The sequence below is a fragment of the Phoca vitulina genome, unplaced genomic scaffold (assembly GCF_004348235.1).
Source record: "Phoca vitulina isolate PV1807 unplaced genomic scaffold, GSC_HSeal_1.0 scaffold1, whole genome shotgun sequence".
Lineage (NCBI taxonomy): Eukaryota > Metazoa > Chordata > Mammalia > Carnivora > Phocidae > Phoca > Phoca vitulina.
Window position 1 is genome coordinate 33,310,918 of NW_022589704.1, and position 411,973 is coordinate 33,722,890.

Genomic DNA, 411,973 nt, shown 5'->3' on the forward strand with positions numbered 1-411,973 from the left:
TGTCCCACCTGGCCTACCAGAACTTCTTTCAGGGTATGGTAGTTTCAGAAAACTTCTGCATAGCCCCCTTCCTCTTCAAGATTACCTTGGAAGGCTGGGCTACCCTGGGCTGAGTGAGGAGAGTAGCGGTGTCTGAGACATTGTGGATGGCTCCCCATCCGGTCCTTGTTGTTCTCCAGACTCACCCTGAATGAGAGAAGTCCCTGTAACCAACTGGGCAGAAGGGGTAGCCTAAGAAGTCGGGAGCAGTGACGACTAGATTCTCACAAGCATCGAAAACCATCTCCTGAGCGGGGCCAGGCCCTGAACCAGTCCTTCTCTGGCATTTGGGGGCAGGCCAGGTTTCATTTGCACCAGTCTGGTGAACAAGCATCCTGGTTTACCCCGGGCTGGGCCGATTTTAGCACCAAATGTCCCACATCCCAGGACACTCCTCAGTCTTGAGCAAATGGGGTTGGGTTTTGACCCGTGATTTGTCCTATCAGCTGATGGAGAGAGCTACATAGTTAAGGGAATGCAACATGCCGGTGTGGTACTTTGTTCCACATGTATCAGTTCAAGGCCTTAGAATGCCTTGTAAGTTCTGTCTTCAGAGTCTTACTACTCCTCTGGGAATGAGAGAGACAGGTGATGCACATTATCATCCTCCTTTTGCAGCCCGAAGAGGCTAGGCCCCCTGTCCTTAGAGTAGGAATGAAGAGCTGGACACAGAACAGAGGTGCTCTGAATCTATGAACAATGTCCTCTCCCCCTGGCGGTGATGGATTTTCAGTTCCGTCCATAAGAAGAATCACAGTTGGGATCCCTTACCCGAAAGGATGTTGGTGATGTCGTTCCCTCTTTTCACCAACATTTGCTAAACTGGGCTGGGTGGTGACCTTTCCGGTAGGACACCAAAAGGTCACACATTTCTGGCTTTAGCCTCACTCCTGAAACTGTAAACAAAGACTCCTCTGTAGGGAGGAAAAGAGAAAAGCACCAACATATTATTTCCTGGAATGTTTCACGGTGTATTTTTTATGTCTGTTGTAATATTTGTCACCTGAAGAGACATCATAACATGAGGCAGACTTACCCACCAACAATTCATACCGACTCATGGATAACTCGCTTTACTGAATCTACTAATACTTGTCAAGTGCCTCTTATTTGATTCAATTCAACACATACTCACCAAATGAGCACTTGGGTAAAGTGTTACGCTAGGTGTTGAAGATCCAAAAACAGGAATAGGACTGGGGACACACACACTAACAAACAAGGGCTGAATGTGAGATACAAGTAAAGAATTACGATAGCTCTTCTCTCACATTTCCACGGAGCGCAGGAAAAGCATGGACAAGTGCCCTTTGAACCGTGAAGGAAGACTCTACTTTCAACAGTCAAGAAATTCCAGGGACAATATTGCTGGCTGGAGGACCAGCATGAGCAAAGGCAAAGGGGAAGGAAAGTGTTTGAGGGAACTGCACGGTTAGAGCAAGACAGACTAGTAGATGAAGTTGGAAAAATGAGCTGGAACCAGATGGTAAAGGGAGTAAATATCAAGCCAAGGAGTCTGGACATTAGTCCCAGTGATGGCAGGCAATGAGCATCATGCTGGGGCTAGATGTGTTTCGGAAAATTTTAAATCCTGGTGCATTAGTTACATTAGGCAATCTATTTGAATAGACCCTATGGTACAACTTTTATAAATTAAAAAAAATTTTTTTTGCAAAAAAAAAAATACACACACACACTAGCTTTGCTCTCTGATTTGTTGGGTTAGTTCAGTATGCTGGCAGTTGGCATTTTTATAAATGTCTGCGTTCAAGTGTGTGTTGTTCCTGGGTGCTCACTACATGAAAATTCTAGGTCAAGTCCTCCCAAAGTTAACGTTTTAAGGAGCTCATCTGCAAAATGGGGATAGTAAAACTTCCTGGCAGGTTGCTATAAGTTTAAAGGCGATAATATATTCAAAACATCTTGGGTTGTTCTTGATACGTAATATATTTGAATAACTAGTGGCCTTTGTTCCAAGCCCTCAGCATAGATACCATCTGGGAAAAACAACAGCCACGTTGTCACCAAAGCAATTGTCATCACAAACCTACGCAAGACCTCTTTTCACTTGGGCATTGCTTTTCCAAGGCTCACAATCTGCACGAACCTGGAGTGCTCTAAATAGTGTGCAATTTAACAAAAAGATAAGCATCTAGCTTTGGCACACCAAAAGCCTAAGGTGCCTTAATAATATTGTTTGCTGGAAGCTGCTCACACCCAAAGAGCGGAAATAAACCTGCAGGGCCATCTCTGCCTCCCTTGGTCTAGACATCTGCTTTGGATGCCACGAGTAGTCTGGGGCCTTGAGTCTTTGGGTTCGGCATTACACCTTTGCTAGGCTATAAAGGGGAGACGTCAAGTTTTGTTGGTATGCATAATACATCTTCACAGTACATTATAATACACAATTCTGTATTCTACTTTTTTCTAGCTCATGTCATAGCATAAATAAACAGCTAAAATAAACAGTGTGTAAACTTCACAGATCACTCTCAAATCAACTCAAACCCAAACCACTTTGGGAATTTCCCTCAGGGAGAAGTGTCCTCTTGCCTTGGGGACAGTGGCATGAAGATTTCCCTCGGGCCTCCTTGTCCCTCAAAAGCCAGGGAGGAAGGAGAGAGGGAGAGAGAGGGAGGGAGGGAGAGTGTGGGGAGGGGGGGAGAGGGGGAGAGAGAGAGGGAGAGAGAAAGAGGGAGAAATTCTCTGGTGGAACAGTGTTGGGAAAGCAACCAGTTCATCAAAGGGATTCCAATTTGGCCCGGCCCCGAGGACTGCCCGACTCTAGAAAAAGAAAACAAAAACAAGAAAAAAAAAAAAAAAAAGGAAGAAAGAGAGGAAAAAGAGAGAAGGGAAAAAAGCAGCAGAGCATTTCTCCCGCAGCAATCCCACAAAAGCAAAACCTTCCATTCGACTGACTCCTCATTAGCTTACTGAATCTGACAGCATAATTATCACAGCTGCTTCGCACTTAGAATAAATAAATACGAAAGTGGGTGTTTAAAATTTTTTGAGAAGGGAAATTCAGTCATCTAGACAGTGAGTAGGACAAGTTTATTTAAAACTTTTAGATTCTTATGTATTTAGATCATTTCAGAACGAGATAATGAGATAGTTGTCTTTCAGTCTAATTGAGTTCCTAAGCTCCTGGCTGTTGGTTGTCACCCCTTTCAAACTTTGCTTTAACTTTCCTTCCTTTAGAAATCTGATCCTGGTGTCTCCATTTACTCTTCCTGGGCTGATAACCTGGTGAAGGCTGGGTGCACTGGAGTGCAGAAAGTGACTTAATGGGATTGAGAAGCTAAGTAACCTTTCACAGGAAACAAGATAATCAAATCTCTTTTACTTGCCTGTAATGGCTAAAAGAGAAAGCGCAAGCTGAAAAGAAAGCTTGGAAATTAAACCATCATTTCAAAATGTCTTGTAATTTCCCTGGCACTTGGTTTTTGCGCTACCCTTACACATCGTCAATCCATCAGCTGGAGTTGCTTCGTGCATTTAATTATTCAGAGTGCACACAGCCTCGTGACTATGCAGTAATTTTAGCTCATGTGTATGTATATAGGCTTCCATCTTCAAAGCCCAGAGGATCACACAGTACCACTTTAAGTTGAAGTTGCTAACTAACACGGAGTGCACTTAAAACTCTGACTGGGGGCACAGCACATAAGCATTTCCGATTAAAGCGGATGATCTTTCCTTTTAAAATTAATTAGTGCCTATTTATCTTTTCCTCTCCCTCCCACCTCTCATTCTCCTAGGACCACATTTATGTGAACCCTTGCATTCAGTGAGTTAAAAGATTTATAAAATAAACATTCTGTCAATCTGGGGTAAAGGAAACTAATATTAACCCATTGTGTAGACTGAGAGATTGAGGCTTTATGAAGGCCAATAACGCATGTCCTGCTGGAAAAAAAGAAGACAACTCAGGTCCTTTAGCTCTCAGTCCAGAGCCTGGACTCCCTGTAACATTTGCCCTACCTCATTCTTGTAAACAATAAAAGCAATACGACATCAACATCAAAGAAAACGTTGAAAAAGAAAAAAGTTACCCACAATCCCCCTAAATGGCAGGAGCATTTTTATTTTTGTATGCTACCTTTCAGTTTTTTCGATATGCATAATACACTTCACAGGTAGATTATAATATGCAATTTTGTATCCTACTTTCTTTTAGCTCACATCATAATGGCATAAATATTTCCATACTACCTCACACTCCTGTGAATTATTCTAAATTGTTATATAGTTCAATAGCTGAGTCAATATAACAACATTATCCAATTGGTTCTCTTAGTGTTGAATATTTAGATTGTTTCTTTTATTTTTATTTTGTAATTTTTTAAATACAATTATAGACAACACTGCAATGAACATGTTTATGTATCTAGGGTTCTTTTTTTCTTTTTCCTGTTCAATTATTTCTTTGGATAATTTCCAGAAACCAAAGTACAGGGTTGAAGGTTGTTACCATTGTTATAGCTCCTGATATGCATGTCATAAGGCCTTGCAAAAGTTGCCCCATCTTATAATACCACCAGCAGAAAATTATTTTACCACAATCTCACGAACACTGGGAGTCATTAGGTTGAGGGGGGAAAAAGAACTACTTATCAGTTATTTGTATTTATTTAATCACTAGTAAGGCTGTCTTTTTAACCCATGTGTTGGTATACTTTTTTTGTTTTCCTCATGTAAATTGCTATTTTATGCCTTTGCCCAATTTTTTGTTGGATTCCTGAAATTACCCTATAAAATTGAATGAATTCCAGTAAAACAAAAAAAGAACCATCATGGATTAAGAAGTCTTAAAACCCAAAGGTGACTGTATATTACAAAACAAACCCAAAAAGCAAAAAAAGAAAGAAAAGAAAAAAAAAAGGGAACAGACACTAAGACAAGATGACATTGAGGATTAAGGAAGAGGTCAGGGGCATCTCTATTAAACATCAAACTGGGGGCACCTGGGGGCTCAGTTAGTTGAGCATCTGACTCTTGGTTTCTGCTCCGGTCATGATCTCATGGGTTGTGGGATGGAGCCCCAACTGGGCTCTGTGCTCAGCGGGGAGTCTGCTCGAAGATTCTCTCCCTCTGGCCCTCCCCCCACTCGTGTGCTTGTGCATGTATGTGCATGCGCTCTCTCTCTTAAATAAATAAATATAAATAAACATGAAATTGAACCTTCTTAATTGTGAGGTATTAAGCATATTACCTGGGACAAGTGGAATCTTTCTTGGGAAGGCTCTAAAATAAACATAGAGCATAAGAGAGTAGAAAGGTCAGACTAGGGGGTCTAGACCTTGGTTCTAATCCTTGTTTTGCTACTAAGTTCCCATGTGATCCTTAGTAAGCAGCAATGAGTAGTGGGAAGAGTGGTTTAGGAGTCTGACTTGAAGTCAAACCTGGGCTCTCCCACTTACTGGTTGTGTGATTTTGAGCAATTTCCTTAGCCTCTCTCAGTCCCAATGTTCTAATATATAATGTGAGGATAATAACTCCAGCCTCACCAGCTAGTTTACAAATTGAATGAGAATTTGTGTGAAGCACATGGATGCCCAATACATGGCAGCCACTATTCTTCCTGGGGTGGTCAGGGATGCAATCTATATAATGAAGATATGGAATAGCAAGTCCCTGAGATCCTCTCCCACTCAAAGTGTCTCTAACTTTTTCCTCTCTTTCCAGGGTCTTCGCTAATGTACTGGAATCCCTTGAGGACATCTTTGAGCATGGAAGGTGAGGAAGTGTGTTATGGAGGACACGTCCTAACTCCTTGTTTCTTCCTGTACTGCTTAAGTACTGAATAATGGAGGATTTAAAAGGTTAGAGAGGGTGGTCTGAATTAGGTTCCAAACTCCTAAAGGCAGAAAAGAGAGGCCTGGCTCAGAATCTCCCTTCCCTCCCACCCCCTGAAACTTGGTCCTCTAGAATGGCAAAATATCCTGGTTAAATTTTGAATGGACAGTAAAAGCGAGAACAGAATCGATTTGAAATCATTAGCATACAAAGAATGAAATTAAATTTCACTAGGATATGGTAAGGAATGTTTAAATTGGGGCACATGGCTGGCTTAGTCTGTGGAGCATGCGACTCTTGATCTCAGGTTGTGAGTTTGAGCCCCACATTAGGGGTAGAGTTTACTTAAAAAAATGTTTAAATTATTGCAAGAAGCCATACAATAAGGAGTAAAAACCATGATATGAGTCAGGATTGTGCCACTATTATTAAAAAGAGGACAACTTCACTATGATGTTAGGTGGTATTAAGAGGAGGATGACATTCCTCTCCCTGGATGTCCTTCCTCCCCAACCATCCAGACCCCATAATCTTTGAAGGCCCACTCACAAAGCCATCCTGTATCCCCAGAGCTGGATTTAATCTTACCTCCTTTGAATGCCCAGAGCACTTCACACCTGAACTGTGGCTGTTTATATACTTGTCTCCTTTCCTTAAGGACTAGAAGCTCTTTGAGGACAGACTCTCTGACTAATTCATTTTTGTATCACTCAGTATCATACTAATGACCCTCAGTAAATCTTTAATGAATGAACTGGAACAGAATTCCCCACTATGTTAGAAATCTGAGTCTATGTGGCTCCAGAGTCTCAGAGATAAGCAAAATAATTGGAACGGGTTCAGAATAGAATAATGAAACAAAAATGATTAAAGAGTGAGAGAAACAGAATCTATATTGGGGGGAAGAGAGGTCAAAGGAATTCAGCCTAGAGAAGTGAGCTTTGGAAAGTGATATCAAGGGATCTTCAAATATATTAAAGAGATAATTAAAAGAAGGCCTGAAATTCTTTTATTGGAGCAAAACAAAAAAATTACTCAGATGTTAATGAGGCAATATGGATAAGGCTTGCTGAAGAACTTCCGGAGTATAGACACTAGCGTGCTGTGACATATGGGAGAGGTCAACGCCGTGCCTCTTATACCTGCAGTAAGAAAGCATTTAATGATGAGAAAGACTCTGGTAAGTTGTTTTTGCAAAATTACTTGTGAAACAATTGTAAGCTTTCAAGTTTTAGGATTTTTTTTTTTTAAGATGCTGAAACCTGTTTTAAAGGAGAAGGGGGATTTAGTCCAGGAAGGAATGGGAGAGACTCAAGTCTGGGATTTGGAAAGTAAAATGGGACCAACCCACAGAGAGAGACAGCCTTTGATGTCCTGATGATCAAGGACCAGGGCTTAAGGACCAGACTCTTAAATCACGTGGCATTTACTGCCCCAGATTAAAAAAAAAATACTTTTGTGGATCAGTGTCTATGGTTCAAAATGGCTAGCTTCCAAAATCAGTCTTAACTTTCCAAGGGTAACATTTGGAAGTCTCCCTGCAAGAACAGAGTGGAGCCAGTTTCTAGAAAGGGCAGCTTAATGATTTTCTACTCCCCCCACCCCCAAATCATTAAGCAGTGTTCCTTTCCCAGAGCCCAAGTTCATGCTGAGGGCAAAGGGAAATAAACGAAGAAGCTGAACCTGCAGCTAAGATTAGAGAGTTGCCAAGGACCTAATTTTAGGTCCTCGCTGCCCCAGCTGACATTCTGCGCTGCTGGCTCAGACACGAGGACCACAAGTGTGGCTGCGAGCCGGTGACCGAGAGGGGAGAGTATTCCCCTGGCCATCTGCAGAAGCAATTAGCTTGCTGTTGGGTGTGTTTTGAGAGAGACTACCAATAATTTCTCCATCAACAAATGTTTCTTCAGGTGTTCAAGAGTCAATAAGGGACCATGTCAGCGCTTGGCAGAAGTTCCCACATGCTTGCCATTCTAATAGTCATGCTTCTCCATGTAAGAGTATGCTCCAAAAGGGAACTAATCTTGGAAACCCCGAATTTTCATGGCGAGTAACCACCTGCTTTCCTCCGGCCATGAGCTTATTGCCACAACCCAGGGAAAGTCTCAGCTTTGGCGAAATAGACATGGGTAGATGGGATGGATTCTTGCACGTTGCGGGGAATTTCTTGGGATTTAGGCCATCCCTCCACTCTTCACATATTTCCCAGCCACAGGTTTCATGCTCAGATTGTCTTCTTCAGAGGGCAGACAATAAGAGCTGGCATCTCCCAGATCAAAGGGGAAACAGAATATATTTTAAAGTGACAACTCTGTTATCCTTGCAACCAGAATAAAGCCAGAAGAATAAAATGATATAAATATAAGCTCCTAAATGCTTCCACACTGAAATGCCACCAGAGAGCAAAATTTCCTGCATAATTATGGCAGGGAAACTCTCTTTACAAACCACTCACAAGAGCATGTCTTATTTTTGCACAATTCTTATGCCTGGGGCAGCCCACCATGGAGACGGAGATTCTGTGTCCCTGCAGGTTGGGAACTGTGATAACCGTCTGGTGCTCTCTGTCTGCAAAGGAGGCTCTTAATAAAGGCTAATTGCCCCGGGCAATGAAAAAGTAGGCTGGCACTGCCAGGCCAAGGGCGTGCATCCCTCCGTAGGTGTGTCCTTGATAAGGGCCACTGTGGTCAAGGTGCGCAAGCAACCGGCCCCAGCTGCTCTCTCGCTTCCTCTCTTTCTCTCCTATTTTCCTGGTAGCTTTGCTTTCCCTGTCTACTTGTCCCACGTCCTATCTGTCGGTCGGTCTCTAAGCCTGTTTCTGCACCCCCTCCCACATGCACACACACACCCAGTCCCGCCACCCCCTTCCCTGTCTCTTGGCGCTGGCCCTTTCATCTTCTCCCTCGGGGATTGGAGATGTCGCTGCAGGAAGTGCTTGTCGGCCGCGGCAGCAGCAGCAGAGCCCCGTGGCTTTGACAAACCTCATTTAATTGGGAGGAAGCCAGGAGAATTTGAAAGAACTGAAACATCCACGAAACTCCTTTTATCAGGCATAATTTAAACTCTGCATGGAAAAACCCCTATATGTATAAAGAAAAGTCAACTTCCCTCCTGCTGTGAGCACTCCTCGGCTCCCCCCCCAGCGCAGGCAGGCTCCTGCAAGATTCCATCTTTTCATTTTTCTAAAAGTGTCAAAGTAGATTTGGGCTCTGTGGCTGGGTGAACAGAGAAGGAATACAGATGGGTCTCTCTCTTACACCCGCACATGGGCGTGCGTGCTCGTGTGTGAGCGCGCACACACACACACAGCCCCTCAGTTGGTGGCTCTGCTTCAGATGGCCAGGAAGAATCAAAACCCAAGTTTCTAACAACACATTAGTTTGGACAGTGGCTGTTTCTTGCTAATTCCTTTTTATCAGGTCAAAGCTTGTGTCCAGGACATTTTCAAGGTCCCCAGTGGTTCTCAGTATGTGGAATAATAGATCCTGGAGGAGGGCCAGTGAGGGAGGTCTCGTTAAGTGGAGAGAAGGGAGCGTGAGTGTGTAAGCGTGTGAGTGTGAGTATGCGTGTGTGCGTGCACTCCTGAATGCGTATGTTTGCCTGGAGTGGTGGTTAGAAGTCCTAGGCCCAAGAGAAGAAAGCTGAAGAGGGACCGAGGGGCTTAGACTGGGAACAGTATTTTGGGGTGGGAGTAGGGGAGATCACGGGGGTACAGTGGGAGTTGAGGTACTGGAAAGGGAGTCAGAACTGTAGGTTGCCTGGGATATCTTTTGTTCCACCCATGTGCCAAATAGTGCTCCTCGGCTCCTTCCAAATTCCAACCCAGATTCACCTCCAGTCCAAACTCTCTCAGTTGCGTTATTCTAGTTCCTCCAAAGAACTGCCCTTAGCACACATATTCTCTCAACATCTGTAGCTGATTATGCACAGACTTTAGCTGTTTAGATATGATTTGTGCTAATATGTGTACAAGGGTGCCCTGTTTCCTCTTCCTCACCCCGTTTCCTCCCACGCCGTAGGATCCTTGAGGTCAAGGACAAGCCTCTTTTTTCCCTCAATTTTTATAGCACTTAATATGTTCTTGACACTTAATGGCAACTTAATAAATCCTGATGACTAACTCTTCCTACAGGGTTAAGTAAGACATTAACCCCAGTTGTATGATTATGGTTATTTTTGGAGATCCTAAATAACTCATTTTAATAATAAAATGCCTCAAGACGTCCCAAACTCAGAGCTTTGGGCTGTGGCAGGACAATGTCCTAGATACAGTGGAGTCACGTTTGCAGACCCTGGAGGCTTTGGCCAGACTGTATGTCTAGGCCTCTTAGGCAGCAGCTCCCCACTCTATCCTCATTGTCACCCCACATGCCATCCCAGGGCCCTCTTCCCAGTCCGAGCCCCTACTCCTTCCTTATTAGCTTTCTTGTCTCCTGCTTAGGGCTTCTAAAAATTGTTTTCATTGCATGGTGACTTTTTCCAAAGAAACCCCACCTAAGGACGGTCCCCCTCAAACAGCCGAGCCAGGACCACACTGCCCACATCCTCTGCCCAGCCCTTCCCGGCCACATTCTGAGAAACATGAGGAGAGCTCCAGCCACATGATCCCTCAGCAGATTTCAGATTCGGAGGATGACTTCAGGCCCAGGCAGCAAGGCTGATTTCAGGGTAACTTGTGTTTCCCCGTGGGCGTCGGGCCTGGGAGGACGTGCCCCTCCCCCCAGCGCCCCACCGGGCACTTCCCTCAGCAGCATCAAATTACCAATCAAGACAGGCCCGCCCTCCTCTTGTGACATCTCCATGTTACCTATCATCTTACTCTCTCTAGAGAGAGAAGGGGGTTGTTGCAAACTTTGGTTTTGCTTCTCCTGACAGATGCTAGGGAAAACAAACAACTCAGAGGCAACTTTCATCTCATCCAGTTTCTAAGAGTGTCTACGTGAAATGTTTGGATCGTTACAAGGAGGTCTGTGTCACCTCAACCCACCAGTGTTTTTGAGTTTTAGGGACTCTCACAGAAAACTCAGGCAAGATTGGGTCCCCTCATGTTTCTCCCAGGTAAATCGATCCCTAAGCTCATTTCTGGTTGCAAGTACTATGATTCCCCAGTGCTCGGAGAAAACACTTAGACCCTGAGACTTACATGTGTGCATGTACACACACACACACACACACACAGGTCCCTCACTCACCATCGGGGAGCTGGTGCAGCTGAGATGGCAAGGCACTGAAATAGTCATGAACCAGGGCCTCCTGGGCAGAGACGCGGTCTCTAGGAAAGCCTCTCAGCATCTGGGAGGCCAGGTCTTCAGCTTCAGGAACCCTGCCCAACCTGGAAAAATGGAAGAGAAAAATAGTTTCTCCAAAGGCCTCCCTTCTGAAAAATAAAGGGCGGAAGAAGAAAAGTAGAGAGAAGGAGATGGCTAGAAGAGCTTCAAGTAGGATTTTCCTGGGATGAGCAAAGTTGATGGCAAGTGGAAAAATACCGCCCCCCCCCCCCAACTGGAACTCTTAGCTATCCTCAGTATGCTCTCCTTCAGCCTCCACCTCCCCATGGGCTCCGGGTACCATGTATACATACATAAAGGACCCAGAAATATAATTACAGAAGCAGAAATGTGTAACTAAGGATACTGCCTTGGGGGACAGTGCCCACCAAGCAGAAAAGCCCAACTGGATATATGGTCCCAGGGCTGCAAGCGTAGCATCCTGGAGGAGAGGGAGGGAAAGAGGTAATTTTGGAGGGTGAAGCTTGGGTGGAAAACACCCTTATTTACAGTGTTTCTGCAGCTCAGCCCCCAGGGTATTACCTAAGAAGCTCTCTTGGTCCCCCCTGAAATGGAGCATAGAAAGAGAGATAGCTAAGTGCCCAGGTTACAGTAAGGACAAATCCTCAAGTTGACCTGCGTTGAACTGTAAATTTGGAGATGAGCAAATCTATTAGTTGAACAATGACCATGTGCTGGTAGGTGGTTGGTTCTGGAAGACACAGGGAAGACTCTGCCTTCTGGCAGCTTAGTCTAGGGGAGGAGTCGGACACTAACCAAATTATCATAGAGACTCATAAGTACGTGCGCAGAAGAGGCCCAGATGTCTGACTCAGAGTGGGAAGAGCTGGTCAGGGAAGGCTTCCCTGAGGAAGAAGCATTTGAGCTGAGTGCTGAAGGCGGGGGAGAGGCAGGTAGTGCACCATACAGACCCCGGGGATGAGGGGAGAAGAGTGAGTTTAAGGAGAAGAGGAAAGGCCAGTTGGCTGGCCTGGGACCAAGGGGGAGAGGGGACAGATATGAAGCTGGAAGAGTGGCAGGGGCTGATCCTGCAGGACTTGCGAGTCTTAATTTTCCTATTTACTTATAACGTTTGAAAGTCTTTGCTAATCTAGTGCCAATCATTTAAATACATCTATCTCTAGAGCCCATAGTCGGGTTTACAAGTGGAAAGCCACGAGACACAAAACTGTGCAGGAGGCAATTAACCACAGGACTGATGTCCGACATTCAGAATTAGGTTGCACGGCCACGCAAATCCCCAGTTAGGCAAAAATAAATGGGCTTATTTAATGTTGAATATACATACCAACCTAAATCGACAAAGAACTGATACCCTTCCCCTTCCCGGGTGCCATGATGCAGTGATGCTGGAAATCCTGGCCCAGAGATGTAAATGGCCTAAATTTTGCATAAGATTTACCTAAGAAACTTTCAGGTATCTGATTCCCATGACATAAAACTGTTTCTACAAACAGATAACTTTACCCTCAAACTTAGTGGTCATTGCTTCATAGACTTAAGAGAGAGGAAAATTTGCAAATCCCCAGTTCTTGCCAATTTCCAGGCTAGTTAAAAGGGAACATGGGGTGGAGACCTACTCATTAGCTTGCGGCCTGAGAAAAGGCCGGAAGGTATTTTCTCCATCCAGGGTGCCCTGCCCAGGCACAGGTTTCGGGCCAATGAAAGGGGGGTTTGGAGTGGGGAAGGTGGCATAGATCACTAGGACCTAATATCAATCTGGAGGGACATTCATGGAAAATCTTGTGAAAAAAATTTTATCTAGTCCACCCTTGCTATAAGGGGTGGGGTGAACCCACTCTATGAAACTGCAGGGGGTGGGTGGGAGGTTGGCGCTGATGGTGGTGGCAGGGGGCAATGCATCTATCAGCTTTCACCTCCACAATCCCACCCCAATCAATGGTTGGTTCTCTCCACACACTCCTACCCATTGGCCCACAATAATGGAATCATTACAGAATTGCTCTGTAGACAGGGCTTAGGAGCTGCAATCTCATTGGACAAGGAAGACCAGGGGACCTATTTTGAATCTGTGTTAGCATGGCACACATACTCTTTGTATTTAGCCTATGGTTATGTCGGGTGGCTGGGAAAGCCAGGGAGGGCTGATGGAACTTCTCACGGGGGTAGTAGGGACTCATCTAAGAAGAACTGGCCATTCCCACCAGGCAAATGAAAGAAAGGAGAGTAGGCACTGATCAGCAATATGAAGACTTCTTTTTTAGGACTTTCCTTTTCAACTAACCCAACTCTTCCCTCCAGGTTATATCAAGGTTTTTAATGGTGCCAGCATTCTGTTCAGTCTCATGGCCTCTAGGCTATGATTGCTACCACCCATTTCTCCTGCTCCTTCCTCCCATGGGCCAAGTGCATATTGGTCTTCCCTGTATAAACCAAGTCTGTGCCCTCCTGAATATGAGCCTTTACCAGCAGCACTTAGAGTGGGACCACCCAATCTGGCCAAGAGTCCTGATGATCTCTACCTTGTGATTGGCATATTGCACTCTCATTTGGGAGTTGAGATAAGAGCCCCAGGAATACAAACGTTGCTTCTTTGGGCACAGATGCTAATTTACTTCCATGTTTGTATTGTTCTGCTTCTCTCTGCCATCTATAATCTTGCTTACTGTCCACTGCCTTTATCGTCACATTTCTATAATTTGCCACCTCCTCTAACTCTTGCTAGGACAATTCTTCACTGGTTATAACCACTACTTTGGAAATGAAAGTTGGCATGAAAAGTGACATTAACAAAAGTTAATTTGCCACCAGCACCTTTCCACATAGGCTAGATGTTAATAAATATTATATGTTAGAGGGAAACAAACCATAAGAGACTCTTAATGGTAGAGAACAAACTGAGGATTGATGGAGGGAAGTGGATGGGGGATGGGGTAACTGGGTGATGTGGATTAAGGAGGGCACTTGTTATGATGAGCACTGGGTGTTGTATGTAAGTGATGAACCACTGAATTCTACTCCTGAAAACAATATTACACTATCTGTTAACTAACTAGAATTTAAATAAAAATTTGAAAAAAAAGACAAAAAAATATTATGTGTTAGGATTGTGATGTTAAAAAGTAAACACACCAGGAGCATCTTGCAGAATTAGGAGAACCCATCCACCCAATTAATGAGAGTCTGTTAGTAAAACCAAAAAATCTTCTGATGAATCCCTCCTTCTAGTAACATTTCTAGAAGCAAAAAGTGTTCCATTGACAACACAATACATATTTATTGTAGAACACTTACAAAATGCAGAGAAAGAAAATTAAAACTATCCAATCACTCTGAGATAAGCCCCTTCACTCAAAGATGATCACTATTGCTTTGATGTTCAGTTTTTCTTCTTTAGTCCTTTAAGTGGATATATTTTTTGTTTTACCAAAAAAAGGGAGATCATACTCTACATGTTGTTATAACGTACTTTTTCCACTTGACTATCTTGATCATCTTTCCAGGACTTTGAACAGTCTTCTAGGATATAATTTTAATAGCTGCATAGCATTCTGTTATGTGGGCATACCATAATTTTCATAGCCAGAACTTTATCAGAGTTGTTTCCTTTTTGTTGGGGGTTGCGAGAGGCTACCATTAAAGTCATGCTGTGACATCCTCAATGAGAAATCTATTTTCTGCACCTGCACAATGATTTCCTTAGTATAAATCCTGAGAATAGAAATCCCCAGGTTGAGGGACATACACCATGTTCAAGTTTTTGATTAAGAATACTAGCCAGTTGTACCAATTTCCACTTCCACCAGCAGTCTGGGAGAGTTCCTGTCTCTGTGTCATGGAAAACAAATTTATTCCAGTAGCCCTGAATTGCCACAGACCTCGTCGCTCATAAAAGTTGCAAAAAGAATTAAAATTGTAAATCAATCCTACAGGAAGTGCTGGGTGTGAGGACATCCACATTTAATTTTAGAAGTCCAGAATAGAAACACAAACAATAAGAAAAAATGAAAATCAGGCTCTGTGGTTGTGTGAAGCTCCGTCCACTGGCCATCACTCGACACATCTAAAATCTGGTGGGTTCTCCGGGGCTTGAGGCAGTAACCTTGATTTCCCGGCATAGGCTGGCTCTGAGTATAAAATTCTCCACTGCCATTTACCTTTCCAGTGGAAGGGAGTTATCTGTTTGCAGCGCAAGGCTGGTCATCATCAGTTCACCTGGGTTCTTTGTTGTTTTCCCCTAGATCCATAGAAAGAGGAAAAAGGGCAGGGATAGAGTGGGCACTAGTTTTTTCCCCAATTTTTCAATTTGTTTTTATTTTGAAGTAATCTTAGGTTTGCAGAAGAATTGCAGGAATTGTCCCCAGAGTTATATGTTTACCATTTTCCCCTAATGTTAGCATTCTACATAACCATAGTCAAATGATCAAAGCTCAGCAATTAATATTGGCACAAAACTGTGAACTAAGCTGCAGGCATTATTCAAATATCACTGGGTTTTTTTTTTTTTTTCAATAATGACCTTTTTGTTGTTGTTCCAGGAGAGTGGGTACTTTTTTAATGCTGCCAGTTTAAGACGTGGTAAAGCAGGCACCCACAATAAGAAATATATCCAATGCTAGGAAGAAACATCAAAGAAGCTGTCCATTATCTTCCAATCAATCTGACAAGTGAATGTGCACTTACTAGCCCATGTCAATCGGGTCACCATCGAACCCCAGGCATTGCCCTGAGGTGTATTTATGGCCCACGCACGGTTCTTCTGTACCTTGCAGAAATCTTGTGGAAAAGCCAGCGATACCTCAGCTCCTCTTTATCCATCACACTTGCAACCCGACTCAGTTGACAAAGTCACAGAGACCTGTGTACCAGATGGATCTGGGCTCCACCTTACTTAACTTGGTGACTGTGGCCAAGTTACTTCACTTCTTAGAGCTTTAGTTTCCACCTCTTGGAACTAGGACTTTGGTTTGCGAGGAATAAATGAAATAATACATTGCAAACATCGCACCAAGCATTCGTTCAGCGACAAAGTCCTTCTCGGAGCCAAGAATTTTCTCGTGGGATCATCTAGACCAGTGCTGTCCAACAGAACTTTCCATGATGATGAAATATTCTAGTTCTGTCCCCTCCGACGTGTTAGCCATTACTCGCATGTGGCTATTGGGCCCTTGAAAGGTGACTCGTGCAACTGAGCAACTAAATTTAAAATTTAATTTTAATTACTTTAAATAGCCACGTGTGTAGCTACTGTATCAGGCAGCACGTCTGTAGACATCATCCTCGATTCGAAGGTGTGAGCAAAGAGAAGCCAGAAGTCTGAGCTAAGGCACAGGGGTAGCTGGGACGAGGCAGTGGGCGGAGGTCGCGGCTCCTGCGTGTGGCCAGAGAAGCCAGAGGGATACTCAGTGCATCCAAGTCCTGCTCAGCCCAGGAGGAAGGGCTGGTGCGGTGATAGCAGGAGGCTCTGGCACTTTCTTTGGCCCGTGCAACAGTGCCAGCGGCAGCTGCGTAGGGTATTGAGGTGGTTTGCAGGTTTGCAATTACCGTTTATTTTAGGAGCCAATAGTGAAATGGAAGAAAGCCTGAGAGCAGTGCTAAAATCCAGATATCTCTAGCTGGGGCTAGGGAGCCTGACTGTGCTGGCCAGAGAAAGTTTGCACATCTTGCATGAAAGGGTAAACAGTGGTTCTGGGGAACCTGTCTCCAAAACATGGGGGGGTGGTTTCAGGCGACACAGTGAGCTTGCAGATAAGAGCAGAGAGCATAGCCCTCCTGAGGAGACCTGTCCCTCCCAACAAGAGGTCCTTGGTAGCCCACAGCTCTATGATCTGACCTCTCTGTGCTCTGATATTCACTCTACGTGGAGGCTTTTTTTTAAAGCACGTGAACAGTAAGCATGAAAAAATCAAACAAAATTCGGTTGGGTTAAACCCTACCACATTTTCAGGGAAGAACAACATTCAAACGTTCAGTTAGGATCTCTTCCCCTCTCCCCACCTGCAAGAGTGTGTTTTTCTTTGACATTTGAGCTGTTTCCCCTGTCTCTGACGTTTTCCTCACTGCCCTTTTTGCCTCCTCACTGAAGCAAAAAGAACAGAGCCTCGGCTAATTACTCTCAGATCAAATAATACTGGTTATTGTAATTGGTCATTGTCCGAAAACACTGAGTTCTTCTTAGCCCTGAGGTTGCCTGGCAGGGCTTAGTTAGCTAACTATTCCGGGAATGTCTCTATTATCTGTTTTACTTTGTAAAAGAAACTAGGGATTTGTTGAAAGCTGGTAATAAAAGTCTGCCCTGGTCTGAGCCGAGGCTGCGTGGAGAGGGCCTGGGAAAGCATGACCTCCATGAATCAAGCTGCACCCCCCTCCAATAGCCACTCAATGATGTTATTTGGTTTCTCTGTGTTGAAGAATAATAAACCCACTAGGTTTTCTTGCAGGCCAACACTCCCTCATTCTCAGGGCCTCGGGCATGGTCGAGGGGTACAAAACAATTTTAATGACCAAACTCACTGAAAGTAAAATGGTTCATAGAGAAAAACTGACACACTCACAGGTGGCTGGCTGTCCCGGAGGCATCTTCCTGGGCCCCACGGCCCCCAGAGATCCAGGTGCTCAAGGACTGCGTGTTCAGTGGACTGAGGTCCAGGGGACTGAGGCCCTGCTTTTAAGAGAAGCTTTCCAAGGTGGTGCTTACCTGTTCCAGACATTCTGAAGGCTTCGAGGCTTAGGCAGTGGGAACCATTCTGGAAAGCATACACAGACACATTAAAAACCAAAAAACAACCCTAAAATCCTATTGCCAAAATATTATTAAAATTCTACATGTTCTTCTTGGCTTGGGCAAAGAGAGTTCAAGCATCAGGTAGGCAGAGTGAACACTGAATTTTCATGATTCTGTGGGAGGTCACTATTATGGGTTGGATTGGGTCCCCCTAAAATGGATACATCAAGGTACCTCAGAATCTGACCTTATATGGAAATAGGTCATTGCAGTTATAATTAGTTAAGATGAGGTCATGGGCGTATGCCCTAAACCACTGTGACTGGTGTCCTCATAAAAAAAGGGAAAATTTGGACACAGAGGCAGACACATATAAGAGAAATGACACAAAAGGTCCCAAGGAGAAGACAAGCCAAGGAGAGAGGCCCGGAACAGATGCTTCCCTCAGGGCCCTCAGAACTGAAGCATCCCACCAACACCTCAACTTTAGATCTATCTAGCTTCCAGCACTGTGAGACAACAAATTTCTGTGGCGTAAGCCACTCAGAGTGTGTGGTACTTCGTCATGGCAGCCCTCGCGAACTAATAGTCACAATATTCACTGAAGTCAACACACATTTAACATCTACTGTGTGCAGAACATGTACCAGGCGCTGGGGAGAATACAAAAGAAACCAACAGAAACCTCCCCACCCTTGCAGAGCCAACAATTCATTTGAGAACAAAGCATGCATGTGTACACACAACATACGTGAAAAGTCAGGTGATGAGCGACGGGGCTGTCTCAAAGGCTCAAAAGTGGTAAAAAGGAATGAGACTAATTTTATATGTCACTTGCAGTAAAAATGGAAGTGAATTCTGGCTTGAATAATCCAAAATGGATGATGATAAGATTTGTCATTTTCTTTGGGCACTCTTTACAACGTTTACATGTGAACACGTCTGTTTCTATTATTCTTGGTATTGACACTATTTAACCCAAAATAAAACCACCATAAAAAGGGACAATTTCTCATTCATTCAAGAAGTACTAACTGAAAGCTTACTCTATGTGAGGGTGTTAAGAGGAGCTGCAGGGCTATAAGACGATGCTCCTTATCAGATTCCTCTATTTCCTGCTCCAAATCGAGAAAAGAGTATTTTAACTCTCATTTAAAATGATGTTTCTGCTTTCTGCTTTTCTTGGGCCTGAAATGTAAGTGTTTTGTTTTTAAAAGATCTCTTCTTCCAGCTCTTATAGGAATGGAATACACCAATGCTGTTTATCCAACAAAGAATTTAATCCTAGTTGGGCAAATAATGATTTTTATAATGCTGGTATATTCACGTCTGTATATGCATTAAAAAAGACCTGGAATACTATCCGTCTGATAGTGATAATGGTTCTGAGGTTTACCCCTTTACTTCTTTTTTCTTAAATCTATTTTTTAAAATAAAAAAACACATTATTTTGTAAAAAAAAAACCACATTATTTTGTAACTTCGAAAGTAAGTTCAATTAAAAATAGAACTTATAGTGCCAAGACTTGTAGAGTGAAAGGAGTGATCAAAGAAAGTGATTTCAGCAGAGTTTTCAAGGTCAGGTGTAATCAAATGAGAACCACTGTTGGCGGTTTCATAGTCCCATGTGGGCACAAAGGGGAGCGCTTGTATATACAGCTTCTTTACTCTCTCTTCAGATGATTGTGCCTAAATTCAAATAATCAGTGAAGATAGATGAGAATATCTGGTATCTGTTTAGAATGTTTATTTCTAAGCCACTTTCTGCTGCCTGTTTGCGGTTCCTACCTGGCCAAACAAAATTAAAGTATTTCCTCATTCAGTCATAAACCAATTTCCAGTCAACATAATGAAATCCATTTCAGTGCTCTCCCATGTTTTGTTTTTCCCTTCCTAGAGCCTGTTGCTCTGTGTTTTGGGGGCCTTTAGTATTTTAAAACTATTTCCAACTTTAGCGTTGTTCTTGTGGGACATGGATTTGGAACTGGCTGAGTTAGGGCTTGAACACTGCACCTCGGGTTTGCAACGGCGGCTGCAGCTTCGCTGAGACCTCAAGCAAGGTGGTTTAACCATCACCACCTGTTTCCTTAACCCAAGTTGGAGGTCATATTCACCTCTCAAGGACAAAATTATTTATTGAATTTATTGGGATTTGTGAGATAATGAATGTAGAGTGCCTTTTGTGAGCACGAAACAAAATAATCCTATTCTTCCTTTTCTTCCTTTGAGAAGTGGTGGGCAATGGACAGCTCGTGCAGTTAGGACCCTGGAGCTGGGTTTTGAGCGCGTAGTGTGGCGCTTACCCGCTGTGTAACCTGGGGGTGTTGCTTGACCCCCCAGAGCCTCAGTGTATCTCATCCCATCTACAGAAGGCGGATGATTATAGCTCCTGCTCATTGGGCTCTTGTGAGAATCAGGACGGTAAGGGTAACGTTAGTACTTCCTCACCCTTTGCCTCTTTCCTTTCTGCCTCTTCTCTGGTCTGATGTACCATGTAGTCCTCTCTCCGCTCAGGTGTTTCTGCCCTGTGGTTCTCCTCCAGTAACTTGCAGTTTCATTGCACTGAAATTCTAACGCGCTCTGAGCTCTAGTTCTTACAAGGCCCACCTGATTTCTCCCGAGTCTTCAGTGTGGGCTGGAGGGGTGCTTCTTAGCTGCGTGCTATAGTAACACGAACACGGGCCCAGGTTCAAATCTCCCTTCTGCCACTGTGAGCTCTGAGATTCGGGGGAAATTAGCCTCTCTGGTTTAGTAACTCAGAAGTTGCAAATCTGTAAAATGGGAATGCTTTTCTAGTTGCTTGGGAGGATTAGATAAAATGAAGCACTTGGTATATAGTAGGGGCTCAACAAATGTTAGTCTTAATCCTTTTTCTTTTTTTTTTCCCCTCTTGTTTTCATCTCACTTTGAAGAGGCAGCATGGTCTAACACAGTGGTTCTCAAGCCAAGCTGCACATTAGCATCACCTGGGAGAGTTTTGAACGGAAAGGAAGTCTTGGCCCCACCCTGCAGAGTCTGAATCGGTGAGCCTGGGGACAGCCCAGCATTAGCCTGTCATTGTGTTGTCATTATTCTTAATAATCGCCAGATATTTCTGGTGTGGTGCCAAATGAGGCAGAAAGTGCTGGTCTAGCAAGGAGGGTAGGGCCGACCACTCATCAGTGACTTCCACACACTTCTCTGGGGCCCATTGCCTCAAGTGAGCTAGTTGTGAAAATTCAACCAATCAACATATATAAAAATTGCAGAACCGAGTGTCTGATGCATACTTATGTTTTCCAGGAGGTGAAAGAGGAGGCATGACAAGGGAAAGATCAGTCCTCAGAAAATCTGCCATTAAAGGGTGACCTGTAGGAGTTGTCCCAGGAGGCAGTGTAACGACATTGAACTTGGGGCTCCATGTCTTACCAGACTGTGTCTTCCCCCATCTGGTTTGTAGCTACATTAGATCAGATGGAGGGATTGATGGGCCCAGGGCAGAGTCAGGCTGCTGTTTGTGCTTGTTTGTGGTCGGCCCTCCCCCTCTCATGCAGATAACCTGATGCCAGATGACCTTGCCTCTCTCCCATTGATTTTTCCCAGTAGTTAAGCTGCAAGCGATCAATGAGAGAATGATCCATAGATAGGCGGTTTACACAGCACCATTTCAAGACGTGTTTGTTTCTCTGGCTTCAGGAGCCTCAGAAAGAACAGGGCTCTAGGTAGCTTATTTCCCTTCTCTTTCCAAAAATGATGGTGAATCAATAGACCAAATTTTTCTCCATCTCCTCCTTCTGCCTTTCTTTTTAAAAGAGTTCTCATTTGAATTCAAGTGGAATTTGAGGTAGGAATAGTGAAGTAAGCTGCAAAAGGAAACTTAAAAAGCCGAACATAGTAATTTCCGAATGGAAATTTTCTAAATTAATTTCTAAATGGAATAAAATTAAAATGAGGGCAGAAGTGTGGCTCCCATACTAAAGTAACGCATTTTTTCATAAGTCTTACTTCATAAGTGAAATAAGAAAGCTCATTTACAACAGATCCAAGTCAACAGAGATTTGCTGGTTGATAAAACATCACCAGAACCATCTTGAGTCTTAGCTCAAGGTAAAACATTTTCTGGTTTCTATAGTCTTACCACAATCACCCTAAGGTTATCTTATAATGCAGCCTACTGAACTACACCTCTGGAATTTCCCAAATACAATGCATTCTTGAGATACCATATATTTAAATAGCTGATAATGTTGTTAGCCTTATTTCACTATCTTAGGCAGTAACTTTAAAACTGCACTGCAAAAATTTGTAGCTCTTCTCCTACTCCCCCCCACTTAACCACACTCAACGCCCTCACAGCCGTGGACTTCCTCAGTCTTTGGCTCAAGGAGTCTAAGCTTGGCTCTTCTGGTGCTTTACCAGGCTGTAGATTCTTTCTGGCTGCCATCATCAGGATGCTGAAAGCCAGTGCTCTCATGAAGTACGCGCCTTGGCGTTTGAACCTGGCACTCCAACTCACGTTTGTAGCTTATCACTTTTCTAACCCTGCCTCAAAACTTCCTGTGGATTCTAAGAAAATATTCCATCCTCTGAAGCCTCTTTCTAAGGTAATGGTCTCTGCAGAGGAAGGGGAGGCCAGGCCTTGCTCCTGGGGGGTGGAGAAGGTGAAGGGAACGGGCATAATCAGAAATCTCTCGCTTGTCTCCTGGGGGCAGGGGGTGGGGGGAGTACCATGGTTAACAATCTGTCCACCCCCACAAAGGATGTTTGAGCTATAGCTTTTTTTTTCTTTTAAGATTTTATGAAGTAATCTCTTCACCCAACGTGGGGCTCGAACTTACAACCCTGAGATCAAGAGTCACGCGCTCTACAAACTGAACCGGCCAGGTGCCCCGAGCTATAGCTTGATCATGCATTTGATGTGTATGGTGTTTGATGATGCATCAGGTGACAACATTTACCACTTCCCTGTGGTCTCCACAAATATTTAAGGGCTGTCACGTGTGCTCAGCACTGGGCTGACACAGACATGGTATTGCCTGTCCCCCAACGAGCTTATGGCCATATGATATTCATGGTATTATGATTACTATCATCTCCTTGTCTTCTCCAGCCCCTCTGGCTCTTCCTTCTTAGCCGCCAAAGACCCCTTTCCCTCTGCCTGACCCTTCAGGACTGGTGCCCCAGTGTTCTATCCTAGTCTTCTTTTCTTTCTTTCTTTCTTTTTAATTATTTATTTATTTATTTGACAGAGAGAGAGAGTGAGCACAAGCAGGGGCAGCAGGAAAGGGAGAAGCAGGCTCCCCACTGAGCAGGGAGCCAGATGTGGGGCTCGATCCCAGGATCCTGGGATCATGACCGGAGCCGAAGGCAGATGCTTAACCGACTGAGCCACCCAGGCGCCCTGATCCTAGTCTTCTTTCTCTTCACATTCTCCCTTGGGTAACTAAGTTCACACGGGGGCTTCAAATACCTCTTTAATCAGATTACTTCCAATTTTGTATTTTTACACTGGACACTTATAATCACAGGCTTGTATTTCTGATTGCTTTTTAGATATCTTCATTTGGGGGTCCCATAGATATCGTAATCTCAAAATGTTCCAATCGTATACTCATTACTTTCCCCACAAATCTGTTCCTTCCCCCTTTCTTTTCTGTGCCAGTGAATGGCCCTCCCATTCACCCACTGGAGATCCATCGGTTTCTCCCGCACAACTCGAATCCCATCAGTTACAACCTCCCCTTGCCTCTACCACCTAGATGCGTTTTAGATCTGTCCCCTCCATTCCTTCTCCATTGCCACTGCTCTAGTTGAGACTTAATATTTGTCTTCTAGAATCTAACTCATGGCCACATTGCTTCTGATCTCCTTGCTGCATACCTGCTGTGCATGGGGCAGATGGACTTGGGTTCGGATACACCGCCAATTTAATTCTACATATAGTATTCCAAGCAATTTTTAAATTTAAATCCTGCCATTTCACTTCCCTGTTAAAAATTTTCCACTGCCTTCTCTTTGCTTATTGGTCAAAGTCCAAATCCTTAGGATGACTACAAAGCATTTCCCAATCTGGTCCCCATCTACCCTTCCAGGTTAATCTCCAGCAATGTACCACCACAAAGCTAACATTCTCGCTTCCTTGAGCCATTTACCTGGTTGGTATAATATCAAGTAAACCTGCTTTCTTGTTCCTTAGTGTCAAGTTCCTTTGTCTGGAATGTCTTCCGCCTCTTGCTCACCTGGAAAAAGCCCACTTAGTCATCTTTGAGACCCAGCTCTGTCTCTCTCAAACAGTCCCTAAATTCCCCAGACAAACTAAGGGGGGCTTTTTTTCTTAGTGTTCCCAGAGGCCCCCAAGGGATGCTGCTATAATAATACTTTCCACGTTGTATTATTTATATTTTTCCCCTCCAGATTGCATTCTTTGAAGGCAGGTATTGATGTCTTATTTATTTTTTAATCTCCTAGTCCCTAACACCTAGCATTCATAAATATTTGTTAAATGAATGAAAAATTGATGCTTGGATACAAAATAAAAGTGAAATAAATTTACTAAACTTTATCCTTGAAAGGTAAAAGAATCTCAAGAGAGCCTACTTGGCGTGTCTTGCCCTATGCCTTACAGAGGCGGGTGGAACAGGGCGCTGGCCGTGAGGGTGGGGGAGGGGCCTGCAGGTGGGGCCGTTTCCATGATATTTGGAATCTTAAGGCTCCTTTTCTTGAACTGGAAAGGAATCTAGTAGGGTTTTACTTTATTTTTTTATTTTATTTTATTTTTTTAAGGATTTTATTTTTATTTATTTGTCAGAGAGAGAGCACAAAGCAGGGGGAGCGGCAGGCAGAGAGGGAGAAGCAGGCTCCCCGCTGAGCAGGGAGCCTGATGTGGGACTCGATCCCAGGACCCTGGGATCATGACCTGAGCCGAAGGCAGACGCTTAACGACGGAGCCACCCAGGCGTCCCGGGTTTTACTTCAAAAAAGAATTTTTTTTTTTTTACCTGCTTTCACTCATTTGCAATTTTTCCTAAACCAAACTACTTTAAGATCATCTAGTCCTCCTCAATAAAAACTAATAACTGCCACCAAATAAATTAAAGATGAGAAAACTAAAAATGAATGTAGAAACTAGAAGAAACTATTAATGAAGATCAAAGTAGGCTATGTATCTAAATGAATTGCACTGACTGATTTGGGGGACGGGTTAATAAAGATGTTAATAGTAACTCCCCAGGAGCTTTCTGCAGCCTTGTAGAAGTGCAACAGTAATGAGCCCAATCAGGGTTCACACGTTAGCTCTGGCAAGCCAGGGCTGCCAGCGTCCCAGGATGGGGACTCCCTTCACATTACATTCCAAAAACATGTCCCCAAGCTCACAGACTCTAAAACCAAGTCTAGTTAGAAGGACATAATCATTTGGAAATGAACTTGGAGAGTTCATTTTTAGCTGCTCCCCACTCTAGGGCATTGTTTTATTACCATATCATCGTCACATTTGCCCTTCAGTAGCTGGAAAGTAAGGTGGATACAGCCGTGAGCATCACCTTGCAATCCAACCGGTCTAGCTATTCTGGAGCACCCCCTTCCTGCCTAGGTGACCCTAGGCCAGACACAAACCTTCCTGAGCCTCAGTGCTCTCATCTGTAAAGTAGGGATGATAACACTGTCCCTATCCGATAGGGCTGCTGTGAATCAAAGTAAGATAATGTAGGTAAAGTGCCTAACTCAAGCTAGTGCTCAGTCGACAGTAGTTATTATTATACAGAAATAAGGTGACTAATAACTTACATGTACTTTCTTGGCCAAGTGGGCAGAACAAGGATTATTAGAGACCTAAGACGGTGTGATTAGAAGTAGAATTGCACGTTTTCTAACTCCTGGTCACTGATTTCATTTAATAGATAGGTATTGGCTCACTACTACATGCCAGTTAGGGGGCAGGTATCAATTACTAGAAACCCTAGAAGTGGTCAAGGTTGCTCTGTAGAGATCTTTAGCTCTCTTGCTACCACACCAGGCTTGGGGTGAAATCAACAAAGAAAACACTGATGGCTTCTGTGGTTTAGTAGCTTTTATTGGCCACCCATTATGTAGCATGTAGACACTAAGGGTTCTGCCAGGGAAGAGACCATGTCATAGTGGGCAGGCTTCTCACGGCATTTTAAGTGGGGGTGGTGGGGGTGGTGTACAGAATGGAGCCTTCATCAGAAGAGAGAGCCGTAACAGGTGCTCACACTGACTTGGGTAGAGATTGGACAACTGAGGGTCTGCTCTTAGGGACTGTGAATTCAGGCGAAGTTCAGGCCCACGCAAGCTAACAGAAGTCAGTTCTAGCACAGGGAGGTGTGCGTAACAGCAAAGAATCAAGAATTCTGCGGGAGCTCAACATTAAATACAGGCGTAACTTCAGGGGGCGCGGTCCGTTAAGCATCCGACTGGTTTGGCTCATGGGTGGATCTCATGGGTGGTGAGATGGAGCTCCTTGCTCAGTGGGGAATCTGCTTGAAGGTTCTCTCCCTCTGCCCCTCCCCCTGCTCTCTCTTTCTCTCTCCAATAAATAAATAAATCTTAAAAAAAAAAACAAAACAGGCATAACTTCAATTCTCACACACCTGCATTGAGTCTGAACCCTGGCAAGTCACCGAACCACCGAATGAACTTCCATACTGGGCAAAACAACGGGCACTAACTCACTGCGTGCACCTACTAGAAGTTAGGCAGCTTGGCAGATAAGGTCCAGTGATTTCATTTATTTCTCAGAACCACCCTGCAAAATGAGACCGAGGGATGCAGCATGGCTAATGCAAAGAGAACCAGGTTTGGCCAGGGGTTGACTCCTCTCCCGGCTAGGAAATGCCTCTGGGTGGACCTGAGGGGAAACCTGCTTCCTCGTGCCTAACACCGCAGGCGACAGCAAGAAGCGGCAATTATGTGTGTTCCGTGCCTGGTGCATGGAAACACTTTTTAAATGACAGGATTGCTCCCATTTTGCAGATTAGGGTACTTCCTCAAGTGCCCCAGGTAGTAAAAGGTGGAGCTTCGACTTGCCATTTTGTGAGATGCTGATGTCCATAATTAAAACCTCTCTTATCCGTAGTTTTCCCTGTTGAGCCCATCGCATAACTCCCTCGGCTAACAGCTCATGTGACGCAGTGGATGCTGATGTAGATCTTACATTTTGTTCACAGCAAACACACAAAGACGTGCTCAGAACCCTTTGAGCCCAAAGCGTGGTAGCTCTTTGCCACCCCAGTAGGGACAAGGGTCATTTTAGATTGCAATCATCATCTGTCCCATAGCGGTGTCCAATGAAGTGAAGCTCTCACACTGGATTTCAGGTCAGAAGAAAACATTCTGAGTGTAAGGTGAGATTGCTATAATGTAATGTCTGTATTCCACGCCCGTTATTTCTTGCTTCCACCTGGTGGTCAAGAGTTGAAAAAACAGGCATCCTGAAGATGGGCGTCAGCAGGATCCGTTTGCCTATGGTTTCTAGTACATCTGATTCTGGGTCCCCGCAGGGCTTTTAGTGCTGCTTTTCTGCCTTTTGATTTCCACTAAGTTCCTCCAGTGGAAAATCTTTCCATGTGCAGGGTTCTTTCCCGGGGCTGAAAGAACCAGGATAATCCCGGATGCTTCCCTGCAGCTGAGCTCATGTCACAAATCAGGCATGATTTTCAGCAGATATTTCTTTAAAAGTTTGAAGGCCTCTGTGGACTCTATTCCCTTCTCAATGGGAACAAGCATCAAAGAGACAGGAATAAAATGCTTTGCACGCACATCAGGAACTAATTGCCAATTTGGCAAATGCATTGACTAATGTCATGCACTGTTATTTCTAAATCCTCTCCTGTCCTTGACCCCCAGTATCTAGATGTAAACTTGGAACCATTAGTGGAGAAGGATAAAGTCTTCTGGTGCCTCAAATGGAATTGAGAGGGATTTAAACTCAGCGCTTTTGAGTGTAGTGAAATGAACCCAGCAGTACATTAATGCTAGGATTTGAGCTCACACAGCATGAGCGCTTTCAAAACCCATGTTTAAGGAAGCAAACAGAGCCACGGCAGACCCTTTCATTGGAGCAAAAGGAGTTGGATGAAACAATCAATGACACATTAAAAACCACAACTGGGCTGCAATCATGTGGGCACAAAAAAAAAAAGTTTTTCTTTATCACAGGATCTTTGCATCTAATGAGATGGTGACTGGACAACCTCCAGAGGAATAAGGGCTCCGTTTACTTTCACTGAGAAACGTCTAAATATTTAGTTGGTGCTCCTAAAAGCCTTACATGATTCTGTTGCAAACTGGTCTCTAAGGTATGATCTTATTAGCTCTATATTGCCATTGGAAAATCTATTTAAAGGGAATTTGGAAAAGAAAAGAAGGAAGATATTACCACTGAAAGTACGAATGTTAGCTTATTTTTTTTTTCTCTTTCAAAATTAACTCTTTTTTTTAAGTCCTCCAAATACTTAGTTTAGGACCAACACCCTGCCAGTTAATACTTTCTCTTAATTGATTCTAAATGGTTCTCCACTTCTTATATATGCTTTATTCCTGTTGGTTTTAGTTGGATTTGAAGTGCTTGAGGCTCAAAAGGGGAGGGACTCCTGAGTGCATTTTTGGGGAGGGGGGAGGCAGGAGAGGAAGCTCAGAGGGCCAGGGAACTTTGTAAAATTGTCTATAGGGGTCTACCCTTTAAATTCACACTACTGTCTTGTATGAGCAGATTTTAGCCAAGACCAATATCCAGTCTGCTTTAAGCTTCTGGGATCCTCTCTGCCATAAACCTAGTACATCCCAGATATGATATGAACTGGGGCTTTAACCTTTTCAGACTTTCTGATAGTCGAATCCCCTCCAGCATGTTGCTCTTTATTATTGCTTCCTATGGACTCTTATTAAGGATCAGCAGAACGCACGCCGACAACCCCCTCTCCCCCAGAGGCCAGCACAGCCCCAGTTCACCGCCAGTTTGATTAATGTGTCTTGGCTAATTGTGTGAGAGATGGCAGGCCTTTAGCAAGTGTGACCAGTTTATTGTTCAGCCAATCACAGGCGCCTCAGTTAGCATGTGAAAAGGGGGTGTTGTGCCGGGGGAGGGTGAGTGTTCTGGCGGCCGAGTCAAAGGCAGAGCATTTTGGGGGGTCACAGAGCAACACCCACTTCTTTGAGGGGATGTTACTATGCTCTACTAAACCTGTAAACCTCGTACTCAAAGCACTTTTTCTCTCCTCCCTCTTTTTTCAAGATCTTTTTTTCCCATGGTGCAAGCAGGCAACCCACTGGCTACCATGCAGATGGAGTTCACGTTCCAGGGTTTTTAATATTTCACTTTTATATTTCTGTTAGAGAATGATCCTGCTGAGAGTCTGGGAATCTGTGCTCATCAGAACCCCCTTACTGACACTTGGATATATTGCTCTGAAAGCTATCCCAGGAGAAAAGATTAAACAAAAAAAAAGCCTACTTTTCAAAGCCTACTTCTCAATCTGCCCACATCAAAATAAGACAACTGGCCCTTTGAAGTAGAGGACACAGAGTTCTCAGCCAGCTTGCTTAAAGTGGGGGTGGGGGGTAGGAGGGAAGGAAGAAGGAAGGAAAGAAGGAAGGAAGGAAGGAAGAGAGAAAGAAAGAAAGAGAGAGAGAAAGAGAGAGAGAAGGAAAGGAAGCCCAGTGTCTAAAACTGCATACCTCTTCTCCCTTGCACAGATTTAATCAGGCACAAGAGTCTGAATTGATGGCTAGAAAACCTACAACCCTGCTCATCAGTGCCCCAAGAAAACAGGTAATTGGCCAGAGAAACCTGTCCAGGTGGGTCAGCACCAGGTGTTTTTTTAAGCCTGTACAAACAGAAACTGTGTTCACCTCCTAGACATAGTCCAGACAGGGTCTGGGAAAGGGTAGAGTAGGCATCGATGGACATCGGATGGTTTTCCCAAGTTTTCAGCTCTTGGCTCCCTCAAATTAGTATATGGCTAAATTCAAAGTTTGGGAACTCTTACTACTACTGAATGAAAAGGAAAACAATGGAAGTCTCATCCAGAATGGTATTACTAATCTCCTCTGTGATATTTTTCTGACTCCCATCCCCTCTTCTTTTCTCTTAATCCCTGGAGTTCAAGTGTTGGGGAGCAGCAGCTCAGTGATGGGGGTGGGTGGGGGGTGGTTCAAAGGGACTTCTCGATCGACATAAGGGGATGGTCCTAGAACACAGATGATGGCCCTTTTAAAACACAGTCCTTATGATTGAGTTATCGGTAGTACTGACCTCATGCTGAAGATATGCTGGACTTTTAAGATTTACAGATACAGAGTTAGACATCTTCCTTGTAGCTAAGGAAGGGTTATAATTCTCTTTCTTTCATAAGCTTAGCTTGGCCCACAGCTACACACTGCCCAAGCCCATGGAAGTGGGGCTCACAAATGATCATCCCCCCCCCCAATAAGGAGAGCTGGTGAAAGAGTGTGGATGAATGAATACAAACCCAAACTCTCAGACATTGAAGAATGTACCGGATCTGTCCATGCAGACCCAGTATGTAATATAGCACCTGGCAGATAGTAGGTGTTCAAAATTTTTTGACTTATTTGAATTAAATTAAATCCCTACTAGAAAAACAATGCAAAATATGAATGCTATTGATGTTGGGCCTGGAGAATTCTCTTCATAAATAAAAAATTGCACATTACTTTGAAATGACAGCAAAATGAAAAATGCAACAAATTTCTCACTGTTTTATTGGGACCCAGTTTTCTTATTTAGTGCAGAATCTGGCAGGGAAGTATTTTGACCAAGTTTCTATCATTATTGTTCTCACCAAGGCATTCTCTGTTAAGGATCACTGCTTATTCGCCTGAACCAACCTGAAACCCAAATGTTTGAAGTTTGGAGGAACAGCATATGCTCACCATGGCAGATTTGTATCAACACCATCCAAATTGTTTTCTACAGCCCATCTGTGACCCTAAACTTCTGCTTGCATCCATGGTAGGAAGCTGAGGGGTTCCATTTTCATCTGGAGAGGAAGGTGGGTAGGGAGAGGTATAGATGGGCAGGGTGGGAAAATAGAACCAGCTTCTCCTAGCGACCATGACAGCTGGAGATAAAACTATTACAGACTAGACCATGGTCTCTACAAGTGGCCTCTTCTTTTTTCTGTTTCAGACCAAAAGGAAAAGGCACTATTCCAAGCCTTGTGGCCAAAGTGGCATTTTTCTCAGGTGCTACACTCGAACAAAATAGTTAGAAATGGTAAACTATTTTAAATGACACTAAGGCCATTTAGAAATGCATATGATCTTTCATAAGGCAGCTGAAATGACTTTAGCTTGCTATAGGGTTTTCATAATCCTGGTGGGTTCAAGATGCCTGATCCCTATGTATAGCTGTTTGAGCAAAAGTATTATATACGGGAGTAAAGAAGAAAAAAAAAATCCCTGGCCTCTTATCTCTTTTGTTACCCTCTTTAATTGCCTTTTAAATCTTCCTACAATTTCTTGCTCTCATGAGACCCTTCTAGGATAATCTCATACCAAATTTAGTAATGACAACAATTTGGGGAAAGTCCATATTTAGTGATGGGTCAGTATGAGAACTAGAAAATCTGACTTGAGTCATAATCACCCCAATCTTGTCCTTATCTGTACACATCTACCTCCCCTTTAATCCTGCCAGCAGGAGTCCAGCTTTGGTATGGCCATCACTTGCTTCCCCAGCCTCTGATACAGTCCTTCATCCTGTAGCTCACTGCTTATCTCTCTTCTTCTGGCTCAACATCCTTGAAGTGACTACTGGGTAATCTGATCTCTCTGACATGTCCTTGGGACTATTTCTCAAAGACTTCCCCCATGGGCAACACGTCCAACACTTCCAAATCCATTCCCAGGAGCCAGTCTTGGAGGAACAAATGGGTGATGAGAATGACCGAGTGTTAGGTCCAGAGACAATGGATGAACTCTTCTGTAATCTAGAGACACCTTACTTGGCCTGTCCTAGGCCTAATGAGCCTCTACTTCCCCTCTGTTGTATCAGCTTTCTTTTTATATTTTATGAGGTACAATAACCAGCAAATAAAGTCAATAATAGTCATGGGGCTCAAAAATGAGACCATCTTTTGATTCTTTTGAGCCATTTAGTATTTGGAAATGGATTTGGAATCCACAGCAATAGTCATTCCAAATTCTTATGCAGCTTGCTACTGCTGTTGTACGGAGTTGGGGAACTGATCTAACCTCAACTATTTCAGTGTCCTTCTCGTAAAAGGGTTAGCAGGAATAAATGAATCTAAAAATTCATCTAGACCTACCTTCACTGTTGAGTTAACAATAAAAGAAGGGCACCGTATCTGTGTGGCAAATGCCTTCACATTGCTAATTTTCAGAGCATTCAGAAGCTCAAGTAGACATTACCTGGATTGTAGTTAGGTAGCTTGGAAATTCCAGGCCAGGTATCCTCCGTAGGGACTCCCAACACCTATACAAAGCCAAAGAAAGACAGAAAGATGAGGCGGGAGGCATGCAGGACAGATCGGGAGGAATAGGGAAGAATTCATTTTACACATCACATTATGCTAGCTGATACACACATGAAAGAAACTTTAGTGTTTCCTACGTTTGTAGCTTCATGGACAAAACTGCAGTGTATTCTTAAAGTCCTGTGATGGTTAACTTTATGTGCCAACTTGACTGGGAATGGGGATGCCCAGATAGCTAGTAAGATATTATTTTGGGGTGTGTCTATGGGGATGTTTCTGGAAGAGATTAGTATTTGAATCAGTAGACTGAGTAGAGAGATATGCCCTCTCCAGTGTGGGTGGGCATCACCCAATTGATTGAGGGCCCATATAGGACAAAAAGGTGGAAGAAGGGCAAATTCCCTGTCTCTCTTCTTGAGTTGGGATATCCATCTCCTGCCCTCAGACATTGGGCCTGCTGGTTCTCTGGCCTTCAGACTCTGGGACTTACACCAGCATCCCCTCAGGTCTCAGGCCTTTGGCCTCAGACTGAATTACGCCGGTTCTCTGGCTTGCAGACAGCAGATCTCAGCTTCTGTAATCACACGAGCCAATTCCCATAATAAATCTCCTCTTATGTATCTCTATATATCCTACTGGTTCTGTTTCTCAGGAGGACCCAACTACAGGTCCTGAGCCTGTGTCTTCACTAACTCACTTGTTATTCTGAGGCAGATCATATAGCCTTGCTTAAAGTCATAGTCTCATCACTAAATCTCTATGGCATGGTCACCATATAACATGGGGTTATTTTGGGAGTCGGGGATTTAAAGAGGCAGGGGTGACTGTCCCTTTGCCTTACATTAGATGAAATACACACACACACACAAAAGAACGTTGCCTGAATTATGCCTCAGCATGAGCATTCAGCTGTTCCCCGATGTGCTCAAATTAAAAAGGATTCAGATTACTGACCTTTAGACAGTGGAATTTTAGCTAAAAATGATGCCAAACCTAACTCTAGTCCTTCCTACTGAATTCATCTCATCTTGTTTCCTTGGTGGCCCTGCAGCTTGGAAAATAGTATTTGGCTTTTAACTGGTGGACTGTAAAAGTAACAGCATCACTTGAAAGAGAGCTCACTTATGCTGTGGATTACCAAATGGAAGCTCCAGTTTGTAATTAATATGAAAATAAAAGTCTTTTGGAGTACAAAGTCAAAACACTTCCGATCTGGAATGGTGCTTTTACTTCGAGTCCTTTGTAGACATCATTTTACCATTCTTTTACTATAACCCTAAAAGCCCAATGTCAGTTATATCTGGGAGCTAGAATAACATGGTTTCTGTGAAATATTAGCGAAATACTAGTAGCTTTCACTACACCACTATACAATATAACTCTTCTTAGAAGCATATCTCAACATAACTCTTTTTAGAAGCGTCTCTCATAGAAAGAATCTAATAACTGCAAAATGCTGAATATAGATGCCAGCCCAATTGTTATGGCAGGAAGTCAACTGCCCAACAACGACTAATAATAATCAATGCAGAATCCAGAATCTTAATGTCTACCAGCTTGCTGACTAGGACGCTGACTGAGAGGTACATTTTGTGGTGCCCGCTAAGATCGTCCTCAAACAAAAGACACTGAAGTGCTATTTTCTCTCATACAATAAAAAAATCATGCCACCCAGGAAAATCTTTCTTTGATCCATTCCCTAAACAAACTGAAAAGCTACTGAGAGGATTATAGGCTTTTCCTGTCAACCACCCTGAGCCTGAGGGAACACTAAGAATCCTGGAATCCATTTTGAAAAACCAACTGGACTAATTCTTTTGTGGGAGAGGGCCGGAGGATGGGAAGCTGATTCTTCTTTTTCAACTTACTATCTTCTGTATTTGTACAGATGTGCACGTAAACAAGGGATTCACATGCACCCAAATGTCTTCTGGCAGCTGGCAAAGCACAATGAAAAGGTAGCAAAGGTAATGAAGAAAAAGCAACAAAGGAAATAAATAGCGACCACATCCATATTTTCTCTAAGGTGACAGTTACTAGAATTATTGGTAACTTTGTATGATGTTTAATTAAAGCCAACAAAATGGATACCAAACATTTTTTAATATTATACTGAAATCTTTAAGCTTGAGATTTTTAACGTTTAAATAAAAATCTAATATCCTTTATTTGGCAATTTGATGCTCAGTTTCTATTTGAAAGTTATTGAATTCGTTTTCACTTGAGAAAATTACCAAATCTCCACTTCACTGTCTGGGAAACTGAAAACCAAAAATTGTTGATCTACTCTCTCCCTGAAGGCTTTTAAAAGGCAGATAGTGAGTGCTATGTTTGAAATCATAGTGGGCTGCACAGGGCTGTTTTCTGCCTTTGTTGGAAAGGAAACCGAAGGCATTTTGATTAATGGATTCAAAGTCTGCGTAGTTTATTTTATTCTGGTTTTAGAACTACATCTGGGATTATTTGCTAAAAACACTTATTACAAGAATTAGATTTCTAAAAAATTGATCAAAAAGACATGACAGTTATTCAGATGAAAACACAGACACACAGACACACAGACACACACACACACACACACAGAGGCATTTTAGAAAGATGGTAAAATAAAGATTCAGGATTTCTCATTATGTCTTCATTCCTAAGAGTGAGATCTCAGGATAAATGTAAATAACAGTTGTGGTTAAACGTTGGGAGAGTAGAATGGACCCATTGCTTTCAAAGAGGCAATTCCTACATCAAATATCATAGAACCCAAAATAGCTTTCCTATTTTCATCTGTGTAGACCACGTTTAATGAAACACTAATTCAGGATTGGTCTGTAATGCTGAAGTTTCTACCCTGCTTGAACTGTAATAGTATAAAAGATAACACACCGCTGAATGCAGTGACATGCTCTCACTTTGTCCTCAGAGTTTGGAACTGTGGTTGTGTTAACAAAACTGTGTCTCTGCCTCAAAATTGTAAAGCAGTTCCAGAGAAGACGAATTTCCTCACCTACACAGAAAACCCCCACTCTGGCCATATCTCCCAAGAAACCCCTTATCAGAGGCTCTTAGCAAGAACGCTCCAGAAGCAAGCAAGCAAACTTGAAAGGGAGCAGGATCCAGGATAACAACAGTGTAGTTTAAAGCACTTTGACACACACTACAACATGGATGAACCTTTAAAGTATAAGTGAAATAAGCCAGACACAGAGGAGAAATACTATAGAATTCCACTGATATGTGATACCTGGGATAGGCAAATTCATAGAGTCAGAGAGTTGATGAGAGCTTATCAGGGGCTGGAAGGAAGGAAGATGGGGAGTTCATGTTTCATGGGTACAGAACTTCTGCTTCAGGTGATGAAAACGTTTTGGAACTGGAGGGTGGTGATGGCTGCACAACAAGGTGAATGTACTTAATAATGGTTAGACAGTAAATTTTATGTATATTTTACCACAGTGAAAAAAAAACACCAAAAAAAGTAAAATATACACATGACTGTAGTACGTGGAACATAAGCTACAAGAGATGAAAGAAAGAAGTACATCATGGTACAAAAGAGGTAGGGATAGGGATGCCTGGGTGGCTCAGTCGGTTAAGCATCTGCCTTCGGCTCAGGGTCCTGGGATCGAGCCCCGCATCGGGCTCCCTGCTCCGCGGGAAGCCTGCTTCTCCTTCTCCCACTCTCCCTGCTTGTGCTTGCTCTCTCTCTCTCTCTCTCTCTCTGACAAATAAATAAATAAAATATTCAAATGAGGTAGGGATAGTGAGTCAAGAAAGGGAACCACACAGAAAAGCACCTTCACACCCTAGGGATGTGGTTTTGGAAGAGCATGATAAATAGTATGCTTCTCTCACACTGACACGGTAAGCCTTTGTTTTATCAGACTTCCGTGGAAATTTAGTGTCTCATCTTCAGTTGACAAGGACCCAGGGCCAAATATATGATAGGGTTAGAGCTGAGGGTGGTGAGGCAGAGACGTGCTTACGCAGAACTGGCAGAAATTGCCCTGGGAGGTTGAGAAAATCGTGACAGGGAGCAGGTGGATTCAGGGGCCGCTACGGGACAACAGGCGGTTTGCTGACCCCGCTTTCATTCCCAGGGTGTTTATACCTGTGGCAAATACCCCAGTTTCCACAGCCTTAATACACAGCATAAAATCTCAAAGCACATGGACTACTTCATAGTCTCTAAAGCCAATTTGGTTCAAAGTTTGAAAAGTAGGTATTTCTTCTTCCTCAGAGGAATTCTTCTCTTACCTCCCAGATCTTCTCCAGCTGTTCAAGGATGTTGGAAACCCCAGGAAACAAAGGTTGACCCTGGAACATTTCAATAAAGATGCAGCCTGCGCCCCTAGCAAAGGAAACAAGAGTCGGCCCAACACGTTCAAGGAAACAATAGATGCGAAAGTGAACCGCTAGTATTTCTCCTTCCAGTAAATATTTGGGGGGGTTAAATAGGGGCCACATGCTATTAAAAGTCTTGGGAAAGAAAAAAAGAAAAAGAAAAGAACAGCCTGCAGCTTTTAGTTAAAATGATATGCAGCCAGCGTTTAGGAACACAGTAAAGATAGCAAACATTTCAGCTCATTCAAGTTCATTATCCATTTTATGAGAAGAGGCAAAAGTACTGAACCTCCAAATTGAATGCTCTCTTTCACGGAATCTAAGATGCTATCATTCATTGTAAGAGGCACCCTTAGTGTAAATAACATATTAAGAAGAAAAACTCCTGCAAGTTAAACCATGACACAATCAGAATGTTCCTTTTACAGCTATTGAAAGGGCTATTATAAATTTAATTAGACAGATTATTTTATCACATATCATACTTGTACATGCAACAAATGGAACATTAAGTGAAATAAATTGGTTTGGGTACTCCTAAAACTTTTTTACATTAGCATTTGACTCAGACTCTTTGATGTCTGTTTTTATCCATGGGATCATCCTCTATATCAGGAGTTTGATGATGCAGCGTTTCTTAAAATAATCCATAAGAAAACTAAGAGTCATCGGTCCTGGGTTCCTAAGCTGACCTTGCAATTACGTAGAGTTAACCTACTTTTGACTCCTGCTTAAAGAATGTTACTAAACTTGTCTGATTCACTCCCTCTCCACAACCGTTTGGTTCCTAGTTAAAAAAGAAGGAAGAAAAAAGAGCTCTCCTGTCTGCAAGACTTTCTTCCAAGTCACTGACGACCATTCTGCAACCTTTGATGCTAACATTTGATGTTCACACATGTGCAATGGTACCTGCAGTCCCAGCTGCAGCCTGGCTGATGGCCTTGGTAAAACGCTATTGATTATAAGGTGCATCCTATTTAGCAGACAGTGGGCATCTCAAAATGGGTGAAATATAAAATTTATTTCCTCTGTGGTCGAACTGGAGCGTAATTCCTGAGGGACAGTAAGGGGTAAGATTTATTTTGCTAATAATACACATTTTTATTCATATAAGTCTTTTGAGAGATAAAAGTGGTCCAGGTGACAGATTACAGTGATTATCCTCATGGTCCTATCCTTTCACTCCAAATTCTTTGCACTTAAAACACATAATTTTGCAAACTCCCTTAATCATCCTGACATTTTCTTGTGTGGCATGATAAAGAAAGATAGTTAAGTAAAATACTTTATTATAGATGATCATATTATTAAAAATTTATTACCAAGTTCATTTTAAATATGGTCTTTAATATTATTCATATGTATTTATTACATATGATAACTTTTCATTTTTTCCATTGGATTGCAGACACACGCTATTTAATTTCACTTTAAATTGCTTGTGGAGGAGAAAGCAGATTTCTTGGTAAACAAGTTTAAGAATGTGTCTGGTTTGAGGATAGAATTTATATTAAAAAGAAAATTGAGGGGCGCCTGGTGGCTCAGTCAGTTAAGCGTCTGACTTTGGCTCAGGTCATGATCTCAGGGTCCTGGGATGGCCCAGCATTGGGCTGCTTGCTCAGCGGGGAGTCTGCTTCTCCCTCTCCCTCTGCCCTGCCCCCCCAACTCATGAGTGCTCTCTCTCCCTCTTAAATAAATAAATAAAATCTTAAAAAAATGAAAAAATGAAAATTGAAATATCATTGTATCTTATCATGTCAAAAAAGATAAAAACTGTTTTCATGACTATTTGGTTTGCATTTAAAATAACCAACTGGCTTATTTTCAGAATTTTGCACATATGTAAATAAAAGATATCACATTATTGGCAATTTTTAAAAAGCCAATTTGGATACAGTGGCCACCATATTTACTTTTTAATTATTTTTTCATATATTAGAGACATCTTCATATGTGATATAAGAATTTTGATCAGACAAATATAACTTAAGAATCTGGCGAATAGTATCTTGAGGTGAATTTTTAGAATTATTGCCATTGTAAAGCTCCTCACTAGCTTGTATTTTAAAATCCATTTTTTGTTTGTTTGTTTCTTGTCTTTAAAGCAACAGATATAAAAGGTAGGAGTTAAACAATATATGGAGGAGAATAAAAGTAATAGAAAACTGTCAAATGGTCAAAAACCATCCTGATTGCTAGCAATGGTCAATTATGAGATAAGCCAACTAGGAAATCGAGTTGGTGAATGCCATCAAATGGTCTCCACCCACTGCTTTCTCTGTATGTGCTTGAAAGGTCTCAAACCACTTCATTTTGAAATGAAAAAATGTGTGTGTGTGTAAAACATATATGTAATTGTATATTAACTGCTCTGAAATAGAAATGGAAATGTGTTGGTTTTTGAAGACTTGAGCCAACCTTCCATCTAGTACCCTAACACCTACCAGAAACGCCAGGGGCTCACAAGCCACCAGAAGGCCTGATGGTATATTTTAAACAAGGTTGAAAACCAAGGTCATTACCAGGTTTAAACCTGCAGTCCACTTTTTTCCTTTCTTCAAAAGGTTTTCATTGCTTGGGAAAAACTTGTTGCTTTTTCATAGTAGTAGCTGTAGGAAACCAAGAAGGAAGTCCTTTTGTGAGCAACTTCTTAGTGTCCTTTGTCTTCTACCCCCCTAGGACAGTGTACAGAATTATGTAAAATATTGGAGACATTCAGGCCATTATGCAAGTAGTACAAGGTGTTTGTGTTACAGAATAATACGCTAACATTTGGTTGAAATTCTCCATTTGCATTTGTATGGTTGGTGCGTTAGCAGCATTCTCGAGTCTTTCTTTTTAAGTTTCACCTAGGGGTAGATTAAAACCGTTCTCACCTAACAAATATAGAGTCTAAGGTTACTTGTTTATATTTTTAATATTTATATACATATATATATAGTGTGTGTGTGTGTGTGTGTGTGTGTGTCTGTGTGCGCACACACACGTGGGTGCCCATGTGCTTACTTGGACACTTGCAAGACAAACAAAATTCCTAAATCAATTATATTTCAGTACCTGGGATATCCGTAAGTACCATAAATATCAATGCATTGGTAAGAAAATAAATCCGTGCACTTTAAGTTTGAAAAACAAAAGATGCTTTCTAGACGTTAAGCATTGTTCTTTAAAAACCATACAACTCATCTTCTGATTTTTTTCATTTGTTCTTCAGAGCTATTGTATTTTTTAATTTGCTTTGTAAACAAGTTGAGTGGCTATTGTCTATTTTGTCCACCCCCAGCCTAGCCTTAAGCAAACATTTAAAATATTCTGAACATTTAGGTCCAGATAGGAAACCAGCTCCTATTTCCTTTTACTCCTCTGCTTTGTTCTTAAATCTTCATCCTCTGGCTCTTCTTACCTCCTCTTCTTCCCCTTCCTATCTTTAAGCTGCTCAGAGGATTTCTGCTCTGTGGAGATACCCTTGGGGCAGACCATGTAGATGAAGGGGAACTTCCTTTGCAGGGTAAAAAGCCCCGATGGCTTCAACCAGTGAATCCTTCCAGAAAGGAGAGATGCACTGGGTCATTTTATTGCTCCAACTGTGGCTCTTCAGTCAAGTTAGAGGAAACAGCTTATATGTTTTTTGCTTTTTCTGGCTTTCTTCCTAATTTTTCCTCTTTTCTGAGCATGAACAAATTCTTCCCTAAGAGAGTAAAAGATTCTTCAAATTCCTTAGGCAATCTCTGGGGAAATCAACCATCTCAGGAGTTTTAGGTTTTTCAGAGGTGTAAAGAACATACAAAAATGTTGTTGGGAGAAATGGATCAGTATTTCATTTTTCACTGTTGAAATTAATTCAGTACAACATAATGTATGACAGTGACATGACATTTCCATTTGCTTTTCCCTGGGTCACTCTTTATATTTGGAAGTTTGCAGCAGGAAAAATCTGCAATCTCTCAGGCAGGAACAACTTTTCATAGTCCTAAAACCAGCAGCTGCCTGAAGTCAGTTTTGAATAGTACACGTTGTGTGCCAAAATAAATCCTTCTTTAAAACCCAGTTTACCCCAACACGGATGAACCTTGAAAACATTATGCTAAGTGAAATAAACCAGACACAGAAGAAAAATATTGTATGACTGCACTTACATGAAGTACCTAGAAGAGTTATATTCATGGAGACAGCAGGTAGAATAGGGGTTGGGGGAAGGGAGTAATAGGGAGTCTTTGTTTAATGGGTACAGAGTTTTAGTTTGGGATGACGAAAAGTTTTGGAGATGGATAATGGCGATGGTTATACTACAATGTCGATGTACTTAATGCCACTGGATTGTACATTTTAAAATGCTTAAAATCGGGGTGCATGGGTGGCTCAGTTAGTTAAGTATCTGACTCTTGATTTTGGCTCATGATTTCAGGGTCGTGGGATTGAGCCCTGTGTCAGGCTCTGCGCTCAGTGGGGAGTCTGCTTGAGGACTGTCTCCCTCTCCCTCTCCCCTCACTCATACTCTCCCTCTAAAATAAATAAATAAATCTTAAAAAAATAAAATGGTTAAAATGGTAAATTTTATGTTATGTGTATTCTAACACAATACAAAAAAGGTAAAAAACAAAAACAAAATGGTGTAATTATCCTAAAACATTGAGTTTTCTCACTGAAGTTGCTAATAGAATCTTTTAAGGTTTGAAAAGGTGGCAGAAAGAAAGAAGAAACGATGATGGGAGATGAGAGAGCATTGGTATTAAGTGCTGGGAATAACCAGTATGTCCTACTTGTATGTTTCCCATAGTCTAACTGCTCTGGGCCCCCACTGACACTGCTGTCACCTGGGCTCACTGTGAATGAGAGGCTCCGGCACTCTATGGTATCATTAGTTTCTTTAAGACGAAGGCTCTAATGCTCCCCCATGGTCATCTGCCTCTTAAAATGCACTCAGTTTGGGGCACCTTGGTGGCTCAGTCGGTTAAGCGTCCGACTCTGGATTTTGGCTCAGGTCATGATCCCAGGGTTGTGAGATCGAGCCCAGCATGGAGTCTGCTTAAGATTTTCTCTCTCTCCCTCTCCCCTTGCATCCCCCACCAAATAAATAAATAAATAAATAAATAAATAAATAAATAAATTAAATGCACTCAGCTTGTGCCCTATGGGGTTTCGTGGCCTAGCACAATAGGATTTCCCCCCTTTCCTTCCTTTGTCAATTGGCAATCTTCTCCCTACTCACTTCCCCTTTTACCATTCTGAAAAGAAAAAAACATGGGGGAAGAGGAATCGTGATGTAAATACCTGATACCTGACAATTATGTAGAGAGTAAACAAATAACAGTAAATTCAATGAAAGATGCCTATTGCTCTATTTTTATATTACTTTTTAAGTTTTACTGGGAAAACAATAATAAGAATGGAATGAATAAGCAATGACAATAACTTTAACTTAAAATTGAATTTCTATTTTGTGTTATCATTATTCATGGTTAAATTCATGAAACATTGTGTATATCTTGTATATGTGAGGGATACGTAGCTTAAGACAGACTTAAAGGACTGGTAGGTGAACTGAAGAAATAATGCAGAAGGCAGCACAGAAAGTTAAGGAGACAGGAAATATGAAAGAGAGGATAAGAGCTGTGGATAATAGAAAAACATGGTCTGTTAATCTTTCATTGGAGCTCCAGAAAGAGATGGGAATAGAGGCAACATTCAAGAAGGAAATGACCAACTAAAGACATGATTTGTAACTGGAAGAAGCACAATATATACCAAGCAGGGTAAGTGAAAGGAAACGCACACCAGACACCTTAAAGTGAAAACTCTATAATAATAAAGGCAAAAAAAAATCTTTAAAACATCTAGCTAAAATGAGAGATCACCTGTAAAAGTAAGACAATAAGGCTCAAAGCAAACTTCTCAACAATTAGGCTAAAAGCAAACCACAACAGCAACAACGGAACACAAAGCAGGGGGATGATATCTTCAAAGTTCTGAGAAAAAATAAGCATCAATCTTGAATTATATCTCCAGCAAGTTTACCTTTCAACAATGAGAGTTTAAGACACAAAAGCAGAGTTTGCCACGATAGGCCTACACTAAAGAATATTCTAAAAGATTTACTTCAAAAGAAAGGAAAATTATTCCAAAAGTAAGATTTAAAGTGCACAGTTTTAAACAGTTTTAAAGAGTTTTAAATTTATTTGCACTTAATGAAAGTAGCTTTAAGTATATAAAGCAAAAATTAATGGAATTATGACAAATCAACAATGTAGTGAACAATTTCAACACAACTTTGATTGATAAGTTAAACAGACAAAAATGATATAAAGAAGATTTGGATAACACAATTAACCTTGAATTTTTGAATATATGTAAAAACCTGTACCCAACAATTCAGGAATCTGTATTCTTCTCAAACGCATGTGAAATATTTGCAAATACCGATCACATACTAGGTCAATGCTTCTTATGCTATCTTTGGTGGAACACCAGCTTTTTCTCAACTTTGGTGGTGACTTTTAATATTTAAATAATTTCAAACTTAAAGAAAAGTTGCAAGAATAGTAGAAAGAACTCTCTTCAAGCAGATTCACCAATTGCCAACGTTTCGCCTCTTTCATTTATTCCTCTTTTTTTCTGAAGCAGTAGAGAAAGTAAGTTGCAGATCTTTAATTCTTCACCTCTACATACTCTCTCTTACATAACAACAGTGCCATTATCAATACCAGGAAATTTAACACTGATTCAATACTACTCTCTGATCTACAGTCCATATTTAAATTTTACCTTTGTCCCAGTACTGTTCTTTAGTTCCATTTCCTCCAGAATCCAATCTAGGACCATGCATTGCATTTGTTGGCTTATCTCTTTAGTTTCTTTATTCTGGAACAATTCCTCAGTCTTTCTTTGCCTTTTAAAACCTTGACCCAGTAGGGGATCAAAATATGCCACCCCAAAATATGCCACTCTGGTATAAAGATTATTTTGAGCTGAAGGCAACTGAGAAAAAGCAAACATATGATGAGCTTTCTGCCTCCCCCCAGCTCCCTGAAAGTAGGGCATAAATTCCCCTTGTGAGGATGTCCATCCCACAATTTACTGCCCCTAAAGAGTCCAGAAACCCCTTTCTTTTGTCTTATCACTTCCCTACAAATTTATCATCCTTTGTCAGAATGGTATAAAAGCCTCCAAGCCTAGCTGCTTCTTTGGGGGTTTTCTCTTCTTTCTATAAAGCCCCTCCCCCCATGTCACATAAAACTTTTAACATCAAATAAAATTTACATGCTTTTCTCCCATTAATCTGTTGTCAGTTTGCAGGCTTATCCACAGACTCTAAGAGGACAGAGGGAAATTTTCCCTCTCCTACAACCCTTTACAAGAGGACAGGCCAGTTATGTTGCAGAATGTCCCTCTAACAGAGTTAATTTATCTGATGTTTGGGATTTTTTTGGGAGGAAAACCACATAAGTCATATTGTACCTTTCTCAGTGCTTCATATTAGGAGGCACCCTGTGTCAGTCAGTCCCATTATTGATAGTATTGACTCTAATCACTTGGTGAAGGTGGTGTCTGCCAAGTTTCTCTAACTATAAATTACTATTTTTTTCTTTGTAATTGATAAGTAATTTGTGGAGAGATACTTTGAGATGACGTAAATTTTTTATTCCTCATCAAACTTTCTGCTCTAGTTTAACATTGTTAATTCTTGTTTGAGCCAATCACTGCTACACTGCAAAACAGTGGTTTTCTAAGTCCATCATTTCTTCTCCAGTTATTAGCTGGTGTGCTACTGTAAGGAGGTGCTTCCTTTCTTATCCAGCTAGCCAGCTAACCTTAGTATGGACTTACGCATTCTTATTTTATTCAGTGGGCTATAATCCATTACCCACATAATTTGCTTTGATTTAAGTCAAATTGCACTCAAATTGTACATCTGTGACCAGTGGACATTTCTTCAAGTTGCTTCCCCTGTCTTTTCGATATAATCCCATCATTTTTTGACTACTTTGTAAAAAAATGTTCTGGCCCACCAAGATGTTCCTGGCTCATCTTATACTTTCCCTGCCCCAGCCTTAGAATTGGCCATTTCTCCAAAATGTCTGAGTTCTTTTTAGTGGGGAATGGTATCAGGAAATCAAGATCTGAGTGGCAGACCAACACTTATATAAAATACAAAAATTAATTTCTTGAAAAATAATGCACATAACAGAACCAAATGCAAATCTTCCCTTGAAATCATTCAAGACCTCAAAAAAATCCCACAAATTAAATTCCAAGGCAAATTAGCATATCGCTGTCAAAAACAACTAAACACACATGGAAAAAAAAGATACCATATGCAAGAACCAAAAGAAACAATAAACAGCAGAAATAGACTTACAAGGACCTCTGCTCTAGATATGTAAGAGCTTAGAGAGAAAATGATAAAACTACTAAAAGATGTTAAAGACAAACCAAACAGATGAAGAGATATACTGTGTTTAAAAATTGGAAAACAATATTATAAAGGTGTTAATTATCCTCAGAGAGTTCTATAATTTCAATGCAATTTCTAATGAAAATGCCACTAGGATTTTTTCATGAAACTTGAAACACTGAATCTAAAACGTCTATGAAAAATCATGGGACACCAGCTAGCTCAGTCAGTAGAGCACGCAACTCTTTATCTCAGGGTTGTGAGTTCAAGTCCCACAATAGGTGTAGAGATTCACAAAAATAAAATCTTTATAAATAAATAAATAAAATGTATATGAAAAATCAAAGGGGAAAAATAGCCAAGACCCTCCTGAGGAAGGAGATGAAATAGGTGGGGACACTTGTCCTACCAGATATCAAATATTATTATAAAGCTATAGCAATTAAACAGTGGGACATTGGTGCAGGGACAGAGAAACTGGCCCCTAGTGGAACAGAATAGAGTAGAGAGCCCAGACACAGACCTCTGCATTTATGGGAACTTGATTTATGAGAGATTTGGCATAGCGGATCACCGAAGAAATTGGGGTGAGACAATTGGTTGGCACAGACAAAAATCAATTTCCAGTATATTAAAAATTTAAAATGAAAGGACAAACTTTACAACTTTTAAAAGGATGTATTGGAAAATATCATTCTGACCTCAAGGAGGGAAGAGTTTTTTAAACAAGAAACAAAAGGGCTAACCATAAAAGAAAAGACTTGATAAGATCAACAATATTAAAATTAAGAACTTCTGTTCGAAAAGACAACATAAGGATATGAAAGCATAAGCCATGAACTGAGGAAGCTTCTTGCAACACACAAAACTGATAAAAGGTTCCTATTTAGAAGAACACATATAAATCAATAAAGAAAGAAAGAAAGGGAGGGAGGGACGGAGGGAGACAGAGACAGAGAGACCAAAAGAAAATAAGCAAAAGACACAAGTAGGTATTCACAGAAGAGAAGAACAAATGGCAAATAATCCATGAAAAGTTGTCCAACCTCATTAGTAATTAGGAAAACGCAAATTTAGATCACAACATGATACCATTCTACCCACTTGATTATAAAGTTGGTGCAGCTGAGGATAAGGGGCTGGTGTATAAATTGTTACAACTACTTTGGAAAGCAACTCGGCACTATCTCAGGCAGTTGAACATTCATATACCCTGTGACACTGCAAATCCACTGAGTAAATACTATAGAGAAATCCTTAAATATGAGTACCAAGTATATTCATTACAACGAAAGCAAACAAAACAAAAAACCAAACTAATTGAAACGTCCATCAACAGGGAATAAAGCACAGCTACATACGTCAACATGAATGATCTTAGAAACATCTGGAGTAGAAAACAGCGAGGCCCAGAAGGCTAAAAACAATATAATACCATTTTTACAAAGACTCAAAAGCAGGTAAAACAAAACACTATCTTTAGAACACATAAAAATGGAAAAATATGATTTTTAGAAGGGGTAAGGGAATGAAGATAAGAAAAAAATTCAGGTTCAAAGCCGGCCTGGTAGAGGGGCAGGTTGTTGGGAGAGGGGCACACGGAAATATGACAGCGTGTTCTGGTTGTGACACTGGGTAGTGGGTTCATGAAGTTCACTTATCGTGCTTCTTAAACTACATCAGGTTTCTCAATCTTGACACTGTTGACATCTGGGGCTAGATAAATCTTCATTTTGGGGGGCTGTCCTGTGCCTCGTAGGAGCATCCCAGGCCTCCGGATGCCAGGAGCACACCCTATCCAGCTGCGACAATAAAATATGTCTCCAGACATTGCCAAGTGTCCCAGGAGTAAAATTTGCCCTGGTTGAGAATCACTGATGTATTTTTATGGTATATATTTTTTCATGTGTGTGTTTTGTTTTGTTTCGAAGTAGGCTCCACACCCAGCGTGAAGCCCAGTGCGGGGCTAGAACTCACAACGGTGAGATCAAGACCTGAGCTGAGACCAAGAGTCGGACACCTAGCCAACTCAGCCACCCAGGCGCCCCTATATGGTCTATCTTTGGAATGTTTTAAATGTTCCATAATAAAACAAAGTTTAAAAGTGATGAGCCGAAGTTTCACTCTGTGAAGCACGACTAGGAAGTAATCATTAAGCGCTGAGAAAGCCAGAGCCCGTCGCAAGCCTTTGAAGTGACAGCACAGAGCCCTGAGAGTTGACAGTTGTGGGAGGATTTTGACTAGCTGGTGATATTTCTAGAAATGGTACTGGGTATTGGGGAATCAGTGACTCCAGATACCCTGGAGGGATATTTCTGCAACCTTTCTCAATTCTTTGGGAAATCCAAAAGCTTAGTTTAGCCTTTTAGACTACTATTTAATTTTTTAAAAATCTATTATTGATATATTTTTTAAAACAAGGCCTTTTGTTTATATAAGACCTTCTAAGGAATTGAAGGATGTCCACATATTTTGTTACCTTTGAGGGGGTGGCTATGATTGCAAAGTCACCACACATTTCACTGTGGCCCCCAGATAACTGGGATATTTCCAGAAATAAGATCTGATAACATAACATTGCTGCTCAGGATGATGAGTTATCCCACACTCACTGTAGCACCCCATTAATCCAAGAGCCTCCCCAGTGATGTGGTTTTACTTGGAAACACCTATCTGATTCTTATACTATAGCCCCTCTCATGGAGAGAGTTTATTACCCTCATTTAAAAAATGGAGAAATACAGACACAAAGAGGATAATGCTTTTCAAGATAACATAATCCAGAGTAACTAATTAGAAATAGAATTGGTGTGAAAATCAGGTTTATTGAATCATGGTCTGTGTGCCTTTTTCTCTAAGCTCGGAATGGTGCTTGGGCATGTGCAAGCATTAGTGTGTAGATGTGTGTCTGTGTGTGTATCTGTGGTCAGGGAGTATGTGTGTGTGTTTCTCTGAGGACAAGGGGGAAAGACGAAGGACTGAAGAGAAGAGCTAGGAAGAGAGAGGCATGGTAGAAAGAACATCGGATTCAGAGTATGCCTTGGGCCAGATCTCTCTGAGTCTCAGTTTCTTTAACTATAAAAACTCACAAAATGATTGCAAAAGTCAAATGAGATACGTATTTAAAAGCACTTTATGTTTCTATATATAAATGTGATTGTCATTATTAACATTATTATTTAAAATGCAATACAGATGATAAAGGAATCCTCATAGGTAAAATGACTCACATTTTCTTCATTTTCTTGGCACTAGCTCTTACCATATGTCCAGTTCAGAGGAATATTCAGTGGCTCCCAGCAAGGCATCAGGAGGCCGATACCAGAGGGTCACAACTTCTGAAGAGTATGTCTGGCTGGGAATGGACTTTGCCCGAGCGAGACCTGACCAAAGAAGAAAAGCACAGAACTCACTGTCCTAGGTCTTCCTGGAGAGCCAGGAAGCGAGGCATGCAACTAAGGAGTTAATAACTGGCAGAATAAACAACATTTAAAAAATAATACACAAACTTTGGGTGCTTTTAATAGAGTCACTCAACTATCTTGACCCTCGTGGACCTCCTTATCAAGTGAATTTCTCAAATTTTGGCCTATTTGCAGCTGGATGTGGCCTTCCTGGAAGCTAAGTATAGTGAGGTGACCAACTTCTTCCCTGTTTATATGCTATAAACAGAACTGAAGTGTGAGCTTCCAGATCATGCCTTTTTGGAGGGATTAAGCATTCTTTGCTCTTCCTCTTCCTCCAAGCTATAATCAGAAGGAGGTGGCAGCCATCTTTAAATATGTAGTTGGGGCAATACCCTAAAGATGGTGGGGCCTCAAGACAGAAGGGACATGGGTCAAGACACCACAGGGCCACCATACAAGCTCTGACTACTTAGGTTAGACTGTTATATGAGAGAAAGTTAAACTTTTTTTTTTTTTATATATTTTATTTATCAGAGAGAAAGACACAGAGAGAAAGAGCACAAGCAGGAGGGAGCGGCAGGCAGAGGGAGAAGCAGGCTCCCCACTGAGCAAGGACCCTGGGATCATGACCTGAGCCGAAGGCAGATGCCTAACCAACTGAGCCACCCAGGCGTCCTGAGAAAGTTAAGCTTCTAACATGTTTACAACCTCCAATTTGGGGTCTTGGTCATAGCAACAGACCTCAATTCACAACTAATATTGTCGCCCTCCATTTTTGCAGTCCAGGAATCCCCAGTTTAGTAAAATACAGGGTGGGGACTGCTAATCCAAATTAATTAGTTTGGTTGGACTTTGGACACATCACTCTTAAGTTTTCTTCTGTAATATCAGAGTACTTTTTTTTTTTTTTTAAGAGGTGGGGAGGGGCAGAGGGAGAGGGAGAAAGAGAATCTTAAGCAGGCTCCATGCGCAGCATGGAGCCCAACATGGGGTTTGATCACATGACCCTGAGATCATGACCCTGAGATGATGACCTGAGTTGAAATCAAGAGTCGGATGCTTAACCAACTGAGCCACCAGGCGCCCCTATTAGTACTTTTGTCAGTTAGCTACTTATCTCACAGAATCACATGATCTAGAGCTGGGGAAAAACCTCAGTAGATGAGTTCTCTGTTGTGGGGAATTGATAAATGAGTATCTGTTAAATGCTTACTTGTCCAGATGAAAGCTACTATGTCAGAATAAAGTACTGCAGCTATAGTGCAACCATTTGATATCTGCCAAACAGAGAAGAGTGGTTCCTCAGCTCCAATTTTTCAACAAATATTTACTGAGCACCTACGGTGGTGTCCAGCACTAAGGATACAATGATAAGCAAAATGGACTCAGGCTGCCTTCAAAATGCTTACAGTCCAGTGGAAGAGACAAAATCATCACGCAAATATATGTGTGTGTATAATTATAAACTGTGATAAGTGCTAAAATGGAAAGATACAGTGATACCCCAGGGAAATCCACATCACTTTGATGGTAATAAAAACCTCAGGTACTCATACAAAGACAGCTCTATTGATAGGTGAGCAGGAGCAAAGGCCCTGGGGCCTCTATTCCAGCAGGAGTCCATCCTATAATCTGGGGTTTACGTCTTTATCCTGTCATCATGGGATAACCTGGATCTATGCGGACAGAATTTTTCTATCCACTCACATGTAGGAAAACCTCCTAGGTACAGTTTGCCCTATACATGTCCCTCTATAAAAAATGGCAAGGGGGCAGTAGAGGTGCCCAAGTTTTTGGATCTGATTAGACTGGGGCTTGATGGAATTCTAGATGCTACCAATCTCACCCTGTTTCTTGCCTCACACTTCCTATAGGGTAGTTTGACAGCCTCACAAAGCATCACGTGTCATGGGCCTCCACTTTTCAAAGGCCAGGCCCAGTCAATGCTTTAAACATGTGCACACAAAAGCATCATTGTTCATAGCCCAGAAAGAGACTCGAGGGGAGACTTACCAAAATCAGCCAGTTTGAGCTCTCCCAGGTGACTGATGAGTAAGTTCTGAGGCTTCAGGTCCCTGTGAAGAACGTGTTGGTGGTGGATGTACGCCAGGCCCCGCAAAAGTTGAAACATGAAAAGCTGGAAGGAATGAACACCTTATCTAAGCAGATTTGAGCCACTATGTGTTGATTTCTCCTCTAAATCAAAAACAGTCATCTGAAAGAATATAGTAAAAGTCTCTTGAGAGACAAAAAAAAAAAAAGAAAATATGAAGATTTTACATTCGGAGAGGGGAAAAAAAAAAAGACAAGAAAAGTCAAGTAAGTAGACCATGTTCTAAACAAAGGGATCCTGCCTTTTCCTGACATCTCATTTCTTTGATACTGGAAGGATTACCCTTCCTTAAAAATCTAAAGGGAAACTTTGAAGTTTCCTCTGGAACACTAGTTATTGATTTAGATGTGAAAGATTTAATTTTTTTCCCACCGATGAACTTGGCATATAAGATCAAAGTTGACCTGGAAATGATATTCTAAGGTTTACAACTGCTTCAGTTTTCCAGGCTCTCTGATATGAAACCCTTTTAAAAACATAACACAAGGAGACCAGACTGGGAAATATATCTTTAGATGGTAGTAGGAAATAAAGGAACCATTATCTTTTTAAAACTATTTTTAAAGTTCAAAGTTGAAAACAAGCTATAGTACAGCCATTTGATTAAGAGGGAAGAGAGACCAAAAAAAAAAAAAAAAAATCTGAAGAGAATAAGGAATAAATAACAGAAAGAAGAAAGAAGAGGGAAAAATACATTCTAGGCCCAAATTTTTAAATGTTGCATGTGGTAAATAAGGCATAGAAACTGAAGACATTAGTAAGTTCTCACCAATGTAGAAGTGGAAGGAAAAAAAGAATGCTTAGGATTCCAATGTCTTTTGCTCTTTTCCAGAGCCACTGGCAATTGAGAATTGAAACACCAACATTAGTGTTTACAAAGACCTCTGCCAACTGAGAACATGTTCTGGCAATTTAGAAGAGAAAAGCCCAGCCCCAGCATTCCTGGAGACACAGACAAAGTAGCCGATGCAGAGCTGTGCAGATAGATCCACTTTTCCCTTCAGTTAGGAACTTCAGAGACGCTGGGACCTGTACTGGCCCAACAATGACTAGGAGACATTGGAGCCAAGCTGAGGGGCCGCACGGTCTGACCAGAGCAGGAGCCTGGGGGCCGTGTACTTCCATGCAGGTCCCACCTCGGGCTCACAAGCCATTTAAGAATGTGAAAGATTTCTTGCCACTCCTACTTCAAATGTTCACTGGTTCTTTGAGTTTTCCCAGTGCTTTCCCTTCTTGGTGCTTTGCGTACACACACTATCCATTTTACCATTCATCAAACCACGAAGCTACCAAAATGCGAAATTCCTATGCCACCATTTAACCTTCCAATCAGCTATAAATGCAAATGTTTCTGGAAAAGACAATATGAAGAAGCAACTAAAATTGCAGGAAAAAGAGAAGATGCTACATTGTGTGCTTACAGATACGCTTTTCAATGTGAAAATACTAAGGAAGGAGGGAGCACGAGACAATTGAGGGACAGAGACAGAAAGGAGGAAGGGAAAACAACATTTTATTGAACACCTTGCACCTTTTAGAATCCTCAAAGTAACCCCATGAGGGAGATAGGCTTGTTCCCGATTTGCAGATAAGAAAAATAAGGCTCAAGGAAACTTTAAGAACATGTCAAGAAACAGTTGGGGTCAAAACTCAAACTCAGACCTGCCTAACTCCTCTACAACATTCTGAGAAACCAGAGAAAAGAAAATTAAAATGTGACAGGGAAAGAGAGCATCAGCTGGCTGAGTCAGAGACAAGGCTTCTTCGTGGGCCAGCCTGAAATGCCTTTCATGTTGAAGTACAGACTGCTCTCACTGAGTCACACCCGCCTCCTACCTCCTCGCTCTTCGGGCCCTTTCCTCCCCGGCTCCGTGTGCATGTCCACCAGCATTCATAAATGGTAATGCACTGCAGTATTAATGTATGGTATTTTATAGCCACGCTTCTTAAAACTGCAGTCTGCCCTGATTAACCTCACCACCCACTCACTCTTGAATCCTTTGCAACCTGGATTCTTCCTTCACACTGGCCCAAGCTTCACCGATAACACAACCCAACCCAATGGTGTTTTCTCAGTCAACAAGCCAAGTCGTAGGTGATTCTCTCCAGAGAGGCTTCCCATACCCCAGGGGTGAGTCCTGTTTCCAATACAGTGAGGCTCTTGGGGACAAAATAATTTCACTGGGCTAGTGCCATCTGGGCCAGCGGGAGCATTTTCACTGCTGCGTCTGCTGTGGGGAACTCATCCCTACCCCCACTGGCTTTGATTGGAAAACTTCTTCCTTTGTGCTTCCACATACCCCTAAGAAATCCCTCTATTTATTAGTGTAGCTCTCACAAATCCACAAAGTAGTCAAGTATGATTGCAGTCAACTATGATTTTCAACTGTATTCCCAGTGCTAGTGGTCCTCTCGACCATGGCCTTCCCTGAAACTGTCTCTTCCCTTGACTTCCATGAGAGTGTACTTTTCTGGATCCTCTACAGTCTGAAAAGCTGCTTCCTTTTTGTCTCTTGTTGTCCTATTCCTCTTTCAACCCCTAAAGGCAAAAGTTCTATAATCAGTTCTTTTATCTTTGTGCATTTGCTCTTTTGGTTATCTACTCTCTTGTCTTGAACTACAAACTCCCTGCGTCAATTACCCACAAGTCTACATCTCCAGCATATAGCTTCCTCCTGGGCACTAATCTCCTCTCTGATTGTCTGCTGCTCATTTCCCTTTGGATTTCCACCTCAACTAGAAGCTCACCATGTCTAAAACAGGACTCTTCCTCCTCCTCTCCAAATCAACTTCTTCTATTTCTGTTAATAGAGTTATAATTCTTCTGGTCAATCAAGGAGATTATGTTAGAAATCCAAAAGGTGAGGCCTTACCCTAGACTTCCTGAATCAGATGCCCACGTCATTCGTCTGCTCATTGAAGTTTGAGAAGCCCTGGGCTAGCCCACATCAATAAACTCCTAACTGGAATCTCCTACTCTTTAATCCATCCCACAGACCACAGTTACATAAATTTCCTTCTGATCATGTCATTCTTTCTCAACTCAAACCCCTTTAATGACCCTACTGTCTAAGAAATATAGTCCACATCTTAGAAAATAAGGCTCTCACCTACCTACCCAATCTATTTTTCCAGACTTACATACCCCTCATCTCATTAATATATTCTCTCTTTCAGGCGAACAGGACCAGAGATGCAGTACTGGTACTAGTGGAAAAAGACCTTAACCAAGAATCACGGTCAGCAATGGCAAAAGCTGGTTCTATAACCTCAGGCAAAATACTTGTCTTCTCAAACCTTGGATTCCAATTCTGCAAAATAAGGGAGTTAGACCAGCCCAGTGTTTTTAAGGCTTTTTTTTTTTTTCCTGCTGCAACTTACAGTAAGAAATACATACGTATCCAGTATTCATACAGAGGTACAAGTACAGCTTCGACTGGACCTAAAGTTGCACAAAATAATGCTTATTCTTGCTAGGTGTAATGTGCTCTAATATTTTCTATTCTTTTCTCATCTATTCCATTTCATTTTTTAAAATGCTAGTTGCTGGGGCTCCTGGGTGGCTCAGTCGTTAAGCATCTGCCTTCGGCTCAGGTCATGATCCCAGGGTCCTGGGATCAAGCCCTGCATCGGGCTCCCTGCTCTGCGGGAAGCCTGCTTCTCCTTCTCCCACTCCCCCTGCTTCTGTTCCCTCTCTTGCTGTGTCTCTCTCTGTCAAATAAATAAATAAATAAATCTTTTTTAAAAATGCTAGTTGCTAATCACCAAATTATTTCATAACCCACGAATGGGCCAGAATGTGAAGACTGAAAAACACTGTGGTTCCTCCAACCCTAATGGTCCATGACTCTGGGATCCTCTTCCTTCAACACATCCTATACTGCTCTGCTCTGCTCTTCTGCTTCTCTGCTCTGTACCTTTGCTGAAAACATTCCTTCCTCCTGTGACATCTTCCCCCTTTCTAGCCTCTTGAAATGCAATGCATCTTTTAAGGTCTGGCTTCATAAAAGCTCTTAAAATGAGAAGATATCTTTTACTTTTTTGCATATCTACACTAGGTCTTATTTCTCACTTGGTGTTATTCACAAATGTCCCATAATAGTACTGGTGCATATTTCTAAACTCTTGTTTTTGGTTGTAAGACCCTTGACGGTAGGAATCATGTCTTCTATGTCTTTTTATCCTTCTAAGCCTTTAGCACAGTGCCTGGTATGAGAGTCACTCAAGCCTGAAAATGTTCTTTCTCCGTTCTTTCTCCAAGCATTCATCACCTTAACCAATACCTCTAGTTCCTTGACTCTTCTGCTCTCTCCCGAGCTATCAGCAACCCGTCTTAACTTCCTTCCTTCAGATTAGACTCAGTTTAGAAGCCTGACCATCACTTTAACCTCTCTCTTGACAATCTCCTCAAATCTCTTGCCCAACTGTCTTTTTCTTTCTCATGTCTGGCAATCCAGACTGTCTACTTTTTCTATTCCTCTATCTGAATTGCTCAGCACTGCCATTAAAAAGGAAATCCCATGATCATGCAGATAATTTAATGGTTTTCGTTCTCACCAAGAGTCCTCAATACACTACTAGACATTCTTTCTTGGTTTGCCTGGTTAGGTCTCTATCCCATCTCCACTAGCTATTTTAAAATGTTTTCACTCTCCTCAACCCTCAAACCTTCTTTTCCCCCTTGCTTCCAAGACTGGATTAGGTCCCTTTACTATGAGTTCTCATAGTATTTCTAGTTAACATGGCCATAGCCCCTGTCACTTTGCTTCTTACTACCTATTTAAGTCCGTATATCTTACTGGGCTTTGAGCTTATTGAAAATAAGAAACACAACTATTCATTATTGAAACCTCAGAACTTAATATAATACCAAGTACTCAATCATTCTTGAATGAATAAATGAATAAAAGAATATAAGTGTTAATTAAATGAATGAGTACATCATATAGAAATTTCATATAGGTTATACCGAGGACCAATCAATTAATTAATGCCAATAAAAACCATAGGGAATGAAAAGTATGAAATGGAAATGGTTTCTAAAATTTACAGCAGACATAGAATTACAGCGAGTTGAGAGTTTATTATTAGTTCCATTCCAGTGACTGGGAAATGGAACTAGGTCACATTTATAACAGGATCTGATAGAACAGGCAAACAAGTAACTTAATTTTGACCTAACAAAGGTAGTTTGTTTGCTGATTCTGGTGAGGAACTATAAGTAAAACAGAAACCTTATCACAGACCACAGTAGTCTGCCATGAAGAATGTATTTATTTTATGATGGCTTAGCTTCACTTCTTTCCTTTGAATGCAATTCTTTTTAATTGCTTTGTACTTCTGAAGACACATTTGCATGATGGCAATGACTGACAAGTTTAGGCTGCCTGGAAAATGGCTAGACACTGCTCTATATCTTGAGGGGGACCTTTTTTTTCTTTTTAAGGTTTTATTTACTTCTTTTGAGAGAGAGAGAGAGAGCACACGCGCACACATGATCGGGGGTGGGGGGAGGGGTAGAGGCAGAGGGAGAGAATCTCAAGCAGACTCCCCCGCTGAGTGCGGAGCCTGACTTGGGGCTCAATCCCCACAACCGTGAGACCATGACCGGAGTGGAAATCAAGAGTTGGATGCTTAACCAACTGAGCCACCCAGGCACCCCGAGGGGGATCTTTTTTTTTAAACTTTTCTCTAGAATATCAATGATAGGCATCTTCTTATTTAGTATCATGGGATTTTGCTTTGCGATGACAGTCTGTTTCAAAATTCTTCTGCTGAGGGCAAGCCGGAGAGGAGTCCTGACTCCCACAGTACTCACCCTGACGTTGTGAGGATGAAGCCCTCCTGGGTGCTGAGACATGTACTGGGCCAGGTCTGTGTGCTACACCAAATGGTGGAGAGAGTGACATTAGCAGAGCTTGAACAGTGTCCTAAAGCAGACCACAGATGTGACTGTCAGAGGTATTACAAACTTCAGAGTTTTTGAGAATAAGTTACAAAAGATACATAACCAGGTTTCCTGAGACCTCACTATTAAGGTCAAACACAGTGTGTCTTTCTAAATGGCTGTCCTAAGAAGGAAGCTTGTTTCTCCTCACAAAAAGATGCTCATTTTAAATGACTGCCAGTGAACACAGTGATACAGGCATTTTTCACTCTCCTTGGAGGCAAGTCAAGTATACGTGCCTTAGGATTTCTTTCTGCTAATATTTTGAATGGCTTTTTCCTTTCAAAAATATGAAAGTGAGTTATTATTTAGTAAACTAGGATACAATTTTTAAAAACCTTGTGATTTATGTCTTTATTGTCAATGAAAAAATGTTGGGTTCTGCACGGATGGTGATTAAAAATAGATAAAAATAAGCACGAACGTTTTCTTTAGGAGGCAGACTCAACGTGCTTATTTATTATTGCCGGTAAGGCGGGGGGAGGAGGGGTGGTGGGGGGAAGACAGCAAATACAGTGGGTAAAGAAACAGGAGCAAAGAAGGAGTGTAAGAACAATAGTCTCTAGTAATCATAATAATGAAAATTTCCATGACACTTTCCACATTGTAATGAAAGTTTTATCATGCCATAAAATATTAACAGATTCATTACATGAGCACCAGGCTTTTCTCTTATGCTTTATAAAATGCTGGGGCAACTCACCATGTATTCAAAAACAAATGTCAGAGTCTCTTTGGTGTGGATTATGTCATGCAGGAGCACAATATTGGCATGTTTCAAACCCTTCAAGAGAGAAGCTAGAAAAATTAAACAAAATGTTAATTCAATCATTGATAATGAAAGTACTGCTTTAAAGATATCAAGCAGTATTTATTTTTAAAACACTTCAAATCACACGTTCTGGTTTTTTGTTGCTGGGAAAAAACTCTTGTGAAATAATATCTGAAATTACAAAGGACCTTCATGATTTGTCCAATGGCAAGTCATTGCATTTACATAACTTATTTTTCTTACAGGCTAGAGCAGTTGCAAAAAAAAAAAATATGTTTCCATTTATCTAATCAATTTCATCAAAGCACTCAGAGCACTTTGCAAGTGCTTCCCTCTGGGAATTGGGAATCTTATCTCCATTTCAGAGTTACAGGAGAGGAGGCCTGGAGAGATAAAGGCCCTGGGAGGAGCAGGAAATGGAGTGTTCTGCCTTCTAGAGTAGGACTTTGCAACATGTGGCCTTTTCTAAAATTCAAAGTGTCACAGAGGGTCAGCAGGGCCCGTGGATGAGATTAGTGGAAGGCAGGGACAAGAGTATGGGATGAAGAACTGTTGGAACATGATGGAGAGGATTTCTTAAAAGGAGAATTGCGAACCTCTGTGGAAAGGAGAAAACGCAAACTTGAAAACAGGACAGAGCCAAACTTGGGGAGCCCAGGGGAGTGTGAGTGAGGAGGTCTAAGGACTATCTCTTGCATCTTTAATAACAGATTATAATTAGGTCACTAAAGGCAGCCTTAAAAGGGAGAAGTCACTGCAAAAGGCCAGTGAGTGGCTGGGAAGGAGTCTGAAAGGGTGTCGTTGGGGGCTTCAGGGATAGGAAGACCCTCTAGCTTCACAAGGGCGGAGACCAGAAAAGGCATAATAAGGAGATGGTGAGTCTCAGCTCAGGACACCCCTGCCTGAGTGAATAGTGTCCTTAAGACTTACAGGAAAGGGAAAGTTAAGTGTAAGCCTTCAAATCCGTGTTCTGCAGGGCACGCTTGCGTGTCATGAAGCTCCTACACCAACTCTTTCCCAGAATTCCATAAGATCAAAACCAAACTCAAATACTACCTTCAAATTTTACAACAAATTACTTCTTTCAGGAATCTTGCCCTGTTGTAAGGATCCTCTGTTGTTTTGCCCTCCTGATAGCCATTATTCTTTCTAGTGGGGACACTTACTCCATGCTATTCGGGTGGGGCTGACCCCACCCTTACCTGAATCTGAGTGTGTCACCCAGGCCTGGCCCATTGGAGCACAGCACTCTCAGCCCCAGCGATCGGTTCAGAGACGAGGCACAAACCCTATTTTGTCGATTTCACCAGAAGCTGCTCTGGCCAGATTACCAACACCTGGTGAGAGTCTGTCTGGGACTAAAACTCAGGCAGAGAAAAACAGTGCTGAGGATGGAGAGGCATGGATTCCTGGTGACATCATCCACGCCCTGCTAGCCCATAGTTATCCGAACTATCGGCCTAGTGAATTTCCTTCTTTACGTACCATCAGTTTGAGCTGGGAACCTCAAGTCATCAAAGGAGCCCTATTATACCCGCTAACCTTTCTTTGCTCTAATGACTAATATTCTAACTTTACTTTTTGCCCCCTGAATCCTTATGAGCTAAATTTATTATCCCACTTTTACAAACATGTTGCTTCGTAAGTGTAGTGACCAGTTTCATGGGCATCTGTTTAATGTCCGGGGCCCCAGACCAAAGGCTCCATGGGAATAGAGGGAGTGACTTTCCCTCTCTTTTGGATGCCGCCGTACCACCTAGCACAACACTCAGCCAAGAGGAAGCACTTAATTTGTCAAATATATTTATGGAATGTCTTCACAGAGAACTGACTGTGGACCCAGAGGCCCTAATGGGAATCCTGGCCCTGTCGCTTTCTATCCCAGTAAGCTCAGGAGAGTATCTCAACCCCAGTCTCAATTCACTCCTACTGAAAAAGAGATAAGGCCTTTTCTGACTTGACTTCACAGGGTTGATATGAGGATGGAATCAGATGTTATGCGTGGAACCCTTGGAAAAATGGAAAGCATCACATGGTTGCAAATTAGAATTAACACCCCAGGCATCAGCTTCTTGCCCCTCCCTTTTACCTTGAACTCCACTAAACCCCCATTCCCAGGTTAGTATCTTTAAATTTTGTTTATGTTATGTTCCTGCTAGAGTTTTCAGCACCTTCCATATTTATAACAATGACTCTGACCATCAGTTGAGAATGCTGACTTTTGGGTATATTTTTATTTATGAATTATGTTCATTTTCTCTCCCTGTACACACACACACACACACACACGCATGCGTTCAGGCATTACAAAGCACGCACCAAAACTAGATTTTAACAGATATGGTAAAGCTGCAATTGCTAAGAATATTGTTCTCCCTGGCTCCAGAGACTTCTGCACAGGCCGGCGCAATTGCTAAGAATATTGTTAAGATATTTTATTTATAATACAATTTTATTCTTACTTAAGTTTGATATTACTAAAACTCATGATGCTCATTTTTTTTCTTTTAAAAATTTATTTATTTATATTGGGAGGGGAGGGGCAGAGGGAGAGAGAGAGAATCTCAAGCAGACACCCCGCTCAGTGTGTAGCCCGAAGTGGGGCTCGATCTCACCACCCTGAGATCATGACCTGAGCCAAAACCAAGAGTCAGATGCTTAACTGACTGTGCCACCCAGGTGCCCCTTGTGATGCTTATTTTCTAAAATCATGGTGGCATGTTTTCTTAATCATGATGGCTTCATACTCTCATTTGCTAAAAAGCTCAAGGAACAATACCTACTTAGGATGAGACTCACTGCTAACAGTGGGTATAAATATTTTATATAGTTTTCTTGGTAATTTCTATTTTATAGGGGTAGAAAAAGTGTCAGTTTTACAATCTGTATTGTGCACTTATATTTATATTATTAGTCTTATTTTCAATTCACAATTTCTTTGCAGAAATCTTTTTACACTCCTCTCAACTCTTTTTCTCACACCCTTATCCAATTCAGCCAATCTGTTGGCAATACATTCCAAACATGTGCAAAATCCCCCCTTCTTGCCAACTCTCTGCTACCATCCTGGGCCAAGCCATTCTCCTATCTTGACTGAATCAGTGCACATCCCTTCTAGCTAGTCTCTCCCTGCCTCCTCCTTCCCTTCCTGCAGTCTGTTGTGCACAGAACAGCCAGCCGCTGTGGTCCTTCTCAGATGGAAGTCTCTCTTGGTTCCAAACTCTCCAGTGGTCTCTCATCTCACTCAGAGTAAGACCCAAAGGACTCACAATGGCCTGTCCAGCCCGCATTACCTCCTTGCCCTCATCAGCTCACACTCCTGTCCTTGCTCACTTGGCTCTAGCTGTTCTTTGGACACTTCCAAACACATTTCCTCCCTGAGTCTTACACTTGTCCTTCTCTGCTTATAACCCCTTTATCTCATTCCCTGCATGTTTTCTCCCTCGCTTCCTATAGGTCTCTGCTCAAACCACACACATAAAGTCTGAGCTTCCATGACCCTTTTCAATGAAATAGCAGCCTCCTCACCCATGACTTACACTAATGATCCTCTGTCTCTGTGCCCTGCTTTTATTCTTCTCCATAGCACTTACCACTTATTACCCTAACCTATTATATGTTTATTTGTTAATATTCTATCTCCACCCTTAAGCAGAGACTTCTGTCTTTTTTGCTTATTGCTATATCTCTAGTGATATAGAATATTATATAGTGTCACTAATCACCTAATATTTCTATACCTATAATTGGTTGGCATAGGGTGTTTCTGTGAGAGACACTTTCTTTTCGTTGTCCTCCTCATTACATTATAAATGTTGTGAGTGTTATTGCCATGTCTACCTGACTGCATTTTTAGCACTCCAGAACTACTGAAATACTTATATGGACACTGTGACTTTTGGTGAGTAATAATAGGCAATTTACATGAAAGAGTAGATGATGCTGAAAGCATTTATCTCATGGTATTGATATATTGTCCGGTCTATCTACCAAAGGGATCTAAAGTGCTTACAGCCTCAGATGTGCGGGTCTCAAACCCAAGACGAAAAGGTCTTTCTTTTCGTTTTGAGGCGGCCTCATACACTTCACGGTAAGATATGGTGTGTTCTGCGGGCTAACAAGCTGAAGGATACAAAAGCTGACTGAGAAGGGGAAAGATCCTAAAATTAGAGCACTCTGATTCCTGTAAAATTATTGTTTTTTAATTCACATATTCTAAGTATACCTATCTTTGTTTTTCTTCAAAGAAAAGACACACAGATAAATTGGGGAGTCTTTAAAGCTCCAGACAAGTGGAATCACAATGGAATTTCTTTGAGTGCTTCCAAAATACTTTGGTGATCATGGCAATGATGATGATGATGATGATACCTCATTGAGCATTTACCACATGCCAGGCATTGTTGTAGGGATTCTGCCTATATTAACTTGGTATGGGAACACTCAGAAAGCCAAAGAGAAAATCTGAAGAAAACAACTTAATCCCAAAGATCAGATCACAGCTGAACATTATTCATTTTATTTTATTAAAGATTTTATTTATTTATTTGACAGAGAGAGACACAGTGAGAGAGGGAGCACAAGCAGGGGGAGTGGGAGAGGGAGAAGCAGGCTTCCCAAGGAGCAGGGAGCCCGATGCGGGGCTCCATCCCAGGATCCTGGGATCATGACCTGAGCTGAAGGCAGACGCTTAATGACTGAGCCACCCAGGCACCCCTATTCAGTTCATTTTAAAAATGCAAAGTATTTCTTTCTTTATTTTAAATGTCCAAACATAGTAGGACCAACTGGTTGAACATTAAATGGCATTTAGTTTGATTCTCATATATGTAAGATATTTAATAATTTTAAAAATTATTTTCATCTTGCAGTGATATGAGAATATTTAGTTTCTTGGTTTTGTTAAATTTCACTGGGGTTTTGGCTTAGTAAAGTTTTAGGAAAACTGGTGCTTTCCAAGTGCAATGGGTCATGACGTTTTATTGTTACTCTACTGTTTTCTGTTTTAGTTTATGTAAAAGATGACGATGAGAAGGAAGAGCAAGGCTGGCTCTCAAAGTCCTACGGCACAGCTCCATGTAGTGAATGGCTGGCTGGCTGTAAGCTTTTGAAGGTCTGGACTGTCCCCGTCCCTGTCTTTGTATCTCTAGCAGCTAGCGTAGTCCTGGCATGTGGTGCTCAGTAAGTGCTTGTAAATTAGTGCAGACCAAACTGTTCTAATTGAGTTTATGTAGGAGTTAATAATGGAGTCAATTTCCACCCCCAAACTCCACCGGACATTGAATTAAAAAGAGTGTGGTTCCTCATGTTACATTTCTTCTGGCCTGGGTGTCATAAATCAAGTAAATGAGTCAAGTTATTCATTCCAAGAAAAGAAATCTAGATAATGTTAAATGCTAAGACAAATGTTAGATGAGTAGTCATCTGATTTCTTTGCAATTGTCATCTGATCCCATATCATCATCCTGACATCATTTTGTTTTATAAAAATGTAACTATGCATATGAAAATATGCTATGTCTGTGATGTGATTTGATTGTATTCAATGGAGGACTTCTTGTCAACCAGGCCTCCCGCAGTCTATTTGTAGTAACAGGCAAGTCAGCGTTCTTATCGTATCCTCTACCTCATTGTATGACCTTGGGGAGGTTCCTTAGTCTATTTTTAGTTCAGTTTTCTCATGTATGGACTGGGAATAATTACTTTGTAATGTTTTCTATTAGAGAATGATCTTAAAAGATCCTCAGTTAAAACTGTTTCTAATTTAAACACTGCAATTACTGGTGCTATAAAGTACAGGATAGAATCAGAATTGACAAACATACAATATTATTTCCTTTAAAATATTTCTTCTGCATTTTGCTTAACATTTATACAAAATGTATCATAAAAACAGATTTCTATTTTTATTTTTACTTTTGTTAGAGGAGAAATGCTCGAGTTATGGATTTCTAAATTTATCATAATAAAGTAGGATGAGAGCAAAATGGATTCTAATACCTAACTATTCTGATTACTAGTTTTGAGGCCTCAGACAAGTTACTTAACCTCCTGAAGCTCAGGTTCCTTCATGCGCACAACAAAAATAACATGCTTTACCTCCTAGAGTTGATGTGTTTAAAAAAAGAAAAAGATAATGAGGGGGGAGGGGGAGAAAAGATTATGTCATATGCCTAGTCTTCAAAAAAATTTAATTATATGATTGCTTCCTAAACAAATGATGTTGAGGGTCTGAAAGTCCTGGGTTTGAACCAAAAGTCTATTTTTTTGAAAGATATTTAAAATAATGCATGTTATTAAGATAAGGTAATGATACACAGTTTTGTAAAACTAGGGAATGTGTTCTTATATAAAAGCTTAAAATATTCACCTGTTCAAATGAAAGTATTTTCTCCTAGTTGTAAAACTAAACAGTTAAAATATAATTCTAGAGCCAATTAGGGAAGATCTTTTCCAGGTTGTTATGAAGGCAGCTAATCTTTTTAATTAGCAAAGGAATGAGGGCAGGGAACGTGTCTATTTTGTGCACTACTATGTATCCAGCAGCCATCCGAGTGCCTAGCAATAGTAGGTGCTCAATAAATATTTGTAGAATATCTGTAGAATATTCATAGAGAGTGTACAGATTTTTGAATCGGAGAGATTTGGTTTGAATTGTGGCTATCCATTGGAATAATAATAGCATCTATCTCCAAAGGTTGTTAAAAGGATTGAAAGAGGTAATGCATGAGAGGCATCTGGCACATATATTAAGATATGTTTCCCTTAGTGTTGTTCATACTTTTGCTAATTTCATCATATTACATGTTAAGATCCAATAGTTGTCCAAATGACCAGATTAATGAACCACCATATGTATTCTACTTATATATAGAGAGACCATCCATGTGGTAAAATCCTACTCAGTAATTCTTTGGCTGATATCCCATCAGAGCAGCCAAACTGTTCAGGAAAAGTAATTCCTGCTTCAAGGCTTTTCTTAAAAAAATCTGCATTACTTGTTCAGTGTTTCTGCATGTGGCTTTCGGTTGCCTTTTTAGCTAGTGACCCTGGATTTTAACTAATGAACTCCAGCTGTTCTTATTTTGCCTTCCATCCCTTCTCATTTAACCTCCTGTCTCCCTAGTCTCACATCCTTAAGTTCTTACAGGAAAAATGGGACAGTGCCAAAGTTTTCAAATGAGGCCTCATCTCTTCTTGAGGGGAGAGGGCTTCTCTAACAAGGGCTCCCAGCTTTTTCAGTGATGGAAAAAGAAACATTGATTGTTGGAAAATGGATGCCTAACAACCTCCAATGTGTCAAAAATCCTCTTGTGGTTTTTAATATTATACAAGCAAAGCGTTCAGTAAGGTATAAGTCCATAAAACAAACCCAGAAAGTCCACAGTTGAATACTGAATGTAATTGCAAACACCTGGGAGGGAGAGGCAATTCCTCAGTAAATATGCAATAAAAAAAACATCTACCATACAGAACAATACAGATCCAGCTTTTTCTGAACCATGCTGAGAGCCATCTGTTAGCAAAACTGGCAAAAATTTTTCATTGCTAAGTCAAATGTCAACCTGAAAAACTTGGCTGTGGGCAAAAATCTGAGCGTGGCAGGTCTGAAGTAATAGGCAAACTCGAATGCACAAAGGCAACACCATGAAAATGCAGTGAAGCTGGGCCAGAGACTCTCCCATTATATTGGTGACCTGGGGATTTCTATTATGTTCAGAAATACTATTCAACCTATCCACACATCTCTTTCTAAATCTGATCATACTTTCATGGGGACCACTAATAAGTACATTAGTAAATGCAGCTTCCATTATATTAAACACTTAAAATCTTGCTTTCCTCCAGAATGCACCTGATCCTACCAGGATGAATCCCCACCTAACCTGACAGCCATTTGGCCCCTCTACTCAAATTCAAAATGACATATTTCCCAGGGGCTGTAAAAGACTTTTGAAAATGGCATCAAATTCAGTTATAAACTCATTTTCTAAATTGCTTTTTCCATGCCTCTTTGCATAACCCATCCTTCCAAGCTTGGTTCAAAATCTACTGACTCCATTAGCCACACTGAGACTCACTGGTTCTCATCTTAGTTTACATCTTTTTTTTTTTTTTAACCTCCATTTTAACACTTGTAACTTGAATCATCTGCTCTGTTAAAACTGAAAATAATACAGAGCAAAGATCAGGGCTTTTTCGTCTCATCCTTAACAAGGACCAGCAAGATGCTGCGCGTATAGTATGTGTTCCATAAAGAGGGGAAGATAAAGTAGTTAAAAGGGAAGAAAATAAAAGGGAAGCGACGTTTGTTTGTTTGTTTTTGCTAAAATGGATAGCAATCCTATCATTTTATTTTAAATAGCTCATGTAAAAGGTTAATAAATTGTATTTTTAATGATTTGTTTTTACTATATTGCCTTCTTGATTTTTTTTTTAAACGTGGGGCTTGAATGAAAGACCCTGAGATTAAGACCCAAGCCAAAATCAAGAGTCAGATGCTTAGCCGACTGAGCCACCCAGGTAGGTGCGCCCTTCTTGATTTTTATATTATAAATTATTAGTTATCCTGATAGTGAACAAGACATCATTAAAGGAAAGAAACAAGAATGGAATAATAATAGCTAATATTTGTTGAACTCTGAAAATGCGATAAGTGCTTTAGATACATATTCTCATACCAACTCAATAGAAGAGGTACTATTATCCTCTCTCTGCAATAAATGGGGTCTAAAACAGGTAACCTAATCTACCCACGGTCACACCATAGTAATTGGTAGATTTGGGATTCAAACCCGAGTCCATCTGACACCAGATGCCTCACCTACTTGCTGTAGTGCCCAGGGCACAGAGAACATACAGAGACAACACTAAAAAGTTATGCCTTCCCAAGAGTTTCTTAAATGCTATCTAAACAATTTATGATTTCCAGGTAAATTACTTACTGAGAATTTGTGGGGGTGTGTTATTTTTTCTCTTCTATATGGATTTGTCTGGGGTAGCCTTAGCACTTTAGCATGGGACCAAACACATAGAGGGCATTTAATGAATACACATTGAGTTCATAGTCTTGGGCAACTAATATAATAGTTTTGAATCTTAATTTCCTCAAGAATAAATAATAAAATGATAGTATAAATATACTCTGAAAACCATTAGGAAGAATACAGTTGCAATTATAATATTACTTCTAGAAATATCAAAAGCCAGAGGCTGAATGGATAGACTCAATGTATTTTTTTACCAAATTGAGGGCTTGTAAAACAGATCTCTTGGTTCTTACCTTCCCGAATAGCTGTAAATGGGACTCCTTCCTCTGCATTCATGCTGATGACTTTTAGAGCCACTAGTTGTCCATTTATCCTAGAAGAGTCGGGGTGGGGGGCACACATTTATTGAGATGATTCACAGCAGTTCATAGCAGCAGTTTATACTAAGGACAGTGTAACAAAGTGTAACAAAAGCAGCTTTTCCTTCCAAATATATTCCAGCATATGAATCCACAATGTTCTCAAAATAAACAGTTTTAAAAAGTCATATGTATGTATATCAAAATATTTTTTTTCTTTTTACCAAAGTGATAGAACACTGCAAAGCACAGAACCCTGCCCCTCCCCCCCACCAAATCCAGCCTCATAATATTTCGATTTATCTTGTCCTTTCATTTCCATTTGTGCACTTTAAGCCATCCTTATTTTCCATCTGAATTGTTGTAGTGACCTCCTAACAGTTTCCCTACTCTCATGTCTGTTCCCCTACTGTCTACTCTCAACAGAGTAGCCCAGGGCATCCTTTTTAAGGGAAAGTCAGAACAAATCACTTCTCTGCTCAAAACCCACTGTTATCTTCACCTTTCACTCTGAATGAAAGCCAAATTCTTACAACCATCTCCTAGGTGCCCCCTGATCTGCCTAGCCCTACTATTACCTCTCTCTCTTTATCTCCTCCTGCTCTCCCCTTATTCATCATTTTGTTCACCCATGTAAGTGAAGTTCTGGAGAACCGAGAGTTTCATACGAAGATAAATATATTATTTTTCTTAAAGATTTCATTTATTTATTTGAGAGAGAGCGAGAGAGAGCACAGAAGGAGAGCGAGAAGCAGACTCCCCATCGAGCAGGGAGCCTGATGCGGGGCTGGAACCCAGGACCCTGGGATCATGACCAGAGCCGAAGGCAGAAGCCCAACTGACTGAGCCACCCAGGCACCCCTAAATACATTATTTTTAATACAGTGGGATTCATATCATGTTATTAGTAACCTGCTTTTCCTCCATCTAATTTTTCTTTTATTCATTCTTTTTTTTTTTTTAAGATTTTAATTACTTATTTGACAGAGAGAGACAGTGAGAGAGGGAACACAAGCAGGGGGCGTGGGAGAGGGAGAAGCAGGCTTCCCGCTGAGCAGGGAGCCCGATGCGGGGCTCGATCCCAGGACCCTGGGATCATGACCTGAGCGGAAGGAAGATGCTTAACAACTGAGCCACCCAGGCTCCCCTCTTTTACTCATTCTTGTACTGTGTGATATTTAATAATGAGATAATATTTCATCACATAAATATACTACAGTGTGTTTATGCTTAGCCACCTCCAAATGCTTTTACATTGTTTCTTTGGGCCATTATAAAAATACAGTCACGGTCATGTTTGTAGCACAATCTTTTCACACAGCCCCTATTCTTTTCTTAGGGTAGAGTTGGAATTGATAAGTCAGGGTATGCTGTGCACAAGTTTTTATTGTTTTGAATGCATGTTCCCAAATTATGCCACAGAGTGTTCACACCACTGACTGGCCATTCCAGCACTTTCTTGCCAACACTGGGCAGGCTTTTTGTTTTCTTGTGTTTTTTCATTTTTTAGAGCAGTTTTAGATTTACAGAAAAATTGAGAAGATCATACAGAGAGCTCTCATATACCCCTCATCCAGTTTCTTCCATTGTTAATATATTAGTATGATACATTTGTTATAATTAATGAACCAATATGGATACATTATTATTAACTAAAGCTTATAGTTTATTGAGAATTCTTTAGTTTTTTGCAGTAAAATTGTATTATTTATTATGGGTTGCGTTGTACATTGGTAAAGTTTGGGGGTAGCGCAACATGATAATACACAGGAAAAGCCATAAAAGTACCAGATCCAGGAATTTTTCCCAATAGACTTATTTAATAATGATTTTTAAAATTCCAAATGCATTTAAGATATTCTCTACTATGTTATAATAGAACAAAGTAGAAATAGCTGAAATGATCAACATTAGAACAATTTAAAAATGTGTGGTACATCAATATGATAGAATACTTTGAATTCATGACAAAAGCTTAAATCCAGAGACATGTAGAAATTAGAAAATATTCATGATAAAATGAACAATAGAATACAGAATAGCAAGCATACCATGTTTGTGACTTTAAATAATTTGTGTGAATATGCAATCGCTGTGCTAGAGTGATGGATTATAGAGGATTTTTAAGTTTAAAAAATTTACTTGCTGTTACATATTGCTTTTTTTTCCTTTTCTACAGCATTTATAAGTTTGTTATGGTTTTCCAATTTGATTTCAAAATGCTTTCTTTTTATCTCTTTTAAAGTAAATATCACAGTAGATATGTATACATTTAAGAAATCAATTTATCTTGTTCTTTTTTTTTTTGAAATTGAGATGTAATCGACATACAGCATTTGGAGGTTAAAGGTGTAGAATGTGTCGCTTTGATACATTTATATATTATCAAGATTTCTTTAGTTTTTACCTAATGTCCTTTCTCTGTTTCAGGATCCCATGGAAGATACCACATTACATATAGTTGTCATGTCTCTTTAGGGTCCTCTTGGCTATGACAGAGTCCCAGATTTTCCTTGTTTTTGATGACCTTGACAGTTTTTGAGGAATACTGGTAAAGAATTTTGTAGGGTACCTCTCTATGGGAACATTTCTAATTTTTTTTTATGATTAGACTGGGGTTATGGTTTTTGAGAAGGTAAAGTGCCATTTCATCACATCATATTAAGGGTACAGACTATTGTCAGAATTTACGACTTTTGATATTGGCCTTACTCATCAGCTGAGGTAGTGTCTGTCAGGTTTCTTCACTGTGATTATTCTTCCCCTACTCCCTTTCCACAGTGTACTTTTGGAAGAATGTTACCATGAGTAACCCACACTTAAGGTGTGGGGATTTATGCTCCACCTTCTTCAGTTATTTACATAAATTATTTGAAATTCTTCTGCACAGGAAATTTGTCTCTTCTCTCTCATTTATTAATTTACTGAGCCATTTATTCATAGCAGTGTAGACTTATAGATATTTATTTTACACTTTGGGTTATAATTCAATATTAGTTTATTTTGTTACTCAAATTTTCCAGCTTTATCCTTTGGGAGCCCTTTCAATTGGCTCCTGTGTCCCTTTGACATAGCCCCATAAATATGGGGTTTGTTTTTTGCCTATTTAATTTGCAGAAAAAAGGATTTTATTTTTGCCTATTTTTTTTTTTTGCCTATTTAATTTGCCTAAAAAGGATTATCACATTTTAATTTCTATTTCTTTAACTAATTGTGGACCTGAATTTTCTTAAGTTTTTTTGTCTTTTCTGTTCTTTCGTGATTTGCCTACTTGCCCACCTTTTTATTGAAATGTTTTGCGTATGCTTTTTACCAATTTATTTTGTCTACTTTCACATGTCTTTAAAATTTTGAACTTTAAAATTTTTATGAAGTTCAGTATTTTCCAAAATGTTTTACTCAGAGCATACCTCTGTGACATTCTCCTCATCCCCCCAAACAGTTTTTTGGTCAAATATGTTTAGAAAATGCTTTATGCTTTAAAAATTTTCTTAATCTTTCTTAGACAGTCATGGTATACATTAACATTTTAAAGATGCTGAGAGCACTTATAATAAAGAATCACATTTTTACTTTTGTTTTAGGGTTCCCTGCAATGATTTGACAATGGTAAGTGTTTCAATGAACATCTAGTAAGGTCTCTCAGAACTAGGGCTCCTTAGAACATACGTGTGTAGCTGGGGCACCATGGACACTTCTAATCTTCTCCTAAGGGTTCTGACTTCAGTATTATGTATAGACAAATCTTTCCAGCCCAAAGGTTAGATAGAATTCCTTTACCTATTTTTCTAGTTCTTTTTTTTTTTTTTAAGATTTTTATTTATTTATTTGTCAGAGAGAGAGCACAAACAGGGGGAGCAGCAGAGGGAGAGGGAGAAGCAGGCTCCTCACTGAGCAGGGAGCCCGATGCGGGACTCGATCCCAGGACCATGGGATCATGACCTGAGCGGAAGGCAGACGCTTAATGACTGAGCCACCCAGGCATCCCTATTCTTCTAGTTCTTATCTTTTCTTTTTCATTTACCTCTTTAATCTACTAGGAATTCATATTGTGTATTTACTTTTTCCAAGTTGCTAATGATCATCCCAGCTTCACTATTGGACTATCTTCTTTTCCCTGATGATTTGACAGGTTACCATGATTATATATATATTAGATCTTACTAATACTTGGGTTTGTGACTATTCTGGACTTAAAAAAACCATATTTCTTTGATCTGTCTTTTCTTGTACTACACTACACTACACTATTTCTATACTACACTATTTCTTATATTACACTATTTCCTTGATCTGATTTTTTCTTATACTACACTTTCCTTATACTACACTAGTATTGTAGTTTTTCAACACATTTATAATATATTAAAACTTGAAATTAAAGAATCATTGACATCTTTGCACTATTAGATTTTCTAACCCAAATATTCTGTACTTACAATGGTCTCTGGAATAATCCACCAGACCTTATACACCTAATCTACTGCAATTGCAGCTCTTCTACCCTCCCCTCCAAGGTCCGGCCTATTCCTGCCTCAGGGAGTTGTTACTTGCTACTCCCTCTGCGTGAGGCTCTCTCCCACCGCTCACGCACCGGGCTCGCACCTCACCTTTGTCAGAGTCTGTGTTCAAGTGTTCCCTTCTCAGCCCGCTATTTAAAATAGTCCTACCACCCCACCCTGGCGCTCTTATCCCACTTCACTGGTTTATGTATTGATTTATTCTTAAGATTTTATTTATTTATTTGACAGAGAGAGACACAGTGAGAGAGGGAACACAAGCAGGGGGAGCGGGAGAGGGAGAAGCAGGCTTCCCGCTAGGCAGGGAGCCCGATGCGGGGCTTGATCCCAGGACGCTGGGATCATGACCTGAGCCGAAGGCAGACGCTTAATGACTGAGCGACCCAGGCGCCCCTGTTTTATTTTTTTCCCAAGCACTTTTTCACTCTTTGACAGAATCAGTCTTTCATTAATTTGTTTATTGCCTATCTTACCCTGACTAGTATGTACACTCCATAAGAGTAGAGAATTTTGTCTCCTTTGTTCTCCAATGACTCTTTATTGGCTGAAATAGTGCCTGGCACATAGTAGGTGCTTAATAAATATTAGTAGAATGAATGAATGCCTATCTGGCTATTTCTCAGGTCTAATGTCCCTTAGTAAATCTTTGCCCATTTTTTGATACTAATGATTTTTGTTGTTGATATTTTAAGAGTCACTTCCCTTACTATATTTTCTATTAAATGGTTATTGCTAATACATAAGATGACTTTTGATAAGTGTATTTTAATGTTGTAACTGATCACCTTACTGTTCTAGCTTACTGCTTCTACTGGTTTCTTAGATGATTCCCTTCCCTCCCTCAGAGGAGGCAATTCTGTAATCCACAAAAATTATATCAGTCTTTTTTTGTCATTGCATTGACTAGAATTTTTATGGTAATCTTTAACAGTAAAGGATAATGAGCATTCTCACCCTATCTCTAACTTAACAGGATGTCTCTAGTATTTAACAAAAAAAGTATGTGAATTGATGATTTGAAATATTCTACATCATGAGGAATTATCATTCTATTCCTATTTTGCTCAGAGTTTTTAAAAACTAGTAACTGATGTTGAATTTATTTGGCATCTATCTCTATGACATTTTTAAACTTATTTTTAAATGATAAATGTAATGCCTTTGTGGTAAGGAATAAAGTAAAGAGTTTGAGTAATCTCTCTTTCCCCACCACAGTTTCAACCACTAGAAATAACTATTTTTCATAATCTTGTGCGTTTTTCCAGACTCCTCTATGCATACATGCATGGTACATCGGAATTTTTTTTTCAATGAGAATATAGGGTATATATTATTCTAAACTTGCTTTTGTCTTTTAAAATAGTGGACATCTTTTCATATCAGTACGGCTACCTCTTACTTTAGATGGCTGCACACTATTTCACTGCGTGGTGATTATTTAGCCAGTCCTCCATTAGTGAGGTGACCAGGTTTTTACTTTTTCTATTACAAATCTTGCTGCAATGAATATACTTGTACATATATTTCTATGCACTTAAACAAGTATTTCTTTTTTGTTTTTAAGATTTTGTTTATTTATTTGAGAGAGAGAGAGGGAGAGGGCAGAAGGAGAGTGAGAGGGAGAAGCAGACTCCCCGCTGAGCAAAGAGCCCGACAGGGGGCTCGATCCCAGGACCCTAAGATCATGACCTGAGCTGAAGGCAGACACTTAACTGACTGAGCCACCCAGGCACCCCTAAACAAATATTTCTAATGTATTTTTTATCCTATTACTCAGGTGAGTCCTTTGAAGGAAATATTTTATATTCTTAGTTCCTAAGATAGTTTGTGGAATTCAATTAAATAATATATTTAAAATGATAGTTCCCTAAAATCCTGTTTCACCATGTAAAAATAATAACATGATTACTAGGATAAATAATAAATAGTCTTGCAGTACTTATATTACATTTTTAAAATGAACACTTAACCACTGTTGAGCCATTATTTTTCTCCACTGGAGTAACATAAATTAAAGAAATCAAACCTCTGACTGTCCCGTCTTGGCTAAAGCAATGAAATTCACATTTGTTTAACAACTTCATTAGCCAAAATGGGCCCTTGCCTTCTGGATTAGCATTATTTTTATTCTCCAGCCATTTTGTATATTTTTCAAGTGTACAAACCCCAGGGCTAATCATTTTTTGCATGTATCATGCTTTGTAGAAACCAACTTCAGTTTCCTCTAAGAAGGTAAAGCAAGAATGAAGGAGCAAACTCAAGTTTGTCATTGCAAACCTCTGTCGTCGTGTTTTAGGGAGAGATATGAAAAACCCTTTAGAGACTGCACTTGTGAAGAGCAGTACTTGTTCCTCGGGTCCGTAGTAGAAAGATTCTACTTCGAATTGAATAAAAGAGAGGAAAAGCTGATAAACATATCAGTGGGCTGATTTTAATCAGGGCAAGAGAAGTTCATTTTTCTTGCAAGGCTCTTTAAATCATTGCGTCTCTCCCTGTTGACTATGGTGTCTTGCACTGGTCACGAACTTCTGCCCTGTGTCCCCCAGCTCTATAATTTCGAATCAGAGGAGTGAGATCCTCATCTGCAGAATCTCTCCCAGTTATGAGTCACTCACCTGCTAATCCCCTTGTAAACTGTAGCATAAGAACCTTCACCCAGCTTCTCCAAGTTCAAGTAAGATGAGGCTGCCCCAAAAGGGAGGCTCTTCCTCTGCTTGAGCGGAATGGGGAGGGGTGAGAGGTGGGAGAGAAAGAAAGAGCACTTTTTTTTTAAGGTTGACTTTTTTCCCCCCAGAGAAATTAGAGAGCATTGCCAGAGTATACTTGGAAAGGCCCTCTCCATAACTGCCCTAGAAGGGAGGGCCAACCTCCTTAGACAAGCACATATTAAATTTTTCTTCATCCACATCAGATGTTCACTCACCCACTGAAAACCCTGCCTCAGATCTTCTTCCTGAAAAGAATCACTGTTACTCCGTGGCCTTTTACTCTTGGACTTCTGGGCACGGACAGCCTGAAGTCCCCTGGGGTGAAATGAAGTCATGGAACATGATGCTTCTTTTAGGTCTGTCAGCTAGAGAAAAAGGAAAGTACAGGAATAAAATATATGCAAAGTCAAGACTCAGTGGCTGGCAGAAACTATTTTTTCTTCATTTGTCTGATTGTCACTCTTCAGATGTTTTCTAAGCCTCCTACACCCCAAAAAGCAAGTCCTTTCCTGAAAGCCATATCCTTAAAAAAGACATGATGATATCAACTGCAGAAAATCTACATTCTTTCTTCACTTAAAAATATGTCCTAAACACTTCGGTTAACCTAAATCTCTTTGATGGATGGTTTCCAATTTTTCTCTGTTTAACTCAGCCCTTTTTTTTTTTTTTTCCTCATGTCCTCTTAATTTATCTTTTTTGGGGAATGATTTTCTCATATGTCATTGCTAACAATCACAAGCTAATCATCAAGATTTTGAATCCATAGCATACCAATACTGCAGCTTGCTTTCATGAGGCTCAGCTCTGTCATTTAGTACTTCGGAGATTACAAGAGAATAACTACTTTCTCAACTTTAAGTCAACTGAGTGTTGTGCAGCCCAAAGCACACGATTGTTTTTCCCTTTTGGTTTACAAGAACATCCACAAATTTGATAACAACAGCCAATAATTCTCTGTGACTTTAATAGGATTTTCCTTTTATTGGTTTAGACCTACCGCAGAAAAATCCGACCCTGCTTCAGAAAGGGAGTCTCTGAACTCCTTAGTTTATCAACAGAGGAAGATGTTCCTCCTGCGAGACAAATACCTCGGTCGCAGCCTCCGCCGGCTCGGGCTCAGGCACTGTCCTCTGGCAGCTGTGTGCATCGTCTCCCTCCCAACAGCGATGGCAGCGCCATCCAGGCTGGAGAGTCTTCGTACACAGCCCTTGACCCATAATCTTCTAGGTTCAAGGAGAAAACCCGCACTTGAACCTCTCCCCTCTGCCTCTCCTGTCCTCGTTCGCAACCTTTCTGCCAGAGGTCAGCAGGGCTCGAGCTTTCGTATGACTCACATGAGGGCTCTGAGTGGAGCAGCCTCATGACTTCAGCAGTTTTTCCTGATCAGTGGGAGAAATCACATCAGAAAGGTGGCCGCCTGCATTCTTCTGTGCACTACTGAAAAGAGGACAGCTGATTTTGGCTGGAATCAATTTTGGCACAAAGTTCTTCTTCCAGACGCAAGTTAGTGCTCTTACTGTACACAGCTTTGATGAATTTCCATTGCTTATCCGTGTGTAAATGATCATGATATTTATTAGGCTTCCCAGGTGCTAAAGTGGACGGCTTGAGGAGTATTTTCTCCCTGCCTTTCATCTGGAAGCATTTTGCTTCTCAGACTTTAAAATAAATTTGCAAGCTAGCCAACTTTTAGTAAAGAAACCACAGAATCATAGAATAGGAAGATGCCTTCAAGCAATAGTGTACGGTATCTAATAGTCCCAGAGGGGTAGTCATTCATTCATTGATTCAAAAACAATCTAGTGAGCACCAGTGTTGTTTTTACTATACAGGTAATGATGTTACCCAATGGTGGGGAGAGAAGAGTTTGCCTGAAATATCTTCTTCTCTCCCTCTCTTCTTCCCACTCCCCCGTCCCTTCCTGCCACATAAATGTAATTAATGGTTACCGTTTTAATAGCATGACATGTCAAGGAACTAGCTTGAGCTACTTTGTAGTCTTTGCGCAGAACTTTTTCTCTCATACACTCCTAATATTATGGCCACTATAACGTACTAATCAGAGTGAGACAGAATGTAAAACACACACACACACATAATATCAGTATCATTAAGGGAAAAAATTAATCATGTCAATTACTACAACAATATTTATGTGTGTTTGATATCTGAACCTCAGTAGTTAAAAAAAAGCCCTTTCAGAGAATTTAATGATGAACATGTATTGAAGTTTTGTTTCAAAATTGCCGTAAGAGATGTAAAACAGGCCAATTTAAAGATTCGCTTAAATTAGAGACAATTTTTTTCAAGATACTATTTATTTATTTGACAGAGAGAGTGAGAGAGCACAAGCAGGGGGAGGGGCAGGCAGAAGGCGAAGCAGACATCCCACTGAGCAGGGAGCCGGATGTGGGGCCCGATCCCAGGACCCTGAGATCATGACCTGAGCCAAAGGCAGACGCTTAATGATTGAGCCACCCAGGTGCCCCCCCTACACTGTCTTGAAGTGTGACCACTGTTACTGCTACCTCCCCCATCACCAAAGAGCCCCCACACATAGAGTGACTGATAAGGAGAGACCCTCATGCCTGGCCACCAGCCTGCCAGGGACAGGTAACACAATCAAGAAATGAGGAAGTCCCACGGAGTTCAGTCCACCATTTTGATACCAACCATGGTTGTTGGGGAGGTGAGGCCAGATCAGAAACATACTCCATGCACTTGCTCTCCCTCCTTCTCTGCTTTACTTCCCTTTCCCCTCGCTTCTACTTCCCTGGGATTGCACGTGACTCCTCACCCTCAAAATTATTAAGTGTTAGCATGTAAGCTTTTGTATCAGGCTCTGTTTCCAGGGAATCTGTGTTAAGACAAATCATAACCATTTTCTAACTAGCAGTAAAATTACAGGTTATAGACAATTTCAGACTAGATTCTTCCACCCTACATTTTTGGAGTCCTTTTTCCTTTCTTACTCACTGGGAATTCAAACTACTATGTTTAGTTGAGAATTTGCATTTTTTCCCAATATTTGCATTCTGTCTAAATTTAGCCAGATTATTAGGAATTATGGTTTAATTATAACTGTCCTAGAATATGTAGATTATCACAAGCATTCAACAGACAATAACATGAAGAATAATGTAAAGTTTGTCAGAAACATTAAAAATAAACATCTACACAATGGAGTTGTAGGCAGCTATAAAAAAGAGAGAACTATATAAAATGACAGGCAGTGATCATCAAAATATATTGTTAGGTGGAGAAAGCAAAATGCTTTTGTGTGTTTTTTGTGGCAAAGAAATGAGGAGAAATAAATTGTAGTCAGTAATTTTACTAATATTGCTACTATTACTTTGAAACTGTTATTGGTGTATTTTAGGATTAAACATAAATAATTATGATAATGTCATCAGAGCTAAACTTTTCAGCATAAGAAAAAATAGACATAAATATCAAATCAAACAAATCAAGTAGAAATCATGTTATTTTTTCTTTTTAAGTAATCTCTATACTCGATGTGGAGCTTGAACTCACAACCCCGAGATTCAGAGTCACATGCTTTACTGACCAAGCTAGCCAGGCACCCCAAAATCATGTTATCTTAAGTTTGATTTGGAAGTATTGATATGAACTTATGATTTTTTCCCTTAAAAAAAGCTCTGTCAGCCAAAAGACCTAGAAACAATGATGACTCAATAGTAATAAGCAACCCTAGTACTCAGTTTGTGATCTCTAAATACCATTTTCCATTAAAAAGAACCAAGCATCCATGGAGAAATGGTGGCTGGATATCTAGAACATGAAATCTAAGAAGTTATCAAGAAAGATGTCCTCAAACTGATGGTCACCAGAAGAGAGGTGGGTGGAGGGTTGGGTTCAACGGGTGATGGGGATTAAGGAGTGCATTTGTGATGAGCACTGGGTGATGTATGGAAGTGCTGAATCACTATATGGTACACCTGAAACTAATATTACACTGTATGTTAACTAACTGGAACTTAAATAAAAACTTAAAAAAAAAGAGAAAGATGTCCCAGGCTCATCTTACGTCAATGGGAGTCATGTCAAAAGGACATAGGAGCCAACTTGAAGGGACTCCCATTTGGCTCAAGATGGGACAACGTGAGTATCAAAAAGAATAATAACTGCAATGGATTGAAACAGATGAAATACACAAAATCCATAAACTTATCTAAACAAAATTGCCACTTGGAGGTTTCTTGGTGTACCAGTTCATGACTCTGAATATTGATAAATAAAGGGGAAAAATCACGTATATCTTATCTTTTATATACAAATTGTTTTTCCAGGGTTATCAGATAATTAATGAGGGGGAAATTCTTCCTTATAGAAGAACTCCAGCTAATAAACGAAAAAGAAATGATAAAGGTAGAAAATTCACTATTATGCAATAATAGAGCTAAGCAACAATCATCATTGGAGGCTAAAATCAATGGAGGTGAAAGATTGGTAAGGAACTTTGTTTTTTTTTTTTTTTAAGATTTTATTTATTTATTTGACAGAGAGAGACAGCCAGAGAGAGAACACAAGCAGGGTAAGTGGGAGAGAGAGAAGCAGGCTTCCCGCCGAGAAGGTAGCCCGATGTGGGGCTCGATCCCAGGACCCTGGGATCATGACCGGAGCCGAAGGCAGACGCTTAACGACTGAGCCACCCAGGCGCCCCTGGTAAGGAATTTTGTAATGAAGGGTCCGGTTGACACCATCTGAAGCTACTGACCAATCTTAGCTCTACTAAATTTGGGACACCCAGACATTACGTACCAGGAAGTATACGGTGTCATCTGTGATGTATTTTTGGCCAAAGAAAAAAATTTAACCTGAATCTAATCAAGTGTCTAAGATCTGAAACCAAATTACAAGAAATACAGGGGACAGGGAAGTTAAATAAATCACAATAAAGCAAACAGCCAAATCAGAAAGGACAAATACCTTGATTTCTCTAACAAATCAATAGCATGCAAAAAGTGAATTATAAAGTCTTAAGAGACACAACAAACAGGCATTGTGCAGACCTTGTTTGGATCCTGATTTGAACAAATCAGCTGGAAAATGACATTTCTTTCCTCCCCAGCTTGATTGAGGTATAACTGACAAATAAAAATTGCATATATTTAAGGTGTACAAGGTGACACCTTGTACAGATGTATACATCATGAAATGTTCACCACAATCAAGCTAATTAACATCTTTCTCACCTCCCATAGTTAAAGTTTTTCTTTTTTTAGTAAGAACAATGAACATCTCTCCTGGGGGGAATATATTTAAAAAAAAAGATCTACTCTCCTAACAAATCTCAAGTACACAGTACAGCATTGTTAAACTGTGGCCATCCTGCTATATATGAGATCTCCAGAACTTATCCATCCTGAGCATTTGAAACTTGGCGGCCTTTGACAGACACTTCCCTGCTGCCTCTGCCCCCAGCCCCTGGTAACCACTGTAAAACATTTCTGAAACAAATATGGAAATTTAAATAGGGTATTCAATAATCTTAAGAATTTATTTTTAGTTTTGCGTGGTGAGTATGTTTTTAAAACAATCCTACAGTTAGAGTTGCCTACTGAAGTATTTATGGGTAGAGTGACATAATTTCCTTGCTCTAAAATATTCCAGAAAAATAACGTTGGGGATAAAGAAAACAAAATTGGTGAAATGTTGATGGTTGTTTAAGCTGGCTGATGGCTATCTGGAGGTTCATTTTTGTGTGTTTAAGAATTTTCTAGAAAGTAGAAAAAGAACCATATTTTTAAAATCACATTCACTTGAAATCTGTACATTTGGATTATTTATTTGTTTATATTCCTGCCTACTTCCAACAAGGCAGGGGAGGCTTTACATAAAAGTACAGAAATAATAATAGTAAATAATAATAGCAACGGCAACCACATCAGTGCTTGCTCTGTGCCACACTCCATGCTGATCCTCCAACTCCATGACAGTGAGTAGGTACCATTATTATCCCCACTCGATCATGCAATAACTGAATCTTGGAGAGTTTAAGTAACTTTCTCAAGGTTACTAAACTAGCAAATAGTAGAAAATTTTATAAAGCTCCCCAGACTACCAAATTTCCCCAATTTTATTTAATGAGGACACATGGATAATAGTATTTGTACAAAGAGCACAAAATCTCAGTTTTGTTGCATTTTTCATTAATTATTAGGCCTGAATTTAAATTAGTTATTATATTCAGGATGAACCAGTAATAGCTAAGTGATTCTAGTTCATGAATCAGGAGGAACATGACACCATCTTTGCTCCAAATAAAAGCTATAAAGGGGCACTTGGATGGCTCCGTCAGTTAAACGCTGGACTTTTGATTTCGGCTCAGGTAATGATCTCAGGGTCGTGAGATCGAGCCGCATGTCAGGCTCCACGCTGGGCATGGAGCCTGCTTGGGATTCTCTCTCTCCCTCTGCCCCTCCATGCCACACCCCCACCCCCGACTCACATGTGCTCTCTCAAAATGTCTCTCTAAAAAAAGAAAAAGCTATAGCGTGGGATTCTTAAATCACATGTCTTCCTTCTTGCTGGAGTAGTTTAACTTGAAACTTTTACATGCTGAGAGTGTTGTCTTCTGACAATAAACAGAACAGCAAGCATATGGTATCTGGGTCTCCTTTGTTCCTTTACGTGTAGCTATGGTCTTTATTTACATCATATTACTATCGCATATTAGCGTGCTATTTGTGCACGTGTACTTAGTTTCCACAATGACGTTGATGGCATAAATTCCAGTGTTACCTTCTATTTCCAATGCCTTCAAGAAAGAGTATGGTTCAAAACTGATGAGTTATTGAAAAAGTATGTGGAGCACAATGACCACATTCCCAAATTGCACAGCTTCTTATTGATTTAGAAAACAATTTCTAGAGCCCTGGGAATTTCTGCTCAGAAATCCCAAATGCCCCAGTTACCAGTTTTCTAGCTTAAGTTCTGTCCTACTGGCTCTGATATTAGATTCCCGCCTCTCATTCAGGCTCTCCCCACATCCTAGCCTTTGTTTCTGAAAGAGCAGTTTACCGCTTGTGGATCAAAACTGGGAACTACAGATGGAACGCTCAAGAATGCTGAGTGGTTCCGTACGTGTACATCTACACTCTAAAACTACTGGAATGCAATGACAGGTTAAAAAAGACATTTCACGAACAGGTACAGAAATCTAATTGCAAGGTGTTCTTGTGACAGGATGACGTAGCTTGCAAAACAATGCAATTATACTGAACACTATAACCAAAAAAGGGCTGATTGTCTAGAATTGTAGGAATCCTTGGGAAATCCGTAGATGCTTCTATAGACCAGATGTTTTCTCTCTGTTATTCTTTGCATTTGTATGATTGTTTGTTTTAATTTTTTGAGTTTGAATGCATTAAAACAAATTCCAGAAATAACCGATATTGATGATTTGGTGCCTACTGAAATGGGGGACACCAATTTTATATTTAACTTTCCAGCTTCAGTATAGCAGTATGATTTTTAAAAAGAGTAATTTAATGTTCTTTTTACAAAAAACAGATTTGTAAATATAGCAAAATCAGGTCCCATAGCAAGGCAACTTGTCACATGTTTAGTCCAAGTTCTCTGGCTATAGGTAGAAAAAAAATATGACAATGATAATAAGGCAAAAACGTGGGTGGTTTATTTGTATTTACTCATAACAACTCTGCGGTCAGAAGTATTAAATAATTTGCTCACAGCCACATAAGCAAAAGACGTGGTGGAAGCAGGATTTGAACCAAGGCAGAGCAGCTTCAAATCCATACTTTTAACCTTCTTGACCATTTTCCTCCTTGATACAATTTAAAAATAGGGAGATACTCAGTCATGCCAAAGAATCTTCATGCTTGTGTTGGTCTTCTCTTCTTTCCTTAGCACCATTTTTTGGATCCTTTCTTACCAAGCACTTATGATATATTATCTCATTGAATTCTGTGACATAGATAATTATTTTTCCAAACTTCAGTTGAGAAAACTGGGGATTGTCCAAAGTTTCTCAGAGTATAAGTGTTAGAATCAGAAATTAAACCCACTGATATTGACCCTAGGGTCTATGCTCTTAACTATGTCTCCACACAATGAGCCCCTAAGTGCTATGAATGCTCTTTCCCTTGACACACAGTGGGTCCATCAACTTAGCATACTATTCCCCTGTATGCGGAATGAAATTTTGCCTCTCGGTATTTCAGAAGGATATCCTCAGCCACATGAAAGAACTCTGATAGGAAACATACATTTCTGAAAGTAGTGATGAGATGAGCATCCTCCATCTGCTGTCTTCAACTCCACACATTTCTCTCCAGGAGCCCCTCACAGTCAGTGTATAGTCAGAACAGTCAGGCCATTAGAGAAGTGCTCAAGCTAGTGACTAAGGAAGAAGGGTACCTATGGGCATTGTACGTGAAACTAAAAACAAAGTATGATTTTATAAATAAAGAGAGACAGAATTAAATAAGAAAAAAAGAATAATGGTGCCTTGTACAACTTGACATTGTTAATTTCTGTGGAATACATTAAAATGCTCCCATAACCTTCCTTAACATTGCCCTAAAGTTTCTTGCTCTGTCAGAGTAAAGGGGTCTAGCCCGGAAACCGGTCCTTTTTCATGTTGAACTCTACTACACTCTGCACTACTAAGAGCAGCAGAGTTTAGAACTGTTTGAAATGTCTCCTGTAAGTTACTATTACTTTAAAATATGCATATATTGGGGGTACTTAAATACCAATAAGCACAACTTACAAAAACCTGACGTGTAAATTTCTGATCCCCACAAGCTCCGTGGCCAACCCTCTGAGGCTTCTCCCTGTCTCTTTCCCAGGATGCCTGAAGCCCTTGTCCCTCATTCCTGAAAGCAGCCAGTCTTGTACCCACAGCACCACTCGGTGGCCAGGATGCAGAACTGGCCAAATCCATTTTTCTTCCCTCTCAACTTCTTTTTCCTCAAGAGAATGACCCTCCCAAACCCCAAATCTCTCCTCCCACCACACACTCACTCCAATTTTCTTTAGACTTTGCCGCTCACAGCCAAAGTGATTCCACCTCAGGCAATCTCTTTCTCACATTTACACAATCCTTTTTTTCTAAATATCTTTTTTCTTCCTGTCCAGTTACTTCTTAAGTTTTTTTTGTTTTTTTTCCCTCTAACTACATTTATCATATACATAAGACTAACAGTTACTAGGTATGGGCAAACCAAACTTGGCCCCAAGGCTCTGAAATTTAGAGGGTTTAACCACATTAAAAAAAAAAATAGTAGTTTAAAACCTGTCGAAATAGATTAGGCCTCTTCCCCTCAGAAATACTGTGCCCTCCCCAGCTCACAGTCCCCAAGAGCCAGTTGGCTCCTAGCCATGTCAGAGTCTTCAGTAACAGCCAGGGAAAGTTGCTGGAGCTGGAGGCCCAAAGTAAGAAAAACAGATTTTTAAAAATAAAAAAGAAATGGAAGGGAGGGAAGGAAGAGGGCGAAAGGGAGAGAGGAAGGCAGTAAAGTGTACAGTGGGGGTGCTGCCTGTGGGGCTTCCTTCCTCACTGCTGCTCACCAGTGCCTGGATTAGGATGAGGCATCAGGGGGCGGAAAAAACCCCCACAAAAACCCAATAATCAAGACAAATCAAAATAATAAATAATCTTAATGCTATATTTTTAAAAATAAAAAATTAAATAAAAATGAATAAAAAAAAAAGCCTAAGGTCCTAACAAAGTACAGTATCAACCTTTTAATAAAGACGAGCTGCCCGTGTGTTTTCCAATCCCGCATCGCTGTGCGCAGGAACAGTGGTTTACCGATCGGCCCGCGATTCCCGCTCGCGTGGCTGTCAGCCCCGGTGCCCAGCAGGGCGCGTTGTGAAGGTTGACAGGGGTGTGCGAACACATTGGCAACGCGGGCTTTTATGTATAGGTGTTTCTCCAAGTCGTAGGGCTTTTATTAACTTATCCCGACTGATTCCGAATAGGATAGGATATTTTGATCCGTGTCCGTAGAAGGAGGCACGTTTCCGCCGTGGCGCCAGGCTCCAGTACGGCTGGGCGGGCGCCGCTTCCCGCTCACCCACCCGTTCCTCTGTGCGCTCCTGAGCTCCGCAACTTCCATCCAACTCTCCATCCTCGGCCCTTAAAACCTGCTTTTAAGTACCAGCATTCATGAAGAATTATCTGCTCGATACCAAGGGGTTTTCCTTCTTGTTTTTAAAATTATGAAGTATTGCAAAATTATTGCTTTCAGCTGTATTTTTTCGTTGCAAATGCACATTATTTGAACAATATCATAAATCAAATAACATTTGCGGATTAGTCAGGGACTAAACTATGATTTACCTAGCCGTTTCTGCGGGAAAACATGTTCTAAGTTTCAAACAACTCACTTGCAAATAAGTATTTTGAGACACTATTTTTTGTAGGTTGGGACCTAAATGTTTTCTTTAAATGTTTTTAACAATTTACATGTATACATTGTAATACACACAAAAAAGGGGGCCTTTGGCCCAAACTACTGCTCTTGATTTTTAGCAAAAAAAAAAAAAAAAAAAAAAGTGACAATGCCCAGCTTGAGATCAGAATGCTAAGAAATGTCAGTAGAACAGGTTTTGTCGACAAAAGAGAGACAAGGAAACAATAAGAGGCAGAAGTGTAACATTGTTAGGCACATATTACACTCAAGTAACTCAGATACAGAGAGTATTTAAATATAGATATTTACATTTTATTATAATATGCTTTAATGGTTATTTACATGTCATAATATAGAATTTATGAATATATGTGTCAGCAACGCTCATATAGCCATGTGCTTCCATTCTAAAAATTGCACATTAGCATCTGCTTACCTACATCTGGTGATTAGTCACTCAATCCACTAATTATTCTTGGTATGAGATGAGTAGAAGCATTTCTATTTAAATCATTTCCCTAAATTACAACATGTCATCAGCAGGTCTTCGCTTCTCATTTGGGTCATTATCTTCTTTCATGAAGTTCAGCCACATAGTAAAGTGCTCCCAGATGTCAATGAGAGTTGGGTGCCCCTTATCTAAAATTTCAGCCATTTAGAATCTCAGCATCCATTTTTAAAACAAAGGTCTAAGTTATTTTTAACTACCCTTTTTATCTGGAGAGAAACCTAATATAATTCAGTAAGAATAAAAAGTGTAACACACACAGAGCCTCTATTTTAATGGTTAAGTAGAATAAGATACACAGACTGAAACTTACTGTTATATGTTTTAAATTCCTCTTTGATCACTTCTGATCCACAGTGGTCCCTACATACCTGTGGAATCAAGGCTAAACTCCTCAGCCTGGCTTCTAACAGCCAGACTCTATCCTGCCCCACCCACCTCGGGACCCCCAGTCATCCACCTCGTCTTCATTGTGTTCACACCAGTAGCCTCAGGGTCCAACAAACCTTCCCTGCTGTTGTGACTGAACTTTCCAGTGTTTCTCATCTGACATGTTCTTCCCTCCCTGGACCTGTTCCTCCTTCAAGTCCTGCCTGACTGCTACAGCTCTGCTCTGAACCTTTCCTTGCTTCCCTGATCCCTCTCCCACTCCCCACCCTACCCCCATCTCTCTCAAGGCTGAACTCCTGGATCACTGATTGTCTGAAATGTGCATTCTAATCATTATTTTTTTTTAAAGATTTTATTTATTTATTTGACAGGGAGAGACACAGCGAGAAAGGGAACACAAGCAGGGGGAATGGGAGAGGGAGAAGCAGGCTTCCCGCGGAGCAGGGAGCCCGATGCGGGGCTTGATCCCAGGACCCTGTAATCATGGCCCCAGCCGAAGGCAGACACTTAACGACTGAGCCACCCAGGCGCCCCTCTAATCATTATTTTGATTGTTTTCCTAACAAGTTGGTAAGTACATTCTTTGAGGGCATGAACTGTATCTTATACTCCATTCAGATTGGCTGTTAATTAAATGATAGCATTTATATACCTGTGTGAGTGCAGCCCCACCCCCACATGTATACATATATGTGTACAGGGTGGGAGCCTAGAACCAGTGTTTCCTTGTTCATTTTGCCCCCACTCTGAGGCATGTCCCTGTATACTGCCCTCCTATGAGTCTTATTCTCAGTTTCTAATACTGGCTTTTACGAATCCTGTTACTTCTTTTCTGTCAATCTCAATCATCTCTTTTTTGAACTCTACTTTTTATCTTGGCCCTGAACTCTCTATTCTACATCTTGATCAGTAGGAGTTGAAGTAGGGGGAAGACAGGATTTGGAGTTTGAAGATCTAGATTTGGAGACCTGGGTTTGAGTCCTCCCACTTTGAGTAGTTGGATTAACTTGGAAAAGTCAGTGGGCCCCAGTTTCTTTGTCTGTATTTTAGGAATTACACCGATCATGGGTTTTTTGGTTTTTGGTTTTTGAGTTTTTTTTATGAGGTTGTTTTGAGGATAAAACACACACAAAGCATTTTCCAAATAGTATCTTATTAAATGTATTGTATTGCAGTATTATTAAAATTAGCCCCCCCATACACATTCATACAAGCACCCATTGATTGCCCCAGGGCAGGTAAACTATTGCCTTCAATCCTTTTGCCCTTTGAGCCCAGGAGCATCCTTGCCTTCTGTGACTTCTAAGGATAAGATAGTTGGAGAATCACCTGATTCTCAGTTCCTCCCAGTGGCCAATCAATGAGAGGATAAGAACTAGAACCAATGTCAGTCAGGGTAGCAGGCAGAAGGGGCAAGTACTTATGTCTATATCAAATGAACTGCATTTTAACCAATTTTTTTTTTTTTTTTTGAGAGAGAGAGAGTGAGTGAGCATGTGTGTGGGGAGGCGAGGGGAGGGGCAGAAGGAGAGAGAGAATCTTAAGTAGGCTCCATGCCCAGCTCAGAACCTGATCTCACGACCCTGAGATCATCATGACCTGAGCTGAAATCAAGAGTCAGATGTTCTGACTGAGCCACCCAGGTGCCCCAACAAATTGTTAAATTGCTAGATCTCAATAAATAATTTTATCAAACAATTACTAAAGTATAAGGCGCTGTGCTATTCTCTAGGGAATCTTTTTAAATTTTTTTATTTTTTTAAAGATTTTTTTATTTATTCATTTGAGACACAGAGATAGAGAGAGAGAGAGAACATGAGCAGGGGGAGAAGCAGAGGGAGGGGGAGAAGCAGGCTCCCCGCTGAGCAGGGAGCCTGATGCGGAACTGGATCCCAGGACGCTGGGATCATGACCTGAGCCGAAGGCAGATGGTTAACCATCTGAGCCACCCAGGCACCCCTCTCTAGGGAATTTAAAAGTGAGAAAAACACTGACTGGAAGCTTAGAATCTAACGTTAAAGAATCTAACAAATACAGTTTTGCAAATTAGTATAATATATGCCATGCTAAAAGAGCTTATAAATAGATTCAACTCAGATTGTGTGCTGACAGTATTGAGTCTATGACAATCTATAGAAAGACATATCTAAATTTTTTTTTTTTTTTTGCAAGGTCACATTTTCTGCAATAGGAAATCTAGGTTTGCCATTGTATCAACTATTTGGGTTTTTTAATGCTTGGGTTTTGAGGATCTATTCTATACCTTGACTCCACACTCCCTCCAGCTACTGCCCCAAGTTTTTATTTCACTTCACAGAAAACTTCTTGAAGTTGATGTCTCTACTTCCTTACCTTTTACTCTTAACTCACCCCCAAGAAAGCCTCTGTGTCTACCGCTCCGCTGAACCTGCTCTTGTCAAGTCACAGAGATTCCATCTTATCAAATCCAAAGGCTTATTAGACCTAATCTCTACTGTTTAGCAACATTCAACACCATTTATCATGCCACTCTTCTTGAAAGCCTCTTTGATTTTTGTGAAGTGGGCACTTTTCTAGTTTTTTTCCTACCTCTGCGGGGACTCCTCTGCAGTTGTCTTTCCTGCCTCCTCCTCTGCTCAACTTCCAAGTTTGGGCAACCCCAGGCTCAGTTCTTATCTCCACTTTCTTATCTCCACTTTCCTCCCAGATTATTTCATCTAATCCCTTTAGCTCTGAATGGCACCTATGTGCAAATGACTCTCAAATCTCTATCTCCAACCCTGATTTCTCCCTAGACACCAACTGCCAATTTGACATTTCCACTTGGATACCAAAAAGGTATCCCAAAGTCATATGCCAAAAACAGACCCCGAACCATGCCGAGTTGCTTCTTCTTAGTCTTCTCCAGGTCAGAAAATGAAATTCCCATGAATGAGTTGTTCAAGGAAAAATCCAGACAGCAGGGGCGCCTGGGTGGCTCAGTCGGTTAAGCGTCTGCCTTCGGCTAGGGTCCTGATCCCAGGGTCATGGGATCGAGCCCAGCGTCCGGCTCCTTGCTCAGTGGGGAGTCTGCTTCTCCCCCTCCTTCCCACTCCAGCTCTCACTATCTCTGTCTCTCTCAAATAAATAAATGAAATATTTTTAAAAACCCAGACAGCAAATGAATCGAATATCATGTTTAATCCATCATTAAATTATGCCAATTCTGCTTCCAGAGGATATCTCAAATCTATCTAATTCTCAATTTGTACTACAATCACCCTAGTCCAAGGCATCATCATCTCTCCTCTGACTTAATGCAATACTCCCTATTTGAATACTTGGTACTTCCTCCCTATTTCCCCATACCTCTTTTCCTCAGTCTTGCCCATCTCAGTAAATGACAGCAAGTTTCTACCAGTAACTCAGGCTTTAATTTCTCTTTCTCTCAATGCTCATGCCTAATCCATGTGTATTTAGGCTCTACTTTCACAATAGGAATCTAACTCCTTTTTGCCTTCTTCTTCATTGCCACTCCAGGCCAACCCGTTATTTCTGTTTGCCTCAGTTATTGCAATAGCCTCTTTCTGATCGCTCTGCTTCTACTCAAACTCTTACACTCATCACTCTGCACAGAAGAGCAGAAGCCAGGGGTGCCTGGGTGGCTCAGTTGGTTAAGCGTCTGCCTGAGGCTCCACTCCAATCCAGCCACACATGGGGCTCCCTGATCAGCAGGGAGCCTGCTTCTCCTGCTCCCGCTGCCTGCTGCCCCCCCCCCCGTTTGTGTGCTCGCACGCAGGCTCTCTCTCTCTCTCTCTCTGTTAAATGAATGAATGAATGAATGAATAAATAAATAAAATCTTAAAAAAAAAAAAAAAACCCAAAAACAAAAACAGAAGCCAGATTACAACAATCCCTGATGGTGGCCCTGCAGTGGTTGCCCATAGCACTCAGATAAGCCCAAAGTCCTTTCCATGGCCCAAAGGATCTGTCCCCACTACCAAATAATCATCTACCTGATTTTATCTTATTTATTACCTTTCAACCTTTTTTCATTCAGTTCTAGCCTCATTCAGCTTTTTTTAGACTCTTCTCATTCAGCTCCAGGCACATTGCCCTCCTAGCCTTTGCTACTTGTTCCCTTTGGCCTGGAGTGTCAGATATACACAAGGCTCACCCTCACTTTCTTACAGATCTGTCCAGATATGTCCCTTTAGAAGAGAGATTTTTTTCCTGCTTACCTTATCTAAAATTGCACTCTTTCTTGTCTATTCTCTTACCTTTCTTTATTGTTCATAAAAACAACAGGAACAACCACAACATTAATATGCACTTATGTGCCAGGTACCATTGTAAGCCATTTGTCTTTAAACCTCACATCACCCTGTAAAGTAGATAACTTTACTATCCCTGTTTTGTAGATGAAGAAACAGAGGTACACAGAGGTTAAATAGCTTGTGCCAAGGTCACAAAGCTAGTTAAGTGCTGGGGCTAAGATTTGAACCCAGGCTGTCTGGCTAGAAGCATGTGCTTTTAGCTACTACACTATTTTGCCTCTTTTTAAAATTCTTTATTAACATTCAATTTAGTTAACATAGACTGTATTATTAGTTTCAGGGGTAGAATTTAGTTATTCATTAGTTGCATATAACACCCAGTGCTCATCACATTAAGTGCCCTCCTAAATACCTATCACCCTATTATCCCATCCCCTCACTGCATCCCCTCCGGCAACCCTCAGTTTGTTTCCTAGAGCTCAGTGTCTCCTAGAGTTTGCCTCCCTCTCTATTTTCATCTTATTTTATTTTTCCTTCCCTTCCCCTATGTTCATCTGTTTTGTTTCTTAAATTCCACATATGAGAGAAATCATAGATTTGTTTTTCTCTGACTGACTTATTTCACTTAGCACAATACCCTCTAGTTCCATGCACATTGTTGCAAATGGCACGATTTCATTCTTTTTAATGGCTGAGTAATATTCCATTATATATTACATTTGCAAATATCTTCTCCCATTCTGTAGGTTGCTTTTTAGTTTTGTTGACTGTTTCCCTTTTTTGCCTCTGTATAGCCCAGTCACCACCATATTTGTTTAGTAGCTCTCACTCTTCCCACATTGCTGCATAACCAACCATGCCAAAACTTAGTGGTTAAAAGCAATAATTTATTATTTCTTGGGAAATTGGGTCAGGAATTCAGACAGGGCTTGACTAGGCTGTTCTGCTCCTCTTGGCACTGGCTGGTATCACTCAGCTGCATTCAGCCAGTAACTGGGTTGGCCTGGAAGGTCTCCGAATCTCCACTCATGTTTTGGCACTTTAATGCTCTTCTGTGTGGCCTAACTCTTCACATTGTCTCTTATCAACCTGTAGTACACTTGAAGCTTATTAAAGCATGGCAGCTGGTTTCTCAGAGGGGGGTGTGGAAGCTGCCAGTTCTTTCTAAGACCTTGATTCATAGTCCCAGAACTTCATTTCTGTCACATTCTATCAGTTAAAAAAGAAAAAAAAATCACAAACCTAGCCCATATTCAGATGAAGAGGAAATAGAATCCATCTCTTGACATCCAGAGTGGCATTTATATACATGGAGGGAAGAACGATGGCTGCCATCTTTGGAGACTATCTTCCACACTACCAGAGTGGAAGTTCCACTAGAGCGGAGACCCTTGTCTGTATTGTTCATTATCATGTCTCTCTAGTGCCTAGAATAGTGCCTGGCACATAATAAGTATGCAATAAATATTTATACTGTCCAAGAATTAAGGGACAGGTGAAAGAAAGAGTCTGAAAAGGCAACGGAAAGGTCTGAAGGAATAGGGGGAAAACCCAGAAGGAGTGTGGCCCAGAAGTCAAGGAGGAAATGAGGGAAAGGAAGGCTGAAAGGCTAGGGCTGCAGGTAGGTTTTGTAATAGTGGCTGGTGGGAGTTAGAGAAATTCATCCTAAGTGGTCGCATTTTCCTCGGAAACGTACATAGGAGGCAGTTTTTAAATTTTCATTTTTAAAATTGTTTACCTAAGGGGCTGGGTAGGTAGAGTTCAGTTAGCAATGTGTGCAGGTTGGGAATAAAAGGCGATAGGAAAGGAGAAATTCCTAGTAGCCGTGTGTTAGTGACTGTTTTAGGCTTAGCAAGATTGCCTGGCCACATGCAAGTCCCGACTGAAGTTGCACACCTTTGGTTTGCAGTGCTGCCAATTCTCAAGGTTATGTTGTTTTAAGCACTGGTGCGAGAGTGGACAAGGTTGGCTGAATTGTTGCAGACTAACGATTTTGCAGGTGGGCGGAGGATCAAGGAGGCAATGGGGCTGAAGGTGAACGTGACAGACCATTTATGCATAGGAACTTCAGACCTTGACTGTATCTGTCGCTGATGGTCTGAATACAGGTTTGCAGGCTCAGGGATGGCACACTGCCTAGCAGCAGAGAGTTCGCATCCACTGTGTGCCAAGGGTGGCGGCTGGGGAAAATCTTCCTGAGAGGACTTCCCAGCTGCGAGCTGAGTCGGGGTGGGGCTGTGGCTGCGACAAGCAGACTGCTGTGAAACTGTGTGCTGAGCACGCCAACTAGTTTTACTCAGATTGTACATTGGGGAACCCTGTGGGGAATCATAAAAGATACCAATTCATTCCCTCCTACCCCATTCCATCTTTCCGGGTTGCAACCAAGTAACAACAGTGTGGATACTAGGACCAACTGGTGCCGCTTGGCGATGACGTCATCGGCGGGGGCGGAAGCGACTACAGTTAGGGTATAGTCCATAGAAGCAGTTTGAAGATATTTTAGCCTTTTCCCTGTAAAGAGTAGCGAACTTATCCTTCTGACTTTTGCAGTTTGAGGTGGCAGCAAAATGCCTGCAGCTCCCACTTTCATCACCACCTGTTACCATGGAAGCTCTCGGGTAGTTAGGCCCCGGCGACTCCATGTTACGTCACCGTCCAAGCGCGTTTTAGGACTGGTGGCTCCGCCCTGTCCTGAGGGAGGGGCAGTACTCCTGAGGACATCGCCGACAGTGCCTAAGGCCTCGTGGATAATTTTGATCGCTATCAGACGCCGTCGGCGTCTAAGCCCATCTATTTCAGGGGGCAATTTCGGCCCGCTTTCACACTAGCTCGCTGCCCTGCAGCCCCACCCCTTCCTGGGGGCTCCGCCCCCCGTGAATCAGCTGATCTCAGGGACCCGCTGGGCTGAGAAGCTCGCGCCGGATGCAGACCGCGGTGCTGCCGGTGGAGCGTCAGGTGAGCGAGGGTGAGTCTCCGGTCGGCCCTTGGCTTCGCAGGGCTGCCCGGCCCGGCTTTCCTGTGTGCGGGAGGCCGGGGTCCGAAAGAGAGGTGGAGGCGCAGGCCGAGGCCCAGGAGCGCGCTTGGTGACCCACAGAGACGGCGCCCGCGTCTTCCAAAAAACCTGCGTCCGACCGACGGCGCCTGCCCGCCAAAGAACACCCGACGCGGCCCCCTGTCCCGGCCCCAGGTTCTCCCATTCGCCCCCTACTTCCCTCCCCAGACGGGGTGCCACTGCATTGGTCTCAGCGGCGGGAAATTCTTTCACGACCCCCTTTCCCGCCTCCACCCACGCTGCCTTTCCTTCACTCACTGATGAGGATTTATTGAGTGCCCACTTTGGGCGCTCAGTACGTAAACCGGAGTCCCTGGCCGCGAACCTTGGTGAGTGTCCCAGGAGGGTTTGCCCCAAGGATGCAGATCATGGTGGAGGGTGGACCTAGTGCTTCGGTGGTTTGAAAGGGCGGTTGCAGAAAAAGAAAATGACTTTGAAATTAAGAATTTAATTGTTTAGTTGTTTAACCAAGTCCTTTGGCGTGTCAGGTGAGCCATCAGAGGGTGAGAAGTTCTTTTGAGAGGCGAAGACAGGAAAGTAAGATAGGTCTATCATTAGGAAACGGTCCCGACGCTGGTGTTGGTCCTCTGGGTAATAGGGCTACTTTGGAGACAAGCAACAATAGGTTGGCAGAATTGTTGTACTCTTGCTTACTTAGGGCTTTGATGATGAGGGAAGAGGAAAAACGCACTGGCTGAAGAGGCGTATTCAAATACAGTATTCTCTCTAGGATGGAAAAGGAAATAACTGTTAAACACAAACACAGATCTTTATTGCCTTTTAGATTTTTTGGTGGCTGTAAATGTTCTTTAAAAGGCCTTAAAGAATAAAATTGTGTGATGTGTGTTTTTTTCTGAACAGGTATCAAAATTCAGCAAGTTATTGGTCCATTTTCCCCCCTAGTTTATCATAAATATGAATGATTTCAAGTGACCACTTGACCTGTGAGTTAATGAGTATTTAAAGAATTTAGGGCAGTGAAAAATTTGCAGTAAATTGCAATATTTTAATCTTAGTAATATAAGCATGGGCTTTGGATATGGACATACCTGACCTCACATCCACTTATTCTTTGATTTGGGGAAAGTTACTTAACTTCTCTGCATTATTTTTCTTATTTCTACATTGAGGATTAAAGTACCTTCCTCATAATAGCACCTTTACATTTAATGGTTCATGTATTTATTACAGTGCCTGGCAGTGGTAAATATTCAGTACATATTTCCTATTTTTATAATTATTTCTTCCACTATCTCATGACCCACACTGACTCACTGTTTTCTAAATGGAAAAGAGAACTGAATATTTTTAGAAAAGAAATATAATTCACTTTTTAAATTCAAGGGATAGTTTCCGGATAATTTGCTGATAACATTGACTTATAGTTACAGAAAATATGACTTCTGGTTGGTCCGTAGTAACTTTGGTGTTCAGTAAGGGTATTTTAATGTGAAAGAGATGCTTTTGGAATCTATTCCTAGTTTAAATTTATTACTTAGTTTGCAAACTATGATTAGGATTGGCGTATTCAGGGTTCATAGTTATAGCAAGAGAAATTCAAAGTTGTTTCACAATATTAACATTTTTTAATAGATATTCTTTTTTTAAAGATCTTATTTATTTGACAGAGAGAGACAGCGAGCGAGGGAACACAAGCAGGGGGAGCGGGAGAGGGAGAAGCAGGCTTCCCGCTGAGCAGGGAGCCCGATGCGGGGCTCGATCCTAGGACCCTGGGATCATGACCTGAGCTGAAGGCAGACGCTTAACGACTGAGCCACCCAGGCACCCCACAATATTAACATTTGAAAAGATAATGATCCAGAAAATAAAGTGCCAAATAGTGGAGGTGTGTGTGTGTGGGGGGTCTGAATTGCATCAGGTAAGCCTCTTATTTTTTTAAGTAGATTGAAGCAGTGTGAACTGGAATCCCTTCTGTCCAAATTTCAGCCTTTCAGAATTTAGTTGTCTTTTGAGACACTTAACTTTGGGCATTTTGACTGTTAAAGACACAAGAGTGTGTTAAGAACTTCACTGACATGATTTCAGTTTTGTGTGATTAGGTGGAGAGAGTACTATTAATCTACCTTTTTATGAAAAACATGGGTTTGATGCGGTACTGCTGAGTCCATTTTAAAGGTATTTCTGAAGAATATGACTGACTTGTAAAAACCTTTTATAATCTTGTATTAATATGACACTAGGTAAGGTATGAGTTAGAAAACTACAAAGAAAGGTAAAGACTGGTGATTTTTGAGATGGTGTAAAAGAAGGCTGCTTTTATGTAGTAAGAGGTTGAGCCCCTTTTTCAGACACTCAGGAGTGCTGTGAGGATTTTAATGACTTCTAGATCATTTAGCCCTTTTTATAACTTTGTAGAATTAAACCTAGCACATATTCCAACTATATTAGAGATTTTATTTGTAGAGCTTTTTTTTTTAACCGTTTTTTTTTTCTTGTTACTCTTTGTTGATAACCAGATAATTCAGTCATCAGTAATAAGAGAGTAGTAGATTTTGTAGGTTATCAGTCCTTAAGAAAATGCACAGTAACCACAAATAAAATAGTAACAAACTCTGACATGGTTCTTTTGAGTCTTGCATTTATTTTCCTATACCCATCTCTTCTCTATATATGTCATGGTGCTGTCTTTACATTATGTCTTGATGTTTGTTGCGTCACACAATTGGTAGATCAGCTGAGAAATTGGTAAAGTAGCTGAACTAAGTGATCCACGTGGGTAGAGCAAAAATATTTAAATCCGTGAGGTAATGAGTACTTGTTTGGGCTCTTGTAGAGTTACTCTTTCATATAGATTTTTTTTTTTTTTAAAGATTTTATTTATTTATTTGACAGAGTGAGAGATAACGAGAGCAGGAACACAAGCAGGGGGAGTGGGAGAGGGAGAAGCAGGCTTCCCGCCGAGCAGGGAGCCCGATGTGGGACTCGATCCCAGGACCCTGGGATCATGACCTGAGCCGAAGGCAGACGCTTAACGACTGAGCCACCCAGGCGCCCTAGATTTCTTTTTAAAAAAGATTTTAATTATTTATTAGAGCACTCGCACAAGAGCGGGGTGAGGGGCAGAGGGAGAAGCAGACGCCCCACAGAGCAGGGAGCCCTATGCGGGGCTCAACCCCAGGACTCTGGGATCATGACCTGAGCCGAAGGCGGGCGCTTAACCCACTGAGCCACCCAGGCACCCCTAATATAGACTTATTTTTTGAAGAAAATGTTACAGTTCTCTCAACTGCTATGAGGAAAAGACTGGGGCTGTTTCATAGATTTTCAGTTGGCTACCAGTGAATTATGCTCAAAGAAATCAGCTTTAGTCTCATTAATTTCACAAATTAATCAACTCATGGTTCCCTTTTACATATAATGTAAATAATAAATAAAAATTATTTGTTAAATAAAAATTATTAAATAAATTTTGTTCTTCAGCGTCCTCATACGGTTCTTCATTTCACATGATCTCCCTTTTAGGAAGGTGGTGGTTAGACCCAATAATGGCATCTGGATGGGTAACTTTCATTTCAGGGTTCTTCTGCAACCTAAATTTTTGTTGAGCTGAATTCTTAACCAAACTTAAGACAATTGCCCAGGCAAACATGCAGCAAAGATGATTATAGCAGCTCTTAAAATAGCAATAAAGTAGAACAATCCATCCGTACTTTAGGAGGGAAATGGATAAACTATGGTTTATTCATGCAATGAAATGCTATCCCCTAATAAAAATGAATGAACTAGGGGCGCCTGGGTGGCTCAGTTGTTAAGCGTCTGCCTTCAGCTCAGGTCATGGTCCCAGGGTCCTGGGATCGAGCCCCGCGTTCGGCTCCCTGCTCCTTGGGAAGCCTGCTTCTTCCTCTCCCACTTCCCCTGCTTGTGTTCCCTCTCTTGCTGTGTGTGTGTCTCTCTCTCAAATAAAATCTTAAAAAAAAAAAAATGAACTAGATCCATACTTATCAATGCAGATACATCTCAAATGTGTAACAATGAGTGAAGAAGCAAGTTGCGAAAGGATGTCTATGATATGATGCATTTATGTAGTTTTAAAAGAATGTAGCTTACTACATTCTTATTGCTTATGGATACATATGTATCTAATGAAATACATTAAAGTATAAGAACATATATGGAAATAAGACACATTAACTTTAGGAGTAGTGGCTAACTCTGGGAGATAAGTTTGGGTGGAGCTCTTTCAGAAATATGTGTAACTTTTCTATTTTAAAAACAGCTGAAGCAAATATAAAAATATGTTAACATTTGTTAGAACTGAGTGATGGGTAGGTACATGGACTTGTTCATTATTTATTTTTACAGATTTATGTATAATTAAGATAGTTTGTGAAACTAGCACTTGAAAATTTTTTTACTTTAGTTCTATTCTAATTTAAATTCTATATAATTAAATAGAAAAAATTTAAAAATAAAATTTTTATTTATAATTAGGGCTCTCTTCCAGTATGCTTTCTTTATTTTACTTTCTAGTCTCACAGTAGTTAACTGTGGAAAAATAATTCTTTTCTTCCTGCAGTAGGAAAAGAATGTGCCACTGCAGCTCCACTGTGTAAAGCTTTTCTAAGGAGAGGAGACAGACCTATTATTAGTCAATTTTATTTTGCTATTTGACTTGTGCTCCTGCAAAAATGCTTTTTTTTTCTTTTTTTTAAAGATTTTATTTATTTATTTGACAGAGAGACAGCGAGAGAAGGAACACAAGCAGGGAGAGCAGGAGAGGGAGAAGCAGGCTTCCTGCCGAGCAGGGAGCCCGATGTGGGGCTCGATCCCAGGGCGCTGGGATCATGACCTGAGCCGAAGGCAGACGCCCCCAAAAATGCTTTTCTTAAGATGAGGAATATTTTCTTAAAAGGCTACAGAGGAATTTATATTCTAGAGACTCTTGGGGAATGCAAGCTTACACTGATCATGATCTCTCAAAGGATAGGGGAGCAGAATAGATCATAAAGTCCTAAAAAGAATTTGGACAGAGTGACTCAGATACCAAATTACCACAGATATCATGTGGTCATGAACACTTACTTTTTAAAGTTTGGGTTTGTTACATTTTATTACAGTGTGGTAAAACTGAATTTATACTGTTACTGCAGGTGTCCTAGTTATTCCTCAAAGAAAATCTAATTCTCTCTGAAAAAGGTATTAATAAGTAAACATGATGAGCATGTGTTAAATGGTTTGAGTAGTGAATAGTAAATTTAATAGCTGATCCCTAATTTAACCTCAGTATTTAAATTTGAGTTAAATAACCTTTCATTCCTAATGAAGAATACCTGTTAACGCAGGGCACCTGGGTGGCTCAGTCGGTTAAGCATCTGCCTTCAGCTCAGGTCATGATCCCAGGGTCCTGGGAACTAGCCTCAGCAGGGAGCCTGCTTCTCCCTCTGCCTGCCGCTCCCCCTGCTTGTTTTCTCTCTCTCTCTTTCAAATAAATAAAATCTTAAAAAAAGAAAAAAAAGAATACCTTTTACTAGCACTTTCAAAAAAGTGAAACTTGTATCTCCAGAACACTATTTTTGGCCCTGTTCAGTTGTATGGCCCCGTGATGACCTTAAGTATTATTTGTTTTTGATTGGTAAAATAAACCAACATACTTTGAACTGTATTTCTGTAAAATTGCCTTATTTTAAAAAAATGTGGCCATTTAAAAGAGAATAGTAGCAAAATATTAAAGGAATAAACAATTTGTATCAGAAATTATACTCTATCAGGTAATAACAGACACAAATTTTTGCAGTACCTGAGAATTTGAAATTCAGTTCCTAGTATTATAATATCCATCAAAATGTTTCATGGGGATTTCATTAATCTGGAAGAATGTATTTTAAAAATTTTGCAGTGGATACAAAAAGGAGCTAAATGGGCATTGCTGGGCATTTATTTTACTATATTTACACTCCCCCTCCCCCCCCCGGTGGGTAATATCCATTCTAGAGGATTTTCACAATCAGAAGTGTAGTTTTAGTAGTTTTCAGGGTGAAATTAGCAGGCCATAAGAGTGAGACTGTGAAGTGTTAGTGCCCATGGTGGCACCAGAAACTGTCTCTACGTACTAAGGAGAAAGAGACTGTTCTTTACTGGGTTGTATAACATTTGTGAACTGACATGAAATAATAGCATCTTCATAGTTAGGAAATACCATTAGCAAATTATGAGAATTTCTATTATAAGTAGACACTTTCCTTTTGTGTCCTATATTGACTTTTATTACAGGCGCTAGAAACCTACATCATTTGCAAGTGCTGTCTTTCACTGAGTATTCACTTAAATGTAGCCCACTTGTACCTAGTGGTTACTATGGTTACAAGAATGTACCAATGAATAAGTCATAGTTTCTGACCTCCAGGAATTTATAATATATTTTGAATCAATGACTTAGTGCATTATCCCATTAGTAACAACATTATAAGTAGTAAGTACTTTCTAGACTAGCCTACTGACTTACTTTATTCAGTGCATTAATTTACTGAATTCTTGAACTCTGGGTCAGTATTTAAGGAGCTAGTAGCTCCCATAGTGGTATCAGGCATTGCCTTCTGTGTTGCAGTTAAGGCTGAGAGGGCTGGACTTTGAAGTGACCTCAACCTTTGATGGTGGTTGATTTGTCAAGGCTGCTGCAGTGCAAGGTGAGTGTTTCTCAGCCTTCATTAGTGGTTGGTAAAGGCTTTGGTGGTGGGATATCCAGGAAGTAGCAGTTATTGGTGTCTAGATTAGTTCTCAGTCAGGTGTTTGGGTCATAAGTTGCCTTGATCTGTATATAAATATATTGACTGAGCCTCTAACAGATAATATTCATTGAGCATTTACCATGTGTAAAATACTATAGTGTCTTAAATTATTGTTTACTACATTCACCTATAAGCTCTGGTTTACAACATCTTTAAATTTTTTTTTTAAAGATTTTATTTATTCATTTGAGACAGAGATACAAAGAGAGTATGAGCAGGGGGAGAGGCAGAGGGAGAAGCAGGCTCTCCGCTGAGCCAGGGGCCAGACATTGGGCTGGATCCTGTGACCCTGGGATCATGACCTGAGCCGAAGGCAGACGCTTAACCATCTGAGCCACCCAGGTGCCCCAATATTTTAAAAATGTTTAAAAAGATTTATTTATTCGAGAGAGAGTGTGTGCACCTTGTGGGCTAGGGGCAGGGGAGAGAGAGAACCCACAAGCAGACTCCACACTGAGCACAGAGCCTGATGTTGGGGCTCGATCTGAGTACCCTGAGGTCATGAAGTGAGCTGAAACCAAGAGTCGGCCACTCAACCAACTGAGCCACCCAGGTGCCCCTGGTTTACTACATTTTAAGAAAATGAAGCCAATTCAAACTTTAAAAAGAAAGTGTAAGCACCTGCAATTTTAAAGTTTTGCAGTAGATACAAAATGCAATACAATTTACTACTCTATTTATTGTTCTATCTTAATGTCTTGTCATTCTAATCTCCAATTATCATTACTCTTGTAGCTACAGTTATTGCAGTTGTTTTAATCAATATACCTATTTTCAAACAGTAAGTGAAACGAGAATAAGACTGGAAGTGCTCAGCTTTATTGGCTTTTTCTATGCTTTGAGGGTGCTGTCTATAGAGAGCCATCATTCTAGTAAGAAAGGCAGAACATGATAGCATGTAAACTCCTTAAGGACAGGAACTCATTTATTTATGTGGGCCTAGTCTATCCACAGATATTTATTGAGTACTGTTATATATCAGGACTATGTTAAGCAGCTAGGCTATAATAGAGAATAAGATGTTTTTGGCTTTCACAGAAATTTTAGACTGGCATACCCGGAACATAGTAGATGAAAAAAAATACGTGAGGTGTTGTTGAAATTTCAGCCTTCGAAAGTTAATATACTTATGACTTACAAATTTATCTTTCACTAAATCATTAAGGGAAAAGGACTTTATCCAGAGAATAAAGTTTACTAGAGATGAATAAATAGAATCAATAGTCCACTAGCACATTTCTGTTCCACATTAAATTTTTTTAAAATTTATATTCTGCCTTGTCCTAAAAAGATTTAAGGCAGTTTACAAAAATATATAATATGGCAACATAAAATAAAGAAACAGAATGACTGGAGCCAGGAGTGCGATTAGAATACAGAGCACACATATACTATAAAGTCCTAGTCACTTAACAGATGGCATCATATGAGACTCTTACTCTCTCACCACGAAATCTGTACTCCTGTCTATATCTGTATCTGTGTATCTGTAATTTAGGTCTGTTTCCTGTCTTATTAAAACGTAGACCCTTCCTCTTGTGAAAGATCAGTCCCAAAACACGTGTTCCAGATGCCATCCTCTTTCACTTTGTCCAGGACTTTGGTTCTTCCCTCTGCCCCCTTGCGTCTGGGATTGGTGTCATTGTCAATGCAAACATGTTCAGCTATCTCACATCTCCCCAGCTCTGCACATACAAAAAACACACCCTTTATCTTCACATTCTGCTCTAGCTCCATTTCTCTGTCATTTTGACAGTGTTTTTCAAAAGAATTCTTTACATGAACTTAATTTTCTTGTGTTCACCTCCCATTTATTTTTTACCTCCCATTTATAGTCAACCTACTCCAATCTGGTTTTCAGTCCCCAACTACCACTGAAACTGTGGCCAAGCTCAGCATTGATATCTGTGTTGGCATATGCACTGGACACTTTTCACCTCTCATCCTATGAGACCCCAGTGGCTTTGACCTAATTGACCAGGCCTTTCTCCTGGAAACCCTCTGCTTTGCTTTTATGTGCACACATAGACTCATGCTTCTCCCACCTCTCAGGTCACTTCTCACCCAGGTGTTATTGCTTGTTCCTCATCCTAACCAACCTCTAGGTGCAGGAGCTCCTTACAGCTTGGTCCTGTTCCTTTCCATTCTCTTAATACACACCCGGTGATATTATGCATTGTCTTGATTTCACATATTATCCATATGCCTTTCCAAGTTTATATCAATAGCTGAGACCTTTTTTCTGAACTTCATACTCATATATTCAGCTGCTTTTGATAGGTACTCTGGGATTTCTCACTGGCATCTTGAACTTAACATAAAAAAAATCTTAACCAGAATCTTCTACTTCAGAATCCTGTCTTTTTTTACTCTTCTCCATTTCGGTAAATGGTACCACCAACACACAGTTGTTCAAGGCAGAACTTAGAAATCATTTTTGATACCTCCTTCTTTATACCCCACTTGTGTCTAATATATCACCAAGTCCTAGTTGTTCTAGGACAATGCATCTCATTTGTTTACCTCTTTCTCTTCTACCAAATTGGCAGCCTTATGAAATTAAAGAGCCTAGGCTTCCTCCTTCCACTGAGAAGATGAGCCAAGTGAGTATTTGCAGGCGGGATACTCCTTGCAAAATTAATTGGGGCACTGTATGTGAGTATGTTCACCATAAAATAGACTTAAAACTTTTGAGAAAAGTGTAAATCATCACCATTGGAATACATTGTTAAAGCACCTATAGAATGTCTTATAAGCAATGCAACTTTCTAGTGTACTCTTCAAGATGAAGTTGATGTTAAAAGTACATATAAGAAACTAAAGGAAGTATAAAATAGTTAAAAGTTGGGGACCCCTACCAAAAATGATTGTTGTTTGTTTTAGAATACAGGTTCCTGGGGTGCCTGGGTGGCTCAGTGGGTTAAGCATCCAACTCTTGATTTCAGCCCGGGTCATGTTCTTGAGGTCCTGGAATAGAGCCCCTTGTCGGGCTCTGTGCTCAGCAGGGAGTCTTCTTGAGGATTGTCTCCCTCTCTCTCTGTCTCTCCCCCACTCAAGCTCTCTCTCTCTCTCAAATAAATCAATCTTAAAAAAAAAAAAATAGAATACAGGTTCCTAGTCCCTTCCTTGGAACCCTTGAGGCAAGGTATGTTTTAGAATTCAGAATTTTTTGATCTTTAAAATGTGCATAAACCATATATTATGTAACACTTTCTCTGGGACCTTTGGTACCACCCCATAATCATACTAATATTTCTTCTTTTTTTTAAGATTTTTAAATTACTTTTAAGTAATCTCTACACCCAATATGGGGCTTGAACTTAAAACCCCAAGATCATGAGTCACATTCTACTGACTGAGCCAGCCAGTTGCCCCAATCGTATTAATATTTCTACAGCAAAATATATGAATATTCACACTAAAGGGGCAAAAACTAACCTCATATTAGTTCAGGTCAGGTTTGCTGTCAGATAAGTTTTAGTCATATTAGATTTTGCCACCAAAAGAGTTACGAAAAAACTTAGTTTTCAGTTTTTTGGACTTTGGATTTCTTTTTTTTTCTTTTTTAAAGATTTTATTTATTTGACAGAGAGAGGGGACTTTGGATTTCTGGTTAAGGTTTTGTGGATCTGTAGATAGTTTGCAGCTTTTTCTAACAATAATTCGGACACCTAGACCACATTTTTTTAGGGCACTCTCGGATCATGGTGTTAAAAGCATACCCTCTGCTTGTACAAGATAGTTTATTTCTCTGTTAAATGTAGCAGGAAGTTGTGTTTCCAATGGGATCTAAAAGTGGAGTCAGATTGTTAAGAACCAAGGTTTGGCTTTTGTTTTAAAGGGCCATCTGAGAGTTTAATTGCTTTACATTTCACTGTAAAGGAGATAATTTGAAGTGTAGAGTGGCATACCTTAATATGAATCTAGCTTTGTTCTGTGACTCATAGAATTTAAGAGCTGGAGGGGATGCTTGAGTCTATTGTGCTCATTTTACAGATGTCCTTGATCTCTGGAAAGGCCGTGCAAGGCAAAAGAGGGCCCCAGATTTTTGACTGTACAACATCACACAGTTTCTTTATCAGAGCTAATTAATATAATAAAGGCCTATGAAGGGAAGTTACTATAACAAAAGAAAAGAAGCAGAGTTTAGGGATTCTGTCTCCCAAAGGAATGTAGAGTGAGAACCTTAAAGTTCACCTGGAGAGAACTGTCCCCAGAAGAAGCCCCATGATTAAGCAGTTTTATAACAATCAAAAATGTGAAGCAATGAGAGAGCTTAAGGAAGTTTAAGTGCTATTTGAATGCTTGAGGCAAATATTAAAGATTTCCTGATAGGGGATCATAAAAATAGAAAAACAAAAATTTCGGGTTTACTTTTTCTTATGGATACATAATTGAGAAATGTTAGGTTTTTTCTTTTTGTTTTTGTTTTTTTAATGTAGGCTTCATGCCGGAGAAAGAATGTTAGGTTAAATAAGAGTTGGTAAATGCCACTTATATTTAAGTATGTGAGAGAAAACTTTATAATACAAGGTTCCCACATTTAGCTGTAGTATTCTTTTTTAGTTATGTTTCCTTAGCAGTCATTTCTGTTTCTCATTACTCTATTTGAGTCTTAGGCAGACCTATCTTCTTGGAAGAAGTCAAACATATTAAAACAAAATGAGACAGATTTATAATACTGATATAGTATCAGTATAATACTGATATAGTATGTCTACGAAATAGTGTATTAGCTAGCTTTCTGTTGCTATTTAACAAATTGCTACAAATTTAGTGGCTTAAAATAACACAAATGTATTGTTTTTGCAGTTCTTTAGGTAGGAAGTATGACACAAGTCTCACTGGGCTAAAATCACGGTGTCAGCAGGGCTGCATTCTTTTCTGGATCTGTTTCCTTGCGTTTTCCAGCTTCTAGAGGCCACCCACATTCTTTGGTTTATGCTCCCCACCTTCCCATCTTCAAAGCCAGCAGTCTCTCAGACCATGCTTCCATCAGCACATCTCTTTATCTGACTCTCCTTCTGTCTCTTGCACTTTTAAGGAGGCTTGTGATAACCACACCGATAACCCAACCCGATAATCTCCCTATCTTAGGGTCAGCTGATTAGCAATTTTAATTCCCCTTTGCCATTAACCTAACCTATTCACAGGTTCTTGGCATTAGGATGTGGGCATCTTTGGGGACCATTATTCTGCCTAGCATATAGTAACAAAAGAAAGTTGCAAAAACAGTTTGTATGGCTTTAATTCCGTTTGGATTTGAAAAAATGTGTGGTGGTGAAAAATATGGCAAAAGATGAAATCTACTTTAAGAAAACTCTGTATTCAAAAAATGTGACACTAAAAGAGGAAAAAAAGGCTGTTTTGTTCACTTCACCAAAAGGTTCTCAACATTTTTGATTGTCAGGCACTAGGATAAAATTCAATTTACATTCGGTGAATCAGTGATGGGAAGCAAAGTGTGCTTGTGTACTTATACACCCTCCCAGAGAAGTTCTCTGGTTTCTGCTGGGTATTGTTTAACTTTAATCAAGGGAACAGTTAGTTACTCCTTGATCTCTGATGAATAAACACAGGTTAGATCTGGCCTCAGAATTTCTCTGTACATTTTCCTAATGGTTAATTATCCTCACAAGGCATAGTACCACTTAATAATCATATTTATTATTTAAAAAATAATCATTTATTAAATTAATAGCATTTATTAAATATATTCAGGTATATGTTTTGTTTACATGGTACCCTTCATCCAACTTTGAATGATTCAAAATTTTTCTAAAATAAGCATTAGGTAGAGAGCAATTTCCTCCAGATACACAGATGGCAAATGGTAAGAATTCACAGGCAACCTGGAGTAAACAGATGGATCTTACATCACTCCTGCTGGTATGGGCTGTTTTCAGAGTACAGTGACCATGCCATATCCTTTGCAGAAAAATCATACATTTGGTTTGGGTATTTTTATGGTTGACACAAATAAAACCTCATTGCTATTATGTATTTTCATGTGTTTTGGTGCCCTTAAAAATATGAATTTTTAGTTGAGATGTATTGAGTATCTCTGTCTGCTTGTTTATATTTCTGTCTCTTTATTAAACATTGAGTTTCTAAACCGATGGGTCATGATATTGGTACTGTAATTTCATATAGCTCTTTATTATTAAATGGTGGATTTTGAAACAGATATTTTAAAACCCAAATTTCTTGGGGCGCCTGGGTGGCTCAGTCGTTAAGCGTCTGCCTTCGGCTCAAGTCATGATCTCAGGGTCCTGGGATCGAGCCCCGCATCGGGCTCCCTGCTCAGCGGGAGGCCTGCTTCTCCCTCTCCTACTCCCCCTGCTTGTGTTCCCTCTCTCTCTGTGTCTCTCTCTGTCAAATAAATAAATAAAATATTTAAAAAAAAAAAGAAAAAAAAAAAAAAGAAAACCCAAATTTCTTTCAGCCTTTTGTACTATGGTTTCGAGTTGAGGTTGATTTGGGGAAAATACTTCTAGTTCCAATAAATAGAAATCTTTCTGGTTTGAGTAAGATTTTTTTTTTTTTTTTAAGATTTTTTTTTTTTTTTTAATTTATTTATTTGAGAGAGAGAGAATGAGAGAGAGCAAGCACATGAGAGGGGGGAGGGTCAGAGGGAGAAGCAGACTCCCTGCCGAGCAGGGAGCCCGATGCGGGACTCGATCCAGGGACTCCAGGATCATGACCTGAGCCGAAGGCAGTCGCTTAACCAACTGAGCCACCCAGGCGCCCTGATTTTAGTAATATTTTTTGTGTGCATTGCTGAAAAATGTAAATTAAAACGACTTGAATCTGATACATTACTGAAGAGGTTTTAGAAATTCTTTCTTACTTAATTGATATTTACATGTTCATGTGTTCCAGAAGCATTTTAAAAGCAACCCTTAACATGTGTGAAATGAGTATTTAATGAAAAGAATTTTCAGATTGAGCTTCCTTCTTTATAATAAAAAATAAAATCTGTTGCCTGACAAAGTACAGCTTAATTGCAGGTAGTCTTGTCTTCCTTTGACATTGCATTTGATGGTCAGCAGGCATTTTTATAAGCTCAGTGGGCAGGCTCAGTCTAGATATTCAACTTTGGCAGGCGGGATATGAAATAGTTGAAATAGTTTCACTGCATATTTATTGCCCAGTGAATGTGCACTTGTTAGAGGGCTGCCATTTTTTTTTTTTTTTTTTAAATCTGAGGAATGAAGTAGCACAGTATTCTTTCATTGCTCTTTGTGCTTACCTGTGTTTTGCCATTTAGGTCTTTATATACTTTTCGCAAAGAAGAAATGATTTGGTGATGGAGTTCTCCCCCTGACCGATGGACTCAAAGAAGAGAAGGTAAAACCATTTCTTCTTCTACCTTCTTCTAGGAAAACACAACAAGCAATTCCACGAATGCGTAGCTTCTCTTCAGTTCAATTTTCTTGTTTGTGGTTATTAAGTAGGAAGAGTGACATTTATGTTGATTGGTAAAGAGAAAGATAATAAAATAAAACTGATTAGTGATAAGCTTTGTTGCTAGTTTCTTATGCATAAAAAAATGGCACAAAGTGTCATCATCATTTTAAAGCTTTTGAAGCCATTTTTTCTCACAAATAACTTCAGGTCTTCAGACATAGCCTTATTAATTGCAATCCTCTTCTATCCTTAGAAAACTGGATTAAGTTTGTGGCTTTCCTCTCATATAACCATGGTTATGCCTAATCATAACTGAGAGGAATATTATTTAGCAAAAGTAGAGAAATTTCTAGGTATTATAAAATAAATGAAACCAAAAAACTTTCTGTGCCCTGTTAAAATTGGCATCATTGTTCTAGAAAAAAGCATGTATCATCAGTGGCAACAGAGGAAACTTGGTATAAAGGAAACCCAGCATATTTTAATATGCCCTTTTCTTAGAAGGGTAGGCAGTTATGGTATGGTCATTATCGTGAAGCTTGGTGTCTTGTGTTCTTTGACCCAGAATCATCACATGGATAGAATTCTTTGGCTAGAACATGAGTAAAGCACAAAAGATTTTACTGTTCCTGATATAAATTTGATTCTTAAAAAGTTAAATAACAACTATAGGGCTTACTCAGTGTAAAGTAAAATATGGATCTCTATTCCCTCTTATCAAATACTTTTTTTAGCATTCAAAACTAAAATTTTAAAATAAGACTCCAACTTGGGGCATGTTACAACTTTATTATCCAAATAAGGAGTTAATAAATGGAGAAGTTAGAATCTTAAAATTTTGTGCTATTAAATCTAAAATGTCAAAAAATAGTCCAGGTTTTGTTTACTTCTTAGATAGAGATAAGTAATTTGTGGGTTTAGATTGTCCTCAAGCCTTTTATGTAAATAATTGTTTTATCTCTGCTCCTGTGTGCCAACCAAAGCATAAAATGTGTGCTAAACGATCTGACCCAGTCACCCATGTGCTGGTAAAAGGTACAGATCTAATGAAATTAATAAGAACCCCCAAAATACAGTTTTAATTGCAGGAACAATTAAGCTATTTTTCTTAACGTTTGTAGCTCAACAGAAGCAGAAGGATCCAAAGAAAGAGGCCTGGTCCATGTGTGGCAGGCAGGATCCTATTCTGTAACACCAGAGAGACTGCCAGGCTGGGGAGGGAAGACTGTTCTTCAGGCAGCCCTTGGAGTGAAGCATGGAGTTCTTCTGACTGAAGGTACTGAAAAGAATGGCTTAACAAATACTAACTGAAATGCTAACAGTGCCTGGGTATGTAAGATCAGGTAAGAGAGTTACTGGATATCAGGAATTCTTAATGACGTTTGCTAGAGCTTATACTCTTTGTGTTTTCAAATTATGTTCTTACTCTCTATCAAAAATCAGATTAGTTCTTAAATTTAAGATCCATCATAACTAGAATAAAAGGGAGAATTACAGTTGGTAAATTTTATAGTAACAAGTACATGAAAAATTAACTTTTGAAAGATTACCTATTCAGAAACTCTTTTGCTGTACCTTTGTTCATTAAATGTATCAGAATAACCATGCTAATAATAGTTAATGTTTATTAAACAATTATGGGTGCCTGGCACTGCAGCGAGCACTTTGTATGTACCACCTCACTGAGTCTTCACTACCACGTTGTGAGGTAGACTACTGTTGGTGTCCCCACTTCACAGATGAGGAAGCTGAAGGTCAGGAGGTTAAATAATTTCCCCAAGCCCACACAGCTATTGGAGTGTCAGAGTCAGAACTGGAATTCAGAGAGTCTGATTTCAGAGCCTGCTTTTTAAGCCACCTGCCCCTACTGCCTCAGTACGGTTTTTCTCAGGCATAAACAGCAGCTCCTAAGAACATGTAATAAAATAAATCTATAAATCTATAACAGAAACATAGGCTATAATTTATAGAGAGAGTTGCCTTTAATTTGATAGCAGTTTACCAACTCAATCATGGCAAATTTGGTTTGAGCCAGGACTGCCATCAACTAATTTATAAATTTCTGTTCCATAAGCATTTATTAAGTATTCAATAATGCTTTGATATTTTCCTCGTAGGAACTAAGGGAAGACAAATTCTAAGAAGCAAAGCTTAAATCTGACCTTGGTAATTTTGTGGGGTAAACATGGATTTCTTTCTAGCCTCTTTATTACTATATTACTTTTATTATAATAATATAGAATAATATTATTAGGCCAGAATTTGGAAAAAGCTTTATTATAAAAATGTGAACCATATTCAATAGATACCTGCCCTAGGGGCTTCAAAATATATCCTTCTCAAGCATATGTAAGTGGAATTCTGTTGTTTAATTTACCCTTCAGTAAGATATTTAGGAACCCTTCATGAACATGTTCTCTAAACCTCTAGAATCATACCTTAAGTGGGATAACTGGGGGAAAACATTTTAAAAATATATGAATAGCCTATCATTGTTCATGTTTAAGCAATGTCCTGGTTTTAAGTGTCAAAGCTACAAAAAAACCCACAAAAAAACCAAAAAAAACTCATCTCACACAAGTGTGTAGTTTGAAATGGCAAAAAGATCTCCAGTGCTATCTTTTCCAGGTGAGAAAATATTACTGATGGAATGCCAGAAATTTTCAAGTTCTTTTTCTCTATTTAGTTTGACTATCAGCTCATAATTCAGTGAGGACACTTCATTGAATCACTATTTTTGAGGTACTCCAGGTTGAAAAAAAGGAGGAGTTGTCTAAATATCCATTTCTCTGCACTATTTCTCTCTCTAGTGGAGTGATATCCATTGAAAGAGTTGGTGAGCTGTTGGAAGTTTATATTGCTGTGTCACTCGGGAAGAAAAGTTTAAATATCATAACCAGTGAGCTTATTTTCTCAGTACTCTTTATCCAAACTGGAAATTCCGTAATAAAAGCTCATGTCTTCCCTCAAGGCTCTATTGTGTTCTTTCTTACATAGACATTCTGGTTAGTTAATTTGAGTATATAAATATATTTATTGTGTATAATAAGCCATAGCTAAAGAATGCATTTTTTTCATCATCAGCTCAGTTGCTGCTTTGTGGGAAAAAATACTACTATAAATTTACTTCATTATTTCTTAATTTAAAAAAATGGGATGAGTCTCTGGTCATATGGAAAAGAAGGAATAGTGGGCTTGTTTTACTATTTTCAAAACCCATGGCCAAATCTTTGTTCCATTTGAATTTTTTAGCTAGCACAGGTCATATGCACACGCCCCCAAACTACCACAGTACTGCATGAGATTATGACTTGGTAGCACACCTGGACAGAAACAGGTCCTTATCAGTCATGTGCCCAGCTCACTGGCGCCTTTTGTTTTACTTCTAAAGCCAGCCAGTTGCCCTTCATTCTAAAGCTAGCCATCATAGCTTTTGTTGGTTTTTTTGCTTTGTTGGTTTCGTTGTGATGATTTGCTTTTTAAACAAATGGCACATCAGGAATGCTCTATAGTGCACAATATATATTATATATAACATTTAAAATTATACATAATATTGTACACATCATGAAGACAGCATCTAGAACACTGGTGCTTTCTTAGAACCTGGAAGTATAAAGCTGATTTCTTAGTTTTGGCCAAAATGAATCTAATATTTTTATGCTACTGCATAATTTTCTGCTGCTCTGACTTATTGAAGTAGCAGTGAATGTTCTAGATGTTAGCGAATGTATCTTTTATCCTCTGCTCATTTTATCTTATCATAGTCATTACTTTGCTTTGAACACTTGGAATCTGCTATCTATAATAGCCTACAATGGTAGCCATTACTAGTGGATCCATGTAGGACTTTGTAGGATGAGGCTGAAGGAAAGGAGCAATAACCCTCCATTTGAAAGTAGCCTCCTGTAGTTGGTAGAAATTCTCACTATTTTTCAGAATATTAAAAGATGATATTTGGTTTTTTTTTTTTTAAGATTTTATTTATTTGCGAGAGAGAGAATGAGAGACAGAGAGCATGAGAGGGAGGAGGGTCAGAGGGAGAAGCAGACTCCCCGCTGAGCAGGGAGCCTGATGTGGGACTCGATCCTGGGACTCCAGGATCATGACCTGAGCCGAAGGCAGTCGCTTAACCAACTGAGCCACCCAGGCGCCCAAAAGATGATATTTGTTAAAAGATGAATAAACGTGGGATATTATATGCTTGAACCAAAATCTCTACAACTGCACTTTTGAAAATTAAAAACAAAGCAAAAAGCCCTATTTTGTTAACCTAGAGGGGCCAAAAATTTGCTGATAAGATTTCTAGTTAATTCACTAACCCCCTTCTTTTTTTTTTTTTAACCTTCAGATGGTGAGGTCTACAGCTTTGGGACTCTTCCCTGGAGAAGTGAACCAGCAGAGATTTGTCCGAGTAGCCCCATTCTAGAAAATGCCCTGGTTGGGCAATATGTTGTTACTGTGGCATCAGGGAGTTTCCACAGTGGAGCAGTGACAGAAAGTGGCATAGTGTACATGTGGGGGGAGAACTCTGCAGGCCAGTGTGCAGTAGCTAACCAGCAGTATGTTCCAGAACCGAATCCTGTCAGCATTTCTGATTCTGAGACCAGTTCTTTGTTAGCCGTCAGGATTTTGCAGTTGGCATGTGGTGAGGAGCACACACTGGCATTGTCATTAAGCAGAGAGATTTGGGCATGGGGTACTGGTTGTCAGTTGGGTCTCATTACCACCGCCTTCCCGGTGACAAAGCCACAAAAGGTGGAACATCTTGCCGGGCGAGTAGTGCTACAGGTTGCCTGTGGTGCGTTCCACAGCTTAGCGCTCGTACAGTGCCTCCCTTCCCAGGATCTGAAGCCAGTCCCGGAAAGATGCAACCAGTGCAGCCAACTCCTAATTACTATGACTGACAAAGAAGACCATGTGATCATATCAGACAGTCATTGTTGCCCATTAGGTGTGACACTGTCAGAATCCCAGGCAGAAAACCAGGCCAGCACTGCCATCAGCCCCTCCACTGAAACCCTTGACAATCAGGGAGAAGTGTTCGAGAACACGCTTGTAGAAAATGATCTGCCTGTTGCTACTGACACGAACGTTGGAAATGTTCAGACCGCAGGTGGTGATGCCATTCCCTCCCACCAAGACATCGTGGGAACAACTGAAAGTTCTTCTGCCAGAAATGTACCATCGTACCCTGATACTCAGGCAGTATGTGAATACATGCAAAAACTGTCAGATCATTCAGTAAGCGAGAACTCCGAGAACGGCGAAAAGCCAATGCCGTCTCAGGTACCTGCTACGTTTTATAATATAAAGGTGTTTCTGGAGTTAGGAGTTTTTCTTTAGCGACTTTCAAATGCTTAAGTCTTGAGTTTGACTTTAAATCTCTTTTATCATGCAATCCTAGATAAGGGAAAACCTGGATTAAATCAAAATTACTCTTTATGTTCAAATTCTGCCCTTTAAGATGTTGAAAGATGTCATGCTGGGCTTCTTTCATAAGTAGCAAAATCTCATTTATTTTTTCTAGTACTTTTCCTCCCATGACGAAATGTACTAAATTTTGGTAGGCTCCTGAATACTGTGGGGTTTTTTTTTTTTTCCCCTGAATACTTTTAATATAACTATACATTCACAAAGATTCGTCTCACCTGTATTTGTACGACTCCAGATTCCGTAGAGAGTAGTCCTTTCCTTTTTTATCAGGGGAGGTTGCTATGTGGTGAATCCCTCAATTGTAGGCAGACCTTAAAAAAAAAACTCCTGGTGTTATATATTGTTTGAATTTTTTTCAGCTTATACTATCCTATGGTCCTTAGAGGGCTTTGTTGTGGGACAGGGGATTAGTGTTTTCTTCATCTCATTTAAACTACTCTCATTTTAAAAACTTGTAAATGGAGAAAAGCTGTTTACCAGTAGCATACAGTAAAGTTTGAGTCTCCCTGATTAAACAAATTGTTTTAAAAGGATAATTTGTTTTTTTACTCTTCATGTAAGCCTTTCAGTTTTGCTTTTACCAAAACTCTAAGAAAAGAAAATGAAAGAAAACAAAAGCCTCTAGTCATAAAAGAACTGTCCTGTGGTGTTTTTTTCAGGTTTTTGAAACCATATACCTCTTGATTCTTTATTCTTGTTCTTCAATCTGTCAGGATGAGAACATGGCTTAGAGGTATTTTTAGAAATAGTTTTTATTTCACAGTTTACTCATTGAACCTTGTGGATATCTGATTTTTTTTTTTAATTAAGAATAAGCTGTTTGGAGAAAGATACTACTAAAATCTAAAAACAAAAGTAATGATTTAATAGGAATGCACATAAAACATTCTTAGACTTGAACATGCTTATAAAAAATTTGGACTTTGACTTTTTAGAAGTCATTCTGCTAATTTATTAAATTTGAAGTTAAAAATTTATTGTATACAGTTATTTGATTATTAAATAATTGTCATTGAAATTGCATTTTCCTTTGGATTTATTTTGTTAAACATGTAAATTTTTTTGTTGCCTATACCAATTTTGGCAATGTCTGTTTATACTAAATTTAATTCAATTTTTGTAAATAGTGTCTCAATCAGACAGCTAATTCACTAGGAATTTATATAGCCTAGGACAAGTTTTTTCTCCTCTGGCCAGAAACAACTGAAAGAGTATCTCATTTTTGTGAAATAAACCATAATATTGGCGATGAAGCCTATATCTCACAGTTGAATTTTATTATTGGTTGACCGGGACTCCTAAAATTATGTCTTTCATCAAAATTGCTGGCTATGTATTTTTGTTTTGTTGATTTATTTATGTATTGTTAAACATAATTAAGTAGAGCAGCCAGAAAGAACAATAATTTAAAGTTTATTGAAGGTAGAATTTTGTGACTTTCCTCTTATCTATTGGTAAGAACGCCCTAAAATATTGACCCGTAAATACCATTGCTGTTTCTGTTATGAGCCTTTATACACAAAGGGTGAAAATAGTGGTGTTAATTCTTCTCAACAAGTTATCAGGGAACTGTATCACCAAGGAATTAATAGGCTTTGTATTTATCTTTTGCTTGATATGGTTTATTTGTTTTTGTGAATATTTTAATTAAAGACTCATTTGCTCCTCTGAATTTAGTATTTAATTCAACAGAATGTATTGAGTACCTCTACAATCCAGGTACTGTGCAGGAAACAGGAATTATTTTCTTTAAGAGAATCAGAAGTCAATGTTAAAAAATTTGTTTTCATTTAGCTTTCAATTCATGACAAATTAAGGAGAGTATATATACCCTTTGAGATCTTTGGACAGCATAGGAAGCAGATTTTTCGTAGTGACTTATGCTAAGCTAAAAGCTCTTTTTGTGTTTTTAATAGTTACATTTCATGACTTTCCTTTAAACAGTGGTGCTTGACTGCTCAGAGTAAGTTTCAACTGATTTTTTTACTAAGATATTAGAAAACTTTAGTTTGACTTTTAAATACAGCTCTGAATAACACAAAGAACATTGGTCCCAAATGTTTAATTATTAACCTACCACATTTACTCTATCATAATGAGAGCAAAAGTAATCCTTCAGCTTACATAGCCCATGGATCATGGAAAATAACACATTCATGAGGCAGCGGAAGGACTTGAACTTAAGAACATAACTTGGGGACAGTTATATACTGCCCATGCCTATCCATAATTATAGGCCAGAGGTATAACTTACTTTTCTGCCTGTATATACGATATCTAAATTACCATTTATAAAACATTTTAGGAAAAGCCATTTTTAGATGTATTTTTTTTTCCTGGTATTTTAGTAGTAATCTGTAAATTTTCCTAAAAGCGATCAATAATATTACTTTTATTTATTTATTTTTTTATGTATTGTTAACCTTTTCAACCTTATATCCAGGCCTGTCACAGTGCACCTAATATTAAACGCTATGTTTTCCAGACCTTTCCTCCCCGCTCCCTTCCTGTGCTTAATTTTATTAAAGCAGCTGGGGCTTATGTTTGAATAGCATGGAAAAACACAACACTCAAAAAAAAGGAAGTACTTTTGATAAGGAGCTGTAGTTTGAGTACTCACTTCTGTATGATATGTTAAATCCAGTACCAAGAGCAGATACCTTTAAGTTGAAGATAGAGACCTTTGTTTTAGATTCTTGTATTTGTAAATAGTGATGGTTTTTGTTAAACTTTATTGAGTGCTTGTTGTATAAGGGATTATATTTTTATATACTTTTTTATGTGTGTATATTTTAGCCTCTTGTAGAAGAAGCAGTTCCCAATCTTCACAGCCCACCAACCACAAGCACCTCAGCCCTAAACAGCCTAGTAGTCTCTTGTGCATCTGCTGTTGGTGTGAGAGTGGCTGCTACATATGAAGCTGGGGCCTTGTCTCTTAAGAAAGTTATGAACTTTTATAGTACAGCCCCTTGTGAACCTGGAACTCAGGCAGGCAGTAGTTCCATAGGCCCCGAAGGTCTGAAAGATAGCAGAGAAGAACAGGTTAAACAGGAATCAATGCAAGGAAAGAAGAGTTCAAGTCTTGTGGATATCCGAGAAGAGGAATCAGAGGGAGGCAGCCGAAGACTCTCCCTCCCTGGCTTGTTGTCCCAAGGTAAGGAAATAGCCAGGTGAATTGACTCTTGGTAAATCCAGAATGCTCCTGACATCGTGTGCTATATGATAATAAATTAGTAGCTTTCCTAATTGCTAATGCTGACCTATTCGAATGTCAACATTTATTTGATTTTGGTGATTTGGGTGGTTTTAAAAGAAAGTTACATATTTCTCTGCTTTAAAAATAACTGTAGAACGTAACTTTTTTGTGATGTCTGCTTCTGCTTCTGAACCTTACTGTGAATCTTATTTTATTGTTCTGGAATGTAGCGACAGCCTCCTTATGTCCTAGTTGGGGCCTGTAGTCAAGAGAGATGAAGTTGCAGATGTGACTATTGTTAAGTGGGGGATTTACTGTATTTGACCTGAGAGTGGAGATAATCTTAAACTTCAAGAAGAGGAAAGTTCATTTTCTGATACAATTAGCAACAAACTTCTTAGAATATTAAGACTGTTACCCAGTTGGTTCTTCAACCTTTCTCAGTTGGTTCAGGAATCTCAGTCATCTAGACTTTTGTTCTCAAAATGTGACCTGCAGACCAGAAACAACAGCAGCATCTGGGAATTTGTTAGAAATGCAGGATCTCAGGCTTCACTCCAAACTTACTGAATTGGAATATGCATTATGCCAAGATCCCCATGTGACTAGTGTGCACATTAAAGTTTGAGCAGCAGTGGATTTAGACCAGGAGTTGGTAAACTTTTTCTGTAAAGAGTGAGAGAGAAATATTTTACGATTTGTGGGCCATACGGTCTCTCTTATATAACTACTCAACTTTGTTGTTGCTTAAAAGTAGCCATAAGTAAAACATATATGAGCAAGGCCGTATATTCCTATAAAACTTTACTTACCAAAACAGTCAGTGGGCTCTATTTGACCTATGGTCTAGGTTACCAGCCCCCAGTTTACACCATTTTGTGCAAAGCTCTAAAATTAGGAATCCTACCTTGCACTTCTGCTTACTTATGGCACTGTTGTGTCACTGAGTACTTCTGTTATCATGCCTTCTAATTGTCATTGCCACTAGATTTTCAGCTCACAAATAAAACCCTTAGTCCTGATTGGGGGTGTGTGTGTGTGTGTGTGTGTGTGTGTGTGTGTGTGTTTATAAAAAGAAAGCCCACGGATTCTATTAAGTCTGAAGGAGAACTTTGTGCCAAAATTGTCTTATTCTGAAATGTCCTTTCATATTTGCAGCATAAATATATTTGAGATCTCCTGGAACCACAAATGTGGAATATCGATTTTTGTCATGTCATTAGGTCTTTGAAATGTGCAATCCCACTAATAGACCTTCTTCCTTTGGTTAAATTTTACTTAGTGACCTAAAGTATCTTTAGAAAGATTTTACGTGCACTCTTTTTCTGTCTCTATTTTAAAATTACCTAAAATACATCTTTGAGAGAGCTTCAAGTAGGTTTAAGTGTCTGTGTGTACAAATGGATGGCACATTTACCAGAAAAGATGTTGATTGTAGCCAGTGATGATCACCTTTTTGTACCCTCAAGTTAATGACCAAGTCTTCACTTAGTGACATTCAGTGATTTTCTTCAAAACATATCCTGCCACCAAATCAGTGTACAAGATTTACATAGTGTTTGTATGCCATTATTATAATTTCGAATATTATAAGAGATTATAAAAGATTTTTTATTTATTTTTAAAGATTTTATTTATTTATTTGACAGAGAGAGAGAGATAGCAAGAGCAGGAACACAAGCAGGGGGAGTGGGAGAGGGAGAAACAGGCTTCCTGCTGAGCAGGGAGCCCGATGTAGGGCTCGATCCCAGGACCCTGGGATCATGACCTGAGCTGAAGGCAGACACTTAACGACTGAGCCACCCAGGTGCCCCTAAAAGATTTTTTAAAACATTGTTTAAGTCCTTTATAAAATAATTTGAAATAGGTAGGCAAAATTCAAAAGTTATTTAGTACTTCCCATTCATAATCTTTTTCCCCACCATAGAAACTTGAAAATTTTATATTTAATCCTTTATTATAATATTTAAAATATGTTTGAACTTAGACCTTAACTTGGAGAGGCTTAACTTTTAACTCTGCTTTGAAATGGGAAAAATATTTGTCAGCCTTAGTGTAGTATTTTGTTAAGCATATTCTGTAGAATGCAAGTTCCCGACATTCTATATAACATATATGTTATACAGAAAGGGATTCTGTGGCCAAACGCTTGGAAGTGGGGCTGAGTTAAACAAATCTAAACAGGCCTTTTAATTGCAGGACTTGTCAGGGCCTTTGGCATGCTAATAATGTGTGTGTGAATCTACAGGGCAGATAGTATAGTGGATAGAATGTAGTAGGCAGCATTTACCAAACTCATCTCACTATTAAATCCCCATTTTTGCAGAGAACCTATAGAATATGCTTCACAAATACCATGTTAGTGTATTTCTTTGAAAATCAACAGTTGGTCAAAATGATATCTTTTTTACCCACCCATCTGCTCCCTCACTCCATCTGTGGTTTGTTTTCAGTTTCCCCCAGGCTCTTAAGAAAAGCTGCACGGGTAAAAACACGGACAGTGGTTCTGACTCCTACATACAGTGGAGAAGCAGATGCACTCCTGCCTTCTCTGAGAACAGAGGTGTGGACCTGGGGGAAAGGGAAGGAAGGACAGCTGGGACATGGTGATGTTCTGCCTAGGTGAGTGCTGCCTGTGTTCACTGTTAGGAGTTGGCTTTAACAAATAAATCTCTCTCCTGTGAAAAACTCTATATCATTTCCTCAGAGAGGAAATCTGGTCCTTCCTAGCTCCAGATTATTATATATAAACAAACAAACAAACAGACCTGTCATATTAGCCTTGAATTTGTACCTAATAAAAGGACTTAAGTATCTGTGGTGTACCTTTCCATCTCTTCTTTGATGTATATTCATCTCGGAACAGAAAGGGATGTTTGGGATAAGATTGTATTTCATCGGGACACTTAAATAAAACTCAAATTTTTAACTTAAAAAAAAAAGCCAACAATTTTTTTTTAACCTGAAAGATGTCCTTCTGTGGCTGCCAAAATAACTATAATAGCAATATTAAACCATTAATGTACATCAAGGAAAAACTGTTGGTTTGTTTAAGAACTCATATTAACAGATTAGGTATTTGTGAAGGTGTGTAAATGGAATGATTATCCAAAACAGCCAGTTAATGTAAATGTCTCTAATCTTACCAAAGTGAAGGCAGCTGTAGCATTAAACAAACAAAACCTCTATGGTTTTATATTTCATTGTGTCCTAAGTATACTCTGCCATAACGAAACATTTAGTAGTTTTTGATTCTTAACAGATTCTGAATTATGGTTGTTAATTAATGACTGATGGACAAAGATTAAATTAAAACCATCCAAAATTACTTACAATATTTAGGAGTAAATTGAACATATATTTAATATTTTTATTTTAGTGTTTTCTTTTGAAATATTTATTTTTACTTGAAAGCACTTGCTCTGTAATTTGAAAAAGGTCATGATTCTTGCTGAGCCTTCTTACTTTGCGTTTGTGTGTATATGTTTTTCTTTAAGGCTTCAGCCACTGTGTGTAAAATGTCTGGATGGTAAAGAAGTAATCTATCTGGAGGCAGGTGGTTACCATTCTCTTGCACTTACTGCGAAATCCCAGGTAGGAGACAAACCGTTAAAAGCTGATATTAATTTTGTGGAAGGTTAACATGACCAAATTCGATCTTCATTTTTTGAGGGTCTGCTGTGTGTCAGGCAGTAATACCATACTTCATTTGATCTTGCTAATATTTTACATTGTATTGTATTATTTCCATTTTACAGATGATGAAAGGGAGGGTTAGAGAAAATTTGTAACTTGTGTAAAGTTACACGTGTGATAGTAGGATTTGAATCAACAATGGTCTACCTAACAAGGTTTCTGTAATGTGCTCTTATCGAAAAATAGAATTCAAGATTTTCTAGGATATTGATGATTTTTTTTGTATTGATGAATTTTTATTTGTTTTTGATGAAGAAAAATCTATAAATAAGACATTAAGAAAAGAAAACAAAAGGTATTTTTCTTAAAATTGTGGGACCTGAAAGTGACCTCCAGAATCCAGAAAAACTTAAAACCACACCAAGATAGATAAATTTTATATACATCATACATCCAAATACATAAAGTAGTTTTAAGCTTTGTTTTTTTTTTTTTAAGATTTTATTTTTATATAATCTCTACACTCAATGTGGGGCTCGCACTCACAACCCCTAGATCAGGAGTCGCATGCTCTATGGACTGACCCAGCCGCCAGGTGCCCCTAAGTTGTTTTTAAATATATTCATATAATGATTCTTCATCAATCCTTTAATCTTTTTAGGAAAAGTCAATAAAGAAATCTGAACCCTATAAGTATTTTAAATTTCACATATTAGACTAGCAAAAAAACTAATATAGCTCAAATAAATAAATGTAAATATTAGAAAAGAAAAGGATAATTTATTGTTACTAACACAGTGAATCATTTAAAAGCCTTAAAAGTAAGAGATTAGGAAGATGGTCAGTTACAAAATAAGCATAAAAATTGCTAGCTTTTTATATACATAAGGTAAAACAAAAAACATACTTAGGGAAAAAAGCTGTTCACAGTGGCAACAAAAGTAGTAGGAAAATAGGAGTATTTTTAATAGGAAATGTGTAAGCCCATATGATACAAACTCACGAACTCTTCTAGTAGGTTATAAAAAAAGAAGAATAAAGGGAAAGAGATTTTATTTTTTAAATTTTTTAAAATTTTTTTAATTTTTGAGAGAAAGCGGGGCAGGAGGCGAGGGTGAGGGGTAGAAGGAGAGGGAGAGAGAATCTCAAGCAGGCTCCACGCCCAGCTTGGAGCCCAGTGCGGGGCTTGATCTCACAACCCTGAGATCACGACCTGAGCCAAAATCAAGAGTCAGACGCTTGATCAACTGAGCTGTCCCAGGCACTCAGAGATTTTGTTTTTATTTTATTTTATTATTTTATTTTTATTTAAAGATTTTATTTATCTTAGAGTGAGAGAGAGCCCACGAGTGGGGGGATGGAGCAGAGGGAGAGGGACTAGCAGATTCCACACTGAGCGCAAGCCTGATGTAGGCCTTAATCTCACAACCCTGAGATCATAACCTGAGCCGAAATCAAGAGTTGGCCGCTCAACTGACTGAGCCACCCAGGCACCCCCTGAGATTTTATTTTTAGATGAAAAGTCAATGTTGCAAAAATGCCATTTTTCTCAGTTCAGTATAAATTCAGTACAGTCCCCAAAATATTCCAGTGTAAGATTTACAACTTGATAAAATGATCCCAAAACTATTCCAGGAGAATAAATATAGGAGGTGAGACACATAAATTCTGAAAAAGAACAGAGACGAAGGGTGAGAATTTGCCTTATAAAATATATTATCAGACTACAAACAGATGAGTGAGATAGAAATATACCTGTGGACTAGAAATAGACCCAAGTATATATGAGAATTTAGTATATGATAAAAGTGGGCATTTCAAATCAGTTGGGGAAATAAGACTGAATATTCAATAAATACTATTGGAACCTTGGCTTCTTATTTGCAGAAGAAAATTATGATAACTTCACATATTCTACTTCCAGATGGATTAAAGATGTAATGTTAAAAAATAAAACCTTCCATGTGTAAGAACAAATTTAGGTTTTCTTTCTTTTCTTTTTTTTTTTTCAATAACCTTAGGAGTAGAAAAGGACATGATGTCAAAACCAGAAATTAGAAAGTAAAGATATGTTTGTCAACCTAATAATTAAATGCTCATAAATAGCAAAAAACACCACACACAAAATTAAAATACATAACAAGCTGGGAAAAAACATTGGTGACATATATGATAAAGTGTTACTACCTGATACTAAAGCAAAATTGTCAAAGAATATTTACATTCCATTCATAAAAGAAGAGCTAGAAATGGCCAGCAATGAATGAAAAGATGGTCAGCCACTTAGTAAACAAATATAAATGAAAACAACAGTAAAGGGGCGCCTGGGTGGCTCAGTCGTTAATCGTCAGCCTTCGGCTCAGGTCATGATCCCAGGGTCCTGGGATTGAGCCCTGCATCGGGCTCCCTGCTCAGTGGAAAGCCTGCTTCTCCCTCCCTCCCCCCCCTCCCCCCCCACGCTTGTGTTCCCTCTCTTGCTGTGTCTCTCTCTGTCAAATAAATAAAATCTTTAAAAACAAAAACAACAGTAAAATATTTTCTCACTTACCCGATGAGCGAGGATCCCATCCCATTTAATACTGGTTGCTGGTGAGGGTGTAGGGAAAAATACAGTGCTGGCAGGAAATGTACATTGGACCGTGCTGGAAAACAGTTTGTCAGTACGTATCAAAAATCAGAACGTGCAGATTCATGGACCCAGAGTTCTTTGCCTAGGAATTTATTCTAAGGAAATAAATAGATAAACAAATATGTATATTCAAGGATTTTCAATATTTTTTATTAAAGAATTAGAAATGATAAATATGGTTACTTCATTAGGTAATTTATTAAACTACACCCACAATAGAGTTCTGTGTAGTTACTCTAAATGATGTTGTAGGTTGGGGCGCCTGGGTGGCTCAGTTGGTTAATTGTCTGAGTCCTCATTTCAGCTCAGTTCATGATGTCAGGGTCGTGAGATCGAGCCCTGTGTCTGGCTCTGCACTTGATGCCGAATCTGCCTGAGATTCTCTCTCCCTCCCCCTCCGCACCTCCTCCTGCTTGCATGCTCTCTCTTTCTTAAATAAATGAATAAAGTTGTAGCTTGGTACTTGTCAACATTGAAAAATGTCAAGGAATAGCATTAAAGAAAAACATCAGTTCACAATACAACATTAAATACTGTAGTCCCATTTTGCTTTACATTTTGTGTCTACATTATATACCATAGACATTAAAATTTCTAGAAGCATGTATATGTATGTTCCCAAAACAAAACAGCATTTGTCTCTAAGTGATCAGTTCATCAGTTGTTTTCACTTTCTTTTCATTTCTTTGTTCTGTGACAGTCTTGTACAGTGACCATGAATTGCTTTTTAAACCAGAAGAAACAGAACCATTGTCATTAAGCATAGTCACGGTCATCTAGTTTCTTTTGTCTATAGTGGAGCATAGGTACTTGGGTTTCTCCTATGACAACTCTTCATATATGAAAGGGTGTTCTAGTCATTTCACGGTACTCCTGTCTACAGAAAAAGAATCATGATTAACTTTTCTTTATAGCACTTACCTTTCTTTTTTATCACTTTCTTTGTAAGAGGCAGTATAGGATAATTCCTGGGATTATGTCCTGGCTCTGCCACTTAAAATTTGTGACTGCTCTGAGCCAGTTTCCTTATCTGTAAAGAAAGGATTGTCATGAGAATTAAACATTAATTAATACAAAGAAATTGTCAAGAACAATGCTTGGCAGGTAGTAAACACCTGGGAAAGGTTAGTTATTGTTAACTCTTGGACTCTATCTTCCTATGTACTGTTTGCTCATTATCTCTGGTCTAGTTTAAAGATGAATTTTCTCAGTATTTTATTATAAGAGTGTAAGTAATCTATATGTAACTATTGGTGCGTGTGTGTACATATATATATACTTATATGTGTATATGTTATAGACGTTCAGAAATGACATGCAGTCAGATTCACAACTTTTACCTACTTCCCTGTGATTTTCTAATAGGTTTACTCATGGGGTAGCAATACCTTTGGTCAACTTGGGCATTATGATTTTCCAACAACAGTTCCTCGTCTTGCAAAGGTACTTTTGAGAACTTGATGATTTTTATAGCAACTTATTTCAGAATTCTAAGTTATAGCACTTTATATTTCTCCATTTTGTGTTTGAAAAATTAGTAGAATTCTTTATTTGTAATCTAAATTCGTTTTGGTGTACTTAAAAAAGCCGTGAAGCCCCTTATTTTCAAGCTAAATGTTCTTTTTTAAAATATGTTTATATTTCTTTTGTTCTTAGCTTCCATTGTTCATTGACTATTCATAGTCCTTTGTCTTTTTTTTTTTAAATAAAAATGAAAACGTTCTCTTAAAACAAACGTTTCTAGGACTGTGATGCAGACTTCCGAGCTTTATACCACCAAATAATGCCTACTCTGACTTTTCACTTAAGTTTGACTTTTACATAACATTATTTGGTGGTGGTATTATTATTATTATTTTTTTTTGGCTTTTGTTGTTTTTTTACATACATAGTCATAATAGTAAAACCTTTTTGTAAATCTTTTCATTGTAGTGAAGCTAAAAGTGTAGATGATTTCTTCACTGTCATATAAATTGGTTTTAGTTTATGTAATGCTTTTCAGAGGTTGGTGGCTTCTAGTCCCTTTGATGTGATTCTAGAGGACTGTTTATCAATTTTTTTTTTGGCTCCAAAACCCTGTGGAAATACTAAATTTTCATCAGTGGTATTAACTCCTTATACGAGATTTGTTTGGTTTTTTGGAGGGTAGAGGGCGGGGGCAGTACACATGGTGTTAGCCTAACAGAATGGAACATGGAGCTCATCCATTTGTAGTTTGATTCTATCAACCCAGCCCAAGACATGCTCCCTCCACTGAGAGCAACAGAGCCTAAAAAAAGGTGGTTACCTCAAGTTCAGGAACATGATTCACATATAAACTCCAGATAATACATATTGCAGTAATGCATGTTTTCAGAGTGCACTGTGATCCATTGCTTCGTAAGACTTGCACATGCTGCCTTTCCTTCCAGTGAACTTCATTTCACTGAGAGGGAAAGACTTAAATAAAACATTAGGCAACAGTTACTACTTTCTAGTTCCAATCTTAAATGTTTTCAGTATAGAGCATTTCAGTGGTAAGCTATTCAATTACTGATATTATGTAACAAAAAAATATGGTAAATCATCGTTCCTTGTTTTTCACCTCAATGAAATTGAATGTACATTTATTCTTACCAAGGAAATTTCTGTAACATAGAATGGAGACCTTGGAAAATCAAGTTTTTATGTAACATTGTACAGTCAGACAAAGAATAAGATTTTAGTTTCATTATTCATTAACTGTACATATAAAAATTACAGCATCGGGATTTTGGTTTTTTTATTTGGGGGAAGAATGAGAAAAACATTCTGATGTCATTTTAATTAATCTGTGAATTAAAAGTCAAGGTAGAATGAGATCTGAATTAGTTTTGATGGAGACTAATAAGACTTTTGTCTCCTGCAAAAATTTTAATCCATTCTTTACAAAATTAACAGGAAGCCAGTTATTTGGAGAGCCTGAATTTGAGAAGATAATGTCATGCCAGAAAGGACTAGCTATAAAGTAGGGAGACATGCACACACACTCACACAATCGTCTAATCACCTAGGATTTGGAGCCTGTCTAGACACAAAGAATAACAGATAAGAGGGTTTTTGCTTATCAGTGTGGAAGTCATAGCTAAAGCTGGGGCTGGAGGTTGGGGCAGTAGTTTTCATAGCAGAACACTTTCTTCAAATGAAATCTTATGTGTAATCCCATACACAGAACGGATAAACATGGAACTACTTTAGTTGAAGGATGGAGGGGGATGGGGGCAGAGCCCTGACACCTGCCTTTCCATGGTGTTTCCTGGATCGCTACGTGGAATCCTGAGGATTGAAAACCATTGGTTTAAGGCAGTGGTTCTTAAACTTTTGCACACATCAGCATCACCTGGAGAACTTGTCAAACCAGATTGCTTCACCCCCAGTAGCTCTGTGGCCTGAGAGTTTGCCTTCCTAATATTTGTTGGTGATTGCTGCTGCTGCAAAGACTGCTTGTTGAGAACCACTGGTCGGGGGGGGATCCCTGCAGATGGGCTTCTGAGGGGTCCTGCCTGTTTCAACAGCTGGGACTTGGCACAGGGAAGCCACATCGGAGAGGTAGTGAGTTCCAAGTGGGAAAACTGAATTTTCGCACCCAAGAGTCTAGTTGGCTAGAATGGAATTTTGCCATGTTAGATTTTTTTCTTTCCATCTTGATTTTTGTGCACACAGTCGAATATGTATGGACAACGCTGTGTCCCAGCTGTCAGAATAGGGCTCTAGAAGTTTCTGTGCCTCCTGATTGTAGTACAGCCTAAGTCCTGTAGAAACTTCCAAAAATAACTATTAAAAAATTAGACCTATGGTTTTTCCTTTTTAAAGCCCAGTTTTTCAGATTTTTATAAAAACGATCCAGTTCTAAATTTAAAAGCTGAACACAGGATTCCTTCTTATCTCTGCATCTGTGCTGCAGTTGATCGGGCCCATTAGTGGGTGAGTTTTGCCCTATTGAGGTATGAGTGACTTTGCACCACATCTGTTTAAGTAACCTAACATTTCTGTTCTGGAGGATCTGAATTTCTGTTTAATTCTTTCTTTCATCTTGGACAGACAATATCTTGCTGTCATTACAGGTGAGCAGTGAAAATGGAGTCTGGAGTGTAGCTGCAGGCCAGGATTATTCCCTGTTTTTAGTGGATACAGAAGACTTCCAGCCTGGGTTATATTACAGTGGCCGACAGGACCCTGCAGAAGGTGACAATCTTCCAGAGAATCACAGTGGTACTAAGACTCCAGTACTTCTCTCCTGTAGTAAGGTGAACAGGAATTGGATCCTAAGGCCTCTGTAACACATGAGCAGTGTTTTGTTTTTGTTATTATTTGTATGTATACCTATTATTAAGTATCTCTGTCTACTATATTTAAAATTGCAGCCCTTCCCATCCCCCTTTACTCCTTATCTCCTTTTCTTGACTTATTTCTATCCACAGTGCATGTCACCATCTAATACACTATATAATTTACTTTTTTTGGTCTATTTTCTGTCCTCAACTATAAGATTCCTAAGAGTAGAGATTTTAGGCGTTCTCATTTACTGCTGTATCCTCATAGCAAGTACTTTATAAATACTTGTTGTATTAACACCCTCATGTAGGAATATTAAAAAGTACATTTCACAATGAAGTTTCCTAACTGCATTCATGGAGCCCTCAGAGGTGAATTAGAATAGAAATGGAGTAGGTGAGGTTTTTTATTTTGTTTTATTTGCTGAAGATTTATTTATTTGAGAGAGAGTGTGTGAGCGGTGGGGGATGGAGGGAGACAGAGGGAAAGGGAGAAGCAGATTCCCCGCTGAGCAGGGACCCCCCCGCCCCGCCACCAGCCACAGGGCTCTATTCCAGGACCTGAGATCGTGACCTGAGCTGAAGGCAGATGCTTTACTGACTGAGCCACCCAGGTGTCCCTGAGTAGATGAATTTTTAATTGTAAATGGGAAGTAAAAATAACATAGACCCAAGGTGGGCTCATGGCAGACCTGACAGGCCACCAGCAGCGCTGTATTTCCCATTCCTTCCCTCTGTTAACTTGTCATTTTAGTTATTGCTGTTTACTCCCTTCTTTTTCATTTGTTGAATTGAATTTCTTTGCTTTCCTACTTCCTACCTCTTTTTCATGAACTTAAACGATTGGCCTGTTCTTGGTTTTTTCCTTTTTTCTCATTAAAGTAACTTATATCCTCAAAGTGGTATGTTGTAAGGGAATTAACCCTCAAAGCTAGTACGTTCTGGATTTCTTCTTCTTACCGGATAATATATCTGATGGATTGTTTTTTTAATCTTTCATGTTTTTCTGGCTAAATGCATAAGCTATGAATGTATAGCACAAAATCTTTCTTGCTAAAGGCAACACTGGTCAAGATTTGGCTCCTGACCTATATATAGGCTGTTATTTCAGACATACTCACCGACTCTTTGTAGTTGTTGGCCCTTGCTCCACATTCCCCGTGAAGGATTCCACAGCCTGGATAAATGATGAAATAGGCTGATGAGGAATGGGGCTCTAGTATGTATTGTTATTACCATGGATATTAGTCCACTTTGCAGCTTGGTTGCTGGGTTTATAGGGATCTGTGTATACATTGCTTATTTTTGTTCAGTGTTATAATGGATAAATGACAAAAAGTCCCTTTTAAAGAAAATCCCTTTGTGTTGTACTTTTTTGTTGTTGTTGTTTCCTAGACCCTTGATATTCTAGTACACAGTGTAGAGATCCTCTCTGCTCTCATTTATCCTGTTTCATAAAAAAGAGGATGCTGAGACATGTATCTCTATCATTTGGATCTTTGTATATTTAAGGTGTCTGTGGTTCTAAATACATGTAATATGAAATAAAAGATATTGTGGCAATAAAAATATAGATATAAATGGTAAGATATAGGTCCAGATATACATATATAACAATGTTGTACTGGTAAACCAGATCTAAAAAAAGACAAAACAAAACAAAAACCCTGATCTGTAGTGTTTGCCATTGGGGGGGGGGAGGGGTAATTTTACTGTTGCCAATTTCAAGCTACTAGTGGTTTAATAACTAACTTGCAAGATTCTTGAATGTAAGAATCCTTACATTACATTTGGCTCCTGCCAGCTGATATGAGCCAGCTTTAGCACCCAAATTACTGCTAGTAAGTTATATTTTATCCTTAACCTTTTTCTTCTCTATTTCAGCTCGGATATATAAGCAGAGTGACAGCAGGAAAAGATAGCTATCTAGCTTTGGTGGACAAAAATGTTATGGGATATATTGCCAGTCTCCATGAGTTGGCTACTACAGAAAGACGATTCTATTCAAAACTAAGTGACATCAAATCTCAGATTCTCAGGCCTCTTCTCAGTTTAGGTAAGTAGAACGTCCCCCCAACTCCCTCAGTTATCAGGCAGGACTCTTATTTTATCTGTTCTTCCTATGTCACAAATAAAAAAAACTTGAGTTACATGTTTCTTTCTTTCTTTCTGTTTTCTTATTTTTGTACACAGGCAGTCAACAACTTACAAACTGTTTCCACTTTGTCAGGAGCCCAGCTGCCCCTGAGTATTCTACCACTCCCAGAGCTCTTTCTCCTTGTGGAAATAGGAAGTGGAGCTTTCAGAATATTCATGGTAGAGAAGCAGAAACAGCTTTGGGAAAGTTGATCCTAGGAGTTAGACTTCAAAACAACATTTTTTTTTTTTTTAAAGATTTTATTTATTTATTTGACAGAGACACAGCGAGAGAGGGAACATAAGCAGGGGGAGTGGGAGAGGGAGAAGCAGGCTTCCCGCTGAGCAGAGAGCCCGATGTGGGGCTTGATCCCAGGACCCTGGGATTATGACCTGAGCCGAAGGCAGACGCTTAACGACTGAGCCACCCAGGCGCCCCCAAAACAACACTTCTAGTCCTAAGAAATCTTATGTTGTACTACGTGACTTTTTCATTTTCTTGGTTCTAGTTCTTAGAATTATATCAAGTAGAGATTCATTTGGATTTACAAGTAGTCTCTTAAACTGTGACAAGAGTGTCCAGGTCTTATCCAACATTACCACGAATTGGTTAAATCTGATTCCTTGTCTTAGCTGCCATCAACAATGAAGAGGGATCGAAGATGAAGAGATAATACAGAGAAAATGAATTACAGTAGTTCTAGAGGGGGACTACTGTCTGGATACACTAGATCCCTGGGTCTCCAGGAGGTTAGAAAGGAATACAAATGGAAGTGGGGGAAATGGCTATTGAAGATCAGATTTCACCATTTCAAAAGTTTTTGTGGGTTTGGCCCTGCACATAGAAAATGGAGAGGAAGTTTTCCTTCTCTTTCCTGCACTCTGTGGCCCCCTGTGAGGATTTAGAATTCAGATCAATACTATAGTACTTAAATTCTGCCTTGATGAAAAACATCAGTTTTTCCACATTAAGTTGACATTGGCTTGTGTGGGTCAGCCCATTTTTATAACGGGAAAACATTTATTTTTTCAAATAACTAATTTATTTATTTATTTATTTTTTTTTTTTTTTTAAAGATTTTATTTATTTATTTGAGACAGAGAGAATGAGAGAGAGAGAGAGAGCACATGAGATGGGGGAGGGTCAGAGGGAGAAGCAGGCTCCCTGCCGAGCAGGGAGCCCGATGCGGGACTCGATCCAGGGACTCCAGGATCATGACCTGAGCCGAAGGCAGTCGCTTAACCAACTGAGCCACCCAGGCGCCCCCTAAATAACTAATTTATAGTCTTTCAGGATGTGACCCTTTGTAAGTTAGGGACTGTCTGCATTTTTAAATTTCTTTGTTTATATTATCTTATTTATGTTTTTAAAGTCTTTTTTTTTAGTAATCTCTACACCCAACCTGGGGCTCAAACTCATCACTTGGAGATCAAGAGTCGCATGCTCTTCCGACTGAGCCAGTCAGGCACCCCAGTTTATTTTAGTTTTTAATATGTTTTGCCTTTTTAAATGTCACAGAGTGCCTGTTCTATAAATTCTCTTCCAGTGGGTAGGCCTAAGACCGCAGGAGCTTGGCAGGGGAAAAGCAGCAGTCCAAGCTGGAAGCTTCCTGGATTGCTCTGAAAGAAAAGTGAAATTGTCCTTTTCCCTGTCCTGATTCGTGATTTCTATGTTGTTCTTACATTGTCTGCTCATCAGCCTCACTGCTTAGAGAGAAGTCCTGGAAATTAGGAACTTTGGACTGGGAAAAAGCAAATAATCTCCTGGTACCCTCTATAAAGTTCAGAGCAACCTGGTCAGTCTGATTCTGGGATTGCCCTCTCTTCACTGAAGTATTGGGGTTGTCCAAGGGCCAGTAGAGCAGAAGTCAGTACAAAAAATTGAAAATGTTAACTAAAATGTAACTACAAAAGTGAGTTTAATTCCTGGCTGTCACTTACCAGTTCTGTGAAATTAGATAACTCACTTCCCTTTTTCTGGCTTCAGATTATTTATCTTCAAAATGGGAGGAGAGTTGGATTTGCTCAGTGGTTCTCAAATTTAGCTGGTCTTCAGAATTACATGGAAAACTTTTCTTCTGAATATATCCATCCTAGGATCTTAACCTTAGCCTACTGAGTCAGAAGCTATAGGATCCTTGTGCATGTGTTTTTAACAAGTTTCTCAAATGACTAGATTCTATGATCTCTGAAGTTTCTTTTTTTAACAGTGTGATGATTTGAATTCCATAGTCGAGAGTACATCTCAGCATGTTAAATATTTCTAGAAAAGGGGGATTCATAATCTTGATCATAAGAAAGTATTCTGGTAATGAATCTTCAGGTTATGTCATCATCATCATCATCACTTTGTTACAGAAAATTTGGGCACTGCAAGTACAGTCCAGCTGTTGCAGGAGGTGGCAAGCCGTTTCAGCAAGCTGTGTTACCTAATTGGTCAGCACGGAGCCTCACTGAGCAGCTTCCTTCATGGGATAAAGGAGGCCAGGAGTTTGGTCATTCTGAAGCATGCAAGTCTCTTCTTGGATAGTTATACAGAGCAAGTATCCAGTCCCGTGTCATGTTCAATCTCTGCAGGGTTATTCTGCCAAGGAGAACAGCTCCTTAATCAGAAGAGACTAGATTAGGGACAGTGATATAAGGTAATAGAAATTGCAAAGCAGTATTTTAATCTTAAGCCAACTGTAGTTCTGCATTGCTAAAATTTTAGTTTTAAGTGGAAAAAAGGTTTAAAAATAATGAATTGTATTTCTGTAGTCTAGCAGAATGATTGATAGTGTACTTAATTTACATGAAATATACTATAATAAATATGGTTCTTTAGAGAATAATTTTGCTTAAGTAAATTATAATAAAATTAGAAGAAATGAGTAACTAAACCAATTATTTTAAGACCAACTGCTAATGGTAAATATGGAGTTGTTCCAATGTCTTTTTTTATTGTTGTGTAAATGGAGGGTTTAAAGACCATACTATCTTCAAAATAAGGATATTTCCTTAATAAAATCTAGCATAAGTTATCCAAGGTTCTTTTAATGTTTTTTTTTTAAAAATATCCTAAGTGTATTTGAAAATTTAAGTATTTCTCACTTTTTCTTAATTTATACTTTGACATAATTTGTTATTTTAATGGATATTAAAATAACATTAATGCTATTTATCTGAAGTGACAGTTTTATTCTTTATTAACACCTCATCTATCTAGCAAATATTGACCGAGTACCCACTAAGTGCCAGGCACTGTGTAGAGCTCTAAGATCATACAGCCACAGCCGGGAAACAGTGAAAGGGGGTTCAGGGGGTTCATGTTCTATTGGTGTTTTATTTAGGTTATTTTTAATATAAGTGAGATAGTGTTTATTATTGAAAATTATACAAATAAAATAGTCAAAAAGATACTTAAAGTTGCCCATAATTCTACCACCAGAAATAACCATTGCTAATAATTTTAGTGTACTTCTTTTCAGATTTATGCATATATATGCAGATAGATGCATGTGATTTTAATTGTAAGCAGTATTAAATATATTTGAAGCTATAGTCTGAGAGGAAATACCCGAGTTGCAGTCTTTCATATTCTTCCAGACATGAAAAATAACATAATTTGATACCAGTTTACTTTTTTTTTTTTAGAGGTGGGGAGGGGCAGAGGAAGAGAGAGAATCTTAAGCAGAGCCCGATGCAGGGTTCAGTCTCATGACCCTGAGATCATGACCTAAGCCAAAATCAAGAGTTGGATGCTTAACTGACTGAGCCACTCAGGCACCCCCAATTTACTTTTTTAAACTAGATTTTGTTTGTATGAAGGTTTTAGCTTTTGCTGGTATAGTTCTTTTTTGTCTTATTTATCTCACAATTTTTTTTTTTTAACTTCTTGTTCTCTTATACTTCAGAACTTATACTTAGAGATGCTTTTATTTTGGTACCTTTGATACCTCCCTATCTTTTAACGTAATTTATTCATATAGGTGAGGCAAGTAAAAAAATCTTGATTTGTTTATGAATTTTAAAAATTATTTTTAATTGTAAAATAAACATAATATCTAATTTATCATCAGGACCTTTTTTTTTTTTAAAGGTTTTTTTATTTATTTGAGAGAGAGAGAAAGCATGAGTGGGAGTGTGTAGAGGGAGAGGGAGAAGCAGACTCCCCGCTGAGCAGGGAGCAAGATGTGGGGCTCCATCCCAGGATCCTGAGATCATGACCTGAGCCGAAGGCCGACGCTTAACCGACTGAGCTGTGCAGGCACCCCCCATCAGGACCATTTTTTTTTTTTTTTAATTTTATTTATTTATTCATAAGAGACAGAGAGAGAGAGAGAGAGAGAGGCAGGCTCCCCGCTGAGCAGGGAGCCCGATGCGGGACTCGATCCCAGGACCCTGGGATCATGACCTGAGCCGAAGGCAGACGCTTAACCATCTGAGCCACCCAGGCACCCCCATCAGGACCATTTTTAAGTGTATAGTACCTTGGGCTATTTTGAATAGGAATTTGTCTTCTCTCGAAGTGAGTTGATTCCATTTTGCCATTCTGGGAGTATGGTAGAAATGTACATGAGTCAAAGCAGTATATCAAGACATTCTCTAGCAATAGATTAAAACTTAACTGACATTTTCTAACAGTTTCACTTGAGCTCTTTTAACATATTTTCATCCCTTCTCTATTGTTTATTTCTGAAGATTTAATTTTCATTAAAAATCCAACTATTTTAATTGTATTTTCTCAAGTTTGTTAAGTTAGAAAAGTAAAGGGGCGCCTGGGTGGTTCAGTCGTTTAAGTGTCTGCTTTCAGCTCAGGTCATGATCCCAGGGTCCTGGGATTGAGCCTTGCATCAGGCTCCCTGCTCCATGGAAAAAAGTTACTGAAGTAATATCTATGAAGCAAATTCTAGCATCTTCTGCATAATTTTAGTTGTATTTTAAATTTACAATTATCTTTACTAAAATGGCTCTTTCCCCTCCTGATTATTGTGATTACCACATAATCTGCCCTTCTTTTCAGTCACGTCAGTTCATGAATGTTGACATCACAAAAGTTCTAAACTTATTGGTGAGACCAAGAAGTATCTGCTCTAGATGCTTGTTATGTAAATTTGTTCTTCAGAATTTTCATTAATGCTAATGTACATGTGTTTTCTTTTTTGGTCAAGGTATTGCACATCTATTACAAATTTCCTGGTTATGGGAGGATTCCAGCTTCTTGCTAAGCCTGCCATGTAAGCAAATACATATCTTCCAATTATCATTCTAACAACCAAAGATCATGTTTTATAGTGTTCTTTGTTTTTGAGTGCCCAGGAAAAGCTTTGGCTTAATCATTTTACCAAATGTAGACTACCAAAATGTAGACTTTTGCTAACTCTTAAAAAAGACAGGTATTATTAGCCCCTGATTATCCTTGGGAGTAGTATGGTATTGAAAAAACCACAAGATCTGGGTCCTTCTTTATTATCCCTGAGATGTTGGACAACTCTCTTCACCAAATTGAGCCTAATTTTTTTCATCTGAAAAATAGAAATGTTTTTTCCCTGGTTGTGAGGAACAAATAATGTATGTGATGGTATAGAGAAGAACACAAAGTGTTGCACAAGCATAAAGATTTTGCATTTAGCTTCTGGATAATAAATATAAAAGCCTCTTACATGAGGCTAATCATTCTGAACTATGTAGATTCTCAACAAGTGTTGACCTAGAGACAAAGGCAAGTTTAAAAAATTCAGTTATATTTTAATAGTAAACATATAACATATATACTCACAACCCAGATTTAATAGATGTTAATGTTTTGCCATGTTTGCTTTTGATCTTATATCCTAATAGAATAATAACATCCTTGTCTAATTTCTGATCTCCAAGGGGAATAGTTTTAGTATTTCTTCATTAAAGATGATTGCCTTAGGTTTTTGGTAAATATCATTTATAGGGTTAAAAGGCTCCCTTCTTAAAAAAGGCAGGGGAGGGTTCCCTTCTATTCCTGAAAGTTGAAGAGCAATTGATTATTTTTTTAATGGTAAACATCCTTGAGTTCTCAAGATAAATTCAGTGGTCTGCCTGTATTAGTTTTTCAGTGCATTGCTGGACTCAATTTGCTAATATTTAAGATTTTTGCATCTATATGAATGTGAGGTTTTCCTTCTCTTCTGAACTTGAAGTTTTGATAAGAAGATTGCACTAGCAATCATAAAGTGAGTGTGGGAACTTTGTATTTTCTGGAATAGTTTGCATGAGATAGGGAATATCTGTACTTTGAGATTTTGTAGAATTCATCTGTAAAAACGTATGGCTTTTGTGGGGGCATTTCTGTAGGGAGTTTTTAAACTACTGACTTCATTTCTGTAATGAATAGATCTGTTCAGGTCTTTATTTCTTCTTGTGGCTTTAATTATTTGTATTTTTCTGGAAAATTATTGCATCCAAGTTTTCAAATTTATTGGCATAATATTGCTACCATTGTCTTAAGATGTTTTCACCTCCATAATAACTGTGGTTATATCCCCTATTTTTCATTCCTCTTATTTATTTGAGTCTTTTATCTTTTTATCTTGGTCAGTTTTGTCAGCAGTTTACCCTTTTTAATTTTCTTTTCAAAGATTAAGCTTTAGTTACTACTTACTTTTCTTTGTTTTCTATTTTATTTCTGCCCTTTTTTAAAAAAGATTTTATTTGAGAGAAAGAGAGAGAGAGCAAGCAAGAGTGGGTGGAGGGGAGAGGGACAAGCAGACTCTCTGCTGAGTGCGGAGCCTGACATGGGGCTCCATCCCAGGACCCTGAGATCATGACCTGAGCTGAAGTCAGATGCTTAACTGACTGAGCCACCCAGGTGCCCTGAATTTCTGCCTTTTATTTCCTTCTTTCTTTGTGTTCCCCTGTTAATGTCTTCCAACTTCATGAGTTTAGCATTTAGCTCATCAATTTTCCAATCTTTGGATTTTTCTAATGTACTCATCCAAGGCTATAAATTTCCCTCCAAGTGTTGCTTTAGCTGTATCTTAAAACCTTTGATACCTTTTGTTTTTATACTCATTCAATTGTAAATATATTTCTAATTTCCATCATGATTTTTTCTTTGACTCCTGTTATGTCCTTCATTTCCAAAGTACAAGGGTTCAGCCTTCATTTTTAAAACAAATATTTATTAGAGAGAGAGAGAAAGTGGGCATGAGCAGGAGGGAGGGGCAGAGGGAAAGGGAGAGGGGAGAAGCAGATTCCCTGATGAGCAGGGAGCCCAATGCGGGGCTTGATCCCAGGACTCTGAGATCATGACCTGAGCCAAAGACAGACGCTTAACCAATTGAGCCACTCAGATGCCCCAGCAGCCTTCATTTTTTTAATGACAGATTAAAGAGTGTTTTATTTTAACCTTATGTAGTAAGTTTAAAATTTTTGATCTTGCTATTTTGTTTTATATTAATATAATGACACCACTTTCTATTCTATTACTTTTAACCTGCCTGTATTATATTGTAATATTTTTGTATATTTCTTGTAAACAGCAAATTGGTGGATTTACTGCTTTGTTGTTTTTTCCATCTGAGAGTTTCTCGCTTTTAACTGACAAGTTTATATTTGTTGTAATTTCTGATTTTACATTTATTATACATCTATATATTATATTGACTAAAAAAAGCTTATTTAACACTTAGTGTTGGTGAAATGCTGGATCTTGGCCAAAAAAATAGGAGAAAATGATTGCAGCCAAACCAGTAATTAAATGAAGAAAAAAAAAAAAAAGAATGGTTATTTTTCCAAATAGTAATGCTTGAAGAAAAGCAGCTTTATTATAGGAGGATGCAAAAATAGGTGGAGATTTGTGACAAGTTAAAAATGGGGAGGTTTCTGGGCTTCTTGAAGGACAATGGTAGTTGGTGACCCTGATGCCTTATTTAGCTTTATTTTATTTTTTGTTAACCTTCCTCTAGTTTTTCCAGAGTTCACAGTACTCAGGAATTGACCTGACTCCTTGTTAGAGCAGCTAAAGCAGATGACATAAGTGAAAGCCTCTTGCTAGAACCTAGGCAGGTGTTAAGCAATTAATAAACAATGGGTGACTTTAAGCTATGGAAGCAAATATTAAGTCTGGATTTGGGCAGCATTTCCCAAGCTGTGGTTCATGAACCCCGGGGTTTTACATATTTAAAAGGTAATAATAACATCTTTTTACAACTTTTATTTACAAAGTCAGTATTTTAAATTATTTTGTAGTATTTATTTAAAAAGAGAACCTCTAGAGCATAGCTGGTGAGCCCACATGGCAGTTAGTAGGTCTTGGATGTTGATACTCAAGCTCTCATCACTCAGGTGGTTTATCATTTAGATACTCAACTCATGCTAGCCTGGTGGTTTGATCATCATGTGGGTTTTTTAAAAATTACTGTGCTAACATATACATTCCATAATATTTATCATTTTAAACATTCCTAAGTGTATAATTCTGTGGCACCAAGAACATTTATGTTGTGTAAACCATTGCCACTATTTGTACACAAAACTTTTTAAAATCATCCCCAACAAAAACTCTTTCTGTACCCATTAAGCAATAATTTCTCCTTCCTTTCCCCACCCCTAGCACCTGGTAACCTCTATTCTACTTCCTGTCTTTATGAATTTGCCTATTCTAGGTACCTCACATAAGTGAAATCATATAATATTTGTCCTTCTGTGTCTGGTTTATTTCCCTAAGTGTAATGTTTTCAAGGTCTGTCCGTGTTGTAGCATATATCAAACTTGCGTGGCTGAATGATATTCCACTACACACACACACACTACATTTTGTTTATCCATCCATCTGTTGATGGACACTTGGGTTCTACCTTTAATGTATTAATTTTTTAAATTATTTTTTTAAAAGATTTTATTTATTTGACAGAGAGAGAAAGACAGCACACAAGCAGAGCTGAGCAGGGGGCCCGATGCAGGGCTCAATCCCAGGACCCTGAGATCATGACCTGAGCTGGAGGCAGATGCTTAACTGACTGAGCCACCCAAGTGCCTTAATGTATTAATTTTTGAGTAACAAGTACAAACCTAGCCATGTAAGGGGAGAGCAGTATTGCCACTATAAGATTAAAACTCCCAAGAGAAGATAAGCTGAACAGTCCTTGGTTCAGGTTTCCTAAGAACATACAAGGGCCTTTTTGGGAAAGTCCATAGGCAAGGACCTGAGTGAGTCCTGAAAAGTAATAGGACTTAAAAGAGTTGGAACATTTCTGGTCTAGTACTGGGCATGCAGAAGAAATGTGGTCATAGTGGGTATGTGTTCAACATGTGCTATTTCAGTCTCTCAGGAGCAGATTAAAGCAGAACACTTCCGTGGGGTTAAATGAGTGTTCTTAGCTGATCTCAGCGGCAGAACATGTAGGAGGAAGTAGGAACATCCACACAAGCCAAATATAAATAAAAATCTGGGTCACGTTCCCCAGGGCACTCTCAGGTCTCTTAATTGCATTATAAGATAATCCAATTTGTGCTATTGAACTTTTGGGTTCCTGGAAATTATTACATATTTTCCATTCCAAGATAATACTTCATTAATTTCTGAGTTAAACATTTCTTTATTCTACAGTTCTCTAAGAGATTATAAAGTGATTCATCCTTGCTTATAGTCTTGTGTGACATTGTCTAATTTGAAGCCTTGTAGGTAAGAATTGTAATATAATGCTTATAAAGCACTCAGGGTAGTACCTGACACATAATTATTGCTTATTAAGGGGCAGGTAATAATTATTATTCTGTCCCACCAACTCTTCTTTCACATCTTTTTTTTTTCTTCTTTCACATCTTTTAAGTATTTTGGTCTGATCATAGTCTCAGTGGGTTATTGATCACCATTAAAATTTGCAATAAAATTTTAATGAACTTATATAAAACTATGAATATAAAAACTAAATGTTGGCTTCAGTTTAAAATGCTTTTGAAGGTCTCAGCATTGAAATCTTCACATAGAATTAGCTCTACTGTTTCCTGTTAATTGTAGTACTGGTACCTGCAGCTTTTCATTACTCTCATAATTAATTTTTATTAGGTGAAGAAAAAAAAGAAATTAGAAGTATTTTAATATTACATGCCAGTTGTGTTGGGGCAAAGAGCTTTGTTCTCCATTATTTCGGTTTAGTACAACTGATGAGAGCAATTAGTCTTGCCATTTATTGCTGTGACTTTTGGCTTGGAAATTAACAGGTAATGGTGTCAGCTGGTCTCCAGTTATTCCCTGAAACTGTGGGATGCATGATTCATTTCCTAGAACTCAAGGCACAGTTTGTGATTAATCATCTCTATTATAGAGTTACTGTTGCTACCATATGCTGCTTTTTATATGTAAAAATCTAATTTCTAGGCAGGGAAATTCTTTTAATTTTATCTGTCTTATTTCATTGTATTTATATTCTACTTTCATAGCACCCAAAAACATGCATGCTGAAAAAAGTAGTATCTAGTGAAATATATCTACTCAATATCATACATTTTTCAATACCAAAAAGATTAATTAAATTTCTTTTTTTCCCTCTATCTCCAGTGATTTCCTAAATAAAAACCAGGAGCTATTACAAGATTTATCAGAAGTAAATGATGAAAACACCCAATTGATGGAAATACTGAATACTCTGTTTTTCTTGCCAATCAGACGACTTCATAATTATGCTAAAGTTTTGCTAAAGCTTGCTACCTGTTTTGAAGTGGTAAGCTCCCATAAATATCTCATTTGAACTCTTGGGAAGCCAAGGATCATAGTTGTTTGTTTGGATTATGCTACCCCAAGATCTCAAACTCCATTAATTTACTATTTGTGTGTGTCTAATTAAATTTATTTTTCTTCAAGAACATGAAAGAAGAAAGTTTGACCATAGGTAAATCTAGTTCTCTTTGCCGTTGATTTAGTTTCTTCTCGGGACCTTATCAAGATTAATTTTGTATTCATTTTATGAAACTCTGTCACAGGTTGAGACCCAGTTATGTTACGCACTCAATAGTTGTCAAAGTTTATTGAGTGCATACTAGTACAAGTTACACAGAGCTCTTTAAAATCCTGGCTTTCTGTGTAATGAGATACCTGTAAGGCAGTGGAATTACCACCTGGCCAGGACTCAGGATAGACTCATGCCAGGTATTTGGGTCACCTTAGCAGATGGTATGAGAAATCACAGTGTTACAGGATTTTCTCAGATGTTAAGTGGTCCACTTTCTATATGAAATTAGTTGGGTGGAGTCCTAGAAAATTAGTACCATTGTAGGATATGGGTGTATGTTAAAGCTGGTCCTGAGACATTGACCTTTGAAATTGTACTAAAATATGTAGTTTCATTTTGTTCCCACTCTGAAGGGCTCCAGAGAAACCATAATGATTCTGCGGTCTCATATACTTTAGAATCTTTTAAATCCTGGAACTTACCTCCTTATTTGGATAAATTGCAGTCTCCAGAGTGACCCACAAACTGTTGTGGGCTTTTTATATTTGATTCTACTGTAGTCTCATAGATCTTTTCTTTAGTCTGATTTCAATTTTAACTCAAACTGATGTAGTTTTAGCAATGAAGGTTTGAGCTACACAAGTAACCCACTGAGATGCAAATGTCATCTCAATGTACCCTCAGTTAATCAAAGATCTTCCCTCCCAGACCAGCTTGGAACTATTCAGACAGTCTGGTAGTACAGTTTCCAGTCTGAAGGGTCCTAATTCTGTGTGAAAAACCAGACTTTAGTTTGGCATTTAAGGCCCTTTATTACCTGATACCCTCTTTTGTTTCTAGCCTTATCTACCATCCTATGTCCTACATGTTAGTTCAGATCCCTGGACATACATGTTTTATATTTCCTTCATGAGACACTCTACCACCATCCTCATTATGGGAAAATTTCAAGGCCTGGGTCAAAAGTCATTTTATCATGAAAATGAAGCCCTCTCTGACTATACCACATTCCTTCCTCTTCCCATCGTTTAAGAATGGGTTACCCCTTTCTCTGTGCTTTGTTAGTACTGTCTTTGCCCATTATTTTCTTATCATGATCCCCAGGACTGGGGATCAAAATCATCTGTGCAAATTTTTCAAAACACATGGCCATATTCCAACACTGCAGATTGTTATTTAGTAGATCTCAGGTACAGCTTTGACATCATATATACATAAACATTTTTCTAGATAAAAATAATACCTAGTATTTATTAAATGCATTCCATGTGCCAGGTACTAAGCATGTTATTTGTATTCATTTAATCCCCATGGCAACCCTGTGAAATAGATATTACTATTATCCCCTTTCTACAGATGAAGGAATTGAGGCACATTGGTCAAACTAGAATTTATACCCAAGGGTTCCAGAGTCTGTTCTTTTAACCACTTTACTATATTGTCTCTTCTGATAGATAGCCTATTAACAAAACCATTGCATTATTCTGCTATGTTGTATGTTTTTCTATCTTTTTTGCTTTGTTTTAAGCTCCCGGAAGACAAAGATTGTACCTTACTTATTTTTTTATCCCTGACACTCAGAATATTCTGTATGTAGTACATGCCATTAAATGTTTTTTAAATGAATGGAAAATGAATATGAATCACTGTAAGAATTGTGGACTGTGAAGTAATTAGTCATGAATGTGAGGGATCATCCTTTTGTTTTACCTTCTGCTCACTTTCCATCCAGTGTGGCAATTATACCCTGTCCTGTGGTTGGTTCTCCAAGCTTGGCCCACAATCCCCTGGGGGTTCCAAAGACCCTTTCGGAGGGGTCACAAGATCAGACTGTTTTCAGGACAATACTGAGACATTTGCTTTTCCACCAGTGGTGCAAAAGTAAAGCTGGACAGAACTGCTATCTCCTTAGCATGAATCAAGGCAGTGGCACTAAACTAGTCATTGTGTTCTTTGCTGCCATGCGCTTGCAGTTAAAAAACAAAAGAAGTAAAAATATGCCGGTTTCACTTAGAAATACTCTTGATGACACAGCAAAAATCATTAATTTTATTTAACCTCAACAAGTGAGTTTACATCTTTTTTTTTTTTAAGATATAATTGACTTGTTACATTCTATTGTTTTCAGGTATCTGACATAATGATTCGATAGATGTATGTATTGTGAAATGATCATCCATGATAAATCTCGTTAATATCCATCACCACACACAGAAGTATAGATCTTCTTAATATTCTGTGTGACGAGATGGGAGTACACAGAGCAGCTCTGCTGCATACCGAAGGATGGAGGTTTTCCCAGAAAACGCACCAGATTACTATCTTTTGAGTTGAGAGCTGCTTTTTTTTTTTTTTAACTTGAAAAAACAATTGACAGATAACTATGTTTATTCAGATTTGGGTATTAGGCAGATATTTTCTCAAAAATGAGTAAATGAACCTGTCACTTCGAGGAGAACAACTGACAGTATTTGTGGCCAGTGATAAAATCTGAACTCTGAAGCAAAAAGTACAATGTGGGAAACATGTATGTATCACTGTTGAGTTTGGCAGTTTCCCAGTACTTGGCAACTTTTTCTGATGAGATTGGTGATAATATAGAACTTTTGATATTGTATAATAAAATGTATCAACATTTGGAAGGTCTGCATTATTCAGTGAACCAGTATTTTTCCAGATGTCTAATCCACATGCTATAAAATCATGCATAGGTAAAATATCTATTCAAAGTGTAAGAGATCAGTGGATTTAATGTAATAGAGTACAAAAAGTTTGATTAACGTAGTTTCAGATTCTACATTTCAGCTATCCTTTAAGAACCTACTACTTAACGACTTTTGGTTAGTTTCAAAGAATATCCACTATTATTTGAAATGGCTATTAAAATAATCCTCCCTTTCCAACTATATATCCTCATAAAGCAAGATATTCTGCATCTATTTCAACCAACAGATTAAATGCAATAACAGAAATGAAAATCTAGCTGTCATCTTGTCAGCCAGATAAGAAAGAGGTTTGAAAAAATGTAGAACAATGCTACTTTTCTCACTAAGCATTTTGTTGTTGTTTTGGAAAATATAGTCATTTTTCATTTAAACTGTTACTATATTTAAAGTGAGTTAATAAAGATTAAAGGTTATTTTTATTTCTCTATTTTCTAATATGGTAGATATCAATAGGTATAATCCACATAAGCAAAATAGAGGGATATCCTGAGACCAAAACATATGAGAACTCTTGCCCTATCATGAGTTCTCTGCTGCTTTCCTCACTGATAACTGCCAGTGTTTATTTCTTTCCCCTGGAGTTACTCCTCTGTTTCATATGTACATGTGTATAGTAGAATTTTTTGGAACCAATCTTCTTTCTGCTCAGCCCCCTTTAGTATATACCATGTCTGTTCTTCATATGGATTTCTTTCCTAAATTTAATACTGTATATCTACACCACACTGAGGCTATAGATTCTGGACAATTGTTTTATATTCATCTTTTCCCCTTTATTATTGGCTTTCAGACATCTCCAGAGTACCAGAAACTACAGGATTCCAGTTCTTGTTATGAGTCTCTTGCTCTCCATCTCGGCAGGAAAAGGAAAGAAGCTGAATACACACTGGGCTTCTGGAAGACCTTTCCCGGGAAAATGACGGTAAACCATGCCAGTTGTCATTACCCCAGCAAACAGCAGGCATATCCATAACAACTGTCATAATTTTCTCCATTCCTCATTTGTTTATAATAATGTTTTAATGAGCCCTTTTCTAAGGGTGGTCAAAGGACAGCAGTCGTGGCTCTAAACCTCAACACCTACCCTCATTTCTAGGAATCCTCTCTGAACACATACCACCTTTTGTTTGTTCCTGTCTTTTTCTTAATTTCCTTTGAGTGCTTTTATTAAATGTTCAGATCCTGTCTAACTTCAGGTTTAACACCAAGCTAAGCCATGAGCAACAAATTCTCCTAAATGTGATTTGTGTCTTTTTCATTTTCTCTTTGCATATTAACATAATTCTGATGGTTCAGTTATGTATCTGTTTTCAATTCCAGGATTCCTTGAGGAAGCCAGAGCGTCGGCTGCTCTGTGAGAGCAGTAACCGAGCCCTATCTCTGCAGCATGCTGGGAGGTTTTCTGTGAATTGGTTCATTCTCTTTAACGATGCCCTAGTCCATGCCCAGGTATGCCAGATTTCTAACTTTTACTTAATTAAATCATCAGTTTGTATTAAAAATATTGTGATTTTGCTGAAACTATTGAATAAAAGAGAATGTTTAGCTTGCATTTGTGGTATGGACCAAATTTCAGGGAGCTCTTTTAGTTTCCAGCTTGAAAATGAATATCAACCATGTGAAGGGGTCCTTGTAGCAGAGATGGCAAGACCCACTGGGATTAGCTATGTTATGGGGACTAAGTGGCTGAGATGGTGGCACCCAGGTGGATTTAACCATTTGAAAGGGGTTATATAGCAGAGGCCCCAGGGCCCACCCGAGCTTTCTCAGATGTGTCTCCATGTTCTTTCTTTCAGTTCTCCACACATCATGTTTTCCCTTTAGCCACGCTATGGGCAGAGCCACTTTCTGAAGAAGCTGGTGGTGTGTAAGTATGTCCCCCTTCCCGGACCCTCACCCTAACTCTCTCCCTCTGCTACTAGGTTGTTTCCTTAGACATGAAAAAAAGCTCAGGAGTCCTCCCCATTCTGCATAATGAGGCTTACCTTCCCAGCCTATAGATAGTAAAATGGCCTGTTGTAAAGATCATGGCTGATCATGATAAATGGTAGAGGGCTTCTCCATTGCTCACATCCCCATTGTTCAACACAAAGGAAATTGACTCTGTGTCCTTTCTATCTCCTACTGTGAGAGCCAAACCCAGGGCATGTCTGCATTTACATTTAATTGACTTCTACTCCTCTTGAAATAAACAAGTTGCTTTTCATATTTGAGGAGTGATATTATAATGACAGGTTGTCATACCTACTGGTATTTATCCTTGTGAATGTTTTAGGAATGGCTTAAAGATAACTACACCTGAGGAGCAGTTCATTCTCATTTCATCAACACCCCAGGAAAAGGTTAGTCCATTATGATATTTTCTTTTGATCTTTTGGCCTGGCTACTTCTGTCTCTTATGCTAGGAAAGAAAAGATAAAAATTGTTCTTCCTTGGCTAATGATCCATAATTATGTCTGGTAAGTCTTCGTTAAACCAAGGCTATAGGTTTTGTTTGTTTGTTTGTTTGTTTTTAATGTGACTTAATTTGAAACATACAGCAGTGAATTCCAAGAGCCAGTCAGCATTACTCAATAAGAAAAACATTAGGAGACAGAAAAATTATTCACAGCAAGGAAAGCTATCAGGATTTAAAGCAGTGCTTGATGAGTTGTTGCCTTAAGCTTATTGACATTTACTTTTTTGTTCCTAGACTAAGTGGCTACGGGCTATAAGCCAAGCTGTGGATCAGGCTTTGAGGGGTACATCTGACCTTCCACCTTATGGAAGTGGCAGCAGTATTCAGAGGCAGGAACCACCCATTTCACGCAGTGCCAAGTACACTTTCTATAAGGATCCTCGCCTGAAGGATGCAACCTATGATGGACGCTGGCTTTCAGGGAAGCCTCATGGCAGGTGAAAATGTTTAAGATTTATGCATGAGGTGAAGATGATAGTCTGGTTCAATACTGAAAAAGTATCAGTTATCTGAAACATTCATTGATCTGTATTATTTTTTGCTTATGCATTTCAGAGGGGTTTTGAAGTGGCCAGATGGAAAGATGTATTCTGGCATGTTCAGGAATGGCTTGGAAGATGGGTAAGAAGATTGTGTAAAACTAAGAGTAAATTCAGCTTCAGCCACTGATGACATTATTATGTACTGAGAGTTATTTTCAAAACAAATAGATATTTGTTTTGTTTTTTAGAAATGCATGCAGTGTACTAGGGCTTACAGTGCAGGTGTGTGATCATAAGAGGGCTGGGAATATGGGATGCAGCCTTGATTTACCTGGAGTGAATCATTTACCTTGATAGCCTTGTGACCTCAAATGACACAGCCCTTCTGTATGTTAAAATGGGACTGTTTTCTGTCCATTTCTCAGTGGTGAAGGCTGAAAACCTGGGGTAATACTGATGGTGAACTGTTGAGATAGTAGTGCCCTTTTACACAAAGAACGTAGACAAATTTTCCTTTCAGTAGTTTTACTTTTCTTTTTTTTCCTTTCAGTAATTTTAAGTCATCTTTAATTTCAGTGATGTGCTAAAGGAGAAATTTTCTAGATGATATATTATCTAATGGTACTCAAGTGACAATATTTTTGTATAAGCTTGTCATGTTTTCTAACACTGAAAATATTTGCATGATAAACTTATGGCAGTGAAGTATTTTATATCATGTTAGAGAAGTAATTTATTTTACTATATGAAAAAGATTATTATACAGATGGGATAGGTGATTTTTGTGTGTGTGATATAAATTTTTATAATGTCTTTTAATCCCCTTTTAATGGAATTTTACAATGAAAGGAGTCTTTAGATAATCTCATTTGCCCCGCCATACGTGGGTGAGGGAGCTGGGTACCTGCACTTACGCAAGATGATGTGGCTAATTAGTAGCAGAGAGGCTTAGGACATAGGTTTTCTGTTTTTCACTGGAGTTGGAGTGAAACACGTAATCTCTGTCTAGTGGGATTGAGGCCCATTCCTCTAAGACTTGCCTGATAGCCTAGGTAATAGATACATTTTAAACCAGAACCCCATTTACCCCTTTCGCCCGATAGGTAATTCTTTTTCCTGTTCTCCTTGTTAAAATGTTTATAAGTGCATCTGTAGAAAAGGTGAATATGTCCTAAATGCATCTTCTGATGTTTTTTATTCTCCTTGGGTAGATATGGAGAATACAGAATCCCAAACAAAGCATTGAACAAAGAAGACCATTATGTGGGCCATTGGAAAGAAGGAAAAATGTGTGGTCAAGGAGTCTATAGGTAATAACATTGGACGGGTTGTTGGGCTGGTGTTGCTTTTTCAAAGAATCATGTAGACTTAAATGTTTGTGTAGCCAAAATTTCCAAGGAGTAAGTATATTTTATTCTTTTTATGACTGAAACTGTTTAAAAAGTCTTCTTTTAAAGGTAACTTTGTATCACCAGATGAAAATATTAGGTTGTTACTTAGTTTTCAACAAAACTGTACAAACCTTTGAAACCATAACTTTCTCGAAGAATCTGTTAAATGTCTTTCTTATAAATTTATATCTTATGTTTATTAAACAACTCTAATATGGACAAAACCTATCATTCTTTCAGAGATTACTCATTATTTCATTTTCCCATAAGTGATTAATACACATTTTTCCCCGTGTTAACACAGAATACCATCCATGATGTCTTTAATTTCTAAGCTTCATTCATTCAAATATGAAAAATTATGATGGGTGAAAAATAATCATATAAATATTATAGCTACCAGTAGGACATGAGTATAATTTTGAATTTCCTAAACTTTGTAAAAATGAGCATCAGAGGGCACCTGGGTGGCTCAGTTGGTTGGGCGGCTGCCTTCGGCCCAGGTCATGATCCCGGGGTCCTGGGGTCGAGCGCCACATCAGGCACTCTGCTCCGTGGGAGGCTTGCTTCTCCCTCTCCCACTCCCCCTGCTTGTGTTCCTTCTCTGGCTGTGTCTGTCAAATAAATAAATGAAATCTTTAAAAAAAAAAAATGAGCATCAGAATTCAATGTGTTTGTGATCTTCATCCATTCTTTGTAACTACAGTTATGCCTCTGGTGAAGTGTTTGAAGGCTGTTTTCAAGATAACATGCGTCATGGTCATGGTCTCCTGAGAAGTGGAAAATTGACTTCCTCTTCTCCCAGCATGTTCATTGGCCAATGGGTGATGGATAAGAAAGCAGGATATGGTGTCTTTGATGATATCACTAGGTACAGTATTCTGCTTCTAATCTCAAAGTTGAGTGTGAGAGGATAAGGTTCCTATACTTCTCCAGTAAAAGCGATGCTTTTATGAAGGCTGAGCATCTTAATTGGACAGTAGTGAGACATTTTTTAATAAAAGACACAGTTGTCAGGCATCATTTTATCCATTTGCTTATGAACCAAATAATAGGTTACTTCTTTACAAGATCAGGACCTTTCAAAATTAACCTTGGTACCATTTTCCTTAAAGCTCCACATGTACAAAGCTTTTAGTGTTAACTAGTATAAAAAGTAAAACCTTTAAAACAATGTGTAGATAGTAGGAGTAAAAGGTCAGAGGGAACCAATGGAAATTCCCTTTTGGGCTCATAGGATGGCATCTAAACACCTTTCTGCTTAGGTCTTTCTTTAGGTCAGGGACTTGTTACCATGCCAGCAACCGGGGAATCAAGCTTAAATTGAATTAACTAAACCTTGGGGAGGAATGTATTTTTTTTGCCTCCATATTTGATTTAGCCTGATTCGCTTTTGGACTTAATATATACTTTTTTCCCCTTCATGTTATTTTTATAATGTGGGATTTTAAAATTTAGATGTTATTACTAAACTCCATGATTATTTAACAAGGAGTTTATACTACTTTTTTTTTTTAGTGGAGATTATAAGATTTCTCTGAGTTTGAGTTTGTGAAGAATGAGACTTTTTATATGATAAACCTCATTTCTTTTTTTAAAGTTAGTAAGTTTTGGAGTAGGAAAAAAGTGCATAAATTTGAGTCTACATATTACATTTTGAATGAAATTATTTAGAGTTGAATTCTTGGCATTCCTTTTTTCAATTATCAAGGACATACATGGAATATATGCAGACCTATGTCAGGTAGACTATATTATTTAAATTTCTGAGAGAACGTTACTCTGAGTAAGATGTCTTTTGTTACCACATTGTCCCATGTTTGAGGAGACACAGAGTTAACCACTTTAACCAGAAAAATGGAACAAATACTAACATAGGGGTGATGCTTGGAATCTTCCATGTTATAATTGTTTTTTTCCATCTCATCATCAGTTTTTCATTTCATTTCTTCTCTATTTCCATATAGGGGGGAAAAGTATATGGGAATGTGGCAAGATGACGTATGTCAAGGGAATGGTGTGGTAGTTACCCAGTTTGGATTATACTATGAAGGCAACTTTCACGTTAATAAAATGATGGTGAGTAGAATATTTTGCATATAGTTACTATTGACTTTTTTAAACTCCCATGTCCTTAACTTTTAAATCATCATTTTATTAATGTTCTACCTTCTTAGTACTATTTTTCTTGTCTTTTAAGATTATGTAAGGCTTTGGGGGGTATGGCTCTATGAACTCGAAGTTACTTTGCATTTTATCTGTTGTGATTTTTGTTTTGTTTCTTCACATAGGGAAATGGGGTTTTACTTTCCGAAGATGATACTATATATGAGGGAGAATTTTCAGATGACTGGACTCTTAGTGGAAAGGTGGGAAACTTTCTTCTTCCTCTAATACAATCTTCTACTAATTTTTTCTTGACCTTTAAAAAAAGCTACCTTACCATAAAATTCACCTGTTTTAAGAGTACATTTCAATGACTTTTAGTAAATATAGAGTTGTACGTCCATCACCACAATCCAATTTTAGATCCTTTCACATCATCCAAAAAAATTCCTGTCACCATCTACTGCTCATCTGCAGTCACTCCCTGTTTCTATCACCAGTCCCAGACAACCTCTAGTGGACTTTATAACTCTGTAGATTTGCCTTCTCAGGTCCGTCCTTATAAATGGAATCAGATAATATGTGGGCTCTTCTCTGTGGCTTCCTACACTTAGAATAATGTTCTTGAGATTTTCCCATATTGTGGCCTGTATCATTCCTTTTTTTTTTTTGCTGAATAAAATTCTAAAACCACATTTTGTTTATCCCTTCACCAGTTGATGGACATGGGATTATTTCTCACTTCAGACTATTATGAATAATACTACAATAAACATTTGAATACAACTTCTTGTGTGAACATATGTTTTCATTTCTCTTGGGGAAGAATTTAGGAATGCAATTGCTGGGTTGTATGGTAAATTGATATTTAACATATCAAGAAACTGTCAACTGTTTGCCAGAGTGGCTGCATCATTTTACATTCTCATCATCAATGTATGAGGAATCTAATTTCTCTACATCTTTGCCCGTATTTTTTATTTTCTGTTTTTTTTCTTCTTGCAATTTTAGTAGGTGTGAAATGATATTTCATGGTTTTAATTTACATTTTCCTAGTGACTAATGATGTAGAGCATATTTTCATGTTCTTATTAGTGATTCCTATATCTTCTTTGGTGAAACACCTCTTCAAATATTTTGACATTTTAAGAATTTGCTTGTTTTTATAGTCTTATTGAATTGTAAGCGTTCTTTATATATTCTGGATGTAAGTCCTGTATCAGATATAGGATTCACAGATACTTTTTTGCAGTCTATGGCTTCTCTTTTTATTTTCTTATTAGGGCCTTTTGAAGCACAAAACTTTTTAATGAAGTCCAGTATATCAGAAACATTCTTATGAATCAGGCTTTGGATGTCATATCTAAAAAAATTTTTGCATAACTCAGGGTTATTAAGAGTTTCTTCTCGGGGTGCCTGAGTGGCTTAGTTGGGTAGGTGTCCAGCTCTTCGTTTTGGCTCAGGTCACAATCCTCAGGGTCATGGGATCAAGCCCTGTGTTGGGCTCCACATGCTCAGCACGGAGTCTACTCGAGATTCTCTCTCCCTCTTCCTCCCTTCTGCCCCTCCCCCTGCTTGCATGCAAAAAAGAAAAGGTTTTCTTCTAAAAGTTTTATAGTTTTAGCTCTTATATTTAGGTCTATAACTCATTTTGAGGTACTTTTGTGTATGGTGTGGGTTAAATATCTAAATTGATCTTTTTTGCATGTGGGTATCTAGTTGCCTCAGCAACTTTTCCCATTGAATTTTCTTGACAACTTCTCTGAAATTAATTCACTATAAAATGTGTGGGGGTTTTTTTTGGACTCTTGAATTTTATTCCAGTGATCTACTTGTCTCTCATTGTGCCAGTACCACATTGTCTTGATTACTATAGATTTCTAGTAAGTTAGGAAATCAGGAAGTATAAGTCTTCCAGCTTTGTTATTTTTAAAATGTTTTGGCTATTCTGGATCTTTAGCCTTTCCATATAGATTTTAGGACTGGTTTGTTAATATTAGCAATAAAGCCTACGGGGATTTTGATAGGGATTGTGTTGAATCTGTAGATCAATATGGCAGAATTGCCATTTTTAATAATATTGAATCTTCCAGTCCATGAACATGGAACATCTCTCCATTTATTTAGATGTTCTTTAATTTCTGTCCCCAACATTTTGTAGTTTTCAGTGTGTATCTCTTGCATTGGTTTGGTTAAATTTGTTCCTAAGTATTCTTTTTTAATGCTGTTGTAAAGAGAATTTTTTAAATTTTATTTTTGGATTGTTCATTGCTATTATATAAAAATACAATTGATTTATGTGTTTTGTTCTTGTATCCTGAAACCTTGTTGAACTCGTTTATTCTACTAGGGGTTTGGTGTGAAGTGTGTGTGTATTTCTTAGGAATTCTTTTATACAGGATCATGTTGCCTTCAAATAAAGACAGTTTTACTTTTTCCTTGGCAATATGGAGGGCCTTTTTTTTTTTTTTTTTTGTCTGATTACACTGGCTGTATTCTCCAGTAAAATGTTGAATTAGAAGTGGTAAGAGTGGATGTCCTTGCCTTGTTCCTTATTTTAGAGGAAAAGCATTAAATCTTTCACCATCAAGTATAATCTTAGCTAAAGGTATTTCATAGATTAATCAGATTGAGATAGTTCTCTTCCTGGTTTGTTGAGTTTTTGTCATGAATACATCTTGGATTTTGTCAAAGAGCTTTTTCTGTGTCTATTGAGATGATCATGTGGTGTTTGTCCTTTGTTAATATGGTGTATTATAGTCATTGCTTTTCTGGGATAAATCATAGTTGGTGTATAATACTTTTATATTTTGCTGGGTTTAATGCTAATATTTTGTTGAAGATTTTTATATCAATATTTATGAGAGATAATGGTCTATAGTTTTTTCTCATGATGTCTTTGTCTGTCTTTGGTAAAACTGGCCCCATAGAATGAATTCGGAAATGTTCCCTCCTCTTCTGTTTTCTGAAAGAGTTTGTGAAGTCTTGGTATTATTTCTCCTTCAAATGTTTTGGAGACTTCACCAGTGAAATCATCTGGGCCTGAGCATTATTTTGTGAGAATATTTTTAGTTTTTAACTCAATTTCCTTCTATTCAGATTTTCCATTTCTTCTCGAGTCAGTTTGGTAATTTGGTTCTTTCTAGGAATTTTTCTGTTGTATCAAAGTTAACAGTTTTGTTGGCATAAAGTTGTTCTCTTAGTATTCCCTTGACCTTTTAAATTTCTGTAAGATTGCTGTAATACTCCATTTCATTCTTGATTTTGTAATTTTGTCTTTTTTTTTTTTATTAATCTAGTTGAATGGCAATTTTGTGTATCTTTTCAAAGAAGCAAATTTTGGTTTCATTGATTTTTCTTTTTTAAAATCTCATTGCTCTAATGTTTATTTCTTCCTTCTTGTTTTGGATTTATTTATTTTTGTTATTGTTTTAAAGATTTTATTTATTTATTTGAGAGAGAGAGTGAGAGGGAGAGAGTGCACAAGCGGGGGCTGAGGGGAGAGGCAGAGGGTGAGGGAGAAGCATACTCCCTGCTGAGCAAGGAGCCCAGTGCAGGATTCGATCCCAGGACCCTGGGATCATGACCTGAGCTGAAGGCAGATGCTTAACCAACTGAGCCACCGAGGCACCCAAGGTGGAATTTTAGATTACTGATTTGAGATGATAACCTTTGTTAATATGCTGTATTATAGTCATTGCTTTTCTGGGATAAATCATAGTTGGTGTATAATACTTTTATTTTTGGATTGTTCATTGCTATTGTATAAAAATACAATTGATTTATGTGTTTTTTGTCCTTGTATCCTGAAACCTTGCTGAACTCGTTATTCCACTCCAAGGTGGAATTTTAGATTACTGATTTGAGGGCTTTCTTATTTTCTAAATAGACATTTATAGCTATAAATTTGTCTCTGGGCACCAGATTGGATAAATTTGGAAGGTTTTATGTTCATTTCATTCAGCTCAAAATATTTTATCTGTTTTTTCAGTAGTTTTTTTTCTTTTACCCGTGGATTATTTTCATACAATCTTTTTGCACATGCATGTACACATACTCTCTCTTTCTGTTTTTTTTTTTAGAGAATTGGGGACTGATAAAGAGTTAAAAAGGGAAAACATTAACCATTTGGTGCTTTTTTTCTTTTGATTTTTAAATTGGAAATACTTCAATATTTGACATTTTCTTTAACTTTACCTAGGGAACACTGACTTTGCCAAATGGAGATTACATAGAAGGCTATTTTAGTGGAGAATGGGGATCTGGGATAAAAATCACTGGAACCTACTTCAAGCCTAGTCTGTATGAGAGTGATAAAGACAGACCCAAAGTTTTGTGAGTAACTAGTGTTAATTGTGGATTCATTATTAAGTGTTTTGAGTTGCCTTGCTTTTATCAAAGATGGTTAATATTTTAATTACAGAACAAAATTTTTTTTAATGCAGAACAAATTTTTGAAGTCATTTTTTAACAAAGTGTAACTTCCTTGTATTGCCAGTTGCTGCTATTATACATAAACTGTAGTCTTGGTTTATATGATAGCCTCATAGCTTTAAAATAAAAGTTCTGTGTGTAGGATTAATTTTACTGTTAATGGTGCAGATACCCAAATTGATTGAAAGAGAGCATTCTTAAATGGAATCCCTACACAACTTGATTTTGAAAAGTAAAAGCCAAGCCTATATATAGCATATATATACTCTACATATGTGGAAAAGAAAACAAAATCTGTATCTCTAAGTGTATTATGTTCTTCCTCCGTGTTTTTGGCACATATCTATTTTCCTTTATTGATTCCAGCATTAGCTTTGTTTTTGTATTTTGGTAGCTTCTCCGATTCTTCTGATGGATGCTTGATATATTTTTAGAACCCAGTATTATATAATGCATTTTACAATTCTCATTATGAGATGTGCAAAGCACAGGAGGTCCTTGTTTTAACAGAAATCAATTTTACAAAATCAATTATGTGGAAATGTAGAAAGCAAAGGAGTCATTTCTGATGTGCTTCATACTTAACCAGTTATACACTTTAGTATCTGATAAACATTAAGTAGCTAAAAATCATTTCTTTAAAATTTTCATTCAGTGTTTATAAAATAGAACCACTGCCAGTCTAGGCAGTTTTGTTACGGAAGCATTCCCAGTTGTATATTAGAAAGTTTCTTTCTTCAGGAATTTTGCACAAAAGAAGTGATTAATAAAAGTTTGATGTGACTTTATTAGCAGGAAGCTGGGAAACCTGGCAGTGTCAGCTGATGAAAAGTGGAAAGCAGTATTTGATGAGTGTTGGCGTCAGCTGGGCTGTGAGAACCCAGGCCAAGGGGAAGTCTGGAAAGCATGGGACAATATTGCTGTGGCCCTGACCACCAATCGGCGCCAGCACAGAGACAGGTGAGTGAGTGCCTGCCCAGCATAGGGCAGAGTGTTATAGGAAGTTGAAACTTAAGAAGTAGTCAAGGCTTGACATATTTAACTTAAAAATATAATTTAAAAGTCAATGATGTACTTCTGTTTCTGGGTAATATGGATAAAATACACCTCCCTTTATCTTCTACTGAACTCAACTATAAAACCCAGGCAGAATACATGGTCAGCTGTTCTGCAAAGAAAATATCAGCCAGAGTATTGAGGAAGAACACCTGAATTCAAAGTACCATCGAACCAGTTAGGAGTTGTTTTTGTTTTTGTTTTAGTTATGAGTTTTTTAACTTCAACATCCCTCAGCCTGAACTCAGTGTAAGGAAACCTTGACGTAAGCACTATGGTATATAGGCAGAGCTTCAGAAATAACCCTCTGCTTCTGGCTCAAGATGCAAATGAGAGACTCTTAAAGCTCAGATAGAGTGGAGGAGATACACTGTGTTCCTTTTCCTTCACTTTCTTGGGCTCCAGCCTCCAGGTGCTTCTGTGGCAGGGGTGACAATGGCATTTGCTAGAGCAGCCGGGAACAGGAAAAACTCTTGGGGAGTAGAAAGTTCTTCCTCTGCTGGTAGATCCTCAGGTCCAGTAGTCGTGGCCAAATCCCATTGCTTTTTTTGGCCTCTATCTCCATCCTTTGAACTCTTGGCCCTAGATGTGGCATGTTCACAGAAGTGGGCAGTTTCTGGCCTGAGGATCTAATAGGGGACCCAGAAAATGCAGGGGAGGTAACAGAGAGAGAAAAGCTCCAGAAGGCAACCCTGGAAGGTTGTTTATAAATTCCTGGGCTCACCCTAGACCTGCACTTGTGCGGATTTGGTCCTAATTTTAGCATACCAAACACTTTGAGAACTGAGCTGATAGGTAGACTTCCACCCAGGTCTCAGACTGAGCACTGAGTGGTATGCTCACAGACAGACCTAAATCGGACTGCCAAGGCTTTGAGAAGTGAACTGACATTGAAACCACTGCCCACAGAAGGCTGAAACAAAAATATCAGCTGTGTCAGAGGTTTCTAAGATCAACTACATGTTCAATGATCTACTAGAGGGACTCACAAGACTCAGAGTCATCCAGGTAAGAGTTACTGCAGCAACACAGTGAGGATCTATAACTGGATCATAAGAGAAGACCCAGGCAGAGTCTGGAGGAATCCATGTGCAAGCTTCCCATGCTCTATCCCTTCTGTAAGGGGTCTCACAGAGCGCACTGTCGCCCCCCAGCACTAAAATGCAGCCACACATGTACAATCTTCCTGCCCAGGGAAGCCCATTAGGGACTGAGTGTTTGTGGTTTTTATTGGGGGTTGGTCACATAAACATTCTGTACTTAGCAACTATCAGAATTCCACAGTCCCAGAAGGAAAGCAGATATTCACCATAAATCACATTGTTAGCCTAGTTGCGGACAGCAAAATTACCTTATTAGTTAGGGAATATTTCATATCAGTATAGGGGACTTTTAGGAAGCAAATCCTTCTAAAGATAATAGTTTCAAGCCTACTATGTTTATTATGCCTATCAAAATTTTTTTAAATTTTATTTAAATTTAATTAACATATAGTGTATCATTAGTTTCAGAGGTAGAGTTCAGAGATTCAACAGTTGCACATAACACCTAGTGCTCATTACATCACATGCCTTCCTTAATGCCCATCACCCAGTTACCCCATCCCCCCTCACCTTCCCTCTAGCAACCCTCAGTTTGTTCCCTATAGTTAAGAGTCTCTTATGGTTTGTCTCCCTCTCTGATTTCATCTTATTCTATTTTTCCCTCCCTTCCCCTAGCCTGTCAATATTCTTCATAGGATATAAACAAGACCCAAAGTGTCATAACAATACTCAAAAATGTCCAGAATATAAACTAAAATTACTTGGCAATCAAAGAACCACCACCTCATCAATCAATACATACCAGAGACTTCCCAACATAAATTTTGCAATAATGACAAGAACTTTAAAGGAGCTATTACAAAAATGCCCAAAGGAGCAATCACTTGAAGTAACTTGAAGTAACTATTAAACACACTTGAAATAACTATTACAATTGGAAGTACCAGGGGCGCCTGGGTGGCTCAGTTGTTAAGCATCTGCCTTCGGCTCAGGTCATGATCCCGGGGTCCTGGGATCAAGCCCCACATCGGGCTCCCTGCTCAGCAGGAAGCCTGCTTCTCCCTTTCCCACTCCCTCTGCTTGTGTTTCCTCTCTCGCTGTCTCTCTCTCTGTCAAATAAATAAATAAAATCTTTTAAAAAAATAAAAATAAAAAATAAAATAAAATTGGAAGTATCAGCAAAGAAAAAGAAGATATAAAGAAGAAACAAATAAAAATTTTAGAATTAAGAAATCTAATAAGCAAAATAAGATCACTGGGTGAACTCAGTAGCAGAATAGAGATGACAGCAGAAGAGTCAGTGAACTTGAGAATAGATTAATAGAAATTATCCAAACTGAACAACAGAGAGAAAATACATAGGGGAAGAAAAAAGGAACAGAGCTCTAAGGACCTGAGAGTCTAATATTTGTGTCCTTGGAATCCCAGAAGGAAAGGAGAAAAGTTATGGGGATGAAAAAAATATTTGAAGAAATAATGGTTGAAAACTTACCAAATATGGTGAAAGACAAAAGTGCTGATTCAAGAAGCTAAGCAAACTGCATCCTGAAAAAAAAAGATACCCGTGAACAGACACTTCATAATCAAATTGAAAGACAAAATCGGGAAAGCAGCTAGAGAAAAAAGAGGCATCACCTAGAGGGGAACTGCCATTTCGTGCTTGCATAGTTGTCATCAGCATCCTCTGGAGACCAAAAGGAAGTGGCACCACAATTTTGAAGTACTGAAAGAAAAATTACAGATGTACCTCTTCCTTTTTTTCTTTTTCTTATTTTCTCCCTTGTTCTTTTCTTCTGCTTCACCCCTGCCCCCCTCTACTTTCTGCATATTTCCTTATTCTTTAACTGGGCCAGTAACTCTCACAAGCATTGCCTGGCATTTGGACCCAAAGAACTTGACAATCCCTGCTGTATAGAAGGAAGTTTGGTTTTTTCCTCCCCCCTATATTTGGGATAAACAGGAATGGATTATAGTGTTTCATTCATGAAGTTCATGATTTTTACCTTATAATCTTTCTATTAGTAGAAGAAATGGAAACTCCTAGGATTGATTAAAGCTGTGGACTTCCCCTTGCGTGTGATGCAGATGGTCAGCCTTCACTGTTAGAGCCTGTCAGTTTAAACATTGAGACTTTGGTCCTCTAGTTGACCTTTGGTCCTCTAATTGTTGGGTGTTTCCAAGGAATGAGAGTGAATGAACTTTTATATAATAAAACATGTTGCAACTGCAGAGGGCTTGTTTATCTAAAATAGTATAATAATAATGATTGTGTACCATTTCTAATTGGTTGTAATCTAATAATAGAATACCATTACCAAAAATGTCTGTTGATTACTAAGTATGTCTTTTATCATGGCCTCTTCATCCAAAGCTTCTCTTTAGCCATTATGTGCTTACCTCACCCCCAGTTACAGCGTCCTCATTATCTCCTTACTTGAGCTCATTTCCCTTCTTCCTCTGCCCTTTCATGTTTTCATTTTTCCTCACCGCTTGCTCTCTCTTTTATTCCATTTTTCTCTTGTCACTAACAAGTCTGTCACCAGTTTTCTCTTCAGGCTAACATTATAGTATCTCCTAATACCATCGTTGATATTGAAGCAAAATTTTCATTAATTGTAGTTGGTATGAAGTAACATTAAATGACATTGGAGTGACTGTTAGAAAAATCTTATAGCTAGCAAGTTGGTTACCAATTATGAGCTCATTTGGGCCAAACACTGTCCTGGGTACTCCCATTTCATCCTTATTTGGTGACAGTGTTTCATGTGCACATTACCATTACCTTGCTTTCTTGATATGAAATACATAATGGGCTTTCGTCTTTTTACAGTCCAGAGACATTAAGTCGTTCGCAGACTCAGACACTAGAGAGTTTGGAATTCATTCCTCAGCATGTTGGTGCCTTCTCTGTGGAGAAATATGATGATATCAAGAAATATTTAATAAAGGTAGAGTCAAAATTACAGTGGTCTTGTGAATTAATGACACAACCACTACAATGTATCATTGTGCTCACAGCTTATTGGTACCCTAATCCTATCTTTGCTTTCTAGGTATTTCTTTTGCTAATTCTCTGACTACTAAAAGCACATTTCCACATGAATATTGCCCTATCATGTTGGTAGAACTTTTTTAAGTTTTGTAAAGTGCTCAAGGGAGTTCTTGAGAACAAGGGTCAAAGTTTAAAATGGCTTTTTGTTAGTAACATTAGCAGACTAGAGATTGTATAAATAAAGCGTGCTGCCCTCACCCCATGGTTATGCTCTTTGCTTCCTTCTCAAACCCTGTAAGATTAGCTACAGTTTAAAGTATGACATGCATTGATAATGGGGTTGCAGGAAACAGTATTAAGAGAAATCAAGGGAACTGGAGAGTGATTGTATTAAAGCATGATCAACTGTCATTATTTAGTTTGCTCAAAGGTAACCTCTCCTATTTTTTTGGTGAAGTTTATAGCTTAATTATATTTAGCAGTATATCCAAAGCTATTTTCCCAAGATGCTAAAAGGATTCTTTGATTAATATTAGGAACTCCTACTCCATATAATTTGGGTAGACTCAACACTTTCAGAAAAGTTTAAGTATTTGAATTTTCCGATCCAAAAGTTGACTCCTGCCAGTTTGAAAATTGTTTATCGTTTATGAAATTGTTTTATTATTTATCGGTTGATTGTTTCTGCTGTTAGTCATTGACTGATTTCAGTGATCCTCTTCCTGTTCAGGCCTGTGACACTCCTCTGCACCCCCTGGGCAGGCTTGTGGAGACACTGGTTGCAGTTTATAGAATGACATATGTGGGCGTGGGAGCCAATCGCCGGTTATTGCAGGAGGCTGTGAAGGAGATTAAGTCTTACCTTAAGCGAATTTTCCAGCTGGTGAGGTAAGAGGTCTTTCTCATTGAAGTCTGCAAGCTGTGGAATACTACTTTATACTAATGCTTGGGTGTCTTCATCCTGAGTGTAGAGATTACAACTTTGTGAAGAATCATTAAGGTTCCTCTTCCTTGATGAAATTATTCATCAAGAAAATTATTTTTGTGCCACAGATTCTTAAATAGATTAAATAACAAAAAACATGTTTTTACTTCATGCAAGAAACACAGCAAAGGAAACCATCAACAAAACAAAAAGGCAACCTACTGAGTGGGAGAAGGTATTGGCAAATGATGTATCTGATAATGATTTGGTTAATATCCAAAATATAAAAAGAACTTATATATTCAACACTAAAAAAATACTAATAATCTGATTTAAAATGGACAGAGGACCAGAATAGACAATTTCGCAAAGAAGAGATAGAGACGACCGCCAGACACCTGAAAGAAAGCTTAACATCACTAATCATCAGGAACTGTGTGTATTCTCATAGACTTCCATATAGCGGGACAGACTAAATAAAATATATAGTGTGTCAGGTGATGGTAAATGTGACAAAGAATGGGGCCTGGAGGTAAGAGGGTGCTATTTTAAACAGAAGGTCCAGGAGGCCTGACTAATAAGGTAATATCTGAGCAGAGACTTTAAAAGAGGTGAGAAAGCAAGCAAGTAGAACATCTTTGGAAAGAGAGTTTTAGGTAGGAAATTTGGAATTTGTAAAATTCAAGATCTTTTACTGGGGTTAAACCAACAAGTAAATACTATAATGAGGTCATTATATAAAAATTTATGAATTTGTCCCAGAAAACTTCCTTATATTATTAGCTTCAGAATTGATAGATGCATTTGGAAATGTCTTCGGTTTTGAGGGGACAGTGTAATCCACTAAAAGACCACTGGCTGGGAGTGTTTCAGCTCTGACATTAGTTAGATGAGTATAATGAAGATAAGTTTTCTGACTTTTTTTTAGTTTTCCCAGCTATAAAATTAGGGGCAGAGGCAGGGGCAAGGTATAATTCTACAAAAATAGAGAAGATTGCAAACTCCCTTTAAAGAGTCAAGGTTTATGTCTAAAAATAAAGAGGACAATGAACTTGTTTATAGTAGAGCCCACCATTTGCATATAAGAGGTCAGAGATAAAATCTAGAGCAAATTCAAAACCAAGGGGAAAAAATCCTCAATAATTTAGCTTGATCAATTGGAAAAATTTTTTAGCAACTTGAATTTTTGTTTTAAAGATTTTATTTATTAGAGAGAGAGAGCAGGGAGAGTGGCAGCAGGGGAGGAAGAGGGACAAGCCGACTCCGCGCTTAGAGTGGAGCCCAAGGTGGGGGCTCCATCTCACGACCCTGAGATCATGCCTGGAGCCTAAACCAAGAGTCAGCTGCTTAACCAACTGAGCCACCCAGGTGCCCCAGCAACTTGAATTAAAAAAAAAAAAATTTTTTTTTAAATTTTACTTTAATTAGATTTTCATTTTTTCTTAATGTTGAATATTTAGGTAGTTTCCAATTAATATTTGTTTTTGCTGTGAGAATAATGGTCTCTGCTTGAAGAGTCAATACAAATTGACCTCAGATGAGATTTGTCAGTAAGAAAAACATGTAGATAAGAATTTTTCACTCTTTAATAACCAGACAGGGAAAAAAAAAAACACATGAAGATTATTTAGCTACACCCTTAATTTTATCCTGTAATTACAAAGCATCAGTTAAGAATCCTAGGGAACTAAAATATTTAGTTGATATAAAGTTTCATTTCATAGGTCCTTAAATAGATGAAATAATAGAAATGCATAGAAATGTATTTTTACTCTTTTTAACCATTCTAAAGGTATAAAATTGTATAATTGTATTTTGTTATTCCTTAGATTCTTATTTCCTGAGCTTCCTGAAGAGGGCAGCACAATTCCTCTCTCTGCTCCTCTCCCAACGGAAAGGAAATCCTTTTGTACTGGGAAGTCAGATTCCAGATCCGAATCGCCAGAGCCAGGGTACGTGGCGTTGGGTAGAGATAGTGAAGAAAGAGGGTGGGTGGTCCTATCTAAAGAATCCCAAGGAAAAGTTTTCTCTAGATCTCAGTTTCCCTATTTTTAAGACAATGTGATTGGACTGGGTGATCTCTGAGGTCCCTTTTAAAAGGTTGTATTAAGTTGGATTAGCCAAACCCCATGGAAGTGCGGTCTCAAATGACTGGGTGCAGAGGCTGCTGAGCGAAGTAACATCATGCTGATCTAGAATAACCACAGAAAATCATTTTCAAAATGGAAACCAATTGGGTTTTCAGTTAGATTTTGAGTTAATGAAAAGTATTCACAGTTGGTCCAAGATAAAACTCTGGGGCCATAGGTAAGTTCCTCATGTTAGCTCCAAATATAAAAGTAGAATAATGTTGTAACTGTTTCTTTACCTTTTTTTTTTTTTTGTAAGAGAGAGAGAAAGAATGTAGGGGGGGTGGGGGGAGGGAGAGAATCTTAAGCTGACTCCCGGCTGAGCACAGAGCCTGACTCGGGGCTGAATTTCACCACCCTGAGATCTTGACCTGAGCCAAAATCGAGTCAGACCCTTAACCGGCTGAGCCACCCAGGTGCCCCTGTTATAACTGTTTCTTTACTCACAATGTCCCATCTTTACTTTCAGCTCTAGATTCTGTATGCAATTTTAATATGATTGCTTCTCCAATATTTTGTAGTTATGTGGTAACAAGTTCTGGGTTACTGCTTCCTGTACTACTACCTCGGCTCTACCCGCCACTGTTCATGCTCTATGCCCTGGATAATGATCGCGAGGAAGACATTTACTGGGAATGTGTTCTACGACTGAATAAGCAGCCAGATATTGCTCTCCTGGGCTTCCTTGGGGTACAGAGGTAAGTACAGTAGTTAGGAGTAGAATCAAATGGTTTTAATTTAAAATGCTAACAGCATTATCAAGAATTTGGTACTTTAATATCTAATGGAATATATGATTTGCAGTTTATTTACTTATTTGCATATTTGTTATTCAGCAAAATAGTGATATTTAATCTTTATTTTTGAGAATTTTTGGAGTGGAGTGTAAAACTTGGTTATTCTTCTGAATGTCTTCTGAATGTGTGTTTTATTTTGTGTGTGTGTGTGTGTGTGTGTGTGTGTATACATTTTAGCTACCTTTTCATATTTTGCCGTCCTTAAAACAAAATACATATGTTTACATTTTCAGAAAAAATTAATTATATTTAGTCTTTGACATTCTTCCTTTCCTTCTTTTTCTTTCCTCCCCATCTCCAATTTCTAATTTAAAAGTTTTAGAAGTGCTCTTTGTTGTGGAGCATTGTTTCTTGTTACTCCAAGGGAACACATTATGCTTTCTTCTAGTGCTGTGATAAAGCTGGTCACCCCAACATCCAGTAATTATGAATATGTGTAATCAAAAATTACCAATCCTTAATCAGAAAGTACATTTTTTCAGTAGGATAATTTGACAGTAAAAATACAGTAAAACTGAGTGAAGGAAAGATTTTGGCTAAACCTGGTAATATCCGTAATGTATGGGGAAATTGTAGTATACATTGATAGATCCCTTGGGAACATGATAGAAACTCTTAAATTACTTCTGGAATGTTTATTAAAACCTTATCTGTTATTTTAAATGGGACAAGGAAGGCAATGTAGCCACCAACTGTTTTTATGGGGATTAATCTATCACAAGTAACAACTTGTATTAACAGTGTGTGGATTCCATTGTAGGAAATTCTGGCCAGCGACCTTGTCAGTACTTGGAGAGAGTAAAAAGGTATAGTAAATTATAGTACATTTTAGTTTCCTCAGTAAATATGCTTTTCTTTAATGTGGGGTATTTGAAATAGCAAAACATTTCCATTTTACTTTGATAGAATAGTAGCCAAGCATGAGTTACTCACTGAAGAACCACACCCTGCCATCAGTATCATTTATTTTTTACAGTTACTGCAGAAGACAGCTTTCCTCTTTGACCTTCATAAATTCTCTTTTTGCAGGTTTTGCCAGCTACAAAAGATGCTTGTTTTGCCTCAGCTGTAGAATGTCTGCAGCAGATCAGGTAATCACTGATTTGTTAAAAAAACACATACATCAAAGTAATAGCTAGTCTATTAAGATATTAATGAGATCTTATCTTTACCTAAGCTCTAAGTGCCCCCTTCACTCCTAGAAGGTGTCACACTCAGCCTGGAGATCAGAAAAGGCTCTTTTGAGACATTTGGCTTACCTTTTACTCTACAAGGCCGTTGTATTTTCAAAAGATGTGGAGAGCCTACCCAGAAATGTATCTACATAATCACATCTTTAGCCAAATGGAAATTAACCAAACTTAATTACTCAGAGAAGAGCATATATTAGGAGAATAAGGTCCTACATGGTTAAAGGGGATAATCTTATGATTTAGTGAATTCTTCCATGTGAACCATAGATAGCTGAGGCATCTTTTCTCAAAGAACCAAGGGATTACTGTAGATATCCCTTCCAGCAACTCATTATGCCTGATGTGTCCAACTTAAGACACGTAAGTCCCAGGAGGGTATATTGTCAAACAGTTAATATTTAATATTAAACAGTTCTATTAAGAAAAATTATAGGATTTTTTTTTTTTTTTTTTTAAATAACAACAGCACAACATTTACCCCGTCAGACAAACTTAAGGTCATCCAACAGACTTTTGAAGAGATCTCTCAGAGTGTCCTGGCATCACTTCAGGAAGACTTTTTGTGGTCCATGGATGACTTGTTTCCTGTTTTCTTATATGTGGTGCTACGGGCCAGGTGACCAACCTTTTCTGACTTGATTATTAGGGACTCATTATTTTAATAAGTGCTTTTTCTGAATTGATGACAGTAATGTGCTCCCCCACTAGAAAAAAAACCATTTCTCTTTACCCATTCCACTATGGTGAGCTGTTCTTTATTTTCCCTTACATAGATTCAGAAGGAGGATGTACATATAAACAGATATAATTCAGTATCTTTTTCTCATTGGGGCAGGATTAGGAATTTAGGCTCTGAGGTACACCTCATTGAGGATCTAATGGACCCATATCTTCAGCATGGGGAACAGGGTATAATGTTCACCACCTTGAAGGTAAGTATAGGTAGTATTTAATCTTCTTTTATCTTAAAATCTGTCCTTAATTTACCATATTATAAATCTGTGATTAAACACTGTCTTCTTTATACAGACATTTAATGAAAACATTAAATGCCTTTAGAGCACATATTGTTAATATTTTAAAATATATTAAAGTAGAATCAGTTACTTATTTTTCAAAATACTAAAGCAAATTACCCAATCTTCCCTATAAATTGATCATTCAAATCAGTAGAAATGCTTATAAAGGTAGACTATCTATATAAATGTAACTCTAGAAAAGAAACAGTAAGGATTTGTAGTGTCCAAAAAAGTATCCATCACCAGAGCTATTTAATGGAGATGAGGGTAAAACAGAGAAGGCAGTGTGTATATAATGAATATGAATTGCATCTTCTCTTTTCCCCATGAATTTACTGTAAACCAGTATGTTACAAATGAGGTTCTGTAATCTGAGTACTCTCTAGGGATTGTTGGAAGTCATTTTAGTTCCCCACCTTGATTTTTCTTAGAGTTTTAGAATAATTCTGAAGTATATTGGAAGAACAACAAATAGAAAATGGCATAAACACTTCTGGAAAAAAAAAGGGAGAATAGATGCACTCTGCCAGTTAGTAAAATATTGTAAAATTACAGTAATTAAGATAGTATGTTATTGTCACAAGAATGGACATTACCCCTAACAGAAGGAATAGACAGGCAAATTAAAATGAGAAAAAACCTAGAATTTAATGTAAGGTTTAGAGCTTGGGTTAGTTGTTTGAACTTTTCAACTGAAATACCATTAACATTCTCCATTAAAACGGCTGAAAAAGGTGGAGGGGCACCTGGGTGGCTCAGTCGTTAAGCATCTGCTCAGGTCATGATCCCAGGGTCCTGGGATTGAGCCCCGCATCAGGCTCCCTGCTCCCCGGGAAGCCTGCTTCCCCCTCTCCCACTCCCCTTGCTTGTGTTCCCTCTCTCGCTGTCTGTCTCTCTGTCAAATAAATAAATAAAATCTTTAAAAATAAATAAAAGGGCTGAAAAAGGTGGAGAAACTGGGGGAAATATTGGCCACCAATGACTTACATTTTTAGTATTTATGTTATATGAAGAGTATCTCTCAACATATCAGCAGGGGAGAAACAAGTGATACATTTATATGTAGGGAAATGCTCAACCTCACTGAAAATTACAGTATTGCAAATTTAAGCAAGATGCCATTTTGAGCCTACTAAATCAGCAAGGATCTTTTAAAATTATAACCAGTGCTGGTAGGGGTATAGTGAAATCAGAACTATGCCCATATTGCTGATAATGCATTAAATAGCAGTCACCCTTTTAGAAAACTGTTGTTGTTAACATCGATATCAACAACATCGAAAAGGTTCTTGGGGTTTGAGTAATCCTACTCCTGGAGATTTATCCTGAGGAATTGAAGAATGGAAAACATACATGGTTTGGCTGAGGTGTTCTTTGTAGTGTGAGTAACTTCCAAACCTGGATACTTCCAGAATCACCTGGGAATGCTTCTTAAAAATTCATTCCTGGAAATTCTGACTCACTGGGTCTGGAATGATGCTTACTCTTAATTTGTAGTTTCTTAAACATACTAGATGATTCCAGTTACAGTTGTTTGTATACCTTATAATGCTCAGCATATTCTAAATGTCCACTCAGTAGTGGCTTAGCCAATTATGGTATTTCTACTTAGTGAAGAATATTAAACAGCTTGTAAAAAGTTTCTTTATTTTAGAATTAGTAGAAGGTGTGCAAAATTTTCTCTCTACTAATTTACAAGTATGCAAAATAGACATTGGATGGGGGACTGGAAGTGAACAGGGAAAAATAAAGCAACTAACTGATTTTGTTGGAGCTAACAGTATTAATCAGACATTTCCTTTCTTTGGTCTCCTGTGCACTGCTATGTTTATGTGGCTTCTTTACAAGTAAATTTTAAATTGTTTTGAACTCTTTTTCAGGCATGTTACTACCAGATCCAGCGTGAGAAGCTTAACTAGGATGCACAACAGCTTGACAACTGGATTATCTGTAGGATGCTTTAGCACCATCTGGCGTCTTCCTATAGTGGCAAAAAAGAATGGTGTTGAAATTAGGACGTTGTGTTATTTTGGTGGTTATTTCGGAGCCTTACTAATGATGATAGCCCTGAGCCCAGAAAAAAAAAAAAAGACTGTATGATTTAAAGGGAGGGTTGAAAAGGAGATCAAATTCAATTAAACCAGTTAAGTCCCCCAAATATCACACATTTACTGTTTGGAAAAAGGACATCCCCTCCTACAGTAAGGAGTATGCCAGCTACGTGAAGTTGTAACGAGAATTCTCAGTACAGCTTCTTACATTGAAGAAGTTAGTAATTTTTTTGAGTTTCAGGTTTGCTGCAGTTACCCCAGGCCCCTTTGCAAGGAGCAGATTGTACTTGAAACTACGTAGCCACACTATGCCTTCCTGAATTCCTTGCAGTCACGTGTGCATCATGCTTCTTTGCTGAGGGAGGGGAAAGAGGACCTTCTAAAACTGCAGTTTTAACTTTTTCTAAGCTTTTCCACCAGGGTATTCATGATGGGAGAGGTTCTATGCAGTGACTACCGCACCCCGACCCCAAACATGGAACACATATAAATAGGAGTCTTCTGCCTCCTGACTAGAAAGAACATAGGAGTTTTGTTCGTGGATTCCTTTCAGTGCTATGGAGTGAATACACTGGAATTCAAACACTGACTCTGAGCTGCTATGGAACCTCACTCGTCCGTGTGCAAATGCTGTATTGCGAGGCCTGTGAATGAGAGCCCGAAGAGCTTTTGCATGTGGGCTGTGTTTTGGAGCAGGACTAAATTCTGGGAAATACCGAAGCAAGGAACTGCATCCATCCTTGACCTCGTGTTCTGGTTCTTCCCTGTACCTCGCACTGAACTCACAGAGGGGAAGAAAAAGGAAACCAGCTTTGGCTTTTCCCATCTCAAAAGTATTGTAACACTTCAACATTTTAGTGTTTTGCCTTTCACCTTTTTTTTTTTTAATGTCCTGTTGTAAATGGTTGGTTTACACTGTACAAGTAACACTAGTAGCTGTTTTGAATAACATAGGTGCTCTTTCTCATCTCATCTCCTACACACCATGGTGAGCATATGGAGTATCCTCCAGATTTATGTTAACATCAGCAGGTGTTAATCAATTTTAAAAAAGGATCATGGTTTCTGCTCTACTTTATAATCAAGACATGTTTATTAAAATACTGTTTCGGAATGTTGGCTGTAATATAACAGCAATTTTCATAATAAAAGACATTCATCTCTATGAGGTTGTTTTATGATTGCGTAAGAAATGACTCGGGCAGCTTAAAAATTTAAAAGAAACCCAGGCTTGGGTGTTTTATTTATTTTATTTATTTTTTTGCCCGAATTGTAATTCATGCCTCTTTGTATTGGCCTCAGAGGTCCCTCTGGGGTTTTAGAGATCTCTGTCTTTAAAATAAACATAAATTCATAATTATAGCACCTTCGCTGACAAAAAAAATTGACTTTCTGATTCTAATATCCCTAGGACAGGGGTCTTAAATCTATTATTTCTTTGAATAAAAGGCATATTTTGATAGTCACTGTTTTTTTTTTTTTTCTCCTGAACAGATTCAGGGAAGGGAAGAGAGAGGATTTAAAATTCTCCTTGGAACTACTATGCATTAATTAGCTACCTCCCAGTTGTAATGTCTTCTCAAGAAGCCTTTCCATGTCACCACTGCGCTCTACCAGAAGGTGGCTGCCCATTATTGGAAAGGAGCCAACACTTGATTAGTTTATGTTAAACACCCTGCATTTCCATTAGAGATTGTTTTGATTTTAGGATAAACACAGATTCCACATTTGGCTTTTAAAGGCAAATTTACTGAATGTCTGATCCCTTAAGAGAGATACAGGGGTAGTTCTAGAAATGAACAAAGACTTGAGACCCACCGAGAAGTTCTCAAATGATGGTAGACTGTCTCAGTTCTAAGAAAAACATGTTTTAACTCATCTTTTTATTGGAGTTTTGAATGGAACTTTCCAGCTACTTTAGGCTCTTGATACTGTACCTTTCAGATGTACCTTTCAGATAGCATAGTAAAACCATAAATTTTCAAATTCTAAATCTAAATCTCCAGGCCACTGTCTATAAATAGAAATACCTAGCACTCCTGCCATAGGTTACAGATCTTTCACATGTGCGGTGAACGCTCATAGCAGCGCCGTGAGGCAGGTATTAGCCCCACCGATTTTGTAGACAAGGAGTGGCTGGGATTTGCTCACTGTTAGAGCTGAGACTCTAACCTAGAACTTCCCTAACTCTAATTCCAGGGCTCTTTCCTACTACTGCTGCCAGAGATGGCACTTCATAGCTGGGTTATGCATTAAAAGATCGTAAGGTGGGGGCGCCTGGGTGCCTCAGTCGGTTGGGCATCCGACTCTTGATTTTGGCTCAGGTCATGATCTCAGGGTTGTGAGATCCAGCCCTGTGTCTCAGGAGGGAGTCTTTTGAGACTCCCTGTCCCTCTCCCTCTCACACTCATGTATGCACTCTCTCTCGCAAATCTTTTTTTTTTTTTTTTTAAAGATTGTAAGGTAAAAAATGAGTTGAGAACTTTTAATAACATTAGGTGTTTATGGTAAAATACAGTGTGCTCAAAACGGTCACAGATGTATCACATTCCCAACTTGCATTTTCATCAACAGTGGAAGGCAAATGAAAGCCACCTGTTTAATTTAGAGTAAAGGGGCTGATAAACCTCTAACAATAGTCATTTGGTCTTTATTCCGATCTGCCCTGCTGTGAGCAGAACCCTTTAGTTTTATTCTGGGTTATCTACTTCCCAGTGTGCTTCCCACCGACTTTCGCACTTAATGTGCTTCGCTGCAATATAAAATTTTCAAATAAAGAAGTAACTCCAATCTGAGATAATGGGTAAGTATTAAGTTGAGGACAGTCACTTGGTAGCGAACCTTCCAGAAGGAACTTTTTACAGGCCTCATTATTATTGGCTGAAGGGTCTTCCATCATATTCTCCTCATAACGTGAGACAATAAGGTTAATAGGTCAGCTTACTCTCTGGTATCTCCAAAGTTTTTCCTTTCATTAAAAATGCTATTGTCTGTTGGGGGGTGTCTGTTATGGAATGGTCAACAAAAATAATTTTTTTTGGTGTTAACTATGTGGTGGCATTTTGAGAGAAAATACCACAGTGAAGGTTGAAAATGATATAAATTAGACCTCCCAGTGTAAGGAATACTTAAGATTTGTGACAGGGGAAGCTTATGAGTAACTTAGTGGTTAGGCTGGGTTAGGCTTCTGTGGATTAAATCAAAGAGGATGTGCAGAGATTTTGTCTAGAACAGTGAGGTGACTTTGGCAGCTAATAGCCCACTAGTATTTTCTACCAAAGCTTTTCTCTGGATAGGAGCAATATTGCATGTTTGCGGTCTTGCAGGTAAGAAACTCTGTCAAATGATCCTCAGTTACCAGAAGAGATGTATAAATGTCCGTGCTTCTGTCAATTTTTAATAGCTACAAATAAAAATCTGGGTAATTCAAATGGTTTAGTTTCATTGTAACCCAAATCATATGGAGAATTCTGTGATTTTGGAAGAGCAGGTTTTGCTTTGGGAAACTGTTTAAGTATGGAATAATGAGTTGTCATGCAGACAGTAAAACTGACCATTTGTTCTAGCCCTAGTCAACAGCATTTTGACCCACAGGAAGCTGGGCCATTTTTGTATGGGCTGTTACTTATCATTAAGTTTTCAAGTGCTTTTTCAGGCTTTGTCTAGTAGGAAGCATTTTTTTTTTTTTTTTTTTTTTTGAAAAAAGAGCTTAATAGGGGTAGGGGGAATGATTAATAGTTATACTATATTTTAACAAGTTCATGGAAATACTGATTTTTAAAGTAATATTTAGGACAAATTCTTTATGAGTCCATAACACTAATGCAGCTTCTCAGTTAATAAGACCTGGGGATTCCTTCCTCTGTTATTTAATTAGTCCAGAATTGCATATTGTTGGGTATCGACTTACTTGCAGCCTCAATTATGAATTCTCGTTCTCATGACAGCAGAAATAGGTAAGTTCTAACTGACAAACTTGGTCCAGAAGTCATGAAAAGGCAAGGAAGAGGGATTCTAGTCCTTTGCCAGGCACTCATATTTTTCAGGTCTAGTCCTGGAAACAAAAGAGGAAAACTTTTGATTTTACTACTTGTTAACTCTACCGAATACCCGTTTGGATGTCAGATTCCACGTCTGAAAAACGAAAGTTTTTCAAAGTTTGATAGGGAAGGAGGTTGAAATCAATATAACCAGGCTGAGGAAAAGAGGAAGGGCACAGGCCTCTGGAGTCAGCGGCTCCCACCTCAGGATTGACGTCCCAGCCGCTCTCCCTGGGGAAGTATCGGCCTTTTACTTCCATATTTTGGCCTCCCATTTTTCCTCCCCTTCTCAACAACTGGAAATACAGCCCAGACCCTGCTACAGGTGCCGAGGCTTCTGCGTGAACCAGAAAGCACGAGGTCCACCTTCCAGACCCTCTGCAGACATGACCCACACAGAAGCCGGACACTGAGCGGGTTAATGCGTAAGAGAATTGTGAAGCGGATTGTGAACTGAAGCATTGCCATAGTTTTCATAGACATCTGGAGAGAGGGAAAACCATTTTCTGAGGTTTCCTTCTATGATTTTTTGTCTTACCTTGGGCTAATACCAGGGACTCCATGGCTTAAACAACAGATTTTTTTTTCTTTCAGTTCTGAAAGCTGGAAGCCTGAGATTAGAGTATGAGCATGGGTGGGTTGTGGTGTGGTCCTTCTTCCCAGCTTGAAGAGAGGCTCCTCGCCGTGTCCTCACCTGGCAGGGAGATTCACAGAGAGCAAGCTCTCTGGTGTCTCTTCTTACAAGGGCATTAATGCCATCATGGGGACCCCACCCTCATGGCCTCATCTCAGCCTAATATCTCCTAAAGGTCCCACCTCCAAATACCAGCACAGTGGGGTTGGGGCTCCAACATCTGAATTTGGGGGAACACATTTCAGTCCACAGCAGTTTGTCACAGGAACCTGATGGTGACCACCATGTTTAGAATTCACCTAAGTTGTGGAGATGAAAATCACTGTTTATGCCTCCGTGGGTGAGGAGCTTTTAGTCAACATGAGCTTTTGAGAATATATGAACTCGTTATCTGCAACCCTAGAGTTAGCAGTAGATTTATTGGAAGCTATGTTAATAATTAAAACTCACTCTAGAAATCACAGTCTATCTGTAAATCTCCCTCACAAACCAGGTCATCTCAGGAATGCGCAGTCTGGTATCCCCGGCTGCAGCATGGACAGGCCTAATCTGGCGCACTGGCATTTGGGCATTAATGTGGAAGAAATGTGGTCTACCTTACTTACGATGCACAGATAGTAGTTGGCTCGTTTAATCTGTACTTCCTCTCCAAGGACGTAATTTGTGAACCGCCCTTTGGGTAGCATTTCCAGCAGCTTCTTGAATATGATGGCTTGGTGTCAGACCCATCTGTTTGCTCTGACTTTTGTCTATCTGGAAGACACTCCACCTCCCTTTTCAATTCCCTACCCTCCATGCTCCCCTCTTGGGAGGAAGGTGAGTCATACATGCAAATGTGCTAAATGATTCAACAGAGGCTCAAAAACTAGAACACAGGAAAATGGCAGGGTTTAACCTAACTCAGTTGAGGCTGGGCAGGGCAGGCGGTGGTGAGCATGGCAAAAGCATGTGATGTCAGGTTTTGGAAGAGTCTAGCAAACTAGAATACTTCAGTGTGACTGGGAAAGAATGTGTATGGGAGAGTTGTTTAAAATTCTCCAACAGCTTGCTTTCTCACTGGGAATTTAGAGACAACACAATAATGATCTGTCTTTTTCGAGATAGCCTCCCTGGTTCAACCCCACAATCTGTCTAAATTCTAGGCAGGGGTTCTCAACCATATCAGATGCAATATCCCAGTCTCTAACAACTAATTTGCAATACTCCTTTTTAAAAAAAATCCCGATTTATCCTTTATTATCCTACTTGGATAACAAATGTTGTTGGTGCCCTACCCACAGACCATTGGTCCTTACAGTTTTGGTGCAACCCAGGCCGAATTCGAACAGCCAGCCCCTGCACTCACTACCTGAGAGCATGCATGTGGGAGGCCAGAAGGGCTAGAAGTAATGTTCTCTGGCAAAAGCCCTCAACCAATGACGAGCAGCACTGGTGTATAAATACCCCCACTTTCTTGTACCTTATTCCCCCAAGGGCTTAAGCTCCATAATGCCCAGAGTGGTTACTTGCTTGATACACCTCTCACTGGCTTTTTCCCCGGCCTTGTCTCAATATCCCACTCTGCTGCTGGTGTTTCCCAGGATCACTTTGCAAACAAATCATCCCACTAGAATCCTTGCTCTGATTCTGGGGAAACCCAAAATAAGACACTTCCTTACACACAACTTCAAAAAAAGAAAATCTATCTGTATCGTGCCCTAGTAATAAGATGTTAAATAAATGTTGTCAATAAGACATTGTATATTTCAACATGTAAATATGAAATACCACTACACCAAAAGATATAATGAAACAACATGTTTGCACTTATTAAAAAATCCAGCCAGGGACGCAGATACAGCCTCATAGTGGTGTGTTATAGTGATACCCTAAATGCTTATGTTTTTAGGATTCTAATGGGATGATTTGTTCGGAAAGTGATCCCAGGAAACACCAGTAGCTGAGTGGGATATTAAGACAAGGCAAGGGGGAAAAGCCAGTGAGAGGTGTATCAAGCAAAACAGCTTTACCATTATCGACATGATTTTCTGAAACGGTGAACAACTTGATATAGTCCAAGCAAAACAAAGTAAATTCATTTCTCAATTACGGTAGTAGCATTGCAGAAAATTCAACGTATGTTGAAATAATGCCAAAATACTTTGTGTTTTTAGGTAAAGAAAAGTTGGGTTCTAGGCTCTGATAATTAATTATAAGGGTGTTTGGAGTTTTTTTTTTAAGCAACATGAAAGTCCAGTGAGGTGTTTTCAAGTTATACCAGGGTATAAGGTGATTTTTCACCGTATAAGGCAACTTCTGTGAAACTTCCACAAAGAACAGTGAGCATGTTCCCTTTGCCCTCATTTTCTTAACCCTCATTTTGCTGGCTGAAAAGTAGAAGTGATGGCCGGAGCTCCAGCCACCATTTTGGAGCAGGAAGATGGGAACCACACCATACCCCAGGAAGGCAGAGCAGCGAGCTGGAAGGAGCCCATTCTCTGAGCACTTTGTGGAGCAAGGCTGCCCTACCAACCCTGAACTGTCTCTGCCTCTACACTTTTACATAAGCAAGATATAAACTTCTACCCTGTTTAACCACTATTATTTTGGGTTTCTGTTTCTTGAAACTAATCCTTCCCAAAGCCACATAGAAAATAACCTTTAAGAGTATGCCTCAGATGTAACCATGCCTCTTGCCATTGTGATTGGTGCCACGAAGAACTGTAGGTACAATGAGAGGGAACATGGCACCTGAGTGGCGTCAGGCCAGGGAAGGCTCTTCTGAGCTCTGAAGGATGGTAAAATTAACTGGGTGAGAAATAAATATTTGTTTGTCACTTGTTTAAAAAAAAAAGAGAGAGAGAGTGGGAGGAGTGTTCCCTGAAATAGTAATGCTCTCTCATAGGGCTGGTTAATTTAGAGAGTGAGCTCTACAGGGCAAGTGTTTTGTTTGATATGGGTCCCTGGGTGCAGCACGGTGCTCGACTTGCTCAAATAAATGCTGTTGAAAACATATTCCAGTGCGTGAGAGCTGCAGGGCCAGCGTGACCGGAGTGAGCTGTGTGCTGTTCACGGTCTGCTCCCAGGGCTGAATTCCATCCGAAAGCTTGGGCAGGAAGGATACAGTCAGACAAAGGAGCAGATCCACTGGACAAGGAGAACATGAAACCCTCTACGGCAACCAATCCGGAGAATGGTATGTGGTGCCTGGACTCCTTTCTGGATCAGAAAGGCCTTATAACATCACTGTAGATATGAGATCAAATTTAGGGGCAGGGGTTCTGATAGATTTATTGTAATTCTTTTAAGGAACTTGTTGGACACTTCAGAGTGTCCTACTACCTCTATTAGTGATGATTCTAAGCAGTTTTCAAGGCAGGAAGGAAAGAAATCGGCACAGTGGGTTCAGAACCTCCTTTTTTCTCTTATCCCACAATGTTTTATTTAAACTTAGAATTTCACAACTTGTTCACATTCAAAATATCACTACAACAAATAGAATGCCTATGAAAACATGTAAAAAAATCCAGCATTCATTAAAATCTGTTCAGTTTCTTTAATCAGTGGAATCCTGAGATTTGTATTAAACACCTATTGGCAGGTAGAGTCAGGTTTTTTTTGTTTTTCTTTTTAAGATTATTTATTATTTATTTGAGAAAGAGGGCACAAGCAGAGGGAAGGGCAGAGGGAGAGGAAGAGGGAGAGAGCATCTCAAGCAGACTCCTTGCTGAGGGCAGAGCCCAACTCAAGGCTCAAATCCATGACCCTGAGATCATGACCTGAGCCGAAACCAAGAGTCCAACACTTAACCCATTGAGCCACCCAGGTGCCCTGGCCATTAGAGTTTTTCAATAACACTTCCAATAAAAACTTTCAGAAAGTGTGAAGACAAATGACTATGTTTGAATTAGAGAAGGAGGATCCAGAAAACAACGAGATAATTTTGGAATAAACCAAAGGCTGATAAGGTGGGGGAAAGGAAAGAATATTGCTCTCATAAAATCTGACATCTGTAAATGATCTATTATTTCATCTAAATTTAGCCACAACCCTATGGGAAAGCTAGCATATTATTTTGCCACAAGGAAACTGGGTTTCAGAGAGTTGGATGACTTTCTGAAGTTCACACAGTGATAGAACCAGAGCTTTTGGCCTTAAACCCAGCGTCATCTCATTCCTCAGGAGCCCCTGTGACCCATCCCAGGAGTCTGAGTTGTCTTTCACACTCACACCTGCCTTTCTTCACCTCCACCGGCCACTCCACCTCTGTCCTCTCCCTTTTCCAGGTCTCTCCCAGATCCTGAGGCTTGTGCTGCGAGAGCTGAATCTGTTCTACAGCCGAGATGTGAACGGAGTGTGTCTCCTATATGATCTTCTCCATTCCCCATGGCTGCAGGCTCTGCTAAAGGTGTGCACCCCATTACCTGGAGGCCTCTGCTTACTGTGGGAGCTGAAACTGCTCACCCAACTGTGCCACTCACTCACTGGTCAGGTGGCAGGAGATTTCAACTTGGTAAAAGTTCTTAGAAGGCAATTCTTTCGTGTGTTCTGAGAATTTCCAACATGGGTGTGGGGGTACGAGGGGATGTCTGTAATTCATCTCAATTCTGACACTATCTATCCGGACATAGCATCAGATCCTATAGGGTAAGGGCTCGGTCTCCCGGGACTGCTGCCCCCTCCCCCCATGTCAGACGCCAGTCACAAGCCCAGGCTGTTACCTGTACTTCTGACCAACTGTCTATAAATCAGAGGTTCCCTAGACCTCCTCCTTGGGTGTGATTAATTTGCTACAGCCCACAGACTCAGAGAAACATTTTACTTGCTAGATTACCAGTTTATTATAAAAGGATATTACTCAGGAACAGCCAGACGGAAGAAATAAAGACGGCAAGGCATGTGGGAAGGGGTGCGGAGCTTCCATGCCCCCTCCACTCTCCCCTAGATTTCCACAAGGTCACCAAACCAGAAATTCTAACAAACCCAGTCCTTTGGGGCTTTTCTGGAGGCTTCATTACGTAAGCACAGGTGATTAAGTCATTAGTCAATGGGGATTGATTCAACCTTCAACCCCTTCTCTGTTCCCTGGAGGTGGAGGTGGGGGTAGGGGGTGGACTGAAAATTCCAACAGTCTAATTACATGGTTGGTTCTCCTGGCAACCTGCCTTTAACCTTAGGTGCATTCCAGAAATCACCTCATTAACATAAAAAAAGGCATCTTTGTCACTTTCCTCACTTAGGAAATTCCAAGGGTTTTAAGAGCTCTGAGCCAGAATCAGGACCAAATATATAATTCTTATATACATCACAGTATCAAAGCAATCCTCAGAGAAGAGCTACACAAACCTCTTAGCTTACAAAGGATGAATTTAGGTGGGAAAGTATATGGCAGTTCCTCTTTTCTCCCCCAGTTCCTTTTCTTCCAGAGGACCCTGGGATCACAAAGTGGCCACCACAAATGGCCATCGACAGCACCCTTAGCATCTGTCTACAACCCTTTGTCCTTGAGGCTAAAACTCAGGACAAATAAAATGCTTTAAAAAAAATTGTTCCTTTTTGGGGTATCTGGGTGGCTCAGTTGGTTGAGCATCTGACTCTTGGTTTCGGCTCAGGTCGTGATCTCATGGGTTGTGGGATCGAGCCCCACCTTGGGCTCCCAGCTCAGCGGGGAGTCTGTTGGAGAGTCTCACCCTCTGCCCCTCCCCCCACTCTCTCAAATAAATAAATAAATAAATCTTTAAAAAAATATTCCTCTTTGTTTCTTAAAATCAGGAAATAAGATATCTACAGTTCTGTTTAGGTATCTTAAATTTTTCTTATCCTGAAAATTTCTTTTTTAAAAATTTGGCTAAAATTTCATGCACTGTACAATAGCATCTACTATCTGATTATAATTTTGTTCAAATGCTTTTTTTTCAATTGACTACTTTTAATCCTTTTGTTACTCATTCTTTTTTTTTTATTATGTTATGTTAGTCAACATACATTACATCATTAGTTTTTGATGTAGTGTTCCATGATTCATTGTTTGCATATAACACCGGTGCTCCATGTAATACATGCCCTCCTTAATACCCATCACCGAGCTAACCCATCCCCCCACCTCCCTCCTCTCTGAAACCCTCAGTTTCAGTCTCTCATGATTCATCTCCCCCTATGATTCCCCCCCTTCATTTTTCCCTTCCTTTTCCTAATGTCCTCCATGCTCTTCCTTATGTTCCACATATAAGTGAAACCATATGATAATTGTCTTTCTCTGCTTGACTTATTTCACTTAGCATAATCTCCTCCAGTCCCATCCATGTTGATGCAAATGTTGGGTATTCATCCTTTCTGATGGCTGAGTAATATTCCATTGTACATATGGACCACATCTTCTTTATCTGTTCATCTGTTGAAGGGCATCTCGGCTCTTTCCACAGTTTGGCTATTGTGGACATTGCTGCTATGAACATTGGGGTGCATATGGCCCTTCTTTTCACTACATCTGTGTCTTTGGGGTAAATACCCAGTAGTGCATAGGGTAGCTCTATTTTTAACTTTTTGAGGAACCTCCACACTGTTTTCCAAAGTGGCTGTACCAACTTGCATTCCCACCAACAGTGTAAGAGGGTTCCCCTTTCTCCACATCCTCTCCAACATTTGTTGTTTCCTGCCTTGTCAATTTTTGCCATCCTAACTGGTGTAAGGTGGTACCTCAATGTGGTTTTGATTTGAATTTCCCTGATGGCTAATGATGTTGAATATTTTTTTCATGTGTCTGTTAGCCATTTGTATGTCTTCTTTGGAGAAGTGTCTGTTCATGTCTTCTGCCCATTTTTTGACTTGATTATTTGTTTTTTGGGTGTTGAGTTTGAAAAGTCCTTTATAAATCTTGGATACCTGCCCTTTATCTGTAGTGTCATTTGCAAATATCTTCTCCCATTCTGTGGGTTGCCTCTTTGTTTTGTTGACTGTTTCCTTTGCTTGCAAAAGCTTCTTATCTTGATGAAGTCCCAAAATTTCATTTTCGCTTTTGTTTCCCTTGCCTTTGGACATGTGTCTTAAAAGAAGTTGCTGCGGCTGATGTTGAAGAGGTTACCGCCTATGTTCTCCTCTAGGATTTTGATGGATTCCTGTCTCACACTGAGGTCTTTCATCCATTTAGAGTTTATCTTTGTGCATGGTGTAAGAGAATGGTCGAATTTCATTCTTCTGTATATAGCTGTCCAATTTTCCCAGCACCATTTATTGAAGAGACTGTCTTTTTTCCTGCTTTGTCAAAGATTAGTTGACCATAGAGTTGAGGGTCCATATCTGGGCTCTCTATTCTGTTCCATTGATCTGTGTGTCTGTTTTTGTGCCAGTCTTGGTGTCTTGGTGATCACAGCTTTGTAATATAACTTGAAATCAGGCAACGTGATGCCCCCAGCTTTGTTTTTCTTTTTCAACATTTCCTTGGTGATTCGAGGTCTTTTCTGGTTCCATACAAATTTTAGGATTGTTTGTTCCAGCATTTTGAAAAATGCCATTGGTATTTTGATTGGGATGGCATTGAAAGTATAGATTGCCCTGGGCAGCATAGGCATTTTAACATTTATTCTTCCGATCCATGAGCATGGAATGTTTTTCCATCTTTTTGTGTCTTCTTCAATTTCTTTCATGAGTGTTCTGTAGTTTATAGAGTATAGATCCTTACCTCTTTGGTTAGGTTTATTCCAAGCTATCTTATGGTTTTTGGTGCAATTGTAAATGGGATCGATTCCTTAATTTCTCTTTCTTCTGTTTCATTGTTAGTGTATAGAAATGCAACTGATTTCTGTGCATTGATTTCATATCCTGCCATTTTGCTGAATTCCTGTAGGAGTTCTAGCTATTTTGGGGTTGAGTCTTTTGGATTTTCCACATAAAGTATCATGTCATCTGTGAAGAGAGAGAATTTGACCTGGTCATGACTGTTGGATCCTATCATCTAGGCTCTTGTTGAGAATTTGGCATCCATATTCATCAGGGATATTGGTGTGTAATTCTCCTTTTTGAGGGGGTCTTTGCCTGGTTTGGGGATTAAGGTAATGCTGGCCTCATAGAATGAGTCTGGAGCTTTCCTTCTGTTTCTATTTTTTGAAATAGCTTCAGGAGAATAGGTATTATTTCTTCTTTGAATGTTTGGTAGAATTCCCCTGGGAATCCATCAGGCTCTGGACTCTTGTTTTTGGGGAGGTTTTTGACCGATGCTTCAATTTCGTTACTGGTTATTGGTCTATTCAGGTTGTCAGTTTTTTCCTGTGTCAGTCTTGGTAGTTTATAGGTTTCTGGGAAGGCATCCATTTCTTCCAGGTTGCTTAATTTATTGGCATATATTTGTTGATAATAATTTCTAATAATTGTTTCTATTTCCTTGGTGTTAGTGGTGATCTCTCCCCTTTCATTCATAATTTTATTAATTTGGGTCCTTTCTCTTTTCTTTTGGATAAGTCTGGCCAGTGTTTTATTGGTCTTATTAATTCTTTCAAAGAACCAGCTTCTAGTTTCATTGATCTGCTCTACTGTGTTTCTGGTTTCTAATTCATTGATTTCTGCTCTAATCTTAATTATTTCTCTTCTCCTGCATGGCTTAGACTTTATTTGTTGTCTTTCTCCAGTTCTTTAAGGTGTAAAGTTAGTTTGTGTATTCGGGCTTTTTCTATTTTTTTGAATGAGGCTTGGATGGCTACGTATTTCCCCCTTAGGACCGCCTTTGCAGTATTCCATAGGTTTTAGACTGATGTGTTTTCGTTCTCATTGGTTTCCATGAATTGTTTAAGTTCTTCTTTGATTTCCTGGTTGACCCAGATAGTCTTAAGCAGGATGGTCTTTAGCTTCCAAGTGTTTAAATTTCTTCCAAATTTTTTCTTGTGATTGAGTTCCAGTTTCAAAGCATTGTGGTCTGAGAATATGCAGGAAATAATCTGTCTTTTGGTATCAGTTGAGACCTGATTTGTGACCCAGTATGTGGTCTATTCTGGAGAAAGTTCCATGTGTGCTCGAGAAGGATGAGTATTCTGTTGTTCTAGGGTGGAATGTTCTGTATATATCTATGAGGTCCGTCTGGTCCAGTGTGTCATTCAAAGCTCTTGTTTCTTTGTTGATTTTTTGCTTAGATGATCTGTCTATTGCTGAGAGTGGAGTGTTGAGGTCTCCTACTATTAACGTATTATTATCAATATGTCTCTTTATTTTGGTTAAGAGTTGGCTTATGTAGTTGGCTGCTCCCATGTTGGGGACATAGATATTTACAATTGTTAGATCTTCTTGTTGGATAGACCCTTTAAGAATGATATAGTGTCCCTCTGGATCTCTTACTACCATCTTTAGCTTAAAATCTAATTTGTCTGATATGAGAATTGTTACCCCAGCTTTCTTTTGAGATCCGTTGGCATGAAAAATGGTTCTCCATCCCCTCACTTTCAGTCTGGATGTATCTTTAGGTTCAAAATGGGTCTCTTGTAGACAGCATATGGATGGGTCCTGTCTTTTTATCCAATCTACAACCCTGTGCCGTTTCATGGGAGCATTTAGGCTGTTCACGTTGAGAGTGATTATTGAAAGATATAATTTTATTGTTATCATGTTGCCTGTGAAGTCCTTGTTTCTATAGATTGTCTCTGTAAAGTTCTGTTCTATATCACTTTTGGGGCCTTTCTCCTTTTATAGAACCCCCCTTAATATTTCTTGCAGGGCTGGATTGGTGGTCACATATTCTTTCAGTTTCTGCTGGTCTTGGAAGCTCCTTGTCTCTCCATCCATTCTGAATGACAGCCTTGCCAGATAAAGTATTCTTGGCTGCATGTTCTTCTCATTTAGTACCCTGATTATGTCTTGTCAGCCCTTTCTGGCTTTCCAGGTCTCTGTGGACAGGTCTGACGTTATTCTGATGTTCCTCCCTCTGTACATAAGAAATCTCTTCCCCCTCGCCGCTTTCAAGCTTGTTTCCTTGGATCTAAGATTTGTGAATTGTACTATTTTATGTCGTGGTGTCAGTCTGTTCTCATTGATCTTGGGAGGGATCCTCTCTGCCTCTTGGACACGAATGCTTGTTTCCTTCCCCAGATTAGGGACGTTCTTAGCTATGATTTGCTCAAATATATCTTCTAGACTTCTCTCTCTCCCCCCACCCCCAAGGGATACCAATAATTCTGATATTGGAATGTTTCTCTGAGTCATTAATCTCTCTCAATTTGATCCCTTGGGCTTTAATCTGTTTTTCCCATGCTGCCTTGGTTTCCTCTAGCTCACTAATTCGTTCTTCTGCCTCATTTACCCTAGCAGTCAGAGTATCCAGTTTAGACTGCATTTCATTCATAGTATTTTTAAGTTCAGCCTCATTAGATCTCATTTCTGCCCTTAGAGATTCTATACTGTCATTAATATTTTTCTCAAGCCTAGATATCAACTTCATATTTGTTACTCTGAAGTCTATTTCTGACATCTTGCTTATATCCATATCCATTAGGTCTATGGCAGAGGCCACAGTCTCTGATTCTTTTCTTTGTTGGGGGTTCCTCCTCTTAGTCATTCTGTTGAGGGGTGGTTGAGGGAATGTACAGAGTCCAAATTATTGACTACAACCCAAGCAAGATGCACCTGTTTTATAGGGATCTTAGGGTTGTTGGCCTCTTGTTCTCCCAGCCTGTCTTCTGGGGGAGGGGCCTGCCGTGCTGTTACTCAGGCAACCGTGTTTGGGCAGAGTTGCCCTGCCCCCTGTGGGGGGGAGTGGGATGGGCTCTGTGAAAACTGTTTTTTGGGGGCTTTTGTTCTCTGGCAGCTTTCCCTGGCGGTTTTCCGCGTCTCTTCCAAGAGTCAGAGCAGAAGTGACCGTATCCAAACCTCTGTCTCAGAGCAGAGAGACCGCAGTCTGCTCTTCACTGAGCTCTCCAGGCCACACTGTCTCCCTTTCTGTCTGTGCTGCTAAAAAACCTCAGTGTCCTGGGTTGTGTGCCCCACAGCAGCACTCCAAGCCCTCACTCCCAGGGCCAGGCACATCTCTGCCCTTTGTGCTTCTAAAACCACCAGCCGCCCCCAGTTTGTATTTGTGCCCCTGCAGCTCCTGGATCCCATCTGGGGGGCTGGACTAAAATCCTTTCCCTGCCACTACCGGTCTGTGAGTCTGCCCGGTCCCCAGCGCAGGAGGTTTTTGCACTCCAGTGTTATCTCACCTTCCTGGCACAAGTTCTCGGAAGCTCCCTCCCCCTTCAGTTTATCTTCTGATATCTGCCCGCAGAATCACGGCTGCCTGCTTCGTACCTCGAGACCAACTGCAGGAGATATTCTGCTTGTAGAGGTCCAGATATATCTTCTTACATCTCAGGCTGATTTTGTGGGTGTTCAGAATGGTCTGGTAGATACCCAGCTCAATTCACAGGACCGGTTGGAATAGGGTCCCCTATTCCTCCTCCAGCTTTTTAAAATCCTCCTCCTCAAATACTATTTTTAAGAAAGATTCTTTTAAAGTTATTTTTTGGGGATGTAGGTGTTTCCTTCTGCTAAGTGTGAAATGTGGTCAATCTTTTGATGCATGTTAATGCATTCTTCAAAATAAGAGAAAGTGGTGGGGTGCCTGGGTGGCTCAGTCGTTAAGCGTCTGCCTTCGGCTCAGGTCATGATCCCAGGGTCCTGGGATCGAGCCCCGCATCGGGCTCCCTGCTTGGCGGGAAGCCTGTTTCTCCCTCTCCCACCCTTGCTGCTTGTGTTCCTTCTCTGTGTGTCTCTCTCTGTCAAATAAATAAATAAAATCTTTAAAAAAAAATAAGAGGAAGTGGCAACATCTTTAGCATGAACAAAGAGGTACTCCTCACAGCAGTTGTTTTAAAACTCATTTCTTCATCTATTCGTCTACTGCTGGACACTTAGGTTGGTTCCATGTCATGACTACTGCGAACAGAGCCGCGGTGAACATGGGGGTGCAGATACCTCTTTGAGCTCGTGATTTCGTTTCCTTTGAATACATACCCAGAGGTGAAATATACAATGGGATAGTATTCAGCCATAAAAAGAAAGAAATCCTCCCTTTTGCAACAATATGGATGGACATCGTGCTAAGTGAAATAAGACACAGAAAGACAAGTATCATATGTTTTCACTTGTATGTGGAATCTAAAAAAGCACAGCTCATAAAAACCGAGACTAGGGGCTGGGGCTGGGGGAAATGGGGAGATGTTGGTCAAAGGGTACAAGCACCGGTTATGAGAAGAATCACTTCTAGGGATGTAATGTACAGCATGATGACTATAGTTAATAATACTGTATTATGTACTTGAAAGTTGCTAAGAGAGTAGATCTTAAACGTTCTCTCACACACACCCAGTCGTAATTATGTGAGGTGATGGAGATGTTAACTTATTGGGGTACTCCGTTTGCAGTACATACATATATCAAACCAACATGCTATGCACCCTAAACTCACACAATGTTATCTGTCAATTACATCTCAAGAAAGCTGCGGAGAAAAAGCCCCACCCGATTCCTCTCAGGCATGTTTTTCCCCTGGGATTAGCTAAAACAGTCCTGCGGTCACTAAGGCGATTCCCTCGCTCACCTGTGCAGGCTGTGTGTCCCCCTACAAGCCCTGCCTCAATTCATCTGCCTTATCACTTCCAGGCCAACCTGAGCACTGGCTCGGAGGTGGCCCAAGGAAGCACTGTCATCTCGGATCTGGACGGAGGAAGGCTGGGCCTACCTGGCCTTTTGGGCCTCATCCCTCCATCTGTGAGAGAAAGTAGGTCCCTAAAATAAGAAGGGCTGTACTGCAGAGCTAGGCACGCCTTGGTGTCCTCAGCCAGCTCCAGATCCCAGTTCGGAAAAAATTCCTCAGGTCAGCAGAGATGAAGTTGAAATTTTTTTAAAAGATTTTATTTATTTATTTGACAGAGAGAGAGAGAGAGAGAGAAAACGAGTGAGAGGGAGCAGAGGGAGAAGGAGAAGCAGACACCCCACTAAGCAGGGAGCCTGATGCGGGACTCGATCCCAGGACCCCGGGATCATGACCTGAGCCGAAGGCAGATGCTTAACCGACTGAGCCACCCAGGGGCCCCGAAGTTGAAATTTTTGTAAATGAACCTTTCTTGGAGGATTAAGGGAGGAAAAGGGAACAAACAGATAAGAGTACAATCAGCATGATTAGTGTGCCTGGCCTCTTGTTCAGATCCTCTGTGGAACCCGAGCCACACAGCGCATGCCCTGGCCTTTGCCCAGCACAGAGGTTCCTACAGGTCTCTGGCTCCAAATCCCTATTGGTCTCAACCCTGGAAAGCCCACTTGTTAATTTAACAAGAGGAAACCTTTGAATTTCTTTTTATCAATGATGTTGGCTGGGGAAGATCAATTTCCAGTGGCAGCCAATAACCAAGCCACTGGAGGATGGGAGCCACCTCACGTGAGCCCGTTTCTGTCGGGGGGCGACAGACGCCTTCGGAAAGGCCAGCACACCAGCCGCTCGGCTGCTGGCGCCGTGGCCCGGGCTGGCTGTCCCCTCGCAGGGCTTTCAGCCCCAGACGTTAATAGTCGTGTTATCAATAGTCATTCTCCCACCGTTGCTTCTTGCAGATTTATGATTGTCTCCAGGAATTTAAAGAAAAGAAACTCGTTCCTGCCACAACTCATGCACAGACATTATCCTGTGAGGTAAGGTGGTTTTTAATCCACAGAATAGTGGGCTTTAATGAATTAAACGATCTAATGGCAAAGTTGGATTGATGATTACGCATCTCGTACGTGTTTCTAATTGAGCTTTAATAGAAGGAAGAAAATTGGTCAGCACTTCAAATTTAAACAAACAAAAAAATAACATTTTTAGCATGTGTCCATTTCTCTCTTTTCTTCTCTAAACCTTAGACTTTGTTGGTGCTGTGTAATCCGAGAGTAAATGTTGTTATAGTATATGTTTCCCAAATGTATATCTCTAGCTGGGCTCTTCGCCTGAACTCCAGACTCCAGACATATCCAGCTGCCTCCTCTCCATCGTGCTTAGATGCATACTTAATGGACCACTCAAACAACATGTCCCACGAGCTCCTGATCTTCCCCACACCCAAAGCCACTTCCCTCCCAGCCTTCTTCATCTGAGTAAGGACATCTTTGTTCTTGCAGCACTCAGACCAAACTCTTTGGTTATCTGTGACTTTCTCCTTCTCTCATACCTCGCACCCAGTCTGACAACAGATCCTGTCAGCTCCTGTTTCAAAATATATCCAGAGTCTTATCACTTCCACTCTGCCACCTAATAGAAACCATCATCATCTCGTATGCAGATATTTGCAATATAGCCTCCTACCAGGTCTCCTGCTTCTACCCTTGAAGAGATCCTCTTGAAGCGTGTGTCAAATCATGTTGCTTCCCTGCTCAAACCCTTCCAATGACTTCCCATTTCAGGGTACACATCATAGTTCTTAGATAGCCAAACATAATGTGCCCGTTCCCTCTTTGACTTAACACTCACCACTCTAGCCCTTGTTCACTCTGCTCCAGTCAGATAACCGCCCCCCCCCTTTTTTAAAAAGATTTTATTTATTTATTTGACAGAGAGAGACACAGTGAGAGAGGGAACACAAGCAGGGGGAGTGGGAGAGGGAGAAGCAGGCTCCCTGGGATCATGACCTGAGCCGAAGGCAGACGCTTAACGACTGAGCCACCCAGGCGCCCCCAGTCAGATAACCCCTTGTGGTTGTGTGAACCAGACATGCTCCTGCCACAGGCCCTTTGCACTTGCTATTCCATATGTTAGCAATGGTCTTGCCTCTATAGCCACATGATTTGCTTCCTCTTCTCCTGGTCTCCACCCAAATGTCACCTTCTCACTAAGGCTTTCTCTGGTCACCTGATCTAAAATTTCAACCCCTCAGAGCACTCCCTGTCCACCTTCCTGTTTTATTTATCTTCTTAATTCTCTTCATCAAGTAAAAATGGGGATTTTTTTTTTTTTTAGAATGGGGATTTTTGTCTGCTACTGTATTTGTATCACTAAAAACAGTGCCTAGCATGTAGTAGATACTCAATAGATATTTGTTGAATGGATAAATAAGTGTAATCCATTTTATTATTATTTATTGTCCAAACCATATTAAAAGAAATAGAAAAAAAAGGAAGAAAAAACTGTACCCTCAGTTCCAGTAATCAACGATTCAAATTGTTCTCAGTTGTCCCCAGGAAAATACATACATATTTTATTCAGTTGTAATCCTAGGGAATGGAGGTAAAGCTTAGTAAACTACTTGTTTTCATTTGACTGTAGGTAACGAGGCTTGACTGCTGGGGTCTCATGCGGCTCAGTAAAGTCTTGAAAGGTCTTATGTCCTCTCAGAAAGCAGGTCTACACTCAAACAGAAAGGAGATCAGAATTAGAATGTTTAACACTTTTTTATTGCAATAAATATTAAAATTGGTAACCAAATAATAAGTCCTAAAACACAAATTACTATTCCCATTTTCCACACGACGAATGGAGCATCCCATGGGATTAAGCTACCGGAGTTCTCCAGGCATTTGAGTCTGTACCTGGAGAACTCTGACACCTTAATCTGCCCATAAAGATTCACATTAACAGTTGTTTTAGCACCACTAGAGGGAAATTGCCTTGGAACATATATTACAAAATTATGTTATTTCCTCCTCCAAGCCTCTGGTATGCCAGGATGGAGGCACTGGGTGTTAGACCTACCCCACATCTTGGATTCTACCTGCTGTAGTAAAGTTGAATGAGTGAGGAAAGATCCTAGGCCCTGACTTTAAAGATATAAAAGAAGGTTTCAGTAACAGTTTTCTTTGGTCAATATCATGCTAGTCAGTGTATCTGTTATCCAGCTCAGGTGATGTTAACTAGGCGATGAAGATTTTTAAAAATTTTACAATGTCTGCTTTTCACCAACCAGGTAGTGGGGATATTACATGAAACTCCTAAATCCCCTGAGATCCAAGAGCTGAAACAAATCCTCCAGGATCCACACTTTAAGGCAAGTACATGCTAAAATAGACAAGATATGCCCATCTGGCATGTGGGCAAAGTTGGCAAGAAGAAATAAGGGTGACAGGAAATGTACTTTCTGAATAGACATTCTATTACTGTACGTGGGTGACCAACAGATTGTTCTTAAAGATATGGGACTCAGATGTGACTGGCTCTGTGTTGTTAGCCATGGAGCCAAGCCTGCCATATTTATGAGGAGACATCCAGAACTTCCCATGATGTCTTGTTTCCACCCTGCAAAGCCATTGTCCTTCTAAAATTCTGGGGGAGAATCAGGGTAGTATACTTCCTTTCCAACTTGGAAATATTTTAAGTTTTGGATGAAATGTGTGAAGAGGTTCTGAAAATATAGTATAAGGATGATTAACTCAATGAGGGAGTATATGAAGGACATTTGATTGAAGAATGTTTGATTGCAGAACAGAAGCCTATCTCACAGTACTTACAGAGTTTGAGTTCAGTTTATCAATAAATGAGAACTTTAAGAGAATATCTGCACTTGGAGCAATAGAATTTGAGTCAAATTTTCAGTTCACAAGATAACCCTAGAGAATTTTCTCTGAGTTCCAGAGAAGTTCTGTCCACCAATCTATGGAATGACTACTTCCCGACCCGATGAAATAAAAATTTAACATAATGGGCCATTAGAAGGAACTCTTTGATCACACCCTAAGTCAGGAAACTACTTTTTCTCATTCTGTTCCTCATAGGCCCTTGGGAGTCACTGACAAGTTAAACTAGCAAGATGTTTTGATTACTGTCTCCCATTCTGCCTTAATTAGGGAAAATATTATAAAAGTTATTCCGTAGTTCAAGCTTATCAGAGCACCATGGATTACATGGGTTTGCAGGAAATGAGAAAGTGACAAAATACATTTTAGCAGAAATGCAAGAATATATTATGTATCACTTAACCTCTCCGTGCCTCGTTTCTTTATGAAATGGGGACAATAAATATACCTGCCTCATGGAGTTATTGTGAAGATTGAGTTAATCCACATAAAATGCTATGCTCAGCACATATGTGTTGGTTGTTGTGGTGATGGTGGTGGTTTGTCTTACAGAGTGTAGCTCACAGTCTTCTAGAAGGGTGTGTCCTGTGTGTGACCTTTGTTCACCTTGCCTTCTCTGTTCCTAGGCCTTGCTCAGTGCCCATGACACTGTGGCTCGGAAAGATTTTGAACCCCTTCTCCCCCCATTGCCAGATAATATCCCTGAGAGTGAGGAAGCAATGAGGATTGTTTGTTTGGTGAAAAACCAACAGCCCCTGGTAAGGAAATCACTTTATCTTCTCAGTTAGAATGGTATCAGGGCTAATTGTGAACCAAGGGTTAATTGTGAACTACATTATCTCTTGTAGTTATTTAATATAATGTTAAATATTCTTGCTTGTAGTCACAGGTATAGTTTGAGGCAGTCAGATAATGTGAGGGCATCCATGATAATGGCTAGCGCACGACGTCCCAGGGGAAAGGCAGCGGGAGAGGGAGAGAGGGTTCCAAGCAGGCTCCACACTCAGTGCAGAGCCCAACGTGGGGCTTGATCTCACGACCCTGAGATCATGACCTGAGCTGAAATCCAGAGTCAGATGCTTAACTGACTGAGCCACCCAGGTGCCCCATGTTTTATTTTATTATTTGGCTCTCTGAAGTACATACATTTCACTAAATTCCAATGTATTTATCTAAGTTTTTTTTTCTTTATTAATTGGAAGCTAAGTGAGGCATTAATTTGATTTTCTAAGAATAGTCTCTTTGATTAGGTTGTAATGGTGAGAGCTTTCTTTATCTTTGGAAGGATCTAAATATTATTTTGTATCCATGTGGTTGGGTAGAGATTTTGGTAGGTCAAGGTTGAATGAATGGTCCTGGCTGGTATAAATACCCTCTTCTAGAGGGGAGGGGAGTGGGGGGGATGGGTTAGCCTGGTGATGGGTTTTAAAGAAGGCACGTACTGCATGGAGCACTGGGTGTTATACACAAACAATGAATCATGGAACACTACATCAAAAACTAATGATGTAATGTATGGGGATTAACACAACATAATAAAAAAAAAGAAGTAAAAGAAATGAGTAGGACTTAGGGATAAACAGATTTAATGCTCAGTAATTCTTGTGCCTCAGTGCTTATCTACATAGTGCTTGCATATGACATTCCAAAATACCCTTACTTCAAGGACATCTTGAAAAAAGAAAATAAATGTATTAATGCAACAACAACAACAAAATACCCTCTTCTGACCAGACCAGAGCTCTATTGAGGGAAGCCACCAGGAAAATGGTCATGTTAGGTAAAAGAGGGATTCCATTGTACTCTCTCCCCAGGGAGCTACCATCAAGCGCCACGAGATGACAGGGGACATCCTGGTGGCCAGAGTCATCCACGGTGGGCTGGCTGAGAGGAGTGGTAAGCTGGAGCTGCAGGGTACACACGGGACCAGAGAAATAGGAAACCCTTAGTTGTTTAGTCTTTCCAGGGAGACCCCTCTTTCCTAACCACAGTCAGGGCTTCTCTGCATGGCATTGCTTGGTTACTAAGAAGGAGGGAATAAATATTCCAGAAAACCTGTTCCCTTCCTTCACTGAAGCCCCGTATTCAAATCCACTCAGTTTACCTTCTCGTGGTAACCTAACAAGCTAACTATCAGCATGCCACTCTGTAGAAAAAGAAACTGAGGTTCAAAGAGATCAAGTAAGTGACCTGCTCGAGGTTGCACAATTCGAGTCAGGATGCAAGTCCAGGTTTGCCCACTCTATATTCCCATCTCCTGCTCTTCCCCTGGTCCTTCTGCTTTCAAGAGGCGTAGCTCTACCCCGACCTTGAAGTGCCTGTTGCTTGCCCTTTCTACCAGCCAACCGAATGTCCTTCCTTTTACTGCTGCGTTTCTGTGCCTGCTGTCCCCCCCCTCACTGCCCAGGGCCCTGCAGAGCTGGCATGAGCTTCATACCCCAACATTCTTAGAGCAGTGGCCCCAAGGATTTCCTAGTTGCTAAGTCCCTCGGCCCTTCCTTTGGCCTCAGTTTTATTTTTACTTCTCTAGCACATTCGACGTCAACCATAACGGTCTTGATGTTTTCATCGTCCTTGGTTTCTATTCCGTGACATCATCCTACATCTCATCTCCTCCCCTGACAACTGTCCTGCATACTCCTGTTTCTCAAAGCTGGATCGTGACCCCCACGTTCCTCCACATTTCCTCTTGGAAGAATGCCCCACCCCCTTTCTTTGTCATTGATCATTTACTCATGACGCTGACATCTTCACTTTTAGTGTTACTTTCATTTTGCAACATCAGATTAGCAAAAATGAAAATATCACCATCACTTAACACCCAGTGAAGAGTTGTAAAAATGCAGTTCTCTGTGCTTTGGTGTACACTAGAATAACCAGTCTGTATGATTAGGATTAGGATTATTTCAGAGTAAATTTTTAAATGTTAGAGCATGCTTGGGTCAGTGAGTTTGCTAAAAATCTTTGGTGTAGTTACCTCTATTTTTTTTTTTTTTTTTTTGGTGCAAATTTCCTGTGCCCTTCTTTGTTTTGTGTTCCTTTTTGCCTAGGGTTGTTATATGCTGGAGACAAACTGGTGGAAGTGAATGGAGTTTCAGTTGAGGGACTGGATCCTGAGCAAGTGATCCATATTCTGGTAACAGTCTTCTGTTTGCCTTCTTGATGACTCAGTACAATGCTGGAGCTGCCCTGAGCCTGTCTGGCCCATGGTGTGGGCACTGTTACATGAGGGGGATTTGGTCCCTTGTGGCAACTTCCTTTCTCTGGACCCCCAGACCTTTTCTGCTTCTGTGCAGCTCAACCCCCAGCCTCCCACCCCAATCTGGTTTCTGCTGGGACACTTCTCTTGCCAACCTGCTCTTTCAGCCTTAGGAAGGCTTCCAGTTTCCCCAGCCCAGGTCCCTTGTTGCCTGGGTTGCTTCTTTGGAAACTGAGCCTGGGGTGGGCAGAGTGAGACTTTGGAGGGGAGTATGAACCTGAGCAAACTACCCTTGTTCCCCTACCATTTTTATACAGCCTAAATCTATTTAACATCTTCCTTGAGGTAGCTTCTGGGTAGGAGAGATGTCCCGGGAGGCTACCCTATGGGGAGGGGGATTTCCTTGCTTGCCCTGTCACTGACCTTGGTGGTTGAACCTGGGGATTTATGACCAGATGATAGTTTCTTCTAGGCCCCCATGCCCACTTTTCAAACCTTTGCCTGAATCACAGTCATAGTGGCATGCCTCTGCCTTCTCCCCCATGCACACCCCAAGTGTGGGGCCTGAGGTGGATGGCTATTTATTGTATAGACTAGTGGTTTTCAAACTGGGTTTGGGGGGGAACTCTAAATTTTCATAGATGTGCCTCAGGGACTGAGACGAGAGGTGGTATTATAAGGAGTATACCAGGCCCCGAAATATTTGCAAATGACCCCTGCTGCAAGATGCTGCATGGCACGAAGCCACTGCAAATGGAGCTTGAAGTCCTGTCAATCGCAGACACACATGGCTCTGCCTCAGCCACTTTGGTGGTAGCTGCAGAGCCAGGATGGTGGGGTTGTGAAATTTCGAGGAGTGAGGACAAGGTTTTGCTCATCTCTGGATTCGCAGTGCATGTGACAGGAGGATCTTACCTTCTCCATCAGGCTGAGAGATTCTCTGTCTCCTCAAAATGTTTGAGGGCCCCCATTTCCACCATTAGCTTGGCACTTGTCAGTCCCCTCAGAAGACTTGGGAGCCTCTTCTCCCCATCAGACTGGGCTGCCTGGTGCAGGAACAGGGGCTCAGGAAGTAATTACTGACTGAGGTTTGAGGAATGCAAGTCAGATCAAGATCTCATCTCCTTCCCCAGCATCTGTAGGAAGAAGACCTTGCTGAAGAAGGTTGCAGGTTGGAGTGTTCCTGGGAGAGGCTGGGCCTCAGGGTGGGGCTCAGCAGGCCAGGGTCTCTGGAGCCCCACAGCCGAGCAGAAGCTGAGCTGCATTTCTTCCTAATTTCCACTTCTGCATGGTGATATTTAGCTGTTAAACTCTTGTAAAAATCCCTGTGGGGGATGTCACCCTTAAAGCTGGCCACACTGTGTTGTAACTCCTTCTGCTGAACCCCAATAATCCAGTGAATCCTGTGACTTGTTATCCCCTCCCCTTTGATATTTTCTAGGCCATGTCTCGCGGCACAATAATGTTCAAGGTGGTTCCAGTTTCTGCCCCTCCTGTTAATAGCCAGACGATGGTAAGAATGTACTGAGCCTTCATAATCACACATAGTAAATTCTCAAGTAACAATGAGAGTGACTTAATATTTTGTATCATACTGCCCTTCTCTATAATGTGTTGCACATTTTTCAATACTGATGATATGAGGGGCAAATGAGTAAATGAATACGATAAAAGGAGATGGGGTACAAGTTTAAAAAGTAACATCAAGAATGGGAAACACTTGAGCAAAAATTTCTCAGCACTGAGAGATTCTGTTGCCAAAGTCACTTTATTCATGGATCTTAGACTCAGTTAAAGAGGCAAGTTCTCCCTTTTGGAGAGTGTGGGGAGACAAGATAGGAACAGAGGTGGAGGAGTGGAGAAATGGTTTTAAGTCTTGACAACCCATGGGCAAGGGTTCTTCTGATGGGGCCATTTTGCACCTGCTGTCAGGTGTACGTTCGTGCCATGACTGAGTACTGGCCCCAGGAAGATCCCACCATCCCCTGCATGGACGCAGGGTTGCCTTTCCAGAAGGGGGACATCCTTCAGATTGTGGACCAGAACGATGCCCTCTGGTGGCAGGCCCGGAAAATCTCAGACCTTGGTACCTGTGCTGGACTAATTCCTTCTAACCACCTTCTGAAGAGGTAAGAAAACTCTCACTCCTGGACTCAGGACTGAGCCATCAAGAAATAAAATGTTTTCTCAGGCTTCTGTTATTGCAGTTAAGATGAGGTAAGGGAGACAAGTAGATGGATAAACACATACACTGGTCTATAAATCCAAAAGTCAACTTTTCCATATACCCTAAGCATCTTAAATACCAAGAGGATCAGAATAATCATACCAGCTAGAAAAGAGAGAAAAGCACTTGTGAAACTCAAACTTAAGAAGATAGTTCTAACTCCCTCTATTAATCATTCGAGGCTGAGTTGAAACCTCAGCTACTGAATCTGAACCCATGACCCTCACTTTTATGTTCTTGAGGTCTGAGGGAATGAGTAAAGATAGAAGATAGAAAAAGGTCCAAGGCTCAGCCAGTGATAAGAAATCAAGAAGAAGGAAAGGAACTAACAATAGAAATTAAGAAGGAGTGACCAATGAGGCAAGATGAAAATCAACCACATCAGCTGCTGTAGAGTGGACTGAGAAGTAACCATTGGGTCTGGCAATATGGCAGTCATAGGTGATCCTGATAAAATCAATTTCAGTGGAGGGATGGAACCAAAATCCTAGCAGAGTGGGATTTGAAGAAATTGATGGCATGAGACATTTTAGTACAAAGCAGAGCAGAGCAATGGAGAAATAGCTGGAAGGGAAAGTGGAGTGGTATGAGAGAACTTTTTTAGATGAGGGACGTAATGCTGGTGGGAACAGTCCAGTGAGAGGGAAAACTTTTATGATAGAGAAAAAAGAGAAAAGAATTGCTATGGTCAATGTCCTTGAGCAGACAGAAGGAGATGATCTAGTACAGTTGACCAGTGAACACGCAGGGGTTAGAGGTGCTGACTCTGGGCAGTCCGAAATCTGCATATGACTTCTGACCCCCCAAACTGAACTACTGATAGCCTACTGTTGACCAATAGCATCAACAATGGATTCACACATATTTTGTATGTGAAATGTATTATATACTGTATTCTTACAATGAAGTAAGCTAGAGAAAGAAAATATTAATAAGAAAATTATAAGGAAGAGAAAATACATTTACAATACTGTACTATATTTATTGAAAAATAATCCATGTATAAGTGTGTCTGTTTAAAGGTCAGTGATATACAAGTAGAGGGGTTGATCTTATACCAGATTATAAACAGTAATAGTAACAGCAGAGAATCCAGAGTGTGTGGACACAGTTGAAGGTGAGGGATATGGTGGGAGCTTGTGCAAGTTCTCTATCAACCACTCTGATTTTCTCAGTGAAATAAGAAGTAATGTCATCTGGGTATTGTGTAAGAATCACAGACCCATACCCCTGAAACAAATAATACATGATATGTTAATTTTTTAAAAAGAGAGAAAAAAAAGAAGTAATGTCATAGGCTGAGAGTAAGGGTGGGTAAGGAGGTGCTGGGAAGGAGAGAGGAGAAAGTTTGAGATGTTTCAATGAGAACCTGAGAGCAGATGCATTAGGTAAATTTAGTATGATCAGCAGGAAGGGCCCACTTAAGGTTAAATGTCATGCATTTGAAATGATTCCGGTCAGCTTCCTGGTGGGCAGGTCTAGATGAGGCAGAATTGGATTTAACAGTAAATGTAGAAAAGGCCATGGGAGTGATGGACCCTGATGCTTAAGCTAGTAAGGAGAGAAATGAGGGAGTAAGTGTCAGTGGAAAGGAAGTAAAATCAATGGGTTATAGGTCCATAGGAGGTCAGCAGATTATTGGCGCTGGGGAGACAGGAGGTGTTGGGAGAAGAAAGGGATGCTGGAAGATGAGATTGAGTTACTAATACTGAAAAGGTCTGGGGTATGACCCTGGGAGGCACTGGCTGAGGTCGAACGAACACTGAGTAAGAACTGGGAGGCAGGAGATCAAGGAACCCAGAGGCAAGGGTGTTCGGAGGGGCATTTATATGCCTAATGGAATCCTGGAAAATCCTGACAGAACCATGTTGAGAGCGTGAGAGTGAGCAGGTGTAATCTGGAGATGACCAAGACCCCACCTCCGGGCCTGTGGAGCTGAGGCCAAGTGCACCGAGTGGTGGCCTGGAGGCAGCTACCAGAGCCCGTGTGCACCTGTCCTCATGTCCACAGTTGGTGAGGTCAGCTGGCAGCTGGAAATCTCCACCAGGAGAGTACTGACTCGAAAGAAATCAGCAGACCTGCTCATCTGCTCCTTCCCTTCCCCCAGAGCTGGTTTACCAGCAACCCACTGGCGGTGGGAGCGGAAACAAGCCACTCCTTGAAAGGTGAAGGGGAGCATTTCCCTCAGGAGCCCTGGGCTTGGGTTAGAGCGAGGTGAAGGGCTCAGTCACGCACAGTAGAGGCTCAAGTCTGGGAGACGTGGCTGAAGATTGACGTCGAGATCCACGGGGTGTGGGAAAGGGCTTTGGGGAGGGCGGGTGGTGGACAGAGCCTTACAGGAATTAATGTGCAGAAGATAAGGGATGACCTGAGCTGTAGGGGCTGACACGAACAGGGATAAAGGCCTCATGAGATTAGTCCCTGTGATCTCAAGACACAAAGCAGTGAGGAGGCTCGGTGGGGGTCTTGCAAGGCACCCTCAGAAATGACAGGTTTATTGGGTTAATGCACAAATAAAGGGTACAGAAGGAGCAATATCCACGTGGCTCTAAGGGAACTGTGGAGCATCAACAGCCCGAGAGGGGAACCGGGACGTGCTGTGAAGGCTCAGAGGCAAGCTAAGCCGCCGGAGACGCAGGGGCCCCTGGGCCAGTTACTGAAGCTCTGGGGCCTGTGAACTTTTGGTCACCGGCCAGATTTTCAGTAAAAGTCAAAGTTGTTCTGAAAGGATCTTGTGAGGCAGGAAAAAAGTGCTAAGAAAGCCTGTGTATTTGGAGAATATTTGATGATGTGTTTGGAGAAGAAATCTCCCTCTTTACATGGGTGGAGGCAGCAGAATTCTAGGAAACACTGGATCTATTTCACCCGCATTAACCTGGGTTGACTTTTTTTCCCCCTCACGGGGTATTTCTTTGTGCGTAGGAAGCAACGGGAGTTCTGGTGGTCTCAGCCATACCAGCCTCACACCGGGCTCAAATCCACCATATGTGAGTGTGCTGATCCCTCAGACCCAGCGTGTGCATCACGGGGAAGCCTGCTCCTTCTCTCCTAGGGCTGGCTTCCTGCCCAGGAGAGGATCTCTAAATGTCCCCCCTGCCCAAATAGCCTCCTGGCAGCCATCTGAAATCCTACTCTGCACGTTCATTCCTTTGGATTTAGAAGAGTTTATGAAAATGCACATGTTCATGTGTTGGTGACACCTTCAGTGAAGGCTCCCCAGTTTGGAGTCCCCCAAGGTCTCTACAGCTAGCATATACGTTACACACATGCTGGCGAGCAAAGCTGCATGGCCGCACACAAACCTTCATCTGCACTCCATGCACGGGGGGTAAATGTCACGCTATTTGGTAGCTCTGCTGAACAGTTCTATGTGCCTTTGATGAATAAACATGGGACTGAATTATTACTTAATCAATGCAGCTTGCCTGCTAGACAGTCTTATTCAAATGGCAGCAGAGGAATGGCTAGTAAAGGGATCCATGGTGGCAAAGGCTTGTAAACTACTTTTTGCCGTAATACATGGGGGCTGCAGCTTGGCAGAGCGCAGCGGGAACTGTCTGTGTGAGGCCCTTCAGAAAGGGCCCGCATTCCGGCGCCCGGGAAGGAGGGAAGGAAGGGGAAGGGGCAGCAGGTGGAGGGAGGGGCGCCTGGCCGGAGGCTGCAGGGGGACGAGCCTAGACAACAGTGTCCGTGTCACAGATCAGCCCATGGCCAGTCCTCGGGCACTTTATTACTCACTTTCTCGGCCCCACATTAGTTTTTCTTTTCTTTTTCTCTTGAAAACTTGTGATGACAACTATAGAGAGAGTTTTGAAAGAAGAAAACCCTCTTATGAGTCCTTTGTACTGGCAATGTGTTCACATCACCTTATGGATACATATCTTAGGCTAACAGCCGCAATACCACTTCCTATCTTTTTTTCACCTAACATTTTATGAGAAACATTTTTCATGATATGATCTTCATAGTGATATTTTAGTTATTTCCCCTGTGTTTTGGAGAAGTTTTTTTGTTTTTTCATTTTTTTGTTTTTTACCAAACCAGACTGAAGTGCTTCTTTAATTCACTTTCCTATTTCATTTCTCAAAGGCACATGGAAGTGCTGCTGAAACTTCTAATCAGCATTCGATAACTAGTACGCCACTGGTTGATGTTTAATTTGCTCATGTAGCCTGAGTGCGATTTACATTAGACTTTTGGAAAAGTCCATCCTGAAAAAGAATTTGTAGCCCCTATTATTATACTCACGTATCTCTAACTCCAAGAACCCCAAGGACAGAGTTGCTGACTTAAAGGGTCGCCTCTCACAGGGTTGTTTCTGATGGAGCATGATCAGTTTCTAAACTATTAGATCATTTCTTTTCTTTCTAACTGTTTTAGATGGTGCTGCCATAAGTATTATTTTGTATCTTTTTGCTTAATGTTACCATAGGGAGAGAATAATCTCAGGAGCAGGTTACTGACTCCAGAGGTACAGGCAATTTTATTTAACAAGACTTAATGAAAAATTTGCAGGTAACTATTAAAAATATATTTACTGAAGATGCACATACAGTTGAATGGTTGCCTTTCTCTTTTCTTCCTTCCTCCCTCTCTCCCTTCTTTCTTTCTCTCTCTTTCTCCCTTCCTTCGTTCCTTCGTTCCTTCTTTCCCTCCTTCCTTTCTTCTCTCTTTCTTCTTTCTCTTTTTTCTTTCTTTCTTTCCTTCCTCTCTTCTTCCCTCCCTTTCTTCCTCCCTCCCTTCCTTTCATTCCAGTCAAAATTTGAGTTCCTAAAATATGCTGAAAGTGCATTAACTCAGAAATGAGTAGAACACAACACTTACAGAACTTCAGGGTGGGAAGGGAGTAGATTTGCCAGAAGCAAGATCTCCATTTCCAACAAGATTCATAAATGTATCAGTTTCTATAGGATATTTATTTTATCATTTTATTACCAAATCTCTACCAAATTTCTGTAGATTAAGCCCAGAATATTACTATAATTAATTTTTATTTTCTTATTATAAGTTAACCTGAGAAACTATAGCATTAACCAATGTGCTCTCTTTCTTTCCGCTTCCATTATTTGTCTGTACCCAGCAATTTCTATGGAAGAAGGTAAGAAATAGTATTTGAAAAACAACAACAACAACAAAATAACCTCATCTCCAAAGTCTCATAGAAATTTTGTATAGTTTTCTTAATTCACTTTAATCCAGTTCAGCTATTTATTAGCTCTTCCTGTATACCTATTAGTGTGCCAGTCACTAATACCCTAATTTGTAAAAAAGATGTCAGTCAAAAGAAAGCACACATGATGTTATTGTCCTAACACTGAGAGGAATAGGAGAAAAGAGAGATAACATTTAGATGCAGCTCATGGTAAAAATTCAATAAAAGTTGTGAAACTGGTTCACTGTTTTGTGTCACCTGTTTTACACACACGGTCTTAAAAATAACCCTGTAAGGAATTTCAATTGTTCCCATTTTATAGATGAAAAGACTGAGGTTCAGAGAGGTAAGAATATTGGGCGGTATTGCAGGCAGTGTAATCTGGATTGAAGCTTCTGTCTGAAGGGCCCTGCATCAAGGGCAGATGGAACTTCCAGGTATTATTTCTCTCTTTCTCCAAGCCCAGACACGCAGGTGACTCATTCTGATGCCAAACACACACACTCACAAAAGCTGGAAAGCAAGATGCTACCTGCTTGTGGAGGGGGACAGAAGAGAAGAGCAGTCCCCTAGGCATCCCTATATTTCAGTCCTAAAATTCAGTCCTGAATCAGGCCACCATCACAAGACACCACAGACTGGTGGTGCCTTAAACAACAAACTCTTATTTTCTCAGGGTTCTGTCAGCCCGAAGTCCAAGATCAGGGTTCGGTGGGTCTGGTTTCTGGTGAGGCTTCTTTCTGGCTTGCAGATGTTTGCCTGTCCTTGGGCCCCAATCTTATGACCTCATTCAACCTTAAAGGCCCTGTCTCCAAATACAGCCAAACTGGGGGCTAGAACTTCAACATATAAATTCAGGAGGGATAACAATCTGTCCATAACATGTACCCTTGCCAACAGTGTGGAATTGTTGATTTTGAGAGAGTAAAATCAGTGTCTGTCTTAGATCCCAGAGTTGCAAGTTAGAAAAATCAGGGCTACTTGTGTTGTTATTAGAAATTAACTCCTGTCCTCTGTAAAACAGGAATAATAATTGTAGTTTTCCTTTGCTTAAAAAAAAACACATAAAACCTCTAGTTATGTCTTAGGAACTAATGGATTCACTGTTGTTATAAAATACTGATTTGAAAAATAATGTCTCAATAAATAAAAGGAATTGAATGACAGCTATGTTACTTGTTTACCTGTGTCCCTATCTCTATAAAGCAGTATTATTTTATAAAATTTTTTATATTGCACATTTTACTTAGATAGTTAATGATATGGTCTGTAAGGAGGTGGTGATAAGTTTATTATGACTTGATAATATTATAGCTTATTATAAAGACAATTATTTGCAGTTTTGGAACATGATAAGACTTATTTATTAAACCACTATTTATTGTGGTGCCTGGGTGGCTCAGTTGGTTAAGTGACTGGTTCTTGATTTCAGCTCAGGTCATGATCTCAGGGTCCTGGGATCAAGCCCCTCATCGGGCTCTGTGCTCAGCTCAGAGTCTGCTTGACATTCTCTCTCTGCCTCTCCCTCTGCCTCCCCACTAAATAAATAATAAATAAAATATTTTTTAAAACCCCTTTATTTTTTTTTAATTTTTTTTTTTTTAAGATTTTATTTATTTGCGAGAGAGAGAATGAGAGACAGAGAGCATGAGAGGGAGGAGGGTCAGAGGGAGAAGCAGACTCCCTGCTGAGCAGGGAGCCCGATGTGGGACTCGATCCCGGGACTCCAGGATCACGACCTGAGCCGAAGGCAGTCGCTTAACCAACTGAGCCACCCAGGCGCCCAAAACCCCTTTAAACTACTATTTATTGATCACTTGGGAAGTGCTGGGCACTGTGTTAGGCGCAAGATGTACAGTGCTGAAAAAAATTATTTTTTCCAAACATATATTCAAATCAACTATTTTGATATTAAAAGGAAAATTCAGTTCAATTTAATAATTTATCAGGTACCTATTACGTGCAAGACACTGTACTAAACTCTGTAAAGTATAAAAATTAGCAAAACAGTTTCTGTTTTCAAGGAGCTATCTAGAAGGGCAAATAAAGCAAATATGCAAATGATTATATTACAAGGTGGAATAGATGTGCAGTAGCAGCGAATTCAAGGTAGGAGGAAGAAAATGCTATGCAGTTCATGGCAGAGATATTCATTTTAGTTAGTGTTTGAGATGGACCTTGAAGCATTACAGGCAAAGGAAACAGCATAAGCAAGGGCACAGAGGAGGCCTGATGGAGGCCACTCTAATGGGGGTACAAGACATGTGAAGGAAAGAAGTAGCTAATAGCCTTCAAAGTTGGGCTTGGGTCATGTTGTAGAGGGTTTTGGATATTAGGATGGGATGGGTGGTTTTAAAAATTATAGTCTCTTATCCTGTTATGGATAGCCCAGCTAAAGGTAAAAATAGTTAACATTTATTGCATACTTACCATCTGTCTGAGCTTTTCATTATCTCAATTAATCCTCTTATATGGTAGGTATTACTACCATCACCATTTATAGATAGAAAACTGAAGCTTGAGGTAAACTAGTTGGCCCACTCAAAAAGATGATTTTTTTTTTTTTTTTAAGATTTTATTTATTTGTCAGAGAGAGAGAACACAAACAGGGGGAGGAGCAGGCAGAGGGAGAGGGAGAAGCAGGCTCCCTGTTCAGCAGGGAGCCCGATGCGGGGCTCCATCCCAGGACCCTGGGTTCATGACCGGAGCCAAAGGCAGACGCTTAACTGACTGAGCTACACAGGTGTCCCAAAAAGCTGATGCTTTTAAAATTTTAACCATTTTATGTTATGTAGCCTTCTATACCATAGATTTTCATTTTCATTTAATACAGTGGAGTCGTTTTTCTCTCTCCAAGTGAGCAAGCATGAGGAATAGTTGTAAGAGTAATGTTATTATAAGATGGTCTGCGTTTTACTGACATAGATCTATACATTGGGAATTTTGTTTGTGATACTAATACATTTTAAGTTCTATTTTTCCCTTTCTATCTTCTTTTAGATGACATGAAGATTGATGAGAAGTGTGTGGAAGCAGGTAACATTTCCTCTTGACAGATGTACCACCAGAAGGAATATGAAGTACCTCAGCTGTAGATTTTCTGAAGCAGAGTTAGCCAAATGGGGCCACAGGCCTTTCCTCTGGAAGAAATGTGTAAAATGAACCCCTCCTCCCCCACCACGTCCTTCCTCTGTGGTTCTGGCACTTGGAAGGGAAGCACAGCTGTGGGAATGTATCCAGGCTCTAAACCAACCTTCTAGAAAGTGTTCTAGAAAGCAGTGTCTTGGAAATGATCAGAGGAACACTTAGTAATACTCAGGTGTTACATTCAGTAACATTCAGTGGAATGTCTGGAAACTGCCATGCTCTTTGTGAAATACTATAAAATATTGAAATGCCAATTTTTAAAAAGCAACATATATTTTTTATTATTGTTTGGTAACATCTTCTGATAGATTCTAGTATAGCTAATTAGTAGTGGGTTCCAAATTTTTGAGAAATATATGAAAACTTTTTATGTTTCTATACTTAAATTTTTTTTGTAAATTGGGAAAAGATTTCCCAAATTTAGTGACAGAACTGAGATTGGCTCTGTTGATTGTTGATGTTGGGAGACTATTGGGAAGTCTTTAGTCCGATAGGTGAGTTTGTCTTGGGTTTCTGGGCTAATCTAGTTTTTAGAAATTAAAGAACAATATGAAATCCTTAAATAGCAGATATTTCAAAGATTCACATATACTTCCCAGAACAACTACAGAATAATGCTGACACCATATTTTTTCTATCAAGTTTTTAAAAAACTCGTGCCAATATTCATTTCTTTCTGTAATTTAAAATTTTTATTAGGTAATATGTTCACATACTTTAAAATTCAAAAAACTACAAAAGTATAGAGTTCCTCCTTTTCCCTGCTACCCTGCTCAGTTTTACTTCTTGAGGCAACAAATGCTCTGTTTCTTGTTGATTCCTCCAGACATATTCTGTGCATATAAAAGCGATGATGTGTATTTTTTCTCCTCTCCCCACCATCATCCTCACCATTTTTTTAAAAAACATGCTTTTTTTAAAAAAAAAAAAAAGACTTTTTTGATGGTATGCTATACACAGTATTCTGTTCCTGGCTTTTTTTCTTAGCATTATATATGATTCCATCTTAGCACATAAAGAGCCTCTTCGTTTGTTTTTAATAGCTTATTGGTGAAATAAATTATTGTGCATTTATACAATCACTTATCGGTAGACATTTGAGTTACATCCAGTCTTCTCTATTACAAAGAGTGCTACAATGAGTAGGGTTGTAAACACATTGTCTTTGCAAACACATCCATGTAAACACATGGATGAGTATGCCTAGACGCAGTATTGCCTGATCCAAGGATGAATGCGTTAGTAGTGTTGCTACATATTTCAAACTGCTCTCCACATACATTCTAGTTTCTTAATCTTTAATATTTCTTTAAAAATGCTAATAAAGGGGTGCCTGGGTGGCTCAGTCGTTCAGTGTCTGCCTTCGGCTCAGGTCATGATACCAGGGTGCTGGGATCGAGCCCCACATCGGGCTCCCTGCTCAGCGGGAAGCCTGCTTCTCCCTCTCCCACTCCGCCTGCTTGTGTTCCCTCTCCCGCTCTCTCTCTCTCTGTCAAATAAATAAAATAAAATAAAATAAAATAAAATAAAATGCTAATAAGAACTGTTTTAACTGATGAGAAAGTTGGTTTATATAAAATCTTTTCTCATCACCTAAACAAGCCTATCCAGTCAAACCATTTATATACTCATCCTCCTCGCCATACTCGGTTGCTTATACACCCGTCCCCACAACGTCAGGCAGGGCGCGTCCTTCCTCCTGTCTGTCATAGCAACGCTGTGCGCTGTCTGACGTCCATCGAAGCTGCCTGTGACATTCTACCTTTCTCTTCCCTCTGAGCCTCTTTTACATTCTATTTGTTCTCTTCTAATTTATTTATTTTAAGCTCCTGCAGCACCCCTGCTTAATGTCATAGCTCAACTGCGTTAATACCATGTATCTCATTTAAGGTTTTACTATGCCATAGAGACCCCACTGACTTGGCCTTGATTTAGGAAAGAATTTTAAAAGTTGGTGAGTATGCAGAAGCATAGGGTCAGGGAATTAGACTGTTAAAATATAGACTCAGTATGGATAGTAATATAATGACACTCTTGGTTTTTTTGTCTCCATGGGACACCATAGATGAAGAAACATTTGAATCTGGTAAGTAAAAAATGAGTATTTGGTATTGATTTTTAAGAGTCTATTCTAAATTTTGGTATCATTTAAACACACATTTAGGGATATCATACAATAATTGTTTAAATACCTCAACAGTATAGTGGTGAGATATTATAAGCTTCACCTTCACTGGTGCTTCTTATTAGGGACATTTTGGAGCTCTGTGGGATGGACAGATGGACTTGGGAAGTGTGCGCCTAACTGATTTACTTCCCATTTATGTTGTTTCTAAATTTCCTGTTTTCAGTTAGATAGTTGGTCATGTTAGGGTATGTACACTTGGCTCAGTGTTTGGAACTGGTTTAATTTTTAATGCCTCTGGATTATAGTCCTCCTTTGTTCTATGTTCAACTCCTCATTTTTCTGGAAGACAGTCTACACACTCACACTGTGGTTGAGGCTCAGAGGTATTTGTGGGGTCTCTGAACCGAGAGGCAGTACGGTGGAGTGATTAAAGCCAGGGATTGGAGCCAAACTTTCCAAGTAGGAATCCTGCTCCCTTCCTCATTACCTGTGGGTCCTCCATCACTTCACCCCTCTGCCCTTCACTTGCCCCACGTCTAAAGTAGGAAAAATAATTTATATAAGTAAAGTGCTTAGAATGTAAGTGATACATGAGCGCTAGCTAGCATTATTGTGAATCTTGCTCTGGATGGGCGTTCAGCAGCTACGTCTCTAGTAACTGCAGAGGAATGCATGCAGCCGCCCTTAGTTCCTGGGAGGTACCCCTTCTGGACTCCTCTTAGTCAAGCGATTGAGAACTCCCAAGTACATTCTGAACTCAACTCACTTGGGAGGTCTATTAAGGAACAATTAGCACCCAGCTGTCATGTTTCCTAAGTAAGAAACTCTTGATATTTATTCATGATGCTTAATTCTGTTACTTAGAGCTCTTAGTGGGTAGTTCCATCTTTTCAGGTTGGGGCTCAACTCTTCTCTGAATGTGGTGTCATGTGACCTCCTTGAATTTCTTCAGGGGGTAATGATAACAGTCTAATTAGGAATGCCATTTTAAAAAAGCAACAGAGAAGATGGATGTTTTAAGGCTTCTAGAAAACGCTTTGTGTTCAGTTCCCCCTGCCTCCAGTGGGGCAGCTGGAGAAGGACGTGAGTCACTGGACCCAGTGAGGGGTAAGGAATGAGGATGCTCAGGCCAGAGGCTGCCGCAGCGCCCACCCCAAGGCCCACTTCACCAGACCGCAGCATACGGCCTCTGGGAGAGGAGAGAGGAGGCTCACAGCAGTTACCTTCCTATAATTTCTCTCTCTCGAGCCCTATTTTGTGCTGACCAGTAGAGAGGAGTCTCCCTAGACAAAAAGCCCTCAGGGAGAATGTAGATAAGAGACTTGTAGAAAAAGTTATTGTTCTCCCAGCAGCGCAGTCAGGTCCAATGAGTTCGCCTTGCCAGGCCTACCCGAGTTACAACCTTCTCTAGGGGTGACATGAATGCCTCGCTTTTGTCACTGGTCTTTATTGGATGGCCAACTTGATCTTCTCAAAGACTTAACTTTGTCATGTCTGTTTCTTCACTTACCCAAATATCCAGAGGAGCTTTCAGAAGGTAACTGTTTTCATTTCCTGGGTAAGCCACATAGAGCTATATTTAAGATCTTTCAGTGCCTCAATGTGCATGCTTGACAGGATACATTTTAAGATAAGAAATATTTTAAGGGTGAAATTGGTGATGAGATAGTCAATTTCACAGAAAAATATTTAAAAATGAACAATGAAAGTAGTTAAGCTTTATGAATATATTCCTAAGTAAATGTTTCCATAAGAGACTCTTAACTACAGAGAACAAACTGATGGTTGCTGGAGGGGAGGTGGGTGGGGGATGGGCTAAATGGGGGTTGGGCGTTAGGGAGGGCACTTGTGATGAGCACTGGGTGTGATATGTAAGTGATGAATCACTAGATTCTACTTCTGAAACCAATATTACACTATATTTTATCTAACTAGAATTTAAATAAAAATTTGAAAAAGAAAAAAAACTAAAAAAAAAACCTTACTGACATACTTCAGTTAGAAAAATGTGCTTACTTAACAGAAAATGGAATTGATATTGGTGCGTTTTCTTTATATTTTAACATGTACGTTTAAAAAAAAAGGTTAAGAAGAAAATGTATATGTCAGTTCATTCTACGGACAATGGCTCTTTATATATTTCAGTGATCAGAACAGAGTTGCATAAGTGAAAAGGAACACATATTCATAAAAAGTAATTTGAAAATGACATTTTTATAACATTTTTGCCCCTGGAGTTTCTAAGAATTTTTCTGAGACCCCCGTGGAAGCCAGGAGTTTAAATAAATTCTAGGTGCTTCAGAGCCCCTGGGACTAGTGTTCCTCACCCTTGTCTCTCAGATTCCTGGTCAGTCAGACACAACAGGCAGCCATAGAGGAAGTACTAATTTTATACAGAATAAACCATTTTATCAGGGAGAAAATAAAAACCCACCTCTCACAAAGGGACTAATTATAGGTCCTGCAGAACACCATTTCTACAAGTTGAAGCCAAAGCCAATTCACCTGTTTCCTTTTTTAAGTCAGTTTTCTTCGGGCATGTTTAACAATGTATACCTAATTTTTATTTGTTTTTACAGTGACTCAATATCTTTCTTATAACTTGAAACAAGCCTAAAATAGCTTTTTGTTTCAATTGTACTTGACAGAATAGATTCAGCGTATTGCTAAAATTCTGAAGAGTGTTTCCACATAGTTTGGGTGCATGTGATAGACTGGAAGGTGCTTAGGACAGTCTTCAAGAAGCCATTCAAGATGAAGTCAGCTGTGCTGACATCTTCTGAAATGGTGTCACTTGCAGATTTGAAGATAGTTTCATGCATCTGTTCTAAGTAACCTTCTCCTTCTCCCCCTTCACATATTCTGGTCCTGCCATTCTCTGTGTTCCAGACAAGGAGGAATTTGTTGGCTCTGGTCAGAAGTTCTTTATCGGTAGGTAATGATTAATAAGAGGCGGGTCGTTGTCACTTGTCAAGTTTTATTCATACCATCCTGACTCTTCTGAAAGCTTCTTTTGCCAGTGAACATTTCCAGACTTGTTCCTTGTTCTGCTTTCCTCTATCCCCCAACTCCTTTTTTTGGGTCCATATTCTGCTGTGTTGATCACTCATTATAATTCATCTGGTTTCCACCGGATAGCTCTTAATTATTCATCAAACACAAATCCTTGGTTCTCTTCCAGACTGTTTCATGACATACTTATGTTACTCTAAAGAGACCAGTTCTCTGACTACTAAACTTGGTGTTGATGACCACATTTCTGTAATCCGTCAACTGGTCAGAGCTTTCTGAAGGACCCATTTAAAGGTTCCTGTAAAACCATGCTGGGTCTCCTCCAAGAGACAGTGGGGGAACAGCAGGGTCAGTAAAGTGAAATGTTGGTTCCTTGGGCCTGGATACACATCAGAATCATTGAGAGAGCTTTAAAAACAAAACAAAACAAAAACCATGGGGCCACTTTTCTGCATCCCTTCGAGAATACCTCAGCCCCAATGCCATTAAATAAGCCAAAAGAGCAGACGTCTGCACAAAGGTGGGGAAGAAGCAGCCTGGGGTGGGGCATCACTGAGCCGTGTGAGGAGAGCTTTTGTGCAGGGGACAAGGGTCGACTGGTACAGGTTGTCAGGGCCAGAGCAAAGTGAGGAGGACCGCTGCCTCCCCTGGGCTCTGACACTTCGCAGCCTCTACAAAGATGGCCTCCTCACCTCACGTGGCCTCTGACACTTCCTGCCAGGTTGCCGATACCATCCGTCCCTCGTCCTGCACAGGTGCTTTCGATTAATACAAGTAAATGTACTGAGAACCATCGGTCAGGTTTCTCACTGTTAGAGAAAGGAGTTGCATGTACGGCAAGGGTGGGGGCAGGTGGCTGGAATGAATCCTGTAGTGTTGAGCTTGCATTGTAGGTCTTGGTGTGAACTCCTGGTGTGCAACATATATAGATAGATACAGATGTGTGTGTGTGTGTGTGTTTATATACACACAGAGTCCAGAACTCTATCTCTGGGAAGGACCTGGGAACAGCTCTTTTTTGAAAATACCAGAAGGCCCTGAGATTTGGTAGGCAGATGAAGCAGGATTCTAGAAGTTCAGAAACCAAGGCTAGTGTCCAACTGTGCCACTGATCACACCATTGTGAGCAGCCACCGGACCTGTCTGTGTCTTAGAGTATCCATCTGAGAACTGTGGGTAATCAGCCTGCTGCACTGTTTCCCTCCTGGCCCAGGCCACTATCCTCTGGGGCACCGCAAGGGCCTCCCACCTGCTCTCCTGTGAAGCTACACTTTACGTCCTCCCCACAGCAACAGAGGACTTCTTCAGAAACATAAACCATGTCACACCCATTTCTCTACCACCCAGTGACTTCTCAGCGCCCTTGGACCACAATCCAACACTCAGCTGGAGCCCCCTGCCACCTCCCCTGCTTCCTCACCAGCCCCATTTCCTACCATTCTCCCTGCTGCTCACCACCTTGCCTCAGGAGGGCCTCCTCGTGCTTCCCCCAACACTCCGGGAACACTCCGTTCTCTGCACCTTAGCAGTTGCTGTTCCCTTAGCCTGGGTTGGTTTTTCCCTAGACGCCTCCTCACCTGGCTCCGTGACTTCATTCCCACCTCTGCTCAATGTCACTTTTTCACACACACTTCCCTTGAACCACCTGCGTGAAGAAGCACCCCCGTCACTCTCTATCCACCCACCTTCTAAGCCCTTATTTTTGTTGATGTGTTTACTTTTCTCTCTCCTCCTCCATGAAATGTAAATGTCAGGAGGAAATGGGTTTGAGGTAGTGGACCACCGGGTCCCCAGCACCTGGCACATGGGGGGCACTGGGTGCAGCCTAGAGGCAATATGTGGAGCATTCTGCTATTTTTCCTTCGCGTTGCTTCCTCTTTTCTACCTTCAGACAGACGTGATGATGCTCGTTAACACTTGCCGATGGCAGTCACCGCAGGCTCCATCAGGCGTGGAGGAGAAGTGATCTCTCCTGCCTGCATGTGACGTCCTGTGCCTTCCCACCCTCGCAGCTGGCTTCCGCCGCAGCATGCGCCTTTGTCGCCGCAAGTGCCACCTGGGCCAGCTGCGCGCGCGGCTGTGCGGCCCCAGCGCGCCGGGCGCGCCGTACGAGGAGGTGGTCAGGTACCAGCGCCGCGCGTCCGATAGGCACCGCCTCATCGTGCTCGTGGGTACGTCCCTGCTCACGGTGGCCCTCCTCCTCCGTAGCGAGCTCGTCCTGCTAAGATTCGGCGGGCTGGCGTTGGGAGTAGTGGCAAAAGTAGCATTCTTGAGCGACTCCCCTATAAACGCCTGAAAAAACCCCCTGTTCTATATGTGTGTGTTTATAAATAAGACTTTGTTGTCTCACGCTTTTATTGCGTACAGTTGAGTGTGGTATGCCCCGGTATGTAGGTACCGGGGTAATAACAGATTGTATTATGATGAAGCTGGTTTTGTTTTGTTTTTTAACCTGTTTAGAGTTTGTTTTCTAAGCATAGAGGAGTATTCCCCCCAGACTGCATTATCAGTCTGTATCAGAAATGAAAATCCTTAAGAGCTATTTCCCTAAGATATTTGTAATCACCTTCTTTAGAGAAGTGTTTAAAAGTCTTTTGGACTGTATGTCTGGTGTTAAAGAACAGGGCAAATACAGTACTGGGGCGACCTGCTTTTGTGACCAAGAGCTGCGCAAAGCCGGTCCCTGCAGCAGTAGGGACGTAGGTCTTGCTGCCATCTCTGTGTGTATTCCACCTGTGACCGGGGGAAGCCCCGGTACGGCAGAACAGCGTGCCTTACCGCCAGGCCCGGCCACAGAATTGGCAGGGCTCAGGGCAAAATGAAAATACAAGAGCTTCTTTAAACATGACTAACATTTTGGGGTGCCTAGGTAGCACAGTTGGTTAAGACTCCAACTCTTAGCTTCAGCTCAGGTCACGATCTCAGGGTGTGAGATAGAGCCCACCTTGGGCTCCTCGCTGGGCGTGGAGCCTGCTTAAGTTTCTCTCTCCCTCTGCCCCTCCTGCTCGTGCCCTCTCTGTCTGTCTCTCTCTCGCTCTGAAATAAAAACATAAATCTTAAAAAAAAAAAGTTTAACATTTCAAGATGGTAAAGGGAGAACATTAAACCAAGTGCAGTATCCTAAGCATGGGCCCTATGTAACTGCATGAAGTCAGCCCTGACTTCAGTTACACATGGGGTGCTGACTCACAGAACCCATAAATCTAAAGGCTGATTTCTGGGTTGTAATGTGATAGACACTTCATTTGACTGGAAAGGTAGGTTTTCTCGGTAGATTATCTGAAATGAGGCCAGAGAATTCTCAGAGTGCCCAACATTAGATGACGTTTGCTGGTGTGACCAATTCCTGTAATTCCCCAGCTTTTTTCTGGGATGTTGAAGAAGTGTGGGTTATTCTGTGGGTCCCCAGGAAAATTCCTAAGAGCTTTCTGGAATTGTTTCAGTTGGTGAGAAGAAAAGATATTTAATTTCCTGAAAAACATTTGCTCTCAACTGTCTTCAGTAGAAGAACTGAAATGATTATGTCACCACATAATTATATTTATCTATGTCTAATGATTTCTGTATGTGGCCTTTTGTGTTTAGGACCTTCTGGTGTTGGAGTCAATGAACTGAGAAGACAACTTATTGAGCTTAATCCTAAGCATTTCCAAAGTGCTGTGCCACGTACGTGTAGTTTTTCTTTCCTAGCAGTTCATGTTTTGGTCAAACTGTCTTTGCCTCCACAGATGCACCAATCTCAGTTAACTATGCCATACCATTTTTGTTGTAAAAACAAAAGACACCAGGGATAGTCCTTATATAATATTTCTAACTATATTTATTTTAATAGAGGGAACTGATTCATGGCCATGTAGCTCGCTAGGCTTTTAAAAGGTGACTGTCTCTTTTCCATTTCTTAACAATCATATAGATGACCCTTCAGGAAAACTAGTATTTAGTAATAATAGCTAAGTAATAATAGTACTTACTGTCTTCCTGGCACTGTGCTTGGCTCTTTAAATACCTTATCTTATTTTTTAAAATTTTAATGTATGCAGATGTAATTTTATATAAACTGTAAGTATGATCATACCATCCATGGCAGGAAAGAGCAAGTACACGTGGGTGCTTTCCCTTCACTTCAGTTCAAGAAAGGAACTTAGAGAAACACTTAAGAGCTTAGTATGTGTTCCCTGCAGTCTGGGGGACACAGACGACCGGTGTCAGATTTATCCTTGAAAAATCTAAAGAATTTAGAGGAGTGGCTAGGGGCTGTAGTTTGGGAAGTAGCTGCCCTTTTAGAAATCACAAATGACTAGCTGGAATAGAGACAGATTTGAGATACTCGGTGGTGGTGGTGGTGGTGGTGGGGTTTGCAGAATAGCCCAAGAGTCCTCCAGGAGAGCAGAGCCACATTTAAATATCTGCCAAGTCTAAAGGAAACCTATAGTATCCAGCATCAGCGTCAGGAAGTAAGAATTTTCCTGCTCTTTCCTCTCTTCTCTGCATTCTAGCCTTGGATAGCTATAAAACTGGGGAGGAACAGTAGAAAGGCAATGAAAGGGAAGGGAAGAAGTGAATCCTACTTCCTTTCCTACTTCTAGCTTCTCTGACTGCAGCTTTTGTGGCTATAGCAAGTCTGAGCCAGGTGTGGGGAGGAGGAGAAATCCAAAATAGAAATGAAATTAATAATTTTGATTATTACATAGGAACGGAGTTTTAGTTATTACATTGAGACTGCGTTTTGTGGCACAAAAGATGGTGCCCCCCCCTTTTTTTAATCTAAGAATAATCAGAAGAGTCATGGTAACTGCTAGATTCTCATCCAGGGCCAGGGGAAGGTCTTGTACCACAGAAGGCAGTGGGGGACAGAAAACGTTGCTTTATGGTCACATACCTTAGGTTATGCTTTCCAAACACTGTTCACACGTGTAAGAATGGACATTGATCTCCAACACAAAAACTACAAAAGGAAGCACCAGTTTTCAATAATCTGGATAAAAATAAAATTCCCACAGAACATAGAGGAACTGTAAGAAGTATGACTAGCCATCATTCAAAGTGAGAAAATGTTGTGCATATTTTGCTTTTTAAATTGAATGCATAGTTTCTAAGTTTAAGATGAATACCTCTAGTTATGCACCAGTTCACAGATTTTTAACCTACCATATAAAATATAGTCCAGGAGAAGCCACGGAGAAGGAGTCATCTTAAGTTTATATTTACATAATTTACTATAACCTGAGAGCTATAGTGTTTTATTATAATTTTTTTCAATACAAATCTATAGGAGAAGTGGCATAACTGTAGAAACTCTAACGATCTGCAGAGAGGCTTGAATAAAGAAAAAACAGGGGCATCTGGGTGGTTCAGTTGGTTGAGCATCTGACTTTCGGTTTGGGCTCAGGTCGTGATCTCAGGGTCATGAGATCAAGTCGGGCATCGTGTGTATACGCAAGCAAGTTAGTTGCTCTCTAAAATCTTCAGTTATGGGGCCCCTGGGTGGCTCAGTTGGTTAAGTGTCTGCCTTTGGCTTGGGTCGTGATCCCAGGGTCCTGGGATCGAGCCCCATATCGGGTTCCCTGCTCGGCAGGGAGTCTGCTTCTCCCTCTCTCTATCTCTCTCTCTGCTCCTCCCCCACCAAATAAATAAATTCAATCTTTAAAAAAATAAAATAAAATCTTCAGTTACTTATCAGTAAACTATGGATAATAACATTTCATCTGGGTAGGTGGGGGAGGAGTGAAATGGGATCTTGGGAAATGCACTATCTAAACAGAAGATATCTTCTGTGCTGGGGGCCTTTAGGCATCTTAAGCCTCACACATAATTCATTCATGCCTATTTTGAAGTAAGAGCAGGTACCCCTTCGGTCCTCCCCATCCTGGCTTAACACTTAACACATTCATGTCCACACCATGAGCACTTAATAAAGGTTTCTAGATGAACTGATTTAGATATGAGAACTTCTTTCTTATCCCCAGTTCAGGATCCCTCTTTTTGGTTCTAGCATTTTATTTATCTGTTTATGTATTCATTTATTTATATTGATTGGACATCTTTACCCAGATGTATGTTTGTACTAAATCAAAACAATTTGTAGATTCTAAAGACTTTTTTAAAAATTCCATATTTTGATAGATACTACTCGCTCCAAAAAGAGTTATGAAATGGATGGACGTGAGTATCACTATGTGTCAAAGGAAGCATTTGAAAGCCTCGTGTATAGTCACAGGTAAGCTAGACGTTCAGAATCTAATTCCCCCCTTTGGTTATTTTACCTTCAAAATAGATCCACTATTTTTATGCATTACCCAAATTCCTTTTGGGGTAATTCCTTTTGTTTTCTGGGGGAATTCCTTTTGTTTCTGAAGAGTTAAGCAAGAACATGTAAATTGGTAGACTTGTACACTAACTCATTGGGTTTGGAGTGGGAGCAGAATTGAACTGCAAATTTTAGAGACTTTGGAGAAAGAGTTAAGTCCTAGATCCTTTAATATTTTTTTTCCTGTCCATTTTCCACTTGTGCTAGTGAAGTCCACATATTTACATCCTATCTATGTTACTACTGGTAATATTTTACTTGTAGAAAGAGTTCTTGTTTCCCTTGTGGCACCCTTGCAGGATGCTCGAGTATGGTGAGTACAAAGGCCACCTGTATGGCACCAGTGTGGACGCTGTTCAAACAGTCCTTGATGAAGGAAAGATCTGTGTCATGGACTTAGAGCCTCAGGTAGGTGTGTGGTGGAAGGTTTCCCATCTCCCCAAAGTAATGAATGAATGTCATGAGTTTTGTGCACATGCTGTAAGTTGTAGTTGAGGCATTTTATTCTGTTAGCCTTTTAGGGATAAGACCACTTACCATATCTAAGGGCCAGGATCTTATGTGAAGGAACAGTTCACCAATATCTTGTCTTTAGTTAGGAAAGGAATCTTGCTTCTCAGATACAAAAAGAGAACTGAGCTGGTGGCTATAAAGAAAAGTTCGAATCCTGCTTTGACCTTGATCACAAAGGCATCAAGGAAATTGGTGGAGGGAATAAGATGTTGCTTGACACAAGGAGGTGAGGTTCCTATGTGGTTGTATCTACAGCTACCTCTGAGACCATATGTGGAATGAGGCAGGAGTGAGCCGGGTAAGATAAAAAGCACACAATGTGTAGGCTCCATTTTTTTTGATCCTTGTATTTTGGGGTTTTTTTGTAGTCATTTAAAAATAGACCACATGCGCTAAAGAGAATCAGGGGATAAGACAGTTGTTCTTCCTTGGGTCAAGGCTGGTGGTCAGTGTGAACATGTCAGTAGTATCCAATATAAGATAATAACAAGAGGAAAGGGAAGTGAGGATGAAACAGAACTGATCCACCTTTAGAGTTTGTCTTTGTCTTTGTGCCATGAGATTATGTATAGAATCCTATTCTCAGATTTCAGAAGGGTGTCATGACTAGTAAGAGGAAGAGCCACAGTTTAAACTTAATTTTGATTCTCTTAATTATTAAAATGTTTATTTTTTAGAGTTGAGGAATTGGGGGCAAAGGAGAATAAATAAAAATAAATTGCTAAAAATAATTGATTTCTTTTTTTTTTTTTAAGATTTTATTTATTTGACAGAGGGAGAGAGACAACGAGAGAGGGAACACAAGCAGGGAGAGTGGAAGAGGGAGAAGCAGGCTTTCCGCTGAGCAGGGAGCCCCATGCAGGGCTGGATCCCAGGACCCTGAGATCATGACCTGAGCCAAAGGCAGATGCTTAATGACTGAGCCACCCAGGCACCCCAATAATCGTTGATTCCTGATCTGAGAAATTTTGAGAACATTTGTGTTTACTCTAGGAAATTAAGACTTCTTTTTTAAAATGTGCACTTAATTTTTCTGTGTAGGGTATTCAAGTAGCTCGAACCCAGGAACTGAAGCCTTATGTCATATTTATAAAGCCATCTAACATGAGTTGTATGAAGGAATCTCGGAAAAATGCCAAGATCATTACAGACTACTTTGTGGACATGAAGTTCAAGGTAAGATACAGAGGAAATAGATGAATGTATTTTTTTTTCTAGTAAAAAGTCACTGTATTGTTTCCATAACATCCCTATGTTAAGGAATGTGATTTTTGTTTCTAATGAAAAATGTCCTTATGATTTATCCTTTTTACTGGACATGATTTGTAGACATTAAAATAAAGTATAATAAATGCTATGATGCTGCTCTTATTTTTTTTTTCTAGTCTAGCTTAAAAAAAAAAAAAACTCAAACCAGAGTTTGCAAAGCCACACTGGGTGTGCATAAGACTGACGTTTACATTTTATTATTTATTGAATGAAAAAGTTTGAGAATTTACTTTAAAAATGCTGTAGTGAATGGGGCACCTGGGTGGCTTAGTCGGTTAAGTGTCTGCCTTCGGCTCAGGTCATGATCCCGGGGTCTTGGGATTGAGCCCCCACCACCCTCGAACTCCCTGTTCAGCGGGGAATCTACTTCTCCCTCCCCCTCTGCCCCTCTCCCCCTGCCTCTGCCCCCTCCCTGCTCTTGCATGCTCTTTCTCTCAGATAAATAAAATCTTTTTTAAAAATGCTGTAGTGAATATATCTTATCTGTAATATGAGGTATCTCTATAAAATGTATTTCTAAATGCAAACATTATGTATTAATGATGATGGAAATTATAGAGAGGCCGGGACAAGTGGGATTAATCAGTGAACTCTTCCTAGAATAGGTAATTTTTTCCCAGTTTTTTTTAATTAAATCTACCTTAACTATTTTAAATCATCACAAATATTCAGCAAGATGTATAAATCTTATATGTAACAGCTCAATGAATTTTTACCTGTGCATGCACCCAGATAACCATCACCTAGATCAAGATATTATATTCACTTATTTTGTGTGTGTGTGTATGGTAAAAAACACATAAAACACAAAACTTACCATCCTAACCATTTTTAACTATACAGTTCAGTAGTGTTAAGTATATTTACATTGTGAAACAGATCTCTAGAATTTTTCATCTTATAAAAGTGAAATTAAACATATAGAATGCATCACAAATTTGCATGTCTTGCTTGCATAGGGGCCATGTTTATCTGTATTGTTTCCAATTTAATACATGTGCTGCTGAAGTGAGCAAGATTGTATTATTATATAATCCCTTGTTATTTTTTCTATCTTCATATTTTTTGTGACTACTGTATGAAAGTCTGATTCTTCAGTTTGCATTTCAGACAGTGGAGTCCATGGATATATTCTCTGAATCTTACGGGCGTTTAAAATTGTGTTCTCATTTTTATGGTGATCTAAACAAATTAACAAAATTGTTTCTGGGTCATCTTGTAAAGGAGTACCGCTACGACATTTCAGCGCCTGCATTTGTATTTGTGTTTATGATTTTTTTTTTTTTTTGAGAGAAAGGGCGGGCTTGCTTTATTTTTATACCAAACCCTCAGGTGCCCAACTAAAAGGCTTTCGTCTTGAAAGTGATAAAAGAAAGGAACCTCCCTAAACACTCGACCGGCAAGCTCTGCTCGGGGGCACAGAGGCTGCCAGCAAACAGACGTGCAGACAGAGTGCATGTAAAGCTCACTTTCTAAAGTACAATTTTGCTTGGCCTGTTCCACTGTTGGCAGCAAAATCGTTAGAATTTTAGGCAAAATGGGCCAACCACACACCCCAAGGAATCTGGAGTCTTTATCTCAAGCATAAAAAGTGCAGCCAACGCACGTTCCGGGGCCGTGGGGAGGGCACGAGCCTGTGGGAGGGGGCGGGCAGGGCCTGCACGTCCCCTCGGGAACCCACGTGCCTCACAAGCACGAGCGACCACACCAGCTCCGAGGTTTGGGAGGACGACTTTACAGCTCGGCGCGAAGGGAGAGCTAGCAGAGAACAAGGCACAGTCCCGCCCACGCCACCGGCCCCGCGGAAACCCGACGGCGCCTGCGCGGCGTGCAGCGGGGCACGGGCTTCAGAAACAGTAGGACACGTGGGTGACCCAGGGGGCGGACTCCTCCTTGGAGCGCTTGGCGGAGCTGGGAGTCGTGAAAAGGCACTTGTAAACTTCCGATTCTTCGCGTCGGCAATGGACCTCTTTGTGGTTCCACGCAGAGGCTTCCCGACTTTTCCAGAAGAGCTCCCATTTGCTGCTGCACTTTTGGGAGCTGAGCTGCCTTTCTTCTCTCTAGAATCAAGGCTGGTTTCTTCAGGCTTCCCCGTCTTAATTTTTGATGGCCCTGGGGATTCTTCACTGACACCTGGCTTTGAGACAGACTCTGCCGCCTTGGGTTTCTTTGCTTTCTTCCCCAGCTTCGCCCTCAGCCTCCTCTCCTCCATCCTCCTCTTCAGCGTTTCCACGTCCTCCTTGGTGCCATTGAGCACGATGACGTAGTCCTCCTGGAAGGCAGCCCCACATGTGTGACAAACTTCTGCTTTTATCTCTTTCAAGGCTCGTTCAGAAAACACACAACCACAGCACCGCAGGAAGCAAAACCTGTGCGGGCCATTCATCTCCAAGCCCACAACGGGGCAGATGAAACGTGCCCGCTGGACGTCATCGTGTTTGTCACCTTTTGTGTTTTCTTTGTCCCCTTCCCAGGCAGGATTATCAGAAAGCCTTAGTTCTGTCACATTCTTAATGCTTTTAATGTGAGATGCTGCCTTCCCAAGAGCCTTTTCGGAAGATTTGTCCAATAGAAACTCAATGACGGCATCTTTGTTATAAAGTCCGCCAAGTTCACAGGCAACTATTGGTCGCCTTAATATTTCTTGACTTAGAGTACAATAGTTCCACTGGGCCACTAATTCAGCATCTTGGTCAGTCTTCTCCATCTTCTTCAGCCCCTTCACCAGTTCATGTCTCTTGGGGATTCTTCCTCCGTCGCAACCCATCGCCAGCCAGGAGTCAAGAGTCAGTAGCGATATCTATTTGTGTTTATGATTGCACTGGCAACAAGTTGTACTATTTTAATTGTTGTGGACAAATAAGAAAATAACAGCAAGGAACTTAACGCATAGTGCCAAATGAAGGTCAAATGACCTTCACTAAATGAACGTTTCATATTAGTGGAAATGGATAATATTAAAGGTGAATTAGGTCATGTCAGCATGAAGCAAAGGACAATTAGGGTATGCCTAATTCACTAGAATCAGGTCATACCATCCTCATGTTGAAAGTGGCAAAATAATGTCATTCTTATCAGTATTTAATTTCAGGAACTGTATTTTACTTTATAAAACTTCATTTGCAATTTATGTAAAAGTTTTCTATTTAACTGGTAAATTTGTTTTTTTTCTTTCTCTTCCTTTTTTTTTTTTTATGTACAGTTTGAAAGCTTCAAGTGTTTAGATAATAGAATAAGAAAATTTGAGTCCAAATGGGAAGTTGAGGGGATTGTTCTGGCTACCATTACTTAGTTTTGCAAAACCTTGACCAGGGAAACATTAAGTAAGGCTAAAGATAGAAACAAATTTTGTGGTTTAGAAGAGACGATGTTTATTTGACCTAAGTGTTTTCGTAAATAGCTTCACAACTGAATGTAACAGCAAAACAAATTGCGTATCATTTCTATTTATCTCATTAAGTCTGTGCTATCCATATATATTTTTTTTAATCTCTCATAAAGGATGAAGATCTACAAGAGATGGAGGATTTAGCCCAAAAAATGGAGGCACAGTTTGGCCAGTTTTTTGATCATGTGATTGTGAATGACAACTTGCAAGATGCATGTGCCCAGTTGTTGTCTGCTGTTCAGAAGGCTCAGGAGGAGCCTCAGTGGGTACCAGCACAGTGGGTTTCCTCGGATACTGAGTGTTAAGGAAGCCTCCTGCTTTGTGCCGGAGTTGTAACTATACCCATCTGTAACAGAGCTCTGGAATAACGGCTGCAAAGCAAAACAACAGTATTTGCTCCCTTTGTAATGTATGCAACTTTAAACGTGGTGCAGTTTATTCATTAAGCTTATTTGAAAAAAATATTTGCAGTGTATGCATGTGGAATTACCTCCTTGGCTTTCAGGAAAAAAAAGTTTTCCTTTACCTCATATGCAGCAGTGGTAAGAATACAAACAATGTTAAGCCACTGAGTGTGAAAACCTTTTATAGATTTCGTATGGTCTTTGTACAATTCAGATAAAAGAGCTTCCCTAAATAAAATAAGTAGTACTTAATTTCAGAAACTGTATTTAACCTCATGCAATTTCTGTTTTATGAAAACGGCTTTTACAAAAAGTGCCTACTTGACTGACTCGGCAAGAAAAAAGGGGTAATGTACACATTTCACATCTAACATGAAAACGTACAGAAATGGCACTGCCCTCATTTATATACATCAGTCTACAAGGAAAAAAATTATTCTTCTGATCAGAGCTGTAACCATCATTAATTTGCCTAAAAGCCAATATCCACATCACGCCTAAATTAGGAAAGGGCAATTGACTTTAGTCCTAGAGATCGGTATATGAGAAAACCGTAAGATGAGAATGCTATTCCAGGAAGTCTTATTTTTCTTTCATCCCTAGGTCTTGAGACTTCCAGTCAGTCTTGCTGCCCCTGTATCTGTCTTCTGCATCATTCTCTAATGTTCCCCATACCCACACTCTACCCCTCTACCCCTCCAATATCTTTCTTAACTATAAAACAAACCAAGTGCATACTTCAAAATATTTTTAGTTTTTTGCTTGAAGTGATCTTTAAAAAAAAAAACCCAAGAAAAAATTAAACCCAACCTTCCCCCCCCAAAAAAACCCAACCAAAGAAAATTAAGTCATTTTTAATGATAACGTGAACTTGGATCTGATTTATGTTGTGGGTTTGTTTGGTTGGTTGGTTGGGTTTTTTCTTTTCTTTTCTTTTTTTGAGAAAAAGCTTTCCCAAACGTGATTTACAGAGATGCAGGATAAGCAACTGGTGAAATTTTGAGAATTGCCTGTATCAACACACAGACACACACACACACACAACTGGAAGAAATCTGATATTTGACCCATCCTGAAACATTGGGCTTGGCGGGGGGGGGGGGGGGGGGGGGGGGGGGGGGAGAAGGGGGCATCTCTAGCACCCTACAAAGGCGGTGCACGAGTTGTGTCTTTCCACAATGTCAGCTTTATTCATTCATAAAGCAGGGTTTACACAATTTTAACAGGTGTAGGATTCCAAACTGAATGACATCTCACTGCCTGTTTAACTTGGCTTCACATACGCCACACAAGAAACGATACAAAGTCACACAATAAACGAGATACAAGGGTAAGAAGTTAAAGAACCAAACGCCAAGTCAGTCAGTGAGTGCCTAGTTGAGAGGAAAACTCAGTCTGGTAGGGGTCAGCTCTGGGTGCTTACTGCTTATTATGTTCAAGCAGTGGAGGGGTCTCTATTTTGTTGAGATCAGTCGGGAGGTTGCCTTTCAAATGCAGTCAGGCTTGGAAGACGAGTCAGCGTCTGGAGAATCTGACAGTTTGCTACAGAAATCCTCCCCTTTTATTTATTTTTTTATTATTATTTTTTTATCTAAAGGAGTTTAATCGGTCTTTAGCCCTTCCAGACTTCTTCTGGATCTAGTGATTATCAGTTCCTGGTTCTTCCAGGCAGTCTTGGCCTTGCTGATCATCAGTTCTTGGTACCCACAGCATGTTTGGATTTTAGCAGTATCTATACTCACTCGTGGCCCTTGGCTGCCTTCCCGATTCATGACGTCACTGCTTGAAAAGCGTGATTCCATCCTGAGGTCTACAGGGCTAACCCGGCCCCTCCCTAACTCTGACGCCTCGAGGGCGGGGCATGGCCCAGCGAAGGCAGGCGGAGACCTAGGCCCCAGAGCGGCGGCCTAACCTGACGGCGGGTAGCCGCCGCCTCTCGCAGCTGCCGCAGGCAGAGGCGCGGGGAGCCAGGCTCGGGCCGCCGGCGGTTGCGCTGAGGGAGCGCGGTGGGGAGAGCGCCATGAGAGCGGACTCGGGGCTTCGGCTGGAGGCCCTCCCGGTGAGCGGTGAGGGGCGCTTTCCGCCACGCGAAGTGGCGGAAGCGGAGGGTGCTGCCCTAACGCCTCAGCAGCCCCTGGGGCGGGGCCGATGCCCAGGGCTGGGGGTCGCAGAGGGACAGCCCTGCTCCTGGTGTCTGCTCGTCCGCCCCTTTGATGCTCACAGGCTTGGACCGGAGCGGGCGATGGAAGTTCGTCCCGAGGCCGGGACCCGAACTCCCAGAGCCAGGCGAGGACCCGGGCGTCAAGTTTCCGGGGGCCTGAGTGTCCATGTTGCTATGACGACGCCTCTCTACGTTGCCTTCCAGCCCCTGGGTGTTCCGGGACAGCCAGCTAGGTCTTTCCTGCGGACTCCTCCCGGAAGGCGTTTAGCCACCCAGGAAAGAGATGGGAGTTTCCGAGTGGAGACTTTTAACCATGGTCTTTTCCCACCTCCCTCGAACAAATCACTAACCACTTGGAAAACCATGGGTAGAACCGTGATTGCTGCCCCACGCCCGCTGGAGACTCTCTTCCCAGGCATGTCAGCCCCTACTCCGACGTCCCCTTTTCCACAAGGCTAGACCGCAAAGGCCCGACCAGCTCCCTGCGCTGGCCCTCGCCCACCTCTTGCAGAGCAGGGGCTGAGCGCCACCGCGGCCAGTGCCGCGCAGTCCGATGACGCACGGCGCCTGCGCGCGGCCGGCCGGGGCAGGAGCCCGCAGGGGGCGGGCTGTGAGCTCTGGGCGCCTGGCGGCCGGCGGGTGGCTGCTGGGAAGCCCGGCTTTAGACGCAATGGGAAAGAAGCAGGTGGTAAGCGAGCCTTAGTTACGTTTGAGTTATTAGGCTTTTGTGTTCAGTTGAGCCGTCCGACTTTTGAGGGGCTCAGAGGTTGGCCTTGAGGATGGGTGACACGTCATTTTTGCGGGACTTTTGAAATGTGGAAGTGTCTTGTGAACTGAATCCTTGGACAGAACGCGATCCGTAGCATCTTTGCGATAGCTCTTTCTTATGACTGTTGTTCTTCTCCAGTTGTAATTTTAATGACCGGATAGTGTTAAGACAGCCTGCTTTGTCCTAATCTCGTAGCATTCGTATTAATACACCGAACGAATGGATTGCTAAATGGGACGTAATGAAACCCTTTTGAGTCAATGTCCTCTGCAAGCCGCATGAGACACTTGGAACATTAAACTGATTTCGAGGCATTTCTGTTAGTATTTTATTTTGAAAGATTCCAGAATGCTTCTCAACTGTAATCTCTCTGAACTGCAAACACAACTTTTCTTTTCATGTAAAGTATCATTTATAAGGTGTGTGTTTCTTTTTTAATTCTCTCTACCCTAAAACGCATTCCTCATGCTGTATGCACAGGGATTTTTTTTTTAAAGTATGTTACTGTGTGGTTTAAAACCTCTATTGGCTTCTCATTGAATTAAAACGAACTCTGGACATCTTTCTTTTGTCTTCAAGAGCCTAATTAATCTGGCCCCTGCCTACCCTTGGTAGCTGTGCTACAGCCTTACTGGCCTTTTATCTGAAACCTTTTCTCTCTCCTAAAAGGCTTTGTATTTACTCCCCTTTGTCTCCTTTCTTATTCAGGTCTCAGCTCAGATATCTCTGAGAGACTTTGCTTAACTAAAGAACACTCCACAGCCTCCCTCATTTGTGTGTGTGTGTGTGTTCATAATCTTCTAATACTTAACCAGTACAATGGAAGTACCATAAAAGCGGGGATTTCTCTGTTTTGTTCATTAATGTATTTGTAGTCCTTAGAACAGAGCCTGGTCTCGGATAGAAAGGAGTGTAGGAAGGAAGGAATTTTATATGCAATTTAGAAATGGTAGAACAAATTTAGAATTGCCCATCTGATTCTCATTAGTACTTCCTAGGTTTCATTGGATGTACAGGGTTATCAAAAGATTCGAAGTACTTGAAGTAAAGATGTTCTGAGACTTTTACTTACAAGCAATTTTCTTTTCCCCATAGCGTCCTCCACGAGCCCTTCCACCTGTGCCAAGGTAAAAATAAGTTACAGTAATTTTATCATTGAGTTTTAAAAATGCAAAATGAATCAAGTGATGCACAAACAATGAATCATGGAACACTATATCTAAAACTAATGATGTCATGTATGGGGATTAACATAACAATAAAAAATTTAAATTAAAAAAAAATGAATCAAGTGAAAAAATTGACTAGTACCATTGCAAAATTATAATAATTCAGAGAAGACTTCTTGAAAATTTAAGGATAAGGCTTCCTAAAAGCTTAAAAGTAAAAAAAACTTGAATCATTAGGAAAGCAGTTGTAATTAAATGTTCTGTTTCAAAGCCTGAATGTCAACATGCTTAAGATAATGGATCCATTCTGAATGTTTTAATGTCTTGTTTATCAGACTTTTGATCCTCTTTTTGTTTGCTAGAATAGTTTCCTCAGAGTTTAAGCTGATTTTAATCAGTGACAAAATAAGAATTCTTAATCTGCTTAATCCACTTTATTAATAGACAGTAGGAAATATGTATATGTAAGTTCAGAAAATATTGGGGTTATTTTGTTAGCGGTTTTATTCGCTTTTTACTTACAAAGAATAAGCTAGTTTATAAACTAGCTGACTGTGTGAAAGCTTACTTTATTTTAAATTTATAATGACCTAAGTCAGTTTTCAGTCTGACAATATAATAGATTTCTAATTAATAGTTTCTTTTTTTTTGTCTTTGTCCAATTAAATTTGGTCGGTGTCATGTAAAGTGCTAATCAAGGTGAGTTAGTTCACTCTTAATGTAAAACTTTTAAAATTGGGAGTTCAAAAGTTAATTTGATTCCTTAATGTTTTTCTTAAAGTTGAATCTGAATGGTATAATTTATAATATTGCAATATCCTTTTATCAAAATAATCTTATGACTCCTATTTTTTAAATGAGGTTTGATATATAACAATAGTTGTATGATTGATATTTGATTCATTCCTGAATGGAGTCACCCAGAATATAACCATTGGCTAGTTTTTAGTTCTGTAATAGGGACTACATTTTCTTTTGTCTCATTTAATCAGGATAGACTGGGTTATGCTATACTAACCTCAAGATCTCTGACTTAATATCATACAGGGTTATTTCTGGTTAATGCAAAGTGCACTGTGGCAGCAATCCAGGGCAATTGTCTTTCACCATTCTTCACGAATGATGTAGTGATTCAGGCTACTTCCATTCTGTGCTTCTGCCATCTTAACATGCTTCAGCAAAGGAAGAGAAAGCTGAAGAGTTACTCATGGGCTCTTTCAGTGTTTTGGCAGATCGGTTCTGCTCACAGTGTATGGCCCAAACCAGTCACAGGCCACATCTAAGTGCAAGGGGGCTGGGAAATGTAGGGGATCAGATGAAGATTTTGTGAGCCCACTTTTCTGATATTAGAAATGTTACAGTTTCCAATATTACTGATGGACAGTGAGCGACTGGCACCACACTATAGGCTTGCTTTGACTTTGTCGATTTCTTCCTTTTTTTTTTGAGTAGGCTCCACGCCCAACATGGGGCTTGAACTCTGGATCCTGAGATCAAGAGTTGCATGCTCTACTGACTAAGCCAGCCAGGCACCCCCAAATTTGTCATTTTTCTTGTCTTCTTCCCCTAATGTGTAGAAGTTGGCTGGCCCTAGGGAAGAGAGGGAAAAGTCTTCCCTACTAAAAGTTCCTTTTGACTGTTCTCTGCATTGAATTTTAGGCAGCCTTTTCTGTTGTTTTTTCTGTTTTATAGGTGATATTCCACTTAGTCGTCCTAAGAAAAAGAAGCCCAAAACAAAAAACACACCAGGTAAGAAGTTGTTTTTTTTTGTGTGGGATCACAAGTCTTTCCAGGACCTCAGGAATGACAAACATCACAGATCAGGGAGAGGCAAGGCCCCAGCAGTCCCAAGTCACTGCTGTGTTGAGGATAGAATCAAGGTCAGTTTAAAGTAATAGGATTCCTGGTGGTAGTGAAGAATAAGGCAGTGGGCAGCCTGAAGGGTTTCTAGAAGCATCCATGGAATAAAGGATTGTGTCACTTAAACTCTTACTTCCACAGCATTCATGGACTCTTTGAGGTCTTTTATACCTAGAAAGCATAAATTGTCTTAAGCTATGATTGGTTCCAGACCTTTGAATGGGATACTGGACACAAGGTCCTTGGATCCCTCATTTCAGTCAGAGGATCTCTTTGTTAGAGCAAGAGTCTGAAGGCAGGGCCATAGCATCCATGTACTGGAGGTTCTGTAATGAGCAGGTTCTTTGAACTTTTTTTTGTCTTCGTTATCCGCTAATAATCCTGGATGTTCTGTCAGTAACTTAAACTCAGTATGTTCAGAATTCATCATTACCTTCAACAAGAAATCAATTTTTACCTCTCACAGATTTCTGTTCATGGAATTCTCCACTCTCCTGCTCACTCAGGCTTGAAACCTCAGTCTTTTTTTTTTTTTTCCTTGAGAATCCCTTTCTTTTTATTTTTTTTCTATTCTTTTTTTATTATTATTATGTTATGTTAATCACCATACATTACATCATTAGTTTTTGATGTAGTGTTCCATGATTCATTGTTTGCTCCATGCAGAACGTGCCCTCTTTAATACCCAGTGCTCCATGCAGAACGTGCCCTCTTTAATACCCATCACCAGGCTTTAACTGGTCCTTTCACTCTATTTGCTGCCTCTTACAAGTCTTAAGATGTGAAAATATCTGGATCTGTATGTAGTGATATAGTAAAAAGAAACTTTGAGTATTGATTTGATATACCAAGTACTGAATTTATTATAATTTATAATTTGATATAAGTGTGGGTTAAGACCAATTCTTATAGTTATAGGTAAAAAGGTAACAAAGGACAGTTAATCATCCTTTAGGAACCATTCTGGTTCCCTTTTTTTTCATCTTTTTAAGACTGAGTGTGATCTCTGCTCAAATTGTCCCGTTTTCCCACTCGCTTTTCTGTAGGTAGTGCTTCTTTGGAAGGCCTTGTTCAGGCTTCTGTTCGCAGGCCATCTGAGGGCAGTGAGCCACCAACTAAAGAATCCGCAGAACATCCAGAAGAAGCTCCTGTTCAAAGGAGACAGAAGAAGACGAGGCTACCTCTTGGTATGTGAAGAAACCAAGGTTAGGTTGTGATAGTAGCTGTGATTTTGGGGGTATGATTACAAACTTCTCTGTTCCCATTTTTTCCCACCCACATCCCTTTGGTTTTTTTTTCTTTATTGAAATTTTTACCATTAGAATAACTCCAATAGTTTAAGTCAAGAACACTGGAGAAGGTCTCTTTTGGTCATATGTCCGTATATTATGAGGGAAGGGATACAAATTCAGGATTAAAACAGAGAGTTCAGATCTTGGTGTGTATAAGAATTTAATATATGATAAAATGGACATTTCAGGTCAGTGTGGTAAGGATAGATTCAGTATTAACAATAATACAATGAAAGAAGAGTCATCATTTATTGAGTCTTACATTGTCCCAGGTACTATTCACAAGGTAAACAAAATAGTAATTGGCAATCTTTTTTTAGCATATAAAATTCAAAAGTGTTAGATAAAGTGTTGATGAGAAAGGAGTACATTCATATCCTGCTGATAGGAGCATAAATTGGTATAGCCTGTCTGAACTTTTAGGAATAGAAGTAACTGTAGTAGCTACCACAATTAAAGGATGTTAACTGTGCCATTATTTATAAGAGTACAAACTGGAAATAACCAATAGCTAACAAAGTGGTACTGGCTAAATAAATCATGTTTTATCTATTTAATGTGCTTCTATGTCCATATCTTGCTCTTTTTTTTTTTCAAAGATTTATTTATTTGAGAGAGAGAGTACATGTGCACATGCAGGGGGAGGGGCAGAGGGAGGAGAGAGAGTCTTAAGCTGGCTTCGTACTGAGCGTGGAGTCTGATGTGGGGCTCGATCTTGTTACTCTGAGATCACGACCTGAGCTGAAACCAAGTCAGATGCTTAACCAACTGTGCCACCCAGGCCCCCCCATATTTTGCTCTTCTTATAAGGATACGAGTTATTGGATTTCAGGTCCATCCTAATCCAGCATGATCTCACCCTAAACTGATTAGACCTGCAAAGACCCTATTTCCAAATGAAGTCTCATTCACAGGGACTAGGGTTAGAACTTGAACATATCTTTCAGGGGGGACACAATTCTACCCAGGACACATGTATATGCATGTGTATATATAGTAAAAACAATGGAAGGATATAGCAAAGTGTTGACAATGTTAGATTTTTTGGAAGGAAGAATTAGGGATGATTTTTTTTTTTTTAAAGATTTATTTATTTATTTGACAGAGAGAGAGAGCACAAGCAGGGAGAGCGGCAGAGGGAGAAGGAGAAGCAGGCTCCCTGCTGAGCAGGGAGCCCAATTTGGGGCTCTATCCCAGGACCCTGGGATCATGACGTGAGCTGAAGGCAGACATTTAACTGACTGAGCCACCCAGGCATCACTAGGGATGATTTTTATTATCTTCCTTTCTTCATTTATATTTTATTAATTTTTCACAATAATATTGAGCATTATGACTTTTATAGTAATTAGAAGAAAGACGGTTTCATTAGAGTAAAATAAAGGGAAGGAATAAAGATTGGGAGATTAGCTCTTTCCTACTAACATCGGCCCCTGATGAATAATTTGTTACAAAATAATTTCCCTGACCAATTACTTACTCTCTTAGAAAACAGTGAGTCCTGATTGGATGAAAGAATTATAGGAGGAGAGGGCAGAAACTGGAAAGTCCATAGAATAGAGCACAATTTTTAGAGGCAAGTTGAAGTGGGAGACTGTAGTGCCTGGGCAGAAGAGAGGAAAAAGAGAGAAATGATGCTCAGATAGTTTTATGATTTATTTCTATGATTTATTTCATTACTGGCAGTAAAAATAGTTGAATTAAAGCTACCATCTTAGTTAATTCAGTTAGGGTACAAATGTGAAGATCAAGATGGATACCGTACCTAGTTTTACAATTTATGAAAAATGTATTTACAGAAATGAGTTGACCATTTTTAGAAAACTCAGTACCCAACTAAGTTGTGGGCCAAAGAGCACCTGTCACTGTCATTCCAGAATGCACCACCAGGTATCGCTTTATAGATTTCTGGGTTTATATTTTTGTTTTATTTTTGTTTTGTTCTGGATGACTGTGGTAGGCTCTACTTCTGTTGTATTTCCAGTTTGAGCTGTAAGTATTTTATTAAAATAGAATTCTGGGGGCTTTGAGGACCTTCCAGGAAGCCATTGCCAGTATTTTCAGATTGGGGGAAGTAGCTAGCAGATGAGAAGACTCCACTGACTTACTTAAACTTAATACCCTGTGCTCAAGAAGGAGTTAACGTAGCAGGCCTGAAACTGCTTTCATTAGAAAGGCCTGCTTTCAAGTTTGCCTCTTCACTGGCCTCTGGAACTTGGCTGGTAAATAGTTCCCTACACTGATATAAAAGTATCCCTAAATTATAAGGCTGGTTTACTTTGCATTTGTGTACACAATATGATTTATGCTGACCACCTGCTTTGCTTCTGGGATTCTGGAATTTTGGTATGTGCTAGGCAGGGGGTGCCTTTGTGATCAGGTGCCAATAAAAGCCTTGGGTGCCGAGTCTGTAATGAGCTTCCCTGGTAGAGAAAGTGTCACACATGTCAACTTGTTGCTGGAGGAATTAGCACATCCTGTGTGACTCCATTGATAGAGGACTCTTGGAAGCTTATACCTGGTTTCCTCTGGACTTTGCTCCATGTGCCTTTTTCTTTTGCTGATTTTGCTTTATGTCATGTCCCTCTAATAAACTGTAACTGAATGTGAGGACTGTGAGTGTAATGACTTCTGAGTTCCATGAGTCCTTTGGGTGAATCACTGAACTGTGGGTAATCTAGGGGCTCTCCCGACATTCTGGGTGTTGGATTAGTTAACTTTTTCCATATTTTTTGGCATTGCAATTTCAAAATTTTTGGTGTTTAGAGCTATAAAATTACAAAAATTAGTAAAATGGAGAAAAAACTTTGGCCTAATTAAAATTTTTAAAGTTATCTCTTCTTGTAAGTTTTATATACTTTTCTTCTTACATGATAGTAATTTGAAAATTTAATCTACTTTATTTTCAGAATTGGAGACTTCCTTAACCCAAAAGAGGACGTCTAGTTCATCTTTATTACGAAATGAAAATGGTATTGATGTGGAACCAGCTGAGGAGGCAGTTATTCAAAAACCTCGAAGGAAGACAAAGTAAGAATTTATTTGTCCTAAATATTCTTCAGGGATACTGTGCTACTTAATTCAGAGCTCTCAAAGGTACCTTTTGATAAATTTGAAAAGAGTAAACAACCGAAGAAGTAAAATACTTAAATTATAGATCCTAGGAGCTATCTCTAAAAAAGAGGAACATCAATAGAAAATATTATATAAGTAGCAAAAATTAAATACGAAAGATACTGAAATTTGAAGATAATATTAATAAAGTAGGCTATTGTGATATATTTTCTCATGTTAATAGAATTCAGATTATGATTATTTCAGCAATAAATAAAAATGTATATTTTAGTATAGGAAATTAAGTGTTGGATAAAACAGAATGGCATACTTTAAAGTACACTGGAAGTTATATAACACTATTGTTTGTATTTAGAAATCACCCTACAAATCGTGATCAATATTTATGTAGAATCCTATCATTTTAAGTTTGGAAAGAACCTTATAAATGTAGTTCAGTCACTTCATTTTCCAGATGAGAAAACTGAGGCCCACAGAAATGTATGTGACTTGCTGCACATAACAGTTAAGAACAGATCCATTTGTGTTATACGCAAACAATGAATCGTGTTACACTACGTCAAAAACTAATGATGTAGGGGTGGAGCAAGATGGTGGAGGAGTAGGAGACCTGGATTTCACTGGTCTCAGGAATTCAGCTGGATAGGGATCAAACCATTCTGAACACCTACAAACTCAACAGGAGATTGAAGAAAAGAATAGCAACAACTCTCTGAACAGAAAAGCGACCACTTTCTGGAAGAGTCATATTCTATCCCTTCGTAGTAGTTACCCTTATTTTTGGCATATATATATAAGTTGTTCTCTCTTTAAAATTTTGAGATACAGTTTCTAACAGATCAAAATATACCCTAAATCTCTAGTGTATGGCTTTGATCTAGTCTCCTGCCTGATCACATTCTCTCCCCCACCTTTTTTTTTCTTTTTTTTTTTTAAATCCTCTTCTTTCTTTTTTCAAACAACTTATCAATTCCTTTTATAAAATTTTTTATAATTTTCATCTTTACAGTCATATTCCATCCCTTCATCGTATCAACCCTTATTTTTGTACATATATAAGTTTTTCTGTCTTTAAAATTTTGGGAGGCAGGGGCACCTGGGTGGCTCAGTCGTTAGGCGTCTGCCTTCGCCTCAGGTCATGGTCCCAGGGTCCTGGGATCGAGCCCCGCATGGGGCTCCCCGCTTAGCGGGAAGCCTGCTTCTCCCTCCGCCTCTCCCCCTGCTTGTGTTCCCTCTCTCGTTGTGTCTCTCTCTGTCAAATAAATAGATAAAATCTTAAAAAATAAAAAAAAATAAATAAATAAATAAATAAAATTTTGGGAGGCACTTTCTTCTAACAGACCAAAATACACCCAAAATCTAGTGTGTGGCACTGATCTATGCACCAGCCTGATCATATTTGATCATATTCTGTTTTTTTTTGTTTTGTTCTGTTTTTGTTTGTTTTTATCTTTTTCTTTTTCTTTTTTCTCTTTTTCTTTTTTCTTTCTTTCCCTTTCTTTTTCCCCAGTTTCAGGTCTTTTCTGATTTGTTTAGAGTATATTTTCTGGGGACATTGTTACCCTGTTAGCATTTTGTTCTCTCATTCATCTATTCTCCTCTGGACAAAATGACAAGATGGAAAAAATCACCTCAACAAAAAGAACAAGAGGTAGTACCGACTGCCAGGGACCTACTCAATAAGGACATTAGTACGATGTCGGACCTAGAGTTCAGAATCATGATTTTAAAGATACTAGCTGGGCTTGAAAAAAGCATGGAAGTTATTAGAGAAACCCTTTCTGGAGAAATAAAAGAACTAAAATCTAACCAAGTCAAAATCAAAAAGGCTATTAATGAGGTGCAATCAAAAATGGGGGCGCTAACTGCTAGGATAAATGAGGCAGAAGAGAGAATCAGCGATATAGAAGACCAAATGATGGAAAATAAAGAAGCTGAGAAAAAGAGAGATAACTACTGGATCATGAGGGCAGAAATCGAGAGATAAGTGATACCATAGGACGAAACAATATTAGAATAATTGGGATCCCAGAAGAAGAAGAAAGAGAGAGGGGCAGAAGGTATATTGGAGCAAATTATAGCAGAGAACTTCCCTAATTTGGGGAAGGAAACAGGCATCAAAATCCAGGAGGCACAGAGAACCCCTCTCAAAATCAATAAAAATAGGTCAACACCCTGACATCTAATAATAAAACTTACGAGTCTCAGAGACAAAGAGAAAATCCTGAAAGCAGCTCGGGACAAGAGGTCTGTAACCTACAATGGTAGAAACATTAGATTGGCAACAGACCTATCCACAGAGACCTGGCAGGCCAGAAAGGACTGGCAGGATATATTCAGAGCACTAAATGAGAAAAATACGCAGCCAAGAATACTATATCCAGCTAGGCTGTCATTGAAAATAGAAGGAGAGATAAAAAGTTTCCAGGACAAATAAAAACTAAAAGAATTTGCAAACACGAAACCAGCCCTACAAGAAATATTGAAAGGGGTCCTCTAAGCAAAGAGAGAGCCTAAAAGTAACATGGACCAGAAAGGAACAGAGACAATATACAGTAACAGTCACCTTACAGGCAATACAATGGCACTAAATTCATATCTTTCAATAGTTACCCTGAATGTAAATGGGCTAAATGCCCCAATCAAAAGACACAGGCTATCAGATTGGATTAAAAAACAAGACCCATCAATATGCTGTCTGCAAGAGACTCATTTTAGACCCAAAGACACCTCCAGATTGAAAGTGAGGGCGTGGAAAACCATTTACCATGCTAATGGACATCAAAAGAAAGCTGGGGTGGCAATCCTTATATCAGACAAATTAGATTTTAAACCAAAGACTATAATAAGAGATGAGGAAGGACACTATATCCTACTTAAAGGGTCTATCCAACAAGAAGATCTAACAATTATAAATATCTATGCCCCTAACATGGGAGCAGCCAATTATATAAGCCAATTAATAACAAAATCAAAGAAACACATCGACAACAATAAAGTAATAGTAGGGGACTTTAACACCCCCCTCACTGATGTGGACAGATCATCTAAGCAAAAGATCAACAAGGAAATAAAGACTTTAAATGACACACTGGGCCAAATGGTCTTCACAGATATATTCAGAACATTCCATCCCAAAGCAACAGAATACACATTCTTCTCTAGTGCCCATGGAACATTCTCCAGAATAGATCACATCCTAGGTCACAAATCAGGTCTCAACCAGTACCAAAAGATTGGGATTATTCCTTGCATATTTTCGGACCACAGTGCTTTGAAACTAGAACTCAATCACAAGAAGAAAGTCAGAAAGAACTCAAATACATGGAGGCTAAAGAGCATCCTACTAAAGAATGAATGGGTCAACGAGGAAATTAAAGAAGAATTAAAAAAATTCATGGAAACCAATGAAAATGAAAACACAACTGTTCAAAATCTTTGGGATGCAGCAAAGGCAGTCCTAAGAGGAAAGCAGTACAAGCCTTTCTCAAGAAACAAGACAGGTCTCAAATACACAACTAACCCTACACCTAAAGGAGCTGGAGAAAAAACAGCAAATAAAGCCTAAACCCAGCAGGAGAAGAGAAATAATAAAGATCAGAGCAGAAATCAATGAAATAGAAACCAAAAGAACAGTAGAACAGATCAACGAAACTAGGAGCTGGTTCTTTGAAAGAATTAACAAGATTGATAAACCCCTGGCTGGACTTATCAAAAAGAAAAGAGAAAGGACCCAAATCAACAAAATCATGAATGAAAGAGGAGAGATCACAACCAACATCAAGGAAATACAAACAATTATAAGAACATATTATGAGGAACTATATGCCAGCAAATTAGATAACCTGGAAGAAATGGATGCATTCCTAGAGATGTATCAACTACCAAAACTGAACCAGGAAGAAATAGAAAACCTGAACAGACCTATAACTGCTAAGGAAATTGAAGCAGTCATCAAAAATCTCCCAACAAACAAAAGCCCAGGGCCAGATGGCTTCCCAGGGGAATTCTACCAAACATTTAAAGAAGAACTAATACCTATTTTTCTGAAACTGTTCCAAAAAATAGAAATGGAAGGAAAATTTCCAAACTCATTTTATGAGGCCACCATTACCTTGATCCCAAAACCAGACAAAGACCCCATCAAAAAGGAGAATTACAGACCAATATCCTTGATGAACATGGATGCAAAAATTCTCACCAAAATACTAGCCAATAGGATCCAACAGTACATTAAAAGGATTATTCATCACGACCAAGTTGGATTTATCCCTGGGCTGCAAGGTTGGTTCAACATCCGCAAATCAATCAACGTGATACAATACATTAACAAAAGAAAGAACAAGAATCATATGATCCTCTCAATGGATGCAGGAAAAGCATTTGACAAAGTACAGCATCCTTTCTTGATCAAAACTCTTCAGAGTATAGGGATAGAGGGTACATACCTCAATATCATAAAAGCCATCTATGAAAAACCCACAGTAAATATCATTCTCAATGGGGAAAAACTGAGAGCTTTCCCCCTAAGGTCAGGAACATGGCAGGGATGTCCACTATCACCACTGCTATTCAACATAGTACTAGAAGTCCTAGCCACAGCAATCAGACAACAAAAAGAAATCAAAGGCATCCAAATCGGCAAAGAAGAAGTCAAACTCTCACTCTTTGCAGATGATATGATACTTTATGTGGAAAACCCAAAAGACTCCACGCCAAAACTGCTAGAACTCATATAGGAATTCAGTAAAGTGGCAGGATATAAAATCAATGCACAGAAATCAGTGGCATTCCTATACACCAACAACAAGACAGAAGAAAGAGAAATTAAGGAGTCGATCCCATTTACAATTGCACCCAAAACCATAAGATACCTAGGAATAAATCTAACCAAAGAGGCAAAGGATCTGTACTCAGAAAACTATAAAATACTCACGAAAGAAGTTGAGGAAAACACAAAGAAATGGAAAAACGTTCCATGCTCATGGATTGGAAGAACAAATATTGTGAAGGTGTCAATGCTACCTAGAGCAATCTACACATTCAATGCAATCCCCATCAAAATACCGTCCACTTTTTTCAAAGAAATGGAACAAATAATCCTAAAATTTGTATGGAACCAGAAAAGACCCCGAATAGCCAGAGGAATGTTGAAAAAGAAAAGCAAAGCTGGCAGCATTACAATTCCGGACTTCCAGCTCTATTACAAAGCTGTCATCATCAAGACAGTATGGTACTGGCACAAAAACAGACACATAGATCAATGGAACAGAACAGAGAGTCCAGAAATGGACCCTCAACTCTATGGTCAACTAATCTTTGACAAAGCAGGAAAGAATGTCCAATGGAAAAAGGACAGTCTCTTCAACAAATGGTGTTGGGAAAATTGGACAGCCACATGCAGAAGAATGAAACTGGACCATTTCCTTACACCACACACAAAAATAGACTCCAAATGGTTGAAAGACCTCAATGTGAGACAGGAGTCCATCAAAATCCTAAAGGAGAACACAGGCAGCAACCTCTTTGACCTCAGCCGCAGCAACTTCTTCCTAGAAACATCGCCAGAGGCAAGGGAAGCAAGGGCAAAAATGAACTATTGGGTCTTCATCAAGATAAAAAGCTTTTGCACAGCAAAAGAAACAGTCAACAAAAACAAAAGACAACCGACAGAATGGGAGAAAATATTTGCAAATGACATATCAGATAAAGGGCTAGTATCCAAAATCTCTAAAGAACTTATCACACTCAACACCCAAAGAACAACTAATCCAATCAAGAAATGGGCAGAAATCATGAACAGACATTTTTCCAAAGAAGACATCCAAATGGCCAACAGACACATGAAAAAGCACTCAACATCGCTCGGCATCAGGTAAATCCAAACCAAAACCTCAATGAGATACCACCTCACACCAGTCAGAAGGGCTAAAATTAACAAGTCAGGATACGACAGATGTTGGCGGGGATGCGGAGAAAGGGGAACCCTCCTACACTGTTGGTGGGAATGCAAGCTGGTGCAACCACTCTGGGAAACAGTATGGAGATTCCTCAAAAAGTTGAAAATAGAGCTACCATATGATCCATCAATTGCACTACTGGGTATTTACTCCAAAGATACAAATGTAGTGATCCGAAGGGGTACGTGCACCCCGATGTTTATAGCAGCAATGTCCACAAAAGCCAAACTGTGGAAAGAGCCAAGATGTCCATCGACAGATGAATGGATAAAGAAGTGGTATACATATACAATGGAATATTATGCAGCCATCAAAAGGAATGAGATCTTGCCATTTGCAATGACATGGATGGAACTGGAGGGTGTTATGCTGAGCGAAATAAGTCAATCAGAGAAAGACATGTATCATAGGACCTCACTGATATGAGGAATTCTTAATCTCAGGAAACAAACTGAAGGTTGCTAGAGTGGGGGGTGGTGGGATGAATGGGGTGTCTGGGTGATAGACATTGGGGAGGGTATGTGCTATGGTGAGTGCTGTGAATTGTGCAAGACTGTTGAATCACAGATCTGTACCTCTGAAACAAATAATGCAATATATGTTAAGAAAAAAAAAAGAAGATAGCAGGAGGGGAAGAATGAAGGGGAGAAATCGGAGGGGGAGACGAAGCGTGAGAGACGATGGACTCTGAAAAACAAACTGAGGGTTCTAGAGGGGAGGGGGGTGGGGGATGGGTTAGCCTGGTGATGGGTATTAAAGAGGGCACATTCTGCATGGAGCACTGGGTGTTATGCACAAACAATGAATCATGGAACACTACATCAAAAACTAATGATGTAATGTATGGTGATTAACATAACAATAAAAAAATTTTTAAAAAACCCACTAATGATGTAATGAATGGTGACTAACATAACATAATAAAATAAAATTAAAAAAAAAAAAGAACAGATCCATTTAAGTAAAAACCAAATTTCTCGACTCCCAAGTCTAAGGCTCTTTTACAGGTACCTCCTTATGTGGGTCTGTAAAAATTCAACAATAATCCGTTTTTCTTACATTCTTCCTGATTATAGGAAAACCCAGCCAGCAGAATTACAGTATGCCAATGAACTGGGTGTAGAAGATGAAGACATAATTACTGATGAGCAAAGAGGCCCAGAACAACAGTCTATATTCACCGCACCCACTGGCATTAGCCAGCCTGTAGGCAAAGTGTTTGTGGAAAAAAGCCGTAAGTCGTTCTTGTTTTGGAACATGAGCTTTCTGGGATTTACACAAGGATATCCTTTGATTTAGGAGCATTTCTGGAGATCTGAATTAGGGAAATAAAGATATGGACAAAAATTTAAACACAAAGCTAATCATATTATTTTTGAGAGTGAAAAACTGGAAACAACGTAAATATAAAATAGAAGGGGTATGATTTCAGTCAGTTATGGTATATCTATATAATAAAATCTGCACCATTAAAAATAATGTTTAGGGAGAATTTTTCATTTCATGGAAAGATTTAATGAAAAACACACACATATGTAGTTTGATCTCACCTATAGAAAAATGTGTAGGACAAAAGACTAGAAGGAGTTATGCCAAAATATTAATGCTGGTTATTTCTGGGTTATGGGATTGTGGGTAATTTAGAAAACCCCCCACCCCCCCCCTAATCCATTCCTTTATTCTTGTACTTTACCAGTTTTCCACAATTGGTGGTGGTGGTGGGGGGCAGGTAATAATATAAATGTTATAATTAAAAATAAATGAGAGAAGATACATGATGGTATTACCATATTAAATAAGAAATACAACCATATAGCTCCAGATTCTTTTGGAAGGTAGTTCTGACATTGTATAGTGTGCATGGATTATAAGACTGCATTTGCAGTGTTTAAGAAAAACATACAGAAAGCATGATCATGACTATATATATCTCGTGGATATGCTATGAGTGTGCTGCCTAAAGAACTCAAATGAACCATAAACATTAGTCCTAAAACTTTATAATTTAGATTTCATGTACACCATTTTAGAATTTCTATTCTGTAAGATGTCATGTAAGGGATCTTCAAGTTCTTAGCCAGTGGGAAACTTCTGATCCCGGGAGGCTGACTTCGCCAGGGTCTCACAGTTGGTTAGTGCGGAATTGGGACTTGAGTGGAGGTTTCATGGCTTCTAGTCAAGTGCTTTGACTAGTATACTATGTTGCTATTTAATTTACTTCTCTTTTTAAGCAATATCACTCAATCCTCATTTTTAAGGACTATCTATTTTTTATAGTCTGTTTATTAAGCAGTGTCATTCAATCCTCATTTTTACTCTTGTTTTCCTTAGCACAGAAACTTCCCTACTAGAGTAACTGACCATAAAAGACACCTGTTGTCTGCCCAGAAGTTGTCTTTTCTTAGGGAAAATTAGGTGTTGCACCTCTGTCTTTCATCCTCCAAAATACTTGACAGCCAGATTTGGCAAAGGTAATTGAAGAACCTTTCCTGCTTCCTGTGGTCCATTTGTAGATTGGTAGATCTGCAAGAAGGAGCTTCGTGAACAGTACAAGGAGAAAGCTCTGTGCACACGGTGTTGCGGTGCTGACACTTGAACTGATGCTTGTCACAGGAATCTTCTCAAGTTTATGAGACAACCTCTTTCTTCTCTGTTGTCACAGAATGCCATGCTACACACACTGGCATCTTTTCCTAGGAAATTCAAAGTGTTTTCAAACATCGACTTAACTTTGTAGTGTTGACATTTAATAAACTTCTAAAGTCTCAAAATTAGACTTTTGTAGATTATGTCATGTTAAAGCTTTCTAGACTTTGTTCTGAGTGGGAAGTTCCTTTTTATATTTCATTAAATATAATTGATTTCTAAAAACTGTTACTTTAACATCTGTTTTAAGATGAGAGGAGAGTATATGGACTTTGTTTATTTTCCCTAAAGATAAAAAGATAGCATATTAAAGCAACCAAAAGAAAAGAGCCTTCTCAAATAGGAACTAGATAGGGGAGAATTTTTAGATAGAAAAACAGACAAATCTCAATCCCAGGGTTCTAATGGTGTGAAATAAGATAAAAAGATGGCCAGGGTTCTCTGTTGCTAGTTGTTAATAATTGTGTAATATGTACATAGGGCGATTCCAGGCTGCTGATCGTTCGGAGTTGATAAAGACCACAGAAAATATAGAGGTGTCGATGGACGTGAAGCTTTCCTGGACAACCAGAGATGTGGCACTCTCGGTGCACCGGGCTTTCAGGTGGCTGCTTGTGTTGGACTTTTCTTAAAATAAATATTCCATCATTTTTTTAAAAAAGTGTTGATAGCTCAATATTGTTAACAAAATTGACAACTTAAAACAGTCCATAGGTATATTTTTAAAACATTTAATTGGAGTTAAATCATCTGCCTATCAGTGTAATAAAAAGAAAAGGCTTGTTTTTACTTTTTTGAAATGTTGAGTTTTATTCTTATATGTGAAGAGATTTAAAAAATATTTTAGCTTTTTACTTTAGTCATACATGTGTAATAATTAAACCCTTTTCCATTCAGGATGATTGGTCTCTTTTCTCATGGCTTCTTGGCCGGCTGTGCTGTGTGGAACATTGTTTTCATATATATTCTAGCAGGAGATCAGCTTTCTAACCTCTCAAACCTTCTGCAACAGTACAAGACCTTAGCATATCCATTCCAGAGTCTTCTCTACTTGCTTTTAGCCCTAAGTACAATTTCAACTTTTGACAGGTAAGAGTATTGTGACTGTATATCCCTCTAACTTTTCTTCAGGTGGAAATGTTGAGCAAAATATGTCCCTGACTATGACAGTTTTCAAAATAGAATTATAATATTAATACTATTTTGACTTTTTTTAAAAGCCAGTCTGTTTCTGTTGGGGGCGGAGGGATGGGAATACTCTCAACGAAAGCATCCTCAAAATCTAAACCCATTCCAGCATCAACTCTAAGTCTAAAATTTCATCCAAATATAATCAATAAAAACAGTCCCAAATATCATCTTGCAAATCACCTGAACCAGGTATAGGTGAGACTCTGGGTATTGTATGAGTTTCCTAGGGTTGCTGTAATAAAGTACAGTTGATCCTTGAACATTGCAGGGGTTAGGTGTGCCGACCTCTTGCAAGTCAAAAATTCATGTATAACTTTTGACTCCCTCAGAACTTAACTAATAGCCTACTGTTGACCAGAAGCCTTACCAAAAACATAAATAGTCGATTACCACATATTTAGTATATATTATATACTGTATTCTTCTAAAAAGGTAAGCTAGAGGGCACCTGGGTGGTTCAATTGGTTAGGCAGCTGGCTCTTGATTTCAGCTCAGGTCATGATCTCAGGGTCCTGGGATCCAGCTCCATGTTGGGCTCAGCGCTCAGTGGGGAGTCGGCTTGAGGATTCTCTTTTTCCCTCTGCCCCTTCCACACTGGTGCACGCATGCGCTCTCTCTCTCTTTCAAATAAATCTTAAAAAAATAAAAAAAGTAAGCTAGAAAAAACAGAAATTATGAAGAAAATCATAAGGAAGAGAAAATACATTTACAGTACTGCACTATATTTATTGAAAAAAATCTGCTTATAAGTGGACCTATGCAGTTCAAACCTGTGTGGCTTAAGGGTCAACTGTACTACAAACTGGGTGACTTAAAGCAACAGGAATTTACTCTCTCTCAGTCTAGAAGCTAGAAGTCTGAAGTTGAGGTGTCGGCCAGGTTGGTTCCTTTCTGGAGGGCTGGTGGGAGAGTCTCTTCCACACCTTTCCTTAGTTTCCAGTGGTTGCTGGCAGTCCTTGGAGTTCCTTGGCTTGTAGGCGCATCACTCCAACCTCTGCCTTTGTAGTCATATGGTGGTCTTCCCTGTGTGTCTCTTCTCTTCCTCTGAGAACACCAGTTGTATTGAATTAGGGCCCCTTCAAATGACCTCATCTTAACTCGATACATCTGCAGAGACCCTATTTCCAGACAAGGTCACGTTCACAGATACAAGGGGTTAGAAGTTCAACATGTCTTTGAGAACACAATTCAACCCATTAAGAAAAACAGCAACTTATAGCCTGATGATACGGGTAATAGAAAGAGGTAGAATCTAAAGAAATTTTGCAGATCAAGTTTAATTTGTTTCTTTAGAGTGTCTAACTCCAAAGGAATGTTGACTAAATATTAATCTAGTTAAATGTTTTATGTGGCTTTTGTAAATAAGATATTCTTTCATGTGTATTTAGTATAAAGTGTAGCTACTTAAAGCTTAATAGAGCTTTAGCATTAGAATAGAGAAGGAAAAAACTGTAATCAAGAGAGTTTTGTGAGAAGTTTACCAATGCACTGTGACGAGAGGCTTTTGTATTTTCTAGGATTGACTTTGCTAAAACATCAGTAGCAATCCGAAATTTTCTTGCCCTGGATCCAACAGCTTTAGCATCTTTCTGTGAGTAAATACTTTCATTTGATAATTGTGTAATACTTGAATTAGACTGTAATTTTGAACCAGGAAAAGTTTAATTTTACTTTTAGAAAGATTTTATATTACTACTTATAAACATTACTTACAGATGTTCAGTGGAATTTGCAATTAAGAAAACATGACCGGTGTAATTTTGATAGAATTATTTTTCAGTAGAGGTTGATCTAGATAACTGTTAAAAGTTGAATTTGTTCTCTGTTTCTTAATGTTTTGATTTTGTAATCTCTACTTGATAGCAAACAGATTCAGCTGGCATGGCATTTCAGTAACAAATATTATTTTGTATCTTTTTGATAATTTGGGATATGTTTTGTTCTAAGTTATGAGAATATTAATAAAACTAGTTTTAAGACCTTGAGTAAGTCATTTGCTTTCTTAAAAGATCTTCTGGGTTCTTGTAATTTCTAATGATGAAATAGTGAGCATCTCAGAATACCTTTCTGTACCTGTATTCTTTAAAAATAAAATAAGACTAGCTTGCCTATTGAAATTGATCAAATGGATTTCTTTTATGTCATCATCCCCCAAAGTATAGATTATTTTTGACCTTACAGTAATCTATAAATTCAAAATAAACTGGGTTGTTAAAAATACATTATTAGTAATTTCATTTGTCTTTTTCTCAGTGTACTTTACTGCTCTTATATTATCTCTGAGTCAGCAAATGACAAGTGACAGAATCCATCTTTACACACCTTCTTCTGTTAATGGTAGCCTCTGGTAAGATTCACAATAGCATTAGCAATTGTTGATGGTAATAACAGCAACAATGGGAGTAATGGTACTATTCTTATCCTTCATTCTTTTACATTTTCTCATTTGTAAATAATAGTGAAGGCCCTGTTTTTGTTTCCAAAATTATGGCAAGAAAATATCCATTACATTGGTTAGTGGATAACTATTGTTATTTATCTCTGCATTTTTAATGAAATGTATTCTTTTTATAAAAATCTATTTTAGATCTATTAGGTTATGGTTCTAAGATCAGTCATACACAATGAACTAGAGAAGCCCTGTACCCTCACTCCCAGTCAGGAGGTCTAATACCCCAGAGTAGTGATGGCAGTGGGTAGCTGGGATGGAAAAACCAAGCAATGCTAGAAAGAGAGCAATCTAGGGAGAGCCAGCCTCCATAGGTTAGAGTCATGAGGCTCACGGGCGAGTTGAGAGTCCAATTCACAAAAGTCAGAGGGGCAGTCTTTTTTTGGGAGAGTGGCTAGGGGCATGAGTAGCATCACAGTAGTTGAAAGGGAAACTTAGAAAAATTGGCAATACTAAATTTTCACTTATGTCAATGTATAAAGCATATTTGTTTAGAGTTCAGTAACCTTTGAACCTTTGTTCCCATGGTGTGTGTGTGTGTGTGTGTGTGTGTGTGTGTGTAGTTATTTTATAGGGAAATTATATAAGATATATTTATTTCATGCTTTACTTGTTATTTCTCTAGGCGAGGACTGCTATTTCTTTAAAGTTCATTTAATAGATATATTTGGATATATGAACCCAAATGAAGATATTTCTAATGAGTATTTCTATACCTTTAGGGCAGCAGGTGTCGAGGAACAGGTTCTCCAGCCATGGATTGTGGTGAATCTGGTGGTGGCCCTTCTGGTTGGACTGTCTTGGCTTTTTTTGTCTTATACGCCAGGCATGGATCTTAGTGAAGGTATTAAAGAAAAAACAGTGGGACACCTGGGTGGCTCTGTCGGTTGAACGTGTCTGACTCTTGATTTTAGCTTGGGTCGTGATCTCGGTGGTTGGGTCATGATCTTGGGGTTGTGGGATTGGACAGTGCTCAGTGTGGGGGAGTCTGCTTCTCTCCCTCTGCACTCCCCCCACGCTCGTGTGCACACTTGTGCTCTCTCTCTCTTGCAAATAAATCTTTAAAAAAAATAAAGAATAAAGAAAAAGTAGCATAAGAATATCATGAAATCTGTTGATTTTATAAATGTTCTTTTAATGGATCTAGCTTATGATATTCTGATAACAAAGATGTATTTAAAATAAAATAATATAAGGAGGAGTGACAATAAAGTAGTGAAACAATGCCAAGAGAGACAGAGTATCTAGGAGAGTCGGAGCCTCAAAGTACTTATGGAAAGCCGCCTGTCAGCCATGTGCATATTTGTATTTAAGAGGTATTTCTTTTCTTGGAATCCTTCAAGTATTTTATAGAGTCTTTGCTCTTCATTTCTGCTAGTTTCCTTCTGATCAAAGTATCTCTTAATTTGAAATAAACCATGCTTCATCTACATAGCCGTTGTCAGACATATATTCGTTCTTATCTCCTCCTCTACCTGGCCCAAGTTCTTCACCCTGCGTTGTCTAATGAAGTATTTAGTAATCCTAGCTTTAGCGTGCTCAGTGCAAAGTGAGATTTACTAATCTCTAGTCCTTAGACTCCTTTTGGAACACCTGGAGAAGAGGAATCGTATTAGCAAACTGAAAGTCCTTGAGCACACTGCTTTAGAACTGCTAAGTTTATTTCCTTGGCAGATGTTCTGCAGTTTCACCCTTGAATCTCTTTGATATTTTCTGGACTTTGGTTATGGTTTTATTCTTGATTGGTTTAATATCCTGAGCCTTTCACTGCAGTTTGATCAACTAATTACAACCTCAGAAGTCTTAGAATTGAGAACCATCCCAATATTTCCATTTGTAAAAACGGAGACAAAAGATGTAATCTGGTGCATTTTTATTCATGAATGTACCTTTTTGCATCATAATTCTCATGTTCCTTCACTGAATATTCTGTTGCTTTATTCCCTTTGGTATATTTAAAGTCTTTTTAAAAGTCGTCTTAGGCTTTATGTGTTTTGCTGTTTTTTGTTTTCACTCAGCATAGTTTTTAGTCATTCAAGGAATTTTTCATCTAATATTTATATCAAAGGACTTTATTTTATTAAATTCCTAAGGTCTTCTTTTTCTATATTTCTTAATATTTTGATAAATTACACATCTATGCTAAGTAATAGTTTAAATGTAGAAATGTCAACAAATAACATTCTACACTATGGTTGGGATTGTGCAGTATTGAGCCTCAGTCACAAAGTGTGTGTTACTTACTAAATATTTCCAGAATCCTGCTCTCTTTTGTGAGTCATATAACATTTTATTTCCATGTGGATAAAAAGAGTAAATATAAAATGAGGATGATACACTTTGCTTATTGGGTTGTTGTGGTGATTAGGTGGGATAACACATTTAAGATATCCTGGCACACGCTTCATGTTAGTTCCATGTCCTTGCTCTGCATGTGTCCCTCCATTGTAGATTACCATGGTCACTGTAGAATTAGACCTTTCAGCTGTTTAATGACCCTGGCTTAGCTAAGTGACTTAAATTTTCTGGTAAGAGTTATTATATTGTCTCCATTATATATGTTTTATTTTTCAGTGGTTTACAATACATTTAAAACTTGAACATTTTAAAATGCAAAACTTGCACATTTGTCATTCACTCACCTTTTAAATCAGATTTCATTATCAAGAATTGTTATTTGTACTTGAGGGCTTTCTATTATATATATTAAATATGTCAATATTTTGAGAGACTGTTTAAAAGTAAACTTTTTGAGGTACTGGGAAACCATTCTGAGTATGATCTGTTCCATTTTCTCTCCCAGAGTTGATGTTCTCCTCTGATGTGGAAGAATATCCTGAAAAAGATAAAGGACTCAAAGCCTCTTCATAATGCCAGCTCACCTTCAGTGTAGTAATGGCCCAGTATTTAGAATTTTTCCTATTCTTGTTTTTAAATGTATTTTTATAAGCTATGTACAGGTATATTTGGAATTGATTTTTTGATTATATAGTACTGAAAATTTTCTCAAGATTATGGAAAATGTTAAAAATTGTATCTGCAATTCATAACCAAACATTAATCTCTCTAGCGTTATCATCTTAATGACAAAGGAGGTAATGAGCTCGAAACCAGCAGGTGAAAGTGTTTATTTCCTGTTTTCTCAAATTAGTTGCATTTATAATCATTATCTTAAAAAACTCTTCTACAGAAACAGCCATTACTTTAGTGTTATAAAATATATATCAGGTTTAAACATAAAATTTAGGGAATAGGAAAGAAGGGGGCAAAAGACCTTTATTTATTTTTAATGCCTCCTTACTGAATAAATTAAAATATGAAATGTATCTTTTTTCAAACGGGCTTGGTGGTTGTGGTTATGTATCATGTAATAAGTATAATGTAATTCAGCTTGAAAGATGCTTTACTTCATGACTAATAAAAAGAAAATATACCTTTTCTGTTTGAAAAGTTTCATATTGGGACTACACTAAAATAAAAAGCTTTTGCACAGCAAAGGAAACCATCAACAAAACGAAAGGCAACCTATTGAATGGGAGAAAATATTTGCAAATATTGATATATTTGATAAGGGATTAATATCCAAAATATATAAAGAACTTATACAACTCAACACTAAAAAACAAATAATCCAATTTAAAAATGGGCAGAGGACCTGAATAGACATTTTGCCAAAGAAAGCATACACATGGCCAACAGATACGTGAAAAGCTGCTCAGCATCACTAATCATCAGGGAAATGCAAATCAAAACCATAATGAAAAATCACCTTACACCTATCAGAATGGATAACAAGTGTTACAGAGGATGTGGAGAAAAAGGAACCCTTGTGTAATTGTGGGAATGCAAATTGGTGCAGCCACTGTGGAAAACAGTATGGAAGTTCCTCAAAAAATTAAAAATAGAACTACCACATGATCCAATAATTCCACTATGGGGTATTTGCCCAAAGAAAACAGAAACACTAATTTGAAAAGATACATGCACCCCTATGTATATTGCAGCATTGCTTACTATAGCCAAGATATGGAAACAGCCCATGTCCATCCACAGATGAATGGATAAAGAAGATGTGCCATATACATACAGGGGAATAGTAGCCATTTTTAAAAAAAGAATGAAATCTTGACATTTGCAACAATATGGATGGACCTAGAGGGTATAATGCTAAGTGGGATACGTCAGAGAAAGACAAATACTGTGTGATTTCACTCATATGTGAAATTTAAGAAAAAACAAAGACAAAAAAAACCCTGACTCATAAATACAGAGAACAAACTGCTGGTTTCCAGAGGGGGAGATGGGTGGGAGGATGGATGAAATAGATAAAGGGGATTAAGAGGTACAAGCTTCCAGTAACAAATAAGTCATAGCGATGGAAAGTACGGCATAGGGAATATAGTCAATGAGGTTGTAAAAATGTTTGGTGAAGAAGGGGGCCACAATCAACGGATGTGGGTGATCTCTAGAAGCTGAGAACAGTCCGTGACTGACAGCAAGAAAATGGATGTGGGCTCAGTCCTACATCTTTAAGGAACTGAATTTTGCCAACATCCCAAATGAGCAAAGAAACAGATCTTCCCCTAGAACCTCCACAAAGGAATTCAGCCCTGCTGACCCTTGATTTTAGTGTGACCCATGTCAGACTTCTGATGGACAGAATGCTAAGATAGCAAATGTGTGTTGTTTAACCTGCTAAATTTGTCAGAATTTGGTAGGGCAGCAATAGAAAGTTAATACAAAGTTGAAGGGAGTTTTGCTCCTAACATCCTAGAAAATTAAGAAGCTCTGGAGCTGCTGTGAAATGCAATTGGGAATGCTGGCTGTGTTGATGATAGTGTACCTGGCATGGGCGTATTGCCTTTAAATTCTTCAGGTCTGGGAAGCATGGCCTGGACTTCAAATCTCCCGATCACCCCAGTGAGTACATATTCCCTGAGCAGCTGGTGGACCTGTATGAGTGTTATCAGGAGAAGCTTTGGCCGTGATGATTGAGAAACTTTGAGGAAGTTCACTGCCAATTATATGTCTCCATAAGTGGCTCAAAGTCATCTTTTTTTCTCACCTTTCTCTCCATCAAGTGTGGGTAGGGTGGCTTAGTGGAGTTTCTGAGGTGTCAGTAGGCAAGATCCCCAGTGAGGTTTTTGTTGTTTTTTGGGGTGCAAAATATTCAGTAATTAACACCTACCTCTCCCCATTCCCCATAAGCCGAACAAAACATAGAGACTCCTGGGCCCATCCCCAGAGATTCAGATTCCGTAGGTCTGAGGTGGTACCTTGAAAACAGCTTTTTAGAAGATGTCACAGGTGATTGTGATATAGCTAGTAGACTAACCAACACTTGGGACCTCTGGCCTATATACACCATCTGTAATCCATTAGGAAACGTAAAGCTTGGATTATGATACATGATTTGATTTCAATCAAATTGCTAGATTTGTGAGAGGACAAAAAAATGAGAAAATGTATAATACATACTACCTGCCTTCTAGAGGCTCCTAATCTAGTCAGAAAACATAGATAGGCATAGGAGTTACAGAATCTAGGAAAGTATTGTGGGTAAGTTTGGGTGTGGGCATGTCCTTTATAGGATGGATGGGATTTCTACTGGTGGAGATGGGGGCAAGGTAAAGGCCATATGCATGAGTGAGCTCTGAGGGCTTTTCATTTGGAAACTATCAAGTGTAAAAATGTTGAAAGACTAGTGTTATAGCAACTGTAATGTAGATGAACCTAGATTTAATAATTGTTAAAATTTTGCTACATTTGCTCATTTGCTCATTTCCTTATACACCCCCCCTTTTGTTCTTGCTTCATCTATTTTTTTAAGAGAGGGAGAGAGAGAGATGGAGAGGTGGGGAGCAGAGGGAGAGAGAGAGAGAGAGAATCTCAAGCAGGCTCCTTCACTCAGTGTGGAGCCTGACATGGGGCTCAACCCCATAACCCCAAGATCATGCCCTGAGCTGAAATCAAGAGCCGGACACTCAACTGACTGAGCCACCTAGGCACCCCTGTTCTTGGTAAATCTTTTGAAAGTAAGTGGGTAACATCATGTCACAATATGTAAACATGCATGTTCCAAAAATAAGAACATTTGTTTACATAGCACAGTATCATTAAATAGTCTATCCTCAAATTTCCCCAGTTGTCTCTCAAGAAGTAGTCAAGGTTTGCATATTTCATTTGCTTGTTTTATCTCTTAATTTTAAAGGGCCTTCTCACCTTTTTCTCCTCCCATGACATTTTTAACTGAAAAATTTCCTGAGATAAATGTAGATTCATGCATATTTGAGAAATAATACAACGAAATCCTTTGTACACCTCGCCAGTGTCTCTGAATAACATTTTACAAAGCTGTGGTATAATATCATATCTGGAATATTGACATTGATCAAACCCACTGATCTTATTCAAATTTCCCTAGTTTTACTTGCACTGGTGTGTGTGTGTGTCTGTGTGTGTTAATTTTTATACAGTTTTACGAGTCATGTAGGTTTGTGTATCTACCTCCTCAGTCAAGATAACTGAACAGTTCCCCAAACCACGGGAATCTCTCACTGTTGCCCTTTCATATTTCCCTCCCACATCCCCATCTCTGCACCTCTAACTCCAATCTCTGGCTGTCTATGCTGTCTTCTATTGCTGAAATTTTGTCATCTCAAGAATGTAATCTTTTGGAATTATCTTTCTTCTGCCCAGGAGATTCATCCAAGCTGTGTGTTCATTTCTTTTCATTGCTCAGTTGTACTCCGAGATAGGTACCTGCTGCAGTTTGTTTAACCATTTCCCTCTTGGAAAACATCTGAGTTGATTCCATTTTTGGGCTGTTATGAATAAAACTGCTAAGAACATTTGTGTGCAGGTTTTTGTGGGAATGTGTGTTTTTATTTCTCTGGGATACTGCCCAGGAGTGCAATTGCTAGGTTGTATGGTAGTTACAATGTTTAATTTTTTAAGAAATTGCCAAACTGTTTTCCAAGTGGCTGTAACCTTCTATATTTCCTCTTCACATTTTTTTTTAAAGAATCCAAACCATTTTGTTTTCGAATGTCCCACCTACATTTTGTATTTGTTTGATTTTTTCCTAATAACATCATTCAATTTGTTCTCTATCTCCTGAATTTCCTGTAGACTGGAGGTTAGGTCTAGAAGTTTGACTAGATTTAGGTTAGATATTTTCTATGTTGCATCACATGAGCCCTAAGGAAGTCATCATGAGCTGGTGGGCAGCATGTCTCATTGGCACAGTAGTTAAACACCACACAGCACAGACCCCGATGACAACAAACATGTATTGAGGGTTTTGAGCTCTTGTGCCATGAGCCCTGAGGGGTACAAGGTGAGGATCAGGTTCCTGCCCCCAAAGAACTATCTTTTGAAATTAACTAATTCTGATAGCATGAGCCCACTAATAGTGATATGCCAAGTTGTAGCTTAGAGACAACAGTTAATTCTGCTTTGAGGGTATGTATAGGGGGTTATAAGATTTAACTGAACGCTGAAGTTTGAGCTGGCTCATGAATAAAAGAAAAACAGATCCCAAGTAGAATAGTAATAAATAATGATCCTGAGATAGAGTGCATTTTGGATACCCTTCGTTTCCAAATTAAGGAATTCAAATTTATGGCTAAAAAAGAAGCTCTGAAAGTTTCTAGTTTTGTTTCTATTTTTATTTTTTGGTTTTGTTTGTTTTTAAAGGTAACCTGTATTAGTACTGGGGCAGTGGAAAGGGTGGATGACAGCAGGCTGGGAGATCCAGGAGTAAATCATTGCAGTTGTGTATGTGAAGTGTCTTAAAGTAGGTGCCATTAAAAGAGAGAATAGGGTTTGAATATTTAGGGTTAGAATTAAAAAATATGTCTGAAGTTTTAAGCTTTTGTGACTATGATATTGCCATATTAAATGAGTTTGGAACATACTAGAGGTCTCGGAGGGAAGATGAATATTAATGTGTATTATGAGTGTATGGGACAGTAAAGATGTCCAAGTAGACTGTTGGAAACATAATATCTGGAGCTCAGGGGATAGCGTAAGGAAGTGATTATTGATATTGTAAATCTCCCAGAAGGAACTGGTTTAGGGAAAAGAGGCTTACGATGGTTCAAGGGGCAGACAAGAAAATGAACTAAGGCGTTCAATCACAGTGCTGAGGAGACTTGCTGTTCACCAGCATGCTATGACCCCCTTACAAAGGAGACTGAAATGGCTTAGGCAAGTGCTTGCAGCTGATCCTCCAGTTTCATTAAGCTCACACTCTCCCAAAACCAGCTCTGGCCGGTGAAGGGTCACACGTGCGTACGCATGCGCGGGAAAAGCCCTGGCCGGGTGGCTAGAAGACTGCGCCTGCGCAGTAGCAGGCCGGCAGTTAGGCGCAGACCCATCCAGCAGAGGATGGAGGAATGGAGCCTCCCCAAGAGTTACTTAAGGGTTCCAACACCGCTGATAACCGTGGCGGGCAGGTCCGTTCCCTGTACACAGCCCCTATACTTCAGAAGAGTCCGAATGTCAACCTGGAAATCATGCACAGCAGAGCGTCGGAGTTTTCTTCGGCTCGTAAATTCCAGGACCATAACAAGACCATGTATCTGCCCAAGGACGAGAACAAGGAGGGCGCTGGGTACCGGCTGCTGAACGTGAGTGGGGGCCCGGCCGGAGGCGTCTGTCCCCTACTTGACCACCTAGAGGGCTGGGGAAGGACCGAGGGGTCAATGCATGCAGATGGGAGGGAAAGAGACCTGCCCTAGTTGGAAGGTGTTAATAACTGAGGAAGCGCTTACTTGTGGGACCTTGAAGATTATTTAATTTGTCAGAGCCTGTTAGATTAAGACAATAATTTAGATAATAATTATGACAATTTACCTGATAGGGTTGTCTGAAGATCTGAGGGAGCTAATGATGTAAAGTGCTTACCACTGCAAAGCACAAAGAGTCAATAAGTGTCAGCTGCTGTCGTCGTTGACGTCAGTGATGCTGTCCTCACCATCATTAGGATTTCATTTATATGGTTAAAGGGCTAAACTCCAGAAACTTCAGTTACCTTTGTTTTCAATTCCTGAGGTACTTACAGATGAACTTATAGGAGCAAATCTGCATCCTGTCTGCAAAGTGAATTATTGGTCTCCTGTTATTAATTAGAAAGATTAATTTCTATTTGAAATGTGTGAAACGCTTGTTTACCATATAGTGGTATAACCAGAGGATGGAGGAAATGGAAAACGAAAATCAAATTGAAACTCACTTTTTCAAAGTGTTAGAAGATCATTAGGAAATTTTACATTCTCCGTTGGTCTTAAGTTACTATAAGAATAGTACAGATAAAAGTATCAGGAAAAACGGTATACAAAAAGATGATGTCCTCTGTAAAGTTAAGGAGTTGAATTACTTGATCTCTATAGTACCCTCCTACTTCCAAAAACTTAGAATACTCTTGATTCATTGTTAAGATAAATTGAGAGCATTTTAGCATTTAGCTATAATAGTAGGAAAAATTGCAAAGGTTGTGTAAGAGGGATGTGCTTGGAAGTTTAGGCCATAGAAGGTGTTTGTTGTATGTCGTTCTAAGGAATATGGACTTTATTTTGTAGAACAGTGATTTCCACAATTTTTTTGAGTATGAGGATTCCTTTTTATTGTGAAAAATGAAAGTTTCTCACAGAAGAGTAGCTGGCTCTTTACTGTCTACTGACTGGGAAAATCTGTAATGACAAAAAGCTACCATGCAGCAGTGTTTTTAATTTGCTTATAGGTACAACAGCATCTACATACATTCAAAGAAGAGTAGTGCACCTATATGCAAGGTACAGTGTTTACCCAAGTTTGGTTTCCCAAATCATTTGACCGTAGAATATTTTAATATTTTGACAGAACAACAAAAAGTGCTTAGGAAATGAAATGTGCACTTGGATTTAGTTATAATGACCTCATAGACGAATTCTTTTCAGACACAGATGCAGAGGAATGAGTTTATGTGCTATAGATGTTCATTATACAAATTTAGAGTAATACAAGTATATGTTATTAAAATTATTATAATAGCTATAAGATACACAATGTAGACCATTGAACACAGAATGGATGGCCCTCTTTATTAAATCTGCCTATGCATCAGTACACATGGAACATTGTATATTTAGGCAACAGGTAGTCTTTCTATGATTTCTTGGCATTTTATGGCACATGATTTCTTGAAAGCAGATCGTCATAGGGGGATATATAACAGCTATATAAATGTGTTTAGCATTTTATGTTCAAAACAAAACAAAACTTCTGTTTAAAACTTGGAAGCAAATACGTCACTGAGGTATATTTCACATTTTATTGGAATACATTTTAGAAAACAGTAGTTTGCAGATAATGCTTAGAATACATTTGACTTCAAGGATATTCAAAGTTGAGAACCGTGGCTACAGGAGATAGGAAAAGCTGGTGGGTGTCATCAGGGAGATGACATGGATCAGATGTGCTTTGTTGAAAAAATTGTTTGACTATTCGGGTTTAAGGAGAGATTAAAGACCTAACAGGCAGTGAGGACAGTAAAATCTCTGAGGGGATGGAAAAGCATGGGCTCTAAAGCACAAGTAGTGGTATCCTCTTTGGATAGGAAGAAGGGCATCTCTTCCTCCAGACCAGTGTTTATTTTGTCCTTGGATCACCAGTGTCCAAATCTTTGGGAGTGCTTATTAAAATCTAGATTCTTGGGGTGCCTGGGTGGCTCAGTCGTTGGGTGTCTGCCTTCGACTCAGGTCATGATCACAGGGTCCTGGGATTGAGCCCCGCATGGGGCTCCCTGCTCTGCGGGAAGCCTGCTTCTCCCTCTCCCACTCCCACGCCCCCCTGCTTGTGTTTCCTCTCTCGCTGTGTCTCTCTCTGTCAAATAAATAAATAAAATCTTTAAAAAAAAAAAAAATCTAGATTCTTGGGCCTCCACCTTAGACCTACTGAATCAAGAAGGCTGGGGCCCCAGGAATATGCTCAATCTTAAACTACCCCAGCGGTTCTTAGATTCATGTTTGAAAATTACTATAGATAAGTGGCAAAAGATAGGCATGGATGTGGGGATTGTAGATTGAGGGTGCAGGTTGGAGAAGAAAGCAGCTGGAGCCAGAAGAGTTTCATGAACCGGGTGAAAGAAAAAGGAGGGATAATTGGAGGTCTCAGTGAGATTAAAAGGTGTATTGACTGTAAAGTACTAAGAGAATTGGAAGGATTAACTAGAGACAGTGCTCAGATTGAGGGATAGTGCAGCTTATGACTTGAGTAAAAATGTGGATTATGTACCCGGCACCTTAATATCAGTTCTTTAAACCTCGCCCATTCCTTTCAGCAACTCACTGCCTTTCTGCATCTTGGACCTTGTCTTCCCTCTGAGGATTTCACCTCTAAAATCCTAAAATCTAGTTTGCTGCTTCCTAACCTCTCATTACTTTACTTTTATTACACCTATGCTTTGAAATATGTACCAAGTTTTGTGTTAGACGCTGAGGGATGCAATGGTGAACAACACCGGCAAAGCACCTTCCTGGAGGAAGCTAACTTTCAAATTGGAGAGACAGTTACAGATTATGATTTGGACTGGGGATCAGAGAAGGCCTCTCTGAGGATGTGGCTTTTAAGTGAAAAGCTGAAGAGGCTAGCCATTGAAAGAGTTAGCGGAGTTGGTGGAGAGAGCACAAGAGGGAGTAAACAAGCGTGAAGTTTCTGCAGAGGGATAGTGTGGAATGTTCACGGAACATGGTGAATAAGAGGCAGAGTGGTGTGAAATGGGGCCATAGCATATCTTTTTGTATGTTTAAAATCCCTTAAATTTTTTTTGTGTGTGAATTTTCTGTTCACATTATTTTCCTAAGAGAATCTTGTTCTTTCCCCCCTCCACTTTTCAAAAGTTCTTTATTAGGGATATTAGATCTTCATCTGTGATATGTGTTACAAATATTTTCTCACGATTCAACAGCTGTTATTTTGACTGTTGATGGTACTTTTTGCTATGTAAAAGGGTTCTTAATCTTACGAGGTCAAATTTATCAATCTTTTATTGCAGCTGAATTGTGAGTCTTAGTTAAAAACTGTGTACATGCACCCAGGTCATAAATGAATTTACCTGTTACCTTTTAGTACTTGTGTATCATTTTTACACTTAATCTCTGATTTAATCATTTACATTTAAATGCCTGATTTCTTTGGATTGCATGTATGAGGTATGGATTTAATTTTTTTCTTAAAGTAGATGTCTCTAAACCATTTATTAAGAAAAAAAATCAGTCTTTGCCCCAGTGATTTAAGATGTCACCTTTATACTAAGTGACCGTATGTATTTGATATTTTTTTGGACTTTCTATTCCACTGGTCTGTTTATCAATTCATATACCAGGACCATTCTATTTTATTTTAAAGACTTATACTGTGTTTTAATGTCAGGTAAGACTGGTTCCCTGCTTTGTAATTTTCCTTTTCTAGTGATATCCTGACTATTCTCACTTCTAAAAAAACACTTTATTATTAAGTTGTTTATCTCAGTAAAGAAGCTTGTGTTCTTCTATAAGGGTTGCATTAGATTAGTAAGTTAGGTAACTGACATCTTTATGATGTTGACTTGCCCTAAGAACAAGAGATATCTTTCCATTTATTCAGATCTACTTTTGTGTCTTTCAGAAGGGTTTTGATGGTTTCATTTTAGGAGTTTTGCATAATTCTTGTTAAGATTATTCCTAAGGTGGGGCTTTTTCTACGCTATATCCTTACTTAATTTTTATGTATATTAGGGCTGTTGATTTCTGTATGTTAATTTCATAACCTGCTTCCTTATTGAATTTTTAAATATTCGAGCTAGTGTTGCTATTAATTCTCTAGAGTTTTAGATACAATCAGATCATCTTCCAATAGAGCTATTTTACTTTTTTTCCCCCAATTCTTTTGCCTTTAGTTGATTTCTCTTATCTAATTGCTTTGGCTCATGACACCAGTAAGATGTTGAAGAGTGATGGTGATAGTAGGCAACCTTGCTTTGTTCCTGATCTTAGTAAAGTGCTTCTCGTATTTCCCCAGCAAATGAAACACTGGCTTCAAGACTGGCTTAATTCCTACTTTTGAGAGTGTTTTAATCAGGAAAGGGTATTGAATTTTGTCAGAGGCCATATGAACATGTATGGAGATAATCATATAATTTTTCTCTTTAGATCCATGATGTGGTATGGTATATTAATGATTTTCTTAATATTGAACCAATTTGCATTTCTGGAATTAATCCCACTTGGTTATTGCATATTATTTTCTTAATGTGGTGCTCAATTCTGTTTATTATTATTTTATTTGGTATTTTTGTATCAATATAAGTGATATTTGTCTATAATTTTTCTTTATCAGTTTAGGTATCAGTGTTATGCTTGCTTCATAGAAATAGTAAAGTTTTCTTTAATATTCAGTGGGACAATTTATGGTGCCCTGGGATATCTGTTCTTTGAAGATATGATAGAATTCCCTGTAACACCTCCTGGGCCTGGCACTTTTTTTGTAGTGGCAGTTCCTTGCTAATTTTCTCTATTTCTTTTATGGAGATTGGTCTGTTTAAGCTGTTTACTACTAATGAGGTAAATTTTGTTAAGTTGTATTTCCTTAGGAAATTATTCATTTCACTTAGGTTTTAAATATATTTGCAGGTCTGCAAAGGTCTTCTATGATTTTTCAAAGTCTTCTGTGTTTCATTGGCTATTTCCATCTTGTTATTTCTTACTTGTGTGGGGTTTTTTTTTTTTTTTTTAGTTATGATTCTGTTAAAGATGGTTTTCTTTGAGTATAGCTGACACACAGTGTTACATTACTTTCAGTCGTACAACTTAGTGATGTGGCAAGTTTATACATTGTGCTGTGTTAACCACAAGTGTAGTTGCCATCTATCCTGGTACGTTGTTACTACAATATCATTGATTGTATTCCTTAGGCTGTGCCTTTTATTCCCATGACTTACTCATTTCATAACTGGAAGCCTATATCTCCCTCTCCCTTCACCCCAACCCCTCTCTGGCAACCATCAGTTTGTTCTCTGTATTTATAAGTCTGATTCTACTTTTTGTTTGTTTATTCATTTTATTAGATTTCACTTATGAGTGGAATCATATGGCATTTGTCTTTCTCTGACTGACTTATTTCACTTAGCATTATACCTTCTAGGTCCATCCATGTTGTCTCAAATGACACAATTTCATCTTTTTTATGGTGGTGTAATATTCCATTGTATGTATATACCACATCTTCTTTATCCATTCATCTGTGGATGGACACTAGGGTTGCTTCGATATCTTGACTATTGTAAATAATGCTGCAATAAACATAGGGGTGCATATATCTTTTCAATTAGTGTTTTTGTTTTCTTTGGGTAAATACCCAGTAGTGTGATTGTTTGATCATAAGGTAGTTCTATTTTTAATTTTTTGAGGAACCTCCATACTGTTTTCCACAGTGGCTGCACCAGTTTTCATTCCCACCAACAGTACATGAGGGTTCCTTTTTCTCCACATCCTCACCAACACTTGTGTTTTTTATTTTAACCATTCGTACATCTGTAAGGTGATATCCCATTGTGGTTTTGTTTTGCATTTCCCTGATGATGGGTGATGTTGAGCATCTTTTCATGTGTTTCTTGCCCATCTGTATGTCTTCTTTGGGGAAATGCTAATCAGGCCCTCTGCCCATTTTTTAATTGGATTGCTTGTTTTCTTTGTTGGTGAGTTGTATGAGTTCTTTATTTTGGATACTAACTCTTTATCAGATATGTTATTTGCAAATATCTTCTCCCATCTCATAGATTGTCTTTTAGTTTTATTGATGGTTTCCTTTGCTGTGCAGAAGCTTTTTATTTTGATGTAGTCTCAATAGTTGATTTTTGGTTTTGTTTCCTTTGCCTTAGGAGACACATTTAGAAAAATATTGCTACAGCTGATGTCAGAGAAATCACTGCCTTTGCTCTCGTCTAGAATTTTTATGGTTTCAAGTCTCATATTTAGGTCTTTAACCCATTTTGAGTTTACTTTTATGTATGGTATAAGAAAGTGGTCCAGTTTCATTCTTTTGCATGCAGCTGTCCAGTTTCCCAACCATTTGTTGCAGAGACTGTCATTTTCCCATTGCATATTCTTGCCTCCTTTGTCAAAGATTAATTGACCATATAATCATGAGTTTATTTTTGGACTTTCAGTTCTGTTCTATTGATCTATGTGTCTGTTTTTCTTTTTAAATTTTACTTAAATTCAATTTAGTTAATATATAGTGTATTATTAGTTTCAGAGGTAGGATTTAGTGATTCATCAGTTGCATATAACACCCAGTGCTCATTACATCAAGTGCCCTCCTTAATGCCTGTCACCCAGTTACCCCATCCCCCACCCACCTCTCCTCCAGCTACCCTCTGTTTGTTTCCTATAGCTAAAATCTCTTATGGTTTGCCTCCCTCTCTGCTTTTATCTTACTTTATTTTTCCTTCCCTTCCCCTATGCTCATCTGTTTTGTTTCTTAAATTCCACATACGAGTGAAATCATGTGGTATTTTTCTTTCTCTCACTGACTTATTTCACATATTTCTTTCTCTGAGTAGTTCCATCCATGTCATTGAGGTTGACAAGATTTCATTCTTTTTGATGGCCGAGTAATATTCCATTGTATATACATAACACATCTTCTTTATCCATTCATCTGTTAATGGATATCTGGGCTCTTTCCATAGTTTGGCTATTGTGGACATTGCTGCTATAAACATTGGGATGCATGTGCCCCTTCAATCACTATTTTTGTATCCTTTGGATAAATACCTAGACGTGCAATTGTTGGGTTATACTGTAGTTCTATTTTTAACTTTTTGAGGAACTGCATACTGTTTTCCAGAGTGGCTGCACCAGTTTGCATTTCCACCAACAGTGTAAGAGGGTTCCCCATCCCTCACCATTATCTGTTGTTTCCTTAATTCATTTTGGCCATTCTGACCAGTGTGAGGTGGTATCTCATTGTGGTTTTGATTTGTATTTTTCCTGATGTCGAGTGATGTTGATCATTTTTTCCTGTGTTGGCCATTTGTATGTCTTTGGAGAAATGTCTGCTCATGTCTTCTGCCCATTTCTTGACTGGATTATTTGTTTTTTGGGTGTTGAGTTTGATAAGTTCTTTATAGATCTTGGATACTAGCCCTTTATCCGTAATGTCATTTGCAAATATCTTCTCCCATTCTGTAGGTTGTCTTTTAGTTTTGTTGACTGTTTCCTTTGCTGTGCAAAAGCTTTTTATCTTGATGAAGTCTCAATAGTTCATTTTTGCTTTTGTTTCCCTTGCCTCTGGATACCTGTTTAGCAAGAAGTGCTGCAGCCTAGGTCAAAGAGGTTGCTGCCTGTGTTCTCCTCAAGGATTTTGATGGATTCCTGTCTCACATTTAGGTCTTTCATCCATTTTGAGTTCATTTTTATGTATGATGTAAAAAAACGGTCTAGTTTCATTCTTCTACATGTGGCTGTCCAATTTTCCCAACTATTTGTTGAAGAGACAGTCTTTTTACCATTGGATATTTGCTTTGTTAAAGATTAGTTGACCGTAGAGTTGAGGGTCCATTTCTGGGTTCTCTATTCTGTTCCATTGATCTTTGTGTCTGTTTTTGTGCCAGTACCATACTGTCTTGATGATTACAGCTTTGTAATAGAGCTTGAAGTCTGGAATTGTGATGCCACCAGCTTTGGTTTTCCTATGGCTATCTGGGGTCTTTTCTGGTTTCATACAAATTTTAGAATTGTTTGTTCCAGCTCTGTGAAAAATGCTGGTGGTATTTTTATTTTGATGTAGTCTCAATAGTTGATTTTTGGTTTTGTTTACTTTGCCTTAGGAGACACATTTAGAAAAATATTGCTACAGCTGATGTCAGAGAAATCACTGCCTTTGCTCTCGTCTAGAATTTTTATGGTTTAGGGATTGCATTGAATGTGTGGATTGCTTTGGGTAGCATAAACATTTTAACAATATTTGTTCTTCCAATCCATGAACATGAGATATTTTTCCATTTTTTTTTGTGTCTTCCTCAATTTCTTTCATAAATGTTCTATAATTTTCAGAGTACATATCTTTGACCTGTTTGGTTAGGTTTATTCTTAGGTATCTTATGGTTTTTAGTGCAATCTTACGGTTTTTGGTGCAATTGTAAACAGGATTGATTCCTTGATTTTCTGCTGCTTCATTTTTAACATATACAAATGCAACAGACTTCTGTGCATTGATTTTATGTCCTGCAACTTTGCTGAATTCCTATATCAGTTCTAGCAATTTTTTGCTAGAATCTTTTGGTTTTTCTACACAGAGTATCGTGTCATTTGTGAAGAGTGAAAGTTTGACTTCTTCTTTGCTGATTTCGATGCCTTTTATTTCTTTTTGTTGTCTGATTACTGAGGCTAGGACTTTTAGTACTATGTTGAACAGCAGTTGTATGAGTGGACATCCCTGCCGTGTTCCTGACCTTAGGGGGAAAGCTCTCAGTTTTTCCCTGTTGAGGATGATATTCACTGTGGGTCTTTCATATATGGCTTTTCTGATGTTGAGATACATTCCCTCTATCCCTACATTGTGGAGGGTTTTTAATCAAGCAAGGATGCTGTATTTTGTCAAATGCTTTTTCTGCATCAGTTGAGAGGATCATATGGTTCTTATCCTTTCTTTTATTAATGTTGTGTATCACATTGGTTTTTTAATTTTATTTTTTATTTTAATTTTATTTTTTTAAAGATTTTATTCATTTATTTGACACACAGAGAGAGAGAGTGAGAGAAAGAGAGAGAGCACAAGCAGGGGGAGCGGCAGGCAGAGGGAGAGGGAGAAGCAGGTTCCCCGCTGAGCAGGGAGCCTGATGCAGGGCTCGATCCCAGGACTCTGGGATCATGACCTGAGCTGAAGGCAGATGCTTAACTGACTGAGCCACCCAGGCGCCCCTCACAGTGATTGATTTGCAGATGTTGAACCACCCCTGCAGCCCAGGCATAAATCCCACTTGGTCATGGTGAATAATCCTTTTAATATACTGTTGGATCCTATTAGCTAGTCTCTTGGTGAGAATTTTTGCATCCATGTTCCTCAGGGATATTGACCTGTAGTTCTCTTTTTTAGTGGAGTCTTTGGTTTTGGGATCAAGGTAATGCTGGCCTCATAGAACGAGTTTGGAAGTTTTCTTTCCATTCTATTTTTGGAACAGTTTCAGAAGTATTGGTATTCTTAAAATGTTTGGTAGAATTCCCCTGGGAAGCCATCTGGCCTTGGACTCTTGTTTGTTGGGAGATTTTTGATTACTGCTTCAATTTCCTTGCTGGTTATGGGTCTGTTCAGGTTTTCTGTTTCTTCCTGTTTCAGTTTTGGTAGTTTATATGATTCTAGGAATTCAGCTATTTCTTCCAGATTGCCCTTTTGTTGGCATATAATTGCTCATAATATGTTCTTATATTTGTTTGTATTTCTGTGGTGTTGGTTGTGATCTCTTCTCTTTCATTCATGATTTTATTAATTTGGGTCCTTTCTCTTTTCTTTTTGATAAGTCTGGCCAGGGGTTTATCAATCTTGTTAATTCTTCAAAAGAACCAACTCCCTAGTTTCGTTGATCTGTTTTTTTTATTATTATTTCTATATCATTGATTTCTGCTCTGATCTTTATTATTTCCCTTCTCCTGATAGATTTAGGCTTTATTTGCTATTCTTTTTCCAGCTCCTTTAGGTATAAGGTTAGGTTGTGTATTTGAGACTTTTATTGCTTCTTGAGGAAGGCCTGTATTGCTATATATACTTCCCTCTTAGGACTGTCCTTGCTGCATCCCAGAAGTTTTGAATTGTCATGTTTTCATTTTCATTTGAGTCCATGTATTTTTTTTAATTCTTCATTAATTTCCTGGTTGACCCATTCATTCTTTAGTAGGATGTTCTTTAACCTCCATGTATTTGTGGTCCTTTCATATTTTTTTCTTGTGGTTGACTTCAAGTTTCATAGCACTGTGGTCTGAAAATATGCATGGTATGATTTCAGTCTTTTTGTACCCATTGAGTCCTGTTTTTGTGACCCAGTATGTGATCTATTCTGGAGAATGTTCCATGTGCACTTGAAAAGAATGTATATCCTGCTTTAGAATGAAATGTTCTGAATGTATCATTTAAGTTCATCTGGTCCAGTGTGTCATTCAAAGCCCTTGTTTCCTTGTTGAACTTCTGCTTAGATGATCTGTCCTTTGCTGTGAGTGGAGTGTTAAAGTCCCCTACTATTACTGTATTATTATCAATGAGTTTCTATAAATTTGTTATTAATTGATTTATATATTTGGCTGATCCCAAGTTAGGGGCATAAATATTTACAATTGTTCTACTCATCTATTCTTGTTGGATAGAACCCTTTATTATGATATAGTGTCCTTTCTCAGGACTTATTACAGTCTTTGGTTTAAGATCTAATTTGTCTGATATAAGGATGACTACTCCAGCTTTCTTTTGATGTCCATTAGCATGATAAATGGTTCTCCACCCTATCACTTTCAATTTGGGTGAGTCTTTGGATCTAAAGTGAGTCTCTTGTAAACAGCATATTGATGAGGTTTTTTCTTTTTTTTTTAAATCCATTCTGATACCCTGTGTCTTTTTATGGGAGCATTGAGTCCATTTACATTCAGAGTAATTGTTGAAAGATACGAATTTAGTGCCATTGTATTACCTGTAAAATCACTGTTCCTGTAGATTGTCTCTGTTCCTTTCTGGTCTTTGTTACTTTTGGTCTCTCTTTACTCTCAAAGGGTCCCCTTTAATATTTCTTGCAGGGCTAGTTTAGTGTTCACGAGTTCCTTTAGTTTTTATCTTAGAAACTCTTGATCTCTCCTTCTAATATGAATGACAGACTTGCTTGATAAAGTATCCTTGGCTGTATATTTTTCTCATTTAGCATGTTGAATATATCATGCCAGTCCTTTCTGGCCTGCTAGGTATCTGTGGACAGGTCTGCTTAAAGTCTTATGTGTCCACCCTTGTAGATTAAGGATTTCTTGTCTCAATCTGCTTTCAGGATTTTCTCTTTATCTTTGTAATTTGCAAGTTTTAATATAATATGTTGTGGTGTTGACCTATATATATATATGTGTGTGTGTGTGTGTGTGTGTGTGTGTGTATTTATTTATTTATTTATTTATTTATTTATTTATTTTGAGGGGAGTTCTCTGTGGCTCTTGGACTTGAATGCCTGTTTCCTTCTGCACATTAGGGAAGTTCCCAGCTATAATTTGTTCAAATAAACCTTCTGCCCCCCTTTCCCCCTCTTCTTCTTCTGGGACTCCTATAATATGGATATTATTTTGCTTTATGGAATCTCTGAGTTCCCTAAGTCTACCTTCGTGATCTAATACTTTTTCTTCTCTCTTCTTTTCAGCTTCATTATTTTCCATAATTTTATCTTCTGTATCACTGATTTGCTCTTCTGTTTCGTTCATCTGCATTTTTATGGCCTCCACTTGGGACTGCATCTTGGTTAAAGCATTTTAAATTCTGACCTCACTGATTTTACTTTTTTTATCTCTACAGTAAGGGATTCTCTAGTGTCTTCTCTACTTTATTCAAGCCCAGCTAGTATCTTTATACTCATTGTTTTAAATTCTAGTTCAGACATCTTACTTATATCTGTATTGATTAAATCCCTGGCAGGGAGTACTACCTCCTGTTCTTTCTTTTGGGGTGAATTTCTTAGTCTCATCGTTTTGTCCAGAAAAGAAAGGAAGGGAGAAAAAGAAAAAAAAACAACAACAAAAACAACAATAACAACACAACAACAACAACAACAGCAACTTCAGGAAATGTTTCTGGTATATGCTGTGTACACTCTGCTGTTGCGTTTTGGCTGCTCTTTCCCACTGGTCCATCCTCTAGAGAGTTCCTCCTTGCTTGTAGTGGGGAATGTTCGGACCTTTAACTAGGTGTGCTTTGATTTGTCTGTTAAGATAAGCCTGGAAAAGTAAAAGAGGAAAAAAAAAAAAAAAAGCCAGATCCAAGACAAGAGAAAAGGAAAAGGAACAAAAATGCAAACAAACAGACAAACAAAAATAAACCTGATTCCAAAGAAAAAGAAAGAAAGAAGGAAAAAAGAATAAGGAAAGAAGAATAGGAAAAAAAATAAGCCTGATCTGAAAAATAAGAGAAGGAAACAAACCAACCAACCAACCAACAAATGAACAAAAAATTATAAGCCTAATACCAAAAAAAATAGAGAAAAAAAGGAAAAAGTATATAAAATAAAGGATAAAAAATTTAAAATAAGAAATAAAATATAGAAAATTTAAAAATTTAAAAATAAGAAAAAAGAAAAAGCAAGCCTGGTCCTACTTCCACAAGAAGCTGACATTGGAGCACTTTTTAATCAGTAGACTTGGTACATGGGGCCTGTGTTGGTCTTCCGAGGGAGAGGCCTGCTGGGCTGGCTCACAAGCTGACTTGCCCTAGTAAAGATACCCCTGCCAGGTACAGGGGTGCGGGGTTTAGTGTAGGGGACTCCAGCCTCCACTGGAGGTACTGTGTTGCTCTCTGAAGTCCAACTGTGCTGGTGGGCGGGGGAAGGAGGGGTGGTGGAGGAGGAAGATGGCATCACCCTGTCCTCTCGTCCCTGGGGTGGGGAACTTCTGGCCACTGTTCAGGAGGCCCTCACAGAAAAGCAAACAATCTCCTGTGTCCTGGACTTTCATCACATCCTTGCCCTTAACCTGTCTGTTCCTGGGGCCATTGGCATGCCCAGCACTGTAGATCTCTGTATTTTATCTCTAGACAGTGGCTGGGATACAAAACTCCACGTTTTAAAGGGCCTGGCAAGGGGCAGACCGAATCCCCTCCCCTAGAGGAGAGCCTCGAGGCCCACCCAGCACCATCCTGTCCCAGAAAAGCAGTTGCACAGTGCGCTCGGAGGCTGGAGTTTATTGTGATGCACAGCGGAAAGCTGCAACCAGGTTATCTGCCATCTGCATGCGACTCAGTCTCCTACTTTGTTCTGTCCCAGAAAAGCAGTCACACAGAGGCTTGAGTCTATTGTGGCAGAGAGCGAAAAGCAGCGACCAGGTTATCTGCATTCTGTCCGTGTGTCTGCTCTCTGCTCAGTTCTGTCCCAGAAAAGCAGCTGCTCAGCATGCACATGGGGGTTTAAGTCTATTGTGGCTCACAGCAAAAAGCTGGTACAATGTTCTCTGCCCTCTGCATGCACCTCTGTCCCTGTTGTTGAGTGCCACTCAACGGCTCCCAGCTGACCTTTAGTCCTTGGAGAGGCAAAATGCGCTCTTCCAAATGTATTCCAGGAAGGGGAGTGATCTCTCCCAGTGCGACCCAGGGGATCTTTTCAGTGCTGCTTATTGTGCGATCCCTACCTGCTGTACTCTCTCTTGCTCTCTCCCTCTCCCTGATTTTGCACTGGGAAAAGGGTTCCCTTCCCTTTGAGGTCCCGTGGCTTGCCTCTCCCCCAGTTCATGGCTCCAAACCTCACATCTGCCATGTTCTCTCCCTCCAACTGTGCAGATTGTTTTCTTAATCTTCAAATCGTATTTCTAGTTGTTCAAAATAGTTGGATGTTGATCTAGCTGTGTTTGAGGGATGAGGCCAAGCCCAGGGTCTCACTACTATTCTGCCATTTTAACTCCAGAAGCCTATGTGTCAGTTTTTGTGCCCATATCATACTGTTTTGATTACTACGGCTTTGTAGTATAACTTGAAATCTGGAATTGTGATACCTCCATTTTTGTTTTTCTTTTTCACGATTGCTTTAGCTATTTGGGGTCTTTTGTGGTTCCATAAAAATTTGAAGATTGTTCTAGTTCTGTGGAAAATGTATTTTGATAGGCATTGCTTTAAATCTGTAGATTGCTTTAGGTAGTACGTACATGAGCATGGAATATCTTTCCTTTAGTTTGTGTCATCTTCAACTTCTTTCATCAGTGTATTATAGTTTTCAGAGTGCAGGTCTTTCACCTCCTTGGTTAAGTTTATTCCTGCATCCTTTTTTAAAGATTTATTTACTTATTTGTCAGAGAGAGAGCACAAGCAGGGGGAAAAGCAGGCAGAGGGAGAAGCAGGCTCCCTGCTGAGCAAGGAGCCTGATACGGGACTCAGTCCGAGGACCCTGGGATCATGACCTGAGCCAAAGGCATACGCTTAACCAACTGAGCCACCCAGGCATCCCTATTCCTGCATATTTTAAAATTATTTTTGGTGCAGTTATAATTGGGATTATTCCTTAATGTCTCTGCTGCTTTATTACTAGTGTCTAGAAATGCAGTAGATATCTATACATTGATTTTGTATCCTTTGACCTCACTGAATTCATCTATAAGTTCTAGTAGTTCTCTGGTGGAGACTTTAGGGTTTTTTACATACAGTATCATGTCATTTGCAAATAGTGAAAGTTTCACCTCTTCCTTACTCATTTGGATGCCTCTTATTTCTTTTTCTTGTATGATTTCTGTGGCTAGGATGTCCAGACTATGTTGAACAAAAGTGGTAAGAGTGGACATCTGTATTTTGTTCCTGATGTTAGTGGAAAAGCTCTCAGTATTTCCCTGCTGAGTATGATCTTAGCTGTGGGTTTTCATATATGGCCTTTATTATGTTGAGGTATGTTCCCTTTAAACCTACTTTGTTGAGAGTTTTTATCACAAATGGATGTTGTATTTTGTCAAATGTTTTTTCTACATTTATTGAGATGATCATATGCTTTTTATCCTTCCACTTGTTGATGTGATGTATCACACTGATTATTTTGTGAATATTGAACCACCCTTGCCTCCCAGGAATAAGTCCCCCTTGCTCGTAGTGAATGACTTTAAATGTATTGTTGGATTCAGTTTGCTAATATTTTGTTGAGGATTTTTGCATCTGTGTTCATCAGAGATATTGATTTGTAGTTCTCTTTTTTTGTAGTGTCTTTATTTGTTTTTGGTATCAGGGTAATGCTGGCCTTATAGAATGAATTTGGAAGTTTTCCTTGCTCTTTTATTTTTTTGGAATAGTTTGAAAAGAATAGGTATTATCCCTTCTTTAAATGTTTGGTAGAATTCCCCTTGAAGCTGTCTGGTGCTGGACTTTTGTTCAGAGTTTTTTGATTATTGATTCCATTTCATTGCTGATAATTGGTCTGTTCAAATTTTCTATTTCTTCCTGGTTCAGTTTTGGGTAGTTGTATGTTTCTAGGAATTTATCCATTTCTTCTAGGTTGCCCATTTGTTGGCATATAATTTTTCATAATATTCTCTTACAGGTCCTCTTTCATTTCTGATTTTGAGTCCTCTCTCTCTTTTTTTTTGCTTGTTGAGTCTGGCTAAAGGTTTATCAATTTTGTTGACCATTTCAAAGAACCAGCTTCTCGTTTCATTGAGGTGTTCTTTTTTTTTTTTTTTTTTTAGTTTCTATTTAACTTATTTCTACTCTAATCTTTATTATTTCCTTTCTTCTACTGATTTTTTTACTTTGTTCCTCTTTTTCTGGCTCTGGTAGGTGTTAAGGTTGGGTTGTTTATTGGAGATTTTTCTTCCTTCTTGAGGTAGGCTTGTATTGCTATAAACTTATAACAGCTTTTCTGTATTCCAATGGTTTTCGACTGTTGTATATTCATTTTCATTTGTCTCCATGTGTTTTTTGACTTCGTCTTTGATTTCTTGGTTGACCCTTTCATTGTTGAGTAGCATGTTATTTAACCTCGATGTACTTTTGTTCTTTCCAGATTTTTTCTTGTGGTTAATTTCTAGTTTCATAGTGTTGTGGTCTGAAAAGATGCATGATATGACTTTAGTCTTTTTGAATTTGTTCATACTTGATTTGTCACCTAACATGGTATCTATTCTGGAGAACATTTCACGTGCACTTGAAAAGAATGTATATTCTGCTGTTTTGGATAGCATGTTCTGAATATATCTGTTATATCCATTTGGTCCAAAGTGTCATTCAAAGCCACTTGTTGATTTTCTGTTTGGATGATCTATTGAGATAAGTGGGGTGTCGATGTCCCCTCCTATTATTGTATAACCATCAATTACTTCCTTATGTTTGTTAATAGGTACCTTATGTATTTGAGTGCTCCCATGTTAGGTGCATAAATATTTACAATTGTTATATCTTCTTGTTCCCTTTATGATTATGTAGTGTCCTTCATCTCTTGTTACAGTCTTTGTTTTGAAGTCTATTTTGTTTGAAGCCTATTAAGTATCACTGCCCTGGGTTTCTTTTCATCTTCATTTCTATGATAAATGTTTTTCCATCCCTTCACTTTCTTTTTTGTTTGTTTGTTTATTTTTAAAGTAGGCTCCATGCCCAGCATGGAGCCCAGTGCAGGGCTTGAACTCATGACCCTGAGATCAAGACCTGAGCTGAGATCAAGAGTTGGATGCTTAACCAACTGAGCACCCAGGCACCTCCATCCCTTCACTTTCAATCTGCATGTGTCTTTAGGTCTGAAATGAATCTCCTATAGGCAGCGTATAGGTCTTGCTTTTTTATTCATTCTGTCACCTTATGTCTTTTGATCAGAAAGTTTCGTCTATATCCAAAGTAATTATCAATAGATACGTACTTATTGCCATTTTGTTGTTTTATGGTTATTTTTTAAAAAATATTTTTAAAATTTATTTGACAGAGAGAGAGAGACAGCGATAGAGGGAACACAAACAGGGGGAGTGGGGGAGGGAGAAGCAGGCTTCCTTTGGAGCAGGGAGCCTGATGTGGGGCTCGATCCCAGGACCCTGGGATCATGACCTGAGCCGAAGGCAGCTGCTTAATGACTGAGCCACCCAGGCACCCCAGTTTTATGGTTATTTTTATAGTTCTTTTCTTTTCCTTTTCTCTCTTTTTCTCCTCTTTCATGGTTTGATGGCTTTCTTTAGTGCTTGAATTCCTTTTCTTTATTTTTTGCATATCTATTATAGGTTTTTGATTTGTGGTTACCATTAGGTTTATATATAACATCTTGTGTGTATAACAGTTTATATTAAGTTGATATTGGCTTAAGTTTGAACCCATTCTGAAAGCACTAAATTTTTACTCTTCTCCCAACCCCTACATTTCAGATATATAGTGTCATTGTTTATTTATTTATTTTTTTCCATTGAGGCATTTTATTTGCACGTATATACTATATCCCTAGAAAAAGAATCCCAGGATTTTCCCTCCTTTGTGTTTTCGTCTTGCTTCTTCATGGTCCATGATGCCAGCTGAGGTTGTCAGTACAGTGAAACCAAACTGGCAGGATGGGAGCAGGTTATTCTGCCATTTTTCTAGATCTTTCAGTTGTACATCAAATCTGGGGCTGATCACTCCACACTTGTTTAACCTGTCTGTGAGGTTCACAACAATTTACCCCACTCTGTGATCATCAGTGCTTTCAAATTCACCAATGTAACCATGCTTCATCATCACAGTGAGAAACCGGTTGATGACTTTGGAGCATGGCCTAATAAGAACCTGGCATTGGCCTCTGTTTTCAGCATTGTTAATGCTCTTGAGAGCATCTTCCAGGACATTCATGTGCACCATTATGGCGGCATGGAAAGATGGTGGAAAGAGGACAGGAGGGGTGAATGCACAGTTATGGGAAGCAGGTGGCCTATCGCTATAGTGTCATTGTTAAAATCCTTTTATGACTCTCTTCACCAATTTTTACAGATATACTTAATTTTACTGCTTTTGTGCCTTCTGCTTTTCTTACTTCTGATTATGGTCTTTTCTTTCCACTCAGTCCCCTTTAACATTTCTTGTAAGACTTGGTTTAGTGGTGGTGAATTTCTTTAACTTTTGTTCATCTGGAAACTCTCTCTCTCCTTCTATTCTGAGTGATAGCCTTGCAGGGTAGAGTACTCTTGGTCGCATATTTTTGTTTGTTTGTTTGTTTCAGCACTTTGAATATATCATGTTACTTCCTTCTGGCCTGCAAAATTTCTGCTGAAAAATTAGCTGGTAGACTTAAGTGGTTTCCTTTGTATGTGATGTTTCCTCTTGTTGCTTTTAAAATTCCCTCTTAATAATTACTTATTGCCACTTTAATTACCCTGTCTCTTAGTGTGGGCCTCCTTGGGTTGATTTTGTTGGGGGCTTTCTGTGCGTGCTGGATCTGGATATTTGTTTCCTTCTCCAGATTTCAGATGATTTCAGATATTATTTTTTTCAAATTTTCTGTTCCCTTCTTTCTTTTTTCTCCTTCTGTGATCCTTATAATGAAAACATTGTTACACTTGATGGTGTCACTGAGTTCCCTTAATCTATGCTCATTTTGGGGGGGGGGCACCTGGGTGGCCCAGTTGATTAAGTGTCTGACTTCAGCTCAAGTCATGATCTCAGGGTCCTGGGATCAAGCTCTGTGTTGGACTCCCCACTCAGCAGGAAGTCTGTTTCTCCCTCTCCCTCTGCCCCTTCTCCTCCCCCCACTTGTGCTCCCTCTGTCTCTCTCTCAAGTAAATAAATAAAATCTTTTAAAAAAATCTATTCTCATTTTTTTATTATTTTTTGTTCTCCTGTTCCATTTGATTTTCATTATTCTGTCTCCCAGCTCACTGATCTGTTCTTGTGCTTCCTCTAGTCTACAATTTATTCCCTCTAGTGTATTTTTAAATTCAGTTATTGTGTTCTTCATCTCTGATTCATGCTTTTTTATGTTTTCTCTCTCTTTGTTGAAGTTCTCGGGGTTCTCCTCTCTTTTCTCAAGTCCAGTGCGTATCTTTGTGACCATTACTTTAAATTCTTTGTCAGGCATGTTACTTATCTCTGTTTCATTTGGCTATCTTGCTTTTATTTTGTCCTGTTCTTTAATTTGGGGCATATTCCTCTGTCTCCTCATTTTGCCAGGCTCTCTGTGTCTGTTTCTATGTGTTAGGAAAGCCAGCTACATCTCCTGCTATTCAAGTAGTGGCCTTATGAAGAGGAGGACCTGTAGTGCCCTATAGCACAATGTCCCCTGTTCACCAGAACCAGGTGCTTCAGGGGTATCTTCTAAGTGTGCGGTGTACTTCCTGTTGTGGTTGAGCTCTGTTTGCCTTCAGTACCATCATCTGCAATGGCCTTGTTTGCTTGTTGTGGGCAAGGTTTAGTCCCTGTGCTGTACGGGGCCAGTCTGTGGTCACCTCAGGCTTGAGTTGGGTCAGACCAGATGCCTGCACTCAGCTTGTTTGTTAGAACTACAGTTGCAGTGAACTGCAGGACACTCTGCCTGCATTGTCCCTTGGAAGGCTTTGTTGGTGGGCAGGGCCTACAGTAAGACCAGATGTTTGCCCCAGTTTCTCTGTTGGAGGTTGCAGTGACCCTGAACTACTGGGTGCTCTCTGTGTGCTGCACCCTGTGAGGTTTTTGTTGGTGGTTGGGGCCAGTAGTCAGATTATATGTCTGCCCCCAGCATTGGGCCACAGTTGAACTGGTGTGTGTGTGTGAACTCCTCCCAGGGCAGTAGTTACTTTGGAGTGGTGCTGGCCACTAGGCTGCTTGCACAATGCCATGTTTTTGGCACCTCCTTGGATAGACTCCTCTCTAGTGGGGAGAGATAGATGGCATGGAGCTGCAGGAGAAAGTGGGGGTGTGGTGCACTGTTAGCAAGCTGGTGGAAAGTGTTTGGGCTGCTTTCCACAAGTGTCAGTGAATGTAGACTGGTGGGCAGGAGAAAGAAATGGTACCAGCTAGCTCCTTTGTTCTTAGATAAGCTTCACAAAGGAACTTGCCCTTCCTGTGCAGGCTCTGAGACCAGCAAAGAATTCTTCCGCGATACCCCAGGTGCCTCAGAAACTTCTACTTCTATGTTATAACTTGGCAGGGTTTTTGTCATGCTGTCTTTTTAATGCCAAGGACACAGTTTTCTATAGCCCTTTGGCTCTTGCAGAGCCAAGCCTGCTTATTTTTAATGTTCCTGGTGTTTAGCCCCACTGATTGTAAAAACTTGCAAAGTTAAGCCCCTCTAGTTTCAGAGTCAAATGTTATGGGGATTCATCTTCCCAGTGCAGGTCCCCCGTGCCTGGGGTGACTGATATGGGATTTGCTCTTCCTCTTCTTCATGCCTGCAATGTCCCTCCCTCCTGCAGTCAGTCTTGCGGGTCAGTTTGGTTCCTGAGTGTGTCTCCAGCTTTCCTACCATTTTTTGATGTGGCCTCCTCTCTACAATTAACTGTGGAAAGCCTGATCTGCCAATCTTCCCATCATTTTCTGTGTTAGTTACACTGATATGGGTGTTATCTAGGTGTGTCTGTGGGACAAGATGAGACTAGGATCCTCCCACTCCACTATCTTCCCCAGCATTTGACGTTTTAAGTATTATGTGCCATAGTGTGGACCTCCTTGGGTTCATCTTGTTTAGGACTCTCTGTGTTTCTTGGATTTGGATGTCTATTTCCATCTTCAGGTTAGGAAAGTTTTCTGTTATTATTTCCTCTAATAACTTTTTTTATACTTTTCTCTGTCTCTCATTCATCTGGGACTCCTATAATGTTTGTTCACTTCATGTTGTCCAAGAGATCTCTTAATCTATCCTCAGTTTTTTTTTTAAGTTCTGTTCTCTTTTTACTGTTCAGCTTTTGTGCTTTCCGTTACCCTTTCGTCTAGTTCACTGATACATTCTTCTGCATTTTCTAATTTACTCTCAAGTCCCTCTAGTGTGTTTTTCATTTCAGTTATGGTAACTGATTGGTTCTTTTTAATATTTTCTATCTCTATATTGACAGACTACTGAGTTCCCTCTTTGCTCCAGTCCAGTGAATATGTTTACAATCATTACTTTAAATTCTTTACCAGGCATCTTGCTTATCTTTGTTTCATTTAGTTTTTTTTCTGAAGTTTTTTCCTGTTCTTTCTTTTGAAATATATTTTTCTCTCTCCCCATTTTGCTTGACTTTCTGTGTTTATAGTTATGGATTAGGCAGAAAGACTACTTCTCCTAACCTTGAAGGAGTGTTTTTGTGTATGGTGTCCTCTATGTAGACTGTGTGTCCTTGGTGACTATTGGTGGCTGGCTGGAGCTGTGGCAGTATATGCTAGTTACTGTTTGAAACTGTGGCTTTTTATGGAATGAATAAATAAGCCCAAAAAGAATTTTAAAAAGACAAGACAAATTTTAAAAACTTAAAAAAATAAAAATGAAGATAATTTTTACATAAAATTTACACATGTAGCTTATTTTCTGTGCCCCAGCACCACAGAGGCTGGTGTGGTCTTATAGACTCTGGGTTCACTGAGGTTGTGAGCTCACTGTGAGCCAGATCCTGTTCTGGTCTGGGCTTTTAAGGTGGAAGGAGAGAGAGCATTCCCACATTTCCTTGGCCTGTTTAAACCCTGGATTTTTTTTTTTTTTTTCTGTGCCCCAGTGCAATTGGGAGTGGTGTGGTCTTGTGGATCCTGGGCTTGCTGAGGTCACAAGCTTGCTGTGACAAATGGATCTGCCCATTATCATGTCCAAATACTGCTCTAGTCTAGGCTTTGTTGTCTCTCTTATATACTGGTTCCTCTTTTAAACTGCAGGGTTTTTTGTTTGTTTGTTTGTTCCCGAGGACAGAGGAATCTGTTCCCTTCCCAGTTCCTCAGTACTATCCCTTCCCACTGCCATTCGCAGTATCCTGGGGGTGGGGGTTACCTTTGTTACCCCATCTCTGTTTCTCTTGCTGTTCTCCCACTCATCTCTCTATCTTTGGTTTTCAGAAGTTGTTCAGTCAGCCTTCAGTTTTTCTTCAGGAGGAATTTTTCTATTAATAGGTATAATTTGGTGTGTTCTGTGGAGGAAGTGAGTTCAGGGTCTTCCTGTATCACCATCATGGACTGGAATGTCTTTTTTTTTTTTAAGATTTTTTATTTATTTATTTGAGAGAGAGAGCATGAGAGGGGGGAGGGTCAGAGGGAGACAGCAGACTCCCCACTGAGCAGGGAGCCCGATGCGGGACTCCATCCTGGGACTCTAGGATCATGACCTGAGCTGAAGGCAGTCACTTAACCAACTCTGCCACCCTGGCGCCCGGACTGGAATGTCTTAATTGTGTTTTATCCCCTTTTCTTGATTAAGTTAGTTAGTGGTTTGTATATTTTATTGGGAATTGATATCCTACCAGTATTGAATCTTTCCATCTGTGAACGTGTAATATTTGCCATGCATTTAGATCTTTAATTTCACTTAGAAATGTTTTGTTGTTTTCAGTGTACAAGTCTTAATGTTTTTTTCTGTTAAGTTTATTATTTTGTTATGCTTCTTCTGTTAAATTTACTACATTTCTTCTGTTAAATTTATTCCTCAGGATTTTGTTATTTTGGTGCTATTTCAAAATATACTTGTTTTCATTGCTATTATATAGAAATACAAAAGATTTTTTTTGTATTTTGTTCTTGTATCCTGATATTTCATTGAGCTTGTTTATTAGTTCTAGTAATTTCTTTTTGTGTGTGTGGATTTCTTTAGACTTTCTATATATATGGGAGTGTAATGCCTGTATATAAAGACCAGTTTTACCCCTTTCTTTCAAAGGTGGATACTTTTTCTTTTTCTTGTCTGACTGCATTGGATATAACCTACAGTACAATGCTGATTAAAAGTAGTGAGAGTGAACACTTGCCTTACCGATCTTAGGGGAAAAGTATTCAGTCTTTCACCATTGAGTGTGATATTAGGTAAGTTCCTTCCTATTCCTAGTCTGTTCAGAGTTTTTATTAAGAGTGAATTTTAGATTTTGTCAAATACGTTTTCTGTATCTCTTGAAATGATCATGTGATTTTTGTTCTTTTTTGGACATTTTTATTAATATGGTTTATTACGTTAATTGATTTTCAGATGGAAAAATCCCACTTTGTCATGGCATATGGTCCTCTTTATATGTTGCTGGATTTGGCTTACTCATATTTTGTTGAGGATTTTTCCCTCTGTTCATTTTCTCATCTTGCAATATCTGTCTGGCTTTGGTATGAACATAATTTTGACCTCATAGAATATCTTGGGGAGTGTTCCTTTGTCTTCCTCCCCACCCTCCTTTCTTTTCCCTGAAAGAGTTTGCGAAGGATTTTATAATTTCTTCTTTAAGTGTTTGGTAGAATTCACCAGTGAAAGAGTCTGGGCCTGAGTTTTTCTTTTTAGGCAGTTTTAGTTATTAATTCAATTTCTTTACTTATTATAGGTCTTTTCAGATATTCTTTCTTCTTGAGTCAGTTTTGGTAATTTGTGTCTTTCTAGGAATTTTTCCATTTCACCTAAATTGTCTAATTTGTTAGCATAAAATTATTTATAGTTGTAGTAGTTTATATGCCTTATATGGCAATGAGCTTGGAGATAACAATGAATTTTAGGATTTTGAGATGGGGAGATCATCCCGGATTATCTGAGTTGGGCCCTAAATGTAATCACAAATGCCTTTATAGGAGAGAGGTAGAGGGGTGCCTGCATGGCTCAGTCGGTTAAGCTCTGCCTTAGGCTCAGGTCATGATATTGGGTCCTGGGATCGAGTCCCATGTTGGGCTTCCTGCTCAGCAGGGAGCCTGTTTCTCCCTCTGCCCTTCCCTCTGCTCATGCTTTCTCTTTCTCTCTCTCAAATAAATAAATAAAATCTTTAAAAAAAAAAAAAGAGAGCAGTAGAGGTATGCTGTTGAGGACATATCTAGTAATGGAATTTCTGGGTCATAATTATATATATGCTCAAATTCAGTACATAATACTAAACAGTTTTTCAAAGAAGATAGACCAATTTATATTCTTACTGGCAGTGTATTAGAATTCTAGTTACTCCACATCCTTGCCACTTGATATTGTCAGTGTCTTTATTTTTAACTATGTTAGTGTTATATGAGATATGTTAGTGTTATCTCTTTGTGGTGTTAACTTTTTTCCCCTGATGACTAATGAGGGTGAGTTCCCTTCCAAATGCTTACTAGCCATCACATAAACTCTTTTGTGAAATGCCTATTGAAGTCTCTTTTTCATTTTTCTTTTGGACTGTTGGTCTTTTTCTTATTAATTTATATAAGTTTGTGTATATATTCTAGTTATAGGCTCTTTGTCACTTGTACCATACATGTTGTAAATATTTTCTTCCAAATATGTATGACATCTTTTGATAAGCAGAAGTTATTAAATTTAATGGAGTTTACTGTATCAAACTTTCTTATTTATGGTTATTGCTTTTTGTGTTCTGTTTTGGAAATCTTCTACTCCAACCTCATGGAAATATTCTCGTGTATTATCTTGTTATTGTTTTTCCTTTGACACCGAGATCAACAATTCACCTATAACTGATTTTTGTGTATATGGTGTGAGTTATAAGTCAGATTTTCTTTTCTTTTTTTCCTCTCTCACCTTCTTCCTTTTATTCTTTTTTTTTTCCGGCATGGTGATTTCTACTTGACCTACCTTAGAGTGTTTTTTTCTCTACTATTCTGCAGTACCAACTTTGTCACAAGTGAAGTGCCTGTGTCAGGGTCTATTTCTAGACTCTAATCAGTTTCTTTGGTGCATTTATCTATGCTTTTGCTAATGTGTTCAAACATTAAGAAATAATGTCCTTATTTCTTTAATTTTTTAATACTTCATTTTGTTTTTCTTCTTTAAGATGGTCTTAGCTGTTCTTGGATTTTCCATTTCCATATTAATTTTTGGAAAATCTCATCAATTTCTGTAGGAAAACTTTTCGGGACTTTGATTTTGGTTGCATTGAATCTATAGTTCAATTTGAGGAGATGAATTATTTAGAGTTGACTCTTGAACAACATGAGGGTCAGGGACACTGACCTCCATGCAGTTGAAAATCCATGTATAACTTTTGATTCCCTCCAAAATTTGCTACTAATGTCTACTGTTGACTGGAAGCTTTACTGATGACATAAACAGTTCATTAACACATATTTTGTATGCTATATGTATTATATACTGTATTCTTACAATAAAATAAAGGAAAATTAAAATCATAAGGAAATGAAAATATTTATAGTACTGTACATAAATTTATTGGAAAAAACTGTTGTATAAGTGAACCCACACAGTTCAAATTCATGTTATTTGATGGCCATCTGTGTGTGTGTGTGTGTGTGTGTGTGTGTATATATATATATCGTGAAGCAATAATATTTACCTATATAAATATATAAGTATAATATGAACATGCGTATTATAGTATTTATATATTTATATGTAAGTATACATACTTATTATACCTAAGTATATGTATCTCAGTATAATATACATATGTATATTATATAAATATAATAATGGAATAAAACTATGCCTTGCTTCTTTATGCTTTTACACTTACTTATTCTAAGCTTCTCTCCCTCTAGTTCTTAATTTTTTTCCTCTTCAAACTCACTTGAAGTAATCATCACCTCCTTCCCTAACACTTTCTCCCCACTCCCCTTATTTGCCACGTGTTTATATGAGATACTTCGTAGGCATCCTGGATGGGGCTTGGTACTGGAATATTATCTCTTGCTTCTCTTTTGCTCCAGGGTTGTGGCCATTAGTATTTGCTAAAAAGAGGACAATCAAATGAGGAACTAAGTATCGATTTTATCTAAGGCTTTCTGGTAATGAGTCTAAACTGGGAACTATTCTGGAACCCCCTCCTCCATCTCAAATTGAAGGCAGCATGTATGAAATGGAGAAGGTAACCTGCTTCATTCTAAGCAGACTGTGCCTAGGTGGGAATATGCATGGAAACTGGCAGCTTAAAGCCTCCAGAAAGGCACACTTAGGAAAGTGAGACAAATTATAGGCATTTAGCTGTGACTCTGTAGAAGTCGTCTCCAAATTGCATTGACTGCACAGTATCAATAAAAAACATGAACATCTATCACCAATGTTTGTGTATTTATTTATACATAAGCGTACTGTAATTTACTGTATAAATTCTACAATATACAAAAAGTTAAAAATGATAAGCAGTATTTTGCAAAATGATTTCCATGTTGTTTCTTAGTGGTACAGAGCTCAATAAGCACTACTGTTTTTGAAAAGCATGATTTAATATTTGTGATGTAGTAATTTGAAGGTCTCATTCTAAGGCAAATTTATTATTTCAGTATATGGTTTTTAATGCTATTGTATTTGAAAAAGATACTTTCAAAGATTTGAAATTTCAAATGGAAGAGGTGCATCTTGGTTGTGCTTAGTAAAATCACATTTCTCATTTTTCATTTCTATTTTACTTTTCAAAGTTTTTAGTCCAGATTTTATCAGTAAAATGTCGTCTTTTCTGAGTAATTAGTTCTGGCAAACTAATTGGAAGGCGTTGCATTTTTTATATTTGAAAGGAAAAATGGTCTCCTAACCTGCTGAAACCCTTCTTTTGTGAGATTTTTAAACAGATGAGGAAATGGTTTCTAAGTTGTTGAAGTGTGATACCACGAGCTTGTAGGGTGATCATAGCACATTTGCACGCACAGAATATAACACTGGATGAAAATATTTCCAATACTTTTCAAAATGTTCTTAACACAAGTTCATTTCAAAAAGAGTTATTTTCGGGGCGCCTGGGTGGCTCGGTTGAGCGACTGCCTTCGGCTCAGGTCATGATCCCGGGGTCCTGGGATAGAGTCCCACATCGGGCTCCCTGCTCGGCGGGAAGCCTGCTTCTCCCTCTCCCACTCCCCCTGCTTGTGTTCCTGCTCTCGCTCTCTCTCTCTCTGTCAAATAAATAAATAAAATCTTTAAAAAAAAAAAAAAAAGTCTATATATTCACTTACATTGTTCTGCACTTCTTCCCCAATGACCTTTTTGACCTACTCTCCCCCATTACAGTTTTATTTGGAAACCCACTAGCCTACGCGCTTAGCTTTTCCAGTATAATCCTACTTCTTAGCCCTAACAGAAACCTCAGTGTCTTTACATTAATATTTACTATGTGCTGGCACAACTATATGCCTGGCACTGTGCTGCTTCCAGCTTGAAGTGTTCTTGTCCTTAGGAAATTCAGTCTGGTGTTGAAGACAGAGAGGTGCGAAAAACAAGAACAAAAACAAAAAAAAACAATTACAGTTTCTCTATGAGAAGAACAACGGCTGAAAAAAGAGACTTTTATCTTTACTTTTTCTTTATCCAACCCAGATTTCCTACATGGGAAAAAAGAATAACTTATTTGATTGGTCAGATCTTCCCATTCATTCTGTAAACTACAAGTACCTGGAATTATTAACTCCAAAAAATATTTTTTAAATCCTCTTTCCCCTGCCTAACTCGGGAGCAATGACTCTTTTTTACCCTCTGTGGTTCTGTCCCCAGGAAACAAGGACACTCATAGCAAGGCCCAGGGATTATCTCCTAAAGTAGTGAAAGAAAATATTAGAATCTAACAATTTTCTTTAACAAATAAGAAAGTAAGCACATACAACTAACTATAAGCAGTAGACAAATATTCTGAGGAAAAGCGTGAGTTTTATACTCAGAGAGGTCGTACTACTGCCTTCATGAGTTCAGGGTATTGCATTTGTTAAGTGGATTGACCACTTAACTAAGTACTTACCTTAAGTAGCATATTCAGTGTGCTTTACAAATAGATGAGGACTGAGCATAAAAAATTTCATGGCAAAATATTTTTCAAAAGTTGGCAAACATAAAGATATACCATGTACTTTGGTCTTAGAAAAAGACAAATGTTCCAAATTTGCTAACCTTTTCTGGGATGACAAATAACTATCAACAGTATGTAAACTAGCAAATATTTTAAAATGGATATTTCTTAATCTGTCTTTTCAGAGTAAGGGAGTGACATTTTAATAAGTGTGAAAATAACTTTTTTTTTTTAAAGATTTTATTTATTTGACAGAGAGAGACACAGCGAGAGAGGGAACACAAGCAGGGGGAGTGGGAGAGGGAGAAGCAGCCTTCCCGCCGAGCAGGGAGCCCGATGTGGGACTCGATCCCAGGACCCTGGGAGCATGACCTGAGCCGAAGGCAGACGCTTAACGACTGAGCCACCCAGGCACCCGAATATATAGACTTTTAAAAGATGTGCCATGAGGGACTTTTACTGAGTGGGGCCAAAAGTGACATAGTAGAATTAACTGAAATAAAAATTCTCTTCAGGTTCAGGAGAAATTCTAGGTGGTATGAGTAGGCCTTATGAGACTACTCTTTAGAACTTTTGTTCAAGATTCTAATAGAATTTAGGCAAAGAGTTGTTTTGCTCATGTTGCTGCCACTGAAGAGAACTCTGCTCAAATAAGGAAAGTAAAAAGGTAGTGATCTGAGGGGGGAGAAGCAGTATTTTTGCCACATAGTTAAGGATAAATTGAGCATGAGTGTTCTAAAGGATTTTCCCCCCAATTATTTTGTATTTATTAAAATGCACATTCCAAGTAGACTTCCATTAGTAAGGTTATCATAACATTAGGAAGCATGAGGGTCCACATTGAATACACATATAATGTACCACAGTTTGGTGTTTTTGTGACAATATAGTAATTGTCACTCAGTTACCTTAAACTACAAATTATACAAATATATAAAAATCATACATATAAAACCCATTAAGCCAATCAGATGCAGCAATAGCAAAATGACCCAACATATGTTGTTTGTACAACAAATTTTTTCAGTACAACTCAAGTGTTTGTTATATACTTTGAAGCAAAAATTTCAACATAACTCAGGATTTATTACATACATCAAAAATTGAACAGTTGATTCTTGAAAAGACACAAAACAACAGATTCCTGGGAAGTTAATGTTTATAAGTAAGGCCATGTTGATTCAAGTTAGCAAAGGTTGGGGATAAATATAATTCTTTTCAAGTTAAATTTGTAATCGGTTTTCCCTATTCCCCTCACATCTCTCCTCCATTCACCTTCCTTCTGTTTCTCTTTAAAATCTATACGAAAATGTCTTGTAATTTTTAAAAGTTAACCATCATGTGTAGTGACCAGAGCCCTTAGGAACAAAGTTAAATACCAACCCACAAATATCTGTTAGCGAAGTTACTCTGGAGGAAATGAGACAACTCAACACCAAAAGCCATTGGTCCATTGCTCCATTCCCGTGTACTTGCTGTTCCAAATTATTAAATTGCAGTTCCTTCTGTGGCTGATTAACTGAATGAATATTGGAATAACTTGCAAGCAGGATCACTGCCATCTGTGGGATACAGTTCTTGGTCCATATCAGATTAAGACTAAAATGTGGTAATGATGGTCATTTTTAGTTAGCAAGCAGAGCTCATTATTCATGGTACTATGCCCTTCTCTCCTCTCTCATGATTCCCTGAATGATTTTATATTTGTTTACATTTTGCTTCTCTGCTAACTTACTGGTAACCTTACTGAGGGTAGGGATGAGATTTCTACTCATATTAATATTCCACTGCCTAGAATAATACCTTTTACTTAGTAGATTCTCATAAGATATTTGTTGAAATGAACTTTTATCTATTTCTTCTTTGCCTTCTAAAGTCTAATGTTAATTTATTTACATTGTAGATGCTGAGAAAAACTCTTAAAGGGTCTGAAAGTAAAGAACTGGAAATAACACCTGAAGTGCCAACTTTGATACCATTTGGGGACGTGGTATGTGAGACTCATCTTCCACAAACCTGTACAGATTATTTCTTAATTTATGTGAAGACCAGTTAATATTTATTATTTGATAATCAAAAAGTACATATAGAAAATGGTTCTCTCTGATAACATTTATGAATTGTTCATTTTTTCATCAAGTCAGAAGAGCATTCTGTAATCACTGAAATTATGGAAAGCATCTTGATTCACAGGAAAAAAAAAAAATGTTCCCTATGTAGGGATTCCCAGACTCTAGTTACATCAGAATCGTCTAGTATACTTTTTAAAAACATTGATTCTTGGGGCGCCTGGGTGGCTCAGTCGTTAAGCATCTGCCTTCGGCTCAGGTCATGGTCCCGGGGTCCTGGGATCGAGCCCTGCATCGGGCTCCCTGCTCAGCAAGAAGCCTGCTTCTCCCTCTCCCACTCCCCCTGCTTGTGTTCCCTCTCTCGCTGTCTCTCTCTCTGTCAAATAAATAAATAAAATCTTTAAAAAATAAATAAATAAATAAATAATAAAAACATTGATTCTCGGCCCTCACCTAAGATCTGCTAACTTAGAATCTGGGAATGGGGCCTAAGATTCAGTATTTTTATTGTGCTGGGCAGGTGACTGTATTTATTGTCAGATTTAGGAGGCTTTGAGCTATGATTGGAAAATTGACCCCACACCTTTCCCTCAAGTCCCAGGAACAAAAGCAAACATACTCATGAATCATACATACACACAAACACACAGGTAGGACCCAATATCTGGGCTGAGAACCAGAAAAAAATCTGTTTTTTCCTTTGGGTGCTATAGAATATAGGACATGAGGATCTATGTACATTCAGAACTATCAAATATTGTGACATTCTTTTACAGTTATCTCTCTTCCTGAACATCATTAGAATAGTTAATGGGTATGAAGTGAGAGAATTTCTCTTGGCCTTCTTCTCTAGATCCTATCATATACTATACATTTTCTTGATTAAAAAATATATGATTTATTTAACACCATGATTTTTTGGGGGAAAAGTAAAACTGTATTAATGTATACATTTTGTTTTTACAAAACGAGCACAGTGTGCATTTATCCACATAACTTTATAACGCTTTCGTATATCACAGTCAAAGTCACTGTTCGAATCTACTTAGAAAAAGATTACTTGAAATCACTTTTGGCTGTAAGGTATCATGCATGCCATTATGTTGACGTACTGATTTCCGTAACCCATACTCTTGAGTATGACATCTACAGTCCTTCAGAATTGATACTTTGATTTCATTCACACTTCCTAACTTCGTAGTTTGTATTTTCCTTAGTTGAATTACATATTGCTAGATATTAATAACCTTCTTTTAAAAGTCCGCTGGAAGTTTTTGACAGATGTTTGGCATGTGATAGCTCCTCTCGGTGTATGATTTGTCACGTGACTTTCTCTCTGAAAGTTCTTTGATTTATTCTGAGGTATTTGGCAAGGCTTGTCCAAGTGTCTGCAATGAGAGCTACATCACAACCCACTATTCCTCTTTCTGATAGAGCCCTTTTTTGGAAAAAGTGCGTAAAAGCCTGTCTTAAAATTGGGTGCCTAAAGTGCTTTTGCAAACACCCTTCTAGTTGCTTTCCTGTTTTACATGCATGTTGGGGGGTTGGTGAAGATGTTGACATGTTTATAGCATTGGGCCACAGATGGGTCTCAGAATTTGTGGCAACATTTGTTATCCATAGCCTGTGAATGGTCATCATTATGTTTTTAAGTGTTAAATACTTTTCTACATTTGAAAAACCATGAGAGACTCTTAACTCTAGGAAACAAACTGAGGGTTGCTGGAGGGGAGGTGGGTGGGGAGATGGGGTAACTGGGTGATGGGCATTAAGGAGGGCTTGTGATGTGAGGAGCACTGGGTGTATATGCAACTGATGAATCACTGACCTCTACCTCTGAAACTAATGATGTACTTATTATATGTTGGCTAATTGAATTTAAATAAAAATATATTTGAATAGAAATTTTTCTTTTTTCTTTTATATGGATCTATGATATAAAAGTATAAAGAGCTATCAAAAGATAAGGAAAGTTAGGGTAGTTGCCCATGGCTTCATGTTCAATACTTGGCAGGCAGGCAATGATTTATGACAGAATGTTAATGTATAGCGTTATGCAATCCAACATTGTAGTTATACTGCCCTGTTTTACCCTCCTCATATATAACTCTGATTTTAAGAAATAAAAATGATTCATGGAATCACCTATGGCGGTACCATTTAAAATCCTGCCTAGATCATGTTATATGCCTTACACCCCTTTGCATTTGAAAACTTAGAACCTTTCCTTTAACATAACATTTCATATCAAAGTTTCCTTAAGAAGTAGACCACAGTACTTTCTTCTTTGGATTTCATCATTCATATGACATAGTCTTTTACTTAAATCCTGGATGCTAATTTCTTTTTCTGTATTATTTTAAAACCAAATCTTTAAAATTATTTACATACATTTAAAAATACTATTGGGTCATTTATTTTGTTTTACAGTGTTTAACATAATATTGCTATTGTTTTTACTTGGTTTTTAAGACCAAACATGGCTAAATATATTTGGCTGAAAGTGCAAATCAGTATTCAAATATTCCTGTGTTTATTTTTTATTTGATTTTATGCTTAAGCAGGAGATATAATTTTATTTAACATTTAGAAATACTTTGTACAGAGAGAAGGAATATTTCACAGTCCTTGGGATGTTGTAGTGGATGAATGATTGTTGAATGAATAGAGTGGTTTTAGGATACTGGATAAAAAAGCCCATCTGAGGCAAGGCATATTTTTTATTATTATATGCAGGATGCTACACTTTGTCAATTCTCACCTAATATAAAATAACAATGATTCAAAGAGTGATGGTTAGATTTAAGTTAGTGCTTTTTTCTTTCTTCTTCTTCTTCTTTTTTTTTTTTTTTGCTTTCTATTCTTGTTCATTTTAATTTTACTTTGAATAAATCCTGCCTATTTTTCTTCTGTATTTCTCTTTTCTGGTGTTTTCCCTTAACTAGATATTTCTAATGAGAAACAATATTTTTAATAAGAGAAATTAGCAAAGTGGAGCTTTTAAAAATACATAGTTTGGTATAGAATAAAATGGAAGGAAAGTTAACTTTTAAAAACTCATTTGCTGTGTTTTTATTTTGATTGTTTTAGGTTGGCTGCCTTGCTGTTCATATAAAGAACTGCAGACATTTCACGCCTAGGAGTATCCTTTCTTTTGATTTAAGAACCATACCATGATCATATATGTCTGTTTCAGTTACATATTGCTGCCTTAAAACACTCCACGGCTTAGTGGCTTAAAACCTTCACCATTTTATTATCAATCACTGTGTGTATTCACTAGGCGCCACTTGTCCCCATGATCACAGCAGGCTCTGCGGTCAGCTGGCAGTTCAAAAGGGCTAGAATATCTAAAATGGCTCATTTACGTGTCTGGTGTTTTAGTGAGGATGCCTGGAAGACTGGACTTAGCTGGGAAGCTGAAATGGTTAGACCTTTCTCTCTTTCCGTAGAGTCCCAAGGTCTTGTTTTTCCATCATATTTTTTTTTCTGCATTAATTTTGATCTTTTAAAAAATATTACATTAAAATATTATTTATTTTGATTACTGAAGTTTTGGGTGTCCCCTTAAATTTTGGACCATGGCTGGTGCCGCTCTTACCCTGTCCTAGACCCAGCCCTGGTCATGTCCAGTGCACATTAAAGTAGTCACAGGGCCAGGCCGGATTCAAGAGCAGAGGAAAATAAACACCATCTTTTGATGTGCAAAGTGATGAAAGTTTTTCACCCATCCATAATCCACCTCAATCACTATATGAGTTTAAGGAAAAATATATATCTTACCAAAAAAAAGGAAAAATATATATCTTAGATGATACTACTAATTATTTCTAAGTAATAATTGTGCTATCTTAAACATTGTTTGAAGGATTTACTTATCTTGGTGCCTTTAAATAAACTGATTGCTCATTATCAGATTTTTCATGGCATAAAACCAGTTTCATTATGAAGACTTGGTGTTTCTTTTTTATATGAAGTGAATTTTTTTTTTTTTAAGATTTTATTTATTTTTACGAGAGAGAGAGCACGAGTGGGGAGGGTAGAGGCAGAGGAAGAAGCAGACTCCCCGCTGAGCAGGGACCCCGATGTGGGACTACATCCCAGGACCCTGGGGTCATGACATGAGCCGAAGGCAGACGCTTAACTGACTGAGCCAGCCAGATGCTCCTATAAAGTGAATTATTGAAGAGAATTCTGCATAAAGAGATTTTTGAAGATAATTAGTTAAATCATAAAAACAAAGTTGTTTTATTTTTATTTTATTTTATTTTAATATTATCTTAGTCACCATACATCACTAGTTTTTGATATAGTGATCCATGAACAAAATTGTTTTAATGCATAGAGTGCTATGAAAGACAAAAATACAGTATAGTATACTGAAGTATATAGTGAAATGAATAAGAGAATAGAAAACTGCTTTAAATTTTGCTGTCTTAATGTTAAAAATAACTCAAGTGACTTTTGAATTTTTGCATTTCCACATAATTATGCTTAGAAAAGTTTTTAACTATATATTGCAAATATTTAGTCACCTTAAAAATAATACGTAGAGGGGCTCCTGGGTGGCTCAGTTGGTTAAGCATCTGAGTCTTGATTTCGGCTCAGGTAATGATCTCAGGGTCACTCACACTGGGCGTGGAGCCTGCTTAAGATTCTCCCCCCTCACTACCACCCTGCCGCTAGCACTCTCGCTCTCTCTCAAAAAAAAAAAAAAAAAGAAAATATACAGAAACATTTACAAAAGATTGTAATTGAAATGTGAGGATGGAAATACGAGAAGTGATCTAAAGAATAATCAACCTTCCTTTTTCTACTTACGTTGTGCCTACCATCGATGGGCAAAAATACTATTTTAAAAGACTTTAAAATTGTTAAATATGCTCTACAATTACCTTCTTTATTTGTTTGTTTGATTCTTAGGTTTTGCCTGAATTGCTTAATGGATTAATTTTATAGTGTGTTATTGTACAATTATAACAAAATTTGTTTCCTCAATATCTGTGTATTTTCAGTCAGTTTATATTACAGTAATTTGTTCATTCGCATCTCTATAAACAACATTGTGAAATGTACAAAAATGTGTAGCTTGCTATCCCCAAATGATGAAAAGAACACTACAATTAATTTTGATGACATAAAGTACTTTTCTGTACAGGTAATGTTAAAGTTCTCTTCTGGATATAAGAATGCATTTTTATAGTTTCAAATAATCTACACTAATTATATCCCTTTTTAGGGATAGGAAAGAAACAAATGCAGTGCCTTTTTATTTGATATTTTACAATATTTTACTTCTGTACTATGGGCTATATTGTTGTTGTTTTTTTTAATAAACAACTTACTAGAAAATGCATAATCTTGATGATCTTCTTCCCTAGGAGCTTACTGTCTGTGGTTCTGCGTGTTCGTCAAACATGCATTTTTCTCTATCTTGCTCTCCTCCTCTCTATCCTCTTCCCCCCTGTCTTAGCTTGGGCTGCTGAATGACCATAGATGGGGTGGCTGAAACAACAGACATTCATTCCTCAGCTTTCTGGAGGCTAGGAAGTTTCGGGATCAGGGTTCTGGCAGATCCGGTGTCTGGTGAGAGTCTGCGCGCTGATTTCCTGATGGTCATCTTTTCATTGTATAGTGACATGGCAGAGAGCAAAGAGATCCTCTTTCTTGGGTCTCTTCTAGTAAGGGCACTAATCCAACGCATGAGGGCTCTACCCTTATGACCTAACTCCCTCCCCAACACCACATCTACAAATACCATCACATTGGGGATTTAGGCTTCAACATGCCAATTTTGAGGGGATGCAAAGGTTCAGAGCATACCCTTTCTCTTTTTTTCATTTCCTCCTCATTTCCCTCTCTCCTTTCTTCTTATATAAACTCTAATTGTTTTTGCATGGATTAACTTATTTAGTCTTTATAACAACCCCCCCAAAATATATATATTCTCTTACTATAATCCTCATTTTGCAAATGAGGAAACAGGTACTGTTAGGTAGAAGAACTTTCTTAAGGTCCTAGAACTAGTAAGTGGTGGAGCTGGGAATGGAGTCAGTCTGGCTTCAGACTACACTTTATTAAGCTTCCTCTCACACCAGAGCTTCCTATGCTGAGTTTGCATCTCTTTGTAGCTAAGCTTCTTAGAATCTTAAATGTATCTCAGAGTTTTCTTTAAGTGAGCAACACTATTTCATGTAGCTGTAGGATTCATTGATTAGCCCAGTTGTTAGTCCTAATAGTTTTATTATATTGGTTAAATTTTAGTGAAATCCTAAAACATTTCCTCAATGCTCTATATTTTTTAACCTTCAATTTTAACCTTCAAAACTTTATTTTGCTTAAGTCTTGAGTACTGAAGATAGTTCTTTAAGCATAGTTTAAAAAAAAAAAGGCATAGTTTTGCTAAAGGCAATCTATACTATTTGTTTTACTTTGCAAATAGTTTTCCTGAGCTTGCCAAATTTTTAAGAATTTTGTGGGTGTATGTCCACTTAAATAAAACTTTTTGTTTTCTTGAGAAAGCAATGCAGAACAGAGTCAAAAATTTAGGATTGGTTAGTTTGAATAATTCCCTGCAGGCTTTAGGCTGTAGGGTCATCCCTAGTTGCTTGGTTCCTGGTCTCAGGATGATTTAGGGCCAGGGAAATACTGGCTCCATGTGAGAGTTAGATAAGGAAGTGGTTAGGGCTATAATTTTGGGATTAGTTTGCATATGAAAGACGTGCTTCCATCTCACTAAACCCTTGCTGTCTCTAGGAGCTGGCTAGCCCAGGGAGAGAACGTCTGTCTCTGGCCAGGCTTTTTAAGATGTCAAAACATCATAAAATTCAGAAAAGAAGATTAAACATGGGAGAAAAAGTTGTTTTTCTTTGCTTTAACCATTGTAGAGCTGTTTGATTTTCAAACTGTGTATTTATATAACTAGGATAAAATAAAATACATTTTATACTTTGGGATACTTTTACCAATAAGTTACTGAACAAAGACTGAGAAGGATGTTGGATGTCTTTTCATACTCACTATTTGTATTGCCTAGATTATCTGGGCTAGATATTGGATTACCTTTTATAATACAGTTTCAGTAGAGTGTTGAGGCTAAACTTTTGTGTAGAGTTAGAGAATGTAGGCAGTACATGTTTCAAAAGACCGTAATTGATGTTACACATAAACAACGTCCTGATTTTTGTTGACATTAGGGTATATGTGACCATGCGATTGAAAAGTTATAAGGCTAATAACATGTGAAAACTAACCATTAAGCATGTATATAACAAAATCTAGTTTATGGATGTACTTATTCAGAAATTATATCTGAAATTCAGACTGAAAATGTGATAATTCTTTTCATATGTATTTTGTATCAAGGTTCCTAGGCGTCAAGATGATGAGCGGAATAATATTTACTTGGAACTAATGCAATATAAAAATACAGAAAAATATCCTCTCTTTTTAGGGAGTGTTCAGGTACACCTTTATGATGTAATTCAGGTAAGGATCAAGGTTATTTTTTTCACTGTGGTATCACATTGTCCAGTTGGTATTTGTTGTTATTATTTATCTGTATCTGACAGACTCCTTTTGGTTTATTATCTACCTTCAAACTTATATGCTTTGGAAACAGTGTCTCCCTCTGGCTATATTAAAAAAAAAAAAAAAGAGTTGGCTTGGAACAGCCTAATATTTTAAAAATTGATTGTGTGGAAGGGCAACCTAGAGGACTAATAAGCATGTTTTATTATGTTTTCTGGAATGTTTTTAAACAGGACTCAGACCACAGACTCTCTTAGTTGACAGCCCAAATTTGAGTTCTTTTCTCCTTAGCTGGGCTGCTTGCAGTCTGCTGGGGCTGTGTTGTTTGGGGTCAGCCAGAGTTGGGGGCAGGGTTTGTACACACATTTTGTCATTCCTTCTCTCTTGCTTTCTCCTGTCTAGGATTACCCTCTCCCTTTCCAGCAGCCATACTGCCCTGGACTCAAAGGAAGAGAACTAACTGATTAGTGAACAAATATAAACCATCTGAAGGATTTTCAGGGATGTTTGTTAGGAGGCAAAGCAAGGGAGCCTTCGAAGACTAATGGAGTTACATGAAAGGACATAGGAGCCAGATTGCAGGGGCTCCTGTTGGCCAATTTCAGGATAATTTGAATATCAAAAACATCATTACAAATTCTGAATAAAGAAAAATCCATAAATCTTGGTGATCTTAAGAAAAAAAAAAGGGGTAGGGGAAGAAAAATGGAATTTAAAAACTTTTAAACAGGGGCGCCTGGGTGGCTCAGTCAGTTAAGCAGCTGCCTTCGGCTCAGGTGATGATCCCAGGGTCCTGGGATAGAGCCCCGCATCGGGCTCTCTGCTCAGCAGAGAGCCTGCTTCTCCCTCTCCCTCTGCCTGCCGCTCTGTCTACTTGTGATCTCTCTCTCTGTCAAATAAATAAATGAAATCTTTAAAAAATAAATAAATAAAAACTTTTAAACAGAAGAATGTCAGTGTAGAAAGAATGATAGAATTACAGATTGACCATTTTTGCAATTCTTTATAGTGAATGATGATTAGTTCAATCAAGACTTAAAATGCTACTTAAAATATTAGGTAAAAGGTTTTTGGGGAGCAAGATATTTTCACACCACTGTAACAGTCTACAGATTAATCGTTGCAAAGGGGTAAAGGTGCCTCTACAATAGAGAGACGTTTTGGTTACCACTTCAACCAAGAGCTTGAACTTAGCATAAGTAATTATGGACAACTTAACATCATATGCTTCCTATGGCAGTACAATATGAAGTATACAGCGTTACCTGTGAATCGTTCTCATCAAAAATGTTTACCCCAAATCTAACCAAGCCGAGTCTAGATCTAACTTTTAGTTTATAGGAATTTAGGGGATAGGGAAAAACTTAATACCATGATGATATATGATAAATACATAATGTGGAACATATCAGCTTAGATTCTTTAAAAAGTTAAGGTCAGGGGCGCCTGGGTGGCTCAATCATTTAATTGTCTGACTTTTGATTTCAGCTCAGATCATGATCTCAGGGTCATGGGATCAAGCCCCAAGTTGGGCTCTGTGCTCAGCAGGAAGTCTGCTTGAGATTCTCCCTCTCCCTGCTCTCATGCTCACTTGCTCTCTCTAAAATAAATAAATAAAGCTTTAAATTTGTCGATGGCTATTTGGATCGTTTTCTGTTTTTTTACTATTATGCTCGTTGTTGCAGTGAATTTTCTTGAACCTACCTTCCAGTGCATTTCTGCAAAAAGTGTCTACATTATGATGAATTCCTCTCTCTGAGTCTCTGATGAATTGCTACATCATATGGTAAAAAGACCATTATTATTTAATGGACAGAGTCGTCAGGGAAAGCAGTTTTGGTTATTTATGGATTTCCCCAAAAAGTCTTAGGATTTTAGCTGTGATGTGTTCAAGATATGCTGTCTGTGTGTAATATCTGTCAGCATCCTTCTGTAGGCACTTCTACCTTAAGAATTGTTTCATTTTACTTATTAGAATCCCTCAGTTACCCTCTTTTGGTCAAAACTCAGATCCCAGAAGTACAAAGCTAACCATAAGGAGTTTGGTGCTTTTTGGATTTTTGTTTTTGTTTTAGTTTTGATGCAGTTTCATTAGCTGGATGTTACCTTGGAGAGATGACTGTATAATAATATCCAAACATCTAGACATCAAACAGTAGAGGAAAACAAGAACTATGAGACAATCACAAATATAGTAATTTTTTTTTAAAGATTTTGTTTATTTGTCAGAGAGAGAGAGAGAGCGTGCGCAAACAAGCAGGGGGAGTGGCAGGCAGAGGGAGAAGCAGGCTCCCTGCCGAGCAGGGAGCCCAAAGCAGGCTTGATCCCAGGACCCCGGGGTCATGACCTGAGCTAATGGCAAATGCTTAACAGACTGAGCCACCCAGGTGCCCCAATAATAAATTTTTTGAATCCACTTTGTATCCACTCTATTTAAACTAGGCCTAACGGAGAATAGGTCCCATGGATAAATTTGGCCCACTATAAATAGGCACGTGGCCTTTAAAAAAAACAACAACAATAAACTTTTCTTTTGAGATAATTGTAGATTCACATGCACTTGAAAGAAATAATACAGAAAGACCCTTTGTATCCTTTACTCAGTTTCTGCTGATGGTAACATCTTTAAAAACTACTGTATTGCAACCAATATACAGAACGTGCCACCTCCACCAGGATTCCTCATGTTGTTGCCTTTTATAGCTACATCTCCTTCCCTCCTGCCTCTGCCCCCTCCTTAACCCTTGGCAACCACTAATCTGTTCTTCCTTTCTGTAATTCTCTCATTTCCAGGATATCATATAAATGGAATCACGTAGTATGTAATCTTTTAGTGTTGGGTTTTTTCACTCAGCGTGATTCTCCAGGAAGTCATCCAGGTGGTTGCATGTGTCACTAGTTCATTTCTTTTTTGCTGTTGAGTAGTACTGCAGGGCGTGAATGTACCACAGTTTGTTTGACCATCTGCCCATTGTAGGACATCTGGGTTTCCAGTTTGGGGCTGTTCTGACTAAAGTTGCTATAAACATTCATGTACAGGTTTTTATGTGAACATAAGTGTTCATTTCTCAGATAAATTTCTGGTTTGTAAGATAGTTGCATCTATAGTCATTAAAGGAAATGCCAAACTGTGTCCCAGAGTGACTAGGCCATTGTATGTCTTCACCAGAAATGAATGATCCAGTTTCTCAGCATCCTCATCAGCATTTGGTGTTGCCACCATTTTATACCTTAGCCGTTCTGATGGGTTTGTAGTCATATCTCATTGCGGTATGAATTTGTACTTCCCTAATAGCCAATAATGTTGACCATCTTTTCATGACGGCCTCTTAATTGATTAACGATTCTACTTTTCCTGAACTGTTTACCTTGTGTATCTAGCAAGATGCATAGGCTCCTGCGCAGACTCTACCACACTGAACAGTAAAAGGTCAAGGGAAGCATCATAACCTAGAATGATTCTAGTCCACGAATTTATGCTGATTTGTCTCTAAAACTTGAGCTGTACCATTTGCTCTTTGGAGCACATGCAAGGGTAGATTATATTTAATTCTAGAACTACTCGCTAGGGTAGAATTCCTTATGCAGACTGGTCAAATCTAGCACTCAGAATTGGGAAGACTTGATGACCAGACCCAAACTACAGATCATGTTTGGAAGCATGGAGAGCCATCTGAGTGCACAACAATTATTTCATGGGTATACATGAAGATGACACAAATGTATTATTATGATTACCAATTAGTATCAGTTACTTTCTGAATATAATTGGTCTGGTTGGGGAGGGCACCAAGACCTTGAGTTGAATTTTAAAAAATCACATAGTAGGTTTTGCATAGCTTTGTAAAAAATAATTGGTCTGTAGCTTGTGTCATGAATCCCTTATTTCTTCTTATCCCTGATACATCTTGGATTCCTTTGAGGCTCTGGGAGAAACCAGAAACATTAGCTAATTGTTAAGGCCTAGGGTCCAGTTAAGGCATGTAAGTATATTGGAGTTTATAATATTCCTGTATGAATTATAACAGGAATGTGATTATTAATTTTGGGATGAACTGTAGTACTACTTGTGGTTATTGGTTTGGCTGTACGATCCTTACCAGATAAGCCTAGGACTAAGTGATAAATTCAACAATTAGAAAGACTGGTAGCCACTTATTTGAGAAGGGCAAGAGAGAATTCAAAGGTGTGGAATATTGTTAGAGTAATGTCTCCTAAAGAATCATACCTCCCTCTACCGGTGCCTTTGAGCATCTAGCATCAACCCCTGCCAGCCCTTCGTGGACTAGACTTAGACATGTAACTTGCTTTGGGCAGAGCAAAGCCAAATTCAGGACAGTTTGCCAAATAGCTCATTGCCACACATTGAAACTCACCAGAAGAGCTGAGTGAAGGCAAGCCTAAAACTCAGTGGATTTAGATGAGATGCATATTCAGGATGAATATTTTAATTGGCTCCAGTGAAGACTTAATTGGGCAGATCTCAGTGAGACCTACGGAAAAAACTCGAAGACATTTACCATAGTTAAAAGTATGACTAAAAGTTTACTTTATATCTGAGGGAGATGAATCAATCAATAGGTCAAGCTCTGTGATCAAAAGTAGAGGCACAGTTTATAAAAGAGAAGAAAAAGGCGGTCTTGGAACAGTGAGATGTCCCCCCACTCCCCACTTGGGGAAAAGGGACGCTATCAAGAGCAAGAAGCTATAAAGAGCAGATTGACAGGATCATTAAGGAAATCTATTTCAGTTATTTATGAATTTTCTGAGAATCTTGTGATTTTATATGAAGAACACATGCTAATTCTGTGTGATGTCTGCCATTGTATGGCTGCTCTTATTTCCTTCATTATACGGCTTCACCAGAAACTGAGAGGGCAGGTGTGAAATAGGTTCAGCTCAGGTCATGATCCCAGGGTCCTGGGATCGAGTCCCGCATTGGGCTCCCTGCTCAGTGGGGAGTCTGCTTCTCCCTCTCCCTCTGCCTGCAGTTCCCCCTGCTTGTGCTCTATCTTGCTCTCTCTCTCTGTCAAATAAATAAAATCTAAATAAATAAATAGGTTCTGCAGATTGCTAGGTTTTGGGGGTGGAGAGGATGTGTGAACCAGGTGTTGAGGTTTTCACTAAATGAGAACTAGTGACCAGAATGTCTGAAACACATGCCAGACAGCATGAAGCTTCAAAGTGGGAAACTGTTAATATCTGCATGAACTAATATGATCTGGAAGCCGTAGAAGGGGAGTGTGGAGGATGCTGCCCCACCTCCTGGCCTTGAGGTGTGTGGGCCTTGACTTGAGGAGTCTGTGAGGGAAGCAGCATCCTTAGTGGGAAGCCAAGTCTGCGGTAAAGCAAAGAGGGAATGTTTGGCGGGGCAGTTAAAGATGTAAGGTTGTTTGTTAACCATGGAGTGGGGATTCCAGGAGCTGCAGTGAAAATGCTGGGAGGAAAGGGAACCGTGGGATGGTGGGTGATTTGGGAGGACTGGTAGCACAGCAGAGATGCCCAGAGGTGGTGACCAAGGATACCCAAGGTTTACCTGGTTAGGAAGATCCCGGCAGTCCCCGAGGATGAGAGAGGCCCTCGGTTCTCTCACGAGTCAGCTACTCATGCACATTTATGTTAAACCCCACAAAAGGAGTGCAGCCGGGGCAGTTCCTTTAACACTTGGAGAAAGGGCAACTACAACTAGCAGGAACATTTTTGTCTAAAACGTAAATATTAACATTTGTTTTTGGTACAGCCTAGAATTTTTCTTTTCTTCCAAATGTTTGGTATAGTTGTATTTTAGCTATCAAGTTAACATGTGCATTAAAAATCATTACCTGATTTTTCAAAATTTATGAAATGGTTTAGATTATATACAGATGACTACATGAGTGACTCTGTATTTGAGAATTTTATTACTTTTTTCCAGAAAGGGTGCTTTATTGAAGAATTTGAAATGTTGAATAAAAGCACGGTAAGAACTTTACTGAAATTTCCAAAGTTTTGTGCATACACTTAACATTGCATATAACTTTACTCTGATATTGTTTTAATATCTGATAGTGTTTTTATTCTCTGTTACCCTACCAGTCACTGTTCGAATTAAAGGAAATAAGTGTATTAAACAGAAAGAACAATATTTGCTCACAAAATCTTCATCTCCACCTTTTTTTTTTTTTTAAATGCTGCTACCTTACTGCTAAATGATGACCAGGAAAATTGAAATCATTGACTAAGAGACTAAAATGCCCTCGTGGCTGCTTTGTGCAGCTTTAATTGAGGAAGTATTTTTCTCCTGGAGGAGATTCTAAAGAGTTGTTTACAGTTCTCACTTAAATTTCTTTTTAAATACTTAAAATTATTATTTTGATTAATTGGTCTCTTCAGAGAGACCTCTGCCGCCAATAGCCAGAACAGAGACAAGGAACTTTATAAAAAAAAGAGAATGATGGATGTCTGAGGTCATAACCTCTGACACCCTCCTTCATTTCCCATTTGAGCAAGCTGGGGTTCAGAGAGACGAAATCACTTGTCTGAATAAAAATTTTATCTGAAAATGGAAGTAGAGGTAGGGGAAGTGTGAGTAAATACTTTAAAAACATATGCATGTATACACACACACATGTATGTGTATCTCAGGGTAATCCTATTATAAATTGATATTTTCTGTATTATAATCATATATTCTTTAACAGAGTTTTTAACATTTCAGAAACTCCATAGATTCTTCTATAACAGTTCCTTGTGTGAATTTTTTTTTAATCAGGAGATTCACGCTTTGGTTTTTCTAACACAGACTTGTGAAGTAAAAAATATTACTTGTTATCCCTTTTTTATTAAAATATCTTTCTGATCAAACAATAAAATTTGCTGTGTGTTTAGCTTATCTGCAAGGTGGAGGTGGAATTTATGTTCTCCTATGGAAACTTTGGTTACGGATTTTCACATCAGGTTAGTTCTTTTAAAAATTATTCTACAACTCTTCAGTCAAATCTCTTCTGAGCCTCTATGCTTTCCAGTTTGATAAAACTTTTAAAAGACATATTTTTAAAAAAAATATTTTTAAAAGAGTGCTGTTTTTCTCCATTCTAAGGAAAAATGAAACTACCGTTTTTTATTTGCATATACATTTAAAAATAATCCTTTATTCAAAATGCCTTTATCAGAAAACTTGCTTTTGTGTGTCTGTGTTTTCATGTGGTTGAAAACAAAATTATTTTAAGTATATAATATAAGGAGTGTGGATTTTTAGATCTAAAAATGCTTATTGAAAATGGAGTCATCGATTATATTCACATCACATTTTTTACTCTGATCACATATGCTCCTTACCCCTGTGGTTATTTTGATGTCTGGTGTTACTTGAGCCTTCCTTGATTTATCAAGAGTTCAAAGAAGTTATCTTCCTAGGTTTGTCCTGCCCCTTTAAATTCATTACATATATCCATGTTCCAGTGAAAATTTTTGTATATTAACCTGTGTCCTGTCCTTTTATTATGTCCTTAGGCCAGATTCCTAGAATGGAAATTATTGTCCAAAAACAATGACTTTGTCAAGGAATTGTTCTAGAAATGTACCAACATATATTCTCACTAAGTGTTTGAAAGAGCTCTTCATACCCCTGGGTATTTTCACCCCCCGGGGGCATTTATAAATTCAGTCCCATCAGTGCTGCTGTTACATAGGGAATATGACCCCTATACTTGGCATAGAAGCTTTCATTTCCATTTTTTGCTAATTTTTATAGTCTTGGTTGTTTTTTAAATTAGGAATTCAGAGTGGGTACATTACTTTTATTAAATAAACCTACCATTATGTTGACTGAGCAGCCCCTGGTAAAATGTTGTTCTAAAATTTTGCCTATGGTATATCATAATGATTTTTAATGCATTTCGAATCAGAAGTAAATAACACACAGAAGAAAGCCACTAGACACAATCTTTTTCCATCTTTTTTCCTTCTTTTCTTTGATTTTTCTTTCTTTTCCTTCTGCCTCTTTTATTTATATTCTTATGAACTGGGCCTTATGGGACTTGAAACTGTTGAGTCCCTTTCCTGACATAGTTTATAAGCACCAACTTGAGAGGTAGGTTTTGTGTCTGAATATAAGTAAAACATGTAATAATCACATTCTTAGGGGGATATCTCCTTTTCAGATAAACTAGGCAAGTATTGTTTTATGTAGGTAGATTCTGCCAAAAACAAGGAACCGAGATATTGTGTGGAAAAGAGTGGGAAATATAATAAAAGTTCTTGATTTTGATTTTGTGTCTATGAACTTTTCAGTAATACAGTCCCCGTCTCACCTGTCTTGATGATGTAAAAAGGGTACTATGCTGGGGCTGCAGATAAAGCTGCATTCAAATCCTGGCTCTGATGTCTTTTGGGTAACCTTGAACAAATTACCGATCCCCAGCATTTTCTGTAAAATAGCCACAGTTATCTACATCATAGGATTATTGAGAGGATTAAAAATAATCTGACAGATATAAGGTTCCTGGCAGATATCTAGGGCTCAAAAAATGTTAGTTCTTTCTTCCTCTCTTAATTCCATTTCTTTTTATATGCATTTAAGGCCTATTCTGTAGTCCTGAAGCATAGTAGTAGTAGAATGAACTATAATTGTAACTAAGCAGTGTTAAAATATACTTACCATTTTCTTCAGTTAAAACCTCTTCAAAAAATTATTGAGCCATCCATGTTTATGAATATTGCACCACCTCCAGAAAGAATAGATCCTGTGACGTAAGTGTTTGAAGTCTTATTTGCACAATCAGAATATGTGACATTTAAAACATTTAATCCATTTGATGGACCATTTTGGTTGTCTTAAGACATAGCCAGAATGGGCTAGACTCTAAGGTAAAGAGAGCAGTGAATTGTTTTGCTTAATAAGGTGGGAGAAATTTTGGGTTTCTGGGGATAGCCCTGGCGAAAGGAGGTGAGAAGGTCTAGAGATAAGATAAAGGAGAGAAGAGAGTGCCAGCTTCATGGCTGAAGGAGGGAAGGCAGGGTTAAGCTGATAAGGAAAGTTGGCCAGTGAGATACCCTTTTCTAGAAAGAGGTGAGGGACTTTTAAGATCAAAGTGTCTAATAGTTGTCCGTTTTCTTCCACAGTATAGTAGTGTTACCTCCATTCCACACATTCTAATTGTTATTTCCACATCTTCAGCAAAAAGTTTATGTTCCAAAAATGTCATTAGCAAACCAAAAGTAACTTAAAATATATCAACCAGTCTTAAAATTTCAACAGTAAAAATAGACTAAAGAGAAATGAGCACCTGAGATGGAAATGTAATTTATAGTGCTGTCCCAGAATAAGAAATGGAGAAAATGGGATTGAGGGAATTAGGTATAGGATGGGAATTTATGTTCTGAAGTTCTTATTGTCCTATAGTCTCACCAATACTGGGTATTATCATTAAAAATAAATTTTGTACACTTGATATTGGTCATTTGTTGAAATAGTAAAATTTGAATGTTTTATGTTTATCAATCATTATTTCTTTATCCACTAATTGATTCAATAAACATTCATTGAATGTGTCTGCTATACGCCCAAGCCATTGCAAATACTAAAATAAAGAGGCCTGGTCCCTGCCCTCTGGTAGCTCATGGTTTAGTGTGCAAAGGTAACTTGCGAAAAGAAATGATTATAATACAAATGAGAGAAAAAACCTTCCTAGAGGTAAACATAAGGAACTGTGGCACATAGGGTGTGGGATAATGGTGGGAGGAACATAAAGTTGGGTCACAGCAAATTTATTGATATGGGCTCACTAAGCAGAGATTCTGCATTTAATTTTGCAGATTAGGGGGTTAGAAAAGACTCGATTTGGTTGTTTGGTTGCAGAAACATGAACCAAAAGATGCCCACTTGGGTGGATTGGAAGTGCCAGACCTGCCTTGGTTTAATGTAGAAGGAAGGTATTCAAAGGGTTAGAGAGATGGTGATGTTGGTCTGGATTTGTTTTTAAGACCTACTCACTCACCCTGGGAGGTTCGAGAATTTACACCTTTCACCGTTACTGAGAGAAGTAAATGTGCGTGGGGAGCCCAACCCTTGAAGAGCTCTGTGATTGTTCTTCTCTGTTAGGCAGACCTTACAGTGGGAGCTGCAGTCACTGAACTGGGAAACCTAAATGCAATGGGAGTGTGGCGTCCTGAAGTGGCAGAGCCCAGTGATGGCACCACCACCTAAGGCAAGATGGCCATGGTCACTGTAGCGGACAGTAGAATAGTTTGACTCACGCAGACCTATAGCATTGGCTAGTTGATCATGATGTTCCTAGAAATAAAATATATAAGAAGCCTCATCAATTCTTACTTAATCTGCATAAGCAGAAAAGTTGTAGGTCATAAAAACAGAGTCATAGCTCCTCAGTCAATTCCCAGATTTGAGCCAGTTTGCAGACCCAAAAGCCTTCGAATGAAGGGGAGGCTTGGTCCCCTTAAGGAGAGACGCTGGTATGCTGACAAAAATTTCTAAGGTTAGTCTTTCTCCCAGCTTTCCCAAAAGGGAAGGAGAGCCTTTTACCAAGGTAACTATGCATTAGGGAAAAGGAAATAACCAGACCTTTCAGAGATACTGGACACTCGCTCTAAACTGACAGTAGTTCCAGAAGATCCAAACGTCACTGTTGTCCACCAGTCAGACTAGGGACTTATGGAGGACAGGTGATCAATGGAGTTTTAAACCCATCCTGTGATTATTTCCCCAGTTCCAGATTGCATATTTGGAATCAACACACTTAGCAGTAGATGAATCCCTACATTGGTTCCCTGACCTGTGGACCAAGGGATATTCTGGTGGGAAAGGCCAAATGGAAACCACTAGAGAGCTACCTCCACCTAAGAAAATTGTAAGCCAAAAGCAATACCACATTCATGGGAGGATTGCAGAGATGGGTGCCATTATCAAGGACTTGAAAGATGCAGGGGTGGTGATTCCCATCCTATCTCCATTTAGCTCACTTATTTTGGCCTGTGCATAAGACAGATCTTGGAGAGTGATAGTAGATTGTTGTAAGCTTAACCAGGCAGTGATTCCAATTGCAGCCACTGTACCAGATGTGGTTTCATTGCTTGATCAAATTAACACATCGTCTGGTACTTGGTATGCAACTATTGATCTGGCAAATGCTATTTTCCCCATATAAAAACCATCAGAAGTAGTTTCTTTCAGCTGGTAAGGCCAAGTGAGACACCTTCACTGTCTTACCTCAGGTATATCAACTTCTCCAGCCCTATGTCATTAATTTAGTTCACAGGAATTTTTTTTTTTTTAAGATTTATTCATTTTAAAGAGAGAGCGTGAGCAGGGGGAGGAGCAGAAGGAGAGGGAGAGAAAAAGTCCCAGGCAGACCCCACACTGAGCACAGAGCCCGACACAGGGCTCAATCCCAGGACCCTGAGATCATGACCTGAGATGAAACCAAGAGTCGGTTTCTTAACCAATTGAGCCACCCAGGTGCCCTGTAGTTTACAGGAATCTTGATTGCCTTTCCCTTATACAAGATATTACACAGGTCCATTACAGTGATGACCATTATGCTTATTGGACCTAGTGAACAGGAAATAGCAACTAATCTAGACTTCTGATAGGACATTTGCATGTCAGAGGGTGGGAAGACTTCTGACAAAAATTCAGGGGTCTTCTACCTCATTGAAATTTTGAGGATCCAGTGGTATGGGGGTTGTCAAGATAATCCTGCTAAGGTGAACGATAAGTTGTATCTGGCCCCTCCTACAACCAAAACAGAGGCACAACACCCGGTGGGCCTTTGTGGATTTGGGGGATAACTTACTCCTTATTTGGGTGTGCTACTCTGGCCCATTTACCAAGTGACCTTAAAAAAATATATATTTATATAGCAAATATATTTTCTTCCCTCTCATATCTCCTTATCATGTAACATAAGGTATATTGACTTTATATTGTAATATTTAAGTATTGTTAAACTTACAGCATACTACTTAAGTTTCAGGATATTAAGATGAGTAAACATCACCCAAAGACTTTATATTCTTTTCTGGGGAAGAGGCTAGTGAGTTTTTGGTTGTATGCAGGATAGTTATATCATGTTAGGTGGAATTATGACCTGTTACTGTTCTCATTTGGAGATTAAATATGTTTTAAAGAGATGCTTATGGGTGCCAGGTTGACAAGGGGTAGGTGGACTTGTGATGATTAATTTCGCGTGTCAACTTGACTGGGCCATAAAATAACGATTTGTATCTAAAGATTGGGAGAGGTCTGGGCTCAAACACTTTCTACTTCTCTCTAGAATTTCAGGTCCTTATCGCCTTTCCCATCCCTGCTACCCATCTTAGTAGTAAGAGTATGCAATAGAGCACTTCTGTCAGGATTTTGGACCTTTGTCTTCTTTCCTAGCTCTGCCCTCGGATGGTCTAAGGTAGACAGGTGAACTTACAGTCTAAAAGAGAGAATGATTCAAAAGTGATAGCTACCACTGATTTTAGAAGTGTGCTTTTGTTTTGATTGCCGTATTTAACATTATAACCATTTTGCAGAAATGTTATTACACCACAACCAATAGAATATCCAGCATTCCTATCCCCAGACCTGAATGTTACTGTTGGGATGCCAGCTGTAGTGCCCCAATCCAACCAGCCATCCGTAGTGCGACTTGAAAAACTTCAGCAACAACCTCGAGAAAGGTATAAATAAATAAATAAATAAACAAACAAACAAAACCAACACAACCAAAACAATCTTCATCTTATTTATGTGTTAGTGGTACATTAATTTTTGTGGCGGGGGGGGGACATGGGCTTTAGGTATTTGTTTAGAAAAGTCAATGTCTAGTGCCCTGTAATGCATATGGTGGTTCACTTTGTATAAGTCCTTTAAACTATCTGCACTCTTTTTCATTCTTTTTTCTTTTTGCTCTTCTGATTGGATGAATTCCTTTGCCCTGTCTTTGAGTTTGCCAAGTTTCTTCCACATCATCTAGTGCTCTTGAATCCCTCTATTGAATTTTTCAGTCCAGTTATTGTGTTCTTTAGCTATATGATTTCTGTTTGGTACTTTCTTATATTTTGTATCTCTTTGTTGCAGTTCTTATTTTGCTTACGAATTTCTTTCTTGACCTCAATGAGCATCATTATGACCATGATTTTGAATTCTTTTTTTTCTTCTTTTTTAAGATTATTTATTAGAGAGAGAGAGCAGAGTGAGCAAGAACACAAGTCGGGGGGGGGGGAGAGGGAGAGGGAGAAGTGGGCTCCCTGCTCAGCAGGCTTGATCCCAGGACCCCGGGATCATGATCTGAGCCAAAGGCAGACACTTAACCGACTGAGCCACCCAGGTGCCCCTCAGTATTTTGAATTCTTTATCAGGTAGGTAAATCACTTCTCTCTATATCATTACGGTCTGTTTCTGGAGTTTTTTCTTATTTATTTGTTTGGAACTTAATGTTTCTGGAGTTTTATCTTGCTCTTCTGTTCTGTTGTTCTCTTTCTTCCTTTACCCTCACTCTCTGTATTGGTTTCTGAGCACTAGATGAAACTGTCACCTTTCCTAGCCTTGATGAAGTGGTCTCATGTAGGAAATGAACCTCATCAATGAGCCCAGCCCAAGCTCTTGGCTGTCTCTCAAACCTTTGTGATTGTGCAAGCTGCTTTCCTTTTTTCTTAGTGGCTTCCAGTTGTTGAGAGTGTGTCAAGATTTGTCAGTATCCCAAGAGGAAGATCTCAGCATCTAGATTCAGGCTGACTGGAAGTTGAACCTCCTGGCAGCTGCTGGGAGAGTATGTAGCTAGAGCCCTTCCATGGAGAAACCAGGAGATGGGATTTCTTGCCTGCTCCCTTTGTGCCCAGCCTGGGGGTATAGTCATTGGGGTGGAAGTCATTCCTGCACCCATTAAGAACTGATTCTTTGTGTGCTGAAGTTCCGTGGGACTGGTGAATCCAAGCCCCATTGGCTATGACAGCTGAACAGTCTAAGGGCCCATCTCTTTGGCAATGACCACAAAGTCTGGGGTGCCAGATGTCTGTCTAAGCTCCTTCCAGGGAGATACTGATGATTTGGATTGGGCTAGAGGGAGGAGGAGATAGTGTCTGCTGGCTTCCACAGGTCTCTAAGAAGGATTGCAGTCAACCCCTGGATACATACTAAATTAGAAGCCTGACCTCCAGATAACAGCTTTTAAAGAATGCAGTAGGCCTCTTTTGGAGAATAACTGGGAGATGAGCTTATTTTTGCACTATTCCTTCTGTGCTGAGCCCTGGGCAGATAGTATAGTAAGTCATAGCAAACCTGTTAAAAACTTTTTTTTTTTTCCTGTAGCCTTGTGGGTCTTGTGGGCACAAGCTGTCTTAGCTTTCAGAAATAGGTGTTTTGGGGGCCTGTCCTCAGCTGGGAGTCTTGAAAGGTGGGGTGCCGTATGTGTTGTCCAACCCTTTTTTTCCTCAGGGAGATGCTGGGAGTTGAGAATTCTGTCCCAATTGTATGACACTGTGCCAGGGGTGGGGTTTATAGTATGTGCCTCATCCTTTCCCATTTGTTTTGATGTGGATATTTTCTAATTTGCACGATGTGTAGGAGTTGCTCAGCTTATTTCTAGATTTCTTTCCCAGAGAATTGCTCTTTGTATAACTGTAGGTACTGTACATACGTGGGAGGAGGTGAGTTCAGGAGCCTCCTCACCATCTTGAACTGGAAACTGCCAATTTCTTTAATGTCTTGCCTAATAGTACACAACTGGATCCTCATAACTGCTTCTGCATCCAAACAGAGCAGCTCCAGCTGCAGAACCTTGACTTATCTGGCTCATAGTGACAGTGACAGCCACTGCTCTGATTTCCCTCTTGGAGCTTCACCAGCTGATCGCCTTCTTCCTAGCAAAATGGGTCCCAGTGAGTCATCTTGCCACTGTGTTCACTTACTCCACGTGTATTTTTCTTGCATGCTTTCAAAGTCTAGGGTTGTTATTCGGCTCCTTATTCTCTTTCTTCTTATAATTACTTTGGAATTTGGCGCTGATAGTTTTCTGTTGCTTAGTTTTATATGGAATTAATTTTCCTGATTTTTTAAATAGGAGATTTGGTTTAGAGAGCTTCTTGAGCTTCACAGAACTCCCACTATTGATGTTTTAATTTGGTGTTTAAAAATATGAGTTGCTTGCTAAAATTTTCTGGGGCTGTGCCCTGGACTAGAAACCTGGTTGGTCAGTTTTGAGCATTCACAGTGGTTAGACTGCTCCAGTCCTTTTAATGTTTACCATGAATCCTTTGTACTCATTTGCTATTGGAATGAGCAAAACCTCCCAGTTTCAACTGCTGTTCCCAAATTGGCCTGCTGTAATTTCCCATCCATGACTACCTGTTGGCTATTTTGGGGTTTTCTTATTTTCAGGTCCTTCAGATGCCCCCCCCCCCCAGTTTATTTTAAGATTTATTTATTTAGAGAGTGCGAGCAGGGAGAGTAGGGGCAGAGGGAGAGAAATCCAATCAGACTCTCCGCTGAGTGTAGAACTCCCCTAGGGGCTCAATCCCAGGACCCTGAGATCATGGCCCAAGTTGAAATGAAGAGTTGGATGCTCAACCAACTAAGCCACCCAGGCACTCCCAGATGCCCCTTTTATACCTGTTGCTTTCTGACATACATACACTGATACCTTGAAGGTCTTATGTATATGTTTTGGGGTTCATAGAAACGCCTTGTCACATGATTGTGTTGTAAATGTTGCCCATAGGTTCTTAGGTTTGCTACTGAGCTACTCTTTTTACATAGAGATTTGAGAAGATTCAAAAACTATGCTACCCCTGCTGGCCTTCTCTTCTAGAATTTCCCTCTTTTGTTAAACTTTCATATTTATAATAATTTATCTGTGGTATCATTTGGGAGAATTTATTTAAACATTCATACCTACAAATAACAATTTTTTATCCCCAGTGCTTATTCTTTAATTTTGTTTTCTTGACCTACTATGCTAGCTAGAAGCTCCAGTCAATGTCTGATATAAATGGCAAGGGTGGACATCCTTGTTTTGTTCATGATCTTTAAAGGCTACACCTCTAGCATTTAATAGTTAAGAGCATATACTTACATATGTTTTTTATATATAGATATGCTATACCAGGTTAAGTAAATTATTCTACTTTGTTCCTAGTTTTCTAGGTTTCTTTAAAATCATAAATGGATGTTGGATTTTGCCAAATGTTTTTTCTCTTTTAATCAGTTAAATTGTATTTATGTTTTCTAATGTTTGTCAAAATATCCTTGTATACCTGGGATAAATCTAACTTGTTTATGATATATTATCTTTTTTCTATACTACTGGATTTTTTGTATTAAAATTATATTTTTAACATTTGCATCTATGTTGATGAATAGATTAGACTAATTTTCCTTTTTTAATAATTTCCTTCTTAGGGCTTATCATCGAGGTAATAGTGTCCTCATGAAATAAATTGGGAAACATTCCCTCTTTTCTATTTAATTCTTGTCAGTTACATCTTTAGACGACCAAAGCCTTTTGAAATTTCTTGGATTAGAAGCTAAATTCCTACTTTTTCTTTTTTCTGTTGCGGAAAATATCATGAATATATTAGGTAATTTATAAAATATGAATATATAAGTGAATATGTATATATTCAATATATAACCAATATATATTGAATAACTTCTAAAACATGTATGTATAGCTTAAATAAAAATAATAAGACTGATGCCTAGATATTTATGATTCAGGTTAAGAAATACAACATCGGGGCACCTGGGTGGCTCAGTTGGTTAAGCTTCTGACTCTTGATTTTGGCTCGAGTCGTGATCTTAGAGTCTTGAGATTGAGCCCTGCAAAGGGCTCCATGCTCAGCATGGAGTCTGCTTGAGATTCTCTCCCTCTCCCTCTGCCCCTTCCCCCACTTGCATGCTCTCTTAAACAAACAAACAAACAAACAAAATCTTTCAAAAAATAAAAGAAAAGAAAGAAATACATCACCATATTGGAGTCCTAGCCATAGCAGTCACACAATGAAAAGAAATAAAGGCATCCAAGTTGACAAGGAAGAAGTAAAACTATCACTGTTTGCAGATGACATGATGCTTTATATAGAATATCCAAAAGACTCCACCAAAAATTGTTAGAATTGATACATGAATTCAGTAAATTAGCAGGATGCAAAAATCAATATACAGAAATCTGTTGCATTCCATACACCAATAATGAAGCAGCAGAAAAAGACATCAAGAAATCAATCCCATTTACAATTGCACCAGAAACCATGAGATACTTAGGAATAAACCTAACCAAAGAGGTAAAAGATCTGTACTCCATGAAAACTATAAAACACTGATGAAAGAAAATGAAGATGAAACAAAGAAATTGAAAAACATTCCATGCTCATGGATCAGAAGAATGAATATTGTTAAAATGTCTATGCTACCCAAAGCAATCTACACATTTAATGCAATCCCTATAAAATACTAACAGCATTTTTCACAGAGCTGGAATGAACAGTCCTCAAATTTGTATGGAACCACAAAAGACCCCAAATAGCCAAAGCAACCTTCAAAAAGAAAAGCAGAGTTGGAGGCATCACGATTCTAGACTTGAAGTTATCTTACAAAGTGGTAGTGATCAAGACAGTATGGTACTGGCACAAAAACAGACACATAGATCAATGGAACAGAATAGAGAGCCCTGAGATGAACCTACAACTATATGGTCAATTAATCTTTGACAAAGCAGGAAAGAATATCCAATGGAAAAAAGACAGTCTCTTCAACAAATTGCGTTGGGAAAATTGGACAGCAACATGCAAAAGAATGAAATGGGATCATTTTCTTAAAACTATACACAAAAATTGGGCGCCTGGGTGGCTCAGTCGTTAAGTGTCTGCCTTCGGCTCAGGTCATGATCCCAGGGTCCTGGGATTGAGCCCCGCATTGGGCTCCCTGCTTGGCGGGAAGCCTGCTTCTCCCTCTCCCACTCCCCCTGCTTGTGTTCCCTCTCTCACTGTGTCTCTCTCTGTCAAATAAATAAAATCTTAAAAAAAAAAAAACTATACACAAAAATAAATTCAAAATGGATTAGAAGCCTAAATGTGAGACAGGATCCATTAAAATCCTAGAGGAGAATAGAGGCAGTAACCTCTATTACATTGGTCATACCAACTTCTTACTAGGTATGTCTCCTGATGCAAGGGAAACAAATGCAAAAATAAACTATTGGGACTTCATCAAAATAAAAACCTTCTGTGCAGTGAAGGAAGGAGTCAACAAAACTAAAAGGCCACCTACTGAATGGGAGAAGATATTTACAAATGACATATATCTGATAAAGGGTTAGTATCCAAAATCTATAAAGAACTTACCGGACTCAACACCCCAAAACCAAATAATCCAGTTAAGAAATGGGCAGAAGACCTGAATAGACACTCTTCCAAAGAAGACATACAGATGGCTAATAGACATGAAAAAATGCTCAACATCACTCATCATCAGGAAAATACAAATCAAAACTACAATGAGATATCACTTCCCATTTGTCAGAATGGCTAAAATTAACAACACAAGAAACAATAGGTGTTGGCAAGGTTGTGGAATAAAGGGCAATTTGCTTACACTGTTGATGGGAATGCAAACTAGTACAGCCATTTTGGAAAACAGTATGGAGTTTCCTCAAAAAGTTAAAAGTAGAACTACCCTATGATCCAGCAATTGCACTACTAGGTATTTACCCAAAGATTACAAAAATATTAATTCAAAGGGATACATGCACCCCAATGTTTATAGCAGCATTATTAGCAATAGAAATTCTGGAAAGAGCCCAAAAGTCCATTGACTGATGAATGAATAAAAAAATCTTGCCATTTGCAACAACATGGATGGAGCTAGAGAGTATTATGGTAAGCAAAATAAATCAATCAGAGAAAGACAAATACCATATGATCTCACTCATATGTGGAATTTAAGAAATGATCATATGGGGGAAAAAGACAAACCAAGAAACATCTTCTTAACTGGAAAGAACAAACTGATGGTTAGCAGAAGGGAGCTGGAGTTGGAGGGGGGGGAGCATTAAATAAGTGATGGGGATTAAGGGGGCACTTGTGATGAGCACTGGGTGTTGTATGGAAGTGTTGAATCACTAAATTGTACACCTGAAACTATTATTACACTGTATCTTAACTGGAATTTAAATAAAAACTTAAAAAAGAAATAGAACATCATCAATATCAAAAATGTGCTTTGTGTGCCCTTATGAGAGTCCTTCTTTTCCCCAACCCATCCTTAGGTAACCACTGCCCTGATGTTTTTTGTTTTTTGTTTTTTTAATTTTACTTTATTATGTTATGTTAATCACCATACATTACATCATTAGTTTTTGATGTAGTGTTCCATGATTCATTGTGGGCATATAACACCCAGTGCTCCATTCAATACGTGCCCTCTTTAATACCCATCACCAGGCTAACCCATCCCCCCACCCCTCCTCTCTAGAACCCTCAGTTTCTAAGAGTCCATAGTCTCTCATGGTTCATCTCCCCTTCCGATTTCCCCCCTTCATTTTTCCCTTCCTACTATCTTCTTCTTTTTTTTTTAACAACATATAATGTATTATTTGTTTCAGAGGTATGGGTCTGTGATCCATCAGTCTTACACAGTTCACAGCGCTCACCCTCCCCAATGTCTGTCACCCAGCCACCCGATCCCTCCCACCCCCCACCACTCTAGCAACCCTCAGTTTGTTTCCTGAGATTAAGAATTCCTCATATCAGTGAGATCATATGATACATATCTTTCTCTGATTGACTTATTTCGCTTAGCATAATACCCTCTAGTTCCATCCACGTCATTGCAAATGGCAAGATTTTTTTTTTGATGGCTGCATAATATTCCATTGTATATATATACCACATCTTCTTTATCCATTCATCTGTTGATGGACATCTTGGCTCTTTCCATAGTTTGGCTACATTGCTGCTATAAACATTGGGGTACACATACCCCTTCAGATCACTACATTTGTATCTTTGGGGTAAATGCCCAGTAGTGCAATTGTTGGGTTGTAGGGTAGCTCTATTCTCAACTTTTTGAGGAACCTCCATACTGTTTTCCAGAGTGGCTGCACCAGCTTGCATTCCCACCAACAGTGTAGGAGGGTTCCCCTTTCTCCGCATCCTTGCCAACATCTGCCCTTTCCTGACTTGTTAATTTTAGCCATTGTGACTGGTGTGAGGTGGTATCTCATTGAGGTTTTGATTTGGATTTCCCTGATGCCAAGTGATGTTGAACACTTTTTCATGTGTCTGTTGGCCATTTGGATGTCTTCTTTGGAAAAATGTCTGTTCATGTCTTCTGCCCATTTCTTGATTGGATTAGTTGTTCTTTGGGTGTTGAGTTTGAAAAGTTCTTTATAGATTTTGGATACTAGCCCTTTATCTGATATGTCATTTGGAAATATCTTCTCCCATTCTGTCGGTTGTCTTTTGGTTTTGTTGACTGTTTCCTTTGCTGTGCAAAAGGTTTTTATCTTGATGAAGTCCCAATAGTTCATTTTTGCCCTTACTTTCCTTGCCTTTGGTGATGTTTCTAGGAAGAAGTTGCTGCGGCTGAGGACAAAGAGGTTGCTGCCTGTGTTCTCTAGGATTTTGATGGACTCCTGCCTCACATTTAGGTCTTTCATCCATTTTGAGTCTATTTTTGTATGTGGTGTAAGGAAATGGTAAAGTTTCATTCTTCTGCATGTGGCTGTCCAATTTTCCCAACTATTTATTGAAGAGACTGTCTTTTTTCCATTGGACATTCTTTCCTGCTTTGTCAAAGATTAGTTGACCATAGAGTTGAGGGTCCATTTCTGGACTCTCTGTTCTGTTCCATTGATCTGTGTGTCTGTTTTTGTGCCAGTAACATACTGTCTTGATGATTACAGCTTTGTAATAGAGCTTGAAGTCCGGAATTGTGTTGCCACCAGCTTTACTTTTCTTTTTCAACATTCCTCTGGCTATTCGGGGTCTTTTCTGGTTCCATATAAATTTTAGGATTATTTGTTCCATTTCTTTGAAAAAAGTTGATGGTATTTTGATAGGGATTACATTAAATGTGTAGATTGCTCTAGGTAGCATTGACATCTTCACAACATTTGTTCTTCCAATCCATGAGCATGGAACGTTTTTCCATTTCTTTGTGTCTTTCTCAGTTTCTTTCATGAGTATTTTATAGTTTTCTGAGTACAGATTCTTTGCCTCTTGGGTTAGATTTATTCCTAGGTATCTTATGGTTTTGGGTGCAATTGTAAATGGGATCGACTCCTTAATTTCTCTTTCTTCTGTCTTGTTGTTGGTGTATAGGAATGCAACTGATTTCTGTGCATTGATTTTATATCCTGCCACTTTACTGAATTCCTGTATGAGTTCTAGCAGTTTTGGGATGGAGTCTTTGGGTTTTCTACATAAAGTATCATATCATCTGCAAAGAGTGAGAGTTTGACTTCTTCTTTGCCGATTTGGATGCCTTTGATTTCTTTTTGTTGTCTGATTGCTGTGGCTAGGACTTCTAGTACTATGTTGAATAGCAGTGGTGATAGTGGACATCCCTGCCATATTCCTGACCTTAGGGGGAAAGCTCTCAGTTTTTCCCCATTGAGAATGATATTTACTGTGGGTTTTTCATAGATGGCTTTTATGATATTGAGGTACATACCTTCTATCCCTACACTCTGAAGAGTTTTGATCAAGAAAGGATGCTGTATTTTGTCAAATGCTTTTTCTGCATCTACTGAGAGGATCATATGGTTCTTGTTCTTTCTTTTATTAATACATTGTATCACATTGATTGATTTGCGGATGTTGAACCAACCTTCAGTCCAGGAATAAATCCCACTTGGTGAATACTCCTTTTAATGTACTGTTGGATCCTATTGGCTAGTATTTTGGTGAGAATTTTTGCATCCATGTTCATCAGGGATATTTGTCTGTAATTCTCCTTTTTGATGGGGTCTTTGTCTGATTTTGGGATCAAGGTAATGGTGGCCTCATAAAATGAGTTTGGAAGTTTTCCTTCCATTTCTATTTTTTGGAACAGTTTCAGAAGAATAGGTATTAATTCTTCTTTAAATGTTTGGTAGAATTCCCATGGGAAGCCATCTGGCCCTAGGCTCTTGGTTTTTTGGGAGATTTTTGATTACTGCTTCAATTTCCTTAGGGGTTATAGGTCTGTTCAGGTTTTCTATTTCTTCCTGGTTCAGTTTTGGTAGTTTGTACATCTCTAGGAATGCATCCATTTCTTCCAGATTATCTAATTTGCTGGCATATAGTTGCTCATAATATGTTCTTATAATTGTTTGTATTTCTTTGGTGTTGGTTGTGATCTCTCCTCTTTCATTCATGATTTTATTTATTTGGGTCAACTTTTCTTTTTGATAACGCTGGCCCAAAGAACTTTCAAAGTCTTTCAAAGAACTAGCTCCTAGTTTCGTTGATCTGTTCTGCTGTTCTTTTGGTTTCTCTTTCATTGATTTCTGCTCTGATCTTTATTATTTCTCTTCTCCTGCTGGATTTAGGCTTTATTTGCTGTTTTTTCTCCAGCTCCTTTAGGTGTAGGGTTAGGTTGTGTATTTGAGACCTTTCTTGTTTCTTGAGAAAGGCTTGTATTGCTATATACTTTTCTCTTAGGACTGCCTTTGCTGTATCCCAAAGATTTTGAACAGTTGTGTTTTCATTTTCATTGGTTTCCATGATTTTTTTAAATTCTTCTTTAATTTCCTGGTTGACCCATTTATTCTTTAGTAGGATGCTCTTTAGCCTCCATGTATTTGAGTTCTTTCTGACTTTCTTCTTGTGATTGAGTTCTAGTTTCAAAGCACTGTGGTCTGACAATATGCAGGGAATAATCCCAATCTTTTGGTACCGGCTGAGACCTGATTTGTGACCTAGGATGTGATCTATTCTGGAGAATGTTCCATGGGCACTAGAGAAGAATGTGTATTCTGTTGCTTTGGGATGGAATGTTCTGAATATATCTGTGAAGTCCATTTGGCCCAGTGTGTCATTTAAAGTCTTTATTTCCTTGTTGATCTTTTGCTTAGATGATCTGTCCATTTCAGTGAGGGGGGTGTTAAAGTCCCCTACTATTATTTTATTGTTGTCGATGTGTTTCTTTGATTTTGTTATTAATTGGCTTATATAATTGGCTGCTCCCATGTTAGGGGCATAGATATTTATACTTGTTAGATCTTCTTGTTGGATAGACCCTTTAAGTAGGATATAGTGTCCTTCCTCATCTCTTATTATAGTCTTTGGTTTAAAATCTAATTTGTCTGATATAAGGATTGCCACCCCAGCTTTCTTTTGATGTCCATTAGCATGGTAAATGGTTTTCCACCCCCTCACTTTCAATCTGGAGGTGTCTTTGGGTCTAAAATGAGTCTCTTGCAGACAGCATATCGATGGGTCTTGTTTTTTAATCCAGTCTGATAGCCTGTGTCTTTTGATTGGGGCATTTAGCCCATTTACATTCAGGGTAACTATTGAAAGATATGAATTTAGTGCCATTGTATTGCCTGTAAGGTGACTGTTACTGTATATTGTCTCTGTTCCTTTCTGGTCCATGTTACTTTTAGGCTCTCTCTTTGCTTAGAGGACCCCTTTCAATATTTCTTGTAGGGCTGGTTTTGTGTTTGCAAATTCTTTTAGTTTTTATTTGTCCTGGAAACTTTTTATCTCTCCTTCTATTTTCAATGACAGCCTAGCTGGATATAGTATTCTTGGTTGCATATTTTTCTCATTTAGTGCTCTGAATATATCCTGCCAGTCCTTTCTGGCCTGCCAGGTCTCTGTGGATAGGTCTGTTGCCAATCTAATGTTTCTACCATTGTAGGTTACAGACCTCTTGTCCCAAGCTGCTTTCAGAATTTTCTCTTTGTCTCTGAGACTTGTAAGTTTTACTATTAGATGGCAGGGTGTTGACCTATTTTTATTAATTTTGAGGGGGGTCCTCTGTGCCTCCTGGATTTTGATGCCTGTTTCCTTCCCCAAATTAGGGAAGTTCTCTGCTATAATTTGCTCCAATATACCTTCTGCTCCCTCTCTCTTTCTTCTTCTTCTGGGATCTCAATTATTCTAATATTGTTTCATCTTACGGTATCGCTTATCTCTCAGATTCTGCCCTTGTGATCCAGTAGTTGTTTATCTCTCTTTTTCTCAGCTTCTTTATTCTCCATCATTTGGTCTTCTATATCACTAATTTTCTCTTCTGCCTCATTTATCCTAGCAATTAGAGCCTCCATTTTGATTGCATCTCATTAATAGCCTTTTTGGTTTTGACTTGGTTAGATTGTAGTTCTTTTATTTCTCCAGAAAGTGTTTCTCTAGCATCTTCCATGCTTTTTTTCAAGCCAGCCAGTATCTTCATAATCATCATTCTGAACTCTGATTCCAACATCTTACTAATTCCGTATTGATTAGGTGCCTGGCAGTCAGTACTGCCTCTTGTTCTTTTTTTTTTTTTTTGAGCTGAGTTTTTCCATCTTGTCATTTTGTCCAGAGGAGAATAGATGAATGAGAGAACAAAATGCTAACAGGGTAACAATGACCCCAGAACAATATACACTAAACAAATCAGAAGAGACGTGAAACCGGGGGGAAAGAAAGGGAAAGAAAGAAAAAAGAAAAAAAAAAAAAGAATGTGGTCAGATATGATCAGGCTGGTGCATAGATCAGTGCCACACACTAGATTTTGGGTGTATTTTGGTCTGTTAGAAGAAAGTGCCTCCCAAAATTTTAAAGAAATAAAAACTTGTATATGTACAAAAATAAGGGTAAATATGATGAAGGGATGGAATAGGACTGTAAAGATGAAAATTATAAAAGATTTTATAAAAGGAATTGATAAGAAGTTGGTTGAAAAAAGAAAAGAGAAATTTAAAAAAAAAGGGAGAGAATGTGATCAGGCAGGAGACTAGAACAAAGCCATACACTAGACATTTAGGGTATATTTTGAAACTGTATCCCAAAATTTTAAAGAGAGAACAACTTATAAATATACCAAAAATAAGGTTAACTACAATGAAGGGATAGAATATGACTCTAAAAATGAAAAATAAAAAAGATTTTTAAAAGAGGGATTGATAAGATGTTGGTTCAAAAAGGGGAAAAAGAAAAATTAAAAAAAAAACAAAAAGAAAATTAAAAAAATTAACTTTGAAAGACTAAAGAATCATGGGGAAAAAGCCATGAATTCTATGTGTAGTATTCCCCTAGCGCTGGAGTTCTGCCGTTCTCATTGATCGGTAAACTTGTTCTTGGCTGGCTGTTCTTGCTGATCTTCTGGGGGAGGGGCCTGTTGCTGTGGTTCTCAAATGTCTTTGCCAGAGGTGGAATTGCCCCGCCCCTGCCAGGAGTCGGGCTAAGTAATCTGCTCGGGTTTGCTCTCGGGAGCTTTTGTTCCCTGCAAGCTTTCTGTTTGGCTTTGGAGAGGAGAGTGAAAATGGCGGCCTCCCAATCTCCGCCCCAGAGGAGCCGAGAACTTGGGGCCCCACTCCTCAGCCCCCAGAGAAAAGCAATCATTCCCGTCTCCCCGGTCTCCAGCCACACTCCGTGCTCACCTGACCTGTGACTGAGCATTTCTGTCTCTGGCACACGACCCCGTGTGGAGTCTCCAAACCCAGCAGATCCCTGAAGTGCACTCCCGCGCCACTCCTCCCGGGGGAGGAAGGGGAGTCTCCCCGGATCTGCCGCTTGTTGGGTCCCTGCTGGAAGAGCAGTGGCCCGACTGTGCCGCGGATTACGGTTTATGGCAATCCCGAGCTGAGAGTCCACTCCTTGGCTCTGTCTCCTGCAGCCAGCTTCCCCGCTCCGATACCTGGGAGCTCTGCCGCACTCAGGCACCCCTGGTCTTCCTGTGACCCCGAGGGTCCTGAGACCACACTGTCCCAGTGAGGGTTCCACCCCCTGCTTAGCCACTGGAGCAACGCCCCTCAGCGGAGCCAACTTCTAAAATTTCCGATTTTGTGCTCCGCTGCTCTATCACTTGCCAGTAGTGGCTGATGGAGGCCCCCTCCCCCGCTGTCTATCTTCCCGAATATCACCTCGGATTCACTTCACATGTCCTACCTTCCAGCAAGTGGTTGCTTTTCTGTTCAGAGAGTTGTTGCTATTCTTTTCTTGGATCTCCTGTTGAGTTTGTAGGTGTTCAGAATGATTTGATCCCTATCTAGCTGAATTCCTGGGACCAGACAAAATTTAGGTCTCCTACTCCTCTGCCATCTTGCTCCTCCCCCTCCTACTGCCCTGACTTTTGTTGGAATCATTCCTTTTCCTTTGTGTCCTTAAACAATATATTGCTGGTTTGCCTCTCTTAGAAAATTTTATAAGTGGATCATATTGAATGTATTCTCTTGTGAATCATACCATATATGTTCTTCTGTCACTTTTTAAATGTGTAACTCATTTCTTTCTTTAGACTGGAAAAAATGAAAAAAGAATATAGAAATCTGAATACATGGATTGAAAAAGCTAGCTATTTAGAAGGAGTTCTTACCCCAAAATTGGCCCATAGCGAACATAAGGTAATTAACATAATACATTCTCCATATATAACTTCTAATACTTTTTCTTTTAAAAAGATTATAATAAAAGTGATGATAAGATATTGCTTATTCTTGATATATAAAATGCTGTTCATGGCTCATGTACTTTCCTATTTTGCTAATGTGACATTTGATAAATATTGACTAATAATTTGTAAGGTTTAGTTTTTTAACAGCTTTAAGACATAATTCACCTATTCAAAGTATACAATTCAGTGGTCTTTAGTATATTCACAGAGTTGTATGTCCATTGCTACGATCAATTTTCAGATATTCTCATTAGCCCCAAAAGAAACTCCTACCCCTTAACCAAACCTCCCAGAACTCCCGTTCTCTAGACAATAACTAGTCTACTTTCTGTTTCTATAGATTTGTTTATTCTAAACATTCCATTTGAGTGGAATCATACAATATACGGTTCTTTGTGACTTGCTTCTTTCACTTATCATAGGGTTTTCAGGGTTCATCCCCATTGTAGCATGTATCAATACTTTGTTTCTTTTTACTGCCAAATAATATTCCACTATATGGATATGTACCACGTTTTGTTTATCCTCATCAGTTGGTGGACATTTGGGTTGTTTCAACTTTTTAGCTATCATGAATAATGCTGTGAACATTCATATGCAGGTTTTTATGTGAGCATATGTTTGTAATTCTCTTGGGTATATACCTAGGAGTAGGATTGTTGGATCATACAGTAGTTCCCTCTTTAACTTTTTCAGGAACTATCAAACTGTTTTCCATAGTGGCTGCACAATTTTACATCTAACCAGCAATGTATGAAGGTTCCGTATCTTCTCCACCACTTGTTATTTTCCTTTTATGTTTGTTTCAATTATAGCCATCTTAATGGGTTTGAAGTGGTATCTCATTATGGTTTTGATTTACATTTCCCTGATAACCAATGAGGTGAACATCTTTTCATGTGCTTACTGGCCATTTGTATATCTTCTTTGGATAAATGTTTATTCAAGTCCTTTGTTTTTGTTTTTGTTTTTAAATTGGGTTACTTGTTTTTTTATTGTTTAGTTGTAAGAGTTCTTTATATTTTGAATACTAGACCTTTATCAGATATATAAGTAAGGTTTAATATATAGAAATACAATCGGACCTCTACATTTTCACCTGGCGGTAGGGATTCATAGGGGTTTCAGTGAATTAATAAAACATTACTAAGATCACAGCCTTGAAATGGTAGTCATAACATACTGATATATTAATGTTTTTCAATGCCTCATTATAATTTGGCATAGTGGTACTGCCTTAGGATAAATTAATTAACACTTATACAGAATTAGTATTTTAGGGAAAATTTGAGGGGCTCTTCATTAAAGGAACTATGGACTTTGGGTTCTTATTAAAAGATCAGTATTTTATAAGAGTCAGTGATCACTCTACCTTATAATTCCTCTTGGAATTTTTTTAAAGATCCACATCCCTTTGCAACTCATAGGTCATAATGTTTTCCAATAAAAAAGTAATCGGTTTTCTTGGGGTATCCTCTTTTATTCCTTGAAGTTACAATATTATGTCATTTATCTCATAATCTTTTTCTCTTATACATTTGTCACTCAAATACCCTATCAATTCTTGGATAGCTTCTCTCTGGAACATTAACTCCTAGCCAGGGTATGCTTCTCTTTAAAATAGTGTTGTTTGGATGGTTTTTCTCATAAATCCATATTCTTCCATAAATTTTAAAGGGGGTAATAAAAGAAGTTATAAAGGCAGATTGGCTCGCTAAACATTTCTCCAATATCTCTCTCTTTTTTTTCTTGTTTCTAGGAAATTGATACCAAGCAGTTACTAAAAAGCCTACATGAAGAGCAGTCTGAAGTTTTTGAAACATCAGGTTAAGAAACTAATTGACATTTGTGTTTATTATTAAGATAATTAAAAAGAGGGTAGTTGTATCACAAAAAGAATTAGTAATTTGCTTTAAGTGGATTTTATTTTTTGTTGGAAATAAATATGCATCTCATAGTCTTAGTATATAGTATTTATTTTGTAACACTCCAAAGAAAAGACTTTGACCCAATTAAGAGTTGTTGTTTTTTTTTTTAAGCTTTTATTTATATGAGAGAGAGAGAGACAGCATGTGCATGAGTAGGGGATGGGGCAGAGGGAGAGGGAGAGAATCTCAAGCAGACTTTGTGCTGAGTTTGGAGCCTGATGTGGGGCTTGATCACAACCCTGAGATCATGACCTGAGCCAAAACCAAGAATTGGATGCTTAACCAACAAAACCACCCAGGTGCCCAAGAGTGGTTTTTTTTGTTTTTGTTTTTAATGTTCCTTTCCTCATTTAAGGACAAGAAAAAAGTTAAATCTTAACTATGATCTATGAAAAAGTATTTTTCTTAAACATTAGCTGTAGGGCTATTGGTCTCTTTTAAGTAGAGGGGTGTGTGTGTGTGTGTGTGTGTGTGTGTGTGTGTGTGTGAAAGGAAGAAGGACAGAGGGAGTGGTAAATTCAATTAGCATTAAATTTGAGAACTTCTCACAAATTATCAGTAAGATAATGGAAGATATTGTTTGGCAGTCTTTTAAAAAAATCTCTGTTAAAAGAGTCATTGAAAGTAAGTTAAAATAGATGCATAAACTGTATCTGTAAAATCTTGGATTCTGCAGGTGTGGAATAACGAGTTATTGTTACAGGACTTGTACCACAAGTTACTTCTCTACTTCCCCTATTTCTACTTCCTGGCTACCTCAGCCTTTGATATATTCATTTCCTAACCTCTGAGAATCAGCCAGCCTAGCAGAGCTATGCTGTCTTTAGCCTACTCTTTACCTTGAAATGTTCAATTTTCAGGTGTAGGAGAATCACAGTTTCCGTCTTCAGTATCACTGTTGAAGATTTGAGGTTAACACGCCTCAGTCACTGTTGGTTGCCAACTTTTTTTTTCTCTTTTTTTTCTTATCTGAAGAGTTTGTTTCAAGTCTAGTGACTTCTGTTTTTCTGGTACTCCTATAGCTTCTTATAGCTTCAGCTAACATTTATTGACCACTGTATTGCAGGCCTTTACCTGGATTATATAAATCAGTCCTCATAGCAGTCAGTTGAGGGTGCTGTTATTTATCCATATTTTACAGATGAGAAAGCTGAAGATCAGACAGATAAAGTAACCAGTCAGAAGTCACACAGCCATCAACTGATAGGGATTAAATTTGAACCTTGTCCATTTGACCCAAGAGCTTAAGCATTTAACCATATTGCTGCTCACATCTTACATATACTTAATATCAGACCTGTAAGATAAGCCATTATTAATCTTATTTTACATACGAGAAAACCAAGGCTCAGAAAAATGGGCTAAGCTGACCAGTTACACAGCTAATGACCATAATAAATTTTGTGTTATACTAGACTTAACACATTCCTTTGTATCTCAATTTTTTATTCCATCTCTCTTCCTTTAAGGTTTTCCTTTTCTACTTGCTAAATATATAACCTTTCTATTTGTAGGAAAATTTTACAAGTGTTTCAATCAGCCTCTTTTATTTTTTTTTAAATTTTATTTTATTATGTTATGTTAGTCACCATACAATACATCATTAGTTTTTGATGTAGTGTTCCACGATCCATTGTTTTGTATAACACCCAGTGCTACATGCAGTATGTGCCCTCCTTAATACCCATCACCAGGCTAGCCCATCCACCTACCCCCCTCCCCTCTAACACCCTCAGTTTGTTTCTCAGAGTCCATAGTCTCTCATGATTCATCTCTCCCTCTAGTTTCCCCCCCTTCATTTTTCCCTTCCTTCTCCTAATGTCCTCCATGCTCTTCCTTATGTTCCACAAATAAGTGAAACCATATGATAATTGACTTTCTCTGCTTGACTTATTTCACTTAGCATAATCTCCTCCAGTTCCGTCCATGTTGATGTAAAAGTTGGGTATTCATCTCTTCTGATGGCTGAGTAATATTCCATTGTATATATGGACCACATCTTCTTTATCCATTCATCTATTGAAGGGCATCTCGGCTCTTTCCATGGTTTGGCTATTGCAGACATTGCTGCTATGAACATTGGAGTGCATATGGCCCTTCTTTTCACTACATCTCAGTCAGCATCTTTTAAATGGTCCTACTTTCTCTGGTTACATGCAACTTTATTCCAGTCTCTTTTTTCCAATCCCAACTCTATCACTGCCCATCTGGATTTATTTTATTTCCTCTTGACTTGTAGAAAAATATACTGTATATCTGTTTTATGTCTTACACTGATGGATCTGAAATCTTACCACTTAATGCATGTTTTCATTTTATCTCCACACTTTTTCAATTTACCACTCCCCCATCTTCCCAGAGATTCATCAGCCTGTTTTTACTAAATAGTATTTGTGTTTGAATAGCTCCTTTGATTTAAATTGTTCTTTGTTCTTGGTGAGAAAAATTAAAATAGTATTTTATTAGTGTACATATGTATAAATGTGTTTATTATTTTATAATGTAATATAATAATAAAATACTTCTTTTAACTTATTAACAGATGTCCCTTTTATAATGGAGGAAGCTGAAACTGTTCCAAGTGAGGTAAGGGAACTTGGAAGAGAACTTCTAATAGTCACTGTTTTATAAGGGGATGAAACATTTATAAATAGAGAAATATTTATAGATGGAAAAAAAAGCACCCAAGAAGTTATTCAGGTTTTTATGGTTATTTCTATTGTGGCAATATCTATACAATTACATTATTTATTTAAGTTAAATTACACTCTTAAAAGGGAAATTACAGCATAAAACGGTACTATTTAAAAATACATACAAAGATAGGGGACAAAAGATGTTGATGAAGAAAAAGGGGGCAACAAGTAAAAATAAAAGCATAAAATTCTGCACAACAATCTTGGAAATGGAAGCCACAGACTTTACCACATTCTTTACTTTCTCTATGGATTTATAATCTGTATTTAAAATAGAAGCAAAAAAATAGAATTCACATAATATTATTTGATTTTATGGTATTTTCTTTGTGCTATTTTGCTATTAAAATTTCCCTTATTTTTATTTTTTAAAAAAGATTTATTTATTTATTTTAGAGAGCATGCATTTGAGTGCATGGTGGGGGGAGGGACAGAGAGCGAGAGAGAGAGAGAGAGAGAGAGAATCTCAAGCAGACCCCCAGCTGAGCACAGAGCTTGGCATGGGGCTCAATCCCATGACTCCATGATCATGACCTAAGCTGAAATCAAGAGTCGGAAACTCAACTGACTGAGCCACCCAGGTATCCCTAAAATTTCCTTTATTATGATATATTGGTGTAGCATAATAACAGCAAAATGTTGGACCCCTCAATTTTCTTTAAGATGTTGCTGATTTATAAAATCTGAATATATGAGAACCACTGCTTTATAAAGCAGTATGATTGGGGCGCCTGGGTGGCTCAGTTGGTTAAGCATCTGCCTTTGGCTCAGGTCACGATCCCAGGGTCCTGGGATCAAGTCCTGTGTCAGGCTCCCTGCTCAGCGGGAGTCTGCTTCTCCCTCTCCCTCTGCCTGCCACTCCTCCTGCTTGTGCGCTCTCTCTCTCTCTCTCTCTCTGTCAAATAAATGAATAAAATCTTTAAAAAGAATAAAGCAGTGTGATCATTTTAATGAATAATATTCTATAGTCCATGGTTTCAGGCAAATAGAGAGTTTAACTCTTTTAATAAGGAATGTAATAATTGACAGATATTGATGGTCACTTTTTATGATAACAGATAATGGTTTTTAATTCCAATTTTATTATTTTTAAATATTTTCTAGTCAGTAATGATTAATTGGTAGTTTGCTTTATTCATATATTTTCTAGTTGCCGGATAATGATGATAAGAAAAGTATGACTCTACCAACTCTGAACCAGTCAAATCAAGATAATTCAGATGCTGTTGCTCCTGAAAGTGATGAATCAACAAAGCAAACAGATGAGTCAACAAAGCAAACAGATGAGTCAACGGAGCAAACAGATGAGTCAACAAAGCAAACAGATGAGTCAACAAAGCAAATAGATGAATCAACAAAGCGAACTCCACTGCCTGTTATTCCTACCCTGACAATAACAGAGGAGAACAAAACATCACCTTTAGAGGAATACCAATCAAAAGCTGTGCCAGAGGGAAAAATGAAAAATATATTCTTTCCACCAGAAGCAAAATTGAAAGATAGATATCCAAGCCTTTTAAAAACAGACTCATCTCCATCAGAGGTAAAGTTGAAAACTAGCTATATATATCCAGGTAAAATAAAGAGGAGGATCTTAGATTCATCACCAGCAGAACTTAGATGGCAAAGCAACCATCTAAGCTTAGCTAGAAAGAAGAGCACAAACTTAGTTTCCCCAGACTCAAAATCAAAAAGTAGGTCTCAAAGCCAAGATTCAGAGGAAGACCTTGAACTAAAGGTAGCTGCCCTCATATTAAAAGTATAAAACTAGGGAAAAGAAAATAATTCATTTAAAAAAAACAAATAAATTGAAAATGCATTCAAATTCTCCAAGGGGAAGTGTGTCTAAGTATATTAAACATTTCCTACCCTACTTAGATTCATCAAGTAAGGAGGAAAAAAAAAAACCCTTGAAGGAAAAGCAGAGTGATGTGAGATACCTGTAGTACAAACTAGTCTCATGGGTGTGTATAAAATTCAGCTGGAAGTGTAACAAAAGCAAGATCTAAATTCAAAGAAAATTTTAAAATCTTGGGAAGTTATTTCAGTGGAAATTTTTAATAAAACTGTTATAGGAAATAACAGATTATTCTTATTACAAATAATTTTATAGTTTAAAATGAGAATGATTTGAATATAAATTCAAAGGGTTAAAGCATTTCTCAAAATGACATTCTACTTAGATCTTTACTTCTTATTTGAATCACTATTATAGGTAGCTCATAAAGCAGTGTAAAAATGTGTACTGGTTAGTGGGTAAACAATCTGAATTCTAAGTAAGTTTCTGCCTCTAAATACTTCCAACAAGTTTGGGAACCTAAACCTCTAGACTTACTTCCTCATCTGTTGAATGGTAGATCATATCAGGTCATTTCTAAATTCTCTTTCTAATTCTAAAAGATAATTTTATTAAATATCTCTAGTTGGGGAATTATTCTTTTTTTTAAATTATTTATTTGATAGAGTGTGTGTACAAGTGGGGGAGTGGCAGGCAGAGGGAGAGGGAGAAGCAGGCTCCCCGCTGAGCAAGGAGCCGGATGCGGGACTCGATCCCAGGACCCCGGGGATCATGACCTGAGCTGAAGGCAGACACTTAACTGACCTAGCCGCCCAGGTGCTCCTAGTTGGGGAATTATTCTTAAATACCTAGATCAGTAGGTTAACCAGTGTAACTTATAAAGAATAACATTCTTATTTTTACTGAATGTGAAAGTAATACAGTTATAGAAAACTTAGAAAATAAACACATAAAAGACCAAATAAAAGTAGTTATAATCCTACTGCAATTTTAACCATTTTTTTCCTTTCAGCTTTGTTATTTATATATAACCATATTTTTCATTTATTTTAAAAAACTTGGATCAAATTATTTATGTGTGTGTATATATAATTTTATATTGTGCTTTTCAAAACTTGACATTATAAGCATGTTACCTGATTTTCTTAAAAATCTGCAAGGTGTAGAATATCCTTAAATATAGATACTTAGTAATTCCTTTAAACATTTTCTATATTGTTGGACATTAGCTTTGAAATTAACATCCTTTTACGTAACTATTTATTTGGACCTATGATTATGTCCTCATATATTCATAGAAATGGCATGTTGACAAATTTGCTCTCCAGAAAGATTTTGCCACTTTACCTTCTAACCAATAGTATTTGAATATTAATCATCTTTTAAAGAATGATTAGAACTTTTTCATACTTATTAGTTATTTTGGTTGTCTCTAGTAGTAGATAGATCGTATCCTTTGTCCATTGTTTTCTGGTGAGGACTTGGTGATGATGTTGAGGTTTTGTAGTGAGCTCTTTTTCATTGTAAGGACATTAACCATTGGTATATTCATGGCACATACTTTTTCTTTTCTTTTTTTTTTTAATTAAGTTCCACTTTATTTATTTATTTAAATTTTATTATGTTAGTCACCATACAATACATCATTAGTTTTTGATGTGGTCATCCATGATCCATTGTTTTCATATAACACCCAGTGCTCCATGCAGTACGTGCCCTCCTTAATACCCATCACTGGGCTAACCTATCCACCTACCCCACTCCCCTCTAAAACCCTGTTTGTTTCTCAGAGTCCATAGTCTCTCATGGTTCATCTCTCCCTCTGATTTCCCCCCTCATTTTTCCCTTCCTTCTCCTAATGTCCTCCATGCTCTTCCTTATGTTCCACAAATAAGTGAAACCATATGATAATTGACTTTCTCTGCTTGACTTATTTCACTTAGCATAATCTCCTCCAGTTCCGTCCATGTTGATGTAAAAGTTGGGTATTCATTCCTTCTGATGGCTGAGTAATATTCCATTGTATATATGGACCACATCTTCTTTATCCATTCATCTATTGAAGGGCATCTCGGCTCTTTCCACAGTTTGGCTATTGTGGACATTGCTTTTTCATAGTTTGTAGTTTGCCTTTTAATTTCTCTATTGAGTCTAACTTCCAAAATATTCAGTTTCATTTGATAAGTGAGTTACTGCTGTATAACAAACCACTCCAAAACTTAGTGGCTTAAAATAACCATTTTATTATCTCTCATGATTCTATGGGTTGATTATGCTCAGGTGGGAAGTTGTTTGCTCCACTTAATTTTGGTGAGGCTCATAATCATCTAGGAGCTCGACTGGGCTGGAACACTCATGAGGTTCACTTACATGTCTTACACTTTGATGGGGACAGCTGTAAATCTGGGCTCAGTTGGGATGCATGAACATCTGGTTTGATGTATCTCTTCCCACTCCCCACCACCACCCCTGTATCACCTTAGGGATTATCCCTTTCCCTCTCCATGCTGCCTCTTCATGTGGTCTCTCTTGCAGGGCAGCTAAATTTCTTATGTGGCAGCTTGGGGCTTGTAATACACAAAAACAGAAGCTTCAGGTCCTCTTATGACTTAGGCTTGGAACAAACATAGGGTCATTTCTACTGAATTCTGTTAGTTAAAGCAAGTCTCAGGCTCAACCCTGATTCAGTATGGAAGGGGCCTACATAAGGGCAGGAATCTTAGAAAGTGATGTTCATTGGGAGCCATATTTGGAGATTAACAACCATTAATTATCTCTACCCACAAGTAATTCATGTACCTCCTACATGCAAACTATACTTACTCCCCTTCTAAGATCCTTGGCTCATGCTATTACTACATCAGGCTTAGGCTTGAAGTATAGAATTTATCCAGGTGGATGAGGCTTCTTGAGTATGGCTCCTTTCAATCTTAAGACCTGTGAATTGAAGAGACCAATTATCTGTGTCCTATATACATGGTGAGTAAGGAACAGGAAAACAGGAGGCACTTACATTCCAAAGGTGGAAAAAGGGGAAAGTGAAGCATACAGCAGTGAGTGGGCCATAATTTTGAAGCTCTTGCCTCTGCCCTTGGGGCTTGGCTTTACCTTCTTTTTCCACGGGAAAGAGCTTATATTTGTAACTGAGTAGCTTTGCAGCCTATGTCTTCTCTGTAGAAAGTTGAGAGTTCAAAAACCTCTTTCCATGTAAATTGTCTCTGTTCCTGTCTCAGATGCTATGAATCTTACAGATTTTGTAGGTTTCTGTATATCAAATTATGATCTTAGCCAACTGTTACACTCCTGAATATCTTTAAGACAGACCACTATTTACCTTTGGTTGAGAGCCAAGGTGCTGTAGTACAATATCCTTAAGAATCTTAGAGGCTCTCCTATCCAGCAGAGAGGACCTAACAGGTCATCCTAAGATACTTAGAATATTTTTTGTTTAGCTGAATGGGTCTGTGAAACACTAACTTAAAACTTTTTGAGATCTGAACAAGAGATCTTAGAGTCACACCCTTGTGATCTTGACCTTGAAACCACATTTTCCTGGCAAGGCCATTGGAGCCCCATCAATGAAGTCATGAGGCCAGGATTTCTGTCATTGGTTCAGTGGCTTAACAGTGTCTTCAAGGACCCAGGAAAAGGCTCTTATCTTTCCTCTTTTTCATGCTAATGCTGGTCACTTTATGATCACAAGATGTTTGCTTCAGTCCTAGGCATCATATATAGATTCAGGCAGGTGAAAGAATGTGGGGGTTGAGCAGTTAAGTTCTTTTGTACTTCCCTCTTTTTATTTCTACAAAGAAACAAAAGTTTACCCAATCACCCCCCAGTGGATTTTGTGTCTCATTGACTAGAATTATGTAACATGAATACTTCTAGCTTTGAAGAAGATGGGAAAACTACTATTTGGCAAAAAGGAATGGGATTTCCAATAATGATCCATGATTTTGGACTGGATAGGTTGCTGTTAATAGCAAATTCAGGTTCTGTTAGTAATAAGATAGCATGGGGAGTGATTATTATGTAATCAATTAGCAGTAGTACCACAATTATTCTCTCTGATGGGAATGTTCTTCCCCCAGATCTTCACAGGGTTCATACATTCACAACATTCAGGTGTCTACTCAAATGTTAACCTCCTTAGAGAGGGCTTCTCTGACCACTCTATGTAAAATAACCACTTACTCACCCTATCCCATCCCTATTACTTTTTCTTCAAGTATCATTACTTGGTATCATATGTTTGTTTACTTATTTACTGTCTATCATTCCCAGTTGCCTTTTAAATTCCAAGTGATAGCGATTTAGTCTTACCACATTACCTTACCATTTAGAATAGTGATGAGTCCATAACAGACACTTAATATTTGTTGATTTGATTAGTTAAAAATATTGTAGGGTATTGATGGATTTGCTTTGGAATTTCTGAATATATTGTTTTATTATGTTCAATTAGCCAACATATAATACATCAATAGTTTTTGATGCAGTGTTCAACAATTCATTAGTTGCGTATAACACCCAGTGCTCATTACCATACGTGCCCTCCTTAATACCCATCACCCAGCTATCCCATCCCCCCAACCCCCTCCCTTCTGTAACCCTCAGTTTGTTTCCCTGAGTCCAGAGTCTTTCATTTTGTCTTCCTCTCTGATTTCTTCCCACTCAGTTTTCTCTCCCTTCCCCTGTGGTCTTCTGCACTATTCCTTATGTTCCACATTATGAGTGAAACCATATGATAATTGTCTTTCTCTGCTTGACTTATTTCACTTAGCATAATCTCCTCCAGTTCCATCCATGTCAATGCAAATGGTGGGTATTCATCCTTTCTGATGGCTGAATTATATTCCATTGTATATATGAACCACATTTTCTTTATTCATTCATCTGTTGAAGGACATCTCAGCTCCTTACAGTTTGGCTATTGTGGACATTGCTGCCAAGAACATTGAGGTGCATGGGCCCCTTCTTTTCACTACATCTGTATCTTTGGGGTAAATACCTAGTAGTGCAATTGCTGGGTCGTAGGGTAGCTCTATTTTTAATGTCTTGAGGAACCTCTATACTGTTTTCCAGAGTGGCTGTACCAGCTTGCATTCCCACCAACAGTGTAGGAGGTTTCCCCTTTCTCCACATCCTTGCCAACACTTGCTATTTCCTGTCTTGTTAATTTTTGCCATTCTCACTGGGTAAGGTGGTATCTCATTGTGGTTTTGATTTGTATTTCCCTGATGGCTAGTGATGTTGAACATTTTTTCATATGTCTATTAGCCATTTGTATGTCTTCTTTGGAGAAGTGTCTGTTCATGTCTTCTGCCCATTTATTGACTGGATTATTCATTTTTTTGGTGTTGAGTTTGAGAAGTTCTTTATAGATCTTGGATACTAGCCCTTTATCCATAATGCCATTTGCAAATATCTTCTCCCATTCCATGGGTTGCCTCTTAGTTTTGTTGACTATATTTTTTTAATTGAAGTATAATTGGCATATAACATTAGTTACAGGCATACAACATAATGATATGATATTTGTATACATTGTGATTTGTAGGCACTACAATAAGTCCAGTTATCATCTGTCACCATACATAGTTAAAAATTTTTTTCTTGTGATGAGAACTTTCAAAATCTACCTACTTTCTTAGCAATATTCAAATAGGCAATACAAGATTATTGACTGTAGTCACCATGCTGTACATTACATCCCATGACTTATTTGTTTTATAACTGGAAATTTGCTCCTTTTGATCCCTTTCTCCATTCCTTCCTTCCCCCCTTCCCTCTGGCAACCACCAGTCTGTTTTTGTATCTGTGAATTTTGTTTTGTTTCATTTTGATTTTTAAATTCTACATGTAAGTGAAATCATACGGTATTTATCTTTCTCTATTTGACTTATTTCACTGAGCATTATATCCCCAATGTCCATCCATGTTTTCACAAATGGCAAGATTTCATTCTTTTTTATGGCTGAAAATATTCCATTGTGTGTGTATATATATGTATATATATACATCTTATTCATTCATCCATCGGTGAACACTTAGGTTGTTTCCATACCTTGGTTATTAAATTAATGCTGCATTGAACATGGGGGTGCATATGTCTTTTGAATTGGGGTTTTCATTTTCTTTGGATAAATACCCAAAAGTGGAATTGATGGGTCATATGGTAGTTCTGCTTCTAATTTTTTGAGGAACATCCATATTGTTTTCCACAGTGGCTGCACCAGTTTGCATTCCCACCAACAGTGCATGAGAATTCTTCTTTTCTACATCCTTGCCAACAATTGTTATTTCTTATGTGTTTTGATTTTAGCTATTCTGACAGGTGTGAGGTGATATCTCATTATAGTTTTGACTTGCATTTCCCTGATGATGAGTGATGTTGAGCATCTTTTCATGTGCCTGATGGTCATCTGTGTGTCCTCTTTGGAATAATGTTTGTTCAGATCCTCTGCCCATTTTTAATTCAGATTATTTGTTTTTTTGTTATTGAGTTGTATGAGTTCTTTCTATTAATCCTTTATCAAATACATGATTTGCAGATATCTTCTGACATTCAATAGGTAGCCTTTTCATTGTGTTGATGACTTATTTCTCTGTGCAGAAGCTTTTTAATTTGATGCAGTCCCCTTTGTTTATTTTTGCTTTTGTTGCCCTTGCCTTTGCAATCAGCTACAAACAATCATCACAAGACTAATAATGTCAAGGAGCTTACTGCCTATGCAATCTCTGAATATATTATAACTTTCAGGACTCATTGTATGTAATTAATAAAAATCACCTAGTCATAGGAAATGCAAATTATTTTAGTACTTCTAAGGTGAATGAACCACCTAGCTCTGGCATACCAAATATCAGGCATAAGGCAGAGAGATTAATTCCACACTCCGTAAAGTGTAGTGATAAGGGCTTGATTATGTAGGTCTTTGAGTTTAAGCTTCTAGTGCCTACAGAAAACTAGGATTAAGGAAGACAGGAATTGTGTATGTGATACCACTAACCTTTTATTCATTCATTGAATTTAACTGCCTTCATTATGCTATGAATTTCATTTATGAAATGTAAATCCTTTCATCATGATTGATGGAACTGGTGGGAAATATTCCATGATCTCCCAAATTCATTGTCTTTGCTAATTCTGCACTTTGAATCAACCCAACTCATGCATATATGAAATGTAGCTTTACAATTAGTTTATCCACTTTCTTTTTTAATTCAATAATTTTTTCACCTAGAAGTTTTTCTAATCTAATTACATCTATGAATTCTTGAAACTGATTGAGACTATAAAAATAGAGAAAAAAATAGTTTTCATGATTTTTGGAGTAGGAAAACTTTTCCAATTGATTAAAGTAGATCTTTTGAAACAGATAATTTTAAAATTTCTGATTATTTTTCTCTTTGCTCCTACTGTTCTCTGGAAGGTATGTTTTTCCAGTGGTATCTGAGATGGATTTTGTCAGAGATAGTTTACTTAAATCTTTGGGTGCCAGAAAAAGGGAAAGGAGTCATTTTATATTTTCAATAATTTTAATATGGCTGCATTAAGCTTTTATTTGCCTATGAGGAACAGAAAAAAACAAAACAAAACAGTATATAACTGGAAGCAGTACATACCAGAGAACATCACTGAGTTTTCAATGTTTTTATATTCATTGGGCCAGCATTCCTTAACTTAGCTGGGCACCCTAGACTAATTGCAGGTACTATGAGCTTGAAAAAATATGTCTCCATTGAGGAGTAGAAGGTTCTATCCAGTATCTTCCAAGTGAGTCTTCTACTTGAATATGGTAAATTAGAGGTGGATTGGTTAGCCTTTTAATCTGTTTTCATCTTGACTATATCTAATAGAAACATTTTTGGACTATAGAGAGTACCTGTGCTTATTTTCCATCTTGTCCCCACCTTAGTCTATTGTCTGCCTTTCTTTGTTTTATGCCCCAAGAAGATGACTGCTATGGAATGCCTTACGAGACTGTCCTTCTAGCTGATTTCTAGTTAGGTCCAGTAAATGGCAAACACTGGCAGAACATTGAAGGTCAATAGGGAAAAAAAGGTTGGGTTTTTCTGTCCTACTGTTTTCCTGCTTTGGTGCTGTGGTTCTGGCAATGAATTTTTCTGAGTGACCCCAGCTGCATGACTCCAGCTATTACTAGGCTCTGGCTGGAGTGGTAACATCTTTTCAGTGTTTCCCTCAACATTCATTATTGGTTCCTTATCCATAAATATACCTTTCATTAATAGTAAAGCTTCTTTTGTTGAACCATTTTAGAGGAATTCTAATTCCTGCCCTAACTCTAGTAATCCCAGTTTTCTAGTATGCATACATATTTTCCTCTATTTTTTTTTGCTTTGGATTTTTTTTTTTTAATTTGCAGTATAGTTGATACAGTTTCCTGTGTTTTTATGTTTTTTGCTCATTTCACAGCCGCTTTGTAAAAATTCAAATGATCATATTGATCTGAATGTTCATTATGCATTTTTAAAGTACAGAGTTGAAAATGATGCATGCTTATTATTAAAATTCAAGCAATCCCCCGAAAAGTAAGAAAGAGCCCATAATTCCACCATCCAGAAATTACCAGTGTTAATAGTTAATATTTGGTGGCATCATTTCATAAATCTTCCCATATTTTGGGGAGACAGTCTCCATGGTTCTTGTGAGAGGTATAGGATTCTTTTCCTATAACATAATCAATTGCATGTGATCTTGTTATCTGGCCCACTTTGCATTACCTTGGGAATCAGGGCTTGAGGAACTGATGTAAAAAGGCTTATATCCTGGCTACTGCTATTGCTCTGAGTAATAAACTTTTGTTTCTGACCCAGGAAACTCATTTCTTCTATCAGCCTCCATGAAACTGTGGCAGGCTAAATAGTTAGCTTACAAGCACAGTACATTCTTGACAGCTTTGGTTACAAGATGGGATACTGACAGACATGGCCTTCTGAAAGATGAAGGACCAGGACCTTGTGGTCTGATCAGTTGCATTTGGGGGAAGCCCACGGGAACTGGTGGAAAGTGATGACCAAGTTGTATGATCAATCAGGCAATAAATAGTCCCTTACTCTAGGCTATTGGAGAGATGGTTGCAAGTTAAGTGTTGGGAAGTAGGCTTAAAAACAGCTGCCTGACCAGTGCCCTGGTTGTTGCTAATTATCCTCCAGGTAGGGAGACTTCCTTGCCAATCTGATGATTCACCTCAGTGTCTGTCCCATTTTAACAATACTAAGATGAGTCTTGAGTGAGCAGAAGATTCTGCTCTTTGACAACAGTTGCAGAGTTGCATACCTACACTCAGGATGATAGAATGGAAATTTATGACTGTTATGGACAGAAACAAAGTGAATCATTAAAACTTTGGCTGGTTTTCCTGGGAGATGAGGATGTAGGCTAAATAATACCTATAAAGGAAGGATGGCAATGGCTGGGCCATCTTATGGGTAAGTACTCCTCAGTATATGGTGATAATCTTATATCCATTCCAAAATAACAATAAAAGATCTGTTTTTTGTCTTGAGTTCTGGCTGCTAAAAGGTTTGTCTATCCTGAGACAAACCCTAGTGGGAAACCATAATAGGCATTGACTAGTATTTGGGCACTTATTGCCCTGAATTGTGGACACATTGCTGATGAGAATGATCCACTGACTCAAAGAAACTGACCCAAAGAAATATAAATTCTTGAAGTCAGCTCTGGTGCCTTGGAAAACTCCTTCAACCCTTATGTTGAAGCCAGGGAAGAATTTGAGATGTCATCATGGTAATGGGACAGTGGATGTCCTGGATTGAAGTGGACTCCACAAAGTAGGTCACTACTGTACAAGCCAAGCTTAAGTCACCTGAGGACACACAAACCTCATGGCCCTATCCAGAAAGCAGTGTGGCTACAGCTCTCAAGTCAGATAATTCCCAAAGATGAAATAGATGGTGTCAACTATGAAGACCTTGTTGCCTGATATAGAGTGCTGGGCAGACCAGCAGTTCATTTGATTGAACCACAAATTGCTGTTACGCCACTCAAAACTGAAAGTAAACATGAAGTCTTGTTAGATGGCATGGAGTTGCCTTCCTCTTCTGAACCCCATGACACTTTCCTTTCCTCTTAACCTGATCCCAGATGCTTTAAAGAGAGACATGATTAAAGGTGGAGCCAAGATCTTCCTGTCCCTAAAGGGGATAGAAGGTTCTATGCAGCCATTGAAGTTTTCTGGGGAATCTCAGGGAAGGTAGGGACCCAATCTTTTATGGCTTTGTTGGTTATGAATGTTCAAGTCTCTATCTTACCCAGACCTATGGAAGGAAAAACTAGTTGGATTCAACTTACAGGATTTGGGCAGGGTTCACAATAGGGAAGGAAACTAATATAACCTTCTGGATGGGACTCTTTAGGCCAATTGAATGTACTGTTGTTTCCACATCTGAATATGTAGTAGGGATTATTATGTTATATACTTGTCTGTCTCCATCCCATAGAGCCACATGTAGAGAAGTGCTGGTGGGACATGTAAATTGCTACCCAACTTGTCTCCCTGTGCCCTTTCAGTTGGTCCAACAGAAACACTAGAATCCTAGAAGGAAAAGGGAAATAACAGCCTTCATTAAGGACTTAAAGGTAGCAGGAAAAGTAAGAGCTCCATTATCTCAATACCACATCCCTGTATGGCCAGTGAATTTGCTATCGAAGTTGGAGACTTACAGTTATCACCAAATGAATCCAGTTGTTGGCTCTGTATCCCAGCTGTTTCAGATATTTTGATTATAACTGTATCTATTACATAAGTGTGATGGCACTTGGTATGCTGTCTTGTACATTGCCAACACAACCTTTGCCATACCACTGACACTTGAGGGTCAAGCTAGTTTGCATAGGATTTTCATACTTAGCTGGGGCACCTACTTACCTGCTACTTTCTACCAGTGAGTGGGTCTGAGCTCCTGAGCCCAGACACACTCTGAAAGCAGGGTGGTGCATGAGGGAGGAGGGGGTACCGACACTGAGATAAGATAAAGGGCCAAAATAAAAACAAAAGCCTAGGAGCAACTGGATGGCTCAGTCAGATAAGCACCTGACTCTTGATCTCAGCTCAGGTCTTGATCTCTGAGTCCTGAGTTCAAGCCCCGCTTGGGCTCCACACTGGGCATGGAGCCTACTTAAAACAAAAACAAAAGACTTCTAGTTGCTCTAGATGTCCTCCACAGGCTAGTCTCCCTCATACCCTTGTTCTTCCAGTGCTCCCAGTCTGGAAATAACAATCTTCTGATGGCTATTCTAGCTGTTGTAGCCCCGAGCATGAAGGAAAGTCTGTGTTACAGGATGGGAAAAAAAAAAATCAACTGATTGGGTTTGGGTAAAACTTGCAATGGGGAAAAATGTTAGCGACCTTATGGGTAGGGCCCTCTCTGCTGATTCAATGTACTGTTATAGTTCTTACTACTAACCCTATAATGAAATTGATGTGTTGCATGCTTATAACGTAAACACGCATAAATTGTCAGAAGACATTCTCCCATTCAGGGTTACTGCCACAGGTACAGAAGTCCTTGTCATTTGCCACAGGTGGGTGGTGGATCAGGATTTATGTGAGTGCCTCCACCGTCTGATTTCTAAAGATGTTCTGTTGGTTGGCAAGTCAAAAGCCTCAGTCTCAGTGGCCCAGTGGTCACCCTTGGCTGACCATTGGGGTGGCTGATAAACCCTGAAAAATTCAAGGGCCTGCTTGCCAAATAGATTTTCCTGGGACTATGTGGGCAGATTCACAACTCTCAAATCCTTTGGCAGTCAAAGAAAAAGTGCTCTCTCTTCAACCACCTATCACCCAAAAGGAGGCCCAGCATATTTTTAAACTATGGGTATGAGACACTGTATATACCTCATTTAAGCATTCAACATGCTTTGAGTGGGGCCTAAACCAGTTGGTTTTGCTGGCCAAATGGTAGTAGTATGTTAAGGGGTACATCTGACTTGGTCCTAGCATCATTTTGGTTTTGCATGAAAAAGTAGCAGCTACTGATTTTGGCCCAAAACTTACCTTCCATTTTGCCACTGGAAGTAAAGCCAATGGCTCAGTGGAGCCCTGAATTCACAGAGGTACCCCTAAATGTCTAGGCAAAGTTCACTGATGGTTCAGCTAAGCTGAAACCTGATGGTGTCAATGAGCTACTGTGACTGTTTAGTTTAAGGGCAAGCTACGCAGAAGCAAAATGGATGTGGTTACTTGACTCAGTTGGGCAGAACTCTGGCTAGTACTACTCTTAAGAACCTTGTTATATTTTTACTTATTTTTGGGCTATTGCCAATGGCTTAGCTGCTTGGTTTGTCATTTGGATAACCACAGACTGCCAGTTTAAAGACACCTCTTTGGGACTGCAAACTATAGAACCAAATTGCTACTATGAAAAGAACCATCTGGGTCACTTATGCAGATGTATATAGTAAGGGCATGTTCTTGATGAGACTGACTGGAATCAAGCTCCTGATTGAGCCTCTACTTCCCAGATTGCCACCTTTGTTGCTTGGATTTATCATTATACTGGATACAACAACACAGCCACCTTCATAGCTGGGAACAAAGTAAAGAAGTCCACTTTGGTGAAGTTTCTGATATAGACTAGGTTACCACTGCATGTCCAACTTGATTCCTGCCAAATGTTGACCCATATTTCTTGTGGTAAGAGAGCTTACATTGCAAGTATTCCACCTGCTCCTAACATTGGACTTTGGGACACCTTTGGTGGTAATTGGTTGATAATTTTCAGGTTATGGTATTACTTTCAGTCCAGTCAGATGACTCCAGCTACATCCACATCATTGTAAGTGGCAAGATTTCATTTTTTATTCCTGAATATTCCATTGTATATATATGTGTGTGTATATATATAGATTTGTGTGTGTGTGTCTGTGTATATATACATATATATGTATGTGTATATATATATACATATATATATACACCACATCTTATTTATCCATTCATCAGTCAGTGGACACTTGGGCTGCTTCCATAATCTGGCTACTGTAGACACTGCTGCTGTAAGCATCAGGGTGCATGTATCCCTTTGAATTAGTATTTTTGTATTCTTTGGGTAAATACCTAGTAGTGCAATCGCTGGATCATAGGGTAGTTCTAATTTTTAACTTTCTGAGGAGCCTCCATACTGTTTTCCACAGTGGCTGCATCAGTTTGCATTCCCACTAAGAGTGCACAAATGTTCCTTTTTCTCTGCATCCTCACCAACACGTGTTGTTTCATGTGTTGTTGATTTTATCCATTCTAAAAGGTGTGAGATGATGTCTCATTGTAGTTTTGATTTCCATTTCCCTGATAATGAGTAATGTTGAGCATCTTTTCATGTGTCTGTTGGCCATCTGTATGTCTTCTTTGGGAAAATATCTATTCATGTCTTCTGCCCATTTTTTAATTGGATTATTTGTTTTTGGGGCATTGAGTTTTGTAAGTTCTTTATATATTTTGGATACTAGCCCTTTATCAGATATGTCATTTACAAATATCTTCTCCCATTCCATATGTTGCCTTTTAGTTTTGTTGTTCCCTTCGCTGCACAGAAGCTTTTTATTTTGATGTAGTCCCAATAGTGTATTTTTGCATTTGTTTCCCTTGCCTCTGGAGACATATCTAGAAAGAAGCTGCTATGGCTGATGTCAAAGAAATCACTGCCTATGCTCTCTTATAGAATTTATTTTTGTTTCAGGTCTCACATTTAGGTCTTTAATCCATTTTGAATTTATTATTGTGTATGGTGTAAGGAAGTGGTCCAGTTTCATTCTTTTGCCACATTTTATGTTTTTGTCAAAATTTACTCTTCTAATATTGTGACTCCATTAACAAATTATTATATAGTTATTTTTAAAACTTTGTCCCTTAACCTTCATACTAGAGTTAAGTGATAATACACCATTATATTACAGTATTAGACTGTTCCAATTTTGACTGTGTACTTACCATTACCAGTGTGTTTTATATTTTCATATGTTTTGTTATTAACTAGCACCCTTTCATTTTGAAGAACTACTTTCAGCATTTTTTGTAAGGCAGGTCTAATGGTGATAAACTCCTTCAGCTTCTGTTTCTCTGGGAAAGTCTTTATTTCTCTCATTTCTGAAGGACAGTTTTGCTGAGTAAAATATTTTTGGTTGGCAGGCTTTTTCTTTCAGCACTTTGAGTATAGCATCTCATATTCTCCTGGCTGACAAGGTCTCTGCTGATAGCCTTATGGGGGTTCCCTTGTATGTGAGGAATTTTTTTTCTCTTGCTACTTTTAAAATACCCTCTTTGTCTTTGATAATGGACAGTTTTATTATAATGTGTCTTAGGAAAATCTCTTTGGATTGAATTTATTTGAAGACCTATGAGCTTCATGAACTTATTGTCCAAATTTCTCCACAGAGTTGGAAAGTTTTCATCCATTATTTCTTTAAATACACTCACTACCCTTTTCTCTCTGCGTTCTTCTGAGACTCCAGTGATATGTAAATTGTTTGACTTGATAGTATTCCATAATTTACACAGGCTGTCTTCACTCTTTTTCATTCATCTTTTTTTTCTCTTCTTTCTCTTCTGGATAAATTTCTTTCTTTCTTTCTTTCTTTCTTTCTTTCTTTCTTTCTTTCTTTCTTTCTTCTTTCTTTGTTTTTCAAGATCAAGTGGATTCCTTATTACACTCCATTTTTTAAATTTAAATTTAAATTCCAGTATAGTTAACATACAGTGTTATATTAGTTTCAGGTATACAATATAATGATTAAAAAATTCTCTCTCTCTCTCTCTCTATAAGTGTACTCTTAATTCCCTTCACCTATTTCACCCATCCTCCCACCTACCTCCCCTTTGGGAACCATCTATTTGTTCTCTATAGTTAAGAGTCTCTTTTTTCCTCTTTGTTCATTTGTTTTGTTTCTTAAATTCCACATATAAGTGAAATCATAGGATATTTATCTTTCTCTGACTTATTTCATTTAGCATTATACTCCCCACATCCATCCATGTTGTGGCAAATGGCAAGATTTCATTCTTTTTTATGGCTGAATAATATTCCGTACACACACACACACACACACACACACACCACAGCTTTATCCATCCATCTCTTGATAGACACTTGGGTTTCTTCCATTATTTGGCTATTGTGAATAATGTTGCAATAAATACAAGGATGCATATATCTTTTTGAATTAGTGTTGTCGTATTCTTTGGGCAGATACCCAGTGGTGCGATTACTGGATCACAGAGTAGTTCTATTTTTAATTTTTTGAGGAACCTCCCTACCGTCTTCCACAGTGGCTACACCAGTTTGCATTTCCACTAACAGTGCACAAGGGTTCCTTTTTTACCACATTCTTGCTAACACTTGTTGTTTCTTGTGCTTTTTATTTTAGCCATTCTGACAGAAGTGAGGTGATGTCTCGTGGTTTTCATTTGCATTTCCCTGATGATGAGTGATGCTGAGCATCTTTTCATGTGTCTGTTGGCCATCCTGTGTGTCTTCTTTGGAGAAATGTCTCATGTCTTCTGCCCATTTTTTAATTGGATTATTTGGTTTTTGGACATTGAGTTTTATAAGTTCTTTATATATTTTCGATACTAACCCTGTATTGGATATGTCATTTGCAAATATATTCCCTTTCTGTAGGTTGTCTTTTAGTTTTGTTGATTGTTTCCATTGCTGTGCAGAAGCTTTTTATTTTATTTTATTTTATTTTTTAATTAAAGATTTTATTTACTTGAGAGTAAGAGAGAGCACAGAGGGAGAGAGAGAAGCAGACTCCCTGCTGAGCAGAGAGCCCAGTGTGGGGCTTGATCCCAGAATCCTGAGATGATGACCTAAGCTAAAGGCAGATGCTAAACTAACTGAGCTACCCAGGTGCCCCAAGAAGTGTTTTATTTTGACTATGGTCAAAATAGTGTATTTTTGCATTCATTTCCCTTGCCTCAGGAGACATATCTAGAAAAATGTTGCTACAGCTGATGTCAGAGAAATTACTACCTGTGCCATCTTCTAGGATTTTTATGGCTTTGGGTCTCACATTTAAGTTCTTAGTCCATTTTGAGTTTATTTTTGTGTATTGTGTAAGAAAGTGGTCCAATTTCATTCTTTTGCATGTTGCTGTCCAGTTTTCTCAGTACCATATGTTGAAGAGACTGTCATTTTCCCATGGGATATTCTTGTCCCCTTTGTTGAAGATTAAGTGACCATATAATTGTGGGTTTATTTCTTGACTTTCTATTCTATTCTGTTGATCTATATTCTATTTTTGTGCCATAGCTAATTTCAAATAATCCGAGTTCACAGATTCTTTCTATGTTCTCTACTGCATTTTTCATTTCATTTATTCCTCAGCTTCAGAATTTATTTGGTTCTTTTTTTATGATCTATTTCTCTATGAAACTTACCATTTGTTTTTATATTGCTTTCCTGATTTTGTTGAATTGTCTTTCTGTGTTTTCTTGTTGCTTGCTGAACTTTCTTAAAGCAACTATTTTGAATTCTTTATTGGGAAGATTGCAGCTCTCCATTTTTTTGGTCAGTAACTGAGAAATTATTGTGTTCCTTTGGTAGTGTCACATTTCCTTGATTTTTCATGTTGATGTCTTGCATTGCTGTCTTTGTACTGGAGGAAGCAGTCATTTCCTCCCATTTTTACTGCCTGGCTTAAGGAGAGAAATAGCTTCTGTCAGCCCTGGCAGGGATTCTCAGGCTTTCTTGGACTTTTTCAATGAATAGTCTGCTCAACACTTTTTCCTTCTTGGATGGTGGTGAGGGGAGGGGCAAATTCTTAAGATTGTATGCATTCTCTTGATTCTGTAAAGCCAGGATGGGTGCTGACAGCCTTCCATTGGTTTCCTCTAGGGCAGAGCTGAATGCTCGTTTCTGTGCTTTTTTCCAGTCCTGCAGAATCAAGCCAGCTTTCTGTGTGCTCACTAGCAGACTGCAAAGGCTCACACTCACTGCCCCCAGGGCCTTGCATGAGGAGCTTGTCATAGGGTGTGTGTATGTGTGTGTGTATGAATGTGAATGGTTCACACAATGTTGAAGATGCCCGTGGACCAGTTGCAGGGATCTACAGGCAAAGTGTTCCCAGCAACTCTGGGGTGGGCTTCCTGATGGAACTTGGAAAGCAGCTAGCAGGATATACATTGCTTTGATGTGTTCCAAGCCCTGGCTGCTGTTCTCCCAGCCTTTCTCTGTCCCTCAGTCACACAGCTTACCTTAGTACTCTGGATAGGTGAGAAGGAAGTGGACCTCTTTGGTAGCATCCTACAAAGCTGGGAAAGCTGGGGGTTCACTCATACATTCTCTTTTCTCTATGGGAGAAATTGTGGGCCCAGATGGCCTCTCTTGACATTGAACTGTTCTGCCTTGGGGACAGAGAGGTGATTCAAGTAAAGTAAAACTGTTCCTCCTGCTCTCTTCAGTGTGTCCAGTCTTGGATTTTTTGCTCCAACAGTGTATTAGAACTCCTCTGCTGGATTTCCAGGCTTCCACAAAGGTATTTATGTGGGTGATTGACAAAATTTATTTTCTTTGGGAGAAAAGTGGTAGAAAACTCTTCTGCCATCGTGAAGACATCACTCAGTATATTAGTTGTAGGATTTTCATAAATGCCCTTTAGTAGGTTGAAGAAGTTCCCTTCTATTTTGTTGAGAGATTTTATCAAGAATGGGTGCTGCATTTTGTCAAATGCTCTTTCTGAAATTATTGAGATGATCATATATTTTTTTTAGTATATTAATGTTATAAACTATATTGATTTTTTTATTGTTAAATCAACTTTGCATTCCTAGAATCAGCTGTACTTGGTTATAATGTATTATCTTTTTCATATCATTGGATTCACTTGCTAAATTTTTTTTTTAAGATTTTATGCATTTGACAGAGAGAGACACAGCGAGAGAGGGAACACAAGCAGGGGGAGTGGGAGAGGGAGAAGCAGGCTTCCCGCTGAGCAGGGAGCCCAATGTGGGGCTCAATCCCAGGACCCTGGGATCATGACCTGAGCCGAAGGCAGATGCTTAACGACTGAGCCACGCAGGTGCCCCTCATTTGCTAAATTTTATAAAACAATTTTTCCAAGTATATTCATGAGGAATATTGGTCTTTAGTTTTCTTGTAATGTCTTTCTCACTTTTTTAAAAAGGATTTTATTTATTTACTTGAGACAGAGATAACACAAGCAAGGAGAGGGGTAGAAGGACAAGCCCCAATGCAGGGCTCACTCCCAGGGTGCCAAGGTCATGACCTGAGCTGAAGTCAGACACTTAACAGACTGAGCCACCCAGGTGCCCCTGTCTTTGTTTACTTTTGCTATCCAATTTAGACTCGTATTATAGAATGAGATGAGAAATAGTCTTACCAAAAAGAAGAAGCAGGAGAAGGAGGAGTAGGAGGTGAAGAAAGAGAAGAAGAAAAAGGAAAAGGAAAAAAAAATCTGGATGCAGAAGAGGAAATAAACATACACTGAAAAAGAAGTCCACAATTTGATCCAATTAAACTTGTGATAAATGCCTATATTAAGAAAAAAGAGAAATTGCAAATAAAGCACCTAACTTTACACCTCAAGGAACTAGAAAAACAAAGAACTAAGGCCACAGTTAACAGAAAGAAGGAAATAAGAAAGATCAGAGAAGAAATAAATGAAATAGAAACCAGAAAACATTAGAAAAGATAAATGAAACTTTAAAAGAGCAGGTTTTTGAAGAGATAAACTAAGAGAAGACTCAAATAAAAATTGGAATTGAAAGAGATGTTACAACTGATATCACAGAAATACATAGACTCATAAGAAACTCTTGTGAACAAATATATGCCAACAAATTGGAGTACCTAGAAGAAATGAACTAATTCCTAGAAATATACAACTTAGACTGAATCATGAATAAATAGAAAATCTGGATAGACTAATAATGAGTAAGAAGATTAAAATAATAACCAAACCCTCCCGACAAAGAAAAGCCCAGGACCAGTTGGTTTTACTGATGAATTCAACCAAACACTTAAAGAAGAATGAATAGAAATCCTTCTCAAACTCTTCCAAAAAATTAAATAGGAAGAAACTCCCAAACTCACAAGGTCAGCATTACCCTGATACCAAAGTCAGATAAAGATGCTACAAGAGAAGAAAGCTGTAGACTGATAGCCCTGATGATTATAGATGCAAAAATTTCTCAACAAAATCTTAGCAAATTGAATTCAGTAGCACATTAAAGGGATCATATTACCATGATCATGTGGGATTTATCCTTGGGATGCACAGATGATTCAGTACCTGCAAATCAGTAAATGTGACATACCACATTAACAGAATTAGAGATAAAAATTATATGATCATCTCAATAGATGAAGAAAAACATTTGACAAAATACAACATTCTTTCATGATAAAATGTCTTAGCAAATTGGGTATGGAAGAAACATACCTCAACATAATAGAGACCAAAATATATCAAGCCCACAGCTAACATCAACCTCACTGGTGAGTTTGAAAGCTTTTACTGTAACATCAGGAATAAGACATTTTACCACTCTTACTCAACATAGTATTGGAAGTCCTAGCCAGAGTAATCAGGTAAGATAAAGTAATAAAAGACACCTAAATCAGAAAGGAAGAAGAAAAATTGTCTTTATTTGCAGATGATAACATTCCATATGTAGAAAATCCTAGACTCAACCAAAAAAAAATCTGTTAGAACTAATTAATGAATTCAGTAAATTTGGAGGATATAAAATCAGTACACAACATCAATTGTGTGTCTATATACTAACAATGAAATATCTGAAAAAGAAGGAAAACAATCCTATTCCCAATAGCGTCAAAAACAATAAAATACTTAGAAATAAATTTAACCAAGAAGGTGAGAGATCTGTGCATTGAAAACTATAAGACTCTAATGAAAGAAATTGAAGACACAAATAAATGGGAAGATATTCTATGTTCATGGATCAGAAAAATGAATGCTGCTAAAATGTCCCTATTACAAAGCCATCTATTGATTCAGGGTAATACTTATCAAACTTCCAAAAGCATTTTCAGAGAAAAAGAAAAAACAATCCTAAAATGTATATGGAACCACAAAGGACCCTAAATAACCAAAGCAAACTTGAGAAAGGACCAAGCTAAAGGGCTCCCACTTCCTGATTTTAAACTGTATTACAAAGCTATAGTAATCAATATAGTGTGGTATTGGCATAAAAACACACACAAAGTGAATAAAATAGAATGCCCAGAAATAAACCAACACATATACAGTCAACTAATATTTGACAGACAGCCAAGAATACTCAATGAGGAAAAGATAGTTTCTTCAATAAGTGGTGCTATGAAAATTAGATAACCACATGCAGAAAAATGAATTTAAACCCTATCTGAAACCACTCACAGAAATTAACTTGAAATGGTTAAAGACTTAAATGTGAGACCCAAAACCACAAAGCTCATAGAAGAAAACTTAGAGAAAAAGCTCCTTGACATTGTTTTTGGCAATGATTTTTTGGGTAGGACACCAAAAGCAAAGGCAAAAAAAATTTTTTAAGTGTGGCTAGGGGACCCTGGCTGGCTCAGTTGGTAGAGCATGCAACTCTTGCTCTCAGGGTCAAGCCCCATGTTAGGTATGGAGCCTACTTAAAAAATAATAAGATAAAAAAAAAGTGTGGCTAAATCAAACTAAAAAGCTTCTGCACAGCAAAAGAAATAATTGACAAAATGAAAAAGCAACCTACAAAAAGGGAGAAAATACTTGCAAATCATATAGCTGTGAAGAGGTTAATATAAAAATATATAAAGAACTTATGCCCAATACAAAAAAAAATAAACATTCCAATTAAAATATGGGCAGAAAATCTGAATTGATATTTTTCCAAAGAAAACATACAGATGGCCAACAGGTACATGTAAAGATGCTCAGCATCAGTAATCATCAGGGAAATGCAAATCAAAACCGTGATGAGATACCACTTTACACCTATTAGAATGGTTGTTATCAAATAGACAAGAGATACCAAGTGTTGGCTAGTATGTGGAGAAAGAGGAATCCTTTGTGCACTGTTGGTGGGAATGTAAATTGGCATAGCCACTATGGAAAACAGTGTGGAGGTTCCTCAAAAAATTAAAAAGAGTTAACCATATGATCCAGCAATCCTGCTGCTGGGTATATATCAAAGACAATGAAAACAGGATCTCAAAGACATCTGCATTCCCATGTTTATTGCAACATTATTCACAATAGCCAAAATATGGAAACAATCTAAGTGTCAACAGATGGATGGATAAAGAAGATGTGATATATATATCTCATAGAGAGAAGAGAGAGTAAAATGGTGGTTACCAGGGGCAGGGGTGGGGGGCGGAATAAGGAGATGTTGGTGAAAGAGTACTTGAGAAAGGACTCTTTCCAGTTAGAAGATGAATAAGATCTGGTGATTTAATGTACAGCATTGTGATTTTAGTTAACAATACACTTTATACTTGGAAGTTGCTAAAAAGGTAGATCTTTAATGTTCTCACTACAATTAAAAGGAATGGTGACGTGATGGAGGTATTAGCTAATTCTACAGTGGTAATCATATTGCTATGGTGATAATCATAATCCAATATATAACTATATTAAATCAAAACATTTTATACCTTAAACTTAATGTTATATGTTAATTATATCTAATAAAGCTGGAAAAAATACTGGGTCCCAAATTATAGCTATAATCCATGGGGATCTCACTAAATTTAAATGTTACTCAGATAATCTTAGGAGAGAGTTCCTGAACATAAAATAAAAGAGAAATAGGTATGCCTCACCTTAACCATTGTAACCATTGTCTTCCCTAAATTCCCCATTGTCATAGCACCCATTGCCTTAAAATATCTTATAGTGGGCATGGATGCTCTGACTTGTTTGGCAAAATAGGATTCCATGGACCATCCCTCCCAGTTAAAATGGTTAATATGGCCCAATGTAAATTAAAACAGGGCCCTTTAGTATTGACACTTGTTGCATGAGACCTACATAAAGTAAGAGTGATTGTTATTACTTATTCTTCATTTAACAGTTCAGTTTGGTCTGTTCTTAAACTTGGAAAGAATGTATGGTGCCTCACAATACATTCTTATATCCAATCAGCAGTTGATAAATATTTTGCTACTGTACATTTGGCTGTTCTGTTCTGTGCCTATTTCAACAGTCTCTCAGCTACACTTTACTTTCATCTCCAAAGAGGCATAATACACTTTACCTGGTTACTGGTGGGGTACCTCAACAGCCTTGCCCAATCACACACAATCTTTGATCTTAACTGCATTTCGTTTTCTCCAGGATGACGTATACCTCCAAGGAAATTCATTTGACACACTCATTCAAATATTCACAAAGCAGTTTATGAAAAAGGATGGGCCATTGCCACACATAGTGCAAGGCCTGCCACCTTGACTGGATTCCTAAGGATGATTTAGTAAACTGAGAGCTGTTCCATCTTTGACACAGCCAAGAAACAATTTTGACACTTGGCACTTGAAATATTGAAACAAGCTCTATATATTTTGGGCCTTTTTGGGTTCTGGAGGCAATTACAAATTTTAATTAAGCCCACTTACGCTGTTACTTGCAAATCAGCCCTCCTCAAATGGTGCCCACTCCAACAAAAGTTCAAGAATCCAAATCACAAAAATAAAAAATAAAGTCACTTCTGTCAGTGCCTCCACAGACTTTATTAGAGAGGCTTTTGCAATCTTCACTCATGATAAGTTTCCTTTGGAAACTCTGGACCTCCCATGATGGCCATAAGCTGTCCATGGGCTTCTGATGCAAGAAATAATCTTCCTTTGCCTTACTATACACCACTAGGTGGCAATTGCTGGCCACATACTGGAAATAGAGATTCTTACAGGTCCTGAGCTGTGACCCTCCATACTCAGCTGCCCATTATGCTTTGGTCATGGAATTAGCACCTTGACAACTTACTCAACACAGCCACTAAAGCCTGCTTGCTGTAAGATGGAACCAAACCTGGGCCCTCTGGAATATCGCCTCTGTACTCAGTCCCTTGCCAGGTGCCACAGTAATGGAGGAGATCACCCCTCTCCCAAACCATTTGGTTACCTGGGGAGCCCCTTGAGATCAACTTAGTGAACAACAGTTCTCTCTTTATAACTACTTTTTGACATTTTAATTATTATGTATGTTGGTGTGGACCTCTTTGGGTTGATTTTGTTGGGGTTTGCCATGCCTCCTGGATCTGGGTGTTGGTTTCCTTCCCCAGATTCTGCAAGTTTTTAGCCTTGATTTCTTCAAATAAATTTTCTCCTTTTTCTCTTTTATGGGGACCCTATAATGTGAATGCTATTATGCTTGAAGATGTCATTGGATTCCCTTAACTTATTTTCATTTTTTATTTCTTTTTTCTTTTTTTCTGTTCCATTTGGTTATTTTCTATTACCCTTCTTCCAGCTCACTAATTCATTTTTCTACTTCCTCTATGATTTATTCCCTCTAGTGTATTTTTTCTTTTTTTTAAAGATTTTATTTATTTATTTGACAGACAGAGGCACAGCGAGAGAGGGAACACAAGCAGGGGGAGTGGGAGAGGGAGAAGCAGGCTTCCCGCCAAGCAGGGAGCCCGATGTGGGGCTCGATCCCAGGACCCTGAGATCATGACCTGAGCCGAAGGCAGACGCTTAACGACTGAGCCACCCAGGCGCCCCTCCCTCTAGTGTATTTTTAATTTCAGTTATTGAACTCTTAATCTCTGAATGGTTCTTTTTATATATTTTCTATCTCTTTGTTGAAAGTCTGAGATCCTCTACTCTTAAGTCCAGTATCTTTATGACCAGTATTCTGAATTCTCTCTCTGGCATATTGCCTATTATTCATTTCATTTAGCTCTTTTGATGTGATTTTATTCTGTTCTTTCACTTGGGACATATTCCTGTCTCATTTTGTCTCTATGTTTCCATGTATTAGGTAAGTCTTGATCTTGAAAGTAGTGATCTTGAGAAGAGGTACTGTGGGGGCGCCTGGGTGGTTCAGTCGTTAAGCGTCTGCCTTCGGCTCAGGTCAAGATCTCAGGGTCCTGGGATCGAGCCCCACATGGGGCTCCCTGCTCGGCGAGAAGCCTGCTTCTCCCTCTCTCACTCCCCCTGCTTGTGTTCCCTCTCTCGCTGTTTCTATCAAATAAATAAAATCTAAAAAAAAAAAAGAAGAGGTACTGTGGTGTCCTGTAGTGATGTTCCCTGTTCACCAGAACCAAGTGCTTCAGGGGTGTCTCCTCTGTGTGTTGCATGTGCCCAACTCTTGTGATTGAGCCTTCAGTCCTATCAGCTACAATGGCCCACTTTACCTATTGTAGGCAGGGTTTGGTCTTAGTGCTGTTAAGAGACTAGTTTGGGGTTGCCTTGGGCTTGTAGTTAAGTCAAACCAGATGAGTGCCCTCAGTCCATTTGCTGGGACTGCAGTCACTGAATTGTTCCCTGAGAGACTTTCATTGTTGGGTGGGTCCTGCAGTTAGACCAGATCTCCAACTCCAGTCCATCTGTTTAGGTTTCAGTCAAACAGGTGTGTGTGGTTATCTTCCCTTCTTCCCAGGGTAGGAGTCACTTTGGAGTAGTGCTGGTCACTGTCAGGCACCACTTTAGAGGGACTTCTGCTGAGTGGGACAGGTTGGATGGGGAGCCCACAGGAGAATGTGGGGGTGGTTGTGCATGATATTAGCAAGCTAGGTGGAGAGTGTTTGAGCTGGTTCCTGGAGGTGTCCAGGTATCTATGCTGGCCAGGGGATTGGGGGAGGAGAGAAATGGTGCCCACCAGCTCTTGTGTTCTTGGAGAGGTCTCCTAAAGATCCCTCCCCATCCAGTGTATTAATAAAAAAATAAATAAATAAATCTCCTTCCCACATACCCCATGCTCTTTTCATAATGCTGCTCCAATGCTGTTATCTCAGTGGGATTGTTTGTTATACTGGCTCTTTAAGGTGGGGACTCAGTTTCCGGTCACCCTCTGGCTCTCCCAGAGCAAAGCCTGTTGATTTTTAAAGTATCCAAAGTTAAGCCCTGCTGACCTTAAAAACTTGTAAAGTTAAGGCCGTCTGGTTTTCAAAGCCAAATGTTCTGGGGATTCATCTTTCACATGCCAGTCCCCCTTGTCTGGGGTGCCTGGTGTAGGATCTGTTCCTCTCCCTTCTCCGTATTTGTGGTGTCCCCCCAACCTTTTGTGGTTAGTCTCTCTGGGTGTTTGGACCCCACCCCATGTCTGCCCCTTCTACCCTTTTTGATGTGGCCTCCTCTCTATGATTAACTGTAGAGAGTATGTTCTGCCAGTTTTGGGGTTGTTTTCTGGATTAGTTGTACTGGTGTGGATGTTATCTAGATGTATCCATGGGATGAGGTGAGCTTAGGATCCTCCTCCTCTGCCATCTTCCCATGCTCGTCTTTGTCCACCTTTTTTTCAAATGGGAGCATTTATTTTCATTATTATGTCTGCACTAATGTATGATTAAGAGAGGCTGGTAATTTGTTTGTGATCCGTAAGACTAATTCAAGGGAGTTGCATCTAGACTTGTATTTTATGCCTGATGCTGTGACTGAATGAAGCTTTAAGAGAGCTTGAATGGTAGTAGGCATATTTTATATTTGAGGAAGATATGAACAATTATGGCCAAGAAGGTAGACTGTGATAGAATGAATGATTGACCCAAACACATTACCTTTTCCTGTACTCATGCTCTTTTCTTTTCTTTTAAAATTTTATTTATTTATTTAATAGAGAGTGTGTGCACAAGCAGGGGGAGTGGGAGAGGGAGAAGTAGTCTCCCCATTGAGCAGGGAGCCCAATACGGGGCTCGATTCCAGAACCCTGTGATCATGACCTGAGCTGAAGGCAGACGCTTAACCAACTGAGCCACCCAGGCACCCCATGCCCTTTTCCAATTAACTTTTCAGTTTTTTCTATTAGAGGTGGAGTATACTTCTTTCCCTCTTGACTTTGAGCTTGTTCAAGTCATGTCTTCTTAAAGAGACAGCTAACATCCAACGATAGATCAATCCAGAAGTAAAATGCTCAATCCCCTTGCCCCAAATTGGAAAAACTCTTTAGAGCCATCTCAACTCTAGGACTCCCTGCAGGGTCTACTGAGGCCTAATTGAGACTACATTGCAGGTCAATATCTCTTCTTTCCAATCCTGTTTCTTTACCCTCCATTCTTCAGATGTTGATTTCAATAGTACCCTCTAAAGCATGTTTTAAACATACATTTTCATCACAGAGTTTTCCTCCCAGAGAACCTAAACTGTGAAAAGCAACAGTAGAGGACAAAGGAATAGTAAATACTGAGAAAACACTAAACCTAGAATTCGACACTCATCTAAATGATCATTCAAAAAAATCAAAAATATGTGATAAAATTGAAGGAAAAAATTAATTTTAAAAATGTACATATTCTTCCAAACCTGGTAGAAAGGGAGAAAATGTAAAAAACCAATCTCATAGAATACAGAAAAGGAATACAAAAGGATCCCAGGAAAAAAAAGCATTTTAATAGGAAGAACAAAATAAAATGGAAGAAAGAAATTCAAACGTGGGTTATCACAATAAATTTATAAATGAATGCCGTCTTTTAAAATATTTTGAGTTTGCACTGAAAAATCCACCAAGTAGACATAACCATTGATATAATTTCAAAATATACACAGCTGAAAATAATTTCAAATAAAAATTAACAAATTCACAATTGTAGTGAGATAATCTGGTTTTTTTGAGATTAATATTTGTGTTAATAGAGCTAGCAAGCAAAAACTTTAGTAGGGATGTAAAAATTTGGACATACTTAACAACTTGATGTGGACATATAATGAATACTGCTTCCAAAAATTAGAGAATATATAATTAAAGGATATAGGAATTTTACTTTGATGTAATCCCACTGGTCTATTTTTGCTTTTGTTGCCTGTGCTTTTGGTTTCATATCCAAGAAAACACTATAAAAAAGCAATGTTGAGAATTTTTGTTAATATGTTTTCTTCTAGGAGTTTTGTGATTTCAGGCCTTAAGTTTTAGTGTTTAATCCATTTTGAGTTCTTTGTGTATGGTGTGAAACAAATTTCATTCTTTTTCATGTGGATATCTAGTTTTCCCAACACAATTAATTGAAGAGATTATCCTGTCCCTATTGTGTATTCTTGGCACCCTTTTCAAAGATCGGTTGACCATATATGTGTGGGTTTATTTCTGAGCTCTCTATTCTGTTCCATTGGTCTGTATGTCTGGTTTTATGCCAGTAGCATACTGTTTTGATTACTGTAGCTAACAACCAGCAAAATGAAAAGTAAACTATGGAATTTGAGAATATATTTATAAACCATATCTAATAAAGCATTAATATCTAAAATATATAAGAAACTCCTATGACTCAATAGCAGAAAAACCCAAAAAGCCTGATTTTTAAAATGAGCAGAGGAACTGATTAGACATTTCTAGAAGGAAGACATACAAATGACCAACCAGTATATGAAAAGGTGCTTACCATCATTAATCATCAGGGAACTACAAATCAAAACCACCATGAGATATTACCTCACACCTGTTATGATGGCATTTATCTAAAACCAACTAAAGAAAATCTGATAAATATTGGTGAGGATATGGAGAAAAGGGAACTCTTGTACATTTTTAATGAAAATGTAAATTTGTATAGTCACATTAGAAAAAAGTATGGAGGAGCGCCTGGGTGGCTCAGTCGTTAAGCGTCTGCCTTCAGCTCAGGTCGTGATCCCAGGGTCCTGGGATCAAGCCCTGCATCGGGCTCCCTGCTCAGCGAGAAGCCTGCTTCTCCCTCTCCCACTCCCTCTGCTTGTGTTCCCTCTCTCACTGTCTCTCTCTCTCTCTCTCAAATAAATAATAAAATCTTAAAAAAAAGATAAAAAAGTATGGAGGTTCCTCAAAAAAACTAAAAATAGAACTAACATATGATCCAGAATCCCACTTCTGGGCATATATCCATAGGAACTGCAACCAGGTCTTGAAGAGTTATATGCATTCCCATGTTAATTACAGCATTATTTACAATAGTCAAGACATGGAGGCAACCTAAGTGTCCATTGAAGACAAATGGATAAAGGAAATGTGGTATATACATACAATGTAATATTAATCATGAGAAAGAAGAAAATTCTTTTTGCAACAATATGGATGGACCTGGAGTACATCATGCTAAGTGAGAGAGAACAAGTACTGTATAATAACATATGCCGAATCTAAAATAGTCAAACTCATAGATACAGAGTGAAATAGTGGCTGCCAGGGTTTGGAGGAGGAAAACAGAGAGGTATTCGTCAAAGGGTACAAAGTTTAGGTTATACAAGACTTCTGGAGATCTGTTGTACAACATAGCGCCAATAGTTTAAAATGCTCTATTGTATACTTAAAAATTTGCTAGGAGGTTATATCTTAAGTGTTCTTATCACAGAAAATAATAATAAATAAATGGGGGGCACCTGGCTGGCTCAGTCAGAAGTGCATGTTACTCTTGATCTTGGGGTTGTGAGTTGGAGCCCCACATTGGAGGTAGAGATTACGTTAAAAAAAAAAATTGGAAATATAAATTGGTGCAGCCACTATGGAAAACAGAATGGAGGGTCTTCAAAAATTTTAAAACAAAACTAACATATAGTCCAGCAATTCCACTTCTGGTATTTATCCAAAGAAAACAAAATCCCTTTCTGGAAAAGATATCTGCATCCCCATGTTCATTGCAGCATTATTTACCACAGCCAAGACATGAAACAACCGAGTTGTCCATTGACGGATGAATGGATAAACAAAATGTGTATATATACAATGGAATATTATTTGGCCGTAGAACAGAAGGAAATTTTGCCATTTGCAACAACATGGAAAGACCTTGAGGGTGTTATGCTAAGTGAAATAAGTCAGACAAAGAAATATGATGTGACTTATATATGGAATCTACAAAGAAACCAAACCACAGATATGGAGAACAAGTTGGTATTTGCCAGAGGTGTCAGGTAGGGAGTGGCAAAATTGGTAAATGTAGTCAAGACAAACAAACTTCCAGTTATAAGAGAAATAAGTCCTGGGGGTGTAATGTATAGCATGGTAACTATAGCTAATAATACTGTATTGAATATTTGAAAGTTGCTAAGAGAGTAAATCATAAAAATTGTCATCACAAAAAAATAGTAACTGTGTGGGGATGGATGTTAACTTATTGTCATCATTCTGATTATATATATATTTAAATGTAATGTACTTATTACATCTAAAACTAATACAATGTCATATGTCATTATATTTCAATAAAATGTTGTTTAAAAGCGTGTAGGAAATATAGTTACAAACCAAAAGTACAATAATACCGGCTTTTGTGTTTACCTATGTAATTACCTTTTCCAGAATTCTTTGTTAATATGGGTTTGAGTTACTGTCTAGTGTCCTTCCCTTTCAGCCTGAAAGACTCCCTTAGCATTTTTTGTAAAGCAGAAATATTAGTGACAAATTCCTCCAGCTTTTGTTAATCCAGGAATGCCTTAATTCTTGTTCATTTTTTAAAGGATAATTTTGCTTGTTAGAGAATTCTAGTTGACAGTTTTTCTTTCAGCTGTTTAAATGTGCCATTCTACTGTCTACTTATCTACATAGTTTCTAATGAGAAACTGACAATCTTATTGAAGAACTTTTGTATCTGATGAGTCTTTCTTGATCCTTTTAAGTTCTCGCTTTGTCTTTTACTTTTGGCAGTTTGATTTATGTTATGTCTTGTGTGTATCTCTTTTGAGTTTATCCTCCTTGGAGCCTGTTAAGCATTTAGATGTGTAGATTCATGCCTTTCATCATATTTGGGAAGTGTTTGGCCATTATATCTTCAAATATTCTTTCCAACCCTTTCTCTTCTGTGATTCCCATAAAGTGTATGTTGGTACACTTGAAGGTGCCAAAGTTCTTTCTGATCCAGAATTTCTATTTGGTTCCTTTTTATATTTCCAGTCTCTTTATATTTTCATTTGGTTCATACATCATTTTCTTGGTTTCCTTTATTTCTTTGTCCATGGTTCCCTTTAGCTCTTTGAGCACAAAGTTTAAAAATCTTTGTTGGGATGCCTGGGTAGTTCAGTAGGTTAAGCGTCTGCCTTCATCTCAGGTCATGATCCCAGGGTCCAGGGATCGAGTCCTGCATCAGACTCTTTGCTCAGTGAGGAGCCTGCTTCTCCCTCTCTCTCCTGCTCCCCCTGCTTGTGCTCTCTCTGTGTCTCTGACAAATAAATAAATAAAAATCTTTGTCTAGTAAGTCCAGCTTCTGAGTTTTTTCTGGGGTTATTTCTATCCATTTATTTTTTTCCTATGGCTGTATTTCCTGTTTTTTTTCATATGCCTTATAATTTTTTGCTGGATATTGGGAATTTTAAATATTAATTTATAATGCAACTCTGGAAATTAGATTCTCCTCCTTCTCCAAGGGTTACTGCTGTTGATTTTTTGAGGGCTGCAGTCATCTGTTTCTTTAGGGACCTATCCAAGCTTCCTCCACCCAAGACTGCATTCCTTGTCATTTGTGGTCAGTCACTGAAGTTTCTGTTCCATTATCTCAGTGGCGAGCTAATGACCCAAGAGATTTTCTTAAACACCAAAATTTAGTTGTCCTTTTCTTTATTGACCAGTCCCCTGGATGCTCTAAGTTTTATATTAGATTCTGGAGTTGAAATAGTTGATCTCAGTCTTTGACAGTTTATATTTGTTTCAGTGGAGAGAACAATTTTCTGAGCACCCTACTCCACCATTTTCCTTAATGTCACTTCTCCCTTCTCTTTTGCTATATGTCTTTGGTATTAATCTTATTTTTATTTTATCTTTTTAAGTTACTATTTTGTCAATGATATACAAAATAATGGCACTTTTTTTATGCTTACCTTTTGCTACCTCAACAACCTACTAATACAGTGTTTTAGCTATGCAAGTTATCTCACCACCTCCAGTTGCACTGGTTAAATTGTAAATGAATTCTTTTCCTTAATACAATAAGGCCAAGTGGTAACATTGGATCTCATTTTATTACTTATAGCCATCAATAATGCTGTTTAAAAATCATATTGATATTTAATTACTTTTCATTCTGTTTTTATTTCAGAGTCCCTATTGTTCCATTGGCACAATGAATGAAAATACAGATCTTCCTAATACTGTAGGTAAGTTATTATTTGTATATATACTGTTTAGATTTTCAAATATTCAGTGAAATAGAGAATATGAACTCACATAAAGTAATAAATATCAAGACTTTCCTCCAAAATGTAAATTACACTATGATGTTTTGTGGTTATTGGCATGAAAAACCTATGGAATTAGAATATTAATTGAAAATTAAGCAAAGCAAAATATAGGTCACCTTAAAATCCTGGATAATACTCATTTTACATGTTTATAATATTAATAAACCATTCACTAAGCTTATGTGTGTTTACAAACATTTCGCCTACTCTGTAAATCTACCTAGTGAAGAGATTTTTCTGATTCAAGATGTTCAGTGATATCATTATGAAGACACATTTGACATATCAGTAAACCCAAAGGATACAATCAAAGTATTTAACAACCAGTACATACATAAGCATGGAACAACCAAATTTGGGTCAGAGTTCTGGAAGGACCCCTACTGCGCTGTAGTGAGATGAAAGGAAATGGTAGATTTCTAAGGGAACCAGGTAACCAAAGCAATGAAAGTAAGGTGGGCATTTGAACATCTTGAGGCAGCAACTTTTTATAAATTAGTACAGAAATGTTTTAATATTTAACAGTTGGAATGGTTATAATTGTGTAGTGATTGAATATCCATCCAGAGGAGATTACAGTAACCTAATTAAAATGAAGAGAAAAGAAGAAGATAACAGAACACTTGACAGGAAAGATAAGCAAGCAAGTACATTTCTTTGTAACAAGCAAAAGTTCTCCAACGCTCCAACTTACGGGTTGATGAAAATGTGATTGACAAGTATGTTTTTAGAACAGAGCTTTGCCCCAAAAGGGAAATTTTGCTTATTTGAATAGTTGAATATAATGAAATAAAGATGATTAGAAATTAATGCTTTAGGCATATATGTTTTTGTATTTATACATATGTACACTAATGTATATGCATTTATACATTTATTCTGTACATTAATAGCAATTCTAGGAACAAATATTGGGGTGCAGGAAGCTATTTTGGAACATAGGATGTCAGTTTCAGGAGCTAATATTTTAAATGTCAGGAAAGTTTTAAAGTACGCCTAAATTATTATTTATTCTAAAAGAAAAATGATGATTTGGACTAACATTCAGGAGTAATAAGACATCTTGGGAGAATGGGATGCTTGGGTATTCATAACAGGATTCCTACAAAACTTTCATTCTAATACCCTTTGGATTCCTCTAACCATAGTAAATCTGATACAATTGCAAGCAGGCTCCTTATTCTATTATTTCCAACTATTCCCTGAAAAGAGGAACCACTCTATCAAATAATAGAAAATATTAATGAGGGGATAAACTGGACCTCACCCCTGCCTTGGTACTAACTCTGTGACCTTAGGCAATCATTTGTCTTACAAAAACCTTAATTTTCCCATTTTGAAAACAAAAATGCAGAACTAAATACTAAGAATAAATGTTTCAACACTTTCCTTGCCATTGCCTGATATTGCCTTATTTAATCTTCATAACTTTGTAAAAACTTTCCATATATTTATTTAATCTTCATACAACTGTGTAAGGTTCACACTACTATCCTAGTTTTACAGATGAGGCAACTGAGGCATGGAAAGGCTGAGTAATTTGAAAATTATGTAAAAGAAGTGTGAAACAAGCTAGTGATCCAGTTACCTCTGAAGGGTAAAGAACCTTTATAAGCAGTGTGAAATCAAATACAGGATTGGAAAGAACATCTATAGTATATCTTTTATTTTTTAGATTTATTTATTTATTTGAGAGAGAGAGGGAGAGAGACAGCAAGCTGGTTAAGGGGCAGAAGGAGAGGGAGAGAGAATCTATAAGCAGACCCCCCGCTGAGCATGGAACCTAATGCAGGGCTGTATCCCAGGACCCTGAGCTCATGACCTAAGCCAAAACCAAAAGTCAGCCACTCAACTGAATGAGCCACCCAGGCACCCCTATAGTATATCTTTTTTTTTTTTTAAATAAATAAATGCTTAGAAAACAGGACTTATTTCCTTATTGTTCATTTCTATCTTGCTCTTGGGCAGGTCACTAACTTTCCTGGATTTTTCTCATTTTTAAAATGGGTTTTAAGATGATTAGGTCTCCTATTTCTCTCTAAGTCTATATTCCTAAATTTATATCTGAATAGAGTCTTTTAAAAAACTATTTAGGATTCCTAAGTATACATTTTATTTATTTATTTGAGAGAGAGAATAAGTGGGGGGAGGAGCAGAAGGCAAAGCAGACTCCCTGCAGAGCAAAGAGCCCAATGTGGGACTCAATCCCAGGACCCTGGGATCATGACCTGAGCCGAAGGCAGAGGCTTAACTGACTGAGCCACCCAGGCACCCCTAAATATACATTTTAAATGGTTTTGTTACACTTTCAAAACAAATAAGGAAAAAAGAAACAAAAAAAACCAACTCTTAAACATAGAGAACAAACTGGTGGTTACCAGAGGGGAAGTGGTTGGGGAAATAGGTGTAGGGGATTGAGAGTACACTTATTGTGATGAGCATAGTATAATATATAGAATTGTTGAATCACTATATTGTACATCTGAAACTAATATAATACTGTATATTAGTTATACTACAATTTTAAAATAAATACATAAATCAAGAAAAAATGGTTTGTTATACTTTGAACTCTGCTTTTCAGTTTACTCATGCAGACCAGTCTTATATAATTAAACCAATACTTTTATAAATACTTTATATGAGGGGGGAGCCAAGATGGCGGCATAGTAATAGGACCCTAGGCTTGCCTCAATCCTTGAACATAGCTAGATAACTACCAAATCATTCTGAATACCCAAGAAATCAACCTGAGGACTAACAGAACAAACTGCACAACTAGAGGAAGAGAAGAGGCCACATCGAGGAAGGTAGGAATTGTGGAGACATGGTTTGGGGGAGAAATGGATCACAGATGCTGTGGAGGGGAAGGAGCCTGGTCAAGGAGAAAGGTGAGAGAGAGAGGAGCACAATTCCCCAAAGCCATTGGCTGGGAAAATGAAAGGGGCTGATTTTTGTGTTTTTGCAAACAGCAGGGCTCAAAGATTAGAGTTTTAGATGTCATGGGCATGGCTGAGATAGAGTCCTGAAAGTGCCGCCCTACCCCTGGAGAGAAGGTATGCAAGCAACCCCAGGGCAGATGGTATCATCTGAGGATCACCTAAGGCACACAGGGAGAGACTGTTCATTCTACTTGAAGCACATCTGTGAGAGGTGGCATTTACAGAGTTGCCTATCTGAGGATAAAAGAACTGGTGGGCACCATTTCCCTCCCCCACCCCCCAGCATAGGTGCAGAGACACCTGCTGAGGGCATTGAACTCAGACACTGGCTGTTTAGCCTGCTTCCTCCAAATCCCATGCCCCTGAACTCTGGCATGACTGCCCTTCTTGGTCAAACTTACATCAGTTCCAGTGCAGTGAGACCCGCCCCCAGAAGACCAGTGCATATCCCCACCACACCAGGTCCCTAAAATTTGGAGTTTTAAAAGTCAGCAAGTTTGGCTGGGATAGAACCCAAAGTGGCTCCAGGCAGGCAAGCAAACCAGAGACAGATAATATGAAAATAGTGATCCGAAAAACACCTGGGACACACAAGGGGAAATTATTCACTTTTCTTCCCTGAGAGCAGCAAGCACAGAATCCCAACTCTGGGGACAAAGGAATTGGCTGGTGCCATTTCCCTCCCCCTCTCCTCAGCATAAACAAACTTCAATAAACAGCACAATGCCAACACTGGCTGCCTAACCTGCTTACACCAAGTCCCACCCCACTGCACTCTGCTGGTGCTGCTTTTCTTGGATGAGTGTGCCTAAGGACCAGCATAGCAGGCCCCTTCCCCAGAAGATCAGCAGAAACTCCTGCATGCACCATGTCTATCAACCATAGAGTTCTGCAAGGCTTCAGTTCTAGTGGAAGTGGCATCAGGTCTCATTTAACAAGCAGATCAGAACACTCCTAATTGAAACTCACCAAACTCTGCCCAACATCCAAACACTCCCCACTGCAGGCAAAGAGAACCTCTGCAGATGACTGACCTGTGGAATAGAGAAGCCAAAACACAGCAGCAGAGTGCACACAGCACACACCAAAAACATTCCCTGAAGTGCCAGGCCCTGGACACATTATGACCTCTTCTTCATAAAGCCATTACTCTAAGGAGCAGGAAACATAACTGGCTTTTCTAACACACAGGAGAAGACAGAGACCTAGACAAAATGCCAAACGGAGGAATTCATCCTAAAAGAAAGAACAAGAAAAGGTCACGGTCAGAGATCTAATAGAAGCAGATGTAAGTCATATGTCTGATGGAGAATTTAAAGCAACAGTCATAAGGACTGGACTGAGAAAAGCATGGAAGACATCAGGGAGACCCTTACATCAGAGATAAAAGTTAAAAAACAATAAGGCAAAAATGAAAAATGCAATAACTGAGATTTGAAACACTGGATGTAATGACAAGGATGAAAAAATCAGAGGAAAGAATAAGTGATATAGAAGATAGAATAATGGAAAATAATGAAGCTGAACAAAAGAGAGAAGAATTATGGATCATGACAGTAGACTTAGGGAACTCAGTGACTCCATCAAATGTAGTGACATTCATATTTTAGGAGTCCCAGAAAAAGAAGGGAAAGAAAAGGGGGGCAAAAAGTTTATTTGAGGAAATAATAGCTGAAAACGTCCCTAAGCTGGGGAAGGAAACAGACATCCAAATCCAGGAGGCACAGAGAACTCCCATCAAAATCAACAAAAACAGGCCAACACCAAGACATACTGTAAATAAATTTGCAAAATATAGTGATAAAAAAATCCTAAAAGCAGCAAGAAAAAAATCCCTGACTTATAAGGGAAGACCCATAAGGCTAGCTGCAGATCTCTCCACAGAAACTTGGCAAGCTTGAATGGAGTGGCATGATATATTCAAAATTCTGAATGGGAAAAATCTGCAGCCAAGAATACTCTATCCAGCATAGCTACCACTCAGAATAGATGGAGAGATAAAGAGTTTCCCAGACAAACAAAAACTAAAGGAGTTCATGACACTAAACCAGACCTGCAAGAAATATTAAAGGGGACTCTTTGGGAAGGAAAGAACAAAAGTGACAAAGACTAGAAAGGAACAGAGAAAATCTCCAGAAACAATGACAAAACAAGCAATAAAATGGCACTAAATACATACCTATATGTATTTATTATCAATAATTACTCTGAATGTAAATAGATTAAATACTCCAATGAAAAGACATAGGGTGTCAGAATGGATAAAAAAAAAAAAAACTGGGCCCATCTATATGCTGCCTAAAGACACCTGCAGATTGAAAGTGAGGGGATGGAGAAACATTTATCATGCAAATGGACATCAAAAGAAAGCCGGAATAGCAATACATGTATCAGGCAAACTAGATTTTAAACCAAGGACTGTCCAAGAGATGAAGCACACTATATCATAATAAAGGGGACTGTCCAACAAGAACAATGGTAAATATTTATGCCCCCAACAGGGAGGCACCCAAGTATTTAAAACAGTAACAAACATAAAGGAACTCACTGATAATAATACAGTACCGTAAGGGACTTTAATACCCCACTTACATCAATGGACAGATCATCTAAGCAAGGAAACAATGGCTTTGAATGACATGCTGGACCAGATGGACTTAAATGATATATTCAGAACATTTCATCCTAAAGCAGCAAAATACACATTTTTTTTTTTTAAGATTTTATTTATTTGTCAGAGAGAGAGCGCACACACAAGCAGGGTAGTGGCAAGCAGAGGGAGAAGCAGGCTCCCCACTGAGCAGGGAGCTCGATGCGGGACTCGATCCCAGGACCTGAGCTGAAGGCAGATGCTTAACCGACTGAGCCACCCAGCATCCCACAAAATACACATTCTTTTCAAGTGCACATGGGACATTCTCCAGAATAGATCACATACTAGGTCACAAGTCAGGTCTCAAGAAATACAATAAGTTTGAGATCATACCATGCATATTTTCTAACCACAATGCTATGAAACTTGAGGTGAACTACAAGAAAAAATTTGGAATGACCACAAATACATGGAGGTTAAACAACATGCTGCTAAAGGATTAATGGATCAACCAGGAAATCAAAGAAGAAATTAAAAAAATACATGGAAACAATCATGAAATTAAATGAAATTTAATTGAATTAAAATGAAATTTTAAATGAATGAAATGAAAACATAATGGTCCGAAACCTTCAGGGTACAGCAAAAGTGGTCATAGAGAGGGAAGTATATAGCAATACAGGCCCACCTCAAGAAGCAAGAAAAATCTCAAAGAAACAACCTGACCTTACATCTAAAGGAGCTAGAAAAAGAACAATAAAGCCTAAAGATAGCAGAAGGAGGGAAATAATAAAGATTAGAGAAGAAATAATTGATATAGAATCTAAAACAAAAACAAAAACAGTAGAACAGATCAATGAAACCAGGAGCTGGTTCTTTGAAAACATTAATAAAATAGATAACCCCCTAGCCAGACTTATCAAAAAGAAAAGAGAAAGAACCCCCCCAAAAAAATGACAGAGGAGAAATAACAATCAACACCACAGAAATATAAACAACTATAAAAATATATTATGAAAAATTACATGCTAGCAAATTGGACAATCTGGAAGTAATGGATAAATTCCTAGAAACATATAAACTACCAAAACTGAAACAGGAAGAAATAGAAAACTTGAACAGACTGATAACTAGCAATGAAATTGAATCAGTAATCAAAAATCTCCCAACAAACAGAAGTCTAGGGCCAGATGGCTTCACAGGCAAATTCTACCAAACGTTTAAAAAGAGTTAATACCTATTCTTCTCAAACTATTACAAAAGATAGAAATGGAAGGAAAACTTCCAAACTCATTCTATGAGTCCAGCATTACCCTGATTCCAAAACCAGACAAAGACTCCAACTAAAAAAGAGAACTACAGGCCAATATCCCTGATGAACATAGATGCAAATATTCTCAACAAAGTACTAGTAAATCAAATCCAACAGCACATTAAAAGCATCGTTCACCATGATCAAGTGGGATTTATTCCTGTGCTGCAAGGGTGGTCCAGTATTCACAAAACAATCAATGTGGTAACACCACATCAATACAAGAAAGGATAAGAACCATATGATCCTCTCAATAGATGCAGAAAAAGCATTTGACAAAGTACAAAATCCATTCGTGATAAAAACCCTCAACAAAGTAGGTTTAGAGGGAACATCCCTCGACATAATGAAGGCCATATACAAAAACCCCACAGCTAATATTCTCAGTGGGGAAAAACAGAGATTTTCCTCGTTATCAGGAACAAGACAGGGATGTTCACACCACTTTTATTCATCACAGTACTGGAAGTCCTAGCCACAGCAATCAGACAACAAAAAGAAAAGGCATCCAAATCAGCAAGGAAAAAATAAAACTATCACTATTTGCAGATGACATGATACCCTATATAGAAAACCAGAGATTCCACCAAAAAATTGCTGGAACTGATATACAAATTCAGTAGTCATAGGATACAAAATCAGTGTATAGAAATCTGTTGCATTTCATCTGAAGCAGCAGAAAGAGAATCACGGACTCAATCCTATTTATAATTGCACCAAAACCCATAAGATACCTAGGAATAAACCTAACCAAACAGGTAAAATATCTGTATTCTGAAAATAATAAAACACTGATGAAAGAAATTGACAATGACACAAAGAAATGGAAAGACATTCCATGCTCATGGATTGGAAGAACAAATATTGTTAAAATATCTATACTACCAAACTGTGGAAGGAGCCGAGATGTCCTTCAACAGATGAATGGATAAAGAAGATGTGGTTCATATATACAATGGAATATTACTCAGGCATCAGAAAAGATGAATATCTACCATTTACATTGACATGGATGGAACTGGAGGGTATTATGCTAAGTGAAATAAGTCAATCAGAGAAAGACAGTTATTATATGGTTTCACTCATATGTGGAACATAAGGAACAGTGCAGAGGACAATAGGGAAAGGGAGGGAAAATTGAAGGGGAAGAAATAAGAGAGGGAGACAAACCATATGAGACTCTTGACTCTGGGAAACAAACTGAGGGTTGCAGAAAGGGAGGTGGGTGGGGGGATGGGGTAACTCGATGATGGGCAAAAGGGCACATCATGTGATGTGATGAGTACTGGGTGTTACATGCAACTAATGAATCATTGAACATTATATCAAAAACTAATGATGTAATATATGTTGGCTAATTGAATTTAAATTTTTAAAAAATGTCTATACTACCCAAAGAAATCTACACATTTAATGATAGGGAACAAAATATGACCAGCATTTTTCACAGAGTTAAAACAAACAATCCTCAAATTTGTATGGAACCACAAAAGACCCCAAATAGCCAAAGCAATTTGAAAAAGAAAAGAAAAGCTGGAGGCATCACAATTCCAGACTTCAAGTTATATTACAAAGCTGTAGTGATCAAGACAGTATGGTACTGGCACAAAAACAGACACATAGATTGATGGAACAGAATAGAAAACCCAGAAATGAACCCACAACTATATGGTCAACTAACCTTCAACAAAGCAGGAGAGAATATCCAATGGAAAAAAGACTGTCTCTTCAACAAATAATGTGAAAACTGGACAGCAACATGCAAAAGATTGAAAGTGGACCACTTTCTTACACAATACACAAAAATAAATTCAAAATGGATGAAAGACCTAAATGTGAGACATGAAACCATTAAAATCCTAGAGGAGAACACAGGCAGTAACCTCTTTGACATCAGCCATAGCAACCTCTTACTAAGTATGTCTCCTGAGGCACGGGAAACAAAATCAAAAATAAACTATTGGGACTTAATCAAATTAAAAAGCTTCTCTGCAGCAAAGGAAACAATCAATAAAACTAACAGGCAACCTACAGAATGGGAGAAGATGTTTGCAAATGACATATCGGATAAAGGGTTAATATCCAAAATATATAAAGAACTTATAAAATTCAACACCCCCAAACCAAATAATCTAGTTAAGAAATGGGCAGAAGACATGAATAGACATTTTTCCAAAGAAGACATGCGGATGGCTAAGACACATGAAAAGATGTGCAACATCACTCATCATCAGGGAAATACAAATCAAAACTACAATGAGAGGAAATTGGAGGGGAAGACAAACCATGAGAGACTATGGACTCCGAGAAACAAACTGAGAGTTTTAGAGAGGAGGGGAGTGGGGGGATGGGATAGCCCGGTGATGGGTATTAAGGAGGGCATGTACTGCATGGAGCGCTGGGTGTTATATGAAAACAATGAATCATGGATCACTACATCAAAAACTAATGATGTATGGTATGTTGACTAACATAATAATAATAAAAAAAAACTACAATGAGATATCACCTCGCACTAGTCAGAATGGCTAAAATGAACAACACAAGAAACAACAGGTGTTGGTGAGAATGTGGAGAAAGGGGAACCCTCTTGCACTGTTGGTGGGAATGCAAACTGGTGCAGCCACTCTGGAAAATGGTATGGAGGTTCCTCAGAAAGTTAAAAGTAGAACTGCCCTATGATCCAGCAATTGCACTACTAGGTATTTACCCAAAGAATACAAAAATACTGATTTCAAGGGATACATGCACCCTGATATTTATAGCAACATTATCAACAATACCAAATTATGGAAAGACTCCAAATGTCCATTGATGGTAGATGGATAAAGAAGATGCAGTGTATATATATACAAGGGACTATTAGTCTTAAAAAAGAATGAGATCTTGTCATTTGCAATGACATGGATGGAGCTAGAGAGTATTATGCTAAGCGAAATAAGTCAGAGAAAGTCAAATATGTGTCTCATATGTAGAATTTAAGAAATAAAACAGATGCACATATAGGGGGGAAAAAAGAGGCAAACTAGGAAACAGACTCAACTAAAGGAAACAGAGTTACTGGAGGGGAAGTGGGGGGAGATGGGTTAAATAGGTGATGGGTTAAGGAGGGCACTAGTAGTGATGAGCACCGGGTGTTATATGTAAGTGATGAATCACTAAATTCTACACCTGAAACTAATATTATACTGTATTTTAACTAACCAGAATTTAAATAAAAACTTGAAAAAATTTAAAAAAATAAAAATAAAATCACAGGTTAGTTTTGCTTTTATAAAAATACATATATACATATATGAGATGAAAAGCAGTACATTTAAAGTTTATTTGCTTTTTTTGAATTCCTTGATTTATTATTATCTATAAACAAATTAGAGGAATGTGCCTAGCCCCATTACTTTGGAGCTGCTTTTAGAGATACTTCTCACTCCTGTACATAAATATATATATTTTTGCACATATATTTCAGTCTAGCACCATCAATCATTGAAGACCATAGTCGTTCCATTCCATACTTTATAAATTCTTCTAGTTTATTTCATAAGATTCCTCTCAAGGGTCATGAATTCTTGAGAAAATACAGAATTATCCATGAAAGCTTTTTAGAATGTAGACTGTCTATACAACTTTATGGAGGTGGGTATGTATAGCAAATGTGTGATGGAAGTTTACCCAAATGACTGCTAGATGATAGGCTAAAAAGAGGCTCCAAGAACGATGAGTAAAACCAATTTTTTAAACATTCAGTCAAGCACAGCTTTGAATAATGTGCATAAAATTTAGCAGCCACAAAAACATTCAGAACCATCTAGTGCAACGATGAGTTGTTTTTTTATTGTATTTTAGTTTTTACTTTATTTTTTGAACTAGCATTAAGAACCAGAAAGGTAGTACTCCATACAAACATTTACTACCATATGATTAAAAGACAATCTTTTATGTACATAAAAATCTAGATCATGATGACATTTCATTTTAATCATTTAATGTATGCACTTTAACAATACTATTGAAATTAGTAATTGGACTTATTAGGTGACAAACCCAAGGGTACAATGTGTCAGGAGTCAGAGCAAAGGGAGTAGTAGTGATAGTAAAAATCAACAAAACTTGCATTCATTGTGTGCTTATTATGTCCCAGACACAGTGTTGCATGCCTTAGCCCTTTAAATCACACAGTCCTATGACACAGGATCTTTATCCTTTGACAGAGGAGGAAACTGAGAGAGAGCCAAGATAACTTGTCCGAAGTTAGATGGTTAGTTGCAGAGACTATTTGAGTCCAAGCAGTCTGGCTCCAGAGCCTGTGCTCTTAATTGTTATGCTACACCATCATTAGTTAGAGATATGTCTGTAGAACATGTTTGTCAAATGCCACAAGTGCCAACTTATTTATATAATCATTTTTTTCATTCTTTTTCAGAAAGGGTAATGCAAGACCAGCTCAATGGACAAAAAAATACAAATAAAAAAGGAAAATCAGTAAGTAGATTGATATATCCCTTAAAAATCATTATTATTTTATATTGTTTTGAATTTTTACTGACATTATTCTTTCATCAAGAAAGCATATACATTATTATTATGAATTTATTATAAATAAAATTTGTTATATATTTTGTCTTAGTTTATTTTAAATTTATAAATTATTATAAAGCAATATAAACATAACATTAACTTTGGCAGGCTGCACTTTTGAATTCTTTACTTCTGCCTCCCCACATAGAGCTATTGCTTAGTAGGCCACTCACAGTAGCACTAGGAAAGAATAAACTGCCTCTGCTCATCTATTTTGATGTGAACAGTTTTAAAGAATCCATTCTCCTCATCTCATTTGTCTATTAATACTTGAAATTAATTATACTGGATTCCTTTTTTTATGTCTAAATGCCATGCCAGGCTAACAGCAGTAAGTATTTCAGAAATGGGTCAGGGGTTGTGTGTCTTGGAATGATCAGGCAAGAAAGATACTGACTTGGAACATGAGAAGAGAAAGGAAAATTTGGTCTATTTCATATTTTGCACTTCATAAGAACCATCTCTCACAAGGGGAAGAATATAAGTGCTTTTCTTTGTAATTTAATGAATGACTGACTCCTTAATCCAAGATATTAGAACTCCATACTAATACTTTTTGTAGATAGTAGAATTTGATATATGAATATCTTGAACTCCATGCAAAAAGGTTTAGTTACTTTAAAGGCAACAATCCCAACTGGCCAGGGCATTACCGATTCTAATATTCAATCTAGTTGTTCCAATAAACCATCAAAATATCCTGGCTATTTTAGTGTTTTGGAATTAAAACTACTTCTTCCAGACTGACTCATGCATCTAAAAATAGCACAAAAATCCCATCTGATTACTGGCCTAAACTTTTATTTAGGAAAACAATGGCATAATATCTACAAAGCATCCTAATGTTACAGAAGAACAAGATTTTGAGTCAGAAGACTTGAATTCTGGCAGCAGTCTTTTCACTATTAGCTGAAGGTTAAAAGGGGATTAATTATAAAATATTTATTGAATACCTACTAGATAGCAGGCACCATTGCTAATTAATAATTAATGATAAGATGGATGGGCACCATATTAAGCTTTTTATTTTTTTAGTTTTATTTTATTATGTTATGTTAGTCACCATACAATACATCATTAGTTTTTGATGTAGTGTTCCATGATCCATTGTTTTCGTATAACACCCAGTGCTCCATGCAGTACATGCCCTCCTCAATACCCATCACCAGGCTAGCCCATCCACCCACCCCCCTCCCCTCTAACACGCTCAGTTTGTTTCTCAGAGTCCGTAGTCTCTCATGGTTCATCTCTCCCTCTGGTTTCCCCCCCCTTCATTTTTCCCTTCCTTCTCCTAATGTCCTCCATGCTCTTCCTTATGTTCCACAAATAAGTGAAACCATATGATAATTGACTTTCTCTGCTTGACTTATTTCACTTAGCATAATCTCCTCCAGTCCCATCCATGTTGATGTAAAAGTTGGGTATTTATCCTTTCTGATGGCTGAGTGATATTCCATTGTATATATGGACCACATCTTCTTTATCCATTCATCTGTTGAAGGGCATCTCGGCTCTTTCCACGGTTTGGCTATTGCGGACATCGCTGCTATGAACATTGGGGTGCATATGGCCCTTCTTTTCACTACATCTGTGTCTTTGGGGTAAATACCCAGTAGTGGAATTGCTGGGTCATAGGGTAGCTCTATTTTTAATTTTTTGAGGCACCTCCACACTGTTTTCCAAAGTGGCTGTACCAACTTACATTCCCACCAACAGTGTAAGAGGGTTCCCCTTTCTCCACAACCTCTCCAACATTTGTTGTTTCTTGCCTTGTCAATTTTTGCCATTCTAACTGGTGTAAGGTGGTATCTCAATGTGGTTTTGATTTTAATTTCCCTGATGGCTAATGATGAACATTTTTTCATGTGTCTGTTAGCCATTTGTATGTCTTCTTTGGAGAAATGTCTGTTCATGTCTTCTGCCCATTTTTTGACTTGATTATTTGTTTTTTGGGTGTTGAGTTTGAGAAGTTCTTTATAGATCTTGGATACCAGCCCTTTATCTGTAGTGTCATTTGCAAATATCTTCTCCCATTCTGTGGGTTGCCTCTTTGTTTTGTTGACTGTTTCCTTTGCTTGCAAAAGCTTTTTATCTTGATGAAGTCCCAAAAGTTCATTTTCCCTTTTGTTTCACTTGCCTTTGGAGATGTATCTTGAAAGAAGTTGCTGTGGCCGATGTCAAAGAGGTCACTGCCTATGTTCTTCTCTAGGATTTTGATGGATTCCTGTTTAAATTGAGGTCTTTCATCCATTTTGAGTTTATCTTTGTGTATGGTGTTAGAGAATGGTCGAGTTTCATTCTTCTGCATGTGGCTGTCCAACTTTCCCAGCACCATTTATTGAAGAGACTGTCTTTTTTCCATTGCATATTTTTTCCTGCTTTGTCGAAGATTATTTGACCATAGAGTTGAGGGTTCATATCTGGGCTCTCTATTCTGTTCCATTGGTCTATATGTCTGTTTTTGTGCCAGTATCATGCTGTCTTGGTGATCACTGCTTTGTAATATAGCTTGAAATTGGGCAACGTGATGCCCCCAGCTTTGTTTTTCTTTTTCAACATTTGCTTGGCAATTCGGGGTCTTTTCTGACTCCATACAAATTTTAGGATTGTTTGTTCCTGCACTTTGAAAAATGTCATTGGAATTTTGATCGGGATTGCATTGAAGGTATTGATTGCTCTGGGTAGCATAGACATTTTAACAATGTTTATTCTTCAGATCCATGAGCATGGAATGTTTTTCCATCTTTTTGTTTGTCCATCTTCTTCAATTTCTTTCATGAGTATTCTGTAGTTCCTAGAGTATAGATCCTTTACCTCTTTGGTTAGGTTTATTCCAAGGTATCTTATGGTTTTTGGTGCTATTGTAAATGGAATCGATTCTCTAATTTCTCTTTCTACCGTTGCATTGTTAGTGTATAAGAAAGCAACTGATTTCTCTGCATTGATTTTGTATCCTGCCACATTACTGAATTGCTGGATGAGTTCTAGTAGTTTGGGGGTGGAGTCTTTTGGATTTTCCCATAAAGTATCATGTCATCTGCAAAGAGAGAGAGTTTGACTTCTTCTTTGCCAATTTGAATACCTCTTATTTCTTTTTGTTGTTTGATTGCTGTTGTTAGGACTTCTCGTACTATGTTGAACCTATTTGGAGAGTGTGGGCATCCTTGTTCCTGATCTTAAGGGAAAGGCTCTCAGCTTTTCCCCACTGAGGATGATATTTGCTGTGGGTTTTTCATAGATGGATTTTATGAACTTGAGAATTGTTCCTTCTATTCCTATACTCTGAAGAGTTTTAATCAGGAAAGGATGCTGTATTTTGTCAAATGCTTTTTCTGCATCAATTGAGAGGACCATATGGTTCTTCTCTCTTCTCTTATTAATGTGTTCTATCACATTGATTGATTTGTGAATGTTGAACCACCCTTGCATCCCAGGGATAAATCCCACTTGGTCGTGGCGGATGATCCTTTTAATGTATTGTTGGATCCTATTAGCTAGGATTTTGTTGAGAATTTTGGAATCCATATTCATCAGAGATATCGATCTGAAATTCTCCTTTTTGATGGAGTCTTTGCCTGGTTTGGGGATTAAGGTAATGCTGACCTCATAGAATGAGTCTGGAAGCTTTCCTTCTGTTTCTATTTTTTGAAACAGCTTCAGGAGAATAGGTATTATTTCTTCTTTGAATGTTTGGTAGAATTCCCCAGGAAATCCATCAGGCCCTGGACTCTTGTTTTTTGGGAGGCTTTTGATCACTACTTCAATTTCATTACTGGTTATTGGCCTATTCAGGTTATCAATTTCTTCCTGTTTCAGTCTTGGGAGCTTATAGGTTTCCAGGAAGGCATCCATTTCATCCAGGTTGCTCAATTTATTGGCATATAGTTGTTGATAATAATTTTTTTTTTTAAGATTTTATTTATTTGAGAGAGAGAGAATGAGTGAGGGAGAGCACACACATGAGAGAGGGGAGGGTCAGAGGGAGAAGCAGACTCCCTGCTCAGCAGGGAGCCTGATGCGGGACTCGATCCCGGGACACCAGGATCATGACCTGAGCCGAAGGCAGTCGCTTAACCAACTGAGCCACCCAGGCATCCCGATAATAATTTTTAATAATTGATTCTATTTCCTTCGTGTTGGTCGTGATCTCTCCCCTTTCATTCATAATTTTATTAATTTGGGTCCTTTCTCTTTTCTTTTGGATAAGTCTGGCCAGTGGTTTTTCGATCTTATTAATTCTTTCAAAGAACCAGCTTCTAGTTTCGTTGATCTGCTCTACTGTGTTTCTGGTTTCTGATTCATTGATCTCTGCTCTAATCTTAATTATCTCTCTTTAATGCATGGCTTAGGCATCATTTGTTGCTTTTTCTCTAGTTCTTTAAGGTGTAAAGTTAGTGGGTGAATTCGGGATTTTTCTATTTTTTTGAGTGAGGCTTGGATGGCTATGTATTTCCCCCTTAGGACCACCTTTGCAGTATCCCATAGGTTTTGGACCGATGTGTTTTCATTCTCATTGATTTTCATGAATTGTTTAAGTTCTTCTTTGATTTCCTGGTTGACCCAAACATTCTTGAGCAGAGTGGTCTTTAGCTTCCAAGTGTTTGAATTTCTTCCAAATTTTTTCTTGTGATTGAGTTCCAGTTTTAAAGCATTATGGTCTGAGAATATGCAGGGAATAATCTCAGTCTTTTGGTATCAGTTGAGACCTGATTTGTGACCCAATATGTGGTGTATTCTGGAGAAAGTTCCATGAGCGCTTGAGAAGAATGAGTATTCTGTGGTTTTAGGGTGGAATTTTCTATATATAAGGTCCATCTGGTCCAGTGTGTCATTCAAAGCTCTTGTTTCTTTGTTGATTTTCTGCTTAGATGATCTGTCTATTGCTGAGAGTGGAGTATTGAGGTCTCCTACAATTAATGTATTGTTATCAATATGACTCTTTATTTTGGTTAACAGTTGGCTTATGTAGATGGCTGCTCTCATATTGGGGGCATAGATATTTACAATTGTTAGATCTTCTTGTTGGATAGACCCTTTAAGATGATATAGTGCCCTTCTGTGTCTCTAATTACAGACTTTAGTTTAAAATCTAATTTGATATAAGAATTGCTATCCCAGCTTTCTTTTGAGGTCTGCTGGCGTAGAAGATGAATCTCCATCCCTTCACTTTCAGTCTGGATGTATCTTTAGGCTCAAAATGAGTCTCTTGTAGACAGCATATGGATGGGTCCTTTCTTTTTATCCAATCTGCAACCCTGTGCCATTTTATGGGAGCATTTAGGCTGTTCACATTGAGAGTGATTACTGAAAGATATGAATTTATTGTCATCATGTTGCCTGTGAAGATGTTGTTTTTATAGATTGTCCCTGCAAATTTTTATTCTATATCACTCTTGGGGTCTTTCTCCTTTTATAGAACCCCCCCTTAATATTTCTTGCAGGGCCAGATTAATGGTCACATATTCTTTCAGTTTCTGCTGGTCTTGGAAGCTCTGCATCTCTCCATCCATTGTAAATGACAGCCTTGCCAGATAAAGTATTCTTGGCTGCATGTTCTTCTCGTTTAATACCCTGAATATGTCTTGCCAGCCCTTTCTGGCTTGCCAGGTCTCTGTGGATAGGTCTGACATTATTCTGATGTTCCTCCCTCTGTATGTAAGGAATCTCTTCCCCCTTACTGCCCTTAAGATGGTTTCCTTGGTTCTAAGATTTGCGAGTTTTACTATTACATGCTGGGGCGTTGGCCTGTTTTCCTTGATCTTGGGAGGGGTCCTCTCTGCCTCTAGGACATGAATGTTTGTTTCATTCCCCAGATTAGGGATGTTCTCAGCTACGATTTGCTCAAATATATCTTCTAGTCCTCTCTCTCTCTCCACCCCTGAGGGATCCCAATAATTCTGACATTGGAACGTTTCATGGTGTCAGTTATTTCTCTGATTCTATTTTCATGGATTCTGAGTTGTTTTTCCCTGGCCTCCTCTTTCCCTTTCTTGTCTATTAATTGGTCTTCTAAATCACTAATTCGTTCTTCTACCTCACTTACCCTAGCTGTTAGATTATCTAGATTAGATTGGATCTCATTGATAGCATTTTTAAGTTCTGCCAATTCAGCTTTCATTTCTGCCCTTAGAGACTCTATGTTGCCATTAATCGATTTCTCCATTCTAGCTATCATCTTCACAATTGCTACCCTGAATTCCATCTCTGACATCTTGGTTATATCTGAATCCATTTGTAAATCTGTGGCATAAGTCATAGTCTCTGAGTTTCTCCTATTTTGGGAGTTCCTCCTCCTAGTCATTCTGTTGAGGGGTGGTTGAGGGAATGTATAGAGTCCACATTATTGACAACAACCCAAGCAAGATGCACCTGTTTTATAGGGACCTTAGGGTTGCTTCCTCTTGTTTTCCCAGCCTGTCTTCTGGGGGGAGGGGCCTGCCATGCTGTTACTCCGGCAACCCTGTTTGAGCAGTTACCCTGCCCCCTGTGGCAGGGGATGAGCTCAGTGGAAACTGGTTTTGGGGGGCTTTTGCTCACTGGTGGCTTTCCCTGGTGGCTTTCCATGTCTCTTCCAAGAGTCAGAGCAGAAGAGATTGTTTCCAACCCTCTGCCTCAGAGCAGAGAGATTGCAGTCTGTTCTTCAGTGAGTTCTCCAGGCCATACCATCTCCATTTCTGTCTGTGCTGCTATAAACCGCAGCGGTCCTGGGTTGTGCGCCCCTCAGCAGCGCTCCCAGTTTTTGCCTCCAGGTTGGGGCACGTCTCTGCCCTTTGTGCTTCTAAAACCACCAGCCACCCCAGTTTGCACGTGTGGCCCCACCACTCCGGGTTTCAGTCTGGGGGGCTGCCCTGAAATCCTTTCCCCATCGCTACTGGTCTGTGAGTCTGTGCCCGGTCCTCAGCACAGGAGGCTATCACTCACCGGCAGTGTAGGATCCCGAGGGCTCGGCTCCCTCCCCCTTCTGTTTATCCTCTGATATCTGCTGGTGGAATCATGGCTCCCCACTTCGTACCTCGAAACCAAACACCTGCGATATTCTCTTTGTAGAGATCCAGATCTATCTTCTTACATCTCAGGCTGATTTCATGGGTGTTCAGAGTGGTCTGGTAGATATCCAGCTCAATTCCAGGGACCAATTGGAATAGGGTCCCCTATCCTCTGCCATCTTTTTCCTCTGCCCCCATATTAAGTTTTTTATATGCATTATTTTATTTAATCCTCATAACAAAGTAGGCATTGTTATTGTTTATATTTTGCAGATGAGGAAACTGAAGCTCAGTGAGGTTAGATAAATTGTATAAGGTCACACAGTTAGTAAGACAGTTGGGATTTGACCCTAGAGCACATATGATCAACTGCCTTCTCCTCTTCCCCTGACTTTGAGTAACAAAAAATATATTAGTGAATGTAGCTGACAGAAAAGTAAACAAGGAATTATAATATAGCATACTAGATAAACACACAGGGTGCCTTGGGATTATTCTGTGAAAAATGTACTTAACAGGGACCTGGGGCAGAAAAGGGAGGATAGACATGGGTAATGAAAGGCCTTTTTAACCAAAGTGGTGATTCGGTGAGATAATATATGTAAAATATTTTCCAGTGCTTTGCACATACAACTTACATTGTGTTGGTTGAATTGAAAGGAACCTTCATAGCAGTAGCATTACCAAGTCCACTCAAACAATTCATATTGTGATAAGATCAATGAGCTAGAGAAATAGAGATTTTTATGTATACCTAACACAAAATATTTTGATGAAGATAAATTTTATCAGAAACATAAATTTTATCAGAAATTTACAGCCATCAGAGTCTCCAAGGGACTCAGAGACTCAAGCAAAGTGCAAACCATCTTCTAAATGCCAGTGTAGTAAGATCTTTAATCGTAGCTGCCCATTTTTTCTACCTGAATATAAGCATATTTAGAGCTGGAGTTTCTGTGTCTTGTATTTCATCTGGAACAGTGTCTGAAACCTAGGCACTTGACAAATACTCTGAATGAGTACCTACTATGTGCCAGGAACTGTGGACACAAAAATGAACAGAATATACTCTTGACTTAAAAGACCTTATAGTGAGGTAGTGGGAAAGACTTATTTGGGGTAAACCATTATATTACAGTAACATAATTTTTACATAATAAGTGAGATAAATTTACAAAGTACAATAGGCATAGTCAAAGTAGCACTGACAGTTAAAGATGATTTGACAAGTAGCTTCAGATTGAGCTTGACTACATATTAGCTGTGGCACTTTAGGTGCCATTTTAACATATTACCACCAAAGAAATATCCCATCCTTTATAGCTGATGATTTAGCCATAGCCTTTACTACATTGGGATAGGGTATTTATCTTGCTTATCTTTCTATCTTCTGGCACCTGGCACAGTAGTACAAAGTAGTCACCCAGTAGATGTTATATTTTGTCTATTTGCCATGTAGGTTTTGGCTTTTTGCTGTTATCACTAATAGTTTCTTTCTACTAAATGCTCTGTGACATCCCCCCAAAGGTGTTGGTAGTGTGTTAGGCAAATGATCACAAGTATACTCTATATTTTTTTACTCCCAAGTATACTACACTCCTCACCCTTTATAGATCACTTGCAGCCAAGGCCAAAGGTCACCTGTGGATGTGAGGAACTACATGCCACAACTTCCCAAGGATCTAGATTGGAGGCAGTCAAGGCCCATGTGGGGAGAAGGATAGCCTTCTTAAAAAAAAAAAAAATTGTTGTTGTTTTTTAAAAAAATCCAGGGTCTCATAATATAAGATCCTATGTATCCAGGATATGTTTGAAAATCACTTGGCATACCAAGAACCAGGGAAATCACAACATAAATGAGAAAAGATAATCAAAAGATGCCAACACCAAGATGAATCAGATGTTGAAATAATCAGACAAGGATTTTAAGCAACCACCAAAAAATGCTTCATCAAGCAATCAGAAATTCTCTTGAAACAAATAAAAATTATCAGCAGAGACACAGAAGTTGTAGAAAAGACCAATGGAAATTATAGAACTGAAAAAGACAATAACCAAAATAAAAATCTCACTGGTTGGGCTTAATAGTAGAATGGAAATGACAGAGGATAGAAGCAGTGAACTTAAGGAAATATCAATAGAATTTACACAGTCTGAACAACAGAAAGAAAACAGACTGAAAAAACTTAACAGAGCTTCAGCAAAAGAGTTAACATTCATATTTATTGGAGTTCCAGAAGGAGTGGAGAGAGACAAGGAGAGAGGGAGAGGAAGGAGAAGGATAGAAGGAGAGGGAAGAGAAAAAGGAGGAGAGGGAAGAGGAGGGGGAGAAGGAGGAGAAGAAAAAGAAAAAGAAATGGTAGAGCAAAAGAAAGTATTTAAACAAGTAATTGCTGAAAACTTACTATATTTGTTGGAAGACATAAACCTATAGATTCAAGAACCTGAGCAAGTCTCGGGGCACCTGGGTGGCTCAGTCGTTAAGTGTCTGCCTTCAGCTCAGGTCATGATCCCAGGGTCCTGGGATCGAGCCCCGCATCAGGCTCCCTGCTCAGCGGGAAGCCTGCTTCTCCCTCTCCCACTCCCCTGCTTGTGTTCCTTCTCTCGCTTTGTCTCTCTCTGTCAAATAAATAAATAAAATCTTTAAAAAAAAAAAAAAAGAACCTGAGCAAGTCTCAAAGAGTATAAATCCAAAGAAATCACCAGGTCACATCATCATTACACATTTGAAAACTGAAAAAAAAAAATCTTGAAAGCAGCCAGAGAGAATGCATTACCTATAGGGGAGTACCTATCTGAATGACTGATTTTCTCATCTAAAATCATGGAGGCCAGAAGGATGTGGCACAATGTTTTTTCAAGTACTGAAAGAGAAGAACAGGTAAATGTGAATTTTATACCCAGCAAAAATTTCCTTCAGGAGTGAAGGAAAAATAAAGACATTCTAGATAAAGGAAAACCAAGAGAATTTGTTGGTCGCAAACAGATTCTTAATTAATAGCTAAAAGAAAGTCTCTTAAAAAAAAAAAAAAGAAAAGAAAAGAAGAGAAAGAAGGCTTGGGACTTCATAAGAAAAGAACATGAGAATGGGCAAATATTACAGACTATCCTACTTCTCATGAGTTTTAATATAATATGTGATGGTCAAAGCAAAGATTATAACATCATCTACTGTGATGCACATTGTAAGTAGAGGAAATACTTAAGACAATTATATTTTAAAAGTAAAGGGGCCTCGGGTGCCTGGGTGGTGCAGTGGGTTAACCGACCAACTCTTGGTTTAGCTCATGTCATGATCTTACAGTCGTGAGATCAAGCCCCATGTCAGGCTCTGCACTCAGCGCCTAGTCTGTTTGGGAATCTCTTCTCCTCCTGCTCCTGCCTGCCAATCTCTCTCTCTTTCATTAAAATAAATAAATAAATCTTTTTTTAAAAAAAAAGGGAAGGGGACTAAATAGAAGTAAGATTTCTATACTTCACTTGAAGAGGTAAAATATCAATTATCATAGATTGTAATGTTATGTAAATATAATACATAGCATAACCACTAAGAAAACTATAAAAAGCAACACACTAAAAAACAGTATAAGTAAATCAGTGTGGGATTCTAAGAAATATTAACCCACAAAAAAATAAGAAAAAAGAAACAGAGGAATTAGAAGTAGAAGAAATAAACAGAAAACATAAAATGATAGACTTAAGCCCCAATATGTCAATAATTACTTTAAAAGTAAGGGGTCTAAATACATCATTTAAAAGATAGAGTTGGCAGGGTGAATAAAAAATATGATCCAACAATATGCTTTCTATAAGAAATATTTAAGTTAACAAAAGAGTGGGAAAAGATATGACATGCAAACATTAATCATGAAAAGCAACAATGGCTATATTAATATCAGATAAACTAGATAGATTTCAGTACAAAGAAAATTACTAGAGACAAAGAAGGATGTTATATAATAATAAAAGTATCAATCCACCAGGAAGACATAATAATCCTAAAGTAACAGAGCTGAAATATATGAGGCAAAATCTGATAGAGCTTAAAGAGAAAATAAAATCCACAGTTAATTGGGGATGTCAATAGCCCGCTCTCAGTAATTTATAGAACTGCAAGAGAGAAAATCAGCAAGAATGTAGAAGACCTGAACAACACAATCAGCCAGCAGGCTCTGACACTCTACCCAATTTGTTTTCAAGTGCCCATGGAATATTTAGATTTTATGGACCACATCTTGGATCATAAAACCAAGTTCTGCAAATTAAAAATAATTAAAACCAGAAGAAGTTGTGTTCTCTGACCACACACGTCTTATTTGAGTAACACTGTAATAGGTTTGCATGTGAGGAAAGTCCCTCACAACATGACACCATCTGGAGGCACAGAAGCCACCACTCAGAAGGGGAGGACGGCAAGGAAATTTGTGGGGGACAAGGTTTTTGAGAGGATGTTGTATGTCTAGGTGATTTCATGCCATAGCTTAGCAGGGACTCTCTAGGTCAGAGAAGTTCAAAGGCAGCAGGGACTAGAGGACTTTATGTCCCCAGGGTTTATCTTATCTATGGATAGCATATGTTGGGCACAGTTTCATGAGCTATGCAAAGGAGGTGGACTCTAAATAGCTAAAAATCTGCTTTTGGGGGGTTATTTTTAAAACAATTGGATGTGCACAAGTTTTAGTTTGGTGCTTTCAGGCTTTTGAGCCAATGGGTCTCAGCCTATTATGAAGAAGTAAACAACCTGGGGAGTGGTAATATATATCTTTGTCTATATACATAACATGGAATCAAACCAGAAATCAATAACAAACAACAGAAAAACCTCCAAATGCTTATAAATTAAACAACACACTTCTAAATAATCCTTGGGTTAAAGAGGAAGTCTCGAATGGAATAAAATAATTCTATGGCCATTAAAAAATTGAATTAGTAATTTAAAATCTCCTGGAAAAGAAGTGTCTGGGCACAGATGGTTTCACTAGAGAATATTACTAAGCAATCAAGAAAGAATTATCACTAATTTTACACAATCTATTCCAAAAAACAGAAGAGAAAGGAATACTTCCCAACTCATTTTATGAGGCTATTATTAGTCTTATACTAAAACCAGATACAGTATAGAAGGAAAGAAAGAAAGAGAGAGAGAGAAAGAAAAGAAAAAGAAAGAAAGAAAGAAAGAAAAAGAAAGAAAGATAAATAGATAGATAGATAGATAGATACAGGTCAATATCTCTCACGAATTTAGATGCATAAATCCTCAACAATATATTAGCACACTTATAGAGCAATGTATAAAAAGAATTATATATCATGTAACACTGGTTCAACATGTAAAAATCAGTCCATGTAATTCATCATATACAGATATGCACGGCTAGTTCAGCATTTGAAAATCAGTCATGTAATTCACCATAGCAATAGACTAAAGGAGAAAACTAATATGATATAAACTGAAACAAAAAAGTTTTTTGCAAAATTATACACACAATCTTGATTTAAAAACTCTCAACAAACTAGTATGAGAAGGTAACTTCCTCAATTTGATAAAGCACATCTGCAAAAACCTATAGTTTACATTATCCTTAATGATGAAAGCCTGAATGCTCTTCCTCAAGATCAGGAACAAGTCAAGGTTGTATGCTCTTGCTACTCTTTTTCAATGTAGTACTAGAAATTTTATCCATTGTAATAGGGCAAGAAAAGGAAATAAAAGTCACACAGATTAGAAAAGAAGAAATAAAACTATATTTTCAGATGGAATGATTGTCTATGTAGAAAATACCAAAAAGAGTCTGCAAACAACAACATCAACACATAATAGAACTAATAAGTGAGTTCCACAAGGCTGGAGGATGCAAATTCAAAATGAAAAAATAGCATTTCTATATACTAACAATGAACATGTGGAAACAAAAATTTAAAACACAATAACATTTACAATAACTCCAGAGAAAATTAAATACTTGCATATCTAAGAAAACATGTATAGGATCTGTATGATAAGAATCAAAGGCCTAAATAAATGGTGGGACATACCATGTTCATGGATTGGAAGACTCAACATAGTAAAGATGTCAGTTCTCCCCAGATTGACCTGTTGATTTAATATAATTTATTTCTTTTAAGTTTTTATTTAAATTCCACTTAGTTAATATTGTGTAATATTAGTTTCAGGTGTATAATATAGTGATTCAGCAATTCCATACAACACCCAGTGCTCATCACAACAACTGCACACGTTAATCCCCATCACATATTTCACCTATTCCCACCCCCCACCTCCCCTCTGGTAACCATCAGTTTGTTCTCTATAGTTAAGAGTCTGTTTATTGATTTGTCTCTTTCTTTTTTTCCCTATGCTCATTTGTTTTGTTTCTTAAATTCCACATATGACTGAAATCATATGGTATTTGTCTTTCTCTGACTGACTTATTTGTTTAGCATAATACTCTCTAGCAGCCTTACTCATAATAGTCAAAAAGTAGAAGCAATCCAGATTGTCCTTCAACTGGTGAATGGCTAAATAAACTGTGGTACATCCATACCATGGAATAATAGTAATAAAAAGGAACAAAGTATTGATATATACAACCTGGCTGAATTTCTGGAGAATTATGCTGAGTGAAAACAACCAATCCCAAAATGTTATACACTATATGACTCCATTTATATAATATTTTTGAAATTACAAAATTATAAAAATGAAGAACAGACTAGTAGTTGCCAGGCATTAAATAGGAAGTGGTGGCAGGAGAGGAATGGATGTGACTATAAAAGGACATTAGGAATCCTTGTGGAAATATTCTGCATCTTGACTGTACAATGTCAGTATCCTGGTTGTTATATTTTACTACAGTTTTATAAGATGTTACTATTAAGAGAAACTGGATAAAGGGTCCATGGGTTCTCTCTGTTATTTCTTACAACTCATGGGAAACTGCAGTATTTCAAAATAAAAAGTTTAGTTTTTATAAGGTAAAGAAAAAGAAAACTTACCTTAAGTATTTTCTTTAAGGGTGGTAGTCAGACCTGTATATACAATAGATAAAACTTAATTAAATTGAACAAGATAAATTCACTTGGTAAACCATAAAATATAGGTTATATGCAATTAACAGATTTAAAAGTTTGAAAGAATCTATCACCTAGGGCAACGGGCTTGTAAATTGAAGACATATCAGAATTCTAGAACAAGTTCCTAAAAGTCTAAAGTAATTGCTTCACGAAATCACAAAATCTTCAGAATTCTGTGGGGAAATAAACTTTGAAGTTGTTTGAAGTTAAAAGAAGAGTTTTTTATGAACCAAGGTAGATAGTGTGTTAAAGAAATGCAGTATTTTGAGACAAACTTCTGGAGTGCTAATCTGAATTGGAAAGGACTAACAAACATCTCTTTCAACTCATAGCTGATTCAGGTGACAGTCTTTCAATAGTTCCTTCACATTTTTAGAGCCCCTTCATAAATTAAGATTTTCAATATATACCTTAATTAGTTTCTATTTAAACCCTGACCATGATGGGATGCTAGATCATTTCCCCAAAAGTCAGGATGAAGGAAAGGTGGGGAGGAATGGGGAATTTGATTTTACCTACCATTTAAAGGCATTGTTTGGTGATGGTAAGAGAATTAGTATTATATAGTAAAAAGACCTTGGATTTTACAGGCAGAAATATCTAGGTTCAAATCCAGATTCTTCCACTTTCATGGTCATATAACTTTGGGCAATTTACATCTGAGTTTCAGTTTTGTCATCTGCAAAATGATTATACTATCATCTATTTCAAAGAATTTTAAAGGCCTTGGGACATAATAGTCACTTGCTAAATGGTAAGTATTATATTTATTCACCTGTACAATATACTATAGGATAAATATGAGAAGTAGACTTGTTGGATCAAAATGTATGAGCATATTTAATTTTGATGTATATACTGACAGATCATCCTTTAAACCAGATTTGCTAATTTGCATTTGCACCCAAAATGTAAGAAAATATTCAGTATTCCACTCCCTATTCATTTTAGTTTTTGTTAATTGTTTGCACAAAAATGATATTCCATTGTCATTTTAATTTGCATTTTTCTGATTATTAATGAGTGAACAATTTTCATATGTATATTATCCATTTGTATTTCTGTTATTTGACTGCTTATAATCTCTGCCCATATACACAAATTGGGTTGTGTGTTTATGTGTGAGAATGCTTTATATATTTTGAATAACAATGCTTTGTGATCTATGCTGTTTATTACCTATGTTTTTTAACTTCTTTGGGTCCCTTATAGCAATTTTAAATATTTATGTTGCCAAATCTGACACCTTTTCCTCTGTGGCTGTTAGTTTATATCTTTTTTAGAAGGTATTTCTCCACCCCAAGATTATGTCAGTATTCTCTTAGATGTTTTCCTAGTATATGCTCTTTATGTTTACATATGTTTAGTTCATTTATAATTTTTTTCTGGTATGAGGTAAGAATTTACTGATATTTTTGCTGAAATAGATAGGCAGTTGTTTCAATACAACAGGACCCTCAGAGATATTGCAGGTTTGGTTCCAGACCACCACATAAAGTGAATATCACAATAAATCAAGTCAAATGCATTTTTTGGCTTCCCTGTGCATATAAAAGTTATGCTTACACTATACTGTAGTCTATTAAGTGTGCAATAGCATTATATCTTAAAAAATGTACATACCTTAATTTAAAAATACTTTATTGCTAAAAATGCTAAATATATGAGCTTTCAGCATTGTAATAAAATGATCACAAATCAGCACAAGTAAAATTATAACAAAGAAGTCTGAAATATTGTGAGAATTATTAAAATGTAACACAGAGACACAAAACGAGCAAATTCTGTTGGAAAAATGACACTGATATACTTGCTTAACAGAGGGTTGCCACAAACCTTCAATTTATTTAAAAAATGCAATATCTGGGAAGTACAATAAAGCAAAACACAATCAGGCTTGCCAGTACATTTTAATTGTCCATATACTTATAATATTTTTGTCTATCAGTATTCCTTCCTGAGGATGTCATCTTGCCCCAGCTCTAATCCTTGGTGTAGTTGGCAAACTTGACACTGTCTCTGTGGCTACAAGGATAACCACATAATTTGATATAAGAATATTAAGAGAAGTCTTTATTCTTTTATATCAAGAACTAGCAGTGGTCTAAGAGAGAAAAAATAAGAAACCAACACAGAGGAAGAAAGATACAGGGAGATAGTGACTTGGTCACATTGAGTCCCTGGAATCAGATCTCCTAGTTATATTAGCCAATTAATTTCTTTTTTTAATGAAGTATTTTATTAATAAATATATTTTATATTTTTGGTTATAATCCAAGATGATGTTATTGATTTTTTGTGTAAATTTTTCCAGCTTTGGCCAGTAGCAATTCTTTCAGTGTGTCCTGTGTCCCTTTGACATGCCTCCATCCTTTTGTCTTTTGAGTACTTTCCTTTTTGTCTATAAGATATTCCAGGCTTATCTTGTAACTTTCTTGCCCCAGTCCTAGAATCAATCATTTCTACAAGGAGCCCTGGTATTTTTACTGGAGAATATTTTGAAAGCAGGCTCTGGGAGTTGGGTGTATTGTTGCTATTGTGTCTAGGCCTTCTCAGCAGACAGTTAAATAATATATGTGTGTATACAAACCATGTATATACATATATCTATACTTGTTTCTGTATATATTTCTTTCTATATTTTGCTAATTATAAGTTTATACTGATGTCTCTGAATCTATTCCAGTATCACTGAGTTTATTCTAACCCTCTTTTCTTGCTTGTATCTAATGTAACTTCTCTCTCCCACAGTGAGAAACCTGGCTGTCATCATCCACTATACATTTATTTATTCCACCCCAATATAAATGCAAAGCAGTGTCAGAATTACTAAATTATACTACACCCATGAAGAACAAACTTACCTACTAGCACACATTGTTTATGTACAGTTTACTTTGTCTTTAGCCTTATACTTTCCAGCCAAAACATTATTTTTCAAAGTTACTAAGGTCACTTCCTTTTTTCTCCTACCCCTTTCAGTGTAGTCATATATCTTACATTTGTAATAAATACAGTTGGATTCATTTGTCAATTTCTGCATTATTTCTTGCCTACCAACATTCTGTTTTTTTATTGTTTTAGTTTTAGTTTACATACATTAATGTTCATTCTTTGTGAAGTACAGATCAATAGATTTTGGCAAATGTATAGTCATGTATTTTATAATTATTTAAATTTTTTTTAAAAAAATTATTGTCTATTGAAGTTTTCTCATTCCACTTGAGTCAGTTTCGCAAAGCCTTCCCTATATGCCACTGGCGCTTTCCCAGACTGCTTATTATGATCAACTAGTCATCTGTACCTTAATTTTTCATTTAATAGCACATTAATAAATGTGCTATTAAATCAATTTCATTACTTTAAGTGGCTGTAATGTTATTTTAATAACAGTAGCCAATAGTTTTTTTAAAAATTGAAGTATAATTAACATACAATGTTATATTAGTTTCAGATGTACAGCATATTGATTCAACAATTCTATACATTATTCAGTGCTCATTATGTATGTGGTCACCATCTATCACCATGTAATGCCACTGCAATACCTTTAACTCTGTTTCCCATGCTGCACCCCCATTTCCATGACTTACTTATTTTACAACTGGAAATTTGTACCTCTTAGTCCCGTTATCTATTTTGCCCAACCCCCCCACCTGCCTCCCTTCTGGCAACCACCAGTTTGTTCTCTGTATTTAAGAGTCTGGTTTTCTTTTTTTGTTTATTTTGTTTTTTAGGTTCCACATTTCATTTTTTTTAATAATAATACCCAATACTTTTATTGCAATTTCCTATATTAATATCTTAATACTTTAACTCATTTAATCCCCATAACAATCCTGTGATGTAGATATTTTTACTTCATTTTATATGTGGGAAAGTTAAGTCATGGAGCAGCCAACTAATTTGTCTGAGGACAATAAAGTGGTAAGCCTGAGTTTTGAACTGAGGCAGACCGGCTCTGAAGTCTGTGCTGCAAACAACTAAATTCTACTGTCTCTTATTGTGAGCCTGTACAATAATTATTTAATCAATGCCCTATTAAGAATGCCTTTTTGCGGGGGGAAAAAAGAATGCCCTTTGTAGTTTTTTGTAAGTTTTAAGCTTTTATGTTTTCCCACCCCCCAGCTTTTTCTTTTTAATTAAAATTACACCTACACAGTCCCCCAAAAATCAGTCTGCACAGAAGGGTATAAAATGAAAAGAAAAAGACATCTTTCTCCACTCATAGCTACACTATCAGTTTCATTTACCCAAGACAACTACTTTTAAAGTTCTTCTGGTAAGTTTTATTATAGCTTCAAATTATGTAGTTCAAACTCTATTTGATTTATCAACTAATCAGCTTCGGGTAGAATGTGTTGATGTCATACTCTGAAAGATGATTTAGAGCATTTATACTATTTCGAACCTTCCTTTTACAACTTTTCTTCTCAGTTTTATTAAACATTTAAAAAATTTTTCTAATCATTATTTGTAATGCTCTCATATGTTTGAAATATTTCTTGGCATGTAAACCAATAGGCATTATCTACCAACTTCCTACTATGAAAGATGAACAAGGTTTTTTAAAAAGTTTCATTTTCTTGTCCCTTCCATTTTCTTTTTGTTGTTGTTGTTATTCACATAGTATCATTTCTTTGTTAAGGTTTCTAATACATTCTGTTATATTGCTCTAGTTAAATCTCCCATGCTTTGTTTATAGATTGAGTCTATTTTAAATCTAAGAAAAGTTAATTTATAATTGTTATAATATATATTATATATATTATTATAATTTAAATATAAATCTCTGCTGAGCCAAATAATGTATATGATAGATCCATGAAAAGTAAATGTCACACTTCTGCTTCTAGTAAAGATGGAGTTTACAGGGATATGATTTATCTTTCTTCCTTAAACAATAAGAAAACCAGAAAAAAATTATGGAGAAGTAGTTTTCAGACATTGGGAAGATGGCAGCATGGGACTGTGATTTCTTTTTTTTTTTTTTAATTTTATTTTATTATGTTAGTCACCATACATTACATCATTAGTTGTTTTTTTTTTAAAGATTTTATTTATTTATTTGACAGAGAGAGAGATAGCAAGAGCAGGAACACAAGCAGGGGGAGTGGGAGAGGGAGAAGCAGGCTTCCTGCCGAGCAGGGAGCCCGATGTGGGACTCGATCCCAGGACCCTGGGATCATGACCTGAGCCAAAGGCAGACACTTAACGACTGAGCCACCCAGGCACCCCTACATCATTAGTTTTTGATGTAGTGTTCCATGATTCATTGTTTGCATATAACACCCTGTGCTCCATGCAATACGTGCCCTCCTTAATACCCATCACTGGGCTAACCCATCCCCCCACCCCCCCTCCCCTCTAAACCCCTCAGTTTGTTTCTCAGGAGACTGTGATTTCTTAGAGAAAAGGACAAAGTGAGCCCTACAATTGTACCAGTTTTCTGCATGGCAGCACCAGGAGGGAGAACCAAAACAGAGCTTGGAGGTATCACTGAATTGAGGAGATGGAGACTGGAGTTTGGTGGGCAGAGGCAGAATTTGTGGACTAGAGTACCAGAATGGAAGGAAATGTAGAGCAAGAAATCTCCAGATAATTGTGAAGGAGGTCCCCTACAGTCTTTGAGATTAATCTGGAGTAGTGAAATACTGGAGGCAAGAAGAAGAACCACTGAAAAGGGTTGGGTAGAACATTCTAGGAACTCACATAGCTAGAAATAAACCATTTTCCTCTATGCTAGAGAGGAAAGATTCATAACACATGTGACAGCAAATAGAAGGCCATAATCTTAGTGGAGAGGCTAAGTCAGCTCTACATTAAAGGCTTTTGGACAATGCCCCCTCACCACCAATAAAGCTTAAAAGCAAACTTCGAAGGAGCCTGTTTCCAAGTATCTTAATATGTACCAAAATAAACCAAATACTAGATTAAAGAAGAAAGCAAAATCTAGTAACCAAAAATGTAAAATTTATCATTCTCAGCATCCAATTAGAAATTACAGACATACAGGGCGCCTGGGTGGCTCAGTTGGTTAAGTAACTGCCTTCGGCTCAGGTCATGATCCTGGAGTCCCGGGATCAAGTCCCGCATCGGGCTCCCTGCTTGGCAGGGAGTCTGTTCTCCCTCTGACCCTCCTCCCTCTCATGCTCTCTGTCTCTCATTCTCTCTCTCTCAAATAAATAAATAAAATCTTAAAAAAAAAAAAAAAGAAAGAAATTACAGACTTACCAAAAAAAGCAAGAAAATATGACCCATAGTGCAGGGAAAAATCAATCAATAGGAAAAGACCTAGAAATGACAGAGAAGATAGAACTAACAGAAAAGGAGGTTAAAAGAGCTATTACAAATATATTCCTTATATTCAAGATGGTAGAATAAACATGAACATGATGAGGAAAGAAATGGAAGGTGTAGATAGACAAAATGGAATTTTTAGAGATGAAAAAGGAAGTAATAGCACATTAGATGCTGCAAAGGATCAATGAACCTGAAGACAGAATTAGAAATTAGACAAAATAAAACAGAATGAGAAAAAAGATTTTTTTAAAAAGTAGAGCATCAGTAACATATGAAAATATCAAGTGGTAAAACATACATATAATTGGAGACTTATAGGGAGAGGAAACTAAAAAATGTATTTGAAGAAATAATGGTCAAAAGTTTTTCATATTTGATGAAAACTATAAACCCACAGATCCAAGAAACTCAATGAACTCAAAGAGCATAGACCTAAAAAAAAAATTCTCAGACATATCATAATCACATTGCTGACATTCAGTGGTCAAGAGAAAACCTTAGGGGGAGTGGAAAGGAAGGCACATTTGTAATAGAGGAAGAAATATAAAAATAACAGACTTTTTGTTAGAGACTATGTAAGGCAGAAGACTATAGGAATGTCATCTTTAATAGAAGGAAAAAGTCACCAACCTAGAATTCTTTAACCAGTTATAACATTTTTCAAAACAGAAATTAAAATATCCTTTCAGCAAACAAAAGCTGAGAGAATTCATTGCAAGAAAACCCCCACCATAAGAAATGTTAAAGGAAAGTGACACAAACAAAATGGTGAAATAAATAGCTTCAAGTTCTTGTTCCTCTGAAAAAAACTGAAAAAGGATCCAGAAGCTGTCTGAACCAGCTTCATGGGAGCTCTGGAAAACAATCAAAGTTTATGGCAACCAAGCAAATACCCAATGAAGAAAAAGCCATCTTCAAAATGGTAGGAAATTTCATGGCATTTTTACTCTTGCTCTACTCCCTCCTAGGATGGCAGCACTCTTGGTCTTGAGCAGTGGCAGCCCAGTTCCCAGTTACCCTCATTGAACCAGATAGAGCATAGGAAGACCTTATGTGCATATCATTGTGTATTTATGTTTTAATCTTGCTGGGTGGATACATGAAGGACTGACCAGTTGAGTTCTGTCTCACATGCAGGCAGGTTTGTTAGGTTCCTGTCAGCTGAGTCTGCCTCTGTTTTAAGATACTCTCTCAGAAGATTCTTCCAACAACTTACAATTACGTGTAGTTGGCCAGAAACTTGTCACATAGTTACCCTTATCTTCAACAGAGGCTGGACAATGTACCCTTTCTTTTTTTTTTTTTAGCAAGGGACATTTCTACCTAAATGCTAAAAATTTTATGTTCTTGAGATAATATATATTGTGGGAAGGCAATTATCAGTCTCTGTCACAGAGAACAAGAGACTAATTAGGAGACTAGAAGAAAGAGATGATAGTGGCTTGTGCTACAGTGGTAATAGGGTTGATGGCAAGATGTAATTGTACAATTGATATATTTTGAAGGCAGAAGCCAGAAGACTTAATGCTGGATTAGATATGGTAAGGAGAAGGAGACAAATAAAGAGTGAAACTTAAGTTACTAGCCAGTAGATGGTAGCACCAATAACTGAGATGAGGAAAAGTCGAGAAAGGCCAAGGTTTTGTGGGGTTTTTGGAGGGAGGGAGGGGAGCAGCACTAGTAATCCAGAATTTTCTTTTGTGATATATTAAATTTGGGATGCCTCTTATACAGCTAAGTGGAAACCAATACCTTTTTGAATTTCTCAGGGTTGTATTTAGAATCTTTTCCAAGGGTCACCCTCTCCTCACATTCCTCAGAAATACCTTATTTACTCTGGAGTTAGTTCTGTTTGCTCTTATTGATTCTTCACTTGCATGTAATGATTTTCCTCATATATCTGGTAAACTTTGTTGGCTCATTTTATATTTGTGAATGAAAGAATATGTTGATTGTATAGGTATGCTCTGTGTGACAGGCAGGCTTCCCTGGGCTGTATGTGGGGATGCAAGAGCATAGGCAGGATGGCTGGGAACCCAACAACATTTCCAAAGAACCCATGTGTTTCTCTCCTAGATGGAACTTCCTTTTTTTTCTTTTTATACCTCCTCTGTTATCTAATGTGGAAATGTCAGTGATAGCAAGCTCTATTCTGCTCAAAACTCAGAGGATCTCCACCTGGGCAGATGGCACATTTTCTTTAGAAAGCAATATTTTTTCTATTTTTTTAAATTATCATGTTCAGTTAGCCACTGTATAGTACATCATTAGTGTTTGATGTAGTGTTCAGTGATTCACTAGTTACATATAACACCCAGTGCTCATCACAACACATGCCCTCCGTAATACCCAGTCACACTATTACTGCCCCCCACCCCAAACCCTCAGTTTGTTTCCCAGGGTCCATAGTCTCTCATGGTTTGTCTCCCTCTCTGATTTCTCCCCCTGCAGTTTTCCCTCCCTTCCCCTATGGTCATCCGTGCTGTTGCTTATGTCCCACGTATGAGTGAAACCATATGATAATTATCTTTCTCTACCTGACTTACTTCACTTAGCATAATCCCCTCAATTTTTTTTTTTTATGTTTTGGGTGTGCGACTGGGAAAGACAATGCTGCCAGTGGCATGTGCTCTGTATGCTGTGGAAGAGAAGATCCAGCTGTTCTGAATGTAGCTCTTAATAACTATGACAAATGCACCATCACCTGATTCTCTTTGTATATGCTGTCCTTGAATTTTTTTGTTTCTCAGGCCCACCTGATTTCTGCTGTTCAAGGCTCTAATTTTCTTGATGGGGGTTTCCATTCAGTCAGTCTCATCTGCTTTCATATTTTCTGAATTTTCTCAACTTTCTAAATCGTGGTGTCTCACCTTATTGATTTCCAGTATTGCCATGGGATTTTTCATTTTGAAATATTGTTTTCTGTTAATTTACTGGAACCTTGGAAGGTAGAAAAGAAGAGATCTCCATGTTTAGTCCATCATCTTGATGCTCCTATATTGGTTTGTTTTATTGTTCTTTTCTAGCTTCCTGAGATGAATGCCTAAAGCATTTCTCCCCAGTATAAATGTACTGGAGTTTTTTGTTTATAAAGTGTTCCATGTTAATTTAAATAATAATACAGAGTTAAACAATAAAAGTTAATAGTGTCCTGTTTCCTCTCCTCTAGAGATGTTAACATTTTATGTCCTTTCACACATTCTTTCAAGCTTATCTTAGGGAGGAGTTTTTGTTTCTTTTGTGTTTTTTAAAAAAAGGAGATCATGGGGTTTTTTGTTTTTTGTTTTTTTACTGTTCTTCCTCTTCTCATATATATTTCATTTATTTTTAATTTTTCTACTAAATTTATTTAAAATAATGAAATTTCAAATGTTAGAGTTCAAACTGTTTTTTGGGGAAATTCAAGCAAAGAAAAACAAAACAAGCAAAAGAACAGATGTGGAAAAGTCTGAGATGTATTTCAAGAATTCAGAGTTAGACACATTTGTCTGAAGGAGAGAAACTATAATGTGGAATATTGAGAAACTCATAGAAATAATTTAGTCAATGTGTTAGGGCAATGAATAGCAGCAAAAGTAGGAAGCTGCTGAAAATTTAAGAATAAGGTCATGTTATTAACTGCTTAAAATTATTGAACACTTAAAAGTATTACTTATAGAAACATCATTCATTGAACTGTTATTTTAATTAACTTGATATATAATGAACCTTCTGCTGTCTAAAGGAGATAGTATATTGGAAAGTAGTTTGTAGACTAAATACTCTCAAAGAGATGGCGTCAAGTTTTGTCTAGATGAGTTGGCAATGTGGATGCACATTATGATGCTTCCAAAGCATCATTCTCAGTCACTGTGGTCTTGATTGTGTAATGAAGGGAGTATCAGATAAAAATTTAGGACACTTAGGATTTAGGCTACTAATCATCTGGGTAACGGGAAAACAAACTTCAACTTCAGATTCTTATATGAAACAAGGAGTAGGATTGGATTATCTCTAAAGCACCTTTCATCTCCAAAAATTCAGTGGTTCTGTGATTCTTTAATTGTTCCTATACACCTTAATCTAGCACCAAGTGTTTCCTTAGGCAGGGTTAAGTACCCATTTAGCAATTATAGGTTAAGGAATCATTGAAAATGCTTTCTAGCCCAATACAATATCAAATGCCATTTATTTATTTTTTTTTTTTGTAGGGGTGGGGGAGGGGCAGAGGGAGAAGAAGAGAGAATCCTAAGCAGGCTCCACACTCAGCACATTAACCCAATGCGGGGCTTGATCTCACAACCCTGAGATCATGACTTGAGCCAAAATCAAGAGTCAGACGCTTAACCGACTGAGCTACCCAGGGGCCCCTCAAATGCCATTTATTATCTAAAGCATTTTACAACCTTTTAAAATGAAATTATATTAATTCTGACATTTCTATTTCTTTTCTACTTTTGTTTCTGCTTGAAGTTGCTGTGCATTGTTTTGATTTCACAAATTCAATAGGGTGAATATTATAGTATCAAGGAAGCTAAGGTTATATGTGTAAATGCATTATATATGTATAGATTTCTTTGATGATTGGCAAAGTAAATTATAGTAGTTATGAGAAAAATATTTAGATTATAAGTTTTTTATGTTTTTAATAACTATTGAAAGGATAAAATTATCTTGGGAAATATCCTTGCATTACAAGCAGTCTAAAATTAAAACTTCTCTTTTTATAAGGTGATTTTTTCACCAAAGGAACACATTTTACCAGCTTTCAGACCAGAATATATAGAATTCAAACCAAAATACCAGGTGAGTCCTGAATTATCCTATTCCAATAACAAGTATATTTAAGTACTAGGCTTCTCTAATACTTTATATAATTCAGTGGTTCCTAAACCAGACTACCCATTAGAAACACATGGCTGTCTTTGAAAAAATACATGTCCTCAGGTTCTACCTCTGACCTGATGAATCTCAGTCTAGAAATGGAGCCTGAGAATCTGTATTTCTCAGAAAAACCCAGGGGATCCTTATACTCTCATCTGGATATCAACTAATATTTGAAAAACAGTTGCAATAAATTGTATCCATTAAGATGAAGTTTGAACAACTAAGTTGAAAAACTAAAACAGATACTAGGCTGATTATTTCACATTTTGCCATTTTCAACTGGTTAATGTAGAAGTTGTATGAACAAATATAAGAATATGTTTGAAATATTTGAATAAGAGACTTCATCTCAAAGGCTATTTCAATGATATACTAGCTTGATCCCAGAACTACAAAACTGCCCATGGATATTACACTGAAATTTCACTGTAATCTGGAATTTTTTTGTACTGCTCTCTCTTAACCATTTATGAGGTATGTGTGGTATTCATCAAAAAGTAAGATTCTACTGTGACATTCTGAGGAATGGATGGAACTCACCATCATTGTTGAAATTCCCAGGCTTAAAAGCAGATGATATATGCTCCCAAGTTAGTCTTTAGAAACTATTTGTGATACTTCTAATGGGATATCTACTACTTGCTTTGCATTTTAAATTTTTCTTATATTGCTACTAAAATGGTAAATATTTATAAGATAGAACTTAGATCCTGATGTTAGCCATTGTCTAAGTAAGTGCAGCTAACACTGGAAATTAAGTTCTTTAAAAAAAAATTATTTAGGAATGCTGTATAAGTATTTTAAATATTCTAGGTAGCAAAAATCTCTTGGACACAAAATAGTATCAGAATTAGGAATTCTAAAATTTCACATTAAAATTTTCATCATTCCAATTTCAGATATTTTAAAATAATTAAAGTCAGTTTTCTCTTTGTAGAAGGTGGGTGGATAGATAATTTGACAGATTGCTCAAAGAAAATTAACTAGAAAATTTATTATAAATTCAAATAAATACTACAGAACTTCTTACCTTTTGTTTTTAATATTACAGTTCCAGAAATTCAACTTTAAGGATGGTTTTGATCCTTTTCTAAGGAATATAAACAACAAAATGTCGGTCAGAAAAAGGAAAGACCAAGATATGTCCAAATGTAGAAACACTTTAAGTGCAGAGGTTATAGAGCATGAAGACCAAGATCCTCCTTACCCAACATATTCAAAAACTGCAAGGCCTACTAATAAAACCTGGCCCCGTGATCCTGGTATCACCACAGTAAGGACTTTAGACACTAAGACTAAGTTAAAGTCAGCCCGTGATCCCGATTTCATCACAGTAAAGACTTTAGACACTAAGAATAATTTAGCCCGTGATCCTAATATGACCACAATAGAGACTTTAGATACTAAAAATAATTTAAAAGAAAGACTACCAAATGTATCTCTACCTAATTTTGAAGGAGAATCATCAGTGACTGGAAATATAAATACATATCGCCTCTCAAAATCATTAAGTCTTACTTCCCACCTAGAAAATTTAAAACAATCAATGATGCTCAAATCAATTTTAAGTAAAAATCTGCAAGACCTTTCAGATAAATTATTTTCTAAACCAGAGGTTCCTATGGACACTGAAGCAAGAAAGAAAAGTCCTAGTTCTCCACTTCTGAGTGTTCATGATGAACCACCAAGTAGTCTGGAAAACAAAGTATGTGAAAAAGTTCAAGGCTTAAATAACTGGCTTCCAGAAAAAGACATTGTAAGTTCAAAGTCTCTTTTAAAACAAATAATTAAAGATATTCCTGCAGATTCACTCTCAGAAGGTGGACCAAGAAATTCTCCAGAAGTAGAAACAGCACTTGTCTCTGAAAAACACTTGGATGCTGGTGAGATCAATTTTCCAATTAAAAAAAATAATTTCAAACAGAAACATTCAAAAATTGAAGTGTCTAGCTCCAAACCAGGTATAAGTGACACTGCAAATGATTATGTTACAAAGCAAATATTCACTGCACCTATCTTCTCAGAGTTGGAAATAGGGGTGAAAGAATTGAGTGAGACACCAGTAAATTTGCAGAATGAATTACCCACAGCTTGGGAGAGTTTATCTTCAAATATTCTACTTCATTATGAAGAAAACGATGATGAAATAGAATTGCCACAGGCCAAATCTGTTATAAGCCAGATAATACAAGCATTTCCTGTAGATACTCTTTTAGAATCTGGGATAATCAAAGTGATAGAATTAGATAAACAATATCAGAAGAGTTCTGTGCTGGATACAGAGACAGTCTTTGCTGAAGAAGAGCCAAAGTATTCCACAGAGGATTATTCAGAAACCCAAAGCAGAACAGAATCTCTTTCAGAGCAGAATACACTCATCATTCCCAAAGAAACCACTTCTTCTTTTAATAGAGTTGAATATATGGATGAAGGCCAAAATATATCCCTACAAGATTCAAAATATCAGTCAACACCAGATAAAAAAGCAGATATGCTAAGTAACAGTCAGAGGTTTGATAGAGAAGAAAATGATCTAAATTCTACTTTAGAAAATTCAAGTAACTCATTAATGGGTAAACTTAATGATTCAGATGTAATAATGTTAAAATCCTTTTTAAAACATATGTTTAATATTTTTTTCAAGTATAATCAGTCTGAAAGAAGACAACCAGAAAAAGAATTAGAAAGACTGATTCAGCATCCTTTTCCAAATAATACAGAAGACCTTGAAGAAATCAAAGAGAATTTCGATAAAACAGATAAATTAGACAGAAAACCTGTTTTGAGTTCAAAGCTGCGTGTATTTCTAGAAGAACTCTCAGAGTCAGAAATAAAAAATTTAAAATCTGAACTAAGTAAACATATCCAACATTACCTTGTAGAAAGACTTTCAGAATCCGGACACATCACCAAAGAAGACTTACCAAAAATCTATCAAAATCTGTATTTGATGAATGAGAAAGTGGAACCAAAAGGGCAAAATATTTTTCTGGAAAAATATTCAGAAACTGTTAAAGAAGTCATGTCTTTTGTAAATAATTTTAATCATCATTTCATAGATAAACATTTGGAAATAAAGTTAAGATCTTTCTTAAATGAAATTCTCCAAAACTATTTCCTAAAAAACCTTTCAGAAAGCAGTTTATTTAAAGAGACAGAATCTGAGACTATCGACTCAAACATGTCTTCTCTAAGAACTAAAAGTGCCTCCATATCTTTCCGTGAGTTAGGACAAGACATTTCAATGGGGAATTTTGGGAAAAGACTTGACTTAAACATGAAATATCCTTTAAATAAATCTCTACAAAACTATCTTATAGCTTTATCAGAAAATGAACTACTAAATCTAAAAGCTGATTTAAGCAAACACCTGCAGAGCCTTTTTATAGAAAAACTTTCAAAATCAGGACTAATCAAAGAAAGGCAATTAGAGGGGATCAACCAGCGTATAAATTTGATCAATTCTAGTTCCATACCATTTAAATGTATAAAGCCAGATTTATCTTTTAGAAATGAAAATCAGTTTATGGAGGAGAATTCAGAAAAGCAAAATAAATATTCAAAAATTGTTCAAAAAACTACTTTACAAAAAGTTCCTGAGGATAGACTTATAGAAACAGAACTAACCAAAAAGGAAGAAAAGGAATATTTTCCCTTACAGAATATTAAGGAAAATCCATCAGTAATTGAGGAACAGAAAACATACTATCCTAAAGAAGGAGCCAAAACCCTGAGATTAATTGAAGTACAACCTTCTTTCGTCAAAAATACCCAAGTGATTCCATTAAATAAGTCATCAGAAAGACTTACAGATATAGTGCTTAAGAAACAAAGGAAAGAACATGGTTTCATCCAGCTTCCTCGAGCAGAAAATCATGATTTTAAAACAGAAATTCAAGACCCACATGGTTGGAGTGGTAAATCAGAAACAACTCAGTCAAATATTTACTTTGAAAGGACACTAAAAGTGAAGCCCCTTGAAAAAAGGGAGCATAATATCTATAAACTGATGGCACAGGAAAAACCGGAAGCAGTACTGTCACCGTATCCAAGAATTCCTAATTGCAAAATGCCAAGTGAAAATGAGGAATATATATACAAATACACTTTTCCTTCCAGGCAGAATAACACTTTAACTCATTTCAATTTAGAGGCTGGGGAGAAATTGAAGTTAGAAGACCAGTATATTCAGAGATTGAAGGGAAATAATAACAATAATAAAAAACATCTAGTAACATTTGCACAATACAAAAAAATACATACTCTTTCTGTAAAGACAAATGGAATTTGCAATGAAAAATATGCCAAGTTCCCTGAATCACAGTCGTTTAAATACAAAGTTGTGGAAGCGGAGAAGAACTCAAAACCATCCCTCTTCCCAGAAGTGTTAAAGAGAGAAAATCGAAAGCCCAAGGTCCGAAAAGAAAGAGACCACGTCAACAAACAGAAGAAGTCATTTAGCAAGATAGTTAAGATACTACCAGCCACACTGCCCACTGCAAGAATTCTAAGGAAGTCTGTTCCAAGGACATTGCTTCACTGGACTGCAAGAAGAACTATACACGTAATACTGTCTTTCTAAGTCTTCTACTTTTGTATTTGGCAAAGTCTGTCAATAATCTACTTTAGGGTGTATATGTCTATATGCAAGTATGTGTGTAACCTTTGTTGCCCCAAAACACACAGACTGTCAAACTTAAAAAATTCTTCTGACATTCAAATTCACCTCACCCGGTTTAAAATGCAGTCACAAAATCAGGGGACTGTTAACACACTCAGTGCCTTTGTGTGAAATAGATAAAGGGCACTCCATCTGGAGCATAAAGTAGAAAAAAATCACCCTTTCCTCTGGGCAGACTCTGTTGACTGACACAGCCTGGAGCCAGAGCATATAGCCCCTGTCAAAGGGAAACGGGCTGGATCTCGGCCATGACTCACCCCTCAGCCCGGGGCTGCTGTGCAGTCACGACGTATACAATTCTTGGCAGTGGCTGTATCCTACGGAAACACGGCTGGAATTTTGTTTTCATGCAGATATAAGTATATATAGTATTATGTGCCAGTTATTCTGATAAATATTAGGGATATGCAAAATTTATAATCTATTGGATTATGAATAGAAAAATTTTAATTTAACATCTCCTCTCTTCTATTACCATTGCCCCCCTGCTATATCATGTGCTGAGAAACTTGGGAATTCAAATCTATTTATAATATTAACATAAAACAATTAGGAAGGTAAACCTGCTAACAGACTTTATGCAAACCATTCTGAGGTTAAAAACTAGGAGTGGAAGGGACTTATTTTAGTTTTCTGGACTGCTGCTCTTTGCTGTTTGTATATATAAATAGGCATGACCCATAACTCGGAGAACTCATAAATCCCAAAATGATATTACATTGAAAATTTGATGTGCATAATCCTTTGAATGAGAAAAATAGATCTAATTTAGAACAGTTGCTTTTTTTCTTGTTTAGAACAGTTGCTTTGAATTTGCTCTCCATAGTAAAACAAATATTTAGCTTTAGTAAATAGTAAAAATAGTAGCAGGGAAAATATCAGTTTAGCTTATACTCTCAACGTTAGAATTCTCTTTTCTATTTAAATTTGGTAATTTTAGTATTGAGTGTGTATGTACACACACGTGTGTGTATCCACTAGGAAAAGGAAGTAGAAGATGGGTTCACAGTTTTGAGAAAGGACTTTCCAAAGTTCCTTTAGACAAATTGAATCTTTAATGTCACTTTTCCAAACAAAACAATAAATTGTGTTTATATTATATAATATGAGATCATATAGGATCTCAGAACCTTTATCCTAAGAGTGGGCAGGAGAGATAGAGTTATCCTTATTTTCCTCTGTTAAACCAACAGTCCCTAAACTTTTCTCTCCAGTGAAGTTGACAACAGAGAATTGAATGGTAGCAGGGCATTTTTCAGATCATCAGAAAGACGTGCTCATCTGATTCTTTTCTAAAATCCAGGAATCTCCCAAAAGAATCAAAACAGAAGACAAGAGAAATTGAGTTGTAGGAGAATCCAGAAAAGTAACCAGTTGTGTGGGTCTCCATGACCTTTTGCTGTTATTTCATCTGTTATTTCAGTTATTTCATCTAGTAATCAGTTATTTCATCTGTGAAGCAAGAATTATGTATTACTCACCAAAGCAGCAGAAATTCCCTTAATAATGTTCCACGTCCATAAAAGGGGAGAGGAAGAATGTTTCCTTGCCTTCTTCAAACCCAGGCAAAGATGTAAAGTAGGTACAATTAGTCTTTAGACTCTATACCTCCTTTTTTGTAAATCTTTCTTGCCGCCCTAATTCTTCTCAGTCCTGCACAACCTCCCCCCACCCTCCAATTCTATTAATTCATTCACACCTTCTCTCTAAATCAGAGTAGCTTATTCCTTTGGTGTGGTCATCTCTGCAAAGTGTTAAGGGACAAGATGCTCAAGCTGCAGAGGAAACTAGTTTATACTAGTTTAAGAATGACTAATAGCTCCATACCCTCTTTCGGATAATAGTAGGTTATTATATATTTATTATAAAATAGAGCCATATTATATAAATTTGAAAAAAAGAGAAAAGAAAAACAAAACCCATAATCCCACCACCCTAACCCAACCATCATTTTTTAAAAATTGCTTGGTGTATATCTTTCCAGCTATTTTCCTAAATGTCTTACTTCTTTACTCTCAGAATGTACATAAAAATTTTTATTACTTTAATATAAACAGTATAACTATATCCTAGATGCCAGGCTCTCTCTATGTGTGTGAACGCGTGTTAAATAAGATGTTTATTAACTCTTAAAGAATGAAACTTTGGATGATATAAAGTATGAGTTCATGATTTATATTTAGGGTTGGAGAAAATATAATATGGAGAATTATAGAATAGGCTGACTGCCTTTAGGAGTCTGACCCCTAAGGACAGCTCTCCTAAATTTTTCTGGTTTCCAGCTTCATATTTTCTATCCCTTCTAAAATAACAGATCCTTTGAAACAGTAAGATTTTTTTTTTTTAAAACATGGTTTCTGTGATAGTGTCTAATAGGAGGCATTGGGTGTAGGATCTGAATTTGGGGACTGCCTATAAAATATTTAATGCTCTCATTCTTTAACTGTTGATATTACACACTTCAATTCTTATAAATTTAAAATGTACTTTTAAGAAAACTAATGCACCAACCTGATCTTTTAATATTTAGGATTGTTCGGATAGATTTGAGGATATACCTGTGACCTCATTTAAGCATGCTGAACAAGCAAAATCAAGAACAAGGCTTTTAGGAAAAAGCCCGGATGATAGCCATAATCAGTTAAAACACTTTGCAAGACCGAATACTGCTCCAGAGGTTCACAAACGGCGAGAGAACTACAGCAGAAAATTTACAAGTCCTCGAATGGTTTCAGCAGGCTTAGTTCACATAAATGATGCAAACCCAGACTATGAAATCCATTAAATGAGGCAAAAAAGAAAATTAAAAGAGAATATTGAAAAGTGTTCGCTCATTTGTGATATCATCCAAATGTTAAAAGTTCAGAATGATATGTAAGGCCAACAGTCGATTTCTCCAATTAACAAAATGGTTTGGAGATCTGTCCTTTTGTGGGATAGAAGTCAGCAACAAAATTTCATTTTGTTAGAACCATTTTGTTTTAATTAAAATGATAAAGAAGCACTTTTGATGTAAATGTGTTTTTGTTTATGAACCTTAGGGAACAGACCAAGATATACATATTCGGTTCATATTTGTTAAGTTTCATTTCCCAGCTTTCCCCCCTTTTCACTATATAACAATACCACACCAGTTGATAGTTCTCTGATTTCCCAAATCTTTGTTATTCTCTAAATTATTCCTGTCTACCCAGTTTTCAAGGTCTTTATTTGCAGTTATTTATGTTTAGCCATTTGTTATGAATATATTCTTATTCTTCAGCTCTAATTATATTTCCAGATTCAAAAGTATGTAATTTTCTGGGCTTAGAGAACATCTGTTAATTTTAGTATCATCTGATATTACAACTTTTACACTATAAATAAAGATAATAGATTTAATAGTAATTCCTGAGGCACCTCCTATACTGGATTGACTCTTCTAACTTACTCAAAAAACTATGAAAGGGCCTCTTTAATGGCACAAAATGTAGGAAACCACATAAAACTGTAGAAATTGCATAAAAATTAGCAAAATCAACATAGGATTTAAATCAGAGACTTCCTGGGGCACCCAGGTGGCTCATTTGGTTAAGTGTCCAACTCTTGATTTCAGTTCTGGTCATGATCTCAGGATTGTGAGATTGAGTCCTGTGTTGGGATCTGCACTGGGCCCCTCCCGCCCCCCTTTCTCCCTCTCTAAAAAAACAAAAAACAAAAAACAAACAAAAAAAAACCCAGAGACTTTTGAGAATTGGTTCTACTTTTTTTTTTTTAATTCAAGTATAATTAACAGTGTTATATTAGTTTCAGGTGTACAATATGGTGATCCAAAATTGTATGCATTACTCAGTGCCCATCAAGGTAAGTGTACTCTTAATCCCCTTCACCTATTTCATCCATCCCCCCACCCACCTCCCCTCTGGTAACATTTGTCTTTATATTTATGAGTCTGGTTTTTTGTTTGTCTCTTTTTGTTGTTTATTTGTTTTGTTTCTTAAATTCTACATGAGTAAAATCATATGGTATTTGTCTTTCTCTGACTGACTTCTTTCCCTTGGCATTATACCCTCTAGATCCATTCATGTTGTTGCAAATAGCAAGATTTAATTCCTTTTTATGGCTGAGTAATATTCCTCTGTGTGTGTGTGTGTGTGTGTGTGTGTGTGTGATCTCTATCCATTCATCTGCCGATGAACACTTGAGTTGCTGCCTTATCTCGACTATTGTAAATAATGCTGCAATAAACATAAGGGTGCATATATCTTTTCAAATTAGTGTTTTTGTGTTCTTTGGATAAATACCCAGTAGTAGAATTACTGGATCATATGATAATACTTTTGATTTTTTGAAAAACCTCCAAATTGTTTTCCACAGTGGTTTGCATTCCCACCAACAGTGCACGAGGGTTCCTTCTTCTCCACATCCTCACTAACACTTGTTATTTCTTGTGTTTTTGATTTTAGCCATTCTGACAGGTGTAAGGTGATTTCTCATGATTTTGATTTGCACTTCCCTGATGATGGGTGATATTAAGCATCTTTTCATGTGTCCGTCTTCTTTGGAAAAATGTCTATTCATCTCCTCTGCCCATTTTTAAATTGGATTATTTGTTTCTTTCGGGGCTGAGTTGTATAAATTCTTTATATATTTTGGATATTAACGCTTTATTACATATATCATTTGTAAATATCTTCTCACATTCAATAAGTTGTTTTTGTTTTGCTGATGGCTTCCTTTGCTATGCAAAAGCTTTTTATTTTGGTGTAGTCCCAATATCTTAATTTTGTTTGTTTCCCTAGCCATAAAAGACATACTAGAAAAATGTTTCTACAGCTGGTGTTAAAGAAATTACTGCCTATGTTTTCTTCCAGGAATTTAGTTTCAGGTCTTACAGTATTACATCCATTTTGAGTTTTTTTGTACTGTGTAAGAAAGTGGTCTAGTTTCATTCTTTTGCATGTAGCTTTCTAGTTTTCCCAACCCCATTTGTTGAAGAAACTGTTTTTCTCTCATTGGATATTCTTGCCCCCTTTGTTGTAGATTAATTGACCTTAAAAGTATGGGCTTATTTCTGGGCCCTCTATTCTGTTCCATTGATCCTTTTTTTTCCCTTTCAAATTTTTCCTTTCAAAATTTTATTTAAATTCAAGTTGGTTCACATATAGTGTAGTATTTGTTTCAGGATTAGAAGTACCCTCCTTAATGCCCATCAACCAATTTCCCCTTTCCCCCACCCCTATATTTAAGAGTCTCTTATGGTTTGCCTCCCTCTCTGTCTTTATCTTATTTTTCTTTACCTTTCCCTATGTTCATCTGTTTTGTTTCTTAAATTCCACATATGAGTGAAATCATATGGTATTTGTTCTCTGACTCATTTCACTTAGCATAATACACTCTAGTGGCAAATGGCAAGATTTCATTCTTTTTGATGGCTGAGTAATATTCCATTGTATATATATACACACCACTTCTTCTTTATCCATTCATCAGTTGATAGACATTTGGGCTCTTTCCATGTTCTGGTTGTTCCACTGATTTATGTGTCTGTTTTTTTGTGCCAGCACCATCCTGTTTTGATTACTACAGTTTTGTAGTATACCTTGAAATCTGGGATTGTGATACCTCCAGATTTGTTTTTATTTTTCAAGATTGCTTTGGCTATTCAAGGTCTTCTGTGGTTCCATATAAATTTTAGGATTATTTGTTCTAGTTTTGTGAAAAATGCTGTTGGTATTTTGATAGGGATTGCATTAAGTCTGTAGATTGCTTTGGGTGGTGTGAACATTTTAACAATATTAATTCTCCCAGTCCATGAGCAAGGAATCTTTCCATTTGATTGTGTCATCTTCAGTTTCTTTCATTGACGTTTTATACTTTTCAGAGTAGAGATCTTTGATCTCCTTGGTTAAGTATATTTCTAGGTATTTGGTTCTTTTTGGTACAATTGTAAATGCAATTGTTTTCTTAGTTTCTCTTTCTGCTACTTCATTATTAGTGCATAGAAATGCAACTGATTTCTGATATTAATTTTGTATCCTGCAACCTTACTAAATTCACTTGTCAGTTCTAGTAGTTTTTTGGTGGACTCTTTAGAGTGTTCTATATATAGTATCATGTCATCTGAAAATAGTGAAAGTTTGACTTCTTTACCAATTTGGAGGCCTTTTATTTCTTTTTGTTGTCTGATTGCTGTGGCTAAGATTTCCAGTACTGTGTTGAATAAAAGTGGTGAGAATGGACATCCTTGTCTAGTTCCTGACCTTAGAGGGAAAACTCTCAGCATTGAGTGTGATGCTAGCTGTGGGTTTTTCATATATGGCCTTTATTATGTTGAAATATGTTTCTCTGAGCTTAATTTGTTGACAGTTTTTATCGTGAATGGTTGTTGTACTTTTGTCAAATGCTTTTTCAGCATGTATTGAAGAGATGATGTGGTTTTTATCCTTTTTCTTGTTAATGTGATGTGTTGTGTTGATTGATTTGCAAATATTGAACCACCATTGCATCCCAGGAATAAATCCCACTTGATTGTGGTGAATGATTTTTTAAATGTATTGTTGGATTCCATTTGTTAATATTTTGTTGAGAATTTTTACATCTATGTTCTTTGGAGAGATTGGGTTTGGGGTTTTTTTTCATACTGTCTTTATCTGGTTTTGGTATCAGGGTAATGCTGACCTCATAGAATGAATTTGGAATTTTTCCTTGCTCTTCTTTTTATTCTTCTTCTTTTTTTAATAGTTTGAGAAGAATAGGTATTAACTCTTCTTTAGATGTTTGGTATAATTCCCCTGTGAAGCCATCTAGTCCTGGTCTTCTGTTTCTTGAGAGTTTTTTTGATTAGTGATTCAATTTCATTGCTAGTAATTGCAGTGTTCAAATTTTCCATTTCTTCCCAATACAGTTTAGGAAGCTTTTATGGTTCTAGGGCTTTATTTATTTCTTCTAGGTTGTCTAATTTGTTGGCATATAATTTTTCATAACATTCTCTCATAATCCTTTGTATTTCTGTGTTGTTGGTTGTTAGTTCTCCTCCATCATTTCCGATTTTGAGTTCTTTGTCTCTCTTTTTTTCTTTTGATGAGTCTGGCTAACGGTTATCAATTTTGTTGATTTTACAAAGAACCAGCACCTGGTTTCATTGATCTGTTGTATTTTTTTTAAATTTTGATTTCATTTGTTTTTCTTCTAATCTTCATTATTTCCTTCCTTCCAGTAGCTTTGGGTTTTGTTTGTTCTTGTTTTTCTAGGTCCTTAGGTATCTCTATTCTGCAGAATGTTCCATGTGCACTTGCAAAGAATTTGTAGGTTGAAATGTTCTGAATAGATCTTTTAGATCCATCTGGTCCAATGTGTCATTCAAATCAACTGTTTCTTGTTGATTTTCTGTTTGGATGATCTCTCCATTTACTTAAATGGGATGTTTAGGCCCCCTACTATTATTGTATTACTATCTATTTCTTCCTTTATGTCTGTTAATAGTTGCTTTATATATATGGGTGCTCCCATGTTCAGTGCATAAATGTTTACAATCATTATATCTTCTTGTTGGGTTGTTCCCTTTATGATTATGTAGTGTCCTTCTTTCTTTTTAGTCTTTTTTTTTTTTTTAAGTCTATGTTGTCTGATATAATATTGTTACCCCAGATTTCTTTTCACTTCCATTTGCATGATAAATGTTCTTCTTTCTCTTCACTTTCAATCTGCATATGTCTTGAGCTCTGAAATGAGTCTCTTGTAGGCAGCATATAGAGGGATCTTGCATTTTTTATCCATTCAGTCACGTTGTCTTTTGATTGCAGCATTTGGTCCATTTACATTCAAAGTAATTATTTTATTTATTTTTTTAAAGATTTTTTATTTATTTATTTGACAGAGAGGGAGACAGCGAGAGAGGGAACACAAGCAGAGGGAGTGGTAGAGGGAGAAGCAGGCTTCCTGCCGAGCAGGGAGCCCGATGCGGGGCTCGATCCCAGGACCCTGGGATCATGACCTGAGCCGAAGGCAGACGCTTAACGACTGAGCCACCCAGGCACCCTACATTCAAAGTAATTATTGATAGATATGTACTTATTGCCATTTTGTTACGTGTTTTAGGGTTGTTTTTTGTAGTTCTCTGTTCTTCTCTTGCTCTCTTTTGTGGTTTGATGGCTTTATTTGTGATATGCTTGGATTCCTTTCTGTTTATTTTTTGCTTACCTATTATAGGGTTTTGGTTTGTGGTTACCATTAGGTTTATATATAATATCCTGTGCAGATAGCAGTCTGTATTAAGCTGATGGTCGCTTAAGTTTGAACCCAAACTAAAAGCACTAAATGTTTACTCCCCTTCATGCATGTTTTATATACATGGTGGCATATATTACATCCTTTTATTTTGTGAATCCCTTGACTGATTTTTATTTATGTAATTGATATTACTGCTTTTGTGCTTAACCTCTGTATTGTTTTTTTTTTTTAATTTCTATTCCAGTGTAGTTAATATACAGTGTTATATTCATTTCAGGTGTACAATATAGTGATTCAACAATTCCATATATTATTCAGTGCTCATCAAGATCAGTGTACTCTTACTCTCTTTCACCTATTTCACTCTTCCTCCCACCTACCTCCTCCCTCCTGCCTCCCTTCTGGTATCCATCTGTTTATTCTCTATAATTGAGAATCTCATTTTTAGTTTGTCTTGTTCTTTTTTTCCCTTTGTTTGTTGTTTCTTAAATGCCACATATAAGTGAAATTATATGGCATTTGTCTTTCTCTAACTGGCTTGTTTTGCTTAGCATTATATTCTCTAGCTCCATCCACGTTATTGCAAATGGCATGAATTCATTCTTTTTTATGGCTAAATACTATTTAATTGTATATATGTACTATATCTTCTTTATCCATTCACCTATCAATGGATACTTGGGCTGTTTCTATAATTTGGCTTTTGTAAATAATACTGCAATAAACATAGGAGTGTATGTATCCCTTTAAATTAGTGTTTTTGTATTCTTTGATTAAATACCTAGTATTGAGATTGCTTGATCATAGGGTAGTTCTATTTTTAATTTTTTGAGAAACCTCCATACTGTCTTCCACAGTGGCACTGGTTTGCATTCCCACCAATAGTGCACTAGGGTTCCTATTTCTCCATGTCCTTGCCAATACTTATATTTCTTGTGTTTTTTATTTTAGCCATTCTGACAGGTTTGAGGTGATATCTCATTGTGGTTTTGATTTGCATTTCCCTGATGATGAGTGATGTTGAGCATCTTTTCATGTATCTGTTGGCCATCTGTATGTCTTCCTTGGAGAAATGTCTATTCATATCTTGTCCATTTTTAATTGGATTATTTGGTTTGGGGATGTTGTGTTGCATCAGTTTTTTATATATTTTAGATACTAACCCTTTATTGGCTATGTCCTCCCATTCACTATGTTGTCTTTTAGTTTTGTTGATTGTTTCCTTTGCTATGCAGAAGCTTTTTATTTTGGCGTAGTCCAAATAGTTTATTTTTTACTTTTATTTTCCTTGCCTTGGGAGACATATCTAGAAAGATGTTGTTATTACAGTGTCAGAGAAATTACTGCCTATGCTCCCTTCTAAAATTTTTATGGTTTCAGGTCTCACATTTAGGTGTTTAATCCATTTTGAGTTTATTTTTGTGTATGGTGTAAGAAAGTGGTCCAGTTTCATTCTTTTGCATGTAGCTGTCCAGTTTTCCCAACAACATTTCTTGTAGAGACTGTCATTTTCCCACTGCATATCCTACCTCCATTGTCAAAGATTAATTGACCATATAATCATGAGTTTATTTCTGGACTCTCTATTCTGATCCATTGATCTATGTGTCTATTCTTGTGCCAGTACCATAATGTTTTGATTTCTGCAGTTTTGTAGTATAACTCGAAGTCTGGAATTTTGATACCTCCAGTTTTGTTTTTAAAGATTGTGTTGGCTGTTTAGGGTCTTTTGTGGTTCCATACAAATTTGAGGATTGTCTGTTCTAGTTTTATGAAAATTGCTGTTGGTATTTTGATAGGCATTGCACTATATCTGTAGATTGTTATGGGTAGTATGGATATTTTAACAATATTTGTTCTTTCAATCCATGAGCATGGAATGTCTTTTCATATCTTTGTGTTGTTTTCAATTTCTTTCATCAGTGTTTTATAGTTTTCAGAGTACAGATCTTTCACTTCTTTGATTAAGTTTATTTCTAGATATTTTATTATTTTTGGTGCAATTATAAATCGGATTATTTTCTTAATTTCTCTTTCTGATGTTTCATTATTAATGTATAGAAATGGAACATTTATGTACATTGGTTTTGTATCCTGCTACCCTACTGAATACATTTGTTAGTTCTAGTAGTTTTTTAGTGGAAACTTTAGGGTTTTCTATGTAGTACATTGTCATCTGAAAATAGTGAAAGTTTGGCTTCTTTACTGATTTGAATGCCTTTTATTTCTTTTTGTTGTCAATTGCTGTGACTAGGATTTCCAGTACTGTGTTGAATAAAAGCGGCGAGAATGGGCATCCTTGTCTTGCTCCTGATTTTAAAGGAAAAGCTCAGTTTTTCACCATTGAGTATGATGTTAGCTGTGGGTTTTTCATATAAGGCCTTTATTATGTTGAGGTATGTTCCCTCTAAACCTACTTAATGTTGAGGGTTTTTGGATGAATGGATTTTGCACTTTGTCAAATGATTTTTCTACATCTTTTGAAATAATCAAATATGTCTTATCCTTGTTCTTATTGATGTGATATAACATATTGATTGATTTGCAAGTATTAAACCACCCTTGCATCCCAGGAATAAATTCCACTTGATCATGGTGAATAATTTTTTAAATGTATTATTGGATTCCACTTGTTAATATTTTGTTGAGAATTTGTGCATCTATGTTCATCAGAGAAATTGGGTTTTGGGTTTGTTTGTTTTTTTTATACTGTCTTTATCTGGTTTTGGTTTCAGGGTAATGCTGACCTCATAGAATGAATTTGGAATTTTTCCTTGCTCTTCTTTTTTTTTGGAGTAGTTTGAGAAGAATAGGTATTAACTCTTTAATGTTTGGTAGAATTCCCCTGTGAAGCCATCTGGTCCTGGACTTTTGTTTTTTGGGAGTTTTTTGATTACTGATTTAATATCATTGCTGGTAATCCCACAGTTCAAATTTTCTATTTCTTTCTGGTTCCGTTTTAGTAGGTTACATGTTTCTAGAAATGTATCCATTTCTTCTAGGTTGCCCAGTTTGTTTGCATGTACTTTTTCATAATATTCTTATATGATCCTTTGTTTTCTGTGGTGGTGGTGGTATTTCTCCTTTTTTGTTTCTGATTTTGTTTGCATTCTCTCTCTTTTTATGATTCTGATAGAAGCTTATCAATTTTGTTGACTTTTCAAAGAACCAGCTCCTGGTTTTGTTGATTTATTCTATTGTCTTTGTTTCTATATCATTTATTTCTGTGCTAATCTTTATTATTTCCCTCCTTCTGCTGGATTTGGATTTTGTTTGTCCTTCTTTTTCTAGTTCCTCTAGGTGTAAGGTTAGGTTATTTGAGATTTTTCTTGCTTCTTGAGGTAGGTTTGTATTACTATAAACTTCCCTCTTAGACTGCTCTTGCTGCATCCCAAAGAATTTGGAACATTGAGTTTTCATTTTCATTTGTCTCCATGTATTTTTTTTATATAATGCATTATTTGTTTCAGGATACAGGTTTGTCATTCATCAGTCTTATACAATACCCAGTGCTCATTACAACACATACCCTCCCTAATGACCAGCACCCAGTTACCCCATCCCCCCACCCCCCTCCCCTCCAGCAACCCTCAGTTTGTTTCCTAAGAGTCTCTTATGGTTTGTCTCCGTCTCTGGTTTCATCTTGTTTCATTTTCTCCTCTCTTCCCCTATGATCCTCTGCCTTGTTTCTTAAATTCTGCGTATCAGTGAGATCATATCATAATTGTCTTTCTTTCTCTGATTGACTTATTTCATTTAGCTTAATACCCTCCACTTCCATCCATGTCGTCGCAAATGGCAAGATTTCATTTTTTTAAAAGATTTTATTTATTTGACACAGAGCACAAATGGGGAGCAGCAGGCAGAGGGAGAGGGAGAAGCAGGCTCCCTGCCAATGCGGGGCTCAATCCCAGGACCCTGATCATGACCTGAGCAGTCGCTTAACCAACTGAGCCACCCAGGCACCCCGAGATTTCATTTTTTGATGGCTACGTAATATTCTAGCGTGTGTGTGTGTGTGTGTGTGTATACACACACATTATCCATTCATCTGTCGTACATCTGGGCTCTTTCCATTGTTTGGCTACTGTGGACATTGCTGCTATAAACATTGGGGTGCAGGTGCCCCTTCAGATTACTACATTTGCATCTTTGGGGTAAATACCTAGTAGTGCAATTGCTGGGTCATAGGGTAGCTCTATTCTCAACTTTTTGAGGAACCTCCATACTGTGTTCCAGAGTGGCTGCACCAGTTTGCATTCCCACCAACAGTGTAGGAGGGTTCCCCTTTCTCCGCATCCTCACCAACATCTGTCGTTTCCTGACTTGTTAATTTTAGCCCTTCTGACTGGTGTGAGGTGGTATCTCATTGTGGTTTTGATTTGTATTTCCCTGATGCCAAGTGATGTTCAGCATTTTCTCATGTGTCTGTTGGACATTTGGATGTCTTCTTCGCAGAAATGTCTATTTGTGTCTTCTTCGTATTTCTTGATTGGATTATTTGTTCTTTGGGTGTTGAGTTTGAGAAGTTCTTTATAGATTTTGGATACTAGCCCTTTATCTGATAAGACATTTGCAAATATCTTCTCCCATTCTGTCAGTTGTCTTTTGGTTTTGTTTACTGTTTCCTTTGCTGTGCAAAAGCTTTTTATCTTGATGAAGTCCCACTAGTTCATTTTTTTTTAAAGATTTTATTTATTTATTTGATAGAGAGAGACCCAGTGAGAGAGGGAATACAAGCAGGGGGAGTGGGAGAGGGAGAAGCAGGCTTCCCGCAGAACAGGGAGCCCAATGCGGGGCTCGATCCCAGAACACTGGGATCATGACCTGAGCCAAAGGCAGACACTTAACAACTGAGCCACCCAGGTGCCCCCCCCACTAGTTCATTTTTGCCTTGGTTTCCCTTGCCTTTGGCGGTGTGTCTAGCAAGAAGTTGCTGCAGCCAAGTTTGAAGAGGTTCCTGCCTGTGTTCTCACGGATTTTGATGGATTCCTGTCTTACATTTAGGTCTTTCATCCATTTTGAGTCTATTTTTGTGTATGATGTAAGGAAATGGTCCAGTTTCATTCTTCTGCATGTGGCTGTCCAATTTTCCCAACACCATTTGTTGAAGAGACTGTCTTTTTTTCCATTGGATATTCTTTCCTGCTTTGTTGAAGATTAGTTGACCATAGAGTTGAGGGTCCATTTCTGAGTTCTCTATTCTGTTCCATTAATCTATGTGTCTGTTTTCGCACCAGTACCATACTGTCTTGATGATTACAGCTTTGTAATAGACCTTGAAGTCCAGAATTGTAATGCCACCAGCTTTGGTTTTCTTTTTCAACATTCCTTCTTTGGCTATTAGAGGTCTTTTCTGGTTCCATACAAATTTTAGGATTATTTGTTCCAGTTCTGTGAAAAAAGTAGATGATATTTTGATGGGGATTGCATTGAATGTGTACATTGCTCTAGGTAGCATTGACATCTTCACATTTGTTCTTCCAATCCACGAGCATGGAACGTTTTTCCATTTCTTTGTGTCTTCCTCAATTTCTTTCATGAGTATTTTATAGTTTTCTGAGTACAGATCCTTTGCCTCTTTGGTTAGGTTTATTCGTAGGTATCTTATGGTTTTGGGTGCAGTTGTAAATGGAATTGACTCCTTAATTTCTCTTTCTTCTATCTCATTGTTGGTGTATAGAAATGCAACTGATTTCTGTGCATTGATTTTATATCCTGCCACTTTACTGAATTCCTATATAAGTTCTAGCAATTTTGGGGTGGAGTCTTTTGGGTTTTCTACATAGAGTATCATGTCATCAGCAAAGAGTGAGAGTTTTTTTTTTTTTTCAAAGATTTTATTTATTTATTTGACAGAGACATAGTGAGAGAGGGAACACAAGCAGGGGGACTGGTAGAGGGAGAAGCAGGTTTCCCACAGAGCAGGGAGCCCGATGTGGGCTCGATCCCAGGACCCTGAGATCATGACCTGAGCTGAAGGCAGATGCTTAATGACTGAGCCACCCAGGCACCCCAAGAGTGAGAGTTTGACTTCTTCTTTGCCAATTTGGATGCCTTTTACTTCTTTTTGTTGTCTGATTGCTGAGGCTAGGACTTCTAGTACTATGTTGAACAGCAGTGGTGATAGTGGACATCTCTGCCATGTTCCTGACCTTAGGGGAAAAGCTCAGTTTTCCCCATTGAAGATGATATTCACTGGGTTTTTCATAGATGCCTTTTATGATATTGAGGTTTGTACCCTCTATCCCTATACTGTGAAGAGTTTTAATCAAGAAAGGATGCTGTACTTTGTCAAATGCTTTTTCTGCATCTATTGAGAGGATCTTAATATTTTCTTTTATTTATGTAGTGTATCACATTGATTGATTTGTGGATGTTGAACCAACCTTGCAGCCCAGGAATAAATCCCACTTGGTCGTGGTGAATAATCCTTTTAATGTACTCTTGGATCCTATTGGCTAGTATTTTGGTGAGAATTTTTGCATCCATGTTCATCAGGGATATTTGTCTGTAATTCTCCTTTTTGTTGGGGTCTTTGTCTGGATTTCGGATCAAGGTAATGCTGGCCTCATAGAGTTTGGAAGTTTTCCTTCCATTTCAATTTTTTGAAACAGTTTCAGAGGAATAGGTATTAATTCTTCTTTTAATGTTTGGTAGACTTCCCCTGGGAAGCCCTTCAGTCCTGGGCTCTTGTTTGTTGAGAGATTTTTGATTACTGCTTCAATTTTCTTGCGGTTATGGGTCTGTTCAGGTTTTCTATTTCTTCCTGGTTCAGTTTTGGTAGTTTTTATGTCTCTAGGAATGCATCCATTTCTTCCAGATTCCTTAATTTGTTGGCATATAGTTGCTCATAATATGTTCTTGTAATTGTTTGTTATTTCTTCAGTGTTGGTTGTGATCTCTCCTCTTTCAATCATGATTTTATTAATTTGGGTCCTTTCTCTTTTCTTTTTGAGAAGTCTGGCCAGGGGTTTATTGATCTTATTAATTCTTTCAAAGTAGCAGCTCCTAGTTTCGTCGATCTGTTCTACTGTTCTTTTGGTTTCTATTTCATTGATTTCTGCTCTAATCTTTATTATTTCTCTTCTCCTGTTGGGGTTAGGCTTTATTTGCTGTTCTTTTTCCAGCTCCTTTAGGTGTAGGGTTAGGTTGTGTATTTGAGACCTGTCTTGTTTCTTGAGAAAGGTTTGTATTGCTATATACTTCCCTCTTAGGACCGCCTTGCTGCATCCCAAAGATTTTGAACTGTTGTGTTTTCATTTTCATTGGTTTCCATGATTTTTTTAAAATTCTTCTTTAATTTCCTGGTTGACCCATTCATTCTTTAGTAGGATGCTCTTTAGCCTCCATGTATTTGAGTTCTTTCCAATTTTCCTCTCATGATTGAGTTCGAGTTTCAAAGTATTGTGGTCAGAAAATATGCAGAGAATGATCCCAATCTTTTGGTACCAGTTGAGACCTGATTTGTGATCTAGGATGTGATCTATTCTGGAGAATGTTCCATGTGCCCTAGAGAAGGATGTGTATTCTATTGCGTTGGGATGGAATGTTCTGAATATATCTGTGAAGTCCATCTGATCCAGTGTGTTAGTCAAAGCCCTTATTTCCTTGTTGATCTTCTGCTTAGATGATCTGTCCATTGCAATGAGGGGGGTGTTAAAGTCCCCTACTCTTATTGTATTATTATCAGTATGTTTCTTTGATTTTGTTATTAATTTCCTTATATAATTGGCTGCTCCCATGTTAGGGGCAAAAATATTTAACAATTGTTAGATCTTCTTGTTGGATAGACCCTTTAATTATGGTATAGTGTCCTTCCTCATCTCTTATTACAGTCTTTGGTTTAAAATCTAATTTATCTGATATAAGGATTGCCACTGCAGCTTTCTTTTGTTGTTCACTAGCATGATAAATGGTTTTCCACCCCCTCACTTTCAATCTGGAGGTGTCTTTGGGTCTAAAGTGAGTCTCTTGCAGACAGCATATTGATGGATCTTGCTTTTTTATCCAATCTGATACCCTTTGTCTTTTAATTGGGGCATTTAGCCCATTTACATTCAGGGTATCTATTGAAAGATATGAATTTAGTGCCATTGTATTACCTGTAAAGTGACTGTTACTGTATATTGTCTCTGTTCCATCCTGGTCTATATTACTCTTGGGTTCTCTCTTTGCTTAGAGGACCCCTTCCAGTATTTCTTGTAAGGCTGGTTTGGTGATCACAAATTCTTTTAGTTTCTGTTTGTCCTGGAAGCTTTTTATCACCCCTTCTATTTTGAATGACATCCTGTCTGGATAAAGTATTCTTGGATGTGTATTTTTCTCCTTTAGCACTCTGAATATATCATGCCAGTCCTTTTTGGCCTGCCAGGTCTCTGTGGATAGGTCTGCTGTCAATCTAATATTCCTATCCTTATAGGTTACAGACCTCTTGTCCCAAGCTGCCTTCAGGATTTATTCTTTATCTCTGAGATTTTTAAGTTTCACTCTTATATGTTGGGGTGTTGACCTATTTTTATTGATTTTGAGGGGGGTTCTCTCTGCCTCCTGGATTTTGATGCCTGTTTCCTTCCTCAGATTAGGGAAGTTCTCTGCTATAATTTGCTATAATTATACCTTCTGCCCCTCTCTCTTTTTCTTCTTCTGGGATCCCAATTATTCTAATAATTTTTCACTTTATGGTATCACTTATGTCTCAAATTCTCCCCTCATGATCCAGTAGTTGTTTATCTCTCTTTTTCTCAGCTTCTTTATTCACCATCATTTGGTCTTCTATATCACTAATTCTCTCTTCTGCCTTATTTATCCTAGCAGTTAGAGCCTCCATTTTGATTGCACCTCATTAATAGCCTTTTTGGTTTTGACTTGGTTAGATTGTAGTTCTTTTATTTCTCCAGAAAGTGTTTCTCTAGCATCTTCCATGCTTTTTTTCAAGCCCAGCCAGTATCTTTATAATCGTCATTCTGTGTCTGGTTGAGTTTGCAGGTGTTCCCTATGGTTTGGTAGCTAGCTAGCTGAATTCCTGGGACCACACAAAATTAAGGTCTCCTACTCATCTGTCATCCTGGACTTCCTCCTCTATGTATTTTTTTATTCCTTCTGATTTCTTTGTTGACCTATTCATCATTTAGTAGCATGTTAACCTCCATATATTTGTGCTCTTTCCAGATTTTTATCTTGTGGTTTATTTCTAATTTCATTGCATTATGGTCAGAAAAGATGCATGGTATAACTCTGACCTTTCTGAAATTGTTGAGACTTGTTTTGTGACCTTATATGTGATCTATTCTGGAGAATATTCCATGTGCACTTGGAAAGAATGTGTATTATGCTGTTTTAGGATGAAATGTTCTGAATGTATCTGTTAAGTTTATCTTGCCCAATGTGTCATTCAAAGCCACTATTTCCTTGCTGATTTTCTGTTGAGATGATCTGTCCATTGATGTAAGTGGGGTGTTAAAGTCCCCTACTATTATTGTATTACTTTATATTTGTTATTAACTGTTTTATGTGTTTTGGTGCTCCCACGTTGTTTGCATACGTATTTACAGTTATATGTCTTCTTGCTGGATTGTCCCCTTAATGATTATATAGTGTCCTTTGTCTCTTGTTACAGTCTTTGTTTTGAAGTCAATTTTGTCTGATATAAGTATTGATACCCCAGCTTTCTTTTCATATTCATTTGCATGATAAATGTTTCTCCATCCCCTTTCAATCTGCATGTGTCTTTAGGTATGAAGTGATTGTCTTGTAGGCAGCATAAATGGTCCTATGTTTTTATCTATTTTATCACGCTATGTCTTTCGATTGGAGTGCTTAGTCCATTTAAATTCAAAGTAATTATTGATAGATATGTATTAATTACCATTTTGTTATTTGTTTTCTGTTTGTTTTTATGGATCTTCTTTGTTCCTTTCTTCCTTTGCTCTCTTTTTTAACCATAAGTTGGCTTTCTTTAATGATTAACTTGGATTCATTTCTCTTTTGCATATCTGTCACTGGTTTTTTATTTGTGGTTACCATTAGGTTTGTAAATCACATCTACATATAGCAGTCTATATTAAGCAGATGGTTGCTTAACTTTGAATCTATTCTTTACTCCTCTTCTCCCCATATTTTAGGTATATGGTATCATACTTCATTTTGTGAGTCCCTTGACTGATTTTTACAGATATAATTCTTTTTCCTGCTTTTGTGCTTCCTTTTTTTCTTTTACTTATGGTCTTTCCTTTCCACCCAAAAGGGTCCCCTTTAACATTTCTTGAATGGCTGGTTTAGTGGTCACGAACTCCTTTAACATTTGTTTGTCTGGGACACTCTGTATTCTGAATGATAGTCTTGCTGGATAGAGTATTCTTGGCTGCAGATTTTTTCATTTCAGCACTTTGAATCTATCATGCCACTCCCTCTGGCCTGCAAAGTTTCTATTGAAAAACCCACTGATAGCCTTATGGGGTTTCCCTTGTATGTAACTGTTTTCTTTTCTCTTGCTGCTTTTCAAATTCTTTATCACTGCTTTTTGCCATTTTAATTACTATGTGTTTTGGTGTGGACCTCTTTGGGTTGATTTTGTTGGGGTCGGGCATCTCTGTGTCTCCTGGATCTGAATTTATTTCCTTCCCCAAATTTGGGAAGTTTTCAGATATTATTTCTTCAAATAAATTTTCTGCTCCCTTTTCTCTTTCTTCTCCTTCTGGGATCACTATAATCTCTATAATGTTAGTATGCTTGAGAGAGTCATTGAGTTCCCTAAGTCTGTTCTCACTTTGCATAATTTTTTTCTTACCACTTAACTTGATTTCTTTTCATTACTCTGTCCTCCAGGTCACTCATTTGTTCTGTGTCTTCTAGCTTGCTATTTATTCCATCTAGTATATTTTTAATTTCAATTATTGTGTCCTTCATCTTTTTTTAAAGATGTCCTCTACTCTTGATGTCCTCTACTCTTCTCAAGTCCCATGAGTATCTTTATGATCATTACTTTAAATTCTCTATGAGGCATATTACTTATATCTGTTTTGCTTAGGCCTCTTGCTGGATTTTTCCTATTCACTTGGGACATATTCCCCTGTCTCCTCATTTTGCCTCTCTGTGTCTGTTTTTGTATAGTAGGAAACTGAGCTATATCTCCTGCTCTTCAAAGGAGTGGGTGGTGTGTGCACTTTTAACAAGATGGCACTCATCCTCTTCCACAGGGGACATGCAGCTGCTGCAGAGATGGGGGCACACAAGGCTGCTCCATAAAGCATGCATGGGGGAGTGCAGTTTTAACAAAGTACGTGCATCTTCCCCAGGAGGTGACAAGCTGCTGCCACCAGAATAAAGGCCCTGCAAAGTGCACAGTTGGGAGATACAGTGTTGGCAAAGTTTGCATGCTGGTCTTGCTGGGGAGGGCACCAGCAACACCAGGGCTGAGGCAGGCCTGGGTGGAAGGGGCAGATCCACAGAAGCACTAGGGAGCGGGATGTAGTTTAAGCAATTTAGGTAGTGAATGATGGTTCCCACAGGTGGCTGTGTGTTTATGCTGGGGAACAGGGGAGGGAAAGGGTGCCTGCCTGCTCCTTTGTTCCTGAAAAAGTCCCCCATGGACTGACATTAGTCAATAACTTTCCCTCCTATATGTTCCAGGCATTTTTTCAAATTACTGCTTCCAAACTGTGTCTCCACAGGCTGTGTGTCATGCTATCACTTTAAGTGTGGGGACTCAGCTTCCTATCACCTTCAGCGCTGTCCCAGAGCTAAGGCCACTGATTTTTAAAATTGCAGGTTTTAAGTCTCACTGGTCTTAAAAACTCACAAAATTTGGCCCTTCTGATTTTCAAAGCCAATTGCTATGGTGATTTTTCTTCTCTGTGCAGCCTCCCCTGTGTGTAGTCTATTTCTTGCCCATGTCTGCACCTGTAGCAACCCACCTCTGGCAGGCAGACCTGTAGGGTTAAGCTCCCCACCATGTCTCTGGTAGGAACATGGCCTCTTCTCTACATTTAGTTGTGGAGT

At 38.6% G+C, this 411,973-nt stretch overlaps 6 protein-coding genes, 1 non-coding gene and 1 pseudogene across 14 annotated transcripts; 4 read left to right on the forward strand and 4 right to left on the reverse strand.

The window, feature by feature from the left end:
* Nucleotides 1–843: 843 nt before the first annotated feature.
* On the reverse strand, nt 844–75,030 carry CDK15 (cyclin dependent kinase 15). Of its 2 annotated transcripts, none has more exons than XM_032415849.1 (13): nt 74,902–75,030; nt 74,026–74,175; nt 73,718–73,812; nt 66,517–66,596; nt 57,165–57,259; nt 56,333–56,395; nt 50,415–50,538; nt 48,257–48,377; nt 36,516–36,609; nt 32,203–32,266; nt 17,785–17,833; nt 11,031–11,170; nt 844–935 (listed from the first exon to the last, which is right to left on the reverse strand). In XM_032415849.1, exons 1-13 carry the CDS (start codon nt 75,028–75,030, stop codon nt 844–846), a joined length of 1,296 nt encoding a protein of 431 aa, XP_032271740.1. The 2 variants fall into 2 exon arrangements, with proteins under 2 accessions (XP_032271740.1, XP_032271662.1); XM_032415771.1 differs by having other exon boundaries at nt 844–953.
* A 17,036-nt stretch (nt 75,031–92,066) lies between these two features.
* Nucleotides 92,067–169,217, forward strand: ALS2 (alsin Rho guanine nucleotide exchange factor ALS2). 6 transcript variants are annotated; one of them, XM_032404571.1, is made up of 34 exons: nt 92,067–92,320; nt 106,424–106,503; nt 107,685–107,839; nt 110,915–111,852; nt 114,796–115,153; nt 117,649–117,817; nt 118,693–118,789; nt 122,826–122,903; nt 125,543–125,725; nt 127,637–127,808; nt 130,247–130,427; nt 133,039–133,104; nt 138,402–138,564; nt 142,309–142,440; nt 142,839–142,967; nt 143,315–143,385; nt 143,794–143,860; nt 144,211–144,413; nt 144,532–144,597; nt 145,670–145,768; nt 146,556–146,720; nt 147,817–147,928; nt 148,141–148,218; nt 152,157–152,290; nt 153,182–153,349; nt 157,319–157,436; nt 158,211–158,368; nt 160,235–160,357; nt 161,056–161,232; nt 162,092–162,137; nt 162,361–162,422; nt 162,991–163,140; nt 163,360–163,456; nt 165,424–169,217. In XM_032404571.1, the coding sequence occupies exons 2-34, from the start codon at nt 106,484–106,486 to the stop codon at nt 165,460–165,462; spliced, it is 4,974 nt and encodes a 1,657-aa protein (XP_032260462.1). In that variant the 5' UTR covers nt 92,067–92,320; nt 106,424–106,483; the 3' UTR covers nt 165,463–169,217. The 6 variants fall into 6 exon arrangements, with proteins under 6 accessions (XP_032260462.1, XP_032260455.1, XP_032260475.1 ...); XM_032404564.1 differs by having other exon boundaries at nt 92,067–92,310; XM_032404584.1 differs by having other exon boundaries at nt 92,067–92,310; nt 153,185–153,349.
* A 3,716-nt stretch (nt 169,218–172,933) lies between these two features.
* MPP4 (membrane palmitoylated protein 4) lies at nt 172,934–217,733 on the forward strand. The gene is made up of 23 exons (XM_032402501.1): nt 172,934–172,970; nt 173,306–173,443; nt 174,534–174,655; nt 183,808–183,885; nt 186,129–186,209; nt 187,362–187,493; nt 188,550–188,631; nt 189,786–189,871; nt 191,376–191,447; nt 191,867–192,063; nt 195,084–195,148; nt 197,242–197,259; nt 199,633–199,635; nt 200,314–200,349; nt 202,526–202,546; nt 204,111–204,125; nt 205,478–205,519; nt 207,613–207,771; nt 209,186–209,266; nt 211,724–211,817; nt 212,207–212,315; nt 213,462–213,596; nt 217,191–217,733. Exons 1-23 carry the CDS (start codon nt 172,934–172,936, stop codon nt 217,380–217,382), a joined length of 1,995 nt encoding a protein of 664 aa, XP_032258392.1. The 3' UTR covers nt 217,383–217,733.
* On the reverse strand, nt 214,604–214,705 carry LOC116638124. Its single transcript, XR_004300630.1, has one exon. It is a non-coding gene; the product is annotated as a U6 spliceosomal RNA (small nuclear RNA).
* LOC116632656 (replication termination factor 2-like) lies at nt 215,320–216,774 on the reverse strand. The gene is given in 2 exon segments (XM_032404595.1): nt 215,320–215,643; nt 215,646–216,774. Coding segments are annotated over 2 exon segments (918 nt in total). The 5' UTR covers nt 216,457–216,774; the 3' UTR covers nt 215,320–215,536.
* Nucleotides 217,734–219,136: 1,403 nt separating the features above from the next.
* On the forward strand, nt 219,137–243,529 carry TMEM237 (transmembrane protein 237). Of its 2 annotated transcripts, none has more exons than XM_032404610.1 (13): nt 219,137–219,540; nt 221,507–221,538; nt 222,269–222,279; nt 223,273–223,329; nt 224,487–224,627; nt 227,642–227,762; nt 234,844–235,001; nt 236,894–237,017; nt 237,311–237,502; nt 239,122–239,195; nt 239,858–239,951; nt 240,776–240,897; nt 242,857–243,528. In XM_032404610.1, exons 1-13 carry the CDS (start codon nt 219,502–219,504, stop codon nt 242,922–242,924), a joined length of 1,233 nt encoding a protein of 410 aa, XP_032260501.1. In that variant the 5' UTR covers nt 219,137–219,501; the 3' UTR covers nt 242,925–243,528. The 2 variants fall into 2 exon arrangements, with proteins under 2 accessions (XP_032260501.1, XP_032260494.1); XM_032404603.1 differs by lacking the exon at nt 219,137–219,540 and adding an exon at nt 220,203–220,330 and having other exon boundaries at nt 242,857–243,529.
* Nucleotides 243,530–248,452: 4,923 nt separating this feature from the next.
* C2CD6 (C2 calcium dependent domain containing 6) lies at nt 248,453–394,547 on the forward strand. Its single transcript, XM_032403562.1, has 18 exons — nt 248,453–248,686; nt 278,448–278,534; nt 281,704–281,755; nt 283,629–283,771; nt 285,979–286,101; nt 292,058–292,102; nt 293,011–293,079; nt 294,794–294,873; nt 298,663–298,809; nt 312,560–312,665; nt 314,475–314,541; nt 317,186–317,229; nt 318,490–318,577; nt 318,686–318,882; nt 386,926–387,000; nt 388,133–388,343; nt 388,392–391,645; nt 394,293–394,547. The coding sequence occupies exons 1-18, from the start codon at nt 248,453–248,455 to the stop codon at nt 394,545–394,547; spliced, it is 5,277 nt and encodes a 1,758-aa protein (XP_032259453.1).
* Nucleotides 266,187–266,582, reverse strand: LOC116639502 (annotated as a pseudogene).
* Nucleotides 394,548–411,973: the final 17,426 nt, after the last annotated feature.

Bases quoted from the DNA above. Each gene is read 5' to 3' on its own strand.
- MPP4 (XM_032402501.1), top strand. From the start codon at position 172,934: ATGCCTCTTGCCATTGTGATTGGTGCCACGAAGAACT. The intron at 207,772-209,185 runs GTACGTCCCTGC...TTTTGTGTTTAG, and splicing joins CCGCCTCATCGTGCTCGTGG to GACCTTCTGGTGTTGGAGTC. The intron at 209,267-211,723 runs GTACGTGTAGTT...ATATTTTGATAG, and splicing joins TTTCCAAAGTGCTGTGCCAC to ATACTACTCGCTCCAAAAAG.
- CDK15 (XM_032415771.1), bottom strand. From the start codon at position 75,030: ATGGGTCAAGGGCTGTGTACGAAGACTCTCCAGCCTGGATGGCGCTGC. The intron at 56,396-57,164 runs GTGAGTTGCCCC...CATTTGGTGTAG, and splicing joins CATTTGTTTTTGAATACATG to CACACAGACCTGGCCCAGTA. The intron at 17,834-32,202 runs GTAATGTCTACT...TATGCTTTCCAG, and splicing joins GCTACCTAACTACAATCCAG to AATGGTTCCCACTGCCTAAG.
- ALS2 (XM_032404571.1), top strand. From the start codon at position 106,484: ATGGACTCAAAGAAGAGAAG. The intron at 143,386-143,793 runs GTAAGTATGTCC...TGAATGTTTTAG, and splicing joins TCTGAAGAAGCTGGTGGTGT to GAATGGCTTAAAGATAACTA. The intron at 163,141-163,359 runs GTGACCAACCTT...TCATTGGGGCAG, and splicing joins TATGTGGTGCTACGGGCCAG to GATTAGGAATTTAGGCTCTG.
- TMEM237 (XM_032404610.1), top strand. From the start codon at position 219,502: ATGAGAGCGGACTCGGGGCTTCGGCTGGAGGCCCTCCCG. The intron at 219,541-221,506 runs GTGAGCGGTGAG...TTTTCCCCATAG, and splicing joins TTCGGCTGGAGGCCCTCCCG to CGTCCTCCACGAGCCCTTCC. The intron at 235,002-236,893 runs GTAAGTCGTTCT...ATATGTACATAG, and splicing joins AGTGTTTGTGGAAAAAAGCC to GGCGATTCCAGGCTGCTGAT.
- C2CD6 (XM_032403562.1), top strand. From the start codon at position 248,453: ATGGAGCCTCCCCAAGAGTTACTTAAGGGTTCCAACACCGCTGATAAC. The intron at 293,080-294,793 runs GTTAGTTCTTTT...CATTTTCTTCAG, and splicing joins GTTACGGATTTTCACATCAG to TTAAAACCTCTTCAAAAAAT. The intron at 387,001-388,132 runs GTGAGTCCTGAA...TTAATATTACAG, and splicing joins AATTCAAACCAAAATACCAG to TTCCAGAAATTCAACTTTAA.